This window comes from Lycorma delicatula, chromosome 6, assembly GCF_047948215.1.
Source record: "Lycorma delicatula isolate Av1 chromosome 6, ASM4794821v1, whole genome shotgun sequence".
Classification (NCBI taxonomy): Eukaryota; Metazoa; Arthropoda; class Insecta; order Hemiptera; family Fulgoridae; genus Lycorma; species Lycorma delicatula.
Window position 1 is genome coordinate 143768370 of NC_134460.1, and position 576716 is coordinate 144345085.

General features: G+C 30.6%; 9 protein-coding genes across 20 annotated transcripts in view; 4 read left to right on the top strand and 5 right to left on the bottom strand.

The window, feature by feature from the left end:
- Window positions 1-15089: 15089 nt before the first annotated feature.
- Dph1 (diphthamide biosynthesis 1) lies at window positions 15090-34736 on the top strand. Of its 2 annotated transcripts, XM_075368722.1 has the most exons (4): window positions 15090-16054; window positions 19614-19703; window positions 23973-24138; window positions 33818-34736. In XM_075368722.1, exons 1-4 carry the CDS (start codon window positions 15300-15302, stop codon window positions 34133-34135), a joined length of 1329 nt encoding a protein of 442 aa, XP_075224837.1. In that variant the 5' UTR covers window positions 15090-15299; the 3' UTR covers window positions 34136-34736. The 2 variants fall into 2 exon arrangements, with proteins under 2 accessions (XP_075224837.1, XP_075224838.1); XM_075368723.1 differs by lacking the exon at window positions 19614-19703.
- Window positions 34737-66023: 31287 nt separating this feature from the next.
- Window positions 66024-115340, bottom strand: CycB (Cyclin B). Its single transcript, XM_075368724.1, has 8 exons — window positions 115209-115340; window positions 105554-105753; window positions 89228-89624; window positions 85661-85819; window positions 84199-84438; window positions 73641-73759; window positions 69962-70103; window positions 66024-67719 (listed from the first exon to the last, which is right to left on the bottom strand). The coding sequence occupies exons 1-8, from the start codon at window positions 115236-115238 to the stop codon at window positions 67579-67581; spliced, it is 1428 nt and encodes a 475-aa protein (XP_075224839.1). The 5' UTR covers window positions 115239-115340; the 3' UTR covers window positions 66024-67578.
- A 15600-nt stretch (window positions 115341-130940) lies between these two features.
- On the bottom strand, window positions 130941-199061 carry LOC142326320 (lymphocyte-specific helicase-like). Its single transcript, XM_075368725.1, has 14 exons — window positions 198698-199061; window positions 195103-195248; window positions 192908-193041; window positions 190807-191038; window positions 185753-185989; window positions 181376-181558; window positions 176168-176617; window positions 173534-173692; window positions 168397-168545; window positions 158833-159061; window positions 155486-155722; window positions 152442-152601; window positions 142474-142584; window positions 130941-131365 (listed from the first exon to the last, which is right to left on the bottom strand). The coding sequence occupies exons 1-14, from the start codon at window positions 198798-198800 to the stop codon at window positions 131136-131138; spliced, it is 2760 nt and encodes a 919-aa protein (XP_075224840.1). The 5' UTR covers window positions 198801-199061; the 3' UTR covers window positions 130941-131135.
- Window positions 199062-199424: 363 nt separating this feature from the next.
- Window positions 199425-204368, top strand: dbe (KRR1 small subunit processome component homolog dbe). The gene is made up of 2 exons (XM_075368726.1): window positions 199425-200135; window positions 203832-204368. The coding sequence occupies exons 1-2, from the start codon at window positions 199584-199586 to the stop codon at window positions 204297-204299; spliced, it is 1020 nt and encodes a 339-aa protein (XP_075224841.1). The 5' UTR covers window positions 199425-199583; the 3' UTR covers window positions 204300-204368.
- A 13294-nt stretch (window positions 204369-217662) lies between these two features.
- Window positions 217663-255835, top strand: Polr1A (RNA polymerase I subunit RpI1). Its single transcript, XM_075368727.1, has 9 exons — window positions 217663-221207; window positions 229453-229572; window positions 235944-236225; window positions 237745-237942; window positions 245336-245483; window positions 246531-246640; window positions 249757-249948; window positions 251584-251911; window positions 254889-255835. The coding sequence occupies exons 1-9, from the start codon at window positions 217792-217794 to the stop codon at window positions 255174-255176; spliced, it is 5082 nt and encodes a 1693-aa protein (XP_075224842.1). The 5' UTR covers window positions 217663-217791; the 3' UTR covers window positions 255177-255835.
- A 199-nt stretch (window positions 255836-256034) lies between these two features.
- Window positions 256035-275825, top strand: LOC142326323 (very-long-chain 3-oxoacyl-CoA reductase-like). Its single transcript, XM_075368728.1, has 3 exons — window positions 256035-256284; window positions 267500-267828; window positions 275496-275825. The coding sequence occupies exons 1-3, from the start codon at window positions 256131-256133 to the stop codon at window positions 275619-275621; spliced, it is 609 nt and encodes a 202-aa protein (XP_075224843.1). The 5' UTR covers window positions 256035-256130; the 3' UTR covers window positions 275622-275825.
- A 1257-nt stretch (window positions 275826-277082) lies between these two features.
- LOC142326325 (carbohydrate sulfotransferase 11-like) lies at window positions 277083-309118 on the bottom strand. Of its 3 annotated transcripts, XM_075368736.1 has the most exons (7): window positions 308692-309118; window positions 305708-305786; window positions 302633-302808; window positions 297419-297567; window positions 288298-288469; window positions 280155-280426; window positions 277083-277430 (listed from the first exon to the last, which is right to left on the bottom strand). In XM_075368736.1, exons 3-7 carry the CDS (start codon window positions 302795-302797, stop codon window positions 277085-277087), a joined length of 1104 nt encoding a protein of 367 aa, XP_075224851.1. In that variant the 5' UTR covers window positions 302798-302808; window positions 305708-305786; window positions 308692-309118; the 3' UTR covers window positions 277083-277084. The 3 variants fall into 3 exon arrangements, with proteins under 3 accessions (XP_075224851.1, XP_075224852.1, XP_075224853.1); XM_075368737.1 differs by lacking the exon at window positions 305708-305786; XM_075368738.1 differs by lacking the exon at window positions 305708-305786 and having other exon boundaries at window positions 308636-309118.
- LOC142326324 (uncharacterized) lies at window positions 305727-391733 on the bottom strand. Of its 7 annotated transcripts, XR_012756759.1 has the most exons (8): window positions 391426-391733; window positions 375393-375613; window positions 365193-365411; window positions 358963-360689; window positions 351384-351596; window positions 340451-340558; window positions 315824-315981; window positions 305727-305768 (listed from the first exon to the last, which is right to left on the bottom strand). XR_012756759.1 is itself a non-coding variant. In XM_075368732.1 (7 exons), exons 2-7 carry the CDS (start codon window positions 375486-375488, stop codon window positions 315921-315923), a joined length of 2424 nt encoding a protein of 807 aa, XP_075224847.1. In that variant the 5' UTR covers window positions 375489-375613; window positions 391426-391733; the 3' UTR covers window positions 314089-315920. The 7 variants fall into 7 exon arrangements, 6 of the variants coding, with proteins under 6 accessions (XP_075224847.1, XP_075224850.1, XP_075224846.1 ...); XM_075368732.1 differs by lacking the exon at window positions 305727-305768 and having other exon boundaries at window positions 314089-315981; XM_075368735.1 differs by lacking the exons at window positions 305727-305768; window positions 315824-315981; window positions 375393-375613 and adding exons at window positions 331153-332899; window positions 374763-374923.
- A 26411-nt stretch (window positions 391734-418144) lies between these two features.
- The window catches only part of Msr-110, a 399260-nt gene continuing 240688 nt past the window's right edge, over window positions 418145-576716 (bottom strand). For 2 of the 3 annotated variants that reach the window (XM_075368739.1, XM_075368740.1), the window contains 5 exons: window positions 475259-475453; window positions 436832-437011; window positions 435495-435685; window positions 431446-431987; window positions 418145-418872 (listed from right to left, as the gene is read on the bottom strand). In XM_075368739.1, coding sequence (XP_075224854.1) covers window positions 418781-418872; window positions 431446-431987; window positions 435495-435685; window positions 436832-437011; window positions 475259-475453 — 1200 coding nt within the window. In that variant the 3' untranslated portion in view covers window positions 418145-418780. Of the gene's footprint in view, window positions 418873-431445; window positions 431988-435494; window positions 435686-436831; window positions 437012-475258; window positions 475454-552069; window positions 552230-576716 lie in introns of those variants that run through there. The other variant, XM_075368741.1, reaches the window with a different exon arrangement.

Below are 576716 nucleotides of genomic sequence, written 5' to 3' on the forward strand. Positions count from 1 at the left end.
AACGTGTTTCATTAGCTAATTAAACAATCACTTCGATTCAATTTGTTTGTTTAAACAAGTAATTTTTTAAAACATCCAAATCATGGATGAATTTAATTAATTGGTATTTTCATCTAGCCCAACGCCAGTTTCTCAAAAACATGTGTTTACTTCATAAGGATAACAAGTTTTTTTTTTGCGACATTACAATCAAAGGTCAACGAATGTCACGGGCGTGACATTGTCGGTCTTTGCAAGACGTTGTCACGCTCAAATCTCGTGCGAAACGTAGTTCCACACAAACCAATTTTTTTTTCGCCCTCAAAAAAAAAATTACAGGAGAGGTATGAATGAGGCAGGCAAGGTGGTTTGGGCACTTAAAGAAAATTACACGTGTAAGAGTTGTAAAATATTAAAGAAGTAAGTAGTAGAGGAAAATCAGGAAAGAAATGGCTGGATTATAAAAAAGGAAATCAGTAAAAGAGAACATAATTGGAGAGGTATAAGTAAATAAAGGTCTGTGATATGCATTTATGACAATTCCATTAAGTATTATTGATATTATTTCCTAATAACATCACAAATTAAATTAATCAGAATCTACTTTTTGCCATAAGATCATTTTCCACTTTTTTTTAAAAAAATGTTTCAGTTGAACCATTTTTTTTTTAAAGAACTAATTACTTAATTATAAAAGTTTAGTAATTTATAATAAAAAATAATTACAATACAACAAAAATAGTTCTTATGTATCTGTCATTTCATTAACAGATTTTTATCAAATTCATTGAAACTATGCTTTATTGTTTTACCCTGTACTACAATTTTCTTCAGTTTGTACCCTTTGACCTTAGGCATAATCAATTGTCAGTACTCTAATATTGACTTATAATTATTATCGTTTTATGATTAGTGTAATTTTATAACTAACATTATCTAAAGATTGGCTGTACATTGATATATAAACAATTTATTTAATATTTTGTTTTTAATTTAAACGGATTGTATTTGAAGTTATAAAACAATGCATAATCCTAAATTCATAATTATTTATAAATTTTAATAATGCAAATAACAAAAGATTTGAAGACATTTTTATAGTACATTTCTTAATTTGTCTGATATGCATGTTTTGTATTTAATACCATTATGTATTTATTGATATATACTGATGAATTTAAACAAAATATTGTAATTAAATATGCATTTCTATTCATCACAGAGAACAACCTGATCACACCAGAATATTAACTTCTGTGCATTTTGCTGTACGTGAACTATATATCCAATCATTCATAAATATCACCATTGTGATTCATATATGGGAAATAAAGTTTTATCTGCTATAGAATTTAACCTTTTTAATCTTAAATTTTATATATTTGATTTTTTAAATTATATTAAAATAAACCTCCTAGTACAGAATATTCAATAATCTGTACACTTTATTTATTTTTATTAGAATTTAAAATATAATTTAACAGTACAGAGGAGTAATATGAATTTTAAAAAGATTAATTTTAGTAAAGTTATATATACAGAGTGATTCTGAACTGTGGCAATCTTTTGAGAAATGATGCTATAGCTAAAAAAAAGAAAAAAGTCCAAGTAAACATAGGTCCAAAAACACTTCTTTAGCGAGTTACGGATAGTGAAAGATTTCGCCCAGATTTCTGATCCGTCAGTAATATGCGGCCACATTGAATTTTACAGAGCATAAATTATGATAAATTTGGTGATCCTATATGTTTTATGACCTGAAAAATTGAAAAAAATATAGGTCCCAGAATCATATTTCTTGTAGTTGTTGAGAAAATTATTATAAAACAAAAAAAATTGAAGTCGAATAACAATTGTTTAGGTTTGACGTACCATAACTTTGTTAAATGGGCAATTAAGTGTTCAATATTTTTTACTTGATTTATAAAAAATTTAATTCTAAGTTAATTGATGTGAATAAACCTAGTGAAAAACAATTAGTAGTTCAAGAAATCTTAATTTTATTGAATGAAAAACGACACAAGAAAGTTGTGTGGATAATTATTACATTTTGTTAAGTGGAATTAAATTTTGTTTCTGTTTTATTACTTATAACTTTTAAAATTTACATAATACTTTTCATTTTATAATGAGTAGCAAACCAATGAGCAAATGTGTATCATTTGTCTACCTTAAATACAGTTTTCTGATTAATATTTATTAAAATTGAAAAGTTTATATTTATTAAAATTATGAAAGAAATTTTCTTAATTTTTATTTTTTCAATTTCATAAATTGGCAATAGCTGTCAGATTAACAGTTGATTATAATAAACTACCCAGTAATAGTATTTGATTATCTGTTGTACAGTAATTGGATAATTTTGAAAATATTTTTGTGTTGGTCTATGAGCTTATGACGTATCATGAGCTTAACAGATCATTTATTTGGTTATAAATTTGGGAAACACTTCAGATTTGTTTAAATTTGCAGAGTTGACCAATATGTTATTAATTTATGGAAAAGTAAATTGTAACAGTACAGCTGTGGTTCGAGAATACTGAGAGAAATATCCTAATAAAAGAATCCCAGGCTGTAAGATGTTTGAAGAAGTTGAAAGATGTCTCAGAAGAGAAACATGTACGCCAGTGATGTACAGAAACTGGTTGACAATGATTTGTAAGAAATGTGAGTTTAGAAGAAGTACTTGATGCAGTTCACATGTCTCTGACAACCAGCAATAGATGATTGTCTCATTACTTTAACATTTCTCAGACATCTGTATGGCAAACTTTGCGAAAGCAACAATTGTACCTATTTCACATCACACCAGTGCAAGATGTACTGCTGCAATAATTGAAAAGAATTCTGCCAGTGATTAATTAGAAAAAAATCACTGGATCGCAATTTCCTTAAACGAATTGTAGTTGCAAATGAATCTTGCTTCGCCAGAAATAGAGTTGTAAATTTTTGTAATATCCATATTTGGACAGTGGAAAATTCAAATGAAGCTGCCACAGCACATTTCCAGCACACATTTTCATTTAATGCGTGGTGTGGAATTCTTGCCATTTAATTGTGCCATTTCTGTTACATCCACAGCTCAATGGAGAAGAGTACCTGAATTTTACAAACAAATCTGCATGAACTTTAGTAAGATGTTCCTCATCAACATAATGCAGTGATGTGGTTTATGCATGATGGGTTTCAGTTCACTTCACTTGTTCAGTATCAGATTACTTAAATAAATAATAAATATGGTAACCAGTGGATTGGTCGAGCAGGACCTACAAAATGGCCTGCACGACCTCTGGATCTTACGCCATTAGACTATTACCTTTGGGGATCAATGAAGAGTTTGGTATATTCTGTACACAGTATTCAAGAAGAACTAAGGGATTGTATCATTGAAGCTGCAGCAACACTCACAGATAGTCTTGACATCTCAAGCAAAGTTAGAAAAGCTTGGATTCGTCATGTTAAATATTGCATTCAAGAGAATGGGTGGTCACATTAAACAACTACTTTGATTGTAAGATTACCTTAATCATATTTGTGTCATTTTTTATTCAGTAAAATTAAATTTCTTGTATTAATTGTTTTTTATTGGGTTTATTCACATCGATTAACTCAAAATTAAATTTTTTATAAATCAAATAAAAAATATTTAGCATCTAATTACCTGTATAACAAAGTTATTGTACATCAAATCTAAGCAAATGTGTTTTTTGATATCAATTCTTTGGGTATTACAATAATTTTCTCAACAACTACAAGAGATACAGTTCTGGGACCTATTTTTTTTTCAATTTTTCAGGTCACAAAACGTATAGTATCACCAAATTTCCATCATAATTTATGCCCCATGAAATTCAACGTGGCCCCATATTACTACTGGTGGAATAGAAATATCTGGGCAGCATCGTTTGCTATCCTTAACTCTCAAACGAAGTATTTTTGGACCTATGTTTATTTGAATTTTTTTTCTTGTTTTTAGCTATAGAATCATTTCCCAAGCGATTACTGTGCAGTTCAGAATTACCTGTATAAGTATGTCAGTTTTTAATATTCACAATACACATCAGTTTTTACTGAATCCTAGCCATATTCTTCATTCCAGACAATGAATTAGCCAATTTAGCTTTAAAAAAATCATGTTTACTAACAATAATCACATATTGTATGAGTTATTAGAAATATATGTGACAGTAGTTGAGTATATATATTGGGAAGTCTAAGAAGTATTGAGTCTTTTGCACACAAGATAATGTTAGCGTATTCCGGCAAAAATAAAAAAAGGCCGGCATGTAAGTAGTCATGACATTGCCAACGACTAAACATCCATCAACAAACAGCATTAATTCGTTTTGAGAAAGCTGGATATAAAAAGAAGCTTGATGTTTGAGTACCACATGATCTGGCTTAGAAAAATATATTCTGTCTCAAAGGAATATCCATTTTGATTGCAATCAACTGGACCAAAAGTGTCCAAAAAAGCCCAAAATCCAAAAAAATTTGGATTTTGGACTTTTTCTTAACTGCAGTAATAAGCCCTCATTGAGATCCTTTCAACAATATATCATAATTGATACTTATTTTCAGTGGTTCCAAAGTTACAGCCAAATAAAATTTTAATTAATGAAATATTTGGATTTTACTAGGGCAAGGCATATAAGTTCTAATACATAACTTCATATGTATACATATATATATATATATTTTTTTAATTTAAATATATTGATTTATTAATAATTATTAGCCTCTGATTGTTAAAAGATTTTTGCAATAAATAATAATTCAATAATAGCAATAAAAATAAAATATGAAAGAAAATCATAAAATTTTATATATTTTTCATTTTAATTAAACATTTTTTTCAGAGGTTAATAATTAATAAATCAATATATTTAAATTAAAAAAATATATATGTATATGAAGTTGGATTCGAACCATTGTGTGTATGATTACAGATCCAACACATTCTCACTTACACCACATAACTACTTGAGCAACGTGAAATAAAATTAATATATAAACTATAGTGAGATGCTGATGTGGACACCACAAAAAAAATGTGATGCAATGTGGTGTTCACCACAATGCAATTGTGTAACTACAAAAACTATTAAAGAATTGGATGATCGTATCTCGCTTTCAAATGAAATAAGTTTAAATGAAGTGCAGCAAAAAATATGTATGTAATAGGTGAACAAAGAAGTTATATGGTGTCTACATCAGATTTTTTTATATAATGTACATTTATTTTTGCTTATTTATTAAAGGGATTTGTTCACAATTTAATTTTGTTTACAAACAACATTTAGATTTGCTGCTGCCATTCTGGATTTAAAGGAGGAACTTGCCCCCTTCTACCACCTTGTAAAAGGACATCAGTAGACTGTTGTAAACTGTCCATTTGCACTTGTTTTTGTAAAAATGTGTTACAACTGATGCTTAACTTGTTGCTAACCTACGAGAGAATGCTTATTGAACATAATTTAATTAACCATCACCCTTCCACCTTCTAACCACCCCAATGTTAATCTCAGTCGTTCAACTCAGCGAAAGAGTTGCTCTATTTCATTGCCATTACCAATACACTTTTTCTAATTAGTTTGCATAAAACAACTTTACATTTCAATTATAAACCAACATAAAAAAAATTAATATTTTTGTTTGTTTATTTTTACTTTTAGCAGAAAAATAAATGTGTTTGTGTGTAGTACATCCTAAAACTGTTACTATTATTATCTAAAAATTAATGTTTTTTTTTTGTATCACTTACAAATAACATAATTTATTTTTAAACTGTTTTAAACCTCTCTGTATTAATTGTTATACAAAATTTCATTAACCCTTTCTAGAATTATCAGACCATTAATTAATTGTTCTGAAGCAAAATATTGTTGAAATACCTACCAATAATAATAATAATAATAATAATAATAATAATGTGCACAAAAATTTATATTTTGCTAACCATTAACTATCTTCCATATGAGGGTAGATTAATTATCATGTTACCTTTGTGTATGAATGTTAATTTATTAATGAGTTATGTTTATTGTCAATTTATGTGCATCACCTTCCAAGAGCTTATTTTTGTATTAGATTAAATAATATTAGACCAATATCTAGTCTAGTTTTTACTGTGTTTTTCTTATATTTTTAAGTAATTCTGTTTTGTTATTTTTATTGATAGATTTAATTTAGTACAAAAAAAATAGTTATGAGTAATGTTATTTGAAGTATTTTTTTTTTTTTTGTATTTGTTTTTAATGAGTGAAATACAATAGAAACCTTAGTAATTTAAAATTTCTTTTATTCAAAATATTATTTTATCCTTGTAACTTTCCTTTACTTGATTATTAAATAGAAATTTATTTTTTTTAAGTTTATGAATGAATTGTACAAGGTGTGTTCATTAAATAACAAGACAGATATAATAACTCACTTTTTTATATACAATTCTACTACTAGAATTGTATTGCCTTCAGTTCAGCTCCCATTCACACAGTTTTGTTTTCAATTGGTTCACGGCAGATCATTTTATGTCAGCAGTTGTAACACGTCTGCCATTTTCATGTTTACTATATCAACTGACTCAAAACTTGTTCCTTTAACCCTAGATTTCACTTTAGGAAAAGAAAGAATTCACATGGTGTCAAACCTGGTAAGTATGGAGGATGATCCAGTGTAATAATGTGTTTGTCGGTCAATAACTGCTTCACAGAAAGTGCTGTACAAGCAGGCACATTGTTCTGATGAAATCATTTATCACAATTCTGGTCATTTTTTTTACTTTATCCCAGTTTTATCAAACTTCCTTATATAATGCTGGTTCACTATTCTTCCTTCTGGAACAAAGTTCTGCTTTTGACATGAAAAAAAATTATGAGCATTGCTTTGAATTTGGACTTGTTTTGACAAGATTTTTTTTGTGATCTCTGCTCCTCCTAGGTTTGGATGAAATACCTTTTTTATTGCAACTGAATTGTGAAATGCACATCAGTTTTGATTTAAATTTCACAATCTAGTCTTAATTCACCTTCCTGTGAAAAAACTTGGGATGTTTCGTAGAATGCTGAAGCTAATGTTTGTGATATTTTTAAATGTTCTATTATAATAGGTATATAAGATAAAAAAATACAACTGTATTTCATTTAGCCCTCATAGAGGTAGTTTTAAGGAAAAATGTGAAATTTTAATGGAGGTACTTTGCTATTCAAAAATTTATTTTCTCCTTTTGATGCTAGTGAGGAAGGCTTACCATACATAAGTGATTAGCTTGGACAGTCCTGCTTTTTAGTGCTGTCCGGGATTTAAGATTTTATGACGAGGATTTTTTCTAATTTTATACCTACATGTTCGACATCATGTTTTTAAACACTCTTACAGCTATGCATCTCTCAGCCAATCTTGGAGCAAGCACTGACATCGATTCTGATAGAGGCGTGGCTGCCGATCTCACCACAACCTTTTACATAGTCATTTGGTAACAACTGGGGCAATGTGTTTATGTTGTTTTCATGTGTGAAATAACTCGTCTGCACGTTTTTGATAATTTCATCTATTCGTTTTTTGTCTCATCATTTAGCAGCGGGCAAAAAATGTGTGTTTAATGTTGACCTGCAACAGGAATACAAATTTTTGAAATTGTGTAATGACAGTAACAATAAACATATTTATTGCACACTATGTACTGGAGAATTTTCTGTTGCACATAGAGGTAAGGGTATATTGAAGACTATGCAAGAACAGCTAAACATAGGAGTGCTATTAATGCTACTGTTTAAGCAAATATAAGAGATATTTCTAAAGCCAAAGATAGGAATAACAATAACAGTGATCAGGAGTGTGCTGCTAAAGAAGATTCATTTTCATACCGCACTGCTAGACACGAACTCAGTTTCAAAACATCAGACTGCACATCTAAACTGGTTAAAAGTTATGAGCCAAAATTTTAATTTGCTAGAACCAAAACCGAAGCAATTGTTAACATTATTTTGCCATTTATATTTGATAATGTGTTGCGTTCTTTGGAAAACATTAATTAACAGTAACAATGGACAGCTCAAACAGAAGTGAAGTAAAACTTGTTCCGATTATTGTAGGATATTTCAGTCTCTTGGAGGGAATTCAAGTTAATTTCTTAAGTTCTGATGAAATGTCAGGTGAAACTGCTAAAATTTTGACTCTGTATCTTTTGCAGTGTGTGTAAAAATACAAATTTGAAGAAAAGTTGGTTCTTTATACTGTTGATAACTAACAGTAATTTTGTTGGTGTGAAATGAAAGGAGAATTAAAATGTGTTCAGAAAAGTTCAAAATGATTTAGATATACCTATTTTAGGAATTTGTTGTTCTGCCCACATTGTACACAATTCAGTACAAACAGCATATGATTCTCTATCCATAGAAGTTAGGTGTTATAATTATTTTCACATATATACAGTAAGAGTAATGAAACTTAAAGAATTCTGTGAATTTGTGAAAAAAAATTACAAAAAGTTATTATTGCATAGCAGCACAAAGTTCCTTAATTTATTACCTGCAATAGAAAGATTTTTTTTCATTTTTGATGGCCTAAAATTATACTTCTTATCTTGTGACAAATGCATAAAATTATTTGATTTTTTTTGAAAATCTAGAAAGTGAACTGTTTTTGAAATCTTTATATGGTACTCTACAGTTATTTAACAATGTAGTTCTGAAATTGGAAACTAATATTATCGCAGCAGCAGAAGCATTAGAGACATATTCTGAATTAATTTGTCGACTTCAGGAAAGAAAAACCCACAAATTTATACCATCTTCTGTCAAAGAATTTCTAAGTACTCTAAAAGAAAATAATGATGTTCAAGAACAGAAATTCTTCTCAAGCTTAGACAATTTTTATAATTCTACTATCCAATACTTAAGAGTTGTGGAGAACCAGTTTTGATAAAGTCAGTAGGTTTCAGTGGATAAATTTACAAACTGAAATTGCCTTGTCTGATTTAGAAGAGGGTGCACAAAAGTTAATGAAATTACAAAGGATTCCATAAATATTGATGACCTATCTGATGAACGTACATTGTTGAACCAGGTAATTCAAAATCAAAGTGTAGGTTGTGCAGTTCAAGTTCTGAAAAAGTACCAGATACTATTGAAGAGAAATGGAAAGCAATTTTTTAGGTCTTTCAAAAGACTGATATTTCATGTAGCCATATTTATAAAATGGTTGAGTTTGCGATATCTTTGTCTGGGGCATCTGCTCCAGTTAAGAGAGTTTTCAGTTATGGAAAACATTTGGTCTGCAGAAAGAGGTAGACTTTCAGTGTCTACTGCTAAATGTTAAAATTAATTCAGAATTTTCTCGTTGGGAATTTTATGATGTAATTAAAACAAACAAACCATTTCTGAAAAAAGTCATGTTTAGTGAAAAATACAACTGAATAAATAAAGTTTAATGTTTCAATAACTATTAAGACTTTATTTATTTAATTACATTAAGTAATTTCAAAATATGTCCTGGGTTTGATCCAAAAAAATATGGTAAGTGTATTAGATACTTTGCCCGTTGTTGACAAATGCTTTACCAAATCTTTTAGGACAGCAGCCTCAGACTTTTTTGCCTGCAGAAGTGGTAAGACCTGTCTCTCATGACCCATTGAAGAACAGAATATTTCCTCAACCAACCGAGTAATTTATTTCCTTCCTCGGCAGTCATCTTAGTTGCACCTCCTGCCACCGGAATTTTCTTTCGCCGTTGCTGTCGAACCACTAACTCCCTCATCTGACACTTGATGGTAGTAGTCTAATCGATTGTTGCCAAACCTCTGCGACCTCGTGTGAACGCGTATATGATGTGCCGCGAGAGCATGGCGGAAGCTGCTTCTTGGACGCCATTCGTGTCCAAAACACGAAATATACGTCTGCTGAATTTAGTAATTATATTTTTATTTATTCGTAAGCATTTTTTATTGTGTCTTTTGGTTTTAAAATATTAAAATTATTATTGGCGAGATGATTGATGGTGTTTCTTTTGGTAATAGATGTTTAAATATCTCATTTTGTGAATTTTATTCACCCTAATTTTTTTAAGGTCACATTTGGTGTTGACAGAAGAGAAAGTGGCGAAGTCCATTATATTATAGAGTACAATAAAGAATTAAGTAGGATTTTCATAGAGAAAGGTCGAGTGTTTGTAAATTTCACATCTTGTAGGGTTAAGGATTACGCTGAGGCGAGTCGTTATCGTTGTTTTGGGCTGCGACACGTGGTGAAATCTTGTAAAGAAAAATAACTATGTTCGTTTTGCGGAAAGGGTAACCATCATGCAAAAGACTGCTTGATGAAGAGTGAAGGAGGATCGCCTGCATGCCCAAATTGTTTTCATGTTGGGAAATCGGCCGGGCACGACTGTCGATCAGATGAATGTCCTGCGTACAAGCGTGCGTGGACATTCTATGTGGCCGGATCGATATGATATTGCTTTTATTTATATTTTTGTGTTTAAGCCGTGTTTGTATTTATTGTTTTGTATTCTAACATGTCTTTTCTTTTTGATTCCGTTTACATTTTGTCAGCCTTAGTATTTGATGCTTATATGTTTTTTTGGGATAATTTAATATTCTGGTGGTTATATATGGATTATGTTTTTGCTTTTGAGTTATTTTAGTGTTCTCTTTATGGTTTATGTTCTTGTTTTGGTGTATAATGTTTTGTCGTTTCTTTTTCGTTTAATGTTTTTTTGGGTCTATCTTGTGTTCCTGTTTTGATTTTATTCTTTTCTGTTTACGCCTAGACGTAAACAGAATACACATAATACATGCGTATTGAATATACATAATACATACGTTTACATGTTTATTTCTGTTTTTGTTTTGGCAGTAGTTTAGATTAATTGTTGTATAATAGTTGAGTTTTTATTTTTTATTTACAAGGTTTTTTTTGTTTTATATGTTATTTTATATTTTGGGTTATTTTAAGTTTGTTTTGTCTGGATTAGTTTAGTGTTTTACATGTTTTTGTGTTTCCTTGTTTATCTTATTGTTTTTCGTCTGGTATTGCTAACTCACCTTTTACAGTTTTCGGGTAGGTTAGGGTGGAACAGCTCAGTTAGTATAATTTTGTTTGAGGCCATTGTAAATACTTTCTTTAAGGTTAGCGTTAGTACACCGATGGGAATGGCATTCGCATCGGTGGCATCTTGAATGAGGCAATCGAGACTGGAAGATGTCTGTTGCTGAAGTATTGAAGATGACCTTCGGTAAAGCCCCTAACGGCTAGGTACGGAGGGGGTGGAGTATGGCGACCTAACTGCCATGGAGAGTGTCTACCCTTCGGGGTCAGGATATGCTAAATGGAATTTTTGGATGAATTACATCGAATCAATCTCTCGTACACCATCTGTTGTATGGATAAAGGTTCGAACCATTTGTGGATCGGTACAATCACTGCAGCCGATTGGACTGCAAAGTGGCAAAAACTTTGTTACCGCGCCACTTTATATAGCCCACATTTGGAAGGTCGTTTAGGACAGTTTCACATCATCGTACTGCCCTATATTTGTGAGATATAAGTTGCAGATAGAAAATATCCCGTTGGTAGTTGGTGACTCGCAAAATGATTTAAACATACCCTTTTATTATAATGTTATAAGGTATGCCCTGAATAGTTCTCGAGATGTTTCTTCTGGAAATGATAATATCAGGCTTTTTTGTATATCACAACATCTTTTTTGTATCTATAATAAAATTTTCTTTGACCAGGTGTTTCCAGATTCTTGGTCAGAGGTACTGGTTATTCCCATATTGAATTCTGATAAAGATAAATCATGCCCCACAAGTTATCGTCCTATTTCCTTGATCAGTATCCTGTGCAAGGTGATTGAACGAATGGTAAACCGTCGTCTAGTGTGATGGAGAGAAACACCGTAATTGTCCCAGAGCAGTGTGATTTCCGCCAGGGTAGATCGTCTATTGATCACGTAGTTGCACTGGAAGCTGGTATTCAAAAACGCTTGTTTACGTCGTCAACTCCTGGTTGCTGTATTTTTAAATTAACAAAAGGCGTACGATACGGCATGGAGGAGAGGAATTCTAAATACACTTCATGAATGAGATGTACAAGGTAATCTCCTCGCATTTATCAGAGGTGTTTTGTAGTCGGTCCTTCCGAATTCGAGTTGGAACGACGGTATCTGAAAGTTTCACAATGGAATATGGAGTACCTCAGGGAAGTATCTTAAGTGTTTCTTTGTTTGCCGTAGCCATAAATAATATTATAAACTTCATGCAAAACCGGTTATGTGTTCTTTATTTGTAGATGACTTTTCTATTTACGTAGCATGTAAAAAGTTAAGATACAAGTGAGAGGCTACTTCAAAACACAATAACCCGTTTAGAATCCTGGTGTAAATCTACTGAATTCAAATTTTCCCCGGACAAAACATTTTCTTTTTCCGGTTGTGGGAACATGTTGACCTTCAACTATATTAGCTTGGTGAACCAATTGAGGCATACACGCGGGTTAGATTTCTAGGAATGTGGTTAGATCAACGACTAACATGGGTAACACATTTGAAGGAGGTAAATTGTCTAAAAATGTTAGACATGCTGAGGGTTTCATCTAACCCGTTGGGGACCTGATCATACTTGCAAGTTGCGCTTCTACCGAGCTCTAGTCCGTTTCCGATTAGACTGCGGCTGTGTGGCTTATTCGTGAGCGCGGACGACGTCGCTAAAGATGCTCAATGAAGTCATTCATCTTGACACAGGTGCTTTTCGCTCAAGCCCCGGGGTAATTCTACTGGTGGACAGTGGTGAGCCATCTCTTTGTAATATACGGAAGCAAATGATATGCTCCTATGTGGCTCGCATTAATGCGCAACCAACTCGTCCAACATTTGATGTGGTATTCTTGAACCGCATGTTAATGAATACCAGGAAGAGTCGATATCTACACTCCTCTAGGCATCAGAGCTCAGTTCCTTTTCTTGACTCTAAATATGCAATTACCTCTAGTCCTTACTGTTGCTTAATATTATTACCCTCCTTGGCAGCCTTTTCTCTTTAATTACTGCTTTGATCTTTGTCAGTGTAATAAAAAGAACACAAATCCGGTTATCTTACAAAACCAAATTTTATAATATTATAAATTGCGTAAATATTAATGTTGCAATTTATACGGACGGCTCTAGAAACGTTAATTCTGTTGGTTATGGCTTTGTTGTTGACAGCAGAACATATATGTTTGAACTTCCCATCACCAGTATTTTCGTTGCAGAATTCTATGTCATTAAGTAGTCCTTATTTATAATTAGCCCAAAATATTGGCATGTTCTTGTTTGCTCAGATTCCATGAGTACCCTACAGGCAATTAATGACGTGTACTCTAGACATACTGTTGTCTAGAGAACTCTACACAGTGTTGTCTAGGTCCGATTGGCTTAGAGATAACTGAACAGAGAAGGTTAAGCCAGCACGGACCTTTCGGATTGCTGCCGAAAAGAAAAGTATTAATTTGGATATTTTGGAGGCGTTGATTGGGGTTGGCAAGAGATTGGGGATGTTGGTGGATGGGTCTAGAGAACACATGGCTCGATGGATTTCAATTTAACGCAGCTTCTGTCGGACCACGGGGGCTTTAGAGCCTATTTGTTTAGATTTGGGCCCGATTATACGGATGGTTGCCCAGTTTGTGGAACTAAAGAGACATCTTATCATGTCTTTTTCCGGTGTCCCCGTTTTGAACTTGAGCGTGGCCAAGTCTTGGATACGTTGGGCAGGGGGGATATGTTCTTACCTGAAGACTTCGAGCAGATTATGTTAGCGAAAGACGAGAACTGGAACGCAGTGCGAGATTTGCCAAAGTAATTGTAGACAAACTGCGTGTCGCTGAAGAAAGCCGAAGGGGAACTACGAGCCGAAAAGATGCTGTGCGGCGGAGAGGGCTGCGGTCGTGTGTCTAGGGGGCCTTCGACCTTGTGGGGGTCGACTGGATGCAATGAAGCCGTGGTCACTCCGAAGGCACGGGTCGTAGGTATGTTCCTCTCTTCTGAAGCTTAGAGACTATGGACGTCCTGATAAGTTCTGTGTAAGTATGTGGTCAGTACCCGAAAGAGTGCATGATGCTGGCTGTGTGTGTGCGTGTACGTATACTACAATTTGTTTGACTGTTGTGTGCGTATGTTGTTTGCCTCTGAGGGCCGACTGTGTATGTGGGTGTAATTGTGCTTAGCTATGTCTTAGTGTTGTTCCTTGACTGCGGTGTCCGATTGTGTGAGCAGGCGTTCCCCCCTTCCTGAAGTAGTGCTGCATAAGCGGTCCCGAAGGGGTGGAGGTTTAGTCTGTAGTGCGCAGGAATACATACGGACCTAATAATATCTTGCGGAACTTGTTAGCGAGTCCGATTTTTCCTAGACACCCGTAAATGGGGTTCCTCCATCTTTAAAAAAAAAAGAAAAAAGAAGACATCCTGTTGCCTGTGAGATTCATTGTTTTATTTCCTAAATGACTAGTCGTAATACAATAGAGAGCTTCTGCTGGATCCCCAGCCATATAGGAATTGAAGTTAATGGGCACGCAGATAGTGCAGCAAAGGAGGCTTGTTCCGCCTCCTTTCAGTGATCGTATCACTTTTAATAATCTTTTTTTCCAGAAGAGGGTGGTTCATGATGAGTGGCAAAGTGAATGGGAATGCTACCAAAGAAGGTTATTACCTGCCGTTTGCGAATAGGCTCACTCATGGATATCTGATGGCTCAAATATGCACCAGTTTGTGCTCGCTGAGATTGCCGACTGACTGCACCACATCTTGTATCTTATTGCGGATTGTATCTATTATGCGGCATTACATCGCGAGTTTAAGCTGGGGGCTAACATTTGAACTATTCAAGAGGATGATGAAATGTTTTTATATCTATGTATTACAGAACTTGGGTATTAAGCGACTTGAATTAATAGTTAGTTTTAATAGAGAAGTATATTGGTGTAACTGCTTAAGAATAAGCGATAGTTACAATAACAAAATTTATCCTGTCGATAACATGATCATTAGCAAAGATATGGCTTTTACATTTCGAAACTCTTTGTGTTTCTGTAATATCGATAAATTTGATGTACTATCGATATCGTTAGTCGAACATGTGTTGAGTGAGCTTATGTGACTATTGAGACTTCGTTAATGACGGCACGTGTTTAAAACGTTGTTTTATTTCTTCACTTACCGACCGTTGTAAGTTAGTTTCTAATATTGCTTCATTATTTATCTATTAGTAGAAGTAAGAAATGATTAAGAGCTGTGATTATTAACGTTATTTTTTATTTGTTACGTAGTGTAACCTCAAATTTAGCAATGTCAGCTGGGAATTCTAGTGAAAATAGTGATTGTGTTGTCGTTATTAAAGCTAAACCTGTAAGAAAAGTTTTTAAACCGGTTATAAAATCTATAAATAAAATTCCTGATAGTATCCAAAATAATACAGAATTAAAAAAAGCTATCGATGTTCTACCAAAAAATTATAATTTTGAAATTGAAAAAACTATATGGCGAATTCAGCAGTTATCTTCGAAAATTGTTGCTTTACAAATGCCTGAAGGTTTATTAATGTTTGCTACAACAATATGTGATACAATAGAAAGATTTACCAATGCCACAACAATTATTATGGGTGATGTTACATATGGAGCATGTTGTGTGGATGATTTTACTGCTCGTGCATTAGGAGCTGATCTTTTGGTACATTATGGTCACAGCTGCTTAATACCTGTTGATCAGACGGTTGGTATTAAAGTACTTTATATATTTGTTGATATTAAAATTGATATTCATCATTTTATTGAAACTATTAAGTTTAACTTCCCAACAAAACCTAGACTGGGTTTTGTTAGTACAATACAGTTTGTTACTACACTTCATGCAGCTGCAAACGAGTTACGATTAGAGGGTTACCATATAACGATACCACAAGCAAAACCATTGTCTCCTGGTGAAATATTGGGATGTACTGCCCCTGTGATAAATGATATTGATAGTTTAGTTTATTTAGGTGATGGAAGATTTCATTTAGAAGCAGCTATGATAGCAAATCCTCAGTTAAAAGCTTTTCGGTAAGTGGCAATTTTTTTTTCTGTTGAATAGATCTAAAGTTTGGTGAAATATACTAGTGTTCAACTTAAAAGATGTCCCATCACTTAGTTGAGTTTATAAATAATAGTTTATTGGTAATCATTTGTATAATTATTTACAGAAGATGTTGAAAACTATTTCCATCCACTTCAATGCACTTGTTAACATGTTTCACAGTGTTCCTGGCTACTCTTGTTGTTCTACTCCTCATGGAAAATTAATCCCATAGAAAGAAGTCCAGACTAATCAGATCAGGAGATATTGGTGGCCACAATCCTTTAGAAATGTTCCACTGAAAAAATCCTGTAGCATCTTCAAAATAGAAAGAGCTGTATGGCAAGTGGTGCTGTCCTATTGCAACCAGCAATCATGCTGATTCTCTTGCAATAAGACTATGAAATGTTGGATAACTTCATGGAAGATGCCAGCATCCACAGTTTTTTTCCAAAAATTAGGGTCCTATTATTTGTTAGCTTGAAACTGCACACCATTCATCTATTTTTTGTGGGTTATGGGGAGATCCAAAGAAAATGTGCAGCTTTTTAGTATCCCAGGTCCAATAGTTCTGACTATTAACATAACCACCAAGATGAAGCCACAATTTGTCTGTGAAAAACACCTGATCTAAAATGCCATTGTTACCTCCAATGAAGGTCTTGGAACCATTAACAGTAGTGAATACTTTTAACATAATCAGCATTAGCCACGGAAAACTGGCATTAAATACGGATAACATTTCAGCATTCTCCTTACTGCACAGAGGACTGAACCTAGTGAAATGTTTTTTTCTAGGCTTAGTCTCCGCAAAGATTTATGAGGAGATCTTGAAACTGCCACTTTAGTTTTGTATGACCTGCATTGTTAAAACGATTTGTGTCAGCACGTTTCTGTTCCAACATTGAACCCGTTTCACAAAACTTTTTAACTAACTTCTGAATAACACTTTTCACTGGTGCTTCCTTTTCAAATTTCTCCCTCAACTTTTGTTGACACAAACAGTCCTCCCCACTATAGTTCCAGTTGTACCAACATCTTCCACATTATTTTACTCACCTCACACCAATATATGCATTTACTGTAAAATACTGAGAGATGGGGCCTCTTTTAGTTGAATATCCTGTAGTTGGCATGCTTGTTGGTTGCTGACTTACCAAGTTAATGTTTTTATACAATTTTATTTTGTAATGAAATATTCATCTTTCCTTCTGGTCATGGATTTAACTAAGATTAATCTGAAGATTTATTCTGTTGTACATTTAGTTGGTTTGTGTGCTTTTAAGGGCCAATAACTGGGTCATTCCATGTCAAGTGGACCAAGGGTCCCCAGTTGACAATCTCCAAACTTCATCAAATTTTGCATGGACATTTGCAGTGGTTGTAAGAGCCATTTACCAAATTGTAGCTCTATATCTGACATTGCTGATTTTCTGTGATCTCTTGAAAAAAGGGTAATTACTGGTAGTTTGTGCATACATCCAACAAATTCTAACTTTGACATATAATTTGGAAGCCAATAATAAAGCTATAGGTTTGAGTTTTAATACTTTCAGTTAACATTTTATGCTGAATTCAAATATTTTTCACAAGTTTCTTTTACCACCTGGTTTTGAGATATAGCAACTGAAATTCAGCCAAAAATTTGTGACATTTTGTAAGTCAAAGTTTGAGCATATATGAGGTATGAGGGCGAACCAGAAAGTAACTTACATTTGTGCCTAGTGTGGAAATGGGTGAACTACCTTCTTGGCGTCAAAATGTTTCTACATTCAGCACTCGGTACGCATCAAGCTATCGTAGCGTGTGGACTGTGATTTTTCTACTTTGATTGTTGTGAATTATTGAAATGTGTGCTCCAATGAGAAAAATCCTGCAAGTTGTGAGGTGCGTTCAATGATTAGGATTTTACTGGTAAAAAATGTCAAACAAATTAATATTCATCGGCATCTTTGTGAGGTGTACAGAGATTGAATAATGAGTGAAGGTGGCGTGAGGCAGTGGTGCATTCAGTTTAAGAAATAGCCACACCAATGTTCATAATGAGGACCGCAGTGGTCAACCTAGCCTTGTGACTGATAAACTGACGATAAAATTCATGAAAATTGCCACATTACAATTACGGAACTTTCACTTCATTTCTCCCAAATTTCACAAAGTTTACTGCATGAAATTGTATTGGGGAAAGCTTGTTTATTTCAAGTTTTGTGCAAGGTGGGTGCCAAAAATCTAAGGCTGCAGATTTCTACCGAGAAGGAATTGAAAAGCTTGAGTATATTTATGATAACTACCTCAGTTTAAACGGTGACTGTGTAGAAAAATAGTTTAAGATTGTTCCTTTCAAATGCATATAATAAAATTTCTTTATTTTATTTGGTTGGTTTTTTATTTCAAAACTTAATTTACTTTCTGGACAGCCCTTTTATAATTCCTTATCTTGTACTTTAATCGAAATGAAACTTTGTAACCTCAAAAAGACCATAATTGTGTGTAACAACCTGAAGTTTTAAAGCAACTGGAGGCTTATGTTAGGAGATATTCATCATCAAATTTTGTCAAAAGTTTTGTATCCTGATTTTGACCTACCTTTTAAAGCTTATATCTCAGGTATATCTTCCTAGATTGTGTTAGTTTTATAATAGTTAGAAAGAGGAACTTTTAAATTACAAAATCCATGCAGTTTGTTTTTTGATTTGTAGTTTATAAATGGCAGAAAAAACAGTTAAAAGACATTGCATCTTTCACACAGGGAACAAGTTTTCTGTAATGTTTATGGATTAAATGAATACTCTCTAGTAGAAAGTAATTTTTTATTTAGTAATATCTGTTTTGCTGCCTATTAATACAAAGTTATTAAGTATATTAGTTGTATCATGTCTCCTATTGAATGCAGAGAAGGCAGTTTCAAATAATTATTTCTGTTATGGCAAGCACAATTTTTTTAAATATTTATTACACGTGCACAAAAATACTAAAATCATAAACAAAATGAAATATAATCATAGTAGTAATAACAGAGTTTAATAAAGTATTACAATATTATAGAACACAGTAGCTTCAAAATAAAATAAAAATATCTAAAGTAGTCAGAAATGTTTTAGCACAATACTTTTAATTCCACTTCAGCTTAAATTGTTTCTCAATCATAGACTGACTGTATGTATTCTGGAGATATATATATATATATATTATCATTCTGATGATGTCATTGATTGTGCTTCAAGAAATGTGCTGTTCTGGAATCCAGCAAATGTCCTTCCTAGGGGGCCAATGATAAGAACAAACTGCACCATGAGGGTGCATAAAACTAATGAGGGCATCATGTTTTTCAAAAGATGTATCGCATGTATTTTCAATCCATCAAATATTGTCATACATGCAAGCCACATATTGGCCTGGTTGCAAGCTGGTAAATGATATGCCTTGAGTGGGTTTATTAGTTTGGTAAGCATCAGCTTCAAATACTGAAGTATCATTTGAGACACTGCTGACTTTGATTTTTAGCTTTCAAAACTGACCTAAACTGGTGGTTCTTTCTTGTTACAGCAATTGTGTGACCACTTCTAAACCGGATTTCCTGTTCAGATTGAATTCGCTCAACTTCTTCTCCTGGAATAAAAAAGAATCTGATTCCTGGTATAATTTTTTTACAAAATTCAAATAAGTCTCTTTGTGTCAATATCTGGTTTTCTATTTGTTACTGAAGACAAACTAGGAATTCAAACTTCATCAGCAAAACAACTTTATAATAGGAACACATGTCAGCATCTTCTTCAATGAAGCTAATTACAGATTGTCGCTGTAAAAGTTCTTTGTTCATTGCTGAAAGTTCTTTCACCTGCAACAAAAAAGCTTTTCTATAATCAAACATTAAAGACTTGTGGTATTCAGAGCCATCAGGCTTACCAAAATGGCAGGGACCAAGAACTTCACTCATTTTAATACAATTCAAAACATAGTTGGCGATAACAATAAATGTCACAACTGATTATAGAAGTTATTCACTAACAACTTTGCTAATTCACAGAACATTGATGCTTATATAGCCTATCTTCAAAATAAAGAACATTCTAGAAGATATGGAATCTTTCCAGAAATTTCTATAATTTTTTTTGAGAATGGAGTTTTCCAGAACTTTCTGTAATGTTCTGAAGAATGGAGTTTTCCAGAACATTATAGAAAATTTTAGAAAATGGATTTTTTCAGCCTAGACATTTTCTGGAACACTGCAATTTTTTTTCTCAAGAAATTGCAAATTTTAGAACATTCTGTAAAAAATCTAATTATATTCCGAAGCATTTAATGTTTTTCCACCTTCAGCTGTTTTATTTAACTAGAAATTTCCACAGATTAAAAATCTGTTACATGCATAAGATTAATTGTGTTTGAAAAGCTTTCTTACCTACTATAATATACGGGTCAAAAAACAAATGCATGGATTATGTTGTTTAAAAGCTCCCCTTTCCACCTATTATAAAGTTTAAAAAATCTGAGAAGGTATACTTGAGATATTAGCCTTTGAAGAAGAGCCAAAAAAAATGATAAAGAATTTTTTACTAGATTTGGTGATAGATGTCTTCTGACAAGATTCCAATTGCTCTGAAACTGCAGGATCCTACATATAATTATTCCCTTTTTTAAATTACAAAGTCTCATTCCAATTAAAGAATTAGATAAGGAAATATATAAGATCAAAATTTTGTGACAAATTTTTGGCTGAATTTCAGCTGCTTATATCTCAAAACGAGGTTCCAAAAGAAACTTGTGACTAACATATTCAGAATTCAGATATAGCATAAAAAATTAACAACAGTACCAAAATGTGATTCTATATATTTATTATTGCTATCAAAATTGTTAGTCAAAGATAACAATTTTTACATGTGTCCACAAAATAAGAGGTCTGTAAATAAGTAATGAGACCAATTTTTTTTTGCAACCAAAGTGGCAATATTGTAAACTTACTAGTAAACACCTGGTTATATGAACAGCTGATTTATATTAGGTATTAATATAATTAGTCTATTGTTGCCACATGAGATGTAAACAAAGTTTTTGTGAAACGAGTTTTTTTTGTGCATTACAAACATGAGTGATACTAATTATGAGCAACGTTGTGCAATCAAGTTTTGTGTTAAACTCTGTGAGAATGCTATTGAAACTTTTTCAAAATTGAAAAGGGCATATGGGGATGACACTCTGTCATGAGCACAAGCTTTTAGGAGTTTTAAAGCATTTTCAGATGACCGGGAATCAATTGTGGATGATCCATGCTCTGGAAGATTGTTGTCAAAAAGTGACGATATTGTTCAGTGAATCAGAAACTTGATACGGTACAACTGACAATTCGCTGTCAAAATGATTACAGAACAATTGTATTTGAACATACCGTAGTCAAATACGGTGTGTTGAAATTTTGACAAACAAATTGGACATAAAAAAAAGTTTCTGCAAAATTTAAAAAAAAACTTGGTCTCTGTTGAACAGAAAAACAACAGGGTGGAAGTGTGCCGCGATCTTCTAGAGTGAATTGAAACTGATCTTGATTTTCTAAAAAATGTTATTACAGGTATCGAATCTTGGATATTTGAGTACCTTATTCACCTGACTTGAGTCCCTGCGACTTTTTCCTGTTTCATACTTTAAAAAAACGTCCCAAAGGACACTATTTTGGAACAGTAGAAAACATAAAAAAATGTAACTGACCATCTGAAGGATATTCTGGTTTCTGAGTCCATGTATAATTGGATTGTATAAAAATGTTTTTCTAAACCAGTCTCATTACTTTATTTACAGACCTCGTATGTAAGTACCCCTTTTTCAAGAGCCCACAAAAATCAGCCATAGCAGATAAAGAGATGCAATTTGGTAAAATGGCATTTCAGATCATGGGAAGCCTCTATCAAAAATTTGATGATATTTGGAGATGGTCAACTGAGGATGACTTTAAAAACTGGACCACTTGACATGGAATGACCCAACTGGTTGCTTCTGCATAACTCTTGATCCGGTTGTGTATTTCTTTGGGGAATACTGAAATTCCCCTAGTGCTGTCATAGACGAATTCATTTCTTATGAGGCATCTGGAGAATAACTTACTGATTTTTATTAAGAAATTAGAACTTAGTTCTCAATTATGTACTAAGAAAAAATGAACTAACTTAATGTGTTGATTTGCTTCAAAAGCATAGATGTAAGAAAATCTAAATGTCTACTCAAACAGTTTGTTGCGAAGCTTGATTGATCCTACATTTGTAGAGATGTGATCAAGTTAACGTGTTGAGTTTCTGTTTCACTTTATAAATCTAAATTACTATGTGAGAGTTGGTTTAGGTTATGTGCTAATTGTTTTTTTTCTTGCTATCCTATTTAAAATAATGGTTAGTGAAAAGCTAGGCAGCTTAGATGGAAAGAAAACTTATGTGGAAATCAGTATAAGAAAAAAACTGTGAAATTTTAAGAAATAAATATTTAATAACTTGTAATAATAAATATTCAAAATGCCTTCATTTGCAGCTGTGCAGGCATCAACATGTTTCTTCCAGTTAGCAGCCACTTTCTATTTAATGGTTGCAGTGCTGATATGGGATATTCTGACTTAAATGTTCTGAATCGATCAATTTGCAAGGATTATCTTTGAACGTTTTTTCTTTTAAATAACTCCAAAGAAAAAAACTGTGGTAGGTGGTAAATCTAAGTACCTAGGTGGCTGTAGACCACAGGAAATGACTTTCCTCAAAGAACTTGCACTGCAGTATCACTGTGTTATTTGCTGTGTAGGCTGTTGCACCATCTTGTTGCAACTAGCAGTTGTGTTCATCTTCTAGTACCACCATGAAGTCATTTATAAGCTACTGGTAGCATTCAGTTGTTATTGTTTCCATGAAAACAATTGGATCCAGTATTCTGTTCTGAGAAAATACACACAGATTCCATTTTTTCTTGATGTAATGTAGTCTTGTGGGAACCATGACATTCTGTGTACTCCAATATCAGTCATTGTGGTTGTTTACACAGCCACTTAAATGAAACCATGCCTTATTACTAAAGAAAATGTTATCCAAGATCTGAATATTGCCGTGAATTAAAAACTTAAACCATTTGTGATAATTTAATTGAGTCTTTCTCTGGTTGGGTTCTCACACTTCTTGTATGATATAAATTTGGTACAGATGAATTTTTTATTTCTTTGTGGCTTTGCAGATACTCCCATATGATGTTTCAATCTTCTGAGAGAGCCTTCATTAAATTTTTAGGTGATCATTCAAAAGGATGCATGGATACATTCTGAAGATTTGTCAGTCAGAACTGTTGCCCGGATAGTTTTTGTTCATCTACAGTACCAGTACTCTAAAATGTGAATTATGGGCGAAAGTGTTGCCTTATCATTAATTATACTTACTAACTATTAGTAAGAAATTAACTATTGCTGCAACTGCTGTACGATTTGTTCTAATATCATTGACAAAATAAGAAGTAGATCTGAGTTTGATAGTTCTGTTCATCAGGATCATTGACGCTTAAACGACATACATATCTGCATACAGGAAGAGGAGTATGAAAGAAATTTCAATTGAAGAGAGTTTTCTAGAGAATACTAATTAGATTGTATTAAGGTCTATTGCTAGAAGTTTTGCAAAATTCACCAGTCATACTAAAATGTGCATTTCTGGGTTATTTTATTTTTTTGCTTTTTTATTTTAGACCATTAGTTAATGTATAAATAAATATCTGTTTTCTTGTGCATATTTTAGTACTTAGAGCAAGACAAGAAATAATTTTTTCTTTATATTTTCTATTAATAATCACAAAGGATGATATTTCATAACACTTTTCACTGTAATAATGTTTTAGATTTTTTAAATTCTATTAATTTGTTTAAGGATGTTTTTAATTATATTACAGTTATGATCCTTATGAGAAGAAATTCACTGAAGAATCTTACGATCATGAAAAAATGAAAATGATTCGTTACGATTCTGTACAGAAAGCAGCTAAAGCTGGAAAATTTGGAATCATATTGGGAACACTTGGACGACAAGGAAATCCTAGGATTTTAAATTATATTCAGGTAAGCTAATATTGATCAAATCAGGTTAATTAAAAAATCCTCCATAGCGGACTTATTTTGAGTTTAAGGTAAAAAGGTTATAAAAAAATTCATCTATTTCTCAGATAGATTTCACTCTTATGTTAAGTTTCCGTTATATTTAGCGGATTCTATTTGTTTTATATCTTGATAAGGTTTTCATGAGTAACTTAATTTGTTATGGTTTAAGGGAGATAACTTATCTGTTCCCTTTCTTAAATTAAATAAAATTAACCATACATTTATTTAATACATTTATATAATGATACATTTATTTAATGATTCTGTTTATGGATGTCCATTACTTTACTCTGACTAAATTGTTTTTTAAGATTTCTGCATTTAAAGAATTTCAACTAGCCTGTGACATGAGCGATATCATCTGTTAATATACTTTTTACTGTACTGTTTTTAACATTTATGAGTGGATTTTTCTGGTTATAAACCTTTAAAAAAATCTTATCACGGCATTGTGTCCTTCACCACATGTTTCAGAGCTGACATTTTGAAATAAACAAAAGAGGTTATAATAATGGAAATTCTTTTTGAACAGCTGTATTTTCTATCAGGGTGCCAACTTCAATCTCAGACAGTTTGTTTATTTTACTGAAGTTTTTTCACTGTTTCCATTTGTCTCTTTAATTATTGAATAACCCTTGTAGTATGCATAATGTATCATTTTCTTATAACTCTTGGCAATTTTTTAGTTTTTCTGCTATACCAAGAAAATAATCATTAAAGGCACTTGCCATTTCTACATCTGATTCACAAACTCTACTACTTTTTAATACTGTCCTATTGTTATTACAAACTTTTTATTTTTCATCTACGAAGAATCAATTTTCTATTGCCTGCTACTGAATTTTTTCTTGCAGTAAAAAATAAACTTTGAAAATATATTCCTTTATAATACTTTATGTAAGAGTTTATCAAATTTTTATACTATGATAATTTGATTTAAGGGTTTTCTTTTTATCAATAATTCACTGCGCCTTTTCATTTCATTTATTAAAAAAGTCATTTATCCAGGATTTTAGCTTCACATTCACTCTTACCTCGCATATCCAATTAAACATATCAGTCTGCTTATTCAGTTGGTTACTAAAGTACGTAAAGTTTCACAATATTTATAAAGTTTATCCCAATTAAAATCATATAAAAATTCTTTTAGTTTAAGTTAATTAATTTAACAGAATTAATATATTATTATTTTTACTATTATTACTACTATTAAAATTAACAAAGAAATTAATGTAAAAAATACACAGTGAGAATGGTTGGTTAGTTATACAAAGAATCTTAACCTCAATTCTCCTCCATGTTCAGTAGAATTTCACGTTTGTATTATTATTAAATCTAATGCAAGTCATTGATATAAGCCTGATGACCTCATTTTTGTATTAATTGTGTATTTATTACTTCGCATTGTGAATTTACATTTGTCTATAAAATTCTTATCATCTAATAAATCAATATTTATGTCACCAGTTAAAATTACTGTCACTGTTTTTTGTATATCAAAACATTATTGAAGTATTAAAAAAAACATTCTAATATATTAATTCTTTTATAAAATTATTTTCAGAAAATTCATAATGTGAACTGATAACTGCTATCAAAAGATATCTTTTATGCAGATATTTAAGATATAATTATTAATTAGCAATCCACTAGTAGATAACATATCAAGTAAAGATGCTGTAAAAGTTAAATCATATTGTACAACAACTGAGATCCCATCTGACGTTAAAGAATGACTCCAACTAACATAAATATTATAATTATTAATATTAAAGTTGCTTAGTTCATAATATAAGACAAATATTTCAGATATATCAATAATTCTTAACAAACATTTCCTGCACAATGATTGTAATTCACTAATAAAATAAATCAAAACTTTTTTATTGCATTTTTAATGTTTTGATACACTAAAAATTTACCTAGACTCTTGCTGTTTCAATACTAATTTAAAAAAAAAATTTCATCTTGTCACTATAAAAATGATTAACACTCTTAAGACTTTTTTAAAAATTAAGCCTCAACAAATCATTTTTTGAAAAAAAAAGATTTTCTTTTCTTACCTACAAATATTTGTAACTTTTCTCAATTTTCATTGGCTACAAATATTTGCCCTACGTTCAAGACATTTAAAAATTTAGTTTGGTCTATCCATTCCCAAATTCATGTCTGGTAGAGAAATCCCTAAATCCCTCTTCACTCTTTTTTTCTTCAACAGTTCTTTTATGATTCTCCTTTTGTGAATTGTACTAATATAATAGGTGCAGTTTTATAGTATTATATTTTTTATTGAGATGGATGGGATACTTATCCCAAGGCAGTTCCAATGGACACTATTACATCCTCTGGATCTTAAGTAGGAGATCAGGAAACACCATGAATTTAGAAGCAGTTGGTCTTAGAATATTGTTCAGCCTCAATTAATCTGTCTTCCATTTTTGCATTTTTGTTCTTCAGAACTTTTATTTTAGTTCTAATCCTTTATCTTCATTTTTTTCACCATAAATTCCATTGTTTCACAGCAGTGGTTAATCAAAGTGGTGAAACTTATTCCTATCTTTTTATTTTTAAATGTTATGTCATTAAGAATTTTAACAAATCCTGAAGAATTACTTCGTTGTCATCATTGTAACATTTTTTTATAGTGCTATAATGTTTATTCTTTTGTCTGACAAATTGTATAACTTCAGCTTCTATTATTGTTTTTTAAATTTTATCATTTGTCTTGATCTTCTGAAGATGTGTATAATGAAATCTGGCACTGCTATTAGAATAAATTGTAAAGAACTAGTTTTTCATAATTTTATCATGAAAAATTAGTTTTTTATTAATTATTTACTAAACCAGCAAAAAATGTTTGTTAAAATTAACTTATAATCCTATTCTACTAAAGGGCATTTTTATGTGGGTCTGTGTGTGTCTCCTATCCCCCTTAGCTGAGAACATTCTTACATGATCAAACATACTGCCTGTCAAAAAACATGATTTTTTTTAAAAAAATGTTTATAAACAATAAGTAGGAAGAAGCAACACCAACAAATAAGAGCAAAAAGAAAGAACATGCTTACATGATTGAACATATACCCGTAAAAAAAAAACATAAGATTTTTTTCTTAAATGTATTTTTTTTTTGTCTTCAATCATTTGACTGGTTTGATGCGGCTCTCCAAGATTCCCTATCTAGTCCTAGTCGTTTCATTTCAGTATACCCCCTACATCCTACATCCCTAACAATTTGTTTTACATATTCCAAACGTGGCCTGCTTACACAATTTTTTCCTTCTACCTGTCCTTCCAATATTAAGGCGACTATTCCAGGATGCCTTAGTATGTGGCCTATAAGTCTGTCTCTTTTATAACTATATTTTTCCAAATGCTTCTTTCTTCATCTATTTGCCGCAATACCTCTTCATTTGTCACTTTATCCACCCATCTGATTTTTAACATTCTCCTATAGCACCGCATTTCAAAAGCTTCTAATCTTTTCTTCTCAGATACTCCATTGTCCAAGTTTCACTTCCATATAAAGCGGCACTCCCAAACATACACTTTCAAAAATCTTTTCCTGACATTTAAATTAATTTTTGATGTAAACAAATTATATTTCTTACTGAAGGCTTGTTTAGCTTGTGCTATTCGGCATTTTATATCGCTCCTGCTTCGTCCATCTCTTCGTATACACACTCTACCTCATCATCATCATGGGCGCTTGTAGGCATATAGACATTAACAATCGTTGTCGGTTTAGGTTTTGATTTTATCCTTATTACAATGATTCTATTGCTATGCGTTTTGAAATATTCTACTCTCTTCCCTATCTTCTTGTTCATTATGAAACCTACTCCTGCCTGCCCATTATTTGAAGCTGAGTTTATTATTCTAAAATCACCTGACCAAAAGTCGCCTTCCTCTTCCCACCGAACCTCACTAATTCCTACTACATCCACATTTATCCTATCCATTTCTCTTTTTAAATTTTCCAGCCTACCAACCTTTTTTAAACTTCTAACATTCCACGCTCTGACTCGTAGAATGTTATTTTTTAATTTTCTGGTGACCCCCCTCCTTAGTAGTCCCCACCCGGAGATCCGAACGGGAGACTAGTTTACCTCCGGAATATTTTACCAAGTCGTCCTGATTCACGCCCCTAACAACTACTGAAAGAGCTGCTGCCCTCTTTCAGGAATCATTCCTTAGTCTGGCTCTCAACAGATACCTCTCCGATATGGTTGCACCTTCGGTCCAGCTACTCTGTATCACTGAGTACTCAAGCCCCCTCACCAACGGCAAGGTCTCATGATTCATAGAGGAAGCTTAAATGTTTATAAACAATAAATAAGACTGTAATAATAATTATAAAATAAATTTTACTACCGTAATTAATTAATTCATTCAATATTGTAGCAGATCTTAGAACAACTATTTTTGATAAAAATAAATTGATACTGATAATACTATCGATTAACCATTTAGAATCGTATATACAATTTTTTTTTTGCTGTAGTTAAAATTAAACATACATATGGGCAAAACATGTGGGTCAAATGAAGTGGTAAACAATAATAAAAATTAGAAGAATTTTGAATTCTACATTTCGTCCTTAGCAATTAAATAAATTTCCAAATAGGGACTTACTTAGAGGCTAAGTATGATTAGCTTGCACTTTTATATGAGTTAATCAGACTTCAGTATTGAAAAGACTTCAGTTTCCTGTGTAATTAGCCTTTTGTATGCCGATTAATAAGTCTCAAGGGCTTTTTTTTAATTGGTTGGTATTGATTTGAGAAGAGAAGTTTTTGGGTATGGACAGTTAGTTGTATGTTGCGTTATCAAGAGTAAAAGCGTGGAGTGGAGTGAAAGTGAAATTGTCTCGAGAGCATAGAGATAAACGAGTGAAAAATATTGTTTTTAAAGAAATCTTGGATGGTCTAGATTGATAAGTGGAACAATGATTTTTGTTTATTAAAGAGAAGAGTTTAAAAGTGCAAGCGGATATTTTTTTTTGAAATTATTTTGGTTTTAGAAATCATGATAATGGTAAACCACCCTAAAAGTTAATTCCTAATGAGGAAATGTGCTTAACTGAATGATAACGAACCCTTTTATCACTTTTCCTTGATCAATTTTCATCATTCAAAAAAAAAAAAAACATTTTTACACAAGAGGTAATCAATTTTGGACACCTAATAAATTATGCCATTCCAAAATGCTGCCCACCAGGGTAACCTGGTGGACCCGGAGGGCCTAGCTGGAGAGGACATGCCTCTGCAGCTAGTCTACTACTATGAATTATGTAGTAACAACAAAATAATAAGATAAGCTAGATCTACTCTGAGCACCATCATTGATATGAACTTGTTGTAAAAACCATCAAACTAAGATATGAACTTTGAAAATAAGTGATAACTATGATATAAGCTTTGGAAGTTACAATAAATAACTAAGTTTATGTTAGTCTCTACAATTTTGACAGAAAAAAAGAAACTTCTTGTGTCTATTTTAACTTATTTCTGCTCTGTCAGTGTTTATTTGAACTGGATTCATGACTCTTCTTGCTGGACCATCATCGTGATGTCTCGTTGGACTGGTTTGCAGAACTCTTCCAAACCCACACAACTCACAGCCTTTCCTCGCAGAACTGCCCTTGTGGGACTGACGTCGTAAGCCTCACAGACTGGTTCTAATAGAACTCTTTTTTGCTGGTCTTACTATTTATACTGCTAGCCTCTTTACCTATGTCTGGTAAGACTTAGGTCTGGTCAAAGTGTGAGAACAGTTGATCGATGCTTTTGTTCCCATGAATTCCAAACCTGGTCTCTTCTTACTGTACAACAGGTGTTCATTGTGTATCAGCAGGCAGTATAACAAAAGACAATTTTATAACGGACCTATTCTTTACAAAAAGAATTCTCCTTTTTGTCCCTTTCTGGATTTTCTAACAATAAAAATTATTATTACTTGTTTTTAATTCAATTAATGAAAGAAGTAAAAACAGGCTCAGAACTAACTGTCAGACTGCGTAATTTTTGTGGTCCAATTTAACAATTTCAGACATACCTCAGTTGTTTTTCAGTTGATTTGAACAAATGAGCTGTCTTGTTGACAATAGACTTAATATTTTATGTAATAAAACATAATTCAATAACTAATGTTATTGGAGACTTTTAATAATGATCGAAAAATGTAAATGGCCACCATTTCGGAATTTTAAGAGGTAAAATTTTCAAACTTATTTATTTTCTAGATGTTGGGTTCATGTATGCATAATTGTCATACATATATAAGTATGTACATGTTTTGGCGTGTTTGAACCTTAATAACTTTTTACTGGATAAATCTATTTTGATGAAATTTTTTATAGATTCAAGTATAATGGGGCAATTTGTTGGTAAAACTTTGGGATTGATACCTCTCCAGGAGGTAGAGTAAATAGTTTTTTGGAGTCAATTTTCTCAAACTTTTGTAAACATAACCCCATTTTATATTAAGCTCAGTACATGCATACATGTTTATCTTTCAATTAAAAAAAATCCCTTCCTTTCCCCAAAAATTGAAAGCTAATTTTTTATTGCATATTTTTAATCAAAATTTTTTAATCATAGGCATAGTATTAGTGCAAGTGACAAAAAAATACTTTGGGTGCAATATTGATGGTGTAGATCCAATCAAAGTTAAAAATATTGATTTTTAGTATTTTTTAAAACTTATTGATTTATTTAAACTTTTAGAAATCTCATCATAATCCACCCTGCCACCATAAAAAAAAAGAAATCTTAGGAAACTTTTAATTGGTTGTACATCTTTCAGTGGAGTTTTTTTTTTTTTAGTTTCTACCATTAAACATAGTAAACGTAGAAAAATCAAAAAAAAAAATGTTGGAAGGTGATTTTGGAGGTGGGGATCAGAAAACATATCATTTTATTGAATTTTTTTAACCATTTTTGGTTTATTTAAAAATAATAATAATAATAATTTTACAATAAAACTTCATCATTACCCCCTCAAAAAAAAAAGAACGACATAAATCTTAGGTACCTTTTTTCATATGTAATTATTCTTCTACTGTATAATAATAAATAATCAATGCCAGGAAAGTATCACAACTTTGTTGTCAGCTTTTTATTTAGTGTGATCTCTTGAATGAGTCCCTTAATTTTGGCTAACACACCTCCCTAGACATCCTGATTAAAATTGCATATAGGTTATGGTTATGCATACAGGTTAACAACACTTTATCACTTAACATTTTGGTAAAATTCTTTCAATTTTGAGTTACTGAGTGTGATTGTGTATTTTGTAAACTTTTAAATTCCTTAAATTAGAAAGCTGAAATTTTGTTGACAACTTTAAAAATATACAAGACATTTTTAATATATAGGATTGCATATGCTGTTAACTTATCTGTGTTTATATTTACGAGTGCACAATCTTTTGTAAAAAGAATGGTCACATATTCACTAAAAAAAAAAAAAAAAAAAAAACAATATACCATTATCAAACTAAACAACAGAACTATTTTTTTTTAAATGCAACCCATTACTGCTCGTGAGTTAAGGCTTTGTTACCACTTTTAATCAATTACCTTACAAATTTTCTTAGAAATTTATTTAAAATACAATTAAACAATTTTCTGTTACAGAAACAATATTGTTGTCAATGAATTTTTAAAAAATAGTGCTAATTTAAAGAAAACTTTAATTTTCACAATCTTGTTCAGCATGTATAAAAATAAATATTCCCAAATAATTTTCATTAAAGCCTTCAGAATTTTTTTTGTTAGTATATTTATGTATTTAACTTAGCATTATTTCTTGTATTTATATTTTTAATCATGTGTTTACAATTAATATGGAATTTAATCACATTTATTTTTTATTTAATAATTAATTGTGTATTTTATGTTACTGCTCCAATCCAGCAAGGCAAATGCTGGATCAGTTCTTTTTTACACGACTGCCCAAAAAGGAGTGTAATATTTTTAGGATGTATGTATGTTTGTTCCACCACAGGAGCTCAACAGCTGAACCGATTTAGATGTATGACCCCGCGTTGGAATCCTTACATTATGGCGAGTGTCATAGACTACATAAATATGTATGTTTAATTGTAACTAAAAGGCGTAATTTATTGTTTATAAACATTTAAGAAAAAATAAGTCATATGATTTTTTGACGAGCAGTATTTCAATCCTGCAAGCATGTTCTTCATTGCTAAATATTAACTAATAATCCTCTTCGTTTATAATAAAATTATTAAATAATAATAAGTAAATAAAAATACAAATATAAAATATAATTAAAAATAATCTACACTTAGTAATTAAATAAAATAGTCTGTAAATTAATTGACAATGGAGTGCTTCTAGCAGGAGAGAGTCATGGAGGGAGCTGCATGCAGCCACCTGGTGCACCACCATTGGTCCACTCTGTGCCACAATTTTATTGCTAAATATTAACTAATAAACTCTTTCTTTTATTAATAAAATTAATAATTTACACGACTGCCCAAAAAGGAGTGTAATGAAGGGTTTATGTATGTATGTTTGTTCCGCTATAGCAGCTCAATGGCCGAACCGATTTAGATGAATGACCCAGCATTGGAATCCTTTTGCTTGTGGGAGTGTCATAGGCTATATAGATATGTATATATATGTATGTATATTTATAAAAATATATGTAGTAGTGAAGATTTGCCGGTTGAAGCTTAAACTTTAATGAAATGAATTAATGAACTATGAGCCTCTGTCATTGTGTTAGCTGGGTTTGAATTGAATGATTTAAATCAATCAGATGAATAAAATTACAAAAATAATATAAATTTACGTTATATAAAATAAAATAGTATTAAATAAGTTTAAAAAATTCCTGTTTAATAATAATGGGCTTCCATGGGGACTGCGTGTGAGGCTAGAGTGGTGAGGTGATACAAGTTTCTCATACAAGGCTGGACCAGTTATCACCATTAACTGGTAACAAACGGGGTACCCCTGGAGTGCTGTTTTAGGAGATGCAGTGGAATGCTCTTATAATGTCTCAGGAAACATTGTCTGATTTTCAAAATTCCAACAGGGTATTTGCAAGTTAATACAAAATTACGATGGAACCAAACCAGAACAAAAGAGCAGTGTTTTTTTTTCTGCAGGTGGTTTTTAACTTTTAATATTTATCTTTTGTTTATCTATGGAATAGTGTATTATTACGTACTGATCAAAATAAAAGGTTTATTTATTTGTTTTAAAGATTATCTACTTCAAAAATATATTACAAATTGGTACTTTTTCCTTCTGTTAACACTTTTAAAATGCTTAATTAATTCTGTTTAATGTAAGCATTAATAAATCTCACAATAAACAGTTTTGGATCAAGCTATGATCAACATTTTTTTTGATTTGCACTGATTATTTTAGATGGTTCTAGTCAGGCTTTGACTTTTATTATATCATGTTATAGTTCTTAAATACATTTGAATTTCCAATACTTTGTAAGGTTGTACTGACCAGAGAAAGTTTCATGATTGTAGATATTGGATTTGAATAACTTAGCAGTATTATGTGATGAAATGTTCTATTGATAAATCAGTATGTTCTATTAAAAATATTTATTTATGTCTATTAATTTTATTTATTTTTTTTTTTTTTTAGGAACGTTTAAGTAATTTAAAAAAGCAGTGTATAGTAGTTCTATTATCAGAAGTTTTCCCTAGTAAACTGAGTTTATTCGCTAATATTGAAGCATGGATTCAAATTGCTTGCCCAAGGTTATCTATTGATTGGGGTTCTGCATTTACACAGCCATTGTTAACACCGTATGAAAGCGCATTAGCTCTTGGACAAATTGAACATCATGCTGATGTTTATCCGATGGACTTCTATGCTAATTCAAGTCTTGGTCCATGGACTCCTAATCATAAACCTACAACTTGTTGTGGAAAAGGGTGTAAAAAAAATATAGAGAAATGATTTATGTGTAGCTTAATTAATGTAGTATATTTATTTATATAATTATTTATAAACAACTGCATAATATATTTTTTTTTTAAATTGATGACTTATTTATTTTTTTAATTAATTAAAGAGATTAGTACATTATTGGTTAAGTTACAGCAGGAAAAACTGATGTGCTGGATTGTATAAATTCTAGTTAACATTATTTGAATTGTGTTACCATATTTTTAATTTTATTGTATGTGATTTTTCATTATTGATATTTAGTTACATTACATTTTTATGAAAGTTATCTTTTGTTATGAAATTATTTACATTCAGAATGAATAAAATTAGTATCAATATTTCAAGTAAATAAAAATTTTATGGATACAGCACATTCTATTTTTAAATGCAATAGAAAAATTTTTTAAACTATTTTTATTACAGTTTCACATTTTGTCAGGTTTCTAAAAATTATTCAATAGAATTCATATTTTCTATAAAGTATGCAATTTAAATTTTTATAATATAGTGAACTCACTCCAAAAAGGCCACTATATAAAATGGTTATATAGGGACGACTAGTATTTATAAAAAAAAAAATAATTAAATTATTAGTATTGACATTAAACAATTGTTTTCTATAAGATGACTCCCTAACCTGACCATATTGAGAGGATCATTAAAGTGTTCAGTGAGGTAACCTACTTAAATTAAATAAAATAAAAGAGTATTTATTTTTTAGTTCAATGCTGTTTCTTCAACAGATTCTCTTTAAACAGTCTTCTTCTCAGTATCTTCAAACATGTTTCTACATGTTGTTAGTCATTACAGCCCCTTTGCTTACATTCTCAATGGCCTTAATTGCAAATTTTATTCATGTTACTCTTTAAATAATATAACATTAATGTGATATTTTTGACTATCATTCGCAACAGAAGGAAGAATAACTTCGGTATATTGCAAACCATGATTTTTGCGAACTTTCAGAATAAAATGTGCTTTCTCCAATGTTTGATCACTAAAATCTTTCCAAGCACCACTTTTTTTACTACAAAATACGCACACTGACATTTTTGAATTTTTGCTTTCGTAAACACGTGTTCGCTTGGAAACTTCCAAATGCCAACTGCCAGACGGTCGGGCGTCGGTACAGGTAAGCGGCCGCGTCAGCTGCCTATTTCAAACACAATAGAGACCCAGGTAAGTCCGCCAGGTATACGAAGGGTCCAATTCACGCAGGCGCGTAGAAAATCTATATGCTAGACCAAGCGCACAGCTAGCGCCACATTTGAAAGTTATATTCAATATAATAATCAATGCTTATGAAATTTTTATAATTATTCAAATTAATTAAAAGATGCAAGAGCAACGGTAATTTTAGATCGAGTTTAACGACTCAAAATTTTTCAACAGTTATTTCAATGAAAATTTACGTAGGCTCATAATGCTATCGGTCAAATTATTATAAACAATTATTCAATGAATGTGAAAAACTAATATGCCAGTCTGCCAAAAATCCAATACAATAAAAGCAATCTGTCAGCTAGATAAAGGTGAAGCGCCGCTACTCATGTATGCTGAAACGCTGCTGCTGCATCACACCTTTATCGGCTTGGCAGACGGGTTTTGTTGTACAAAAATCTTGGCAGACTGTTATCATACGCTTTCAAATATATTCAAATACAAAATATCAAAATTACAAGTGGTGCGGAATAAGTTTATATTTTGCTTAATTTTTTCGTATTCAAAGGGGTGGCAGACTGCTTATGTTGTACACAATGATTGGCAGACTGTCAAAATATCTTCGTATATGATCTAGACAAAATGTATACAAAGTTTCATCAAGGGCGAAATAAGTCAAATTTTACAAAATTTTGCGAGTTTTGCAAAATTCCTGTCGCTTGTTGTTGTACAGGCGCGCCGGCAGACTGGCACTAATAATGTATGTGTATAAAAAGCATTCAATAGGCAAAAGATGAAGCGGTGCGAAATGAGTCACTTTTGACTGTCACGGCCTCCCAGACTATAACCTTTTTCATGAATTTTTCTAAGCTAAAAGCAATCTGTAATAATAATCTAATGAGTCGTTATTTTTTGCTCATCAGACATAACATAAACATTGTGTTGTAAAGTCTGTAATATTTTATCATTGCCTAATCTTAAAATTTTAATATGTCCTGTTTGTGTAGACGATTTATGAAATTTTTCTAGAACTTTTCAAAATCAAACAAGTTTTTCTTCTTATTTTCAATTTAACCACATTATATCCTTTAAACAAAAATTCTTTTTTACAAATTTCTTTTTGGTTTCTATTCACCATTCAGATTAACATCATCAATAATGACATGTTTGTTTTCTTTTAAATAAAAACTGATTTTCTCAAATAAAAGTTTAAAAGACATCGTCAGGAATCTTTTAATTAAAAAACAGTACTTTTTCTAAATTTTTGTTATGACTATTTTCGGTCCATTACCAAAAAGTACTTCAAATTTTGAATTTTACTTTCTTTTCAAATAATGGGTAAAATTCTCAGTTTCCATTAAAATTTTATTTCATAACATCAAAAATTCACACAGTCAAATGTATAAAATTATGGACTTAACATTTCTACTTTTTTTTTACCCTATTATACTGTATTATCAGATCAGTAATGTATATTGGTTCATTTCATATTAATTAACATAAGTAATGTACTTACAATCAATTAATATTTCATTTTTGCATGTTTTAGATATTGCAAAATAATTATTTATAATAGTTATCACTGTTTGTATGATCATTTTCTTGAATTGAAGAAGACTGAAATAGTTTTAAACATGATAGGTTTTTTGAGATAGTTCACTCTAATATGGTTTATTAATAAATTAATAATATTATCAACAGCATATTATAAATTTTCAATAAAAGTATATGAACTTTAGAGTAACTTTATTGTAAAATCTTTTGATTTTTTAGTTTAAATTGAAGCATAGTTTGTGATTATATAATAATTCATTAATTGTAATATTTATATTATAATAAAAAAAAAATCCATCTGATGAAGTCTTTTTTAGGCTGAAATATTTTTAGGCCGAAGCTTGAAAATATTGAATTTGTGAATTCAGTATCAGATTTGAAATTTATACAAATATAATAAATCTCAACCATCTTGTTAATAATGCGATCTTAAATAAATTATGACCATTAAATAAACTATGAGCTTGGCAGTTTATTTAACCCATTAACTGCAATGTATTATATGTTATTGTTAACTGGAACCATTAAGTTTTTTTCTGATTTTTGTGAAATGAACTATTAAAAAAAAATTTACCAACAATAATTAACCTTGTTAAAGTTGGTAAAAAAAATTTTTTTAAATCTGAGACCGAAACTTAAAAATTCAAAATATTTTCTCATCACTAAATGTATGTTATTCTAGCTGATTAAAAAAATGTACAAATAACAACAAAAGATGTAGTTATGTATATATGTTAATCATCATCATCATGTGGTATTATTTTATGTGTTGGCAGATCCCTGGCACCACTGTTGGTATCCATCTGTTTGTCCTATGCCTTTTTCTTCATCTCATCGTAACTTTCACTACTTTTTATGTCATTTATTAACTTCAGCCTCTTCTTTTCAGAGTAACTGCAGCTTCCCCCATAGGTGATTTTATCCTTGATGACATTTCCTTTGCTGGTTTATTTTTTATCTTTTAACTTGAGTAATTGCCTTTGTCAGCATTTCACTCACTTTTACTCTCCCTGTGCCTTCTATATTCCATTTCTTCACCTTCATTTCACCTTGAATTCTTTTTAATCTTATTTTCATTTCCCATCATTAACAGAATGTGATCACTTCTTACAGTTGCTCTTGGAAGTCCATTTGCCTTCTTAACAAAATTCCTGTATCCATTCCATTTTCGACTAAAAATTGATCTGTCTGAAAGTGAGATCCATCTGTTGATCTTGTCCAAGTATATCTTTTTTCATTTATGATTTTTAAAAACTGGAAAGAACAAATCCTTCTGTTGGCAAAATTCAACCAGCCTGTCTCCTCTTTCACTTTTTGTTTCCAATCAGTGCCCACTGTCTTTTCATCTTCGCCTTCTTCCACCTCTGCGTTCCAGTCTTCCGTAGTATTTTACACATGTAGGTGTCGTAATAAAACTATTTGATTTAACGCAAGATGGAAGTGATTCCTGAAACTGGCATAGCCATTTCCAAGTTAACAAGCATCCCATACCAAGTTTACTAATAGAACTGAAGTGTAAAGTAAATTTTATTACTGAGTTTTCTTTACATAGTCTACATACTTTTCTGCGTTAGCATGGTAACCCTACTGAAATATAGCTGTTCTTCAGCTACACTCCACTGTTTAGTGACATTACTCTTACAGAATACAGCTCTGACTAGTGCATCTTGTATCTTAGGTGATTTACAAGCATCTCAACAATTGTGTAGACTGGCACAGATAATTTAAAAATTATGTATTACATAATTTTCCACTTTACAGGGAATTTATTTTTTTAACAAATAATAAAATGCTTTTAAAATACTGATTGCAGTGAACAATTTTATAATGTGAACTTAAAAGATAAATTGAAATAAATGTAAAAAACAAAAAAAGTTTCATTATCTTTTTTATTATATGGGCATCAGTTTAATTGTTACATATTTTGTGACAGCATAATTCATGATGCTATATGTAATCTGTAATATAATTTGCCTTTATCTCTGTGCATTAAATAAAATAATCATGTTGTGATTTGTTACTTACTTCCTTCCTTGATTCTGTTTATATAATATGAGAAGAATGAACTGACAGCAAAGGGTGACTGCCTCTGCATTCCTCAGATTTGTTTAGTTGCAATTTTTCTGTTTGGGGCTATTGGAAAGATAGAGTTAATGAATCAAATCCCTGCACTTTTGATGAACTGAGGTGATTGTTGTCAATGCCATTGATTTCTTATTGCATAAGGCACTCATTTTGAATATGTTTTGTAGAAATATGGTAAATATGTAAAGCTTTGCTATTTTAAACAGAATTTAATTTAATTTATGTTTTTATTTCATGTATGAAATGTTGCATGATGCATACTAATCACAGTTTAGTCTGTAGGTTTGGATTTAAGTTGTTCACCCAGTGCTATAAATTTGTTATATTCATTACGTTTTAAGTTATCAGTAAAACATTAACCTACAGATAAAAGCTTCAGAATGTTTACATTACAAAAATTTAATTGTTTATAACATAGCATTTTTCATACACTACAAATTTCCATCGGGCTAATGACCATAGCAGTTGATGCCTGTTAAACTCAATCATAGCTGTGAAAGGGATAATAGTATCAAAAGAGAAAATAACATTTTACTTATGATTTTTTCCCATTCTTAAAATTATATGATGTGAATGATGATCAAAGGATTAAGTTGGAATAATGTAATAGAAATTTCACATCATAATGTAGCTGTTGTAATTGACTCGCCTCAATTTTTTGAAGCTTTATTTATTAAAATGATTATTCTGAGAAATGTATTTTCATGCAGTTCTTTATTTTCAATTTGCATAATTTAATTTGTTAGGATACAGAAAACAATAAATTATTTATGAAATCAAATTATTTTTATTAATGTTGTAAAATCAGTATTTAAAACCATATTTATTAATTTATCTTTTAATATGCGGTATTTTTTATTTTGCAGTTTATAAAGTAGTTATTTTGAAATACTTTAGTAAAGATGCATTCATCTACATATTTTTTCAACATTCTCCTGCATCACAAAGTCTTTGAAAGCAATTATTTTTTACTTTTTGGACCACATTATCCTATTGTTTATGTTTTATTCCCGCTTGGTTTCAGACTCTTTAACTTTTTTTATAATTTACAAAGTTATAAAATCGATGTTAGAGTCCAGAAAATTTACTTTCTGTACAAAAACACTCTTGGTTTGTGTTGGTTGTGGAAGTTTGTATCTTTTTGACTGGCTGTTCTTTGTAGTTTTACTACAAAATAACAAAATTCTCTAGAGAAATTTGATATATTGAATCCTGCTACAAAGGACTCTAGGAAAATTCTGCAATATGATGGAACAGATCATCACTGGTGGTTTCAAATTAGTGCATGTTTACAGGTTCCAACCTGCACTGTAACCACTTTCTGTGTGATTTGCTTTTTAGCTGTGTCAAAAAATGAACACTGAATAATTTTGCATCTGGGCTACGTGTTGATGAGCCTTGATGAGTGTTTAGAGTAAATGACTCCTGTACTTAGAGAGAATTGTCCTCATCATACAACATTATTTAGATGGTACCGAGAGTTTGAAAGAGCAAAATTTTGGCCTTGAGAACGCTTCAAGGTCAAGTTGACTGTCTTCGTCTATGTGTTGCAGTACAAAAAATGTTTGAGACAGAGGGAGTGTAAGGTCTCCATGGGTATTAATTGCATCACAGGTTATTACATAATCTGTGAGATACCTTCGTTTTAAAGCTTTGTACCCTTTGGATGCACCTAAATTGACAGATTGCACTTCATTTCATGTTGCATGAAATACTGAAAATTGGAAATCTATGTGGACAGTACTGTGGCAGGTGGTAAAACTTGGCTGTGCTATTATAATGCCCCAACGAAGGCTCAGAACAAAGTATGGGTGTTTGAAGGTGATGAGACTACTGTGGCTGTTCGAAAACCCATCGACTAAGATAACAATATAATCTGATAAAATCAATATAAGCCGATAAAAATTGTACCAATGAACGAAATTTCTCCTCTACCATATCCCAGATTACCATTTAAAGCCCTCGCCGGTTACTACGGTAACAATATAATCTGAGTAGAAAAGCCGATAAAAATTAGACAAAATAAACAAGACTTGTCCTCGTCGTAACTCAGAATACAGTAACGCCGTCGCCAATTACTCCGCTAACAATATAATCTGAATAGAAAAGGCGATAAAAAAATAAACCAATGAACAAGACATATCCTCGTCCCTAACTCAGAATACAGTAACGCCCTCGCCAGTTACTCCTGTAACAATATAATCTGAATAGAAAACCCGATAACAATTAGACCATTGGACAAAATTTCTCTTCCGTATCACAGATTACTGTTATCATTTAACGCCCTCGCCGGTTATTACGGTAACAATGTAATCTGAGTAGGAAAGCTGAGAAAAATAAGTCCAATGAACTAGACTTGTCCTCGTCCGTATTTCAGATTAAAGTAATGCCCTCGGCAGTTACTACGGTAACAATATAATTTGAGTAGAAAACCCGATGAACAAGACTTGTCCTTGTCCGTAACTCAGATTACAGTTCTGAGTTATTGTTCAGAGTTATTATCAAGTCATTGACTGCACCTGCTTCCGGTTATTTGACTAATAAACATAAAATAAAAAGATTCACCGCTATGGGAAACGCAAATAACCATATAGCGCGGGCGAAGCTTTGACGGGGAGCTAGTATTTATATATAAATAAAATATATAAGGGAACTACAATTTACGTGAATGGCATTTTTGGACTCCTCATACCTGAAAACGTAAAGAAATTTCCTCCTCCATTTAAGTTTTCATTTTTACAATTAGCACAATATTCTAATTACATCCTGCATCCCGGTAATTAATATTTTCGTTTTTCGCCATTATACTTTCTAAATGTTTTTTAATGTATTCATAAATCCTGGAATCGAGCCCCGGTTAGCTTAGATATTCGCTGTTAGGATGAGATGGATGTGTGGAGAATTCTGTGATGAGGCTGCAGTGTGACAGGATGTCGGCGCTTTGACCTCGTTCCCGAAAGCGGTGCAGAGCAGAGAGAAATAGAGTATATTTTCAATAGACGCTTTTTAAGTCTATGAATCTGTTTCTTGACTATTAATAAGAAAAGAGGAATTTAATTAGATTGAATTGTAAAAAAAATTGTCGTTGTTGCGATCAACACTTGTTTCGTTGGTGTGAGAATATTATTTTCGGTGTTTAAATATTCAATAAAGTAATTTGAGTACATTGTCTAAATGAAGAGATATATACGAAGAGTTTTTGTGTAAAACCTTCGGTGTAAGAGGAAGGTGTGGGGATCGCGCTTCCGTGAATCGGTTAATTTAATATCTGAGGGTTGTAAGTTATGGTAGGTAGTCGTTGTTGGAAGAGGCCATACGAAGGCGATAGTAGGTTGTGTAAATACACTGATCGAAATGTCTGCCGAGGCATTTGCATCGGTTACATTCTGATAAAGGTCAAACTGATGACAACGACCACTGGTAAGACCCATCAGGGATAGGAACGGTGAGGGTGGTGTGACGAGGCTCGTCAAAGGATTTTACACTACAGGGGTCAGGATGTTTCCCGCTCATTACTTTTTTTATTTTTCGCCACTTTACTTTATATATTTTTTTTATACTTTTTATTTTTTTTTTTATGTATCTACTCATAAAACAATGCGACAAAAATTTTCTGGATTTATATTAAATCATAATTACAACTTTTTAAACGGACATGATCGTTTGATTTTATTAATTAATACAACTTGTACATAAGTTTTTAGCGCATAAAAAGAATATTCGGTTTTATAATTTCATAATTTATTACATAATAAAACGATCTGAAATGAATTCTATTTCATTTTTTATGTTCCATTAAAAAAAAAACAATAATAAAAAATTTTACTGTGGTAACCGACAGAGTTGTAACACAAATTTACTTAATGTATAAATGCATCGTATATGTAAGCGTTCTATACAGTAATAGGAGATATATATTTCACTTTCTTGTGGACACAATAACTGCCGTAATTTCGCGCCAATCACTTTTAAGGAACAAATTGTTCCTTAAAAATAACTCGTCCCAAAATCTCGATCGAGTTTGTTAACGACTAAAATGGGACCATGGGGATGGAAATGAGAATTTTTTCTAAAAAAAAAAAATCGATATAATTTTTTTATTAAGTAAAATATCAAATTCGTTTAAAATTTCTACTATTCTTTGGATAAGGGCCTAAAAGTTAGGTAAGTAAAATTTTTTGATATGCCCAACCATTGGTTCAGGGGGTGGAAAAAATTGGATTTTGAAGACCAAAAAAATTACACCTCTCTTAATAAGTACAGTATCGAATCGGTTTAAAGTAGTCGTTAGTCCTCTAAACATTACCTAAAACTTTTGTCTGAAACAATTTTTGATATGATCAACTCTTACGGCAAGGGATGACCAAAATCTTGCTGGAATTGTAAGAAGATGGGGCTTGTCGTACGCTAAACATGTGAAACTTTTTTCACATGCAACCATTGTCGTATTGAGTAAGTTTGACATTTTTCTTAACTTTAAGGTGAAATTTTTTTTTTATTCCCTACTTAGCACCGGTGAAATCTAAGTCCGCCTTCCGGCTTGCCGAAGGGATTTTTTTAAATAGAAAGATTATTATTACAAATGGAAAATTAATTAATCAATAAATTCTTTAATAATGGTGAAAAAATGTTTCAAAACTAATAACACTTCATTAAAGATAAATAATTTGAAAGCGTTAAAAATTAAAAAAAATTACATTTTTATTTTATGCTTATTTGAAAACCTTTCATTTAAAAATCATTCAGTATTACCAATTTTATTTACGATAAAATTTTCAAAACATGATTACTTACCGACCAGTATGACTAACATATTTACTATTCCCAACCTCTTTCAAGAGACTGAATCTTCTCAGTACCTCCACAATCATTAAAACTACATTTATTATTATTTTTTAAATTTATTTATGAGAATTGATTTCCATAACCCCTTTTTTTTATCCATTACGTATGCTTTTATACCAGATTTTATTATATTATATTAAACTGTTCCAAACATAAAGGGAAAAGGTTTTTTTGCAATTTTTTATATATATTTCATTTATAGGTTATATAATTAAAAACTACAAAAGGATGTTTCATTATATATGGCACTTGAACACAAGATCACACAATTTAAAAGCAGATCTTGCTACAGTCTTATACGTACTTTTAGTTTATTACTGGTTCATACCGTTACCGAAACATATAGAACTTAGCGATTAAAAAAAAAATGCCCAAATTTTTAAACTAGGTGCATTTTTTGTTGTATCATTTCACCTAGTAGTTGAAATTACGTTGTACTTAAAATTGTTTGTACGTCTACGGAATCCATAAATTAACTACTGTAAGAACCGATTTGATTTCTAATCAAATTTGATACTGATTCTAAATCTAAGTTTAATTTATAGTGCTACTATTTTAATACGTAAGCTTAATTTAATTGACATTTTCCGTATCGTTCATAAAAATGCCAGTTTGATAAGCAATTTTGTATAAAATATTTTAACACCGCATTTTATGTTTTATATGTAGTTTGACGTGTTAAATTTACATTTAATAAATGTAAACATAAAACATCATTTTTTAATTGCTCCAGTTTAAAAAAAAAAAAATACTGTTTTGGTTTATTTGTGATTATGGTGCACAACGTTTTTTTTCTGATACAAATGGTTTAAAATTAGAACGTTTCTAAAGTTTAAATTAAATCCATTTAGCTAATAATAAAAATATAAAAAAAAAGTATTTGTTCCTGGCCCTAAACCCTACTCGAGTACTTAGCTCATTGAAAGGCGAGATGCGAGGTTAAGCTTATAAAAAATTGGTTTATAGGACTTGTTAAGTTTTTTTTTTTTTTTTTTTTTTTGAAAGAGAAGGATATTAGATATTATTGTAGCATAGGGCAGATCTTAATTCAAAAAGAAATGAAAATTTTAACAAAAGAAAGCCTACTAATAACATAAAATGTTATATTGTTAGTACTGTTATCTTTTTTCCTGTTCATTACACATTAAATGACCTTAATAAAAATGAAAAAAAAAAACAAAATTCCTTACTCAAAATTAATAAAACATTTTTTTCTCATGTTACGTGAGATAATCTTCTCTCAAACATTACTGAACAATTCCTCAAAAAAAAAATTAATATATTTGAATTAAAACTGAATATTGTATTTAAATAATCATAAACCATTAGTTTCTAATTACTTAACAAATCACATCCATTAATTTCAATAAGGAAATTAGGTAGCTTTAAAGCGTGTTGTCACAGACATGATACGGAAGCTCAGTACATTTATGTATATATAGGTCTTAAACATACGCTGCAGAACAATGAGCACACTGGAACATAGGTACATGAGGTAAGGGCGCTTAAGGCAAAGCGCCTTAAGAACAGAACGTGAGGTCCTTGACGAGGTCAAATTCATTACAATTTTAGCATTATAACAACAGAATGAATTGGAAATAATATTCTATTTTTTTTTTTTTTTTTTACTATTGGAAAATCAGGTTTGAAATAAGAACAGTATACTCATCGCAAATACAGTTAAATGTAATAAACTTTGGTACAATTATTATTATTACAATAAAGATTCTTCTACTTCTTTAACCTACTACTTAAAAGGATAAGAAAAATTGATTACTATAAAAGGAAACTAGAAATAAAACTTCAGACATCAAAATAATTTAAACAACGCGAGCTTTCAAATTAAACACATTAAGACAACTTTATTGAAACATACTATTAACACTTAACGGAAAAACAATTTTAAAATAAAATTGCTGTTGCCTACATGAGTAAAATTGAATTTAAAATTTTGTTTATGAAAAAATCAATAAAACTATTCTCAATCGGTTAGAGTAATTTAAGAATATATTGGGTTGAAGAAGTTTATCTTAAATACAAATAAAAGAAACAAGAAATCCCTGTAGAGTCTCATTTGTAATAGTAAAAATAAAATTGTAGGCGATAATGTTATTTTCAGATAAATAATTAGGCATAAATAAATTTCTCTTTAATTATAAATATCTGCAAGTCGTTCAAGAGATCCCTGTAGTCTATTCCTCCTCTCCGTAACATTAACAGAACGTGGGCAAGAATTTTTCAGAAGGCGACCTTATTTGCTCAACACTTTTCCAACGTATAATGTCAGGACAGATCCGGAGATGATCAGAGAAATCTCCAATTATTTGGCTTCTCCTTTCCAAATGTCCTTGCCGATTACGCGATTTTCAGTACACGAGGTCTCTTCTGTCATTAACGATGAAATACATCTAGCGAAGGCGCCGGGGTATGATTTGATCGCCGGTCGAGATCTCCAGGCACCACCTCGGCATTATTGGTTATTTTCCTGGTCTGTGGAAAATTTCACAGTTAATTTATGTAACAAAACCGGGTAAAGATCCCACAAATGTAACATCTTATAGGCCTATCAGCCTGCTTCCTGTGCTCTCGAGGGTTTTTGAAAAGACTGAAGCGGTTCGTGAACGATCACATTCTGGCTCATCAATTTGGATTTAGGGAGCAACATGCTTCTGTGGAGCAGGTAAACAGGATTGTTAACGTTATACATCATGCTCTAGACGAGAAACAGTACTGTTCAGCGGTTTTCCTCGATAATAATCAGACGTTTGACAAGGTTTGGCATGTACGGTTGTTCTACAAACGGAAAAAGGTTTTACCGCATGTTTTCTATGTGGTAGTAAATTTTTACCTAGAAACAGGTACTTTCAAATTAAACATGGAGGGGTTTTGACGGATTTGTTCCTTATACAATCAGGGGTACCTCAAGGAAACGTTCTCGGACTAATCTTATGTGTTCTGTTTACGGCTGACTTGCCAATATACCACAGTTGTAACGTTTGCTGACGATACTGCAATTCTTGCTGTCCACGAAAATCAGACTACTGCGTCTCGTTTTATTCAAGATTATATCACTCTCCTCGAATCCTGGCTTACATGTTGGAAAATAAAAATAACGAAACAAAATCAAAGCATGTCACATTCACCCTTTGTAAGGAACACTTTCCTCATGTTTCTATCTTCAATATTCAGATTCCGAAATCTCAAAACTGTAAATATTTGGGGTTTCATCTTGGACGACTTACTTGGGCAAAACATATCACATCTAACCGATAACAATTGGATCTCAAGTTTAAACACGTGTATTGGCTGATAGGAGATAGATCTCGGCTTTCCGTAGGAAGTAAGTTATTGATTTATAAATCCGTTTAGAAGCCTGTTTGGACTTACGGGCTTGAATTGTGGGGTACAGCGTGCAACTCCAGTATTTACATACTTTAACGCTACCAAACAAAAACAATGCGGAAATACCTAAAACAATGCTCAACATACCTTGGTACATAAATAATGATATTAAGTTGTGAACCGTTCGGCAGGAAATCTCTCTGATCAGCCTACGGTATCAAAATCGTTTGAATTGGCACCCGAATTATTTGGCGGTCAATTTATTCGATAACACAATCGTGATTTTTCAAGATTGAGAAACAATATTCTTGATTTGCCTTATCGTTTCAATTAGGTGACTTAATATTTCAATTAGGTGGACATACAATATTTTTTTGTTTTTCCACTGTCTGTGCAGATATAAAGGCTATCTTATCTGGTTTGTCGACTCGGGAACACGCAACATATACTTGCCCATTTGAGAAGCAATCCGCATCTAAATCTAAACCACACAATTCTAAAGATTGACATTGAGCTTTATTGATTGTGATTGCAAATGCCAATCGAATTGGGAATTGCAATCTTTTAAATTAAAATGGTGTATCGGTCGGGATTATGGGTATTCGAGGAATGAGGACATCTTCACATTTGAAAGGCCCCGTTAAAATCGTTGCTTCCACTACGTTATTCATCAATTTCTTAACTTCAAATCGCGTGCCGTTGCAGAGTTTTGGCTGATTAATATTCCGCAACAGGATAATTGCCATTTTTTGATCGAACCGTTGCTAGAATCAATCTAATGTCCAATCCCAGTTCCTCTTGGCGCATCCAAGAAGAAGGTCCCCCCAACTCCGTCATTTATCATTTGCATTATGCGATCATAAATGCCTTTCTGTTCACGCGTTAATTTGGGAATGTTTTATTGGACATATGACTGAAGATCACCAATGTTGTAACTCTGCTCACGGCGTAAATCCACATCAAATGAAGCAATCGCAGCTCGGGTGGGTGCTGGCATTCCCGATTGACTAAGAACTATTTGCAATAGCTAAGCACTTGTCTTCAATATTTATCAATGCTTCGTTCTAAATGCCTTCTGTAAATTCCATGGTCATATTGGTATTTTCTAGGCGTACTCTATGCAAAATATCCTTAGCCATATGCGATCGATATCTTTCCCATAACTCTGTGGGAGATGAAGGGAAGCAAGCGGTCAATATAATTGCGAGTAATGCGTGAATTTGGTTTGGATGTGCAGTGTTGCACGCGTCATTAATACATATATCTCACTGATGGTCGTTTTCTAATAAATTCAGAGCTTGGTGAAAGGCGCAGCTCATCACGACACGATCACACAAAAGTACCTCGATTAAAGTGAATATTTAATTCAGATTGTATAACAATCTGAATCAGATGCAAGTGGATACGTTTTTTTTTTAATAAACAATGTAATTGGGAACAACAGGTATTGTTTCACATGTGACTGCGGTTGTCGTTAGCTAGTATGGCGAGTGTTCCCCTCGCTTCCGGCAGATGGCGCGGTCACTGGTACACAGCTGACCGTTAAAAAAAACTGTTTTCTTGCGGTCGCGGGTATGTGACTGATGCGAAAAATAGATAAAAACAATCTTTGATGCGGGTTATATATCGTGCTAAAATTTGAGCTCAATCGGTGCAGAAGATTGAGTTTTTGAAGCGTACACAAACGAACTTAACATTTTTATATATAAAGATTTGTTGGCTGCGAAAAAATGCCCTTAAGTCGTGCGAAAAATACATTTTAAATGCTTACAAAAGCAGAGTAATGCTTACAAATTACAGAATAATCAAACGGCGTTGATTTCAGATGTTAATAACTGCTAACGTTAGTGTACAATGTGATTCTCGAGTATGAATCTACTAATGAATTACGGTCTCCAAAGAAAACAAAACCCCGCAGGTCAGTTGAGAAAAAGGTGAGATTTTGATAAAAACGCGATTCGTAAAAAAATTACACGAATTTGAATTATTTGGAAATAGTTTAGCGGTGTATTATGTCCTTTGGAAGAGAATTCGGTTATTGTCTTCGACAACGCTTCTTATCATTTTATCATTAAACGAAAAGAATTCCAGCCGTGTTATAGAAAAACAATGATATCAAAATGCGGCTTAGTTCAAAAGGAATAATTTTTGAAAAAAAATTTTTTTTTTAGTTTAAGTTAATGTTCAATCATTGCAAAGGGTTTCGCGTATTAAAAGTAATTATAGTCCGTATAAATTTGGTTTGACACACAACGCCATATTCGTAAGTCGTGTTTTTATTCGACTCGGCGCGAGTGGTAACGTCTCGTACTTTAATCCGGTGGTTCCGAGTTGGAATTTTTATTTTCTAATTTCTCTAACCTCCGAATGGTTTCGGAGGTTAGAAAAAAACAAAAAAAAAAACGAATAAATTTCAGTGTTACTACTATTTGTGAATTTTGTTTTTTGCTTTTACATAGCAAAGAACCCTAAATGACCAAACAACGATTGTTTGGTCATATATATGTAAAAAAATAACCTAACAAAGGATTTTTTGGTCATTATGTAGGGATATTATTTTCTGTGTATTTGGTTATTTCGACTTTTTTTGTTTGCATAGTCTTAAGTCTATCTGGGCTATAAGAAAGTTGGGTGTCATCCTTCTTGGTGGCTTTTCTTTTTGTTTTGTGTTTTTTTTTTTTTTTTTTTTAATAAAATACAGATGTTTTAGCTGTTATAATTCAAAGAAATTTGTTACTTAATCAGTAGTGATTTTATTTACATCGGCAACGGCCATACGGGCTCTTTGTGATTGGTCGTTGTGTTTGACTGCGGCCATCTTGCATTTATCTGATTGGTTTTCCTTTGTTTACATTTCCATCTGATTTATTAGCCTCTTATTTATTAAAAATAGATGAAAACATCTATTTTTTATATAACCCGCATCAAAGATGCGCGTTATAATATATCGAGCTAAAATTTGAGCTCAATCGGTGCAGAACATTTTGAGTTTTTGAAGCCGTACACAAAACAACTTAACATTTTTATATATATAGATTTTTTTAATACAAAAAAAAATATTGTAACTTTTTTACACATTTTAAACCATATTCCATTTTACGCAAAGTAGAAATAAATTATCAAATTACATACGTAGTTTTAAAAGCCTAACAACTAATCTATGTGTACAGTTTTTTCCAGTTTGGACTTTTTTTTAACCGATAGTATTCCGTTTATCGGTCATTTTCCATGTAATAGAAAATCTAATCAGAAATGGTTGTTTGAAAAATTAAAAAATTAACTTGTTTTATTTCCCGGGTACGGCGGTCAAGTTATACAATATATTGTACATTTTTGTCTTTACAAAGACTTTTTTCTTTGCGATTCAATCATTAAAAATCTTATTTTTATTCTCATAATAAACATTTAAATATACAAAAAGGTTTTCTGAATTTTTTCTTATTTTGGGGCCTCGTATCAATGGAACTTATTTGTTGATTATAATGATAACCAGAATAAAATTTAAGATCAAAATTTCCAAATTTCAAAAAAACTTATGATTTTAGTTTCTAATTTTGATTTAGGGGGCTCCTTTATTCTGTGGGGACAATACCTTTAAAAAAATTATAAAAAAGTGATCCTTAACAAAAAAAATAAATTAATTTAAAAAAAATAGTTTTTAAAACTATTTAAAAAATTAAGTACAATTTTTTTAATAATAAAAAATGCTTCTTTTATTTTGTGCCCAGGGTATAATATAAGAGCCAAATATACTTAAATTTTAATTGCCCTTAAAGTGACAAAGAAAAAAATTAACAAGTTTACTTAAGTTCTCTAAATCTAGCCCCTCTCCAATAAAAGCTAAAAGAAGAATGTAAAGATTTTCAAAAAACCTTTATGTTTACCGTCGGGGTTTATAATTCTGGAAAATTGCAAACATTTTCATCTTCTGCAAAAAATAAAGGCTGATTTTTTGAAGACTTTTTTTAAAATTATTTATATGTGTAATGTACGTAACAAATTTACCAAAGGTTTTTTAAAAGGCCTCTGAAGAAAATAAAAATTGGTTTGTATGCGATATCCCCCATCTCCAGAAAGAATTTTGAGAAAACGTTAATATGGATAATGTTCCATACGTAGAAAATTTGAGCAAAATCGGTTCGCTAAATTAACTATTATTATAGAAAATTATATTTAAAAAATTCTTTTAAAGTAGCTGTTATGTTAACTGATATGAAAAGTAACTCTACATGAGTTAAACAAAATTTTTACTTTAATTTTATAAATAAAAGCGACTAACTTTGAAAATAGTGTTCGTTCATTGTAATTCCAGAAGATCTTGTCAAGAGAGTTCTAAAAGATTGCAGTAAACACCTGTAACTCTGTAGATGAAAGAGCTATAAGTCTATAAAAACTCCAAAAGGATTTCTTGAAAGTACAGTTCTTGAATAACAAACTTATTTTTAAAGTGATCACTTAAAAAAAATGTAACAAAATAACGGTTTTGTTAAATTTATTATTTTAAGTATAACAATGTATGTTCTCTCATCTACTCGCTTATAAACATTTAAAATCAAAAATATATTTTAACTTTTAAATGACAAGAAAGTTCTGAATATATTATCTCAGAGATATAATCTATCATATATTATGAATGCTTTATATAAAATTTATCATAAATAACTCTGTAACAAATTACAACAAAAATAATAACTGAACCATTCATAATTACTATTTAAAAAAAATTCCTATCGTAAAAATGGCAAAAACTAACTGATGAACGAGAGTGCAGATATTATGACCTTGATTTAATTACATGGAAGACATGTAATTATACCCGAGATTTCACAAATATTGAATAATATTTTTAATTTTGATTTTCCAAAAATGGTGAGCACCTATGGCACTTTACTTTGTAAATCACTAGTATGTTAATTACATAAACGAAAAGTTGATATTCATAAAACTTTATTTTTTTTAAATATTGTAAAATTAATATTTGTACCGTATTTATTTCACTGACAAATCATTTGTTAATTATTTTATACAAATAGGTTCAGCGATTCTAAATTTAAAAGGACATTAAAAAGTAAAAAAATATACAACCCAAAAATAATTACTTCATTCTAAGGTAGTCGGATAAAGCCAAAAACGTAGACTAGAGAAAAAACAATCATCAAATTGTTACAGTCGAGTACATAGATATTTATCGATATAAAAGAATAAATCAATAACCATATGGTGTGTAATTGAACTTTACAGATTGAACATGTTTACATTGTCACGTATAAAAATAAATCTTTTATTTTAATGGAGGAAAATGATGTCCTTTGTCAGTTGTTTCTTTATATATTTATGTCAGTTTGTGGGATGAGATGAAGAGTTTGATTTATTATTAATAAAACTGATGCAGTTATCTTTGATTTACAGGGCATAAACAAACTTACATAAATAAAAGATTGTTAAAAAACTATCCTCCTTTCACAGGTAACAAAAAAAATTTACATCAGTTTATAGATGTCAGCAGGATGTCACAACCTATTTTTCTATAAGGTATGCAGAACTCTTAATTACAGTCTATTAAATTTTAATATTTTTAAAATATTAAAATAGCGAAGCAACCCCAAAACACACTAAAATCTTAATAAGGGATTATAATGCCCAACTGGGCAAGGAAAAAAAATATCGAAATATTATTGGGAAATGGCCAGCACACAACAAAACCACTGAACTATGCAAAATACACGGAATGGTATCCAAATCCACATGTTTCAAAAGGAGGCCTAATAAGCTTAAAACCTGGGCAAGCCCCAATCAGAGAATCGGGGAGTTTCAAATAGATCATGTTTGCATGGACAAAAATTTCCATAGGGAAATCCAGAACGTTAAGGTACTTAGAGGGATAGATTCTGGTTCAGACCATAAAATAGTCAAAATTAAAATAAATTTAAAACCGCTCAAAAGACAGAAAATAAAAGCAGATTTGACCCGAGAAAATTAATAGCCGACGAAGGTTACATACAAGATACGCACATTAGAGCTTAAACAAACCAACGAGAAATTACAACAAATAGCGGAAAAAATAGCCCCACCAAACCTCAAATTAAAACATCGGTGGTGGACCGAAGAATGTAACCGTGCAGTCATTGCTAGACACGAAGCTTGGGTGACATCAAGACATCAAGGAATGAGGTCTGAAAAATTCTCGCGAGAACTAATAGAGCAAAGAAAACTTACACAGAAAATTCTTCGGCAGGCCAAACGACAATTCCACAATAACATCATTAGCTAGAGCGAAGAAAATTTCCATGGAACTAATTCCAGCGAATACTACGGAACCTTCAAAAGACGATTGCAACGTTACCATGCACCAACGTTAATGCTTAAGAACAAAGAAGGAAAGGTAGCACACAGCAGTAGGGAAAATGCCCGAATCCTTGCCAAAGAAGTGGCCTGAACACGGTTTAACTGTCAATGGTGGAGTTACCCGGAGGGCCTAAAAGTGTTTTAATGTTTTTTTTATTTAGACCGGCTTTCACGGAACTCAAACCCTGAAATAAGACACAAATCCTCACTTCAAGTTATCTTTTATTTTTTTTCGTCTTAATTCAGTTATATTGGTGTTGTTTGTGATTGGATTTTGGGCTCCCGATGGTGTGGGTGGCCGAGCTGCCGGGGTATGGTAGCCCGTGCGACCGGGGGCGTGGCTTCGTTTCACCGGTGGCGGTCCTGGTTGTGATTTGTAAATGCTGCGTGTGATTTAATGATGGGAACGGGATTTTTCCCCGGTTCTTGCGCGGGCCGGATTGAGGTTACGTACCCCTTGTTAGTTTTTATTAATTGGCCGACTTATTTGGGTGAAGGTCTGAATTTGTATGTTGCGTAAAACATAATGTTGATTGGTTTGAGTGTAGTGCTGGTTTAACTTTCAACTCGTTCGTTTTCTGAGCCGTTCACAGTCACGAACATTGCTGTCAAATCTGTACTAGGCGCGCGGTTTCGGTCAGTTAGTTTGAGGCAATCAGGTTAGGTTGTATGTGAAGATGTCCGTTTAGGTCCTACGTGTAAGCGAAATTTGTTTTGTATTTTACTGATGCAAATGTCTGCCGAGGCATTTACATCGATGGCATTCCGACCGAGGCCTAGCTGATGACTGTGAGATGTAATCAGTTAAGAGGGTCTGAAGGCGACCTCCGGTAAAGCCCCTCAAGGCTCAGAACGGAGGGGATGGAGTGGTTAAATTCCACGTATGTTGGTTTGCTTTTCTTAAATCTTCCTTCTAATATTAACATGAGTGCTAAAAATTGGTTCCTTGTCCCTACTCTGTTCCTGAAACCAAATTGATTTTCTCCTAACACTTTTTCCGCTCTCCTCTCAATTCTTCTATACACTATTCTAGTTAATATTTTTGATGCATGACTTGTTATGCTATCTTCTTCACATTTATCTGCTGCTGCTTTCTTTTGTATCATGACTATAACACTCTTTCTGAAGTCTGACGGAAGTTCCCTTTTTTTGTAAATATTTAATTCCAGTCTGTATAATATATCTGTCGATCCTTACCAGCACTGCGCAGTAATTCTGCTGGTATGTGTTACAAGGTCAAGGTCAATAGCTGCAAAAGATATGGTGATTAATGTCACCATGATTACAGTGCAAAGGAAGGAACAATGTTTTGTGGCTTATTAATTTTGAGTCTGTTAAACTTTTTAGGTGTCAATACTGACCAAAATCTGTTTAATAAGGAACCAGCACACAAAAATAACATTTACCGATAGGACAAATAACTTACAGAAATTGGCAGCCTACTGAGGCACCTCATTCAGGAAAACCATCAGTATCTGAAGCTAACCTATGCCAACAAAATAATTCCATTGTACCAAAAAGTTTGAAAATTTTCTTTAGGGTTAGATATTCCGAAAACAACTGTTCACAACATTTAATAAAAAGCATGGCTACTGATTTTAAGGTTCAGATGTTACACAAAATTTAATCACAGCACAAAATTAAACGATTTGAATTCACTACAGACATTCTGAATGTTTAGATCATGATGGGAGTTTATAAGCAAGTTTATTTTCAGTGATGAAATTATGTTTCTTAAGTATGAGTACACCAGCATAATGTTCAAATATGAGGTACTGAACCTACACGTCTTTACGGAGCATCAATGTTATAGCCCAAAAAGTTAATGCGTCACACTGTAAGACGAGACAGAGTTACTGGTCTCTTCTTTTTTTCTGAACTAAGTACAATGGAAAACAACTTTCTGATATGTTGAAGAATGATCAGTGTCCCAAATACCAGAGAATTCCATTCTCCAGTAAGATAGAGCTCCTTCACATTTTGCCACAATCATGTTCATTTACCTAAGTGAAACGTTTCTGCAGCAATTTGTCATGGATATAATATTTTAAACCTTGTGGATTTTTATTTGTGGGGTTATGTAAAGCCAAGTATTCTGTGTTCATGGAGCGCGTGGTAGCATCTCAGCTTTTCATCTGGAGGTCCCAGGTTCAAATCCCAGTCAGACATGTCATTTTCCACACACGCTACAAATCATTCATCTCATCCTCTGAAGCATTACCTAACGGTGGACCCGGAGGTTAAAAAAAAAGTATTCTGTGTTCAAATAAAAAATCTGGAAAAAGAACAATCACTAAAGCAATTTTGTTGCTTACATCAGATGTTCTTTTACATGTAAAACAAGAGGATGAATATAGTCTTGATGTCTGGGTAATAACTGAATGAGCACAAATCAAAATTTATTCAACACGACCTTTCATCCAGAGGTCCTGGGTGTGAATTCCGGTCAGGTATAGCATTTTTTCATACGCTACAAAATTTCATTTCCATGTCTCACACACAAGCTTCAAGCTTATGTTGTGATAAAAAAATTTTAAATACGATTCTGGGATAGTTTCTCTTCATTTCCACATATTCTCTATGTCTCTGTCCTACAACTATTTGAAACCCCACCAGATAAGACTGTATAAACCATCTGTATAAACCTTCTTTGCCAAGCATGCATTGTTTTCATTATCATAATAGTGGCAAGATTTCATTTAGTTATGCTTATGAGACATTATGTCAAACAAAATCTTTTATTTACGTTTCCATTTCATAACTTTTTCAAATTCATCTAATTTTCAAAAGCCTCATTTTTATTTTCCTTCCTGGTTTCACTATTGCTCATATTTTGCTATCAAAAACACTTAATACCACACAAATTTATTTTTTAAATTTCTAATTATTGCAATTATTTGATATTTTTCTTTTTCTTTTTCCTGTTTAGCCTCCGGTAACTACCGTTTAGATACTACTTCACTGGATGAATGAGGATGATATGTATGAGTGTAAATGAAGTGTAGTCTTGTACAATCTCAGTTCGACCATTTCTGAGATGTGTGGTTAATTGAAACCCAACCACCAAAGAACACTGGTATCCACGATCTAGTATTCAAGTCCGTGTAAAAATAACTGACTTTACTAGGACTTGAACGCTGGAACTCTCGACTTCCAAATCAGCTGATTCAAGAAGACGCGTTCACCACTAGACCAACCCGGTGGCTTAATTATTTGATATTAGTAAGGCCTTTCCTAACAAATTAAAATCAATTAAATTCATGTGCACTCAATCTACGTTGATTGAACATGAATGCTTGGTATCAACAGGTCATTTATACTTCACTTATAACAAAGAATTAAAAAGAAAAAGTATTCTTTCAACCTTAGCCATCTCCAACTAAATCTCAGGAAATTGTAGGTATGTGAATTAAATCAACAACAAATCATCTGTGTGTGATAATCAGTTTTTTTCCAGTGCTGTATTTATTATCTAATAATGGTTAGATAATATTTACACAATATGGTTAGATAATAATGGTTACACAATATTTAGATTTTCAAATAATATCAATAACAATAAAGAATAAATGTGCACATTAACTGTACATTTAAGATACATCAAGTCATATAGTACATTTATAATAAAAATCAGAATAGCAAAAAGGTTCTCAGAAGCATTACATAATAAAAAAAAGTTACAACTAGTGAATAATCAGAAGTCATACATAATTTTTTTAGACCATATGTTTACACGCTTATACAATTATGCACGCTTTTTACATATACCCCCACACATATACATACTGATTTTTCTGAAATGAATAATAAAAACAAGAACAGTAAACAGCCATTATGTAGATAACCTAAATACAAAACTAAACAAAAATGCTTAACACATTTTGAGAGTAATACATAAATGCCAGTTCAAAAACAATTCTTTTCTTGTAAAATATTTAGAATTGAACATTAATTACTGAACATGATGCATCAGTAGATGCTGATACAAATGCATGATTTTTAATACAAGTCAGCTGCTGAAATAATAACTGAATGAATTGAACAATGTTATCGCATAAAGTTTTATCAACAATTAGGTGACATCCAAAATTAAACAATTTATATGACTCAGCAGGCATTCAGTAACAGTCTATGGATGATTTCATAAATAACAGAAAAGTACGACCAATTTAAAAATTAGATGAACTTCAGTTGACAAAAATATTTTTTTACTACTAAACAATTCTCTATCATGAATACAAACCACAAGATGAAACTCTTAACAGTATTATCGAGAGGTCTCCATTGTCTTTAGTGCAAGAGAAGCACATTGGAGTCATACAACAGGAAAATACATCATGACATCACTGTTGCCCCCATCTGAGCAAGATTTCCTACCTAACCATGGAATTCTACAAGTTTGAGAGTTGTTTCAGAACTCTCCAAACATGATGACTTCTTGTGTTCAGGGTGGTTCCCAAAGCTGAAGATGGTGTTATAAGGAACCCAATTAGAGAGACAAGAACAAAAAACGTGACAGCACAGCTGTTGGCCAATCAATAGACTTCCAGAGATATCTCAAATAAATATTTATAAACCTGGAGTACAAGGGGACTACTTTGAAGGAGATTAAAATTGGAAAACAACAGATACACTCAACAATCTTAAGGAAATATTTATGAATTTAAAGTTAAAGGAATTGCATAATACTACATGACACCTCTTGCTTATTTTTTTTTAATCGAGCAAATAGACCATACAGAATTCAACTAAAAAAAAAAACAAATCAACTGTAAGAACCTTTGGACTACTAATTCAACTTTGAATTTTTATTTTTTTTAACTAAATAACTATTATTTTAAATAATTTACTTCGTGAAACTTACTTCGGTGAGAACAATCAGAATCTAAATTATGAACATAAATAAATTACTTAATATTAATAATTTTTTTAAAGTATTTTATGTTTACCCTGCCCTAAGGATTGGGAGCCTAGCTATGAGCAACAGGCACATCTCCCACGTTGCAGATGGGGTGACCATCAGTGTAATGAGCAGTTGTGAGTAAGGGGTGTTCCAAATAAGCAGTCATGGATAGGCAGTGCCAGGACATGTGATGTGGTGGGGTACTGCCAAAGAGAAGGGGCACCTAAAAACAGTGCATCTAAAAAAAATCACCAAGCCAAAACAATCTTGTGACATGGTGAGTATTGACCTTCGGTAAATAAGCCAACATCTCCCTCAAGTGCATTGATAAGGATATTAAATTAGGGACAGTACATAAAAGGACTTGGCAATAGGTTTAAAATGGCTTTTGAGTGTGGCAACCTTATAGTACATCGAGCCTCAAAAGAAAGTTGGTAAGGTACATAGGAAAAGGTTAGGGCATTCCCACAGGAATGTGAAAATGTGTGTAACAGCAAGAATGTGAAAAGTGAACTAGTGGGTACAAAGTAAAGAGGGAAAAGTGATGTATGGATAGGAACAGCAAATATATCTCTTACTGGCACACAGAACTGGTACATTGTCTGAAAGAAAAAAGAATGAGGATTTTGGGTTTAAGTAAAACTAAATGGAATGGAAAAGTAGAAAATATCTTACAGAAGGATATGCTTTGTATTGGAGTGTGGGCAAAAGGAAAAATTGGATTGGTGTGGGTAAGGAAATACAAGATCTGTAAATAAAGCAATGAGACTAGTATTTTGGAAGCCAAGTAGTAACACTGTAAAGTTACTAGTAAACATATGGTTATATGAACAACTGATTAATATTAGGTATTAATATTTTTAGTCTATTGTTTTCACGTGATATAAAAAACTTTTCATGAAACAAGTTTTTGTTGTGCATTACAAAAATGAGTGATACTAATTATGAGCAACATTGTACAATCAAGTTTTGTGTTAAACGTTGTGAGAATGCTACTGATACTTTTACAAAATTGAAAAGGGCGAATGTAGATCATGCTATGTCACGAGTCCAAGTTTTTAGGTGGTTTAAAGTATTTTCAGATGGCCAGGAATAAGTTACATCCCAAAAAGGCAAAAATGAGCAATCAAAACCAATGCTAATTTGTTTCTTTGATAGTAATGGCATTGTCAATAAGGAGGTTTTGCCTACAGGACAGTCTGTAAATCAATATGTTTACAGAGAAATTCTTGAAAGACTGCGGAAAAGAGTTGCTCACATGAGACCAGCCATCAAAGACAACTGGATGCTGCAGTATGACAATGCACTTTGTTACACTGCACTCTCAATTAATGAATTTCAGGAATTAAAACATTCCTGTAGTTCCTTAACCACCTTATTCACCTGACTTGAGTCCCTGCGACTTTTTCCTGCACCTGATTTTAAAAAACACATTAAAAAAAGTAACCGACCATCTGAAGGGTACTCCAGTTTCTGAATTCCAACACTGCTATAAAGAGTGGGAAAACCATTTGAAATGTTGCGTGGCTTTCCAAATGAACTATTTTGAAGGTGAGAGAGTCCATGTATAATTGGATTGTAAACAAAATGTTTTTCTGAACCAGTCTTATTACTTTATTTACAGACCTTGAAAAGAAGTGCATGGAGAGGGTAGAGGCAATAGATAGTAGAATATCATAACATTAAGACTAAAGATAGGTAAGACCTGGGATATACAACTGTATGATAAGGAGACAATAATAACAGGAGACATGAATGCATGGATAAGGAAAAAAGGAATGGAATAGAGGAGGTACCACATGCACAAAAAGGGGACAAGATGTTGTGCAGTAATTAATTACAGAAGTACTGCACTACTTCCAAACATGGAAAGCTGTTTGAAAGGGTACTGGAAAACTACATCACAAGGAAGACTGATGATGTGAGGATGGAAGAGGAGCAGATAGGATTCAGATATGGTAATAAGTGAATGAGAAGTGGGATTATAATTTAAAAAATTAGTAACTGCATTTCTGGATATAATAAAGGCATATGATAGCATGGATAGGAAAGTTGTATGAAAGGTGCTAGAAGAGAGAAATGTGGATAAACTGCAGACATCAAGATGTTTAAAGCAAAATGTCAGATCAAGGCTGTGGAAATCAGATTGATATGAGACAGAGAATGGGTTGAGACAAGGAAGTGTGATGTTTCCATTTTTGTTTTTATAACTATGGATTGAATTTTCAATAAAGTTAAAAAGGAAATAGCAGAAGGAATGAGCAACTTGTTTGCAGATAGCCTGATTATATGGGAGGAGTTTGAAAGGGATGTAGATTGAATGAATGCATGGAGTCAAGAATTGAATTTTATCAGAGTGTAAGAAGTCTGGTCTAGAATAAGGAGATACCTACAGAATCTAAAAGTTACATATATCAAGCCTACTTTATGCCAATTCTTACTTACACGTCAGAAACCTGGACAGTTGGTAGAAAGATGGAGGGTCAAGTACAGGCAGCAGAAATGAAATTCAAGAGAAGCAAAAAATCTCTTTTCGACAAGAAGGGATAGGTTAAGGAGTTATGATTACAGAGAAACTGAAATTGGAAGCCTTGTCAAGTAATAGATTTAACGTTTGGGCACATTGAAAGGAAAGATGAGGAAAGACTGCTATACAGGATGCTACATACAGAGGAAACAGTAGAATGCCAAGGGGTAGACCAAGAATGAAATGGATGAATACAGTGATTGAGAAAGTGTGCAAGAGAGAGGGATGTGGAGAGATTAATGGAAGAGAAATGGTTCATGGATCGAGGCGGGTGGAGAAATTTGCATAAGGCCCAACTCAAGGAAACTTGGAACTGAAATGATGATTTTATGTTAACTTCAAAAGATTTATTATTTATTTATGGTGTTAAAATCATCAGTTTACGCATACAAAACAAATTATTCTCTGTCTCCTGTCACACTGTTCAGTAGATATCTGGAAATTTATTTTAATGCGAATATATACTTGCAAGCTCTACATGCAAATATAATTATCACAAAATATTGCATAAAGATATTTACTTTTTTTTCCTTATAAACACTATATTTTTCTAAACGCATAATTATAACAAGAAAACTACTTCATCTGTCTCCAGTTCAAAAGAAGTTTTCTATTTTTATTTAAAACTAATTCTTAAAAACTAATACCAATTATCCAAGTTTACCCCAAGTCTTGTTCTCTTAATAGAAAAAGTAAAACAGTTGCATAGTTTATACTTTGATATTTCCTCATAGTTAATAAGTTACACACAAGAGAAAAAAGAGAATTATAAAATAATTGAGCAATAGAAAACAATTACAAAAAGAATTTGGAAATAGTTCAATGTGGCAAAAATTTAAAAAGCAAAAAAATCATTAAAGTAACTAAAAACAAAAAGGTAAATGGATAATAAAAAGTTTACCGCTGTTTACGGCTGTTCTTAAAAAATACGGTTGCTTTAACCCCCCCCCCCCTCCAAGCAGCAGGTGTACCAAAATATTTATTTTAAAAAAAATTAAATCATTTATAAACCTTCACGTATTAATATTAGATTTATAAAATAATATTATCTATACAAAAAAGATTGGGAGTATTAACAATTTTTTTTATATGAAATTATCTCAAAATTCTGTATTTTCTATTGCTCTACAACATATATTTTCTATAAAATTTACTCATCTTTTCATTTCTAGTCCATTACTGATGTCAAGAATAAAATTCATAAGCTAAGAAAAATACAAAGAAAGTAGCATCAGTTTAAATATATATTTTCAGTTTTACATCTTATTTCACATTTATATTCTTTATCCTTTTTTTTTTTTTTTTTTATAACTGTTTTAATCAAATAATTTTTATGGTTTTTATCAGAAAAATTATCACTCCCAATTTTTTGGGAATGATTTTCATTAATAACTTTAATATTTTTTTTTTTTTTTGATTGCAGAACCTTTAGTTTTTGTCATTAAATAAAAACAAAATTATATAAACAAATATTAGTTTAATCCAGTGTTTATAGCATATAAGTATTTTAAAAAGACCATTTCAAACAGTCTTTGAATAGTTGACATGAAAATCATAATTCTATACTGGAATGTTCAACTGCACCTACTAGAAAATATATTATAAATAAATTTTATATAGTATCTTAATAAAACAAGTTTAGAATAATTCGTAGGCTTGGATCAGAACTATGCAAGTCCAAAATTTTCAATTTTGAGATATTCTGTGTATATATTCTTTGGGTGCATACCTTTTGAGTGCAGAACTATTATAAGTCCAATATTCAACAAAAGCTATTTTTCTACATAAGTATTCTATTAAAAAATATACTAATTTCCTTCATGCAGAAGTAGCCTAATGTATCATAGGATAGTTTTCCACCATGAAAGTCATTTTATTTATGAATATTGTCAGTGCAGAAGTAACCTAATGTACACATATTTTCTCACCACATGGCATCAATGAAACAGTACTAATTCAGTAAAGGTATCTCCATTCATTTTATTGTGTTAGTAAAAAACTTGTTTTCATTTCATTGTTTTAGAAGAGTTCAACAATTCAAAATGAGTAGAGGAAGAATAATGGTAAAAATAGCTGAAAAAACAATGCAAGTATTCACATTTATTTCAAATAATTTATGTTTTTCACATTATTAGCTTAACTTACAGGTGAATGTTTTTTTAAATGTAGTTTTGTATTATCTATGACTATTTATGCATTTTTATTTCATAAAATGCTTATTAATTTTGTTGAATAGTTAATTCATTCATGAATCTGTATTCTTTACTTTAACTACTACACAGACCAAATCTTTCTGCTTTGTAACTACAGCTACTTTAACTGAATTGAGTTTTTTAGTGGTTCAAACTTCATGAACATATGCTATGGGGCCCTTTAATTAGTTGAAATTTAAAAACCATTTCTTGTTACTTAGCGTAATATATATTTATGTTTTATGACAACAGTTTTGAACACGTATGACTTCAAATCAACATTCTGTTTAGCTTTATTCTTCTTTTTGTTATATTGAATTGTTCATTGTATTCTGACACCTATATTGTCATTTTCTAATTAATGGTGTTATACTTTTTTCTGCTTTGTACTTTCAGCTAATTAGCTGGACTCTATAACCTTACATGTTATTTTTATACATTAATATTAGTTAATAACCTTTAATAGTAATTTAGTTTTAGAGTACTGTGATTTCAGATCAGTTTAACAATATTTTCAGATACAGAGAAAACAGATAAAGAAGGTAATGCAAATTTGGAGACAACATCTGATATTTCTGATGACATTCTCTCAATAAAGAGAATAAAAGTCAACCATTTGGAAATATTACTTTACCGCAAGTAAGTATCAATCTCCTGTAATTCATTTGAGTAGGCTTACTTTAACTATTTTAGAGTACTAATAGAGATTTTTTATTCTGATATTTACAGAAGGTCCATATGGCTTGATGTAGTGGGTTAGTTGCAACTGCTGTTTGTGTATGTCATGACTGTGTTTATTACCTTTATTGCAATAATTGGCCTATGACTAAATTTTATATTTCTAAATCATCTAAAGCTTACACTGCTTATATATATTTACATACTTGTAAATATGTGTTTTTTTTTTGCGTTTAGGAGCATCTTTTGGTCATTGGCCTTACCTTACATCGAAAAAAATTATTTCTCGTGAAAAAACACATTTAAAATCTTTATTAGAAAATTTATTTTAACTTTCTAAGAAGTTACTAACTTGGTTGCTTTTATTACAGGTTATACCACAGAAAATTTTGGGGATGATGTACAAAGTGTTATGTTTTGATATGGATGATGAAAGGCTTATTGAAAAATGTTTGGCTTCAAATGACATAGCAACAGAATGCCTAGTTGTAGATGTCAATAGTCACCATAACATTACTTTCTCACTTATTTCAATGATTATCACAGTTCCAATGATAATTAAAAATTTTCTGCTGATGAAGTGAGTCCCTTTCTTTTCAGCACTTTTGGTTCTAATTTGGATAAATTTTAAAGTTTTAAAATACAATATTTACAATACAGAATCCATTTGACAAGTTTTATACCTTTTAGTTAAGTATGTAAATTATCTACCACAAGAAAGTGACAACTGATCATTGTCCACCACATTATCTATTACTTTTATGATATAACAGCCAACCAGTGGGGTAATATTGTTGAGTTGCGTCTTGCTCATTTTGCATCTTGTCTGGCCTGTTCAGAGTCCCACCTCTTTCAGCATTCTGATTGGCCACTCCCAACTACTATCCAATCATTGAGAGCTTTATCTGCAACCATCAGCTGTTTACTCAACAGTAATGACATTTTTCTCTTTTCTAAAATATCAATATTCATTTTCTTTACATAAAAGAAAATTCATGGGCTACCTTTATTTCTCCAGCACCGCTGTAATTGTACAGTTGAATGTGAGCTTTAGTAGAAGTAAAACATTGATATAATATTTTTACATAACTGAACATGTCATTAAATAGGTGTGTTTGTGTGATAGCTCACATTGTTGATATTGTAAAGAATAAACACTGAAAATAATTTTCAAAACTGACAATCGAGAAAAATTGCAGTGTAACAGATTACCTGATACAATAAAGTAAAGCATAAAAATCCACAAAAACTTGTTCCCAAGAATGGAAAGTCACTACTCTAGAAAAGACTCCACTAAGGAATATTTAGATCCAGATCTAAATGTGGTAAAATGTATACAACCTACACAAGGAATATAGCAAAGTTAATCAACAAGAACCTGCAAACTATCAATGTATAGACATATTTTTAACACTTGTTTTTGTTTAGATTTCCTAGTAGTAAAAAATGATTTGTGCGATTTATGTGAAAAATATAAAAATGAGTCACAAAAAAATGAAATTAAGAAAACCACTGATCATTGATGATCATCTGGAAAACAAAAAATTAGCAAGAGAAGCAAAAGACTGCCAAAGAAAGGACTCATGTGGAAGAATCATACGTTGCAGGAGTTTATAACCTCCAACAAGTTCTGCAAACACCTCATGTTGAAGTATCGCAGTTGTATTATAAAAGAAAACTTTCTAGTTACAATTCACTATTTATAATTTAAATAAAAAACAAGTCCACTGCTTCATGTGGGATGAAACAAAGGTACAAAGAGATTCTAATAAAACTGCTTGTTGCATATTTAAGTTTATTGAAGCAAAAGTTAAGGAAGGCAAAACAGAAATTTTTTTTTTCAGACAACTGCAGGGGGCAAAATTTGAACAGAAACACTGCAATTATGTACCTGTACTTGGCTGTTAATCAAGGCATCAAAATAACACACTGTTTTCTTGAAAACGAGCATACACAAAATGAGGGAGGGACAGTGTACATAGTAGCATTGAGTGTATGTCGAAAAATATATCCATTTTTGTCCCAGATCAATGGTACACAATAGAAAAACAGTGTGTAGAAAATCTCCATATCATATAACTGAAATGGAACAGTTCTATGACTTTCAGACACTGAGAACTGAGACATTCAACAACATGGATAAGAATTAGATTGGAGATACAGTAAAGTGGCAGAAAATAAGACTACTTATGGTTAAATTACAAAACGCAAAGACTGTATTTTTTTAAATATAAATATAATGAAAGCAATTTCAAGGAAATTAATATTGAGTCTGGAACCAAGTAAAAAACAAATAAAGAAACAAAAGAACAAAGAAAAAAGTTGAAGGGTTAGTTAGCTCATCAAAAATGCATTCTCCAAACCAGTTTACAATTTAGTACCAAAACATTAAAGGATCTGGAGGCTCTTTGTAAAAACATAATACCAACAGCTTACCATCACTACTATCAAATTTAAAGCGTTGTAATAATGTGAAAAATGTCTAAAAACCAAGAAGTAAAGCTTCTTACAATAACATTTAACAATTTCCTTGTGTAAGTTAATTATTATTTTCCAACATTTTTTATTGAATATCATTATAATCCTCTAGTTTTTTTTTGTAATGTAAATGTTTCTACATAGTATATGGTTAGAATGACTGGTAAGAAATGACAAAAGACTCTTCTTTTCATTTATGGCAATGTATTTTTGTAATTCTTTATAATATTATATCTTGTGTTCAATATTTTTAAAAAGCTTTTCAATTGTAATTTGTAATTGAACAAATTAATATAGTAAAAACTTACGCACACATGTATTGGTATTTTTAAAAATAAAAATTGTTTTTCATAATTTGTGTTTTTTTTACTTTCACCTAATTTGATTAATACTTCAATAATGTTTTTTAAAGAAATCTCTTATAATTAATTTTTAATTAATAGAAGACTGCAGTAATATAAATACACCAAGTATTGTAATAGCATAAAGAAAGTAATACACAAAGAATAATAAGAAGCAAAAGAAAGAGTAATAATTCAATTTTAAACTTTTGAAAAGATTTTGTGCAGAAGTTCTCTTTGTTTAATTTTAAACCAAAACTAAGTTTTCTTGGGTTAGTTCTGCAACATACCTTAAAGTACAGAAGTAGCCTAAGTCCTCTAAAAAGTTAACAAATAAGTTTTTGAAAATAATTGAGAAATCACATGAAAAAGTCTGCTATACAATACAATTAATTCTAAACTTTCAAAAATGATTTTAGTACATAAAAAATCAATTTGACATTTGATTTAGCCTTTCTATTTTTAGAAAAAAAACCAGTTACAAAAGGATTATTTTAATTATTTATTAACAATCACAATCTTTAAAATAATATACATAGAAGAATATATATTCATTGTTTTAAAATTAAGTTTATATTATATGCTATAATGAAATTATCACTCAATAAAACTAAGTTAAATCTAAAATTAATTAATAATATAATAATTATAGACATAGTAAAATAAATGTTACAAAAAGGTTGGAAAACACAATGAAAAAATTTGTCAGTTCTCTTTTTTGAAAAAGTGAGTCTATAAAAATATAACATTTAACTCATTTTTTAAAAATATAATGTAAAAAAAAATTAAAACAATCTTTTTTAAAAGATACAATAAAAGTTAAATAGTAAAGAGTAAAAAATTAATAAATATACAACTATGAGAATAATAGTAATATAATGGAAATAGTTACCTCTTCAGTACAAAATTTAGACTGGATAAACATGATCAGGGAAGGCAATTTTTTTATATTTAAATTGTATCTTAACATTATTGATGTAAATAATTGTAATTAGTTAGAATCATTTGTTGGTTGAAGTGATGTTATTCTTTTTTACGTTAGTATTATGAAGTTTAACTAATTTTTCCAAAATTTCTGATCGTTGATATACTGCAATGCTTACCTTATGATGTTTGCTAGATGAGAATTTCCTTCGGACTGCCTAAAAATAAAAAATTAACAGTTCATAAATTTTCACTTTTTTTTGTTTTTAGATATTAGAATAACTAAATGTTCTTGGTATAATGCAATTGCTGTGTGAATGAAACACAGAATCTCTAATAGAATTTATTTAATCAAATAGAATGGATTTTTGATACTTAAAAAAATGAGATTGATTCACCAGTATGGAAAACAAAAATAAATTACTAAATTAAAAAAAAAGGGGGGTATGATGAATGAACTGACTCTTGCAAGAAGTAAGTAAGCTAGATTGGTTGATGAACACCCCTTAATGAACAAATATGAAATGGTGAGATGTATCATAAATATACTACTTTTTCAAGAACTTTTAATAGAGTATAAAAAGAGATTCGATTAAAAATTATTTAAAAGAAGGATGTCAGGCTGAAGAACCTTTTAAAGAATGACTGTCATCAAGTAACGCAATATTTACATGAATATCTATAGAAGCAAATTTAATTTCATTTATGCTCTTAATAAAATAAATGAACAATCAATAATAATAACTACTGCACTATTCCAGTGTGTCTGGAAGAGACGCCAGTTGAAGGTAGAAGAAAGGATCAGAGAAAAATTATTACTAATCATAACCAAAATATTGATTATTATTTGGTCTTCTGCCCATTTTAAGTAAAAATTAAGGTTTATTTTTTCTAAAAATATTTTTACATTTGTCCACAGACCCAAAATACAAATAGAATACTAAAAAGAAAAATTAATAATTTTGTGACACACAATCAGCTATTTGTAGTAATGTTGTTCACAGGACCAATACCATCTTGCTGCTAATGTTGTATGCAAGAGATCATATTTTTTCAACTGTTTCTTTACATAGTGTAATTGTAGGTAACAGTACATAGGCAAGGAGCCACTACTGAATGAGTGCGAAGTAAGTTACAACACAAGCCTTGCGAATGCCATAAAATTCACAGAGTGCATTAATGGCCATTATAGAGTTTTATACCATGTTTTACCTATGGCTAAGAAAATATATTATAGGATTACTGACTTAAATCAATGATAGAATCCATTGTTTACAAATATTTTCTTAGATTTTTCAAAAAATATATAAAACAATTTCTGTGGCAATATGTTATTAGTCAACTTCTACCTTTTCTTTAATATCAATCGGTGTTACCTCAGAATCCAACATAAACAATTAATAAACTGTGTAATATAGAAACTTTTACCTATTAGGTGTACTTTCAAATTAACCTCTGCTTGCCAGCTGATACGTTAAACAATACACGCTTCTGACTGTTCAATGGTTGAAAAGAGTAGGCTTTTGATCATTTGAACACGTGTATAATAACGAAATTTTGTTTCATAATGACCCTCATTATGATACTGGTTCCTGCCATGTAATTTGTACGTTATAATACAACCATAGTAAACAAAGTTTTATCCTATCATTATTTCCATAAAGAAAGGAATCGTTAAAGACAGAATGTTTCAGCAAGTAAAATAGTTAATTTTTAATGACTGGGTAGTTAGTAGGCAGACATGCAACAGATTTTTAGTGAAATAAAAATACACATAAAATGAGGAAATCTGTTTCACTCATTAAGTGATTCTGCAGAATCTTAGCAAGTAGGATAATAGTCACAATGAAACAAGCAAGGTCAATAAAGATGTAACCCACAGTTTTACCAAAAGGAGGTAAACACAGTTTTGTAGAAAAATGAACATATGTGATGCAATCTATGAAACCATGCCATAAGTTGGCATGCGTTATTTTGCAGTAGGGAAAAAATTAACAAGCAATGTCAAAAAAGTCAATGTTTAGGTTTTAACAACATCTGTTGAATGAATTCAATAACTAAACTAAATTCAAATGTTGCAAACAGCTTTTAAAATACCGAAAATGGATCTTGAAATACACACCATTAAAACTCCATTGCATCACAATAGAAAGTATAAATGGTTTACTTATTAATTTTTTTTTTTTAACTTTTAATAAGCTCTTTGATGATTATATAAAATTTTGATAAGCATTTAGGGTAGGGTTTGGGAAGTAAACAAATTTACCCCCTACATTGGGTGCTTTTATTATCCTCAATGCTTTGTTTTTCAGAAGAGGAAGGATTTCAAAAATGGGATAATCTATAAAAGCCCTAAAAATACTAGCACTACAAAAAAAAGCAACAGAGAAATAAATCATAACTAGTAAAACTTCAAGACAAAAAAAAATTGCTGATAAAGTAAAAAAAAAAATATTTTACCTGTAATTTTGAGTTTTCTGCATCAATAATTGTTCGAGTTAATACTGGTATATACGGTTTAATGTCAACATAAGTATACGTAGAATAAAATACTAAGCAATCTGACCACATTTTTGGCCCTGGATCCTCTTCACCAACCACACTGCCAATTCAACAAAGAGAAAATACATCAATAAAAATGAAAAAGGCACTGCAATCTTTATTCTACTTAGTGTTAAGGAAGAGGATTAATGAAATGTTTCATTAACGAGGCACTGAATCATGAACAATGAGAAAGGCAGACAGAAAACAAATTTAGGCTTTTGAGATGTGGGTGTGGATAAATGTTAGATGGAAAGAACATTTAATAACTGAAGTATTAAATAGACTCTGAGAGAACAGGAAAATGCTAAATGTGATTGAATACAGGAAATGGTGTTGGCTAGGACATTCCATGAGAAGGTGTTTATTAGTGGATGCGATAGAAGGCTTGGTGAATGGAAGGAAAGGAGAGGAATCAAATGATGGATGGGATTATGGAAAAGGGAAAATATGCGGAAATAAAGAGGTTAGCAAAGGATAGAACACAAGCTGGAGAACAGCAGCCGTGATGGGACCTGTACTAATGGCAGAACACTATGAATGTACGAATGAATGAATTCCCTTCATAACTATGCAGCTGTAGCAGCAATGAAGCTATTGCTGTAAAGTAAAAACATTTCACTTCATCAAAAATGTTTTGAAAAATACTAGTTGCACTTTGAGAACACAACTTTATTTGTTTGAATGGCCTTGTGAAGACCAATGAATTTTAACAATGCCTAAGTGAAGTATATGTTCTAGTTAGCAAAATGAAATCTGCACGACTGGCTGGTAATCATTAAAGATACAGTAATATGAAGAAATTACTACTACTTTTCACTTCACCCTTTGCAGCTTCCAGCCCAATTTCTAATGCAGTTTTAAAACATGGAAAGTCAAAAAAACCAATCTTCATGACACATTTACCATGAAAATTATCTTCTGGTTTATTGCACACCCATCCATGAATGTCCCAATGAATCTAATTTTAATTTCTCTAACCTTTTTCTAATTAATGCTAATTTCCCTGATTTTTTAACTATTTTACCTGATTATAATTCCCTAACTTCCTACATCGGGATGCTAGCACCACCTGCTTGCATTAGAAATTGGGCTGGAAGCTGCAAAGGGTGAAGTGAAAAGTAGTAGTAATTTCTTCATATTACTGTATTTTTAATGATTACCAGCCAGTCGTGCAGATTTCATTTCGCTAACTATAACATATACTTCACTTAGGCATTGTTAAAATTCATTGATAAACAAGTCTATACAAGGCCATTCAAACAAATAAAGATGTGTTCTCAAAGTGAAACTAGTATTTTTCAAAACATTTTTGATGAAGTGAAATGTTTTTACTTTACAGCAATAGCTTCATTCAGAGTAGTATCAGCAGAGCTTCATTTCACAGTAGTATCACAGCCTATAGTTGTTCCACAGACTTGTGTAGCTTTATTAATCAATATCTCCCTTAAGATATTCCAAGCTATCTCAAGTGGATCCTCTGCTGCTTCAACCTCATTTTCCCTGTGTTCAAGCTGTTCTGCCAACACCTTCACCTTTCATATTCTATTCTTTTCTTCTTTTCTGATTCACCTACCCTAATCTTTTTATGTTTTTTCTTCTGTGGTTTTATTGTTCTAAATCTAATGTTCATTATCAACAGTTTATAATGTGCACTAAGCTCTGCACTTCTGAACATCAGTAACCTTACATCAAACACTTATTGAATGTGCAAATTTATTGTACCTCGCATATTTCTTGCTAGTACTTCAAATTTGTCTTTGTATAGTTTTATGTGAGTAGAAGGTATTACCAATTAGAAAGTTGTTATCTCTTCTAAATTCTAATATTCTACACCTGTTCTCATTAATTGTCTATTTTATATCAAGCCTTCCTATGCAATTACGTCCTCCCATTTTATTGTCTATCCTATCATTTCCTTCTCTCATTACACACAACAATATGCTCTCCCCATAATCTCTAGCTTCATCAAATGTTTTTTGCAAATGCATATAAAAAGTAACCTTTTCAGAAACAACAGCAGCGTCTTCTGTTGGAACAACATGTATTTGTACAAACGACACTATCTCTTCCAATTCTAAATTTGCTCTAAGCATTCTAGAACTAATGACCTTCCCACTAAACCAGCTTCTTGTATAATTTTTTTTTAAATTATGCCAACCCTTTTTTGCCTTACCTCCTTTCTCAACCCCTGAGTAAATCAAAACATGACCTTTTTCCAAAATCAGTATTCTTACAGCTTACTTCTTTATCTCGCTAATCTCTAATATCCTTTCTCAACCCCTGAGTAAATCAAAACATGACCTTTTTCCAAAATCAGTATTCTTACAGCTTTCTTCTTTATCTCGCTAATCTCTAATATACAAATTCTGAATCTCTCTTTATCTCATCCACAATACTTCCCAATGAAAAAGGAATTATTCTATGTTCATTCCAGTACAATTTCATTATCCTGTCTGGCTACTTCCCTTTGTTTTCTCGGAATAATTTAAATTCATATTAAGTGGATTATTACCAGTGTGAACTATACAGATTAGGGACTGCCCTCTTAAGGCATCCTGGCCAGCCTGATTGTGGGTTATCCCTTCCTCACTTCACAACTTTTATGGTCTACATTGCTATTTTGCCCGAGATATCTTTGTTGTATTAAGATTATCAGGTTAAGAAGATGCAGGTCTGGAACTAGGTCCCAGAGCCCCATAAACATTTATCTGCTCACAGATCCAGATTCCCACCTCAGTTACCCAACCTTCCAATGGATTCTCAAATTACAAGGGCACACCATTAGATTAAGTGTTAAGATTGAAGTGAGAGAGGCTAAGAAAATGCTCTTGTATGCATTTTTATTTTATATGATGCGGATTTTATTTTATATATTGCTCTTAATCACTTCCATCTGCCAAGACAAAGCCCACCCCTTAGGTGTATTCCCAGGGTCCCAATTTTTTCAACATGTAATTTTCATGGCTTACAAGATCCAATATCAGGTATTTACATTTTCACTGGTGTGTTACAGGGCACCAACATGTTGTAAATTTTTGTCTCTTCTACCTATCAGTCATTAATAGAATTTGAGAATTTTATATTCAAATGGTGCAGTACCAGTCAATTCTGATAACATTAACAGAATTTAACCTTTAAAATTTCTCAGTATGACAAGACAAAAAAAAAATTAACGGAATAGGAATCTTCATGATAAACAAATGCTGTTATAAGATATATGTAACTGGTACCACAGCTAACATATTAAAAACTTTTTTAAATGTTATGTCAGAATTAAAAACTTTTTTAATATGTTTTTTAACTTACTTTTTATTCTTAATGCCATGATTCCTACAGGTTTTATTGAAATTCTACAAATCCTCTTTTCTATATTTAGATTCAAGTTTAATCCAATATAAAATTAAATTTTTCCATTAAGTAGTTTGGACAAAATAAAATGTCATTTATGAAGAATATTACAGCAACTTAGTATATATACTTACAGTATATTATTAATCTTTAAGAATTAGATGAATTTTTACTCTGCAATTTATTGATGAAAAAAGTAATGAATTTATATACAGAAAACTTAAAAATAAAACAAATAAAAACTTACCAAAATGCAATGAAAAGGGCAACAGCAGCTAGCAGTGACGGTCGAATATGACGTAAATTATATGTCACTAATGCTAGTTCCAAAAAATATTTAGCACATGCATGATGTTCTGGATCAGCCTGAAAATAACAAATCTTAATTAAATCACTTTCACAGTATCTTTATTTTTACCATTAATGGGATATCAAAATGTTTAAAATAAAATTCCTACAGTACAATAAAAACAAAAAATACTACAGATTTGACAATCTAGAGTGTCAAAAAATAGGCACAATAAAAAAATGTGCCAAAACTGCAACGTTAACATATCTATTTTAATTTTGTGGACTCCAAAGGCAAAGGATGGCCTCCTTTATAGCAACCACTTCTTACCAGACATATTTTTCCAGTAGTACTATGCAATTACAATTGACCATTTATTCACGAAAACAAATTATGACAAATAAACATTTATTTACATTTAATATAGAATATTTATTTAGAAGCTTAATCAGCTAATTCTACATCATTAATTGCTACACAGCTAAAATTCTAACAAAATATTAATAAAAATTTCAAGAGATTAAGCACTGAAAATGTGTCATGACAAACATCTAAAAGAATTGTATCAGCAGTCTGACTAGTTTCCCAACAAAAAAAAAAATATGCTACTTTCAACAAGATTTCCATTTCACCACATTTCCAAACTGATGAAAGGAATTTTTTTTAGAGGAAAAGAAAATGGAGAAGTTGAAAAAGTACTGTATAATATCTAATAAACAAAGAGATAAGGGCCTTTTTTTTTACTAAGTCTACAAACAAAAGTGATCGAAAATAGTAGTAATACTTGCATTGATTGCAAATAACTCATGGCGGAAACTTTTGTAGCTGGTGAAAGTTGGAAAAGTTTCAAGGTTGGTAAATCAATCAGGGTAAAGAACAAAATTTAAACATAACAGAGGATATTGTTATTACACTCCATGCGTAATGGCGGAAAGCTGAGTAGAAGATGTTGAAATTTAAACCATAATGTCTATGTCCACCAACTCATATCTACTTTTTTAAGCTACATACATACAGTACATGCTCATACGCAAAAATACAGAAAAAATAAAATCAATAATTTTCCTTTAAAACTCTACTGAAAATGACCAGAACACAGTGCAGTTTTCTAACAACCTCAACAATATCTTGAAAACTTCTTAATGAAAATCATTAGGGTATGTCTGCCAGTGTAGATACAGCTTTTTTTGTTTATGTGTTAAGTCCATTTTTGAAAGGGCGGATACCAAAATGGAAGATAATATATGAAAAAAAAATGTGTAAAAAATAAATATAATGTATAATACAGATTAAAATATAAAAAACAACATTACACCTTTTATTTTTTTACTTTCTGGTTAATCAAACGGTAGTCAATTAAAAAAAAAAAATTTACTTTTTTAATATTTAAACAATTAAATTTACATTAATATTGCTTTACTTTTTTTTACAATTTAAACAACCAATCAATTTTTATAATCTCATTGAAACAAAAGTGGTTTTCCAATAAATTTTTTTTATTTCCAAAATATAATTGCTATTCCTCCTCTATGAATCATGAGACCTTGCCGTTGGTGAGGGGGCTTGACTACTCAGTGATACAGAGTAGCTGGACCAAAGGTGCAACCATATCGGAGAGGTATCTGTTGAGAGCCAGACTAAGGAATGATTCCTGAAAGAGGGCAGCAACTCTTTCAGTAGTTGTTAGGGGCGTGAATCAGGACGACTTAAACGGCCATATCAACATCACTCAGTCCTCTGAGTACTGCGCAGCTGAAAGCAATGGAAAACTACAGCTGCTTTTTTTCCAAGAAAATGTGGCTCTCTGCATTTTCATATAGCAATGATGGAGGCGCCTTCTTTGGTAAAATATTCCGGAGGTAAACTAGTTCCCCGTTCGGATCTCCGGGTGGGGACTACTAAGGAGGGGGTCACCAGAAAATTAAAAAATAACATTCTACAAGTCGGAGCATGGAATGTTAGAAGTTTAAAAAAGGTTGGTAGGCTGGAAATTTAAAAAAAGAAATTGATAGGATAAATGTGGATGTAGTAGTTATTAGTGAGGTTCAGTGGGAAGAGGAAGGCGACTTTTGGTCAGGTGATTTTAGAATAAACTCAGCTTCAAATAATGGGCAGGCAGGAGTAGGTTCCATAATAAACAAGAAGATAGGGAAGAGAGTAGAATATTTCAAAACGCATAGCAATAGAATTATTGTAATAAGGATAAAATCAAAACCTAAACGGACAATGATTGTTAACGTCTGTATGCCTACAAGCGTCCATGATGATGATGATGATGATGATGTAGTGTGTATACGAAGAGATGATGAAGCAATTAAGCACGTAAAAGGAGATGAAAATTTAATAATAGTTGGAGATTGGAATGCAAGCATTGGAAAGGGCAAGGAAGGAAATATAGTAGGTGAATACGGGCTGGGCAAAAGGAATGAAAGAGGGGACAGACTTATAGAGTTTTGCACAAAGTATAATTTAGTAATTGCCAACACCCAATTTAAAATTCATAATAGAAGAATATACACTTGGAAAAAGCCAGGCGATACTGCAAAGTATCAGATAGATTATATCATGGTTAAGCAAAGATTTAGGAATCAACTCGTTGACTGCAAAACTTACCCTGGAGCAGACATTGATAGCAACCATAATTTGGTGATAATGAAATTGGGATTTAAAAACCTGAAGAAATGATGTCAGATGAATCGGTGGAATTTAGAGAAGCTTGAGGAAGAGGAGGTAAAGAGGATTTTTGAGGAGGATATCGCAAGAGGTCTGAGTAAAAAAGATAAAGTAGAAAATGTAGAAGAAGAATGGGAGAATGTTAAAAAGGAAATTATTAAATCAGCAGAAGCGAACTTAGGCGGAACAAAGAGAACTGGTAGAAAACCTTGGGTTTCAGACGATATATTGCAGCTGATGGATGAACGTAGAAAATATAAGAATGCTAGTGATGAAGAAAGTAAAAGGAACTACCGACAATTAAGAAATGCTATAAACAGGAAGTGCAAACTATCGAAAGAAGAGTGGATTAAAGAAAAGTGTTCAGAAGTGAAAAGAGTAATGAACATTGGTAAAATAGATGGAGCATACAGGAAAGTTAAGGAAAATTTTGGGGTACATAAATTAAAATCTAATAATGTGTTATGGTACACCAATATGTAATACGAAAGGTAAAGTCGATAGACGGGTGGAATATATTGAAGAGTTATACGGAGGAAATGAATTAGAAAATGATGTTATATAGGAAGAAGAGGAAGTTGAGGAGGATGAAATGGGAGAAACAATACTGAGATCATTAAAAGAGAGAGTATCATTTAAGAGAGCATTAAAAGATTTAAATGGCAGAAAGGGTACTGGAATAGACGGAATACCTGTAGAATTACTGCGCAGTGCAGGTGAGGAAGCGATTGATAGATTATACAAACTGGTGAGTAATATTTCTGAAAAAGGGGAAGTTCCGTCAAGACTTCAAAAAAAGTGTTATAATCATGATACCAAAGAAAGCAGGGGCGGATAAATGTGAAGAATACAGAAAAATTAGTTTAACTAGTCATGCATCAAAAATCTTAACTAGAATTCTATACAGAAGAATTGAGAGGAGAGTGGAAGAAGTGTTAGGAGAAACCAATTTGGTTTCAGGAAAAGTATAGGGACAAGGGAAGCAATTTTAGGCCTCAGATTAATAGTAGAATGGTAGAATAGTAGGATGTTCCCTATCCCCGTTACTGTTTAATCTTTACATGGAACTAGCAGTTAATGATGTTAAAGAACAATTTAGATTCGGAGTAACAGTACAAGGTGAAAAGATAAAGATGCTACAATTTGCTGATGATATAGTTATTCTAGCCGAGAGTAAAAAGGATTTAGAAGAAACAATGAATGGCATAGATGAAGTCCTACGCAAAAACTATCGCATGAAAATAAACAAATACAAAACAAAAGTAATGAAATGTATTAGAAATAACAAAGATGGACCAATGAATGTGAAAATAGGAGGAGAAAAGATAATGGAGGTAGAAGAATTTTGTTATTTGGGAAGTAGAATTACTAATGTCAAAAAAATGAAAAACTTTCTAGGCCTTATTTTGTACAAGGGCTTAGTCTCAATGCTCAGCCTGAGTGATTATTGGTCAAAAAACATTTTATACAGAAATTTGGTGGCGACCCAAGTAATGAGCAGGATAGATTTTTCAGTTGCTATTATGGTGAAAATTACAATGAAATTTATTGCTATTAAAATGAAAACATTGATCAAGAAGGCTGTTTGTATAAGATTTTGCCACTCCCATCTAAACGTTTGAAAACAAAGATATCTCCTAGTAAGGATCTGGTTGTAGACGAGCATGATTCCCTTAAGAGATCATCTAACCTTCAACAATACCTCCCACAGAAAACCTATAAATATGGTATAAAGATCATGGCTACCCCATAATAAAAACATTCATCCAGGTTAGTCCATAAAGCCAGGAGAAATGAACTGTCTGGAATGCCCTAATGGGGTAGTGTACACAAAATGGTTCGATAGGAGGCAGGTAAAACTGACTTCTACTAAACATCCTGTTGATTTTGTCAACACTAGGAAAAAACGAGACAGAGAGACAAGGCCCTATACTAAAACCTTTAGTGGTGAATGAGTATAATTAAGTCAAATTGGGAATCAATTTATCTGACCAAAATGTCCTCTTGCAGTTCTGCAAGTCAGGAAATCAATGTGCTGGTACAGAAGGCAGCTGAGGAACTGCTCCTTGTACAGCAGTAGTGAATTCTTGGCTGGTATATAAGGAATCTGAAGGCGCTACTGCTCATGGTAGCAGAAAACATCTTTATTCTACAACTACATTCAGGGAAAAAATAGTGTATTCATTCCTATTCACTCCACAAGTTAGAAGGCCGCCAGAAACTTGAAAAGTACAACTTTCTGTGAAAAATGCCCTAAGAAGCCATATATTTGCAGACTGTTTTAATAACAATCACAAGTAAACAACAGTAAATTTTTCTTTGTGTCACTACCTTTCATTTGATATGTTAACATTTTTTTGAAAATCAAATTAAAATCTTTGAAGTTAACTAATAAACAGTTCTTTGAATACACAGTTGTATTATTATTTCCTAATAAATTAGAAACAATTTTATAATATAAAAAATGACCATTGTTTATTTAAAAAATGTTATATTTATTAATTATATTTTTGTTACATGGTATGCCACATAACAAAAACATAAGCAATTAATTAGTAAATATAATAATTTCATAAATCACTTTATTATAATCCTAGTATAAGTGTTATGCTACATATAATATTAAAACAAAACAATAAATTAGTAAAATATTTGTGACGACCCGATTGAACCAACTAAACATAGGCTTCTTGGAATGTGTTATTTGCCTATCTTTATACTTTATACTACATTCTCTAATTCTTTATGCTACACTCTTTTGCTTAGTCTGGAGTCTCATTTGACAAAGTAGTTCATTCATTTGCCAGTACAGTTCAGCAGGAACCACCTAGCAGCAAAAGAGTGAAACATTACAAATGACAGTCCAGTCGGGTTGGAGACAAAATTAAGAATTTTATTACAAGATATACTCTCTTCAAACCAATATTCAGATTCATTACATTCTGAAATAAATTTTTCCTTCAACTCATTGCAGTTTTCTTCTGCACTCAAAAGAAAATTAGCTACTTCATCTGCAGCAGATCGTCCTGTTGCAATATTACACAGTAAGTCATTGCCCATCTCAATACAATCAAAAGGTTTCATGTTAACAGATTAAACATCGCTGACGAGCACATAGTGAATTTGTAAAATGAGTAACACCAGGTTAAGTGTTACGAAGTGTTAAGAAGCAACAGCATTTACGGTTTGTTCTAAAGTAACATCGACAGGAATTTTCAAAAAGTTTTTCTGTTCTTTTTACAACGAAAAACCCTTTTTTAAAATCTTCAGCTAACAATGGATATGTTTCATTTACTAATAATAAGTTATGATACTTCTGCTGGGTAAAATTAACAAAAATAAAAGGACACACAGCTCATATTTGCCAAAAGAAATTGGACTTTAATTAGAAAAAAAAACAACTTAATCTTTTCTATAAAATCATAACCTTAAAAAATTAAATGAAATTATGAAATAAACATTAACTTAATTCTATACAGAAATTATACAAGGAAAATCAGCATATCAGTTATAATAATACATGACAAATATATAAAAATACATATTTCAAATAATCAATTTGAAAATCTACAATTGAACATTAGCCTGAAAAACAAAAGAACATAAATCACCTTTTTTACAATCATATATTTAAAACAATTAAATGAAATCACGAGATAAACTTAACTTAAGTCTATACAGAATTTATGCAAATAATATCGACTGAAACAACATATCAATTATAATAATAAGTGACAAATACATAAATATACATGTTTCAAGCAATCATCTTGAAAATATTGCATTAAAATACGTGGCTAAAAACAGTTTAAATAACTAAATACATTATTATTCAAACTACAGAAGTCCACAATTACGACTTCACTTCAGGAGTTATAATTTTTAGATTAATAAGAAGAGTAATGAGAATTCAGTTCATGAATAAATAAGAATTAATCTCTGCACTTAAAGTCAAATTAAATGATAGAGTCAGTATTTAAAAACATTTCAAGTAAAAAGTAAATTTACCATCAGCAACTGACTTTTAAACAAAGACATTTAATGAATAACCATAATTAATAACATATGAAAAATGTCACACATGAACAAAAGGAGTCAATAACAATATAATCAAAAATGTAATAAATAATCATATAACTAGAGGTCATTTAAAAGAAAACTTTCTTGAAAATATTTAAGTTTCCTAGTTACTCTAATGTTAATAACTTCCTTTTTCCTAATTTGTGAAAAATAATATAATACTTAATAGAGCAAAACAATATTTAACAATGACCAAAAATAATAACAGCAATAATCTAACACATTAGAATCATGTAAAATAAAGGATAAATAAACTGTCTCAATAAAACTGTTATTTTCCAAACGAAAACCAGAGATTGTGTAGTTACAAGAATCAATGAAGTAAAATAGAAAAACATTTCTGGAAGTCACTAGAATGCATATAAGATATTAACCAACACAACGTTCATGTCCATGAATGTTTGTGTCACACATATATTTTATAAATTCTGAAATGGTATTTAATTACAAGTCGATTTGATAATAACGATAGTTGGCATTAATAGCACATAAAATATGTTACACATGAAAAATAATAACATAACCTTTATCTAGGCCACCTTGCATGAATATACTTGAATGAAGAAATGGTTGTATAAGTCAATCTTGGATTTCAAATTCATAATGTACAATTAGCAGTGTATTTCACTAATTTTACTAATAACATAACTGTTTAATATAATAAATAACGAATAATTTGAACTTGCCTTAATCACACATGAATATTTGTAAAAAATGAATTCGTGAAATTAAAGTACACAAAATACATACAGTTTATTCTTGGCGTAGTCTACAATGGCGAATCAAAAATAACAGAGGTAACAATATGTGATTAGAAGTGGAATAATACGAAGCAACTCAAATTCGTAGTAATGAGTTTGGAGAGAATTCGACGGCGATAAAATGGCTGGTTTGTAGCAACTGAACCACTTACAATACTAGAGGATATCTACTGAACTTGAAAAGTAACTTATCAGAGAAACGAGGAAAAACGAAACATAGAAATCTGCAAAATTCACAAAATACTGACGAGTAGAGCAAGAGAGAATGACCACAATGTTTATGAGAGTATGAAGACGACAAAAGTATTTAACACATTATACGAGAGAGAGGAATCGCAGGCAACTGCACATGGTGAAAGTCTGATCTACTCTGCTGAAACAATGGCGTGATGAGAAGAGGGGAAAAAAGGCTAGGCAGTGGACAGGAGAGAGGGTGTATAAAAAACAAGAGGTGTGTGGATGTATTAATATGGGAATGAAAGAAAAAGGTGTGTGTGAAGGCAGCAATAAATAATGCGAGATATGAATATACTGACACTATAGATGACAGTAACAGACAGTCTGGTGGTCGCCAGGAGTGTCGAAAACAAAAACAAAAACTAATCAAAAGTTAATCAAATAGTATTGTCAATTCAAAAAAATTTTACTTTTTTAATACAATTTCAACATATTAATTTTTAAAATCTCATTGAAAGAAAAGTGGTTTTCAAACAAAATTTTCTTATTTACAAAATATAATTGCTATTAGATGAAAACATCTCAAATACAATTTTACAGTTGTAAAATATTATTTTTAAATTTCAATAAAATTTTATTTTTACATTAAAAATAGGCGTAATGTTGCTTACATTGTAATCTGTATTATATGATACTCATATATTTATTTATTTTTCACACATCTGTTTTCAACTATCATCTTCCATTTTGGTGTCTGCTTTTCAGAAAGTGGACTTAAACAAAAAAGGTGTATCACCACTAGTAGACATATCCTAATGATTTTCATTAAGAAATTTCCAAGATATCACTAAGGTCATTAGAAAACTGCACAGTGTTCCATTCACATTCAATCAAAATTTTTAAAGGGAAACTACCGATTTTTTTCTGCCTGCTTGCATATGAGCTTATACACTTACATTCTTTGCACATATGAGTTGGCGGATAGACCTTTTGGTTTAAATTTTCCGAACATTGAGGCTTTCCATCAGTTACTTATCTTCCGCTCAGCTTTCTGCCATTACTCATGGAGTGTAATAACAATATCCTCTATACATATTTAGATTTTCAACTTTACCCCGAGTGATTTACCAACCTTGAAACTTTTCCAACTTTCACCAGCTACAAAAGTTTCCACCATGAGTTATTTACAATCAATGCAAGTATTACTACTATTTTTGATCATTTTTATCTGTAGACTTAGTAAAAAAAAACTGCCTTCTCTTTGACTGTAACTTTAGCTCAAAATTCAAAATCAACGAATTTATTGGATATAAGTACTTAAAGAAAAATAAATAAATATACAGAATGCGACACAAATCTCAAAATATAATTACTAATACTTTGTAATAAAAAAAAGTGATTCATTGCATGTGTTAGTTTTTGACCCATCATTGTCAGCAGAGCATTGTTGCTGTTTATGGTAATTTTTAACAATTTTTAACTTCAAAAAACAATCCAAAACCAGGATGAATAGTCATCCATTAAAATATAAAATACATGTACATTTTATTGAGATGGAATCTAATCTAAGTACATATTAACCCTTTGAGGACCAGACCTTTTTAAAAAATCACATGCTTATATTATTGTTACTAAAAAAATCTGTGCAGTACCTTAGGTGTCCACTTGTAAGCTTATGCTAAAAAATTTATATAATTTTTTATTAAAAATATTTTTTAGTTTTTTAAAATGGTTTTTTAAAAATCAACTAGAAATGTTATGGTCATATTTTATTCGAAAATTTTTCTAAAGATTAAAGAACTCAAAAAAAGTTTCAAGTGATTTAACTCTAAACCAAGAAACAATTTTAATATGGGAATCATGATTTTTAGAATTGTTGTCCTGTTTTGGTTAAACTAAAAATTTCATCATCTTTTAGCAAGAAATTGATAAATTTTAGTCAAATTTGTAAAATGTTTAAATTAAAAGTTTTTTAAAACTGTCAGTACCCAAAGCACTATCAGGATGAACATTCCTAAGTTCCTGAACAATTTCAGTTTGTGTTCATAATACATTGTATATTTTGCATATTATGGCAACTCACTAATAAATATTGCCAGAAAAAAGAAAACAAAAACACTATGATGAAATAAGTATATTATGATACAAACATCAGAAACAAAACAATTATAAACGCACAATGTTCTCGGGCTTATCGACATACTATGCAACATACCAATAAATAAAGTATTGTAAAATAAATAAAATAAAGCATTCCTTTTCAATCCGAAACTAACTATGACTTTACAGCAAACTCAGAACAATAATATACGAACGACATTTACATTACGCAATGAACACAGTTAAATGGTCTCTAAAAATAAAAAAAAATAGTCGTTAAGTTCAAAATAATAATTATTTTTGTTTACTATCTGAATATTAATTGCAACGTCACGTGTAACTTTAACAATAACAAACATAACCTTTATCTTAAGCAGACTGCCATGACTTCCAAACATGTATCAGTACAAATGTCATTTTGACACTGACAAGATTTCCCAAATCGTCTTTCTCATAGTATGAGTGATGAAAAATCACCAGTTTGTCTTTTGAGCATAAAACTGAAACTGATGAAAAATCGACAAGTGGTCTTCAAAGGGTTAAGCTGATTACCCGATGTTCTGTAACCAGAAAACATTTTCACAGCAACATTAAGTTCCATCTGTGACACGTATCAAATATAGAAATCGGAAATGCTGTTGTCCTATATCAGCAAGTAATATTAACTACCATTTTTCTTTTTTTTTTACTGTAATAATTAGTTATTATGTACAAATATACATTACCTCTGAAGCTTTACTATATCTGCGAAGAAAATGAATTGAAAGTGGTTGTCCATAACAAAAATTAAGGGTCTTGTGCATTAATTGTTCCATATCCATTATTTCTTTTTTTGTATATGCACGATCAGTAATATAAACAAAGTTTTCAACCTCAGGAGCAAACAGTTCCTCATACTTAGAAGCAATCCACATCGCTGTCACACCAACCAATTGTAATTTTTTCCTACTAATGGTGCGGTATTTCTAAAAAATTAAATAATGTTCATATTAATTTAACGTATAAAAAAATGCTGCCTATTAAAATTGAATATTTGTTTTATATTACACAAACTTTAATAAGAAAGAAAAGATGAAATTATAGCATAAAAACCAGCATGTCAATCACATCAATTGGCCAGCCTCCAAAAGTGTACACTTAAACAGGTATAAACATAATTATGTGATGTTACTTTAGTTTTATTAAAACAAACAGTAGCACTTAGGGGTTTTTTTGCATAAATTAATCCTTCATTTTTTGGTTTGTCTATATTTATTAACCTTCTGATACAATGTAATAAATTTCCAAAAATTAGGTTAAAAAAAAATTCATTTGAACTACAAGAATGTTATGTACATATGTGTATATAAATATAAGTAATTAATATTACTTATATTATATATATATATATATATATATATATATATATATATATATTAATTTACATGCAGCAGAAAATTTCTTATCAAAAGCTAATAGAGTAGTACACTAGGATATCAGAAACCATGATTGACTACTTACCACTTGTTTAAACCCTTTCAAGAATAGAAAAAACTCAGAATTAGATTGTCAAAAAAGCAAGCTAATTTTAGTTACATCTAATCTGGCAAAAACTGTTCACTCCATTATAATGAATTATCAACTTTCTACCATAAAAATACAGCTCCATCTAATACATATCCTCTGGCTTTTTTTTCCGAGGTACATTTTGACATGCTTGCTGAAATTATTTATTTATTTTTTTTACCAGTATCTTAACATAAATCAGATAAAAGTGTACAGAGTCATTCACAGTGATTTTCTACTATTTAAATCTCATACAATATTTTTAATGAATCTCTCTCTATTTATTCTCTATATTCGTTCTAACATTTTCCATAATAACTGTCATGACAAAATTTGTTTGTTTTTTTTTAAATTACTACGAGCAGCTTTATAATGGAAAAATTCAAGAACACAAAATTCTAACTAAGTGCAAAACACTTTATTTTAACTTGCATCAAATAACTTAAATGTAAGGACATATAATAGCTAGACAACTATGATTTTATTCAGAATATTACGGAAATGCATTTCAAACAAATACAGACTTGCAATCACACACAAAATTAATATTACAAATGGTTACCCTTCCTCCTATGCATACATCCTTAAAATTCTTAAAACTGAGTAACTCAAATATTACTGTGATATACAACAAATAATTACCTGAAGGAATCTATCAAAGATGCCAGTAGCAAGATGTAATGTTTCAAGAAGAAGATTGTACTGCAGTTGTACATCCACTAACCAGTCAACAACCAATTCTCTCATTTTTGAAGTGACTTCTTGACCTGTTAAAAAGCCTTCCTCAACGCTAAACTTAACCTGAATAAAAGATTTGCATTATTTTCATATGATAGGGAACAAAAGAAAAAAATTAATTTAGAAAAAAGCTCAATCTATATGGATCATACTAAGATATCAATAAAACAACATATATTTGGGTACATAAAAATAAATGTGGTGGTATAAGTGGAAGAATCATTTTATTGATGTTTAATATAAAATGATTTTCTGTTCAAAAGAAAAGTTCTATGGATGCTGATAACAGAGCGTATTACACACTATGTCATAAAAGGAAAAACGCTGACAATCAAAACAGCTTAAGAAAAAATATATAGTATTGTTTTACAGAAACAATGACAGAGCTGTTAATATCCAATGAAATCAAATATGCCCCAACAAAATATGAGGGCGGTCCAGAAAGTAACTTATGTTTGTGACTAGCGTGGAGATGGGTAGAGATAGAGTTGCCATCTGGGAGTCAAAATTTTTTTACACTCAGTACTCATCAAGCTGCCATAGTGTGTGGACTGTGATTTTTTTACTTTGTTCGTTGTGAATTATTGAATTGTGTACTTCAATAGAAAATCCCACGAGTTGTGAGGTGCTTTCAGTGATTAGGTTTTTACTGGCAAAAAACCTCAAATCCATTGGCAACTTTGTGAAGTATACATATGGAATAATGAATGAAGGTAGAGTGAGGCAGTGGTGCATTGAGTTTAAAAAAGCTGCACCAATGTTCATGATGAGAACCACAGTGGTCAGCTGAGCCTTGTGACTGATGATGAAAATCAACAATAAAATTCATGAAAATTGCCGCTTTACAATTATGGAACTCTCGCTTCATTTCACCCAAATTTCATGAAGTTTACTGCATTAAATTGTATCATGGAAGCTTAGTTATCACAAGTTTTGTGCAAAATGGGTGCCAAAAATCTTGACAAAAGACCACAAAAATCAGCATCTTGCTCAATTGCTGAATTTCCTCAAAGCCTGTGACAAGGATGGTAATGCACTACTCGATCGTGTCATTAACAGGAGATGAGACATAGGTAATGCATGTCAATTGTGAGACAAAAAGACAGTCCATAGAATGTAGGCACGCAAGTTCTCTCAGAAAACCAGTAAAATGTTTGCAAATGTTGTCAGCGATTTTCCAGCGATGAAGACCTGGTTAGCAACACAGCATTTTGACAGTGACACAGAACTGTATGCCGGTGTAAACCAGTGGTTGAAATCGAAGGCGGCAGATTTCTACAGAGAAGGAACTGAAAAGCTTGTGCATCATTATTATAAGTGCCTCAATTTAAATGGCAACTACATAGAAAAATAGTTTAAGATTGTCCCTTTCAAATGTATATAAAATTTTTCTTTTATATGGTTGGTTTTTGTTTCAAAACGTAAGTTACTTTCTGGACAGTCCTTGTATATGAAATGGGACAAAGTTGTTAGTTTACCCCCATATACATACAGTGGTGAGAAGTTCCTTTACACTAGTTATGAAATTATTAGGATAAGTGCACCTTATCTTCTACAGATCTAAAATATTGTGTGGGTTCCATATAACTTTCAAGTCCTTCCGCATATGGTCTTGCATTGTCGATCTCGAACTGCTTAACTCAGCAGAATGCTTGTACATTGATTTCACCAGTGGTCATTTAATCGATGCCTCTCAGTTGGAGTGCTTGGCCTCCCATTGCATGGGATATCAACAATACTTCCCATGTAAGTAACATTTGCCATGATGGTGACAATTTCCCAGTACAAACAAGTTATTTATAATAGTCTCCAATGTTTTACCAGTGTGTGGATGTTCACAAACGCTCTTCTAGTGAATGCACTCATGTCACCATCATTTCACACTCAACTACAGCTCATGAACTGAGGTCATCCCACCACGAATGAACACACCAAATGATCCCCACATACTTATCCTCCCCACCTTTTCCAGCAGCAATGAGCAACATCAGCAGTGAAAATTGGCAGTAGTAGCCAGATTAAGCTGAATTTATTAGAGTATAAAGGGAATTCCCATCCACCCTGAAGTATAATCTGGTAAGAAACGATACAGGCACAAGTGAAGAATGACATGACACTCAGCAACACATTTAAATTAGTTTATACTAGTAGTATTTCTGTATTTTACTTTGTAATTTTCTACTTGGCAACAAAAGCAGATTAAACAAATATAGCAATAGTTTGAATGTATTACAACAAATTAATGACAAGAAGGATGTTGCCAGATTATCACTATGCTTACTATCCATATTCATTTTAATCTAAGAGATATAATTGGTAATAATGTTTCAGTGATTAAGAAGTGTCCTCCATTAGTAATAAAGGAATATATTTTCCCCCTCAGTCATTAAACAAAAATTTGTAAAATTCAATTAACTTTTTTTAAATGTAATATTCACAAATTTAAATTAATAATGAAGATACAGAGCATTTACCCGTATTTCTATGTTGTATAGATCAGAATTTAAAATGGTTTTTATAAACTGAATAACAACTCATAAATAAATGACTAAAGGCTTAGATTTAAAATTTAAGAATAAAGTTTTAGCTATCTAGTTTAAAAATTTGAGCAGGATTGGTGTAGTTTTTTTAATGGTAAGTGATTGAACTCAAGCCTTGCACAGAAGGCTCAAAAATGTTCTTTTCTGTTCTCACAACAAATACATACCTAAAAAAATTAGTAAAAAATGAAAGGTCGGCATCACCAAACACAGAACAGAGCTTTATATTTTTTCATGTAACCTTTTTTTAAATTAGATGGAAAATTTGTTTTTTACAAGGCTTCAAAATTGAGTGAATATAAATTTTGCACCAACAGTTGATGTAACTTATTATAGCTATGGGACAGAAGTAGTCCGTTAATTAAAAATTAAATATTAATAGTCTGTATAGCTCTGTGTTCTGCAACAAGTCTTGTAATAGAGTGTTTTAAATATAAAATGACTAATGATTGAAAAATAAATTATTTTATAATAGATGTAAATAAATCTGGTGTTGATATACACCTCAACTTCCCTCATTTAAGCATATATTTCACCAGCATACTTTTCAAGAACAGAATTATTAGCAGATTCTTTTTAATTAAAATCAATATAAACAAACAACTAACAATTAAAACAGTTTCATTTATTTCAATTTAAGTATCTATTTAAAAAAAATAATAACCAGGTAAATTTTATATTTTTTCAGCATTGAAAAATCACAACTTCAAAAGTTAATTTATAATGAACTCAAGAATTCATTGAAGTTCTGTGAATTACTAAGAGTAAAATATATTTCATTTTGGACTCTTAGATTTATTTATTATAGTTTGCATAATTCTGTGTACTGCAACAAGTCTTGTAACAACATAGAGGGTTTTAAATATAAAATGACTAATGGCTGAAAAAAAATTTTATTTTATACTGGATGTAAATAAATGTTGATATACACCTCAATTTCCCTCATATAAGCATATATTTCACCAGCATACTCTCCAAGAAGAAGAGGATTATTAGCAGATTCTTTATCAATATCTCTGATATCAGAATTTTCAGGTAATACAGGAACTTTGACACGTACAGATGCAAATGTTGACGGCTTAGATATTAATGAGCTGCTTGAACTTGCAGCTGTTTTTAATAAAGTTGGCCTTGGCTGTGGTTTAACTGAAAACCAAGAGGATGATACAATAGAAGAAGATGCTGCTGCACCAGCCGCTGATGGCAAAGGTTTTGCAACAGCTCTCAGTGGTTTAGCTAATGTAGAAGTTTTGCATATTAGCGACTGACTAGACTGATTTTGCCCAACCCTGGTAGAAGTTGTGGTCTTAATGTCAACCGGCTTCCATCTGCAAATAAATAAATATAAATATAACTATCAAATGCTATATTCAATCTTATCAAGAGTTTATTACCACTTAATTACCCTACTGTACAAAAATTCTAAAAAATGTTATTCCCATTTTTATTTATTTTTTTTTTTTTCACGCCACTAATTTAGAGTAGATTTTATCACCATCAGCACTACCTCCTCTCCTCTTAACTCCTTATCTATATTGCACCAAATGGCTTTATGATAATCATTTTAAACCAATATAATAAAGATTCAATTGGTTCAAAGCTGATGAAATATGCAAATTTAAAAACTACAAATTTTATGCAACAACTATATTAATTTGAAAAATTAATGATCAGAGATTTGATGAAGAAGGAAACCTCATAACATAAATTAACATGAACAAGGATGAGATTCTATAGGCTTGTGAAAAGAATTATGGAAAGGATACTTTCCATCATGAGTTGAAAGAAAGTGAAAAATACTTAACAATTAATGATGATTTTTTAAGCAAAACAAAAGCTGAGTGTGCTAAATAATTTGGCAGGTGACTTTCCCATGTTACTGTCACAATCAAAAAAAACAATCATAGAAAAAAATTTGATTATCATAAGAAACATCAATTATATTTTCTGTGTAGAATGTATAAAACAACATTTGCATGTTGTTTTCAGTTTTACTTTTATGGCATGAAGGTAGAATAAAAGGTTTTTCAGGTGATTTTCATAAAAATGACAAATTGCAATTAAAAGTTGATATTCAATTTGTTGTTCAACTAATCACTTTGCCAAATTTGATTAAACAATTTTTAACATGACCTTTTTTTTTGTTGCAAAAAGCCTTATTATGGGAAGAGATAGGTATTTAAAATAAAGTTGGTAACATTGGCTTATCAATGAAACACTAATCAGACTACAATAATTTGAAATTTAAATAGTGATAGTATGAAGGAAGTAGATTTAAAACAATTTTAGCATTGCAAGGGTGCATGCGGTATCAGCAGTTCCCTCATTCAAGTACACAATTTCAACTGAAACACACACAGTGCTGCAAGTAGTGAAACAAACTTACTTTCTTTTTTATTGCATAACCTTTAATAATCCATGAAAATACTTTATTTAGTACATCAAAATTCTAAAAATATAAAATTTAGAGATACAGTTTACTTATTAGTCTGTAAACAAGTTAATAAATAACAAGCTGCGGCTACAGAATGCTCTGCAACAAGACTGTATTTAAAGCTGAGAACCAGCTTTATATAAGCACCTTTTTTTTTCTTTTTTCCAAAATAGTTGATGGCACATTGCCAACATTTTATTTTGATTTCAAACTGTTGAGGTTGTGGATATTACAGCAACGGACTTAAATATCAAATTTATTTGTTATCTGTCAATGCCTGGAATAAGCTTTTGCAATAAATGTAATTGGAGTTTTAAAATTAGTTAATTGACTTTATACCTACGCCAATGATAAATGTACTCTATAAATAAACTATATGAGTGATAATTGCTATTTGGCAGATGCTTAGTTGAAAATATTAGAACTCAGATTTTTATTGTCTTGTATATTTTTAAAAATAACACTGGGGAACAAAAAAGAATTTTTTTTGTTCAAGAAGAAAAATATGTAATTCTGACATTTTTTCTCCTGAATTCAAATACAATATTGGTTTTCCCCATCACACAAGGTTTCCAAGAGTGGATTCTTAACTACACAATATGCAAACATTTGACTCACCTATAAAGTAAGAAATGACAATTTTCTGCTATATTTCACCTGTGGAGCATCCCTCTTTATGGTCAACAATAATCAGCCAGCATATTAGGATTCCATTTGCCTTGATATCTCTTTCCCATAGCTTAAATATCTTGATGAAATTGTCCCCCATGCTCGTCGCTCACAGGGCTAAGATTTTCTGGGAAGAAGTCTAGGTGTGAGTGCAGGAAGTGTACTTTAAGGACATATTACAACCCAAAGTTTTATAAGACATTATAAGATCGTTGACAATATTATTGTAATTTTCCGCCTTTCGATTTCCCAAAAAACTCTGAGTAACATTTTTGAATGCTTGCCAAGCTGCTTTCTCCAGTGGATTCAATAGTTCTTCTAACTTTTCATCCTCCCTCTATGAATCATGAGACCTTGCCGTTGATGAGGGGGCTTGAGTGCTCAATGATATAGATTAGCTGGACCCAAGATGCAACCATATTGGAGAGGTATCTGTTGAAAGCCAGACTAAGGAATGATTCCTGAAAGAGGGCAGCAGCTCTTTCAGTAGTTGTTAAGGGCATAGGTCAAGACGACTTAACATATCAACATCACTCAATCCTCTGAGTACTGTGCAGCTGAAAGTAATGGAGAACAGCAGCTGCTTTTTTCCAAGAAAATGTAACTCTCTGCATTTTCATATAAAAATGATGGAGACTCCTTCCTTGATAAAATATTCCGGAGGTAAACTAATCCCCCTGATCCAGATGGGGACTACTCAGGAAAAAAATCCACCAGAAAATTAAAAGATAACATTCTACAAGTCAGAGCGTGGAATGTTAGAAGTCTAAAAAAGTTTGGTAGATTAGAAAATTTAAAAAGGGAAATGGATAGATTAAATGTAGATGTAGTAGGAATTAGCGAGGTTAGGTGGAAAAAGAGGAACCCACCAGGTTGGTCTAGTGGTTAATGCATCTTCCCAAATCAGCTGATTTGGAAGTCGAGTATTACAGCGTTCAAGTCCTAGTAAAGCCAGTTATCTTTACATGGATTTGAATACTAGATCGTGGATACCGGTGTTCTTTGGTGGTTGGGTTTCAATTAACCACACATCTCAGGAATGGTCAAACTGAGAATGTACAAGACTACACTTCATTTACACTCATTCATATCATCCTCATTCATCCTCTGAAGAATTATCTAAACTGTAGTTACCGGAGGCTAAACAGGAAAAAGAGAGGTGGAAAGAAGAAAACGACTTTTGGATTTCAGATGATATATTGTAGCTGATGGATGAATGTAGAAAATATAAGAATGCTAGTGATGGAGATAAAAGGAACTATTGACAATTAAGAAATAATAAACAGGAAGTGCAAATTAGTGAAAGAAAAGTGGATTAAAGAAAAGTGTTCAGATGTGAAAAGAGAAATTAACATTGGTAAAACAGACAGATCACAGGAAAGTTAAGGAAAATTTTGGGGTACATAAATTAAAATCTAATGTGTTAAATAAAGATGGTACACCGATATATAATACAAAAGGCAAAGTCGATAGGCAAGTGGAATATACTGAAGAGTTATACGGAGAAAATGAATTAGAAAATGGTGTTGTAGAGGGAGAAGAGGAAGTCAAAGAGGATGACAGGGGAAAAACAATACTGAGATCTGAATTTAAGAGAGCATTAAAAGATTTGAATGGCAGAAAGGCTCCTTCCGAATAGACGGAATACCTGTAGAATTACTGCGCAATGCAGGTGAGGAAGCGATTGATACATTATACAAACTGGTGTGTAATATTTATGAAAAAGGGGAAGTTCTGTCAGACTTTCAAAATGAGTGTTATAGTCATGATACATAAGAAAGCAGGAGCAGATAAATGTGAAAAATACAGAACAATTAGCTTAACTAGTCGTGCATCAAAAATCGTAACTAGAATTCTGTACAGAAGAATTAAGAAGAGTGTGGAAGAAGTGTTAGCAGAAGACCAATTTGGTTTCAGAAAAGTATAGGGACAAGGGAAGCAATTTTAGGCCTCAGATTAATAGTAAAAGGGAAATTAAATAAAAACAAACCAACATACTTGGCATTTATAAACCTAGAAAAGGCATTCAATAACGTAGACTGGAACAAAATATTCAACATTTAAAAAAAATTAGGGTTCAAATACAGAGATAAAAGAACGATTGCTAACATTTACAGCAACCAAATAGCAACAGTAATAATTGAAGAACATAAGAAAGAAGCCGTAATAAGAAAGGGAGTCTGACAAGGATGTTCCCTATCCCTGATACTTTTTAATTTTAACTAGTAATTAATGATGTTAAAGAACAATTTAGATCCGGAGTAACAGTACAAGTTGAAAAGATAAAGATGCTACGATTTGCTGATGATATAGTAATTCTAGCCGAGAGTAAAAAGGATTTATAAGGAATAATGAATGGCATGGATGAAGTCCTGCGTAAGAATTACCACATGAAAATAAACAAGAACAAAACAAAAGTAATGAAATGTAGTAGAAATAACAAAGACGGAGCACTGAATGTAAAAATAGGAAGAGAAGAGATTATGGAGGTAGAAGAATTTTGTTATTTGGGAAGTAGAATTACTAAAGATGGATGAAGCAGGAGCGATATAAAATGCTGAACAGCACAGGTGAAACGAGCCTTCAGTCAGAAATATAATTTGTTTACATCAAAAATTAATTTAAAGTCAGGAAAACATTTCTGAAAATATATGTTTGGAGTGCAGCTTTATATGGAAGTGAAAACTGGACGATCGGAGTACCTGAGAAGAAAAGATTAGAAGCTTTTGAAATATGGTCCTATAGGAGAATGTTAAATCAGATGGGTGGATAAAGTTACAAATGAAGAGGTGTTGCAGCAAAACGATAAAGATTATTATTATTATTTGGAAAAATATAGTTAAAAGAAGAGCCACATATTAAGGCACCCAGGAACTGTCGTTTAATATTGGAGGGACAGGTAGAAAGAACTGCACAAGTTAATGTAAAACAAGTTGTTAGGGATGTAGGATTGTAGGGGGGTATACCGAAATTAAATGACTAGCACTAGATAGGAAATCTTTGAGAGCTGCATCAAACCAGTCAATGACTGACAAAAAAAAAAATAAACTTTTCATCATGCATTAGCGATTGTACTTGCGGACCCACAAATATTCCTTCTTTAATTTTTGCATCATTAATCTTGTGAAACTTCTGTTTTCAGTACATGAAACCAGGAGTATTGTCCATGGCCTTGACAAAATTCTTCATTACTACTAGTCTGCTATGTAACGGAGGCAATACACATTTTTACAATTACACAATGGGTCATGTTTCACATTTTTCTGTTCAGGATGAGTGATTCACATTTAGGCCATTCTTTTCAAATGAAAGGTTTTTTCTGTCCCTAATATTACATTCACATAAAAAAACAACAGTACTACAGTACACACAAAAAACAGTGTAACCAAGCTGCAGACCAAGAATAAGTGCAATTACCTTCCAATCACCACAAATATTCCATTCATACACTGCATATTGAAGATTTTCCAAAAAAAATTTAACGTTTCCATACATTTCTTTCATACTAGTAATGTGAGCAACAGGTACTGATAGGAATTAATTGCCATTATGCAGAAGCACAGCTTTTAAACTAACTTTAGAGGAATCAATGAACAAGCACCATTCTGTTGGATTATGTTCATTACAGTCTCCATAAGAAAAATGATCAAATGTATAGTAACAATTGCAACATCTCACGCATTTATTATAATATTTTCCATAGTTAATACCAATTATGATTGGAGGATTTGGAAATTGATTAGTGCCAATAATAACTGGAGCACCAAACATAGCATTCCCACGAATAAATAAAATAAGATTCTGACTTCTACCACCATCAATCATCTTGTTAATTTCAAGATCAATTGTAGAATCAGGAATGAACAGTTTACCCGAGAAATGTAATTACAAAACACTAAACCATTTTCTTCAGAAAAATAGTCTTTATATTCAGAACGATTACATTACAATAAATACATATCTTTGTATTCTTTTGAAGATTCCATCCTTTTAGCCAGAAAGCAAGTATTTGAGACTGTTTTTTGTTAAGTAAATGAGGTTCAGGTGTACTGCTTTGTTCAATAGTTGTGTCACCAGAATTTGTTTCTTTTTCTTCCTTACTTCCATCAGACTGAGCTCTCTTCATCTAATGTCACATGTTCTGGAAGCTTTGGTATGGGCAATTCTTCGCAGTGTGCGACTGGTCTCATTGCAGATTGGAAGTTAGGGTACACCACTATAGTACGTTTTAATTTTGATGTAATCCCTCCTTTAATGTTTGTTAAGCATAAATAACAGTCAGAAAAGTGATCTTTGGGTTCCCTCCAAATCATAGGAATAGCAAATGGCAAGTGGCATGTGCCACTTTTCCATGGAGTGAGAACCCTAAAACACTATAAACAATAGATATGGGACACAGGCCCTTCGTTTTGTCCCAGACTTTATACCCAAAATAAAGTTCATAACACTTTTTTACTAATGGCATAAGGTTTTGCCTTGGGACTTGAGCGTCACTTCACCACATACATAACAAAAATTGTTAGGATGATGTAACAAACTATAGGCATTTTGTAACTAACGACTAATTAAAAGAAAAAAAGTTGTAAATACGTAATTCACAATAATTCAGACACGCAAAGCACTCACAATGACGTGTTTACTTGTTCACTACTATCTCACAACCGGCAACTGATTTTGGGATATTCGTTTTTTATCTAGTGACTGTAAACTTAATAAGTAGCTCCTTAATACCTATATAGATACAAGAGATAAATATATAAAAAAAAAATATGACTTAAAATCTAAAAAGCCATTTCTCTTTCATATCAGGTAATTAAAGAGTGTGTGAATGACCATTTTGTATATAGTATAATTTTTTAAACATATATATATATATATATATATATATATATATATATATATATATATACTAGCGGACCCGACAGATGTTGTCCTGACATGGCATTGTTGTGTAATAAATGCACAACACATAAATATAAGTAACTTATTTAAGTTAAAATTAGCAGGAATGTGGTCGAAATTTCATTAATATGACTATTATCAGTTTGTGATTGTTGTATTATTGTAACGGGTTTATTGATTAATTATGTAGTATGGTTAATATTTATTTTCACTAAATATTGAGATATCTGAAAAAAAATCGAAACATCGTAAAATTAATAATTAGTGCAATTAATAAATTCTGGTACTTACGTATTAACGCCACTGCAGCTACAGCTTTATTTAAAAACAAAGTAGTCAATCGGATTTCGGTGGAAAATGGGCCGATATAGAGTTTAACATAGAAAACAGTCTCTTTATTAATTTTAATAATGGTTATTTATATTTATTTATTTTATAAATATAATTTAACCAAACTTAATCTACGCTCGCTAACCTTGACTAATTAATAGGAGTGTTTAAATAATAAATAATTGCAATAATTACTGAATTTATTAAATAAATACTCAAAAAAATTACGGTATTAATTAGTCAAGGTCAGCGAGCGTAGGTTAAGTTTGGTTAAATTAAATTTATAAAATAAATAAATATAAATAACCATTTATTAAAATTAACAAAGAGACTGTTCATTTTCCACCGAAATCCGATTGACTACTTTGTTTTTCAAATAAAGCTGTAGCTGCGGTGACGTTAATACACAAGTGCCTAAATTTTCATCCACGTTACTTCTAATTTTCACTTTAAGATCATTTTAAAAAAGTACCTCCTGCGTTTTTTTTTCAATTTAATAATTTTGAAGTTTCATAACCATGTGATAGCTTAATTAATCAAATAAAAAAACAAAGCACTGTAAAAAAAGCAACGTTGTTAAAATTATAGAAGAAATTGTTATTTTTCTCATTCTTTATTTTAACATCTATTTTACCAAATTTTAGATAATTGTAAAAAAATTCTAAAAACAATTTAGAAAATTTTTTATAAAATTAATCAGCTACAAAAATTATAACTTCAATTTTTTAAATATACTTTAAACTATAATTATTATACGTAAATTATATTTTAATTTTATAAATGTTATAATTTATTTTACAAACTGACATTTTTATTTTCAAAGGGCCGTTCAATACTTCATAAGTTGCATAGAATCAAATGAGAACTGACAATTTAAATTTGTAGGTTAAGTTGATTGTTATTGAATGCAAGTGTATACATCATTAAAATTCATGAAAAATCATGTAAAATACTCGCGTCAATACTGCATCTTACAAATTTGCAATGTATATTTTTTAATTACACTTTAAAATGTTATTTAAATAAATAATATTATCAATAAGCGCATAATTCTAGCAGACTCGGCAATGCTTTGCTGTTGCTAGATTTGAGTATATATACAAATTAAATGAACACAATTGAAAGTTTCATAAAACCTTAAAAACAATGAACAATAGGAACTCACAAAATTTAACCTTTCACTTTATAAAAGTCAGAAGGTAAATAAATCGAAATGGCAAAACAACAGCATTACCTATCAGATTTAATTCACACCACTCTCTAATCACAGTATTTGGTAGAAAATAATTTTTTAACAAAAAGGGTTGTGGCTGCAAAATCATTATAATTAATACTCAACATTAAGAAGCTTACAAAACATTACAGATATGCAAGTTACTGATATGCGAAAAGGCAACAAAATAAAAAAATTTCCTAGAATCCGGTTCTGACTGATATGCCAAAAATTAAAAAAATTCTAAAACGCGATCGCAGCGCTGCCTACCAGATTTTTATTGTGAACCTTAGCCAACACATGATCAACAACAACACATAAATAAATTAATTAATTAAATCTATAATAATTTAATTAATGTATATATATATATATATATAGATATATACATTTTTTTTAAATGAAATTTATTAACATTAAATAGAAACTCTTTGGGTGACAGTTAAAAGCTTTTAAACTATTTTTATTTTATAATCTTTTATTTATATTTGACTATTCTGAGGCATCTTAACCCTTAGTCCTCAACTGTCATGTGAGCCCTGCACTGCCACTGTCCAGTTTTACTTGAATGTCAAAGACACCTGCACACATATTTAAATTATAACTTGACTGCGGAGATAGCTCCGACTTTTACTGAAAGTCTTTTAATTCACAAATCTCATTGCATGTTAATACAGCGACAAAATTATTATATCATAGTAAGCTATCTGTGTATCCACTTCTTAACCTAAACATGTGTTCTGTTGTTCAAGTTATAACCTTAGTTTAGAACTATTAAATCTCTTGACTTCACACAAGAGAAACCATACTGTTGAAAAGTACTTCCAAAAAATCTTAAAAAAATAAAATTGAAAAAAGGGGAATTAAAAGCATGTGTAAATGAAGACATCAATAATATGATGGTAGTGTGGAAAGATAATAATAACATTACCACTTTTGAAAGGAAAATGAAAGGTGGTATTATAAAATCAGTAGTTATAAGTAAGTATAATGAATTTATGAGAGAACATGAGCTTGCCGATCAGTACAATGCTGCTTGTAGTTTTTATAAGCATTCTACAAAATGGAAGAAAAAAAATTGTTATTTAGGTTATTAGATATTGCAGTTTTAAACAGTCAAGTTTTATATAATAAACACAAAAAGAGATTAGAAAACACCCTATCAAACAAAAATGGTTTCGCCAAACAATTGTCAAGGAACTAGATGAAGATGTCCAGAATACTCAGGGTCAGAAAAGAGGGCGGCCATCATCAATAGATAAAGAAGAAAGACTAAATGGGAGGCCCTCGCTTAATATGTTTGAACATATCTTCAGTAAGTTTGAAAAGTAATTCTAAAGACTGTACTGTTTGTAGTAACAGAAAAGTTAAAGGAGGAAGAAAGAATAATTTTTTTCTGTAACAAGTGCACCCTTCATCCCAGGAAGTGTTTTACTATGATACCCTAAAAAAAATAAGGTTAAACTACTTAAAATACCAATTATATGCAAAAGTAAAAAAATTGTAAAAATTTGTATAAATAACATTGATGTATAGAAGATGATGTAATATCCCCACATATAATTTTTAACATTATGTTAAAAATTATTAACATATAATATGGGGATAGGTAGACGAGGTATGAAAAATTTGAGAACTAAGGGTTAATCATGCATAGATGTAACAAATACTAACAGCATATTAATAAATAGACATCATTGTGGATGGATTTGTTTGCTACCTCTATGTTGAATTTATGAATTTCTGAAGGCTAGATTTTAGTGTTTTAAGATAAACAGAAAATTAATACATTTTTTTTTATTTGTACTACTACCTAATGGTCTTGTTTCAATTTAACCATTTAATGAATATCAAAAACTCTTTAAACATAAAATCAGTAAATTACAAAGGACTGAATTTGGGAATGATGTTTGCTTTAAGAAAACACATTCTGAACACTATAATTTAAACTGTCAATCTTAAATGGGATAGAAATATATTGAATGTATTGAATATATAGAAAATAAATTACACCCTGTATACATATGAGGTTTGTCCCAAACGTAAGCGTACTGATTTTCCTACAGACAAACAAGTACTGTAGAACATCATTGATGTATAACAGCGCATAATACCTTGGATTGCATATGCATACTTGTTTTAACTAGATTGGTTGAGTCAGTCGTGCACTACTGCTGTTAGTGTATGGTCATGTCTTCTAACCTCATTATGTTTGCAATGGAGGAAAATATTGTACATTACCCTATCAAAGTTTGAGTGAAACTCAACAAGTCTGCCTCAGAAAAATTTGATTCTTTAACCAAGGCTTAAGGAGATGCCACTCTATCAAGAACTATGGTTTTTAAGTGTGGCACAAAACTTTCAAAGAGGGCTGAGAAAATGTTGAAGACAGCCCTCATTCTAGAAGACCAACCTCATCAACAAAACGATGAAAATGTGGAAAAGTGGTGTGAGCTGTGATGGCAAAAGACTGCCAATTGAGTGTCAGGATGATTGCAGAAAAAATGGGATTGAATAAAAATGCATTTATACAATTTTAACAGACCGTTTGCACATGCGAAAAATTTGTTCATAACTATCAAAATCTTGTATGTGGAGCAAAAAGTGAACCAGGTGGTAATTTGTCAGAATTTACAGGAAAGACTTGAAATGAGCCAAACTTTTTGGATGAAGTAATAACACAAGCAATGAATCATGGGTATTTGAATACGATCTAGAAGACTAAATGGCAAAGTCCGGAATAGCATACAAAAAGTTCTCATCTGAAGAAAGCACACACGAGCAGATCCAAGGTGAAAACCATGATTTTTTTACTTTTTTGATAGCTGTGGCAGTGTGCACAAAGAATTTGTACCTCCAGGACAGAGGTAATAGCACCTTTTACAAAGATGTCTAGGAAAGACTTTAAAATGGGTCCAGCAAGTCCAAATGGGCATTGCACATGATTGGGTGCTGTACCACGATAACATGCCAGCTCACCCTTTGCTTTCAATTTGAGAATCTCTGGCGAAGAAAAATATTCCCCTACTTCCACAGCCTCCCTACAACCCAGATCTAGCACGGCGCAAATTCTATCTCTTAAAATTGAAGTTGAATTATCATTTTGGGATAATGGAAAACATAAAAAAATTGTAACCAATGAGCTACACACACTTAAGGACTTCCAGTACTGCTATCAACAGTGAAAGAAACATTGGAACCGCTGTATAACTTCCCAAGGGTCATACTTTGAAAGAAATAACCTGTAACTTCAGGTTAAGTCCAACAGATAAGTAAATAAAAAATCAGTACATTCACTTTTGGGACAAACCTCATATTTAATTACTTATTACCATTTTTAGCACTTTATTTTCATTCAACTACCTATTAATACTGCAAGACTTTATAATTTAGATTACAAATTCCATTGAAACTTTAAGTTTTCTGTATTTCACATGTTAAAATGATAAATATAGAGGATAAAATAAGAGGACCATTGGGAAAGTTCACGGCCTTATAAAGAAACTACAAGTTTTTCAGAGATTTGTTTTTTTTTATTTTTCAATGCAGTCACCTTGCAATTTGATACATTTACACCTACAACTTTCTAAAACCCAGTACAATGCGATTTATTCAACTCTGCAAAATAAATGGTTGTCTCAGCTTTGATATCATCTGAAATGACTCTTTCATACAAGCAATTTCTTCAGGTTTGGGAAGAAGCAATTGCTTGGAGCCAAATCGAGCAAAAAAAATGTTGTACTGCCATATTGCAGTGCCTATTAGAACTGCAATATGTTACATGTGGAAGAAATTTGAAAAGTAGGTTGCAGAGGTTTTGCAGCAACAACCCAAAACTGGTGTGCAGGTACACTAATTATCATGATGAAAGAGCACTTTTCTTTTTGACCAGATGTGAACACTTAGCCTGAATAAACCCTTCAATCAGTCCAGTAGAGAGCATACTACTCACTGGTGCACAAATATCCCAATAAACCCATAGCCATCATTCTTCCTGCAGATAGTAGTCTCTATTTGGTACATTTTCACATAGTCCCGCTGACTATTTGACTGCTGTTTGGTCTCTGGCATGTAATGATGAATCCATGTTTACTGTTCTAAAACATTGAAGAAACTCCAGCTGAGTCATATTTAAATGAGGAAGTGTTCAACCAGATGTGTTTTGGGCAAATGTTTAACAAATGCAGCACCTGATAAGCATAAAGGTTTTTCATTCCCAAACATTGTGTAAAATGTAGTGGACACAATCTATTGAGATGTATGCAACGTCAGGAAGCTAGCATACCTTCAGTCAAGATGATTTAATAGGGCATTGTGGCTTTTTGTGATGACTTCATTGGTGGTAGGGTTTCTGGGTTTCAAGCTCAAGCATTCGTAAATTTGAATAGATTAAATTCAACAGCCCACTCATTACCATCAAAAACAAAGAGCACCTCAAATTTCCCAGCATGCCATCTTAAGAATCATATATTTGACAAATATCACAGTTGTCATTAAGTCATCCTTATACTTCTTTGTGTCAGGCTGAACCTCAAATTTGTGGCTAGGTTAAATATCAAAACAATCATAAATGTTTGGTTATAAAACAAAACATGTTCTGTCTTTACATGGGTTAAAAAAAAAAAGGAAAAACTTTGAATCTTTTAAAATTTTCAATGTACTAGTCTAACAATTTAGTAAACAGTACAACATTTAATATTTTAACTTGAACATCAAAAGACAAAAACATTAAGATTGCCAGTAACCAAATGGCTCAATAAAAATATTAATAAATCAACCTGGCAGCTAACATTTTAATACATCATCATACAACAGTTACGCAGAAAGTAAATTTTATTACACCATGTCTTACAAATCTTCCATTTAAGTACTTTCTTTCAATATTCAAACCACAGATTTCATTACATTGAAGTTTGTTTACTTATTTACTCACTTTAGATTTATTTATATTAATTGCCAACTATGAAATCATGTTTTCAATTCATTTAAAATTCTATGAATATGTTTGTATAACAAAGTTCACCGCAAAATTTATAGTGCATGATGGAAATGCAATGAGTGACAGCAGGACTGTATTCAACTCAAAACAGGTGGGACAGCTTTCTGATCCTTTCATGGGGGAAGGGTAGTTCATAGAGTTCATAGTGTGGGGGGGGGGTGCTATACAATAAGAAAAGAAAGAATAAAATATGTATTTTTAAAAAAAAAAAGAAGAAAACTAATTTTGTAAAAACAGTTTGCAAGAATTACATGCAAATCATCTAACTACAACTTCAAATAATTGCTCCTTGTTAGCGAAAACCCATTATCAGCGAATGCTAACATAGCTAATCTACTTAACCAGTTTCCAACAAAAGTGCTTCTTAGGCGGTTAATGTAGGCAATTTGTCTGCAGAAAATCTGACTTCTAAAGATGATATGATGGAATCCAAGTAAGGAATTATTATAGACTTTCTCCATAATTCAGATGGATTTCTCGTTGGATGACTGCTTATATGCTTCTGTCGACCAGCAATGCGAGTGGCAATTACATTAAAATTCAAATGCATATTTTTTTTTAATCCAAAATGTAGCCTAATTACTAATATTGCTTTTGCCAGTTACTCAGTTTTCGTATCTGCAAAATCAGCTCTTTTCTAAATTATCTAGAATTTTTCAATAAAGAAAGGAAAATATTACCTTATGACAAATTTATGATTATGATATGGAAATATCCATTTTGCAGTCCCCGAGTCTAAAAAAGTGGTTTTTAAAAAATGACTGTATATTTTATCAAATTTCTATTGATGATTCTATTGATTGATATACCACATAAAACACAACTTTGATAAAAATGTAGTTAGAACCTTCCTTGCCAAACCAATCCAGAGATGCCATGTCTACATCCACATCAATGTTTGGTCAAATTAAATTTATTTTTTTGCAGTGAATTTAAAACAAAAAGAAAATGCAAACAGCAGCTATGAGGATGAAGACAAGGAAGTACAATCACTCTGGATCAAACACTGTAACTGTAGGGCCTTCTACATTTTAAATCAATGTGCAATACAGTGAAAATGAAATTGAAGACGATGGTTCTAACTAGCATTAATTGCTAAGTATTCCTCTATAGTGAAAATTTCATTCCAAAAATAAAATAATTGATCTATGTGGCGCTACAGTCAAGAAACACAGTCACATATTCCTGATTATTAGAAAGAATTAAAAAAAGGTTGTTTTTACAGCATTTGGCTGACAAAACTGCAGGTGTTTCTGGAAAAGAACAGCTGTATATTGGATTAAATTTCTTATGAAAAGGCCAATGAAACTGAAAAATTTTTAAGCTTTGTAGAGCTTTAGGGATTTAATGCAGTGAATATTACTAAAGTCACTGAAGATTTTGTGACAGACTTAAACCTAAACCCTAATGTGTGTGAAGTTTGTGGGGTTAGGCTTTGATGGATGTTCCACATGTCTGGGAAAGATGGAGGTGTGCAGGCAATCTTGAGCAAAAGTACAAAAAAGCCTTCTACTTACATCACATGATTCTTTTCACAAGTTTACCTTGTCATGAATGACTTAAACCATTCAAAACTGTGTTGTTGAAACTGTCAAGAAGATAATCACATTTTTTCGCAAGTCCGTTTTACAAAAAAGGTTATTGCTAGCATTGCTAGATTGTGTGAGACTAGATCAGAGAAATACAAGACCATCTGCGTTTTTAAGGATCACTTCATTGTTATTGTTAATGAATTACAGACCTTGACTGAACAAACATTTATTCTGAATTTTTTAAATGTTAAATTTTATTAAACAATTTTTAAGAAATAAAATGTAAAAAGTTAAAATTAATATGTAAATGTAAACAAATGAATTTATTAAAATAAAAAATATCACTGAGGTAATGTAATTAATTACATTACCTCAATCCTCTAACAGCAGTACTATCTATATTATTTCAGTTACTTAACTTATATAAAAGGGAAAGTAGATTAATAGCATTTCAAACATTAGAATACACCAACCGATAATTTAAGTACCATGTAAAAACATATATAAAATTAGTTAAACTACTTGGCACTGAGAATTGATTGAGCTTTGTCTCTGTAAAAACAGAAGAATTTTCCTTAGCCTCTCTCACTGAAACTCCAGTTTATAGTTAACCTTCAGGAGGTAAGTCCTATTTCCACCCAATCCAGTGGAAGGTTGGGCTACCAACCGAAGTGGAAAACAAAGTAGATGAATCGATTCAATTTTTTGTGGAGGGCTGGAATATGAATCAGTCCTCATAGGGATTAATGGTCCTTCAGTGGCCCTTCTCTAACAAATTTTGCTGTATCACTTGGCATTTTATGTAGAAGGAAGTTAATACTAAATCACTATGGTATAACCTTGATATGAAAAACATAAGTTATCTTATATAAACTTAAAACAATTTTCAGAATACAGAACAAAACATTTCTTATTAGGACTATATAGCAAAGCAAAGGAGAAAGAATTTGAAAAAGGTAAGGGCAAAGGCCCAGGATAGAATTTGAGAAATGGCTAAAGGAATCCAACGTCTAACAGCATGTATGGGTAGAAAAAGAACAGTAAGTTACAATTTTACAAACGTAACAATAAGTTAATAATTTTTACTAATAAAATTTGTTATTTCATAGAATACTATGGGCATTCAATGAAATAATTGAACTCTACACCTTCAAAAACTTAAAAATAAAAACACTTACACTGGTTTTTTAAGAACCGTCAAAGGTTTTTTAATTACTTCTTCCTTTTTTGCTGCATCTTTAGTTAAATTTGCAGCCTGCCTTGTGTGAACATTGCCAATTTCTCCTAAAGCAGCACGTCTCTGCAACTGTGAGGTAGCAAAAGTTTTGGCCTTCCCAATATCATTTACATTTTCTTGATTATTTGTTGCTCTCCTGGTCTGGTAAAATAAAAAACTTTTTAACATGTAATAATTGGCAACACTTATCACTTACATATATATTCTTAGATCCATAACAATAATGGTTGTAAGCAACCTGAAATGAAATTAAGTTGTTCATAAAAATGGAATGGCCATTCCCAAAAATAGCTAACATCCCATGCTAGGCTAATTGAGAGGATGTGAGAAATGAAGAGATTTTCAATTTCCTTCTTTAAAGAACTAAATATATTATTGTGTATCAGCATGTAAAGCCAACTGAAATGCAATGTAAAACAATATATTCATGTACTCCCTTTCAGTTGTGAAATAATACATTATTTTCACTGTCTGTACTAAGTTGAACATTATTATTTCACACTACTTATATCAAGGGACCTTGATATAAGTCCCTTATATTAGGGTTATGGTATTTGGCATATCAAGGGACCTTGATATGTCAAAATACTTAGGCAAATTAGAGGTAGTACACAGAAGAAGCTGTTTAAGAATAATATTCACATATCGCACAGTCTCAAAGGAAGCGACCGAAGCCCTGATGGGGCTTATGCCTATAGATGTGATAATAATGCTAAAGAAAAGATTATGAGAACAGGGACATCTGCTCCCTGTGGATGAAAGGCAATTAACAGCTATGATCACAGAGTTGATGGAAATCTGGCAAAAGCATTGGGATAGAGGAACAAAGGCATACTGCTTAATCAAGACATCAGGAGCTGGTGTAGGAGAACCCATGGCTCATTGAGACACAGTTTAACGCAGTTCCTGATGAGCCATGGAGGCTACAGATTTTTTGGATCTATGTCCTGAATGCACAGAGGAGGTACCCTCCAATGTGTACTTTTGCTGCCCACACTTTGGGAGAGAACGCGAAGAAATGCTGGCCACCCTTGGTATAGAGGCCATGTTTCATCCAGAAAAAACTCAGTGTATTGATGAGAGGACCCAATCAATGGAATACAGTGGAGTTGTATGTAAAGAAGGTGAACAAGAAGTTATACGAATGGAAGGAGACCTGACTGGGAATGAGGTGCTGGGCAGGACAGACTCACGGCTGAGAACCTAAAGGGTCTCCTGAGCGTCTGGAGGTTGCCTTGGTGCGATGAGGCCACGGCATTACCCCAAAGCCTAATGGTTGCTTGTTGTGTCTTCAGAGCAACGATAGTGGCTGTAAATGGTAAATGTTATTTTGTGTTTTTTTGCGTGAGGAGTGTGGGTGTGATTTTTGTTTGACTGCTGCGGGTGTTTCCTTTGCATTTGATAGAGTTTTGCCTGTATGATGCGTATGTGATGTTTTAGGTTGTAGCTTGTTTCTTCAGGTGTTATGTTGATTGTATGGGTTTCACATATGTTAGTGGTGTCAGATTGTGTGTTATACCCCCTCATGAAGTAATGCCACATCAGCAGTTTCCAGGAGTGGTTAGCCAGGGGTAGAGGTTTGGTCGGTAGTGCGCAGACACACACATACGCCTGTAAATGGGGTCCTCCACCTCTTAAAAAAAGTATTAGCATTATGGCACAATCTTCTGTTAAATGTTCAGAGTAAAATTTTTTTCCCATTTTGGTTAAATATTAAGATATCAAAAGAACAGCAGGAGAAAAAAGTGAAAGTACTTGGAAATATATTTAAAATTGTTGGCAACTGAAACTTTAATTTATTAAACTAGTTTATATATATATATATATATATAAACTAAATGTGTGTGTGTAAATTTCTTATATAAAGTTTGATTATAATTTTATTTATTTTCTCCTTTCAGTGACGCCATCTAATAACTAATTAACTGCAATGAAACTGACTAACTACACGTCAGCTGCAAACATCTTCTTCAAAAGTACCACATGAGTAATTTACTTTAATAATTTATAAATGTTAAGATATGGTTGAATTCCATGAAAGTGCTCCATACATAAATTGTAACGGTGGCTGTGCAAAAATATATGAAATAGACATTCTCCTCCACAAATAATAGGAAATACTCCAACATATGCTCAGAAGAATCAAAGGAGTATAGAAAAATCTCGATTGGCACTAAATCCCCAAATAAATGAATTACTAAACAAAAAGGAAAATTAACAGTATTGATTAGTATAGGCATAAGGTAATATAATGATGTATTTTGGACAATATTAAAGAAATATATATAATTTAGATAAAAAAAAAAATAACTATAAACAATCATGTAATAATTGCGGTACTTACGTATTAACGCCACTGCAGCTACAGCTTTATTTAAAATTGAGTATTTATTTTATTGAGTCTCTTTATTAATTTTAAGAAATGGTTATTTATATTTATTTATTTTATAAATATAATTTAACCAAACTTAACCTACGCTTGCTTCGCTCGCTAACCTTGACTAATTAACACCGTAATTTTTTGAGTATTTACTTAATAAATTCAGTAATTTATTACAATATTCCTCCTCTATGAATCATGAGACCTTGCCGTTGGTGAGGGGGCTTGAGTGCTCAGGGATACAGAATAGCTGGACCAAAGGTGCAACCATATCGGAGAGGTATCTGTTGAGAGCCAGACTAAGGAATGATTCCTGAAAGAGGGCAGCAGCTCTTTCAGTAGTTGTTAGGGGCGTGAGTCAGGACGACTTAAACGGCCGTATCAACATCACTCAGTCCTCTGAGTACTGCGCAGCTGAAAGCAATGGAAAACTACAGCTGTTTTTTTTTCCAAGAAAATGTGGCTCTGCATTTTCAAAAGCAATAATGGAGGCGCCTTCCTTGGTAAAATATTCCGGAGGTAAAATAGTCCCCCGTTCGGATCTCCGGGTGGGGACTACTAAGGAAGGGGTCACCAGAAAAGTTAAAAATAACATTCTACGAGTCGGAGCGTGGAATGTTAGAAGCTTAAAAAAGGTTGGTAGGCTAGAGAATTTAAAAAGGGAAATGGATAGGGTAAACGTGGATATAGTAGGAATTAGTGAGGTTCGGTGGGAAGAGGAAGGCGACTTTTGGTCGGGTCACTTTAGAGTAATTAACTCAGCGTCAAATAATGGGCAGGCAGGAGTAGGTTTCGTGATGAACAAGAAAATAGGGAGGAGAGTGGAGTATTTCAAGACGCATAGCGATAGAGTCATTGTAATAAGGATAAATTCAAAACCTAAACCGACAACGATTGTTAACGTCTATATGCCTACAAGCGCCCATGATGATGATGAGGTAGAATGTGTATACGAAGAGATTGATGAAGCAATTAAACACGTAAAAGGAGATGAAAATTTAATAATAGTTGGAGATTGGAATGCAAGCATTGGAAAAGGCAAGGAAGGAAATATAGTGGGTGAATACGGGCTGGGCAAAAGGAATGAAAGAGGGGACCGACTTATAGAGTTTTGCACGAAGTATAATTTAGTAATTGCCAACACCCAATTTAAAAATCATAATAGAAGAATATACACTTGGAAAAAGCCAGGCGATACTGCAAGGTATCAGATAGATTATATCATGGTTAAGCAAAGATTTAGAAATCAACTCGTGGACTGCAAAACTTACCCTGGAGCAGACATTGATAGCGACCATAATTTGGTGATAATGAAATGTAGATTGGGGTTTAAAAACCTGAAGAAAAGGTGTCAGATGAATCGGTGGAATTTAGAGAAGCTTGAGGAAGAGGAGGTAAAGAAGATTTTTGAGGAGGACATCGCAAGAGGTCTGAGTAAAAAAGATAAGATAGAAAATGTAGAAGAAGAATGGGAGAATGTTAAAAAGGAAATTCTTAAATCAGCAGAAGCAAACTTAGGCGGAATAAAGAGAACTGGTAGAAAACCTTGGGTTTCAGACGATATATTGCAGCTGATGGATGAACGTAGAAAATATAAGAATGCTAGTGATGAAGAAAGTAAAAGGAACTATCGGCAATTAAGAAATGCTATAAACAGGAAGTGCAAACTGGCGAAAGAAGAGTGGATTAAAGAAAAGTGTTCAGAAGTGGAAAGAGAAATGAACATTGGTAAAATAGACGGAGCATACAGGAAAGTTAAGGAAAATTTTGGGGTACATAAATTAAAATCTAATAATGTGTTAAACAAAGATGGTACACCTATATATAATACGAAAGGTAAAGTCGATAGATGGGTGGAATATATTGAAGAGTTATACGGAGGAAATGAATTAGAAAATGGTTTTATAGAGGAAGAAGAGGAAGTTGAGGAGGATGAAATGGGAGAAACAATACTGAGATCTGAATTTAAGAGAGCATTAAAAGATTTAAATGGCAGAAAGGCTCCTGGAATAGACGGAATACCTGTAGAATTACTGTGCAGTGCAGGGGAGGAGGCGATTGATAGATTATACAAACTGGTGTGTAATATTTATGAAAAAGGGGAATTTCCGTCAGACTTCAAAAAAAGTGTTATAGTAATGATACCAAAGAAATCAGGGGCAGATAAATGTGAAGAATACAGAACAATTAGTTTAACTAGTCATGCATCAAAAATCTTAACTAGAATTCTATACAGAAGAATTGAGAGGAGAGTGGAGGAAGTGTTAGGAGAAGACCAATTTGGTTTCAGGAAAAGTATAGGGACAAGGGAAGCAATTTTAGGCCTCAGATTAATAGTAGAAGGAAGATTAAAGAAAAACAAACCAACATACTTGGCGTTTATAGACCTAGAAAAGGCATTCGATAACGTAGACTGGAATAAAATGTTCAGCATTTTAAAAAAATTAGGGTTCAAATACAGAGATAGAAGAACAATTGCTAACATGTACAGGAACCAAACAGCAACAGTAGCAATTGAAGAACATAAGAAAGAAGCCATAATAAGAAAGGGAGTCCGACAAGGATGTTCTCTATCTCAGTTACTTTTTAATCTTTACATGGAACTAGCAGTTAATGATGTTAAAGAACAATTTAGATTCGGAGTAACAGTACAAGGTGAAAAGATAAAGATGCTACGATTTGCTGATGATATAGTAATTCTAGCCGAGAATAAAAAGGATTTAGAAGAAACAATGAACGGCATAGATGAAGTCCTACGCAAGAACTATCGCATGAAAATAAACAAGAACAAAACAAAAGTAATGAAATATAGTAGAAATAACAAAGATGGACCACTGAATGTGAAAATAGGAGGAGAAAAGATTATGGAGGTAGAAGAATTTTGTTATTTGGGAAGTAGAATTACTAAAGATGGACGAAGCAGGAGCGATATAAAATGCCGAATAGCACAAGCTAAACGAGCCTTCAGTAAGAAATATAAGTTGTTTACATCAAAAATTAATTTAAATGTCAGGAAAAGATTTTTGATAGTGTATGTTTGGAGTGTCGCTTTATATGGAAGTGAAACTTGGACAATCGGAGTATCTGAGAAGAAAAGGTTAGAAGCTTTTGAAATGTGGTGCTATAGGAGAATGTTAAAAATCAGATGGGTGGATAAAGTGACAAATGAGGAGGTATTGCGGCAAATAGATGAAGAAAGAAGCATTTGGAAAAATATAGTTAAAAGAAGAGACAGACTTATAGGCCACATACTAAGGCATCTTGGAATAGTCGCTTTAATTTTGGAAGGACAGGTAGAAGGGAAAAATTGTGTAGGCAGGCCACGTTTGGAATATGTAAAACAAATTGTTAGGGATGTAGGATGTAGAGGGTATACTGAAATGAAACGACTAGCACTAGATAGGGAATCTTGGAGAGCTGCATCAAACCAGTCAAATGACTGAAGACAAAAAAAAATTACAATATTGCAATTACTTAAATAATAATAATTACTGAATTTATTAAATAAATACTAAAAAAAATTACGGTGTTAATTTGTCAAGGTTAGCGAGCGAAGGTTAAGTTTGGTTAAATTATATTTATAAAATAAATATATTAAAATTAATAAAGAAATTATTTCGAATCTATGTTAAACTCTATGGCCCATTTTCCACCAAAATCCGATTGAATACTTTGTTTTTAAATAAAGCTGTAGCTGCGGTGGCGTTAATACGTAAGTACCATAATTGCATACTCTAGTTCAAGTATAAATACAGCTTTTATTTAGATTGGTTTATAGTAAATATATCATTATATATTTCTCATCTGGAATGGGTAAGCATGGTACTAAAAAAAAAGAATTGTCCAGTATTTGCCGGGATGTATAAACCCTATTAAAAAAAAAGAATTGTCCAGTATTTGCCTGGATGTATAAACCCTATTAAAAATCTTGATCAAGCAGAATCACCAAATGGACAATTAATTATAAAATAAAAAAATAAGATATGATTAAAGCCCAAATTTTAAAATATAAACTCATTCTATAGGATTTTATACTATAAAATATAATTAAATTTTTTTAAATAAAATAATGTTAAGGTAAATACACAAAATACAAAAACATGTTATTTGAATAGACACACAAAATAACATGTTCTGAACTGTTAATTATTTTACTGTTGTTTTTTATATTTGGTATCTTCATGTATTTACCTTATTTTATTTATTTAGAAGATTTATATATATATATATATATGTACTGAGTGCATGCGCGCGCGCGCGCGCGTGTGTAAAGTTGAAACATGATGTAGAAAATGGTCTATACAAATAGACCAATGCTCCAATAGCCTGTTTCTGTACCTTGAAAACTCATTCAACCTTTTGAATTTCTGAAGGGGCCCTAAGAAATAATACATTCTTCAGATGGAAATATACATAAGCAGAATTAACATCTAATAAGCTCAAAGTAAAAGAGTTAAATTTGATCTGCATAAAATAAATAAGGATAAGAGGGCACAGATATCCCAAACACAAATTCTTGTAAATTAATCTATTTATGAATTGTTATGCACTGTCAATTTTTTTTTACTTCTTGAGCTTAGTAGATCACTTATGACCTATGAGGTGTGTGAGAAAAGTAATTAGACTGGTAACACTGCGAGCGATCTGGCAATGCTGTCTACCGGTCTGGGCTAGACCGGTTTGTACATCCCTTCCACATGCTCAGCGCGAGTTTCAACTCCATTCAGCCAACACATTATTTTTGACAGTGCCATCAGTGAAGTTGTGTTTTTGTTGTGCGTTACGAAAATGGAGCATTAGAATTTAGAGCAATGTTGTACAATCAAGTTTCGTGTTAAACTTGGGGAATCCGCAAGTGTGACCTTTGAAAAGTTGAAACAGGCCTATGGGGAACATTGCTTATTAAAAGCACAAGTTTTCCACTGGCACAAATTATTTTTGGAAGGCCAAGAACACATTGAAGATCAACCTCGCTCAGGGAGACCTTCAACTTCAAAAACTGACTAAAATGTTGAGCGTGTGAAGGTTCTTGTGAGATCAGACCGTTGTTTAACAATAAGGATGATGAGTGAGCAGTTAAATTTAAACACTTTCACCATATGTCAAATTTTGACAGACAATTTGGCAAGCGAAATTGGTGCCAAAAAACTTCACAATGGAACAGAAGGGCAATCGAAGAAACGTGTGCGTTGAACTTCTTTAGAGGAATGACAATGACAAGAATTCTTCAATCGTGTGATCACAGGTGATGAATCCTGGATATTTGAATAGGATCCTGATACAAAGCGGCAAAGCAAAGAGTGGTACACTCATGTTGAATGAGCAAATCAAAGATCAAAACCATACTGATTTGCTTTTTTGATGGAAGGGATATTGTGCATAAAGAATTTATTCCTCCAGGACAAACTGTCAACCAAGTGTTTTACAAAGGTGTCCTTGAAAGACTCAGGAAAAGAGCGATTCGCGTGAGACCAGACACTGCAGACAAGTGGATGCTTCATCATGACAATGCCCCGTATCACATGGCCATTTCCATCAGGGAATTTTTGACCTCAAAATGCATTCCTACAGTTCCTCAACCTCCCTATTCATCTAGTTTGAGTCCTTGTGACTTTTTACTTTTCCCGAAATTAAAACATATCTTAAAAGGATGTCATTTTGGAACTCTGGAGAACATTCAAAAAAGAGTGACTCAGCTGCTAATAGCCCTACCAGTTGAAGCCTTCCAGGGCTGCTACCAAGAGTGGGAACGACTCCACCGGTGTATAGTGCCCAAGGGAACTACTTTGAGGGGATATGTTGTTTGAAAATAATAAAAACTTTGGTAAGCAAAAAGCCAGTCTCATTACTTTTCTCACACACCTCGTATACTATAACAATCAAATCAAGAAAAGTAACTAATCACTGACTTATATAAAATATTATGATTCTCTGGTTGGTTGTAACAAAAATTAGTTGTAAACACAATTAATAGATAATTTTTTTAAACAATGAAAAATATAATTATCTCATCTTATATTTAGACAGTAGTGAGAATTCATGTTGCAATATATATATATATATATATATATATATATATATATACAAATAATCTTTTGGGGCAGTTCAATAAAGCTTGTTAGCAACTTCCAATTATTATCTTCTGCAGTGAAAAACATTTTTGATATCAATCATTATTTATATTTAATAGTAATAAATAATAATAAAGATTATGACAATAGCAAAATGGAGGAACAGTTTTATTTTTTTTTTAAAACTGCAAGTATTTCTTGTACCCCATCCCTTTACGCTTAAAATTTTAACAACATATTACCAAATTTTAATTATAATTACTTATAGGCTATTCAATCTTAAAATAATAAAAAATATATTACCATTACCACACATATAGCTTATTCCATAATTAGCCAAGGTTTGTTTTATAAGGTGCAGGGAAATGCATACATTAAACATTTTTAACATGTGTTCAAACATTTTCAATACATGTTATTCAATGAAAAGTACGGAAACTTGTACTTTTTCTGCAATCTCTCCCTTTTTGTACAAACTCTACAATCAATATGGCCTGTCAAACCTAGCATGCAACAAATATGGATGTATGTAATCACTTTAAAGCAAGGATCATATCTACTGATAGTCCCAACTAAAGATCATGAAGACTTCCAGGTTATCAAGCAACCGATTCTCACACAATTAGACAGAAATATGTAACAAACTGAGCAAAAAAATATAATTTTATAACTATTATAAACAATATTCAACTAGAACCACAACATTAAACCTGCAACAGGGCTCAATATAAGAATAGAAATATATAATTAATGTATTTATATTAATTACTATATTAATATATTTTGCACATCAGACAAAATTTCATAAATTTTTACTACCGTAGTACTACGTAATACGGAAAGATCATGACATAACAAGAGTACTAAGGTATCCTAAGATTTATTGTTTTAAAGATAATTAAGAAATGAATACAAAAAATTCAAAGTATACAAATTTTGTTTAAAATAGATTACAATAAAATAAGTACTGTTAGGACTAATAAAATAAAATCTTCAAAAAGATAGAATTTAAGATGCACAAAAAAACCTCGACAAAAATTTTGGTTTACACACGAAAAATCAAGTCGAATTTTGAAAAGAATTCTACATTAGCAAATTTCAATCAAATAATAAAAACCAAAAGAATACTTAATTTATCAGCTTACGGTTATAGTATTTCTCATCCGAAGAGACATGATAAAACAACATAAAATACACAATATTTCTAAGTTAAAAATTAATTAAAACTGTACTGAACCGAGTCGACCGTTAAAAGTTTCTATTGTAGCGTAATGCTTGCCAACACTTGCATATCATTCTATCGTACAAGGTACCGGTGTTAAATTTTTATTTTCAAACTTAATATATCCAAGTATATTTTTAATTTAAATATATAATAATCAAAAAAAGCTATTTTTTCTAGCTTCAGAGTGTACACATATAAAACATACAGTTTTGTAAAAACTGAGTTTGAAAAAGCCTGCACTTTAATTCTTAAAGTATTAAAAATATGTTAATGACTAAAAATTTATATTTTCTATGTTAATTACAGTATACAGATTTTTGTCAATTGAGCCTGGTATCAATGCTGTTAACAGCGCCGATTTGACGTGTTTTACTATTGTTCTAGTTTAAGAAATCATCTTTTTTTCTTGTTAAATTTTTAGTCTCAATGGTAGTTTTTTTTTTTTTTTTTTTTTGTTCAATCATGTTTGACATTGTGGTTTTTAAGAAAATATGTAAAATCCGTGTTATAAATTACATCTGCATGCGTTTTCTATGAAATTTATAAACCTCATTATGTAAATGTACATAGAAACAATCCAGCTATAAATTTGAAAAAACATACACAAGTAAATAAACACTTCCCACTCGCGAAATACATAATCAGAATTATAAACATAAATTATCATCACAATATTACCAAGTTTGATTAAATAGCGGTGGCATAATACGGCAAAAATGTAAAAAACAATTTTTATTTTTACCACTTAAAATTCAGAAATTTTTTTTAGATATTCATCTTACGGATATTTGCAATCCTAAATCAAGTGAATATATTGTTTAGTGTAGTCGTAAATTGTGAAAATTTGCAATCATTGTTCAAAATGTATTTACGTACTTTTCTTCATCCCTTTCAAGGTCGAATTTCAAAATATCTGTAAAGTTAGTTTTTAGATACTAACATGAAGATTACACACACCAAAAATCAGGTTGATATCTTCATTTATTACCAAGAGATTAAAAAGGATGGGTTTGAAAAAATGCATAAACCCATTAAACTCAGAATTTCAAAAAATCTTTTCTTTGTGTTCACTTACACTACAAAGAATGTGTATATATACAAATTTTCATAAATAAGTATTTTTTGCTAGGCATTGATTATGAATCGGTCACATTATGTTTTATATATATATATTTATGTAGTTATATAAGTTTTATAAATATATATATAAAAAAAACACTTAACTGTCGGAGAACTATTTTAAGACTGCTACCATTAACTTGCAACTGACGGAGTAGCTGTATAATTAGTAATAAAATAAATTTTTTGAAGCACAATTAACCCAAATTTTAAAGTAGTTATTAAACATTTTAATAATGTTATCACATTAATCAATAAATTTAATAAAACCATAACTTCAATCATGAATATATTGAGGCTGCTTTCTAAAAATATTTTTATTTAAAAAAAAGTAATCAAATTAAAATTTTTCAGATTCACGAAGTCAATAAAAACTTAAAAAATTTTACTTTTAGCAGTGTTTTTTTTCTTCTAGATTGGCTGATACTACAAAACAATATGAAATAGCACTTGATGATAATGTTACCATGAAACAGTTTTTTAACAGATTTCAGCCAATGTTAAATAATGCATGATCAAATTAATATTGCATCTGTTCTTAATGGCATAGCTCTGTAATTAACACCAATCTACAGTGCCAGTAAATTCACATCACATATGGTAAAAATTTTAACCAACAGCTTGCAATTTAAAAAGTTGAAGTAATCTAGCTGATTTCTCTAGATCAAAGTGTTTAATAATAATTCTACCTTCCCTGTGAATATAATTTTGTCAGATTAACATACTTGTCCTTGTCTACGTTATTAACAATCACAAAATAAATACTAAAAAAACAATGAAATAGATAATAAAATAACAGAAGAAATAGTAGAGTAAATTAAATAATTGAAAATTTCATGAATGCAAAATTAAATATTATTTACATTAAATACATGTATAAAATCGCTTTGGTTGAGGTAGCTTATTCCATTAGATGTGTAGTTTGTAATCAGAAATTATAATTAGATCTTATATAACAAATTTATAAATATGGAATATTTATATAGACAGATTTTTATAATAGGTATGAAATGAAAATCCTATGTTCATATATAAATATGCATAAACAATAACTATGCAAAAAAATGAACATTTAGTTATGAAATGCAATAAACTTGCTTTGTTTTAGCATCAGTTTCATTGCTTACTAATCCCTCTATATTTTTAACAAATATTACAATTTCATTTTTTAAATGATATTTTACCTTTATTTTTTGTCAATCTAACAGGTGTTAGTAAATTTTAAAAGTTAATTTTTAAAAACTGGGCCAGCATATTTAAACGTTTGCTGTTCAGACCATCCACATCCATTGAAATCTATTTTTCATTAACATACATATCTTCCAACTCCTCCATGCAAATTTCTTCATCCTCCTTGACCTCTCGCTTGTCTTTTTCAGAGTACTACAAAAAATAATCTTGTTCAGTTGATATTTTAATGGGTTAATGTAAGTCTATCTTTTTCTAAACTGTTCAAATATTTTAATTCTTCCAACATAATGTTTTGTATACCATGATTATCTTCTTCCCAGGGTACTTCTGTTTTTGTGATATTACATTTAATTTTAAAAATATTTATTTCTATCATTATTAGTCTGTAGATAAGCAATCTTCTTTGCCTCAATCTGTTTCTGGATATCATCACCCCAGATTCCTAGTCTCTATTTCTTCTTCCTGTTGTATTAATTATATTTTACAGAATTAAGACCTGTCAATCAATCCTTGTAAAACCAGTTTTCCTCTATTAAATGAACAGAGAGACATTGTCATGTATTATCTTAATACCCTTGAACAATAAATGCAATGATGTATTAAATTAACAGACAATATAAAACCTAATACTTTTTTTTGTACTTAAGCTGAAATTATTGTGCAAAGTATCTGAAAAGGTTCTGACAATAACCTATATGTTAAATCTTTAACAACTTCAAAAAAAGGAGAAGGTTCTCAATTTTTAATGTGTTATGCAATATTTCCTACATGACTGAACCAATTTTGATAATTTTTTTAATCGATACAGTATAATTTTGCAGTGGTCCAGTATAAATTTTAACCAAATCTGATTATAGCCATAGGAAAATGTTTTTCATGTTTTTTACCAAAAAACTGAATGGCTCAACAATCTTAACCACTGACCGCTTGCACCAGTACAGTGCTGTTCTCTGTATGACTAGGCTTATTAATAACTCTCTGTATTATCATTGTTTTGTCTGTGCAAATATTCATGGCATTTCTTTCTCTATTTTCTTCCTTTTTTTTGTTGGCTACTTTCCTCCAAACTCCAATTAAATATTAAACCTATATGTAATATTTATATAAAATGATGAAAAAGTATATTATCCCTAATTGCAAAATAATAATATAAATCTTAACTATAATCATACAACAAGATTCCAACTGAATCACCCTGTATGAAGTGAGTTAAATATTATAAGTTTGCAATAAATATTCTGTATATATATTATAAACACTTTTTTTAACTGGGTTCTTGCAAACCTTGTGCAAATGTCCACTCGCAATAATAAAACCTATAAATTGGATAAATTACGCAACGCTCATCAATTTCTGCCACAGCTTTATCATCATGTGGTTTATTTAATAACATATTTGGGTCTAAATCAGGCAAGACGATGCCTCTAAAATTTTAACTTGACTTAGGACGGCATGAATTTGCCTCTTGGCAAAATTCTTCTTGCTGAGGAAAGAAAAAACCTATCATCCATATCATTAATTCTCAAAGTGAGAATGAATGATATGCCTCCTTCTACCACCCACTGAAGGAGGCCTTCAGGGGGGGTAGAAGGCCCACAGAAAATTGGGGGCATTCAGGTGGTCTAGGAAGGCTAATTAAAAAAAGGCAAAAATTACATTTTCCTGCTATTTAAAACTAAAATATAAGTTTCTACTCAGAAATAGGATATGCCACATTTGAAAACAATAATTGCAATTGCTGTTTTTAAAAGCGTATCTTAAAAACAAAAACTAAGCAAGGGTATTTGTTGCATTTGATAGGGCATTTATGTAAAAGTCCTGAATCAGTCCTTAAGTTTGGCCAACACCTCCCAGATGTGTATAGCTGTTGACAAGGGGAAAACATTATAAAAATAAGGGGATAAACAATGATGTCCCTTGTCCAATAGGATTGAAAATCAGGCAAAAACTGGGATAATACATAATGCCAAATTTCAACTTTTTTAGTGAACAGATTTATGAGACTTGGGGCAATAATTGTCTAGAAATTATTTTGAATATTCCCCTAATTCCAGTTGACTTAATTTTGTAATTTTAACTAACTTAAATACTTTATTTTCATCATACTAAAGTTAAGTTTTCTACTACCAGTAAACAAAATCAAAAATTAAAAATGGTGAAAATTACCCCTGCATCTTTTTTAATTTTGTGCAAAATTTAATACATATGTACAATTTTCATACATCTTAAAAGTTCTATGATTTTTTTAGTCTCAGGGGATCTTGAAACACTGATTATTGCAAAAAATCTAACATCAAGGTTTTGGACTGATCTATATACTTTCTATTTATAGCAGCAATAGAGCTAGGAAAATAAAAATTAAACTTTTATATCTCATTGCTTATGTTGTGATGTATCAAAATCTCAGAAAAATTAATTCCCATGATAATTTTAAAAATGCAAATATTTCAATACTTCTAGGACAGCAAGCAAAGATATTTTCAACCTATCCTTGTTACACCTGCAATCTCTCAATATGAGATTATCAGTTGTATGTTTTGTTAGCATTATTTTAATTACAAATACTGATTTTTTTCTTCATTTTTAAACACTCCTCTTACAAGCTGTATACACACATCCAGTAGTGTGAAAGCATAAAAAATATATTAAGCGCTATCCAAAAATTTGTATTGTACACATAAGCAAGCGCTAGTGCAACCAAATGTTACTAGTAGCAGCATCACCCTTGTAAGTCAGTATAGCAGCTTAGATGTAAGCATGTACTTTTGTTACTGGCTGAGAGTTTTGCATTTTCACATTTACTTGTGATTTTGCAAAATGACCAGTCTGAGAGAATAGCATATCTGCATCAAGTTCTGTTTTAAGCTTGGTAAAACAGTTGCAGATTGTATAAATTGTAAGTGAAAAAAAAAATACTGAAATGGAGGCCAAAAACAGATGACTAGTTTAAATGTTTTAAAAATGGCTTAACATCTATTAATGGAATACAACTGGTGAATCATAGGCAGACTATAGATGAATCTGTAATATTATGGGATTATCATAAGGCTATCACTGGATTTTATCACAATTATACATGAGAAGGACTGTTCCAAAGTTCATGCTCCAACTGCTGACTGATGAACAGAAACAGCATTACTTCATGCAGCAAACTGAAAGGATGCTTTGAACAAACAGATTTCCTTTCTAAGATTGACACAGGTTGGGATTATGGATTTGACCCAGAAACTAAGCAACAATCATCTAAAGGGAAGAGCATATCTTCATTTTGACAAAACAGAACTCAAAGTCAAGAGCAATATCAAACCCTTATTGCTCAGTTTCTTAGGTAATAATGGAATTATTCACAGAGTCCATACCACCTAGTCAAGCAATTAATTGCCTGAACTAAGATAAAAACATGAAAACAAAATGTCCAGAGAGGTGACATAGAAATGATTGACTGGCATAGAATACTTCATGACGTTAATGTATGGCCACATTTCACTTTCATGTACAGCATTTTTTGGCAACTGTTCATTATCTGCTGTACCCACCCAATTTGTTTCTTTGCAATCTCTTTCTCTTTCCCAAGTTAAAAGAACAAAGTTTAAACAAATACAAGAGATTCCACTGGAATCACAAGCATGATTCACACACTCACCACAGACTATCAGGAAGATTACTTTGAAGGTGAATATGATCTCTGAATGATGTGATTGTACTTAGTACTAGATTTCAGGAACTTTTGGGTAGAATCTGGCATTTCATCTGGGTAATGTAAAAAGACAAAAATCTTTGAGGACTTACTGTAAGTGGTGCATAATTTCTGCTACAATACAATATTCCGTCGTTTGATTATTGTAGTATACTATAGCCCAAAAATGTTACAACAGAAATTTTAAGGAATCAACATTTTTTACCTTTTATGGTGTTATTGTACAGACATTATTAAACAAGTGCACAGCACATGGCTGCACTGACAGGGTGGTTCCCTGTTTAAACATTGTATCAACATAAACAATAACATTCCTGTATCTGTATTTAAAAAATTACTTAAAAAGAAGCTAGCATATTAATAAACTATCTTAAAAATGACTAAAATTTACAGCTATATTTCAATTTTATAACTTCCAACATGTTGTTTAAAAAATTAATTTCATAAAATGCTACCGTGAATATTTAAATTAATCTGTAATTTAAAATACATTAAGAAAATCTTAAATCTACCTTTAACTTCCAGAAGTAATGATTAAATTTTACAATTATAACAGATGAACTAATAAAAATATTGAATATATACAAATTTAAACTTTGGATTAAATACACAAAAAAAATGTTATAAACAAAACTTGAACAAAAATGCAATTCGTATTGCAACTTGATTCTGTGATCAGTTTTTAAATTACAGGATTTAACAATGGAAAAAATTTCAATGTACCAAAAAAGTAACTCTGGGTTTTAATATGCTTTTGGTGTACATATAATCTTGACTTGGAGAATCTAGTTTTTATATTTGTTATGTATGATTATTCAAGTACTATTTCACTTTAAGGATCACCATTTAATTAATCTACATATGATCAATTAAAATTGTGTCAAAACAGAGATCATTTTATATTGTTTTTAAGTTTTATATTTCAATTTTTTTAATCTAAATATATATCAGTCAACAGGTTGTTTAAGCCTGCTGGTGTATCCCCTACTTTCTCAAGTCTTCAAACATTAACTAAATCAATCTGCATTCACATTTTCTTGCCTTAATTACATGGTGCAAATTATAAAACTTCTGCACTTAAATTTTCTAAGGAGCAATTAAATATACATAATAAAACACATTATTAAAAATATTTTTAATAGCATCAAATTAAAAAATGAAACGATTAACAATAGTGAAAAATTTTATAATACAAAATAATTAAGTATTAAAAAAGACATTGACATTAACATTTATAACAATTTTAACAGGTAACAATGTATATTCTTAAGTTACAAACTTAACTATTACAAAAAATTAATAGGAATTTGGTTGTAAAAAATGAATAGTACATATTAACAACTGAAATCACAAACAAATTATTACGATTTTTTCTATAATAAAAAACCAAAACTATACTTTACACTGCTTAAAGTGGAAGGTATAACTAATTTTATATGAAAGTTACTGCATGTATAAACATTACTATAATTGGGAAGCATTAAAAATCAAACGATGAATCAATAAACATTGAAACTTAATAAAAAATTACTTTGTTTTTTCCATGACATACTGAATTTCTTTCAAAACTAATCAACTTAATTTGACAGCAATTGCAAACATGACAAAAATTTTAGTGCCGGCATTGGATCATGAACAGAATGTATGCTATGTTAACTAAAATGTATGTCATTAATGGGCTTTACAGATTAAAACCTTCCAATACATTTATGTACTTTTTTCTTTGTATCTCATAGTTTGAAATTTGTTAGCTTTTTCTTTTGGGTTTGATGTAAAGTATTACTGTTTAATTACATATTACATACCTTGTACTGTTTTAGATTGTAATTCAATACAGTAGGACCCTGATAATTTGTTTCACTCAATAATTCATTACCCTACTGGCAAATTTGTGATTTTTTATTTTAGAGGTACAATACTGATACACAAAAGTAAATTAAATTTTCAATTACTAATAAAAAAGTACTCTTTATCTGTTTAGACCTACAGCATAAAAACTCATCTAATTGCAACCATGTTTTTATATGAGCCTGCTGTACATTATGTATAAATTACAGTAATCCAGTGAGAAAAGAACTTATCACTTTACACATCTTTCATTCAAACATTTTAATTTGGGTACTATTATCTAATCAGTGTTTAGATATTTCTTACACAGTATAGTATTTTATTAAAATACTGTGTAATGTCATTTCCTTTCCGTTTCTGAAATTCATTACAGTAGTGAACTTTGCATTGTACGAGTCAGTTGTTCGCACTAATATCGTACCTATTATTGTATACTGTAATTACAGAGTAAAAATGTTTAGCAATGTGAAGTTATAAAAGTTTACAATTAACAAAAAAGTTTGAGATTCTTCAATGCCTGTGTAAGGGTGAAAGTGCTGTTAAACAATCACAGGAGTTCAGAATTCCTCATATGTCAGTAAAGAATATTAAAAAAAAATTCTGATTAAATAGAAGAATTTATGAGTAAAATGGAAGTTACTGACGGTGATGTAACAATCAGAAAGAGAATGAAAACAGCAGAAAATAATGCTGAACCTGACAAGGTAGTGTACATTTGGTTCCCACAGTGTCGTTTGTCAAGGCCTAACTGTAAAGGCTCCTTTATTATTGAGGCAGCTTTTCAAACGAATAAAAGATTAAATGGCGATCCAGATTTTAAAAAGCCACCTAGGGTTGGCTAAATAGATTTAAAGCAAGGCACAGAATTCATCAGCTTGCAATTGAGGGCGGGCGAAAAATTAAGCGCTGACAGTCAGGTTGTGGTTGTATTTGACTATTGTGATAAAAATAGGATTGTCCTTCAAGGTGCTTCCTAAGAAAACCTTAGCATCTTCCGAGAGCACAGCAGCTGGATACAAAGTAAGGTAAGAATGCATTTCTATTCTATGTTCTAACACAAGTGGTTGTCAAAAACTTCCTCTAGCTGTTATTGGCAAGTCAAAAAACCTGAGAGTTTTTATACACATAAATTGCGACTTATTACTGGTGAAATATTTTTCGCAATGGAGTCCTTGGATGACGCAAGAAATTTTTAGCCAGTGGTTTTAAGACGTGTTTTGTGCCTGAAGTCCAGTGACATCTTGGAGAAAATAATTTACCAGAAAGGCGTTACTTGTAATGAATAATGCTCTTTGCCATCTGCTCAATAAACTGGAAGCACTAAATAGATGGTAACATTATCGACGTATTTCTTCCAGTAAAACACAAGCTGTTTATTTCAGCCTATGGAACCAAGGGGTCATAATAAGTATGAAACGATGTTATAAAAAATTAATGCAAAATTTAATTTTCTACAAAAATAAATTACAGATATAAGGCTTTTGGAAACAGTACACCATAAAGGATGCAATGTATATTAATGCAACACTTGGCAAGACATCACAGAAAAGATGTTGAAGTTGGGCTGGAATAAACTGTGGCCTGACCAGCTACCAGAACTAGAAATTGAAAATGAAGAAAAACTTTGTGATGGCATTCCTGGTTTAAATGATGTTACAAATGAGGAGATAGAAGAATGGGTAAAATAAAATTAATTTTAAATTCTATTAATATAAACCATCTAAACAGAATATTGAGATAAGACATATCTTACCATAATAGTACTTTCAGGTTTTTACCTGCATCCTCAGTTGTGATTAAATTCATTTTATTAAGTGCACGTTAAATAAATAAAAAATTAACAAAATACCATGTTACTAAAATAATCTATGCATGTGGTGTAGTTTTTTTATAGTATGTACTGTAGTATTGTAATGAAAACTATATAGTAACTTATTATGACTGCTGTTATTTGTTACTGTTTTTATAAGAATGTCTCCCTCATACACTGTCTAATGAACAAAAATCATATTGAAATTCTGTTTGTATTTATACATACAATATTTTTCTAATATATTTAATTTCTTGCCATCTTTATTATTAATCTCTAATATTTCTAAATTTGTATCAATATCAGAAATAGAAAGTTTACAATTTATTAGATGGTCTGCCGTATTATTACTTTTATAAATCTATAATGTTAAGAAATAATAGGTGGTTTATATTAACAGAATATATATAAAATATATCATAACTAATTTTGGTTCCTATAAACAAAATATTAATTTTCTACAATTAATGAAATATATTTATTTAATTTACATGAACACAAACATTAGAAAAACCTAATTGGATTCAATAAAGTTACTTTCATCTACAAGATAAAATAATATATTAATACAAAAATTTAAACATCTGAAGAAAATGCCTTCAATCTGTTTTATCTTATATGTGAATAATTTTTCAGTATCAAATCAATATCATAGTAATTGTTAATGGAACTGAATTTTTACAGTGATAAAAAAAGGAGTTGATATGCAACTACAGGATAATTCTTTTGAGAGCCTCAAAAGAATATGGATATGAAAGAAGTTTTATTACAGCGAGTAAAAGAGAATAGTCTATAATCTACTTAAAGTTATAAGAATTAATGAATTCCCTCAAAGGCTCTAATTTTATAGTAAAACCACCAGCAGAACCCACAACCCTGGGGTCTAAACTGGTTCAACCTTCTTTTATTACAGACTGTAACATATACCATAATTACTAGCTTAAGCCCTGCAAGGTTTTTCATGATTTCCTACTTAAAAATCATATAATGACTGAATGATATTTGATTATTATTTTACAAACTAGTGTTCATATACGACTGACTAGATTTGAAATTGATTTATTGCTGATTTTACTGACTAGATTTATTGCTTAGTGCCACTTCAAAAAGTCGATAGTTTTGTAAACTGAAATCCAGAAAATTAGAGAAAGAACTACCTTTGTTTATTAAAGGATAAAGGGTAAAATGTTTTGCAGTTTTTAGAGATACTCATTATAAAGACGAAACAAAAAGCTTCTGTAGGTAATATTGAGATTTTACAGATAACAGAGGTTTGTTTCAAAAATTTATGTGTAGATCTAGTTTGATTATTAAAAGGCAAAGTTCAAAATTCAATTCTGAACTATCACAAATAGGTAATGCTGGTCAAACACCTGTATACTTTAAAATGCCAGGGAATTCAACTATAAGTTTGACTGGTGATAGAAGTATTCCTATTCAAACTGGTAATCATGAAAAACAAAGATGTAGTGTTATGTTTACCGTTTTAGCAGATGGAACAAAACTTTCACCTTTTGCTACACTCAATTGAAAAACTTTGCCCAAAGGGAATAACTGTTTGATGAAATGAAAATGGATGGATACTCATTTAATGGATGAATGGTTGAAATTGGTATAGTTTTGTAAACCCAAATGCTCGCAAAAATAAAATTTATGCCCATCCTTGATAGCTTTTGGGGCTGAAATGTGAAATATTCATTATTGAAAAATAATTTTGAATTAGTAATTATTCAAGGAGGATTAACTTCTCTCCTTCAACCTTTTGATGTATTAATTAATAACAAATCTTTTAGATAAGACACATTGAAAGAATTATTAATTTACACTCATTGGATGAATTAGAAGACCATCTCTCTCCTTGGTCTATGAATGGATTTCATTACATGGGAAAAGATAAGAAGTGATTAAAAAAGGTTTAAAAAGTGTTCATTCAAATAATATAGATGGGATGGAAGATGATATCCTCTGGTAAAACAAAGATTCTGATTCTGGATCTGAAAGTGAAGAAGCTGAAAAGTGTAACTATAAAAATGTAACTGAAAAGCGTGGCAATTGTAAATAATTTTTTTATCCATTTCATTAATAAATCTATAAAACTGAGTATTATGTTTTACTAATACCAAATCTTCCATTTATTTAAGTATCTAGGTGTAAATGAATAATTAAGTTTTTTTTTTTCATTAATCTTAAAAGTAGCTTGCAGGTTTTACGTGGTGGTAGGGCTTATGTGGATAAATATGGTACTCACAAAACACAAATACATTATAAAGAAATATTATTAACTAGACCACAAACTTATCTAATTCATATCATAACTAAATAACCTAAAAAGGATGTTTCTTTTAAGATCAGTATTGCTAGTTTCATGCAGCCCTTCCATTTATCACACAATTAAATCCTGATTGCATGAAATGAATATTGCAAGTAGACTGCAAACAAGAATTAATATTCTCAAATATGTATGTATTTTGCCTAAATTAATATATAAAAACAAACTTTTAATTAAAATGAATAATTTTTGTGATATCTTATTTTATTAAATTGAAATATCTAACCACTCTAAAACAGATTTCTAATGCCTTTATAACTTTTTCAACTAGTATCAACATCATATATATTTTTGCATTTTAGCCAAACTGCAGAGAACATTTTTATTAGAAGTTTCCTTTTTTTGATATATTACCGAATAACTGAATCTTGGGAGATTTATATATGATTTTACAAAAGGATAACATCTAAAAAATAGTGGAATTTTATTTTCAAAATAGAAGATCCATTATTTTGACACAGAGGTTACCTGCTGCCACTTCAATGTAAGAAATGGGCCCTCAAAGGCTACAATTTGGAAACTAATGCAGTACTTGGGAGGAAAAAGGTTCTGTGATGAATCTCACATACTGGCAGACATCAACATGAAGACACTAAAGTATACTTTGGCTGTTCGATTGTGGCGACTAAATTTAAAATAGACACCCAGCGTCAAGGCTACAGACAGTTTGCTTTAAGGCATTCATTAAGAGTTTAGTAATAGTAGAGCAAGTGCTTTCATTCTGTAACTGGGTTTGTGCTGTCAACATCAGTACACGTACAGTTAACAAAAGAAGTGAGATGCGAATTACTATGTAATTGCGTTTAATATTAGGTAATTTATAACAAACGTATTCGTTTATATCAAATTGTAAACATGCCCCCTAAAAAATCATGCAACTGGAAAAGTCAATAATTCAGACTATGACCTTCTCAGTAGCTGAGTTTTGTCTTTGGTGAAAACGCTTGCATAAGTTCCTTGTATTGGAGGGGGTAATTTTACGATTTATATAGCTATGTCCAGTATACTTTATGGCCGAAGTATATTAAGAGTTGTTGCAAACATCTTTTATAATTGTGATTTAAGATTTACAGATGTTTTTTATAAGTACTGTTGTTAGTGGAGGAACTAAAACTTAAATGTTTAAATTATGCAATTCATACCCAGGCACAATAATGAATGCATTTCATATCCATAGAAGACAATGAGTTTATTCATAAAGTTATGTCTTGATGAAGCTCATTTTCATTAAATAGCTTCACCAATAAGCAAAAACTACTAGGTGCAGATGTAAAGGTAAACCATGGATTCTCATTGAAATATCAACTGCATCGCCACAAGTGGGATAACATCATATGAGATTATTGGTTCCTACTTCTATGAGTGATGCCGTTTCGACAGTTACTTATACAAGATGTGATTGACAATATTTTGTGTCCTGTAATAGAAAAACATTCTTATATGTAGTTCAAACATGATGGGAATATACTATCCATACACTCAGGGCCGCTGTTGCAAGCTGATAATTTCAATAAATTTCTAATAAAAGCCATTGGGTTCACACACTCTTACAGCACCTTATTAGTTCTAATAGGAATATCTGAAAGAGGTACCTGAATAAACCATATAGTTGAGCAACTCAAGAATATCCATGCTGAAATTCAAACAGTAGAGCTCCCAACTGTAACTAATGTTATGGAAAATGTAATAAAAAAGCACAGATTTGGTTGGAAGCTAATGGAGCTCATTTAAAATGTCAATGCCTAGTAAAAAAATCTTAAAGCTTTCATGGTAAATAAACAATAATAAAATTGATTTATTAATTAGAGTTATTTACATTTCAATTCCTAATCTGAATGTTAACCACCAGTAACAGTGAATTGTAAACATAATTATTAGTGAATTTCTAATTAAAATTTTTTTTAGTCTAGTTTTTAATTTCAAGTTCATTTGAGGTGATGACCTTAATCCTTGCATAGATCAAACCCCTAGATTTCATTTGATAATCATAAACAGGTACTGCTAACAGATACACCAATTTCTTGTCTGTATGAGATTTTCGAGGAATAAAAGTAAAGTACTAAAAGGACTAAAAAGAAAAAGAGTGAAAGATGTAAGAAATTCTAATATAATAAATAATAGTATAACCACTTAAGTGAGAAATTATACTAATAATACTAAAATAATTAACCTTATAAAAAGTATAGATTCAAACATATAAATATGAAAATAAAAAAATATTTTAAAAGTATAATTTACACACAATAGGAACATGCCGAGCATAAATTATTAAGATTAATATACTATTATAAACTATTAAGTAAAAGTAACATTAGTAAAATTATTTTACAATCTTAGTGAGAAAATCAAAGTAAATTGGGCTATATTAATGATATTGTGACAAAATTTTATGTATGTAGAAATCTTTGAAAAAAATATAATTAAGACCTAACAATGTTTAAACATACAATTTCTGTAACAAGAAAACATTTCGCACTGTTGTCTTTTGCAAACTTAACCGGCCTTAATTTTATATACAATATGAGAAAAGTTCCCTTTTTTAAAGTATTCAAATTTTTGAAGTTTCAAACTTACTGCCAATTTATTGTTGGATCAAAGTGGCATGTATTTTTATCAATTAGTAGTTATTGTTGGGCGTACTAAAATAATAATTTATTGTAAAATGTTTATGATCTATTTATATTAGATGTTAAAATAAATGATTTTGCCAAATAAAAACTTTGATTCTGATAATGGAATTCATGAAATTTGGGGATTATATGACATAAAAAAGTTAAATAAGGAGAATGACATCATTCAAATTAAGGGCAATACTTTTGAAAAAAAAAGTAATGTCAGCTGACAATATTGGTAAAATGATTTATATGAAGACAATCATCACTTTATAGTCATAGAATACCTTCAGACTCATGATTATTATTTTATGTTATCTTTATAAAAAGTTTTTGTAAAATTTTAATTTTGTACAACAATTACTAAGTTCATTTATAAAGGGAGTTTTTTTTTTATTACACCATATAAAAATATGTTTAAAAAAATGCCATTATGGCATAAAATATACCGATATAATTATCCATTTAATAACTTCTTGTAAAATGAGGAGCGTAAAACTTGCAGATGCAAATTAAGAACACAATCGATTAAAAATGAATGTAAAATGCCAAAAAATAATCTAACTGCAGAATCATGTCAGTGGTAATGAAAAGTATGATGAAATTCAGTTCAGTGGTAACAGTAGCATTCAAGTTTCTCCAAATCAATTGGCAAAGAGAATTTTTTATTTCTCATATTTTATCATTAATATGAAAATATAATTTAATAGTTATTAAAAACATACACACCTTTTTCAAAATATTTGAAGAATTCTTTATTATGAGTATTAAAATCAAATCAAGTTAATGTGATTTTAGGTATTTAAAATAAAACAGAATCTTAAAACAGATGTGGGCTTTGATTAACAGGATTTAACTGTATTTTAGATTCAACTATGAGCTGTTGTAATAAAATAAACATTTTTAAATTACTTAAAATCATACACACTTAAAAGTAACAAATAATATTTGTGTAACATAAAAACTGTAACTCTTAATTATCAGTACTTCCCAGTAATGTACTGTATTATTATTATTAGTTAAAGTATAAGGCTTATTATTATAAATATAAATAGAATATTAATCCTAATAAAATTACAAATTTTTTACCACAGTTCTTCTCTTTGCAACAAACTTAAACCAAATTTCACTTATTATTAAAAACGAGATTCTAACATTTTCAATTTTTTGATCCATCATAGATATTTACATTTTATCACATTTGTATAAATCAAAACAGTATTATAAAGCACCTTTTCAATTTATTTTTCGACTTTTAAAACCTCATACAGTTTCTTTTTAGGGCTTTTGTTATCGGTACTTTCTTCAACGAAACCATCATCTTTACTGTTATCACCACCATCTTCATTCTTACATTCTCCATCCTTCATTTTTCCCTTGGTATCAGACTCAGAAGTAGCATCATTTTTATGTTTACCATCTATCAAGTCGCTTCTGTCTAACAGCTCTTCTAATTCTTCATCGCTGAAAACTGAAAGATAATAAAATAAAAAAATTATTATTTGTAAAGAAAAAAAGAAGTTTAATTTTAGGATTTTTGTTAAAAAAGAAAAATCTAATTTTACTAATAATATGATAAACAAGTAAATAAATATGTAAGAAAAAAAAATTATTTAAGTATGCTTAATACTGTTGAAACAATTAATACGATTATTTTTTAATTACATACCAAACATCATTACACACAACTTTCATTTTCACAATAACCATTGTATGAGAGAATGAAAGTTCTAGGCATGACACAGAAAACTCATGATTTTTCAAATTTTTTTAATTTTTCACCTTGCAATTGTAATGCAAGGTGAAAATTTCTCTAGCAAGCCAAATCCGGCGCATGTGGAAGCACTTCGAAGTGTAGGTCATGGAATTTTGCAGCAACAACCAGAGATGTGTGAACAGGCATGTTATCATGGTGAGACCACTTTCTTTCTTTTTGAATAGATGTGACTGCTTGCCTAAATAGTATCCTACTCTTCAACTGATCCAGTAATGAAGCACAATATCACTGGTGGTAGTCCTACCTTTTTCCAAGTTGTCTCTGAGCATCACACCAGTATCCCAAAAAGCAGAGCCAAGATTTTAGCACAGATGGAACAGGTTTCACTTTCTTTAGTGTACTTTCACCTGCTCCTTCCTGCTGTAAGTGCCAAATAGGCACGAGCTGAACCTATTGTCTTCTCATAAAATATTGAGTCCAAAGGTGATCCTCACATATATAGCAACGGCTTATAGAAAACTGTAAAACCAAAACTACCTATAGAGGAATCCCGATAAAAGACAACGCTTTCACTAGGATAGCTTTAAGGCTCTCTTTCATGTAATGGGTTGCAATTCAAATCAAACATTCCAGAAATTGGGGCGTTTCTATCCACAACATTAACAGCACATTACTTAATTTTAATCAGTATTAAAAATCTTACCAGATTACAATGCCACAAAAATATTTTTTCTTCCAAAAACCAAATTATATTAACTAAAATCATAATCAGAGTATACGATAAACACTACTTTCACAATCTCAAAATAAATGTAAAAATCGGTGTTCATCTTTATTACATTAAATCAAGCCTAGCTCATTCACATCAATTCATTATAAAGAAACAATTTCCTAATTTAGCATTTTTAACGGTAAAATTTTTCTTTTTTTTTTTAACTTAACTGCCCAACAAGAAACTATGAATGTAATTTCAACTGAAGTTACGTTAGGAAAATTGAATATCAACTAAACTTCCAACAATCTCAAGCAAGAAAAAGAAATCTGCTCCTAATTTTATAATTAGTTTCTTCTTGCCAAGAATATAATACTTAAAAACAATACTACATGCAATATGAATCTTTGTATAAATTTTTATTTACAATCATTGAACCAACTTACAAATTCTAGATAAGAGAATTTATTTACAGATAAAAATCAACAGTACAGTACATTTCATTGATTAAATAACATACTATCAGGAAAAAATACTAGCACATCCCAGATTAGACTTCCTCTCTCCCCACTAAGCTGTACAAGATAATCATATTTCCTATCCATGAATAAATGAGATGGGGGAGTTCTTTGACAATTTGGGGTTGGATGTTTGAACATCTAAAATATTAAAGTATCTTTTTTTTGTAAATTAAGGTAACATTATTGATGGCATTGAATGAGGACACTTAAGTAACCATTAGTCAGAAGTACAGTTCAAGTAAATCAGTTGTAAAATAAAAAAAAGGGAGAAAAACAAACCTAAAAACTTATTTTGATTAACTGTTCAAGACGATAATGGGTGTATACTGCACAAGATATTAAAGATCGTCAAGTGTCGTAACGAGCTGGAGCAATAGAGCAAAGATGAACGCTTAACAATCTTGACAGATACAAATGAAGAGTTTGTCTGGAAGGGTGAAGAAGATAAGGAAAGAACTGACAAGCAGCACAACAGTTTGCATAGGTGTTAACCCTAGCATAATGAATTAGTAAATTTCTAAAATATATGTTCATTCACAACTGATTGAAAAATTGAATCAAAAAACTCAATCAAATATCCTATGGCATTTTTCATAGTCCTTCAGTGATAGACACAAGCTCAACAGAACTGTTTCTCATCACTATAAAACCAAATCAATGTTATTCAATGCAATGGAAACATCCTTCTTCATTTTTGAGTAAATTCAAGGTGATGTTTACAGTATTTTTGAATTTTCAAGGAATGCGCTACAGAGTTATTTCTGGGGGGGGGGGGAGAAAGGTGACACTATGAATGCTCTATTTAATGAGAAGTTCTGTAAATACTTGGAAATGTGGTCCAAAGAAAAAGTTAATTAATAGGTCGATCCAAAATTTGAATCTGTAATAGTAAAAATCAATATTAATTAATTTTAATTCAATTAATTAAGGAAGAGGAAACTGGCACAAAACTGCCAGACTGAATGATTTTTGAAATACATTTTAACAATTTCAACCATAAACAGCTGTTGAATAAATTAGGTATCTTGTTCACAGTAAGAAATATAATTTTATCCAACTAATAAAAACAAAATTCAATATTACTAATATTTACATATTAACTAAAAACTGTAAATTGCTACTATTTAGGAATTTTCAAACTTATTTTACAAAAAGAGAAAAACTGATGAGGGGGGTGCATTTTTCCACATGATTTTTTTTTTGTTTATTCTGAAACGTTGAATTAGTCCTGGGATTATTCCATTTTAATTCAACAAATCTTCAAAAATTTTATTACATATTTTTTATTTTGATGATATTTGGTGTATGATAACTACCCACCTTGTAGTAACCAAAAAAGACTTAATTTATTTTCTAACTTACTAATAGGTAAAAACAGCCATTTTTATCACTTTCTACATGAGCTGTAGCATTCTTACTTTATTTTTATAACAGTTTCCACTTTACCAACAATGTTTAATAGTATGTTTGAGCGCTTTCGGATCAGTAATCAATCCTCAAGAACACTGATGTGTTATAATTATTTACTTCACATATTATTAATTACAAACAGGCTATTATTAATTTATTTTTATTAATAATATACACAAAAATAAATTCTTACTTTACATCATAGAGGTCAAAAAGAGATTTTTGGAAAGAGTTCCATCTTAATGGAACTCATCTTAATGTACTCAAAATTCATTTTATTACATAACCAATCTTATAATGTTTATTGAAGTTAAGTATACAAATTTTTGTTTTTTTCAAATATTGGGCTGAAAATATATAATGAACGGCTTAGAGTAACAGGCCTGTTTTTTACCTTTTAACTCTTAGGTACTAGTAGTACTTATAAAATAAAAATTGGCCTGTTACAGTGTCCATTACGAAAAATGGCCACAAAATCATAAGATTTTGAAAATGTCTCAGTTTTGGGGTCCAAAAACCACATGTGGGGTAGGTGGCAAAAATCTGACATTTTTACTGTAGAAATACTTATTATGTATTTTAAAACCATGTAAAACTTTTTTGTTACTCAAAGGGGTTGATAACTAATGAAGCCATCAAAACCGCTATAATAATGTAGGCCTGCTGTACAAAATATTTTTATAATGAGAGCTTATATCCTAGATAGTTTGTTACTTAAGTATGACTCATACACACAAACTCTTATTTAAACAAGAAAATGAATGGACATGAATATTTGTATAATCCTGAACGTAAACATTTTAGAAGACTCGGTTACTGTTTTGATTTCCATGTGATATGTTGTATTTTTGCTAGTGTTAATACTGTGGTTAGGTAATGTACAGTTGTTTATAAAATAATTTTATTAGCAGTGAACTTCTCTTTTAAGCAACATCATTTATTTTTAATTTTATTAATTACATGAATTTTTATTTTACCTATAGAGAAACTGGGATAAGACAAAGTGAGATGCAACTGATAGTTTTATCATTTATACTAACTGTATTGAGATTTTAAGAACCCTCGCATTTTATAAAAACGGATTATGGAGTGTTCAATTGGCATTTACACTGAAAAAGTATTTCACAAATTGATTTAACAGATCTTCAGTATTGCATGATATTTTAGAATTTACTGAACAGCAAATAGCACTGATATCTTTAAGAAGTAGATATCAAAAAATATCTGGTACTTTTCATAAAACCGAATATTTAGATAAATATTTTCATATTAATGGGAAAAGTTGCTCTGACCCATTTAGGTGTCACACTAAACCTGTTAAGAAATCTCTTAGAGAAATATCTTTTGACACTTTCAACAAGCAATTCAAATTTAAAATTAATTTCAGGCAGAGCACTGAACAAAATGCTTAACCAAAATACAAAAACAACAAGATGATATAGAAAGTTAACTGGAATGTAAAGATATATTTGAACCTCAATGTGTTGTAGTAGTCTGTGAATAAAGCTTGATCATCACTTGACATTTCCCCTGTTAAAATTTAAAAATTATTGAACGCAAAGGAACCAATTTAAAAAAATAAAGTTACAAAAATAGCCAAGTCAGTTACCAGTAAATTAAATGATTCCTTTGATTTAAATATTTCTACAAAAGAAACCAGTTTAGTACCACAAAATTATGCTGATTTGGGTAGGGAATACAAAGAATTAATCATTAAAATAAAGGATGAAATGAAAACAATTACATTAACCCAGGAAAAAATGTTAGTCAGTATTTAGCTCGTTAAGCCGAACAATTAGTTAAAACACGTGGAATTTTTCCACAAATTGGCTAAAAGAAAACCAATTCATGAAAATGTTATAAAATGTTATTAAATGTGTCCAAGGTTTTTACCAGAATGATGCCAGGCAAGAAGGATTGTGTTCTGTAAGACAAGCTGACTGGAAGAAAATTAATATTCAAAAAAGGTTTACCTTATATAACTTATATAACTTCCATTTCAAGAGTACTTAAACTTATTGAAAATTTAAATAATCTAAAAAGGCATCATTTTATTGCAAGGAAACAAGCTAATTTCCTCAACATTAAAAAGGAAAACTTGTTGGAGGGCGAATGTATTGTAAATTGAGACTTCCCTTACACAAAGTCCAGTCAGTTATCACTAGTCAAAAACTTATGCCACAGTACATCCATTTCTCATATATTTTTAAAAAGGAAAATTACAAAACCAAAGCTACTGGAGTGATTAGTGAGTACTTTAAGCACAATACTACATTGTTCTTCTGCTTCCAAAAGCAAGTAAAAACACAGTACCAGAAGTTACACAATTTTTTATTTTTCTGATGGCTCCTCAGTCCAGTATAAAAACAAAAAAAAATTATAAATTTGTCCTACCATCAAGAATTTGAAATCACAGCTGAATGGCATTTTTTTGCCTCATACCATGGAAAAGAACCAGGTAATGTTATTGGTAGAAGTGTGTAAAAAGGACTGTGACTAAAGCAAGCCTTCAAAGGACAGTCAACAATCAAACTGTTACTCCTTCTGAAATGTACAATTACTGCAAAGACAATACTAAAAATATAAAATTTATTTTCTGCTCTAATAAAGATTACCTGATAACAAGAACTGAGGTATTCTTCAGTTTCTTGAACATCAGGTAATCACAACAATCCCAGAAACAAGAATCTTTCACAGTTATGTTCCAAGTCAGAAATGTATTCTGAAAGTCCAGGCGACCTCTGAATCAGAAACATTTACTTTAGTATCAGTACACAAGGACATTATGTTTCTGATAGCTTTATAGGTAAACCAAAGCCAAAATGTAAAAATTATGTCTGCTGTATATACGATGGAAAGTGGTGGTTAGGTGAAGTCATTGAAGTCAAAATACATGAAAATGAAGAGGAATATCGAATATACTTTTTCCATCCGCTGGGTCCTAGTACTTCATTCAATAAATCATTGAGTGATAATCAAACATGGGTTCAAGTGGAAAATATTTTTAACATTCTCATGCGTTCAGAGCTTTATCTATCAATAAAAAAGTTCTACTCAATAAAAAAAATAGCAGGAACACTAAATTATGTTAAGTGTAATGAAAAAGCGCAAGATTTATTCATAACTTTCATTAGCAGCAGTAAAATAAGGTAAAAGTGAATTCAACAACTTGTTTATGTATTTGAATTATCATTTTGTAATTGACTATTTATTAATTATCAATTTATTCATTCTAATGAGTTTATTTGTATTTTTTTAATCTGAAAAAATACATTATATTTGGATACGTTGTTCACAGTTAGATGGAATAGTATTTTTAGTGGTTTTGTTGGCTTCATTACTCGATAACCCCCCATTGAGTAACAAAATAAATTCTATATGGTTTTGAAGTACGTAGAATGTATTTACTGCTGTAATAATTTCAGATTTTTGCCACCTGTCCCACATGTGATTTTTGGGTCCCAAAAATGAGACATTTTCAAAATCTTACTAGTTTGTGGTCATTTTTTGTAATGGACACTGTAACAGGCCAATTTTTTTTTATAAGTACTACTAGTGCCTAAGAGTTAAAAGGTAAAAACAGGCTTGTTACTCTAAGCCCTTCATTATTTATTTTGGGCCAAAATTTTGAAAAAACACAATTTGTAAACATAACATCAAAATCATACATAGTGATGCACTGATCATTCATTGAACTAAAATTCTCCTGTAAATTTGGCCGTCTTCTGGGACACCTATGTAACTAGCAGCAAGAGCTTGAACAGAATACATAAAATACAGATGTCTCATGAAGGTGGGAATTTTTGAGAAACATATTTTTGATAAAATAATATTAATATAACTACAATTATGTAATTTAGTAGTGTAATACATTGCAAATTACGATATATTGGTATGATCAATCGATCATTTTTAATTAGAACTTAAGAATAATAGCATAGAATAAACAAACAAATGTAAAGACCGTTCAAATTTTACTAAATATAATTATGATACAAATATTCGTGGAAGTATTGGGGATTACTCCAATAATTATTATAACACTTTTAATCTAAAAAATTTCATATATACCTTGCAGGTGAACTCAATTTCTGTACTGACATTCTTGCAATCTCAGATTTACAAGTTACACGATTTAATATTGTTTTGTAAAATGAATGTTGATCTCCTCATATGTATTTACTTTTTGTTCTTTTGATGCAGTTCACATTGCTTTTAAGGTACGTCCACCAGAAATTGCATAATCAGGTCAGGGGATCTTGAAGGCCAAAAAATATACCCCTTTTCTCAAAATTCTACAGTTGTCACTTTGCATACAGCTGCTATGGATACATGTGCAGCGTGTATCCGTAGCAGCACTGGCGAGCAGTTTTTTTTAGACATTTCTACAATGATCATAATTTTTCAGAATATCAACAGTAGTGTAAATTAATAGGATTTTTCCGAGGAAGAAGTAACAAAAATTTTACTTTTTACAGTCTCAGATGAAAATTGGCACTGACATCTAGAGGATTTATTTAATTCAATTCCTCTTTGCTTAGCTTTTCAAGCATCCATTAAGAATTGTTGTTGCATTAGGTGATCATAAAATTTAAGTTCCTGGATGATCTGCAACTTTTACAGAAGATGATGATTATTGAATGTTCTGATGGAACATGATGTGACATTCTAAGTTAAAATTACAGCATATGGACTGCCTCCACATTATCAGCATTTTTGTAGGACACTTTGACAACAAGCACATTAGCATTAATCCAATTTTAGCACTACCCCGATTTAATTTGATAATTAAATGGCAATGTTGTGACCACTTAGTCATGTAGTTAACTCATGTGCTTATTATCCCCCACGCTTTCCAATGTTCTTTCAAAATGTACAATTTCCCTGAGATTCCTGTATTAAATTAGGTGGCTTAAAACTTAAAAATGTAAACATTCTATTTTTTAATTACTACAGTAAATGATGCGATATCTAGCAAAATTGGTGTTGGTTTTTGTCAGTTATCAGAATCACCAGATAATAGAAATTTTCATAACTTGCTACTGAAATATATACAGTATTAACACTTATGATATATTATTTGGGTTGCCTGAAATTAACGTAAAATCAACTATACTGTAACACTCGTACATATCTGGCGATTAAAACACATTTAAAGATTAAATTGTTGTCATTTAATTGCAATTGAATTTTAGCTACAGAATAAAGTATACTGTAGAATAAATAGAATTAAATAAAATAATATTGTAAAATTACAATATTACCCGACCAAAAAAATAAATGGCAAAACCATCCATGGTTGTAAAATTCACACAATACTGACAAAATTGAAAACTGTGGTTCAGTATTTTAATTAAAACAATGTACAGTAATATATAAATGCAATTGATATGCTAAATCAAAATATTAATTACTGGATACACAAAAAATGTAAACTAAAAAAAAATTATGGTAAACAAAATTTATATGTACAGTTACAATCTGCTTTTACACTACCTTATTACACAAAAAGTTATGAATATATCAGTTTACCTATTCAGTGACAATTGCTTTGGCAGAAAAACTGAATGAAACAGGTGCAGCTGCAAAATTTGTTGTTCATAGTATAACGGCTGGCTTTCAGCAAAATTTAACAGACTAGTATATGCATCTGCACACTGGCCCAACTAATCTTTTCTCTTGCATCTTCATCATCAGATGAACCACTGACATTATTTTTTGGCTATGTAGAACAGTGCTAATTAAATATCATCCATTATCTCCTGTGACGACTTAGTTTCTGCATCTTGAATTACTGATAACATATGAAGCAGGAGGTTCTTACTGGTTGATACAATTTCTTGCATGACATTTCTTCACTTTATAGACAAGTTTTCCCAAGCAAGCTGTAAGTTACTTGTTTACTGCATTCCAGGCAGCAGCTATACTAAATATCGCGTATTTTAAGCTTTAGGTTCTTAAGAATTCTTTAATTGATCCATCACGGCCAAAAAGTTTTTGAAGAGTGCCTTTTATAATGTTATTTCATATTGCACTTTGGTTCATTGACTGCCATCATCACATTTGAAGAAAGATAAAATGTGAAAATATTTTCAATTGGAATTCAACTTTGCTTGAGTGAGTGGTGCAATAGTCAAGAATCAAGACATTTTCTGTCTTTTCAAATTTTTTTAAATGGTTTTTTTTTACAGAAGGAACAAAGTTACGTAGATACAATTTTCAAAAATTTTCTTATTCATAAATGCATTTGCCTGTGCTTTATACAAATGAGGATGACCTTTTATTGCCCAAGGATGTATGGACTTTTTAATGACCAATAACTTTAAGTGATGAGTGTCAGTAGCGTTTGAACAGCAAAACGTTATGCACTCTTTGCTGTTTTTAAAGATGTAAGTTGTTTTTTCAATGTCTCCCACCAGAGCTTCCATGTCATAAGTCTTAAACTTAACTAATTATTACAAAATTTACATTCCTCTGTAATTTTCAAATTTCTGTAAAAGTCTTTGGAAAAAATTTTGAGTTACCCAATGGGCCCGCTTTTTCCAATTCTCACTGAGATCTAATGTTGTCCTGATAATGTTGAGCCAACAAATAAATAGTCTCTGGATGCAAAAGTTCATATTTTACATATTCGTAATCTGGACACACACCTAAATCCACCAGGCCAAATCGCTGGAATCTGTCTCAGAAGTAGACAGATAACCAGAAATAAATTTTGTCACATACTTGTTAGGGTGGACTTACGGGTGCCCTGCAAACCAACAACATTTGGGAAGAGATCATTCGTATAACATATCAAATGGTACAACTTAGAAATTTTAAAGTTTTAAGGCAAAGCTAGCAAATTAAACTGGTGTAAAGTTCAAAACCTAGTGAGATGAGTTACTTTTTTACGCTTTAAATGTTAATTTATTTAACCCTATAAGTGCCTATACAGTTTCTCTAAAATGCTGAGCCTTTTTTTTGGACTTTTTGCAGTCTTACATTTAAAATTCTGCAGAAAATTTACCATTATGTTCAACTATATCATTTTGATCAGAAAATTTTCAAGAATTTTATCTTTACTATTCAATGATTCTAACTACAGTGTGGACGCATACCATATTTCATTCGCGCTGGTGTGGCAGTACTAGCAGCCATTTTAAATCTATTCATTTACTTAATTCTACCATTCACTTCTGATGTTACAACATAGCAGACAACTGCAGCAGCTGTATGTCAGTGCTACACTAGTGTTCCTTGTGGTGAGAGGGAATACTAATGAGGCACTATACCCACTTAGCTACTAGTTTATTTAGAGCATTTTATAAGAAGAGTGCGATTTTGCAAAAATCTTATTTTTTTATTGTTAACAAATATGCCTAAGAAATGTAAGAATTAGGTGAATTCTCAAGATACTGAGGGTATCTTGCTCTACAGCCTCACCCCCTTGACCTTAAATATATATAAGTAATCTGATGAAGTTTGGTCAAAATCAGTCAACTAGTTCTGAAGAAATAAGCTGATTTAGGGTGCAACACCGAACATATGAACATTTGGAAAATTTACTTCTGGTTTTTAGGGTTTCTTGGGTGTCAAAATGTAAAGATCCAGTGAAAACCACACGTGCTCAAATAAGACAGATTACCATACTTTCCCTTCTAGAACTATAGCTCTGCTATAGTGCTACCTAGGTGAGAAAGTAAAGAATTACATGCAGAACGAAAATGCTAACATAACTAAAAATTAATCCATAGTAGAGTATAGCAATACCACCATAAGGCTGATAGCTATGGAGAGTAAAATTAATTGGAAAATTTTTTTTGAGACCGCACGTCTCAAAATATATCATGTAATAAAATATCACATGTAATAAACTGCAGGCCTAATAAGCTTCCTTGTCGATGCTACAGTTACGGCTTATCAGTTTCCGTTCTTATTCACAAATATAGTTACTAAAGATACTATGCTGAACTTACTGAATTATACGTACGTCTACGGAAATTAATGTAAAATATTTTTTCATTTTTACTGTATAGAAAAAAGATGCCGTGCTCGAAAAAAATGTGCTAGTTATTAGAGCATTCCAATCACCAGAATGAAACTGATTTAGTATGCATTAAAATTCAATTTGTTTATCAATACACAATTACGACATTTCTGAAATAGTGAAATTAAGAGTTTAATAGCTTGGTCTTATAATCAAGTGTACAATAAACAATACAGAAAATATAACTTACTAAATCCATTGGAATGCATTTGTTTCTGTGCATCAGTAGTTTGTAAAAGTTCCTTAAGTTCTTGTAAATCAAACAGATCATTTTTTCTTCGTGAACCTAAATTAAATGCACCTAAAATAAGAAAATAATTAATTTAGTCTGAATAAAGGTTTGCTTCCACAGAAGTTCTTTAAATAAATAAATATTTCCAAACACACAAACAACTAAACTACTCAACTAATCAATTTTTTTTTCAGAATATAATCCATGATTTTATTATTTTTAAACAAAAAAATCTCAAAATGCACTGAAGTGTTGTATTGTAGTTTCCTACTTTCAAAATTCCTTCATTTCAGAAATTAAAAGAAAAAATTTTTTATTTAAACAGTTTACCTGTGACTATCATTTATGTTACAGTTTGCACACCTATGTTTTTGTGATTGTAAGGGGTTTACAGAAAACATCGTAACTAAAGAACTACTGGTCGTGGAAGGGTGAAACAAAAAGCGGTTTAATCATACTTTCTCAAGGTAAAAGATTGGTTATTTACTTATCTCACTTCTTTCTATGAGAAAATTACCAATAAAGTTGAACATGAAAATTGATGGAAATTTCACTTTTGGTAATTTTTTTCAAGACATTTAACATACACAGTTGGAATTTTTTTTATATGTAGGTATATGTTAGTAGTTTTACCATATATTAATGGTGTCATAATTACCCCTACAATTTTGAAAACTAATTTTTTTTAAATAATTCAAATTTTGGCTTCAAAAATCTAATTTGCACAACTTGCAGTGATTTTATAGATGTTTATGGCAAATGAAAAAGTTTCTTGTGTATTGTACTAATAAAAAAGTTATAACCACTCAAAAATCATGAAAACCTGTTAAAAGTGATACAATTTTGACTCATTAAATAAGTGCTTCAAGGGAATTTTCTTATCTTCTTTGCACTTTATATTTTTTATATTTAGCTCCTATGTTGAAATTGACATTTTCAATATTTTTAAATTATTAATGATAGGTCGTAATTTCACCAACTTAACCAACACCAGTAACCTAATACAATTTTGATTCAAAAATACTTGTAAAATTTACCAAAACAGATTTCAATAAGTAGCCTACATCTTTTTTCAAGAATTCATTTTTACTTTTATATTGGTTTATTTTTGTAAACATTACTGAAGTAAAAATAAATTGAAACAAAATTTTAATTATTCTTCAATGAAATAGCCTGTTTTTGAGCAATGAAAGTTTATTATTTAGTGTGGTTAACCAACAACTGTGATCTCTTCTGATAATTCTCTTGAAATTGTGTGAGAACAACCCGTCACTGTAGTTAATTCAAGTGGTGTCAACTTTCTCAGGACTTTGCAGATCGGTACCCACACTTTGTCTTGAGACTTTTGAAATGATGAATCTAGTCCGGAAAAAATGAACCTGCACATGGCAATTTTCAAAGCTGATATCTACCATTTCTATCCACCACTGATTGTCATACACACAAACAATAGAGTTTTTTCTTAAGTGAAAGTAGTACAATACTTGACACAGGATGATCTATTCCTTGGAGTCTGAAGTAAAGTAACATCTTGCAATACCTTCTGAGACAGGAACCATTATGGTAGCTAATTAGCTACCGTATTAGAAGCTACCATAATGGTAGCTTCTAGTAACAACAACTCTTTCACAGTAGTCAAAACTGTTTTAGTTTCTAAAATCTTAGCTATCTCATCTGATTTAATAAAAAAATACTTGTTTTTGATTCATGTTTTTCAGCTTGTGATTACAAAATGAATACATTTCATAAACATTTAGTATAACTGAATTATATTTTGCTGTTCTTCCCACACCATCACAGGCGAGATTTTCCCATGGGATGATCCAAATAAGTGTGATTTGGTTTCAAGGTCAAAGTCTTTTTGTGACTGTAAAAATTAGAAAAATTATTTTTATACTAAATAGATCAATTTTTTAATGTTCTGATCCAGTTCCTTGATATGGTTTGTTAAAAGTTTTTGAAAGCAATAAAATGTTCCTGTGTCATGCTTCTAATGCTCACTTAAAATACAGACTTTATGTTGTAATAAACAGAACACAAAAGGGTGAACTGTGACTTGGCTGTTGACCAAATGAAAGCTTTGTATAAAGTCTGCCTACACCAAACATTTTTCTTCTTTAAAAACTGAGCTTGATACTCTGACATGAATGGTGTTTTCAGCTTTTCAAATTTTTCCACTAATGATTTGAGAAACTCATCTTTGGTCTGAAGAACATCCCAACCCCGTACGGGAAAGACAGCCACCTTGTGATATTACTGGTCACCACACCACCTCCTCCGTTCCAAGCCCTGGGGGGCTTTACCGGAGGTCGTCTTTAGACCCTATAACTGATTACATCTCACAGTCATCAGCCAGGCCTCGGTCGGGATGCCACTGATGCAAATGGCAGACATTTGCATCAGAAAAATACATATCATAATTTTGCCTTCATGTAGGCTTCAAACGGACATCTTCAAAACTGCAGAAGCACAAACACCGCGCCTAGTAAAGATTTGATAACACCGCTCGTGACTGTGAATGCCTCAGAACGAAGTTTAAAATTAAATTAGTGCTACTCTCATACCAATCAAAATTATGTCTTACGCAATATAGTGGTCTGGAGAACAGTAATCATCTCTGCCCTATCAGCTGTTACCCACTGTTTGTACATTATCATGTAAATTGTTATTATTATTATTATCTGGCAACACATTATACTATTCAGAAAATTTGAGCATGTCAAACATTGCCTGTTTACCTGGACATTTGGTGCACACATTCATCATACAGGTGTAGTTATCCTTGTCACAAACAAAGATGTCTATTAAGCCCTTATAATCGGCATTAAGTTTGGGACCAACAATCATGAATTTGATGTTCTAGTCGTGGAGGCAAACACAAATTGTATGAGTTCCGGATGCACCAGCCAAGATATACCCGTTTTGGACGGAGTTCGCAGAACTTTTATCTTCAAATTTTTTCCTCGAGGTTTTCACTTTTAAAGGAGTTTTCACAATTAACTTAAGTTTATAAGAACAAGGCGCTTTTGCTTATGCACTTTGACACAATCAACACGTGCTAACACAATCCTTTTCACTATGACACAGCCTGCTATTATTCTCATCTTCATAAAATAACACAACTTTTTTAACTGTGTCATTACTAATTCCTGTTTTATGTCTTTTACCTAACTATAGTAGAATGCCTTGCTCATTAACTAATTCTCTAGTAAGTCTAACCAAACGCTGAGACACATTGAACTCTTGATATTATTTTAGATCTGGTCCCAGTAATAAAGATCGGGGAAGAAAACTGATAATTTTAACCTTATCTCATTTAGAAGCAAGAACTAATTTTCTTTTAATTTTAAAACAACATTATCATATTCATGTGAATAAGATTGAGCTGGATTTTCATTTTCAGAAACTTTTGAGTCAAAACACAATCTGAGATTCTTTTTTAATTTTTCAGATATCTTATTTATTTTAAATTTTAATGCTGATGGCCTTTGATCTGTGCTTAATTTTTTTTATTTTCATGGAGGTGATATCTCCCTCTATGAATCATGAGACCTTGCCGATGGTGAAGGGCGTAGTTCAGGAGAACAGCCATATCAACATCACTCAATCTTCTGAATACTGCACAGCTGAAAGCAATGGAAAACTACAGCCGTTTTTTCCCAAGAAAATGTATCGTTCGGTATTTCTATGTAATAAAGATGGAGGCACCTCATTGGTAAAATATTCCAGAGGTAAACTAGTCTCGCATTTGGATCTCTGGATGGAGACTGTTAAGGAAGGGGCCACCAAAAAGTTAAAAAATAGCATTCTACGAGTCGGAATGTAGAATGTTAGAAGCCTAAAAAAGGTTTGGTGGTTATAAAATTTAAAGAGGGAAATGGGTAGGTTAAATGTAGATGTAGGGATTAGCAAGGTTCAGTAGGAAGAGGAAAAAAAAATTTTGGCCAAGTAACTTTTAGAATAATTAACAGTTCAAATAAAAAGCAGGCAGGAGTAGGTTTCGTAATGAAAGAGACGATAGGGAAGAGAGTAGAATATTTCAAAATGCATAGCGACAGAATCAGTGTAATAAGGATAAAATCAAAACCTAAGCAGATAACAATTGATAACAAGTGCCCATGAGCAATTGATATGCTTACAAGTGCCCATGATGATAATGGGGTAGTGTGTTTACAAAGAAATTGACGAAGAAAATTTAATAATAGTTGGAGATTGGAATGCAAGCATTGCAAAAGTCAAGGAAGGAAATATTGTGGGTGAATATGGGCTGGGCAAAAGCAATGAAAGAGGGGACTGACTTATAGAAATTTGCACAAGGTATAATTTAATAATTGACAACATGCAGTTTAAAAATCATTATAGAAGAAGCATGGAAAAGCTTCCATATGCTTATGGAAGAAACATGGAAAAAGCCAGGTGATACTGCAAGGTATCATCAGATAGATTACAAAATTGTTAAGTAAAGATTTAGAAATCAACTCGACTGCAAAGCTTACCCTGCAGCAGACATTGCAGGTGACCATAATTTATTGATAATGAAATGTCGTTTGGGGTTTAAAAACCTGAAGAAAAAATGTCAGATGAATCTATGGAATTTAGAGAAGCTTGAGGAATAGGAGGTAAAAATTTAGGAACATTGAGGAGGACATTGCAAAAAGTTTGAATAAAAAAGATAAGCTAGAAAATGTAGAATAATGGGTGAGTGTTAAAAAGAAAATTCTTAAATCAGCAGAAGTGAACTTAGGTAGAATAAAGAGAACTGGTAAAAAGCCTTGGATATCAAAGGATATATTGCAGCTGATGGATGGACGTAGAAAATATAAGAATGCTATTGATGAAGAAAGTAAAAGGAACTATCAAAAATTAAGAAATATTATAAACAGGAAGTGCAAACTAGCGAAAGAAAAGTGTTCAGAAGTGGAAAGAGCGTACAGGAAAGTTAAGGAAACTTTTGTGGTACATAAATTAAAATCTAATAAGGTGTTAAACAAAGATGGTACACCGATTTATAATATGAAAGGAAAGGTCAATAGGTGAGTGGAATATACTGAAGAGTTATATGGAAAATGAATTAGAAAATGGTGTTATAGAGGAAGTCAAAGAGGATGAAAGGAGAGAAACAATACTGAGATCTGAATTTAAGAGCATTAAAAGATTTGAAAGGCAGAAACGCTTCTGGAAAAGACTGAATACATGCAAAACTACTGCACAATGCAGTTGAGGAAGCGATATATTATACAAACTGGTGTGTAATATTTTTGAAAAAGGTGAAGTTCCATTGAACTTCAAAAAGAGTGTTATTGTCATGATACCAAAGAAAGCAGGATCAGATAAATGTGAAGAATACGGAACAATTAACTTAACTACTACTCATGCATCAGAAATCTTAACTAGAATTCTGTACAAGGAGAGTGGAAGAAGTGTTAGAAGACCAGTTTGGTTTCTGGAAAAGTATGGGGACAAAGAAAGCAATTTTAGCGCTCAGATTAATAGTAGAAGAAAGATTAAAGAAAAATAAAACATGCATGGCATTTATAGACTTAAAAAAGGCATTTGCTAACGTAGACTGGAATAAAATGTTAAGCATTTTAAAATAATTAGGGTTCAAGTACAGAGGTAGAAGAACAATAGCTAACATTTACAGGAACCAAACAGCAACAGTAATAATCGAAGAACATAAGAAAGAATCCATAATAAAAAAGGGAGCCTGACAAGAATATTCCCTATCCTCATTACTTTTTAACCTTTACATAGAACTAGCAGTTAATGATGTTAAAGAACAATTTAGATCCGGAGTAACAGTAAAAGGTGAAATATTAAGAAGTTACGATTTGCTGATGATATAATAATTCTAGCGGAGAGTAAAAGATAAGAAACAATGAATGGTATGGATGAAATCCTTTGCAAGAACTACCACATGAAAATAAACAAGAACAAAATGAAAGTAATGAAATATAGTAGAAATAATGAAGATGGACCACAATGTAAAAACAGGAAGAGAAAAGTTTATGGAGGTAGAAGAATTTTGTTATCTAGGAAGTAGAATTACTAAAGATGGATGAAGCAGAAGAGATTATAAAATGCTGAATAGCACAGGCGAAAGAAGCCTTCAGTCAGAAATATAATTTTTTTGTATCAAAAATTAATTTAAACGTCAGGAAAACATTTTCGAAAGTATATGTTTGGATTGTAGCTTTATATGCAAGAGAAACTTGGACAATTGGAATACCTGAGAAAAAAAGATCAAAGCCTTTGAAATGTAGTGCTATAGGAGAATGTTAAAAATCTGATGGGTGGATAGTAACAAATGAAGAGGTGTTGCGGCAAATTGTTGAAGAAAGAAGCTTTTGGATAAATATAATTAAAAGAAGAGATAGACTTATAGGCCACATATTAAGGCATCCTGGAATAGTTGCTTAATGTTGGAGAGACAGATTGAAGGGAAAAATTGTGCAGACAGGCAACATTTGGAATATGTAAAACAAATTGTTAGGGATATAGGATGTAGGGGATACACTGAAATGAAACAACTGGCATTAGATAGGGAATCTTGGAGAGCTGCATCAAACCAGTCAAATGACTGAAAGGAGGTGATACACCTAAAATGCTACAAGCAGCATCCAATTGTTCAATATTGGGATGTGGGGCAATGTATTGCTCTTGGTCTTTGCATTCATATAGTTCTTTGTTCCGCTGAGAAAAAATACTTTTTAAACAGTTAACAAAAGAGACTTTCCAGGAACTAAATTTAAATTTTGCAAAACATTGGAGCTTGCTCCAATGTTATTTTCTTAAGTTTTTCTTTACTATTTTTTTTTTTTTTTATGAGTTCTTAAAAGGGTCACAACAGAAGCACGTCCATACAAGTAACTATTTTGACAAACTTTTTTTCATGATATTTGCAAAGACTAATACACCTGAAACAATTAATATGTGAAAAAATAAGTTTGTTTTCATCAATAAATTCACAAATTTTAATGAGTTCTTTCGGCACTGTACCATACACTGATTTATGACTCTTCATTCACATAAATTACAACATTGTTCTTCCATTGTTTTATGTGAAATTACTTGAAAATAATGTAAAAATTTAACTGATTTTAAAATTTGAAAATATAATATTAAGTAAAACTTATTTATTTAATAAACAATTCCAAACACAGGATGAAATTTGAGATACTCTGTGAACAGGTCACAGACTAATGTTAGACTTTGCAGTCTGCAAAGCTAAATGATGTAACAAGCATAAATGATCATGTTGTAACATGAATTTTCCTGATGACTGGAAATGAATTCAAGCACCTGTTATAACATGAACACTGCAGTTGAATGGTTCAAATAAGTCTATTCAAACTATAGTAATAAGAATAAAAATATTAAAGTGCCACAAAGACAAGAAACCTCCCTGGAGCACTTATTTAGCGAGTCAAAATGGTATCACTTTTGACAAGTTTTTCACGATTTTTAGAGGTTACCTTTTTATTCCATATCTACAAAAACACTGTAGGTTGTGCAAATTTGAGATTTTTATCAGCCCATAAAATTTATTTGAAACCAAAATTTGAATTTTTAAAAATAGTTTTCAAAAATTCATAAAATGTTAGGGTTATCACCATTAATATTATTTATGGCATAACTTCTAATATATACCTACATATAAAAAAATAATTTAAACAGTATATGCCATCCCTGCCTCTTGAAAAAATGACAAAAAGTGAAATTTTTGTCAACTTTGTTGATAATGTTCAACTTTATTGGTAATTTTCTCATAGAAAGAAGTGAGATAAGGAAATAAACCACTGGAGAAATCTTTTTACCTTGAGAAAATATGAATAAATTGCTTTTTGTTTCATCCTTCCAGAACCAATTGTTCTTTAGTTATTATTTTTTCCGTAAACCCTTACAATCACAAAAATAGGTGCATACACTGTTAAAAAAAATGGCCGCCACAGGTAAACTGCTTAACTAAAAATTTAAAGAATAGTTTTAAGGTCCTAAGACATGTATGAAACAAGTGGGTTTATGAAAAAGTGGTTTATTTATGAAACAAGTAAAATATAAATGAAAATAATAGCTTAAGATTATAATTGAATATTTGATATATTTAATATATGATTTTTACTTCACATTACAAGCATAATATAGTATTAAAATTTAAATATCTTACTATATATAAATATATATGTTACCCACACACTGAATGTTAAGTATGGGAGAACCCTTTATCAATAGTTAAAACACAAGAAAAATTAATTTACTAAATGATTCTTCCACGCAACATCTACTTCTTCAGTATGAGAAAACCACACCCCAAGCATACATGGAGGTTAACTCAAAAATTTTAAATTGTAAGAGTAAATTAGTGACATTATTTTAAAGGGGATTGAAAAAAAAAAATTATTTAAAAACCTTCAGTCCAAGACAACCATAACCAAAATGGTGGTTAATGTTCATCATAGCTAGTTAGTTTAAAAAGTGATCTACAGTATCTTTTTAAGTAACTGCTCAATCGTGATACGCTAAGAAAAAATACAATTGAACAAATGTTCCCACATTAAAATAATTTATTTTTATGAATGAAACCACTACTTGGGAGATAACTGCTTCCAATACTAGCTGTGAAGAATATTATTAATCACCATCATTTTAGTCAGTGTTGTTATAGGCTGAAGTTTTTTTACACCAAACATTTTTTTTCAATGCCTTTTAAAATGTTTCACAGCCCTACATTTTCCATTTAAAATGTTTGATGAAAAAATAAATCATTTTGAAGTAGGAACATCTGGTAAATTAAATTTTTAAGTCATTTTAAATTTATTTAAGGATTCTTTTTTTATTTTAAAATTTAAGAACCTTAATACTGTTGCAGACTAACATTTCATTTGCACATTATATTGAATATATATAAACCGTTAATAGAGTGTAATTTGAATAAAGCATGAGAACAAGTAATAGTAAATTTAATAAATTATACCAGTCTACAAAAAATTCCTATATGGTATCTACTTGCTTTAAATGAATTTCAGACTGTGCTCAATCTTCAGAAAATCACATCACTGGAGGTCATTTCAAGATAAATGAAAATCAAGTACACATATACAACACATGAAGTCATAACACAATTGACAACACACAGATGTGACATATGTACACTATCGTGAGTGACTGAAGAACTCATGCAGTGCAGCCACTGCTATTGCCTGCTGACATCCTCTGATTTTATCGCCATATCGTTAAATTGGAATGGAAGTTTAAATGATCATTCAAACAAACAAACTATTTTTTTGTACTTTTTAAATTTCATATTCTTTGAGCACATCCATTCATCTATCTTTCTTACATAATGCAGTGGTACATAATTGGTTTTGAAATTGAGTACATATGACTGATCTATTATAATGTGGAGCATGTAATTAAGATTTATTGAAAACAATATTGCGGTTAGCCAGAAGTTCTCTGAACCATTTTATAAAATGTTTTCTTGTCTGGCCTACATAAAAACATTCGCAATCATTACATTTAATCCTGTAAATGGCTGATTTTAATTGTATAGTTGAGGTTTTAGCATTTTCTTAAAATTGTTAGTGGTATGGAATGATTCTTAAATGCATCAGTTAGAATCCTGGGTAGAATGTTGCGATATTATGTTAAATAAATCTGTACTCTTAATGAATTAATATGCTTTACAATTCATTCAGTTTCTGTCCTGAAATAATACACAACAATTCGCAGTCTGCTTATTATCTAAGATCAAATGTTAACATATTCGATCATGTTCTGGACTTTTCCAAAAAGTATAAAACTTTCCCTATTGCCTTCAAACAAATTAAAATTAATAAACCCAGTATTTCACGTATTAAACATTATACTGTATCTACCCTTTAATAAATAATTACTGAAAAATATTGAAAATGGTACATAATTACCTTGCTTCATAACAATTTTTTCCAGCTTGCGTTTACTAGATGCTCTGGTAATTATCTTCTCGTCAACTGTTCCTGCTACATTAAAACGATATACAACAACTGGTTTAGTTTGTCCAATCCGATGGGCTCTATCTTGTGCCTGCAAATCTGCCTGTGGATTCTAAAATATTTGAAATGAAAAATGATAAATATATTACAGGAAAAATGTTTATTTAACACAGTTAACAAATGACAAAAATATTCATATATTATGCTCCTTTCAAACAGTTTCTAAATTTTTCGGGTATGATAACAAAGACAAAAATCGTCATAAATAACATTATATTGAAAAAGTTTCACATTTTAATTATCTTAGATGTGATGCTGTTCATAAAATCTTAAAGAACAAAACCAGGATAAAATTCTACTACGCACTTGTCATACTTAACTCCCTACTAAAAATTGTTTTTAACTTTTTAACACTAAACCAATTTTCATGAAACAAAAAGGATTTTGTTCCTTACAATGGTAGAATTTATTACATATCTCATTTATGTTATTGGAGGTAGGCAGACCATGGCGCAATGTCTAACATTCCTTGAGAGGGCTCAGCTGGCATCCTGGTATGAAGTATAGTGGTCTATGGTACAAGTACAGAGATGGTGACGAAGTTAAAAGGACCTCGTGCCTCGGTAGATGCAAAATCCATAAGGAATTGCCACTTGAAGCTAATGGACACAGGTTTTTTGATCAGATGTTAAGAAACGTGGTTGTCTCTCAACATCCAGGATGGAGGAAAATGTGCAAGTTGTTTAGGAAATGACACAATCTGCAGAAGAGTTGAATTTTCATAGAAATCACATTACTGCCAGGAATTATAGCCAGAAGACTGCGATCATGGGTTGGAATATGGAGAGATGATGCTTGCTTGGTATGAAGACTGTCCGATATTTTTGGTAATATTCTGTGGTCAGATGAAGTCGTATTTCATGTCAGGGGGTTTGTTAACCGGCACAATTATTGTTAATGGGCAACAGAGGATCTGACGGAGGTTGTTGAAAAAAGCAAACATCACCAAAGGTAAGTGTGGTGCGGCAAATGTCCATGAAAGTTGTGGGTCCATATCTCATTCAGGACACAATGAATGCAGAACGGTACCTTGATATGCTTGAAGATTATGTTCATGGTATTGTATCCATATGGGACAATTACAAGAACCTAATCTTTACGCAAGATGGGGCCCTGCCTCACTTCGCAAGTCCTATCCATGCTTGGCTCAACACCCATTTTCCAGGATGCTGGTTGGGAAGTTGTGGCCCCCTAAACGGCCACCAAGGAGTCCTGACAACGCCCTGCAACTTCTTCCTCTGGGGGTTGGCGAAAGAGGAAGTTTATCAAACAAAACCAAAAACTATTGATGGATTGAAGGAACAAATTCGCCAAGTTCTTGGAAACATACCACTGGATTATCTGCAGAAGTCTGACAAACACCCCCCTTTGTTTACGGAAACTGGTGGTGCTTATGTGGAATATTAGCAATGCATAACAATTCTACCATCAAGTATTAAAGTTATAAATATTTCAATAGGGAATTAATTCCCACCCACTCTGTATTAGCCTCCGGTATCACCATAAGGTACTTCTTCGGAGGATAAATGAGGATGATATGTATGAATGTACACATAAAATGTAGTCTTGTACAGTCCCAGGTAGACCATTCCTGAGATGTGTGGTTAATTGAAACCCAACCACCAAAGAACACTAGTGTCCACAATCTAGTATTCAAATCTGTATAAAAGAATTGCCTTAACTAGAATCACTTTGCATTACCTATACTGTTATAACTATCACAATACACACATATAAAATTATCCCCATTTTTGTAGTAGAATTGAAGCTATTTTATATACTGGGTGTAAAAAGAACATGCAGGGTATTAATTTGTTATACCTCTTGGATAAGAGGGAAAAGAAGGGTTTTGGTTGCATGCATCCATGACTGCAGATTGATTCCCAATCATTCCTCTTGACAGCACCACCAGCAAACAGGGGGACTCCTGAATAGAAACTGTTGTTTTGCAGTTTTCCAAATATGATCTGTACTTAACAGTTCAACATGCATTCCTAAAAAGTTTAATTGTAATCCTTTAAGTGACAGTAACATTCATCAATGCCAAAATTGGTAAGAAACAACCAGATGTCTATAAAGGGAAAAATACAGTGTGTAAGAAGAAATATTGAACTTGTCAATGAGTATCCTGTTTAGTCCTACAAAATTTATTAGGAATGTATAAGGAATTTATTAGGAAGTTATAGCAATGCCAGTAATGACAGTGTGAAATGTTTCAAGAAGGAAACATATGTGACCATGCCGTTTACAACAGTTACAAACATTGAAGCCTACAGATTACAGTGACAAGCTTTGAAGTTATGAGTACAAATTTCTCAACTGAAATGTTGCAGCATAAAGATGACAGCTTTTTTAATCCTATTGCATTCAGTGATGAGTCAACATTTCATCTTAGTGGAAAGGTTAACTTGCCTAATGCCTGCATGTGGGGGTCAGAAAATCCCTATGAACTCTTACAATGTGAAAGAGATTCCCCAAAATTAAATGTTTTCTATCCTCACTGCAAGTTTACAGCCCTTCTTTTTCACTGAAGCAAGCGTTTGCTTATTTGGAAGTGCTGTACATAGCTCTTTTCTTAACTGCAAGATGGAATTTTATTTGATAACTCTGTATAGAATCGGTGCAATGATGTTGTCCCCGACCAGTGTATTGGTTGGCATGAACCTATGTGATAGAGCTGTTAAAGCATGGAAAAAAACTCTCCATAAAATAAGTTTTATTCAGCATGGTGAATAGTACATTTAACAGAAAATGTTCCTCCTACCATTCTATCAGTCATTGATGTTTGAAATATAGGATCAATTTAAGTATTTGAATACTCAAGGTCAGGTAAAAATCTGAATTTGAGAAGGGAACCTGTTTTTTCCCATCATTAGTTATATATTTAAAAAAAAGTTATTATTTAAAGATACAAAGTGAAAAAAAGAATAACTTGCCCAATCACTATTATATAATATGACTGTATCAGCACCAGTTAAATTAATGCCCAGACCACCAGCTCTAGTTGTTAAAAGAAATACAAATACTTTGGGATTTGTATTGAAAGCATAAATATAATTTTTCCTGTCAAGTAAGCTGGTACTGCCATCTAATCGTACATACGAATACTTTGCCATAATAACATATTCCTCTAATAAGTCCAACATCATAGCAGATGTACAAAATATAAGCACCTGAAAAGAAATCAAAAATTGTAAAACTTTCCTCAGAATATTTTTCATGATACATAATATTATAATTATTTTTTAAAGAAATGTTTAATATTTTTTAATAACTACTTACATCAAATGGTTATGTAAAATAAATTTCCTTTTAAGCAGTTTTCCTTGTCAGCTACACACTTCTGTCAAAATCTATGAAGTAGTTAAAAATATTCTTAGAACTCATTTTGATAAATGTTAATATTCACATTACCATCATTCTTATTTCTTATCCCCTTCAGCATATTTCTCAATCCCAGAAAAAAAATAAAAATCAGCTGTCACAAGAGTATTGTGAATGTTCCAAGTTGTTAAGAATTATTTGTCAAGCATGGAACGATAATGTGCTGATACATTGTCATGCAAAACAATCGAACTCTACTTTGTATTTTTCAAGATGCTTCCTTCTTACTGCATCCCATTAAGTGACAATTTCCTTGTTCAATGTCTAACCGCCAAAAATGAATTCATAATGAATAATATCATGCAAATTAAGATACTTTGAACATAATTTTTCCTTTGTTCCTATTCACCTGACTGGTGTTTTATTTGTGGATCACATAAAATAAAACACCATCTATCATCTTGCTCAAAGAATTTTGATTTGATCGGCCAGTGTTGAGTTCTCCTGCTGGTTCATGCGAGTTTCTGATTCGCAGATAACATTTTTGGAACAAGTGTTTATAAACACAACATATGTTCAGATCATTAACCTTCAACTGATATCCTAATTATTGACACTATTTCCTTAACAGCTTTTCTTTTATCACTTTCACAATATTTTCAACACACTTAATATTTTCATTTGTCAAGGTAGATGGGTGCTCACTTCAACAACAAGACCATATAACAGAAACGCTTAAGCCAATTGTACACTGCTGTTTTCATTGTAATCTGATTTCATAAAATGAACATTAAATAGTTTAAATTACAAACCACGTAAAAAAGAATATCTATTTGTCACTGTTTATACAGTGACCTATCTTACTACTGTTCAGTAATAAGAGAGGATGTTTTTTGGGGCAGTCTTAAGGTTATTTGGGGGACAAAGACTAATTTGGGCAGCAATTTTTTTAAGATGGATGTTATTGGAATGGTCTGAATTGGGAAAAATTGTAGGTTATTTGCAATCAGTTGTCGCCTACTGGAAATGTCTGGTAGTAAATTTTAATTACTAGAATATTTCAGTTGTGTGAATGTGAAAGAGAATGAACAATCTTACATGTGATAAGGAAATATGATAAAGAGGTATGATAGCTACTGTATATTGCATTAAATCTTACATATACATATAAGGTACAATACACATTACACAGTTCCATAAATTTACGTATGCACATGTATGTGATCATAAGTGTGCCAAATGTTGATTACATAAGAATCTTAATATGTTATACAGTCAAAAAAGTATGGTCACTTAAAACTAATTTAATTCAGCTATTATAACTAATAAAGAAAAACGTTTACTGGTCAGATTGCCCTTGGACATTGTTTTTTCTGAAAATGTACACTGTACTGGTAAACACTAAATATTTGTTCTTCCTAATTATTTATTTAAACTATTCGATTATTGATATCTACAAAAGATAATAATCACTGAAAGTTTTTCCATACTTTCTTACTGAACACTGTATTTAATAAAAATTGAAATTAATACTATACTAGAGGATAATAGTTTATTACTTTATTATTTGGACCAGCTACTTTATTTCTGCTCAGTATGTTTTTTTTTTCAATAATATTATCTACAAATGCAGCGTTGAGCAGAGGAAACACATGTTTTTTAAACTACCAGTACTCAGCAGCAAGTGGGATATTGACCTTTTGCGTCTGACAGACTGCTCAGATTATGCAATTTCAGTTGCTATAAAGCGTTGCAATACAGAACATTGTGTGTTTGCTGTCAAGCAGTTTTATAGAAACAATGATTCTGTGGTCACAGTTCAATGTCTTTTCTGTTGATACCTCAACTCATCGGAGTGTGGTTTCACCATACTCCGAAGAAAAAACCACCTGGTCTTCAATGTTCAGTACGAACTCTGGGAAACGTAGAAATCGGTGAGAAGGGCAGTTCCTTCTAGTCTGAAACGATCCGCTTGGAAACAGGCTGTAGTGTTGGGTATGTCATGTCATACGCTTCATCACATCTTACACTGTGATCTCAAATTTCACTCGTACAAAATAATGATCATCCAGCTGGAAGGAATTTTGTGGCGTAATGAACAATATTCTTACAGAAGATGCAAACACCCTAATATTGATGACTGACAAAGCCAATTTCCATCTGAATGGCTATGTTAATGTACAGCACATTCATTACTGGGCATCATAGAACCCACATAAACTACAACAAAAACCTCTCAAGAAGTTAGTGACATTAGAGTGCTACATTGACAAGTTAAATAACTTCCTGCATCCAGAACTGGAAAGGCATTTCAGAAAAATGTGGTTCCAACAGAATGGTGCCACAGCTCACACAGTGGGAACATCGACTGATGTCATTAGACAAATGTTTCCTGGGCATGGTACTTGATGATTCAGTGATGTTTCTTGGTCCCTGTTCTCTCCTGATCTATAGATTTGTGACTTCTTTTAGTGGGGCTACCAGAAATCAAGAATGTACATAAATAAGCCACACACAATTGAAGCTGTGGCAAATGAAATGTTGGGGAAAGCTATGCAGAGCTTTGAGAAGAGGCTCTGAATTTGCATCTGACAAGAAGGACATCATTTTACTGACATTACTTTCCGAACCTAATTAAGGTATGTTGATTTCAAAAATGCAGTAACAAAATTATTAATGTAAAACTTTTTTTTCTATAATTAAAACAACCAAAGTTATTCAGTACTGAAAAACATGCTTTTCCTCTGCTCCACTCTAGATATTTCATTTCATTTCACTTATAATTTTGTAGATATTATAACTATTCCTTTGTTATAATAAAAAAGATTATAAGTCAAAGATATTTTGGGATTGAAATCAGAATACTGCTCTATATAATTTACGTAATATGGTAAAAATATATCATCATATAACAATGATAAGTAATTAAATAAAATTGAAATAATCATTAATACAATACCTTATGCCCTTTTTGTTTCAATTTTGCCAACATAGCATCAAGTACAAGCAATTTTCCAGATACATTTTTTAAATCCTTAGTAACATGAAGTACTTTAGTGCCATTTTTATAACGAACTGGCATTCTAACTAAATAAGGATGATTAACGATATGTTTCAAAACCATAGTAGGTCTTTGCATGTGGAGTCGATTAACAAAACCAGGATTACCAGCAACAGTGGCACCTAACCTAAAATTATAAGAATATACACATTTATTAAACGTAAATAAGAAAAGACTGATGAATGAACAAACAAATTTTGAAAATGATATCTTATTCAAACAAATATACAATAATTTTGACTCTTAGGTTGGCTAAACTATTTCATTTGAATAAATATAACAACTGTGACCTTCTTACTGACATAACATATAATTATTTTTGACTTTATTTCAACTCCTTGAAGATCAACTGTTATATTTATTTTAAAATTTATTTCATTAAAATTATTTGATACATCAAGTAAACAGTTATAAAGTATAATATCATTGTTCCTGAAGATGGAGAAGTAATCTCCAAAAGCACTTGGAATATAATTTCTATTAATGAATGTTGATAAGTGGAAATCATAATTATATATACATAATTAATTTAAGTGATCAGGAATATTATAGTCGACATAATGAAAACTATTTTGAAGAAAGATGGCTAAATGATAAGATCGACAAACTTTTTTCACCGTTCAATTGCTTTCCTTCTAAAAGATGTGTTTGCCAAACACCATTATTGTTAAAATTTTGTCAGCCAGTTACGCTTTATTTATTCTCTAAATTACAGCTACCAAATATTTTTTTTTGTGATAAGAGAAGAATTTCATATTGAATGAAAAATTCCAAGCCTGGTTGGGATTAGAACCCATAAAAATTTAGGTTGAAAAGCAGCGATGCAACAATCTGTGAATGAAACAAAGATAAAAATGATTAAGTATTAGTATTAATGAAAACAATGTTCCATATTACATTTTTCATAAAATGAAATTGGCAAAACCAGTTTTTAATTATGAAAGTGAGATGCAGATTCAAAAGTTGTATAAATTATATAGGTCCGTGGTTCTCAACCTGGGGGACTCACCCCCTGGGGGGGGGGGGGGGGGGGCATAGAAGAATTTCAAGGGAGGTGTGAGTGTATTTAAAAAAATAATAAAAAAGTAAAACTATAATTTACTCAGTTTTGTGGTTGCATGTATATTTTCAAAATTATTGTAGTTTTTTGTATTTGTTATTGTTATTACAATAATCGTGTGTATGAGTACAACAGCATGATAATTGTCATATGTCTGGCAACACTGTAAGAGCATGAGAACGGTTATTCGCTGAGCTGCTTTCCCTTTGTTATCTCTACTCTGGCAGCATGCAATACCAGTGTCATCAGTTGTGTGATTCATCTCTGCATGTGAGTGTAACTGTGAGCTGCAATTTTTGTTGTGATTCTTGATGTCTGTGTTCTTTGTTTTAAACACATTAAAAAGTGAGAGTGACAATTTGTGTGTTGTAGTAGGACTGAAAATGGCTAAATCACTAGAAAAGAAAGACTATATTAAATACAGATTTACCTTCATTGAGAAAAATGAGGTAGTCATTTACCTCAGTGTGTTATTTGCCATGTTGTTTTAAGTAATGATGCAATGCAGCCCTGACGTTTTGGAATGGCATTTGACTACAGTCATTCTGCTCTGAAAGACAAGTCCACTGAATTTTTTATTGCCAAGAAAAATGGTATAAAGCGCATGAAACTTGATTCCATTGGAAGTTTTCTGATGGAAAATAATAAAGCTGTTGAAGCTTCTTTCAAAATTGCCCTGTTGATAGCAAAAGACAAGAAACCTCATACAATTGGTGAGTCACTAACAAAACCTTGTTTACTTACTGCTTGTAGTACTATAATCAGTGAAGACAGCTGTAATAAACTTGCAAAAATTTCTCTGTCAAACAACACAGTAAAACGCAGAATTGACGAAATTGCACTGGATTTAAAAAATCAAGTAGTGGAAATACTAAAGTGCTCCCCCATTCTTTTCTTTACAGTGTGATAAAACTACCAACATTTCAAAACACACAGTGCAGATTTTTTCTTTACTGCAGATTTATTGAAGGAAAACAATTCTTTGAGGAAATATTGTTTTCAAAATTTCTTGAAACGGCAACTAAAGCTGTTGATATATTTTCTACTCTTCATACTTTTTTAGCAGCTAAAATGACCTTGGGAGAAAGTTATTGGGATGTGTACTGATGCTAATAACAGGATGCCAATCAGGATTTATAGAATTGGCTAAGAAAAAGAACCCTAAAATAATTGGTTCTCACCGTATCTTATTAACAGATAAGCTTTAGCTTGTCAGACTGTACCTGAATCACTCAATGTTGCTTTAAAATACTAACTAATAACTAAAAATAACTAACAATTAAAATACTAACAAAGTCAAATCCAGCGCTTTGAACACAAGACTCTGAGGCGTTGTGTCAAGAATTAAACAGTGTCCAAGAAACTCTATCTTTTTCACAAGATTTGTTGGTTGTCCAAAGGTAATATGCTTGCTAATTATTTAACTTAAAATTGGAAGTTGAAATCTTTTTGTCTTGACTTCAAGACAAGAAGATCTGTACAGCAAATTTACAGATATACATTTATCTTTTACATGGCATATCTATCAGACTTTTTTGAAATTCTAAACTTAAACCTGAAGCGGTCAGAAAACCTTCTGAATACTTATGATGCAGTTAAGGGTTTCACAGAAAAGATGGCTCTTTGGCCACACCACCTTCAAAGTTTTCCTCCAAACTTTTCATCCTTTCCAAGATTGAATGACCTCCTCAATGAGACAAAAATTTTTCCATTACATCTAATAAATGAATTGAAGGACCTTATATCAGGGCATTTGGTAGCACTGAAAAATTAAATTGGAGACTATTTTCCAGATGTGTTAGTTCAGAGAACTGGGAGTTTAAGCAAGGAATCGCTTTAAAATCGACGTGGATATACTTCCTGATGACATTCAAGAACAGGCAATCCCTAAAATGTGATTCTCAAGCAAATACGGAGTTCACAAACACAGATGTTAAAGATTTTTGGTTATGCTATTTTTCTGTTTATCTACAAGATGCTTTGGAAGCGCAAAGTTGTTTTTATCCACATATCTCTGATTTTCTACATTAGCATACATAAAGTCAAAATATCGAACAAGGCTGGATGTCGAATATGACCTGAGGTGTGCTTTATCACAGTTACAATCAAATATTCAAAAACTTGTCAAGGACAAACAGTGCCATCCCTCTCATTAATGTTGTGATAGTGACATATTACATGCCTAACTACTTCACGTAGATCGTATATTACCTTAAATAAATTTTTATTTAATTCTACGATTCTTTGATTTTAAAAATTAATCTGAATTAATTTTTTAATTAATTATCTGAAGTTTTATTTAATAACCAGCTTCAGTTTCATATTCCGACTGACCACATATAGTAGTAGTGGTGGGGAGGCATGACCTCACATCAGTGTTCAAATGGGGCACAGAGTCTGAAAAGTTAAGAACCACCGGAATAGGTTGTAATTTTTGTTGAAACATAAAATATATGAGAAAATTCTTTTCTTATAGCATTGGAGCTTTAGCTCAAGATTTTAAAAGAATTTTTAAAAAGATAAGTTATAAATTTTGTTTTCTATTTTGCACCAGTAAATTTCATAAACAAAAACCAATAAAATAACAAAATGGATGAAAATATGTTTGTCTGTGAGGAGAGTATAAAATAAATTTGCAGGCACAATTTCCCAGAAATTTTATACAATCTATATAATTCCTTTTGATTATTAAGCTTTAGTTATTCAATAAAGATAAAAATAACTTAACCCATCTTAATACATTTCTTTCTCGAATAATTTTAGTAAGATTAGACAATAACCTTAGTACACTGAATTTTAATTTGCGTAGTACACAGAGACATAACTCAAATCTTTCACAAATAAAAAAAATATTCTTCTAGCCCAGCTCTGGATGACAAACTTCCAAAAGCCCATGAAATGTGAGAACTCTTAATAACATTGTTCATATGCGAAAACCAGTCTATCAGCATCCTAGATGCTCAGTTAAAAACAACCTCAATTCCTTGGGTTTTTCAGAACCTAGAGTTCAGTATAATTACAAAATTTAAAACTGCACCCACAAGAGAACCAAGTGACTAAAATAAAAATAACCACCTAAATTTGTTGTTTTTGAACAGAAAACCATGATTTCAAATAGTTCTAAAAACTTTTCATGGCTATTGAAGTTTGCTTTCATGTTAATGGGAACATGATTAAACAAAGCAACCTATTCTGAGGTAAACAAACCAAAGCAAACCACTCTCTAATCCAAGGTTACAATATGATGTGCGAATACAGCATTTAAACTTACACATCAAGAAAAGTAGTAGTGTGAGACATCTAAGAAAAGTAGTAATAGTAGTAGCAGTAGTACTAGTGCGAGACATTGGGGAATTTACAATATAAATTTGAAGAAATGGAGAACTACTAACAGCTATGGTTTCAAGATGTAGCTACACGCTACAAACTGTTTTTTTATGCAGCCTGTTTCCAGGTCACCTCTCATTTTGGTAATATTTTGTAACCAGCTCACTTCTCATTCTTTCAGCCAATAACTTCTTTCCATGGGTATATCTCAAAAGTTTCTCCAACAGATCTCACACCATAAATGAACTGAAACTGAAAATGTATCACAAAATTACTATATCACACCTGATATACTTCACTGTTATTAACAATTTGACATGGAAGTAGGGCATTTACACCACATAATTTTCAAATCATGTTTAAAATCTCTCAAAGTTATAGTACAATAATTAGCTGACATGTAAAATTAAGTATGCTTAAAAGAATTTCTTCCAGCTGCAGCCTTTGTTTTAAGTCATATAATTTTAGTTACTTCTACTCAAATGATGCAGTCTCATTTATAGTCATTCAATACATTGTCCTATTTTCTATTAGTTTTTTGTCTTCAATCATTTGACTGGTTTGATGTAGCTCTCCAAAATTCCTTATCTAGTGCTAGTCATTTCATTTTGATATACTCCCTACATCCTACAATTTGTTTTACATACTCCAAACATTCCCTGCCTGCACAATTTTTCCCATCTACCTGCCCCTCCAATATAAAAGCAACTACTCCAGTATGCCTTAATATGTGGCCGCCTATAAGTCTTGTCTCTAAATTTTAACTTTATTTTCATCAATTTGCTGCAATACCTCTTCATTTGTCACTTTATCTACCCATCTGATTTTTAACATTCACCTATAGCACTACATTTCAAAAGCTACTACTGATCTTTTCTTCTCAGGTACTCTGGTCATCCATGTTTTACGTCCATAAAAAGCTACACTCCAAACATATACTTACAAAACTGTTTTCCTGACGTCTAGATTAATTGTTAATGTAAGCAAATTATATTTCTAAGTGGAAGCTCGTTTCGCCTGTGCTATTTGGCATTTTATATCGCTCCTGCTTTATCCATCTTTAGTAATTCTGATTCCTAAATAACAAAATTCATCTACCTACATAATTTTTTCTCTTCCTATTTTTATATTCAGTGGTCCATCTACATTATTTCTACTACATATCATTACTTTTGTTTTGTTCTTGTTTATTTTCATGCAGTAGTTCTTGCATAGGACATCATCCATGCCACTTACTGTTTCAAATCTTTTTTACTCTCAGCTAGAATTAGAATTTTTAGAATCAGCAAATCTTAGCATCTTTATCTGTTCACCTTGCACAATTACTTCAGATCTAAATCGTTTTTTTAACATCATTAATAGCTAAAAAGTAATTCTGTTTTTTATTATGGCTTCTTTCTTACGTTCTTCAATAATTACTGTTGTAGTTTGGTTATTGTAAATGTTAGCAATTGTTCTTTCTACCTCTGTACTTTTAAAATGTTCAGCATTTTAAAATGCTGAACATTTTATTCCACTCTACGTTATCAAATGCCTTTTTTAGGTCTATAAATGCCATGCATGTTGTTTTATTTTTCTTTAATCTTTCTTCTACTATTAATCTGAGCGCTAAAATTGCTTCCCTTGTCCCTATGCTTTTCCTGAAACCAAACTGGTCTTCTAACACTCTTCCACTCTCCTTGTACAGAATTCTAGTTAGGATTTCTGATGCATGAGTAGTAGTTAAGCTAATTGTTCTGTATTCTTCACATTTATCTGCTTCTGCTTTCTTTGATATCATGACAATAACACTCTTTTTGAAGTTCAATGGAACGTCACCTTTTTCGTAAATCTATCGCTTAGATCCTCACTTATCGATAGATAAGTGAGGATTCAGATCTCAGTATTGTTTCTCCCCTTTCATCCTCTTCGACTTCCTCTTCTTCCTCTATAACACCATTTTCTAATTAATTTCCTCCGTATAACTCTTCAGTATATTCCACCCACCTATTGACCTTTCCTTTCGTATTATAAATCAGTGTACCATCTTTATTTAACACATTATCCGATTTTATAATTTATGTACCAGAAAAGTTTTCTTAACTTTCCTGTACGCTCTTTCCACTTCTGAACACTTTTCTTTCGCTAGTTTGCACTTCCTGTTTATAATATTTCTTAATTTTTGATAGTTCCTTTTACTTTCTTCATCAATAGCATTCTTATATTTTCTACGTCCATCCATCAGCTGCAATATATCCTCTGAAACTCAAGGTTTTCTACCAGTTGTCTTTATTCTACCTAAGTTCGCTTCTGCCGATTTAAGAATTTCCCTTTTAACACTCTTAGGAAGAGGAAGTAAAATCTTCTTTACCCCCCCCTTCCTCAAGGTTCTCAGATTCATCTGACACAAAGAATGAAAGCAGTTGCTGTTTTCTGGAAAAATTGGCTTACTTTACAAATTTCTTGATCATGTAATTATTATTGTTATGTATAAGAAAAACACTAGTAAAGCTACTAAAAATAGTAATATATCATGTACTGTATTTTTTCATCATAATGTGCAGCAATTTGTATTGTAGTGGATTTTTTATCACAATTCCAATATTCCTGACAAACCAAAAAATCACTTTCTGAATTTTAGACCATGCGGTTTGGATTATACAGGTTTGAAAACTAAGTACTGAAAACAGCATTATTGAACAATTGCAATCACTGGGTGAAAGAACTTTTTGAAAAAGAAAAAAATAGCATATAATATAATAGGGATTATGAAAATATTGTAACAATATCAGTATAACAGACCTGAATGAATCCTTGCCAATTAAAAAGAAAGTAATAGAAAATAACAATGAAAGAAATTTAGAAGGGATCCTTTTTCTTAGGCTAACAGGTCTTTTTAAAAATTGTTCCTTGTAATATACTGCCCATAGCGCACCTCCCACAAATGTTCAATGAAAAGGATTACCGAACTAGGGTAACTATTTATGAGAAAATGTAAGGGCACAGATAATAATTCTCAAGCATCCACAGTTAAGGAATATGGCTGGATCTGCAGGTCAGGGTACATAAAACTGTTCAGACAAGGGATAAGTTAGTATTAAGCAAATATTTTTAATTAATAATGTTTGACATGGTTGAAGTGACATCACAAGCATTCCAGTGAGGACAGTGGGTGAATGCAGAAGTTGTTTGGTGAATTACTGACTGACAATTAGTGAAAGGGATAAAGTATTAAATTCATTCATAACCTGTTAGGGTAGTTCTATTTTAAACAAGGAAGGTATTTGCAGAAAATGCACTTTAGACTTATCTGGTAGTTAATACAACAAGGTTGTTGAAAGTGTAAATATTAACAGTCTTTAGTCAACTGAACTGAATTGTGATTCTTATGATTTAACGCTGTAAATAGATCCTGTCCTTACTTGAAATTCTATTTTATATGTAATTCATTGATTATTATTGCCATTGTTATTACTGCTATTACTATTATTGTTGTTAGTTATTTATAATTATTGATTTTTCTTATTTATTTATGTTCTTAAAGTAATAAATTGTAATTATATTAAAATTTTTAATTGTTAGTCTCTTGAAGTCCTAAATAAAGAAACTATTATTACATAGCACAGTGATGGTTCTATAATGTTACCATGTCTCAGAGAAATGCATCTTGAAACAGAAGAAAATTAAGAGAAAGTGGCTGTGGTTGAAGCCATGCAAGTTAATAAATTATATAACTTACTGGTTAACTATCAGCATCATACTTAAGTTAAAAATAAGTTCAAAAAAATGTTATTCTTTAAAATCATTCTAGTTAAAGTTTGACTAAATTAGCATTTATAAGGGTAGGGATACACGCATACTAACAGATTTGTGGGAATGTGTCAAAATTAGGGACTAATACAAAACATTAAAATGAGCAAGAAGGTTCATGTGGACTGGCCCTATCTCATTCACTTTCCCATTGTCTGCAATTTTTTTAATAAAAATGTTCACGTTAGGAAAAGACTGAAATATTTTAATGAAATTTGGTGTAAATGTACAAGACATCTACAATATAAAATATTAAAAAATTTAAAAGTTACAGAACAAAGGAAACTTAGATTTTTTATTCATTAATAGTCCTATTAACATGATTCAACAAATGTTTCATCAATCATGTTTTTATTAGGTACAATTGTTAGCCTTTTATTGTAAACATAAAATACACTGCATAATTGTAAAAATTATAAGGCCTGACAATTTTCTGTTAGTTTTTACAAAATAATAATAGAAATTAACTACTTTGAATTAAATTTAGAGAAAAAGGCAAAAACGAGTACAACATTTTCTATTTTTGCACCCATCAAAAGTTTCATCCATATCTTAGCTGTTTATCAAGAGATTTATACAAATTAATTTCATTTCATTCACAATGAAATGCTTAACATTTATATAATTAAATATACAATGTTGGCTAAATGAATAAAATTTGGATAACCACCATCTTGGAATTTAAACGTTTCAAAGCTTACTTTATTTTGTAGATGTTGGGTAAACATAAAAACAAATTTTATTAAAATCTCAATTTTTTTTTTAAGATATAAATTTTGACGAAAAACAAGTGAACAGGGAAATGCCATTGGTAGGGCATTTGTCCACATGACTGTTTCTTTAGATGTCCTAACTCAGTCCTTTTAGTATGCAAACACCTCTGGAGACCCTGTGTATATTTTATTTGTTTTAATACTTTACTTTTATTTTAAAATAAATCTGCCAAAAAGGATTCCTAAACTGATTTATTTTTTCCCTTTGTAATTAAAATGTAAGATTCTACTAATAAGCTAATGTACAGAAGGGAAAATATTAAATATTTTAAGAGTTTCCACAACAATTAAAAGCTACATAGAACTGAAGACTGATTGTCTAAAGATACAACTCAAACAGTAAAGAATAGATTTATAACAATTACAAATTCATTCTAATTTGAGGATCTTATATTTCCCTAATCATACAAAAATCAAATTAATGTTTTTTAACAAACAACCTGTTACACAATATTTAGCAAGTAATCATTATACAATGAAATTATAAATAACCATAATAGAATAATGTTTTACTTCTCTGTAAGCTCTCTGCAAGCTGGCATTTTATCCAGAGGGAAGTATTCATTAGTTTTAGATTGAAATGAAGTATTCATTAACTTATCATCATCCTGTGAACCTTTTCTATATATACTGCGTGATGATCTTTTTTTATCAAAAGGTTCCTGCAATAACAGTTTAAAGTTATAAATAAATGCACACATTTATACAGAGAAAATAAATAGAGAAAAATTGTTGTAATTCCTATGAAAATAGTCACGTTAACATTTTAGAGATCAGAAATTTTCAATAAATAACTATTTTTATGTTTAAATCAACTGCTGTATGAAGTTCCTGCTATAACTTGCACTTCACCTCTTTAAAAACAAAAGCAGCTTACTCAAGAAATAATTTAAAATATGAGGAACATCATCGACTGTTTGAAGAACAGGTGCACAATCATCGCATACAACCAGTCAATTTCTTGGCTCTTTTCATGATGAATGTAACAAACTGTTAAGCTGAAAGAACAAATCCCAATATTTTCCCGCCATTCCATGACTCCTCTATGATCTATCCAGTAATTTGGAAATTGTTCATTTAAAATCTGCCATGCCCGTAGATAATAGAGATGATGCATCATCTTGCTAAAACCATATGCAATTATTTAATTCTTGTTCAAAATTTTCCCGGATATTTGGTAAAATCCTACTGGCTAACAAGATGCAGTAAGTATCTCCTGTAAGATTGTAATCTTAAAAAAAAGCCCTTCTGTGACTAACAATTCCTGCCCAAATGTTCATTTACTGAGGATCTTGTGTATGAGTTTCCAACATCCATCTGGTATTATTATTGCTCCAATAACAGCAGTTTTGCTATTATAATAACTGTTTTTGCTTTATGTCTAATTTTTGCATTATAATACCACAACACTCAACTCAGCGATTAAAATAATCTTCCAAAGTTCTTGCACCAGGTGTAGCTTATTAAGGTGAAATTTATTTGTTTTAAGAATTTTTTTAAATGAAAAAATAACTGATGTCATGTTGGACAACAGCTTTCCGAATAGATGAATGAGGGGGCCTTCAACAAAGGTCTGCAATATATACATCTAATGACTGCATTACTTGACAGTTCTTGGTTTACCAGTGGTGAGGACAATTATTTACTGTACAGATTTCTTCAAATCGCTGTACTGTCTTGATCACAGTTGATTAACATATTGGTTTTCTGTTTGGAAATCAGTTATTAGATAAATCACATACCTCTTGTAAAGGGTGAACTCAAACCCATACATCAACAGAGTTATTCTTTTGGTTTCACTTAAAAAAGGCATTGTTATTTGAAGATAAACCAACATCATGTATCGTATGTCCACCTTCCTACTTAAAAAAAGTAAGATGAATAATTTTTTGATTCATACAGTGGATCCAAGATGATAAAAATTAAAAACCTACCATAATACAGATTCTTTTTTTAACTATGTAAAAACTTTTTCTTTTTCTTTCAGCCTCCAATATCTCTCAGATATGCAGTGTAAAGCTGCAGCCATCTTATAATCCAGTATATATATATATATAGAGAGAGAGAGAGAGAGAGAGAGAGAGCCAGAGGTAAATCAAAGTTAGGTGAATATCAGGCAGGCTTCGGAAAAGAAAAATCATGCGCCGAACAGATACGGAACTTGAGAACACTCTTCAAGGCTAGACAGATGGAAAAACAAGAACACTCAGTAGAATAGACACTAATGAGCATTATGTCAAGATAAAATTCATGGGGGAATTTTTAACATAATTTGAGATACAAACAAGAGTTAGATGCTCTCACCATTGTTATTCAACGTGGTATTGGACAAAATTATCAAACTGTGGGAAAAACATGTCAATAGGATACATCTGAGAAGAACACAAGTTACCAAAACAATCATCAGATACCTGTCATTTGCAGATGACCTGGTAATATTCTGCAACAAGACAGGAAGCACATGAAGTACTGGAACTTTTACATGAAATCGTTGCCAAAACGGGGTTACAAATATCATATGAGAAAACACAAGCATGGAAAGGCAAAACTACTCAAAAACCATATTCACAAAATACAGAAAGAGTAGAAAAATCCAGGTACCTAGGGAACTATATACAAATATCTAAGTAAAGACTGCTGGGAAATTTCTCTCCTTAAAATTGGCGAACCTTTGTCGTTCATGATCACACTAGTAATGTACACATTGCATTGTTGTCTGTAAATTGTCACATTGTAGTATACCTTTGATTATGTGTGAGTTATTACGTTATAAAATAAATAGGAAAATTGATGCTGCTGCCAATTCTGAAATACATGGAGTCATAATGTTTTTTAAACCATCAAAACGTTAAGCCAGCTGAAATTCATAGGCAGTTGGTTGCTGTGTACAGCGATAATGTAATGAATGAAAATGTTTGAGAATGGTGTAAAAGGTTTAGAGATAACAGAATTAATATGCATGATGAAATCAGAAAAGATCGTTGTTCAACAATTTTCGACCTGGCACTTCTTTTTCATGATGTTTTAGAGCTGTTATCGGTTGCACTGTTCATGACCATTTAGGCTTCAGAAAGGTTTGCGCACATCTTAATGGAATGTCTCAAAATTTTTTTGGAATTTTTGATGCACTAAACAGAAAAAGGTAATGAGTTCCTTAATTAAATTGTTACTGGCGATGAAACATGGATTTTTTTGACACCAGAGAGAATACGGCAGCAAGTGAATGGCATAATCCTCTCAACTGGACCAAGAAAGGTCAAGCCACAGCCATTTGGACGCCAACTGATGGCTACACTCTTTTGGGATTGGTTTGGAATACTGCTGATTGATTTCATGCCACAAGGAAAACGACTATGAATACAGAAGCATATTGCGTAAGTTAAAGCATGCCATTCAATATCAGTGATGTGGGCGGCTGACTGACATCATCCTGCTGCATGAAAATGTACATCTACATGTTATGGTTCTGTCATGTGATTTACCGAGAACATCTGGATAGGAAATTTACAGTCCCCACCAAATAGTCTGGACTTAGCTCCTTCTCATTACCATTTGTCTGGGAAAATTGAATGGTAAGCAATTCACAGGTGATGAACTTAAAAATACTGTTAATCAGAGGCTAAATGGACTGGCGGCAGAAGAATACAATGAAGGTATATTGAAGCTGGTGTATCCTATGATAAATGTCTTAATTCATGTGGTGATTATACAGAGAAGTAGTATAAGGTATGTAGTTTAAGAGAAATAGAAAATATTTATAAAGTTTTCAGAATAAAATTTTGTACAATGAAACAGTCTTCATGTTAGAGAAATAACCTCTCCTACAAATGGGAGGAACAAACAAGGCAACATGGAAAGTACAGAAAAACTTCAGAAAGCATACAGACTCACATAGTCGCACTATAACAAGTGAGTATATATAGTCAGGCAAAATTCAGACACTACAAAAAAGTTGTGCTACTGGAAGCACTGTACACATCAGAAACTACCACAATTGAAGCATCAGGCATCACAGAAAGAGAAAATACTTAAAAACTTTCTTGGAGCCATACAGAGAGATGGATGAGACCAACCAAAAAAATATATGAACGAACCAACACACTCACAGACATGATCAGAAAACACAAATTACATTCTACAGGCAATACAGCAAATGAACAACAGACTCATGAAAAGAATCTTTGATGTAGTGAACAGCTCAATCATGAAAACAAACAGGCATCATGAAATACAAGAGGACCAAAGACAAGCAGAGATCAACAGGGAAATGATAGGAGAAAGAAGAAAGTTAGAAACAAAATTATGAAACATGAAATTTGAAGTGAAAGAGAAAACAGAAACAGTCAAAGTGGACAGAAAAAAGGAAACAGTAACAGTCAAAGAACGAAGAGATTTTGGAAAAAGAAGTAGACAACTTGGGATTGCAAAATCATGAAACATTCAAGTTCAAACACTGTACTTAAAGGCAAAAAAGAATATATATATATATATATATATAGAGAGAGAGAGAGAGAGAGAGAGAGAGAATATGTAAATTAATATTTTTAATATTTCAGCTTATTGAAAAATGTATCTTTTATTGTAAACCGTCCTTTTCAGAATAAATCCCTCTCCTCCGTATCTATTTTCAGTTGAATCTTAATTCGCTTAACACAACTGCTGCGAAAATTGGATTCAATTTGAATATGTCATCAATACTGCTGATGCAAGCCAGGAAATAAGTGGTGAGGCAGGTAAAGAAAGATGCTCTTTTTTCTCAGTCTCTATTATCACCATGGTACTCCCTATCATAATTGTAATCTAGTAACTCCATAAATGTTATTCTATCAAAGTTGTGAATAAGGGTTTTAACATGTTGAACATGTTTACATGGCAGTATTTGTATAATCAAGCAACCAGCGTTAACCCCAGTAACAAAGAAACGCTATGCTAACAAAGAAATGAATATAAAAACTTAAGCCTACTATTGAATAATTAAGATAAATTAGATGGTACAGTGATAAAATATGCTTTCCATAATGATGAGATTATTTCCAACATTAAAAATAACAATTAAAAAGTTCAGGAAGTTAATAGCAACCCCAGAACTACTGATCAGTAAAAATAATATGGTCCATATTCAACAAATTTGTGCCAATATATTTTTTATTCTAACTAAAAAGTTACAAAATAATGATAAAATAGTCTAAATTTATGATTTTTACATTCCATATATGAAATTTTCCTAGTTAATGTTATTTTTTATTCCAATGGAAAATTGATAAGAGAATGGTAATGGCTCAGATATATGAAATACCATGTGATGTGATATGAAATTCCTGGGAAGCTTCAAGAATAAATAATAAATAGGGCAAAAATAAAAGCAACATGAGATTTAGCAAAGGAAGAAGATTGTGAGATGCTTTGGACATCTGAACAGAATAGGGAAAGGAAAGGTAACTTCAAGTGTTTTAAACTTAAAAATGCTCAAAACATAATCAGCTGATCAAGAAATTTTTTCCATTTTTGATGGAGAAATGTGAAGGGATGTAAGATGAAGGTTGTTGTTCCATGCTTTTGATAATGAGGAGGGAAGTATAATGAAAGTAATTGTGCAGCAAATACAAATTAAAATTAAAAAAAAAAGAACATTATCACTTAATATACTTACTGGAACATTAACAAGGCTGGCTATTGATTTATCAACTATCACTTTATACATTTCCATTTGTACAGATGTCATCGGACAGAATACCATTACTTCTTTCTTGGGTGGGAAATCTAAAATTACATCTGTCTTTATTCTCCTCAGAAGAAATGGAAATAGAATCTAAAATAAAATAAAAAAAAATCATTTCCATATGTACATAAGAAAAAAAATAAAAACAAAATTCTATCCATTTTGCCTATAATTATACTTATAAATTATCACACAACAGAACTGACCAAACAGCTCCAAATAATGAATTTAAAATTAAATATTTTATCAACTGGATATTTTCATCTGTTTAGTATAGTTAATAAACAGAAGTACCATTATTTAGCAATAAAATGTTAGTAAGCTTTATTAATGACTGGTCTGATGTTAACTGTTTGATGTGTTTTATCATTGAGAAAAATTAGTTTCTTTCCAACCACAAAACTGGTTGATTAATAGTAGTAAATCAAAACCATGATTGAAATTAAAACTATTGATAATATTTTGATTCGGCCATTATATCAAACATTATTTACATAATGTATAGTTTTAATGACAGAGAAGGAACTGGGCATTACACTTTGCCAAGGACTCTTCTGTGGTACTACTAAGACTTTGTATAACAAGCCCATATCACAAAAACTGTCACTTCTTCACTGGACAAATCACCCAAACATAAATGAAACAATACTGCACTAGTATTTACACCTTGTATTTATAATACCTAAAACAGGTGTATAAAATATAGAATCAATCAATCAATCATACAGAAAAAATATTAACAAAATGAAGGGTTAAACGTAAATAAATATAATTTTTTTAAAGCTGAAATACAAAGGATACTAAAACTGTGAAAGAAATTAAGTAGTCTAATGACTATCAAAAAATTTGTATTTTGGCTATTAATCATCCATAAATAACATCAATTCTGTGAACCAGCTTGAATCTCTTATGTTAGTGCATAATGTGCACACTGACGGAGGACTTGTGAAACTGATACATCAGTTATCTAGAAGGTATACTGGAATATTCACTAAATAAAACAATATAATAGGTGTCCCAACTGAAAACTGCAAAGAACAATTTCTTCATGGTGACTCCTAAGCTAAGGTTATTTTGTAAGTTGCCTAGAGCCCAGCAGAAACATGTAATTGTAACAATTTAATTATACTACTCTTACAGATTTTTAATTATCATCAAACGTCTGATATGAACATGAATTCAATAGGAATTAACTAATTTACAAAGTGGTCAGCTCAAATAAAAAAGGTTATTATATTACTCAATAAAAATATGTTTTTCTCCATAATGATACTTCTCAGACAAACTTCACAAAAAAAATTTATTTAATAATTAAAATATTTCACAATGAGGAAATTACAAGGCAGTATTGGAATGTTCCCACACTGTATTCTGAGCAACTATACATCTGCGCCATTACTGTACAGAACACTAAGAGGTCATTAATCCCAATTACTCTATTAGTTAAACAAGTGACATTACATTTTACACATGCTCAATCTAGACACTCAATTTTATAACCTTGTGTTATCGCTCTTCTGCGATAAACAATACATTTGAACTGACCTACTTAAAAATTTTGTGTTTAATTTTATAAACCAGAAATTGGGACTTTTGGAATGCTTTTTGGGGCTTTTAAAAAATACATTACGTCAAATTTTTTACATACATTTTTGGGGCTTTTGAGTAGTATGCTCACTTCAATGCCAGTAGAATGTCACTTGAAAATGATATCATTCCAAAAAGTTTTAACTGAAAATTTAAACATCTGCAAAATTTGCAACTTCATTCAATAAAAAAGCAGCATGTTGATGAGTTTCATAAGCTTCGATGACAAGGCTACAAAAAGAGACTACTTTAACTCTGCAGTCTTAACTGAAATGAAAATTGGGTTTACAGCTACAATCTGAAGACAAAATAAGTCATTCCAATTACCAAGACAGAAGGAGCATCAGCTCAAAATCACAATCAAGGCCATTATTTGCTAATAGTTGTTCCTTTAGTGTTACACAGTATACTGCCTTTATTGTGGTATTTTGACAGTTGAGAGAATATGTGGGTCAAAAAAACACCCCAATAGTGAAAAACAGAATTGTGTTTCCACCTGACAATGCGCCTGCACAACTTTCCTCAAAACATTTTTTTTTAATGAAGAACATGATAACCTGCTCTCGCTATCTAGATCTAGCTACTCTCAAGATTGCAGAAGACAAAAAAAACTTTACAGGCAGCGCTGGATGGCCTCTAGAAAAGGGATTTTGCCAATACTTTTTAAGAGGGGAACAGGTGATGAAATCAATGTGATTGCACATGTTCCAAGGAGACTATTTTGAATGGGGTAATGGGGGAAGAAAGCAAATTAATTTTTTAGACTTAGTCCAGGAACTTTGCAATATCATTTCTTAATAGCAGACAATGACAAAACAGTGCGCCTCATTTTGCATAGTATCTTAACAATAAATAATTGTAACCCTCAAACTCTTAAACTACATTAAAAACCTTTGCTTTGCTATGAAACATACATTTAGTAAACAGTATTATTAGTATTCATTGTAAAATAAACACTAAAAGATTTAAGCAACAAACCTGATGCAAAGTAGATATAACTTTTTGTTCTCGTTCTTGCTGGATAATTTTTTCAGCACCTTCAGCTTTTTCCATTTCTTGAACATCAAACCAAGCTTCAAATGTAGATAAATCATCAAATAATTCTGGTAAAAGGAAATTAAGTAAACTCCATAATTCAGTTAAATTATTTTGCAATGGTGTACCAGTTAATAGAAGTCGATTGTTTGACTTGATCGATCTAAGTACTCTAGATAGATAACTATTGGCATTTTTTATTCTATGACCTTCATCAACTATGACATAATCCCAGGCTATGCTTGTCAATATTGGAGTTTCTCTCAGTGGCACTTCATAAGATGTCACAACAACCGGTCTTGTAACAAATTCACCCACTTTATGAAATTTACATAAGGCTCTATGAAGTGTTTTACGTTGTTGTTGTGTTCCATGGAAAAGAACTACTGGGACCTGTAAAAAAATTATATATATACACATCTCTTTGAAATCAATAAACTGCAAAGTAAATTTTAAATTTTGAAAGCTTAAGTAGTACTAATTTAATGATATTTAATTACAAATAAAAATAATAAATTTTCCAACAAATAATTTTTTGAAAGATCTAAATACAGGAGAATTTGTATTTAAGATCACTATCATGTCTTAATTCTAATATGAACATTAAGTTACTAGTTAAGTGTATAATACAATATAAATATTGTTTATAGCCACAACTAATTATGAAAATATCACCAAGAAAAAGCACTTGCGGAATATCTACCATATTTTTTTATATCATTCAAGAGAAAGATACAATATGATCTGTAACAATTTAAATACTAACAACAGAGGTATTGACAAAATGATATTTACTGAAAATTTAATTTAATACAAAATGGATAATATTTATGCTCTGTAGAATAATAAGCAACAATAAAACATAATAGGTAAAGAACTACTAACATATAAAAAAATAAACCAGACAATATTACAAAAAAGATTCTTTCCACTCTACTGAAATAACCAGTTCTTTAATTATTTTTTTTTAAACAAAATTAAATTACTACATCCTTTATATTTTTTGATAAATAATTAAGTTTTACATGCAACATATAAACAATATCTATGAAAACGTTACTCTTTGGTTAAATAGCATTTATTTACTTTTTTTATAATAAAATAACAGAGATTCTCCTTCACCATTCCTGATGAAAAATATAAATATCTCGATGGCAACAGTTTAAATAATTCTCTTAAAAAGTGGAAAAGAAGAAACTGTCAGGTATTCACAAAATTATTCTTATATGAATTTTATTAAATTAACTCCTACCTGACATTCAACACTGTGTCAAGTCTGGATTCAACCAACTTTAAGTATAACATTTTCTAACGTTATGATCTTTTTAAAGATTAGTTATATAACTTTTCACAAGATAAATTAGCATCAATAGTCAAACTCAAAAATATAACACATAACTGTTCAATTATTTCACATTTACAACGCCAACTCCAGTCATGAAAGACTATGGTATTTCACCACCAAATTTTTCTGCACATTACCCCATAACAGAAATTTGATGCAATTACTTTTTAATGTTCAATGAGATACCATTCTTCTTACACCAGCACCTTAATAGACCAAAGCAGCTTCTCATATAAAATTTACTTGAGTTCATGTGTTATGTTGACCTTTCATTGAATATTTTTTTAGAAAAAAATCAAAACTAAATAAAAATAAAAACATATTTTAACCATGAAGCTTCATATTTTTAGTTTAGTCCTTAAATAAAAAACAAATATTTAGCCCAAAGACATAACAATCTGTATTAACAAATTGATGCTCATTTATACCACCAATAAGAAACTTTTTCTTGTTCCATTTCAAGTTCTTAAAATTAATTTATTCTGATAACCCTTTGTAATGGAAGAAATCAGTAAAAAAAAAAATCTGCAACAGAATGACTGAATTTTTCACAAGTAAAGTCTGATATGAAAACAGATTATTAAAATTATATATACTTTAGCAATTCTTTAAATTTCTTTTTGAGGTCACTGTCAAATTAAAGAAACAACTAACCATCATCAACTTACAAAACCCTTAAATCTTCAATTTAGCAGACTTCAAAAAGTCAAAATTTAAAAAACTGAAAATGATTTTTTCATTCTTTACTGCAATATTTTCCTTCAATGCATGAATATATAAGCAGATTTGTGACAGTTACTGCATGTCTTTTTGGTTGGTCAAACACATAAATTATACATTCAAGCATTTTCAATTCATTTTATTCCTTACTAATTTATGTTATAATAATCTGTTATTTTTTTTCATTTGAGCATATTTAAAAAAATTTTTTTTAAAATTCATCATGGGTATTTTTTCAGAGGATTACTATTATTACTAAGGTCGTTAATTTTATTAGAGCCAGCCATTTCAGAATTTTTGTTTATTAAAAATACACTAATAAAATTTCAGTTTTAATTAGTAAGACTTTAGTTTTTATTATTAGTTTGTCACAATTATAATACAATATTATAATACACATATTATATAAAGTAGCTTTTCCAAAGAACATGATGTCCGTCATATACTTGCTAACACAATGGCTGAAAGTCCATTACCATCCCACACAGAAGAACTAAAACACTAAGATTTTTTTTATAGATAGGACTACTATTATAATACACATAGTATATAAAGTAGCTTTTCCAAAGAACATGATGTCCGTCATATACTTGCTAACACAATGGCTGAAAGTCCATTACCATCCCACACAGAAGAACTACAACACTAAGATTTTTTTTATAGATAGGACTACAAAGATGCATATGTATAAAAAATTATTCACAATTAACACAAAAGGGTAAATGGATAAAAATAAGAGAAGAAAAACAGTGGAATAATACAGAATATTACTAGGTATGAGCTACACTGTTTAGAATCCAGGAATATGCATTTCTTCCTGGTTAAAAGTTTCTAAAAAACAAGGCATCTTAATTGATAAAAATAAGAAAAGGAATACAGATTAGTACTAGGTGTGAGCTACTCTCTGGAATCCAGGAATATGCATTATTACCGGTTCAAAAAATTTTCAAGTAATTCAAATATAAAATTTCTACTTTTGGGATACATTAGTGCAAATTTTTAAACCAACAGTCTTGAGTATTTTAAATATCAGAATGTCATCAGGCCATATATCGTTAGGCATTATGCAATAATTATCACTCAGCAATAATTTATTTAGTTTTTTTTTATGATCACATAGGATCACTTTAGTCAGTCCATTATTCAAGTCCCTTCAATGGGGCTGTTTGGGTCTTGCAGTTCTCCCAGTTCTTTTTCATATGTTCTGATCTTTGTACCTTTTACTGTTGAAAATGTTCATAAGTTTTTTCTTGTGAGTGTTTTTCTTCTTGATTTTCTTGTTTAATTTTATCTTATCTGTGGTGTCTTCTGGTGTAAGGCCAATTTCCTTCAGATCCTTTCTTATTTTTCTGATCCACTTGCATCCTGTCTTGGTGTTTTTCGAGTTAAGATTGTATTGTAAATTGTTTCAGAAGTCTTGAATCTTGCATCCTCAAAATATGTCCAAAGAATCCTAGTCTCCTCTTACGTGTGGTATCAGTGATGGGTTCTAACACTTTGTATGCGACTGTCTGGCACAATCCATCACTTCCCAACTTTCTGGTACTCTTTATTGATGCAGGTTCTTCCAATTCTTCTTTTGATTTTCTAGAGTCTGTCTGTCTTTGATTATTCATTCAGGTGGAAGAGTTTTTCTGCTGCAAATGTAGTTTCTGGTTTTATAAGTATTTTGTAGTGTCTTATTTTTGCATTTATTGATAGGCATTTTTTATTGTACATGTACCAGGTTAATTTTTTAGCTTTGGCTAGCTTATTTCTTCTTATTTGAATTGAGGTTTTTTGTTACTATTTCTCTGAGGTATGTGATTACTATTTTGATTTTATTACCACTTATGTTTACTTCTTTTAATCGTGTTGGTTTTTGGGGCATAATTTTTGTCTTTCTCAATGATATTTTGATGCCAATTTTATTTGCAATATTTTGGAGTTCTAATATCTGTGATTTGGCTTCGTTGATGTTGTTTGCTAGCAGGGCCAAGTCGTTTGCGAAACAGAGACAGTTTGTTCTGATTTTTTGGCCTATTTTTACTTTTAGAGGACATTTTTTGAGCAATTTCCTCATTACCATTTCTAGAGCGCAGTTGAATAGTAGCAGTGAAATCCCACCACCTTGGCGCACTTCTGTTTTGATATAAAATGGTTCCAAGAACTCGCCTCTGAATTTTACCTTTGATTTAGTGTTTTTGAGGGCCAGTTTTATCATATTTATTAATTTATATGTAGTCCGAGGTGTTTTAGAATTTTTAGTACGAATTCTCTGTGGTTGCAGTCATAAGCTTTCTTGAAATCTACAAATGTTATCACCACGCCTCCACTACTTATCCTGTTATAATCCATTATTAGCTTCAGACTCATGATCTTCACATCTCCTCCAGGGTCTGAAACCTCCCTGGTAGTCTTAGAGTTCTTTATAAAGTTGTGAACTGATCCTGTTGATGATAATTCTTGAAAGAATTTTGTATGTTGTGTGTAGGAAATTTTTTTGTTAATTGTGAGGGTCTGTTTTGTTCCCTTTTTTGTGTAGTGGATGAATGACGGCTGTCGTCCAGTGTTCTGGCAGTTCTTTGATCCAGATGTTGACAAGCTGTTGATGAAGGGCAATTTTTGTTGATCTTCCTGCACGTTTCCAGATCTATATAAAAGTCTGATACTTTAGCAACAGTTATGACAAACAAAATGTTTTTTGAAATCATCTACTTGACCAAATTTTTAATTAAAAAAAAAATTAAAGATTACATGTGAACCACAGTAATGAACACGTAAATCTTTAAATTACATGAAATTAAGATATTACTGTATTTTTAATGCAGTATTACTATACTCCAACTTACAAATAATTTAACAAACTAATAAGATATTGGGTCGCAGAGTCCTCTGATACAGAAAAAGGTACCTTCTCTCTAAAATTATTACTATCAAACTGAGAGCAAAGGTTAACCAACTTTTTGAACAATGTCACATTGTTAACTCACAAATATTTATATTAATTTAATTCCAAATCATTGTAAAAATCAGAAAACTAAATATTATAACTCCTTACAGTATCAACTAAAAATGAAGTAACTCATAAATAGTTAATTACTTGCCTGAGGAGCAAATTTTTCAAATTCCAATATCCAATTGCTGAGTGTAGATAAAGGCGCAACAATTAGATACGGACCTTTTATGCCTTTTTCTATTAAGAAACAAATAAGACCAATGACCTGAATTGTTTTTCCTAATCCCATTTCATCAGCCAATATCCCATTTAATCCATTTTCAAAAATCAGCTATAACAAAGAAACAGTCATAAAATATGAAACAGGAAAAAACATTAGTCAAAGTATGATTACAATACAGAATAGCCTCATCTGCAATATTATGCTCTATTCTTATGGAGGCATAAACCAAGAAAATTTGAATCATACTGTCCATTTCTTTTGCTCAATTCTATCAGGTTATAGTGTAAACTATCATCATACAGAAATTTAGTGAACAGATATTTCATAAGTGGGAGTTAAATAACTTAGGTGTAAATCCATTCATTCAATTTCAATCCACTGAACATATTCATATGTTAAATTCCTAAAAATCAAACAAGAAAGAAAGACAATCAAATTTTAGAGCTTTGCTTCTATTACAAGAGATCTTAAAAATTATTTTTTGGATAGAAACCACAATACTTTTGGATTTTAAACCTGTACTTTAAATCTCTTTTAAAAAAAATTATGTATATTATTAGCATCATAGCTCTAGAGCTATGCAATAAAGAAAGATTGGTACCAATCAGTTAAAAATGGTGTATGGCATTTCGACATTTCATGTCCTAAGGACCCCAAAAAAAGCAAAAACGGGGGTAATGTTTGACTGTAATAACTTTTGACTGAGACCCACCGGGTTGGTCTAGTGGTTAACGGCGTCTTCCCAAATCAGCTGATTTGGAAGTCGAGAGTTACAGCGTTCAAGTCCTAGTAAAGCCAGTTATTTTTACACAGATTTGAATACTAGATCGTGGATACCGGTGTTCTTTGGTGGTTGGGTTTCAATTAACCACATATTACGGAATGGTCGAACTGAGAATATACAAGACTACACTTCATTTACACTCATACATATCATTCTCATTCATCCTCTGAAGAATTCTCTAAACAGTAGTTACCGGAGGCTAAACAGGAAAAAGAAAAAAAAAACGTTTGACTGAATAATCTAATTTTGATTAAATTTGACACATATAAGGGGCAATTTGTTGGTCAATATCTCCACGGGGCTGGGTATAGTTTATTTGGGATCAACTTCCTGAAATTTTGCAACTTAACCCCCCCACTTTATATTAAGCTCAATACATGTTTGTCTTACCATTAAAAAAAAAAATGTTGCCCAATTTCTTCCTCTTAAATACTGTGTATTTTTTAATACTTTTTTTTTTACTTCCTAATCGTAAGATAAGTAAATAGTAAATAGTAGTAAAAGTGGTCAAAAAAAAAAAAACTTTGGGGGCAATATTTAGGGGGAGCAGGGAGCAATGATAGTTTAAAAATATTGATTTTTAAAATTTATTCATGTATCACATATAAGAATAATAACCTGAGCCATGAATGTATAACAACTTTGTTATTATATTTGTTACTAACATGTTAGTATTTTAAAATATTCTGTTTTAATACTCGTATTATTCTTCTCTGAAGCTTATATAGTTCTTGATTCATTGATGTATTTCATTTTTGTAGGATTTATTGGTAAAATCAACTAAAAAGAGGATAATCTTGTCACGATTTTGTTTGACGCACCATCTGCTAAATGTCTTATCAGGCACCATCAGCAGTTTCCTTAATGCCTCATACCTCACACATATTCCAGTTCAATAAACAGATGTAATTATCTCTGACCTTAGTTTAGTATTTTCCTAAGTTTACTTAATAATGATAATTAACTTTCTTTGATTTTGCATCAATTTTCTTTAATGACTATCACACAATATAATTTGAGGTTGATTTTACTGTCAAAAAAAAAAAATTTGTAAAAACATTTTTTCTTTTCAGGGTAAAATATATACAACACTAGTATGTCATTTTCCATTCTCTTTTCGTTGGTATAAAAAAAAGGGGTTTAAGGAGATTTTTGGAAAAGTAAAATTTAGGCAGCTATAAATAATGACATCAATAAAACTGTTATATTTTAGTATGTCATTCACCTAACCCTTATTTTATCACTCTGCCGAGTAACAGATCAATCAAATGAATTTAAAAATACCCATGGCATTGTTTGCAAAAGCACATTCTAGGATCTGATGAGAATTTGATTAATCGCAAAAAAAAACAAAATAAAATGGACATAGATTTGAAATTATCTTATGAAAGCACATGTAGAATGGCAGTTCTCTCATTCTAAGTACAAACCTCAACTGAACTATACTATAACCATTGAGATAAATTTGTAAAAGTTAATAACGCATTGTAATCAAGAGAAAACAGGAGGGTTCCCACCAAATTTTAAGATTCATTTTTCCCGGACTTACTGAGTTTTCTGATCAATTTAGTAAAAATTTTTTGACTCCAATAATGTTAAGCTATTCCCATTTATTCCCCAAAATATATAGGTATTTTATTTTTTTGCAGCCTTCAACATCCCCATAGTTGCCAAACTCATATTTTTTTCTTTATTATTTATAATTATATTCATTTTTAAACTATTTTTTAACAATTTTTTACATTTGGGCTATTTCTTGTGATAAATTTTCAGTAAATTACATAGTAAAACAAAAAAACTAACAATATTTAATAAGATTTTTTCATAAAACTTGTTTTTACCATGAACAATCATGGTAACACAGATAAGAAATAAAAACTAACTAGAGCAATTTTTAAAAATAATTGGCTTGCACCTAAGATATCTAAAATTTTTCACAAAAACTAGCCTACATTATTCTGCAAAGTAAAAAAGAAACAATATTTAAAACTTGGTTTGCATAAAAATGCAAGAAGCACAGATTTCAATTAACAAAGAATGTATGTATAACAACTTTTAGGAAAACTAAAATCACTGACTATAAAAGTAATACAGATAAGAAAACAAACAGAACAGAAAACATATTTTGTACAGAAAACAAACATTATTAACATTTACTTGAAAAATATTTTGTAATTACCATTCTAGCATATTTGCAGAATGCCATCAAAGTACGGTGCAAGGCCATGATTAATGATAAAAGAGTAAAGTAGCTCAGCTGAAAGTTTGATGCTATACATAATTATAAAAGCTGTACTGATATCTTCACATGAATGTAAGGATAACTTATTACAACATTGTGAATCGAATTTGATGTCCAAACAGCAGAAAGAACATTGAGTGGACAATTGCTGGCAACTCCTTGAACAAGCCAATGTTGATGAAAGTTCAATCAACAAAAAATTGCACATTACAGAAATCACTACTAACACTTAAACATGTAGCACTCTGATAATAACACGAAAACTAATTAGATATCAACAATCCAAGAACATGTGGTGGTTACAAAGGAGGTTATACGGAACACAATGCTACCAACCACTTTTCACTGAATATCTCCACTGGTGTATAATTAAAAATGTTCAGTCTTTTTTGAACAAACCTGTAGAGTTGCAATGTGTTGGGCAATGGGGTCGCCAATTCCTGATGCTGGTAAAGTTTATCAAATACATTTTGGCATTATTTAAAAAATACTTTATTAATAACAATCTTAATTCATAACAAAAATTTAATTCTCTGAAATTTTTTGCAATTTTTCCGAAGAGAATATTACCTGATATTTACTGACTTTTCCTGTCTGTGGGAATCATGATTAACTAAAATTCCAAAAGTCTTTTAATTCATAAAATAATTTTAAATCTACATCCATCTCCATCAATTTCTTCCAATTTCAAATCATTATAATCAAATTTATGTTACGCTAATGATTCCAACAGTATCAAATTTATCACAAAACACATCTTTTGCAAAAAAACATCACAAGTGTTGATCAATTGTAAGCTAAGCAACATATTAGAATGGCACATTTTTATTGTTTGGAAAAACTTTCCTTTTTCCTATTTTCATGCTAATAAAAAGAAAGTAGAAGATTGCATACAAATTGTGATATGTACATTTTACATAGAAGATATTTGATGATACTAATGGTATAATTATACTTGTTTACAATTTTTTTTTTTGACAATTCTAGCATAGCAGTCCCCCACTAAGTTATATCGACACTTGGTTATATGTTGATGGAAACCAATTTTCTATTAAAATATTGTAAATATCTTTATTTTAAGTTGTAAATATCTTTACAACTTTCACATATTTGTTTACTTAGAAAGTAAACATTCCATGTTTTATTCTAAATACAGCGTCACACTTTTTTGCATGTAATGTTATAGACACATGCAAAAAAATCTTAATAGGATGTTTCAATAAAAAAAATATTTAAAACAATCTCTATACTCATACAAAGCACAAACTCAACTTACTTTCAGCCATTCAATTCCCTGAAGTTGATAATCTCGCAATACACCGCCTTCTAATAGATCTGGTTGATTAACAGGCACCTTAAATCCTAGACCAGTTATTTTTGTTTTATCTTCTTCATTATCAGGACCATTCTCATTATTACAAACATTTTTATCACCTATATCATTTAAATCAACATTTTTAATATCTTTATCCCTGTTTGATTCCATACGAGCCTTTTTCACATTTTCAAATTCCTTAAAAAAAAAAAAAAACACATTTTTTGAACAGTTACAATATATATGTAAAAACAGTATCTCTGAAATAAAAAATAAGCAGAAAATCAGTTTGTAATCTAATAACAGTGACAGATTTCATGGTATGTTTTATGGTCAACACACAACACACATTGGCCATCCCAAATACATTATATTATGAAAATTAATATCCTAATGAAAGACAAAACACAAAAAAAACCTTTCAGAATCATATAAAATCTTACACTAATGAAATAACATTATGCTATTACCAAATACAACATCATAATATTACTCTTCATCTACCAACTCCACAAATAGTTCCAGAAAATATACTACATTTTGAACCCACACAGGCATTAATTTTTAAATGTAAATAATAAAATCTATCTTTAGAATTATCTGGAAAATTATTTATTATAAATTTCATGTCTTGTATATGGTTTTTTATTTTCATATACAATAAGCTTAGAAAAAACTGGGGATTTTACTCAATAAAAAAAAACACAGCAAAGTGCAAGAATGCTAACACCTCCTAACCATGTGAAAGTTTTCTAATATCAGGAACTGAAACTTCTTAGGAAATAGAGCATTCTGGAAATCGAAGGGGCTGACACAAGAAGTTTCATGACATTGGCCTTTTTTATTCAAGTCTCATTTAATAATGTTCCTACAGATAACTAAATACAAGAACATTGGGGGCAGTTTCATTACAAACTGTTGTTATAAGACACTAACGACCAAAACAATTTGAATTTATTTAACTTAAATTATATACAAAAACTTTTTAAAATACCAAACAGATTAAAGAAAAAAGTACCCGTTTATCAGAATTTTTCTTTAAGTAAGTCACTTTTTTGTCTTCAGTCATTTGACTGGTTTGATGCAGCTCTCCAAGATTCCCTATCTAGTGCCAGTCGTTTCATTTCAGTGTATCCCTTCCACTTCTTTTTCCTGTTTAGCCTCTGGTAATTACCGCTCAGATATTAATTCAGAGGATGAATTAGTATATGTATGAGTGTAAATGAAGTGTAGTTTTGTACAGTCTCAGTTCGACCATTCCTGAGATGTGTGGTTAATTGAAACCCAACCACCAGAGCACTGGGGTATCCATGATCTAGTATTCAAATCATGTAAAAATAAGACTTTTCTAGGACTTGAACGCTGGAACTCTCGACTTCCAAATCAGCTGATTTGGGAAGACACGTTAACCACTAGATCAACCCAGTGGGTTTCGGTGTACCCCCTACATTCCTAACAATTTGTTTTACATATTCCAAATGTTGCCTGCCTGCACTATTTTTCCCATCTACCTGTCCCTCCAATATTAAAGCTATTCTAGGATGCCTTAATATGTGGCCTATAAGTCTGTATCTTCTTTGAACTATATTTTTCCAAATGCTTCTTTCCTCATAAATTTGTCGCCATACCTCTTTATTTGTCACTTTATCCACCCATCTGATTTTTAACATTCTCCTATATAACCACATTTCAAAAGCTTTCAGATCGTCCAAGTTTCACTACCATATAAAGCTACAGTCCAAACATATACTTTCAAAAGTGTTTTCCTGATGTTTAAATTAATTTTTGATGTAAACAAATTATATTTCTGATTAAGAACATATAATTTCTCATTTCGCCTGTACTGTACGGCATTTTATATCGCTCCTGCTTTGTCCATCTTTAGTAATTCTACTTCCCAAATAACAAAATTCTTCTACCTCTGTAATCTTTTTTCTTCCTATTTTTATATTCAGTGATCCATCAATTACTTTTACTAAATTTCATTACTTTCATTTTGCTCTTGTTTATTTTCATACAGTAGTGTAGGTCATCTATGAGAAACATGGAATTTTTAACACAAAAACTTGCCCTTTGAAAGAGACATTTTCAATTTTATTTTGTAACCCTGAAAACAAAATTTTCAACCTTCTTAAACAAGAGGGTTTTAAGTATTGTGAGATTTCATTAAAAAATTAATTATTTCAAAAGATCATAAACTTAAAATAGCTAAGATTTATTGATATATTTAGTATATATGGGGAAATAAGCATGAATTACATTTTACATGAACTTTTTTGGAAGAATCCAGACTTTTCCTACTATACTGATCAGACAGATTTGAATTTATTTCAAATATTAATGAGAGGAAGACTCCAGGAACTTCACAAACGTTTGTTGTTCAGGATGTCAGACTTAATTACAAAAATATTCCATGGCCGCCACTCATTTGAAATCAGAATTGAGTTCTAAACGTTTTTGAGATGTTGGCTAAAGCTGGATATATATATATATTAATTTGGCGAAATCAATTCTGTTTTTGTTATTGTATCTGCCCACATTCACCTACAGCGAAGGCAAAAGCCGCATTATTAAATCACCGATGCAAATGTCTACCGAGGCATTTACATCGGTGACATCCCAATGTATCCAAGCTTATTACTACGATGTAAAAGAGGGTGATAGACAACTCCTGTTAAAGCCCATCAGGGCAAGGAATGGGGGGTGGGAGGTTGGCAACCAGAATGTCACTAGGCGGTTGTCTTACCCTACAGGGTTGGGATGTCCACATTCACCTCTGTGCTAATTATGTCCAAGACAAAAGTATAACACAATTTTCCACGAACAGAATGGAATTCAACAATGCCTCTTACCTTATGCTTATTGTTTTTTTCATTTAACAGCACTTTTGAGGGTTTCCCTCATCAGTTAATAAAAAAAAATATTTAAAAAAAGTACAGTATACTGTGTGTGGCTGGCCATATGAAAATTTTATTTTTGACTAGAAAATTTTATTTTTGACTACAAATTTTTATTTTATGTTGACAATTTTATGTTTTTGAGATTGATGTGTAATTTAAAAAAAAATTATTTTTATAAACTGACGAGGGAAACTCTTGAAAGCGCTATTAAATGAAAGAAAAAAAACAATAAGCATAAGGTAGAAGGCATTGTTGAATTGTGTACTGTTGGTGGAAAATTGTGTTAAACTTTTGTCTTTGAGATAAAAAAACAACATAATGTTTAACATACACACATTTTTACGTTTTTTTTTTTCTGTAGATGAGATTCTATGAATGCATGTAAATGCACTTTTGTAGGGTTATCCACATTTTCTCATAAAATATGGGAACCCTTAAATAACTTCAACAGTTAAACATAGAAAAATTAAATTTAGCAAGAATGCTTCTACACTGAAATGATCTATTTTTTAGTATCATACTGCCACACCCTACCCTCATAAACTCAAAACTTTTTAACAAACAGGGCCTCTACCCTGTTGCGTGGCATTATTTTATGAGGCATTGAAAAATAAAAATTTGACTTAAAAAACTTCAGGTTAAAATACTAATAACCAAAATGGTTATCATTTAATATTTTTTACAACTAGTTTCAAAATTTTCTAGTCTTCCTTAAATAACTTCTCAACAATGAAAGACTAAAAACAAAAAACTTAGCAAATGCTCCACCTCAAAAAGTCTATTTTTCAGCACGAGACCATCACAACTCTAAGCCTCCATCAGGAAAACTTAAAAGTAAGTTATTCAAGGATTTCCATATTTTATTAACACTGCGATATACCTGTATATCATTGTAAGTATTCTTTTTATTAATTTAAGATTACTTTTTTTGTTTCAAAATTTGTCTATTTACAATATGTTCTAAGAAGGAACTACAAGTAAATAAAATTGACAAAAAAACACTTGATGAGAGGTCTCCAACAAAGCCTCTCAATAAAATAAATACTCATACACACAACACAAAAATTCATTTAATATATAAACAGATGTGGCATTTATATATTATATAATGTACTTGAACTGATTCAGTCCATATAAAGTTTAAAAATCCATAAAAGGCTAATGAAAAACAAAGCAAAACTCAATAACATTACAAAACAAAAAAAAGACAAATAAAAAAGTAACATAATTAGCTAATGAAAGGAGAAGGAAAGAAATCAGGCTCTCCATCAAGATACGGAGAAGTTGCTTATCATTTCAGAGATGTGCCCCAACATCTCAAGTCCCTCAGGTCCAGGACATGAAAACATTTCAGTTGCCACACACATCCTCACAATTTCACAGTTGTCTGGAGATTCAGTGCTACAAAGTTCAAAATCAGAAACTATCTGATTTCCTCATGAACATAATGCAATCCCAAACAGTCATGAATTTCTTTATTCAATGTAAACCATGGCACCTCTGAAATGGTTCTTGCCAATTTACTCTGCAAACTTCAAACCTCAACGTTGCTCTTGTTTGTTGTAATGGATACAACAAACAAGAGCAATGTTGAGGTGTACAGCAACATAGCTGTACATCATACAAACAATTGGATTCTCTGAATGACTTAGCAACAAATAAAGCTCCTTGTACCTGACGTCCAGCTATTTTCATTTCACTCTCACATGGTTCTTCAATGTCAAGCGACAATCAATATAGAGCTTATGATAGTCATAATTCAAACTTCTCTTTCTTATTTTAATTCGTTGGATACGAAGCCCCTAGTTCTTAACGTTGCCTTTGAATAGCTACAAAATGAAAATGTGTAAAATGAAGGCATAATAAATTAATTGAGATCAATATCACAACAGGAAAGTAACAAGTTCTTTTGAGGACTGTATTTTTAAATACTTAAATTTTTGTTATACAACTAAAAATTATCAGAATAAAATTCGATACACTTAATGACATCATATTTTGGGAACTTTCCTCATACAAAACAATCAATTGTTACCCAACATTATCCAAATAAGTCTGCATCTATTGATAAACAAGATAAAAAGATATGAATACAAGAAAAATATTAAATCACACCTCTTTGGAAGTAATGTCTTTTATATTATATGTATCATTATAATAGACGGAAGTAACTTTCCTTTTCCTTGAAGATGTATGTGAAGTAGGTGCTTTTGGTGTAACATTAACACTTTTTGTACAGTTATCCACGCCTTCATTACTATCTGTTGTTAAATTAGAATTTTTTTCTGTTAATGTCTTCGAATTTTCCTTTGAATCAAGTTGCTGCTTTGGTTTCCTCGTTTTTTTCCTGCAAAATACATTTTAAGATTAGGAATAAATAAATTAATTACTGGTATAAGAGGCGTGATAAAAAATTTTTTGAATTCTGCGCACTGTCTTTTCAACAGAGTTTGTCTTTTTCCCATGCAATGCATTGTCTATAATTTATATCAATATTTTCAGACATAATAGACATGCACAAGGGCTGTTTTTTTTCAACCTCCAATGGGCTGTAAAAAAAATTGATATTAACAAAATGATTTTATTGCTAAAAGTTTAGTAGTAATGAACTTATTTTTCTATATAATTGCAAACCCGATTCAGGCATTTGTCACTTCATGACACCAGCTTTTCGATGCCAAAGAAGTTTGCCAGTGAGGTAAGGTACATCTTGACAGCCTCCTGTAGTTCCTCGTTGGTGGGGGTAGTGTTGTCCATTCGACCATGCTTTCAATTCTAGAAACAGGTGAAAATCACTAGATGGTAGATCTGGACTATACAGTGGATGGTCAAAAACTTCACACTTGAATTGTTTAAGGTCTTGTGTCACAATGGCATAGTGCAGTCGTGCTTCAAAACCATGCTTCATTTGTACTGGATCGCTCTGTGGACACAACAAAGACTTACAATGAACTTTCTTTGTTTGTCCCCTGCTCCATAAAGTCCACCAAAAAGACACCTTTATGATCCCAAACAACTGTAGACCTTGTTTTCCTGTTAGTGACTGTATGAACTTTTTTGACTTGTTTGGAAAAGTATGCATCCATCCACTGCTTAGACTGTTCTTTGGTTTTTGGATTGTCATACTGGATCAAAGTCTCATCACCACTAACAATAGACTATAAAAACTCTTTCTCTTCATTATCGTGTGAGAAACATTAAGGCTGACACCATTTGCTGCAGTTTGTGTCACTCAACATTATTGGGGCCCAATGCGCACACAGTTTCCGGTACCCTAGGTCTTTCTATAGTAAGAATTGTGTAGAGAGAAGGCCTTGAAATTTTTGGGATTTCACTTTTTCCTACACCATTCCCGTACATTACCATCATTTATAAAGTTTTCACCATATTTTAGGCTCATTCTGCGATTGATTTCAGCAGCGCTACATCCTTCTGTTTGCAGAAAATATATCACACTTCGTAATTCACACTTTACGGGAGTATCAATCATAATAGCCATGTTCAATTGCCCGTAGCTTGGATCAGAGTGATGCAATGAAGCCAACAATGGCAGAGGTTTTAGTTGTGATGGGGGGGGGGGCAGCGCAATCGCAAGATGCACAGATCTGGTTCCCGCCTATCTCTTGTTTATTTAGATGCACAATCGAAGGTTGAAAAACAACCAGCCCTCATAGTTCAAATTTGGCAGCCCATTAATTAGGATATTATTAATTAATTATATTATATTATTAATTAGGATTTTATTTGAAAATTATGAACTATAAGATTTGTATTAAAAATAAAATGCCTAAATGTTTTTAAAATAAAGTGCAGTGAAGTAGTTTTTGACGAGGATGTTGCATGCTATAATTTAATGCTCCACATCAATAAGTGAAATTAAGGGTATACCAAAAAATGCTTTTCTTATATGTTTTGAGGATTAGAAGAAACATTGGCATAAATGTGTACAATCTCTGGACTAATTTAAAGGGGACATCACTAAAGAATAAATAAATTCTTTCTGATAGGAATTAAAACTGTCAATTTCTTATCACACCTTGTATATAAAATAAATAAGATAATAAGATATGAAAGCAAGTAAAATAGTCATTAACAAATTATGAGGAAAAAAGTTATAACAAATTTTGACATTATTTAGTTTTAATCCTGGAGTTTCTTCATACATACAACTTAGTATTTAAAAAAAAAATCAAATATAATAATAATCTCCACTTACACTGATTTTCCTTTTTCATCATTAGAACCTTGTTCCAGCTTTTTAAAAAGATAACTTGAATAAAACTGACTTTTGCTGAGGAGATGCATTAACCGTTTATATCGTTGTTCCTTCTCCTCTTTCTTCATATGTTCCTAAATGGAAAAAGATAAAAAACTACTTATAAAAGGATAAAAATTAAACTTTTTTTTTCATGAATGATATAAGAAAATGCAACTTAAATTATTCAATGATTTCTAGAGTAAGCTCCTAAAAAACAGGTTGGTGAACCGCTAGAAAGAAAGTTTACAGATTAAAATAATCAACAGAAAAAAATATATTTTTTTAAAATATTATTGAAAATGATTAATTAATAAAAACTGATATGTGAGCCTTAAAAGCATCACTACTTTTGTTATTTTATGATTTTTGTTCAAGTATACTGTGCATTAAATTAGTATTTTGGAATAAAAATGATATATTATATTGAAAACTAAGCCATGATGCAATATGATTAAAATTAAACAGCTGTTGAAAAACTGTGATACTTTATGTATTTTTCTTTAGAAAAAAATGTGTGGAAACAAGCATATTTTTTTTCTGAATCCACATCAGGTTACAATTACAAACTCATCATATGTAAAGAGAGTGAAACTGAATAATACAGAATCAAAATTATGGACATGTAAGAAATTTTGGTACTTACGTATTAACGTCACTACAGCTACAGCTTTATTTAAAATTGAGTATTTATTTTATTGAGTCTCTTTATTAATTTTAAGAAATGGTTATTTATATTTATTTATTTCATAAATATAATTTAACCAAACTTAACCTACGCTCACTAACCTTGACTAATTAACACCGTAATTTTTTGAGTATTTATTTAATAAATTCAGTAATTATTGCAGTTATTTATTATGTAAATAATGTGTTAATTAGTCAAGGTTAGCGAGCGAAGCAAGCGTAGGTTAAGTTTGGTTAAATTATATATTTATAAAATAAATAAAAATAAAATATGTTAAACTCTATATCGACCCATTTTCCACCGAAATCCGATTGACTGCTTTGTTTTTAAATAAAACTGTAGCTGTGGGGGCGTTAATACGCAAGTACTGAAATTTTATACTTTGATGAATAACCTGCTTCACAAATAGACAATATAGACAATTTTTATTGTAGTCCAGAACTAGCTACTGGCCTAAAAGGTAAGGACACAGATATGGTAGGAACAGTCAGGCAAAACAGAAAGGTGTCCCTAAATGTTTTTCTGTACAAAAATGAAAAATCTAGCAGTAAGAATAATCAGGAAAAATTATGATTTTAAAATGGAAATGATAAAAGAGGAGTGCTGTTTGCTGACTGTACATAAAGTTTCTCTAGTTGAAGTAAAGAGGAAGTGATAAAATGTTATTGTTCCTTCCTGATAAATGTCTAAATTTATGCAGGAGGAATCTACAAAATGATCAGATGCTTGGTACTAAGTGGAAGAAAATTTGACAGAAGTGGAAGAAAAAATTCAAACACTTTAGGAAATATGTGTACATAAAATGCACATATTTTCCACCATAAGTGTGGAGAAATGTACACATCAGAAAATGTTTAGTCAAACCAACTGTGGACTAACACACACTTCATCAAGAAACCGAAGAAAGGAAGGCAATCTCTTGCACACCCATTGAGATTGAAGGAACAAAGACTTTCCTGAAAATGTACTCAAAACAGGAAAGAAATCAAATGCTTCAAAATGAACTGATGTATGTTTGTCAACAAAAAGAGCATAAGAAGATATAATGTACAGTGTGCCATAAATGGTGCACAGCCCCTTGCTTCAAAATATTTCTACACAAAAGAAATATTAAAACCATTTAGGATAATTTAAGAAGATATTTTGCATGCAAAATAATTTTTTTTGATTGAAGATAAAGAACAGCAAAATATCATTAACATCTATTTGAAGAAATGAAAATCAGTACGGGGTCATTAAATAATATTTATTTAAATTCAGAAATTTTTTTTAGTAGTACAGATGAAATACAGGTGGAAATTACATCAAATTTTCTGTAATAACTCTGTTGTTTGTCAACAGTTTTCAATAATAAGGTAACAATTTACAAAACTTAACATATTTGCTAGCTAATAAAGCATATTTTGAAAAAAAAAATTCTGTACTGAAACATAAATTTGTATATTTTATCCACAATACAAATATTTACCTCCATTTCCTTTTTCAGTTTTTCTTCTTCTCTTGCAGCTTCTGCAGCAAGCATCTTTTCCTCCTCAATCATTTTGTCAGTAATAATAACATCACCACTTTCCATGGAGCACTCTGTAGAACTTGTACTTGCATCATCATCATCATCTATTAAAAAAACAAACAACAAAATGAGTGTTATATTCATGTTCAATGCTCTCATATAATCAACCATTACAGAGTAAAGTTTCATCTACTCTGAAGACTAATTGATTAATCTTCCAGATATTCACTGAAAATAGGCATCTATTAGTCTGGTTTCTAAATAAAATTATGAACTAAAATCCTTGTAACTTGACCATTTCGCAGAACAAGGTATCAACAAGAAGCATAATCAAAGTTTTAATGGATGCAACTTGAGGATTAAAGTCAAATTTGTTCACACTTTAATATATCACAGTAAATATGCTTAAGATCTGGAAAACAAAAGATCTAAATGTCAGAAAGCAGGTGACCTGTAAAAGGTAAATTCCTTGTTGCATTATCAGTACTCTAGTCAATTTATCAGTTTTGTGGGTTACCAAGACCTATTCAAATTCTAATCTATTCTGAGGACCAGATGTCACTATAAAGGAAATATAGTCACTATAGAGAGACTACACCAATGTCCCATGGTATTAGTTATGTAAACGACGGACGAACAGCACAGTTGATCATTTTTAATGACTGACAAGTTTGACTCTTTTAACTATTTAAGGGTAGTTTATGGTTTATTCCTTTCTCCACAAACTCTAACCTTAACTTCACCTCTAAGCTCTCTCCAAAGAACAGATTAGCCATAATTCGCAAAACTGATTGCTAAACCTTGCACAGGTTACACATTGTCCAAACCTGCTTTAATCAGATCTTGTGCCTTTCTGATCCTAAGCACATCTACTAAATATATTAAAGTATGAAAAAAATTAAGGTAATCAAGTAACTGTTCAGAATGACCAATAAATTTTCATTGTCATTTAAGTTAAACAATACTAATGCAATTACTTCTATGAAGTTTGCATTTGTTAATGGCTAATAACTCTTTCACTAGATGTCACTTAAAATGTATTAAAAAATTAAATCAATAAATTTAAACTATGCGGGCAGTCCAAAAAGTAATCAAAATAGCTCTAATTAGAAAAAACTTTATTCTGACTCTACATCTACTCTTTTTAAAATAGTATGTATCCCTTAAATGCAACACACTTCTAAGTGCCTCATCCACTTTTCAAACATGAAATCTACCCCATCTTTCAAAAGGACTTTTCATTTCATCTCCAGGGCTTTCATGAGCTATAGATTCAATTCAAATTTTCACCCTTTAAAACCCTTCTTTACTTCTGGAACAACCCGAAGGTGCACGGAGCTAGATCTGAGCTGTATGGTGGGTGAAGAACAGTTTCTATCTTTTTCCATTCAAAGATCCACAGGCTATTTGAGTGACAATGGAAATATCTTGATATAACAAAAGTTTACTAATTTTATTTAGGTTTTTTTTTTGTCTGAAACAAGTTAGCATTTATCTTTACATTGACTGATTAGGAGCTTTATTAAACCACTTCAGTTATTTTACATAATATGTTTATATGTTACAAACCTTAAACATTAAATCTTAACATATCTATGTATCTTAGTGATACATATCACTAGAGATAAACTCTATCACTAATAATTAATCACAACAAAAATTAATTCATTTCCCAGTTTGCACATTACGTGATTATTCAACGCTCATTTTCACATAATTTCTATATGCTCTTCTAAGTTTTACTATAGTAACTTCATACTTTACTTCTCTTGGCATACTATTAAATAATCACAATGTAACATAAGGATCTTTGTGTTACTACTTTTTCGTTCTTTCAATCCTCAGCCTGTTTTATTCCTTAAGAATAACCTGCTACAATTTTTGACAAATGCGATATCTTTCAATAGTACATATGAACCTCTCAATCTCTTTCTCTAAAAATTAACATTAAGCTCAATAACTATATCCTTTGCTCAACATTAATCCAGTATAATGTCAACATTAAATTAACATCTCTATATCGATTAACTTTCAAAATTACTCTCATTCCTCTATTTTGTAAATTTTGTATTCTGTCAATTTGGCCCACATTACTTACAATTAATACTGTGGGACAAAAATTTACATAAGGTGCCACCATGCAGATTGAAAAAATTAAATTTATTTATAATTCTACCAAACACAATTTTTTTTTCCTTTTTTTTATTTCATGTACCAGAGAGCTTTTAGTATCCTGTAAATACCCGATGTTGGTAAATGAATCCACTTTCATAATCCACCATAATCATGACTTTACTGACATTGCATGCAGTTTTCAAATTATTCAGAGGTGGTGAAGGAGTTGACTCCCATCAGGAGCTTTGTTAATTCATCCCAGGATCATAATGGAACACCCAAGACTTGTCAAGACACTAAACAAGAAGCAAGTTCCTTATTTCTTGTAGCAAGCCAACAATTCGTTGCAGACAAATATGCAGTACACTCCATATAATTAGACGTTTAGTACCATGGAACCCAAGATACACAAAACATTTCATACTTATCCATTCACTCAGAATATTGTGAGCATCGCTGTTTGAGATGCGTAGCAGTACTCCTGACTGCTACACAATGATATTGACCTCAAATGATGCTCAGTTAACCTGCTCTCACCATATTTTCCATGCTTTATTGTCTAGCCAAAACTGTGGGTGCTAAGAAAATGTTGCACGTGACACATACTCTTCATTAAAAACATTTTATGTTTCAGAAGCTTGTTTTTTTGTTTAAATGGACACAAAACAGGATTGCATAACATTGCTATATATTTTTTCCATAGGTGTGTTCGGTAATCACCCAACACACTTTACAAGAAAAATCACTGGCTACATAGCTTGAAATAGACAACAAACTTTGATACTTGCAGTCTACTTAAAATCTTCTGGAAATTATCTGTCAGCTGTGGCTTCTGATAAAACAAACTCTCACCTGATATCCAATGTAAATGTACATAACTAGATCTGAGTTACACTAGATAAAGCCTATTTTTATATTATATCAGATGAAGAATTTCTTAACTTTACTTCCTGGATTGAACAGTTAATGGGAAAATCACTTAAAAGATTTTATATAAAACTACACCATACTCATTGCTACCATAATGTAAATATGCAAAACTATTTCCAAGCAGATGGTCAATGCAAAACATTATGCTGTCAATAAAATACTGTTGCATACAGGATACACAGCAATTTATGACAATCACATTATTTTGCCACTTGTAGGTAGTTTTCCAAGCATATTATCAAATAAAGTATAGTAATACATGATTTTAAGATTAGTTATGGAACAATTTGTTTATAAATTAGTACAGTCAACAACAGAGTATGTAATCATACTACCTTGAACTTTCGGCAATAAGTGTTTAATTACACGTTAAAAAATGGAAGCTTATTAAAAGAAAATTATTAAAACAGAGTAATTAAAAAATATACATCTAAAAACATTCAACTGAAAGGTGTAAAACATCTCTTTTTAATTAAAAATGTATAATCATATGCACAACAATACTTACTTCCAGCTGTAAGATAAGTTAAAACTGAAGACTCATTCGAAGTAGAACATGGTAATAACATACGATCATTGGATTCTTCCATCCTAGAATCTACTGAAAACATTCCCGAGGAAAATATAGTAAAAAAAAAGGGAACAAATTAACACTTGTTCATTCTTGTAACCATGTACCAATAAATTCAATCTGAAAGCTAAAACTAGGCTATAAACTATTTATTAAAAAATAAACATATAAAACGTTTGAAAATCAATCTTTGGAGCAATTAATTACAAATTACATCAATTTAGAACAGACTACAGAAATCACCATATTACAAACCGTACTACACACTACTATTAACAATGGAAAGCGCGGCAACCGACAAATCGACAAACAGAGGGAACCACTGCCTTCAAAATCATGTTCGTAAACAATATTTTAGCCTCTTACAACAAAGTAAACTGTTTATATCAGTGGATTTATGTGCATGATAATAATAATGTTGTTAATTGATATTACTTAATTGTATTAAGTTATTTTAAAAATGGTACGAATTATTTGTTAAGATCAATTCGTAAATCCTTTTTGTGAACAGAATGCCAAATTATTTTTATAGATAATATTGAAAATAAAAAATTTATATATATATATATTTTTTTTATAAAAAATAATTGTCTTAAACATCGTCAATAAAATGTGAAAGCGAGTAACCAAGTTGCACATACTTTAATCTTTTGAACTACGGAAATATACTCATGATGTTTTGTAACATCACATAATTTTGGATTTTTCAGTTTAATCTTTGTAAATGTAGGTTATGTTTTCCGTAAATGAAGTGTGTATGCAATCTGTGCTGTGATATAGGTATGAACTTAAACTAAAGTTGCGTTATATTTACGAATTAAACATGGAGCAAAACGAAAAAGGCACGTCAGTGTTTAAAAGTACTGAACCTGTAGACGATGCTTGGTCTATGAAAATACCGAAATTTGGTCCTGAAGACAATAAACACTCGCTGTTGGAAGAAAGTTCTTTTGCAACTTTGTTTCCTAAATACAGGGAACAATACCTCCGGGAAGTTTGGCCACTCGTGAAGAAATGCCTGGCTGAACATCATATTAAAGCAGATTTGGATGTACTGGAAGGAAGTATGGTAGTAAGAACTACAAGAAATACTTGGGATCCATACATCATTATAAAAGCTAGAGATATGATTAAACTGATGTCTAGAAGCGTACCATTTGAACAAGCGAGAAAGGTTTTACAAGACGATATTGGTGCGGATATTATAAAAATAGGTTCTATTGTTAGAAGTAAAGAACGTTTTGTTAAAAGACGTCAGAGGTTGATTGGAGCTGGTGGTTGCACGCTGAAGTCAATTGAGTTATTAACAAATTGTTATATTCAAGTTCAGGGACAAACAGTTGCAGCTCTTGGTCCTTATAAAGGTCTTGCTCAGGTTTGTACATTTGTAACTTATTTGTTTCAATTATCTTGTATTTATATTGTAGAAAAAATAACATTTTATCAATTATATAATTTGTGATATAAAAAATACAATGTTGATTGTCATGGTTCAGGTTTTCAACCCAGAAATCTTTGGCTAGAAGGCAGATATACTGTCATGAAGACTAGTTGGAGCTGTTGAAATAATATTACTTAAATGTCATTCCATGTTAAATCACCCAGATCATGTAACCCACCACCTCAGATTTTAATAAAACTTTATATTTGCTGTTATTTATCAACTTCCTAAGAATATTAACAAAAAAATTTGACCTCGACACTTTTTTCAGTGAAATTTTCAGATTTGAAACTTCTGTTACTCAAGATTGTTCAGGGAAAATGCTATTACATTACAAAATAATTTTTTCTTTAGTATTTCTGTAATTTTTCTTTTTTTTAAATTTTATTCATATACAGTAATGTAAATTTCAAATGCTGAAATGTCCAAAAAGATAAAATAAATGATGTTATTCGCACCTTTCCTACCTCTTAGGGTTACACTTAGTTTAACCATTAAAGTTTTTTTCATAAATCAGTTTTGTAAGTTAGTGAATCAGTTTTTTTTATTTTTTTTAATGTATATTATTTTAACTAAAAACAGTATAGTAATATTTATTTCTTGTTTTACTGTACTATATATTGAGTTGGCATATATAATTTCTTTTAAAACAGCTTTTATCACATTTTATGACATTCACACACATACATCTCTATTACTTAATTAACTGTTTCAGTGAACAAACTGTTCATCAGCTAGTGGTAATTGCCTTTACCACTAATTTTATATTATAAAAAAATTATTTTTGTAATTGTTAAAATTAAGATTTTTTCTTTTAATCCCAGTTGGTAGTGGAGTTCTCCCTCACCATTTAAACTGGCCTCCGTAGCACAAGTGGTAACATCTCAGCTTTTCATCTGGATGTCCTGGGTTCGAATTCCAGTTGGTCATGGCATTTTTCATACAATACAAAATATGTGGCAATACCATAAAGCTAAAATAAAAACAATGCTTTTGACTGCAGGTTTATTGTATGCTAGTTGTATAGCATTTAATAATTATTGTATAAGCTCAAAATACCTAACCTAAGGGACAAAAATATCTTTGTTGTCAAATTCTGTGTGGTATTTTTAGCCCATGCAATTACTGGGAAAGTCGTTGGGACCCATATTTGTAGTGTAAGGTGCTTGGCAAACTGTACAGGAGTATTGTCATGATGAAGTTTTTAGTTGTACAATTTTCTCATCTGAATCTTTTTGATATTACTATTTGTTATTTACTTTCCCATCTAGTTTTTTTTTTTTTAGATAGATTTCATAAGAAAGCTACCTACTGTAATGGGTACCATGAATTGACTTCTGGAAAATTTTGACATATCTTCATGTTTCACATCCCCCAGACCCCAAAACCACTGTCAGTTCAAAAGTTTATATATACATATATTTCACTTTCTTGCAGACACAATAACTGCTGTATTTTGCGCCAATCACTTTCAAATTGATACATAAAATATAACATCCCAAAATCTTGGTCAAGTTCATTAATGGGCAAAATCGGACCATGGGGAGCTTTTTCAAAAAACAAAATATAGCTATAACTTTCTTATTAAGTAAAACTAAAATATTGAATTCATTTAAAGTTCTAACTATTCTTTGGATAAGGGCCCAAAACTTATCTAAGTAAAGTTTTTTGATATCACCAAACATTGACCCAGGGGGTGGAACAAGTGGGGTTTCGAAGAAAAAAAATAAATATCATACTTCCCTTAATAGGGACAGTATCGAATCAGTTTAAAGTGGTCATTAGTTCTCTAAACATTACCTAAAACTTTTGTCTGAAACCATTTTTGATATTACCAACATTTACGGCAAGGGATGACCAAAATGTTGCTGGAATTGTAAGATTGTGCTTTTTATATGCTAAGCATGTTGAACTATTTTCAGATGCAACCATTGTCATATTAAGTTTGAAGTTTTTCTTAACTTTAAGAAGGAAATTTTTTTATCCCTCACTTAGCACTGGTGGTTATCTACCTTCCAGCATGCCGAAAGGGATATTTCTAAATTCTGATCTTATATCAACATTTCAGTATCTCTGAAGTTCAGCCATTTTTGAAACAATTACAGCACTTTAATCATGTAACTTCCAAGAATATTGCAGGATACTTTCTGAATTATGCATGTCACTTTTAACTTTGTATACAAAGATTATGAAAAAACTTGACACAGCAGTATTATTAACATGTTATCACAACATGCAAGAAACAATATGATGAAAGCATTTAACATAATTATTCACAAAGATTGGTGGGCTGTGATTTGTTTTGCTGACAAGGTTAGAAAAAAATGCATGTACAGCAAGCAAGGATTCACTAAAGCAAAAAAAAATGTGATAAATTTTGAATATTTTCATATAATGTACTTCCTTCTGTACTCATGGATCCCGAGCAAGCTGGTAGACAATCCCCTTCCTCTTTTGTTCTTTTTCATTGGATGAGTTCAGTAGAAATTTGGTCTGCCGCTGCCCAATTCTGTCTATGGCATCATGTCATAGTTGACAAAGCCAGTCACTTCTTTCTTGAATGAAGTAGCAGCTGAGGACCTTATTAGATAAAACTAGGCCTCCTATTTCTCATTTAATTTAAACTTACAGTATGAAAAAGCTTAGTGAAAGACATCAACCTATTGAGAACAGCCTTTTTTCAGATTTTCGAAAAAATTTTAAGTAGCTTTTTTTGCTATTTAAGAATCATGTTCAAATTAGGGATGTGACAAATTGTATTTTGTAATAGAAACATGAAACCAGTACACAGCTAAATCATGCACTGTATTCTGTATCAGGTCACATGCTAAGCAATATTATGCTCAGTGTACAGAATCAGTGCAGTGAACAACTACACACTGCATTGTGATTGGATGGTTCAGTTTGCCTGTAGTTCTAATCGTTTAAAATGAAACTAGACCAATTCTTTTTCAGTTCAATTGAAGTTAAATCTGAATCATATACAATTGCCTTTACTTTTCTGCCACCACTTCGAAATCATACTGTACTCTTTTTCTCCTTTTAATTGGCGTATGGAGAACTAGCATTATAAAAAGCTGTGGTTGTAGTTGTAATCAAAAAGGTGTTACGCCTTGGGGAGTGCATGTGTAAACTATTGTTTGACACAATGGGTGTGTCAATACAGTTATGCAAGCTAGAAGGTCATAGAGATTCATGAACTTCAAAACATTGTAAGTCAGAATGCATTGATAGAAACAGTAGTAGAAACACAACCTTAACTTCTTTGTTTCTTTCAGGACAGACAGAAACATAGACTATGTATATAAGAATTAGAGGGTATTCTGGCACCAGATACTAAAAGTTTGTGATTCTTTGAATCAGAAACATTTAGTTTTTATTTCAATTTGCTATTTCTATTAAAATTAATATGCAAATGTCAAGTGCCCCAGTAACATTTCAACAAAATCCTGCCCATTTCACTTTAAGCTACTATATTCTCATAACTACTTTAGTGAATTCTCGATTGTACATGAAATTAAAATCCACCGAACTTATCCCAGTATTTCTCAGTGTAACTAACAGTTAATGTATTTAATATTGTAGACTTGGATTTTTTATTTTAAATTAGAAATTTTTTTTTTTTTTTAGGTAAGGGAAATAGTAGAAGATACGATGAAAAATGTCCATCCAATCTATAACATTAAAGCTCTTATGATTAAAAGAGAGTTAGCAAAAGATCCTAAATTACGCAATGAAAGTTGGGAAAGATTCTTACCAAAATTTGTGTCAAAGAATTTAAGTAAAAGAAAACAACCAATGAAAAAGAAACAGAAGAAGAAATATACACCATTCCCACCTCCACAAACTGAAAGTAAAGTTGATAAATTACTTTCTTCAGGTGAATATTTCTTAAAAGATAATGAACGAAAAAATAAAAAACATGAAGAGAAATTTTTAAAGCAACAAGAGGCCAGTAAATCTAGAGAAGAAAGAAGAAATAAAGCATTTGAAGCTCCTCAAGAAGATAAAATTAATAAATCTAAACCATCACAAAATGATATAGATATTGAACACTTAAAGAAAAAATTAAAAAAAAAGAAACTGAATATAATTTGAACTTATTTTTTATTTATTGTTTTTTTTTTTTTTTTTATTATAAATTATTCTTTAAATAAATATGTTAGTAGGAAATATTGCATTTTTGAATTCATTTCTCATTTATAATTTATTTAGGATATTACTTTAATCTTTACAGTGCTTATTCAAATTGTAGAATTACTTTAATTAACAAACCTTCAAAAGAATTTTATAACAAATTTTACATTCAAATTATAATTTTTTATTGTTCCTAATGTGTATGTTGTAATTTGTTCAACAAGTGAACAATAAGCAACTGCCCAATAACCATTGCCCAATGAGATGAGCTGAGATATGTATGACATGTAAATGAGGTGATATTTTTGAGATGAGTGGTTAATTAAACCCTCAGTCACCAAAGTATGCTGGTTCAATGACCGGTATTCAATTCAGTATAAAAGTAACTAACTTTTACTAGGATTTAAACCATCCTCTGAAATTAGTGGTGTAGCCTCTGCAACCACCTTACATGATTGCAGAGGCTAAACAGAAAAAGAGGATCTAAACCTCAGAACCTTCGACTTTGAAAATCACCTGCTGAACAACTGATTTGTGATGAGTTAACCACTAGACCCAGCTTGGTGGGCTCAAATTATAATTAACTAAGATATTCTAAAAAAAGAATGGAAGTATATCTTCTTTACAAACAAAACCTGAGTTTATCATTGAACTCTTGGTTTTCTAAGATAACGATTTCATCTTCTATAATTGGTGGCTTATTAAACTGAAATTTTATTAATTTACATTAATTTAATATTCATTGTTAATTTTTAAGTATTTATTGTTATGATTATTTTTGGTCTCTTATGTTCAAGTGTTTTTCTTCATTTTTATATATGATCAAATAGTGGAAAGTTGTTGATTGATGTAAAATAGTGGTTTCTTGGAGTACTCAATCCTGAATCACATCTCAGAAAAAATTCACTGATACATTGAGGGTAAAAGATTCTCATTAGTTGTATGTAGTTTCTTACACATAGCTATAGTAGTAGAGCACCATCATACTGACAAAATTTTACGAAGTTTTTTCTATGTTTCAAAATCCTAAAATCACATAATTCTGATGCTTGTCCAAGTAGTTTATTTTCTGTTACTGATGCTAAAAATAATCTTAAAAAAAATGTTGGTTCCTGTAAGTAAAAAGATGATATAAAAACAGCCATATCAAATTGTTACGCCAAAATAAGATTCTCTGATTTTTGTGGTACCAGTACATGCAGTTATATTTATTAAATCACCTACTTTACTTAGAACTTGCTTCATCAACTAAATTATTTTACAGAATAAGTCTTGAGCCATGGCCAGGGTCTAAGCACCAATTAACAAAATTGAGGTCTGTAATCTAAATTATTTTCAAGCAGAATATGTACAATTAATTTATTCCATTACTCTGGCCTTGAAAAACTTCAGAAATCAATCTTCTACTTAATTTTTCAGAGCTCAAGCCATGGGTTGAGACCTAAAATAAATAAATAGTCATTTGTTTACCCATGTGTAAACAAATGACTATTTAATTTTCTTCTTTTCATAAATCCATTACAGAACCATATTTTTCAAAAATACCACTTAACATTTTTAAAAACTGGATGCAACAACCATACACTTTTTATACGTTTCACTTTAAAAACTATTCCTTAAACAAAATACAGAATAAATATTACAAATTTTGAGAAAAAGTTAATACGGTCATAAAATGGTTAAAAGGAAACTTACACTCGGTAACAGAAAAAAGTAAATGCCTATGTAGATATTGTTGGAGGATAAACTATAGGACTTTTTATATTGAAAGAAGAACAGTGAATTCATATCATCATCTGTTGCTAATGAAATAGCTGCTATTCGATTCATCAATTGATGTTCAGTATACAATCAATCAAGTACATATATCATTCCAACAGAGCACCACCGCACTTGGGTTTATAAATCTAATATTTAAATGAGCCCTCCATTGACAGTTAAACCGTGTTCAGTCCACTTCTCGAGTAGGATTCTATTAAACATAAGGAGATGCGATTTAATGTAAACAATAATTTTGAGTTAGCAAACAACTAATCAACACCTACTTAGCGGAATTAAAAAAAAATGTACAGGAACGAGAAGTTCTCACAATATACTTTTATAAAACTAGTGCAGATTTTACACGTAAACATGCAAATTATAAAATTTACAGCGCAGCTAAACCATTCTATCCACTCACAGACGATTGCCACACCACACCGAAACATAGTGCACCAATACGCCCGCAGTAGGCCGACTAATTGATAAATTTCAAATTGTACATGTGTACTCTTTCTATATGTGACCATTGCAGTGACTCATCACTTATACTCTACCCATAACTACTAAGCGATACTAGCCGCGTCGTAGACCTAATTACGGCGAGTCCAGTAGCCCACCAACTAGGATATAGCTCTACGAGCATGTTAGTATGCGGGAATTATAGCCACATAAGTCAGAGAAGTGAACCATTAATAGACCAAATAACGAAACGTGAATTTGTCTTATAAATACATCCACTCAAATCTGCGTAAATCACATCGAGTTTCCACTGACCGCGGGAACATGTTAACACGTTCGACCGTACGCAAGTGTCACAAAATGCAATTTACTTAAGCTAAAAGGATCAATTTTATAAAACCATACAGTAAGATATGAAATGTTGCCTACGTAGGACGCAGCAGAATATGGCATTGGAAAAATTGAAAGAAAATATAAATAAATTAAAATAATAATAATACATATAAATCAGCAAAAGCGAACTTAGGCGGAACAAAGGGAAAGGGTGGTAAACCTTGGATGTCGGAGTATATATTGTAGCTGATGGATGAACGTAATAAATATACGAATGCTAGTGATGAAGAAAGTAAAAGGAACTATCGACAATTAGGAAATGCAAACTAGCGAAAGATGATCGAATTAAATAAAAGTGGAAAGGGAAAGACCATCGGTAAATTAAACGGAGCATAAGGGAAAGTTAAGGAAAATCTTTTGGAACATAAATAAGAATCCAGTAATGTGTAAAACAAAGATGTTATGTACACCGATTTATAATAAGAAAGGTGGGTAGAATATATTGAAGAATTAAACGAAAAAAATGGTGTTATGGAGTAAGAGACAATACTAAGATCTGAATTTAAGAGGGCATTAAAAGATTTGAATGGCTGAGGCTGATGGTATAGTCGTAATAAAAGCAGAATTACTGCGCAGTGCTGGTGAGGATCGACAGATATATTATACAGACTGGAATTTAATATTTACGAAAAAAGGGAACTTCAGAAAGAGTGTTAAAGTCATGATACAAAAGAAAGCAGCAGCAGATAAATGTGAAGAATATAGAACAATTAGCATAACAAGTCGTGCATCAAAAATGTTAACTAGAATTGTGTACAGAAGAATTGAGAGGAGAGCGGAAAAAGTGTTAGGAGAAAACCAATTTGGTTTCAGCAACAGAATAGGAACAAGGGAACCAATTTTTAGCATTCATGTTGATATTAGAAGGAAGATTTAAGAAAAGCAAACCAACGTACATGGCATTTGTAGGCCTAGTAAAGGCAGTCGATAATGTAAACTTGAATAAAATGTTCAGCATTTAAAAAAAGTTAGGGTTCAAGTACAGAGATAGAAGAACAATTGCTAACATTTGCCAGTCACCAAACAGCAACAGCAATAATTGAGGAACATAAGAAAGAAGCCGTAGTAAAGAAGAGAGTCCGACAAGAATGCACTTTATCCCAGTGACTTTAATATTTACATAGAAGTGGCAGTTAATGACGTTAAAGAACAATTTCGATCCGGAGTGTCAGTGGAAGGTGAAAAGATAAAGACGCTACGATTTGCTGATTATATAGTAATTCTAGCTGAGAATAAAAAATATTTAGAAGAGCAAATGGATGGCATATATGAATTCCTACGCAAGAACTACCGCATGCAAATAAACAAAGAAAACACGATAATGATGAAATGTAGTAGAAATAATATAGATGGACCACTGCGTATAAAAATAGGAAGTGAACGATTGCGGAGGTAGAAGTGCGTTGTTATTTTAGAAGTAGAATTACTAAAGATGGACGAAGCAGAAGCTACGTAAAATGCCGTATAACGCATGCCAAACGAGGCTTCAGTCAGAAATATAATTTGTTTACTTCAAAAATTAGTTAAACGTCAGAAAAACATCTTTGAAAGTATATGTTTTGAGCTTAGCTTTATATGGAAGTGAAACTTGGACCGTTAGATGAGGTGCTTAAGGTATTTTGGAAGACCAGGGGGATCTCAACCAGCGGATACCATTGTGAACTAATTTTTTTCTACAGATATGATATATTTGCAAGAGACTTGTTCAAATTAGTAATATTTCAGTTCTATCTTGAGGGATGGTTATGGATATCAAAATCATTAATCTTATTGAAGTATATATCATTAGAGTGGTGTAAAACGGATGATGTAATTACTATGTAGTCTTATGGTATTTGGGGAAAAAATTAATCTTTTTAAAGTGTTTTTAATATCAGCTCAGATTAAAAAGCAACAAATCTTGTCTTACATATATAGGAATAGGTATATAGATAACTCACTTATATGCTTGAGCTGTTAAGTTCACCACCAGCACTTTGTAAAATAATGTTAAGAAAATTGTATGTTTTTGCTTTTTATTAGCTTCAACTTGGTTAAGTTATCTTCTTTCTGTCCATTAAATGCATATTTTGATTCTCTTTGACATATATATTATGTATCTCTTTAGCCAGTTTATGCTGTAATAATTTTAATTTTATTTATATAAAATGTGATGTCATTTATATTTTCTGGGTTTGATGTTGATAAATAATATTTTAGGAGTTTGCAATAATGAAGGTTCTTTAATTTCATATAAAGTTTTTCTTTTATAAATAAGCTTATATGCATTAATGATAGAATTGAAAACAATTTTTTTGGAAAGAAAATTAAAAGAACTCGTTTGCATTCATTAACCTAATACCAATTCCACAGGTTTGGTTGTTTATCAGTTTAATTCTCAATTATATCTATCGATTTTTAGTTTTGCTTGTTCGTCAGTATTCGTCTGTGCAGCTCTGCACTGAACGTTTCCCGCATTTAGCTTTCAGTATTTCAAAAGAGATTACTATTTAAGTTTTCTCATTTAGCAATTTTTTCGCTTAATCGCTTTGTCCAATATCTTGGTTTTTTAAAAATAAATTATTGGTACTGAATTTATTATTTCGATAAATGTAAGTTAAAGGAGGTAATATTATTAGTTTTGAATTTTCTAGTAATTCCAGTGGTTAACGTTAACATGTGTTCGGTAGTGGTGGGATAAACGATTATTTTTCAGGAATCGATTCTTTCGATTCGATTCTCAGAAAGGATTCGTCGGAAAAAAGAATCGTTCGTCCAATTCAATGATTCTTTTCCTTCCCACCATTACCAGAGCTGTAAACTCTAATGCGCATGCTCTCTTTCTCTTCTTCAGCCAAGTTTAGCGGTTCATCTCTTCGACTCAACTGATGCATACATACTAAGAATCTTCGATTCTTTTATTTTCAACTCTTATTCTCGATTCTTCTCTTTACAGCTCTTAATCGACTCCTTAAGTAAACATCTGATTCTTTTTCAATACGATGTTTAATAAACTTAGAAATATATCACTTCTAATGCGCATGCTCTCTTTCTATACTTCACCCATGTTTAGCGGTTCATCTCTCTTCATACTCCTGTTCGACTCAATTGATGTATACCTACTAAATGTCTTCGATTCTTCTCTTTTCAACTTTATTCGACTCTTAAGTAAACATCTGATTCTTTTTCAGTTGAAACAATTTTTAGTACCTATCACTTCTAACACGCATGCTCTATTCCCTTCATCTACCCAACGATTCTCCTTATTTCATCTCTTATTCGATTCCTTTACGAAAACAAGCTTGTATCAACAAACGTCATCGCTAAACAAAGAAGGGAAAATTTAAACTGTTACGCACACATTCTATATGACATCATTATTCTTTTTTCTTTTAATTTCATTCGGGCGGGAAGCTATGTTGTACAATATTAATTACTGTCGTTCTTTTGCGCATACTGTCATGCTCAAGATATATTTTACAATTATTCTTAGTAGACCTTCTAATGCATTATAATTTAAATCCTACTACGTCTATTGCAACTGAACCAAATGAATCGTAGCAATTAGCCCTTAAATTAACAAACCTTGTTGAATCGCCTAATCCTTCTTCTGTGCATCCAATAACATCTTTCTCCTCATGTTTAATAAATTATTAGAAACAAAAGAACCACTAATTTCGATTATCGCTTTGGTAAATCCTATTCTTAATAATATTACATTTGATGAATGGACAGTTACAGCTTAAATATGCAAGTTATTGTAAATGTTTGAAGAGATAACTATTGAAATAAGTTCTCAAAAAATGGTCAAGAAGTATGTAACAAGATGTTAGACAACTGCAACATAGATATAAGGATGTTGAAAATAATAATATTTTGCTTGAAAGCATGCTATTAGATACTCGCTTTAAAGATGAGGCATCTTACCAAAACGCTTACATAAAACTTTCACAGAAAGTTCGAAGTATTCAGATCGAACAAGGCGATAGGTTTGAAACCGAACATGAAATTATTGAGCCCTCCATTTCAACTGCATGGGAAGATTTTGATAAAAAAGTAACGCCAATTTTGACTAATTCAAACCCAACAGTAGCAGGAATTTTAGAGTTAGATAAATATATAAATGAACCGCTCATCTCAAGAACACAAAATCCTCTCTCTTGGTGGAAAGAAAGGTGGTTAATTTATCCAAGATTATTCAAAATAATGCAAACTTGACTTTGCATTCCTGCAACCTCTGTTCCCTGTGAACGATTTTTTTTTAAAAGCGGGCAGTTAATAACAGAATGACGAAATAGACTTGCAGCAAAGAATTTCGAAAAAATTGTATTTCTACATGTAAATAAGTAAAATACTATAAAGTTTATTTGAAAGGTATTAACTAATTATTTATTTTGATTAATCTTAATTATTTTTTTTGTGATAATAGAACCAAACATTTTTACAAACAAAATGTTTGTGTGTGGCTGTGTAAGTAATGTAAGTAACTGTGCGCGTATTAGTAAAAACATCAAAGTAAATATAAAAATAATAACATCGATGTGATAAAAAAAAACAAAGACGGAATCAATGGCTCGCTCATAAATAAGGTACGGTACAAGCTATATTATTTTAAATTATCCATTTTTCATTTATAGCTTTAGAGAAATTAGGTTAAGATAAATTTTCTAATTATAAATACTTTTACCCACCGGGTTCGTCTAGTGGTGAACGCGTTTACGCAAATCAGCTGATTTCGAAGTCGAGAGTTCTAAGGTTCAAGTCCTAGTAAAGGCAGATTACTTTTATACGGATTTGAACACTAGATCGTGGATACCGGTGATCTTTCGTGGTTGGGTTTCAATTAACCACACAACTCAGGAATGGTCAAACTGAGACTGGTCATATACAGTCTACACTTCATTTACATTCATACATATCACCTTTATTCACCTTCTGAAGTAATTCTTAACGGTGCTTCCGAAGGTTAACAAGAAAAAAAATATATAAATACTTTTAATGAATTGAAAAAAATATATATTTGTCTCTCATTTCGCTGTAGTCGACAAACTAAAAATGTTTTATGGGGCTTACAGATAAAATTTAATTGTTTAAGATTAACTCAGTTAATGAAAATATTTTATAATCAGAAGTAATAAATTTGCCAAATGTTCAATAAACGTTAGTGATGGTGGTGTAATAAGTTATGCGTCATGTGTGGATATAAGGAAACGCAAGCTGAGTTTGGATACTCGAGCCGTTCGGACGTGTGTTTGTAGCTCCGCGTTATACTGTGAATTTGGTTGGTTTTTTACGGATTTTTGATCGGAAAAGTACATAGGATTATAGTGGAAAGGTTAACGGACAAGTGCTTAAAATTTTGTGAGAGTTGGTCAACGGATTACATTTTTATTACGTTTTTTTTGGTTACGAAGCCATTTGGCTTATACAAGAATATAAGTACTGGAGAAGTGTTTTTTGGACAGTTAATTTTTGGTGCCAGGTTCTGGAACTTAATAACTTTTCAAGAGGAAGGGTTCAAGAAACGTACGTAAAGTTTTATGAGATTTGGTGAACTGGAAAATTATTTATAAATATTTAAAATAATTTATAGGTTAAACATTGGTTATAGCTGTAAGATATACAGCTGAATATTTTCTAGGTCGATTGGCAGGACAATACAGGCCTGTCAATAGAAGTAAACAACAACTTAGAAAATATTTCGTTGTTTGCTGTAAGACAAGTGAAACATTTTTTCTAAGTCAAACTGCTCAGTTATTAGGGAAACTTCAAACCTTAATAACTTTTGAACGGGTGGGTTTAGAACAAAATCCTTTCGGATCTAGGCGAATCACGAGTTTGTGCATCTTTTGGCGCCCCAAAAAATTTTCCCAAATTGGGAAATTTTTCAGTCAAACCGCCTAGTAATTGCGGAAACTTTGATCTCAATTAACTTTTCACTGGGTGGGCCTAGAGGAAAATCCTCCCGGTTCTGGACGAATTCATAAGATTGTACATCTTCTGGTGCCCCCAAAAAATTTTACCCAATTTTGGGCCCCCAAATTTGAAAATTTTGAACCCTCCCTTGTGGGGTCCTAAAGTAATAGGAATTGGGCGGAGAGCCCAAAACCACCAAAATAGTTAATATCCATCAACCCCATGGAGGAGGGGATGGAGGTAAGTGCCTCAGGGTCTTCAAGGTCACAGGAAAAGAAAACTTGTAGGATTACGGAGACAAAGAGCGTTAAACGGGCCAGGGCGGGCTCATCCGAGGAGGAGGATGCCCCGCTAACTCTTAAGAATAGTGCATGTAGATTGGGACACGCCCTACTACAATTACACCAAGGCCTAGGTAAATCCAGCCCGGCTTTTATGAAAGCGCATGAGCGGGAGTTATCTGAGATTTACAAGGCGCTTCAACTGGTAGAGGAGGAAGCGGCTGGTGTTGACACAAATACGCAGGGGACACAAACAGATAGACCCCACAGGGAGGACGATATTCTAGAACAAGACCTTACTGATGACCAACTATTAGAGAGACTGCCAAGCAGATGGTCAACCTGGGCGATGAATAGGCTTACCCAGGTGACCAACTTAACGCCTGGGGAGGACAGCTGCCACTATGTTAACTTGACCAAGACGAGACCCGGCAGTCTGTTTCATGGCACCAAACGAGAGGCCATGATTATCCAGGACTCCACCGTGTTGGAGGATAACTGTGTTACCTCGAGGAGTACAAGGTACACGGTGGTGTACAGCACCGAAGAAGGAGAAAAGGCAGCCACAGCGCAAGTGATTAAGGCCATGAGGAGGGTCGTCAGTAAACCCGAGGAAGTGGTATTCGTCATACCGCCTGGACCGGAGGGTATATTTATAAGGAAAATAGTTATTTACCTGTCACGGGAGAAAAAAAATCGCCTCCAAAAATGATCCTTCCTAATTTGGGGGATCAAACACGAGCCAGATCGCGATCGGCTTCTGTGCGTAGGGCCGCCCCACCGGTGACGTAGAGTAAGACAGTGGTGGTGAGAGCACCTGGGAAGTCGTATGCTGACCTCTTAAAAACAGTCAAGGACAGAGTCTCCAGGGAGGAAGCAGGAGAAGTCCTCTCAATTAGAAAGGGCCGCAACCAGGAAATGGAGGTCCGAATCCAAGGAACAAAAAGGCCGTCGAATTTACTAATATGTTAAGAGACCGAGCGGCAGATCTACAGGTGGATCTTCGTACGAGACGCGACAGAAGAACCGTGGTGCATATTAAAGATCTGGAGTATGACACCACGGAAAACGAAATAAAGGAGGCGCTAGACAGGGTCCTTGGCAAAGAGGAAAGCTATAGAATAACATCTCTAAGAGGTGCATATGGAGAAACAAAAAATGCTACGGTCATCACTACTCACAGAGGGGCGACCAAGCTGGTTGCCTCCAGGCTTCTGGTGGGGTGGGTCCACTGTCGGACGTATATCAGAACACAAAATGAGCGCTGCCATCGATGCTGGGCTACTGGGCACGGTAGCAGAAATTGCAAGGCTCCTGACCGTGGTAGCTTATGCTACAACTGTGGCGGTGCGGGGCACCTTATTCGAGAATGTCGAGAGGCCACTAGGTGCCTAGACTGTAAGAGCTTGACGCACAGGACCGGCAGCTCCGATTGTTGTAAGACATGTTAAGGATCCTGTTATCGAATCACAACCGCAGTCTCCTTGCCAATTATCTGGTGGAGGAGATTGCCAACCGTAGGTGTTTTGATTTTATTGTGGCTACCGAGCCAAATGTCCTCGCGGCCGCTCACTCGCAGTGGGTGTCTGATATGGCGGGGGACGTCGCGATGAAGCGAGAAACAGGCATTAGGGACTTTAGTCTGTATCACAGAGCACAGGGTGTGGTAGCCGTGGAACTGGAAGATCATATTATGTACGGTGTCTACATTAGCCCTAATGTGTCCGTTGAAGAGTACCAACACCGGATGACACAGTTGCAACGCTTGGTTATGCAGTCCCCCAAGAGAGCTATTATTTTGGGAGACTTCAACTGTAGGACAGTGGCGGCGGGCGCTGGGACCACGAATAACAGAGGAAGTGTCCTGGAGGACTTCCTTGCAGCTACCGGTACCACATGCCTGAACGACGGAACTCCGACTTATCGAGCGAGGGGCCATGAATCCATCCTCGATCTGGTGATCGTGGATGGGAGAATGGTCACTGATAGAACCGAATTCCGAGTTTTGGAAGAGGAGACCGGGACTGATCACCTTGCGGTCTCCTTGATAATACACGTCTGTTCGGCGACCCCTGCTGTACGGAACACGGCAAGAAGACTCACTAACAGACAGGTGAACATAATTGTGGAGAGAGCGGCACGCAAAATCTCCGACGGCAGAAGGTTGGATCCGGAGGTCCTCCAAGAAATAATCTCAAACGAAATTTCCAGCATACCGGAAACGGAGCATAGATACCACCCTGTGTACTGGTGGAACCAGGAGATCGCCGAACAAAGAATCATACTTCAGCGAAATAAACGAACGGCCCAAAGATTAAGAGCTAGACAGGGATCTGAGGCTCAGATTGAACAAACTATGGAGGCCTGTAGGACGGCTCGGAAAACGTTGAACTACCTGATTAAGAACGCCAAGAGATCTAAGTGGAGGGAACTGTGTGGTGAGCTCGATGCTGACCCGTGGGGGTGAGCCTTCCAAATAGTAATGAAGCGATTGGGGAGGCGTGCCTGCGCTGAATGAGGACGAAGTGGCGCGCCAGATGTCCGTACTTTTCCCACAGGAGGAGGAGATAAGACGGGAGGCAGTCTTGTGCGAACGTGGCAGGTTCGCACAGGATGAGGTGATTGCCGCAATTAACAAGTTAAATAACAAGAAGAGTCCGGGCCCAGATGGAGTTCCGGCAGCGGTCATTAAAGGCCTGGCTAGAATAGTACCGTGGGAGATGACGGACATTTTGAGTTATGGGCTGCAACACCGCACTTTCCCTCAATGCTGGAAGGAGGCCAGAACGGGTTTTCTTCCCAAACCAAAGACAAACCCAGGCGTTTGCGAGTACCGTCCTATCAGCCTCATAAATAATATGGGTAAGGCTGTTGAGAGACTTCTTGCTACCAGGTCCTCTTGGATCCTGGACCTAAACGGAAGCCTACATTTGGAGCAATATGGATTCCGTAAGGGCCGTTCGACACTGGATGCGATAAACAGGGTGGTTAGCTGGTAGCCTCCAAACGGAAACTGATTGCGTCTGCGGCGTTATACGCGGCGCCGGTTTGGGCTGATGAAATCAGGATACAAAGAAACAAGAATAAACTGCGAAGAATGCACAGAACGACATTGTTGGGAGTGGTGGCAGGGTATCGTACTCTGTCATATGAAGCTATGTGTGTGCTTGCGTCGGTCCCGCCGATAGAACTTCAGATCAAGAGCAGGAAAGCGAGAGCGGAAGGGTGTAGTAGAGCTGAGACCGAGGCGATGACCCGACAGTGGTGGAAGGAAGTATGGGCAGAGAATAACGCTGCGGCCTGGACCAGAAGGTTAATAAGTGATTTGGACGCATGGCTGGATCGCTAACATGGCGAGGTGAACTTTTACATAACACAGATGATGTCGGGTATGGATGTTTTGGTTACTATTTAAAAAGATTCGGCAAGAGAGACACACCCAACTGCGACTACTACCAGGAGGTGGACGACGCAGAGCATACGATGTTTGAATGCCGAAGATGGGCACAATACAGACAGTTCATAGCAGTCAATAACCTGAACGCGAATAACATAGTAGGGATAGATGGTCAGCCCCGTCTCTGAGAGCCTGTATGCCCTGGCGTGTAGGTTTCGGTGAGGGGACGGGGACTCCGGGGAGATTTCGCGGGGATAAAATTAAAAGACCTAGACCCGGCCAGCGTGGCTGTTTTTGGAGGTGCGCGCGCTCCTTGTGCTGGTCGCACCGGTTTGAGGCAAATGACATAAAGACCGAGACCCGGTTTCTGTTGGCGTGGGTGGGGAACGGCATAGCCGGGCTTTGCCCTCGTCGGCGGGAATTAGAGGCAGGCAAGAAAAGATCTAGTACCGGGGCGGTTGACCTGCCGTGCCGGGTGTAAAACCGGTGGGCGGGAAGACCGTCTTAGAGTCAAAAGAACGTCTCTGGGCCGAGTATACTTAATTGGATGTCCGGCCCAGGGATGTAGGGGAAAAAACTCAAGCTAGAATTTTGTGTGGTAGGAGGATCCCCCTACAAGCTTTTTTTTTCTCTTTAGCCTCCGGTATAACTACCGTTTAGATAATTCTTCAGAGGATGAATGAGGATGATATGTATGAGTGTAAATGAAGTGTAGTCTTGTACATTCTCAGTTTGACCATTCCTGAGATGTGTGGTTAATTGAAACCCAACCACCAAAGAACACCGGTATCCACAATCTAGTATTCAAATCCATGTAAAAATATAACTGGCTTTACTAGGACTTGAACGCTGCAACTCTCGACTTCCAAATAAGCTGATTTGGGAAGACGCGTTAACCACTAGACCAACCCGGTGGGTTCCCTCACTACAAGATATGCACAAGAAAGCTTACTATGAATCGAATCGTAATTGTGAAAGATTTGGTTTCCTGTCGCCTATCCAATTCATTGTTAAGAATCGTAAAGAGAATCTGTTTCTCTTGCAAACCGATTCTCGATTCTTTCATTCAGTATAAATAATCTAATCGAATCGAAGGAACGACTCGTTCACGATTCTTCCCATTACAAGTGTACGGTAATCCTAACCTCATAAGTGTCACGTGAAAGTTGTGGACGTTATAATCGCTTTAGTCGATTCGGTAGTTTTCTGTGTTGTAGTTGAATTGTTAAAGTAATGTTTATGAGTTAATGTTATTATTTACTTTACTATGGCTGGTGTTAAAGACAAATGTAAACAGAGAGCGATTACTGTTTTTCCTAAGACACTAACATTCGGTTTATTTACGGGGGAAGAGATTCAACAGTTAAGCGTTGTGAAAATTTCAAATCCTAATTCTTTTGATGCCATTGGCCATCCAGTCTCAGGTGGTTTGTATGATCTTTCTTTAGGTCCAGTAGATAGATTTTCTACTTGTTCAACTTGTTTTAATAATGTTGTTAATTGTCCAGGGCATCTTGGACAGATCGATCTACCGTTACCTGTAATAAATCCACTTTTTCATGATGTTGTTGCAAAAATAATTAAAATATCTTGTCTTAAATGCCACACTATATTTTTACCATTTGAGAATAAGTATATTTTAATTAATCAATTAAGATTGCTAGATCTTGGAAATATTAAAGAAGCTCTGGAATTTGAGGCTTATTTTAATAAACAGGAAGACAAACCTGCTCGGTTTACACAGGAAGTGTATAATAGTTTGATTGCTAAATCGAATGAAAATTATACTGAAAAAATTAACGGAAAATTAGGAGAGATACTAAGTGAAGTAGTAGCCACCGGAAATATACAAAATATACGTGATGAGTTTATTAGTGAAACTTTAAGGTTAGGGGCAAAGTGTACAGTGTGTCCAAACTGTAATGGAAGAATACAAAAGATTAAAGTTTTACAAAAAAAAATTATTATTAACGTTAAACTTGAGGTAGCAGAAAAATTTAAAGACAACAAAGTAGATGGTAAATCATTGCAACTGAGCGGTGGACAAAGATTTATTATGCCATCTGAAACATTAGAACATCTTAGAAAAATATGGTTAAATGAAAAGTCATTTTTGAATGAAGTTATACCTGTTTTAAAAACAACATTAGCTGATTATGCTACAGATTTATTTTTTTTTACAGTTGTCGTTGTAACACCATCCAATGTAAGACCAGCTAATTTTGTTGATGGTATACTTACTGAACATGTCCAAAATAAAGTGTATAAAGCCATATTAGATGATTGCTTTGTTATTAAAAGTGTAATACATTTAATGAAAGATAAAGATAATGCAGCTACGTTATCAGAAGAACGTAAAGTTGTTGTTAAACAGTTACCTGGTCAGACATTACCTGAAAAATTGCAATTTTCATGGCAAAGTTTACAGTCACATTGTGATTTATTATTAGTTGAAGATAAAAGCTCAAGGTTTAGTATTGACTCTATAGTAGGATTGAAACAGATTTTAGAAAAAAAAGAAGGTATTATTAGAATGCATATGATGGGTAAAAGAGTTAATTTTGCAGCACGTACTGTTATTACACCTGATCCCAATTTAAATATTGATGAAATCGGTATACCTGAAGAATTTGCCAAAAAATTAACTTATCCTGTACCTGTAACGCCTTGGAATGTTAAATTACTTCGTAAAATGGTTATTAATGGTCCTGATGTTCATCCTGGTGCATCTGTTGTTGAAATGGAAGATGGTAATAGAATTAGAATATTAGCTAATAATTCTACTCAAAGAGAATCAATTGCTAATCAGTTACTTACTCCAGGTGGTGTTAGGAGAGAAAAAGACAAAACACAAGGAATTAAGGTATTGCATAGACATTTAATAAATGGTGATGTATTACTGATGAATAGGCAACCGACTTTACATAAGCCTAGTATAATGGCCCATCGTGCTAGAATTTTAAAAGGTGAAAGAACAATTAGATTACATTATTCAAATTGTAAATCTTATAATGCTGATTTTGATGGAGATGAAATGAATGCACACTTTCCACAAAATGAATTGGCCCGTAGTGAAGCATATAATATTGTTAGTGTATGTAATCAGTACTTAGTACCGAAGGATGGTACTCCATTAGGAGGTCTAATTCAAGATCATATGGTTTCTGGTGTTCGACTGTCTGTTCGCGGGAAATTTTTTTCCCGTCAAGATTATATGCAACTCGTTTTTCAAGCGTTACCATATGTTCATGGTGATATTAAAACATTACCGCCTTGTATTTTAAAACCTGTTCAATTATGGTCAGGAAAGCAAATAATTTCAACTGTGATTTTAAATATTATTCCCAAAGGTAAAGCACCAGTTAATTTAGAGTCTACTGCAAAAATTAATGCAAAAGCTTGGGTAAAAGGTGAAACTAGAACATGGAAAGCTGGTGGTACCCCATTCAAAAATCCAAACACTATGACTGAAGCTGAAGTTATTATTAGAAATGGTGAATTACTTTGTGGTGTTTTAGATAAAACACATTATGGAGCTACACCATACAGTTTAGTACATTGTCTTTATGAATTATATGGTGGGGAATGTGCTAGTAAGCTGTTAAGTTCCTTTGGTAAATTATTTGCTGCATTTTTACAAATTGAAGGGTTTACATTAGGAGTTAAAGATATATTAGTGACTAAAGAAGCTGATTCTGAAAGATTAGAACATATAGCAGCAGTCAGAAAAATTGGTTATCAAGCAGCTACCAGTGCTTTAGATTTGCCAAAAGATACTGATGAATCCGAATTAAAAATTCGATTGGAAGATGCACATAAAAAAAATCCAAAGTTTAGACAAATTGTAGATAGGCATTACAAAAATTTACTTGATTCTTATACAAATAAAATAAATAGTGCTTGTATTCCAAATGGTTTAATCGAACGGTTTCCACATAATAATCTACAATTAATGGTACAGTCTGGTGCAAAAGGTTCCACTGTGAATACTATGCAAATATCATGCCTTCTTGGCCAAATTGAACTAGAAGGAAAACGTCCACCTTTAATGGTTTCAGGACGATCGTTGCCTAGTTTTCCACCATATGAAACATCTGCTAGAGCTGGAGGATTTGTTGATGGTAGATTTATGACCGGAATTAAACCACAAGAGTTTTTTTTCCATTGCATGGCTGGACGTGAAGGATTAGTTGATACTGCTGTAAAAACTAGTCGCAGTGGTTATTTACAACGTTGTTTAATTAAACACTTAGAAGGTCTCACTGTTAATTATGACATGACTGTACGTGATAGTGATGGTTCAGTAATACAGTTCCAGTATGGTGAAGATGGTATGGATGTTTCAAAAGCACAGTTCTTTAAAAAAGATCAAGTACAGTTTTTAGTTGAAAATTCTAAAGCTATTGTAAATAATGATGTATTGAATAAACTTAAAAATGACAATGATAAAAGTGATGTTATTAAAAAGCATCATAAAAAATTTAAGTCCTGGAATAAGCATCATACAGATTTAGATAATATGCTGTTAAACAAACAAGCTCCATTTTTTTTATTTTGTTCAGAAATGGAAGAAAAAGTTTCAAAGTTTTCTCCATTTAAACTACGCAGAGGAACTGGAAGGTCTGCAAAAGCAGCAAAGTTATGTAAAATGTGGAATGAATTAAGTAGTGAACAAAAATCCGTGTAAGTATATACTTGTATTTTTACATATTGCTTAATCTATCTTTATATCAATGTGAGTATTTTCTTTGTATTGAATAAATTAAATTTTTTGTAGAAATCAAATGATCGTTAACAGCATATAATTGCTGTTACTGTTATTATTTTTTTATGGAATAAATTTGATCTTTGGAACCATTCAGCAATTCATATTGTTTAAGGTGGAGGAGTTCATCAGTAAAGTGATGAACTCCCTTGCTTTTCTTATTAATGAAGTCTTGAATCACCCTGTTTGCAAATCACACTACTGTACCCAACCTGAAGATAGTTATTTGAAATAATTGAAGATTCCATCTTTTAAGATAACATTAGCAGTTACAAATTTTTTTATCATCTAACATTAAATGTGGATAAAACCATTGCATTATGCTTCTCAGGTAGACGTAACAATGGTGATAACATAGATAATATTCCCATTACTATAACATTAGTATTTGTGTTGCACATAGTGTGAAATTTCCAAGTATTTTGTTAGATGACAAATTCTCTGGGGGTACTTAAATTGATTTTGTTTGCAAAAAAATGTGATTAATAAGTGTGTTGCGAATTAATGTGTCTTATTTTCTTATTTTATAAAAAAATTAAAATTTATAAGATAAAAAGGACCTTTTTCAGTAAGGGTATCACTTTTTTTTAAAAATAAACTGTAATTTTTTTGTTTTTTAATAATCAAAGTAACCTCTAAAAATAACAATAAAAACATGCATTTTTACATTTATATAACAATAATTAAATAAACCAATATAAATATAATTTAACCAATCCTAGCTTCATTCGCTAATCTTGATGAATTTATTATTTAAATAATCAAAACATTACTGATAATTAGTCAAGGTTAGCGAGCAAGGTTAGCTAAATTTAGTTAGATTTTGTTGTGAAACAAAAAAAATGTTATTGGGTTATTTTAATAAAATAATGTTTTGGGGGTTACTTTGGTTATTAAAAAACGAAATAAAAAAAACAGGTTATTTTTTGAAAAAAAGAAAATAAGTAGTACCTGCTTACCAAAAAAGGTTCAATAAAAAGATTACTTATTCTTGATGAATTTTATTTATATTACTAAGTTTGGTATCATGTGAAAATTTTTTACTTGTCACCTAGCTATTCCAACTTAAAACAGTGGATTTCTCCCATTTTTCAGTATTGAGAATAAGAAACTTAGTGATTATTTTTATGATTTTGGTATTTATTAGCTGTTATGTACCAAAATCATTGAATGATTACTTTTATAATTTTTGTATTTTGACATCTTTTAAAAGTAAAATTGTGTAGAATTGTAAAAAGCAAACAATATTGGTAGAATTATTATTATTTCTAATATTAATGTTTTAGGTGAATTGAAAAGTCAGGCTTATTGCAATGCTCTCAGCTAATTGGAAAATTACCAGCTAATTGCAAATTATAAATATAATCTAACCAAACTTAATCTATGCTTACTAATCAACATTAGTGAGCGAAGCGAGTATAGGTTAAGTTTGGTTAATCATATTTATAATTATACACAATAATGGAAATATAATTATATTTCATTTTCCAATTAGCCAGGTGCATTGCAATAAGCCTGTTTCTTCAGTTCGTCTACAACATGAATATTGCAATCTCTTAAACTAGTGAACAAGTAACATATGTATGACACATTAATGAGGTTTAGTGTTGTACAGACTCGAGCCGACCATTCCTAAGATGAGTGGTTAATCGAACCCCAACCACAATGTATACGGGTATTCTCTTTTAAACAAATTTTCAAAAATGTTATTGCCCCACTATTTTTGATTTTGATGGTATTTGGTATATGATAACTACCCACCTTGTAGTGGCCAAAAAATATTTTTTTGTATTTTAAAAAATGTTTTTCTTGGGTAATAGACTAATTTCTAACTCTCCAACAGGGAAAAACAGCCATTTTCATCACTTTTTTTTGAGCTGTAGCATTCTTATTTTATATTATACAGAGGTCAAAAAGAGCTTTTCAGAAAGAGTAAAGATGGAACTTCATCATAGTGAACTCAAAATTAATTTTGTTACATAACCAAATCTTGTAATTTTTACTGAAGTTATGTTTACAAATTGTTGTCTTTTCAAATTTTGGGCCCAAAATAAATAATGAAGGGCTTAGGGTAACAGGCTTATTTTTACCTTTTAACTCTGAGATACTAGTAGTAGTACTTATAAAAAAACTGGATGGTTACCAAGTGTCTATTAAAAAAAATGGCCAGTAAGATTTTGAAAATGTCTTATTTTAGGGCCCAAAAACCACATGTGGGCATGTGCCAAAAATCTGAAATGTTTACAGCAGTAAGTACTTTCTCTGTGCTTTAAAACCACATAAAATTTATTTTGTTAATCAAAAAAGGTTAACGAGTAATGAAGCCAACAAAACTGCTAAAAGCACACTGTTCTTCTAACTGTGAACAGTGTATTTAAATATACTGATGTTATATATTTTTTCAGATTATAAAAATTATTGTTAAACTCATTAGAATGAATAAATTGATAATTAATAAATGGTCAATTACAAAATGATAAAGAATTCAAATATATTATCACGTTGTTCAATTCACTTTTACCTTATTTTACTCCTGTTAATGGAAGTTATGAATAAATCTTGCATGTTTTGATAACAAATTTAACTAACATAAGTTAGTACCCCTGCCATTTTTTTATTGAGTAGAATTGATATAGCATTGAGTAGATCTTCTTCCAGTAGTTCGTAGTAAAAGCTCTGAAGGCTTTAAAATATTTGAATCTTTAAAATATTTTCCAGTTGAACCCATATTTGATTATCCCTCAATGATTTCTTGAATTAAGTATCAGGACCCTCTCTTTTTCCTGTTTATTCTCCGGTAACTACCGTTAAGATAATTCTTCAGAGGATGAATGAGGATGATATGTAATGAGTGTAAATGAAGTGTAGTTTTGTACATTCTCAGTTCGACCATTCCTGAGATGTGTGGTTAATTGATACCCAACCACCAAAGAACACCGGTATTCATGATCTAGTAATCAAATCCGTGTAAAAATATCTGGCTTTACTAGGACTTGAACGCTGGAACTCTCAACTTCCAAATCAGCTGATTTGGGAAGACGCGTTCACCACTAGACCAACCCGGTGGGTTAAGTATCAGGACCCTGCGGATGGAAAAAGTCTATTTGATATTCGTTTTCATGTATTTTGACTTAAATGACTTCGCCTAACCACCACTTGCCTTCGTATATGCAGTAGACATAATTTTTACATTTTTGCTTTGGTAAACCCATAAAGAAATCAGAAACACTATTGTCCTTGTGTACCGATACTAATGTAAATGTTTCTGATTCAGAGGTCACCCGGACTTTCAGAATATATTTCTGACTTATTGGAACATAACTGTAAAAGGTTCTTGTTTCTAGGACTGTTGTGATTACCTGATAACAAGAACTGAGGTATTCTCCAGTCTCTTGAACATCTTTATTAGAGCAGAAAATAAATGTTATATTTTTAATATTGTCTTTGCAATAATTGTACATTTCAGAAGGTGTAACAATCTGATTGTTGACTGTCCTTTAAAGGCTTGCTTTAGTCACAGTCCTTTTTATAGTTCCACCAATACCATTCCATGGTCCTTTTCCATGGTATGAGGCAAAAAAATTCCATTCAGTTGCGATTTCAAAATCTTCTTTATGGTAGCACAAATTTATGAATTTTTTTTGTTTTTATTCTGGGCTGAGGAGTCACCAGAAAAATAAAAAAATTGTTTAACTTGTGGTAACTGTGGTTTTTACTTGATTCATAACTTGCTTTTGGAAGCAGAAGAACAATGTAGTAGTGGGCTTCAAGTACTCACTAATCACTCGGTAGCTTTGGCTTTGTAATTTTCCTTCAAAATATATGAGGAATGGATGTACTGTGGCATAAGTTTATGACCAGTTATATGACAGGACTTCATTCTGTATCACATTAGGAAAATTTTGACAGAAGTCTCCCATTACAATACCTTCACCCTCCAACAAGTTTTCCTTTTTAACATTGAGGAGATTAGCTTGTTTCTTTGCAACAAAATTATGCCTTTTTAGATAACTGTTTCAAAACCAACAGTTTCGATTGACGAGCTTAATACTAAACTCATTTTGAATTTTTTGAATCCTCTAGCTGCTTGGTAATAAAATATTAATTTTTTCCTGGATTGATGAAATTGTTTTCATTTTATCCTTTATTTAATGATTAATTCTTCATATTCATTACCTAAATCAGCATAATTTTGTGGTTCTAAACTGGTTTCTTTTGTAGAAATATTTAAATCAAAGGAATCGTTTAATTTACTGCTGGTAACTGCTTGGCATTTTTGTAACTTTATTTTTTAAGATTGGCTCCTTTGTACTGCTCGATAATTTTTGAACCTTAATGGGGGAAATCCCAAGTGCTGAACAAGATTTACTCATCGACTCGAATATAATGTGTTGAGGCTCAAATATATCTTGACATTTCAGTTTGCTTTCTGTATCATCACGTGGTTTTTGTATTTTTTAAGCATTTTGAACACAGTGCTCTGCCTGGAATTAATTTTAAAATTGAATTGCTTGTTGAAAGTGTCAAAGATATTTCTTAACCGGTTTAGTGTGACAACTAAATGAGTCAGAGCAACTTTTCCCGTTAACATGAAAATATTTATCTAAGTATTTGGTTTTATGAAAAATACAGGTATTTTTTGATATCCACTTCTTAAAGATATCAATGTTATTTGCTGTAAACTCTAAAATATCGTGCAATACTGAAGATCTGTTGTTAGTCAATTTGTAACATACTTTTTTAATGTTAGTTCCAGTTGAACACTTCATAATCCGTTTTTATAAAACGCAAGGATTCTTACCATAACAATACATGTAGTATAAGTTATAAAACTACCAATTGCACCTCACTTTGTCTTATCCCAGTTTCTCTACAGCTAAAATAAAAATTTCTCTACTTAATAAAATTAAAAATAAATGATATCGCTTAAAAGAGAAGTTCACTACCAATAAGATTACTTTATAAAAAAGTGTACATTACCTAACCACAGTATTAACATTAGCAACAATACAACATATCACATTGAAATCAAAACAGTAACTGAGTCTTCTACAATATTGACGTTCTGGATTTTACAAACATTCATGTCCATGCATGTCTATTCACTTTCTTGTTTAAACATGAGTTTGTGTTATGAGTCATATTTTAAGTAACAGACTATTTAGAATATAAGCTACCTCATTAGACATATCAAAATATTTTGTATAATAGGCCTACATTATTATCTAAAAAAATACATGCTGTGAATTTTTTGGATACATTGTTCATGGTTAGAAAGAACACTGTTTTTAGCAGTTTTGATGGCATCATTTCTCGTCAACCCCTTTGAGTAATAAAATAAATTTTATACATTTTAAAGTACATACTGCTGAAAAATTTTCAGATTTTTTCCACCTGTGCCACATGTGGTTTTTGGGCTCCAAAAATGAGACATTTTCAAAATCTTACTACTTGGTGGCCATTTTTTTTTTTTAATGGACACTTTGTAACCATTCAACTGTTTTTAACTCTTAGGTACTTGTAGTACTTATAAAAGGTAAAAACAGGTCTCTTACTGTAAGCCCTTCATTATTTATTTTGGACCTAAAATTTGAAAAGACAACAATTTGTAAACATAACTTCAGTAAAAATTACAAGATTTGGTAATGTAACAAAATTAATTTTGAGTTCACTATGATGAAGTTCCATCTTTACTCTTTCTGAAAAGCTCTTTTTGACCTCTGTATAATATAAAATAAGAATGCTACAGCTCAAAAAAAAGTGATGAAAATGGCTGTTTTTCCCTGTTGGAGAGTTAGAAATTAGTCTATTACCCAAGAAAACTGTTTTAAAAATATAAAAAAAATATTTTTTGGCCACTACAAGGTGGGTAGTTATCATATACCAAATATCATCAAAATCAAAAATAGTACGCAATAAAATTTTTGGAAATTTGTTGAATTAAAATGGAATACCCCATGGGTATTCACTGTGTAGTATTCAAATCCGTATAAAAATAGTTAACTTTACTAGAATTTGAACCTCAGAACCTTTGACTTATTTCGGTAGAATAGAAAAAAAATCACATATAAAACATTTCTGTTTACAAAAATAAAAAAATAAAAAACAGTGGAATGTAAGAGAGCTACATGCTTCTTTCTTTCTTTTCCTGTTTAGCCTCCGGTAACTACCGTTTAGATAATTCTTCAGAGGATGAATGAGGATGATATGTATGAGTGTAAATGAAGTGTAGTCTTGTACATTCTCAGTTCGACCATTCCTGAGATGTGTGGTTAATTGAAACCCAACCACCAAAGAACACCGGTATCCACGATCTAGTATTCAAATCCATGTAAAAATATCTGGCTTTACTAAGACTTGAATGTTGCAACACTCGACTTCCAAATATGCTGATTTGGGAAGACGCGTTAACCACTAGACCAACCCGGTGGGTCAAGAGAGCTACATGTTACATGCTACATTAAGTACAGTCTTCTTTCATCTAAGGGTTGATGTATCAGCATTCTTTCTCTTAGAGATTTTTTTTTATTATTGAATGATTAAATTTTTGTAACTTATATTTGCTTGATTTATTAACAGTACTGGCTGAAATTCATAAACTTACAGATTTCATGTGTAATAATACAAAAGCATGTTTGTTTATTTATGATTTTCCAACATTGGTTCCCTTAGTAAAAAATCTGATTATGCTTAAAAACCAATATATAGTGTGAGTGAGTATTTTATCTTATTATGTTTGGTTTTTAAGCTTATCTAGGAAAAATATTTTTTTTTAATAGTATAAGCTAAATTAACATAATAAAATGCACCAAAAAATAATAATTTTTCTACTTAAAATTTTGTTGAACTTACTGTCTAATTTAAAAGTAAAAATTAACAATGAGTAAAATAAGTAATGAAGTAATAAAATAAGGAATAAGTAAAAATTAAAGAAAACATGAAAGTAAAAATTCAAAGATTAATAAAAAATTATTTTTTTGTTGTCAGTACAGTTTTTTTTTTTAATGAAAATATTATTTTATAATTTATAATTGTTTACTTTTACTTTTGTTTAAAATTTGAATAGTCAACATAGTATGTTCTTTGTCTGAAAAAAAACCACTTGCAGAAAATGCAATGGTGGGGTACTTTCATCTTGATAAAATAAAGAAAAGGAAATAAGAGAAATACTGTAAAAATGCTACAAATGAGTGTGAGCTGTGAGGCTCTAAAATACAGGATTATGTATTTTATTTTTACTCTTGAGTTTAAAAACTAATATTCTTGATTATTCACATGAATAATCCAACATGACGTCACAATATATGACAAAAATACAGTGCTTGATTCGGATTTGAACTTGGAATCTCAGGACAAAAGACTGAGACACTACAACTTTGCTACATATATCAGTGTTTATGTAGAATTTTTTTTGTTAATAAAAATTTTATGCAATTTAAATGGAAAAAGAGACCACTTGTGCAGAGCAACTTTCTCCAAAAGTGAAAGTGGAAAAATCATTAAATTCAATCCGTTTGGGGAAGAATAATATTTTAGTATAAAAAAAATTGTGTAAATTTTTAGTGTTAATCATGAATGCATCTTGGTTATTTATGGTAATGGTTGTAGACAGTCTGATATAAATCACAAGTTTTACTCATAAAATGATTCCATTATCAAGAAAAACAAGCAACCCATCCCAGTTTTATTAAGAATGTGAGGAGAGAAGTGTTTTTTTTTTATTGTCTTCATTTAGCTGAATATGTATGGTTGGATATCAACATGCTGAACCTTGAAAATTATATTCGGCCATAAAAGTTAGATCATTTTGTTTACAAAGTTACTGGCTGTATAGTGAAAGTAATTACTCTCAAAGATAGCATCTTGTTTGTATTCAAGGATCTTGGCATAATTGAAGACATTAAAAAATTCCATTGCATTGTGTGTATAATTGTGTATTCTCTTATTAAATAACTTAAATGCTTATAAAAAATGCATCTATTTCAATTTGATTCTTTGAATATTGTATCTCTTGCATGCATTAAAAGTGATATGATATATCCTAAGCTGTTTTAATATATTGTTACATGTATTATTAATGATTATTATCATATTTAAGAATTATTTTTTGTATTTTAATTAATATCACTTTTATTTACATAAATAATTCTTTTTTTCTTTTAGGTATTATAAAAAGTGTAAACAGCGTCCTGATCCAATATCATGTCAGCTTCAACCAGATAGAGATTTTGGTGTTATATGTGAGAAATTAGATTCATTAATTAATGATTATTTTTCAGACAGGTATTGAGTTGCATATCATGTAATATAAATAAATCTATCTTGTCATTAAATAGTGTAAGTCTTATCTAATTTGTAGTTTTTCCAGTTATAGATTAATTTTATGTTAATCTTTTACTGGTGAAATTAGTTTCTGTTCGTTTCTGAAAACAATTTAGTATATTGTTTATATTGCCCAAGATAAAAAACCTAAAAACCTTTTAAGAATAATTGAGTGTTCTTTATTCTGTAATAATTCTGTATATGTAAGTGTTAAGTTAAAACATTGTAGGGAACCCACTGTATGGTCACAAATAAACAATACAGCTCTCCTTAAGATTAACAAGCATTACATGCCAGGTTTATTAGGGAAAGTAAAGTGATTTCCTGTTGTCTTCTTCATTTAGCCAGATATATGGGTTCATATCAGCATGCTCAGCTCACCAAAATGTACATGATATTCACTTCTACTTGACATCTTCATTTTGTTCACCACAGCAATAAGAAAAACTGCAACATAACCATCTGTGTAGATAAAGTAACAAATTAATTTGTTCCTTTCTGCACATGTAACTATTATAACTAAGTTGTTTCAACTCAGCAAGGATAAATAATGCCATAATACTTTTTAAAATAGATATAAATATTTATAACGTGTGTTTTCAATAAAGCATCTGTATATTTGAGATTGGATAATACAGTATATATTACTTTGCACTAAATGTTATTTCAGTAGGGTGTATATCATTTTTAAATTATCTTGACTTTCATTTGTTCAGACCACCTCCATTTCTGTCTAGTGTGGATAAACGAGGTTATAATGCATTATATTAAAAAACCATACTTTAATATAACATTACCTTAATGTAGCGATGCCATTTTTATGTAATTTTATTTATTTTTTGCTTTTAATGTTACTTAATTTAGTACTTTCTTGTTTGGTTTAACTTTAACATTTATGTTTATTGTATTTTAAAAATAAAATTGTTTTATTAATTGAATAACAGCTCAAGGTACACATCTGGTAATTAATATAATGGGCAACTAATCAGTTGACGTCGGACACTCGATTGAGAAAAATCAGACACTATAAAAATTCTCAGTGTATGTCAGTCTAACTATATCTAAAAAATAACCAGCTACTGCAAAGCTTGTCTCATTATATGATCAAGGGGGTAATCACGTAGTGACCACCAGACCCACGCTGTCATTTTGATGTCACCTCACCAGTTGAAGGTTATTGGGAGGTGATCAAAGTCAAGCCATGTAGTAGTAGATTTTAAAAATAGTGAGAGCAGAATTTGTTTTTACAGTAAAAACATAGTTTAAAAAAGTAACAAAAAAAAAATAAATGCCATAATCATCAAATACAGAATAAAATCATGTAAATTTTGACATGACTTATTTTGAAATTAGATGGATAATTTTATAAGGCTTTAAAGTCAAGTGAATGTAATTCCGGTGCTGCAGTAGTTATGATTTGCATAAACAATTAGTGGTGTTACTTACTCAGGCACTGCTTAACTAATTAAGTTATGTTATTTATATTTCTACCATATTTATTTGTATAAAAATTATTTAATGTTAATTATAACAAGTTCTTATATGTATTAAAAAATAGCATAAGTTGGTAAATTGAAAAATTTGCTTAAGCATGTGCACAATATCTGTGTTCAAAAAAACATAACACAGTTTACTAAATTGATACTTTGCGTATATAATTGTGAATATAAAAAATGATTCTGTCAAGGCAAGTAATTTTTTATGATATAAAGGGAAGGAAAGTTTTGCAATTTGACGGAATGGATAATTACAGGCAGTTACAAGTTAGCACAAATTTAGACAGGTTCCAGCTTGCATTGTAGCTGGCCTAGTACTCTATCAGTATCATTTGCTTTAAAGCTGTGTGAGTGAAAAGATGTAATGATGTCAAAAATTGAATACTGAGCAATGTTTTGCTACAATTTTGCATGTGGATTAAGTGTTTATCAGTATTTAAAGGAAATGGTTCCCATGCTTGGGGAGGGTTGTTCTCATAGTACAAGAATATTTAGTGGTACAGAAACTTTGATAGAGGAAATTTTGGTCTTGAGGACACTCCAAGTGACTCTTCGATAGTTGAATGTCTTCATCTATAACTGAGGGAAAGGGAACATTGCTGCAGTATGAAATATACGTGAGACAGACAGATATGTGACCTACCACCAAATAGATGTGTCCTTGGGCATTAATGCACCAGCAGTTTGAAATATTCTGTGAGTTGCCATCAAGTTAAAACACTTTGTCATCATTTAGCTTTGCAGTTACAGACTGGTCTGTCTGACATTAGTCAGTGACCTATTCACATCTTTACTGAGTGTCTCAAATTTCATCCTGTTTTACTTAATATTATATTTGCAAATTTTAAAATCGGTTAAATTTTTACATTATTTTCAAGTAATTTCACGTAAAACAATGGAAGAACAATGTTCCATAGGAATTTATGCGAGTGAAAGAGTGTTATAAAATAGCGTATGGTACAGTGCCAAAAGAACTCATTAAAATTTGTGAATTTAGTGATGAAAACCAACAACTTATTATTTTTTTTATGTGTTAATTCAGATGTCACTAGTGTTTGTAAGTATAAAAAAAAGACTTTGTCAAAATTCAGTCACCAATATGGACAGTTATGTTGTGATGCTTTGAGAACTCATAAAAAAACAGTTAAGATAAATAACATTAGAGCAAGCTCTTAAAGAACACATTTTTCCAAATTTAAATTTAGTTCCTAGAAAGTCACTTTGTGTTAACTGTTTAGTAAAGTAAAGATGCTACTTTACTTCAGAATCCAAGGACTATGAAGACCATTCTTTGTCAAGTATTGTATCACTTTCACTTAAGGAAAAAGACTCTATTGCTGATCGTGTGTATGACGATCAGTGGTAGATCATAGCCTTGAAAATGGCGATGTGGAAGTTCATTTTTTCCACCAATCTGGACCACCACATACATCTTTTCAAAGTTTCAACAAGACAAAGTGTGGGTATCGATCTGCAAAGTCTCAGTCATTCTCACACAATTTCAAGAGAATTATCAGAAGAGATATCACAGCTGTTGGTTAACCACACTGAATAATAAACTTTCATTGCTACAAAAACAGGCTATTTCAATGAAGAATAATTAAAATTTTGATATAATTTATTTTTTCTTCAATTATGTTTACAAAAATAAACCAGTATAAAAATAAAAATGAATTCTTGAAAAAAATATAGGCTACTCATTGAAATCTCAGTTTGGTAAATTTTACAAGCATTTTTGAATCAAAATTGTATTATGTTACTGGTATTGGTTAAGTTATCACTAAATTACAACCTATCATTAATAATTTAAAAAAAAACTATTTTAAGAATATTGATAATGTCAGCTTCAATAACATAGGGGCTAAATATAAAAAATGTAAAGTGCAAAGAAGACAAAACACCCTTGGAACACTTAAGTCAAAATGGTATCGCTTTTAACAGACTTTTCATGATTTTTGAGAAGTTATAACTTTTATTAGTGCAATACACAAGAAATTTTTTCATTTGCCATAAACATCCCTAGCCCCCCCCCATCAGAGTTATTTGAAGCCAAAATTTGAATTTAAAAAAATATAAATTTTCAAAAATTCATAAAAATTTAGGGGTAAGTATATCACCATTAATATTATTTATGGTAAAATTACTAACATATACCTACATATAACAAAAATAATTTTCAAACTGTGTTTGTCATCTCTGCCTCTTGAAAAAAATTTCCAAAAGTGAAATTTCATAGTTTTTCATGTTCAACTATATTGGTAATTTTCTCATAGGAAGAAGAGAGATAGGCAAATAAAACACTGGCCCATTCTTTTACCTTGAGTAAATATGATTAAACTGCTTTTTGTTTCATCCTTCCAGGACCAATAGTTTTTCACTTATGATTTTTTGCATAAATCCTTACAATCACGAAAATAGGTGTGTTCATTGTAACAAAAATGGCAGCCACATGTAAATTTCTTATAAAAAAAAAGGTTTTAAGGTCCTGAGAAATGTAGAAATGAATGTAGAAAACAAGTGGGTAAGTTTCAATTTCTTTGAATTTGTCAACCAACCATCGTATGTTTTTTGAGACTCTTCAAATGGATGATAATGTTATAGTACAATGCTCCAGAGTTTGCTCCGAGTATTTGGCCAGCACTGGAATAAAACTGTTAGAGCATCCTTCCTACATGTGACTTTGCACTCTCTCCAGGAGAACAATCTGAAAAGCAGGTAAAAATACCTGCTTGAGTGATGACCTCTTAAGGGTTTGGGACAGTGTGTGTGTTCAGATCTCTGATGAAACATGGCAGGGTTTCTTTGAAGACTTGTTTCAAAGGATGGAGAAGTATATAATGTATAGTGGAAATTATTTTGAAAAATTTTTTAAAATAAAGTCATGTTAAAGTTTCCTAGTAATATTTATGAATATTATTATCATTTAAATAAACAAAATAATTTTGAGACATGGGTAAATTTTATATAAAAGATAATTTTAAAGTGGTACTTGAAATTTCAGATACTATGATTTGTTAGTTGTTTTAAAATTTATTGTTCTAGGTGTACTTTTGTAGAAACACATTTTTTTTATATTTCTATGAATACATCAATCAATATATTATAAGGGTGGGTTCTGAGTGTCACACAGAGATGTTAGTAGGCTTAATTTCTTAATGGCATTGCATGATTCCATTCTTCATTAGTTTAATATAAATTTTCAAGTTGCTGCATCACTTTGTATAGTAGTTGCATTCCATCAAAGTGGAGAACTAGATTGTTGTTTGGAAAATTGAAGATTAAATACTTTTTTCTGAAAGGCTTAACTGTAAGGAAATTGAAGAAGAGCTTGATATGACATTTGGAGACTTCTCCATCAGTTACAACAGTTAAACACTGGGTCATAGAGTTTAAACTGGGTTGAACATGCACTAGCAGTCAACTATGCAGTGGATGCCCTTCTAAAGTGAATAAACCAGAAGTGACAGTAAAAGTGCATAAAATCATTTTGGCAGATCAAATACAGTGAAAAATTAACAGATTATGCAGGTATGTCAACAGAATGCCTGTGCAATATTTTGCATGAAAATTTGGGCATGAACAAACTTTATGCTAGATGGGTGCCATGTTTGCTCATGCCCGACTGTAAACAGTGCTGAAAAAACATTTCAAGTGATTGTCTTGAGCTCTTTCAGAAAAATTTTTATGTCGATTGTGATGATTGATGAGACTTGGGTTCATCCCTACACTCACAAGATAAAACATCAGACAAATCAGTGGGTTGAAAAAGGTCAACAAAAAAAAAGCAAAAATGACGTTATCCTTTAACAAAGTTATGGCAACTGCTTTTTGGAATGCGTGTAGAATAATTTTCACTGACTATCGTAAAGTGGGTGAAATAATAAATTGCGAATATTGTGTGACACTAATGCAGTATCTCAGCAATGAAATTAAAGAAAAACGACCGCAAAAGAGTGCTTTTCCATCAAGATAATACTCCAGCTTACAATTCAGTCGTTGCAATGGCAAAAATCAACAAATTACAGTTTGAATTGCTTCAACACCCACCATATTCATCTGATCTTTCTTTCTTTTTCCTGTTTAGCCTCCGGTAACTACCGTTCAGATAATACATCAGAGGATGAATGAGGATGATATGTATGAGTGTAAATAAAGTGTAGTCTTGTACATTCTCAGTTCGACCATTTCTGAGATGTGTGGTTAATTGAAACCCAACCACCAAAGAACACTGATATCCACGATCTAGTATTCAAGTCCGCGTAAAAATAACTGGCTTTACTAGGACTTGAACGCTGGAACTCTCGACTTCCAAATCAGCTGATTTGGGAAGACGCGTTCACCACTAGACCAACCCGGTGGGTTATATTCATCTGATTTGGCTCCCAGTGATTATCACTTGTTTCCTAATCTAAAAGTTGGCTTGGAGGGAAGAAATTTTCGACCAGCATAAATTTATTGCTTTCATAGATGGTTATTTTAAGGAGTTGGATAAGTCAACGTACTGAATGGGCATAAGCACTCTTGTGGAACAGTGGGCTATGTGTATAGACCTTAATGGTGACTATATTGAAAAATAAATCAAAAAGGTTCCCAGGAAAATGTTGTTTTCTTATTTGGGCCTGGAAATTTTCACCCTACCTTGTATAATCACAGGAAGCAGTTTCCAAGAAGCAGCCATTATATTTAATATTACGATTAAATTTTTCATGCATTTCATAGCAATCATTTTTTAATGCTATGAAAAATCTAACTCTTTGTAACCAGTAAGATTCTTTTTTATTGGGGGACTAAAAAAACTGATTATTATAAATATTTTTATGAATCTTTCTGTTTCAGGAATGGGTTTATTTCTTCATCTGTAAAAAAAGAAGTTAGAGATATGATTTGTCTTAAATCGATGACATCAATGTGCTCTCCTGGAGAACCAGTTGGTATATTAGCGGCTCAGAGTGTTGGTGAACCATCTACCCAGATGACACTGAACACTTTTCATTTTGCTGGACGTGGTGAAATGAATGTTACACTCGGCATACCTAGATTAAGAGAAGTTTTAATGATGGCCGCTAAAAACATTAAAACACCTTCCATTGAAGTACCATTTCGTAAAAATATGCATGGGTTTGTAAACTTTTTTTGATTGACATTGATAAAGAAGGATAAATAGATTAAACTTTAAAGTAATGGTTGGTCTGTGCTTATCCAGTAGGTATTTGAGCTGCTAGTTTGACGAAAAAATCCACAGACAGAAAGGGTTACTGTCCTGTTGTCTTCTAGAAGATACCAGCATGGCACTGCAAACAGTATGTTGGCCACAACTAATCCAACTGTCATGATGTTCATCCAACAGAAAATAAATAAAGAATAAGGAAAAGAGCAGACAGTCAAAGAGGAACTGTCTACAGTTCAATCATACTCAATCCATACTATAAAATTCTGATCCTGGGTCAAACTGATAAATCCATGTTTCATCACAAATTATGGGATCTAAAAAGCATTAACTTCTGTTAAAAACTGTCATCTAAGTTCCATACAAATGTGATTTCAGGTGTCTTTGTGATTTTGAGTTGACCCATCTCTAATTTGTTTTGTGGTAATTCAGCTTATCATGGATAATGGAAAAGACAGTTTCAATAGTTGCAATACACATTTCTGTAATTTTTAAAATTTTTATGTGTTTGTCTTTGTGTTTAAGGCAATTAATGCAATATTAAAAAGAGTCTAACAGACTACAGTAGACAAAGCTGTAAAAGAGTCAAAATTTCTATTGTTCTTCCACTTCAATGAAAATCAGTGACACTTGCTTGTTTCATTTAAACTATTCAATCCACTTATAAAAATTTGCCCAGTTAATACACTTTTTTCCATTCTTTTTAATGCTTTAACATTTGTGAGTGAATTTCAGCTGGTTTTAATCCTAGTGAAAATAAAATCTTCTCACACCATACTATTCTTCCACCGTACACATTTCCAGTGTAGCCCAGTTTTGAAATAAACAAAAGAGGTTGTAATAATAGAAATCCATTTTAAACAGCTGATATTTTCAATGCAGAGGTGCCAACGGTAGACAATTTTAGTATATTTTATTAAATAATTTTTCTGCTGTTGCTATTTGTCTTTAATTACTAAACAAACCTTATATTTATTCAACTATTTTATTTATTTAGTTGGAAGAGATCATTTTATTATAATTATAATTACTTTAGTAAAGAAAATGTAATACAATCTTTGTATAATAATTTATTTACTTTTATAACAACAATTTTTGATGGATGATAATGAATTTGTAGTGTGTAAAAAATGGGATGTCTTGCCATAACTCAAACCTGGAACTTATCACTCCACCCCATGGTAAGTGGTAGCAATATAACAGTTATTATTCCAGTCTCTGTAATTGCATTAATAAATAATGAAAGGAATAATAACTTTCCAAATAAACAGAAGCAAATTTACAGGTGTATCAGGTTAATCTTCTTTTTTTTTCATTTCCTTGGTACTTCGTTACTGGTTATATTGTATTATTAAGAGTTATATAATAATAATAATAATATGCTTAATACTACATTTTATTTCTTTATTATACAATACAAATGATTTACAACAATTTTGTGTATTGATAATTATTATTCTTGTTTGATAGGTTAAATAAAAAGGCTGATAGACTGCGTAAGAAGATGACTAGAATAACTTTAGAAGAAGTCTTGGAATATGTTACTGTTACTGAACGTCAGGATTTAGGAGATAAGAAACGTCGACAGTTATATGATATTTATTTTCGATTATTACCAAAAGAAGCTTATGGTAACAATACAAATCTTAAACCTCATCATATAATCAAGTAAGTAATCAAATAAATGATAATTTTTAATTTTAATTCTTAAAACTGATTAAATGAAATGGATTCCATTTAAAACAATTTTCAAGTGGATTAGCAATATTACCTTTATTTTGAAATAATTAAAAATTAATAGTTGGTAGTAATTAACTAACTCCTGATTGAAAAAAAGTAGTATTATATATTAGTTAAGTACTTTTTGAGATTTCTTCTCAGCAGCTAAATATAATTATTTATAAAATTAAACTTTTTTATTTAGTGCTTGTTTTTTCTTCAGTATTAAGTAATTTCACAGAGATTTTTGCTGCATCAGAATTTTGTACATGTGCGCACATACACACATTGGGCATATTGTACACATATTGGGCACTGGTCTTGAATCATCGGAATTTGTCTGATTACTGGCGTTACCCTAATTTCAGTGGAATAATCAACAGAAAATGTTATGTACTTTCATATGCATTTATTAATTTGAATTACTGATGTAATTTGATTAAGAAAATAATAATACAACTAACTACTTACTTAACAGAAAAATACTGGTCAGTAGTCTTTTTTTTCCTTTAATAGTTTAAAATTATTTTCTCACAAAAGTTTTAATGTTAAAATATTGGCAGCTGCCACTTCATTCTCTTCAGCCCATTTGATACATATATTAAATGCACTCAAAGCAATTTTGTGAACTACGATACTAATCGATGGTGAAGCTTTCATGTTTTCTCGCTGTCATCATTGTCTTCATTCTGATGCAGCACATTTTCAATTGTGGTCAACTATTTATGTCAACTTCATTTATATCTTCTTATGTCAGTCCTGAGTTGTCCTGACTGCACAGTTGGGCTAGCGACTCCCTAATGTCTTTATTTCAGCATCAATACTGAAATCATTACTTTCAGATGTCATCGGTGTTTATTCATTTTCCAGTGGTTTTTTGCGTTTCTTGTAAAAATGTAAGAGGATGAGTTAGCCGCAATTTTTCCAAGAGCACACTATTGTTTTGACAGGAATTTTTTCCCATGCTGGTGCGAGATCAAACACAATGTCTTTAAAATTTATTTTTTTTAAACATTTTAAAATAGGCATATTTTTCGATTTACTCATTACACTATAGAATAAACTCTTTTTGTAATTTGTTTTAACAATATGGATTACATTTGATCCATTGACTGAATGATAGCCGTAACATTTGGTGAAAGAAATAAGACATGGATAAACCCATCTTTTCTTTGTAAGTCTTCTTCATCTGGATACTCCTTACAGTTGTCTAAAAGTAACAGTGCTTTTTCTGGTAACTGTCTATGTGTAATGAATTATTTACTGATGACACGAACTGCTCATTAAAGCATTAAAAAGGTGATTTTTATACTTTACAGGAAGTCTTACGTGTTTGGGCTTTCCTATAATAAGCAATTCAAGTTTATGGATACCATCGCATTTGAACAAGGCATGAATGTAGTTCTGTTTTTTGATGTTCTTCCATTAATGGGAACATGACAGATTTTGATGTTTGCTGATCACTTTTACAAATCACATCTTTTACAAATTATTCTATTTTTACCTGATTTTTTGCATGTCATAAATTGTTACATGTCCAATTCCGTACAATGAAGCTATGTCACTAATTTTTTTGCCTTTGTCAGTTCTTTAAGAATTTTTGCTTTTTGAAATAAACTTAGCATGTTGTGCTTATGTTTTTGTGGTTTTGACATCTGCAGAACTAAAAACAACAAAGTGGAGACTGTTGTAGTGTAAGAAGTTTAATGCTGTCTGGGTCATTCTGTGTTAAATCAACAAGGCCCATAACCTGACCAACTGGGATTTTCATGAAATTTAGTATGAATTAACTGTTTTGTTTTTAGAGCCTTCAGATTTGCTGGAAAATGACAAATTTTGAATTATGGTAATAGTGTAACGTCGATATAATTTTATTTATTAAGGTAGAGTGATAAACTTGGACTTATTTTAAAGCTTACTGATGCCTTTTCAAATGATATACAACAAGCCTATGTTTATATAAATCTTTATTTCAAGATCACCTTTGACTTTTGACATTAAATTTCTGAAAAAACAGGTCTTCAATTTTTTAATAAAAAATATATGTTATTTGCTATTATACTATGAAGCAGTTGAGAAAATTTGAAACTGGGACTGCTTTGGGATCAGGAGGTAAAAAATGAAATGTTTATCAACGTTTTAGCAAAATTTCCTTTTTTAGTTTTATAACAAGACTGCAATGAATATTAATTAAATGAATTGAGGTTGAAAATCATTACACTTTATGCTTAAAAGTGAAATTAAGTTAATAATTTTAAGTAAAACAATAAATCTCATACATTTAAATGATCTAAAAAACTGTAAAACATAATTATGTATAAAGTATAATTCTCACCTCTCAAAATACGACACATCTCCTAATACAAGAAGCTACAATATTATAAATAATAATTATATGACTAATAATAATCAAAGTATAATAATGATGTCTTTAAATAATTACAGTTATGGCATTTATGATTTGGTCATTTTGACCATCTTAAAATCTTACACAATATACAAAAAGTAAGGCAAATCAATAAAGATTTCAAATTAAAGTTTTATACATTCTTAAATTAACTATTTTATTCCAGTAGCTGTTATTTTAAATAAATATTTTAATTTGTTTGTATTAATTTTAACAATAGTCTGATAAAATACATCAACAGAACTTGTATATTGATTAATGCTAATGTACTGATTAATTTTTCAAAGTAATTTTTCTTAATAAAAATAATTTTTTATAATGATTTGATAAATGTAACCTGATATTTTCATTGGCTTTCAATTATTGCTACTTACAAATTATACCAATAACAATTAGTATTAAGTTAAATTTTAAAAGATTGTTTATGTGCTAAATACCTGATTATTTAGCTGTCAGTTTTTCATTTGCCTGAGTAGTTTCCTTTTCAGATAATGTATATGTATGTCCAGTAGCAGTTTTTGGATTAACTTTTGTTAGTACTTCCTGTCGAGTTAATATTAGAGAATCACTGTGTGCTGGAAAAACGTAAGGAGATGGACTTAAGGGGTGAAGAAAACTTACTTCTACTTCTGTCAATTTGTTTGTTCATAAAACACAAGCCAACCACCAAACACCCCTATATATGCACATGACAAAACTTTTTATATCAGAAACTTCAGGAAAACTAACTTCTGTTTCATATAAATTTTTGTTGTTCATATTCTTCATTTTTGGAAATAGTTTTTTTTTTTTTAATGTACCCTTTCCTGACTGGTAACAAAAGCATGTAGCTTTTGAGTACCTGGGATGGCCGCTGCTTTTGATAAACAAGGTGCTGAATACTTATCTTCTTTCTAATATTCTTCATTTGAAACAAATATGAAATTCATATTTCTAATATTTGACTGAACTCAATCGTAAAGCTAAGCAACTGTTGTTATTTGATCTTGATGTGGGTTTTGTAAACTTGTTTTTCATGCTAATCTTTTAAGAGTACCACCAACACCTGTGAGCTTCTGATAAAACATCAGATTTAAATAAAACAGAAACAAAATTTTATAATTTTTAAAGAATAAATTTTTAATAAACAAAAAGTGAACTTACTATTGTTGGGATTTGCGAAACAATGTACTAGGACTATGTTGCTTATGCTTCTCTTGAGTTTTACAAAAAAAGTTACAATAACTCAACAAATCAAAAAAATATTACTAACAGTGATGAATCATACACATTACTAATAAAAATAAAGAAAAAATGACAATAAACATATTTGACTCAGAAGTCCTGTAACTAGTTTACTTAAGTTTGTAGAACCGCTATTACTTAAATACTTATATACATCAAAATTTAACAAAATATCTTATTAATAAGTATGATAGTAAGGAATTGGTGAATCCAAAATTAATTTTAATTACAAATTTAAACATAATTTGTCATTTTAACATGTTATAATTAAAAATCAACAGATGAATGTCTTTATGGAGTGGCTTTGATATCAAATTCTCATACCTGTATTCTGTACAAATCACAGTCTATGATTTTCCTTATCAGTTTTTTTTTTTTTTAAATACAACACTCATCGAACCACGATGAAGTCCCGCATATAACTGACGCTTTGCGATGGTGTCATAGGTCTAACCCCCACCACTGTTTCTCCAAATTGTCCGAGTCTGTTTGAGTATGTGTACTCACACAAATGTAACACTCTTTGTATAGAAAATGTTTGCTCATTTTTCACGCATGTCATATTTCTTAAAATTCTGTTTTAAGAAGGAATTTAATAACTAATGAATCATGCTGCTATTAATTTAATTTTTACATTTTTAAAAAAAGATATCGTCCGTCAACCTATTAACATATCCATATAACAAATAATTTACAATAAAATAAAATAAAATAAATTCACCAATTTAAATGAGCCAATTCAATTTAATTTAAATTTAGAGGTCAGAATTTATAACGGTTACACACCTTCACATGCATTCTTGCCATGTGACGTGGCAAAGAGTACCATTCCACCTTTGCACCGAAGTCATCCTTATAGTACGTTTAGTTCACAAAAATTCACAAAATTTTTATGATTTTTATATTATTATAATTCTATAATTATAATATTATTATAATTATTATTATTAATGTGCTGCTGAGCCATCTGAGAAGTAAATTAGTTTATTCACAATATTATATTTTTCTTTTAAAAAGAATTAGTTTTCCTGAAAAAGGTGAACTGATATTGTGTCATGTTTAAGGACATCAGACCTATAACAACTAATTATCATTTAAAGTGTTTACAAATTCTTGGCTTTTAAAATAAATAGCAGAAGAATGAGTAGCCTGTTGATTGTTCCAGTGAAACCCTTGGACTTCATTTCGTAGCACAAATTTTCAGCAAAGTCACATAAAGATGTTGGGTTCAATTAGAGTTTTTAAACTTTTTAAGAAGTATGATTGCTGAGAAGCAACGAATGAATGGTGAACGAGAATTGATAATTTTTTAATAAACGTCTCAATAAAATCTTCTGGTTCTTCTGTACTGTTTCTAAACTTGAACGATTAGTTGATACGCAAAGTTATTTTGCTCACAGAATTTTCAACAAATGTTGAATCCAAAATGTTTTTACAATTGTCAGAATCTGGACAATTCTTACACTCACAAAGATAACAAATTTCTTGAGGTGGATTACAAATAATTTGTCCCGCACAGTGTTTATAATAAGTAAAATGATTGCTGCACTCTTTTGTTAAATAATTTTATTTACATCCTTTAAATATTAATTTTACATTTCAATGGATAATGTGCGTGCGGGTTTTCTCTTGAAATATATGGATTTCAAAAGTAGGTTGTTGTTTCTGCAGAGATCTACAAGTTTCTGTTTTTGTTTATTTTCTTTTGGGCGGGCCATTTTCTGATGATGTCGCAGTATCTTCTTTCTCTGCCTAGTTGAGCATTGAAGAAGTCTCTGTTTAATTCTTTAACATGATTTTTGGGGATGTTATTTATAGTCAGTTTGAGTAGATCCTAGAACGTTTCTGTTTCTTAAGGTCTTTTAGAAAGTTATTTTTATTAGTAGAGGGTGTACAGGTGTTTATTACAGTGTAGATTTTATTAGATGCTTTTAGGGTAAGTGTTGGTTGATTTTTGGGAATTGTGACTTGAATTCTTGTATGAAGTTTATTATTTTGAGGCTGACTTTCTTTCTTTCTTTTCCTGTTTAGCCTCCGGTAACTACCGTTTAGATAATTCTTCAGAGGATGAATGAGGATGATATGTATTAGTGTAAATGAAGTGTAGTGTCTTGTACATTCTCAGTTCGACCATTCCTGAGATGTGTGATTAATTGAAACCCAACCACCAAAGAACACCAGTATCCACGATCTAGTATTCAAATCCGTGTAAAAATAACTGGCTTTACTAGGACTTGAACGCTAGAACTCTCGACTTCCAAATCAGCTGATTTGGGAAGACGAGTTAACCACTAGACCATTCTGGTGGATTTTGAGGCTGACTAAAAAGCCTCTTCCAAACTGTGGGATATTTTTCATGACTCTTCCCAGGTATACCTTAGTATCTTTCTTGTTTATTTATAATAATAATGTTTTTATATTTTTGATATGTAAAAATTTAACATATTTTGAATAAGGGATTGACTATAATTATTTCTTAATTAGTTTTTTCTTTTTGTTAATTTATTATATTATTGGTTGATACAACATGAACGTATTAGTTTTAATTTTTCTCTCTTTCAAAATCATCATCACTTGAAAATTCAATGGAAATTTTACAATTATTAATAGTTATGCATTTTTTTAATCATTCTACAAAATGTTTATGAAACTTCAATGCAATTAACATTGTTGAAAATTCTATATTAGCCGTTGAAAAAATTATTCACTGGATGGATTGTAATCATCTAACTTTAAATACAAATGGATTAAACCATTGCATTGTATTTCTAATGTAGATGTAACTTTGCAAATTGTGTGGGTAGATTTGCTACTATTGTAATTCATCATAACAATAGTATTTCAATTGCCTATTGTGCAAAATTTCTGGATTTTTTTTATTGATATGTTTGCAACAAAATTAAACAATTCTGGCTTTTTTAAGCATTATAATAAAATTCTAACATTGTTTTTATTAAATATTTTTTATACTTTTGTATATTCCCTTCTGAAGTATAATAATATAATTTTTTGAGAGGCCCCTCAAAAAGTCAAAAACAGTTTTCAAGATACAAAAAAGGGTTGACTTTATCTTGTACTCGTAAGTATGAATCAGGAAGACTGATATTTAGAAAATGAAAAAAAAGTTGATAAAAGCCATTTATTCTTAAACGACAATATTCACTTTTACTAAACCAGACAACAGATTTGTTTTTGTAATTCAATACAATATTAATGGCTTACAAGAAAGGCCCTTATTAAAAATGGCTTGTTGCAGTTTTTAATAAATTACAAAACCATAAAAAAATTTTGTGACAAATTTATTTAGAATGCAATTAAAAGATTTTCTTTTACCGAAACAGTATTACTTAATGAATTTTTTAAATAATAGTAATTAATATATGTATTTTTTAATTCTATAGTTTCTGCACGTATACATTTCAAGGTGTGTGTGTAAATATGTGCCCAAGTAATTTTCATTAACGCCTTCTGAATAGTGAATTATTTTATAGTTATTTTTATGTTTAGTGTTTTCACACTTACCGTAATATTATTTTATTTGTTTTCTAATTTAAATAATTAATGTGGATTCACCTCTGCTTTTCATGTTATACTTAATTTTGTATATTTTTTATGCTGCTCATCATGTGGTCAGAGCATATGAGAAACATGTGCTTACGTTTCAGCAACATTTATTTTTTTATATGTCTTTTTTATTGTTAATCTTTACAGGCTTATTGAAAAAAATCTTCCTAAATTGTTGAGTAAACCTACATATTCAGGAAAAGATGCTTTCATTATAGCAGAAACTAAGAAGACGAAGCGGTCAAAACGTAATGAAGAAAGTGATGATAGAGAGGATGATATTGATTTTGTTGAGGTTTGTTTTAATTTTACTCCATTTAAAACGATTTAATTTATTTAGTATAGTTTTATAAAAAATAAAAACTGGATTTATTAGTAAATGACATTATTATACATATCTTCACTAAGTTACTTATTTATGTTAAATTTATTTCAGTGACTAAAGAACAGAAATAAAGAATCTTTGAGATTGATAAATTATGTAAAAAATAACCAAACTTAATCTCTCTGCTAAGGTACTCTGTATTTAATTCTTGGAAAGTATCTGGCATTTTCTGCTTATTATTAAATCCTGATAAATTATGTAAAAAATAACCAAACTTCTATCTATCTGCTAAGGTACTCTGTATTTAATTCTTGAAAAGTATCTATCTGGCATTTTCTGCTTATTATTAAATCCATTTTATCTTGCTCGTAAAAATACATTCTGAGGTTCCAATAATTAAAAGGTTTACCCTGTACCACTGTAATTAAAGTTGAAAATTATTACTATCCTGATTATTTCTCATTTAGATTAAAGAAAAAGATAAATAAAAATGTTTCAAGGCAATAGGTCTAGCAGTAAAAAAATTAAAAAAAGTTGTTTAATGTAAAAATCCACATATTAGAATAGTTAATATTTTTACTTTTTAGGGATGATTGTGTTTATTTTAATATTACCAATTTTTTTAATAATTTATCTGTACTTTAAATTTTGACTTTTTGATTTTAATATCAAAATTGGTAGATGTTTTTAATGTAATATACTTAAAACAGTCAAAATAAGAAAGAAATTAAAAAGATGAGTTTTTTTTGGCTTACTATTATTTTTAAAGTTCTTTTTTTTGAATTGTTGTCAAGTGAGAGGATATTGTCAATAAGGGTTTGTTGATTAATTGCCCATTAATTCAAATTTATAAACTATGCTGGTGCCTACTATTCCCAGTTTTATCTAAAATAACCAAAAACACAGTTTGGATTTTAAAGAAATAATTTGTATATAAATGATTAAGGTTCATGCCATAAAGCCAGTTTTTTATTTGTTGTTAATTTTATAATTGTTTCTTTCTTAAAATACTTTCAGGATGAAGCTAAAGAAGATACTAAAGGTAGGCATAAAAATGCTGAAAGTGAAAGTTCTGAAGAAGAAGAAGAAGCTCTTGACGATGATGATGCAACTACTACTAAATTAAGGTTTTTGCGTATAATATTTAAAAAATAATTTTTCATATATTTTTAAGAATGATGTTAATTGAATTACCAATTTATAGTTTTATTTCCAATAAATTATTTATTATATAATTAATATTATTATTGATATCAGGTGTTGAAATATATATATATAGAGTAAATTTTCTCTGTAACAGAGCTCTTCACAATGAAAATTTCTCTGTAATGAAAGAACCTACTGAACCCTTTATAATTTTATATCCATCAATGTATCTTAGATTATGCAAAAGAAAAAGTTGAAATTTCCCTTTAATGACCAAGAATATTTTTCACAACTACTTTTGAATAAATAGGTGTTGTGATTTTAGGATTAATGACCAAAGTATTTGAACACATTAAATAGAAAATTAATTCACTAGATCGCATCTGCAGGTTTACTCCTGTTTATGAATTTTTTAAATAGTATTCTTTAGCTACTACGTTACAAAGATAGGCTAACAATTGAACAGCACAGTATAATTCCCTTTGCTACATGTAGGCCTTATATATTGGCCTATATCAGGGAGTATAGTAACCCATGAGGAAATAAGAATCATGCTCTACTGCAGTTCTCATTGAAAAGTTTTAGGAATTTTATGACTTGCCGAACAACTACACAGTTTGTGATTAAATTTAATATACCTGAATTTATTTTTCATCATTGTCTTGTGACAAGGAAACTCAGTACTGAGTGGTATTGACACCTTAGTGGAACGGTAGTGGACAGTACCAGTGTACAGTCTAAATTTCACCGTTAAAGTTATAGTTATTATTGAATCCATGACTCGGACACAGTAATTATTATATTTTTGTATAGTGCAATACTACATTATAGTATGTATATATTACACTCTGCTGTTGTTTTAAAATCTGTTTCTTTTATTTTTGAGATTACGTCAAAGAAACTTAAAATTCTTTCTATTGAAGAAAAAATTTAATTACTTGTTTCTGTGTAGTATAAACATTATGGAGCAACAGTGTAAAATTACTGATGATGTACCACAAGGGAAGCAATAATTGTAAAAGAATTTGAATACTGGTTTATATAAATAAAAGAATTTTTTTGTTCTTTAGTAGTAAATGTGGTTAAATAAAATGAATGTGGTTCTCTAACAAATTATGGTTTAAAAAAATCACTAAACATTTTTATTACCTTTACTGATTTATTACACTTCTCATAAATCATATTATTTTTTTTTAACAAACTGAAGTAACTTGTAATTTTTGATTGCTTGTATTTTAGTTGTTAATAATAATCCTCTTCAATCACATTTTCTATATTCACTGTTTGCTGTTGTAAACAGGACTCAATACAAGTTAAAATGCATTAAAATATATCTTTTAGTGACCAAAGTGTATTTAGAAGTTGGTGGCAGAGTTTCTGGGTCAGCTTTTGTCTTTTCTGCTATCTTCCTTTTTATGACCAATGATACTTTTAATGATATTATGATCTATAAATTCAGCTGCTGCTGCTGCTGCTGCTACTTCATCACCAACCTTTGGATATTTGTTAATTCAGTTAAATATATTTGAAAGTGCTGCAGCACATTAAATTTTTTTGATTCATTTGCTGAGCAGCAGATCGTCACGTTGTAATGTTCTTCAGGAATTGTTTTTTGCATAGTAATATTTTATTGTTTCAAATGTAGCCAGGTCCCAAGTCTTTTTAATCAGTACATATGGCATGATACAGATTGAATGTTACTTTATAATGTTTCTTTCTTCAATGAGGTAATGCAGCATTTTGCTGTTTAGTCATTAAAGCAGAAAGTCTTTAAAAGTCTTAAAAGTCTTTAAGACATTTGACAACACTTATGTTCATTGGTCTCAATACAGTTATGGTATTGGTAAGGCAATTTTGATTTTTGTGAGTCCTTGGTTGTTTGGATATGCTGCACAGTAATCCACTAGTAAAAGAATTTTTAAATTCCTTTTTTAATCTATTATCCCATTCTTGTACTTCACAATTGATGAGTTAATGATTTTAAAACATCTACGTTTTTCGTATTTCCATATCCAAAATAACTGCATAACAGTCAGCTCCTGTCTTATCAGTGCAGACTAGAATAGTTAATCAATTTTCCACTTATATACTTTTCACCTTTAAACTTTAGTGTCATATCTGGCAACACTTTAAAAGAAGTTCCATTTCATCAGCAAAAATGTCTTCTTTGTAACCTAGATATTCTAAGACACTTATCTTCAAGATAAATCCTAATCACCCTCTTGGAAGACTATTGTAGGGCGTTTGTGGTATCTCTATGTATTTTTAGGAGGTGGTGATTTGTTAATATTAATAATTTATTTGCATGTGTACATTGTTACCCAAGGTTGGCTTTTCACCGGATCTCTCCTAGTTTGCTAGGTTTACAGTTATGACCAATTACTTCCCTCCTCATTGAAATGTATTGTTCAATAATTATTAATGTTTTGCCTGGAGAATAGTGTTTACAATGCTTTGTCTGTACTATATAATGAGTAAATAATTTATAGGGTCTGAGGATAACATATATCTTTGAAATTGAAGTATATTAAGTGTTATCCTTACTCAAGGATAAATAGTGTAAGTATTTATTCTTAACTTTTTGTTATTTATTACTTTTAATAAAAAAACTAATGACCGCATCATATTTTCCGATATTCACAAGTTAAGTAGAGTTAGGATTATGAATTAATAAAACTGTTAATATAAAATAGTTTTCCTCTCAATAGGCTGTATGCTTAGCTAAGTTGTGTCTAGTCTGAGGTTGAGCTTGATAGTACCTCTACAGAGGTAATATTCAGAGTCCCTTAAAAAAATTTAAAGTTGAAATTGAATTTCAATTTGGGTCTTACAACGTCGCAAACATAGCTATGATTACTTGCAATTATGTTTTTCATTTTGTATTTATATGAAGATGAAACTTATTTTGCTTTATTTGCTATTCAAAAGTTTGGTTTATTTTTTTAAAAGTTGAATGGAATATTGAAAAATAATTGATTATTGGTAATTATTGATAAAAGTCTTTACTACATTTATCATTAAGAATCATAGTCAGTTTTATGTTTTCATGATTTATGTATAATATTAGATTTTAAAAAAATTCTTTATTGTGATGAAGGGCACGTAGGATGGAAGAGCAAGAATATCAAGAAAAAGAAGATGACGATAATGATGGTGATGAGGATAAAAAGAATGAATTTATAGAAGATTTTGATGTAGAAAATGATGATAATTCAGAAGTTGATGAAGAAGAACAGAAAGAGAGAACGATGAATGTTATTGAATCAAGTGAACACATTGAAAATTACAGGTAAATCTGTATACACCAAAATAATTTAGTAAATTAATTAATTAATAAGTAAAGTTACTATTTTGTTACCTTAATGAGGGACACTGTTAGTGTCAATGATAATTGTTAACAGTTATTAATTTTTATTGTACCATAATTTTGAATTAAACAAAAGGTGTTTTAAAGTTTTCTTAATCATGGAACCCTGACCACTATGTCTTCTTCATCGAGTTTATTGGTGTTTCTTTGGGCTTCAGGGAGTAGGAGTGTGTGAACCTCCTTTTTACTGCACCCCAGAAGCGAAACAATATTGAAAAACGTTTTTTGAATAACTCAGTATTGGAACTTTCCTCCCATGTTGATGTAGAGGTTTACAGATGTCTACACCCTTCTGATATCCATAACAAATCTGCTGATGGTCCCTCTCGTGTCATCCCTAGAATCGCTGAAACTCTTTAGTTTGATTTAAATTATTTGCTGAAAATGACTTTTAATTGTTTAGACATTATTTCTACAAGCATTTTGATATATATTTAGGAATGGATAGACAAGTATAGTGTAGTATTTATTTTTTCCTAATTTGCTTATTGCAATCTGTTCACTAATGAATAGTAAGCAATTGCTTGAATTCTAAATTCTATTTGGAAGTAATGAAATGCCTGGTGCATTGCATTTGTTGAATCTGGCCCAAATTCTGGGATCTGGGCAGTTGAACTCTCTTGCATGACAATGCCGCTGGCACACATGGCAACAGTTTTAACACATTATTATGCCACAAATCAAATCACCGTCTTATTCCACCCAACTTGGCTCCAGCAGACTATTTTCTGTTCCCAAAACTCAAGTTGAAGATGAAAGGCTGCTTTTTCGACATTTTGGGCACCCAAAGGGCTTGCACCGAGCAGTTGAAGGCAATCCCACAAAGTGATTTCTCCAAGCGTTTGACGGGCTCTACCAGTGTTGCAATGTGTGTATAACTGGAGAAGGGTTCTATGTAGAGGTCTGATATGAGTAAATTTATTTATCTTTAAATCTGTAGTTTTATTTAATTTAGTTCGGTAACTTTTCAGACATACTGTGTACAGTATAAATGTATGTTTGATTTAGTGTTGTTTATCTTTGTAATGTGTTTATGAGTTTTAGAGTGTGGCCAATTAAAATGTGCTAGGCAATCTTGAAATACTGCTGAGTGTCTGCATGTGCCCTTTTACAGTGAATAATTTTTCAATGTTAGCATGAATATTAACTGAGTTTTGGCTTAACTGAAATTTGTCCATCATAATATACTGTGTTTAATCAACCATTATGTTTTCACACTTTTTGTTCTTTGTTATTTCACAGTATCAAATAATGATATCAGTTTTAAGGCAGTCTGTATTATAAGCCATTTTTTTTCACAAGGTTGGTCTTTTTACCAAATCCAGTTTATCATACTATTAATACAATTTCCTTGAGTTTTAAAACATTTTGTGAATTGCAACTGTAGTGTCCATCAAAATATTCCATTAACTTATATTTATAACATACATTGATAAATGGTGTCAGCAGTGTATTTTAATTTTTATTTTTTTAATTTTTATTTTGTTTATAAATTATATGTTCTTTATACTTATTATGTAATAATTATTGATTTAATGATTGTTTATTTGTACTTAGGTATGATGCTGAAAAACATATGTGGTGCGAAGTAACTTTAAGTTATCCACATTACACTGGACGAATTGATTTTTGTTCTCTTTTAAAAGAGAGAGCATCAAGTTGTGTGTTGTCAGAAGTATCTGGAATACGGAGAGCATTTACTTATACAACTGATGATAAATTAATGTTTAAAACTGATGGACTTAATTTCTCTGAAATGTTTAAATATGACGATTTACTTAATTTAAATAAACTTTACTCGAATGACATTCATGGAATTGCTGAAACTTATGGTATTGAAGCAGCTGCTAAAGTTATTGTTAAGGAAGTACAGGATGTTTTCAAGGTGGGTGTAAATTTTTATATTATTGATATATATTTCTTATATTCTCATTATTCTAACTTCACGAATGTTTTGTTATTTAATTATCAATCTGTTGTGTATCAGTTTGGAAAAACGATCAATTTGGAATATATGAAGGTTTGTTTGGTAAGTCCATAAAATGTTAAAAGAGATGGTGCTTGTAATGTATTGTGAGGCCATTCTTAGTTTCTTGCATCTCTGTTAGGAGCATACACCAACTTTCAGTCTGATGCATTCCTAATTCTATTGTTGATAGGCAAATCAATCAGGTATTGGTTTGTGAAAAATGGGCAAAGAGAATTTCATGTGTGACCAAACATAACTTTTTGAAAGACAAAACTGATTAGAAAGCTAAATGCTGAGCCTGTAAATTTAAATGATATTATAATGTGTGGTGAATCGGGCTCCATTGATTAGAACAGTTCATAAGTGGTTTGATTATTTTCAGAGAAGTTATATGAGCACAAAAACAACAAATGTTTTAGATGTCCTGTTCAGAATATATCTGCAAATAATACAGTGTTTGAGGATAGAAGATGGGAAGTTCACGAGCCTTGCTTCGACAATAAACATTTTGTGCAAAAACTGTCTGCAAGATGGGTGCTGTATTTGCTCGCAATTATTCAAAAGCGTGAACAAATAAACATTTTTAAGCACGTTTCAGGGCCCTTTCAACATTTCTAGAAGAAGTTTTGCATCATTTCTTAACAGTTCATGGAACTTGAATACATCACTACCAACCTGAAACCAAGGAACAGTCAAAAGTGTGGGTTGCAGTTAGGGAACTCACCCCAAAGGAGGCAAACATAGTTCCATTAGCAGGAAAGATGATTATCATTGACTTTTGGCATTAGCAGAATCTTCACTGACTTTCTGTAGCAGAGTAAAACAATAACCAGACATTAATATGCATCTTTATTTGATTGAGGAAGTAAAGATAAAACCAACATATTAGATGAAAAAGAAGGTTTTTTTCCACCAAGCTCATTTACCTTTGTACACTGGCTCATCTTTCTGCAATTGTGACAGCAGAATTGTTCTTATTATGATATGAAATTTTTTTTGTGTCCCTTGTACTTGCCAGACTTAGCACCTTTGGACTAATGCCTTTTCCAAATTGTGTCTTCTTATTTTTGCACGGACTTATCAATCACTCCTTGTAGATTATATTTGTTGTATGGTAGGTAATGGAAATTCTAATTTATACTTCAATTGTATTTATCAACAATATCTCAAAAATTCTGAAGGTTAATTATTTTGTATGAAATAATGTTTGCATCAGTGATAGTAATTTGTTTTATTTGGTATATTTCTTCTAATTCAATACTTAATTCTAATTATACATGTTAATTGGAAATTTATAATGCTTGGTTAGGTCATTGAAAAACATAACCCATTAGAAAGCTTTTGGTCCATTTTTTTGGTAGTCACTTTATTTACTTTATAAATAAATATCAAAATGAGTAACATACTGAAGAATGTGTATAATATCTTTGTTTTTGCCAGTGAGTTGTGTAATAATCCCAAGTCACATCTTATATTAAAAATATCACATCAAGTAATATCATAGTTTTAGTATCAGTACGAGATAGTAAATGCATTACAAATTATAGTTTTTTTGCAGTTACAATGATTATATATACCGCTGCACAAATATACACATGTATAACATCTTTGTATATATATAAAACTGTATAAATATATGTGGATCTAAAGATGGTGGTGCTACATTGTTATATGTATTACATTCAGTGATAGTTTGTGCCATCTTTACTGACTCCAAAATACTTTACAACTATTGTTTTATCTTGTCATTTAAAATTTTTGTACTGGCTTAAAGTAATATTTCAGGAATAAATCATCCATGTTGAGGCAAATCTTCTACAATATGAAAATATTTTCTACAATATGAGATGTCCTACTTCCTCCTTTCAAATTATTTCCCTCGTAGATCAGTCCAAAAATCATTAATACTCTCTTTCTGCATCTGTTGTATTAGAGACAATGTTTTTATTTAAAATATTAACATTTATTTATATAATTACATCAAATAATTTTATTAATACCCAAACAAAACATATTGATCTGTTTTTTCCATTATACTTTTCAGTTTTGCATTAAACTGGCAGATTTTTTTACACAATTTGTTTAAATGAAGTATGCCAAGTAATCTGCATTCAAATTCTTTTTTTAAATTTTGTATTTTGACTTATTTTAGAATCCGCTGGGTTAGTCTAGTGCAGCGATTCTTAACCTTTTTAGCTCCACGACCCCCAAAAAGTAAAGAAAATAAATAATGAATACCTGATAATAATGAATTCCTGATCACCCAACCCAATCAAACCTAGTTAAAACTATTTAGCTGCATTATTAGCAACTGGTGTGAACATGCATGTATGAAGTGTACAGACATGTGCAATTTATAGGTTCCAACTTGATGTGTATGTGCTCCTTGTAATTTGGTCTGCTTGCATAATATTCACGGTGAGAGCATCACGGTTCAAACATGCGTATGATGTTTGAACATGTCATGCTGTCAACAGTATAAAAGAGGTGTAAGGGATTGCAGAACGTCAATTTAGTTTTGAATGCAAAGCGTGCATCTGGTGTCTTTATTTACGTTTGTAAAATCACTAGGAAAGTGTTTACAGGTATAAAAGCAGTCTCTCACATTTTTTTATTTATTAACTGCATGTTAGTATGGGAAAAGTCTTTAGAATTGTAATTGTTATTGTTTTAAGTGTATTTAATCTTTAAACACTCTTAGCGCCATGTGTATCAATCTGATACATTTTTAGCTATGTCAGAACGGCCAAGTGTATAATTTTGATGCACATGTAATGGTCTTAATAAATAAATAAAAAATGTCTGGCCTGGGGTGAAGTTTTACTGATTTAGGCGTGGCGCTAAGAGTGTTAAAATTAAGAGTAATCATGTATTTGTCATTTGTCTGTTACAGGTTTATGGTATTACTGTTGATCCACGACATTTATTATTAATAGCTGATTATATGACTTTTGATGGTACAATCAAACCCTTAAATCGTAAAGGCATTGAAGGTAGTTTATCACCATTACAACAAATGTCTTTTGAGTCGTCAACACGTTTTCTAAAACTGGCTGTAATGCGTGGTAAAACGGATAGTCTAAATTCACCTTCAAGTCGTTTAATTTTAGGACAACCTTGTAAATCTGGAACTGGTATTGTTGACGTTAGATTGTCAAGCAGTATATTTTTGTCAAAGTAATACTTAAGTGTGTTTATTTCATTTATTTTATTGAACAATTTTTGTATGTCTATATTAAGAAGATTTTTGTACATTATTTTTATTATTGTTATGAATATTGTTACCATACATCATTTTTATTAAAGAATGTTAATTGTTACTGAAATTCTCATCAAGATTCGATAAGGACATAGTGATATGATCAAAACATCTTAGCTGAAATGTAGATCTCTGGAATACTCTTGATTCAGAATTATGTGTCTAAGTTAAGGTAAACATGTATAATTGAGCAGAATGACTAACTCTTCTTTAAGGATCAAGTGTTGTGCAATAACAGATCAATAAGATTAGAAATGACTACAATTTTTGTAGGCCTTTAAAAAATCTACTAATACAAACGTATAGTCAAGATGATGACTATATGACAAGAATGATTTTTTTTGGTGAAAGAGACCACCCCACTCTCCCCATCAACATGAACTATATTCTTAAGAAGAAAAATCATTTTTTAAATATTAACCAGTTTCAAATCGATTTTGAGAATGATTTTGTTTTTAAAATGTTGCTATTGTTTTATGAAATAATATTTTCATATTCATTCGTGTAATAATTATATCCTTAATTTGTTGTCATTAGAATTAAAAAAAAAAAATTATAAAATAATAAATGTATAATAAATTTATGGTATTAAATTTATTTAAAAATATTTACTTAATTGTAATTTAAATGTACATTTAAAATTAAATATTAAGTTATCATTTAATATATACAGTGTACTATGATATGTTTATTATATTGAATAATTAATCTTGTTTGTAATTTACATATAATGTAAAGAATACATATTAATGACCCCAAGGATTATGCAGATTAAAGTAACGTGACACTAACACTAACGTTTACTATGACATTTTGTGATCTAGCCTATGACTGCTATCTAGAAGTTTTTATTATTCTTGAAATTTAAAAAAAAAAATGATATTGCTTAATTTAAAAACACTCTGTCATGTTTTATTTTATGTGTATTCATTGTATAATGTGTTAATATTTTTAAAATATGTTATTAATAGATTAATTTTACCATTATTTTGGAAACAAATTAATTATAAAAATATGGGACAGTGGGCAGGTATGTATTCACAGATTTTTTAAAATAAAATGTTAATGAGTCAATCTTAAAGAAGTCAATTTATGTTTGCTATTTTATTTGAAAGTACAATTAAGTTGATCTATTAAACTGCTCTTAGATCTACTATTGATTTAGTAGATCTATCTCATTGATTATTTATATGTTTACAGCCTATGTTTGTTCATAGTCTGATTATTTACAGTCTACAGTATCAATTATTTGGCAAAGCTGAGTAACAAACTGGTGTTATGGTGAATCAAATGTTTAAATTGGAATCTGATGTTTGTCAATAAAATTTTTAAACACTAAAAAAGTTCATTATTTTTAATTTAATTAATGATTATTAATAAAATTATTGCTAAAAGAAAGATGGTAAAGGGTTCCCAAAATTGAATGTTTTTTGTGCCATATCCCAAAGACATGGCTTTTTCCTCAGTTGCAGTATGAACCACAGAACTTTATTTGGCAACAAGATTGTGCACCTCCTCAATGGTATATCGCTCTAAGTGATTGGTAGAATTAAATTCTTCCTGACAGCTGGATTGGTCACCGGGGAGGTGACAGGGTTTGTTTGCCGTGGTCTCCATGTTCACCCGATCTGATCCTGTGTGATTTTTTCTTTGGGGGTTTATAAAGGATCAAGTGTATGTACCGTCATTACCCAGCTGACCTACCCAATTTGAGACAGGATTGCAGCAGTTGTCACATCAGTTACTCCAGCTTTGGTGATTAAAGTACAGGATGAATTTTCCAGTGGCTAAATGTGTGCTGTGTCACCAATGGTGCTCACATTGAACACTTTTAGGAAAAACTGTTTGAGTTGCTTTTTCATTTCATGTATAATTTATCAATATAAGAAAAACTTAATATATATTATATAACTTTAAAACCCCGATATTCATTTTGAAATACTCTGTATTAGTATTAGACATTGATTTTTAAACTGAAAATAAAAGTTTAAGTAATTGATTTTTTAAAAACTGGCTCCCATTCAGCCCCCTTGTTTTTTGGGGTTGAAGAAATTATTTACGTTAGTTTATCTGAAGAAATTACAATAAGTAGTTTGATTTGGTCCATGTTATTTAACAAGGCTATAATAAAAGTATTATTTTGGCTATATATATATCAAATTCCAATTTTATTGATTTAACAGTTTTCAAGGTATGAGGCCACAATTTTTAGAAATATTGTTGAACATCCTTCAATCCTAAATCTGACCAATTTAAAACTTTGGAATTATAAATAATACATACTTTCATCAGGCTCTAAAGCTAAATTTTTTTAAGATTATTATACCAAAAGTCAGTAACCTCTTTTTTTATTCTCCTTAAATTCTGTATATAGAAATGTATTTATATATATATATATATATATATATATATATATATATAGAAATTTTATGAGCCATTTTTGAAGAATTTATATTGAGCCAGGTTGGAGATATTAATCACAATATAGGCCAATACACACATGCATCTGGAAGTTTCTATGGTTTTTAAGTTTTTTTTGGATTCGGGGCTTATGAAACATCATCATTCGCAAAAAAAAACCTGACATCAAAATTATCCCATTATAGCTATTAGTCCCTTTATAGCAGGAAAATAAAAGTATGTGATTGATCAATATTCCTTTGAAATTTCAATATTTTCTATTTTATTGGAAAAGTCCAATTTAAGTTCTATATAAATTTATTGGTAAAAAAATAAATCAAGTGTTAATTCCAGTTTTTACTTTTTTATTATAGTGATAACAGGATGTACTGATGGCATCGGCAAAGCTTTTGCATTTCAGGTATGAACAATTACAAAAAAAAAAACGAAAAATTTTGAAAATGTAGATATGTTAAGATATTAAATAAATGGTATATTAATGTAGCAGATTCCTTGATATATATTTATACTAAGTGTAGTGGTTCAAGATACCATGAAAATCAAAGTTTATTGTGCAATTATTACACAATTATGTAATTTGGGACTGTTTAGCTAAATCATAATTTTTTTTCATTAACGTTAATTTCCCATGTCATAAAATTAAATATATGGTCCTACTTTACAGAAGTTCTACATCCATATTCAAAGTAATTGTCTCCTTCTCCATTGATAGTGCTGATTTTTGTGTTTTTTAATGGCATCCAGAAAAACTTCTGGATGTTAGCGGTTTTCAGGATGTTCATTACCTCTTACAAGGTTTTTATTAGTTTATTTAATAATACTATTAGGAACACAGGTGCTCAAAATGGAATCCTCTAAACTCTAGGCAGTAGCATTTTCTATCTTGTGCTTTCCTTATATTTGCGAGCATATCAGGATAAGGAATTGATACGCATCACTCATTCTGATCATTAGGTTTTCCGTACGTGCTACAGGGGTTTTGTAAAGATTAGAACTTAAATAGCTCCACAAGAAACAATTCAGTGGTGTAAGTCCTTGAGCTTGTACTGGCTGATCCACTGATTCTTTTTGACCTATCCATTTTTCTAGAAATTCAGCATTTAAGGATTCTCTTACTTCTCTATTGAAGTAGTATAATGAACCATCTTACTGAAATCATTTAACCATTGAAAGTGACTAATAGTTCAACCAAATTACTTGTAGAGAAAAAAAAATTGTTACCTGGACTTTTATAGGTGGAAACAGTAAAGGGGCTTCTAATAAATGTAAAAAAAAATAAATGCGTGTGTAAAGATGGTGGAGGGATGATTTGGGGGGGGGGGGGTTGAAAAAATATGAAATACAAAAGTTGTAAATCATGCAAAAATCTACAAATTTTATAGAGGTCACATTATTACCCCAAAATTTCTGAGAAAAATGTGAAAATCTTTTTTCCCCGTTTTTTATTTTTCATTTCCACAAAAATAATTTAATTTTGACAAAACTTTGTGAAAGTATACCTTTCTGTGTCTTAAATAACCACAAATGTTTTTGGCGTCAACTTTAGCCAGAAATCGTAATACCATTTCTCACCCTCTTTTCAACCCTCCACTGCCGCTGCTCACGCATTTAGTTTTTTTACATTTATTAAAGCTCCTTTACCATTTCCACTTATAAAAGTCCAGGTAAAAATTTTAGGCTTTTTGACATTCAAAATGTGCAAATGTTTAACATCGTAATGTTTTATAAAATTTATGGATTTTGAACAATCATATTGTTCAATTTTGTTTGAAAGTTGTGTTGGTGATATGAATTGAGAAGGGTCAAGATCAGTTAGATCATAAGTTTTGTAAATAAACCATTTAAATACATCAGCTATTGTTTTTAATTTCATATACCAGTACAAATACCTTCCAATTATTTTTAAATCAAACCTTTTCATTAAATCTTAGATCTTTTGTAATCTCATTCTGATGCTACCATATTTTTAATGGGGCATTTATTGACTGTGATAAACAACCCTCATGAAAGTTTGTGGTCAATATGTTTTTTGTGGTGGCCTTACCAATACCATTTACAATAGTATATGTATACTGTGTCAGTGATACAATAATAATTATTATTGATGCATAAATACCACAGATTCTAAACTTATCTTTAACCACCAATTTTCTATATTTGTAAGTACCAAAAATCTCATAACAATGCACAAATTTTGTAGTCTATATGGTCTGTTCTTCAAACCTTCAATATCATCCCTTTTACTGGGTACTCGATACCCAACATGTTCAAGGTTTGTAAATAATTTTTGTACCTTCTGGATTCAAATACATGATCACGATTACAAGCATGCGATACTTCACGGTATTCACTGTGGAATAAGGTTGGGTATGACTTTTGTTTGGTGTGGTGATCTTCAGGACACTTTATAATCTTACCCACATCTATATACACCGCCTTGTGCCCATGTTACCGTGTGTTGCTGATGCGTTTGCTTCAATCTTTTGATAGAAGCAAATCTAGAAATATTTTGAGATCAGTAAATATTTTGATGTATTCTCCTTCAAATGGATTAAGAACTTTAGCTACTAAATGGGCGGTCTTGTGTTTAATGCATTGTCTAGTAAAAGTTGAATTCCAATCAATCGGCAATACGATAATTATTGAAGGAGCAGGGACGCAAAGATTCCGGGGGGATTTTGGGATTGGAATGATAGAGGTGAAGAAATAGTGGAAAAGGTTGTCCCCCTTATAAAGCGTGCAAGGACTTAGTATAATTCTCGCTTGCCTCAATGAAAATTGTTGAAAAATTTTCAAAGTCATTGTTTACTGCTATTAGTAGTGACGTCACTGATTTGTAATTCCCTGTCTATTCAACTTAGAATATTTCTTCTCTAACCCCAATAACTTATACACTGGTTATATGTGAAAAACTAATGCACACAGAAAAATCAAAATTATGGTACAATCCATAATCCAAAAATCATGAAACTTCAAACACTTCTTCCGTAACCTTATCTCAATAAACCACACTACTTTTCCAGTTTAAAAACCACAAAAAATCAACCAAAAAGCCACTAGAATGCAGACAAATACAACCTCTCAGTATGAGCTTCCTTACTCGACTAGTTGATGCACTTAACACTCAAAAAACAAATTATTATGCAAGTTCTGCAATTACGTATGTAATTATTATTAACATTATTATTTAAAGTACGTAACTATTTTTAAAAACATTATTTCGCTCAACTGAATGAAGTATTGTAAAGATGATTGATAGAATCACGATGAATAATAGTAATTGGAATAACGTAAATATGTGTAATAGTAGTACAGCAAAATTAGAACGTGAAATGAATGCATGAAAATTTGACCGTTATTTACATAAAACAGTTAATTTTATCATGGATGCAAATGCATTATTATTCAATAACTTTATACTAAACATGTTAACGAGTCTGAAGCAACATAATGGAAATTATCATAAAACACTTAAATTTGCAGACTTTATCAGTGACGCAAATGCATTATCACTAGATAACTTTAAAATAAACAGGTTAATTAGTAAACAAGGTTATTGCAATATCATTACGCACGTGTAATCTGCACACGCCCCTAAAGCTTTTCGATTTCGCGTTATGTACTTCCTGCACATGAAACCTTTTTATTTTTTTGTAACGTCATCATTTTTAACCTTTGAACTTGTCCCAGAATCGGCATGACCTTTTGACCTACACCAAGAATTGGCAAAAATGTACGAAATGAAACGTAAGATTGCTAAAGAACTGCATAGACCTGTTAGATGCAGGTTTAGAATTTAATTTTAGAATAGAATGCAATAAATAATTTCTAGCTGATATCAGTTAAATGTAGAGTGTTATAGTACAAGGGCTGTTCAGAAAGTTCTTGGCCTGACAAAGAAACAAGAAAATTTTTCAAAAATTAAAAAAAAACATTTTTCAATGTAGTTAACTTGCAAATTCTATACATTTAGACCGATAACTTTTCAGCATTTTAATAACCTCAGTATAATGTGATTGTCTAACTTTGGAAAATAAATGGTTATCTCAGCTTTGATCTCATCATTTGAAGTGAATCTTCATTTAGTAAGCCATTACTTCAGGTTTGGGATCGGAAAGTGGGAGCCATATACAGTGCACATGAAAGAACTTTGAAGTGCAGGTCATGCAATTTTGCAGTAAAAAGCAAGACATGTGTACAGGCTTATTATAGTAGTATAAAAGCACTTTCTTTTTGGCTAAATATGGATTTTTAGCCTGAATAGCACCTTCAGTCGATCCAGTGGTGAAGCGTAATACATCAAGGGTAATACATAGGATCATCAAGGGATCCTGCCTTTTTCCAGATAGTCTATATACACTATATCATGAGTATCCCAAAAACTATAGTCATGAGTTTTCCTGCTATGGAACCATTTTCACCCGCTCCCAATCACTGTTTGGTCTCTGGTGTGTGTTGGTAAATTCATGTCATAAAATGTCAAAGAAACTGAGCAGTATTGCATTTAAATAAGTCTAAAAACCCTAGAGAATTTTTTAGTCAAACAAGTTCAACTGCATACATTTCGTAGAAAATGTCAGAACTTGTTTGTTTTACTTGATCATCACAAATAAGTAACACGAGAATATAAAAGATCAAAAATGACAAAACATTGTAATCATTTTATCATATCTCTCTTGTGTCAGTGTCATACATACTAATTAATTGTTGGTAAAAAATGAAATCCCTTCTTTTATCCTAATATCTTTCCATTGATCTTAAGCCTTCGTTCAAGTATAACAAACTTATCTATCTGAGGTGCTCAGTGAATTTTACATTTGGTACTTAGGTAATAACATGATTAAATATAGGCTTTTTTAGGAAAATTATAGAATTTTTACCGTGCTCATTTAATGTAACAGCAAACCAGAAGTAAAGTGGCTTTAAAAAAGAAAAAACATCACAAAACATGTTATGTTTTGTAACTGGATTTAATAACAAACATAATTGTTAAAAAAATGTAAATAAAAACAATGCTTTCTAAATTGTTAAAATACAAGGTGTACCTATTAAATAACAATACTGATACAGTAACACCTTTATTTATATTTACATCTCTAATGCTTGTCCTCTTCAATGTAGTCTTCATTTACACTTACACGCTGATGTAATCTTGATTTCCACCGGTCAAAGATTTGGAGAACAACAATTTCTGTCAGCTGTTTTGACACATCTATCATTTTCTTCTTTACTACATTAACTGACCAAAAACATGCTCCTTTAAGGACAGATTTCAGTTAAGGGAAAAGTAAAAGGCCACATGGTTTCAAATCTGGGAAATAGTTATGTGTTTTTCAGCCAAAATGTGCTTCACAGAAAGTGCTATGTGAGCAGGCACATGGTCTTTATGAAGAATGAATCTATTTTTGGTCATTTTTTCTTACTTGCTTTTGTTCTCATTTTTGGTGATATAGTGTTTTCTGGTGTATTGACTGTCATGGTCATGACCTTCCTGCATTCTCTGGAAGGCCTAGGTTTCATTACAAATGATGATTTTTTGAAAAAGATCAGTGTTGGCATCAAAGTTACTGCTGTATGTCAGTGCAAATTTCCTTTTGCAATGGTGTGAGAACTCAAGGGATGGTTTTGGCTCAAACCTTTTTAATGTTGAGATAAACAAAATTTTCCACACAAAATCCTTGCTGACAAATCAATTAAGCTTCAACTGTTATTCAGACACTGACTCAACGGCTGTATCAAATAATCTGGCGTAATTTTTTCTACAATCTTTTTGTAAGCATTTGAAAACATTCTGTTGGTGGTTTCTTAAATTTTGCTAAAATTTGAAATTGACATTTTGCTCAACTTTTAAACTTAGCATTATATGGGGCACACCACAGAAAACAAAACTTCAGTAAACAAAAACTCAACTGACTGGCCAAGAGTGTTGATGTTTGTCATGCAGCTTCAGACATTCCAAGGTCAGTAACACAGTGCTCACAATCAGTTCTTACTGCTTTCTCTAAGAGATAGAAACAATTTCATGTAACAGACACACCTCTTAACTCTTTCAGGCATGAATCGGCCACAACATTTACAGACCTTACCAGTACAGAAATATTTTTTGTAAATTTTACCCAAATTTATTACTATTCATACTAAGTAACCATAAATATACAAGGAAGAAAATAAATATATAATTATTTATCAGGTAGGGGGAGGTTCACATTTTAGACCACCATGCCATAAAAATAATTATTAAATCTTCATAAAACTAATTTGTACATCAACAAATTATTTTCAGTACACACAATAAAATAATTCATTCAAAATGTTCAGTAACAAACTGTTTAATATCGCAGATAATTTGTAAAACAAAAAACAAGCATAGTCAAAACTTGAAAACTATTATGAACACAGTCAGTGTTATTAACACAGTACCAAATAATACAATTAATATTTAATACACTAGCCTATCATTAATATAATTACAATGCAACAAACATAATCAAAATTTACAATGAAACATAATAAATAAAAAAAATAAATCTGGAGAAATATTAAGTTTAGAGTGTTTAATTTCAATTGAAGGTAAAGCAGCAAATCGCTTTGTTGACAAACAAAGCGAATAAGCGATTAAGAACAAGTTAAGTTGCGATTAGCAACAAGTTAAGTGAACTGTCATTCACTTAACTTGTTACTGACAAGACCATCAATGACATCTCGACGAAAGTCTTTTAGGGTTTTTTACAGTTGTTGCAGATTTTTGTATAATACATAAGAATTGATAATACTGGCATCTAAGAAGTGAAATAATATAACGATGCCACCACTTCTGGCTTTTTCTATCTATTTCATAGACTGACTTCAGTTGATCAAATTTTGTCAATCGAATTCATGTTTAAATTAAAATCTTTAATGATTTTTGGACATGATACTGCTGAAACAACACCATTTGATAAGACAAACACATCTTTTGTCTTTCTACAAGACAGCTAATAAATAATTTCGTTTCCACCAAACTCACCCTGATGGAAAGATTTTTCATTTACAAATTTTGGTAAATTTCTCCCGTTCTTATTAACAGTTCCAAAAGGTAATATTTCATCATCCCTTCTTAATTTTTTCGTTAAATCTATACTATTGAAATAATTGTCAAAACAGACAGTGTGAAAATTATTGCATAACTGAGATGTCATTCTTAAAATCACTTGTTCCCCTAATTTTTTTACTACTAAATTTCCAACTTTTCCCGTGTAAGTGTCAAAATCATGTATATACCCTATTTGTCAGCCAGGACCCACACCTTATACCCTGTTTTTATGGGCTTGTTGGGTAAGTATCATTTAATACTGGACCTTTAAACTCAATCATGCACTCATCAACAGAAACAATGGCTGATGGCAAGAAACATTTTTTATATTTTCAGGCTGTCTAACTAAGATTTTACCTTGTAGTTTATTGTAATCTGGGGAAGTACAAATAGATACTATTGTCATTTATGTGCAGATTACTTAATAACCATCTAAATCTAATGACAGTTATCTATTTGGATATGTATGGATCATTAAGGTCTGGGGAACTACTCCAATAATCTCTGTAGCTGGGTGATTTCTTGATTCCCAAGAAAGGTTCTTATTTCAGTAAAAATTGGTGGGAGTGTATCTTTTACCGGACTGCTGGGGATAAAGGTTCATTTGATACACTAAATTAATAATACTATCATCAAATATTAATGAAAATAGTTTATATGGGCTTATGCACTCTAGATTTTTAACTACTGCTGTTGGTTCACTGTCAAACAACGGAGGGAGCTGATAATCATTATGTTTATTCCATTTCATATGTAATCTGTCAGGTAACAGTTCATTTTTATATTTTCTTCTGACAATTCTTCAGAATTACTATTGCTGTTACCGTCACTAATACACATTTTGTTTATAATGACAGTAAAATCCAGGTCATCTACAATGTTTTCTTTGTTTTCATCAACTGATTCAATGTCCAATGGAATTTCATCCATTAATACATCTTCAACGAATGAAGTAAGCTGAGTTAACAGAATTCATTCCATTTCAGATGAATTCTGAAATAAAAATGGTACACTGTCAGAATTGAGGTTATGCATCAAAGATACACATTGCTGCATGGTGGTCTAAAATGTGGACTGTGTTAAAATTGCCATAAAGTAAATAAATATTGGTGTTAAAATACAACAGATTAATTACTTATCATCAAAACTTAGTAATAATGGGGATTATTACAAATCCAGACGAATAAAACACTTTTAAATCATGTAAATAAATGTAAGACACACATCGCACAGCAACAATGGTAGATATTTATTTGCTTTATTAACATCTGTTAAATGTTGATACGACTAATTCTGCCAACAATAATGTAAAATGGAACTACTAGAATATAATACTGTAGAGATGGTCAATTTCTAAACTATCGTGCTGCAAATAAGTATAATTTTCTTATGTGGTCTAAATTCTGAACCGTCATGAACTAACAATGGTGGTTCAAATTGCAATCCACCATGCCCAAAAGAGTTAAATTGCCAACTTTACATTTCATGTATTTTGTTACATCAGTAAAAAATTGTTTAAGGCAGTTAACTGCATATCTTTTCCAATTTTAGCTACATTGAAGACAATTATCTCAGGACCTATTAATATTACAGGCTTCAAATTTTTTCTGGATACTGATATTCTAAGTAGATTAGATGCATGTAGAATTATAGAATGCATCTAAGTTATACAACTATAACTATAAACTACTTTCCTAATGAAATATAAATTAATAATAATAATAATTTTTTTTCAGTTTTTTAGGATTTATTTTTTATAACTGATAATTCACATATTTTCATAATTCTAGATGTATTGAAAGATATATACATATAGAATAATGACAAAAAAATTCAATTTATCTTTAGTGGTTCCTAAGATAATGGGTCATAAATATAGAAAAATATGATTTTTGGAAAACTGACTTTAAAAATGACAGAGATTTTTAAGTCATGTTTTAAAATTGCCCAGCTTCATAATCTGGGTCTGATTTTATTAGCTTCCTGATCTTCTAGCTTTGGCTTTTTATTTCTGCTTCTCTGTCTTACCTTTTTTCTGCATTTCTTGAACTGTGCCTTCTGCCTGGGTTACCCGTTCCGTATCAATATTTTAAAAAGTTTCTATGGTACTAAGAACAGGATTGGTTCCAAGATGCTGCAGAACTTCACATTTGCTAATGTTTGCCATTATTTAATGTTGACACTATATCATGTACACCAAACTCAAGTGTTTCCTTTCCACAAAAATATTTTTTGGCAACTGGTTCCAAATTATGTGGCTGAAAGACTCAAGAGTTCTGTGTCTGTCCATGAAGACATTTTTCAACAAACCTTCAACAGATAAACTTTGAAGGGTATGGACATATGTATTATGTAGTACTTTTGAAACAGTTTTTATCACATTTCTATAACACACACACACACACACAATATTTAATTAATTGTATTCTGACACACAAAAAACACAAATGCACTAAACCATAACTCACAATTAACTGGGTTGATATTTATTATGCATTTTTAGACTGGTCCAAGGTTTTTGCCAAAGAGCTTACAATCAGTTCTTGCTACTTTATATTAGATCAAAACAGTCTTGTTATTTTATAAATATATCTTGTAGGTTTCTAGATCTTTTTGTAGATTTTATTCAGCTTTACTAGCAATGTTTCACTAGCATGTGATGAAGTCAAACTTCAGAAATTTAGAAACTTAATTTTTATTTATTTAATTGTAAATGTCATATAATTTTTAAATCATCATGTTTTTATTTCAGAAGAAAAATATAATATAAAAACTAAAATAGTTGTAGCCGATTTTAAAGATACAGAAAAAGTAATACCAGAAATAAGAAATGAATTAAGCAATATGGATGTTGGTGTGCTTATAAACAATGTTGGTATGGCATTAGAGTTGGCTAAATTTATTGACAATAACAAAAGAAAAGTTAATGACATAATTAACGTAAATGTTAAATCTGTGGTATGCATGTGTTCAGCTGTAATGGATATAATGTTAAATAAACAAAAAGGTGTCATTATTAATGTATCATCGCTTTTGTCTGTATTACCATGTCCAAATGTGACTGTTTATGGTGCAACTAAGGTAAGCTGAATATAACAATTGTTTCCTTTACTGACAGATAAATATTGGTGTGCCTAGGTTGATTCATCATTTTCCATTCCCCGTATAAGAAAGTTAGGTTTTTGAAAACATTACTAGCCTGCTTCTTGAATTGTACTATATAATAATAATAGTGTACATTATTAATATAACAGACAATCTGAAAATAACAGAATGAAAAATAATAATAAATTAAGAAGTTTCCACATTAATATGACTGTACAGATTTAACTAAAAAATAAGAAAATACATTCCTGTGATAATTATATAGTATCTCTCTCTCTCTCTCTCTCTGTGTGTGTGTGTGTGTGTCAGTACACTGCTTTTCGGTATGAGACCACAACAACTCAAGCATCCATGAGGAGTAACTCGAAAATTTTTTATTGAAAGTATAAGGTTGTGATATCATTTTAAAGGCAACTGAAAAAAAAAAAAATGGCTGCTAAACAAAACAGAAGCTATTAATGTTTTTCACAAGTAGTTTCAAAGTGTCTAGTGTCTCTTATATAATGCAAATCATTAAATTTGGAAGTTCTTCAATCTTTAAACAATATATTTTTAGAATCAGATCACTATTTGGATTGTACTATTTGTCACTTTTGAAGTTAGCTGTAAAAAATATTAAATGGTAGATATTTTGGTTAAAATTGTTGTAGTTCAAAGTTTTCTGCATAAAAAATTTGTTTTGTAATGCTCTTTAATATGGTATATCATACTTTTACCTTTTAATTTAAAATTTTTGAATTTGCCTTACATGGGGCTGCCTGAGGGGTTGGGGTGAGATCTTCTACCAAAAAACAGATTATTTTGAGGTAGGGGCATTTTCTAAATTTCAGTCTGTTTTATTCAATTTCTTTCTTTTTTTTGTAAATAAGGTTTCCAAAGGAAAAACCTTGAAAAATAAGTTTGCCAAAAAACCATTGCAAGATTTAATAACATATTGAGAGAGCTATAATGTCATAAGGAATAACAAAATGGTCTTGGAAACAAATACTAGACTAAAAGACAGAATAAAACATCAAAGAGAGAAGAATCTAATGCACAGCTGTTGAGATTATGGAAATGATGTGTTGTGATTGGAATAGGTCCTGTCATGAGAGGAAGAGAAACAATGTGTGGAATGTGTAGCAGTAAAGGCTTGGTGAAGAAAACTTCCTCTCTACCATCTTGAGGACTGAAGGAACCATTTTGAAATGGAAAATTTTATGAACAATCATTACACACACATTTTTCTGCTTAACAGCAAAAATATTTCACAGAAAAATTTTGTAAATATCATAAAATATGTTTGGTCTTAACTGCATCAAGTTGAAGTAGGACCTAGCTATGTGTGGTCAAAAAATATCAACTGTTTCCTTGGATGCTTTCCTTTTAAGAGCATGCTGATTAGTTCTACATACAGACCTGTATCAATAGATCTTAATTTCAATATCTCTATCAAACTCTTAAGTAATCACACAGAGCATCTAGTTGAAAAGTGTGACTTTTTCCAGTACTTTCAATATCTATAAATACTTTAACTCCTCTGCCCCAAAAATATTCCACAAAAATGAAATATTTGTTTATTAATAATTTACTTAATCATGTTTTACTTTGAATCTTCTTAATAAAATCGGCAGCTTATCATCACTGTTAATTATTTATTATGCTTCTATTATTTCCCTTTGAAGTAGATCATCTTGACTTTCTGAGGAAGTTGCAACTTCCTCAGAAAGTCAAAATGAGTTTTTAAGATATAAAAATCCATCTCTTTACATTTTTTAGCTTTCATAATATGAATCATGTAGACTGATACTTAGAAAATTAAGATTGTTTTTTTCATGTGATTATAATTATTATTGGGCAATCTTTGCTAAAAAGAATAACTTTATTCTTAAAAAAATAAAAATATCCACCTCTATTCATGTAACTCAACATAATACTTAAGCTTATGAGAACCATTTTATGCTTTCATTTTCTTTAGTAAATGACCAAATCAGTTAAAAAAATCTTCCCAATTATATTTAAAGTAAAATTAAAAAGTTTTCCTTTACAGAAATAATATTACTCCGTTAATTCATTTGTAAATATGAATTAATAAACTGAATTTTTTGCAACTTGTTCAACATTTGCATAAATACTTGGCTCAAATAATTCTCATCAACACCTTTTGAATTGTGAAAATTTTTTTTATATTTAATGTATTTACCTTAACATTTCATATGTTTATATTCAGAAAAATTAATATGAACTTTAATCACATCTACAATTAAAAAAATTTTCTTTTTTCATTTGTGCAGTGTAGCACATTTACCAATCCAATGATCAGAATAAAAGATTTAATTATTTATTTATATCTGTTTATTTACATTGCACTGCTTATTAATTCGGTCAGTTTTTGCATCGATCTTGAGCATGGAGAATCATCTGATCATCTGCGTAAAGAATAGTATGATACATAATGTTCCTGATCCATTCATACCTCAATATAGATAACTCAATAATAGATTCAACAAGTTACACCTCTGTTCATGGTTTGATTTGCTGCAATGTGGAGATTTGTTTTCTGCTTAAATTACAATAGTAGAGCAAAATTTCAGAGTTCTTTTCATTTACTAATTATTTACTTAAACTGTAACATTAATTTTAACTTTTTATATTTAGAGAACAGCTAGAAGCAGATTTTACACCCTTTGAGTTCAGTATACTTTTTTCCAGATTTTTGTAATCCACAGTAAATGATATTTCTTTTCAGGCCTTTGTATTAAAATTCAGTGAAGATTTACATAAGGAATATGGAAAACACGGAATAGTTGTGCACTGTTTAACAACTGGTCCGGTGAAAACTAAGATGTTCAATTTGAGCATTTCAGAATGGATTACTCCTGTTCCAGATATATATGCAGAAAATGCATTGAAAAATGTAGGAATGCTTAACGTTACTACTGGTTATTCATCTCATGATCTTATTGTAAGTAATAATCGACCAATCAGCGCTCGTGAAAAAAACCTTAGTTACAAACATAAAGTGGTGGGGGGTAATTATGTCTGGACCTGAGGTTTCTATACTACTTGTGTGTTGATCTTTGATTTCACACATTTAATTCAGTAGCGGCGAAGAGGTGCAAAGAGTGACAGAAGAATCAGAAGGTCTCCAGCTGCCCGTGGCTCGCTGCGGGTAGTCGTCACGCTTGTGCCCAATATCTCTAAATAGAAGGAATACAGCGAGCATTTTGTTTGTATACTGTTAGGTCAGGGCATCTCCGACCATGACAGATGTCAGTGAGATAGGTAGGAAGCCTAGCTGGAGGAAGGGTCTGGAGCTTTTTCCTTCGACCACCTCGAGCACTGGTTCTGACAATGATAGTTCAGAAGAAGATATAGAGGTGACCACCAGGGAGAGTATGAACCCATTTATTGAAAAGTTTTTCCAAGCCGGGAGCAGGCCTAGCAGTTCTGCTCCGTTGGGCAGTAATGTTTTGGCGGAACTGAGTGGGGCTTGTCTTTCTATTTAAATGTACTAGAGCAGCTACCACCAAGAGATTATTACCTCGGCTCGAATTCTTCCGAGCGGCTTTCACAGCTCTCGTCGGTGGTTTTGAAAATCTTGCCTCAAGGCCTAAAGAAATAACTGTAGCTCAGAAACCGGCCTCGGCCCCAATGCAACCGCGTAGGTATGCTGAGGTGGTCAGGGGCAGACATGAAACCAGCCAGTCCTCTAAGAAACCTGAGGTTTGAGGTTGCGTTTGTTCATAGGGCGGAGGGCACGACTGTGTCCAGCTGTCAGTTTAAGAAAGACCTCCTGGTTGCCCTTCGGGGTAAGAACGGAAAGGTCTTAAAATGAGGAACATTAAAGAGACCGGCAAGAGTTTAGTTGTGGTAATGGATGATAGAGACTATTCAGGCAATTAGAGATTCCATGGCAGTTAAGCAATTGAATGTGAAAATATACCCGAAGAGAACGCGTAGACCCCGTATTATAGTCTGATATTGACCGTAACCTGACCGACGAAGATGTCTTGTCTCTCATTAGAGAGAGCAGAACACGGATTTGGATGAAGCTGCCTTCCGGCAGGACTGCAGGTTGGTTTTTAAAACGGGTAGGCGTGATACCCAGAAATATCATGGTCTTTGAGGTAAGTTCTGGTCTCTTTCAAACATTTATGTCTGTAGGTACACTATTTATCAATTTAGGGTCCTGCCGAGTAAGAGTACGTGGATGTTCAAAGATGTTTCAATTGCTGCAGGTATAGTCACAGGGCTAAATTTTGTAAGTTTGCCTTGGTGTGTCCACCACACCAATGGGTGTGCCCATTGTGGCGAGGAGGGCCATAAGCGTGATGATTGTTTGCATAGGTCCGAGGCTCCGGCCTGTGCTAACTGTAAGAGTTTGCATGAAGATTATGAGCACCCAGTGTTTAGTAAGGGCCGTTGTGCTGTGTACTTTTAATTCATTAGATGGTTAGGTTCGGTCAACTAAATGCCCAGGGTGCTTATGTAGTCCAGGTTGAGTCAAGCGAGATTGTAGAGAACGGAGCCTCGATGTTGTCCTTCTGCAGCACCCATATGTAATTAGGGGTGATCTAGGCTTTCACAGCTGTATAAGAGCTGAAGCAAGGGACCCTGAAGCAAGTTTGGTTTTTAAAACGGGTTGGCGTGATACCCAGAAATATCATGGTCTTTGAGGTAAGTTCTGGTCTCTTTCAAACATTTATGTCTGTAGGTACACTATTTATCAATTTAGGGTCCTGCCGAGTAAGAGTACGTGGATGTTCAAAGATGTTTCAATTGCTGCAGGTATAGTCACAGGGCTAAATTTTGTAAGTTTGCCTTGGTGTGTCCACCACACCAATGGGTGTGCCCATTGTGGCGAGGAGGGCCATAAGCGTGATGATTGTTTGCATAGGTCCGAGGCTCCGGCCTGTGCTAACTGTAAGAGTTTGCATGAAGATTATGAGCACCCAGTGTTTAGTAAGGGCCGTTGTGCTGTGTACTTTTAATTCATTAGATGGTTAGGTTCGGTCAACTAAATGCCCAGGGTGCTTATGTAGTCCAGGTTGAGTCAAGCGAGATTGTAGAGAACGGAGCCTCGATGTTGTCCTTCTGCAGCACCCATATGTAATTAGGGGTGATCTAGGCTTTCACAGCTGGAAAACATTTTGTGTTGAGCATACCTGCATGTCTGCTATTCTATGCAGGAAGTAGCTTGGTAGTGTCTTTATACAGCAGGTTTCTGACCCGCATCATGTTGTAGTCAGACTTGCCATTCGCAGAAAGAACCTTACAGTTGTTAGTTCATATTTCCAATACAGGGATCACACTGAGGAACACTTAGCGAGATGGGATAGGATCCTTCATATTGCGGGTAATAGTCCAATCCTTATTGGTGCCGATGTTAATTCGAAGTCGCTTTTCTGGCAGAGTGGGATCACTGATCATGGCGGTGGCCTAATTTACAATTTCATCGCGCAGCACAATTTTGAGGTATTTAATGTTGCAGACCAGTAGGCTACTTAAGTTGGTAAGGTTAACAAATGAAGGGCCTTTTTAGGCACAAATATTGAGATCACCATTGGTATTTTAGGGACATCCCTAGCAGGGTCATTGGTCGAAGATTGTTCTAGCGATCATTGGTTGATACTATTTGAAATAGCAGATCAGCTACGTGTTGGCCATGAGGGACACTTTCCTGTTTACCGAGAGCGCTCCTGCATAGGATGGCGGACTGGCCGGAAATTCTCCTCTTTGTTGGAGTCCAAACTAGAGACCTTGACGGCCTGTCATTAGATGTCCTGGCAGAAAATTTCACTTCTGTGGTGGTGGCGATGGCTGAAGCTGCCATTTCTAGAGGCACTGGCCGGAAACGTATATCTGATTGGTAGTCTCGGAATCTGACAACAATGAAGCAGTCTGTGAGCTGACTCAGAAGGGCTGCTCAACGAGAGGGTGATCCCGATCAATGTGCGGCCCTAACTGCAGATTACCGCAGAGTGATGGCTAGGTTTTCAAAGAGTAATTCCTGGTGCTCCTTCCTTCAGGAGCAAAGGAATAGAGACCCTAGGGGCATTGTGTATAGGGCCCTTGGACATAAGCACAGGAAAGATGTCCCCTTGTCAGGCTTGTCAACCCACGAGGGTGTGGTAATTGATAAGGACCGTGTCTTTAACATTTTGCTGAATGATTTGCTCCCGGATGATACTATGGTGGGTGAGGTTTCATACCACCGGCGTGTCAGGTGGGAAGTGGTGATTTTCGAGACCAACTTACAATCTTCTGAGATCACTGAGGCGGAAGTGCGCAGGTGATCTGCAGTATGGCAAGGCACAAGGCACCCTAATATATGATTGTATCACATTGGAGCTCCTCGTCCGAGCGCTTCCTTGCAGTTGTCCTTGGTCCTCTAGAATATATAATAGGTTGCTCTTTGTCGCCCACTTTCCGGCGTGGAGACTCGGTATTGGTTATTCAAAAGTGGCGACAAAGATCCTACTGTTAATTCTTCTTAGCGTCCACTAACGCTCTTGCCCATAATTGGCAAGGTTTTCAACATATTAATGTTAGATTGGCCAATGTTGTTTCCGACTGGTCAAGAGCACTGAGGATGCCATACTAAAGGTGATGGATATAGCTTCCTCTAGTCCATGTAAATATGTATTAGGGATCTTTCTGGACATTCGGGGTATTTAACAACTTATGGTGGCCCTCTGCCCTGTTTCAGATGCAGAAGCATAAGTGTACACAAAATGAACTAGTAGTGCTCTCAAAGTTATTTCAGCCATCGGACCGTTTCCCTGCGTGACAGCAGCTTGGTGATTCGTAAGACATTAACTAAAGAATGACCTCAAAGCGGTGTTCTGAGTTCCCTTCTTTGGATCATAGAATTCGATTCGATGTTGCGTTTAAGGTTGCCATGTGGTTGTCGTGTCATCGCTTACACTGACGACCCACTGCTACTGATTGAAGGGGATTCGCATAACGAAGTAGAGTTCCGAGCTGCTCGTGCTTGTTAGACACTCTGATTGTGGAGTCTCCAACATAAGATGATTTTCAGCCCAGAGAAAACCACAATGATGTTGCTTAATAAATAAAAAATTACAGTCTAAAACAAGTTTATAGATTTCAAAATGGTATCAAGCCACTTTATAATGTGATAATCTTGATAATCAATACTTTTATCAAAATACATTTTAATAGTTAACATGTTAAGTCGATATCAAAAAACAGCATGATATTTATATTTTTGAAAATTGGTCAACAAAACAAAATTATTACACAATATAATTTTCAGATGCATTTCATCTTCACCATTAATAAAAAATTACCAAACTGGAATAATTAAAATTAATAAATACATGAAATTTTATGTGCTCATCAAATAAAAATAAAAATTTTATTTAGCTTAAAAACTGTTTAGGCTTTAATCGAAAGCTGAGAAAGTTATGCAAAATTATTAGTAATTTTTTATTTATTTTACAGTTACTGTAATGTCAGTGTAAAATTTACGTTGTTCGAATATAAGTATAATATTTCAGATTATATAAAGTTAATCACAGTGGGTTGTATTATTGTATTTAGTTTCATTTATAAAATAACATGTGTAGAATAACTCTTTGGTGAATTATATGTGTTTATTATTAGCTATATTTTTTCAAAGTTTTTAATTATTTCAGGAATTCATCAGCAAGTCACTGATAGAAATTTTTCCCATGTTTTATACGAAATTAATGGAGACTTTAGAATCTCTTATACCAAAGAAGTCAAACTGTAAACAAAAGTTACAAAAAATAGTATTATGAATATTAATAAAATTAATAATAATATGGATTAAACAGAAAGTAAAAATTATTCTCTAATTTAAAAAAAAATAAAATTATCGACTGCATAAAAAATTTAATATAAAGATGTCTAGATTTCATAATGGAAAATAAATTATTTTGATATACCAACACTTCCTAATATTTTTTTAAAAATTAATAGTTGACAAATTATTTAAGGATTGTGGCAACCTTTAACAACAAACAAAGTATGGAACACTTTGTTTAACTTTTTTTTATTACTAAAAATTGTAGACAATTTTATTGTTAAAATTGTAGACATTTTTCACTTATTGTGAAAAATGTCTAAAAAAAATGAAACTTCTTATAAATAAATAGAAAATGTAAATGAAAAAAATGCAATCTTTTCTTTTACTCTACATTTCAAGTGAATGTGAATGTAGAGTTTCCTTACTTTATTCCTCACTTACTTTCTTGATTCATAATTGCTGTGTAAATTTATTATTTTTTTAATAAACACAATAAAATTATAAAAAATATATTTTTTTTAAATTATTTTAAAGAGAAGTGTTGAACTTGTAGTACTATATCATTTCAATAAAACATATCAATAGTTAAAAATTTAATAGTGTTTTTTGTTATCAGCCTCAGATTGTTTTTATTTTTAGGCCACAGTTAGATTTTGCTTCAGAGAATGAGATGAAATGGCAATTTTGTAGCATGTGAGCCATGCCTGACCGGTATTTGAACCCAGGATCTCTGAATGAAAGGCTGAGAACACTACTTACTTGCGATCTTCAGAGTCCTACAACTTTTCCAGCTGACAAGAGTTTGTTAGCCTTGATTGGTGTCCCCTTCTCATTTGAAGAAGAACAAGTATGGAGTCTTCTACTCCATACTTCTTCTTCTTCTTCCTCAAGGTGAATCAGTACCACTGACAGATGGTCTTTCTATACATTTATCTGTGCCTACATTTATCTGAGATGGAATCTGAGGCACAGATCCCATCTCATCAACATTTTGCTGTATCCAAGAGTGTCTTGACAACATTGTATGTAAACTCCTCCACTTAGCTTACCTCTTGATGCAATTTCAGCCAGAGTAATGCAGTGGTCACCTTCCACAAGATCACCAACAGCCTGAATGTTGTCATCATTAATGCTAGTCTGTGGACGATGTTTGTGACTTTTGTTCTCCAATGCAGCATGGCCATGAGTTTTGACAGGGTAGCATCTCTGAACTGTGCCTGAAGTCGAGTAAAAATTTCAGAGGATTTAAAACCTTCATTGGCAAAGAAAGATTATAATATGGTGTTCCAAACCTTTTATTTGGAAACTATTTATTGTTGGAAAATATCTGGAACTATTTAAATGGATCAACTCAAATTTGTTGAATAAAACTTCAAAATTCTATTTTTTTTCATAAAAATGAGTTTTTATTTAACAAGTAAAATAAATAAATAAATAGAATGTTAGAGAAGAAATTCAACTTATATTACTTTGTGCATACTTATAATATTCTGTAGCATCATAATCAAATAATTCGAAATCGAGTTTATATTTTTGATATAATTCAGCCACATTATTCTGTGTTAATTGTGAAAAATATATTTTTGATATATTTTTAACATTATCATTAATTGTTTTATGTTTCCAAATTGGTTTAATTAAATTCTGTAAATTAGTTGCTCTTATTATATATATTTGATCTCTAAAAAATGTTTCAACTTTTGCTAAAATATTATATTTTAATAAACACGGTGTACAGAATAAATAATATGGTATCCAGTGGTCATCAGAATAGTTAAGTAAATCAGTGTCTATTAGATATCTGAAAACAGAAAAAAAAAAAGATAAACAATAAAAGAAGACTAAATTATTTCTCAAAATGACTTAGCAATTCTCAAAAATTACAAGTATTCCATATCAGGCTCATTTGGAAAAATTTGTAATAAAATGGTTTCCTGTCACTTTCTTCACTGAACCAAATATGTTTGATTCAAAGCAAAGAAAAGCACACAGAAAGTGTCAGAGTGACACTTTCTGTGTGCTTTTCTTTTTTTTTATTCTGTGTTCCTACATTGAACACTCTGTTCAGTGTAGGAACTGCCTTTACAATGAATATCATTAATCTTAGAGAAAGTAAGCCTGATCAGTGTAACCTTATACCTTGAGGTTTCACAGCCATTGTAGTCATAAGAAAGACTGAGACTGGTAGCATGCAACAACTAACTAATGTAAAAAACATTGAATTATATGCACTGGATCTTCTTAGTATCAGAGGACATTCTCTACCTTCACGATAAAGGTTGAAAACTATTTCCATCCTGATAACACTCATTTATATTAATACAGTGTGAGCAACATAAAACTGAACCCATAACGTAACTGCTGGAGAATCGGTAGGTTATGTTAGAATGAAATTTTATGAATGATACGGATAAAGTAAATAAGAAAAATATAAAACATAATTTAAATGTTCCATTTACTTACCTTATTGTTACAAAAGATATTCAAAATGACCATCCTGAACACGATTCAGTGAAATGTTTGATGTGTGACATGTTGCTTTGTCTTGTTGGAAGAAGCTGTATTTTCTTTTTCATTAGCAGTTTAATAATGAATATAATTCTTCGAAAACTGTGAGGTAAACTTGTGTATTGACAGTCTGGTTAAAAAATATTGTCCCACTATACAATTACTGGAAAGAGCACACCAAAAGAAAATTTTCTCATTGTGAAGTGGACACTCAAATATCTTGTGAGGATTCCACATCATCATCATCATTCAAAACCTGGAGTTCTGCAAATTAATAATATGGCCAGATAAATGAAACCATGCCTCGTCTGACATGAAATAGGACATTGGGTCTACCTGTCCACCAACAATGTTTTTGGGAAGCCAATTGCAATAATCAAGTAGTTTTGGTTTGTCTGTCTCCTTCAGTTGTTGCACAGTTGTAATGCAGTATGGTTTCAATTTTAATTCATGAAGAATTTTACATGATGTATATTTAACACCAGATTGTTAGGATAACTTGCGTAGTGATTTTTTTGGACTGGCAGTAACTCTCCTTTCAATATCAGCAATGGCCTGTGAAGTCCTCATGGAAAGTTGCCTATTTCATTTTGCATTTGAAACCAAACCTGTTGTATGCCATTTTTTAACTAAATCTTGTATGCTACTTTTCACTGGGATGCAGGCAATCTGAAATTTTTCTACAGATACTTGACATGATTCTTCAAATGATCCAGAATGAATAAAGGCGTCAGCTATAGCTATCCTCTCCTGGAATGGATAAGGCATTTTACACAAACACAACTGCACTGCAACAAAATGGCAACAATAATCAGTAGTACATACACATCCACTAGTCGTGTGTGAGTCTTTCATAAATAGTGTTTGCTAACAGTTTCATTATGGGTTCAGTTTTATGTTGCTAACTCTGTACAATAAAAATGTTTCAAGAAGATATATCAAATAGAACTCCTCTTTTTTAAGGTGAATTTTTTTTATTTTTAACATGCTGATAAAGTTTTAAATGCTTGTTTTAAAGTCTATGTATCAAGATGGGCAAAAATTAACAAAATACTGAAAGTTTGTTACCTAGATTTTAGTATGTTTAAATGGAATAGTTATTTAATCACTAAAGAAATAGTTTAAATTAAGTAAATCATATTTATTTATTCATGCAATAATAACAACAGGATAATTCTCAATAATAGTTACTATGATAGAAGATTCTGAATTTTATTGCCTTCAAAAATGCTGTGTTCGAGTTGTGGGACTTAAACTTGGAACCTCCAATTGAAGGCAGAGGAGCTATTACAATCATGAACAGTGGCAAATTCAAATATTAAAAAAAGCTTTGTAGAAATAAATTTTTCATGGATAGCAGTTTTATGAACTATTTTAAACAATTACTATATTTTTTATTGCTATTAAATTAAATTGTTATTATTTTATTATTTCTGATGGTTATTTCTGTTTTTGATTACATTATTTTTTCATAAGTAAATTAAAAGTGTGAGAAAAAGTTTTATAAAATCCAGCTCTTTGAGATATATTTCCCTACCCAGCTTGTCAGAACCTTAACAGAAATAACACTAATAGAAACTACATCACCAAATTTTATGATTATAGATAATTGTTTCAAATGTTACGTGACTGCGCACAAACAAATTTTTGTTATCAAGATTTTAGTATGTTTAAACTAGAAATTTCAAATTCTGAGACATACTAAAATCTGGGCAGATGTACTATTTTTTAGTTGATATCAAATATTTTCTGTCTGTTAGCTGGGAAATTAAAAAAATCATAAAAGCACTTTATAGCATAAACTGGGCTATTGCCAGTCATTTTTAACAATATGACTTAATACTATTACATTTATACATTTAGAAAATGTATAAAAAATACTAAGAAGCCACAATATGATCTGTGAAGTATGTTATTATTTCCTAATCATAACAAATAATACATCATATGTTACAGGTAATATTATTCTAAGTGATTTAGTGATTAAACAGACTGTTTAATTAGATATTTTAATTACCTGACAAATTCTTGGAAAGTAGGCTCAATTCCAGAAGGTTGAGGTAATGTTTTATCCCAAAAGTAAGTTCCCAGTTTCAAAATAGTATGTGTTTTTGTATTATTACCACCTTCACGGTATTTTGAAACAATTTTTGATCCATACTTTCTATAAAAATGAACTGATCCATGTTCTGCTCGTACATTTATATTTTCGAGTTTATCTCTATAAGCAGAAAGTATTCTTTCAAATGGATGCCTTACAACTAATAATTTTAATGTACTTTGGAGTGCCTAAAAAAAAAATTATTACTATGAAAATAAGATAAAGAGTTTATGAATAAAATACTGTCAATGAATATGTTACTCTAAAGAGTACAAGTCCATAAATTAAGTTATGTTATTTCAGACTGTTGTACTATAAAATTTTAATGAAATCCTTGTCAAAAGCATGGAAATTTCCTGGAAAGCAGATATATATATACTTTGGGATTTGAGTTCACACATACATGAAGAAGAAAAGAATGCCAGTTACATGAAAGGTACAGAGAAAATCATTTTTGTTTACCTGGAGAAAGGTGACATTCATCATCGTGGTATTTAAAGAGCAGTAAGATAATGACCAAATATAGAAAAAAATTCAATAATTCATGAACTCCCACAAGACTTTTTGTTAGTCAAACTTTCTTCACCTCATAAACAAGCAGTTGAAATTTCACTTTTTGATATGAATACACATGTAAAATGAAGCCCAAGCTCAAGATGTAGAACATAGAGTTCCATAGGGAACTGTGCTCAGTTCCTTGCATTATTATTTATTAATGATTAATCTCAAAATTTGAACCATTCATATTGTACTCTTTTTACAGAAAACAAAATTGTGTGTGTATCAGTTAATAATTATGTAACATTTTAAAAATTCAATATTAGCAGTTCACAAAATTATTCTCAGGATGGATAGTATGGATAAATCCTTTGCATCGTGTTTGTTATTAAATAATTAAATAAGAACATGCATTTTTGAATTATAAAACAATATTTATTAAAGAGAACATAATGAATAATTGAAACATAATAAATTAATTTAACATAATAATAATAATTGTTCCGTTCCATGTTGAGCTGGCTGGTGCTGCACTCTAGCATCTACTAGCGCTAACCGGTGAAATAATATAATATGACTATTCTTTGTTAGGATCACACCCAGTGTGGTTGCATTATTCATTTTGTCCGGACGGACAATTAGCGTTAGTTATATTCTAAGTTAGAATCCCGTACAGTACGGTCCTGTTTTTCATTTCAGTCCGAATGGACGCTTAGGCTTAGTGTTAATTGAAAATGTTCAAGTATATATATATATATATTAGTTGTAATTCTTGATAATGTTCAAGTATATTTAGGTGTAAAAAGAAATTAAACACAACAATTCATCAAGAACATCAAGGCGTTGTTTTATTTTATCATCATAATCATCATCTAACAACAAAAAATACAGTTCACACTAGCTCTAAAATCTACCAATAATAATAATAATAATAATATTGTAAGAACACATCATCACTTCAATTCTCAATTTGATAGTCGGCTTAGATCGATATCTTGAACATTGGGATACAACAGTCTCCTACGCTTATTGAAAAAAATGTTGAATTTATATACATTGAAAAATATTGAATTTATATACATGTTTACTGATTTAAATTGTTAAAGTATAAAAAGGATACGTGTAGTTTTGCAGTCTTATTGGCAATCGACGTTCTCTTTCTGATCATTTCAAAATAGGTTGTTGCTGTACTCCTAATTGCTCTTGAGATTCCTGCACGGCCTTGAGAGGCACCAGGCAGAGCTCTGAGGTTCCTGCACAGCCTCAGGAGGTGCCAGGTGGAGCCTCTCTGGCGATCTCTTCTTGGCTCATCATATGTGCATCATAGTGATGGAGCAAATGTCACCGTTTTCTTTGATTTTGAGTCGATAGAGATGAATAGTAATTGAACAATGTATCTCTTCAGGGAATATCCGCTGCCATTGAGCTTAATCATAGTGAAGTTTTCCAAGCTTCTGGACTACAGTTCTGAGCCTCCACATTGGTTTTCCAGTGGAGGGATACTACCTTGCTTGTACTCGATCTCCCATGTTTAGTTGACGTGCTCTGGGAGTGATGTTAGAAGGCAATGGTATATGTAGTGGCGGTTTCAGAAGGTCTAATTTAATATGCAATCTTTTTTTTAGCTATTATTCTGATGGAGATTTGCCAGATGAGAGAGGTGTAGATCTATCTATAACGCATTAAGATTTCTTGAATTTTTCTTTGAATGGGTAATTTAGATGAAGTCATTGCCTGTAATTTTTGCTCGAGAGTCTATAGATTGTGTTCGATGAGCCTGTTGTTGCCCTTTAAAGATTATGCCATTTTGAAGGTAATACTCAGAACCATAATTTTTACCATTCAAAAGGTCTGATTTCAGTTTTAATAAGTGTTTATCACAAAAAGTTTCTTCAGCGAGAGTTTTGTAATTTAATGTTTCATTGGAATTGTAATAGATTACTTCATTAGAAATTAGAGATACTTCTTCTTCTACATACTGTTCAATTTGAGAAATATTTTCTTGAATAGGAGATTGGGACAGAAAATCAGCAAGGACACTTTCTTCTGCCTGTTTATATCGGATTTGATAGTCAAAGTTTGTGAGCAAAATTTTGTAGCGTAGAAGACTTGTGGATGTCATAGCTGGAAGTTTTGAGTTTTTATGTAGAATGTCAGTCAGTCAGTGGACAGTTATTGGTATTCAGTATGAACTTTTTGCCATACATTTAATAATAGAAGATTTTTATGGCAAACACAATTGCTAGTGCCTCCCTGTCAAGCTGGCTATAATTCATCTCAATTTTGGTTAATAAACAAAAAGTGAAGCAATAGGCCTTTCTAATCCATGTGAAAGTATTCCTGACATCCCTGTCAGAGAAGCGTCGCAGTTCACTGTCAGTGGAGAGTCTGGGGTTAGTACACGTTTGCTTGTGATTTCATTTTTCAGTTGTATAAATACAGTTTCACATTTTGAGGACCAGTAGAAATGTGGTATAAACTTTGCACCGTTACCTAATAGGTAACCATTCCTAAGATTCTCTTGACATCTTGACTTACTGGTCTAGGTACATTTATAATTACTGTGACCTTAGCCAGGTTTTTGAAAATTTTTCCTTGTTCAATTACATAGCCTAGGTATTAGACTTCAGTTTTGAAAAAGTCACTTTTATTTGTTGAGGTGTAAATTGAACTTTTTGTAATTTATAGAGGAAAGCGTCAGGTTTTTGTAGCATTCTTCTTGTGTTTTTGGATGACTATTATGTTGTCAAATTATGTTGTAACCCCGCTGAGTCCTCTCAAGACTTTGCCCATGATGAGATGAAAATCATTTGGTTCAGTTTTAATTCCAAATTTGAGGTGATTGAAGGCATAACTTCCTTTATGAGTAATAATCGTTTGAATTTTGCACTAACCTCATCAACTGGTACGTGAAGATATGCTTTAATTATGCCTACGGAGCAATAATATAAAGAATCATTGAATGTTGTAAGAAGGTCGTCGATTTTTGGATAGGGTAGTGTGCATCTTGTAGTTGGGGGTTCACCCCTGCTTTGTAATCAACACACAGATGTACGGTACCATCGTGCTTGGGGATCATGACTAGTAGAGAGATGCCCAGTCACTTTCTTGGACTTTTGAGATAATACCTTGGTTTTCGAGTGTTTTGAGTTCTTCTTCTACCTTTATTTTGAGAGCATGAGGAACTTCCCAAGCTTTAAAAGCTACTGGTTTCATGTTTTCCCTTAGTCTGAGAGAAGTTGTAATGTTTTTGCATCTGCCAATTTGTTTTTTGAACAGAATGGCCTGTTAATTAGTATAATAGCTAGTTCTTATACTGTAAACTGACCTTGGAAGAAGGAATCTTTCTCTGCATCTACTGTCTTTACACCTTTCTTTTCAGACATTGGTCTTTTAAGCACTTTTTATCAATGTGACTTGCAGTTTACAGTACCCACCATTTTATCTATATGGGTCAATCCTACATTGGGAAGAAGTATGGTTATTCCTGGCACATCTTAAGCAGAGTCCTTCGATTCCTAAATATTTTAAATTAAGTTGAGATCATGGTGTGAATCTTGGTGGAGGATTTCAGAGTTCCTTATAACAATATCTTGAATTTGTCGAGTCTCTATGTTTTGAGGTAAAATTGCTTGTACTCCTATTTCATGATCCAGAAACTCTGTATACATCGTTGAGAAATTTTCTATTGGGATATCAAATTGTTGATTAGCCAGCAATGACGGTGCTTTTAAGGTTTGAGCTTTTGAAACTGCATCTTGAAAAGTTTTTGAATTATCTAGCAACAATTGATGATGTATGTTTTGGTTGGAAAGCCTTCTGATAAATTGTGAATGCAGATAAATTGTGAATGCAGAAAAAGATCTGCTACAAACTTTTTACATTCACATTGGAATTCACATGTTGAAATAAATTTACGTAATTGTGTTAAAAATGGTTGATTAGACCTTTGTTTTTGTGAGAATTTATGTCTCTCAACTAAAATGTTCTTTTTATAAAATAAATAACTGATTGTTATAAAATAAGTTAACTGATCATTCAAAGTTTGTACTATTTCATTATAAGTTACATTACTATTTCGTTAGTAGTTCTTTGGGCGCCACTGATAGCTTTAATAGTTCAAAGTATTCAGAGCCTATACTGTTTAAAAGGACTGTTTTCGATATGTCTTATCTGCTGCTAATCCTTTCATAAGAAAAAAGTTCAAATTGAATCTTTCTTTGTATTGTTGAAAATTTTCTTTAACTTTGTCAAATTGTTCAAAATTATTTACATTATGCTGAATAGTTGGTCAAGGATTTTGATTAATTTTTAATTATTGTAACATCATTTGAAATTGTTGTTGTTGCATTTGCAAAAACTAGGTAAATTGTTCGGCATTCATTTTGAGGTTATGAAGGTTCGTTGATATTGATACAATTATCTTTTGAAAAATTTATACACTTAAAAGACTTAAAAACAGAACTATAATTATGAATGAATATTATTAATCGAACAGTTTGAATTTGAGTGTTATAAGTAAATTTGTTGAAAAGTTTGAACATGCAAACAAACTTGTTATGTCTCTAACTAAATAAGCACACATGTTTTTAAATTATAAAACAGTATTTGTTAATGAGAACATAAAGAATAATTGAAACATGATGAATTAATTGAACATAATAATAATATTGTAAGAACTGTCCACATCATCACTCCATTTCTCGATTTGATAGTCAGCTTAGATTGATATCTTGTAGATTGGGATCCAACAGTGTTTCTCTGGTAGATGTAACATTTGATAATTGCATGTATAGAATTTCCATTAATGATAACAGTGACATTTCTATTGCCCATATAGTGAAACTTTTGGGTGCACTACTGCATGTCAAATTCTCCTGGGATGATAAGCTTGTTAAAATATTATTAAAGCTTATTAAAATAATTATTAAGCTTGTGTATATTTCCATATGAAGTACATCACCTCTAGGGGCTCCTTAAAATTCAGAACAAGTTTTCAAGTTACAAAATTGAGCTGTCAGATCAATTTTCAGCGCCTATAAGTATGAATCATGTAGACTGATATACTTAGAAAATTAAAAATTTTAACTTTTCCTTATGTAATTCATTAATGTGTGATTAAATTTATAGTCACTTACTCTTGAAAAATAACAATATCTACTTCTATCTATTGAAATATTTATAACTCAATATAATACATTGGAGTATTCTTTATTATGTATCTTGCTATTTTTATTAAATTATTCTACAATCTAATACAATTAATACAAATTTTTAAACAATACTAATTAAAAAATAAGCAATTTTCTTCATCATTATTCAGTGTACAAAGTCTGTAAATACAGTAAATAAGACTAGTTTATTTTTGGCAGCCAAAGTGGCAACACTGTAAAGTTACTAGTACACATATGGTTATATGAAACTGATTTATATTAGGTATTAATATTTTTAGTCTATTATTGCCACGTGAGATATAAACAAACTTTCTGTGAAAGAAGTTTTTGTTGTGCATTACAAAAATGAGTGATACTAATTATGAGCAACATTGTGCAATCAAGTTTTGTGTTAAACTTGGTGAGAATCCTACTGAAATTTTTTCAAAATTGATAAGGCTGTATGGAGATTACATTCAGTCACGAGCCCAAGTTTTTAGGTGGTTTAAAATATTTTCAGATGGCCGAGAATCAGTTGCAGATGATCCACGCTCTGGAAGACTGTTAATGTCAAAAATAACGACAAAGTGAATCAAGACTTGATATAGTATGACCGGCGATTAACTGTCAGAATGATTGCAGAACAATTGAATATGAACCATGCCATGGTCCATGAAAGTTTGACAAATGAATTTGGTGTGAAAAATGTTTGTGCAAAATTGGTCCCAAAAACCTCACTGTTGAACAAAAAAACAGCAGTGTGGAAGTGTGCTACGATCTTCTAGGGCAAATTGAAAGCAACCCTGATTTTCTAAAAAATGTTATTACTGGTGATGAATCTTGGATATTTGAGTACAACCCAGAAACAAAATGCCAGAGCAGAGTGGCACACTTCAAAGTGTGCCATTCACCAGCGGACGCTGGTGTAGCTTCGTAGGGATTTTCTTGTGCCCAGTATCTGAAATTTTGCTTGTTAACAAATCCACTGAGGTGGATGTCTGACATCCACAGTTCATGAACAAACTCTTCGTTATCATTTATCTTCTGAAGCATTACATTACAGAATTGTGCTCGCACAACTGCATAGTTCGGTTTCAGTTCCTGGATGATCTGCAACTTGTATGGATGGTATTGCAAGTCCTTCACTAACATTCTTCGAACACTTGAACTATACAATTGTAAAGATGCTGAGAGATGACGGATTGACCGATGTGGACTTTGTGTGACAGCATCTTGTACAGCTTGAAGATTCTGTGGTGTACGGACGGTTTGCTCACGGCCTGGGGGTTTCTTTTTCATTGCTGAACCAGTTTCCTCAAAATCAGATATCCATGTTTTAATTGCATGTGCTGATGAAACATGGTCGTACCGTCTCAGATTAAAATGATGGCGAAATTCTCTACGCGCTCCCTCCACACTGCCATTGTTTTTGTAAAACGCTTTGATAGCAAATACATGTTGCACACCACTCCAAGGATCCATGATAACTAAATGGCAGATTAGGTTAGAGAGGCTGGCGCCACTTATCAAGTGGTACCAATCACCCACGGCTACCAACACAACTTTCAAAATTTCCTGTTTCTTTGAATCACCTGTATATCAGTGGTAACCATGTTTGAGAAAGTAAGTCTTTTTATTTGTTTATTTTATCGAATTTAAATATTAATTATTTATGTTTATGACAAAGATTATTTATATTCATATTAAGTGTGAGTCAATTGTAACACCAAGGTAACTTACATTTGGGACTTTCTGAAATTTCAGGCATTGACACAATGTTAATGATATGAGTTGTTAATGTATTACAATTTGATAAGTGCACATTACATGGGATCACATTAAAATTAAATTATCATATATACTATATGATCTATTTAATGTATCTATTTACAAAAATAATGTACCTAGTTAAAAGATAGTTTATTTTCCAGTTTGGAAAACAATAATACAGCCTCAATGATCGTCTCAAAATTGATTCTCAAAATTTGTGGCTACCGTATTGAAAACTGACGATAAAGTACCAAACAATCAGAAAGAACACATTCAAGTTTTACAAAACATTGACTGTTCATATTTATATATAAATTAAAATGAAGACTGGATTCTAAGAAAAATAAATAGTCCTAATGAAGGAGTTATGTACATAATAGCTCTAAAGAGATCTTCTAGAAAGTTATCATGTACAGTATCTAGAAAGCATGTTATTTTTATTTTTAGAGTTTAACCATATTTTGTCATGCTGATTAAAAAAAAATTATTAATTTTAAATAAACAATTATTTTTCCTGATCTGTTTCAGTAGTATGTTCTATATCTTTTGATAATAAATAAGAGAAATATGATTATACACAGTAACTGAAAGTAATTTTTAAGTTAAATAGATGTAAAAAGAAAAAAATTATTACTAACCTCTTCAGCTTGACGATAATCCAATTCTGGATATATTTTCCTGGCAATTGTACTTAATTGTTGTTTTGTAGTTTTTAATTCATCTTCAGAATATCCTCCCAATAAACATAAGTTATATAACAAACTAGAAGAAGCTGCTTTATAAATAGGGCACCAAGATAATTTATGTACTCTGTAAACAAAAATAAGATTGCTCATATTATAAGTGAATTTTTATTTCACTAACTAAAACTTGCATTAATTTAATAATACATTTTCAACCTGTTTAAAATTGAAGTTTAAAAGACAAATAACACAACAGTAAATTTTGTAAATTGAGAATGTACAAGATATCTCAAAATATATCGTGTATGAAATACTGTAATACAGATTGGCACTAAGACAAATTTGACTCGTGCTTCATCTGAGAACATGTGAGGTGTAGTGAGTAACAAGTGCATCATGGAAAGCATCCATGTTTGCAGTTTCTTATGTCAGTGTTCTGTAATGAACTTTGTGAACTGGGTGGTGGAGCATCATACCTTTGGTATGTGTACATTTATTGAATGTAAAAGCATAGTGCAAATATAGAGACCATTTTAATTACATTCTCAGAACGCTTGGCATGGTTCTGTCCCATTAAGAAATACCATATTAAAATAAGTTAAACAGTTTGATGCTATTGAGAATATTATCAATCATCATTTGGCCAGCACTAGTGGAGTCTGGCACTGACTGATGTTACGCGAGTCTTAACACTCTGCCTAATAACAGTCTCTTGCTTTGAATATCTCTTGAGGAAGTCTTTTCTGTAAATTGCATCTCGATCTTCAACTGTGTCGATACAAAATTCAGCTTATACAGAAATTATAACTGAATGACATCGCATACCTATAATTTTGTAAAACAATGCTGGACATTTTAAAAAAATATTTTGTTTTTAAAAATGCTTATCATGTCTGATGAAGTTGATTTTCATGTATTGGGATAAATCATCAAAATTAACTGTTACAATAGACAATCTGGAAAGGTTTTAGCAAAAACATTACATGGCAATAAGGCAACAGTTAGGCAAGGTAATATTTTGAATGTCTGCTTTCAGCATCATTAGGCCCAAATTCTTTTTAGAATAAAATTGAAACTTTGACTAAAAACAAAAACTTTCAATTGACGAAGCCCCAAAGAGATGATAGATGATAGTATAATTTATATGGAAATATATTTCAGTAAAATAAATATTTAATAATGATGACAAGGTTTATTTTAAGGTGCTTCAGAGCAAAACAGTATAGTTTGATTTTATTACAAACCAATTTGAACATCCCACAAGAACTTGTCATCTAACAAAAAACCTAAAAATATAACTTTGAGAGCAACAGAAGATTTTCTAAATTTACTGTTGTGTTATTTATTGTAAACTTAAATTTTAAAGAGGTTAAAAATGTATGAAATTAATACAAGTTTTAGTCAGTGAAATTCAAATAACTTAATAGTTGAACTTTAACTAAAACAACAGCCTGAAAGATTCTTACCTAGTGTTGTTTGTTTTCTGATCTCATAAAAATATAGTGCATTCTATTTTCAGCAGAATGACAACGCCACACACATCTCAGGATTTGATGAAGTAGTGCATATACTTTTTCCAGGCCATATAGTTTCAAAGTCTGAAGACATCAATTGGCCAGTAAGGTTTCCAATCCTGAATTACTGGATTATTTGCTTAATCAATTATGAGATATACTCATAAAGAATCTGAAAGGTCACACAAAACAATGGCGGACTCAACCCATCGTACCATCGCACAAGTAACCTCAGACCCCTCATTTCCAAACCTAATGGCACTGGATTTTTTCTTTGAGAATATTTATAATCAAAAGTTTGTACTAGTAAACTATGATACATCCACCAGATAAAAAGGCCCTGTGCATTCTAGTTGAGGTAAGAAAAATGTACATTAATTTACTGGAGCACATGGATGGTTTTTTCCATAGAATGAATGGATGTGCTTCTTCACTGGAGTGGCCATTTATCTGACATCATTTAAAGTGAAACCTGTACTAAGTTGCAAATGATAAAAATTTATTTTATAAAAATAACAAAAATCGTTATCTTTTGTTTTTTCATGTAACCAATTGTTTCATTCTACTTATTTTTAATTTATAAAATTATAGGTAAATTTCATTATTATATACTTTTGTTAATATTCTTAACAAAGTTCAGTATGGTTTTAGGAAAATATTTCCTGCTGACACAGCCATTTCCCTGTTTCCAAAAATATTTTAAATTTGTAGATAACAAAATATCCCATTTTCAATTTCTTTGTGATTTCAGTACATTTGATATACAGTTCATTTTTTTGAAATGGAAAAACTTAGTAGCTATGGTATCAGAAGTGTTGCTTACTATAGGTTAAAGTGATACTTTACTAACTGTAATGAAGTAGTTGAAATTTTATTTTTTGATAAAAATACACATCTAAAGTTTAGATCCTCACTTAAAGATACAGAACATCTGACGTGAGTGGGCCGAGTGTCTCAAGAGGTGTTCTCAGTCCTACTTTTTTTTTGATTATTAGTGTCATCCCTAAAAGTCTTGAGCCATTCATTATAAATCTTTTCTCACAGAAAAGAAACAACTGTATCAACTAAAGATACAGATACTACTATGTATACATATTCTGCATAGATACATCTGTATCTATAATAAATGTACAAATGTATGTATAATAAATGTAAATCTGTACTTATAAGGAAATAAAAGTTGTATGATAGCAGCTCAAAGAAATATTTACTGGATGGATTTTGTAACCATCTACGAGGGTTATTTTTTTTTCCAAGGTCCAATCGGTTGCGAAATAAAAACCCATGCAAAAATCAGGTGAACCTTTGCACGTATGTGTTGCTCAGCATCTCTAGTATGGTTTTCAAACACGCCGCATCACTTCATTTAGTTCTGAACACGCAGCTAGCACGTAAACATGTCTACAACAATAGCATCTCCTGCCAAGTGTGAAGTGCGTGCAATAATTCGATTACTTCAGGCTTAGGAGTGTAATGCAGCTGAAATTTATAGACGAATAAGTAATGTGTACAGTGAAACCTCAATGAGTGACAGCAACGTGCGACAATGATGCAGGAACTTTAAAGCAGGACATGCAGATGTTCATGATAGCGGTCAGGGAAGGAAGCGAGTGTCAACCGATGATGTCGTTGAGCAAGTGGATGAGGCAATTCGAAAAAATCGTCAGTTTGCAATTTCTGTATTGAGTGATTTGTTACTTGAAATTTCAAGGTCAGCTCTCTACACCATTGTGATTGACAGACTTCAGTACTGCAAACTGTGTGTGAGATGGGTTCCCAAGATGCTGTCTGACCATCACAAAGCAATGAGAATGGGTGCCTCCCTAACATTTCTCCAGCGCTACCACAATGAAGGAGAAAATTTTTTAACAAAATTGTCACAGGGGACAAGACATGGGTCCATTTTGAAACTGAAGAAACAAAAGAACAATCCAAACAGTGGATGCATTCTCATTCTCCCAGTAAACCAAAGAAGTTCAAGCAAACCTTCTCCAACAGAAAGTGGATATGGCTAATGTGTTCTGGGACCAGAATGGAGTTCTCTTGGTGGAATTCATGGAACGTGGCATGACCATCACAGCAGCCTCATACTGCGTGACTCTTCAATGTCTACAAAGGGCAATTCAGAATAAGCGGAGAGGAATGATGTCATCAGGCATTGTCTTTCTCCATGACAATGCTCGGCCGCACTGCTGCAGCATTTTCGTTAGGAAGTGTTTGATCACCCACCACAGCCCAGACTTGGCTCCATCCGATTTTCACCTCTTTACTCACATGAAACGCTGGCTAGGAGGACAACAATTTGGCACAGACATCGAGCTACAGACCAGCGTAGAAACATGGCTGAAAACACAGGCGGCTCCGTTCTATGATGAGGGTATTGGAAAGTTGGTACCATGCTACGACAAAAATCTAAATCAGAGTGGCGACTATGTAGAGAAATAGCATAACTATGTAAGTACTTGTTACAAATAAAAAATTTTTTATTTTTACTGTGGTTTTAATTTCGTGACTGATCGGACCTTGAAAAAAAAATAACCCTAGTAAATTTAAATATGGATAAACTGTTGGCACTATGCTTCTCAGGCAGACGTAACATTTCTAATTGTGTAGATAGAATTCACATTAGTGATAATGATAGTATTTCTGTAGGTCATGAATCTAAATATCTGAATATTTTATTAATGACAAAGTTTTTTGGGACTACAAAATTAATTTCGTTTTTAATACAATCAAACTGCACTGTTTTGCTTTGCAATGCCTTAATAAATCGCTAATTCAATGTCATTATTACTATGACATTAATTACATATTTATTATCATTATTAAATATTAATTATTTATGTCATCATTATTAAATATTTATGTTATCATTATTAAATATTTATTAGGACCAATATTTAAAAAATTGAATATGTACTTATCTTTTAGTGTTTATATTTCTGAATGTGCAATCTCTGTTACTAATAATAGTCACTTACTCTTAAAAAACAACATTATCCACTGCTACCAAACCAGATAAAAGAATTGTTTTTGTATAATCTAACACAATACTTGGCTTACAAGAAAGGGCTATAACACACTTCTGCTGACATTTTTTATAAATTGCCAAACTATTTGAATAATCGTAATACAATTATTCTGTTTAGTGTAAGAGAGACTCTGGGGGCTAGTTGATATGATTTTTATTTTATTGTCTTATAATTTTTTTAAAGAACATTTTTGTTAAGTTTTAGAATTTTCTAATACTATGAACTATTTTTTTTTAAAAACTCAGTTCACTTCACTAATGAATAACCTTAATTCTTAAAAAAAAATTTCCATAAGCAAGTCAAGTGTAATCAACTTTCCCCACCTTTCCCTCAGGGCTAGCTGATACTAGAATGGAACAAGTTGTACTCACTTACACAGGATTTTATTTTGGCCTGTCACTGAAAATAGGCTAACTGCAAGAAAAAAAAAATTGGTACCCATTATATTTGATATCATATAAGGAATCATAATAACAATAAAATAACTAAACTCAAAAGACTATATTTAGCCAAAACGAAGTTAAAACTAATAACAATTAAAGGAAATAAATCATATAAAAAAACTATTAATTAACAAATATAATAAAAAAAATTATTTTCCAACCCTGAAGCCTATTCAATGCATCAGATGAACAATGGATGCATATATATAATTTAGTGTTCTTTCCACATTAAATATGTGCTTACTTTTTGCAGAAGATGCATTGGGTCAAGTTTTACCTTGATTTTGATTCAGAGTACAGCTTTAAACACACTACACAAAAATCACCTTGGTGTTTATCAAACTCTGAATCCGGCTCCTTTTGTATGCACCGTTTTTGATATTGCCTTCTTTTAACTTTTAGAAGATTTTGTGTTTTATTCTCAATATACATGGATTTTTTACAAATTTTTTTTGCCCTGTTTACTTTTTTAATCTCCTGATTTCTTTTCTCTGACATTATTTTCTAACTAATCCTTCACAGGAGTACTACCGATTTTATAGACTGTTTTCCTTCACGGTCCCCAGTTTTTGGATATGGATGACTAATTACTTGAAAGGACTAACTATAAGTTGAGAGGCATTCTTACTTCTGAATTGTGTTGGTTCTAATTCGCCTACTGTAATTTCTTATGGTCTTCATCTGTACAGGTAGATGGAACCTGCTCAATCTACCGTATTGGTCTATTGGTGAACTCGTCATCGCAAATCAGCTGATTTTAAAGTTGAGAGTGCTAAGGTTCAAATCCTAGTAAAGACCAGTTACTTTTATACAGATTTTAATTCAAGACCATGGATACCGGGGTTTTTTGGTAGTTGGGTTTTAATTAACCACACAACTCAGGAAGAGTCGACCTGAGACTGTGCAAGACTACACTTCATTTACATTCATACACATTATCCTCATTCATCTTCTGAAGTAATGCCTTATGGTGGTTCCAAAGGCTAACAGAAAAAGAAAGAAGATGGAACCTGCTCAGTTGCAGTCAGTGGTCTGTTTGTTAACTTGAAAGGAAGTCAGCATTAGTAAAGATGACTATTAATTAGCACGATTCTAATGGCCTCAGATCCAGAAATTATATTTTTTGGCTCAAAGCATTAGGAAGAGCATTTTTAACAATTCTTTTCATAAATTGAACCATCTTTCCTGGACTGATAGCCATCCAGTTGTCCACCACTGCAAATTAAACCTTTTGAAAGGCCCGATTACCAAATAGTCAAAAGGTTGTAGGGGCAAGACGTATGTAGTGGAAATGACAACATTATGCTCCAATTGTCACTCCAGAAGTTCAATACTTCACTATATAGGTGGGAATCATGGTTGTCCAAAATCAGTAGGCAAGGATGCTCCTTTGACATTCTTATTTGACTATGAAAGTATTTAATAAATATAAACAATGAGGAGGCTGTGATCCATCCTAAGGGGTAAGAAGTTCTGAAGCATTGAGGTGGTCCACTTTGGATAAAGTGTCTTAAAAAAGACTCTTGTGAAGATGAACATGGATGGACCATGTTTAGTATAGCTCTTACATCAATGAACCATGATGACAGTCTGTCCTCTCTCTGCTGAAGTAGCTTTTGCTACTAGGTGGGTTCTCTTTTCAGCTATTATTTTATTGGTTCTTGAATGATTTGAATACCTGTTTCATCCACATTCATTGTCTTACTTTCGAACCTATATCTACAACACTTTTCAAGTTATCAGAAAATATATTGACATTGTTCTTACTGAAACTTATTGCACAGCCAAATCTTATGCCTAAAGTTAATCTAACTGCACTTGTTTAATGGTTCCTTTGGTCTAGATATTTCTGAATTTCTTCAATAACTCTACTGAGCTGTTGTACCAAAATTCTTGCTACACAAATATCTGATAATATTTTCAATCCATGCAGCATTTTACAATCACACACACATACATATATAGTATTAATTCTTGAATACAGCTTACCACCACTTGGTCAACTTCTTAAAAGTCAATTAAGCTCAATTGCACAAGACTGTATTAATAATTTTTATTTATTTTATAAAATTTAAAATAGTAAAACCCATTAAAATAGTTTACTAATTGGTAAAATAATAATTATCAAATGTAAAATAATATTTAAAGTAAATTTTATAAAGCTGACAATTACAAATCTAAATTTTATAATAACATGCTTATAACAATTATAATGTTTTATTCTTATGCAAAGTAATATTTATCACAGTAATAAGGTTAATAATAATATATCAAAAATCATTATGAATGTAAATTTTACAAATAGTACTTACAAAGAATTAGGTCAGATATTAAGCCCACCCAAGTTAATTATTTAATGATGGGAGATGGAGCTCCATAAATCCAACAAAAATGAATTAAGTAGTATGTAATATTATATAAGAACTCTCTAATTAAACATTGTACTAACAAAGGCAGACAGTCAGCTTGGGATGGTCTTTTGCAGGATGGTAGGCGGGAGTCTCTACTTTAAATCAAAAATGCCTACACCTTCCGACTTGGTCCCACCTCCAAGTAAAACCATTTAAAGATTTCTGAGTGGTTCAAGTAGCTTATTTATATATCTAGTCACAGCAGCAGCAACCGAGTAGGATGTGTTCACATAATGTGAGGTCTTGTGTTCAAGTATCCTTATTGTATTTTTTTAACTATTCTTTTCTTACATATACATTAATACAGAGGATTTTTTATTATTTAATGATTTTTTTTTTTTTATTAAATAAATAAGTAAATTAATTTTAATTTTTAGTTTATGTGCTACAAGCTAAACATATTTTCTGTTTGTAACAAGCAAACTGAAAATTAAAATAAATCTATTTATTTTAATTTTTTCAAGTTTTATAAAATAAATCTGTTTATTTGCTTGCTACTCCTTCATTCCCCATGTAATTCCTACTTCCACATCTTCATAAAGATTTTTAAGTTAATTGTTATATTAAAATAAAATAATAATCAGCACACATGAAATTCATATAGTTTCTTTTCCACAGATTCTTTTAAATGTTATTATAAATGCTATATTATAGAATTCATCTGTGTTAATGCATATTAAAAAAATAATAGAATTAAATAAAGTCAGCATAGAAATTTTGACCTGAGACATCTACCAATTAAGACTAATGCTTGCCTCTTGGCTGTTGGCACTGCTGTGATTGTAGGTACAAATCAGCTACTTGAACCATTCAAAGACCATTGGGAATTGGGGTAAAAGTTGGAAGCTACAATTTTGAATTTAATGTAGGAACACTCCTCCTACCACCCTGCAAAAAGGCATCAATAAATTCAATTGTAAACTCATTGTCCACTTTTGAGTTGATTAATCACACTTGTGTGGCCTAAGAAATAGCTTTTACTTTCTCCATCCTTTTACCTTATACTTGATTTCTTCTTCCTGTGTAGGAACTGTAGGACCTAAACTGTTTACTTGCTATACTGGTTCCTTCCATCTGACATCTGAAGTGATACAAGTGTACTGGCAGTTAAAGTAATTACTTCAGCAACAGGACTTTGTACATAGTGGATCTGTATGTTGGCATATCTAAGGACAAGTTTCCCATCCAGGGATTCTACAAGAGTCCAGTTAATGGTAGTTTGGCTAAGATCCCACAGTGTGTGTAAACCTGAACATTTTACTCTTCTTATAATTTAAATGTAATGTAATCAGTTTATAAGTTAAACAAAGTGAAAGTATCCCCTTTAAAACCTCTATTTTAGTAGGCTGATGTGCAAAAACATTTTATTTATTTATTTTTTTGAGAAAAAGAAATTGAAAAACCTATTCATTTCTCACTTTCTACAGGTTTGTTTATGTATGACATTTTAAGGTGCAATTTATATTTCAAGTCATAATCACAGTTGTGATTATAATAGATGTAAAAACTTACTAAATTAAACTAAAACAAAAAACTTGTTAATAACAAAAAATAAAAAAATGTAAATTAGCACTAGTAAATAACTTATTATATATAATAATATATAAATAATAATATAAAAATATAATAAATTATTATATCTTTTTAATTAAATTCACAAGCAATAACGTACTCACAGATCAATATAAAAGACACTGTACTGAGGAGTTGGAGGATGTTTAAATGGTGATGCCCTTGCTTCATTTTTGAATAAACCCAAGTTATAATCCTGACAGACTTTTTGAACTCGTTGAATGCGTTTTGAATTAGAACTTTCAGCATCTCTCTATAAAATAGTATTAATATTTAAAATAGATTTTTATCATATTTTTTAAAATAAGATTCCAAATTCTTAAATAATTCCTAAAAAAAAATTTATAAATACTGCATTATCAAATACACACTCTCTGTCTTGTCACATATTCTAGTCAGTGGACATGAATAACTCATTCAAATTTGTAGCAAATAAATGTTATATAAATTTATTAAAAAAATCAAAAAGCACTGTAGCGACAGAAAATATACATAACTAATTAATATATGTCAACCAGCAGTCATACAAAATTTATAACAACTTCAGGAAAGAATGTCTTGTGTTACTTTCAAGACCATTTATAAAATGCATAAGATCATATAATAAGTTAATGAAGCACAAACTGTAAATGAACACAAAGACCCAGAAAAATTCAGATTAAGCTCGTAACTACTGCCCTAAAGTAACATATAAAAGTTATAAACTTGTATTAAACCAGCAAATTAATATTAAACAACAAATTTTAATTTATTACATAAATAAATGCACATTTTATTGTATTTAAATGTATTTTACTGATCTAAAAAGAGTTTGTACTATAAAAGAAAAAAAAAAAAATCACGGCCCACTTTCTAAATAACTGAAAAATATGCTTCCATTCGTCTGCACCTTTCAGTGCATTGATTGTTTTTATTAAAGTTAGTGTATTACTTTTTACAAATAAGTAAAAAATTACTTCAGTAATTTTTGAAAAGCTGAAAATTAACTAGATAACTTTTCTGGCAAAGGCAGGAAGACTAATTTCCTCACCTGCTCAACCAATTGTAACCAAAATTAAACTGCATCAGTGACTTGTATTCAGAAGTCATCATACAAAATTTTATAAAAATTAGTTAATCCAGTCTAAAGATAGAAGCAAAACGTGATAAACTAAAAATATTTAAAAAATTATGTTTCTTATGATGAAATTAGCTGAAAATTTAATCTAAGTGACATACTAATGTAATGGAATCATCTAATTACTAAAAGAATATGACTTCAGAAATGTGAGTCCAGAAATTATAAATGATTTTTGCCTCCACCTCTTTATTGAGGTCTGAATAAGACCAAACTTAATCAGAAATTAGCTATCTAAGGGAAATTAAATTAAGTGAAAAAGATTCTTCTATCCTTTAAATAAAAATTTGAAATATGGAACCCTGGTTTTCTGTATTCTTCCTGCTTCCTTGAGCAATTGTGACCAAAATAAAACAGAATCAATGTGTCCAATCTACAGAAGTAATCATGCAAATTTCAATCAAATTGGTCCATTCAATCTGGAGATATAAGGCAAATACAGGCCAACATAGATAAATTCATACATAACACACATACATGCAAGTCCAGAATCAACAAAGAAGAAAAAAATTTTTTTGCTTTCATTCACCTCTTTATGAAGGTTATTTGACATAGTACGCACTATATACTGGAGCTTACTGGAAGCTATTTATGCTGGAGGTGTGCACACACATGCGCACGCATGCACACACCCACACAATGGGATTTTTCAATCCTAAACTGTTTTTTTGTTAGAGGGGATCGTAAAACATCAAAATTTGCAAAACTCTTTACATGCAAAATTTGACCTGATAAGTAATAACATAACTAGCCAGAAAAGTAATTACAGAACTTTCTAATTACATATTAACCAACAGATATTTCAGTCAGTTTTCTTTTCCTATGTGATAAGATTAGACATTTTCGTTATATATTGTTTAATATAACACTGTTGATGAAGCAGTTGCTTTGAAATGTATTTTAACTATCTTTTTTGAAAGAAATTGCAATATCTACACTTGTCAATACAACAATGTGTTTGTCAATACTACCTGGGCAAAAGTTTTTAGTTCTTGATTTTTGTGGTGTTCACTGTTCATTGTGAGCTATTTGATAAACTCTTAGTATTAAGCAAAAAATTATCTAGTAATATATTGCATGTAAACTGTATCTAGCATAAATAAAATACTCACTGCAATACTAAATTACTGAATTAAAAAAAACAATAAAAACAGTGTTCTAAATTTGATCTTATACCAAAATTTCAAACAAAAATATAATGCCAAACTATAAAATATAACAATAATTAAATGGTTAATGTCATATAACATTTTTTTAACATATTAATGCTGGGAGGAAAACAGCGGTGCTATAAAAATTCACAAGGAGCTGTCCAACATGGCATTTCCTGTGCCATTGTTACATTTGTACTGAGATTTGGCAGATCTCAGATCTTTCAACAGATTTTATATATCAATCAGATACCAGATCAAGATTGGTTTTTTTACATATAAACTGTAGATTGAAAATAGTTGATAAATCCATTTCTATTCCCTAGTAGTAACTACAGATTTAAAACTGGTACATAGTATATAATTTATGCTAAGGAACAAAGTAGGCTTTTTAAATTCACTCTCCAATTAAATAGATAACATTATTATTTTAAAGACATAACTTTTGTTACTTAGTAATTTAAAACTTTTAAGATAACACTAACTTTTAAGAAATATAAATTAAAAAAAAATATTTTCATGCAATACAACACATATAGGAGAAGTTTACACAGGGTGGATTAATGGCAAAGTACTTGAAAAAACAAACATACTTGTAAAATTAAACAATACCTTCTGTACCTCAAAACTAAAATCTATGAACATGATGTACCACTACTACAGGTACGATTAACTATCATTAACTATTCAGCAGCTTCTACAAACAAACTAGCAAAGCCATGCGTGTCAAATTATTACACCACATATAACATTTGAAAACAGCAAAACACAAAGGAGAAAAAGATGTAATTGGCAAAATTGTGAATGTATGTATAATTATTATTAAATATACATATAATTATTGGTAAAACAAATACATCATTTAAAGAAATATTTACAGAACATTACACAGTATACAAAAATAGAAATAGAGGGATATCTAATGTAGCTGACCACCTGTTAGAATTCTAACATAGTCCTACAGATTGTAGAAAAAACTTAAGAAATTTTGGAGATTTGGATGATAAATGATTATCTAGAGTGTCTAGAAACACTATATTTATATATAAACAAAAATATAAAATGATGAACTACCAGATCAAAATTGAAGATGATGATTTAATTAAAAACATAATATAACTACAATCTAATATTCATTCATTCTAAGATACTAAGAACACTGAGCATCACACATACATCAAAATTATTAATTTTCAAATCATCTCATGGAAACTGGGTACATATACATTAATATTAACACAACATTCAAATTTTTCTATATACATGTATAAGTCAAGAAGGCACATTCAAATAATAAAAAAATTACAACACATTAAATGTGAGTCCAGTCCAGCTTCTCACTCACTTCCTGACCAGATATAGGAGGACAGCTGCCAGCATGCTCAGACTGACTTAAATAGAGAGATTGAGAACAGAGAATGCAGACATCTATATGAAATTCAACGAGAACCTACTGATCTGGCACTATACTGGAATGTGCTGAAGGCAACTTGGCACAATTGCGGCTATAGCTCGCATTGGCTATACCATCTCCTCCGATTCCATTTAAAGGATTCCTTGGGATCTGGGGTCTATGACAAAGACTATTGCTAAGCAAATTCTGCTCAGGTGATGTGTGAGATGGAACAATGCATAAGATCTCAGAGAATGTATTACAGAGGAAAGAATCTTAACAGAATCTTAATTCTGAAAAAAAATAATCAATTGTGTGCACTTGCTGCTGCAGCATACCATGGACATTGAGCCATCAGTGTTACTTGATATTGGATACTCACTCCAAGAAGTACAGTGAATTCCAGTTAATAGGACCGCCAGTTAATCAGGGCAGCTGTTTAATTGGAACAGTTTTGTAAAAACAGAAACATATTAGTATAATTCATGTAAAATTATATTGTTTTAATGGCCCAAAATGTCACTTATAAGGTCCTCAAATTTGTAAGTTTTTTATTTTACTATTATAATAACACAACTCTATTAGTGATGTAGGTCATTTAGCCATTCTTTAAAAATTATAGAGAAGTAAGTAATTAAAAATTATAGGGAAGTAAGTAACTTCTCCTTCTTCTTCTTCTTTGATCCCTAGCTTGTGTTTGGATTGGATCAACTCCTAAGTCTGTACACTGCTGTAGGTACCAATGGTTGTCTTATTTCATTAATAAGATGCTTCCATGCATGGTGATCCATGGCTGTTGTCCAATTGGACGATGGCATGTGAGCCATCTGTTGTTAGTACATGTGTCTTCTCCACATTTATTTTCAGGCCATAAGATTGGGCAATGCAGGAGACAAAGACAAATCAAAAGTGAAAGGCATATCTACGCAAGATGCAAAAAGATTCTTTGACGGACTTCAGCAGTATTTTATGCAAGAAGGTAGTGAAGGAAGCCTGCTAGCAGAATTGTGAGTCTGTGCCAAATTTATAGAAAGTCAGGTAATGAAAAGGAAGACAACAGAGCAAAACATAAGAATTTTTTCAAGAAGTTTAACCAATTAAGAGATATAATTTATGATTTTAATGTCTTATTCAAAATTTTAATAATACAGTATTAAAAATAAAATTTTGAATAATAAGACATTAAAATCGTAAATAATAATCGGTATGTACAGCACCATATTTGTGCATATCTTCTCGTTTTTCATTAATATTGCTTAATAGTGGCAGCTGTTTGGTCCCAAAGTGTTCCAATTATCTGGAATCCACTGTATATTATTGTATGTGATAAAAACAGCATGCCAACAAACAAGCAAACATAACTACTTTAAAATGACAAACAGCCGTCTAAAATACTACAGAATCATATATTTGAAAAGAACTTATTAAGCATACTTCTAGTTATTTAAAAGGAAATCATGACTTTATATACTTACTTTTTTAATGGCTTAACTCAAAACCATTAATGAAGCTGTGTAGTAACTAGAGAAATTCTTCTGGGAGCACATATTTAGAAAGCAAGTTTTTAAAACTAGGAGAAAAATAAGGCAAATGCATTTTATAACTTCTTGAAATATAATTATAAATTCTTTGACAAAGTGTTAAATAAGGTACTTACAATTAAAATTTTAATATCTTCCTCACTTAATAAAATGCTGCTTTGTTTCTTGTGTTGTCTTCCAGTATGAAGAAAATTTGCTATTGCTATTGTTGTTAAAAAAACAATTAATAATAATCCCGATAATAATTTCCAACATAATGGATAATTTACATATATTTGCATTTAATCTGAAACTTAAAAAATTAGTTATTAGCATATACACATAAACAATATATCTTCTTTTATTTTTCAACAGCATGTTTTCTTTGTACCTATAAATGAATGTGTATCTGTCAAATTCAATGCATTAACTGCAGTATAATTTGTAACAGTTTAATTTGTAATCCTGACTTGTTTTATTTATCAATGTGTGTTTTGTTAATGTTTTTTTAATATAATCTTGTTCATTTTATAAGTAGTTTTGAAATTACCACAGTGTTATTTTTCCTTGAAAATATTGGAGAGCATAGCTTTGTTCAATGTATAATTGCGTTTGTTTTTAATTTAATTCTGCATTTTATCAAACTGTTTTTTTTTTTTGGAGGGCAAAAAACGCTTTCGTATCATCGCTTGGTATAAAAATTTGTTTATAAAAAAAATAAAATAAACTAAAACTAGTGTAAAAAAAAAACTTACAACTAATATCACAGCAAAAAACTAACAATAAATAACATTCAACAAAGTCCAAGAAGGGTGTAAAGGGCCCCTTCTCGGATAACAGACTAAAAAACTATAACATATAAACTAAAATATTAGAGTGAAATAAAAATTAAAACTAATATCACAGTGGGAAACTTAATTTAAATAAAACATCAATAAGTCTGAGTAGGGTGTAGAAGGTCTTTTCTCAGATACTGAATAAAAAAAAAATAAAAATCAAAACAATTAAATGAAAAGAAAAACAAACACATTAAAATAATTGTTCAACACGAGAACAAAAAATATATTACAATTTTAAATTTTGTGTAAAATATTAACACTCTGTAAAAATAGCAACACCCGGTCTAAACCTTACTTATTATTGCCCAGAATTTAATGAATGTTTCTCTGGGATTTAAAGTTACAACAACGCTGCATAAAGTATGCAGTCCACAAATATGTGACACACAGTCAAGCGGTAGTTGCATCATATGCATAGTGGTGTGTGTACTGACATGAGGTACTCATGTATAATTCTGCTGTGTCCTAACTGCAATTGACAGAGGACCACTCTGTTGCATCATGGCAACACCGAATCTTTAATGTGTTGGAGTTTATTATGAATGGTAGCCATCCAGTCACCTTGCCACTTTGCTCAAAGAGACTGTTTTATACAATTAATAAAATAAGAAGCAGCAACACAAGTGATGAAAGGAGGTTGATTACATGTGTCTTTAGCAGCGAAATCTGCACATTCATTACCTGTGATTCCCATGTGGCTAGGAATCCAACAGTTTGCTCAAAGAGACTGTTTTATACAATTAATAAAATAAGAAGCAGCAACACAAGTGATGAAAGGAGGTTGATTACATGTGTCTTTAGCAGCGAAATCTGCACATTCATTACCTGTGATTCCCATGTGGCTAGGAATCCAACAGAAACTCACTTGTGTGTTGTGACTGTTCAACTCAGCGACTGTGTTATAGGTTTCAGTGAACAAAGGATGATGTTTAGAGTAAAAATCTTCTAAAGTTTGCAGTGCACTACATGAGTCATTACTAAGGATATTTTGGTACTTAGGGTTAATGATATTCATAGTCCTATTTATAGCAAATAGTTCAGCAGTAAACATGCTTTTAATACCAGGAAGACCAAACATATAAGTTCTATCATTGAAAATAAATGCGCAACCAACAGTATCGTTCTGTTTCGATCCATCTGTGTATAGTACAGCATCTGGGTTTATCTTGGAGAAAATACAGTGAAACATTTACTGGAAGACAGTAGGTGGTGTTGATCCTTTATTGTATATTGTAAGATCAAACAAGTTTATAAGGTTGATTCCCCATGGAGGATATGAGCACAGATGTATTGGAAAAATTGAAGGTGTGTCAACATTTATAACATGCAGTAGATGTAGGGCACAAACACCTACAGGTGCATTACAATGTGGATGGTCCTCATACCTTTGTAAATTAGGATTCCCAAGGACTGAGTCAAAAGCCAGGTAATTTGGCTGTCCTTTGAGACAGGCAAAATAAGATGCTAAAAGCTGGTCCCATCTATTCCAAAGTGATGGCTCACCACAGTCAACAAGTAAGCTTGCGACAGGGCTTGATCTAAATACACCTGTCACAAGCCAAAGGAAAGCATGATGTACAGCATTTATCGAACTGTTATCATAATTGTATTAGTCATAAATTTGAGTTATATCATTGCATTGAGCGCTTCATTATAGTTGTCAATCAACAGCAGCCAACTAATTTAACAATTTAAACAATCAATCAGTTTAATAATCAACTGACTGTTACATGTGATGTAGGTAGATGATGAATCAGCTCTGGTGTATTTTATTTCCTAAACATTTTAAAAATGAGCTCATTGTCTACTTTGAATGCATTAAGCTTTTAAGAAATCAATTGTTATCAGTTGGGAATGACATTGTTTTTTTATATGACTGTCAAAAAAAAAAGTAAGATATTTAGGGTGTATATATATTTAGGGTGTAAATATATATACACATGTATATATTTAGGGTGTAGGGTGTATATATCAGTTTGTTTGTTCCATCGTAGCAGATGAACAGCTGAATTGATTTAGATGTATGACCCTGCATGGGGGGGGGGGGGGTCAAAGAATATATATGTTTAAATTTTAAATATTTGAAAAAATTATACTATATACAAAATTGTCACCCGCACACTCTTTTATTTAATTATCCTATATTAGTAATTATCTTATACTAAAGAGCAATATTTGTCAGCAATGATTTTTATTTTGGCAGTTGTGCTTTATTTATCTTTTGTTTTGACTACCATTGCATCAAATAATGCAATAAAAATAGAAAATTTTCTCCGCATTGTGCTAATTTCATAATAAATTATTACCCAAGCCTTGTAAATGTATCAGCCAAGAAACCTGGCTAGGAGTTTGATCTATGGCTTAAAACCTTACCTGAGATAACATTGAATATGTCTTGAAAATTTGAAAGCAATCCGTTGGTTCTTGTACAATGCTGTTGCAAACAAACAAACTTTTGCATTTATGCATTAGAAAAAAGAAATAAGAAGAGAATGAATAAAGAAAAGCAATAGAAGGTAAAAGCTGGAAGTAAAAAAAATAGGGTACTCATTTGGAATGAAAATGTACATGTTGGTTTGTTGCTTTAAAAAAGAAGGAAAAATGAATTATGAATATTAAAAACAAAAAATGGCTACAAAAGTAATATGAAAAGCACGCACAATAAAAGAAAGACAAATAAACTTCTTAAATACTAATAATTTCAAACTAATTCTAATAGCCTAAAAAGCAAAATTGATTTAAAACACATAAACAATGAAGGCCAGTTTTAAGAAAATTTTTATGAGAATCAGAAATTAAAAATTACAGACTACAACTCTATAAACTAATATAAAATGACAGCCCTTTTTGATGTAATTGCATAGTTTAGCACTTTTTCCCCAAGACCAAATCAGATACACAGATATTTAAAGATCAACATTTTGAATTTGGGAAACTAATTACATCTCCCCAATAATATTTTAAAATAAAATTTTTGCGTGATCACATTTATTCATTTATATGTACTTAGTATATAAAAAAATTGCAAAGAAAAAGTAAAAAAGATTTTTTTCATTTTTTTTCAGATTTTGAAATTTACCAAATTAAAAACAACTAATTTGATTAACATTAATTTGCCACCAACTTTAAAAACTGCAATTTGGAGATTTCAAAAAATTATTTTGTAATTTTTATGCAACTTTTTCTAGTTAATTAAAAATATGATTGACCCTATAAATAATTCTAACTATATTGAAATAGATCAAACACAAAAAAGTAAACAAGAAGAAACCATATTCTTGTAAATAAAAGAAAATGAGTGCAAAGAAATAAATGTTTTACACTGATCAGTACAAAATAATACACTTTTATATGAGTACATCACATCAAGAATGAATGGTAGATTTGCTACTCAACGGGTAAAAAAGGAACTACTCAAGCATTTGTGTTAAAATTACAAAATTTAATTTAGCAAATTTTTTTTCACAAAAAAATAAGCAAGAAACCATTTTATTTATATATTTAAATAAATCATTTTAAACATACAAATAAAACTTTCAAAGCATCTGTGAAAACAAAATAATTTTTTATTTAATAAATTTTCCACTCAAGTTATATGGAAAAAAAGTATAATTAGGCAATCAGATGAACATGGCAAAATAAGTGACAATGATCTGATAATACCAACTCAGTGCAATATTTACTGCCATATAAATCCTAAAATAGAAATAAATAGAAAGATGGATAAAAATCTGATAAAATAAATGGATAAAAACTCCAAAACATATAACATTAAAACAGTTTTGTATAAAACAAAACAGTTTTCAGTTAAGTTGTTTTTTTTTTCAATAAATTTTTAAGATGTTTGGTATGTATTTATTTTATATAAATAAGTAAATGTAAATGTATATGTGTATTATAATATATTTATCAACTTATACTTAAAATATACAAAATCCTTTTCCTAATGAACTCTCATTAGCATAATATTTTTCACATGCTACACAAATTCTCATCTCTCATCACTAACTGTAAACTGTAATTGCAGATATTTAGGTAAATAAAATTACAATAACTGTCGTATTTAATAAATGGTCTAGTAAACTCGTAGATCACAGAAACTAAACATTGCTTACATGCATTTTCAACTTAACAGCATGTATTACAGTAGTTATGCTACTGACCATCTATTAACACCTAATGATCAAACCAGTCAATACTACTTAAGAATGTATTGAAAAATAAACAAATAATCACTTAAACTTATTACATGATAAATATTTATTCATTTTTACTTCCTTGTACAAAATAAAGGAAATATTGTGATCGTGAAAATTTTCAGATTTCAATGGAAATATATCCATTTTGACCATCTAGTTTCAATGTGACATCTGTATTCATGTATGTATTGTATAACTCAAAAATGATTCGCCTTATGATGTTGAAATTTTGGATTAAGGACTGTTCTAACATCTAGTTGTGCACCTCTCCTGTTGATTGCAATCGACTTGACCAAAAGTGTCCAAAAAAGCCCAAAATCAAAAAAAAATTTGAATTTTGAACTTTTTCTTAACTGTAGTAATAATCCTTCATTGAGAGCTTTTCAACATATATCATAAGTGGTACTTATTTTTACTGGTTCCACAGTTGTAGCCAAATAAAATTTTAATTAATGAAATATTTGGATCTTACAAGAGGAAGGCAAGTCCATTTTTTGTATTTTAAATATATTGATTTATTAATATAAGTTCACAACCAATACAGATAAGAAGCAAGTAAGATTATGAAATATTGTGACCTGACCTCTAAATATTCATCTCCCATTAATTTACAATAAACTAACAAGGTTTTCGGGGTTAATCATAAAACTTTTGTCAAAGTCCATTTACATAACAAATATAAAATTCACATTAAATGGTGTAAAGTTATCACATGGCACTTAATGGTTCTATAAAAAATAAACTATGTACAAATAAGGACAAAGATTAAGCTAATAAATAAGCTGGCTAATGAAAATAAATACCGTTTATAAACTTAGAAACGCATTTTCTGAAAGACGTAGGAAGGCAATAACTTATGTTACATTAATTTTAACTTAATAAGAAAGTTACAAATGTATTTAGTTTTCCAATAATTCATTTATAATACTTATTCTTGTATTTTAATGAACATCACACATTAAATGAAAAACATTACTGTAGTTTAATACACTGAGATAAATAAAACATTAATTTTTAACTCCATTAAACTCATTAGCAGGAAAATATGAAAAAAAAATTAAGTTTAATTTTAATCATCTTATCTTAAAAATAATTAACTTACTTAACGGAAAATTACAGAAAATGTTTCATGATTTAAACAGTATCTTAATTAATTACCAGTCATTACACGTAGATTCACTGCATATACTGAACGAAGCTGGAGGATACAAGAAGTTTAAAAGAAGTCCCAACTAAGCGCCTCACAACTCAGTCGCCTCTGCATTTGTGTTAAGTATGATGACCTCAAAGGTCAAAGCCCTCCGTTACATTTACTAATGTTTTGATATAGTTAGGTGTGTTACGAGCAATCGCTATGGCGTAACAAACTGGTCCGTTGAATGTAGCGGTTCACATGGCGTATTGTTTTCTCTGTAAAGATCGGAAGCCTAGCCCACTAGAGAATATAATGTTCGGTCGATCAATCGTATCGTTATTTTATTACGTTTGAATAAACATGGGTAAAAACAGCAAAGTTTTTAATATATTAAGATTCAATTTCCTGGTACAACAGAAACTTAAACTGATAAATGATACACAAACACAATAGTTTCCTTTTCATAATACTGCATGATTGATAAAAAATATTATTTTTATTAAAAAGTATACATTTAAATACAGTTAACACACTATCAATGTTGGAGTAGTCTCCTTGTTACAAAAAATTAGGTGCTGTCAAATTCAGAGGGAAAGTAAAAAATCCCACACCTAAAATGTTTTGTTCTTTAAACTATCATAGCAGTAGAATTCATTTAAATGGGTAATTTTAAGCTTAATGTAAATATCAGGGAAGTTTTAAAATATTTCAATATCAGGAAAGTATAACAATGACAACTTTACACAATACCTCTGGTAACTAAACTGAAGAGAACGCTAGGTAATTTGTTCCAAAAAAAACTGTCCTGGAATACAGTAAGCTGTGTAATTTTGGAAGTGATCTACTAATAATTTGTTCCAAAAAAAACTGTCCTAGAATACAGTAAGCTGTGTAATTTTGGAAGTGATCTACTAATAATTTGTTAAACTGTTATAATTTTATAAAAATTATTTTGAACAATTTTAATGATTTACAGATTGTAAAAATTAATTTATCTTTTAACATTAATTCACCTTTTTCGACGGCTATTATAAAATCTTTGTTTTGAAAAGTATCTTTGAATGATTTTATACCGCAACTGGGCCTCTACACCATGGTCACAAAAAGTCACTAAATAATTTTCACACAAGATATGAATATATATATATTTTTTTTTTTATATAACTGGGACCTTTCCTTAGGCAAAAAATACACGTTCCGAGATCTATTTTTCAGGTAAACAAAACTGTTTCCGTGATTAAACTTTGGGAAAATAACAACATTCAAAATCATTAGCGATTAAAACTACGTTGAAATTCTATCCGCTTTTAGAAGCTCAGTAATGTGTGAAAACTAATGAAATATGGCCAAATTATCTAATCTTAAAATATCGGTAACCGATAAATACTAACCAACCGTAACATTCTAGCGTATCACAGACTCTAGGTTCAAAGAGTCCAATTCAGATTCATTCAGTCTAATCATACATCAGATCCAACAAATCGTAACAGAAAACTCCACACACAAATTCTTCGACCAATTGTGGTTCTAAACGGTATTAACATCATATCTCAGCCTATCACAAATAATGTATTTTTTATGAGTTTTTTAGCCTCCGGGAATTACCGTTCAGGTATTACTTCAGAGGATAATATGTATGAGTGTAAATGAAGTGTAGTCTTGTACAGTCTCAGTTTGATCATTCCTGAGATGTGTAGTTAATTGAAACCCAACCACCAAAGAACACCGATAACCACGATCTAATATTCAAATCCCTATAAAAGTAACTGTCTTTACTAGGACTTGAATGCTGTAACTCTCGACTTCCAAATCAGCTGATTTGGGAAAACGCGTTCACCACTTGACCAACCCGGTGGGTTACATGCACAGATATCTAGATCAGCTTCTCAACCTTTCACTATTTGCGACCCAATTTTCAATCATAATTTTTATCACGCCCCCCTCACACAAAAGCAATGTGTACAATAATAATATATTTTGACGCTAAAGCTATACTACGACTTTAATTACAAACCCTACAAATTACCAAGAATAAATAAATTTATTAATATTGGGAAAACAGATAATATATTTTATTATTGACAAAACCAGAATCGACGCCTGCCTGTCTTACGTCCACCATATCGGACATTCTTGAGGCTTCGCGAGAAGTTCTGATTTGTCTCGAATGTCTGCGCAAACGTGTATAAATGCTATACCTCGTTCAATTCCAGCTAGCTCAATCGAGTCGATCTTTCTACCGCTATCAAATCTATCGATGTATATTTACGTGTTAATTGTAATTTACGGTGTTAAATATTCACCCCAGTAAATTTATACAGTATCATGGATAAATTTACAGTTTAGCGTAAGCCAGCATTACACAATAGTGAAGGATGCTTCACTATCTTTTTGATGATCAAGGGTACAGACGAGCGTGGTTCCAGAAATAAAATCAAGAATACTTCAATTTTGAGCTTACCAGTACTGAAGTAAATGAAGAAGAAAGGCCCCTGTGTGTCATTTGCTCAAACATTTTGGCAGCTGACAGCATGACGCCTAATAAACTTCAATGAAATATTTATTAACGCTTTATAATGAGTTCGTTAACAAACTTGCCTCACTAAGTTTCAAATAAAATAGCCAGATTTAAAAAGCGTCACGCAATTGTTGCTTATTTTGCAAAACATTTGCGGTTCATACCTCTATCAAATGATACTGTTGCCTGTCGAATTAGAGATATAGCTGAAGATTTACAGGATCAACTTTTTGGGAAGTCGCGTGACAAATTGTTTTCAATGCAATAACTGTAAAGATGCTCATTTTCACTGCCTACGTTCGATTTTGTGAAGGTATGTCAGCAGTAGAACTACTTTTCTGCAAATCAATAGAACTCAAAGAAACAACAACACTCGCATTATTTGCCATCTTAAATTATTTTATAAACGAGACAAACATAGAGGAAATATTGCGACGGAATATGCATCGATGGTGCTGTGCTCATTCAATTGATTTTCAGCTCAGTAAAAACCATAATGATGTTGCGTAAGGGCCGATTGGCTGCTTCCCGACGAATCCGGGTTCGTATGGCTGGTCTCCCCATTCGGTACGTTACGGCTCAAAAGTACCTGGGTGTTATCCTTGATTAGAATTTTCGGTTCAAGAAACATATACGGTATGTAGCAAAAAAGGCCGCTGATGGTTTTTATGGAACCCGTAGTCATTCATCCCGAATTGTGGTGGGGGGGGGGGGGGAGTTTGAATTACCGTACCATGATTATCCTTTACAAAGATGTCAGTGAGGCTATTATGCTATATGCTGCACCTGTCTGGGCCCGCTTAGCTTTTAGGTATTACGCGTACATTTTGCTGCGGGCCCAGCGACTCCTCTTGTTGGCTTTCTTTTTCCTGTTTAGCCTCCGGTAACTACCGTTTAGATAATTCTTCAGAAGATGATATGTATGAGTGTAGTCTTGTACATTCTCAGTTCGACCATTCCTGAGATGTGTGGTTAATTGAAACCTAATCACCAAAGAACACCGGTATTCACGATCTAGTATTCAAATCCGTGTAAAAATAACTGGCTTTACTAGGACTTGAACGCTGTAACTGTCGACTTCCAAATCAGCTGATTTGGGAAGACGCGTTAACCACTAAACCAATCCGGTGGGTTTCCTCTTGTTGGCTGTTATAGGACAGTCTGTGTTACAGCCGGAGTTAAACCAATACATATCTTGGTTAATGAGCGTAAGGAACACTACATTTCCAAGGTAAATAACCTATTGAAGTGAGAATGAAAGCAGGAGATTGAGGATCGGGGCCTTGCGTCTTGGCAGGTCGGGTGGACAAATACCTCACAGGTCGCTACAAGCATGGTGTATTTCCTATAGTGTCTGATGTAGCTGCGATTAGATGAGTTTCCCCCCAATCGGTATATCACACAGTCTCTCTCCGGGCATGGTGTATTTCCTATAGTGTCTGATGTAACTGCGATTAGATGGGTTTCCCCCCAATCAGTATATCACACAGTCTCTCTCCGGGCATGGTGCCTTTTGGGCGTTTGGCTAGGTTTCGTTTGGTGTTCGAGTCAATGCCCGGATTGTGGGACTGATGATACAGTGAACCACATCCTCTATATCTGTCCCCGATATGAGGTCGAATGTTCACGAGCTGTTAGGGAACTTGAGAGAATACAATCTTTTCTGGATCTCCGTATTAACTGGATGATCCGTTTAGAGTGGTCTATAGTGGCTGGTTTTCTTCACGCCCTTGCGGTATGTAGGTCGCAGAGGAAGTTTAGTCGAGGTATTTGATCGTGGCAGGAGACCGGGTGACTAGGATTCCGGCCTAGGCATTGGATTGGTTTGAGGTAGGCGCATTGGCATCGTGCCACGGTTATATTGGTATAGCTTATGATTCGATTTTTGGCTCCCACTGGCGAGGTATGGTAGCTCATGCAACCGGTGGCGGTACTGATTGTAACTTGGTAATGCCGCGTGAGACTATGATGAAACGGGGTTTGTCCCCGGCTCCTGCACGGACCGGAATGAGGTTGCGTTCACCTTGTTAGGAGACTTAATTTGGTCGACTGATTTGGATGTAGGTCTGAATTTCTATCTTGCGTAAAACACAATTTTGATTGGTATGAGTGTAGCACTGATTTAACTTTCAACTCGTTCGTTTTCTGAGGCATTCACGGTGCTGTCAAATTTAGACTAGGCGCGGGGCCCCCGGTTAGTTTAGTTTGAGGGAATCATGTTAGGTTGGATGTGACGATGTCTGTTTGAGGCCTAGCTGAAGACAAAATTTGATTTGTATTTTACTGATGCAAATATCTGCCAAGGCATTTACATCAGTGGCATCCCGACCAAGGCCTGGATGATGACTGCGAGATGGAATGAGTTAGAGGGTCTAAAGACGATCTCCGGTAAAGCCACTCAGGGCTCGGAACGTAGGGGGTGGTGTGGCGACTAGTAATATCACAAGGTCTTCTCCCTAGGGGGTTGGGATGCTCATTTAGTGTCTGGAAGATTCCGAAGTATACAAGAACTTGTGAAACAGAAATCTACACAGTGTATCTGGACACATTGCATGATCCACAGAGAAGCTCATTTCCAAAGAAATGAATCCTGGTCTGAATATTGTGCTAATGATGAAGGGACTGTCATCCAGGGTTAGCCATTTTTCAGAAATCTGCCAATTCAAGACTATTAACTCTAGAGAATAAGTAATTGTTGTAAAACTTGGGTCTACAGTTACACTGTACGTTTACATGTATGTTAAAAACAAAAAAATTAAAACATGGTGGCTTAAGTTAAGTTAACTAAAGCCAGTAATAAGAATTCAATGTGTAGCTAAGTTAATAAACGTACAAATACTACAAGACATTTATTAGTTAAAATAAGTGTACAAAGTAAAAATGTTTACACTACTAGTGTTTTGGATGTTTAATTTACACTAAAAAAGTTGAAGATGTCTAATTTAACATTTACTGATTAATGTTTGGTTAAGTTCATATGGAAAAGTATGGCATCCTCTATTGATTGTTACAGGCTGTACATTAATGATAATGTCTGCCACATTCACATCCATCTCATCATACACAATCAGGAACATATAATTATTTCCCTGTGATTTGGAGTATTTCTAAAAAAGCTTTACCTTCACTTTATCTTTCTTGGGTTCAGTGTCAAGTACAATAACATAAAATTGTTTTGCTACCTCTTTTTTTTTGTTTTTTCATTGAAGATAATTCTGACAATGACATATCCATCTGGTTTGAGATCTATTTGAATGCTTTCCTTGGTTTATTAGGATTTTTTTTGTAATAGATTTTATCTGAAAATCTACATGTTAAATAACTTAATATAAGATCTGAATTTGAATCTTGCACCAAAAAGTTGCTGTCATCATCTTCACTTGAATCTAAATAATTTTTTGTAGCCCTTTTCGAAGTGGGCTTTTTCAAGCTGCTACATTCAGGAACTTTGGAAGTGCTTGCTTGAGGTTCGATGTTAAATTAAAGGCTTTTGGTTCCAAAACTTCAAGTCCTTCAATACATTTTCCAGCCTAACAGTTTTTTTCTTCTGTTTTTCATGGGTTCTGTTTCCTTCTTTCTACTCTCCTTCACATAGGTTTGAAATGATTGCAACCAGTTATTGCTACAATCAAGATCTTCAGGGTCTTGGTTTTTACAATCATCAGGAAGCCTTTTCAATACTTTCTGCCGATCCAAAGGCACAATCCCTGCTGCTCTGAAGCCACTCTTCAAGTTGTTTGTGATGCTTTCTTCTCCTAAGTTATCAATGCACTTTTAAAAGAGTCGAGGGAACCTGTCTTCAGGCACAATGGCACGATTTTTCTCTTTCCAGTCGTGTCTCACGCCACTTTATCTTTAAGGGTCTGAAAAAAGCCACATCTAAAGGTTGAATGTACTGAGTAATGTTCGGCGGGAGCAGCACAAACATACTGTTGTTACACTTACATGTGTCAATAATATGTAGCAAAATGTGGTTTGAAAGGTTGTCTCTTAACATCTTACACTTATTAAAGTATGGCAATACTATCTTCTCAAACCATCCTCAAAAATTTCAAGGGTGAACCACCCACTCTGGCCTATTATAGACAGCACCCTTAGGGTCACTTTCAGTCCGTGAATTGTAAAGATTTCATGCCTTTTATGTAATGTAAGGAGGGAGTTCGGTTCCTCTGGCACTTCCTAAAAGCAAACAGACATGCTTGACTGAAAAATTGATTATGTGTTCAGGATGACATGTGCCTCTTCTTAGTGTAACTTTTTTTTGGCTAGGATTATCAGTAATATTGGTCTCATCATAATTAACTATACAGGTGGGTCTACATTCTTAACTGTCAATGTGAGCTCATCAAAGTAACTGTTTATAGTTTCTTCATTGATAGCTGCTCTACACCTTTTAAAATTCTGATAAAATCTATTAGAACGAATCCCACTGATTTCTCTTTATAAATGATTCAACAAAATCTACACTAGGCACATTTTCTTTGAATCTTTGTTCAGTTTGTCCACTCTATCAAGATACCCCTTGATGATTAACCTAATATCCAAGACTGTTAGTGGAAATCCCCAATCTTCAGCCAAACTCATGCATTCTGCTAATCTTTTTGTTTTTCAATATCCAAAACAAAAGGCCTTCCTACCTTATTAATTTTTCCTTTTACTGCTGCAGTAAGGCACACCTTGAAATCCCAAACTTTTCAGCAGCCTTCTCTAATGATAAGCCTGTTCTCACCTCTTTCATATATCTTTATATGTTCGAGCTAGAATACACCTTTCATACTTATGAGGCATTTTCCAGCTAAAAATGAGAAAAAAATTTGTTAGTTATATGTTTTAAATTTCATATAATATGATGTTGTTAATATGGGCTAACAAAAACCATTCATGTTTGATGGCCTTTGTTACCTCATACAGGAAACAGCTGTGAATTTAACAATATAGAGAACAAAAAACTGAAGTATAACCTATGAAGTAAAACAACTAACAGCATTGTTTGAGATTATATTTTAGAATGTTTATATTGAATTCAAATTAACATAAATATATGATGAAATTATCCCTATAATAAATACAGGTTTATAAACTTACCTTTAAAACGCACACAGTATTAAAATATGTAGTCCAAAACGTTACCAAAATATAGGTCTGAAGTCATGAAAAGTAACATTCAAACTCAAACAGTGTTGCCAAAATAGAGTTCAAAATTTACCAGCAAAATGGTTTTAGTTACCCCAGCAGATGGTAACTGTAGTTAAATTATATAAAAATGAGACCCCTAAAATCAAGAATCTTTTCTGCATTTTGTAAAGACATGGGTGAAGTACATTCAATGTTACTATTTTATTGCGAGGTAAGATGGTTATCACATGGGAAATTTCTGCAACAAGTTTATTAATTTGCAAAAGATGAAAATGCCATTTTTCTAGAAGAGGATAACTGACCGGAAGCCAGGAAGTTTTGAGATGGTTTTTTGGTGATGGAATTGAGCTACTTGGTCAACATGTTCGAGAAATTAAAAATACTTTGAATCTTTAACTCCAAGGAACAAATATACATATGTTGGATACGATTAATAAAGTTTTTTTTGTAGAAAACTGGAATTATGGGGTAGAAATTTAAAGCAATATAACCTAGAAATGTTTGCAAATGTGGATGAATATGTTAAAACATTCAAGGGTGAAGAACATGTGAAAGTTGTTTTTGTAACCATAGAAAATCATTTAGCCATGCTGGCAGAAAATTTTAAAAGCATTTTATTGCTGATGACAACTTGGTAGCAAATTACAATTGAGTTAGGGATGCATTTCAAAATACTCCATTAGGACTCTCAACTGTTGAAGAAGAAATATCTTCATAGAGTTCATGGTAAGTGGCAAAATCAAAAGACTAATTAGTAATAAATCACTCTTTGAAATTTGGGCAGGGGTGGATGATGAGTTTTCTGCACTGAAAACAAGAGCATTTCATATATTACCATTTTCAATATTCTACCTTTGCGAAACTGGATTTTCTGCGATACTGCTTTGAAAACAAAGTATAGATCTCAGTGAAATATAGAAAAATAAACAGCTCTGCAAGACAGGCCCAAGGGAGTCAAGTTAATTATTAAATACATTGTGCAGTACTATACAAACCTCTTTGTAAGTCACACTGATTTTTTTTTTTGTTTTCCTTTCAGTAAATTAATAAATATTTTCTTTTCAACATGCTTTTTCTTCCCATTTAGTGTCCCTTTACACTTTACCCTTTAAATCTAGTAATACTTTAAATAATTAAGAATGTAACTGTACTATTAGTGCTGAATATAGTGTATGCATTTATCATTAAAAACCTTGTACAATTTTATTTGCACGGACCTCGGAAACCTTCAGCGAATGGATTTTTAAATTAGTGTCTCTTACCGAAACAAATGTCATCATTACCGTAAATCAAGGATACAATACCATCATCACTTGTACAAAGTAGATACAATACTCATCTTTGTTAGTATCTATTAAAATTCTGCAGATATAAATTCTTTGTATTGGTAATAATGTACCCTTATTCAATGAATATCCTAAAAATGGGCTACTATGTCTAGAAAATTCTGTTTTTAGAGAAATACCCCATAAACTACAGGGCAACAAATTTTTTTTTTATGTTACTTCACCTCGAATTTAACTGTGAAAATCCAAGAATGTGTTTAATTTATAATCAGTTCATTGATGCTTTCTTTTACAATAAGATATGTTACAAATAGCTGTGTCATAGACAATCAGTATGATTAACTCTATAAGAAAGGTAAGTGTGAAAAAAAATCATTCAAAAAGCTATTTACATGTACCTCTACTGAGCAAAACATTTCTTTTTTATAATGGAATTTGATGTGGCCAACCCAAAACTACAATGGTCAAGAGGAGATGAAAACATTTAGATATCTACATTTAATGCAAAGAAACCTTTTACAATTCTCTAACTACTTTTTCCTATGTACACCAGTGTCATAATCTTACGGCTGTAGGTGATCTGATATAAAATGAAAGTTGCACTAACAGAATGACATTGCGATTCTCAAATAATACTTTTATTCAATGCCACACTTACTGAAGGTAAACCCATGATTTATTTACCTACCTAATATACTGTTGCAGAGCCGTAACCTATTAAGGTGAGTCACTTCTGTAAGTGATATCTTCATTCTATTCTCTACAACGACTGGTTGTGTTACCGACATAAGATCTGCTCTGACATCAAATGAAACGCATTAAATTAATGATCTTTTTTTCTATTAATAGAGTACGTGCAATCCCTCTCTATTCAAGAGACTTATTTTAAATAACTTTTTAAAAATTTTATTTTTTTAAGTCCCTTTGTTAATTGCAATCTGTGAATTTTTATATTCTGAGCAGTATTTACATGCTACCTAAAGTCTATCAGAATACAACATTTCACACTGATAATATTTTCACACAGAATGAACTTAGATAATATACTTCTTAGCGCAGTGCATTTATACAATCAATATAAAATGTTACTCAGCCCTTCTCATTTTATCCAAAAGTGAGTACAGTGAAATAAGTTTACTAAGTAAACATGTGAAAACATTTACCACGCAAACAAATATGCTAGATTTCATTCTGAAGCAGACTTTTTTAAGTTTGATGAGCATTTTCATAAAAACCAAATACATATGTTCATAAAGACTTTGTAATGCAGATAATATTATGTTTGGCAAGTTGATGTTCATTTTGCTGTCTAATTAGTAAACGACTGTCTCAGTTCTTGCAAATTTTCTTTTGCATGCTTACTACTCAGAAGGTGTGTGAACAAAGGTCATATGCACTTGTACATCAGATGTACTTACACATTTTATTACAGATTTAGCAAGTCAATCACTCTGCTGTCAGTCAATATTCACTCTGATGAGCAACTGTCTTTTGTTTCGAAGCCTTGTCTTTCCAGTGCTTGCACTCAACTAAGAATGTATGCCCAAATGTACTTGACAGAAGACAATATTCTCATCTTAAAATACTGTGTCAGTGTGGTCCTGGCATATGAAACTCTCTCACTTGAACAATTGTTCCATAATGAAAATTAATGAATTTTGATCTCAGCATATGCTTAACAAAGAGTTAAGCATATGCTTAACTCTTAAGAATTTACGGCCATACAAATAAACACAAAGAAAATTAAAACATTTATAAAATTTAAAAAAAATTATAGCAATCCTCATTTTCACTTGACAGGTATGATCAAACTGTAGTGGAATCATAACAAGTGATTTATTGACAATTTTCCAGAATGCAGTGTGTATGCAGAATGAACAGATGTTACCTCTTTAAGCAGTTGCTTTGTTAGTTTTTATCTGATAGAAAAACAAGTCTAATTAAGGAATCATATCTATCTCTGAAAGAAGTAAGGAGAACCAATTGTGAGCAGATTTTGGAGTGTCTGAACCTCTACAACACGCATCAACATGTCAACCATTCAGTTAGTTATGATCTATTGTTTACTGCAGTTATGTTTTCTGCTGTGCGCTGGAATAATGGTTAAATTAAAAAGTTGAGCAATGTATCAATTTGAAATTTTTATACAATTTAATAAAATGCCAACAGTAATGTTTACAAATGCTTACCGATAGGAAAATTGCATCTCTCATGCACATGTATTTGAGTAGCACAAAACATTCAGTGAAGGATCAAATTACCCAGATTACTAGAGAAGACTGAAACTGTGAACTTTGACAAAGACACTGTGAAATTTGTTTGCATCAAGATGGTCCTGAGGGTTCTCAGATTACAGCAAAAATTTGACACCACAAGGAAATTTGTGCTGTAGTAAATGACTGTGTTGCACAAATCAACAACTTAAGGCTATGCTTTTTTAGAAAAATCATCACTTGTGATGAACCTCAATCTCCCAATGTGATTCTGAGATGAACAGTCAATGGCACTGGAAAACGGCTATCCAAGAATGTAAAAACATCCAAATTCGAAGCCATGCTCATTGCTTTTTGAAGTCAAGGGTAAAATTTTAGAAAAGCAGATTATGGAAAAACAACAGTGAACCACACCATCATAATAAGGAAGGTGAAAGAAATACAGATAAAAAAACAGTTATGTGCAAAACTGAATTATTATTTACAAGAACAATGCATCTGCTCCAAGAACACTTTCTTTGAAACAGTTTTTGGTAAATTAACAAATCAGTATGCTGTTAACGTCCTCCACATTCATAGGCTTGGCACCATGCGACTTTTTTCTCTTTTCTGTGAAATATTTGCTTAAAGAATTAAGTTGATGAGTCTATAGTAAAGAAAACATCAAATGTACAAAACAGTTGATAGAAACCAATATGCTGGAAAACAAGATTGAATAAGCATTCAAGCATGAATGGAGACTATTATAAGCAGGCAAACACTGCAGTTGTAATACATAATGTAACAATACCGGTACAGTGGGCCTGAATAACAGATTCCAGCCAATTATTATGAAAGTAATAATTGGAAGAATCCAGAATGGAAAAAAGGAAAACCCTTTTTGTAAAGAATAGGTCCATTTTACAATTGTCCTTTGTTATACTACCTGGCTAACACAAAATTAATACCTGTTGTATGGTGAGAAGAGACCAGGTTTGGAATTCATGGGAACAGCCTTGGTCAACTGTTCTCGCGCTTCAACTTGGGTTTGGTCCAACAGGTAAAGAGGCTAGCATTATAAGTAGTCATCGGTCCTGCAAGGAGAGGTTGCAAGTTGTGTGGGTTCAGTGAACCAGTCTGGAAAGTCACAGGTGTGAGTCTGAGAGACATAGGTCAAGTGAGGAGAGTATCCAGTTTGATACGATTAAGGTGACGCCTTAAAGTAATTCCAGTAACCAAGAAATAATGCAATAGACTTCCATTCATAAACTGTTAAAACTATTGACATTACTATCACTATTTGATGTGTAATATTTTTTATTGTTATTCACTGTCGATTTGTTATGTATTTTTCTCTGTTTTTAAGTCATGCTTACTGTTTCGATTATGTTATATTTTATGTCATGTAATTATCGTTTACTACTATTATCCTGATTATTATTGTATTATAATTACTATATTAATATTTGTGTTCATTTACTGTTTTATTATTGTCACTTATTATTTTATTTATAATTATTGTTATTATTATTAATTTGCCTGGTTGTAATTTGAACATTTTAAACCAATAAACTGTAATTATGTAAACATTTTAAATTGTTAACAACCTCTCAATATCCTGATTGAGCCACAGAACCATGTGACAATACAGATAAAAAAGTTATATTTATCTAACACATCTCATAATATTATGTTATATTATCCACAATCTTTACTCAAGAAATAATTAATCGAACCAAGACATTTATGATTATTAATTTAAAGTAAAAAAATAATGAAGATACAAGAGTTTTATTTATTTTTATTTTTTTATCTTTTACTTACAAGTAGTCATACTTTCACTTAGGGTAGGGCACCATGGAAAACTTTTAATTGAAAGAGGGTGCCGCCACTCAGAAACGTTTGGGAACCACTGGTATAGAGCATAAGAGGGTTGTATGGCCAATAAAAAATACAAAGGAAGCTACAGTAAGAACTATAAATCTATATTTTTATACGTTTAAAATTAACACATTTATCAAAACTTTATAAACTAATGCTTATAAAAATATGAAATACATTTACAGTTAGTTATGTACAAATACACATATAAATTTATCCTGTGAATAACATATTCTGACTAACCTATCATATTAATCTACTGAAAACTTATTTTTTTTTAAGTAAAAAAAAAAAATTAACATTAAAAAAACACAAAATGAAATTGTTTGACATTTATGTAATGATTTTTGTAAAATAATGGGGGATGGGCAAGTCATAATGTTACAACAAAGCATAACAGAGACATGAAGTATACATCAAAATGAAGAGAAATGGACAGTTTCTCTTCATTTTGATGAAGACTAAACAAGCTCTAGAAATAACACGTGTTTTTTAAAATAAGATCAATAGCTGCATGAAACTCTATTGTCACTATGTTTACAATGCGAGACAAAGGTTCCATATGTTTTGTAGTTTGCTAAGTTTGAATCTGTTCCACTATATAGGTGTGAATACAGTCATATGTTCAATAAAAAGCAGTCATGTACAGGACAACCATCATTGTTTGATGTGACTGTTGAAACTGTGTGAAAGTTATTTGCGTAAAGTAAAATTCTGAAAAAAAATCAGAGAGATCTGCAGTTAGGTATTCCAAATGTAACTAAATGTTCCTAATGTTTTATAAAAATAACTACTCTTTACCAGTTGTAAAATTTATTCATAGGACAAAATTGAACGATCAGAATGTTTCTAACAAATTCAGATCATAATAGGATAGATTAGATCATAATAGGCAGTTTTTCAGCAAGGATACTCTAAACCTCTACATATCATTAAAGTACATCAATACAAAAGTTAATGTGTGCTGTACAATCAGATACAGCTTGGACTTCCATTGTCTAAAGATCTTTTACACAAGACAAGTGTTTCTGTTCAAGTAAGAAATCTGGACCGTTTAAAATAAAAGATCATTAAAGCTGTTTCACACCAGATGTTCTCTGTCATATAAGCCAATAGGTTGAATATCACCTTGATATCTGATAACTATAAAAGAAGGCATATCAAAATCTACTGAACAGGTAGGATTCTTGGAGAGTATCTTTTCATTTTCACATATACTTCATCTCTGTTGTGCTTTGTTCCAATACTGTAACTATTTGAAACCCTTCAATTTTTAAACCCCCCAGATTTTCTATCAACTTAGAAATTAGATATTACATACTTCATAAAATATTTAAAAAAAACTTCAAATCAAAATACATTTCTGATATCCATAATAAATCTAGATGTCAATATTTTTGGATTTTATAAATTTAATGAACTGTCATCAATTACATGATACACTGTACAATTTAATAACAAACTAAAGAAAAAAAAATCGAATGGAAGATACAAAAAATGTTATTTCTGCCAAGTTTGTGAAAATAAGATTTTTAATAAAGTATACATACTATAAAACGTTTTCTTAAATATTCTCCCAAATTGTACTCAAATGACCCACTTAAAACAGTATTAACAACAAAAATAAATATAGTTAACCTTGACTATACTGTGTATTTATTTCGATCATTCTTTCTTTGCTATCTACACAGGTTTTTTTTTTAATCTAAACCTAACAAAATAATCTATAAAATTTACATATTTAACCTTTTAATAACTAAAACAACAATAAGATAAAAAAAAAATTATAAAAATATAACACAATCTAAGCTTTTACACAACAATAAATCTTTTAAATATAAACAACATAATGGTTCAATATTTTGTAAATCAGTAAACAAACCCTATAAATAAACAATATATAAAAAAACAGGGTACATCCCACACTTAAAACAAAAACAAATAAAACAGTTGAGCTACAACTTATTGAAATGCTAACCAGTAAAGAACTTTCCATTTCTAACTAATTCTACCAAATTTCTTTATGAAATAAAATACATATATATGTACAAATAATAATACAAAAATAATATAAATACAATTTTTCTACTAACTTCTTTAGCTGTGGTTATATTAGTCTTAATTTTTCAATTTGAGGCCAAATAGTATACATGTAAGCAGTGCAGGAGGATGTGGGCACTGATCTTGCTCCCGAAAGATCAAAGCAGAGAGATAGGGTTATTTTTATTAGACTTATTAAATCTGTTTCTTGATTTTTAAGTCAATCAAGAGGACTTTGAATAAATTGAATTGTAGGACGAAATTGTCGTGATCAACACTATTTTGTTGGTATGATGATAGAATCTTTGGTGTTAGATCTGAGTGCACAGTCTAATTAAAGTTAGATATAGGAAGAGTTTTTTGTGATATCTTCAGTGTATTAGAGAAAGGGAGTGAGGATTGTGCTTCCATGAATCTGTTAATTTGATACTCAAGCGTTTTAAGTTATAGTAGGTGGCACGGTTGTAAGAGACCATATGAAGGCAATGTGTGCATATGAAGATTGTGTAAATATACTGATGGAAATGTCTGCCAAGGCATTTGCATCAGTGGCATCCTGACAAGAGGCCAAACTAATGTCTGTGTTGTGTAATCAAGTTAAGACGGTCTAAAAGAAAACCTCCAATAAAGCCCATCAGAGCTGGGAACAGAAGGGGTGGTGTTCCCCGACAGGGATCATAGTAAAAGATCTAAATGTTATCTACAGGTAGTGTTTTAGTTTTCTGTAATAACTGTATTTGAAATACACCCTAACTGCAAAAAATCAAATAAAACAAAAATTATAAATATACTTTATAAAATATCAATTGAAAATTCAAGACATTATATTAGTTTCAGGAAAAAAAAACTGAATAATGATTATCATTTTTTTAAAACTATTAATTTTAATGTCTACTTCTAACACAATTTTTACAATGATGAACCTTTTTGCGAACGTGAATAAAGTAATCTTGTAATTATATAAAAACAGGAAGGAAAACTTTTTAACAATTTTAATTTCCAATATTACTAGTGTACTTTGGTTAATTAAGAAAAATATTTGGAAGCAGTTGAATTGAATCTGGATAAAATAACAAGTATACATACTACACTATGACTATACCTGTTGTGGGGTAAACTTTTTCTTTTTAGAGTTTCTTAAATGCGAATGCCAGGACTTTTATTAAGAATTCTATTTTGATTTAATGGTTTCTTTTTCAACTTCCCCAACAGTGATCCATTACGTGCACCAGGAATGCAAATTAAATTGCTACCCCTGGAACATTGGATTTTAAAATTGCTCCTTATATGGAAAAGTATGTTGCAGCTGGAATAATAATACAAACATCACAATGCTAATTTAAAAGATATTCACATTATTTAACGATTCAAGCTTTATGAAGTTTCTGAGGTATCGATTCAGATTTGTTTTTCAATTTTGTTTTTATGTACAATAATATATCAAAATCATTAAGTCACTGGGAAACAATCTTTCTAGTTTATGGCATATTTATGCTACTAAATATTTATGCTTAATGATAATTAAGCAGTTTTGATGCAAGTGAATGTGGTCATTTCTTAGCTGAATTTGTCATTATGTACTTAACCAATTTTCTGTTTCCATTACAACAGAAAGAGCACGCACGCTGAGAAATCATAATCAATAATGACAAAATATTTAAAGCAGTCTTCACATGAATTATTTAGAGCACAAATTTATATTATAATCTGGAACTACATGTTTTTCATATATAAATGATTACCATACAATTTTGCTCACAAAAAACTTTCTTTTTTTTTAAAGAAAATAGAGCTACTACCCACCTCCTCCCTCTGACCACCTCTACATAGTAATATTCTTTAAGAACGTGTAAATACTTTATTCACAACTAATAATAAATATTACAGTAAATTAATAACTACGTACCTTCTATCTAATGTAATTTCATATGCTAAATGCAGAAATCTTATTTTTTTATTGCATTATCAGTTCAATTTTACATAAAAAAAAATATTTTACCATAATATTCTCCATGATCTTAACAGCTTTTTTTCACAGATAACATACTAAACAAATATAATAAAAAAAAATTAGACTTGTTTTAACAGAAAAGATATAGGAAACTAGTTAATTTTCTATGAACTTTTTGCACAAATTTTACATACTGAATTAACATTATCTTATCTGATATAATATGTTTAAAAGTCATGTAAAGAAATAGTTATAATGGATATGACAAATTGAATCATGAAAATAAAGTTAAGCCTACTATGGAAAGTGAGTTAACTGGCTTTCTTTTGTCTTCTTCACAAAGTCAAATATAATACTGTTCAACACGGCAGGCTAATTCAGCCTTACATGATATTTATCTCGCTCAAAGAAAGTAACACAGATACCTCACACAGTCAGATAACACAGTTTCTTATACCTCAGTTACTTGATCACATTACAATACAAAATGTTTGCTAAAGATACTTAACCTTTTCAGATCATGTAGCCTTGGAACTGGTTATGTGCAGTGTTAGTTTTAAAATGCTGTTACAAAATCATTTTATATGGCATCTAAGTCAGTTATTTTTTTTTATATTCACAAAGGAATCAGTTTTATTACAGAATTTAAACGACATTTATACGATGTAAAATGTTTTATTTAGACTAGAAAGAATATGACCATTTTTTTCTCAGAAATGTGCTTGTGTGTGTGTGTGACTTGTGTATTATAATTGCTATGAGGGTTACGGATTTATTTATTATTTACAAAAATAGCTTATCTTACTAGCAACATATCGATGTATTGAAACACATAATAAATTATGATATACACAAAAAAAAGGAATTTGTGGTCATAAATATGTCACTTTTACTTGAGGTCTATAAATATCTTTTCTGACAAATGATATCGGTAAACATGTAACACATATAGATTCGTAATGAATAACTATACAGTAAAAATGGTTTTTTGTCAATCTGAATAGCCTTTTGAGTGGTGGGGATTTTTTTCAAACGTAGCTTTCTGAATCTACTTTCACTTATACTAACATATGTTACTAATCTGTGATTTATGACACTGGTTTTTCTTCATATTTTGCCCAATTTTCAACCGATTTGCCTAAAAGTATTATTTTTAAATCAGTTAACTATGTTTCATAAACACAAAGCAAAAAAAAAAATTACTAATAAAAAATGCGGTAGAAATGCGCAAAAAATTCTGCAATTAAATTATTGTAATTTTTGTACCGTTTCAATTTTTTTTTTTGTTACAGGCATAAAAAATATCTATAATCGTAACAGTTTTTTTGTCAGAATCTGTTAAATCTCTTCAATATACTGTTAATTTTTTGAAATTGTTTTCACAAGAGGGTAGGTAGCATAAGACTATGAAGGGAAGCAATCAGATACAAACATATTTTCGCAGAGCGCTAATCAACCGCGGATAATTGTGATGGGAAAAGGTTGAAGCAACAAATCTAAAATGAAAATCAAATAGATAAAAGGAAAGTTTTGTAAATGAATTTTTCTAAAAATTGTGTTTTTTTTTAATTACTGGTTTAATTAGAATGGGAAAGAGAATTTGATTGTTGTATAAAACAAACAGGTATAAAAGCATAAAATGGCATAAACAGGTATACACACATGGATATGGTGTAAAGTGTTATTTATCAAAATATATACAATAAACAACAGATCTGAACTTCATGTGTTTCATGCCAAGGTTATATTAGGTATCCTCATACCAGGATACTACTGAAAGTATACCATAAAAAATCTTTAGATCTTTAATATAAACTAGGCTTCTGTGAAAAGAAAATACAACTGGAAAAACATTTCATTTTACATTCATTCCACAATTGTTTTTAAAAATAAAATTTCTGGGCATCAGCTATCATTCACAAAATGATTTTCTTAATGAAGTTTCATTACATAGAAAAAAGTATTTATATTTTATTATAGTTTTAGTTTTTTATAGCCCTAAAATGTTAGTAATAATTTTTTTCCCATGATAAAAATACATTTACATTATTTTGAATGTTCTTTAAATTTTCTAATATAATAAATTTTTTAGTATACTATTTCATTTATATTTATAAATATAAGTACTGTAAGATTTAGCCAATTGTATCGTTTTTCAAACAGTAAACTTGTTGCTACTATAAATTGTTTTGAGCTCTAGTTTTATTCGAGAATACACCAATGTTAGATAAAATCTGAGTAACCACGTGATTTTCAGCCATACGAGTGATCCTGGGTTAAAGCAGAACAAAATTTTATTGCATTAACTAAATATTGCACAGAAAACCAATCACAATATATTGTTATTATTGAAAAATAGTAAATGAAATTTATATGTAATAAATTCTCCATAAACTAACTTTATTAGATTTGAATCTTGGTTTGGTAGATTATGTATTGGAAGACAAGAAAGCAGGTTAACAAAATAAGAAATGATATTCATATTAGCCGTATGTTATTACAAATAAGTTTGGATTAGGCCTGATTAAGCTAACTTATATAAATTTGATTAGCCAACATTTTCTGATAATTTTAAATTTACATATCCTATCTCCAGATATTTTAATTTTCTTTATATTTTTGTTTACAATATTTTTAATTTTATACAAAAAAAAATATATACTCTGTTTTTCTGTAAATAAAAATTATTAGTCAATAAAGCTTATAGTATTTTTATATCCGTACTTATTTGTGAAAATAAACTTGTTTCATCTAGCAAGAATCGAAGCAAACAAATGAAAATCAATCCCATAGAAAGCAACTGGCAAGAGTTACTTATACAGCAACAGGTGAATTTTAAATAAGATTAAGTTTAATTAATCAAAACATTACCAACACCTGCTATCATACACACACACACGGGATACCAAAGGCAAGACTGCTGGGAAATTTCTCTCCTTAAGTTTGGCAAACCTGTGTCATTCATGGCTGTGCTAGCAATGTACACACTGCATGTTGTTGTATCTTTGATTACATGTGAGTTATTGTTATAAAATGAATAGGAAAATAGTCTATGTTGCCATCGACTGTGAAATATGTGGTCATTGTTAAGTTGGCTAAAATTCATAGGCATTTAGTTGCTGTGTATGGTGACAATGTAATGAATGAAAGAAACGTCTGAAAATGGTGTGAAAGGTTTAAACAGAATTAATGTGTATGATGAACATTTTTTTAAATTCTATCAATATTTTATACTTCAGTTAGGATTATTATAATTGATTTTAGTGTTATTTTTTGCCGTTCTTAGCATTATCAATCTAACATTAGTAATTACATTTTGGAATACCTCCATTCTCAAATTACTTTCAGCACTCCTCACTCCTCAGTGCACTTAGTGGAATGCTAAAAGTAATTTTGAGAATAATGGAGGTATCCAAAACATGCCAACTACAAACATCAGAAAGACAATGCTAAGAAGGGCAGAAACTAACACCCAAATCAAGTAGAGATAATTACTTTTAAATAAAATAAACTGTTTTTCTTAAAAAGCAAAAATTTATCCCTATCTTATGTAAAATCACAATGACGTCACAGAAAAAAATAAAAAAGAGAAAGATGTAAATGAAACATTCTTTTCAGTATTTTTAACAAGATTGATTGTTTGATATTGAAATAAATAAAAATTAATTATCTTTTTTCAAAAACATAAAAGGTAGCTGCTATTTAAGAAGTAAATAAGTAACTTGAAAGACATAAAATGCTTCATTGTAATTATGTCAATTTTTAGTAACATTATATATTTTTACCAAAAACTTCTGTAAATGAAATTCATAAATGGCAAAACAAATTTTATAAATGGGCAGCATATAACAAAACGAGAAACAAAATAATGGGGGTTTGAAACTGGACCTTTCTAATAAAAAACAATAATAGATTAAATCATAACAATAGTTGCACAGAACAAGAAAAAACATGTGGTTAGTGTATCACATTTCTGTAAACACAACTAAAAAAAAAAATACTCTGATATTCCATTTGTCTATCATGAATAATGAAAGAGTAATTTAAAAATATTACCTATATAAAGGTGAATTTTCATGGTATCGTAAGTTAGGGTATACGTTTCCTTCAACAGATTTCTTTTTTATGAAACTTTTATAGCATAAATAGATTTATGCTATATAGTACTGAAGTTTTATAAACATAATAAAATCCTATTATTATGTCTTACTTATAGCAACAATCTGACTTTACAAAGTGACTATCTTTTTGTAGATCTTAAATGAAATTATGCCTTACCTAGTTATCACAATTAACAATAATACTTATACATTTTTATTTCTATTGGTTATAATCTTTTTTTTTAAATTTAATGGGCATGAATTAAAACACCTGTTAAATTTATTTTTGAATTTATACATTATAAATTTATTCTGAAATACTACATTAACATAAAAAGGAAAAAATTAACCAGAAAAATACTACTATTTTAAGAAAAATTTTCAGAGACAGTAAATATAAACATAGTAGTTATTTGAAATAAATGAAACTATTATAGATAAAATAATTCTTTAATGCCTGTGTAGTAAAATAAACTAGAAAAAACTAAAATCAAAATCTTGAGTATTTAAGGAAATAACAGTTTGCAAACTGAATAAAAATTACAAATATAAATAGATACATTAATTATAAAGATCCACACTATGAAACTAAACTCATAAGTATGAAATTATAATTAGAAAAACATTTCAATTAACTGAACAAAAACCTCATGGCAAAAACCCGAATCAATTGCTATTATGAAGATAAATATAAATATAGCACAGCTCACATGAAATGATTGGATACATTAAGGTAATATCTAGAGAGAAAATTACAGATTAATCGATCTGTAATGCAAACATGGCTTTTAATATTTAATTGATTATCGATCAAGAATGTTAAGGGATAAGAAAGTTAAAACAACAGAAAAAATAGATTATTAAAATATTTTAAACAGAATATTGATAAATTTTGCTAACATTAACATGTATTTTATATAAACAAAGATATAAAACAACACTTTTTAGAAGCTAACTCTGAGCAAATAAGTAATTAAAAATAAACTTTACAAAAAGCATAGTATACTCTTTAATAATTACTCCCTTAAAAAAAACTAGCACAAACATAAAAACCAAGGAAGTATCAGTGGTTAGATAAATTTTCAAGATGTGTGACATTTTAAGACAAAAATGTTTGAAAAAAGGAACATTATAAAAAATGAATAAATAAATTATGTTTATTTTAAATAAAAAAAATAATTTCTCCTGTAATGTTTATCAGTATAGAAGTTTCAATAAACCAATTTAACTCTGTTAACTAAGTGAGAATCTAGCAACAATAATTAATAAAATAAATTAATAAATATTTCACAATCTTTTAGTTACTAGGTCTAATCAGTAATACTAATAAAAAAAGTAATACTTAAAAAAAAGAAAGGTTTTTATATGAAAATATTTAAGTTATCTAAAATAATCTTTATTAACAAATGCTAATAGGCACACAATTTATATAATATATTTACAGATGTACAATTATAAATCAACAACAACGTAGATATACAGGTATCTATTTAGAAAACCAGTCGTTGTAATCTATTAAACATAGGCTTAATAAACAGGAAATAACTCCAAGATTTTTTTCTATATACTCTCAAAGTCAGCAGAATACACTTGTGCAGGCAAGCTGACTCACAATGCAATTGTAATCAAGTGAGATGTGGAGTCCATAACAGAAGGTTCAGTGTGTGCTTTGAAACTTCACTAACCAAAGCAAATGCTGAACCTTTTGTTGTGGGGTTCACATCTCGACTGGCTATAATTGCAATGTCAATTGGTTTGCCTGCACATGCATATTCCATTGACCTTAAGAGTATAATATAGAAAATCTTGAGATATTTCCTGTCGATTGAGGCTACGTTTTAAGAAATTATTACAAAAGGGTTTATAAGCCACTATTTTTAGATAGCTTTAGTCTTGACACCTTGTATATCGCCGAAGTATAAACATTATAAATAAACACATAAATGTGCACAATTTTTATACAATTAAAAAAATATATATATACAATGAAAAGAAATACTGGCATTAATTATCTAAACAAGCCATATCAATAAAGAAACTAGCAGATACTTCATTTATAAATCAAGATACATGAAATTTATGTATTTAGGCAAATATGTATTTATGCCAAATTTATCATACATAAAAAATTACACACCCGAAAACAAAACTTAATGATAAATAATTTTTAAAGATGATTAAACTGTTATATCAAATACATTTATTTAATAACTAAGAACAAAAACTAACTTGTTTATCCAAACATTATCACAAAGACTCAAAATTAAAATTTACCTAGGTGACCTCTTAAGAAAATTAACTAAAAATGCTTAATAACCAAGCATTCAGTTAGATATTTTACACGTTTTTACCTTTTACGATGAATGTATTGTGGACATATTTATATTGAGGGCACATAATAGATAAAATTATACTTTTTTTTTTAGGTAAATGACGTATCATATAATTTTATTATAACTTGTGTAATTCATCGCTCACTATTTATTTTAAATACAATTTTATTTACTATTATTATTATTTTATTAATAATAAAGTTATATTTCAAGTGCTCACAGGAATTGCATTACAAGTACATGTAAGAATTAATCATTAACAATAATATAATTTTTTACCAATTGTATTTATTATTAGAACATTACTTTTTTTAAAAATATTTTTATTACTTTTTTTTTGGTATATAGCACAACTTAAATACTAAGTAATAATCAGATTATAATAACACTATAAATATTCGGATCAAATTTGGATTAACAAGTTACTTGTTAATAAAAAAAAAACAAAAAACAATGCATCATAAATAATATAATTTTAATTTTTCATATAATTTACTTCCTATTTACTTAATAACACATATTTATATACAACTTATTTTAAAACTCTCTTTTAATGAAGTATATTATAAATTAATTAATAAATCACTATTATTCAACAAATAAAATAATTAAAACAAATGTAAATAAATAAAAGGGGGCGGGCGGCTACTTATTTTATAATTTTCTATGAAGTTTTAGTTGCTGAAGGTGTTTGTGATGGGTATCTAAGAAATTTATCAAGATTTGGTCCATAACGTCCTAATGGATCCTCAGGAAACATAAGTAAATCTTCGACCCAAGTAAACATTAATAACCTAAACACAGCACATAAAGAATGACAGTCACATTATTAAGAAGTTATACAATCACAAAAAATTCTGAAATTTTTGATTTGTCTATGAATGTAGGTGATGAATAATAAGATGTTAGCTGCAGCATTTTCTTTTTAATGCGATTAAGATTTAAGAGTTACAAGTTCCCATCGTACAGTATTTGTAAATGCTGTTACAGAATACTTTCTCTTGTAAGCTTTCCTCTATTCTAATGTTAACTGTCAATCACTGATAGAACATTGGTGTGGTACCAGTCACCCGCCCAGATCCGGTACAAATTTAATCTTACTAAAATTTAAACTTTAGAACTACAGAGTATGACAAAAATTAATGGGATCAGATGAAAAATACACCCACCACACAGAAGAGAAGAGTGGAGAACAGGATGCCTCACCATAAATGCTCTTACAAGACATGTAACCAGTACTGCAGACAATGGGTTAAACAAGATGATTCTCTTATGTTAAGAAACCAAACTAGATGTCGATCACATTTATCAACCAAGAGTAGTTGTGATCTAAATATCATCATTCAATGTAGAATTTATCAGGTTAATAAAAATATAATAATTTAATGAAATTCAATGTTATATTAAAATAAATATTACATTGAAAGAGTTTCTTCCTTATTTTTCTCAATATAATTTTATTGGTAAATATATTTATTTAACATGTATGTTGCTGCACAGTAGGTTTTCCGAGAAGAAATTAAAAATTTTGAAAAAAAAGGTGACCCTGTTTTTCAAAATATACAAATGCAGTATAAAAGTTGTAATAATATCAAGAACAATCATTTTCATTTACAAGTAATGATATTGGTACTGGGTGAAAATAATGTAATCTACTATATGCTGTGTAGTAAAAAGTAAATTTCTTTTACTTTCAAAGCTAATATAAGCTATCAACAATATAATATGGATATAAATAAGACGTAAAAAGATTCGTTATCAAAATATAATTTTTCTTCTACATCACTTTTAGAGGAAAAGACTGAAATTTAAAATGTCTAAAATACATAACATATAATAATTAATTTCTCAAACACGTTGATATGTTAAATAAATTAACAATTAATATAATCCACCTTACCAGCACATATTGTGTTCTCTATATCTTTCGGCTTACTTGGAAGCCATCATCAGTAGTTAAAATTAATGCATTTAAAGCCAAAAGTTAAAAAAACCACAGTTAAAATTTAAAAACAGTCATGATTGTCCAGTCCCATTAGTATACTGAAGGAATACACCCCTATACTCTTGTGGATTAAAATGAAATTAAATGAAACCATGAGGAGATAATTATTAGATTAAATTATTACTTCTTTATATTTAGTATGTTTTTAAATAATATATCCTTTAAGAAATGTTCATTAATCAAATTTTTATTATTATAGTATATGACATTTTTTCAACTTATATGAAATATCTTAAGATTTTCATGAAATTATTATGATTCTATGTATGACCAACCGTACTCTATTATATGTTTGGCAAAGTTAGAGTTTTCTGGTTTATTATTTTTAATGCTACTTATATGTTCTTTAGCACATGTTGAAAATTTGCAATTGGTCATACCCACGTACATCAAGTCACAATCATCACAAACAACATGTGTACTTCCTGTTTATCAAATTTGGAATCTTTATCATATGATTTTTTATTAAAATTATTATTAATATATTTAATTAATTTGTTATTAGTAGCATATACAGGTGGTTAAGCCACTTTTTTTAAATATATTTTTTCAATTTTTTGACATAAAAAATTAATATTTTTTACTTTTTATCAGGTTATAATTTTGTATTGTTATTTTAATTTTATTATAAAATTTGTTTACAGTACCGACATAACAGTTAGCAACAATGTTTTTAATTCTATTTCTTTATTTAAGGAAGTTTTATTATGTTTGAGGTATTTTATATTTCTATTACTTAAAAACAGCAATCTTTTGGGACCATGGATGAAATGAATATAATAATTATTGTGTTATTTTATTATTATGTATTTTTACATCCAAAAAGTTCAAACAATTATATTTTCTACTTCCATGGTAATTGTATGTATTTATCAATTTTATTAAATTCATTTATTATATTTGAATCATTCTGAACAATTTCATTATATATAATTATAGTATCTACATAACATTTATACAATAGTATATTATGTTGAGTCAGAATTTTATTGATACATGAGTCTTCTAAAAATTGCAAATATATTTCTGCCAAAATTATCAACAATGGTTCACCCATAGTAAAGCCAATTGGTTGTTTATAATATTGATTGTTGAAAGTAAAGTAACTGCATTTACAATTATATTAATTCGTTTGTATAATGTTTATTTATTTCATTTATTTTTGTTCAAATGTTTTTTAATGACAGTTAAAGTTTTTATTAAAGTCTATATTGTTATACATATATTACAGATATCTAAAGATATACATTTTGTGTTATAGTTTGTGTTAATATTATGTAAAATAATTATGATATTACAATCAGCTTTTATTATATGTGCTTTATTATTAACTAATTTATTTTTAATATTTTTTTATGTTTCTTTAGAATTTATATTATTTATATCGCCCTTTATGAATTTATTCTTTATTTTGTAATTATTATTATTTGTTAAATTAGATATACAGTTTCTAGTATTACCTCTTATTTCTTTGTCGTGAATCTTATAAATGTTACCTTCAGCATCAATTATTGTTTGTTTCATTATGTATTTTATTTTATATTGTTTAATGTTATATTTATATGCATAGATTATCACATTAAGTTCCTCTTTACTAAAATTGATCTGTGTCACAGTGACAACACTATCTCCAAATTTTATGATAATTTAAAATACATGTTTTATATATAATTGATTTTAATATGTATATCTTTTAATTTATTTATTTTAATTTTCATTATATTATATTTCTGTTTCATTATGATTGTAATCTTATGATCTATAATCTTGTATTAAGATTGTATTAATCCTTGTATTAATCCTAATTCATGTATTAAATCAGAATATGTTAAATATAATTGAAAATTAATTTTTTGTTTATTAATATATAATTTTTTTATTTTGTTATTAATCCATATTACTTTGACTTTGATTTAGTTATAATGGCTGATTTAATATTATTTTTAATAGGAATATTAATAGTGTTTTGGGTGTAATGTTATTTTTTATTCATATTTTATTGAATTTAATATCAGCTATGATTTTGTTTATCTTTAACCTTAAATTATAATATTTATATACCAATTTTTCATGGTTATGTATAAGAATTAATTTCTCAAACATGTTACTACTGTTATGTTAAAATATATGCGCCATATACGAAGACTTTACCAAAAATACATAAAAATAACACACCTATCATTAACAAATTTTACAAATTCACAAACATATTTTTTAAGCAAATATTTAGCTAATATATTAAAGGTCCAATTAAATTAAATAACACAATTTAAAAAATGGTTGTAATATAGTTATTTTAATATTAACAAACTATAACACAAAATGCATATCTTAAGATATCTGTAATATGTATTATAATATAGAGTTTAATAAAAAACTTTAACTGTCATTAAAAAACATTTTAACAATAATGAAATAAATAAACATTATACAAACGAATTAATTAATATGATTAAAATATGTTGTAAATTTTGCAGTTGTAAATATGCAGTTATTTTACTTTCAACAATCAATATTATAAACAACCATTTGGCTTGGCTGTGGGTCAACCATTGTCGGCAATTTTGGCAGAGATATATTTGCAAGTTTTAGAAGATTCTTAACAATAATGAAATAAATAAACATTATACAAACGAATTAATTAATATGATTAAAATATGTTGTAAATTTTGCAGTTGTAAATATGCAGTTATTTTACTTTCAACAATTAATATTATAAACAACCATTTGGCTTGGCTGTGGGTCAACCATTGTCGGCAATTTTGGCAGATATATATTTGCAAGTTTTAGAAGATTCTTAACAATAATGAAATAAATAAACATTATACAAACGAATTAATTAATATGATTAAAATATGTTGTAAATTTTGCAGTTGTAAATATGCAGTTATTTTACTTTCAACAATCAATATTATAAACAACCATTTGGCTTGGCTGTGGGTGAACCATTGTTGGCAATTTTGGCAGAGATATATTTGCAAGTTTTAGAAGATTCTTGTTATCAATAAAATTCTGACAACATAATATACTATTGTATAAACATTATATATATGACACTATAATTATATATAATGAAAATGTTCAAAATGATTCAAATTTAAATGAATTTAATAAAATTGATAAATACCTAAAATTTACAGTGAATAATAATTGTTTGAACTTTGGATGTAAAAATACATAATAAAATAAAATTAGAAATATATCGTAAAGACACATTAATACAATAATAATTACATTCATTTCATCCATGGTCCCAAAAGATTTGCAGTTTTTAATTCTCTGTTATATAGAGACATAAAATACCTCAAACATGATAAAACTTCCTTAAATAGAACAAATTATATAATAAAATTACAATAAATAACAATAGAAAATTATAACCTGATAAACAGTATAAAATAGATAAAAAATTAATATACACCATTTAGTCAAAAAATTGAAAATATATAAAAAAAAGTGGCTTAATCACCTGTATATGCTACTAATAACAAATTAATTAAATATATTAATAATTTATTAAAAAATCATATGATGATTCCAAATTTGATAAACAGGGAGTACACACATTTGTGATGATTGCGACTTTATATACGTGGGTATGACAAAGTGCAAATTTTCCACATGCGTTAAAGAGCATACAAATAGCATTAAAAATAAACTAGAAAACACTAACTTTATCAAACATATAATAGAATACGGTCATACATACAATCATAATAACTTCATGAAAATCTCAGATTTCTTATAAATATTATAATTATAATTTGGAAAAATATCATATACTGTAATAATTAAATTAATGAAAAAAGCTTTTTAACATTTAAAAACATACTAAATATAAACATAAAGAAGTAATAATTTAAACTAATAATTATCTCTTTGATAACATGTTTTCGTTAGATTTCATTTTAATTCGCTAGAGTATACGTATATTCCTTCAGTATACTAGTAGGATTGGACAATCATGACTGTTTTTAAATTTTAACTGTGATTTTTTAAACTTTTGGCATTAAATGCATTAATTTTAACTAGTGATGATGGCTTCCAAGTAAGCCGAAAGATCTAGAGAACACATCAACGTGTGCTAGTAAGGTGGGTTATATCAATTGTTAATTTATTTAAACATAATACTTATTGAAATAATAGAAGAGTTTTTAGAAATAATATTCCCCAATAAGAAAATATAAAGCTATTTAATTTTTAATTGATTAATAACTTGATAAAAAGATATCAACTAAAATTAAAAAAACTAGTTCACAAAAGATCTAAAAAATTAATAGCACTACAATATAATAGATGTTATGCTAATTATAAAAACAAGTCGTTTTAACTTGCTGTGCTTATGAGAGTCTATACAGAAAAGAGAAACAAAAACACCCTAGAATATTTGCTAAGAGAATATATCACATAAAAGATTAACTATGTTCGAACTGTGGTAACACATGCATTCCAGAGAATTTTTTCTCTCACTGACTTCATTACTGCAGTATATTTAATTTAGAAGTAACACTGAGAGGGTTATGAAACATTGAGTTAAATTGAAATACCAAATAAGCTAAGAAAGTTTTTAAGCAACGAGCATGAGCTAAAGCTGTTTGTTATGTTACAACAATCCTATTCTATGCAACAATAAGGATAAAGAAATGGGAATAGTCTCTACGAGAGTGAAAAATCATTTCGTAAAAGCCAGTATGTATATTTAAACCTCCACAAACTTAACTTCAATTCAGTAACTGAACATCTTATGAACCAAAAATTTCTGTGGAACACTGTGAATTACAAGAACATATTAAACAATTTGGAAACTACAACGAATACCCAAACGCTGATGACATGCTCAACATATAAGATGTACTGAATGACATCTGTGACTTTGTTGCTCTCACAGACATTACTATTTTCAAAATGAATGACAATTAAATGAGATAAGAAAATTAAGCAATATTTCTTACAGAAGGATTATCAGAAGCCGTTATTTTAATATCAGAAGTGCAGTTGCATATTGAAAAAAACAAACAATGTAGCATGGCTTAGTTCGAACTAAAATAGATAGCTATTTTAAATAATCTACATTTAAGTAGATTTACGTATTTGAATCTTTTATTTTTATAATATGCTTTTATATTATTAGTTTCATTTAGGAATAGTCTCTGTTCAAATAGTCCAGTATCAGGAAAACTTTACAGAAGACAATCAGAAGAAAACTTCCTTTATAAACGTAAAAACCTAATTGCACTAGCCCATTTTGTAAAAAGGCACAGCTTGAGCATAAAAAAACAAAAGTTAAATTGTAAAAGAAAAACTTTTGTAAAATAAAAGCTTATGTAAAAGAAAAAAAAAAAAAAATGGTACCAAGGCATCAGTAACCCCTGGTAAGATGTAATTCTATTATGGTTGGATAGCTTCTTTTTCTAACATCCCATCCTTTTCAATTGATAGGTACTGTATGAAATGTGCCTACCATTTCTTCATTCAGGCTCAGGGGAGATGTAGTAAATCTTACTCTGCTTCAAGTACAGTGTGGCGGTTGTACACAAGTCTAATCAGCTGAGGTTAGACACAGTTTTATAAGTGTGTTGTGTCTTATTTTTGTGTTTATGGAAAGAAAATCTTTTTTACTGTAGGTAGAGCAGGTCAATTTTTATGCTTTAGCTAGTTTCTTTGTTATTGTCTGGATTGAGGTTTTTCATTTAGGTTATTTCTCTGAGGTATTAAATTGGGTATTATTTTGACTTTATTATTGTAATAAAGTTGATTTTTGGGGCATAATTTCTGTCTTTTTGAATGATATTTTGAGACCAATTTTATTTGCAATATTTTTAAGCTCTAATATCTATCTATGGTTTTAACTTTGTTGTTTGCTAGCAGTGCCAAGTTGTCAGTGAATCAAAGGCAGTTTTTTTTTTTTTTTGGGTCTTTTTTGAGCCATTCCCTCATTACCATTTCCAGAATGCAGTTACTATTCTACAAGTTATATTTTCAATGCTTATTTGGAAATTAAAATGAACTTATACTGGAAGCATAAGTTCATGAGATGTTTATGAAATAAGAATTTAAAAAATTCATTTTTCACAACAATCTTTTTATATAAAATGTTTTATGATAATAGAAGGTTTATGTTAGAACTTGCATATAAAATCTGTTTTATTGGTGATTCTGCTAATAGATTAGCAGATTCTTAATTTTGGTTAAGAATCCAAAGTTAACAGTTAAAAACTTTATAGTTTGAATTAAAACAAAAATATGGAGAATTTTTTCAAACAAACTTTTATCATAAAACTAATATAGTAACAATGTTGTAACTATAAAATTATTATTAAAAAGAATTTAAGTTACCAACCTTTTCTGAATAGTATCATCCCACAGTGGATTTATTCCTAAGAAATCCCTAAAATTATCTTTGGAGACAATAATACCCTCTAGAGCAGCTGCACATTGTATTATGTACCTATTGAAAAAAAGAAAAGAAAATGAGCTCCTAATAATATAAAAATATGAGGTTTGTTCAGAAAATAACACAACAGAGCAAAGATATTTAGTGACATGTGGTTGCAGCATTGTTCCGCATAACCTCTTCTGTAACTACAGGTTCTTGGATTGTAGATATCTTGTTAAGTTTTCACATTATTGTTATTTGAGTGTAACGTGAGTGATTTTTGTAAAGTGCAATTTTCAGGAACAAGAATACAATGTAAAATTTTGCGTGAAACTGGGGAAAACTTTCAAAGAAATTTTTCAACTTTTGAAACAACCTTACAGAGATGATGCTCCGGGTCGTATGCAATTTTATAAATTGTTTTTAAGACTTAAAAGTAGTCATCAGTCGATTGAAGATGATTCTTGACCGAAAGGCTTTCGACTTCAACTGATGACACCCAAAAATCACAAACTAACTGTCAGAGAAATTGCAGAAGAGGTTAGGCATCTCGATTGGGTCATGCCATATCATTTTGACTGCAAAATTGGACATACAAGTTACAGCAAAGATTGTTCCTCGTTTAATGATTATAAGCAGAAAGAATAATGAGTGTGCTTGTTGGCAACTTCTTGAACAAGGCAATGATGATGAAACATTCATGCAAAGGATCATAACAGGAGACGAAAGCCTGGGTTTACGGCTACGCCATTGAGACAAAAATTCAATCATCACAATAAATTGGCAAAGGATTACCACGTTCCGAGAAACATGTCAGTCTCAATCCAATGTCAAAGTGATGTGCTCTGATTTTTTTTTCAATTTTAATGGAATTGTGCATTTTTAATTATTGTCTACAGGTGAAACAGTGAACCAGTGTACTATCAAGGCATTTTACAACAGTTACATGAAAAAATCTGCAAAGAGTTGTGCACGATAACTCATGGTTTTTCACAAAGACAATGCACTTGCACACTCAGCTTTGTGCCAAAAATCAGATGATTGTCTTCCTTCAGCCTCCTACTTACCAGACCTGGCTCCTTGTGAGTTTTTCTTGTGAAAGGCCATTTCAAATGGAGCTATCCAGGATTACTTCGCAAAGTGGAAACACTTCTGAGAAAAGTATGTGAATAAAGGGAGGGGAGTACTTTGAAGGAGACAAGGACCAATAATCTGTCAAATTAATAATAAAAATTAAAAAATAAAGTTTATTTTCTGATCAGACCTTGTATTCACTCTCAATAATAATAAATAAATAAAATTCAAAACATTTATCTAAACATTAACACAGATAAGGACTATTAAGAACAATTAAATATAAATAATAAACACAAACTTATTGTTAACTTTCTTTTTTTATTGTTTGTTTTATGTAATTAATTCACAATTCAAAAACGTTTTATAAATGTTACATTCATAAACATGACATAGGGATGGACTAGAACTGCCCTACCTATGTGAAAACAAGACACCTCAAACTTCACAAACCTTTTATTTAAGAACCCAATTACTTTGTAATTTGATAGAAATATTCCAATGTTAACAACATATTTAATAGAAAATAGTGTCAACTGCAATAATATGAGGGCAGTTTTTTCTGTTGATGTGTCCTTTTTATATTAAAATGATTCTATTACTAAAAGCTGAGTAGTACCTAATTTTTCTACATAATCACAAAAACGATTGAGAGATTTGTTGAATCATGACACCAGCTTTTCGATGCACTCTTCAAAGAACTTTGCCACCAGTGAGGTAAGGTACGTCGTCTGACAGCCTCCTGAAGTTCTTTGCTGGTGGCTAAGTGTTATCCGCCCAACCATGCCTTCAAATCTCAAAAGAGAGTTTAAAATCAGTAGGTGTGGACTATACAGGTACGGTCAAAAACTTCAGACTTGAATTGTTTGAGGTCTTGCATAACATTGGCACAGTGCACCATGCATTCATAATAAAGGCAACATAAAGATTCACAATAAACTTCCTTATTGTTCTCTGCTTCATAAAGTTCACAAACAAGACATCTTTATGGTCCCAAAAAACTGTAGCCATTGTTTTCCTTGCTTGTTTGGAGAATGAGTGTGCATAGACTGTTTTTTGATTTCTGGATTGTCATACTGGTTCCAAGTCTCATCACCAGTAACGATAGACTTTAAAAACTCTTTCCCCTGATTATCGTGAGAAATATTAATTATGTGTGAGAAATATTAAGGCTGACACCATTCTCTGCATTTTTTATCGTCACAACATTTTAGGGACCCAACCTGCACACAGTTTCTGGTATCCTAGGTCTTCAGTCACAACTGTATACAGCGACGAACAATCACACTTGGATCATAGCGGCCATGTTCAATTGTTCGTGCTTGGCTCATACTGATGCATTGAAGCCAGCAATGGCAGAAGTGTGGTGGGAGGGCAGTGCAATATCACGACGTGCAGACCTGGATCCCACCTATCTCTTGTTTACTTAGATGCATGATCGGAGGTTGAAACAAAAAGCAGCCCTTGTACAATTTAAAGAATTTGGTTTTAAGGTTATCAAAACTTTGAGTAATTTTAATATTAAAAAAAACCAACCAATTTGAAAGTAAGTAAGAATTCATTCATTTGAGCCAATTATGAGTCTCCTGGAAATGTACTTCTGGGAAGCTTAATGATATACAGAGGATCTGAGATGAAACGCCCTAGATTGAAATACTTATACTCAACATAATAAACAACCAAGACAATTTTATTAGGAGGTACATGGTAGCTTAGCTGTGGAAATTTAAATTATGCAATGTAATAGGAAGATCATTTTTGAAAATTGAAAAATGACAAAAAATGCTGAAAAAGCACAAACTGTATGCAGGTATGCAGAATTGGGGTCCATTACTGCAGTTCAATGACGTTTCCGTGCAGAGTATTACAGAGACGCTCTCAATGTCAAAAGAATCAAGGCATGGAAAGCAGCACTTCTAGAGATAGGATCTGTTGCTACGAGGCATGGTGATGGCCTATCATGAACATCAAAGGAGAATGTTCAGCGCATTTCAGTGTCACATGAACTTGGTCTCCCAAAATAAACTGTCCATGATGTGTTACACAAGCACCTAAAGCTTTATGCATACAAATTGCAATTGTTACACAAGGTGAAACCTGATGATAAACGTTTACTGAAGATATTCTTCAGTGCATAGAGTTGTTTTCTGAAGAGTTAACATTTCACCTCAGTGGTAAGGTCAACAGACAAAATGTGCAAATTTGGGGTAGTGAACATCCTTGAGAGGCCATAGAGTGTAAACAAGACAGTTCCAAAGTCAATGTTTGGTAAGGTTTAATGAAGGATGAAGTTATTGGACCTTTTTTCTTTACAGAAGCAACTATCACTGGTCACACATATCTTGCTTTATATGTTAGTTAATTTTGTGTTCCTCAGATAAGACATTAATACCCAAATCTGCTCTTTCAGCAGGATGGAGCACCTCCACACTGGCATTTGGAAGTCTGAACACATTGAAGAATTCCCACAAAGATAGATTGGGAGAGGTGGTCCAATTCTCTGACCACCTGGTCGCCTGACATTATTCCCCTGGGGATATGTTAACGACAAGATGTACTCTATCAAAGTGGCAACTCTGGAACAGCATCATGGGAGGATTAGAGCTGTTATTAAGACAGTTACGCCACAGGTGCTACAGGCTACCTGGAGAAAAATCGATTAAGACATCCTCAGTGCCATTCATGGGGCACATGTAGAAATGGTGTGATTGCACAAACAAAACTTCATAACTATGTGTATCCACTGTTGTTTCAATCTTCTTAATGCATGCAGTATTACAGACAGTTCAAATTAGGGCATTTCATCTCAACACTCATCATTATGCCTGAAATCTACAAATATGAGATGTGTTTAAATATAATCTGTTTTAAATTTGCCACCTATATGTGTGATATAACAGATGGTGCTTGCATTGCTCAGTTATTTCAATCTTTAGTCAGCTGTTAACAAAAATCGTTAAGTAATTTTGCTTGTTTATATTTGTCTATTTATAGAGTGCTGCAATTTGTAATTTTTGATAGGAAAAAACTTCTGCAGCTTAAATTCTCGTGCAAATTTATGCAATTTATGGGTTGAATATTGTGAATTATGGTAAAGTAAGCCATTAATTTTGCAAAGGGCAAATATTAACACTCATGATAAAAATTACAGAGGCTGTTCATTGGTGATAACAGATAATTTGATTGAAAAAGTTGATGAAAAAATCTGAGATCTCTTTTTTTCCTAGGCGCACAATGAAGTGTCATTATTAGCACCCAGACACAATACCTACATATTAAACAAATATTAAAAAAGTAACAATTAGATATTAATTAAAAACTAAACAACAGTAATAAAAAACTCAGCATATATAGAAAAGCCTTAAATGTATGTTTCACTTAAAAAAGTGAAATAATACCACAATAAATGCAGCATTAAACGTGTACCTAATAAGAACAAAATAACCATCTGGCATATGCAAAATGGTATTAATAGACTAAGGCTATATGAATAATCAAATATTTGATTCAAAATGCATGGCCTTTACAAATCATAAGACATTCCAATAACATCATTACATTATTCCCCAACATATTTTGCATGTTAGCCCCTAGTTTAAACTTCCAATAAAATGTTGCGTAACAGACACAGTCCACCACAAGGATGTGGTGCACTGTTAGTTGGCAGTTGCAGCAAACACATAGGTGTATCCACTTTATCTACTCTATTCACTTGCCACATCATGAACCATCCTCTTCAGAAAACAGACAAGATTGTTTGAAACAAAGCGATTAGTGAAAGGAGGCTGCAAACAGGCTAGTTTTGTGCACGATCAGCATGCTCATTGCCTGAAATTCCAGTGTGACAAGGGATCCAGCAGAAAGTCATGATTGTGTTACACTGTCATTTCAGAGATAATCACGATTGTCTTTAATGTTTCACTATCTTTAATTTATGTAGTTTTGACTGAAAAATTGGGCTATAAAAAATTGTGTGCCAAAGATGTTAACAGACCCATACAAGGAAAAACATCTTGTTGCAGGGCATGAAATTTTACGGCATTATGAAAATGAAGGAATTGTTTAATCACATTGTTATCAGAGATGAAACCTGGATTTCTTATTAGAATTTAAAGAGAAAGCAGCAGTGAATGCAATGGCAGCATTTATCTTCTCCTAGATCGAAGAAGTTCAAAAAAGAATGTTCAGTAAAAGAAGTGCTTATGATTGTTTTTTGGGTCAAAAAAGGGTGTTGCCAGTAAGTAAATTTAGTTATGATGGACATATTGTGAATGCCATATGTATTGCAAATTGTTAAAAAATCTTAGAACAGCTATAAAAAAAAAAATGTTGCTATTCTGTAGGACTTTGAGTTTGCGCATTTGCATGACAATGCCCAGCCACGTATAGCAAATCAGTTAGTGAGGCAAATGCAAAAATCTCATTGCAAAAACAATCTATCATCCATCTTATAGTTCTGATTTAGTTTCCAGTGATTATTTTCTTTTTCTTTACTTTTTTAGAACAACAAAGGTAGGCGCCTAAATTCAATGATTCTACAATGTATAAAATAATTATATAACAACACATGCTAGTATAAGCTAATAACAGAAAATAAAAATAAAAAAATTAACAAACCACAAAATATAAGGTAAAACAGGAAAAGATAAAGCACAATGTAAAATACTAAAAAAAATATATGCTAATTATTAAATTGAATATAGATATCTAGTTTTAAGAAATATCAAGAATGATAACATCCTCAGACTGTTTACTAGAGTATCTCAGATATTAACTTCTAATTTAAATTTTCAATTAATGTCACATAACACATGCAGTCCTCAACGATGTGGTATATTGTTAGTTGGCAGACGCAGCAAACAAAAACAGGTGCATCAATCTCATTCATTAGGTGTTCATGTGCAAGATTAGCATGACTTGTTTATAAATGGCAAATAATAACATCCTCTTGATGGCTATTCTGTATTGAAGAGCTCCATGGCAGCACAGTATCCTTGATGTATCAGAGTTTCTTATCTACGTAACAGTCCAGTCATCTTGTCACCTGCCCCCAAAGTGTGTGTTTTTTAATGGAATTAATAAAATCAATAGTAGTAACACAAGTGATGAAAGATGGTTGGCTACATGTGTCTTAGGCATTGGAATTCACATGTTCATTACCCAGGATTCCCACATGGCTAGGGATTCAGCAGAACTCACTTGTTTGTTGCAACCATTCAATTTGGCTATTGTATTATGAATTTCAGTAATGAAAGGATGTCTAGAATACAAATCTTCTAAAGCCTGAAGTGCACTGCATGAATCCCTACAAATTAGGATGTGATAGTATCTTGGGTTAATGATATTCAAAGCCTTACTGATGGCATAGTTTAGCACTGTAAACACTTTTAATACCAGGTAGGGGTTCTGTCATTTACAACAATATTTTTCACCTTAAACAATGGCTTACATCACAAAGATTTGATAATGATGAAGCATTGAAAAGTGGCATCTGCTTGTCACTGGCAACTAAATTTCTTGATAGAGAATGAAGAAGCTAGCGAAACTATGAAAAATGTGTAGAAATTTGAAGGCAGCTATAAAAATAGAATAGTATATAAAAAAAATAGTAAATAAATGTATGTAGTTTTTACGTACATACATTTACATATGTAAATGTATGTACGTTTTCAGTTTTACTTTTATTACTTCAAAACAGACCTAATAACATATCTTGTAATTTCTTATTTACACTATGTAGGTGAGAAGTTCCTTTACAATGTAATAAATCCAGCTAATAGAATTCTACTACTGCCAATTCTCACCACTGATATTGCTCACTACTGTTGGAAAAGTTGGGGAGGATAAAAGCTGCGGTGGTGATCATTGTGTTTATTTATGGTGAGATGACCTTAGTCACCTACAGTGGAACGATGGTAGATACAAGTGTGTTCACTGTCAAGAGAATTTGCTAGCTTGTGTGTGGGTCCACAAAACATTGGGAGAACATTATGAATGACTTCTTTGTGAATTTTGGGAAATTGTTACAATCATGATAAACATTACTGACATGGGAGAAGGCTTTTGTAACAGGAAGTCTTCTTCAAGTGCCACGAAAATGGGAGGTCCAGGCACAAGCTGAGACCTGTGCTGCTGTGGAGGCATTGATTCAATCAATGTGCAAACGTTCTGCAGAGTTAGGCATTTCCAAGATCGACAATGCAAGACCATATGTGGAAGGACTTGAAAGTTAAATGTTTCACCCAGCCACAGTTAATAAGTTGACAGACAATGACCTTGATTGTGTTTATGCATGTCAGTTATTGCTTAAATGCTTTTTGACAGCAAACAATAAAAAAAAATCATTCTCTCAGACTGTGTTATTTATCGAAGCTCTTCTAACAGAAATGTTGTTTTCTGGGCAAAAGACAATCCTCACTTCTTTGAGGAATTGAACACCATCCGCTTCATGTTATTATTTTGCTGGGATGACTGCTGAACATCTCCATGGTCCTTATTTTTTCAATGCTGCAGTTAATCAATACAGTTATCTACAATGACTGACGAGTGATGATTCCAGAATTAATGGCAAAAGGGATTGCTGACATCATCATGTTTCAGCAAGGCAGTGAGTGATCCAGCACATTTTGCTTTGAATTTCTGCAGACACCTCAATGAAATTTTTCTGAATTGCTGTTGGAGTTACCAGCTCCATTGTCTTGGCTAGCAAGAAGCCCTGCCTTCACTACATCTGACAATGAACTTCGGGGTTTTGTAAAAGAAGATATCTGAAAATTCAGAAATGTCAACAATGAGCAGCTCCAAAATGCTGTTAGCATTTGAAATAATCACCCCCATGGTATGCTGTTGTAGATGAACAACCAGACATGGAGATGTATACTGCTGCTATGCTTCAATCATGGTGGAACCCACACAAACATTTTAATAGAAGGCAAGTTGCACCCTGTAGAATTACACTTTCAGCTGGTAATTTATAAACCAAAGAAAAAGGTTTGCAATTGATGTACATTACTATTAATTAAGTCTGTATTAATATATTGAATATTTATTTATGATTTAGTATTTTTGGGCATTCCTCATAGAATAAGTGTAATATGAATTCTTCATGGGATTCCAGTAACGTAACGTTCTGTTTCAATAACATAAATATACATTAGTTAGTCTGTGTTATACTTAATAACACAAACAAAAAACCAGAGAAGTCTGATATGTAGCTTTCTATTACAATCTTATTTACTAATTAGTATATGAATGTGAAAATCTAAGTATAAGAAACTGAGAAAGTTAAGATTCCATCAGAAAAAGAGCCAAACCCTTTGGCCACCTTATGAAAATAAATGATACATCAAAAAACAAATCTCCAATTTACAAACAAAAAGAATGGAAATTAACAGACCTGGGTGATTAAAGACAAAAAAGAAAATATCTGAAGATAGAACATTCAGAAAACTGGTGTAAAGATTTCAAAGAGAAGGATAAAAAGAAACAAACATCTGGTGAAAGGAAAGAAGGCAAAAACAAAACGAAAGGATGAATTAGTGGAAAGACCAGGAAAGAAAATGCCCAGAACACAGAAAAATAAATGCAACCTGTTGTTTCGCATGGCCCATATTAAAAAGTTTTTATTTATTTATATGTTTTATAGTTTAATTTTTCTGAAATTATGATGTACAAACTTGGATGTTTTTTTGTCTTCGGCCATTTGACTCGTTTTATCCAGCTTTCCATATCTAGTGCCACCAGTCATTTCATCATGGTACACCCCCTACATCCACAACAATTTGTTTTACATACTCCAAATGTTGCCTGCCTGCAGAAGTTTTCCCATCTACCTGTCCCTTCAATACCGAAACGCCTATTCCAGGATGCCTTAAGATGTGGCCTACAAGTCTGTCTCTTCTTTTAGAATATTTTTCAAATGCTTCTTTCTTCCATCAATTTGCCACAACATCTCTTCATTTGTAACTTTATCCACCCATCTGATTTTTAACAGTCTCCTATACAGTGTACCACATTTCAAAGGCTTGTAACAAATTCTCTTCTTTACAAACTTGTATAAAAATTCATATTTTCCACAATATTCTTTTTTAACAGTTTTTTGCACTTCATAGTTGCATTGTTTCTAAAATATCACTATTAAAGCTGTAGTTAAGCCCCCAATAGTCAAAACTAAATTTGGCAAGTAACATTTAAATATTGTAGTGAAGATTTAATTTAATTTTCTTATTGTTCAATTTCTAAATTCAAGAGACAAACATAGGTATGAGGGGATGGTGAGGGGGGAGAGTGAGATTTATATTTTTCTTAAGATAAAAGGTTCCATGCTGTTTCTGTAACAAGTTATTGGTATCTTTAATTGTTGTATTAAGATACATTTGGTAATAATTTATTAGGAAGTGAATATGGTAAAGAGTGTGAAAATCAATCTCTTGCAAACAGCTTGGTGGAAAGAGGATATCTTAGCCTACTTGTCTTCAATTAAAAATTTTTTTAAACATATTTAATTAGATAGATAATCAATAGTATTTCTAAATATTCATCTAATTAAATATGTTTAAAAAAATTTTTGGACTACAAATTACAAGTAAACCTATTTTCAACAGTAAAGTAATTCTTTGAAAGTACTAATAATACATCACAATAACACAAACTACTGGAAAGAAAAATAGAGCTATCCAATTATTAATGTTGAATAATACATGCGTAGATTAAAAAGTTAGGTAGAGCCTGATATTTCTCACAAAAAAACGGTAACAAGGGATAATGTCATCATTGTCAACATTATCTGGTGTCTGCCTTGCAGGAGGTCTCTTAGGCCTCCAGTGTCTCATCAGTTTCTATCCCAAGCCTACTCCTTTATTTTCCAATCTTCACCTCATTTTCCTTTTTCCTTCTATTGATCTTTCCAATGTAGTTGTCAAAACTTTACTTTCCAAACAGTTTCCGCTTCTTTTGTGCACTTCCTGCATATACACTCCTTCTTTAATCCTATTTATTATTTCCTCATTTTATCAGTCCATCTTACTTTCTTCATATCCACATCTCTAAAGCCTAAATCCAGTCCCTCTCCCTCAATGTTCATGCTTAACTTCCATACAGTTTTTACAGTTAGTGTACAACTGATCTACATTACTATTTCTTAAGTCTGTTTTAATATACTGAATTATTTATTTGCAGTTTACTATTTTTGGACAATCCTCATAGAATAAGTGTAATATGAATTCTTCATAGGATTCCAGTAACCTAAAACATACTGCTATGTACACATCTAGTTTAACCTCTTCCTTAACTCTGGAGGACTTTTATACTATATAGTAATTCCTTCTTACTGAAGGCTTCCCTTGCTATTGCTATCCTTCTTTTTATTTCCATTAAAAAGAGTACTTCCATTTACTGGAAGTACTCTTCCAGTCTTCTGTCATCATAGTCCCCAATTTCTATAATTTTTGACTAACTTCCTTCACTTGACCTTATCACTAAATTCTCTGTCATTTACTTCCATTGTTAGTTTTTACTATATTTATAGGAATTACGTGCATTCTTAATGAAATTTTAAATTCTTAACACTTAAATAGTTAAAAGGGCAATCATCAGGTTAAAGGTTTATTACTGAATTTAAGTGATACTACAACCTACCACCACAACTCATCAGTATCTACTGAAAATGTGATTGTATTGAATAATAGAGGACTTGTGAATGATTTGTGATAATTATAATAATGGCTATATTGATCGTATAAAATTACAAATCCACTGAAATAGAAAAAAGTACAACAATAAATTTAATTATAATGGAATTTAATATATTATATATGAGACTTACCTGTCATCATGTGACACGACTAATTTTCCATTAACTTTACGACTCGGGGTAAATACTAATGTACCATCTTTTTCCCATTCATCAAGAACTGCATCATCTATATGAAACTTACGATAATTTGGCATCATTGCAATAACTTTATGCCCTCGTGTTTTGAAATAATTAATACATATTTCAATTCCTTTAAATGAGAAATCTATATTCCTTCCATGACTGAACATATATTGAAGAAAAAACAGCAAAAATTATTACATACATACTAAAAAAAAACATTAAAAAAAGAAATTTTTTTAAAAATTGGTGTGATTAAATTCCAAATTAATTATTTAAAATATAAACATGTAAAATAATGTTATAGTAAATAGATGAGAATAGATACATAAAATACTACAAAATAATTCACAATTTAGAAGGGGATTTGAGCACATATTTATGTACATGTTGAATAAGATACAACATTTTTTTTGTATAAAATGGTGGTAGGAAGATTTTTATGGCATGAAAGTATAATAAGACCTCTTTAAGTATACTTAAAGTTCATTCTTGAGTATAAATTAAGGGTATAATTCTTAAGTTACACTCTTTGCATAACTAAGTTATACAAAAAGTCTTTGTGCAACTCTTAAGTTGAGTTATATAAAAATAAATTTGTTGTCTGGTTTGGTAGAGGTGATTGCAAAATTAATGTCTTATGAAATAGATATATCATATGATACAGTCAGCTGCCCTTCTTTAAAAGTACAGTGAAAAGAAATGAAATTAAGCAGAGTATCAACAGATCACTAGTCTATGAATGTAATTATTTTTCCCAAATTAAACCTTTTTAATCCTGAATAACCCTTTATACCATTAATAAAATTCCCCATTAGTTTGAATAATATTCTATTTATCCGAATATAACTTGTATTCTTAATATTCTAATGCCTAACTACAATATATAAAAAAGTAAAAATTTTCAAGATATTATGAGTATACAAACAAGGAAATGAATTTATAAGTGAGTTAATTCTATTACTTTGTACATTATTGTTGTTAATTTTAAATTTGCAAATGCTTTCCAATTTAAAGTAGCTCTTCAGCATTACATGATATGTGATCATTTTTTTTTATGTACTTACACTCCTTACAATAATAATTACAGGTTAGTTTTGAACCTTTATAAATCATGAAAAGACACATTGAAAAAAAATATATATTCTTGTGCACATTTCCCTTTTTGTAAATAGATGTTCAACATTATGTGAAGCTATGTTCCTCCAAAGAGCACTTACACAGGGTGAGGCAGTCAAACCACACTTTTTATAGGTATTAAAAAAAAACCAAAAACATATTTAGTTATATATTGCAAGAAATCTTAAGAACAGAAATGGAAATTCGTACATATGCAGAAAAAATATTAATTTTTTTAATATTACTCAAGTAAGGAGGTGACCCATCATTTTGTACACATTGTCAGAGTCTCATACTGAAATTCTGTGAACCAACACATCACAGTACTCCCAGTGTTATTTCATGAACTTCTTCAATCCACACTTTTAAGTCCAGTATTGTTGCTGGACGAGTCTCAGAAATCTCAAACTCAAAATATCCCCATTAAAAGTAATCACAAGAGCTCAGTTCTGGTGATCATGGAGACCACTGGAATATCCCCATTCCTACTGATGAGGTGGTTCAGGAAAAAGTCTTTCAGAAGGTCCATTGACACCTTGGCTGTATGACTAGTTGCTCATCTTGTTGGAAATAAGTGTTCTCATTCACAGGAAATCATCAAAATTTTGGATTGAAGAATGTTTCCAGCATTTGAACATAGCGAGCTGATATTGTAACTGCATGTCTATCATCCTTGAAAAAATACACGCCAATTATTCCATTCAAAGAGATCGCACACCAAACTGCCACTTTGGCCGAATGGAAAGGCTGTTTGTGAATTAGCAGCAGTCAAATAGCGAAAATTGTATTTATTTACATAATCACTTAAGTGGAAATGAGCATCAGTCATCCATACATTATATATGAGCTGTGGATTGTGTTCAAGTAGGTAATATGTGCTCACAAAAGCTAATGCGGATAGGATCTCTAGGGATCAAAGCTTGCACAATTTGAATTTTATACAGGTGTTAGTGTAAGTCATCATGCAAGATTCTTCTTAAGAGTTGAAAGTCAGAGGGCAACGCTGTGGCACCTGGCACAGCGTTGTAGAAAATGAATATGTAGGCAGAATTTGTGTTGTGCACATATGGAATTTCACAATTTTCTAAATACGTTGTTAACAGCGAAACCCCTCTCCCATTCATAAGTCCAACGCTACATGGTTACTAACTTCCAAATGTGTATAACATCTAGGTCACTGCCTACTTCCCCTATCACTAATGCTCCCACTGTACAAGCTTTGTTCAAACATGGGGTTGACTGCCCCACTCTGTACTATCTCAAATGTCCTTGCCAACTGATCGGTTTTAAAATAAAAACAAACATGACTCGAACAGCAAAAAACTGCTAATTACACATGCAGCATATATCTTCACTGAGCCACAAGATTATGTTAGGCATATGAAGAAACCTTAATTAGTTACACTCTTATTTTAGTCAAAATATTACCTCAGAATTCTTTCAGACAACATTGATTTTCATGAAAATTTGTAATTAAGTTTATCTAACCCTTTGCTTCAAAAGTTATATGTTCTTGATGTGTGCTTTTGTTTTTTGGGGGTGAAAACTACCACTTGTTAAAAAAATTTTTTTATAACATTTAAACGTTTCATAGACTGAAATCATGTTTAAATATATAGAATAAATGTTCTTTTATGCTGTGGAATATGATGTTTTACTACGTTTCAACTCTTAAAATGAAATTTAAAAAAAATTTCTTTTCAACAGCTTAAAATGATTTAATGGTGCATTTATACTGAATTATAAACTTTTTACAGTTGTTAATGTAATTTATTATTTATTGCAACATCCCAAGCCTTACAAACCAGCCTCATGATTAAAATTTACATGCTCCAAAAATTTCCCCCCAAAATGTAATTGGTTTTGCAATGATAAACTTGCTTAATTTTTAAGCTATTCAGTTGCTCAAAAAACCATTTTTCAGGAAATTTCAAGAGCTACAAGACATGTGAAGTTCAGATCCCTTTACCTTTGTTTTTGAAATTTTTGAGTTTAACGGGCTTGGGGAAGGTGGTCGTCGCACTCAGATGCAAACTTCTTACAGTGGGTGATATCTCAATCAATTTTTTTTCTACAGAAATAAACTAAAAATGAAATTTTCAGTAAAAAAAATTAATTTTTATATTGTAGTATTTTCTTTAGTTTTTGAATTATTGTGAAAATAAATTAAATTTAAGAAATTTCAAAAAATTGTTTAATTCGAATCAACCTTTTTTTTTTAAATCTAGGCATTCCAATCTGGTCAGGTCAAACTTATTGTTACTACTTAAAAAGTAAATTGTAAAAGGATTACATTCAATTCCAATTCTTGTGGAAAAGTAATTTGTTACATCACTGCTGATTTTTTCCCAAAAAATTGAGACAACCATTTTATTTTTATCATAACTCCATTAGTTTTCAAGCTAATGACTTACCAAAGCTAATTTTGAAGGCCTTTTCAAGTATATCTTGAAAAAAAAATTATGTACCTCTTGAAAAATATTATGTTTTCCTCAAAAAATTTTCTGTTATTTAACAATGAAAGGTTTGACTTCAGTTTTTGGTGAATAAAAGTTACCTTCAATGAGGCATAACTCTATTTGTATTGCATCTTCAGAAATAAAAACCAATATCTTCATTTTTTATAAGCTTCATTTTTGCTAATAAATTTTTTGATAAAACATACGGTTTTTGAGCAATTCATGAAAAATTGTTCAATGGATGAATGAAAAATCAACATTTTCATTCACGAATAACTCAAAAAGTATTGACTACAAAAAATTTTTAAACAACATTTTTTGCTTAGAATTTATTCCTCCATTGATTTCTGCATTTATTTTGAATGTAATAGTTTCCACCCCTGAGAAGGGTTGGCATCCAACCCCACGGTAAAAGCACACATCAGCACTATATAACTTTTGTTCCTTCAGCTATTCCCTAATTACTGTCCAAATTTCATGTCAATCGGTTTTCTCTGAAAGAATTCTGAGTGAAAAACTATCAAACACTGGACACTATTTCTTACTTTTCTTTTTAGAAAGAGGAAAAAATTATCAAAACCACTAAAACAAATTTTACTGAATATGTTAAAATATTTAGTAACTTTTTACATATTATTGTATTTGTCAAGTTCAAAAATTAGTTGAGTTTTAACTTTAAGTATCTATTGTACATCAATCTAATTTTATAATTCAGATATAATTAAACCTACAATTATGAAATTTGGATGTGTGTCTATATATTATGAGGCTGATTTTACTCAAATATTCATAAGGCTTTTCCACTCCTAAGCCCTTTAAAACTACCTATTAACTACAACATTAAAAAAATTATTTTTCTCTAAAGAGGAAATTATCAGATTGAAGGTATAATTTACTACTGCCCATTTCCTCATAAAATTTATACTTTTATAGAATTAAAATTTATTGTTTCTAGTTTAAATTTATTTTTCTGCAAATTAGGCATCATCAGAAAGAAGATTTTATTGGATTGACAAAGCAACCAATTATATATTTATTGAAAATAAGTAAATACAAGAGTATACTGCATTTAGTTTTCCTATTAACTGTATTAACTTCTTAGGTTGTTTACATATGTAATTGCCCCATGTTAGAAAAAGGTAAATGTAATAAAATCTTCAGAATAATGGTAACTGAAGAGCTGAAATGGAATGAATCTTCATGTAAACTATTTATTTAAAAAATTGAAATTCATATCTTATAAATTTTAAAAATGAGAAAAATTCTTAATATTATGGTGTTATAGTTTATTGTGCTTTTAAACAACTTGTTCTGCAGTATGAATTATGGGGTGGAGCATTTGACTAATTTAGTTGATTTCTTTAAACTGCAAAAATTAATTACAAAAATAATACTGGCATAAACCAAGAATGTATCCGAGTCATTTATTATTTAAGAATTTCAATGTCATGACCATGAGACAGACAACTGTATCTTTTGAGTATAATAAAATATTTCTATAATTATAGTAATGAATTTGAATTACCACATGATTATATTTATAATTAATGGAAGAACAATTATAATAAATTTCAGTATTTAATTTAAGAACTAATCGAAGAAAGTTAATCTATATGTGAGGGTGGGTTGAAAAATTTCTAGCCTGGCAAAGAAAACAAGTTTTTTTGGAATTTTTTGCATTAATTTTTCAACATAATCCCCAATACACTTTTCATAACTGTGCGCTGTAATGTAGTTACACCAACTTTATAATGTGATTCATTGGGCTTCTCAAAATATCCATTTACAGCATCAATGATTTCCTTACTGCTTTCAAATCAATGTTCACAAAGCCATTTTTTAAGGTTAGGAAATAGGTGATGGTCACTGGGTCCTAAATCTGGCGAACAAGGCGGTTGGGAAAGCAAATAGAACTTCATTTTACTGATTAGTCATTGCGACCACTTTTTTTCTCACTGGATGTGGTTGTTTTCTTTTATTTTTTGACTCAAACATTGCAATAAGTTTGCACCATTGATTGTTTTATCCTTTTCAACCTGATCAAAGATAATATTCCTTTTGTGTCCCAGAAAACAGTTGCCATAACCTTAATGGCTGACTTCTTTGGGGGTTGGTTCACCTGGTCCTGTCTATTGTTTTGACTGTTGTTTACTTTCAGGAGTGTAGTGGCAGACCCAAGTCTAACCTGCAGTTATGAGTCTATGCAAAAATTCACTGCAGTTTTGTACAAAATGTCAAATTCTCAGTTGTAACAGTTTTCTGTTGCAACTTTTGCTCAAGCATTAGCAAATACAGCACCCATCTCGTACAAGGCCTCTCCATGTCCAAATAATTATGTAAAATATTATTACCTATACGTTCATCTGACATTTTAAGTCTCAGCTATCTCAAACACTTTTGATCTGTGGTCCCCCAGCACAATTATACGGATTTTGTCTATAATTTTGGGAGTTGTGACCTCCCAAAGGACATCTGGAATGTGGTTCTTCATGAGTGCTTTTGTAACCGTTTTTGAATTCAGAAATCCACATCCTTTTATCAATGAATATCATGCAGAAAAATGTTTCAGTGTTGAGTCCATTTCTTTGATCTCAAATGACATTAAATCTTTCAAATTTAAGGATTTTATAATTCCATGTTTTTCTAATTTCTCTACTTTCATGAAAATAGCAAAAACATCTTTTCAATAGACTGTCAAATCTAGACTAACAGAGCTCTTAACCTGAAATTCAGTATAACTTCACAAGCTATACCTTTGGTAGCTATCTATACTGAAATTTGTTATAGTTAGTGAAGCTATACCAAATTTTAAATGTGAACTGCATTGTTTTATTTTCATATATTTATAAATTGAATACGGACTTAAAGTGTTACAAGCTGGTGAAGAATAATACTATAGAATGCCAGTAAGAAATTAACCTGCTGATGTCATCTGTGTCAGGTTGGAAACTTTTCATCCCACCCTTGTAAATCTAATCTTTATAAATTCCATCCCATTTAACTTTAATAATTATAATAAAAATAATTTTGAACCCATTTACCTTAGACTGGATTAAGGGAATTTTTTTGACTATTTCATATAAACTGTTATAATTTCTTATTTACTTTTTGTATTCTATAATTTTTTTATCTGTAGTAACTAATATCACAGTAATCTGAAGCTGACAGAATTTTAAACTATCTATGATTAAAAAAAAATGACTGCAACCAATGAACAAACAAGGTTTTCTTTTGATTGTTGTTACTTAATTACTCTTTTTTGTAAAATTTAGTCATGTAATCATTTTTTGACTCATAATTATGTAATGATTCTCTGTTTTAATCATGTATTATGGCAAAAAAATAAATAAATAAATGTAAGAGGAGAAAAGTTAAAATAAGTTTGTGGAAAAAAGAAGATAAAATTTTAAATTGTGCAAAACAGTTAATGAAGTTCAACAATATTGTTGCTTATGTTTCTATACATAAAAAAAATTATGATACAAGTTTACAACAATAATTCAATATGTATCAAACGTTTGAAATCACATAATTACATTGTTTGTTAATTGATATTAATATGAAATTTTTCCACAATTGCTTAATTACAGAGCATTTTTTTTATGCACTGACTGCACAAATTTATAATTTTTAGTAGAAATTTAATTTTAAAATCATCTAAAATAAAGAATAACGCTAATTTAAAAATTTGATGGCAAAAAAAGGTTTTTTAAATATTAAAAATTTAGGATAGAATGCAAAAGTGTATGCAAGACTGTTAACATAATCTAAAAATTACTCAGATCCAAAAAAAAACAGTAGAGAAACAAATGGGTTACAAAAAAAAAATTACTATTATACATGTATAGATGCTATAACATGCTATGCAGGAAGACAACAGATTCATTCTAGTAAATAAAATGCTATAAAAGAAATCCTACATAAAAACAACAATAGTTACACCCACTTACCTAAATGCAACATTACTGGCATCAATAATTATAGGACGAAGGCCAGTTTTTCTACCAGTACAATGACCATCAGGAACCCAAACATTTGTACCAATGTCTTCTAGTAAATTATCTTTACGTTTAGATGCCAATGTAGTAGTTGTAATATTTCTGAACGGAGTGACCCCAGTTATAGTAACCCTAGCATTTGAAGTAGTAGCAGTACTTTTATAACTAATTTCAGGAAAATTAATTCTAATCCTACTTTGTGGTATAAAATGCGCAGGACGTGTATAAACAAAATTTGGTGCAATGTTTGTACTTAATGAAACTGTTTTTGCAGGATTAGATGAAGAGAGTTTAGTTATACACATATTTTGATATGTCTCACAGCTACTATTTCTATTTGCGATATTTACAATATTAGAAGTAGATTTACTAGTAATTTGTTTTGAGAACTGTAAATTTGAAGAACATTCTGCTTTATTACTCTTTCTTATTATGCTTTCTAATGGTGAATTAATAGCAATATCATTGGATATTAAACTATCTTTATTCATCTTTTTCAATTTTTTACTTTTCCACATTTTTTTACTTTTACTGTTATATTTAAACTTTGCTTTTTCTACTTTCTTCATTTTATTTTTAATTTTTTTTTGCTTGCTTTTTTTTCCATTATCAGTAAAAGTATTGTTGTCTGGATCATCATCATTTTCTGAAATAAGAATAATTTCATCAGGTTCACTATCAAAATCCATTTCTATAACAGATGCATCATCTTTAAGTGATTCATTATTTAAATCACAATTTAATTTTTGGGTGACATCACCATTATTTTCCTTGTTACAAACAGTTCCAGAATTCTTATTTTTTTCAACAGGAACAGATATATTTTTTTCTTCATTACACGTACTATTAACAATATTATTACAATTAAACAAAAAACTAGTTCCAATATCTGATTTCGAATGAACTTTTCTTTTTGCCGATGATAATTTTAATGCAAATATATTATTTTTATTATTATCAACTTTTTCTTCATTTGGTAATAAAATAACATCATCTTCAACACATTTATCAATCCCTGACAATTCTCCTGTTACTGAAAGAACTTCCTCAGAATCTTTATTTTTTTTATTGTTATCGTCGTCATCATTATCCGAACAAATAACTACATCGTCCTGGTCATCACAATTACCAACATTATTATTACATTCTGCAATCAGAATAGTATTAGATGGTAATTTATTATTTTTAGTTGAACCCTTACTATCTATATTACTATTACACTCATCTAAATTAATTACTGTCCTTTCATCAATTTTAGAATTTAATGAAAGAGAAGATGGCTTATTACTATTATTAACAGTCAGTGTATTTACAGATGTTCTACTTTCAACTGTAACCGTATCATCTAAATCAACAATTTCAATACCACCACTTTTACTATTACCAGGGGCCACTGTCAATAGATTCGCTGATGTCAGTTTTCTTATTACTTTAGGTGAAGTTTCAGGTGTAATTGTATCATCGAGAGATATCAATTCGTTCTCTGTTAATTTTGCATTTTCTAATTTTCTTTTTTTTCTTCTTATCCTAGTACTATCGATTTTATTACTTCTTAACGAAGACAAAGTATTACTACAATTAATCAATAAATTTTCTTGCTGCTGCTGCTGCTGCTTACATGTTTTATTATTGAAAATGTTATCTTTTACCAGAAGATTGAAATAGTTCTGTAATATAACCTAAACATAAAAAAAATTAAAAAATAAGAAATTAAACTTATATAATTATTAATATAAAGTAGTGATGAATAGATTTAGCTTATATCAAAAATCAGTAAGTAAAATAGAATACAAAAAACATTAAATAATGGACAATCGATGTCCTCATAAAAACACCTAGTGTTAATTATTTCTACAGAAATATTTTTAATATTTTGCAGCTTATTTTGAGCATCCACTTTGCAGCACTAATTTCAATTAATGTTTGAGAAACCATGATCAGAATTAACTGAATGGTTGAGGGTGAATTAAATGAAAGCTTCTTCTTAGTGGTTTATATTAGCACATCCATAGCTTATATAATTCCTAACTAGGAATTCAACAAAATCCAAAATGTTACTATCTTAGACAAATGCATCTACATTTGAATTATCAAACAAGTTTTCATATCAGTAACATTAGACCTAACATATTTAAAATGAATAACTGAACTGTAATATATGATGACAGCCATCTATTTTTTGATATAAATATCAAAAGTAAGGTACCACAAGCTTACTGATAAATGTACGGCTAGAAAGGGTTCACGAACTCTCTAACCTATGACAAACAAATACTAAACTAAACTATTTTTTTTTTTATCAGTTTTACAAAATAACCAAATTTACTTTGCAAAGACTACTATTTCTACTGAATTCCAGTTATAGATTTCAATTTCTTGACAAAGATAAAATGCAGACAAAGTAGAAGTATATTTTGATGCCATAAGATAAACATACATAAACTTACAAATATTAAGTTCAACATTAATGCATTCATATACAGCATATTGAATTTTTTCTTTTTTAAAAATGATTTTTTATAATAAGACTTATAATTGAGAATCCAATCTTCTAATTTTTTGATAACAATACTTTATTACGAAATAAACAGTCTGAACACAACCTATATTGTGAATTAACTCAATTTTTACCTTTTAAAACTCTCCTGACTAGAATGTTTGCCATTAAACATCATGACCAACTAAGCAAGCATCATTTTTACATCAGTTAAAGTTCATTATAATTTCTACTGAAATTACCTGCCTCTCTTTGTTACAATGCATTCTTATTATCTATTTGTTTATAACTGTATTAAATAATTTAAAAAAATAATCATTACTATAGCATCACCTACATGATTTCAAAATAAAAATATACTCATATCTAAGCTTTGGTTTATGAAAAATTATTAAAAATCATATTAAAAAAAAGTAAAATAAAAAGTAATGAAGTGTGGATATTTAAGTTATAAATATTATACTTTTGTTCAAATCCAGAATTCTAGGTGCTTGAAAATGCATACAGACAATCAAATGAACTCATAATAAAACTTACAACATGAATCAGCACTTAACTGGCTATCACATCCAAAGAAGGGATTTATCCATGGTAAAGGTTAAGAGGATGATCAATCCATGGAGGAACTGCCAACATCTTGTATGAAAAGATATTTTGCAACTGTCCAAGACTAGTGGTGCAATAAAGCACTTATTTATCCTCCTACTGAAGTTTGTTTAAAGTAATAATTTATTTCAGTATGCTACTTATCATCAAACAGAATAGAAACTGATAAAAATCTGATGGTTATAGTTCATCACTTGGCTTTCTCCATTCTTTTATATTTTAAGTATGAATGCATTGAAAAGTGTGAAAATGGAGAAGCCTAATTGTGAATACAAGGCAGTATCTATAATTGGTACCACCTTAGTAAAGAAGATACCTGATTTTTACAGGTATGGAAAATTATACTTGAATGTGTAAAAAAAAATTAAACACAAATGAGTGACAGCATCTAAAAATTTTTGTAAATTTCATCCTTCTTTGCCCTCTGGAAAGGATCCACATTCAAACAACTAATACTCAATCCCGGGGGGTGTCCCTCTGACTTAACAGGCCTCCCCACCTACTGACTAAGTTCGACATGACAGGTCAGCCTACTTTACTTTTACGAGTACATTTACAGAATATAAAAATGTTTTGAAAATCTTGTTAAAATTAGTTTTTTTTACACAGCATAAAATGATGCAAAACAAAAACACATGATAAATACCTAGTGTAAGAAGTTGGTATGAGAAGTTAAGAGAAGTCACAGGACCATTATGGGTGAAAAAAACTGATTTTAGGGTTTTTGTCCTTTTGAATTTTATTTGTCTTTAGGGTTAATGTGATACCAAATTTACACAATTCAACATTGATTTTTTTTATGAAGTCATTTTGTACAGATTACTAATTTGTAGAATATAAAATTCATAAATTTTTTGTGTCATGTAAAACTATGTACAGTGTTGTTTTTCAATTTGGCCATACTTTTTCCATGTAGTTATATTATTGTTTTACTGACCTCAATTTCTTTTGAGAAACCATTTCTGTGCTTTTAATTCTAGTTTCCTTTATGAAGAGAGTTTGTGAAGTGATAATTTTTAAATTGTGTATTTTGTGAAGTGTTAAAGTGCTGTCTTTTCTTTTTTGAACTTATATTCTTTTAAAAAAAGCTCAAAATTTGTTTAAAACCAAATTAAAAAAAGAAAGCCAATCTTCACAGGTGTTCCTAGACAAGTAAAATATTTTAAACTTGGTGAGAGAATTTCAGATTAAGGCCAATATAGTATAAAAGCAGTACATCTCCTGATATTAATATAAAAAAAGAGAGCTCATCAAAAAAGACGGGCTCATCATCTAGTAATAAAATTAATGAAAACAAAAATAACATTAATGACTGTAATGACATCCTAAATCTCTAAAAACTGGAATGTTTACATTCAGAAATGGGACTTTGCAAAAAATGAAAAGGTTCTCCGTGTTTTTCCAAGTAACAGGTTAAGTATTACTATCAATATTAAATGTAAGGATTGTACCTTTGAAGTCTTAAGAAATAACAGTGAAATTTTACTCAACAATAAGGAAGAAATAAATAAATATACATACATTTTATGTATTTCTGTACATTGAAAAGGGCGAAGAAGCCACAAGAACATTTTGTGGTGTTATAAATATGCCCAAGCCTACAAAAGTATAATTGAAATATAACACGTATACAGTATTACAACAGTATAATTTGTAATGCAGTAAAAAATGTATACTAAAAATGTATAATTTGCAGGCTGTATACAAGAAATGATGGTTGTAGAGATTAACTGCAGTCTTTGATGGATCACGTTGCCATGATGCAACGAGAATCTTCTCTGAATGGTGTTGTAACTACCACAGCAGAGAATAATGGTTGTAAACACAAACAAAATAATGGTCTTTAAAATAAAATAGAAATTAGGTCAATATCTGTTTAGTTCCTGAGAAAAATGTACCTAAAATTAGGGAAATTATCATAGAAGATAGGGTCCCACAACTTCCCTTAGAGCAAATAACACGGATCAGCGAGTTGATTGAATGGAGAAGATATTGTCAAATTTATTATCAAGTACAAAATTGACAGGTGCCTATATATCACAGGCTGTTAGAAGAAATAGAAAATTTTTACCACAACAGTTCAAAAGAAAATTTACTGTTTGCCAAAAACAATATTTTCATTCTGGGCTGCGGCCTGCTTGTGCTTACAGAGAAAAAATCTCAAACAGCCCCTGTTCTAATTTTATCCAGTAAATGCTTAGCAAGAGATGTAGATCTAACTGTTCAACAAGGCGTGAAGTTGTTTCAAAACCAGAAATTATACAATATAATAAATAAATGGGTGAATTGATACATCCGATATGATGATACATAATTGGATGAAAGAAACTCTGTGTTACTGGAAGAAGGTTACATTTAATGTTATGGGTAGAAGAGCATCTCAATTTGTACATTTTGTATAAAGAACATAATGCTGGTACAAAGATTAAATCACGTCTTCCTTTCATGATAAATGTCATTCAAACATTGGGAAATGAATGGTTGCGAATGAAAAGTGTTCTGCAAGATCCTCATGGTTCCCCTGGATTGAGAAAGCTGCCAGAAGGAAAGGAATCAAGCTGTTGTGTTTGTACCACAGAAGGGAGGAAAAGAACATTAAGAACTGTCTCTGCAACTGCTGCAACAAAGGATTACACAGTGAATGCTTTCTGAAGCCTATGTGTTTAATTGTCAAGAATTAGTAAAATTCACATGTAAATATTGTATATAATTCAGTATTTTTTTTTATTCGTAAAATAGAAACTACTTTTTAAGAAAAAGTATTTTACTTTCTTGGTATTCTGCTGGACCAATATAGTGTACTGGAAGTATGTTTACCATTAAGACATTTGATTAAGTGAGAAATTTTTCATTATTTTGGCATGCTTACATTTTTTGTTGTTGTCAATTTTAGTAAAGGTTTACATTTTTTTAAAAAATGGGTTGAGATTTATGAATGATACCAGCTGAAAACACCTGAGGTTTTAAGGATTAAACTTCATAAACTGAGGTTTATATGCAGAAAAACACAACTTGTGATTAAACATATGATATTGTCAATAAATATAATTATTTAGTTAATACAAATAACATACTTTACCTCAGCTTGATGAAAATTAGCGCGATTATTAGGTGGTGGCAAAGGTAACAATAATATTTCACATGTTCGATCTTCTTTACGGGTTGGTCCAATTACTGCTCTTACATGACACAATTGTTGAAGTGATGCTGATGCAGTGCCAAGTAATAAAGTGCTACTATCAACCGGAACGAATAACCCCGTATGAGTAACCGCCATTTTCTGTGCACAAACAACTGACTAAAAACAAAATTAATAATGCTATTAAAAAATTTTAATTGCCAGATACTAACTAAATGGCACTCACAATATCTTAATTTATAATGCAGAGCACAAAACCTGGCTGTTAATTAGTGGTTATAGCATTAAAAACGCATACAAAAATTTGTTGCTAAAATTGTATCTTAATAAGTAATATTGATGAAATTTCACCTTTAATTTTAGACTAGACATCACACACATAGTTTTTAATGTAAAATTCTGATAATAATCGCATTATCATTTCAAATGTAATATTGTACTTTTGACATGTGGTGTAATTACATGTGATAGTATTTTATCAATTAACTAATCATGCTGGATAAATATTTTAGAATGAATTTTTTTTTATGTTGACAATGCGATCAGATGCATCAAAGATATTAAATATTCATTGCTAATGCACACTCTTATATTGTTATAACTGATTAAAATGTTCAACATTTTAATCAGTTAAAATGTTGACCATTTTAACTGTTTCTATTGGGCAATTTAATTTAAAGATTGAGATAATTGGACATATCAAAACTAATGTAAAATTACTTAAAGGAATCTATTTCACTTTATTTTCACATGATTACCAATAATACTTTTATTTTTTATTCTACTATTTCGGGAAGTGGAAACTTGAATGAGGTTTTTGTGATATGTTAGTTTGTGTATCTGTTTCACTGTAACTACAGAAAACTGAATTGATTTTTTTTCAAACAACCAGAACAATTAAATGTTAGCCATGAAATATATCAAGTTAATATTACTTGGTTACTTATGAATATATAAAAAAATAAAACCATCTATACCAAATAATCAAAATGTAATTTAAAATCATATCACTTATGATAAAAAAGTATATCTAAAATCAGTGTAAATTATTTAGAGAAAACAATTAAAAAATAAAACATTTTATTAAAAAGTAATATCTAATAAAACATTTTTATTAGATATATTCAAATTTTCCAATACTAATTTTAATTAGAATTAATAATTGGAAAAATGTCACAATTTTAATATTTTTAATAAATTTTTTTAATGCGGTTTTTAAAATTAACTTTTTTATATGTACAATTGTTTCACATTGATGTTTTTGCATATCATATTTATCTATTGGAATATCAGAGCTAGAATGAATAAAGTAATAGTAAAGAAAAACCTAACAACGATGTGTTTATTGAAACTATAAAAAAAAATGTCAACAGAAATGCTGTAGTATGAGTGAGGAGTGGGTGCTGTGTAAGGAGAAAGTAATTTACCTATAAAGGCTGAAACAATTTTCTTCAGATGGGAAGAAATTTAGTAATATCAGTGGATGCAAAGAAGAGAACTGATAAAAAACTAATAAAATTTAAAAACTAAAAGAATATATATCTCAAAAACTTTTCATTAACATTCTCCCATTATTTTTTAATTTTTCATACATACATTATCATTTATTAGACAATTTGACAGTATTGTAAGCCGTTATGAATTACTATGCATTCAGATCAGTGGATATGATAATTAAATATTCATTCTTTTAAGCAATCAAATACATGTAAATTTCTTTGTCTTTTAAATTAAAAACGATTGTTCTAACTAGAAAAAAACAAGAGATAAATGTTAAAAAACATGACTACCAAAAAAAAAGCTCTTTAATAAAGGAGTATAATTTTTTTTCTAATTTTTTGTTATTATATATATATATATATATAATATATATATATCCTATGACACTCCCAGTAATATGAGGATTCCAATGTGCAGGATCATACATCTAAAGCAGTTCAGCCATTGAGCTACTACAATAAATTCAAACAAACATACACCCTAAATACCTTGCACCTTTTTGGGCAGTCGTGTAAAAACATTAAAAAGACAACTTCACACATATGAGACATGAGGTTTTCAAATCGTTCAGATGAGAGTTATTCAAAAACTAATCACTCAGGGGATGCATTACGAAGTTCTCCCAGAACTTTCATAACCTATTCTACTCGTGAAAATAATGTAAAAAGTTCATATAAATTTGCAAGTTACAGATAGCAAAAGATTTTGCTAGTAACTACCCTGGTGAAATGAAGTCATACTGAAATTTTTGGGATGTTAATCGAGGGGCAGAATTGGTGATTTCTTATGGTTTTTGACCTGAAAAATCAAATAAAATAGAAGTCCAAGAACCATATCTGCAGTAGTTTTTGAGAAATTTGGGTTGAAAAACGAGAAATTTGGGTTGAAAAACAATAAATTGGGGTAAAACCCGTTTTTTATGTTTGAAGTATAATAACTTTAAGGGAAATAAATACATAAAACTTTAAGAGTACATTAACTGCATTTGTCAGAAAATGTACTTATTTAATGTAGACAAAAACCAAATTTTTTTTGGTGATGTAAGAAAGTTGTAAAAACAAAATTAACTGCTAAAAATTGCTAAAATTAAAAAAAAAACTGGAAATTACACAATTGTAAAATAAAAATTACTAGATAATTTTTTTTTATCAATGACAGAAATACAATAAACTACTTAAAAAAATTATTTTAAAGTTTGTAATAAAATACTTTTATCCACAACGTACAATACTGTATTAGTATTTAAATCATTCTGTAAGTTATATTAAGTATAATGGGTACTATGAACTGTGCTATTTTGTTAGGAAAGGTTTTCTGTGAATTTTGGTTCGAAAGTGATCAGTTTGCCATTGAAGTAATGCTGTACTTATTTTCAACAAAAGAATATGCTGATATGATATTCATCTTTGTATGTAAGCATAGTAATGCTACAGTAGAATTTGAAATAAATTTTGTGTGTTTTATGATTCCAGATCACAAAACACTTAGTGTGACTTTTCACAATCTTTTCAGTACCTACTATTGGTACCATCTAAGAACTGTCTGTCCAACATGACGCTGTTATTGATAAAATTATTGTTGATGCAGTTCAGCACAGTCCAGGTGTCAGTACAAGACATCTTTAAGCGGATCGAAGTTTGACATTCGATGATCCTATCAAACGGCTAGTTACACATTTACATCTAGGAGACAAGTCTGCTTTGCTAGCAGTTCTGCTACTGGTGGAATACAAATCGCAAACTCTACAAGTATATTTTGTTTACCGATGTGGCAATTGCCTCATTGGTAAACAATATGTATGTTGTCAACAACATACTCAATCAGCATACATGGGCAGAGGTACATCTTGATGAAACGTGAGAAGGCAATTTTCAACACTGATTTAGCATCAATGTATGATGTGGCCTTCTTCAAAATCAGGTGTTTGGACCATTCATATTACCTGGCTGCTGAAGTCTACTTGCACTTCCTTGTGGCTGCAGTTGACTGCAGCCACTTGAAGATGTTCTTCTAGCACTGATATGCAAAGTATACTTCTAGCACAAGATGCACCTCCCCACTTCTCTTGTGCCGTTTCCACCCACTCACTTACTTAAATCATCATTTCTCTGAGAAATGTTATCAGTTGACCTTTAGATTTTTATCTGGGGTTAGATGAAATATATTGTGTACAAAATAAAAATGAATTCTCATGAGGAATTAATTGTTTGGATGCAACTGAGCAACTGAAGGACAGCTCTGAAGAACTAGAAAGAGCAACAAAAGCAGCACAGAAGTGTTCAAAGAAATGTATTGAAAATTGTAGACTCATTTTTTATCAAATAATATAAAATTATATGTATAATGCACTTTGATTTGATAAACTGTTTCTAAATAAAATTCAAATTTTTCTAAATTTCCGTTTTATTCAACTTACCTTAGACCACTTTTTTTCAGAATTAAATTCTCTATGATGTTTGTTTAACGTTTTATGTATTTATTACCCATTTAATAAAGTTATTGTTTCTCAAACATAAAAACAGGGGTTTTAACCCAATTTACTGGTTTCCACCTCAGATTAATAAAAAAACTACAGTAGATACAGTTCTGGGACCTATTTTATTTCTCTCAGGTCAAGAGCCATAAGAATTACTAATTCTGTCCCATAATTAATATCCCAAAAATTTCAATATTACCTATTTAAACGAGAGTAGCTGAAATCCAAATGAAATCTTTCACTAACCGCAACTCGCAAATGAGGCGTTTTAGGACATATATTTAAACTTTTCCCATTATTTTCACTAGTAGAATAGATTACAAAAGTCCCATGAGAACTTTGTGATGCACCCTCTGTGTGTGTGTGTGTGTGTACATATATATACACACACACATCTAAATTGTTTCAGCTGCTGAGGTGGAATAAACATAGACACATCCTAAATACATTACACACTCCTTTTTGGGCAGCCATGTAAAAGTTATGGTAAAAATATTACAACAGCAACAGCTGAAATATATTTGTATAATATCACCTTAAATATAATTGCAATAAAGTAACAATATTTTTATAATTATACAAAGAAATATGAGCAAAAAAATTAATTTGCTGTCTGACACAAATTGTTTTAAAAGCAAAGGATATGAAATAATCTGCATGCTGTAAATAACAACTGGCTATATAACAGCAATAGATTTAGAAGTTTATTCAGAAACCAATGAAACTTTTCAGAACATCCATTTAGAAAATACCAAACTGAAAAATTATTTAATATAAGTTTAAAGCAGTTAGGCCCACGCGCAAGATTATTCTAAAACCAGATAAGCAATGTAAACAGATGATGAATGTTTATACTAGCATTTGTAATATTCGTATTTATATTTTATATTTGTATTTTCTATAAAAATCCATACAGTTGATCCCTACAATGTCCTATGTTTTAACTATGAATATCTATTATTAGATATTCCGATGAATGATTACCAATCCATATCATAAAAAAAAGAACAAATTTCAATTACAAGAACTACATTTGAAATGTAGTAATGTAAAAGATTTAATGATGTAAATAATAAATATTACTACATCTTTTAGATGTAGTAATATTTAGATTACATTTAAAATGTAATCTAAATATTAAAGCTTCTTTTTGCAATAACAAATTCAATTAGTTATACATAAAAAAAAATATTTTTTTTGGGATACAACATTTGGTAATGATCTTTGACACTGAATCAAGCAACAAATTGTTTAACTGGAGGATAATCTAGTTCGAGGAATCACAGTTTGTGTAGACCTACTTCAAAACAAACTAGCATAGACATTTCAACTCTCTAAATACAAAAACAGATTTATACGTGACCTTTTATACAATATTTAGTTACTCCTGAAAATGGTACAGTTGATATAGAAAAAGCACACCAGGCTAGACTAACTGAGGAATATATACTATTAATATACCATATAAACTAATATAGACTGAATTACTTTTTTCTTTTTCCTGTTTAGCCTCCGGGAATTACCGTTCAGGTATTACTTCAGAAGATGAATGAGGATGATATATATGACTGTAAATAAAGTATAGTCTTGTACAGTCTCAATTCGACCACCACTAGACCAACCTGGTGGGTTAATATATACAGAGTTTTATGAAGGTAAAAAGGCACTGACCTTTCCCACATTAATATATTTAGTCAAAACAAAACATTTACTACTAAATTAAACAATTACAGTAAATAAAAGTATTGCATTTGCATTTTACTACATTAAAAAGTTTATAAGCCATCTGGAAAAAAAAAGTAACCTTTTTTTTTCTACACATTAAACATATACTGGGTGAGAAACTTAAAACAGTACCAAGCCAGCTTAAACTGCAGTTATGAGTGTTACCTTTAATACTGCTGCTAACTACTAGCACCACTGTTAGTTGTGTATATTACTTACTCTCTATTGTTGTAATTATAAATTATTCATGCTTCAGAGCTGTTTAGCTTTGTTCTTTGCAGTGGTGCTTTTCTAAAATGCCTTATTTGATCAGCGAAAGGGTAGCTTATTAATGGAAACTTATGTGCATTCTGGATCCTTTTCATGAAACTTATCAAATATTCGCAGAAAAATTTCTAAATGCCATCCCAGCAAAAAGAAGCATACATGATTTGGTTAAAAAGTGAAAGATCCCATATAATGGGATCGGTTTCAAATACAAAATGAAACAGGTGACCTGAGGACTCCCAGACCATATTCAAAGAAGAATTTCTATCAGTCCAAAAAAATCTATACATAAGTAATTAAAACAAAGTGGTGTAAAATATCCATCTCACTAGAAGATTCTTCACAAATTAAAAATCAGAAACAAAATGTAAACTGTGACTGGCTTCTCAAAAACAGTTTCAATGAACAGATAGACCACATGCTGCATTGCATTTCACATCAGAAGAGGCGTGATTTCATTTATCTAGGTAAATTAATTTGCACACCAAATATTAAATGAATGAAATACTCAACACATGTTTGAGTGTCCACTGCACAATGAGAAAATCAGTATATGGGTACGATGTGCTGTTTCTGGTAATTGTATAGTTGGTCTATCAATATAGTAATATATCTCCAAAGAATTCTAAAAATAATTAACACATTGTGAAGAAGAGGATGGCTTCTGCAAACAAGATAGAACATGTCACAAATCCAACAATACACTAGCGTGTGTTCATCAGGCTTTTACAGAAGAATGAACTGTGAGGGATCTGAATTTCCTAGATTTGTCTAGTTGTGATTTTTTCCTTCGAGGCTGTTTGAAAGAAAGAATTTATGAATCAAATCCTCACATTATTGATGAAATGAAGCCAAACGAGAAATTGACGGCATCTGACAGCAACACTTTGCATAGATGACAGATACTTAATATGATCACTCTAGCACAAAAGAGCATTGCTGAGCATGGCACTCATTTCAAACGTTTTATTTATTTTTATTTTAACGTTTTATTTTTCATTTCTTTCATAAAATGTTACTCATTGCAACTCTGTTTAGCCTATAGCATTTTGGTATTAAGTTGCTCACCAAGTACTATTCAAAACTAAAAAAAACTGAAGACTTGAAAATTATTAAATTATCTTAGTACACATGATATTTCCTGGGTTTAATTCAGATTAAAATCTGATCATTGACACTCCCATTAGTTAAATACTTTCTCAAATGGCAATATTTTATTTGGAAAAAAAGGATTAATACAAAATTTACCCACTAACTTGAAGAAGGTATTTAACTACCTCCAAAGTGAAAATGGCTAAAAAAAAAAAAAAAAAAAAAAAAAAAAAAAAAAAAAAAAAAAAAAAGGTTTTTACAAATTTATTTTAAGAATTTGATTTTAAGAAAATGTTTTTCAAAAATTTGTAAATTGTGTTTTTTTATATATTTTATAAGGGACAAAACAAGCACCAGTAACATTTTCTTGTCCAATCACAATAGAAATATAGAATTAAATCTCTACATTCACTATTCTAACGAAAAAAAATTGCTATGTAAAGTTATTATACACAATTTTATGTTTATAGATAAAACCATTCTGGATATATAATGAAGAGCAACAGAAATGTATATAACAGAATTTTAAAATTATGACTTTCTTTTCTTTTTTTTTTTTTAATATAAAGAGAACTTCAAAATGTTACAAAAAAAATTTATTTAAATTCAGGGGGCCTTTTTTATCTTACAATACTGTCCCCTCCTTTTTTAGATTTTATAACAATTTTGGGAATTTAAAAAATATTTTTGATTTAACTATTACAAACTATACACAATGCTTTCAACAAGGATATTAATGTTTATGTATAATAAATATTCTATAATAATACAATTTTTGTGCATAGCACAAAGTATTGATACATAGAACGTGCAAACATCAAACACAGACAAACCACCAGTCATATCTCTGAGTATATGAGGATAATATTTTCCTCAATGGATGCAGTTATTTGTTATAACTATATACTATTTCTCTGCAGCCAATGGATCTTTTCACTTATGCATTTTGAATGTTTTACTTTTTTTATAACGGCTAAAAAAATATACTCGTTCCATCATAAAAATAATATAAATATTAAATTCAAAATAAATAAATTTAGTTATTCACGCAACAAATAAACATTAAGTTTTAATATATTATAAAAATATAACAACCACACTAAAGCTGACTGCCGTATCATAGAATTAAGGCATAATAAAAAAGATCCATGGCAACAGATTCTTAACTCCAATAATGTTACTTCAACATTAAAAAGCTTTGGCAACATTGTGGAGGCATCTTATACATAAGATGTCAAATATAATAAGAAAAAATATGGATATGGTCAATGCCATTATCCATTCCATGCATAGAACATACAGCTAGATAATGATAATGTGCATTACCAGACAATATGTATGTTCTATAACTAATGTACCTTCTACACATACAGACTGACAGTTGTAAGAATCAGCCTGTGTTCTGGGTCAGAAGGCTTAACTGCATCTCAGAAAATATACATTAAAGGACATTCAAACCAACTTTCATACAAATTACATAATGAAATTATAAACCTTATTTTCACCAGAATAATTAATTATCAACAAAAATAAGAATATTCTGCTCACACTATTTACTCTTGTATAAAATGTACTATGTTCACGATGACTAGAGATAAACAAAACGCTTAAAAATTTTACTTCAATTATAATAATGACTGGCATGGAGAAAAAAATGCGTTTAATATACATATATATGTATTTTTTTGTGTAAATTTTTAATACAGCATGTACCTAAAGTAGATGTTGACTTTCCCATCCTCCTTTTCACAATATTTGCAAATATTACTTCATGTGGGTGTTGAATATAATTCTTAGCGCTGTTAATGCAGCAACACTGATTTTTATCATGTATGATTTCAATTAATCTCAAATAACTGCAATCATTTGAACACTTACATTTCATTTTTAAATAAACCATCACAAAAAGAATTCAACTGGGGATGAACAGAGGCTGTAAGGAGCCTGTTGAAAATTGTGTACTAAAAAATTTTACCAAATGGATCTGCTATTGCCTTTCTCTTGTAATATGAGAGACAGCAACATTCTGTTGCAACCAACTGAACTATTCCTTGTTCCTTCAACTCCAAAAATTCAATATATTGCAGGATAATAAAGAGAAAATGTATGGGAGTGAAGATTTGTCAAAAAAAACACTTAACAGGAATACACCTAGTAGTACTTATACTATTTAAATTAGAAAGTGTCCCCCTAAAGAGAAGGACACCTGGTACAGGGAGCTCCAATAAAATTTATTATTTTCTGTTTAATCAAGCATAATGATACCTATTGACTTTTAAGTACATTAATGAGAAGAAAATACAGCTTTGAACAGAACTATTACACATGAAATAATAAAAATACTACATGCAATACAAAAATTCTTGGATGACATAGAAGAAAGATTTCTTCTATGATTTTATTATTTCTTCATAGATTATAAAGATTAAATCTAATCTTTATATACTTACTTATTTGCTTTTTTTTTTAATCCTTTGTCTGGCTAGGAGTTTATTTTCTACACTTCTGATTACTGAATAATAAATTATCCCCATTGACTTAAATTCAACATTACAGTGCACTACATTCCATATAAAAATTTTTCTTTAACCTACAGTACTTTCTGTGACATCTAAATGTTACATCAAAAGAAGTTGCAGCATTAATTTCCAACATTATTATGAACAAAAATAATTGAAAATAATCCTTAATAGGTCTGAAAAAAAATTATTATTTAGCTTTAAAGTTAAATATAAATAAATAATAGTCATCTACAGCTTGTGCTTACTGATGCTACCAGTAAATTGTTTGTACTTTCTGAATATTTAACTTCAAAAATGATGACTCATGTAGAATGTGTGCAGAAGTTTCAAAAGTTAACTGACAATCTTGAATTGTATTAAGACATCAACTGTGAAACTGGATTTGGTTAATTAAGTATTAAAGCATAATAATTGAAAAGTTGTATTAGAAATTAGTATAGCTTATATCCACTTAAGAAGATTGGTTCAAGAAATTACTAAATGTACCTACTACAACACAGTACTTATTACTAATTTACAAATCATAAAATATATTACTACTACCAATAACCAACTTACTTCCACATCGACACAACTTTGATGCTGAAAATTTAATAGTATTTTTGAAATACCCGCAAAATAAACTTTATTGTTGTATAAAGATTTGTTGTACATTATAGGCTTGATTTTTTTGTTATTTTCAATAGTATTCTGCCTTGTTTTGAAATAAATAAAAAAATTTTGAAAACTGTTAATAGAATTTTTTACTTGAAATGATTTACTCGACTTAATTGTTGGTCCTAGAAAAAATATAAAAAATGCATGTCGTATGTATTAAAAAATTTAATTTTTAGTTTAATGTAAAATTATAAAAGAGTACGCAAAAATATTTTTTAAATTAAAAAAATAATTCAATATTCAGTCTTATTAAAAATTAATAAAAAGGTTAATTAAATTAAGTAAGAGAATTTTTAAGTTTTAATTGTGTTATAGGCAAACAAAGAATAACCACCACGTTGGCTGCTGCAAGTACAGTACCGTTTTAAGGAAAGACCCAATGTGTCCTTTAATTTCATAAAATCAAATAAATGATAAAGTAATTTCATATGAGAATATGAACAATTATTACTGTACCATGAGAGTATAACAGTTTGCTTGGAGTTAAATTTAAGGAGACCTTATCCTTCGGCCCACTTAAATGAACAGGTCAACCATCTTTTAATTAGACTGTTAGGCTGTTCAAGAAAATGCACACACAGCATGCAATGCCGAGAGGAACTCACCCCTGCCACTTCATATGGCACACAATTTTCAGTTTTACACAACCAATTTTAGTCAGAATTACACAAAATGCAGAATCTAAGCCTTGAAATAAAGATGAACTCCCTTCCTAAAATGCAGCTACTTTCCACAATTCTGATAGAATTAATACAAACAAAATAAATAATGAAAATGGAGCTCAAAAAAAACCACCTTGCTGACAATGAATAGAATTCAAAAATAATTTAAAGCAGCAGTTTCCAATATTATACAACTTGCTCTTTCTCTCTTTTTAAGCGAGGGGAAAATTTATCGATCATAGAACCAGAATGACTACTAAAAAACACTAATTGTTACTTTCTAATTTCAACATACAACAGTAAACTCATTTAATTAGACAATGTTCTGAAGGTTTCAATGGTTTTCTGTTTATAACAATAAATAGAAAATAATTCTGTTACAGATTATAACCTCGACTCTTTTATATAAATTCTTTTATCGGATTAATAAATAACCTTTCAGCCATTAAATTTAGAAACACAGTTTTATAGCAAAGTAACAATGGAACCGAAATCAGTAAGCAATATATGCAAAGGCTAAATACAGGCCTACCATACCTATAAAGTGAAATGTGAATAAAATATTAAATAAAGTGGGTCAAGTGAGTATGAGATATAATATATATATATATATATATTGATCATAGAGTGTTGCTTAATTTGTTTTTGAATTTTCATGAGTAAAGAATTACTAGAAAACTGGGAGAATTTTACAACCTTTTCAAATGTTTTATGCCAGATTTATCTGGGCTTAAGCAAGAAGGAACTGTCAGTAATTAACAGTACGTAACTAAAGAATGATTAGCAACATAATACATTGTCTATGAACAGTTACAATCTATTTAATACCTGATGTTATTCAATATTCCATTAGTTTTCATAAAAGATAAAATTAAAGAATAAAAAATAAATTATAATGCTGAGAATTAGAGTAGGTATGAAATTGTTCAACATTTCTTGCGATTTATTAAAACATCTGTAATGTAAGTAATGTTATGGGTTATTTATAGCATTTGAAAAAAAAAAACTATTATTCAAAACATTATGAAAAAACTGGCAAAAAGTGTGTAATGTTAAATATTAACATTAATATTCTATGCAATTACCGATACACCTAATTTCATTAAATTAAATTACTGCAACATATGTATTTTAGACACCTCTGAAACATTTTCCAATTCGAAAGTGATTTTAATTTAAACAAATTTTCAATCTCCATGCTGAATAATACTTTTCAGTGTGTTTCGATAAAACTAATCACCCATCCATTAGATAATTGTCAACTATTATACATCCACTTTTGATTGTTTCTAACTTAAATATCTATTATAAATTGGTAAAAATGATAAAATTTATATCAGAATGATAAGATTCAGCTATTTCATTGTCAGTATACATCTGTTATCTGCAAGTCCATTTTAATTAGTTCTCTACCTGGTATACACCTGCAATTTCCATTTAATGTGTAAAATCATGGCTTTTTGTAGTTACAATGCTGCTCTTTTGCTTGCGATGACTGCAAGTAATAGTGATTTCACAGGATGAATAAAAACTAATCAATTTCTAGTTCACATTCAGATATATTGTCCATGTGGAACTCCACAAAATGAGGAAAACGAATGGTAAACAGCATATGTTAAACAAAAATGTTAGTCATCATTTCACGAGTTCATTTAAAAAAATACAATTAAAAATCATAATTTAATATATAAAAAATTAGGATCCTGTTGTAACAACTCAACAGGATTTATTGTGCAGTTATAAATATGAAAGAAGGCATTTATCGAGTGGAGTCTTACCTACGTGAAATCTAGAGCCATCATGTAAAATAGTGTGAAATTGGAAAGTCCTGGCAAGATAATTCATGATGAGGCAAAAAGCAACAGAAGAAAGTGTAATCAGGGACAAATAATTCAGAGTAAATGGGTGTTTGGAGGAATTGAGCATGGAAAACATAAGAGATATTATTTAACATTTTCAAGAAACATATTCATATCGGTAACACAATAATCAGTGTTTATATATAGTGTTCATATAATAATCTAAATATGAAAGATTTCATTTATCTGACATATATACCATACTTATCCACTTAAGCCTCACAGGCTGTTTTTAAGATTAATGAAAAAGAAAATCTTTAGAATATTACATCTGCAGCTAGGTACTTAAAAAAATTGAAGATTTGGAATTAGTATATAATAAACAACACTCAATTTCAGATTTTTTTATTGAAGTTATTATAAATGGTTAAATAACTATTTACAATTGCTATGCTTTCCAGTTAATCATCTTCTTCAATTTTGTACCCATTTTCAGAGTTTTTGTCCTCATCTTCCATCCCATCAGAATTATATTGTTTGAAACTGAACTCTTAATTTAAAGTTTCTAATCACTAGCTCTGAAGATATAATTTCCCTTGCAGTCTATATTCATTCAGATGAAGGGGGAGATAGTCTTTTAATTCGTTCAGAAAGTGTAAATGAATGATTATTTGCCATCCAGAAGAATAAAATTCATCCAAATGTCTTTAAAAGGTTGAAGCTTGAAAAGGGAGAAGAGTCAATCCTCCTGAATAATTAATAATTTTTCATTTTTTTCAATAATGAATTTTTAATTTTTTCAGTTAATGTCCCTGAAAGCTATCAAGGAAAAGCATAGATTTTTCCTTTTGCAAGCTTTTGAGTCTACTAAACCAAATCAATTTCAAACATTCATCAATTTTCAATAGATTAAACAATTATCCGCTTGGGAAATTTTCTTGGCCTAAGTCTTTTGCTTGAAAAAAGCAAAATGAGGAAGTTTTGTTCAAGCTGCTAAAATGGCAAGCATAACTGTATACCTTTGTTTCTCATAACACCAGTTTGAATAGGAACAATTCTTTCACCAAACTTAATACTGAATTCTATGGCATTTCAAAGTATACAAGGCGTTTTGATCAGAGTTACTCATTTGTGATAGTTTGAAATTTAATTTTTTGCACAAGCCAATAATAATCGCTGAAATTCTATTAAGGTTTTCATCTGGCAATCTCTGACAAATGCTGGTCTGTCTTCTTATAGTCAACCAGATCTACACACATTTTTGAAACCAACCTCTGCTAACTATAAAATTCTAATAGCGAAGCTATTAGTTTTTCCTTTATAAGGCACATCACTGTGGAAACACTTTTCCCATATTTCTTTAATATACAAAGATATTTCTTGATCTAATTCAGGGAATTTTCCACAGTTTGGCCTTTCTGAAGAAGCACTGAGCAATAAATCCTTTTTCTTTTATCAATCTCAAATACAAGACTCATTGACGTCATATTTTTTAAAGGCTGCATTACAGATAATTTCAACCTGTAATGCAACTTTTAATTTTTTGGCAAGAATAAATTCAAAAGTTTTTTTTTTTGTTTGAAAATATAACTTTTAACCAAAAGGTATTTAAAAAAAAAGAAAGGAGTGACATCCTTACAAGTTTGAAATTAACTGTATACTGAAAGGTTAATGAAAAGCATAAAAGAAGTTCACTTGAAATGAATAAAACTAAAAACTGGATTATATTATATTTTCAGAAATTAATTTTTCACTCTACGTATTTTGTTACAGAATGAAGAACTAACAATAGACATAACAATATTAACCCTTGTACTATTCCTGTAGTAGCAGAGGCAGAGGAATAATAATCAAATATAATAGATTGTTCATGCAGTAATAATCATTCATCATTATGATTCGAATAAGACCTTGTACCCTGAAATTTTAAACTGGAAATCATGAAAAATGCTTTAGGACTTTTGCGAATAAATACAGTAACTTTGTTGATCTGGAGATTGGTCTTATATAAACTATTTAGAGGTTATGATATGAAGTCTGGTTTTAAGTGCTTCGATTTGTGAAGTGGAAAAACATTGTTTTAAAGGGCGTTCACTGAAATTTCTCAACTAAACAGAATTTACTACCAGTCACTTAAGTCTAATCAGACTAACAGCAAGTTCAACTTTGTTATTATTATAACTTTCAAAATTATTTAAAGAAAAAAGTAGTTTCATAATATATTTTGATTTGAAAAGAATCATACATGGATTTTAAAATAATAAGACAACTACTACCTACAGAAATATACATTCCTACTATATCAATTAGTAACAACTGCAACAAAATATAACATAGTTGAATAAATGGAAAACCAGTTATTCACATTGTTTCAGAAACAAATTAAAACCTGACAATGAATCATATTCTGATGACAAAAAAAACTGCTTTCCATGCTCAATAAATAACTACCTACCACTACTGATTTTACAAAGTTTACATTTTGTTTCTTTAGATTCGCTCTTAGATTCCTCAGACTGTAATATACAGTCTAACCATCTTTATAACCAGTGAAAAGTACTTTAGAACTGGATTCTCTAAAAGATTCACTAACCTTAATTCTAACAGGGACCTAAGTGAATACAGATCTAAACAAACCTGATATCTATTATGAAAACAAAAAATTACATAGAATAAACTGAAATTAATGATCTATTTAGTAAACAATGCAATGTGGATAGATTAGACAAACTAATAATAGATAACAAATATTTTGTAATATGGTATAAAAACAAATTTAGCATCAGTAATACATGGTGATTACAAAAGATTCACTAGATTTTAAAAATCTATATTTAAAAAAGTAGTACACATAAAAATATGTATGATACAAGAAAATAAACAGAAATTGTCCAAGTTTCTGGTTACGTTTAAAGTGGTCGCCAACAGTAGCAGCACATGCTCAGCTTCTAAAATGGAATCTATGCAGTATGAAAAATGTTTATCTGTTGTTACTGTGCAGTGTTTATTCCAGTGACTGTTCTGGTGTTTAGTGACGAGGCAACATCTTACTTGGGGGTGGAAAGATGAATTGCCATAACATCAGAATATGGGGTACTGAACGTGAATGTAATTCCTCAAAACTTAAATGTTTTTTGCGCAATTTCTAAAACAAAGGTGTATGGACTGTTTTTCTTCTTGGAGAATACTGTGATAGGTATTTCAACTGATAATTGAATCCAATAATTTGGTATTGCAACAAGATGGGCAGCCTTACCACACTGGCATGCTGAAGTACAAGACTTCCTGAACAAAGAACTCCTGCACTGTTGGATTGGGTGATGTACCCACCGGGTTGGTCTAGTGGTGAACACGTCTTCCCAAATCAGCTGATTTGGAAGTCGAGAGTTCCAGCGTTCAAGTCCTAGTAAAGCCAGTTATTTTTACACGGATTTGAATGCTAGATCGTGGATACCGGTGTTCTTTGGTGGTTGGGTTTCAATTAACCACACATCTCAGGAATGGTCGAACTGAGACCGTACAAGACTACACTTTATTTACACTCATACATATCATCCTCTGAAGTATTATCTGAACGGTAGTTACCGGAGGCTAAACAGGAAAAGAAAAAGGACTGGGTGATGTGCAGATGACTTAGCACTCTTAAAATGGCCTACTAGATCTCCTGATCTCATGGTTTGTGATCTTTTCCTTAGGGAAAAGACTGCTTACTTGCCACCACACCCAAAATACTGTGTTTGGTTGAGCTACAGGAACACTTACAGATGCATTTATGACCATCAATAGGGATATGTTAATGCATGCGTGGGCTGAACTAGACTACTGCATAGATATGTCATGTGACGAATGGAGGCCGTATTGAGCATTTTTGAAGGTATGACTGAAGCTTTCATTTTCATGTATCATTCATAATTTTGGGTGTACTACCTTTTGTACAGACAATTTTTAAAATCTGATGAATCATTTGTAATCACCCTGTATTTTATGTAAGCCTATGCTATTTCACTTCACTAATTAACTAAACAAATTTTTCACAGTATCAAAATTGAAATGTTGAACTGCGCTCATGTTTCTTTGTAATATCCTAGATAAATCAGACAACCAACAGCATTTGTAAAACTAAACAACAAATTCCCCCACACTTTTATAAAACAACGCATACTCACATGATTAGAGGATTTTTCTTAATAACTGTCTTTCCATGATTTACACTGTTAAATAATTAACAATAATTATGGGCTAGGTAGGGATTAATACAGCAATAGATGTGTGGTATGATAGTTTCCAGTGGCAGCTTCACTCGTGCTATATGGTTACTTGAGTTTCCCATAGCAGCAAGTCTTTTTATTTTATTTTTTTTTTTAGTCAGGCACTAGAGGCAGGTACACCAGTCTCACACACGCAATAATGGTGACAGTGGCTGTGTTGGTTGAACCACAGCGCTGTATACATTCACACTTTAAAAAACTGGAATTCAAAAATCCCAAAAATGGTTTTTAAATTTTTATCTGAAGAGTATTTGCAGGCCCAAATCTACTGAACATCTTGTTTAGTATAGTAGAGATTGAGAAAATTTACAATTGTTCAAAATTTTTTTTACCTTCCTTCAAGATCGAATTACAAAAATCTAGAAATTGGTTTTTAGATATTCACATGCAAAAAACTCAAGCTGATATATTAATTTGTTATTGAGAAATTACAAAAATAGTAAATTTCAGTGTTACTCGATTTTACCACTTTCAAATCGGAATTTCAAAAATCCTTTCTTAGTGTACAGTTACATTGTATGAAGAACATGTATACAAATTTTCATCAATTTATCTTTAGTAGTTTTTGCTTGGCATTGGATTATGAATCACAATTTCAATAAGATCTCTATTGAAAATACCTCTAGTGAAAAATATCTTGGGAGCGGCTTGCTGTAAGAAAGGGGCATGAGAATCTAGTGACTCGCCACTTAGCTATCTGAATGAGAACTGCAACACAGTAATGGATTATTTGTATGTGTTAATAAATAATTTTTCAATTTTAGATAACATTTCTGATTAACTGTGATCTGTTAGATGAAGAGTAAACCTGATGTATGCAAAAATTAGCCTTCAACCACCTAATAAATATCCCATTTGAATTTTGAAAATCAGAAAATTGTTTGTAGAGACATTATAAGAGCACCCCCATTGCACAGCAGCCCAAGGGCACCCATTTGTTACCAGCTGATGGTGATGATTGGTTTAGTCTTACATGAAGTGCTGATACTAGCCTCACACGCAGTCCTCATGGGAAGCCCATTATTATTAAACAGATTTTTTAAATTTCATATTATTTTACTCAATGTAAATTTAATTCTACTACTTTTGTAATATGAATATTATTCATTTGATTGATTCAAATCATTCAGTTCAAACCCAGCTCACAGTTAACAGCTCATTAAAGTTTATACTTCAACCAACAAATCTACACTACTACATATATATATATATATATATATATATATATATAGGTCATGAAATCTACCTCAAAACCTTCTCAGTTATGCTGAGAAACATGGGCAACATTAATAATATTATTAATTTAATTGTTTTAATGCAAATATCTCTGTAAAAAGGCAAGCGGTTGTCTTTCTGACAACTTCATGGTCCCATGCTCATAGAACTTCTTGTCCTTATCACAAAAAAAAACTGAGCAGAGTGTAATTTTTGATCACCATTATTAGTGAAAGTTCTATTTTCAAAGAATTTTGCAAATTTCAAAATAATAATCGGATGGTGTAAGATAAGGATGATGTTCGTGGGGGGGGGGGGGGAGGAAGGCATCACTTCCCAACTGAGCTCCAATAATTTTCCACATGTTTACCAAAGATGTGCGAGGCCTTACATAATCTTGATAGAATATGATCCCTTTGTAATTTGCCATTTCTGGTCATTCTTCTTCGATTGCTTCCTCCAGTTTCATCGGTTGTTGACAATAAACTTCTGAATTGATTATTTGGTTCCTTGGATGATGCTCAAAAAATTTACACAACACCTTTATAATCCCTCCGAATAGACATGATCTTTTTTTTTTTGATGCAATTCAGCTTTCAATGTGGCTTGTGTCAGTTTACTTTTGGCTTTGTGCCACGATTGTTTGGCCTTGGGCCATGATTGTTTTTTATTGATGTTATTGTAGATGATCCATTCATCATCAATGCTGATTTGTTTAAAAAAAGAGTAGACTTCATTGTTTTGAGATGCATAAGCCAAGTGAATCTCTTTCAATGCATGCAGAACCTGAATATTGAGCTTTGTAATGAGGCCAAGACATTCGATGTGATTTTTAGTCACTGTACAATACATTTAACCTCTTTAGATTTGTCTTTACTGATTTCAGTAAGTAAATCAGAATGTCACATCATCTTAAGAGTGAACAATCTCTTCAACAGAATTTTTTAAACAGATTCTGACTAGTGTTCTGTTACGGGATCAACACGATAAACTTCAAGACTTTTCCTGTGAGACTCAGCAGCTTTCTTGCCTTACAGAAATAAAAAAGTAAAATGTATCGAAAATGTTAATTTTTGCATGTCATGTAAAACTGATCATAAACTAACAAGTGCAAACAAAATTAAGTGACTTTTTTGCATCTGAAGTATGCTAAAGGTAATAGCTATCAAATGCCAAAACAAAAAAATCATAACATCGACGTAAGTCCTTCAAAACAAAATATATCTATTAGTGAAAAACAAAATTACTTTCTTGTAAACCCCAATAAAAACGTCCGTAATGTGTTAATGGAATATAGCATACTGAAACAATGAAAATCATTCTAAGATAAATATCAGACGATACGATAAACAATTACTATTCTTTGAAATAAAAGTTATTTTTTTAATTCTCAAGTCAGTTTTCATCTGTAAGTTCATGTTGTAATAACTTACAAGTTTTAAATTGTAGGCTTAATTAGTTTAGTATTATAGAATTATACACAATGATTAAAAAATAAATAAATAAATAAATAAAATAAAATTAAACTACTCTTTTTCAATTACTCATTTTGTTTTCTAATAAGAAAAACTTCTGAGCTGTTGTCAATTACAGTCATTTAGTATAATTATAATTAAGTTAAAATAATAATTGATTTAATTATAGCAAGCCATTAAAATAATACCAAGCATTATAACTTTTCAATTTAACCGTAATACAAAAGAAATAAATCTGTATTTACTTATCTATATATATAAAAATCAATGTTTGTCTGTCTGTTCCAACTTAACTCAAGATCTATCGGACAGATTTGTCTAAAATTTTGCACACCTACACTTTGAAGCCCTGCGGTGAACATAGGCTAATTTTTTTGGACCTCCAACATAACGAAATTTTACAACAAAATTTAAAACACTTTATTTCTTACTTAAAGCTTATTTAATTTTCAAGAAAAATTTAATTTTTAGCTAACATTTTTTTTCAACAATGAATTGATTAATTTCAACAAAAACAGGGCTGAAGTTTTAACGTACAGTTATTCCTAAGTTTCAATTGATTTAGCACACATGCATATGTTAATTTTTACGATTCATTCATTTACAATTTTTTACAGCTGTTTAAAAACATAATAAATAGCTGCTTTTGTTTATCGTGTGTGTTAATAATTTAAAGTGTGTAAAGTATTTAACTGCAATCTTTTAAATTCTGTGATCTTTATTCAAAACATCAAACCATGCCTAAAAGACATTCTTCAATTGGGAGAAATACAAAAAAAAGCACGTATGATGAAAACTGTTCATGCGGCAGAGACTGAAGACGAAAGACAGTAAAGATTGGAAAGCGACTGAATACACACAGCCCAATCCCATTTGACTGAAACAACTGAGCAACAGGAAATGCGATTAGGTGTCCGAACTTGCGCAGCTAAAGTGCACAATACTTCATTACACGGAATCAACAATCTAATCAAACATAATCTATACTCTCTAACTTCATCTGAATAACGTTAAAAATAAAGATTATATACAATAAGTTACATATATAGGTGATTTTATTTTTATATACACAAAAAATTGGATTTCAGTAGGGGTTCCGAATAGCTGATGTTCTTTTTTTGTACACTCTGTAAATCCAAATTACTGTTTCAGATCTTTTTTCGCAAATCAATTTTAACAATTTTTATTTTTAGTAATGTAATACCTTGTAGAGTTAGCTACACCAGCTATCACACATGCCACCTTACTGCCTATCATACAAAAGTATATTCTTCCAGGTACAATAATTGTTAGCGATTGCTGGAAGACATAATTGTTTGCAACACGAGGGATACCAAAATTTGGTGATGAAACAAATTTAATTTCATACATCCAGATACGGGAACTCATACACAGAAAATTGAGTATGTGTGGCGAGAAGTGCATTCAAACGTTCCTCGGTAGAAAATTGTAAGCACCACTTGCATGGGTATCTTGCAGAGTTCTTTTTCAAAAGAAAATACAGGGACTACAAGACCCACATACGTCATGTATGGTCCAGTCTTGCTTCACTGTATCCTGACTATCTGATGGAGTTGCCCAAAACAGCTGATAACACTACTGCCATTACAGATTCTGAGGAAGAATAATGAGGCAATTTCATTCTTCCAACTTTTGAAACTTGTATTTTTATTAATTATATAACATATTTTTCAACATACTTCAATTTGAAAAAGATTAAGGTTGAGGATGTTCAGGCTCACAATTACAAAAAAGATATTTTAATACAATAAGGTATCTAAAAAAAGATCTCACAAAACATAAAATACAGTAAAAAGGTATTTTATATATAACTATAGAATTGTAAAAGAAATTGTGTACCAATTGAATTACTTGACTGCGAAATAAAATGACAATTTATATTATGAAATATATTGTCTTTCACACATATATAGTTGAATATGAAGATTTGTTTGAGGTATATCTAGAAAGTTCCATTTCAAAATACTTGCAGTGCTACAATCACGATTCCACCCATCCATGTAGTCATCTGTTAAGTTAGGAAGTAACTGATGACATTCTTATTTAGTTGTCAAGTCTATACGTTTCTTGTGTGTGGTTTATAATGTTTAAGAAAACTGAACCTACCAAATATGAAATTCAATGTGGTCAATCAGTTTGGTGAGTGTAAGGAACATTAGGCTGATTATACAGAAAATGAAATAAACAAATGGAGATTGTGCAATTTTTTAAAGAAGGATGCAACAAATTGCATAATAAAACAAGTGGGTGACAGTTTTTTATTACAGACGATTTAGTGTAAGCAACTGATAAAAACATTGAAGATAACAGATAATCCATAATCACTTTTCTTCTTTCAATTTCCAGAAATTTCAATCGCTATTACACCAAATTTTCTGAGAAATTAAATTACTGGAAATTGTGTATGTGCTGGGTGCCTAAAATGCTTACAGAGAATCGCATAATTGAATGGTTAGGCAGCATGCTGGAATTTTTTAGTATATACAGAGAATAAGGTAATGACTCGAGTTGTAGTCTCTGGGGACAAGACATAAGTGCCACACATAACATCTGAAATGAAATGACAATCAACAGAATACCATTTTGTCCTCCAGACGAACAAAATGTAAGAAATTGTTTTCCACTTAAAGATCATGTGCAGTGTTTTGATACAGAAAAATAACAGTTTCAGTTGTCAACGTCTTGCCTCGAGGCTGCACAATCAATAGAGCAAGGTCTATTACAAAACACTTAAAAAACAGATTTAGAATGACGAAAGTGGCTGGCTTACATTGGTCATTGTGGCAATTCACAAGAACACTCTTCTACATGCTGCTGCACAACACAATCTCTCCTCATGACCTTTGACTGAGAACAGTTTTCTATCATCCCCCTAACGTGAATATTTATTTTTTGGCATTTGGTAAATAACTCTCATAACTTTACACTGACTAGCAATTTTGATAATTTATCTATCTTTGACAATTTGAAGTAAGGTATTAGCCGACTAGTTAGAGACCTCAATAGAGTTTATTTTATTCTCTACACTTTCCGCTGAAAGTCCACTACTAAGGAAATATTCTGCCTGAATTTCAGCAAATCCATTTCAACAACCCATTTAAGGTCTGCCAATTTTTGCAATGACGTACAAACAATTTTGTACAAATAAAAATGAACCATTCTAGTCAACAATGAGAATCTTGCAAATTTTCAACTGGCGATAACAAAAATCAACAAAGGTCTGTGACACAAATGGAAATAGCAAACTTTTCAACAGTTCCCATCAAACATCCTGGTTTTTTGCTTGCATGATTTGACACTGCACGTCAAAAATTGTAATTCACCTAAGTAAAATTTAATTTCACAAACTGCTTTTGCAAACCGATTCCTGGGAAGAATCCTGCACTCTTGCAAGTAAGTGACAGCTCGTTCTTAAGTTCATAGATCAGATCTCACAGCCTCATTGCATAAACAAACTGGAACAAAGTATACTGACAGGGTAACGTGTCCATTCAATAACAGTACATAACACAGTATTATTAACTGTTTCATAACAGAACTGAAACATGATCAAAACAATTTAATGTTAATTTCAATTTGTATCGGAATTTATATCGTAGTTAATAATTTGAGCATTAGCTCCTCATAAACATTAACAAATGTAAATACTTTTCTTGGGAGGCGAGGGGGGGTGGGGTTGATGTAAGACATGATCTCGCAGATAACAAGTCTAGTACCTCGACTCCCTCATGGAATGTACAATAAAATTGAACTCCCTAAACATACTATTAATTCCTGGTGTCAACATGCAAAAGCTCATTTTTAGAGTATTAACAGAACAGGAAGATAGGACAATTCATGAACATCAAGGGGGTATTATAATAATAAACATGATAGCTTAAGTTAATTATTTCCTATTTTGAACCCATCCTGTAGACGGCTCTTCATCCAGAAGAAAGGGGAGAGATGACAGTCAAAATAACAGACAGTACCAAACTAATTTTGTAAAATACTGAGATAAATGTAACTTAATTTGCACAATCTACAATCCCAGTAAGAAACAGAGCAAATTAATTTTATAAAGAATGCCAGGTTTTTAAAAACAAGTAAAATTATCTTATTTTGTACAATATAAACCAGACCATCATTCTAATCTACATATTGGATAATCTAGGTTCCCTAAACCCAATTTTTTTTTATTACATTAACAAAAAAGCCATTAACTTTTTCAGAAAATGAAATGGCTCAGTGAATCAGACATGTCATTATGATATTGGACAACTCTAAAATATACATGGGTAATTCTGAGCAATTATTTGATAAACTAAATTGTTTTTCATACTTTAATATATCATGGTAGATATCAGGAAAATAGAAGATCTACATGTTGAAAGGCAGGTTTGGACACTGATTACCTGTACAAGGTCAAAGTCCATGCCGTTCTATCAGTAATCAGTATTACGAGTTATGGAGACCTTTTCAGATGCTGATCCGTTCTGTGGAGAGGTTACGGTTAGAATTAATTTAAAATTAAGGTTAGAGTTTTATGAAAAGAATAAACCATAAACTAACCTTATTAGTCCAAATTGGACTGGTGAATCAAATCATTTTAGATAACTGACAATGCTCTATGTAAGGTGATAAACTGTCATACACATGAGTAATAGCATAGACCATGTGGTGTAGTTTTTTGTAGTGATTATACTTCCATTTAAAGATAAATTTGGCCAAGTGTCCTATGAGACTGTGTTAAATATTATTGCAGTTTGGTAATTTTATCTCTCTAATTTCTCCCCACAAAATTCTAACTTCTCTTCAAAAAAACAGAATAACATCTGAAGTCTCAATAAGTCAAAATTTATAGCTGATTGGCTGCAGTACTGATAATGTAGCAGTATGACTCACCCTGCATGGATCATCTTCTATTTACACCCGCTTTATAACATTTATATCTTTTTTTCCTGATCCTAATCATATCTACTATGATATATTAACATATGAACAAAATTAAAGTTAGTTTGTGTACATTACATGTTTAAGAGAAGCAATAATGAACACAAATTATATTGCTATACTTATAGATACAATACTTATTGTATTAATAATATACAATACTTATAGATTTATTATTTACCATATTTCATAATATAATACTATTAATAGAAGAATTGCTATTCTATTACCATAATCACTATTTATAGAATTTTCTATCATAATTCAAGTGAAAGTAAGAGGCTAACTATGAAAACCAAATCACAATACACCTATCATAGTGTTGGTGCAACCATAGCTGGTACTTTTTTTTAATGGCAGAGCTTTAAATATTCAATACAACTGCAGTATAAAAATGAACAAAGATTTTTAACATCACAGTACACTTTAAGAATGTTGTCTTAAAAACGTGATGCTTCCTGGAGAAAAATAAATTTTTTAAATTTATAAAGTTAAAAATTTAGTCTTTTCATAGTTTTGTAATAGGTTTTACTACTTCATTCATTTGCTATTTGAATGTGTACTAGTTTTCAATATGATAATGCTGTACATGTACAATATATATGTATATGCTCATTGTGCGATATTATTATGCTATGCAAGCTACAATTAAAAGAAAGTATTTTCAGTCACTAAAACAATCAATTAGGTCTTATTAAAAAAAATATGTATCTGAAAGCGAAAATGCACAATTTTTAATTTCTTTTTAATGTCTACTGAATGTTCAATATTAGTGATAATGAAAATTTGTTCTATACTAATACGTTTCGAATAAACTTCTGGATATTGCTTTTAACGGGTACACATAATGGTGTAGTGCAACATGCTATATTTTATTTTTCCATTATACTTTTTATTTTTTTGATGAAAGGCAATTTTAGATTATCCACATTACTCTTCCCTGTTATTACCACGGATAATCGGTTGTTGGCTGTAAAACTTGCAATGTCATTATAAAAAAAAAGTTAGTAAAGTAAAATCATTATTGCTATTATATCACATGATCCTCAGAAATCTAGTGAAATTGGAGGACTTTCCATGGACAATAAAATTATACACCCGGGCATATACATATACATCTTTATTTTAATAATCTATATAATAAACAAAAAAATAGCTATATAAAATAAATTAACTATGCACACTTTCATTCAAACAATACAAAACTTGCAATCATTAAAAAAAAATAACTGCGTCTTAAAACAATAATTAATTCTAATTTGACAGAAATATCCAGAATCCAAGACACAAAACTAAAATAATCCCGTTATAAAACCCAAGATACATGTACATGCCAACAGCATAAACAATTAATTACAGCAAAAACAGATTAAAATAATGCCCAACAAATACAACAAAATGAAATCAAAACAATACATTGTAGAGTACATTTCATGAACACGCAACGTGTGCCAAATAGGTGTATGTACATCAAGTATATATTTGATTCCAGAATACAACAGTGGTGGTCCATACCTGATGTCCATCAAAGGAAAAACTAATAAAGAACAATTAAAACTTACCAAAATGTAATCTAAATTCAATATTTGTAAACTGTTATTTTTTCTATTTCAACGACGAAAACAACTGAATGGGCAAGTCCTACATTGGCTACTAACGGATTATGCTATAGAGCTGAGTGATTTGCTACTGCAAACCTTGAAAGACTGTATCGAAAATGATATCAGCTAGCTATATATCTCTTGTAGGCAGAATTATCCTTTTCTTCTAAGCCTCATGAATAAAAATATTTAAAAATAATATAAGAACAATACAGAAGCCATATTGATTCCAGAAACATATGAAACAAACGAATACAATCAAAAGATTTCACATTTCACTGCCAACTTAATAATTTTCTTCTTCTTCTTCTTATTATTACTAAAAAAAACTACATTTATAAACAAATAAGACAATAAATTAAAAAAAAAAAAATTAGAATCAATCTTCGCTAATACAAATATATCGCACGAATTTATTGAGAGCATATCATTTTTCTTTATTACGAAAGAAGAAGAAGAAGAAAATAATAAACTAAGCACTTCATTATATCCCCACATATTTATACTACTATAACCTCTTTAAATAATCCAGGAATTGTAAATTTCCTTCTTCTTTGCAAATTTTGACACAAATGGCGGACGTTTTAAAGTAGTTAAGAAACCTACTTATCAAATTATTTCAATTTGATTAATTTTCTATGAATAAATTTTTGTTTATTATTATTTCTGTTTATGCTTGTTCATGTAATATAGTATTCTTTTTAATTTTTTTTATCAAGTTGAATGTGTTAATAAATTTCATATTGTACAAATGAACAAATGTTATGTAAGAAAATTTTCTTATGATAAATATCTTATAAACAAATTTGAGGATAAACATTTCAGCAATTGAGATTATTAGTAAATTTAATTTTTTTAATTATAAACAAGTACTCCAGCTTACAAAATATCGATTTGTAACAATTATTGTTAATGTAATTACCCTATCTGATTTTAGTGGGAATAAATAAACTGATGGTTTAACAAATTGAAAAATAGTTTTAAATATCTCTCCATTTCTCATCAACAATATTCGGTGATATTTTTCTGTTGAATGAATACTATTTATTTCTTTGTTTTCCTAAAATTAGGAAAGCTAAATAAATTATGAAAAAGTTATAATTACAAATATTATTTAACACTTAATGTTTATACACAGTGAGTCACAAAAATGTAGCCCTGTCAGAATATGAATATTTGCAAGAAAATTAGCATCATAAGTTCATACGCAGGATATTTACATGGAAAATTGGAACAGAAGGGGGTGTACATTCCTGCGTAAGAATTCTCATCCTCTGAGTCACAGGATCATCCCTTCCACCCCACCCTTCAATGCACAGACTGTCAGTTGTTTGCTTAAATTGAGAAGGTGAGATTGTAATGTGCATGCATTAGTGATGTATTTGATATCAGAGCGAGTAAATACTGTAGAGTTGTATATATGAACTGGATATATGAAGGAAATACAGGAGTTGTTCTATAAAGCGTTTCCGAATTGTACCAATTCAGATAAATTCAACAGTTGGTGAAGAAATGGTGCCAAACGGGATCTTGTAAATGCACAAAAATACAGGGTGCCATCTGTCCATACTCCTTAACTTGGTGCATGCGTCATTTCCAAAGTGATGCTTCATAGTCCTGGGAAGTCTATCAGAAAATTATCACAATGATTTGGGGTAAATAGAACAACTTTCAGATGTGTCCTAAAGAGTTTGAAGTTGAAACTTTACTGCATCATGGATGTACGACAATTGAAAGAACTGGTCAAGAGAAAATGTGTGATTTTTTGTTGTTGGTTGTATGATGCAGATAGTAGATTGGACCTGTTTATCATGTCAGATGAGATATGGTTTCATTTATCAGGAAATCTGCACCTATACATGAGGCACCATTAGCACACAGTAAATTTGGGGTGCTGTGATTGTCACAATTGTTATTGGTTCAATATCTTTTTAATACCACAGATGTCTACCTGACCAGTTTGGATGATTTTGCTCAAACTGCTGACAGAAGAATGACATGAGCACTGCTTTTTCCAGCAGTATGGGGTGACCTGTCACACATCTGAGTGATCACTTGCTTTTGTTCATGAATTGTTTACTGCTGATTAAACAGCGAATAGAGGCTAATAGCCACCAGATTTGTACATGTGACTTTTATTTATGGGGAATGTTGAAAGGACAAATGTATCCAAAAATTCACAAACAATTGATGAACTGATGGAGAATATCAGGATGTGCATTAGCAAAATTACCCCAACGGAATTGATGCAGGTACACCTGCAGTTGTTAAACTGTGCACCCTCATGTGTTTAGCTGTTTGTGGAGACCATTTTAAATTATTACACTGAAGAGTAGCACAGGTATATTAGTTCTTAATACTGGTTTTACATAGGTTATTGTAGACATTAGTGGGCTACTTTATCTAGGCCCACTAAAAACAGGATTTAAAATTTAATTTCATTGAATTTTTTTATGTGAATCAGTCAGTGAACCCAGTAATGATTGTTACTTTCACCATTTTTTATAACGTTGATGTTCTGTCACATATGTTTTCCTGCATAAATATGGATTGAACTTTATAAATGTTCTTTTATTACCAATAAAGGTTTGCATTCATAAAGATGATAGGGCATTGAAGAATGCCTTGTTTTCATCTATTTCTAGTACTTAATGTTTTATTATAAAAATATCTTATAAATATTTTGTATGTTTACCATTTCTTATTGTTGGATAAGTGACCAGATAAAATTTAATCAATTGTTTTCATCTATAATATTTGAAAAATAATATTTTAATCATTGATATTATGTGTTACTGTATTTTAACAGAAAGACAATCACTCTTTTATTTCAACATCTATTCAAATAGTTTTCAGATCAAAGTAGATGTAAAACATAGAAAAAGCGAAAATAAGAACTTAATTTGGAAAAAAATGAAGGCTACAATCTAAAATAGTTATTATTATATTATGAGTAATAAAAAAAATTATTAATAAAGATAATAATAAAAAAAATGTGACAAAAGTTTGCATAACTTTCCTGGCTTTGCCCTTTGACATATTTTTATTTCAAATATGCCATAGGTTTTATTAAATTTAATTACTTAATAATGCAATATTCAGAGTACGATTACAAAAAGGATTAAAATGTTCCGTGAAAATCTTGGATCCAGTGTTGACTTCCTTGATCAAATGACGTTTTTACATTAAAAAGTATATAGAATTAAAAATATAATTGAAAAAAATTCTTAGAATTTGTAGGTATGCCACTCCAAAATATGTGACAAAAAATTAAAAGAAACCTTGGTATAGTAGGAATCTCAATACAAAAAATTAACATAAACATGAGAATTAGTTGTTAACTTATGTTCAGTCCTAACATGCTAAGACTCAGCTCATTTCATGTTGTTAAATTTTATTATTAATGAGGAATTTAAAATTTTAAAGGTCCTTCAGACAGCTGCGCATAGCTCTGGGTGGCTACACTCGGCTCCCTCCATGCTAAAAGCAAAGCTTTACTTTACGCTGGCTCTAACTAAAATAGTCAGTCTTCTGCCAGGCGTCAATGACTCAACATGTGTTAATACAATATTGGTATATATAATGTTATTACAAGTTCAAATATTATAATAAAATTAATTTACAATATAAAATAAATATAAAGACTATTATTTATTCGATTGAACCAGCAAATCATTTTTTTTTTCTCCAGGACCAGCATTAGGTATTGCTTAAGAGGATGGGATGAATGACAATTTTTGTAATGTGTGAAAATGCCATGCCTGAACAGGATTTGAACCTGGGACCTCCAGATGAAAGGCCGAGATGCAATCACTTGTGCCACGGAGGCCAACAAATAATAAATATTTAGAATAATTAAACCTAACTAAGGTATTGAATCAAGGCGGCACTTATTCAACACTGACTAAAGTCCATTTATATACATGAAAATCTATGAATAATGAAATAATAGTGATGCAAATATATAAAGATAATAAATAAAGTTATAAAATTTATTAAAGTATTAATTAATCAATAGAATCATTATTAAATTATTAATAATATACGAATTACACAGATACACAAAAAAAATTAATGTTTCTCTAAGTGTGGTACTATTTCTTGAATTGATTTTTTGCATTAATTACAGATAATATTAATTACAGATTTATATTAAATAATAAAATTTTATATTAAATACAATCTTTCTATCACCCTTAGTTTTAAATAAATTACACTTCAAAAAAAAAAGAAGGGAAATATAGTTAAAAAATGTAAAATTTATAATTTTGCATGGCCATACCTGTGGTAGAATGATTTTGCTGATGCTTTTATTTTTTAAATAGTTTCAGGCACATCCTGAATTAATATCCAACAATAATCAGCTAGCATGTTAGTATTCCATTTCCCTTTATAGCGGCTTTCCATTACTGAAATGTCTTGGTGGAAATGTTCACAGTGTTCGTCATTTGCATCTCCGAGGTTGTCTGGGAAAAATCCAGATGTGAGTGAAGGAAATGTATTTTCAAAGACATATTACATCCCATAGCTCTGTATGAAGTCAGAAGTTGATTAACAATGTCATGGTAATTGTTAAATTTTTGTTTGCCGAGAAAACTTTTACAAACGTCTTTAAATGAAGCCCAAGCTGCATTTTTTACATTATTTAACAATAAGTTAAATACATCATCTTTGACTAACTCTCTTATTTGAGGACCAACAAATATCTCTTCTTTAATTTTTCCTTCACTTATGTTTGGAAATTTCTGTCTGATGTACAAAAATTCTTAACTATGCTTCTTCATTGCTTTTACAAAATTTTTAATTATTCCTAGCTTGCTATAGAGAGAGGGTAAAAATATTTTTTTTGGGTTCAACTAAAGGGCTCATGGATAATATTTTTCCCATTTGGAGTTAAGTTGTCTCGTTTCTTCTACTCTTTGGTAACATAATGTTTATCCCTAGCTCGACTGTCCTATTCGCAAAGAAAACACATGTACTTAGTATAGCCTAACTGCAAACCTAACAAAATAGCTATAACTTTCAAATCACCATATGTTGCTTTCAAATTAATACCATAAGCGATTGGTATTGAAGGATATTTGTTACCGTTGTGTAGTAGACCACTTTTAAACTATACTTGGATGAATCTATGAAAAAGCGCCAGTCCTCAGGTTTATGAAATTGTACTAAGTGCAACATAAGCTCATCAATATTTATGCAATAAACCAAATTGAAGTAAATTTCAACCTTGCAGTCTTGATCCTAACAGATAGATCCTCTTGATTTTCTGATAAATTTAAATCCCTAACCAAGTCATCTAATTCACCTTGTGATATAAGATGTGGCTTATTGGAAGATAATTCAAAATCATTGTTGTCTTCTTCAGAACTGCCTGATTCTTCATTGCTGCTTTCAAAACATACATTTACAGGAGGCCCAGGAATTGGAATAATTTCACTGTGAGGTACAGGCCAGATTGCAGATTGCAACGAAGGATATTTTGCAGTATGTTTAGAAATTCCAGACACACTTGTTAAACAAAAGTACCAATTGGTCCTTTGGTTCACGCCAAATGGCAAAGCTTTCCGTGTGCCTTTCAGCCATCCTCAAATATACAGAACAATCAGTGCATACTATATGAGAAGCCCACATCTTATCCTGAACATAAATTTTACACTGAAAGTACAAATGATATGCTTTTTTAATTAAAGGTGTAATGTTTTTTCTATTTGATTTTACGGTAAACTCACCACATACATAACAAAAGGCATACACATCATTTACACAATTTTGTGACATTATGACACTACACTGTTAACAAACTTAGGCAGCAATAAGACAGAACAAGATTAACTCATTCCTAAAGCCAGTGCTTAATACAAACAACACAGCTGTGTTTTCGGCTACATGTTTTGACCTGCACAAGTACGATTAATCTTGTCCATGAAGGCTCACTCTTCAGTATTAGATATGATGCCATAATATGTAACAATGATATTTAATTCTTTGTCTAGTATTGTTTATTTATAGCTTACAAATTATGTTAACAGACTTAATAAAAGATAAGCTAAATACAATATAGGAGCTTGAAATGCTAACTATATGTTGAAAAATGAATATATATGTTGACAAATCCTTTAATTAAAATTTAAACATTTTTTCAAAAATGGTGGGTGATAGAAAGATTCTAAGTTCATATTTGTTTTCAGCATCAAAAACAGATTAAAATCATGTATCACATGTTATGTTTATCAGTGTTATTATTAAATAATTAAAATTATTTTTAATTTTGAAATTGAAAGCAAAAAGTTTGGCATATCTTTTTAAACTAATATTTTCTATAAAATAAATAAAATATGGAAATTGTATGATTGTAAATATTAAAATATCTATCTGATCATCTTCAATTTTCACTACATGAGAGGTAAAGAACTACTATTGTTATAAAGTAATGGTTGATGAACAAAATTTTTAAATGTCTCATTGTGAATAAAGTAACACACCTTGCTTTTTTAAACTAAATTTCAAACAGCCAATTTGAAATGAGAAATAATGCTCAAAATTACAAAATAATTTTGTGCTTTTTTTATCAACTTCACATTGTAAAAATATGAATCAATGTTTCCAGACTGAAGTTTATAGTATTAAAGTTTATACCTACTTTTTTCTAAAGTGTGTTTTAATAATATAGTATTAATGCATTAGATGAGAATTTTTAAACAACTGCACAGTAAAAATTGCAGTTGTAATTGAAATTATCTGCAATACATCTGTATTGCTGTTTAATTAAACTGCATTAAGTTTATTTAATCAGTATTATTTAAAAATTCATTGAAAAAACAACTATTGTTTATGTAAAACAAAAATCATTTCTTTAATCTGGAAAAGTTCTGAGTGCCACCCAAAATAGCTGAATATAGAGTTAATTGCTGTTGGGCTTTCTTCCTTCAGGTCAATTATAGATATTCAACAGATCTATTAATTGCTTGAGGGAACAGATTGTAGATATTCAATTGTGTCAACAACAACAAAAAATAAATCTTTTGAAAAATAATTTTTTGATAGCAGTCACAACAGAAGCATAATACGCTATTGTCTACTAGGCTGAGGTACTGTGCTGTATTCTGTAATAGTTATTTTGATTTGTTTTGTACAAGTTATGTTGTTATTTTTTTTAGAAAATTATTTTATTTTTCAGAATTAGCAGATTTGTAAAATATGAATTATCGAAATGTTAAAATTTAGTTTACTAAATATCAACCTATAATATTTTGGACACCAAACACTAATCTGATAACCAATCTTTTATTCTGAAGATTCATTCTGATATTAATAATGGTGCTCCAAGATATAATATTTTATATCATATATGAATATATGTAATTCTAATAAATATTTAATAATAATGGCAAGCTTAGTATATGATTGAAATGATGCAATTTGAATAATTTGAGTTTGTTGCAAATGAAATCAATATGAATATCCCATAAGAATTTATCATCTAACAAAACGATAGCTCAAAAATATTTTTTTATTAATGACAATTTTAACTAGTCTTTTATTATGATTGCTTAATGCTAATATGTTTTTATCTTTTTCATTACAAATTTAACTGACTCTTGATGTCAAATGACCAAACAACACGATCACAATAACTTGATGCTTTTGGCTCTTATTTGATAATTTTCATTCGTCAGAGTTTTAATGCTATTAAAACAAAATTTTTATGAAGCTAATTTAAATGTAAAAGTTCTTGAATAATACAAAATACTACCACTGTTAGCAATTTCAATATCATTAAAGTTTTTTGTTATCTTATTGCTTCCTTAACAGCAGTCACCCTAGAGATTAAATACATGGAACCCTAGAATAAAATTACATGGAAGGTTTTGTAATATACACATGTGTATATGTTAAAAAAACATTAAAGAATTTTGATTCCCTTGCTCTAAGCTTATTTGATGATAAGAACAAAGATGAAGCCTGAAAAAATTACTTATCAATATAAAAAATGTTACTTTAGATATAACCTATTTTTAATGATTCTTGATCCAATTAATAGGGTTTTATTTGCTAAAAAATTAGTAGAGTTTAGGGAAGTACATGGGATGGGTTGTAGATTAGTGTAAGTATAACTTGTTTATATGTGGCTGGACAAAATTTTCGCTAACTGAACAAAATGACGGTTGTTCAAAATCGGTTATCAAATTTGTAGGCCAAGTTAAACTTCCTATACGAAAAAGTTCTGAATAAACGTTGTGGGCATTTACAGTACCTATAATTTAAGTTTTCAACGTTAATTTTCGTAAACTAGTTAATGCAAAAATGCCGAAAACCCGTTAAAAAATGGCCATTTTTACAAAGCCATTGCAAAAATAAGTTTTTCACTATTTTTATTGTTTTAAAAGTTAGCTCTTGGAATTCCGAATTCAATGACTGGTATCTACTCGAAAAAATAATAACTATCGCCCTCTCACTTTATACATATTATTTCAGATATAGTCGGCTTTTATGTACTTACCACACTCTTCGTTTTTGAAGATGAAAAAATTGATAAATTTAAATAATATTCATTGTAATAATCATGAAACATTTTTTAAATTAAATTTTTTTGTTCTAAAAATGGTCTCATCCGTCCAAAGTTCGCGGATAGAGCGATTTTTTCGCTCTCCGCCCATTTGAAGTAACGAATTCAGCTTTAATCGCGCGCAGCTGCCACAAACCGCTTCCCCCTCCACGCTCTATTTTTCGAAGATGTTTAAACAAGTTTTACATTAATTTTTGGTCTAAAACTTTCGACCATTTGAAAGTACAGCTTTTGAAGACTAGATTACACTTGAAATGAACACGAGAAAGTTCTTAAAGGCAAAATAATTAAGGTACCTGAAGAGTCTTTTTATAGACTAATTGCAATAGCTCAGCAACGAATAAACCAATTTTCTTATGTAACCACTCATTGAATTCAGAATTCCAAGAGCTAACTTTTAAAACAATAAAACTTGTAAATAAAAACAATTTAAAAATAAAAACCTTATTTTTGCAAATATTGGCTTTGCAAAACCTGTCATTTTTAATGGTTTTTTTGGCTTTTAGCAGTAATTAATTAACGAAATTCAACGTTGAAGGGCTTAAATGTGGGTACTGTAAATACCCATAAAGAATTTCCTAGGCGAAAAAGTTCGCCTAGGAAATTCAACTTGGGCTACAAAATTGAAAAACCGATTGTCACCTTTGAACGGCCGCCATTTTGTCCAGTCGCATATAAACAAGTTATACTTACCCTAATCTACAACCCATCTCATGTACTTCCCTAAACCCTACTAATTGTCTTCAAAAATCGACCTTTTTTCTAGGCCATTGACTGGACTATGTGTATATAAGCTAGGAAGGTGAATATTTGATTTCAGTTACTTAATTTTTTTATAAGATTATTAAATAAAATTGCATGTGCTTTTACGCAAAAATAATGTTCATTTGTTATAATAAAAATAAAATTGATCAGTTACCAATTCACAGAAAACTAATAATAATATTTTGTCGCCGAACGGCTTCGACGGCAGGAGGCATTTTACAATTTTATAGTAGCCCTGAAAACAACTGCTTGGAATTTGGAGTGGTGGCCCTGGAAAGGCCATTTGTGTAATTTGCGAGCTAGTCTTGAGAAGGGCTGTTGGATCCGGAAGCTGGTCTCCAGCGAAGTCGTTTTTCCCCCGTAGGTGGTAGTCTGAGAGTTGCTGCTCGACTATTGAAATCGGAACAAGCTTTCCCTCAGCGGCAATTGGAGCCCCACTACAGTGTCCGCTATAATGGTGGCCCCCAGAACTCTGCAGTGTCGGTCGTCTTCCACCACTGACGCGGCCGAGGTGGTTCTCCGCGAGCGGTGCTCGTCCTGCTCCGTCTTCACCACTAGCCCTTCTGGCGCTAGCGGGCCGGGCGAGACAGGCGTTTTGCTCCGGCGGGAATGAAGGTATCCGCAGCGAGATCCCACGTTGGGCCGGCCAAGGGTTTATTCCTCCTTCTTCTTTTTCTGCTCCTGATGGAGGTCGGCGACGTAATAAGCTCTCGCTGTGCTGGTTTTGGCTTTTTATATACTCTCACACTACTTGCGCTTGCAAGTGGCGAGAAAATCACGCGGACAGCTGGCTTGGTGGGATGAACACGTGCAGGCGCGTAGGTAGACTGCAAGTTCCCCGAGATCTACCGGCTAGCGTCGCGCTCGCCGATAGTAAGCACAGTATGTGACAATTCATTATATCTGCTGAACCTATCTATCAATACATAAAGTTATTATTTAACCACACTTTTTTTTTCTTTGAGTCGGAACTACGTAAAGCCACCTGCATATGGGAACAGTAGTACTAGCCAGTAATGGCCGATATTAATTATCCCTCCACTGTTCCCGTGTGTAGGGGGTACTTCTGTTTCAACATCCAGTTGGCTACTGGCAGCCACCAAAGTCAAGCAGGTTTGAGTTTACTGGACGCCAGAGGGCCAGTAACAGGGTCACATAACCTAGTGGTCGTCATTACTGCACGTGTCTTAAAAGGTATTGGCCGCCAGTAGAGCGCTAGACTCTGTTGAGGGAGGACCTACTTTTGTGATTTACTTTACTTTTTCGTACTTTGTGATTTACTAATTACTTTCATATTTATTTTACGTATTTACTTTTTTGCGAAATGTGTTCAAAATCTGAATAAGCGGAGACAAAACCAACTGCTAATGTGAAATGGAGTGCGGACAATATCGGTACATTTTTAGAAACTTACATATGGAATGTTCATCATTCTGATTATGCCAACAAGGCGAAGAGAGAGAGTTCAATGATAAAGTTAAAGGGTAAATTAATAGGAGTACAGGTCGCAGTTACCGATTTGAGTTTTTGGAGAGCCCATATAAAGTCTATAAAGGTCATGTACAGAGGTGAGCTCCTGAAAGTGAGTCAATCAAAAACAAGTGGAGTGGGCACTCACGATGTCTACGTACTGAAACTTCCATGGTTCATTGCAGCCAACAGTTTCTTGAGAGATGTAGTCATCACAAGGAAGACAACACTGAATTTGGTAAGTTTGGATTTTAATCCTTGAGTATATTAGGTCAAAACTGTGTGCCAAACAGGTATTCAATTACCTGTCTAAAGGTAAAGTCATATAATTTCTTTTAGTTGCCAAAACAGAAACAGAATCAACAAACATATTTGTAAACATAAGGAGGAAAATGATAATAATAATTACTTCAAAAGAAAACACTCATCTGAATATCTGATTTAACAAGATCCTAGACTATCTCAAAATACTACAAACCCGTTGTTTTAAAACACTTTGCAATATTGTTAGTGTTATCAACTATTAACACTTTAAACTAATTTTGTGATTCACTGAACAATAACACTAGTAAGATTTTAAGAACATTTTATTTTTACAGAGTTTGTCAATAACAAAGTAGTGCCTAAGTACATTTGCTGTGCCACTGATTACATGCCAATAGCCTTCATCTGCCAAGACAATCATCCTTCTCGGCCAGTTTCTTCCTTGCTTCTGAAGCTCTTTTCGAATATGTGTTTGTCGAGTGAGCCCCTCTCAAAATGAATTTATAGCTGCAGATTCTGATTACAGAAATTTACACTGAAATGCTGACAATGTCATTTTTTTGTGTACTTTACAAATCATTATAATAATGATTATAATTTAAATTATGATTTAAACATTACATTTAATAATAAATTGTACTAAAAAACAATTGATATTTTTTTTTTAATCACCTCTTTTATGGTTAGCATAGTTGTTGGGAGTGTCAACCCTTACAAAAGATATGCATTTATTTACTTTGAACTCACCAGTATTACTAAGAATTTTCTACTATTTTTACAAATTTTATTAAATGATACGACAGACAGGCCCAGTCTTGATTTTTCTAGTACCCTTTACTATAAATTAACAAGTTAGCACGCAATAACTTGTGAATCTTACTTTCATATATTCTTGTAATGCTGTAAGTACTTCTGGCATAAAACTAGAAATGGTGTTGACTGGTATTTGAAACATGATTGCTACAGTTTGGTAACTGTCAACAGTAGCTAAAAATCGTAAGGCAACCTCTAGTTTTGGACAGGCAGGAACTGCGTTTCTCATAAGCGTATGTGTTTTTGATATTTTATGTTCAATTAAATTAAACAGTTTGTTTAATTGCCCCACACTCTTTCTTATAATTCTCTTGTTTTCTAGAGGATCCTCTTTGGAAAGTTCCTGAAGTACTGCAAACAAAGTTTCCATTTGATATCTATAACACATCCAGTCTTTAACCCAGCACGCCTTATTTTTGGTTAATATTTCTTGAAGCTCTTCAATTAAACAATGTTCAATATCACTTACAGCCTCATCATCATCAACAGCTTCCTCGTAATCTTCATCAACATCCTCCATATTCTCACACATCCTCTGACAATGTTGCACTCACCATGTCCACACAAACTGGCTATTGGTTGCCACTAGAACATTTAAATGGAAGCCGTTACTGTCCTCATGTGCAGGGGACTTAAGGTAATACTTCAGAAGATGAATGAGAATGATATGTATGAGTGTAAATGAAGTGTAGTCTTGTAGTTTCAGCCTCAATTATAATTTAAAATCTTTTCTTTTTTTTTTATGTATTCTTCACAAGAAGTAAGTTACAGTTACAATAAATAAAAAATATAATTCTATAAAAACAGATTACCAAAGATCATTTCTAAATCAAAGAATACAAAAAGTGTTATCCAAGTGTAGTCAATCTAATGGTAGTACTGCTATTAGTGCTACCTAAATATCTTTATTTTATATTAGATACAAAGTTTCTTATCACTTCATCAGAAAGAAATCAGTAATATGAGTTAGATGTGATTATTGTGAATCAGCCTTAGTTAACAAAGACACAGTCAGGAATTTACCTCTTTAAATATTAGGAGTTAATTTTGAAAATAACTGTGGATATATTTAATTTTTTAGTTACCCCAATGGAACTGTTGTACTAGTATATCAACTTTATGTAGTTGGCAAATTTCCTCAATGAAATGGGTTAATAAAAACCAGCTTAAAATTTTAAGTCAAGTTTATGTATTAGTACAATTGTACCTTCACAGCTTAACTGGAGAAACCCACCGGCTTGGTCTAGTGGTGAATGCATCTTCCCAAATCAGTTGATTTGGAAGTCGAGAGTTTGGAAGTCATACTAAAGGCATACTTTTGTATGGATTTGAATACTAGGTCATGGGTACCAGTGTTCTTTGGTGGTTAGGTTTCAGTTAATCACACATCTCAGAAATGGTTGAACTGAGACTGTACAAGACTGCACTTCATTTACACTCATACATATCATCCTCATTCATCCTCTGAAGTAATAATACCTGATTGGTAATTCCCGAAGGCTAAACAGGAAAAAGAAAGAAAAAAGTTTTTTATCTCATTTTTATGAGTTGCAAATGCATTAACTTGTTTCTTTTTTAAACTGTTATAAATGATTTGATAATTAAATAGAACTTACAGTGTGTTAAAGTCATGGAAATTGAATAGTGGATATAGAACTTCTTGCATTGCAACAATTAAAAATATATTAATACTTCATCTACATTGTAGATAGTAATAGAAAGCTTTCTTTTAAGAACTCCTGATGAACTACTGTACAAACATTTGTGTTTGTTACTTACTTCTATCTTTAATTTGTTGGATGCTTTTGTGGTTGTGAGTAATTTAATATGAGTCACCATAACAACCTCATTCCAGGCTTAGTAACAGAATATCATTCTCTCCTTAATTATTGGTTTAAAATAAAACTCTACCTTTAACATCTATAATACTATTGTATTCAAAATTTTTAAAAATTGTGTAATAATCCAGTAATTGTTTGTTTTCACTCTTTGATAACAATGTCTTTACAGTTTGAAAATAGAGTACCAATTTTTTCTAGAAAAAATTGAACACAATTACAAATAAGTTTCTTTAACTATTTAAAGGAATTAATTGTTCCTATGAACAATTCCTATTTAAAACTGGAATTTATGATAGTTTCAGAAAGTGGATGTATGTAACTGTCATGAATGTTACATCATACTTGCAGTAATGTAGATGAGCAATCTTGGACTAGCTTACTGGACTATGTATTATTTCATATCCATTAAAGGATATAAAATAATACTAGTAAAAATAAATTTAAAAAAAGAAAAGAAAAATTATGCAAATAACATAATACATTTCATAAAGTACTTTACGGTATGAAATTAAGATAAATACCAATGAAACCATAATTATCAAGATAGTTCTTATAAATTGTTAAAATTCAACAATACTGGCAGTTTCACTGTGTGCTGTTGGCATAATTTTTTAGCAATCAATATCACTTATTAATTACAAGGAAAAAAAAAGAAAAGCCATCAAAATTTTGATCACAAACAATATAACTTTCACATTAAGATAAGTCTTTCAGCTCACTTGCATAGAAGGATGAATGCATGCAATTTTTTCCAATGTGTTTGTGAATAATTGGGGAGATTTTAGTACTTATGGGAAAGTTTTCTTGCTACATCCTGATTATCAGTAACCGAGTTCAACTTTAGTTATCCAACTTCATTCTACTTTCTTGACTTACAGGAGCCAAAGTTAACAGTTCTTTATCATCTAATACATTGTTTAACACTTAAATGTGCAGTTCTATTTATGTATTCAAATTGTTCATTTTAAAAAAAAAATATGTCCATGTTTTAAATACAAAAAATACTTATCTTTTTAAAAAATGAGTCTTTTTACATGTGTATAAATTTGTTATTATTAATACATGAAATGAGAAATATAAAATGACTCATATTTACTGTATACTAGCAGACCCGGCAATGCTTCGCTACTGCTAGCTTTGAGTATATATATATATATATTAAATGAACACAATTGAAAATTCGATAAAACATTAAAAAAATGAACATTATGGAACATCACAAAATTTAACCTTTCACTTTATCTCTTTTTCCCCTTTGTCCCTATTTCCCTTTTTCCTTCTTCACTTTTCCCCTATTTCCCTTTTTCCCTTATCCACTTTCTCCCTATTTCCCTTTTTTGATTTTTCCTTTCACACACACACACACACACACACACACAATTCATGGTGGCGGGGTAGTAGTGCCTTTCTCTTCAATCCGAAGAGTTTTGATTGGAAGGATTCATCAAGCCACACGCCCAGATACTTTGCGGATCTTGACGTGTGCACCTGTATGCCTCCACCACACTGTCCCTCAACTGTCTGCAACCCGTCATGGCCACCATCACGGTTTTCTGTGGGGCTAGGGCCAGCCCCTTTTCTCCAGCCAGTCACCAATCATGCTCACTGCGCTATTTGCTCTCCCTTCCACTTCCTCTTCCGTGCTGCTAGCCACTAGGAGCGCCAAATCGTCCGCGTATGCCACTGCCTGTGTGTCCTCCGGGAACTCCAGCCATAGCAACCCATCACACATCAGGTTCCATAGTTGTGGACCGAGCACCGCCCCTGCGGTACTCCTCCAAACATCTCGAACTCTTCCCTTTCTTCTTCGGTGTCCACTTGGATCTTCCTCTTGTGGAGGTTGTCATTCAGCATCGCTATTATATACTCGATGAGTCCTCTACAGTAGTTACACACTTAGATAAGATTTTATTACACTCTGTGCGATATTACATTCGAAGACTATCTTTATTCCATACGTTGTTTATACACACAATAAATAAACTGGTCACTGTAGCTACCAAATTTGGATTCGCTCGAGTATTCCATTTATTGTTTACGTTAAATTGTAAATTAATGTAATTATAATATATAATGTTAAATTACATTAACTTTAAAATACGTATAATATGAAAGATTAATACAATGTTGACTCTTGTGTTTATAAAAATAATCCGTTTTAAAATAAAGGTGCCGAATCCCAGTCGGCTTTTGTACTTTTAACATGATAAAATATTAATTTCATAATAAAAAAAATTAAAAATAATTTAACGTTGATATGCTGTCGACTCAAATTTGTTAATAGATGCATTTTGACGCGTCAATTGAGTATTTGTTTTAGTAACCCGGAAAACATAACAATTTTTTTGACCCGCTGTCTGTCTGGCAACGTCTGTTGCGAAGTCTGGCAACGTCTGTAGCAACGGTTGCTATGAATTTCCCTTCCTCACTTCATCCTCATACAACTGTTCAAGGTTAGACAGTTAGAACTTTAATACATCCCTTTAGCAATGTTATGTATATTAGTGTATTTTATAAAATTATAACGAACCAAAATATAAAATTAAACCCGCAACACTGTAAACATTTTCATCATCGATGTATTTATTTTTTTATATTCGTTGTGGCCATTATTTCGATTGAAATTATTGAAAAAATGCTTGTAAATCAAGAATTGAATTCAAGACCTGTTACTTTTTTTTAGTGTATGAGACCTAGCTAACCATTGACGATGGTGGTGTCTAACATGAGACTCGAACCTGACACCTTCAGTATATCAGTAGGTTTTTAAAATCTTTTATTATGAATTTATATATTGATGTCGATGTAAAAAATATTTATTTGTATAAGAAACCAATAGATTGTGATTATAATGTTTATAGTCGTTGACCATGTGATTTTAGTAACTGAGAATTGATCCCTTTAAGTTACAGTAATTTTTTTTTTTTTTTTTATGAACGACTTGCGGGTAAGGATTACCAACACAAATTTGTGTCCAAAACGAGAATCAATTCAAATCTTCAATATGTTAATCGGTTTTTAATAATAATTCAAGCCAAGAATCGAATCTAAAATCTTCAAGTTACGATTTTTTTTGGTAGGGAGGGGGAGCGATACTCAGATAGGAATACCTTGTGATCTGAGGTGTGTCCAAGTTAAAAATCGATCCCGAGACCTTCAGTACATCAGTCATTTGCTCTACTGTCTCTCTAATAACTGTGTTACGGTAACAATCTATTATAAAAATGAACATGAGACACAATAAAATTTAGTTGTATGCCACTTGAAATCTAAATATAACTTTTTAGCGGGCATCTGTTGTGCGAGTGATAGCGTTTCGACCTTTCATTCGGAGGTCCCTGGTTCGAATCCCGGTCAGATACGGCATTTTCACACGCCACAGGATTCAAAATTGCTATCATTCCATCCTCTGAAGCAATACCTAAACGTTGGTCCCGGAGGCAAAATAAAATTGAATGTTTTGTACTATAATCAGTTAATTATACCCTACTAAACGGCATTTGTATGTGTGTCTGTGTGTGCGTTCCCCTTAGCTTGGCACCGAAATCTACCGATCACTAGCGGAAAATCCCATTTCGTTAGTACATGTCTCGTGGTGGTCAGGTGTATACTTGTGTGTGTGTATATATATATATATGTATATACCGTGTACATATCGATATATAAGCGAAATATTTATCGAAATTTTGGGGAAATTTAGTACATTTTAACCTGATCCGAATTTTCGGATAAAAATTGCAAATATCTCGAAAACGGTCGGTCCTAACGCTCCGAGGGGGATCAATGACAATCCCATCCGCTCCCAGTTGTACCAGTTGGATGATAATGTTTTCAAGTGTCCTCGGGACGCTGTTCGGAAATTGGAGAGGGGGTACTTTGGAGTGCCACCGTAACATCTCGGCAACCGCTCGTCCGATTTTCACTCAAATTGCGTTTGTATCAGCAGGTCGAGCACTAAGTATTTAACGCATCGGATACACTCTTGATCGACCGGATGTTGGTTATCCGGAAATTAAATCGTTTAGCCTTACGTTTTGATTCCACTCACCCACCGTAAATATGTTCAAACCTGTGTGCCAGCGCAGCTGTAAGGTATAAACTTATGAAGACTAAAAAATTGAAAATTAAAAATATATAAAAAAAGTTTTTAAAAACCACTCTTATATTAAATGCACTAAAACGCTGAAAAAAATTAAAACACCACTCTTAAATTAAACGCATTAAAATGTAAAAAATAATTTTAGGACGGCATCTCAGAATGGATTTAACAACAAGCTTTGATGGGGATATGTAAGATTATGTGAAAATCATAACTTCAAATTAAAAATTTGAGGTTTTTGCCAATTTTTTATGAATTAATATTTGTTAAAAAATTTAATTTTATCTTATGTATAATTACTAATTACATATTTTAATGAAATTAAAGATGTCAGATTGAGGCTTAGCTAAACCAAACTTTATACTGCTACTAAATTTGAATAATTCCCCTTTTTTCCATTTATTGTTGGTCTGTAATTACTGTTAATCAGTCTTAATACACAGTCACTCAAAAATACAATGATGAAGGGTAAAAGTAAAGGATATAGTTGGTTGTGTCCTGATTCAATTATAATGCAGTACATATCTTAAGATTTCTGGAGGCTGAAAGTAATGTAATATGCAGTCCCATTATGGTAATATAGTGTAGAAATTTGTAATACAGAAAAAACACCCAATAAGGACTCAAAACCAGTATCTTTTGGATGAAAGACTGAATTGCTTTCATTCTACTACAGAGGTAGAAATTTAGTTGCAGTTTTATTGATGTTTTTTCTTTTTGCTTCACTTGATTTTTTTAAAAATTGGATAGACAAATTTTTCCTTTTCATATTTTCAGAAATCCAACTCCTGATGTATTTCCAATATAGTGGCTTCCAATGACAGACAATGATGAAAATACTTGCATAGTGATTCAAAATTGACAATGGAAAAGGGTTTACCCTTGCCTGAAAGAATTAATCTTTGGAATGAAATGTTTCCAGTGCTTTGATTAAAAGAACAACTTTTATTTAAAATTAATGTTACATACTATCTTTTGCTTTATATTGTTCAATATTTCAAATACATCTCATTTCATTACACGAGTATTTGTTTACTATATATTAATTCATTTTTTTTTTTTTATTTCTAACATTCATAAAAGTTATATTACATAAATATTGTGTATTATCTGTGACTGTGATGAAATATAATACATATCTTAAGTTTTATTTTTATTTATGTTTTATGTGTATCTACCTACACAGCAGGCATCTTATCTTTAAAAATATTTCTGAAACTCCTTTGCAGCTTCTCAAATAGAACATGGTAGGGAGTATAACAGAATAGAAAGACAAGAGTATTCTAACAGGAATTATCTTTTACAGTTATGTTCAATGGTATGAACTGTATGGTATGGTAAGAACTGTATGACAAAATGTGATAACACTTAAAGTTACAAAATATAATCACTTAAAATTATTAAAAATTATGAATAGATAAGTGATATAATTTATAGACCTTTTTTTTCTGTAATTGATATAATTATTTTACAGTTGATATAAAGGAAATTTATATATTTTTTTCCAAGTTTGGTTCTTTCTGTTTTTAATTTTATTTGTTCAAATGGTATTAAAAATAAATTAAATTTGATAAAAGTAACAGAATGAACACATCAACAGAAGGTAAAATTTAAATTACATACTTAGAGGGTTTCTTAAACTCTAAGTCAAGGGACAAGTACCATAAGGGGGTGACATAGGTTTTTTTCACAAAAGTAATTTATGCACACTTTCCTCAAAATGTATTTAGGATAGCTTTTTTATATTTAAGCAAACTTTTTTTTCTATTCCATTTTTTTCTGTTTTTGCTACAAAAAATACTGAACAATTTTTTAAGTTGTGTAGTCAACAGCTAGAAAATGGTCTGCACATTTAAAACATTCTAATAAAGTTCTGACAGAAATCTTGTCATCCTACTCCAAGTAGTTTTGAGAAGCGTACATATAAGTATTAAAGATAGCCATATAAGTATTAAACAGCCAGCTCTTCCTAAGCAACCATCACTGAAAGACAAGACAGCATCATATACTTCTTCTTTGAGTGCATCGAGTCCAATGAAAACTGTTGTGACACTATTGAATACTCATTAGGATTTTGGGTTTGCTAAGTAAACAATTCTGCAAAAGCTTTCTATCTGAAAGGCTTTTAAAGACGGTTTGATAACTTGACCTACAGCTGGTGGTGGAGTGTTTATGACTGCACTGTTCATCTGTGATTTGGATTTATTGAATTTGTACTAGAAATTTTCCTGAGCATGACAGAAAAGATGCTGTGTCTTTGATCTGTGGATATTTTATGTAAAAATATTGTGCAAACATCTCTCCTCATTTTTTCTAAACTGTCTGGGTTTCATTAAATACCAAAACCACAATAATTCTGCATCCTATTAATTTCCTTCTCAATCAATCTAACAGCTCCACATAAGAACTTTCCATCAATATTTTTCCCTTTGTAATTTGTGCAACCATCTCAAATGTGACCCCAATTGCTTTTGTATGTGCCCAAAACACTCAAATTTTTAATGGGAACATCATCACCATACAGCTTTCTTCTACATACCTTAGTAAATGCTTTCCTACGTACTTTGTATACCTAATATTATTATTAACAGATCTGTCAAATATAGCCACAGCACCAGAAAAATGCCATATTGCTCCTAACTCCAGCACAATTCATCTTACAAGTACTACTTTCTTCAGGTTTTCCAGTTTTTCTTTATCATTTTTAAAATTTTCACACTCCTGGCAATATTTGCTAAGTATTTCAACATTGATAACCTTATCAGTATCAACAATGGCAGCTGAAACAATACCATTCAAACTCTTCTGGCCCTGCTTTTTACCATGTAATGTCACAGCTGTATCTGTGCAGTTATTTTCCTTTTCAGCCTCCTGCAATGATTCCTTCATTAACACTTCTGCACACACTTTTACTTTATTACAAATATGGCTATTCAATTTATTAAACTTGATGAAGGTTTTAGAAAATTCATCATTTCACAGAAAACCTTTTCAGCAACATGACATTTGCCGATGCAACGCATCCCATAAACAAAACATACATTCAATGCATATGCTTCAGTTTTTTGCAAATACATTTTTTTTTCTCGAGGAGCTCTCACTCTTTTTCTGTTTCGCTTCCAGAACCATCGTAAGATATTACTTCAGAGGATGAATAAGAATGATATATATAAGAATGTAAATGAAGTGTAATGCTAGTATCACTGTAGTTGTACTATATTGCTTGGCGTGTGACAAACTAGAAATGTCAGTTAAACTTGTGTCAGAACTACTACTTACTTCAGAATTAACAATTGCTTGAGTTTTTTTTACTTCTTCCTGGACTACTTGCACGTCTTGTAAATATATATTTGGATTGTCACGGTATTTTTTTTTGCAGTTAACCACAAAAACAAAACAGGAACCATCAAATCAAAACAAATTGATATTCACTGCTGTTGCTGCTGCTACTTACTTGAAGTTGCAATAACAAATATCACCAAATGTGAAACTTAGGTTTTTCTGAAAATTTATTTATTCTTACAATAACACCAGAAAATAATGGGACAATTTTCCTTTTTCATATAAAATATCCCTCTGAGCGGCAGTTTTAATTATTATGGAAGTATCGTTATTTATTCAGAGAAAGAATAAAAGAGGGAAAAAGAATTATGATGGGCTAACTACCATGAACTGGAATCCGACCTGACCGAATCCAACATGCAGCAATGAAGACAGCCCAAGTGGATAAAGTTTCCTAACATTATCTTACCAACCAACCATTCATGCTCCTTATCTAAATCTTACAATTATTTCACCACCAGCACATGTGACTCCTTCCGGAAAGGGGAGCACATTGCAACCTCCAAACACTTAGTTACTTTGCGTAACTCCTTGTCAAATTCGATAATACTCGTATAATGCACCTCACTGCTATCTCGTCAGCCAACCCGGATTACCACCTTGAAAATATTTTTTAATTCGTCTGAAAAATAAAAGTAATATAATACATGCTAATATTTCGAGCACTTAGGCGTCCACGAAACCTTTTTCACCCAGATCTCGTGGTACATCGTATATGATCATCAGTGACTGCAAAGGCTTAGTGACAACTGACTTACGGGGTACTGTTTTATACCTTCTTTACGCCGGATACTGCACTCAGTTTCACTATCATTCGTAATAATTCTCACTCCCTTGGGATTTTTCTTTACACTAACAATTCGAAGTCCCTGCTTCCTGGCCTCCAGCTTCTTAATCACCTCACGCTTGAAAGCTTAAGGAGTGACACCAATGGCTTGTCTATCAATAGAACCTTTGGCTTTGACAACACAGAAATCTGGGTCACCTCAGAAACCAGCTTTTTGGGCAATGCAGGCATGAATCATTTCTCACCCGGTCCCCTATCCCGAAGTTAAAGCCCTCAATATATTCTTGGAGTCAGTCGTTTCTCTTTACGGTTAACCCTTTAACCCGTTAATTATGTTGGTGATTAATACCCCCTAACTGTGTGGATTATTTTATTAATTGACAGCCGACAGGGCTCTTGAATTTTAACTGTATGTATTTCACTTTATATACATGATACCAGTAGAAAAATGTCAATATAATTACATAACAGCATAATATTACGGCAAAACATGTTAAAGGGTTTATAATAAATAACTATTGTGTTAACTAATAACTTGTTTTAGTTTAACTAAAACAAGAAAATAATTCACAGATTATGCCAACACCTGGTGTAAACGGAAACATAAGCATGCTCTACTACCACATTTTTCTTCAGAAAAAACTAAATTAAAATAAATATCTATAACACGAACTCAGAAATCAGTAGAAAATCACTAAAACGCTCGTATACGAAAATAAAATCAAGAAATTACAAACCAAATGCATATGAAAGTCGAACTATGGAACAGCTGATCAAGAGAAACATGGAACAAATAAGAAAAATTTTGTTCCTTTCAGATTTGACTATTATTCATTGTTTAATAGGAATTATAAAGAAAAAAACATTTTAAATCATACTACACTTAGTCTAAGACCTTTTACAAATTGCAGTTGCTAGAGTTTAGAATCTAATAACAGAATGCGTAATATTATGGTAAAACACGTTAAAGGGTTTAAACAAGTGCAAAAACCATAGCATACGCATGCGAGACTGGATGTAAGTATCACTCCTTTCTTTAACAAGGTCAGCCCCCGTCATATAATTCTTCCCAATCTAAACGATTGGAACGCAGCAAATAATTCCTTCTATAAATAAAACAAATAAATATAACTGCCACTAAATAAGTAATTACTCGCCTATTAAAAGAAAGATACATTAGCAAGGGACTTTTGTCCAGGTTCTGCAATTTTTACGTTTGATCTTACAACATATGATAAACAATCAACGCCACCTATTGTTTACCAGCAGGTGTTCCAGTTTCTCCTCACCAAGTCGAACCCAGACATGGTGGTATACACTGATGGGTCGAAGCATGACGGTAACGTTGGTTGTGCTTTTGTTTTCAATGAACAGACTTATATGTTTGGCCTACCTAGTGTTACGAGTGTGTTCACCGCAGAACTACTCGCTGTGGATAGGGCTAAGTATCGTTGGCCCTAAATATAGGAACATTCTTATTTGCAGTGACTCGTACAGTGCTCTCCAGGCGTTGGAAAACTTTTATTCTGGACATCCTGTCGTTGTTGGCATTTATGATAAAATCGCTGAGTTAGAAAAACGAAACAAGGGGGTACGTTTTTGCTGGATCCCTAGCCACGTTGGGATTCTTGGTAATGAGAGGGCAGATTCTGCTGCGAAAGATGCGTGTATTCAGCCTCCTTTCACCACCCGAGTTACTACCTTTGATTTTATTAATCATATAAAACAATCACTGCGAGCAAGGTGGCAAAATGGCTGGACGGCTGCCGTCGATAGTAAACTTCGACGGATTAAAGACTCAGTGTTGCCGTGAGGCTCCTCTTGCAGGAACTCTTGTCGTGAGGAAGTGGTCCTCTGCCAGTTACGGTTGGGGCTTATGAGGATCACACACGAATATCTAATGTCAGGAGGAGACCCACCCCTGTGCACACGATGCAACTGCCGCATGACTGTGCACCACATTCTCGTGGACTGCGTATGTTATGCGGCGTTGCGTCGTCAGTTTAATATAACCAGCAGCATTCGTGATGTCTTGGGCAATGATGGCAGGGTTTTGGAGCGAATGTTTCTCTTTTTGCACAGTACTGGGTTACTGCAAAGGATTTAATATACTTATAAATGTTTTTCTGTAAGGAGAGTTTTTTAATAATTTTAACCTTTATTTTCGATTTGATTTTTTAGTTCTATGTGTTTAATTTTACTATCCGGGGTGGGGATTTTTGCGCAACCCATCAGAGTTATACTTTCTTTATTCTATTATTTTATCTTTAATATTTTATCAACTTTGTCTGTGATATTAGTTTTGGGTTTTATTTTGCCTTCTTGGCTTGTTTTAGTAAATTTTTATTATGTGATTAATATTACGTTTACACCTTGTATAGCTCATTATTTTGGAGTTATATTACCCTTTTAATAATAACTATCGGACGATGATAACAACCCAAGCGTTTTTCTTCCAGAAAAAAAAAAAAAGGTTCTGCAATTAGTGGGGAGATACATAATTCTCCTGTTATCCTTGCGTTCCGGTCTTTGAATAACGGAAACATTATCTAATGTACCTTTTAAACATTATCTCTGATAATGTTCACTAAATACATAAGCATGAAAATGCTTGTGCAAGGTAATATTTTGGAGGGCAAAAATTATCACCAAATGTGAAGCTTGAGTGTTTTCTGAAAATTTGTACTTCATATAAGTGAAAAATGCAAAACCAATGAAAAAAAAAATATTACCAGCTTGGTGTACTACTTCCCCTTAAAACAGTGCTTCCTTTTATACTAAATTCTCAGGTGCTACTAATTAGTTCCCAAGAACTTTAAAAGAAAATATTCCGTTAATTTGATCTATTTAATAATTTTAAAGTCATACTCTTTATGAAAGTAAGAAACAATATTTATGCCTTCTGCAATTATTGTTGCTCAATAATTTGTACAAATAAAATGCTAATGAATGTATAAATTTTAAATATTGGCAAGTTCTGCTGTAAATCAAAAGAAATTGCTTGAACTGAAGCATCCTATTACTAACTTACATTACTCAAAAAATTTTTATTTAATTGAAACTGTATGCCAAATGTGAAATTCTTTTCTGTTTTGAAGATTTTTTCTGTGCCATTTCCTATTTTCACTTGAAAAGAATCACAAATCTTATGTGTCTGAGAAAGGAACTTGAAACTGTATTATTATACCCTTTTTTAAAAGTTTTCCTGTATTTTATCCTCATTGGAAGTTTCCTGTAGCAAACTTCAAGTACATATAAAAAATGTAATATTCTTGTATCACTTTATAAATGCACTCAGTTGTGTTGTTTAAGCCTACTGTAGTGAGAGTGATACTTAGGGAAGCTAAAAATATGATCATGAACATCTGTTAAAGGCTTTATTTGAAATATAGTTATGTCTGTTCTCATACTCTCCCTTCTATCAAAGGATGGTGTGATTGACATTGATTCTATATTCTTTGTTATATTATTTACTCTTCTCTGTAGATTTGTAGGTCATGAGTACTCATGAATGTTCTAAAAAATCTCCTGTAGTTTTCTTTAATTTTTCTACTTTCATAATAATCATAGATTCTCTACTTTATTACATTTCTACATCAACCAGTTTTTCTGTTACGTTCATTTTATTCTCCACCTTTATAATGTTTTATAGTATTCTTTACCTTTTATTAACCATGGTTTTCTACAAACTATTACATTTCTACCAAAAAGTTTCTTCTTTTTTTTTTTTCAGTTAAATTTACATTTGTATTTAGTCCTGTATACATGATTTGTTTGAATTTTCACTTTGCATTATTCTCTTTTAGTCTGATCATATTCCATTTCATAAGGTTACTTTTTCTTTATTTTCTTAAACTGCAGCCAACATTTTCTTATAACTACATTATGATCAGAATCAATATTTACACTTTACAATCCATAATTTAATTTCAAAATCCTGCCTAACTTCTGCTATCTCTCTTGATCTCAGAAGTGATTCTTCTTATATGATTTTTAAAAATGCTATTCACAAATACTAGTTTTTAGTATAAAATTCTGAAAAACCTACCATCTAGGTTTTCAGAATTTAGATTTTCAGATTATTCAGAATTTTTTTAGTTTTCAATAATCTGTACCAGTAAATATGTAGTCTTGAACAAACTCAGGACAACAGCTCCTGGAACATGTGATTAATTGAAACCCAACCACCAATGAACATCAGTATTCATGATCTAGTATTCAAATTTGAATAAAAGTAACTACCTTAATTATCATTTGAACCTGAGAACTTTGACTATGAAATCAACTGATTTACGACGAGTTTACTACTAGACCAACCCAGTGGGTTTTATTTAAGTTGTAAAGTTACATTTGTGATTGGTTTTCTTCTGCTATAATGTAGATAAAGCAACTGATGTACAGTCTGGCACCAGTTACAGCTGTTTTCTTTGAGAGCAATAGTATGCATTGCACAGGCCTATAGTAAGCATGTCATTTGTAGGACTGAATACCATCTGAATTTTGGTGGAAATTTTGCTCAAGTGTTCTTAGTATTTGGCTTATAAAAGCAGGCAGTGGGAAATTATTAACCTTAATTCCTTACTTTTGCTTGTATGTCTGATATAGAATAGTTGTTTTTTTAAGAGAAAGATTTTTTATTTTTGGGTGCAGCTCATATCAAATTGCATACAACAATAACAATTTTAGCACTAATGGAGAAAGGATAAAGTAAATAAAAATTAAACACAATGTAACTAGAATGTTAGAATTTTATTAAATTCCAATACATCTAGAATACATTTTTGTTACAACAAATTGTAATAATATCTACAAAAAAATTTGTCATATCAATAATTAGGTTGAGAAATTTACAAAAAATGTAGTTTGATTCATTTGTCTTAAAAAATTGGTATAAGAAGGATATTGCTATTTAAAATGTGTTAATAAAGCTATATATATATAAATATATATATATATATATATATGTTTATATCTAAGTAGCCTATTTGTTACACCTATTTATCTATTTTTATTTTAAGGAAAAACAAATATAATTCATGTTTCACACTATGTACAATAAACAATATACATTTATTTATTTCTAATTTTTAGGTATGGTTTTACTTAATATTTTAATACAAAGTTATCATAAAAGATATTCTAGTCCAATTTTATTCAATTTTTAAGTTTTTTTTGTTGTTTTAATTACTTTTTTCTTATTGATAAAATTATCTAAGTATCAATCAACATGAATATATTATAACATGAATATATTTATTAATTTTAGTTTTTTTTTAGTTTTATAACTAGGAGTTTCTTTAGTTACAAATGATGATTTTTTTTTCAAAAAATAAAAAAAATCAGTATTTGTATTTTCAAAAAATCACCTAGCAAGAACAATCACATGCACATCGTCGCATTCTTTTTTCACGTTTGTGGAAAACACTATCCACACTTCGTACAGAACGTGGGTGAACAACTGTAAAAAGAAAAAAAGAAGAAATATAAATTGATAATAAAAAAAAAGAATAAAAATAAGAGTATGTTATTTATTAATATTTAAGTTAAATTAAAACAATCATAATTAAGTTAATTTTAATAAATTATTTACATCTAAGTAAACACTTTTACCACTTTCCTGTACTAAAGATTCACTTACTTGGTGTTCAGCTTTATTAATAGCAATCTGATTTCTTTTAGAAATTATAAATAAATCTATTTTATTAAATATTATTATTTTTATACCTCTTACTGCTTTTATTTATTATTTTCATTAAGAACTTTTACAAAAGTTTCTGTTTCATCAGAACAGAAGATTATTTTCAAGAGAAAAAAAAAATTTTTTACACACTCTTTCTTTGTTTTTTACTGTTCTTCCTGTCATAAGGTTAAAGTTATACTATTACTTTGAGAGAAGTGATGTTCTGAGAGTAGTGACTGTTATCAGCCCATGAACTGAATAAAGATTTCATTTGAAAATCTGATTATATCTGCCTAATAAATTGTGATACACTAACCAGAGAATAAAAGTGAGGGTAGAAGGTGAAATGACAGGAAGAATAGTGATTGGAAAGGGAGTGAGGTAGGGATGCTGCATGTCACCAACACTATTTAGTATGTATCTGGAAGAAATAACTAAATACTGTATGGAAAAGAGGGATAAAGATCAGGGAAAGAAGAATAGAATTATAAGTTTTGCTGATGACATGACGATACTGGTGGAGAGCCCTAGTAAACTAAATGAAATGTTGATTACTTAAATGAAGCTTGCAAAGTCAAGGGTATAAGGATCAACAAAAGTAGACAAAATGTGTGATATTGGGTGGAAAAGAGGAGAGGATTGAGATTAAGATAAGAAATCAAATTTTAGAGCAGGTGAAGAAATTTTAGTACTTAGGGAGCTTTATAACTGATGTTATAATTTGATGTTTTAATTTCTAGTAGAAATTAAAACAAGAATATGAATAAGTAAGCAGGCATTTCAGAAGAAGGGAAGTGAAACTTAGCATTAAGGAAAAGATCAATGGAATATTTTATTTGGAGTGTGATGCTCTGTGGAGCTGAAATGTGGACGATAAGAAAGACAGAAAATGAATTGAGGCTTTTGAGATGTGGGTGTGGCGCAGAATGATAAATGTCAGATGGCAAGACCATGTAACAAATGAAGAAGTATTAAGGAGAATCAGAGAGAACAGGAAAATCCTAAATGTGACTGAATATAGGTAAAGGACTAGGTAGGACATTATATGAGAAGAAGGTGTTTATTAGTGGATGTGATAGAAGGCTTGGTGTATGGAAGAGAGAAGAGGAAGGAAGAGATTTCAAATGATGAATGGGATTATGGAAAAGAGAAAATATGCTGAAACAAAGAGGTTAGCATAGGATAGAACAAGTTGGAGAACAGCAGTCGTGATAGGAACTGCCCTAATGGCAGAACACTATGACTGAATAAATCGTACCTGCATTTGGTAGGTATAATGTACTAATATGGATGGTATTTCACCTCATTGAAGAAGGAAATGTTAAGCTACTTCTTTCTACTCCTCACTTTTCCTAATAAGCCTGACATGGTATGGTTTTTGTTTCTGCGAACAGATTGTGCCATTTTCAGGAACAATTGATGTTTTGAATCAGATCACCTATAATCATTATAGTTAAAGTTCTTAATGAACATATGTCATTTATCCACGCTGTTTAATTCTTATTTATAATCATTACTTAGAGTTTTATCAAATTTTAATCTTAGTATGGCCTTCTATGAACTAATAATAAATTTATTTTTCTTTCTCTTTTGTTATATATATGTAAATATCTATCAATCAAATGTCTGTAAAATTTTTTTAGTGTTTCCATATTTTAAGTTTGTAAGATTTTAGTGTATAGTGATTTCTATAGGTTGAGAGTAATGAAGATATCTAAGATATGTCAGTAGACTTATTTGCTTTCTTAACATACACTTTTGAACTCTATTATTAATTTGTTTGTTCTGGTGATTTCTCTTCATTAATAATAATTTTATATAAAAATATTATTTTGTGAAATAACAAAATATGTAGTTAGTTACTACAAAGAATTTTTTCTTTAAAGAATTTCTAAATTAAAAGCTGTTTTTAAAGAATTCTAATTAATCTTAACTTATGTATCTTTCATTTGAATACATACATAAAAAATAAAAGACATAATGATTTTCTGATGTAATCTAATTAGTAAAGCTACATTATAAAGCTAATTTAATTATTTGAAATGTAATATTTACATGTTAGTTCATCTTAAACCTACATCCTTGATTCAAATCACATTATTCTATAATTAGCCACATCTAATTTCTGTTCATTATTATTACTTTTACTGATTTATAAAAAAATGTATATATTTTGCAAAAGAAAATTCTTTCCTTTAATCATAAAATTCACTTGATGTAATGATGTAATTTATTCTTTCTTTCTGTAAATAATTTTTTTCTAGGTTAATACATAATTGTTCATAATTATATATATATATATATATATATATATAACACCAAGAAGTGGGTAACTGTGCTAATCCACGGATAAAAATTAAGCTGCCCTAGACAGGAAGGATCAATGAAATTGTGGGAGATTTCTATCAAGGAGTGTTGTAAAACACAAAATTAATAAATAAAAAAAGTTGAACTGGTTAAAAGTTCAAAAGAAATGATATTAAAACAGGTACTTGGAAATAAGAAACAAATGAGAAACAATATAAACGAAAATGTTAATTAAAAATATATGAGTTGGATTTTATTTGTTCACAATGAAAAAGGCTGTAAAAAATTCAATTTTTTAAAGTACTATTTAGAAACTCACCAACAGGGTATTATCATTTTTGTAAAAGAAAATCTATTAATTTAATTTCAAATGAATTCATCACTTTTAAATAAATGATAGTTATATAATTTATTTAAAATGAAATTGAAAGTATGTGAGAATGTTAAAAATTAAGTAATTTGAAATGAAGAGGTTTTAAGAAAGATTAGAGAGGTTTTAAGAGAGAACAGAAGCTATGGAAAATTCTTATTCAAAGAACCAAGTTTATTGGTTTTTTTAGTGGAAGTTCTGGGTTTGAGTCCCATTCAGGCAGAACATTTATCATACATTGGAAAATCATTAATCATAATATTTTATACTAGGTGTAGTGTCAGTCCTAGTTACAATTGTGTGAATGCATGAATAAATAAGTTTATGAAGGTATCTAGAGTTAATTAATTAATTAACTAATGGAAGGATGTACAAGGTAAAAATTAATATATTTTAATGACAAAAATTTAAAAAAATTATTAAATATATAATTAAAATCAACATGAAACAATTATGTTGAAATTTTAAAAGTTAACATATAACAGAAGGAAACAGAGAAGTGCATCAATGCAATCAATTAATGATGAAAAAATATAAAAATAATATAACTGAACGAATAGATTCACTTATTTTATAATTGATTAGATACTTCGAATCTATAAATGGTTGATGTTTCTTCTGTAGCAGATCTATTACAGTTAAAATATGTATTGTAATGATTTAAATGATTTACTTTATATTTTTAAATTTAATATCATTGAAAATGCAAATATTTAGACTGAATATTATTTTAAATCTTGATGACGTAGTTTGACAGTATTAGTAACATAGTAGAGAGATTAATGATTATATATCACACATATACTTGAAGACCGAAGAGTTTTCTAATTTCTGACACATAAGTATTTTATACTTGTGATATTATAAATAATGTAGTAGAATTTAACACTTAAATTCTATGATCAGCAGTATTTATGATGAACTATTATTGTTTACTTTTTATGTAGTAATAAACAATTCTTCATTACAAGGATACCATTTCAAAATAATCAAAAAAATTGTTATGAAGAAGCAAAGATCTGTATAAAGACCTCAAGAGAGATACATATGTATATGAAGATTAACTTTAATAAAATAATTAATTATATTCTACTGCTTATGCGCAATTTGTTAAATGTATTTATTAACTTCAATAATATTTATTTTTATTAATCTACAACAAATAAAACAAACAATTTTTCTTTTATTTGAGGTTATATTGTTTTATAAAAGGCTATATACAGAGTTATGTTTGAAAGATGTATGTGTGTGGTCTCTGACTGACCAATTAGTCTTTTAACTGCAATTCAATAAGCCCCAATTAATAAATTGGCACATGGTTATTGACCTTGGTATTACAGTATTAAATAATGCACTAGTAACAGCTGATTTAAAAAAAAAAACAGGATAATTAAAGTTACCTGTTTTAAACTATTAAAATTATCCTACTATTAAGTTTCCATTAGATATTTCTTAATTACTTTTACATGTAAAATGATTTTGGAACTGCTTGTCACAAATGTGAGTGCCTTTACCACTATGTAACGGCAAAGTAATTTGCTGCTGCATTAAATAGCATAATTTCTGAGATATACAAGGAATAATATTTATTTAAATCAGTTGGATTATCCAAGATATTTCTAGATAATCTAGAGGAAGAAAGTAATTATAATTCTTAGGGAAAAAGAGATAAAGAATAAGTAAACGGGATGGTTGATCAGTATGTGGAGCGACCATAAAATAAAACAAATCCAGCCAAGAGAATGCTTCAAAGTTCCTTCACACAGTTAGATCCAAATAATATTTACAAATTCCTCAGTAGATCAAGAAATCTTTTTCCTTAAAATGAGCTGTAGGTCTCTGATTAAAAATTTGCACTGAATGGCTGAAATATATATATAGATAAATTGCTTTTCCTCCACATACTGAGCAGCCATTCAAAGAAAGACTCAGATTTGTTGAAGAAAAAGCCTTTTCAGTATCCATAATCACAGGTATTGAACTTTACACTGTTTAGCTGGATTGCTTCTGGACATTTGCATTGTAATAAATTGAATGCCAAGAATTTTGATCTGTTTTTTCTTTTCAGCTTTATAATTACACTTTCAGATCTTGTCAATTCATGAACTCTTCTAACTAAAAAAATCACAGTTTTAGCACTGATAAATTCCAATACGATACTTGTGTGTATGTTGGGCTGTTTTTTTTCTTGACTGGGTGGTCTGATTTGGATAAAATTAATTACGGTTATTTCTGTATATGGAATACTCATGAATTCATGACATTTAATTTTGGTCACAATTAATCAAGGAGGCTGGGAGATTTATACAGGACCTTCTGGATCCAGCATCTGAAAATTTTACTCAAAGAGCAGTTAATTTTTTCATATAACCTAATCCTTCTTTAGGTAACTAAGTTGCCTTCTGATGGTATTTGTTCTTACTCAAGCCCTTACAAAAGGATGGAGCCAAGGAGGTAAAAAGATATTATTCATTATTTATAATATTATTATATTATAATAATTATTATTATTTATTATTATTATTATTATATTATTATTTATTTTATTTATATTATTCATTATTTCTGGACTCGAGTCATAATCTTATACTAATTAGATGATTCCATTATATTATGTCACTTTGGTTATGTATTTGAGCAATTTCAACCTGAATGGTGAAGAATAAACCATCTGTAGATTTAATTAACTGATTTTTAAGAAAGTTTTTATGATGACTTCTGAAAAAGGGGTCATTGATGCCATTTAATTTTTGACAAATGATTAATGGGGTGGGGAGGTCTGAATAGATCCGGTATCTCAAAAATCTACTCAAGAGTAGAATAATTTTTTTCTTAATTCTTAACTTGCGTACTTTAATGTTCCACTTAATTTTCCTCTAAGTAGTATCTGTCAAGGGTACAACCCTTAGCAGCCAGAGTAATAAAACTTTATATAGCAGAACAACTTAGTGTTTTGTCATATTTATTTCGGAATGATTTATTTAAAGACCCATTTAATTCCATATCAGATATAATGAATGTAAAACTACCGGCCAGTAAAAACAAAAATGTGATTAAAAAAAATTAACTTTAACCTTTAATTACTTGAGATTAAATATCATAATTGAATCATTATTTTTTTTTAAAAAACATGTTCAACATTTCAAATTCAAATTTTATCACAAAAATGACATGTTTTCATAATTTCAGTCGATGAGAAGTGATAGATTGTTGTAACTAGTTAGAATATATTGGTAACATATTTGATGTAAGGTAATTTATTTCAATTCCTGATAAGTAACTTTAAAAAAATAAAAATAGTCCCATTCTAATATGATCAATTCAATTATTTAAATTGATAAAATATAATGTTAATTGTTATTGTAAGGAAAAAGTACTTTAAAATAATATAATTTGTGAAAATGATAAATTTTAAGACTTACTTGTGTGTATGTGTATTTCCTTCTCTGTGTGTAATATTTTGTGTTTATGAATGTAATTATATGTATTTATGTATTATTTTTGTTCATTCTTATTGAATATTAAATCAGCAATACCATCACCGTATCTTTCTTCCACAATAATAAGTCCGTTACCATTAGCTTCATCAAATTTATTTTGATTTTTTGTTAGAAAAAATTGTGAGAATAAATTTTTTAGTAGATTTTCTTGTAGATCAAAATCAAAATCATCATCAAAATAAAAGCCACCTAATTCATGTTTTGCTACATAAAAGAATATTTGATTAGTTCAGTTTATTACGGATATTGAAGAAATAATTATTGAATATATAAAATATATATATATATATTACTTTAAATAAACAAAAATATTTATTCTCAATTAGTGCGCTAAGCCAGTGTATTTGGTATAAGTACTAACATGTTTATTAACTGTGACTAGTCTTAAAATTATTGAATATTATTAAAGTTCATTACATTTTTTTAAAGAAAAGTGTACAAAAATTCATTATTAAATAACACTAACGTATTTATTTCATTTCACATTTTCAAGCATGATGAGCTCAGTCAACTAAATGAACATTCTAAACATTAGCATAATGTGTTATCTGTATTTAAAAATAATTGCTTGGCTTTAATACATAACATGGTGTTACTGTACGACTGACCTACCATATTATTAAGAAGAATAATACACTATAACCTTTAAGAAGTAAGTAGGTATAGGTATGCCGTAATGGATCAGTGAACAAAGGTCTTAAAAGACAACCATAAAGCAGGAAAAACCCTAAATATTCTTAAAATCCCGAAACTTTTCAATAGCACCTCATATATCAAATAACCACAATTTTCGTTCAATATAATCAAAGTAATTTCTACAATCATAAGTCTAAACTTTTCTTAATTTGGCAAGAAAGTATTTATCTTATCTTCTAATATTAAATACTTGGATAATTTAAATTCTATTAACAGTTGAAAATCATATACTCTATACAAAATGATTCACGAAGTGTTACCGGCGGTGTCTGAGTTAATTCTATTAGCAAAAATAATGAAAAAAGTTGTGATAAACATAGACTCGGAAACGTCTCGTTAGCGAGTTACGGCTAGCGAAAGATTTCGCCCTGATTCCTGGACAGAGTTAAATAAAATCATACGGAAATTCTAGGAACCTAAATTAAGGGGTTAATCTTTTTGGTTTTTTATGGTTTTTGACCTGAAAAATTGAATAAAATAGGTTCCAGAACAATATCTCCAGTAATTTTCATTATATCGACGTAAAACAGAAAAATTTGTTGTCTGAAAATACGATTTTTCGATTATTGCAAAAATTTATTTAGAATAGCAAAATTAAACACAAATACAGTTCAAGAAATTTGATTTATTACTAACGCTTATCGTTTGAAAACTTTTAAACGTTATCAATTATAAAAAATGAAGTCAACATACAATTGATATGTTAAAAAAATAAAAATATATTCAAAAAGTTCGTTAGAACTTCGCCGGTAAGAGTCCACAGAACTGGACGACACGGCAAAGAACTATGTTTATAGTTATACATGACCTACCCTAAAAGTGAAATGAAAATGGGAAAAAAGATTAAATAAGTATGAAAAAATTATATTTCAGTTCATTTAAATTTGTAATAAAGAATACTTTCAAAAAATACCTCGAATTTGGTTAGACAACGTTTATTTCTTCCATTTGATGAACCGCAGGACTCAAATATGTCATTTTTCCTCAAAAAGATGGGTTTACGAATCGCGACACTAGGTAGCAGTACTTGATAGTACTAGGTAGCGTAGAAAAACTTGATAATTTACTTGAAATATTAAAATTTAAAACAAAATATACTACAGCTTGTTTAAATAATAAATGCACTTATGTAAATGAAAGAACTGAAGATGAAACAATTTGTTTAATTCCCATCACTTCATTAAGAAAAAAAAAAAATAAAAGTATTAATTTACAAGAGATTATAGCTGCTAATAAAACACAAAAAACACGAACTTTAAGAAAATGTTGCAAATGTGGCAACAAAGATTTGTTACGTAAAACAAAAATAAATTCGATTGATAAAATTTTTATTCTACAATTAGAACTATTTGAATTAATTGATGGAGGAAGAAAAAAAGTTCATTTAATAGCAATATAAAAAGTGTGTCCACGGATACGATAAAAACCGAGGGTTACACTTACAAAGTAGTAAGTGCAATATTACATCACGGATCTTCGATTCGTGGTCATATTAGTTTTATTAACACAGGGAAAATATGGTGTGAAGTGAATTATATGACTATCAACAGAAAACATTGACTGAGAAATTAGAAAAAAATCTATAGTCATTTGTTCTAGAAAGGCAATACATTTTAATAATAAATCCATAACACAATCAGTAATTCATAAAAAAATAAAAGTGTAAACTAACAAAATGCAGTGATATCCAAAAAGATTACAATGAAATAGTAAACCGTACGGTAAGAGTTTCGCAGATATGATTTCTTCCGCACAAAAAACAAAAATTTCTGTAATATAAATAAAACTGTTTTTAACAAAACGATATTGATATCAAAAAAAGGAAGACACTACATTTCTGTAAACAAAATCTGTTAACAAATTAAACATTTTGTTTAAAAAAAAATACATGTAATAATATGTAATAGACAATAGATATACAATAATAAATAATAAAAAATGTTTAAGCGCTCCATATAATAAGCAAAAAAATTGAAAAATTTGTTACACAACTCTTAGCGGCCCGACCTCATTTATATGTAATACATATCACTTTTACAGAAATAATACAGTTTTTATGATTATTCATTGTTTAATAAATGAAATCGAGGCCGGTAAGAGTTTTTTACCAGTTTTTTCTATTTTTTGCTTATTATTTGGAATGTTTAAACATTGTTTATTTCTATTATTGTATTACATATAATATTTAACATGTATTTTTTTTTAAACAAAATTCTAAATTAATAATAAATTTTGATTATAGAAATGTAGTGTCTTACCTTTTTTTATATCAGTATCATTTTGTTAAAAAAATTTTATTTATATTACAGAAATTTTTGTTTTTTGAGCGGAAGAAATGATATCTGCGAGACTGTTACTGTAAGGTTTACTATTTCATTGTAATTTTTTTTTGGATTGATACATTTACTAAAGTTTACAGTAGATTCTCAAAAAGCTATTCTGTTACTTCAATATATTTGGCTGCACGCTTTTGCGATCATGTACGACTGCTTAATTTGTGTGGCGGCATCTGCAATAGGGCAATCAATTCTTCACGAGCATGGACTTGTACAAAATACTTTTCATCCAATCCCACACGCAATAATCTAACGGTGTTAGATGAGGTGATCTTGGTGGCTAGAGGTTTGGCATGCCTCAGCCAATTCATCGCTCGGAAATTGTCCAATTAATTATGCCGATAAGGCACCTGAGGCATCTGGGGAGGGGCACCATTGTGCTGAAAGTACATGCGGTACCTTGATGCTAGTAGAACATCTTCTAATAGCAGTGGCAATTGTTCCTTAAGGAATTATAAGTGAATATCGGAGTTTAGATGTCCTGACAGAATTATTGGTTCAATTAGCTCATTGTAAAATACAAAATCACAGTCAGATATTACTTCAGAGGATGAATGAGAATGATATGTATGAGTGTAAATGATGAATTGTAGTTTTGTAGAGTCTCAGGTCGACCATTTCTGAGATGTGTGATTAATTGAAACCCAACCACCAAAGAATCCCGGTATCCACGATCTAGTATTCAAATCCATATAAAAGTAACTGCCTTTATTAGGACTTGAACGCTGGAACACTGGACTTCCAAATCAGCTGATTTGGGAAGACGCGTTCACCACTAGACCAACGCAGTGAGTTGGTAACTCAGAACCTTTTTTCTTTTTCCTGTTTAGCCTCCGCTAACTACCGTTTAGATAATACTTCAGAGGATGAATGAGGATAATATGTATGAGTGTGAATGAAGTGTAGTCTTGTACATTCTCAGTTCGACCATACCTGAGATGTGTGGTTAATTGAAACCCAACCACCAAAGAACACCGGTATCCACGATCTAGTATTCAAGTCCGTGTAAAAATAGCTGGCTTTACTAGGACTTGAACTCTGGAACTCTCGACTTCCAAATCAGCTGATTTGGGAAGACGCGTTCACCACTACACTAACTCGGTGGGTTAGTAACTCAGAACCTGCAATGTACGAAGTATACTTTACTCAAATATTTGTACTTTGTGGAATTGCGGAAATAAATAACTGAATTTTCCGTGTTACCAACGTAAGAAATCATAATTTCTCAAATTTTCAATAATGAGCTTATTCAATTTTTATTTAAAAAGAGGAGCTTTTGGAAGCAAGAATGACTGAATCTCTTGGAAAAAATAGCCTATTTTTTATTTTTTCAGAAAGAAGGATACGTTTTAAAAAATAAGTATGAATATTACTAATTTCAATTTTTATTAATTAATAAAAATTCACATCTTCACTGGGATAGATGGCAAAAAGTGTGTACTGTATTCTCAAAGAAAATATTTTGAATAGAAAATTTTAGTATTGCAATACTTTCAAAAGTTATTTTTATTTTTTCTGAAGGTAGAATGTATTTTAGAAAGAAAAATTTGATTACTGCAGTATTTTTATTTTTTAGGGTATTAATTTAGAGAAGAGGTGTTTCAGGATTTTAAAATCATTTAACCCTAGTGATGGTATGGTATGCTTCTTGGTCCTGAAGAGTGAATTTAAACATTTTGGTGGAAATATAATAAACAGTTTTTTTCACAATTAAAATCAATTTTTTATCTTTTATTATTAATCATTTTACCACGAAGGAATACTAAATGGGTCAATTTTAGGGTAAATTTAGGAGGTGGGTATGGTTACTAAATACACAATGACAATCAGGAGTAAACTTTTTTAAACAGTGTAGGAATTTTTCTTATTGGTTCGGTATTTTTTGAGATTATTATAGGCAAACAAACTAATAAACAAAGTATAAAGAATGCATGCATGATGGAATATTGCAATAAGACATATAAATATCCAGATTAAGATCCAAATAAAAGAATTCAAAATCCAGTATGACAATTTTTAAATAGCAATTGATTAAGAGGTATTTCTTCAATTATAAACAATCAGTTATTTACTAATTTACATTCTGGTTCCATTTGCGGTGTCAAGCTGGTAATTTATTGGAGCCACCAGAACAGTTGCTTTTATGTCAGCGTTCTGGAGAATAACAGTCCTCTACATCTATGATACTATTCAAGGACTCCGTTTCCACCAACAGGGTTATTGATAGAAATGTTGTTCCTCCAACATTTTTGCAAAAAAAAAGTCAGACTTCCTCCCCTCAAAAAACTCATCTATTTATTTAGTAAATACCACTAGCATAATTTTAAAAAAGCATTTAATTTTGAATTTTTAAAGTAAAATTCTCCTTTTTCGAAAAAAGTTGGATTCAAAATGTTAGAGAAAAATGTTGAAATAATGGAAGGAAATTTAAAAAATGAAACAAATGAACCCAAAAAAATTGTAATAAATTTGCTAACAAACTGCTTTTGTTGTTATTATGGGCAATAATATAATTGTTCCTTGTAAATCAGATGTAGAACTCATTGCTATGAAGTATGAAAGAGAAAAAACTGAAAACAATGAAAAAGAGGAGAATGAGGATAAAGAAAATTGTAAACTCTGTGTCTGACTTTAAAAACATTGAAAAGACCAACTGATCTACAGTCAGTAGTGGACAGAGAGGGATGATATTTTTCCTTAAGAAAAGATTACTTAAATATTTAAGCTTTCAGTTAAGTTTTTGAGTGAAAATGAATCTATACTTATTTAATTTGATTGATGGGTAGATTAATTCACATCTCCCTGAAAAAAGTCTTGATCTTCTATCGACAATTTTTCTTTTTTTCTTTCAGGCTCAAAAACATTAGAAAGGAGAAGTTTTTAATTTTTTAAGAAAATCTACATAAAATTCAGTGTTGCTAAACGCAGATTAAAAAGACATTGCTCTTTTTTATCAAGTTTGACCAATGAAGATCCTGGAGGGTATATATTTTTCATGGTGAGGCCTTTTGTAATCTCTCTATCAATAAAAGCCAATGCTTTTATTGAAAAAAAAACTTAATTTAGAAAATAAGCTAATCGATAAACCACAATTTCTCCTTTTTACTAAAATTTTTTATTTTAACTAATAGTTCATACTTACAGTGAGGACGAGGTTGTTCAGGTTCATCTGATGAAGCAGCAGCTGCAGCAGCTAAAGCAATTGGATGTGGTGCGTTCGGTGCTTGTTGTTGCATAACATGTACTGGTATTCTCTGGAAAGATGGTAATGGTGGGGGTCTAACCATGTCGGATGGTACAGGATGTTGATGATGCATTGCACGACCTTCCATTGGGATTATGTTTTCTTCACGAGCAATAATATGAACAGGTTCATTGCCAGATTCACCAAGACTTTCTTGGGCAATTCTGGTTAATACTGGGATAGGGATTTGACTTAAAGATATAGCTTGTGGTTGGTTAATTTGTTGATTTTGAGGTGGCATTTGCTGATGTGTTGCCATTATTGGTATTGGTCCATGGTGGCTCATCATTGGGATATTTTGTGGCATTTGCTGTTCATTTTGATGATGATGCATTGGTCCATGGTGCATTGGCATTTGTGGAATTCCTTCTGGAATTGGTGCATGATGAATTGGTACTGGAACCACAATTGGAGTTCCTGCTGCTTCCATTGGAATGTGTCTGTAATTTATGATTAAAAATATGTTATATATTAATAGGTTGCATATATATTTTAATTAGCCAAAAATATATGTAGAGAAGCAATTGATGATCATCATTTACAATATAGGGTAAGGATTGTGGATAAACTACCCTGATCTCTTGAAAAAGTTTATCTATGGTATTTGACAAAGAAGGCCACAGGATTAGATCAGCTTTTCTGCCCTGGCTCAATCTATTGTTTCATACCAGCAACTTTTTTTAACTATCACGGCAGCTGCTTTTGTATTAGGACTCTGTGGAGTTGCAGCTTTCTATGTCTATGGAACTGTTCAAGAACTTTGTTTCCATCTTGAGGGCTGCACAAACATCCAAACAAGTAGCTGTAGCTAAGGTTTTATGGTTTTAAACCAGGCCTTCTGTCATCATAAAATTTTATCTAATTATTTAATATGGTGTATAAGCAATATGATATTAATGATAGTAATTATTTTTTTAGCCACAGCTTTTCTTTATTTAAGTTTATTCACTGCTCTCTAGTGCATAACAATTTTTTGAAGTAAAAAAAAAAAATCACTGCCAAAAGTTAAAAACATCTATTAAAATGCGTTAAATATTATTTATAAAATATAAAGTATAGGAAGATTTTTTTAATTTATCTAATCTTTGGAATGACTGTCTATAATAACAAGTACAATATGATGTGAATTGTAGGTACCTTCTGTAATGAACCAACTCTCCACTTACTACAGAGAATCTGGCAATGTCATTCCTATTTCCCCAGCATCTACCTACTATTGTCTAATAAAGAAAAAAATTGTTTTTAATAAAATTTCTCATGGTAAGTTTATCTGCATATTTCACTTGACACAATGAACTAATACTGAATCTATTGAAATTCAAAAATAGAAAAGTATAAAAGATATATAACGGAAATTTAGCATGACTATTTAAAAGACTATAACAAGCAATCCTTTAAAATCTGAAGGAATTCTGCTACAGAATTAACTAGTTACAATCACTTAAAGGGTCCTCTGAAGGTTTGAGTAAAATTTGATTTTTTTAAAAATTCTCATAAAGAAATTTCTTTTAAGACAAAAGTTTTTTTAGAGGTAACTGCTAAAAGTTATATTTAACAGGCTAAGAGCATGTATCAAACAAAAATTTGAAGATCAATTTCAAAGCTATTGATCCTCAATCTTGACTGAACAAAATATTTATTACTCGTACAATAGTAATGGTTGTGACATCTTCTGATTAAGTCAGGACCTCCTACACCTATTTCTGATTAACCTCTGTCGGTAAGTGTAACACAAATGTAACAAAATACATAGTAACCTGATAATCCAGTGAGGGGAAACAGTGAAAGTACTCATCCAGTTTCTGGATGAGGCTATTTTTAATAAATTCCCCCTAGTGAGGTAATACAATACTACTATCAATATTAGCAACTTCCAAATTATTCATAATTGAACATTATTATAAACAAATATATTATTTATGTAGCGTACTGCTCTAAACCTTATGTTGAAATTAATCCTTTGTAATGACTATATCACAACTCAAACCTTCAAAAATGAACAGTTCAAATTTTTCCATCAAAAATATTTATGGAGAGTAGAATGGTGCAAATAAATCCTGTGCTCTTGGCTGATTAGTGATTAAAAATATTTTATTTTTGTATAATAAAGGCTCATTATATCAAACCTCTCATGATAAATATCCAATTCAAAAATTTTTTATGGTTATTTTTTATTTCTTTTTAAAAATACCACGATAAAATAAAAATTTAATTCAACCAATATAGCAATGTAGCAAAAAACAATTTGTAATAATGTTATTCAACTATATATATATATTTTTTTTGTGGTATAATCTAATAATTGTTATTACTGTACTTTATTTCATATTTTTTTCCATACCATTGTTACTTTTTATTATATTTCTACACTTCTTTTTTTTAATCAAGATAAAAGGTTGTTTAAAATAATGAATTTTTAATTAAATAATTTTTTCTTGTTTTACTTTCTTAACGGTTTGTCAAAAATACTTATTGTATAATAATTATTATCACAATTACATGTTTTTAAAAGTTTCATGTACTTTTTTTTATTAGAAATTTTCTTATCATTATGAATAGTGTTCAACAAGAAAAGCTTTCTTAGGTTTGTAAATAAGAAAGAATGATACGATAATAATGGTGTATTTCTTATTTTAAATGAATAATTTTAAAGTTTCTGATTAAAGATTCTAAAGACTTGTTCATAATTAAAAAGACACAGAAATAAAAATATTTTAATATGAAGGCATGACATATATTATTTTCTAATGGGTTTGATTTTAATTTTTGTTCCATCAATAATAAAAAGCTGGTAAAGGATTGCAAAACTTTTCATGTGCTATCCCTTACATTCAACAAAATTTAAAAATGAAGTAATCCAAGAAAATTAAGCTGTTAAGTAAGCTTGAATTAATTTTAAATATTATTATTATTATTCTGTTTTTATGAATGCAAAACAAGAAGTTTTTATTTTATTAAACAAAAGAAATGAAAATAACAATTTTTAATACAATTATTAAATATATAAAAACTACTGCAATGCACTATTTCCTGCATTTTTTATTAATGATTCAATTTTATTATTACTTACATACAGCAGGTATGATTTTAACTGGTTGAACAAAAAAATCATACCTATATATATATATATATATATGGGTAAGAATAATTAATAATAAAATTTAATCATTAATTATTAAATAATAATACTGTTACTGTTGTTTCCTCACTTTTACAAGGTAGTGGGTGAATCATGGATCCACACAAAAAATAACTGATACTAAGGTTTGAGCCACTAAAATGAGGCTTTTGTGGAGCATGCATGAATGTAATATAAGAAATAGAATAAGGGACAAGAACTTCAGTAGTGAATTGACTGTAACTTTTACATAAGAAAATAAAACAATATGGATAAAGATGCTGCCTGAGTTCACTTACACAGAATGCCTCATGAACGACTACCATTTTCTGCATTTGATAAACCACCATTGGAAAATGATATGTTGGAAGAGCACAAAAGAGATGAATAGGTCTTATGAAGACTAATCCTTGCCAATGAAAAAGAGGCATTATAAAGGAGATGGTGGTTTTTATGTGTAAATGATATCTGGCAATATTATTGATTGGATTTTACATTAATTAAATTTACGTTAATGTAAATTTTAGTTTACATTAACTAAAATTTAATGTATTTTTATTACAGTTTAATATAATTGTTAGAAAAACCATGAATTACTATTATAAACAAAGAGCAAAGTAAGTTTTAGAAGTAATTTTTGTTTTAGATTTTTTATCATATATCTCATTCGTATCTTATTAGCCTGATGAGTTAATTTGTTATCTCTCTGTTAAAAATTATACAACTCCAGTAATTATTATGTTTTCTTTAATTATTAAAAATAGAATTAAGTATTACTGTTTATAACTAGTACAAATTTTTAAATTTTAAATGAAATAATGATATTTACCTTTGGTCATGACCACTTTCACAGAAAATAGCCATTCGTTCACCAGTGATATGTTCATATCGAGGATCAGTCGTTACATTTAGACCGAATGGTAAGCGTACAGTCTTTGGTTGGTGATTCATTACTTCTTCAGCACGTTTTTTTTCAACAACGCAATTCATTCTGGATCTCTGATTTTTTTCCATTAATGACTATTTATAAAGAAAAATAAATTTTAATTAGTAATACTGTAATAAAATTATTTCTTTATTTTTGTTTAAATATCTTTGGGCAGTTTTTTTAAGTTATCAACTTTTGTTTGCTATCACTTGATAGTTAATGAAATTGATCCTATGAAGTCGACCTAAATTTATATAATTAATTTTAATTTGTATTATTTTATTATTATTACAATTATCAAGTTATTTGTTAATTAATTACCTGTTAAGGTTGTAGCAAAATTATAGATTATCTAATAATATAAATTTCTTCAGAAATTGGGATTGTGTTACTTTCTTATTGAGTGACTTTGAAAAGAACCAATCAAAAAGATCTTTTTTTTATAAATGATTCACTTTGTAAATTTACAGAAATATGAATCCAGATCTTTTCAATGATATACATTCTACAAGGATACAACAAAAACTTGCAAATGTAACACATTAGAGCCAATGACTCAACACTTCTCTTATACACTTCTCAATAAGAAATTCATAAAAGCAGTAAATTTGACAAAACCATATTAAAGAAAACCACAGCATACAAATAAAATGTATTATTCTACCAAACATTAAAGGGTTTCCTAGCTTCTCTTCTAAAGACAAACATTATTAAAAATAGTGACACTTGCAATACAAATGATAAAGGACCTGCACATTAGCTCTGAAAAGATATTTTGGGAGCACATTTTCATATACTTTTAAAGTGTTCATATCAGTTAATTTGTTTGTGCATATATTTGTTTTTTAAATTACTGTACATAATTTTTTTCATATTGCTCAATGTATTGAAAAATAATAATGTTAAAGTAATATTACACCTTTCTAAAAAGAATAATATGTTTTTTAAATTTTTACTGAATATTCACTTACATAAGTTCCTTTATTGTTATTTTATTATATTCATGTTTATTTGCTACCTTGATTGACAGAAAGTCTGCTATGTTTAATTTTAAGACTATGCAAATGTACATGTGAGAGAAAGAGAGAAAGAGAGAATGAGAGAGAGAGAGAGAGAGAGAGAGAGAGAGAGAGAGAGAGAGAGAGAGAGAGAGAGAGAGAGAGAGAGAGAGAGAGAGAGAGTGAGAGAGAAAGAGTAATTATTAAAATATTTATAATTAAAAATAATTGTTAACATACCCCAGCAATATCATCAAAGTCAAGTGTTAAAGGTAATTTTATTTGCATTATAGATGGAGTATCTGCAGTTGATGGTGGCGGTGGAGGTGGTAACATGGTTTCGTGTTTGTTGTCTGAGCTTTCATCTGATTGCAGGGGATCAACAAGATGTTGGTAAGACGATGGCTCTTCTTGTTCATTCTAGAAACAAAAAAAAAAAAAAAATTAATCTACAAGTAAATAAATATGAGGCAATTACTAATAGTATTATATAAGAATAGTACATAAATCTCATCGTGAAATAGATTTGTTTGTTACGCTTAAGATGAAAAAAACCTCTCTTATCAATCTACTGAAACTATTCTTACTGTACTAATTACTTAACTATTTTTTCTTAATTTCTGGAAACATTGATTTTTGTAGTTCAATATGTTCTTTTAATAAAGGAGGACTATCTCTTAAAGAGTTACAAACAAACATTTTGATTATAGAAAACTTACGACCAAATTCTAAAGAAACAAAAAAAAATTGATGTAGACACCACATGACTTCCTTGTACACCTATTAAATTACATATACATATTTTCAGAAGTACATAAAATTTTATTTCACTAATAACTTCTAATATTAAAGTTAAAAAAAAGGAAATGATGTCGCATTCAAATCGATGTACCTTCCCCTTGTAAGATCCAAATAGTTCATTAATTAAGAATTTATTTGGTTATTACTCTGGAACCAAAGAAAATAAGTACCACTTATGATGTATCACTGAAAAGCTCTCAATGAACACTTATTACCTGCAGTTAAGAAAAGGTCAAAAATCCAAAAAAATTTGCATTATTTTGGACAATTTTGGTCCAGTCGATTGCAATCAAAAGGCGAAGTAAAAAATGAAAAGGCAACAATAAAATTATATCTGATGTTATTTAACTTGATTAGTTAAACACGTTTATTACACACAGTTTTAACCATTATAATTATTAATACTTAGGAATTTTTTATTTTCATGATGCAACAGTCGGAGATTTTACAGGTATTACAGAAATATCTGATGGGTCACATTGTAGTAAATTAGCCAGAATTTCCTCTTATTTTACTTCCCATTGTTTGATTTTTGAAATCATTCATATCTTCTGAGTTCAGCCTTTTTGTCTTTTCTCTTTGGTTTTCAAATGATAGGATATTCTTTCTTATTTTTCCACATTAAGTTTCAATTTTCTACTTCCATCTTTAAAAAGTCTCAATTTTGGGGAAAAATGAAGTTATTTCTTAAAGTATAACCCTGTTATCAAGAAGGTGTTTTATCTTGTGGCAAAGCAATGTTTTTGGGTAGGTCAACATGAAATCACTTTGTCTATTTTGTTCCCATCCTTGGTAAAGATAATTTGTTCTTCTAAGGGATTGCATACAAGATGGATGCTGAACAACTATAGGGCAAGAAATACTCCTTTGGGGTGGGTTAATTTTGTTTTCAGTCTCTCTCCTGGTAGATCTCCCTTTTTGAATAATCACCATGTTTGTTGATTCATTTAACTGTCTCTTCAACATAGCTCCATGAGTACTAGATCTATGTTAAGGATGTGGAGACGTGAACTTCAGATTCATTACAGCAACTGAATTTGAGTAGCTTGATGGAGTTCTATTTCATACTTAGTGACTATAAAAACTCTACCTAGACTAAAGATGTTTATTGGATAAATCTTCACCTTCATCCCGCTAGTAACACGTTTTTAAAGTGCTTCCTTGTGTATCATTTTAAGTAAACACTTTCTCATGAATTTTGAAATCTATATGCAAAATTACACTTCCTTTTGGATTACTTCATATTCTTTTTATAAAAGTATAACACATTTATGACATTAGAAATTATAAATTTCTCTTTATATCTTTTAACAAACTTTATTAAGTAAACTGGTATCGATCATCCTTTTCTGTAGGGAAAGTTCCTCTGATGTTTTATTACATGTTTCCCAGATAAATTTAAAGTTGAAGATTTTTGTAATTGAAAAATTATATTGCCAGTAAAGATGATTTAAATTTTTTTTCATTTAAGCCACTACATTGCTTTTATAACATTTTTGTTGTCTAATTGTACAAGAGTATAAAAAGTATTAATACAGTATAAAGAGTTTTATACAAGAATTTAATACAAAGAGCCTGATATCATTCTTATATTTAAAGTATTCTCACACAAAACTTCATGCTTAGTTTATGTTATGCAGGTAAATATTTTTGTGTAGTTGTTTCTTACTGGTATGAAAATGCAAATGTTTCTTTATGTTGCTTGTGAACGTTTTTTTTTCAGAGAAAATTTTTTTGCCTATCTAATTTTTAAGTAATAATAAAACTAAAAAAAAATTGAATAAAGTAAAATAAAAAAAAAACAACTTTATAAAACTGTACTAAAAATCCAAATCTTTGCTTTTTTGAAGTTGGTATTTTTTTTTAAGCTAGGGGTGGTATGAATTTATCAGCTGTTTTTAATTTGGAAATGATTTTTAAAAATTTAAATTAAAAAAAAAAAATTATGAAAGTATTACTTTTTTGTTTTTACTGCAATTTGTTAGAGTAGTTTTATTTCTTAAAACAGTTTTTTATAATATTAATGCCAGAAAAATGATAAAGATAACTTTAATAGTTTACCTTGCTGTAGATGTTTTATTATTATTATTTGACCTATAATTCTATGCATTCTCTGACCTATAATCTCTATCTAACTTTAGTAATACAAGAATATCTGCATATATATATGTGTTATGCTAGTAAAAGTAAAAAAACCGGTTTGCAAATTCAGGTGTTCAATGGACTGAAACTATTCAGTCTGCAAGTACAATATTTATCCATGAAATATAATTCAAGCACTTTTATGTTTACAAAATTATTTATGAGTAATATGCCTTCCTCGCTGCTGTTTTTCTTCTTTTTTACCTATATTTACCTTAGGATAAATTTCTATCACTATTAAATGTAAAGATTTTATATTTAATTCAGAACAACTGTCCTTTCTCTTCTACTTAGTTTTATGTTTTAAGTATGCCAGTGTGATAAGGAGATACTACCATATTCCTTCTATTACCTAAAGCCCACAAAAAATAAACAGAATATTTAATTCACATTTTATTTTATTTTCTTGTCCATGATGGTCGGTCGGTCAGAACACATCTAAATAAATTGTATAATAAAAATTAAAAGTAAAAACTTTCATCAAAATGTTTTCAGTTGTCTTTACACCATCTTTAGTACTAATAACATCAGCTGACACCAATGTGCAAATATCAGCTCTTGTTACTGAAGATGATCTCAAAGATGACTGAAAACATTTTAGAGTAAGTGTTTCTAAAATGTTTTTTTAGTATTTAGTTGAATTCCATGAGCAAAACCATTCAAATAAATTTTTTCTTCTTATTGATATAAGATCATGTCAGGAGTAGAGCTACTATATGGAGCTAGATTTGCTACTATATGGATAAAAAAAGGAGCTGCCTCAGCATTTGCATGAATTGATCAAGGGAAATCTTGAAAAATCTTAGCCACGGAAGCATCACAAAATTTATAGTTTATTAAAAATAAATGTGATTAACACCCATATTAATTAATTTAATTATAAAAAATATGAACTAATGTTAAGGTAAATTCATGAAGATATTATATATAAAAAATAAAATTGTAAAATAACTCATTAAAAAAAATGTGTTAATGAAACATTTTGGGATGTAGAAAATTCAGAGATTTAAAAATGTTTTAATGAGTGTTATTTAAAAACTCATGGACAGAGTACTATGGTTTTGTAAACTATTAATGTTTTAACAGTAAAAGAAAAAATTGAACAAGTAAAAAGATAAGCAGATATCTTAGGACAGTACTAACTGAAGACTGGAGGATTAAAGAAGAGATTAATTAAGATGAAGGCAAAGTATTGCAGTGGCAAAGAAAGCCTATTTCAGAAAGAAAAACCTATTATGCAGCAACATGGATTTGTACCTGAGGAAGACATTGGTAAAATACTATGTTTGGAGTATACTTTTGTATGGTAGTAAAAATGGATACTGAGGAAAAATATAAAATTGAGGCTTTTGAGATGTGGGTCTGGAGGAGAATGGAGAAGATAAAATGGGTGAACAGAGTAAGAAGAACAAATGAAGATAGAACAATTTTGGTGACTATCAGAAGAGGAAACGAAACTAGATTGGGCATATAGTTAGGAGAAAAGGAATAATAAATACAGTTTTTGAAAGCTCTGTTGAAGGTGAAAAAAGAAGAGGAAAGAAGAGGCTGGAGTTAATAAATAACATAAAGGGTAGTGAAGATTAAGATGAGGTAAAAAGAAAAGCATGGGATAGAAACAGATGGAAACAACAATGGTGCCAGGGACCTGCCAACAGGCAGAATACCACATGATTATTATAATAAAATTTAATTTAATCTCTACCTAATAAAGGGAAAAAAGTTATGTTCTGTATTTATTTAATAAAAGGATTAATATTTATTAATTAAACATTTTACTGAAAGATTATTCAAATTTTATTGGCATTAAAAAAATTTATATGATTAAGATTTATTGTGTGTAAGTTAGAAATAATAAATTTCTCTTACTTTTTATAATATTATGTAGGATTGCATTTCATTTTATGGAAGTTTAATATTTGTATGTTTTACAAAAAAAATTTCTAAATAGTAATTAAATAAGGAAATACTGAATAATGGTTAAAATAAATATAAAACAAAGAAAATCTTCTTGTAATAATTTCTATTTAGTCATTTAATTTATTAGCTAATGCTTTAAATTATGTTGTCACTGCCATCATAATCATAATCACCAATATTTTTATGGAAATAATATGTGTTCTTCTTTAGCAAGTAGTCCTAACTGGTATTTACTAGTTACATTTCTACAGCTTTCTCTTTATTGCCATTTTCCATTTTTACAATAATCTTAACTACTTTTATGTTATCTATATCATTGTTTCTCTACTTGCGGGGCCTTACATGTACCCTCCTAGGGGGGACATGATAACACTAAATGGGGGGGTGTGAGCATATCGAAAAGAAAATATTATTAAACAAATTTATTAATTTACTGAAAGGGAAGCAAAAAAAAAAAAAAAAAAATTCTGACATAATAAATAATAAAATGCACATTTATACTGATATAAAACACTTGTAAATAGGATTTTATCAGTACTGCACAATGTATTTAATAATTAACTTATCAATACTAAATTAAAATAGAGTTTAATAATTATTAGCGACTCCCTTGGGCCTATCTTGCAGAACAAGATTTTCAGAGGAAGGTCTAATATTAGAAATAGACACTGAGTTCTTTTTTTATATCTAGCTGAGATCTATATTTTGTCTTTAAAGCAGCCACTGCAGAAAATCCGGTTTTGCAAAGGCAGGATGTTAAAAAATGGTAATAACATACAAAATGATCTTGTTTTCAGTGCAGAAAACTCATCATCCACCCCTGCCCAAAATTTTTGGAGTGATTTATTACTAAATTGTCTTTTGATTTTGCCACTTGCAGTGAAGTTATGAAGATTTCTTCTTCGGCAGTTGAGAGCCTTTCAGGTGTACTTTGAAATGGATCTCTAAGCCATTTGTAACTTGTACCAAGTTGTCGTCAGCAAGAAAATACTTGTTAAAATTCTTTGCCAGCATAGCTACATGATTTTCAATGGTTACAAAAACAACTTTCACTTGTTGTTCTTCAGTGTTGTAAGTTTTAACAAATTCATCCATATTTACAAGCATTTCTAGGTTTTTTGCTTTAAATCTGTGCTCCACAATTCCAAATTTATACAAAAAGCATTAACCTTATATCTAACATATGTAACATATGCTCATATCTAACATATGTGTATTTGATCCTTGGAGTTGAAGATTCAAGGTGTTTACTTTCTCGAATATGTCAACCAAGTAGCTCAATTTCATCACAAATAAACCATCTTGAAACTTCTTAGCAAAAATTTACGACGTGATAACCATCTTGCCTTGCAATAAAATAGCAATGCTGAATCTACTACACCCATGTTTTTACAAAACGTAGAAAAGATTCTTGATTTTTACGGGTCTCATTTTTATATAATTTACTATGATTATAGCCGTCGTTAATACAATATTCAGACCAGGACTCATTTCTTTGGAAGCTAGAGCTTCTCTATGGATCATCCAATGTGTCCAGAAACACTGTGGAAATTTTTGTTTCACAAGTGCTTGTATACTTTGGAATCTTCCAGATATTGAGTGAGAACTATTGGTGCATATTCCACCACAATTTTTCCACTGTATGTTTCCCTCGTTTATAAACTCATTTCAGATAGCAAATAATGCGAGTGCTGCTGCTTTGAGTTCTATTGGTTTGCAGAATAGTAGCCCTTCTTCTGCTGATGTACCAACATCAAATTGAATATGGGCAATGAAATGAGCATCTTTATTGCTATCTGTTGCCTCATCAAGCTGAATTGAAAACAATTTCTCACGCAACTTTCCGAAAAGCTAATGTTGTACATCTTCAGCTATATCACCAATTTGATGGACAACAGTATCATTTGATAAAAGTACGGACTGTAATTTTTTGGCAAAATTATCTCCAAACATAGTTTCTACAATCTCAATTGCAGCTGGCAAAATAAGCTATTCACCAATAATGTAAAGCTTTTTACATCTGGCTATTTTCTATGAAACCTTGTAAGAGGCAAGTAAGCTTTTTCATTAACAAAGTTTTTTTAAAAATGGTGTTTGCTTTTCATATGATTTTAATTTTAATTTGAAGAATTCTTGGCATCTGTTAACAAACTCATTATAAAGCGTTTCTAAATGTCATTTAGAAGTAAATTTATTAGGCTTCATGCTGTTAGCTGCCAACATTTTTGAGCAAATGACACATCCTTTCTTATTCATTTACTTCAGTACTGGTAAACCCAAAATTTAAGTATTCATGAGAATATTTTCTGGATTTTATTTTCAGAATCACGCTTGTCTGTGCCCTTGTTGATGCTTCACTATCGTCTAATGCTGGCTTATGCCCACTTAAAAATGTATCCATGATTATGTATAAATTAACTGGCGTGAATATTTAATACCGGGATTTGCAATTAACACGCAAATTACAACATACATATTCATGATAGATTCAATAACAATAGAAGGATCGACTCGACTGAGATTGGCTGGAATTCAACGAGGTGCAGCATTTATACATGATTGTGCAAACGTTCCAGAATGTTTGAGACTAATCCAGAATGTTTGAGAACTTCTCACAAAGCCACGAGAATGTTCAATATGGTGGATATAAGGCAGAGAACAATAGAGGGGCATCTTTTAATTTTCTATCATCTTTTATTTTTAAAAACATTTTAAATGATATAAGACAGGATTTTTTTATTATTATTATTCACACTTCTCTCCCTGCGGGTCGGGGTGGAAGTTGCTGAGACCAAGCCGGCCGTAAAGTACCTCGGTATAATGATTGACCGGAAACTCAGCTTTGCTGAGCAGCTTCGTTGAGCCGCCAACAAAGCTGCGAGAGCCGTAACTGCTCTCAGCCGGCTCATGGCGAATGTCGCCGAACCGAAGGCCAGCAGACGGCGACTGCTAATGTCCACGGTGCATTCAATCCTGTTATACGGGTCGGAAGTGTGGGCCCAAGCATTAAGAGCTGCAAGAAACCGGAAGCGGCTCGCGCGGGTGTAACGCACCGCAGCCCTGCGAGTCGCTTCCGCGGAACGGGCGTCTCCGAGCCAGCAGTACTGGTGTTCGCCGGCGTCACACCCATTGCTGTTTTGGCAAGGGAGCGCCAGGTGATCTACAGGAGGCAACAGGCAGGCGAAAACCAGGAGACCATTGCCAACGAGGAACGTACTCGCACGTTCCTCCCATTGCAAGAGACCTGGGACCACGAGACCAGAGGACGATGGACCGCAAGGCTTATCCCTCTGGTCAGTCCGTAGACAGAGCGGCGGCATGGAGAGGTGGAGTACTACATGACCCAAATTTTAATGGGTCACGGGTACTTCCGCGCTTACCTCCATGTCAAAGCGCCGTTTCCCGACTGCCACTACTGCCCCGGTGTACGGGACGACGCTGAGCACACCTTTTTCAAATGTGCTCGGTGTGCGATCTGGATAAAATCCAGATCGAGGGAGACTAGAGGCGGATCTCGGAGTACTGATCCTCCACAATGTGGTTGCGATGATGCTCCGTAATCTGAGCAGCTGGAAAAGTGTACCCAGATTCGTCGGCAACGTTCTCAGTACCAAAAAGATTGACCTGGATAGTCCTGAAAATTAGGTAACACCTAATCCAGGCTAGTATAGTTGGACTCGACCGGAAGTAATGTGTTAAACGGTTCTGGGTTGAGTTCTGGTAGAAAGGGGGATGGTTTTAGTCGGTAGTCTGCTGATAGTGATTGGATAATACCATCAGCGCGAGTCCGACACTCCGTGCGTAAATGCATATTTCCATCTCCCTCCGCAAAAAAAAAAAGATTATTATTATTATTATTATATTGAAAATAATTTATATAAAAGTTTAATATATTATTTAAACATATTTTAATTTTCTAAAACTGGTATGTTGCTGTCATAATTGCATAGCAAACAAACCAAACCATTTCTTTATTAAAAATTGTTTGATAACTAGTTATTATAATTTTCCTTAAATTGCTGCAAAAGAAAAGTGTTGCAGTAATTTGTATGTTGGTTTTGGGTATTTTTTTTTCTTTTTTTAAATGTCTATGAATTATTTTCATTCAATTTTCAATATTAGCTTTCAAAACATTATTCGAAACACGTATTATAACCATATAACTTTAAAAAGCGAGTAAAAAATGAGCGATATTTTGTGCTTTTCAAGTAGACATTACTAATCACAATATCATTAATGGCTATGTGAATAGAATTCCCTTTAATGATAACAATAGGATTTCATCCTATATTCCAAGTTACAGCTTAGATTTGAAATTTTTCACACTACAAATTTCCATTACATATTCCTTTGGATAAACATCCAGGCTTCTGATGAAGCAATCATAAAAATTTAATAAAACTAACCAAAATTTTACAAATAAAATCAATTAAAGTACTGAATAGTTACCACCACAAAATTCTTACATAGTGAATGTTGTGTTTGATTTTCAAAGGGATTACAATACGGTACGATTAAGAAAATATCAGTAACTTATATATTTAATTTATAATTAAATTTTAAATATTTGTAAAAATTAGTAAATATCTTAACATTTATATATATATATATATATATATATATATATGTGTGTGTGTGTGTGTGCATGTGCACGCACATGTGTTTTAATAGAGGAAGTTCCGCTGGTACTTTTAGAGTAAGTTTGTTCCAAATAACTTAAACAGAAAAATTTTTAGACTTGAAATTACACTGTCCATAAAGATGATTTGAAAAATTAATGTATCTATATTTTATAGTAAAAAGATTAGTTTTTTCATCATTATTTCTGTTTTCTTTCTTTCCTTTCATTCCCTTTCCACATCAGTTATAATAAAAATAATAATAGTTGCAGTAGAATGATCAAGTCAAGCCAGTTTTCCAGTTGGTTTCCCAAGTTAAGAAGTGTTTTCACTGTAGCAATGTGATGGGAGAAAATAAAGTAATAGCTCAGTTTATTTGATAGATGATTTCCATGTTTAAGCTGTTTTTTTATTTGGCCCCAGTAAAAAATAATAATTAGTAATTAAAAAAAAATTAATAGAATTTAAGTTTAAAAATATTACAGAATTTTTTAATCGATGAAAAATGTTTATTATTTTTTTGTTATTGTTATTCATTATTTTTAATTTTTTAAATTATTATTTATGTTTTATTCATCATTCCATATTATCATTTAACGGTAGAAATCGAAATGGAATCGGTAATGGGTTCATGAGATAAAAAAAAATTCCAACTCACAAAATGTACATGTATGTATTAATCATTCTCATATGAACTTAACAAATTGGAATAAATCCTTTGTGGAACATTCTAACATATTTTCTAATTTATTGATCACCTGTGAGATTTATATTTTTGGTTATAATCTTTATCTGCAAGTGATTCTGGGATATCAATAATGGATCTTTCATGAAATTAAGCAGTTTAAAGAAACATTAAAGAAAAATTGCTTCACATAAGAGAAACTGTCTTCAGAGTTTTAAATTAATGTAATAATGGAAAATGTTAATTCATTCTTATGTTTATATTTATGAATCTGCAATCTTTGCTGAAAAGAATAATTACTTATTCTTAACAAAATCTACTACTATCAAACTGGACAAGAGAATGTTGTTTGTATAACTTTATGTAATACTTCGGCTTATGAGAAAGGGTCATTGTGCTTTTGTTGACATTTTTAGAAATTACTGACCACTTAAAAAACCTCTTTCCACAAATTTATCTACATAATACTTTCAAACATTTTCTTTTACTAAAATAATATTACTTGATCAATAGATTTTTAAATAATATTATTCTGGATTTTTTATTACTTTATATATTTTCATATCTATTTATTTTAACGTAACTTTTTAATATAAATAATTAATATGGATTTTAATTAGATCTGTTTTTTTATTATAACTAATTGTGATTTTTGTGATGCTGATCTGATCTCATTTTACCACTTATCCCTTATCAATCCAGGCAGATGTTGGGGCAGTTCCTTTTTTTGTGCATGGAATAGCTTCTATTCATTCCTGTTGTGATCTGTATCATTATTAAATACCAATCAAGTATTTTATTTATCTATTTTTTTTAAGAATCCACTATTATCTATTTATTTGTATATATATCCACTTAAACAAGAATACTTCTTTGAACAATTTCAATAATTTTTTTAAAGGAAGCAACTCTGATCATTATCTCTTGTACCGTAGTTGTTTTCAAACCATTATTGAGAGCTTAGTTTTGAAATATAGCATTTTTTAGAGATAAAATAATAGTTACTTAGTAATTTTTTGATGGTTTATTACAATTATTAAAAACATTTAAAGAAATATATCTATGTATATATAAAACACTGAATGTAGTAAAATTAGAGTTTCTGTTTTTGAGTAAGCCAGTTTTACAGTTTTTGAGAGATAGTTTTAGCATCTATTGTCCACTATTGTCCTTATCTTAGTCTGGTTTCTATTTTATAGAAAATTAAATACAATAGGAAGAGACACAAGTTTAGTTATTTTGCTCAAGCTGAAAGTGCCTTATAAAATCAGCCAATTATTTAGTTTTACAATATATTTTATTTTAGTGAAACGTCTTCTCCGCATATCTTCAATGAAATTATTTTTAAAAGTCAAAATTGATTTTATTAATAAATTTGTTTGAAAATAAAGTAGGCGTATGTTTTGTTTAATTTATGATTAATTATACTAAAAGTTAATTTCAGATTTTTAGTTTTTGTTATAGAGCAGTTTCTCTTTTCAGTTTACATGCATAATTAAACAGTTGTATTTAAATTCTATTAAAATAAACCACCTAGTACAGAATAGTGAGATGAGACATATCATACCTTAATTTTTCCATGAAAGTACTTTTGCAAAATCCTGTCCTCAGTTATGATTGAAATAATTCTGTTATTCCAATAACATGTAATTGTCTTATCACAATATTCTGTATTACGTGATTTATTTTAATCAGTACAGAGGAATAATATGAATCTTAAAAAGTTTAATTTCAGAAAAATAATTCAACAGTTATGAAATTTTTTTTGAAATAGATTAATTTATTCCTTTTATTTAGTGACTTATATTGATTTCACTTTCGGAAAAATATCTAAGCTTTCAATAAACTGTTTTTTAATGATAATTTATGAAAATTAGAACAGACATTAGGACAGGTTGGGATTCTACTTTCCAATATTTTGGCTTTCTGTGACCAGAATTGTGTGGATTCTGTTTGTAGCACTCGGTTTAAAGCTATTATAAATTATATAAATATAGCCAAAATAACTTTGTGTTCATTCTTTTATTAGTTGATATTTATTAGAATTATTTAAATAGGAAACCCATTCTAAATAATCTGAAATATATTTTAACAAAAAGAGCTTAATCTGATTTGAAATATTATGTTTTATACTTTTTTTGTATAAGTAAATCAGAAAAATTTTTCATTTAAATCACAGGTAAATTATATCGGAGGAGTCCTAATACAATATTAAAAAAACCTTACAAAAAACTTTTGAAAATTTAATGAGCTTTGTTTTTGGTAAAGCACCTCCTCAGGAAGAGAATAGATGCTGAAAAAAAGTTTTACTAAGAAAGAAGAAAGAGTCATTTTGGGTCTGTATATACCTCTTGAGCTATTAGTGCATGTTGAGAGAATAAACAATCATTAACTTAGATAAAAAGTTGTAGTTTTTCTCATGAAACAAATATATCCTGAGCAAGTAAAGATAATATTTTTAAGTACTATAACAAATTTTAATTTATTAGAAAGGTAGTTTCATAAAATTAAGACAAAATTTATTGAACAGCTTAATAAATGGATACAGCGAAACTGAGGCAGTAGAGGAAAAGGTAGCATTGGGAAGCACGCGATCGCGCGCTCACACACATACAAACACAGAATAAGTGCCAGGTAGCACCAGGAGAAAGCCTTCTCCCACCATTCTCTCGCTTCAAGTACTACTTCCCAACTTGCTTTTGCTCTCTATGTAATCATTACTGTCCTGCTGCGTTGCATATCACAACTCCTTACTACTATTTCTTTATTTCTATTACCACCCTCAAATTGTATGTTTTTATCTTACATTCCCATCTTTTCTATTCTTCTTTACTTCTGTTCATTTCTTTTCCCCCACTCTCTATTTAAATGACCTGGTTTCTATCACAAACTCTCTCTATTTCTTTGTTTCAGTGAAAATTCAGATTGCAAGATCTTTTCATAGAACAATATCTAAGCTCATTTTTATTTAAATCTTTTACAAATTTACATAATTGAAAAAAAAACAAACTTCAATGGAAGAAAATCAGTAATTTTATATTTAATTATTATATAGGGCATTGGTTAAGACAGTGATTTAAAACCTGATTGTTGTATTATACCTGGAATGTTTTGGGGATTTGCATGTTGGAAATTGAAAGATGTGAAGTAAGAACTAAAAACGACCATTGATGAAAGCTGTATTTAATAAACTGGTTACCAAAGATCCCTGGTATCAAACAAATTGAACCAGTTTCATTGAACTCTTTATGGGTGGCCAATTATAATAGTATATGTCACTTAAAATTTAAAATAAAAAATTATTACTCGCTGAATTTTAATTATTTATATATCTATTCTTTTTTGAGAACTAAAATAGATTTTGTGTTTTCTATATCTAGCCTAATTATTGGTTTAAGTTTAATTAAAAATGATTCTAAAATGCTTGTCATGTAAATTGTTAAAAATAATACTAAGTACTTATAATCTTTTTTAGGTATGTTTGACATATAAATCAGATGTAGTCTTGTGCAGATTTAGGCTGACCATTCCTAAGACGTGTGGTTAATTAAACCCTAACCACCAAAGTACTCCGGTATCTACCTTCTAGTATTCAAATCCATATAAAAGCAATTAACTTTTACTAGGATTTGAACTTCAGAACCTTTGACTTCAAAAATCAGCTGTTAAACTGATTTGCGACGACAAGTTTTTACCCTGGTGGGCATATTTTATAACAATCATGTGATTTATAAATAGAATAGCTGTGTTAAACTGCAGTCTGACTTTTCTCTATTAACTTGATTTTTTTGGTTTGCTTTTAACTGAAGCAGAATTTCTCAAACTAATATTTGTTTTTTATTGCTTTTATTTACAACACTTTTCTCATAATCAAACTCTTTGGAATTTTTCCTTTAATTTTTAATATTTTTTTGGTTTATTTGTTAATTGACATTTTAATAAAGCTAATTTATTCTTAACCTAAAAAAAACATTTTGACTTGCAATTGTTTAAGTTTTACGTGAATTTTCTAAAAAAAAACTATTAGAGATAAAGTTCTGGGAACCATTTTTAAAAATAATTTTAAAGTCATATAATATAAAAATGCAATAATTTTTTACCATAATTAATGTCCAAAAACATTTAGATACAGTACTGTGTTATCTCAGAAGATAAGTTATTTTACATCAGACAAGAATATACAACCCATCGGGTTGGTACAGTGGTGAACGCGTCTTCCCGACACAGCTGATTTGGAAGTCGAGAGTTTCTGCGTTCAAGTCCTAGTAAAGTCACTTATTTTTACACGGATTTGAATACTAGATCGTGGATACCGGTGTTCTTTGGTGGTTGAGCTTCATTTAACCATACATCTCAGGAATGGTCGAACTGAGACTGAGTATAAGACTACACTTCATTTACACTCATACACATCATCCTCTGAAGTAATACCTAAACGGTAGTTCCTGGAGGCTAAACAAGAAAAAGAAAGACGAGAATATACGTAATTATAATAAATGTTTAATAACGATGACAGGGTTAGCGGTTTATTTTTAGGAGCTTTTAAGCAAAACAGTACGGTTTGATTTTGTTGCAAAACAAAAAAAATTAATTTGAAAATAAATCTAATTTGATCATTCGAAGAGAATTTGTCATCAAATAAAACACCCAAAAATTTCGCTTTATGAACAACAAAAATATTATACGAGTAGTTATCATTAACGGGAATTTTATCCGCGAGATTATTAATGTCCATATACCTGAAAAGCGCAGTGCAATGATTTTATACATATTTAAAGCTTATCTAATTGCAATCCATCCTATAAATTATTTTTTGAACTGTTAACGTAGAATTTTCAAGAAATTTTAAATAATTAAATATCTTTAGATTCTATTGTGCCATCTGCAAAGAGGATAACAATGATCGTTCAAGATTTTGAGGCAGATCATAAATAAGAAAAACAAGGGATCGAATAATAGGGTTCTCATAAAAAACGGTGGGGTTTTGAACATGGATTAAATGAAAACAAAAATACTTACAGTCGATGCTTATTTAACTAATTATCTTAAAAAGTTTTTTTTTTACATAAGTAATAAATTTCAATACGTGCACCATTATTAGTCGTTCGGCAAATGTCCAATCGATGATACTCAGTTTCTTCCCGTACCCGAATTAATATATCTTCTGTTATGATTACAATTGCTTCATTAATCCTTTCCATTAAGTGACGTAAGTCGCGTATTTTTCAATCTTTTGTGTAAAAATATGTGAATTGTTGTTTTCGGAATATCTAACTCGAAGCTTCGACGAGAGATGGATTTGTTACGACTTCTGATTGCCTAATTCGTTCAACAGTTTCGTCTGGTACTCATGGTTTGCCAGTCGACGTTTCCATGAGAACATATCCAGTTTCTTCGAACTGTTTGAACCAAGTCGTATATTATTTTCGTATGGTGTTTTTTTGCTTATTCACGTCGAAATGCACGTCGAACAAAAATTACGGACTTTAATACAGCCTGATACAAATCACTTTGCTTTTTCTTGAATAGTGAACATAGTAACGAACTAAAAACAGTTCAACAACAATACAAAAACCGGTGTGGTGGTTTGTGCTGCTGTTACACAAACGTTTGGGTTGGAGGCTAACAGGGCTACCTATCTTCTCAAAATTTCCCTACTGACTTGATCTCTCTTTTTTCTTGTTTAGCCTCCGGTAACTACCGTTTAGATAATTCTTCAGAGGATAAATGAGGATGATATGTATGAGTGTAAATGAAGTGTAGTCTTGTACATTCTCAGTTCGACCATTCCTGAGATGTGTGGTTAATTGAAACCAAACCACCAAAGAACACCGGTATCCACGATCTAGTATTCAAATCCGTGTAAAAATAACTGGCTTTACTAAAACGCTGTAACTCTCGACTTTCCAAATCAGCTGATTTGGGAAGACGCGTTAACCACTAGACCAACCCGATGGGTAAAAAAAAAGGAGTTAACTAAGATTCGAACTGTGTTACGATGAGACGCGGCCCCTTAGAGTGACCCCTTAGACCAATCGGCTACAGCATCTACATTTATTGCCTTGATCTGAATTGCAGAAATCCCACCATCCTTTTACGATTTGCCGACCGACTAATGGTGCATTTATTGAAATTTATTAGTTATGTAAAAAACTGTTTAAGATGACAAATTCGATAAATAAAAAAGTATTTTTGTTTTCATTTAATCCATGTTCAAAAACTCATCGTTATTTTATGAAGACCTCTACTTCTCTGTGGCACTCCGTGTTCTACATCTAGAATTTTCTCAATTAATAATTATTAATTGATAGAGTAACAGAATTGAATTTATAGACATCAATGTCAACTTTATTTGTATAGAATATAGACTGTTATTTACTTTTGTTAGCAGATTAACACTGGACTTGGTTATAAATATAGTTTACTTGATACATATTTTAGGCTATGTAATTTGAGGAACTTAAACGCAATAAAAATTATAATTATAACAAGTTTTTATATAATATAAATTATTTTATATAAGAATAAAGTATAGAAATAAAACCTTAATTAGGATAATACGTTACGAAACGCTGCTTTGACCTTGCAGTTGTGGATCCAACCGTAGCGGTTACCGGAAATATGAGAAGATGAGATCGAATGTTCGGCGAGTACTTGCATTTTATAGTAAATGTGTGTCTGTGTGTGTATTTGTTATACAACATCTTTATTTTTCATTATATAGGTTGTATGCATGCGCATTTGTAATTCATAGAAACAAAGAACTGACGTTTTTATTACTCAACTTAGCTGATAGGTGTGTAAAATGTTATATAAATTTAAATGGGGTGTCGACATTCATTAAAATAAATAAAAATAATTTTAAAGCAGTTTTCAGTATTTTATTAATAATAATAATGATTAAATAACATTATACAACGGTTACATTCATTAAAATAAATAAAAAATCATTTTAAAACACTTTTCATTATTTTATTAGTAATAATAATTATTAAATAAAATTATACAACGTTTAAAAACAAACATAATGAAATAAAATTATTTATTACTTCTTTTAATTTCTTTAATACTATATTATGTAACGATCAGGAAAGTACTACCAGTAACAAATAACCCCCTCCACCATCAATTATGATTTTTGAATTTCTTAACTGTTTTGAGTTCCTTTGAGATTAGGACCAGAACTCTATAAAATTCGTTATCTCAGGATTTCTCGGAACTGTTTTTCAAAGGAGTTGAACTGTATGATAATTTATCAAAAAATATTTTAGAAACACTAATAAAATAAAATAGCCTACACTGACTTTTTTTTAACTGCAGTAATAAGCCCTCATTGAGAGCTTTTCGACGATATGTCATAAGTGGTACTTATTGTCATTGGTTTCAAAGTTATAACCCGATAAAATGTTAATAAATGAAATATTAGGTTCTTTCAAGAGGAAGGCAATCGGCGAGATTCCAACTTCATTTCCTTTTTTTTAATTTAAATTTATTGTTTTATTAAAATTTATTACACTGCGATTGTAAAAAAAAGTTTATCATAAATAATAATTCAATAACAACAAAAACAAGCGACAAAAATTATAAAAAATATAAATATATAAAAATATGTAATTAATAGGCGTACAAGGAAGTCATGTGGTATTCACATCAGAATTTTTAAATTACACTATAATATCAAAAATGCCTGACCGGGATTCGAACCAGACCTCCGCACGAAATGCTAAGACAATATCTTCTACTCAACCGAATTGAGGTTTTAATTTGCTTCATACTTAAAATGAATTGATTTTTAATTAGTTTTTTAATCATTAGACATTTTTTAAGGTCAATTTTATTATTTTAAATTTTATAAACTATTTACCGTTCATTGCTAGGGATAAAGTTAAATTTTAAGCTCTTTATAACTACAGGAAAAGTCCTAACTAAATCGATGCGGTTTTATCGAATTTAATAAAAAATACCATATGCTCGTAAGAAGGAATAACTTTAATGGAGAAACATAGCGAATTCTTCACCAGCGGGAAGTCTGGGTAACAGTTGATTACGTAAAAAATAAATCCTAGCTATTCTTATTTGTAGTTGTCGAAGTGATATTCTAATTTTAAAAAAAAATTAGTAATCTCTCGGTTTGATGTTATTCGTATAAATCATATTTTTTTAATTTAAATTAAATATTAGTTATAATTATTATACCACAGACTTATTCAGTAATTCAGTTGAAATAAACTTTAAATATCTTTTGGTCTTACATTTATATAGTAATTGTTAAGTAGGTGTGTCATTCTATTACAAATGATCGAGTATTTTATTTTTATGTTACCTCCTAAGTAACTGTAATCGGTTGTTTTCATGTTACAGTTATTTAACAATAACCGGATTCCGGTATTTTATGTCTAACTACGTTTATATACCTTGTTTTTTTTTTTTTAGTACGTACTTTCTACGGTAACTTGTGTAATAAAGGTTTATACCTTTCTTTAACTGTGGTAAATTATTTTATGTGACTTTATTTTCCGTTTTATAATAGAAAATTGATAATCATAGTAGTATAATTTAAAACGGATTGAGAAATAAAATAATACTATAGAAATAACTTACACACAAACACACACATACACCCACGATATATATAAATGTATATATAAATACAATGTGGGTCAAAAGTATGGAGACCCCTCAACAACTTTAAAACCGTTCCAGATAGAATACTGTAACTTTCAGGATAAGATATTGGTCAACTACTTTATCTTTTGATGAGAAATAGAATTTCAATCCCTTCTTGGGGGTGGTCTAGGGGGGTGTAACTTTAATATTTTAATACCCTATGTGTGATAGATAATTTTGAAGATCTTCTTAAGTCAAGACAAGCATTTATTAAAATTCATTTTAATAAATGTTCGAAGCGTACTCCTGTTCTATGACAGTGTGCCAGTGGGTTGTAAAAGAATGATACTGCATTATTCAGTGATTCCCTAGCGATATTTTGTACTGATTATCGAATTATATTTTGTAAATCATCGATATCTTGGGGCTTATTATGATAAACAATACTTTTTAAATGGCCCGACAGAAAGTAATGCAACGGTTCAAAATCAGGTGATCTCGCTGGCCATTCCATTTGACCCCTTCGGCCAATCCTTCTTTCAGGAAAAATGAATTTAAAATTTCACGTACCTGAAGACCGAAATGAGGTGGGGCCCCGTCTTGTTGAAAACAAATATTTTGGAATTTGGAGCCAACAACGTTTTGTATGTTTGGAACGATAAGGTTGAGAAGCAAAGCCTTGTATGTCACTGCGTTTAACTTGTCCTGTTTCGTATTTCAGTATACAGTTATAATTTAACACCCTCGCATACTACGGTATCAACATAATCAGAATAGAAAAGCCATTAAAAATTAAACCGATGAACAAGTCATTTCCCTCTTCCATATCTCAGAATAAGGTATCATTTAACGCCTTCCTATGTTACTACGGTAACAATACGATCGCAATAGAAAAGCCAATAAAAATTATACTAATGAAAAAGACATTCCCTCTTCTGTATCACAGATTGAGTTATCATTTAAATCTCTCGCAGTTTACAACGCTAAAAATTTAATCAGAATAGAAAAGCCAATAAAAGTAAAACCGACGCCCAAGACATTCCCTCTTCCGAATCTCAGATTAAGTTACCATTTAACGCGCTCGCAGGTTACTACAGTAACTATATAATCTAAATACAAAAGCTGATAAAAATTTGGCCAATCAACAAGACTTGCCCTCTTCGTTAATTCAGATTACAATTTTCATTTTACGCCCTCGGAGGTTACTACGGTAACAATATAATCTGAATAGAAAAACCGATAAAAATTGGACCGATGAACAAGACTTTTCCTCTTCCGTATCTCAGATTATAAATATCATTTAAGCCCGCGCAGGATAATACGGTAACTAAGTAATCAGAATAGAAAAGCCGATAAAAATTAAACCAGTGAACAAGACATTCCCGTTTCCATATCTCAGATTAAAATATCATTTAACGACCTCGCTGTTTACAACGGTAACAAAATAATCTGAATAGAAAAGCCGATAAAAGTTAGACCGATGAACAAGACTTGTACTCTTCCGTATCTCAGATCACAGTTATAATTTTACGTCCTCGGAGGTTACTACGGTAACAATATAATCTCAATAGAAAATCGATAAAAATTAGACCGATGAACAAGACCTGTAGTCTTACGTATCTCAGATTACAGTTATCATTTAACCCCCTCGCAGGATACTGCTGTAACTACATAATCAGAATAGAAAAGCCAATAATAATTAAATCAATGAACAAGATGTTCCCTCTTTCATATCTCAGATTAAGATATCATTTAACGGCGTCGCTGGTTACTACGGTAACAATATAATCAGAATAAAAATCCAAATAAAAATTATACCGATGAACAAGACGTTCCCTCTTTCGTATCACAGATTACAGTTGTCATTTAACGTCCTCGCCTGTTACAACGGTAAAAAAAATAATCTGAATAGAAAAGACGATAAATATTAGACCGATGAACAAGATGTAGACCCAATCAATCGTTCACCTACAGTACCTGCCCGTACATTTACTTTGGCTAGATAGGTACTGTGTATGTGCCTCAAGATACCAGTGTGGATTAATATCAATCCAGAATCGACAATTATGGCGATTTACATTGCCGTTTAAAAAAAAATATGGCGTCATCACTAAAAACTGTGTTGTTTAATAAATTAGGATCTGCACAAATATTGCTCATCTTAATTTCGTAGAATTCAAGTCTTCGATCGTAGTCATCTTCATTTAAGTTCTTGTACCAGAAGAATTTTGAAGGATTTGAAATTTTCTCTTTTAATGTTCGAATCGCTGAAATTTTGCTAATGTCACATTCTCGTGGTTCACTGTTCGAGTCGAGGAATGAGGATTCTCAATAGATTCTTGTATATTCTCTAACGATTTGTTATTATTTGTTGCAGATTTAGGCATCCCTATTTTTCCCCTATTATTAATGTTCTCTGTTTCTTCAAATCGTTTGATGGTTCTCGATACTGTACCTTTTGAAAAGGCTTACGATTATTAAATGTTGCACTGAACGATTCACAAACTTGATTATACGACCCAGCTTTATCACAAAGACTCTCATCGTTAAAAGTGTGACCCTTTCCTGTTCACTAATTGACATGTTGATAGCAATGTTAGCACAGAAAAAATTATTTCAGTAAAAAACAAGTACAAAAAAGGTGAAAACAATTTAAATAACAAAAGTGGCTTATAAATGCGGTAAAGGTAGATAAAATAAATTAGCCAACCGATCACAATAAATTCTCATGAGGAAATAACAGAGTAGTATTGAAACATCCCAACCCCTTAGAGACCTGTGGCGTTCCGGTTGCCACCTCCCCCCCCCCGTTCGTAGCCTTGTTGGGTTTAAACGGGAGGTAGTATTGACACAGGGTAAATGCAATATTGCATAAAAATGAAGTAAGCTTCATTTTTGCAAAAATAAAAAATAATAAAAAAAATAACGGTAAGAGACCATCGTCGATCTTCGTGGAGCAAGTGGTAACGTCTCCGCCTTTAATCCAGAGGCCCAAGGGTTCAAAACCCGTTCAGGCATGGCATTTTTCATACGCTACAAATTTTCCATTCGGGCAAAAATGATCATAGCAGTCGATTCTCGCACGTAAATAAAAAAAATTTGATGCGGAAACTACATGACTTCCTTGTACGCCTATTAAATTACATACACAAATTTGTTTTAAAATTAAAGGTACATAACATTTTATTTCATTAATAACTTCTGATTTTTTTTAAAATTATTATTATTATTATTATTATTGAATTATTATTCATCGTAATTTTTTTTTACAATCAGAGGTTAATAATTATTAATAAATCAATATATCTAAATTTAAAAAAAAATTAAAAGAAAAAACGGAAATGAGTTCGGATTCGAACCGATGTGCCTTCCCCTTGTACGATCCATATATTTCATTAATTAAAATTCTATTTGGCTACAACTCTGGAATCAACGAGAATAAGTACCACTTATGATATATTGTTGAAAAGCTCTCAATGAGGGCTAATTACTGGAGTTAAATAAAGTCCAAAATCAAAATTCTTTTGGAATTTGGGCTTTTTTGGACACTTTTGGTCCAGTAAATTACAATAAAAAGAGGAGGTGCACAACTAGACCTGAACCTACAACAGTCCTGAATCTAAAATTTCAACATTCTACGGCTAATCGTTTTTGAGTTATGCGAGATAACCGTTTTTGAGTTATCGTACGTACGTACAAACATCATGCCGAAACTAGTCAAAATAGATTCAGGGATGGTCAAAATGGATGTTTCCGTTGAAATTTGAAAACCGAAATTTTACGCGATTACAATACTAAGTAAACGGAAGTAAAAAAAGATGATCAGCACTATTAGGTAACTATATTTTTATTTATTTACTCATTAAATTATAAACAAAAAAAGTGTAGAATAAAAATCAAATTGTGTGGATCTATACGGTTCAAATATCGTTTTGAAACCCACCAGGTTGGTCTAGTGGTGATCCCGTCTTAGCAAATCAGCTGATTTCGAAGTTGAGAGTTCCAAGTTCAAATCCTAGTAAAGGCAGTTACTTTTATACGGATTTGAATACTAGATCGTGGATACCGGTGTTCTTTGGTGGTTGGGATTCAATTAACTACACATCTCAGAAATGGTCGACCTGAGACTGTACAAGACACACACTCACGCATATCGTCCTCATTCATTCTGTAAAGTAACACCTGATGGTGATTTCCGGAGGCTAAACAGAAAAAAAATCATTTTGAGGTAAGAAGATTAGCAAAATTTTTTTAGTGTTTTACTATCGAGCAGTTGTTATTTTAAGATGTACTGTAGACTACTTTTGAAACTAGTTAAGAAAATTATTAAATAATTGCGATTTTTTTAGGGCTATACATAGCCTGAAGGTTTTTGTGCCAAATTATTTATTTTTTTATGCTTTTTAAAATGATGATCACAATCCTATTACTTACATTGAACATTTTTTTTGGAAATGGCGAATCTTTCATAACCTTGGGTGTCGGTAGTCTCGTACCAAAAATTATACAGTTCGATGAAGAAAAAATTATTAAATTTCATTTTTGTAATTTTAACAATTGAAAATTTATTTAAAGGTTCTTCACTTTGTTAACATCTTAAATACTCGTATAAGTTAGTTAGTTCTTTTTTTTTGTCTTCAGACATTTGACTAGTTTGATGCAAACAAACTATATATTTCTGATTGAAGGCTTGTTTCGCCTTTGCTATTCGGTATTTTATATCTCTACTTCTTTGTCCATCTTTCTATTTCCTATAAATACTATATCATCAGCAAATCGTAGCATCTTTAACTTTTCATCGTGTACTGTTACTCCGGATCTAAATTGTTCTTTAACATCATCAACTGCTAGTTCTACGTAAAGATTAAAAGGTAACGGGGATAGGGAACATCCTTGTCGGACTCCCTTTCTTATTACGGCTTCTTTCTTATATTCTTCAATTATTACTGTTGCTGTTTCGTTCCTGTAAATGTTAGCTATCGTTCTTCTATCTCTGTATCTGAACCCTAACTTTTTTAAAATGCTGAACATTTTATTCCAGTCCACGTTATCGAATGCCTTTTCTAGGTCTATAAACGCCAAGTATGTTGGTTTGTTTTTCTTTAATCTTCCTTCTACTATTAATCTGAGCCCTAAAATTGCTTCCCTTGTCCCTATACTTTTCTTGAAACCAAATTGGTCTTCTCCTAACACTTCTTCCACTCTCCTCTTAATTCTTTTGTAGAGAATTCTAGTTTAGATTTCTGATGCACGACTAGTTAAGCTAATTGTTTAGTATTCTTCACATTTATCTGCTCTTGCTTTCTTTGGTATCATGACTCTTTTTGAAGTATGACGGAACTTCCCCTTTTTGATATATGTTAGTAAAACTACATAAATTTATTAACATGCATATAAAAAAAAGTATGTTAAAATATAGAATTATTATCTAAAAATGTTTGTTTTAAAGAAATGTTTTTTACTAAAAAAAATAGAAATTAACTTTCTCATATTATAACAGTAAATAAAGTTAAACTATAGCTGTAACGTGTGCACTGGGCTACGTTAGACCATTATCATAGTTCATAATAATAACATATATAGATGGATAACTATAAACGCAAACGGTATACTTTCTCTTAATGTATTTTAATGTAATTTTATTTGCTTTGACTAGTAAATAGTGTTAATTAATACTGTAATAAATAACTTCTCATACTTTTACTTTTATCACTTATTTTATCACTACCATCTTCATCATTATTATTGTTATATTAATTTTAAATGGTTCGTTAATTTTAAATTTTATTATATTCTCTTTTATTTACGTTTTAAATTAACTGCTTTTTACATTATTTTATTATAACTTTCACAAAAGACAAAGTGAAAAAAAATTAATAAAATTTAATAAATTAATATACAACGTTTTCCCCAAGAAAAACGGGACAAGTTCTAAATGTAAAAATAAAGATAAAATAATTAATATAAACACGGTTCCCGAAACGCTTCGTTATCGAGTTACAACTTGGGAAAAATTTCTCCTTGATTTCTTCTCCAAGTATAAAATGAAGCCATTCACGGAACTTAAATTAAGTGGTAATTTTGATTTGTTTTTAACTTGAAAACTGATTAAATAGTTACTAGAGATAGTAAATTTTAAGAAGATTATCGTAAAACATAATTATTATTCATGTTTGACGTACAATAACTTCACTTCGTTAAATTGAAAGTAAACAAATAAAATTTTGCAAAAAAATTTGATAGAGAATTTAAATTTACTTAAGTAACATCACTGAGCATGAAGAAGAGTTTAAAAAATTTCATTTTTATAAAAAAAAGAAAAAAAAACAAACCGAAACGTTACAGAAAAAATACTGTATTATAATTTTAAACTGAAGCAAGAATTACTTCAATATTGGAAAATACTTAGAAAATATTGGAAATATGTATAAAAAAAGTAATGTGTAAAAATTAACAAAAGCTTATTTTTTTTAATCGATACGTTTGGTCTCTGTAGGACCACATTAAATAGTTTCACATGTTGGGGTCTTTTTTTCTTTTGTTCACAGTATTTTTCAACTTTACGTGAGTGTTCTCACCTTTGTTGGGTCGATTCTGTTCTTATCTTCTGGACCTTTATATATCTTGAATTTTTGTCTGGAGATGTGTCTGCCTGTTTCATTTCTGTGTTCATGTTTTTGCTTCTTTTAGATCTTCTTTGACTTGATTAAACATCTCGAAAGCTGTTTTTCTGTTGTTTCCGCGATCCAAAATATAATAAAAAATGATTTTATCTGTTAAATTATAAACAATTTTAGTTTTTATTGCTGGAATGGTGTTAATTTCAAAATATAAATGCACCAGAGATTATCCAGAAAGTAAGTTTCGAAGGGCTATTAAAAAATATCAAGAATGTAGTCACATGAAAAAAAAATAATGGTCGGCAGTTTAGTTCATCATTAAACAAAACACGTTACTGCATGCTTCATTAAACAATCCTTAACATGGAATAACGAATTGCATTTTCTTTATAAACTTTGGAAATCTGATGATGAATTTCAACAGGTTTAATAAATATACCTTGCATTCAAGAAACGGATCACAGATCGAATTTCACACTCGATGGGTGTCTTAATTTTCTTAAACATTACAAACACATACTTAGATGCGTAATTATTTGATAACTGAATAACAATGTTGTCAATCCCTTCTTAACACATCATGTGACTCAGCACGCATGCGTAGAATCGCGATCGTAGCACTGCAGCGGCAATACGAAGAAACAGAACTTATTTTCTTGGTACACCTCGTAGATAAACTAAAATTCTCCAAAACTTTAAAACTGGGGCATTGTTGTAAGAATAAAAAAATTGAGTTATCTAAATTGCGATTGGTTTTTCATTCTATGACGAAAAACAACATCAAGTTTCATACTATAAAAATCGAATTTCATACTAAATCTTAGACTGTAAATTAGGAAAAAAGGATTAATTATATATAGTTTTATTTCTTTATTTTTGTTATCTTTTATTTATTAATATTGAGTTCAGTGAATCTTATTTTTTGTTTGTTGCTAAATTTATTACACTTAAATAATAATAATAATAATAATAATAATAACATCGCTTTCTCTAATTCGATTATAATTATATTCGAGAATAATTATTATTCGATTAACTATTCTGGTAACAGAATGTGAAGTCACTTGACAATTAATTTTTTTTTTTTCATTTGTTCGATTCAGTAATTTATAGCCACATAGTTACAGGAAATAACTAACGCTTTCACACATTGTTGGTATGATGATGTAGGTGTAAAAATTATTTGGTAGAGGAAGTGTACCCGTATTCTATTGTTGTAGATTGTTATATTGTATTCTGTTAACGGGTCATGTATTTTATTTCTTATTTTCTCTGTTATTGTTAAATATTTATGGTTTTTAAAATTACGATTGTTAACTATTGGACTTTTAAATTTTAAATATTTTTTTAAAATCGATTGTTAATTTTTCAATATATATAATTTCTTTTGTTTTTTTTTTAATAGTAACCTAAAGCTATAAAACCGGTTTAACAGTTTTAGATTAAAAAAAAGGATAATTTATATACTATCAAAAGAACAATCTATCAGTAAGTCTTAATACCTTTATTTTTCCTTCACCTATAATTATTCCGTTCTTAAATTCCTGTATTGCTATTATCGTGCACGTTGAAAAGCGACGGAGAACAGATTACATCCTTGTTTCACTGTTTCTGTATCAGAATTTTCTAGGTTTCATCTTCTGTTTTTAAAACGTCTTGTTTGTTGAAAAGATTATAAATAGCTCCTCTCTCAATGTTACGAGTTTCCGTAAAATTTTAAACATTTTATTACATTCTACTTCTCAAATGGTTTCCACAGATGTACTAATACCAAATAGATGGTTTAATTACTTTAAAATCTGTATTATTAAATTATTCTGACGGCAGAATGATCTCTCTTATATCCGTTAATCTTTGAAACAAAAATACAAAACTTTAAGGGTAAAAGTCCTTTTTTAGGTACATTTCATAAGAAAGCTACCTATTGTAATGGGTACCACGATTCGACTTCCGGAGAATTTCGATATATCTTCGTGGTTTACATCCCCAGACCCCAAAACCACCGTCAGCTCAAAAGTTGATATATATATATATATACAGTACAGCCCCGCCATAACGCGGCTCGATATACTGAGGACATGGATATAACGCGGATTATAACCTGTCCACCAAAATATATCTGAAAAAATATCTCATTTTCCGCACTTATGTTATTTCTATGTGTTGTATTGTTTTTTTCTATTAAACCATTATTGCTTGATATTTTGCCTATTTTTTTTAATTGACCCCCTTAGCGATTTTAAATTTACTTTTCGAAATAACGCGGTTAGCCTATAATGTGGATTTCACGTAAGTCCCCAGATAACCGCGTTATAGCGGGGTTACACTATATGTATATTTCATTTTCTTGTGGACATGACAACTGCAGTAATTTTGCGCCAATCACTTTCAAATTGTTCCTTAAAAATAATTCGTCCCAAAATCTCGGTCGAGTTTGTTAACAGCCAAACTCGGACCATGGGGTGGAAATGGGGAGGCTTTTTCGAAAAAAAAAATATCGCAATAACTTTCTTAATAAGTAAAATATCGAATTCGTTTAAAGTTCCTACTGTTCTTTGGATAAGAGACTAAAACTTATGTAAGTAAAGTTTTTTTGATATCATCAAGCATTAGTTCAGCGGGTGGAAAAAATGGGGTTTTGAAGACAAAAAAAGTCATACCTCCCTTAATAGGAACAGTATCGAATCGGTTTAAAGTGGCCATTAATCCTCTAAACAATTCCTAAAACGTTTGTTTGAAACGATTTTTGATATGACCAACCCTTACGGCAAGGGATGACCAAAATATTGCTGGAATTGTAAGATGGGGTTTGCCGTATGCTAAATATGTAAAACTTTTTTTCATATGCGACCATTGTCGTATTGAAAGTTTGAAATGTTTCTTAACTTTAAAGTAGAAATCTTTTTTATCCCCTACTTTTTTTTAAAAACTTAGCACGGGTGAAATCTACCTCCGCTTTTCGGCGTGCCGAAAGGGATTTTTTTTTAACTTTTGTCAATGGACCAGAAGTTTTAATTTTAATATCATTCCAAATTAGGAAAGATTTAACAATTAAAAAAAATCATATTAAAATATTTTTAGTAACATGTAAAAAAAAAAAATGGTTTTAATAATACACGTGTTCTTTATAATATTATAATACGTAATAAGTAAAGTAATTAGATTTACAAAGGCATGAAGCTTAAGTAACATTCTCTTTGTTAATGTAATAAAATAGCTATGTATTGCGAAAGGAAAACCAGAACGTAAAAAGATTAATTGGTTTATAACAATAAATGTAATTAATATTAGTACAATATTATTTCACTGTAACTATTAATGATTTAAATTATTATTCTTATTATAATTATATATGAATACTCTCTATAAATGCTAAACTCAATTAAATGTTTCTATAGTGGTTTGCAATGAGCTGAATTGTAACATGACCGTCTGTAATTAAAAAAGTAGTAATTAAAAAATTTTTTACCTAGTTAACTTTTCATTTTTTTTTTTTTTTTAATATCCATCAGCATTTATTTTCATGCCATACAATTAAAATAATAATTACATAAATAATTTTTTAAGTTAAAAGATAAACTAGACTAGCCCCCCGGGCTGGTCTAATGATAAACTCGTCTTCGCAAAACCAGTTGTTTAACAGCTGATTTTTGAAATCGAATGATCTGAGGTTCAAATTGTAGTAAAAATTCGTTTTTTATACGGATTAGAATAATAAACTGTGAATATTTGTGTACTTTGGTGGTGGGGTTCAATTAACCACAAAACTCAGGAATGGTTGGCCTGAGACTGTACAAGAGATAATTCACTTACATATTATACGTATTATTCTCATCTCATTGGGCAATGGTTGGGGGGGGGGTTGTTTATTGTTCACTTTTCTTTTTCCTGTTTAGCCTCCGGGAATTACCATTCAGGTATTACTTTAGAGGATGATACGTATGAGTGTAAATGAAGTGTAGTCTTGCAAAGTCTCAGTTCGACCATTCCAGAGATGTGTGGTTAATTGAAACCCAACCACCAAAGAACACCGGTATCCACGATATAGTATTCAACTCCGTATAAAAGTAATTGCCTTTACTAGGACTTGAACGCTGGAACTCTCGACTTTCAAATCAGCTGATTTGGGAAGATGCGTTCACCACTAGACCGACCCGGTGTGTTGCTTATTGTTCACTAGTTGTTAAGATTGCAACGTTGCGTAAGATCGCAACGTTTCTTTTTAGGAATAATAAAAAAATGATTAAAAATATAAACGAGTTTTATTCATAGCAATCTTAAGCATCTGACAATCTGCAGATTATTTGCTGGTATTATATTAAAATTTATTGTTAGAATAATAATTTTTATATAACAGAAAATCTTTTAAATTTTTAAATAGATTAGCGGGAAGATTTTTTAAATTGTTCAATAATTTATAAAAAAGATGGCAACAGAAGCATAATAAATCCCTTTCCAATAATATTGAGTTACACGAAAACATTTCTGAAGAATAAGTGACAAATGATAATTAATTTTTTCAGCAAAGATATTCTTCCACATTCATAAACACACGAATAATCTAATGCTTGTAATTTATTAAATATCGGTCAACACGATTCGTACTTATAGGTGCCAAACAATGACATTTTTATTCTTTGAAAATGTTTTCTAACATTTTAAAAAAGTCTTAAAACATAAACGGGAATACAGGTAAGGATAATAAATATTTAATGATGATAAGTTTACAGATTTGTTGAAGTATTTAAAAAAAAAAAAATAGTACAGCTTTAATAGGGATTTAAGTTAAAAGTTCTAGTTTTCTAGATATCGATCTAAGTGAATCATATTTAAGTGGAGAAAACAATTATCAAACAACCCGTTTTTGTATCTTAAAAATTTTTTTTGATTTTTTGATAGAGCCCCAAAAAATTACATTATAGTTCTGACAGGATTATATTATATGATATTTCTGTATCAAAGGATAACAGTATCTATTTCGGATCGTTGCTATTCTTCTCCTCCTCCTGTGTTTTTTCCTGTTTAGCCTCCGTAACCACCGTAAAGTATTACTTCAGAGGATAAATGAGGATGATATGTCTGAATGTAAATGAAATGTAGTATTGTAGAGCCTCAGGTCGACCGTTCCTTAGATTTGTGGTTAATTGAAACCCAAACACCAAAGAACACCGGTATCAACGATATACTATTCAAATCCGTATAAAAATAACTAGGATTTGAATCTTAGAACTTTCGACTTCGAAATCAACTGATTTGCTATAACGAGTTTACCACTAGAACATCCCGGTGAGTTGGTCCCCTGCTGAAAAATTTTCCCCTCTCACTGGGAATTTCAGCTATGTACTTCTCCTATTCTGCTCTCGGCCGTCCTCTTCCTCGTACTCCTTCTGGTCTTGCCTCCATCACCATTTTCGGCCTTCTATTTTTGTCCGTTTTCACCACACGACCACACATCCCGAAGTTCTTTTTTCCACTTTCTATACCAAAGCTCTTGCTTCGATTCTTATGACAGTTTTCCGATTTTGTCACGTTTTTTTTTCAGCAATACTAGTCTCAAATATTTCTTTTCCGCTGCTGTCAGCCTACACTTTTGTTTTTCCAACAGTATCACACATTCTGTAGCATACATTAAAACCGGGGAAAATATCGTATTGGAAATTTTCATTTTTCCCATCTGACTTCCCTTTTACCCGTTAGTATATTACTCAGCTAGTAATGCGGTTGTTAGTCTTACTTCCTCGATTTTTAATGTTTTCATTAAAACATTGACATCAATGTTTTCATCGGAAGAAATCACTGTTTCCAAGTATTCCAAACTATTTACCTGTTCCAGCCTTTTATTCCAATCAAACCCTGTTTATCCTTCCGTTTCATCACACATATCACCTTACTCTCATCTGAGGGTTCATTTCCAGATACCTTTGTTTTAAAAGTACCAGTCCATTCGGTTACCGAATTTTGTAAGTAATCCTGATTCATTGCTAGCAGCGTCACATCCATTGCATACACGAGTGCTGACTTTCTTGTGGATTGCAATAATCAGGTTCATCTCCTAGACTTTTGAAATTCTCTCCTCAAGCCATGACTTATTGCATACTTTCCATACTCAATTTCCTACCTTCTTTCCAACCTACTTAATAAATTTTAGGTATATGCCATCATCTCAGGAGATTTTCCTAGTTTAATTTTCTTTATAGCATTTCTGGACCTCACTGAGCGTTATCTATCTCTCTTCCTCAGCTTCTAAGCGCATCTCGACTACTGGACTCATGCCTGTTCTTCAGTTCCTTTGAAAACATTCCAATAATACTCTTTCCAGGTCCAAAGTCTGCTCGTCGACCTGGTTTACCGTAAAAGTTAGTTACCCGATCTTCCACTGAGTTGTTCAGCTTAACAGAAGCATGGAGTGTAAGTCAAGTGTTGGGTTTGAAGTAAGAGAGGTTAAGAGAATGCTCTTGCATGCATTCTTATTTAATGCGATGCGAATGGCAGGTAACTTCACGCTTCATCACTTCCCTTTGCCAAAGCCAAAGCTCTCTTAGGGCTATTCCCAGGGCTGCAGGAATATACGTAATTATAATAAATATTTAATAATGATGACAAGGTTAACTTTTTATTAAGACGCTTAAGAGCAAAAAAGTATCGTTTGATTTTATTTCAAATGAAATCAATTTCATCATCCTAAGAGAATTTATCAAAAAAAAAAAACAAAAAAACAACCCGAAAATTTTGTTTTATGAGGAACAAAAGTGCTACTGTTTTCATTTATAGCGATTTTTAACAGCAATTCTATCCGTGTTATTATTAATATTACATCTATCTGAGAATCACAACGCAACGGTAGCCCGCCGGGTTGATCTAGCGGTATAACTCGTCATTCTAAGTCAGCTGATTTCAAGATCGAGTATTCTCAAGTTCGAATCCTAATAAAGGTAGTTGCTCTTATTCGGATTTGAATGCTAGATCGTGGTTACCAGTATTCTTTGATAACCAAAGATTGGATTAAATTATTAGATTGGCTCAAGGGTTTTTTTTTAACCTCCGGTACCACCGTTAAGTATTGCTTCAGAGAATGAGATGAATGGAAATTTTTGTAGCGTGTGAAAATGCCATGCCTGACCGGGATTCGAACCCGGGACATCCGGATTAAAGGCCGAGACGCTACCACTCGCGCCACGGAGGCCGGCTGGCCCAAGGATTGGGTAAAATTAACCACACTTTTTAGATATAGTCGGCCTGAGGCTGTACAAGACTACATCTCATTCACACGTCGACAAGAGACGCAGCTGCCTCATTCTTTCTGGATTCAGGGCTGAATGGGATATGTGAAGAATTCCGAAATACCCATAAGATAACAAACTAATAATAATGCAACGGTTTTATCCATATTTAAAGTTGTGTGGTTGTCATTCATCCACTTAATTATTTTTTGCGACTATTTATAATACTGGTAGCTATTAAGTCTTTCATTTATTGCTACGTAACAAAATTTAAGTAAACTAAAAAAAAAAATACAAAATTATCAAAAAACAAATAAAGAAAAACGTTCCTTTAGAAAAAAAAATTAATTATGAATAAAATAATTAAATTAAGGAAATAACATTTAATTTCATTTATTCAGACATTTAAAATTTATATTATTAAAAAAAAAATCTGACAACACAGTTATAGGACTTTCCCGGAACGCGACTTTACGCGGCTAAAACCGCGTTCCGGGAAAGTTCTACAACTGTGGGTTGTTTCTGATGCACGGTTTTTACACAAACATACTCACGTACAATTTAAGTTAAAATATATATTATTTTATTTAAATATAGTACTCTTCCGTTTATTTAATTCAATGATTGTAACTAAAGCGCGCGCGCATAACGTATTTAATTCGCACGGATGTGGCGGTACTAGCGGCGACGGTCGACGCTAACTAAATTAATGTAATTTCACTACTTATATAGAACAAATTTCGCTTGTACGGTCGGCAAACTGGTGTAGCCACGAGGCTTAACGCACCAGGTACCGAGTCAACCGGGCGATCGAGTTCGAGACCCGACCAAACCGAGTTACTTTTTTACATTTTAAATATTATTATTAAAGCGTTAAATATAAATGTTTGATTAAAATCAGTAATCGAACTGAAAATCCAGGAATTATTTATTTATTATAATGTTTATTTGCAATTATTATTGTTAGAGAAAAGATTACGAAAGTAGAAGAATTTTGTTATTTGGGAAGTAGAATTACTAAACGTGGACGAAGCAGGAGGGATTTAAAATGCCGAATAGCACAGGCGAAATGAGCTTTCAGTCAGAAATATAATTTGCTTACATCAATAATTAATTTATACGTCAGGAAAACATTTTTGAAAGTATATTTGAAGCGTAGCTTTATATGGAAGTGAAACTTGAAAGATCGGAGTACCTGAGAAGAAAAAATGAGAAACTTTTGAAATGAGGTGCTATAGGAGAACATTAAAATCAGATGGATGGATAAAGTGACAAATGAAGAGGTGTTGCGGCAAATCGATGAAGAAAGAAGCATTTGGAAAATTATAGTTATAAGAAGAGACAAACTTATAGGCCATTTATTAAGGCATCCTGGAATAGTCGCTTTAATATTGGAAGGACAGGTAAAAGGAGAAACTTGTGCAGGCAAGCAACGTTTTTGGAATATGTAAAAGAAATTGTTAGGGACGTAGGATGTGGGGGGTATACCGAAATAAAATGACTGGCACTAGATAGAGAATCTTAGAGAGCTGCATCAAACCAGTGAAATGAATGAAGACAAAAAGAAAATTATAAACTTGGTTGATATGTTTTTTTTTCATTTTTAATATTTCTGCAGAAGTTTTAGGTAAATTATTTTGAATCAAATTTTAATTAAAATATAAATCCATATTTTACAATTTTTTAACGTAGTGTTAGTATGATGTGAAATAAAAGAATTATTTCATGTAATTCTGTTCATTGTTTATTATTATTATTATTATTATTAACAATGTAATTCTGTAATGTGTTTTTTTATTAGTAGGACTGTAATATTCGTGGTTTGTTTTGCTTATTATTATTATTTATTTCATACAATTACCAAACATATTCTGTAATAAAAATTTGTTAAATGCTAGAAAAAAGTGAATGTTTAACATTTTTTTTAATGTTATGAAATAATGTGTTTCATATTTCAATTTATTTTGTATATTAAAAAAAAACTATTGTTAAACTGGCTTTCTATTCCAACAAAACCATATTTAGTTGACTATTAATCATGTTGAACTTATGAATTGACCTCACGACTATGCTAAGTACCTTATAACTTGGCGGATGAATTTTCCGTGCTACTTTGTCATAAAAAAAACGTTTAAATAAAATTTAATTATACCGTTAGAATAATCAATTTTCTTCCCGTAAATGCGTTAAACAACACTCCCGTATCGTTTTCAATTTCTATTTTTATTGGCGTTAAAATAGAAACAAATATGGTTCTTCAGAAGATTTTCGGAAATGTAATTTTTACATAATGTTTGATCTCATCGCTACATCCGCTGATATCAACGTTCTTGATGCTCTTCAATTTTGGGTATGCTCTTCAATTACAAGCCCTTCTGGACGAAGTCCTTGTCAAGACTCAGGAATGAAAGAGAGGAAGCCAAGAAGGCGAAGAGAAGGCGAAGAGAGGTACGGGATGAGGTTGAGTGGAGGCGTAAGGCAACAGTAACAAAGCAAGAGCTGATTAAATAAAAAAATGGATTTTCCAAGTTTCTGGGTACTCTAAACTATAGGGACAGGTCTAGCAAAGTCTCCAAATAAATATCTTCCTTGAATGGTAGTTGAGAATCATGTAAGCATCTAGTTAAGAAGAACTTGAGAGAGAACGTGCAAAAGCGCTTAAAAAATACTTTAAAAAGCCCATACAACTGCTGAAAGAATTCAACAGGCAGGAGAAATATATAATGCAACAAATTTTAGGGGCTTGTAACGACAAAAGACAAGACATCTTCAACGATGAGTTCAATGATTTGAAGGGAATCTACGGCAGTCTTCAGGATAATTACGGGTCGTGACTACCTTGCAGAAAATCTTTTCAGGATAAAAATCCTCTTATCTCCTGCGTGTGTTATCTGCAGAAGTAAAAGTTCTGTCATGAATTGAGGACCTTTAAGAGAACGTAACAGTACGATTACAAGCACCTAAGAAGCCCCATAGGGAAAAGACTCAAAAAGTTTAAATCGAAAGGGTAGGATTGTAATGTACAATTTTAAAGGGCATAAAAAACAAATAAAATATTTTGATGTATAAAAATTTTAGGCTAAGACAATACTAACCGAAATAGCGACTATTTAATGTTTTTTCTCGGATAATTTCAAAAGTGTTCTACACTACCTCATAAATAACTGTTTATTGTAAATATTAAAAAAGTAAAATTTAGTAAATGTACTACCTCACGATCTATTTTTCGGAATTGAGACCGTTACTTGGAGTATACAATAGCTACTTTTGAAACTAGCTGTGAAAAACATTAAGTGGACGTCATTTGGTTTAGGATTGTCTTAGCTCAATGTTTCCTACGTCGAAATTCTTGATTTTCAATTCTCTATAAGATCGTAGTTACAAGACTACCTATTCCATTTAATATTCTTCAATTTTCTTCATGGGTGGTAGGGGGTGTGGTGGTCTCATATGGAGAAATAGATCGTTTTGAGGTGGGAGCATTTACTATATTTAACTTTTTTATAATTTTACGATTGAAAAGTAATTTAATGGTTATTTAAGTCTATAGATGTAGAAATGTATATATTTGCCCATCTAACTAGTGTTTTAATCAATTTACAACCGCATTCAAGTAAATCTTATAGCGTGTTTTTTCTATTGTTAAATGTTTACTTAATATAAAAGAGTGTGGGTTAAAAATACAATAATATAAATTTAAAGTCTTGTTTATTTTATAGAGATTATGAAGATGGTTTTATATTTGTTTTTCATAATAAAATAAAAAAGTAAGCAAGGTAAAACTAACGTAAATAGATAATGTAAGTAGTTAAATGTAAGTAAAAGAAAAAAAAAATGTTTTAATATGTTCTGTAAATTAAAAGCGAGAAGGAATAGAATTGTGATATCCTTGGTAGATCTCCGATGTCTGATCGTGCAACAAGCAGGACTCGCCTTTCTATTTGTTGTTAACAAGGACATTATAACGCGCCCACTACAGATATATTTGCATTAAAACAAGGCAAACTATTAAGTTATTACTTGTATTTATTATTAAATGCGTTTAAATACCAATGAGAATGAGCACAACATGAGTACCGTAATATGTGTTAATAGTATTTAAAATTTAAAAATCCATTTAGCGGTCTTAAATTTAATCTTTTTTTAACTTAATATAAAATTTCACCTTTCATTTATCTTAAAAATTGTAGAGTTACATTTACAATTACGGAACTCCTCCATTCTGTTTTTTACATGATTAAAGGAATAAGGATATACATATACATATATATATATTACGGAAATTTACGGGATATTTAGATCAGTTTAGTTCAAAATGAACCATATAAAAGTTTTATTCCAAATCAAGAGTTCAATGAATGATTTACTTCTAAATAAAATGGTATATATATTTTGTAACAGTAGTCGCTCTATAAATTATTAGTTCTGTTTTCTTATTTTAAAACCTGATTAAAGGTAGTTTAATAATTAAAAAAATAATAATAGTACCATCAGTATAGATAATATTATTTACGTTAGAAATTATTATCCTGTTCAATAAAATATTTTTAGTCTATTTTAAAAACTCGTGTAACTTGTACTATATATATATATATATAATGTATATAAAATAGAAAGTTTACATTAGTCATAATTTTTAAGTGGCACTCTTTTTTTCTACCAATTCGCTTTTTTTTGGAGTGTATTTAAATAATTTTAAAAAGTATCAGTAAAAAAACTAAATTTACTCTCTTTTTCAGGTAATTGAATTGTGTCATTACTTGTATTTCAAAAGTGATAAACGTTTACATGATTATGTTTAAACCTTTAAATAAAAAAAAACTTAATTTATCTTTAAGATTGTGTGTGTGTGTGTGTGTGTGTGTGTGTGTGCGTGCGCGCATATGTGTGTGGTTATTAAGTGAGATTTCTATTATTTTTTTTAATTCTAGTAAGGTTTATTACAATTCAGCCAAAACCGGTTTCAAACCCTTGTTGAAAAAGGAGGAGGGTAATTGGCTGATTTTTGAGTCTTGAGTGGGCGCACTGACGTCTAATAGGTGCGTTCTTTAAAAATCATTAAATACTAAAAAATGCTCGAGTTAAGTTTTAATCTCTACGTAACCAGCACATCCTGAGGGTAAGTGTTCAGAGCCTTAAAACTTCGCTTCGCAAAAAAGATTGTTATAAATAAATAATCACATAGAATGTTTACAAAAGTTTTTCATCTTATTATTGATAAACCGCTCGATAACACTTTCTTACTGATCTTTTCTGTTTGCCATTTACTAAACTAAAAATCTAACCCCCTTTCAGTCTGATGTAAATTAGTTATAAAAAAAGTCCATTAGCTCTAGGACTTAATTTATTATTAACTAAAACTATGGACTAAGAAAAAATTTGGGTAGTTATGGATTTCGACTGTTATAGATTTGGTTTATACTGTTACAGGAAATCAACAATACCGGTATAAATTTTACCCGTTACTATTAGTTTATACTAATTAGGAATCGTTAACTAACAATTCGAATTTAGCTTTAGACAATGGTACTTTTTCGCAATTTTCCCCCAAAATTTTACAATATTTTTCCCGTAGATCATTACAATTTAGCTTATAATTTGGATATTAATAGAAATTTAGTTAAATTTAGTATATAATTTATAAATTTAACGTTAATTAGACAATGTTAACGAGCGTAGGTTATGTTTGATTAGATTATGTTGATTCCGTGTACTGAGAACACGACCGTATACGTATATCAACATAACCTAACCAAATATAGCCTACGTTTGCTTTGCTCGCTGACATCGTCTAATTAATGTTAAATATAGAAATTATATTCGACAATAAGTTTATAGTTAATTTATAATTATTCAGTACATATTATTTTACATCGATTAAATAACTTTTAAATAGAAAACTTTAAGGGACGGAATTTCCGAAAGAGTACCTAGACTTTTCTTACGAAAACTGCTTTTGTTATTTCATTATTGTAATTATTAAAAATGCTTTAAAGCATCAGACCAACATTTTTTTGTAAGGAAAATGTAGTTCTGTGTAATGTGAAACTTACTTGTGATTGTTGTTGGATTAATGGTTGTGCCTGGGGGTTATCTTGTTGTTGTTGGTCGTAATGAGCACAAGACATGGTGGCCGTTATGTAGGAGGTAGCCAGCATAGAGAAGCTAATTATTACGCTAACGGCAACTATTGTTAATGCTGCAATACGGGCTATTTGGACTGCTGTCCCTCTTTCTCTTCGGTACGCCTGAAAAACAAAACAAAATCAACCATTATTATTTGCATTATCTTTGTTAGTCGTGATATTTGTATTTTTGAGAAATTTTAATTAATATGTTAATTATGAAAAAAGCGGGTCTACGGCCCGCCGCGAAAATGTTATATGGTTTATGTTTCATTAGACATGATTTTGCTAAATGTTTTTGCCGATTGTAACTAAATAACGTTCATGAATTTAGCGTACTAACAACAATAACTTTTATAACGAAAAGCTTCAAAATACTGAACGTTTTTAGCTATTTTTTGAGTTGTGATTTTTTAACACAGTTCTAACCCATTGTTTCCCGTTTTTATTTCCAAAACGCAAATATAATTTTAAACAAATCGTCGTATCAAAAAGTATAAATCGTTCGAACGAATGAATCGAATCGTTCGAGAAGTATTAGTCGTTCATGCGCTGCGTGCAGCCGCCCGGCGCACTACCATTGGTCCGCTCTGCACCAATACCAGCTAAAATAAAACTGTGAGCACATACACATCAAACAACCAGACCCACCCAACATCCTTTTTTATGTAGAGGATACATTTTTAATTACGTATCATTGTTTCATCCTCTTAAAATACTTAATGTATATTACAACCCTTCTCTGAGTTTTAACCTGAACTAGTATAGCCGGGTGGCGAGTTAAGAGGTGATTAATTTTTTTAAAAAATGCCTCCATTAATTTTAATGTAAAATTAAATTTTACTTTGTTTCATCATATTCATTTTAAAAATAACTGCTTGCTTTAAAATGTATTAAGATAGTAAATCACGAAAATAAGAACGTCTCCAATTACAAATGTAGAAGCTTTTTTCTAAATTAAAAACAGAAAAAACAATAACAGTACATCAGCAAACGATATTTAAGATCTTTTCAGGGTATAGATAATAACGAAAAAAAAGGAAGGAATAAAAAATAAAAATATTACATATTGCTTCATATATTATAACTTTTCCGATGAATATAGCTAAAACAGCTATATTAAAGGAAAAAGTACGATGATCTTGTGAAAAATAGGGTAACAGGTTTTTTTAAAATATTTTCGTTTTAGGGTCCAAATAGTTCATCTAGACAAAAAAAAAATACGTTTATTTTCATTTTGACATAAAAACGTTGGGCTACGAAAATGTTAACCGAAATAGAGGTTATTTATTATTTTTCAAAGCTAGTTTCAAAGCGGTCTACATTTTACCTTAAGAAGTGGTCTTAAAACAAAAAATAGGTCGTTTCGTGGTAGAAGCAATGCTAAATTTTACTTTTTTTGTATTTAACGGTCGAAAAGTTATTTAAAGGTCGCCGTAGTTTGTAAAATTCCGGTTCATATACCATTTTTTTAAATTAATCCGTTTGTTTCTCTAACGATACTTGTTTTTAAAGCTATAAATAGCACTCGTAAAATTTTCATTAAGTCGAAAGGATATAGCATACCGCTAATATTTCCTCCCAAACCATTTATCGTACTCGTTGAATTTTTAGAAAGGTTACCAAAAATCATTCTTTTTAGTACACGATCACCAAATCACATTTCATAAATAAAACCGTAAGACAGATAAAAAAACGAAATAGACAATCAAATATGTATATAACAAATTTCGGTATTCAAACAGTATAAAAAATAGACGAGTCCCGAGGAAGGAGTCATTTTTTGACCGAAAAAAATGCCTTCCTTTATTATAAACAAGAAATATATTTTAGATGCTATAACTAATATGATTTTAGAAGACATGGCATGAACATAAGTTCTTTCTAAAAATCATACGCCACTCTCACAAATAATAAATATTATATACCCGAATTATTGTATAAAGCGAGAAATAAAATGGTTTCCCATGGTATTTTTCATCGAGCAAATATATCGTTGAACAGCAGTACGCCTACCCTAAAATGGAGGTGATTTTAACTCTAATAAAAATAATACAATATAAACACCATCGATCTATTTTTTACAGGATTTGGGTAAATATTTAACTCTCACAACTTATCATTGACTGCATCAATACTTTCATAGAAAATAACTCTGATTAATGAGTGCCTTTTGTACATAAATGATGTTTTTCTTACATCGTAGTCATAAGAAAAACTGGGATAGATAGTAGTAAAAAGAAATAATAATACAATCCTTTATTTTTCTTGTGGAATATACTTTTATAAATATTTTCTCCACTCAATAAAAAAATAACGGATTAAAATATAACCGCCTCGATTGCAAAGGGCCTAATTGAATACTATTAATTTTACATTCTGGTTCTATGAATTTTTTCTTTTAAATCTATTTTATGTAACTTAATTTTTCAATTTAAATTTTTTATGTTTTTTTTTGTTTTTTTTAATTTTATATCATATTACAAAAATCATGTATTTTGAATTAGTTATTGTATTAATCATCCTGTTACAATGATATGAACCCGCGGCTAGCGCTCAAGGTTTCTTTTGCTAGTTGGATAAATATATTGAATAAAATTGTATATGTAATTTTAAATTGGCAATAAATAAATAAATAACTGAGTCGAAAGTCCAGGGTTCGATTCCCGGTTAGACTCTGGATATTACAAGTCGATTCTAGAGTTAATCGTTATGACCTTGGTAAATGTTACGATTTAAAAATTGCAAAGAAATTAAATGTACAGTTTTTAAATTAAAATTAATAGAAGACTTAATAAATACTTTTTTCTTTTTAACTAAAAATAGTTATATGTTTACTGATTTATTTGAATTTGCATTTAACCTTTATAATTTATTTTGAAGGGCGTTTGTCATTCTATATAATGAAACATTAATATAAAGGAACATTCATTCATACGAAGGTAATGATTTTCCTTAATTGGGAATTCAATCATAATGGAAAACTTCCCGCACAAAATTCTTATAGTGTTGTTTTATATAACCTCTAGGCTAATCATTTAAACGCGAATCTTCTTCTCTCAATTACTGAGATAAGTATTTTTTTATTTTTCTATACAACACGATCTTTATGCTATTATTATTTTTACATTTTCAAGGATAAGTCAGATTTATTTGTAAGTCTTTTTTTTCTTGTGCGCATAATAAGTACTTCTTATTTCGTACATTAATATGAATATGTACATATAATAACGTAACGCTTTTGAATAATAAAAAAAAAAAAACCATAAACGTGAACAAAATAAATTAAAATTTTTATTCATTACATAAAGTAAAACAGAATAAATCTCTTATTCTAACTAATGTACCATGCTTCACACGGATGCTACGTAGTTTATAATGTACCGCCCTGACCTCACACCCTCCTCATTGATTAAATATATATTTTTATGAAAAATAAATATCTTTTTCTTCTTTCGATTAGATCTTTTTAGATCTCTTTGCAGTTTCTTTATACTTTTCATCTTCTTTCCGTTGTTTCCACTACTTTTTCATTCTTACCAAGAGTGCTTGTTTTTTCTCTTCTGTAAATTCTTCGGAGTTGTTCTTTAGTTATTCCTTTTCAACTAGTTTGAAATCTTCAATTGTTTTTTGAAACTATTTTATCTCTTATTATTTCTTTCAATCTTTATTTAGTTTTTCTAGATGCCACTCCATTTTTGTTTTTATATCCTTGTTAAAGTTAAATAATCGTTCCGTAAGTAAATCTATTGTCGTCACTCATTCTATATACATGGCATTCTTCTTTAAAGCATTTCCGTTTGTAAATTTTTTAATTCTTGGTAAATTTCTTTGTTACATTTTAGCCTATAACCTTCCTCTGTTCTTTTGAACCCAGAAATCTATCTTTTCTTAAGGAAGAAAATTGTTTTTCTTTTAAAAGATTTCTTTACATTAAACTTTCCTAAATATTCGCTTGCATATAAGGCTTCTGGGCAAATTACTGTTTTGAAGAGTAGTCATTTAATTTTATAGCTTAAGAATTTCTAATTGTAAACAGCTTTTCCATTTTACAAATCTTACTTTTAATTCCTTCTTTTTCGAGAACAGTTGGTGTTATTATTTTCCCAAAATACTTAATCGGCCTACTTATGTATTCCTTGTTCCTTTTCAAATATTATTTCTTCTTCACCCTTCTTTTCATTGGTTATAAATTCTGTTTCTTCATAAGACATATCATGTTATTTAATTAACATTTATTTTAATAAAAATTATGTTTTTTTTTTAATTTAATAAAAGTAAAAAAAAATTATTAAAAAAGTCCTAAGGTTATTTCCCCGCTCAAAGGAGGTGTGTGCTATACATTTTTTGTTAAAACTTTCTAAGCAAGAAATAAGTTTTAAACTAACCAGTGAATAGCCATACAAAAAATCTTTTGTAGATCAGAAGCAAATTTTATACGTTTGTAAAAAAAAAGAATGTAACAAAATTTCCCGAACAATATGTATAAGATAAAATTTATCCTAAAAAAATGAGAAATTTATTTCATATTTTCACTATAAATATTTTAAGCAAATTCTTCCATACCCCGCGCGAAATGAGCATGGTTGTTGATCCTTAAAAGGCCTTCTCAGTCTAAACCATGATAATTATCTAATTTGGAGGAGTTAGCCGCCTCCCTTGTTTATCAACGATAACGGTAAAATACGGTATCATACAGTAAGCATCATCATACAGTAAGCAGATATCATTTCTTCCGCTCAAAAAATAAAAATATTTGTAATATAAATAAAATTGTTTTTAATAAAACAATACTAATATCAAAAAAGGTAAGAAACTACATTTCTATTTTCAAAATCTGTTATTAATTTAGAATTTTCTTTAAAAAACAATACATGTTAAATATATGTAATAGACAGTAGATATATAAATAGATAATAAAAAATGTTTCAGCTTTCCATATAATAAGAAAAGAAAGAAAAATTTGTTACAAAACTCTTATCGGCCGGGTTTCATTTAGATGTAATACATATCACATTTGCAGAAATAATACAATTCTTATGATTATTCGTTGTTTAATAAATTAAATCGGGCCGGTAAGAGTTTTGTAACAAATTTTTCTTTTTTTTTGCTTATTACGTGGAAGGCTTAAACATTGTTTACTATCTGTTATTGTATATCTATTGTCTATTACATTTATTTAACAAGTATTTTTTTAAAAACAGAATTGTAAATTAATAACAAATTTTGATCGTAGAAATGTAGTCTCAACCGTTTTTGATATCAGTATAATTTTGTTAAATTTTTGAGCAGAAGAAATGATATCTGCAGACTCTTACCGTATGGTTTACAATTTAATTAGATTTTTTTTTGGATATATATATATATATATATATATATATATATATATATATATATATATATATATACCCTAATATATACACACATATAAGATATAATAAGAAAGAAAATAATAAAATTGAATTTAATAATAATGATAAAATATCATTGACAATTATTTCTAATAAAGTAAGTCTAAAAAATAAAATTAAAAAAAAAACAAAGTAGCCTATTCATAGCAACAATTGCTGAAATCGTTCTACTGTGAAAAATTTAATGTAGATGAAACTAATTCTAAGTTTCGTGTGAAAGTTCAGATAATTAATAAGAAAAATGATAATAAAAAGTGATAAAAATGTTTCTTATTTCAGGTACTTATTATGAATAAATTTACGAGAAACTAATTAACATCGTTTCATGTTTAGAAGAATATTTTTATACTTTTTGGTGAAGGTTATTTAATATAAAGGTATAGTGCCTGGGATATATTGTAGTTCATTCTGCAAGTGTAATTAATTTTTGTTAAAAAAGTAACTTCATTAAACGGCTTTATTTAAATTATCAGTTCTACAGAAGTAAAACAAAAAAATAATATGAGGAATACAAAGGCGATATAAGCCAATTTAAGTAACAAATGAAAAAAAAAATAGCTAATTCATTTTAAACGTATTATGGTAGTAGTTAACTAACGCGTTCTCTTCAATTCTGAAAGCGGTTCCTAAAAAAAAAAAAATTTTTGGGGAGGGGTTAGATTTTAAGTTTTAAACAAATACCAGAAAAATTCGGCGTTATTGTTAGTAATGTTTTTTTCTTTAATGGAAAATTGTAATTTTTTTTTATAATTCATTGGTTATGTTTAATTTTACGTCAATTTAAGAGTAATATTCCTTAAATAATGTAATAACTTCGTACAGTATAATATTATTTTATTTATGATAAAACAAGGATATATTATATTTAACAGTATTATTTTGTTTAATTGAGTTGGTGCCAAGCACATAATTTATCGGTTTAAAAATAACAAATAGGATATATATATATATAGTAAACGATAAATTATTACACGCGACCAATCTTGATGGGCTATATTGAATTTGTAATGTACGTTCGGTAATGTTGCTGTATTAACTTAGCATAAAATACTTGTGAATCATTCTTGAAATAACATTAATTTTTAAGTTTTGTTTAAATTTTTCCATGACAGTGTTAAATATTTTTATTAAATAAATAAAACAAAGATAGTTATATTTTAACAATTCGCAATTTTCTCGGTTAAAAATGTTTTAAAATCTCGGTTTCAGTAACTGTAACAAAAAAACTACGAATTTAGATGTGATAGCTTGTGTTTGAGAGTGATTTATTGCATATATATATATTTTTTAACTGGATAAAAGTGTAGGTGGTATTGGAAAAAATGCTGTAATTCGAACAGGGGATGGATGAAATAAAAACAAAATTCATTTGTATAAAAATATTGGTTTGAGAAGAAGAAATTTCGGTTTTGTAGTTAAAATAAAATTCAACTTTTTTTTTTATACAAAGAATGAATTTCAATCAATTATATATTTTCCATGTTGACCGATAATAACCTTTTGCCATTTTTCTGGTAACTTCATGATTTCGCGCTCATAGAACTTCTAGTTCTTATCAGCTAAAAACTGAACAAATGCAATTTCATTTTATCATCATCATCAGTGAATGCTTTACCATCGAAAGAGTTTTATAAACTTCGAAATAAATGGTAATTTGATGGTGAAAGATAGGGCTATATGGAAGAAGAGATATGTTCCCGATCGAACTCCAGTAATTTTCCATGAATTACCAAATATGTTTTAGGCCTTACATCGTCTTGGAACACGATTCCTTTGTGATTTGCCAATACTGGCTGTTTTTCTTTGATTGTTTCCTCCAGTTTCATTAGTTTTTCATAGTAAACATCTAAATCGATCGTTTTATTCCTTGGAAGCGGCTCAAAATACACAACACCTTTGTAATCCCACCAAACTGAAGCATGATCTTTTTTTGACGAGACTCGGACCATGATCGTTTTCGATCGATGTTATTGTAGACATCCATTTTTTATCACCGGTAATGATTCGTTTAAAAAAAATCGACTTCATTGCGTTTGAGATGCATATCGCAAATATCGATTCGTTGTGTCAAGTGAATTTTTTTCAATTCATTTGGAATTCGAATATCCAGGTGCTTAACGAGTCCAAGACATTCGATGTGATTTTCAATCGTCGGGTATGATACATTTAACCTCTCCCAAATCTCTCGCTCAGTTATATGACGATCCGATTCAATTATGGCTTAGATTTGGTCTTCATCGACTTCAGTAAGTCGATCTACTGGAACAATCTCCAGAACGGAATCATTTAAACCGATTATGTTCTGTTAGGCGATTAACACCATAAACTTCACTCATCTCTTTTTTCTTGCCAATAGGGAAATAAAAAAGTAAAATATGTCGAAAATTTTCGTTTTTTCAATTCACCATAAACTAACAGGTGCAAGCAAAATTAAGCGAAATTTGCTTCTACAGTGTATTAAAAATGATATCTATTAAATGTCAAAAGAAAAAATCTGATGTGTACAACACATGACTTACGTACGCCTATTAAATTATATTTATAATTTTTTTTTAATGAAAAGTACATAAAATGTTCAGATATTTTTTCTTTTTTTTATTATTGAATTCATCGTAAAAATTTTTTACGATAAGAGGTTAATAATTATTAATAAATCAATATATTTAAATTAAAAAAAAGTTAAAAAAAAGGAGATCAAGTCTAATTCGAACCAATATGCCTTCGTCTAAGATCCAAATATTTCATTAATTAAACTTTTATTTGGTTATAACTCCGGAACCAAGGAGCATTTAGTCGTGAAATCCACTTAATGAATATTATCCTGTAAAAAAATATGTAAATAGGATTTAAAATTACCTGCACCTTTTGTAATGCAATTCATGCTCGCTTGAAATATTTGCATTTTTTTATTAATAAAGAATTTGTAATGCGTTCCGGTTTTCAATTCATAACTTTCGTTTAAATAAGGGCATGAAAAAAAATAAATGTACTTGATGATTGATTATTTCCTTTACATCATAATACTTGTCTTATAAAAGTGTATTTGAAGGCATACGTCATCTCGTTTTAGGTATTTAAATAACCACGATTCTTTTAATAAAACTGGGACATCTATTCAAACAAATCATGTTCTCTTAAATAGCATTAATTATTTTAAATTGATGAATCATTTTTATTTTTTATTTTAACGATCAAAGAATATTAATTACGCGCTGAAGGATTTTAAAATAATTAATTAATTAATCGTAAATTAGATTTTAATCAATTAATTCAAACGCTAAGCTACTGTATTCTATATCTATAATTAAAAAACCCGATGAATTCCTATTATTTTATATAAATTAATCTGTTCTTTATAAAACCATTTCATTTACGGTCGTAATAATATTTTTAATTGTATCTTTATCCATTTTAGAATTAACAGGTTTCATTCTGTAGTTAAATCTATTTAGAATATATGGCATCATTAGAAAATAGTATTTCTGGGTGCTCTAAATAATAAATCTAACTGAATGAGATCAACTTTTTCTTTTTAATTAAAACAGTATCATTGTATTGCAAAATAAATCTTTTTTTCAAGCACAGCTTAACGTTACAGATTTTTCGAAGATAAGAAATAATATTATCAGATTTATACAACCTCTCAGGTGTTATACACCGGAAAGTTTTATTTAAAGTTAAGAGGCGATTCGAGAAGTCAGATCAACAAAAACATACGTGCAAAGAAATGCCATATCTAGTTTTATTTACCACTTCCTTCCATCCGCAATTTTATGTTTTTACAATAAAAAATTACATCTTAAGTTCCAATTTTAATGAAATTTTGTGATCGTGTATCTGACACCATTCTCTACAAAAAAGAAAATCTTACCTTAAAAACAATTATAAAATGGCGGCCATTTAAATTTTTGAATCATTAACATCACCTAAGTTTTAGTTACATGTACTAGATTCTACTGGATAAAATATTAAGCCTTTTATTGGGAAAAAACTTTCAACTCGTTCGTTTTCTGAAGCATTCACAGTCACGAACGGTGCTGTCAAATTTGGACTAGGCGCGGGATCCGGGCTTTCGCGATTTCGTTTAGTTTGTCTGAGGGAATCATATTAGGTTGGATGTGAGGATATCCGTTTGAGGCCTACGTGAACGCAAATTTTGATTTGTATTTTACTGATGCAAATGTCTGCCGAGGCATTTACATTGGTGGCATCCCTTTGAGGCCTGGCTGATGACTGTGAGATGTAATGAGTTAGAGGGTCTGAAGGCGACCTCCGGTAAAGCCCCTCAGGGCTCGGAACGGTGGGGGTGGTGTGGCGACCGGTAACGTCACAAGGGGCTTCCCCCAACGGGGTTGGAATGGGAACAAAGTTGTCTGTCGGACTCACTTTTACCTCCTCGGATGGGTGTAGGTGATTTCAGTTCTTTTACTCAACGATTGCGGATTCAGTCTTCTTTGAAACTAGCTGAGCTGTTTTGTTTCTACGTGTTCACTTTTGCTACAAGTACCGATGGGATATCGCTTGCGGAATTCGCATCAGCGGCATCCTGACCGAGGCGAGACTACAACATCTCTATCGCCGAGGTTTTTGAAAATAACCCGTTGCCTGTAAAAAGCTTTGAAGTACAGTTTTGAATAGATTTATTCATTTCGTTCTGCGGTTTTTCTGTAAATGGAATTTTTTTGCTTTTAACCTTTTTTCCTCATTCTTAATTTATTTTTCCCAGTGTGGTCTGAATTTTTTTTAAACCTCCGTAGATCCATACTAAGAAATATTTGAGTAAATATTAAACAAGATAAAAGAATTTAAAAAAAAAAATACAATATTAAAATTATTAAATTAATTTTTTAAATAAATTATCAAGCATTTTAAAACAGATTTTTAAGTGATTTATTAAAGATAATAACTAATATATAACATTGTAGTTTACTTTAAACCGAAACATGTTATGTAAAGAAAAAATGTTCTATTGTCTGATTTAGATCTGATATATTGTATAATTTTTTATTTCATTACATTACAGAAAGTTAATAAAGTTTTGGAAAATTTTAAATAACTTTTTAATTGTTAAACTTAGAAATATTCTTACCTCGAAACGACCTATTTTTAAGGTAAAAATAAGGCCACCATACCTGAAGGACCCAGAAATTTCCCACGGGGAAACTCGAAAATTTAAATCGCAGGGTTGAGACATAAATTTAGAGGGCATTAAAAACAAATATTTTGACGAAAACAATTTTGGATTATGACAACCGTAATCAAAATGACAGCTATTTTATATTTTTCACAGCTTGTTACAAAAGTGGTCAACAGTATCTCTTAAATAACTGCTTAACGCTGTAACACTAAAAAAATAATAACTTAAAAAGTGCTCCTGTGTCAAAATAATCTATTTTTCAGTATGAGACCGTTATTTTGAATATGCTTTAGGTCACTTTATAAACTACCTGTGAAAATCATTAAAGGCCGCCATTTTTGTTAGCGTTGTCATAACCTAGTCTTTTGTTAAAAAAAAATCAGAAATTCGGTTTTTTTAATTCCTTTATCTGCCACAATCCTACCCTTTCCATTTAAACGTTTAGAGTTGATCGTACCGGATGTCTTTAGTGGAGTGATCTTCGAACCGAAAAATAGATTGGTTTGAGACAGTAGCATTTATTAAAATTTATTTTTTTAATGTTTAACGGTTGAAAAATTATTTAAGGGCTCTCATATTTTATTAACTATCTATTTTTGTAAAAACATAGAAGTTTCAAAATTATAAATTTACTAAATTATAATCGGAACATATTCGGTGTTTATTGATTTTTACGTGTGCATTGTTATCTAAATATTGTTCACATTATAATATGTTACTATAATCTTTTGAATTTAGGAAAGGAACTGATAATCTAATTAATAAAATCTTTGTCTATTATACATCTTTAGTATTAATTATTATTTTTATAAAAGAAAAATAAGTTTTGGTTGTATTTTGTAGTTTAATATTAATTTTAGTTTTTTTTGATCGTGCATACTCGTATATTCATAATAATGTGTTTACTAAAAAATAAAAAGGGTCTGATTATAATACATAGCGGTAAAAGTAAGATAAAAATGTACCGTTAACTTTTTTTATTATTTAGCTTATTTTAATGATTTAACATGTAATAAATATTTATGAATTTTTGTTTCCGTTTAAGCATTTTTATTTCTGTTTTTTTTAAAGTGATTTTTCTTTCTTAAGGATAATGGTATCGAACTTATAACTGTATAAGTCATTTATCTTTTTACTGAGAAATACATAAAACGTTTTGATCTGTCTATAGTATATTTTTATGAAATGTAAATTTTATTAACTCTTTTTATTTTTCGTTAAATAATTTGTAATTATCAGTAAAGTTTATTATTTAATTTTTTAAATATACGTAAATCATAAATTCTAAAATAAATAGTATTTTTTCTATAGATGATATAGGTATTTCATGATATATCTATGATATAGATGTTCAACCGATAAATGCCTACTCTTTTCAATCACTGACCAATCAGAAGCGGGTATTGTTTAATGTATCACCTGTTTTAGTTTTTACTTTGATTTTAATCCGATTTAGTAGTTAGCAAGCAGAGGTTAATTTAAAAGTCCACCGATAAGTAACTATGTTTTTATATTACCTGTTTATCCTTTTGTTAATTACGAGAAAATATTGAGAAAATGTAAAAAAAAAAAACATTTTTTGTATAAGATTTTAATACAGCTCCCAAAATAATTTTTTTAAATTATCACGGAATTTCTTTCGGTAATCAAATATTATTTCAAATATGAAAATTTTCATTCAGCTAGTTATAAATTTAATTTTTTTATGTAGTTTTAAGTTATAAAAATAGTTGGAAAAAATTTCATCGTCTATTGCTAAACAAAATTCTTTAACGATGTAAAATCCAATCGATTTAGGAAAAAATCTTTTTCAAGTTTTACGTAATAATTTTTTTGCTGAATTTTAAATAAAAGCGTGTAATAATAATAAAACAGATTGCAGAAACATTTGTATATTTGTTTGAATTTTAATTACATTAAATAATTATTTATAAAAAAATTATAATTAGAATAAGCGTTAAATTTCGTTTTGTTGTTTTATTTATAAATAAATTACGGTATAAGTAAAAACTATACAGTATTTCACTCGACCGGCTACACTGTAATTTAAAACAACACATTAATGGCCTTGGATGTGTGTCAGTCAGCATTTTATTTCTTTTATTTTTATTTTCTAACCTTCACTAAGTGAACTGCAAAAACCATAATTATAAAAATATTATAAAGGTTTGGTACCTATTCTACCATCAAAACCCAGCAATCAGTACTTTTACAAGCCTATAATATATATCCTATTGTTGTGTAATTATTTAAAAATTATATTACTATTATTTTTATTACCTAATTCAAAACATAGACATAAAAAGATTTATATTCTTATTTTATAATAGATTTTACCGATTGTAAAAATAACGGTATTCTGTATTTGAATTGATAATGTTTTGATGTTTCTCAATTTTTCAATAGCTGTATTATGCAAAACAATTAAATATAAGGGTCATTCGGAAAGTTCTTGTCCTGAAAAGTAAACACAATTTTTCAAAAACCTTTTTTTTTTACTTTTCAATATAACCATCTTCCAATTCGATACATATAGTACGATATCGATACATATAGGCGTTATCACCCGCTTTGAGAACCATTCGTTCTCAAAGCGGTTGATAACGCCCCCTTGACTTCAGGGGGGGGGGGGGCAGTAGAAGGTTCAAAGAAAATTGGGGGCGTTCAGGCGGTCTAGAAAGAAAGGAAGGAAGATCAAAACCCTTTAATTAAGGTATTTATTTGTATCAATACGTTGCTGAAATCGGGAGATATACAGCATTAAAGGAAAAAGTGGCCGTTTCTCTTTAAAGTGGAATATTTCGGTTCAGAAAAATCGTAGAGACATAAAAAAAAGAAATTAAAGCAAAAATCGTAAGCTTTTAAACGATTTTAATGCAGTTTACTGAAAAAATTTCGTTTCGCCCATGCGCTCGATCAAACACAAAGAAAAAACATTCAAATTTAAAACATTTTTCTTCTCATTAATTTTTTTAATTTATTGATTTTTGAAATCTGAAGTTCATTGTCAAAAAGTAGAGTATTCAAGCTTTAATTTCTTTTTTTATTCGTCTCTCTAAGCCCGATGGATTGCGTTTAAATAAATTTAAACACCCTTGAGAAGTGTTCAGTCGAATTAATTTTTGATTGACTGTTAACAAACGCGACGGCGGTTAAAAAATATCGAGCAGAAAACTTTATCATAACAAAAACATCGTGTAGAATGTAGCGGGAATGATCTGTGAAGATGTTTGCAATGTCAGTAAGCTCGCGTAGCTTTAATCGGTGATCATTTAATTTGGCATTGTGAATTTTTGTCTATTTTGTCGTTGGTAACGGATTTTGGGCGTACTAAGCGTTCATTATGTTGAACGGATGTACGACTCGGTTTACCAGCCCACCAGCTCACTTATTTTAACATCGAAAACGAAGTGGAATGTTACTACTTTTTGTATGTTTGTAGGGCTAAACCTTTTAAAATAAAATACTTTAAAACAGCTAGATCTTAAATTTTATTATTTTTCAGAATTTATCAAAATTTGTTTGCCACAATCGAGGGATTAAACACACCCGTCTGAAATTTTCGCAGCGCGTCATCTAAAGGATCGTACAAATATTGTATATATTTGCTCCATTTGGGTCAAACTTGCTTCGTTTCTGTGACAGGCCAAGAATTTTCCAAACGTTTCTAGTACTGCAATTTTTAGATAATATTATGATTAATATAATATTATTTTAGTATATATTTATTGTACGTCATCATTCGCTTCGCTAGTCCCAATAAATAAAATTATTTTATCTCTAAGCCGATATCCAATTTGAAAAATTAATAATAGTCCATAGTTCCCCATAATTCTGTATCTTTAACAATAACAAAATATATCATGTTTTAAAATTTGATACAAGATAACAAATTACTAATGGAATAAAAAATAAACACAGATTTAAATAATACCAAGAATGAGCAATTATAAAACGACTATTACAATTAAATAACAGAATAATCAAGAAGGTTTATATAAATAAAAATCTATTACTATATAGGAAATTTGGTTGGAAATCGATTAATTTTAGATTCATAATACCATCGTAAATGTGCAAGGACATTATGAATTATTTATTTTATACATAACTTAAGGTAATCTTTTTAACATTTTTTAAATTGATTTTTATTGTGACAAAAATACAGTGAACGACGGATGTAGGTCAGATTCTATTTAAATTGAATAAGATATTACTGTAAACGATATACATTCTACCGTAAAGTATGTTTATGAGTTTTTAAATTTATCTGTATAAAGAGTACTTTTGTACAAACACGGTGAGAAAATACAATAAAAATGAAGCGATCGATGTACTCGTAATAAAGATGGTAGTAGGTTGCTCTATGTGGGTAAACTTTCTCAGTTCTTAATGCGCTATATGAGTCGACCGATAAGTAACGTTATGACCCGGTTTGTTTAATACTCGTTTATAATAGATCTAATTTCTTAGTTTCAGATTGGATGGTGAATTATAAAGATAAATTTTAAACTTTTCATATAATTTATCTGTAAGAATTAATTTCTCGAACATTGTACCGCTGATATGTTAAAAATAATGTTAAAAATTAATGAAATCTACCTTACCAGCACACTGAATGAACTCAAGATCTTTCGGGATAATTGAAAGCCATCTTCAGGAGATAACATTATTGCATTAAAGTTAAAAATTTAAAACATCAAAAGTAAAATGTAAAACAATCGTGACTGTCCGGTCCTACCAGTATAATGAAGGACTCTGGTGGATTAAAATGAAATCCTTCAGTATACTGGTAGAACCGGACAATCATGACTGTTTTACATTTTAATCTTTTAAGGCCTGGGCCTTTTATCGCCCCCCTGAAGGCCCCAGCGCCCACAAGAGGGCGTTATCGCCCGCTTTGAGAACGAATGATTTATATTAATATTCTTCACGTATTCGGGCAATTTCTTTCTAGGGGAATCAGCAGTAATAGCAGAGGGAGTAGAAAATATTTTTTTTCGTCAATTATCCTTTTACTTAATAATCTCAGACTGGATTAACCGATCTTTGTAAGAAGATTTCTGAATACCGTTTAATTTCTGAATTTGCCGTTTAATTTTTGTTACAATCGGTCAGAAGAAGCTGGGAAGATACGGCCACTGCGGCTTCCATATCACAAGATTTTACTGAAAGAGTAGATCCATTTTTTACATGCTTATTTACTTACATTCTTTAATGTTTCACTTATTTTTCCTCCAAAGTAATAATAGTCTGTCGAGTGTGAAGCCCTTTGAAGTAAGAGATGTATAATATTCCTGATGAAAAGGGATTTTTAATTACATCATTTTAATAAATACCGTAAAAGTTTTAAATAAAATATTCCATACCAAACTAAAATAAAAATTCCTTTTATCTCGTTTTAACACATTATTGTGTTTCAACCAAAATCGAATTTTATCCATTCATAAATTGGGGAAAGTTTCCAAAGTATCACAAGTCATCATAAGGTTACAACGATATATCCGTTCTTCACTGTCAAACGCTTTTATCTTGGTAATCCTTTAAGAACGCATTTTAGGACCAGATTTCTGAATATATATTTACATAATATATGGGAGGCCTAAATAAGACGTTTTTCCAAATTTGTTTTTGTATTTTTTTGTTATGATTACATATGGAGTACACTTTTTCTTTTTCTGTTTAGCCTCCCGAACCACCGTAAGGTATTACTTCAGAGAATGAATGAGGATGAAACGTATGAATGTAAATGAAGTGTAGTCTTGTACAGTCTCAGGTCTACCATTTCTGAAATGAGTAGTTAATTGAAACCCAACCACCAAAGAACACCTGTATCCTCGATCTAGATATTCAAAATCCATATGGGGTATATTAAAAGTGAAACTAAACATGTAATTTTTTATTCATTATAAATGTAATGAAAATCGATGCAAATGTGCTGCAAAAAATCCTATATTATTATTCTATTATTAACTTATATCATATGAAATTGAATAAAAAAATTGAGCACTTTCACCGATAAGCGTGTATAATTTAAGTAGATATTAAAATAATACTGCATTTTATTTTGATTGGTAGATTGAGCGATGGATCGATCGATCGACTAGAAAGTTGAACAAACAATATAAATTATAAATATATGTGTGATGAATTTTCAAACAGTGTAATATATATATATATATATATATATATATATATATGTTTATATGTTTATATGTTTATATGTTTATATGTTTATATACGAATAATAATAAATGATTCGTTTATTATTTCTGGCTTTATTTAATACATTTTCTAAGATTTAAGAAAATTGTAAGTAATCTGTTAACTATACCTAACAATTTTTTAAAATAAAAATAAAATGGTCTGTCTCTGCTTATATATAATTACATACAATTTCTAGTATACCAAGTGAATTTATTTTTATTATTTTACAAAAGTTTGTTACATTTATTTTGCTAAATATCAAATATTACATAAAAAGAGTTTCTGGATCTTATCTACCGAAATAGAAACATTTTGACGAATTAATGAAAATTATGTTAAAAATATCAGTTTGACAGATTTTAAAAATTTGTAATATAAATTTTGATCCAATTAATTGAACCAATCATTACTAAATAGTATATTTTGTTGAATGTAGAAAATAACTGGTTACTATTCCATAAATCTTTAACACAAACACGTAATTAGTAAATTACAAATATGAAAACAGTTCTCTCCAAACAAGAAGTAGAGAAAATTTAATTAAATATTTTAAAAAAAGAGAACATTTTTTTGTTAATTTTTTCCGAATTCTTACCTTCTATGTAAGTAAAATAAAAAAACCAAGTTATTTTTTATTTATTTTAAATATTTTAGTCTAATGCATTGTATTTACTTATCACTGATTGTGAAGATAAATAAGTTGTTAATGAACAAAATATGTCGTGAACACTATATTATTACAACTTAAATTTTTTTTTTGTATTTAAAAAAATATATATACATTAATACAATTTGATTACCATTTTATCATTAAGATAAATAATTTTTTATCGGTAATTAAAGAATGCATATGTTTTGACATTTAGTTGTAACATCGACACGACAACAAAGAGATTCTCCTCAGTATACTTCTGTCGTACATTGAACGTACAGTTTCTGGACCGGAAAAGTGACCCGCTTTCGTGTTTGTAAAGAAAGTTCATGACAGTACGGTACCGGTAAAAACCTGTGATGATAATATATTAAAGAATTTAATGTAGGTGTCATTACAGGCATATTATTAAAAATTTTATTATATAAAAGAATATTAATTAAAAATAAACATTTAGATATACCGTCCTACTTTTTAATTAATATAATTTAGAATTTAGTGTTTTGTGTTAATAATTAATATCATTAACAAAAAAATACCAATTTTTTTGTGATTTTATACTGTAATATTTCAGTAAAAAGGGCGCTTATCGATTTCATAACAAGTTAAAAGTTAGCAAACATGGTTCCCTTGACCCAATTCGATACAACAAAAAGATTATATTGAGGATATTTTAAAGAGACAAAACAAAAAACGGGGATCTTTACAAATTTAGATTAATATTTCAAAACGTTATTATTTTTGATTTGATAATTAATTAATTTGCCACATAAGCTCAAAGCTTAGGCGTGCGAATATAGGATTAGAAAATTTGTTAGCTTATGAATAATGTTATGCCTGATCGGGATTCGAACCTGGGACCTTCCACGTGAAAAGCTGAGACGTTAATATTCCGATATGTAATAATAATAATTGAAAAATATAAGATTGTAAAATAAAAATAATTAATTTTATGTATTTTAATGTAAAAAAAAAGTTCATTTCAAACGTCTCATGCGCGCACCTCATCTAATGGGCGTAATTCCAAGCACCTCATGCTTAGAATTACGCCTCTTTTGGAAAAAAACGCATGGGCATTTTAAACATTTTTAATCAAGCTGGTACTCGGCAAAGTGATAAACAACTAATTCTTAATATTGTTAGAATATGACATTTCTATCGCTGTCAATTTTTTTTGTATATAGGGTCTTTCATTTCAACGAAAAAGTAGAACTGCAATAAAACAAAAAGTATTTGTAATATTAACTGATTTTTATTTTATTTAGAAGTTGATAACATTACAGTATGTTCGAAAAATAATATCGTTTAACAATATTTGAATTATTTGTAGATTAGAATCATCCCAAATACAGCAAATTTGCTTGTTTACAAAGCCATCAAGCCAAAAATGTGCCTCAAGTGAAAAGATGATTTTTGATGAAAATTCTCATCCACTTCGAGCCACTTTAGAGTCCAGTCAGCAAACCGTCTAAGCAAAGAATAGTCCGTTGTTTTAATTAGATGATTCTTACGCGGGTGTAAGCCAAAATCTTTATGCAAAATTCGCCATATTGTTGTTGAAGAAAGACCCAATTCTTGTGAATGATGTAAAATCGATGAATTTCGATTTTCACGAACACTTCCCCTTTTAGCAGTAATATTTTCTTTAATCCTTACATTTCTTTTGTTAATTGGTGTTCAAAATAAAGTAGAGTAAAATTCTGTTCAAATTTTTTAACCAAATAATAATTGTGCTTTTGTTTGGCCGATTATGCTGACAATAAATAATACGAAGCGCACAATACTTAGCTGTAACCGATTCCATATTTCGATAATACATTTTTATGATTTGTAAACGTTGTTGAGGCGCTTAGAGGTTCCAAAATGATTTGTCATAAACTACTGAAAACAAATGATGCATGAAAAATTAAAAAATAAAATTAACGTCGCCAACACAATCTGGCAATTTTTTGTGTTCAGTCTGAAATACCCTCTTAGTTGTCTAAAATTTTATTTTTCCGAAAATCTTTTGAAAATCATATTTCTTTCTATTTCATACCAATAAAAAGAGGCATCCTACTCAGAAAATATTTATGATTCTAATGTAATTGTATTTTTTCTGTGATCTTTTTTGGTGGATAGTAACCCGTAAAATTATACTGCGTTTAGTATAGGATTAATTTAGTATATATATATATATATATATATATATATATATATATATATATATATTATTTAGTATATTAATTTAGTATAGGACTGGTTTCGTATCATCTGGAAACTATTCCTTTTACTTTCCCGTCTAGCGCTATAGTTTTAGAAGGGAAAGTATTGTAATCGGTTCAATTTGGGCATATGTAGTTTTCATTGGATCTTGACGTTTTGACACCTAAGGAACCCCCCCAAAAAAAACCAAAAACCGGATGAAAATTTTCCGGATGTTCGTGTATGTGTTCGGTGTCACACTCCTTATATCTTCATAACTATTGGACCGATTCTGACCAAACTTGGTCAGATTACTTCTATATATGGGGCATTGATGCCATTAAGATTTCAACTTAAAAGGTCAACGGGGTGAGGCTGTACAGCAAGGTCATCATCTGAGATTTCGCTTAATTAAAGTCTAATTTTTCGTAAGAATTAAAAAATTATATTTGCAAAAAAAATTTTTTACAAAATCGCACCCCCCCCACCCAAGAAAAATGCTCTAAATAAACTAGCAACTAAACGAGTATACTGCGTCAATAGTACCCCTTCTTATTAACGCTAGTGTAGTACTGACGTATACCTGCTGTAGTTGTCTGCCATGTTGTGACGTCACAGGTGAGCGGTAGAATTAAATCAATGAATAATATTAAAATGTAAAAACGTATTTTAAGTGGTCGCTAGTACCGCCACATCCGCGCGAATGAAATACGGTACGCGCACGAGCTTTAGTTAGAATCATTGAATTAAATAAACAAAAAAATAATATATTTAACTAAAATGATAAATATTTTTAATTAAGTTGCGCGTGTAAGCCGTGCATCAGAAAAAAGCCGCGTAACGGGAATGTCCTACAACTGTGTTGTCAGCTTTTTTTAATTAAGTCATTTTCTAGAAACTTCTACAGTAGCTTTAATTTTTTTTAAATGTTTTATTTTAATTAAATTGTTTTTGCATTTTAAAATTATTATTGAAAAATTACTGCTCTTGTTTGAAGTTGAAAACGCTTACATATTGCAAAATTTATTTTATATAAAATATCAACAACTAAATAAATAAATGAATATTTTTGTTTTATAAAATAAATAATACAAAAATATCCGTGCGATGTGGATTGACCGTTAATAACCTGATAACCGGTTATAATTAAATACGTTTCATCACAATAATGTTGCACAATTTCAACAAAACAAACAGGTAAGCAATGATTACCACTTTTGTTACTAGTCAATATTATTTTTTTTATATAGTAACTACGATCAGTTGTATATGTTATATGAAGAGAATAATATTCACATTCAGTACGAGTAGCGTTTAATATATTTCTGTATAACGTCATCACCATACATAGAATTGTTAATGTACAGTGATTGATAAGTCATGTAGAATACTACGTAATGGAACGAATTTTAAAACAACAAATTTCTTTTAGTTTTAAAAAAAAAAACAATAGTTTCTTCAATATCTAACATTATTTAATCTTGTTACATAATTTATTTTTCCCATAAATACCCTATTACATGATGATTTATGTTTTTTTTTGGTTTGAAAAGTGTTTAAATCATTTTATGTGTAAGAAAGACAGAACAGATAAAAATATACCGAATATTGTTTTACATAATAAGGTTTATACGCATATATAAGAACAAACCTACTACTCGCTTACTCATCACAATATCTCTTAAACATTTGTGATGCTAAAAAATTAAATTTTTGCTGAGCGGTTGAAAATAAGTACTGGGAAATCGCTGTTACTAACAATACTTCGTGCACAGTGGCGGCTCGTAGCTAACATTTGTAAGGATACTGCTCCAGAAAATTTTTTTCTGGGCCTTTTCAAAGCCACGGTTATAGTTTTCTGTAAAATAGAAGAATTGAAAAAAAATGAATTAAATAGAATAGCTGGAAGCAGGATAATAGTCTTTTTTTTCTTTTATTCTGTTTAGCCTCCGGGAATCACCGTCAAGTATTACTTAAGAGGATGAATGAAGATGATATGTATGAGTGTAAGTGAGGTGCAGTCTTGTACAGTCTCATTTCGACCATTTCTGAGATGTGTGGTTAATTGAAACCCAACCACCAAAGAACACCGATATCCACAATCTAATATTGAAATCCCGATAAAAGTAACTGCCTTTACTAGGACTTGAACGTTGGAACTCTCGACTTCGAAATTAGCTGATTTGCGAAGACGCGTTCACCACTAGACCTACCCGACGGGTAGGATAATAATCTAGTTCTACACTTTATTGCATTCAAGAATATGGTACAGAGTTTTTTAAGCATAACACACGCGGAGTAAAAAAAACTACCTTCCACCAGCACGCCAGGGTCGGCACTGCGGGACTGACAGTGCTCTTGCAGTTCCATAGTGCCTATACGCGAGCCGCCACTGTTCATGCAGTAAAAGTAATAATGAAAAAAATAATAAACCTAGGAGTCCTAGGAGTTGTCCTAGGAGTTGTCCTAGGAGTTGTTGGCCAAACGTTATTCTGGACATTAGAATAAACAAAACAGTTCATGTTGACAAATGCGCTATTTCTAAATCTGGGTTTTTGTGTCTGTTTTCACTTCCTTCACTACTTGAATTAATAATAATTTCTATTATTAGCGATAAAAATTTAAGCAGAAAATTATAAAACTGCATAATTTCTGCGATCATCTTTTAAAAATTTGTCTTATCTTAGCTGTATATCAGTCAATTTGAACAAATGAGTTGTCATTTTGTTCACATCAAAAGGCTTAAAAATGTTTCTAATTAAAATATTACTCTATAAAATTAATATTTAGGGAGCTAGTATACAATTTTAAAATGTACACAATTTTGAATTTTCATAGGTAAAATTTTTAAACGTATTTATCTTTTAGAAGACGTTTTCGGGTACATGTTCACCAAATTTCCTTAAAATTTAGCTTTTCATTCAAATTAAGAGATGCTCTGTATGTTTACAGTGTCAAAGGAAGAAATTTTTTAGAACATTTTTTACAAATAACAATTTAGAAAATACGTCGTATAAACTTAAATATGGAAACATTTCGATTTCGAGTTATAACTTGCCAAAAAAATTTCGCCTTCATTCTACTCAAAGGGTAAAATTAAACAGGCTTTAAATTCTTAAAAATTATTACGGGGTAAATTTCATATGGTTTTAACCAAAAAAAAAAAAATGAAAAAAATGATTCTAGAACTATATTTCTAGTGATTATCGCGAAAATGATTGTAAAACACACAAAAAAAAAAAATAATTTTGAAAGCACACAAAATTATTCAAATGTAATACACGAATTTTAATCGTTAATCATCTCCGACGTTATAAAATAAAATATTTTTCAGTTTATTTTGTTGAAAATTATTTCTAAATAACGAATTTTCGTTTTGTTAATGTTTTTAACATAATATTAAAAAATTTCAATAATCTTTTAAACTAGTATCTTATTTAAGTTTTCGTTTAATTATTTTTTTTATTGATTTTGTTTCTACACAGTATCTCATAAATTTCCATACATAGAAAAAATACTGCTGAAACAAGTTTTTACGTTAATGGTAAGGTTAATCAGCAAAACTTACGTTATTAATGTTACGGTAACCCTCACTGGATGAGTCCGGCAAGAATTTAAGGTGCGGGTAAAGTGATGGTGTGAGCCGATTTATGGGATGACAGAATTATTGGACCATTTATCGTTGATGGAAATTTTAATGCCGACAAGTAATGTTTATTTTTCAATGCGTATAAACATATGGGACACTCTGTAGATACGTATTTTCCAATATCTAAATGATTCATGTCTCGTTTTAAAATTATAACAACATATTTTTCTGTAATATTTTGGTCTGTTTTATTCTTAATCAATCTGTTTTCATTTTCAGTTTACGTTACTTCTCAGAATTAAACTCTTCACAAATTTTATTGCAAAAGTTTATTTATTTACTGATAATTTAACAAACCTAACTGGTCGTCAAATCCACCCCAAAAAAAAGTGTTTTACAGCACCAATTTTGTTTAATAATTTTATAAAAAATTATTAGATATATATTAGAATGCATAGTTCTAGGACCTGGTTAATTTTTCCGGTCAAAAACAATCAAATTTACCCCTTAATTTAGATGACAAAATTCTTAGTATAGTTTCATTCTACAATGAAGCAGAAATGAAGGCGACATTTTTTCTAAGCTCGAAAACTAACCATTCGGAACCACGTTTTAATGAAAACCTTTCTTTATTTTCACTAATAGAACATGTCTGATATTCTTTCCGTGACATTGTGTGGTACTATTGTGTTAACAGGGGAGGAGGGGCATTCGATTTAAGCTCTTATTAAGTACCGTTAATTATTATATTTAGTTTACTTTTGTTATTAATAAGTTGTATATAATTTGTACATTTAATGTTCATTATACGAGGTTGGCAAGCGAAGCGAGCTTAGGCTACGTTTGGTTAGATTATGTTGTTGATTCCATGTATAGAGTGGGCAGTGTACAGCTATACACATTACGTGCGAGAGAGATAGATCGATAGGACGGGTGGAACAGTTAGATAGTCATTCCTTTACGAAAACATCTCGTATAGCTCCGTATAATGACAAAGTATAAGTTAGTATAAGATATCAAGATAATTCAGGATAGTTAATAGCGCGGTAAGCCAGCCGTCAGCATATGTGCACAGCAATACGCCGCCCGTTACACTGACCAATCGGACGATTATCAACATATCCTACGCTCTCTAACCTCACATAATTAACGTTAAATATACAATTTACTAATAACAAAAGTGATATTTAAACTAAATACAATAATTCATATACAAAATAGCAACAGAAAATAGCGGTACTTAAAAACAGCGCAAATATAGTAGCCCTCCCGTTAACCCATTAGTACCCACTATATATGTAGTGAAAATAAAGTACGGGAACCCTTAAATAACTTTCTAACCCTTACATGGAGGTTACTGGTAATAAATAACAACCAAAATAAAATATATAAAGTAATGCATTTAGAAAACAATTTACCGAGGTCATCCCAGGGAAAGGATACATATACTCTTAGTATAGAAGAGCATGTCGAAATGTACTGATGTAGTGCGCTAATATAGGTCAATCAACTTAATATTAACATCTGTATAAATGCTTTGTGTTCGTTTATTTATTCCATGATATTACTCAGTAAATTAAAAAATAAGCGTAAGCTTATAATGTGTGTGTGGTATGTGCGCGCGCGCGAGCGTGAGAGTAACAGTGAGCGACTATTCGCTATACTATTCTCCATCTATGTTAACTTTTCCTGACTCAATGACTGTAGCTGTACTGCGTAGTAACATTGTATCTCATTATAAAATCGCATTATCTTAAAAGTGAATGCTAAATAGGGAATAACCTTCAAGTCGTTTAAACATAAAGTTACGACTGGTGAAAGGAAAAAATACTTAATTCTGTTTATAGAAAAAAATAGTTTTATTATTGTTACTATTTTATTTCTTTTCGGATAATACATGATAAATGCTGGAAGGCTCAATAAATATCCTTTTAATTATAATTAAATTATGTATAATATTTTAATGAATTATAAAAGACGATTTGTTTTTTATTATTGAAGAAGGATTTATCCTTCATGATCTCATAAATTATCAACGTTCGGGAAAAGGAAATAATATATATTTATAATATTGTAATTTTATTTAAAATAAATATTATAGAAATATTTGTATTATCAGATCTTAATCGTGAATATCGTACTTGTCATCTCATTTTCACGAACACCGTACATCATGCTGTACGAATATCTCAATTAAAATGAGTCATATTAAACTATAAAATAAATTAATTATCTGTCTATTGTGTGTTTGTGTGAGTTTGTCTGCGCGCTCTTAGTTATGTTACGCTCATAGGGGTTTCGGTAATTGTCCAATTTTTATAGTAACATCGAGATTAATCAAATTATATTGTAAAAACATTTCCTGTCATTTGAATTAGGGTTTAAAAATTATATTTTTTCCCTCACGCTAATTATAAAAATTGTTTGTATCAACACGATTTTACTTTTTGTTATTTATCTAAACTTATTTTCTTAACTAAATAAAAATTAAAACTAAACTGTTTTTTTTTTGTTGCAATATTTAATTTAGAATCTCTTCCACTTTACGGGAACCATAAGTAAATTTGAATACCTCTCCAAAAAAATAATGACATGCAGAGAAGGTTTTCCATTGAAATCAATTAAAGAACTGTTTAAGTGTACATATGTATGCATATACAACATACGTAACTATATAATAAACATAAATAAGTACATAGAAAGATGAGTTCAACGGACACTGATCAAGTTCAAAAAATAAAAAGCAAAGAAAACACCAAAAAATAGTCTTATCAATCATACAAAAAATAACTAATCAAACAAAGAAACAGTGAAACAAATAAAAAAAAAAACAAACAACAAAAGTAAGTTGCGAAAAGAAATGAAGAATTCTGATGATGCACAACATTCTAGGGTGATTTACCTGAAATCTCGGAGAACTTGCAGATGTAATATATGCAGTCACTTTAGGCGCCTAACGTCCTCGTTGCTACCTAGTTAATTTAATATAGGTAATCGCGAGCCAGTTCACGTGTTTGTTCAGTCTCACTGTATCTTGTACTGAACCGTCGTATTTCATGTCGACGAATAATCCGGGAACCCGGTTTTAATCACGTCAATGATTTTTTTATCGTTTTGAAAAAGGCAAACGTTTCTCAATAGTTTGTTCTGGAATCGCTGTACGACTTCGATGTTACTCTCGTTTGTTGTATCTCACAGTTGGATTCCGTAGGGCCAAACCGATTTCAGGACCGCCAAGTACTGCAATTGCTTGTTAGATAATGATAGTTGCAGCCCCCCTCACTATCAATCAGTACATCTACCTGAACTTAATGTTCAGCTGCGTCTTTTTCTCCCTGACGTGACTTCTCCACGTCAACAGCGATTCAAATACAATTCTTAGGTGTTGCACGTTGTTGGCATACGGGATGAAAACGCCATTAAGTTGAACTGGCGGGCAGCTACCCCTCCTAATTGCAAAGGTAACATGCGTAAACTTAGTCGGATTAACCTTCTTCTTCAATCTAGCTAGCCACTCGTTAATTAGATCCAATACAGTTTGTAGTTTAGCAAAAGCTACGATAGGGTAAGATCCACAGCCAGAATTGCCGTGTTGTCCGATAATGATGCAACTGTGATGTTCTCTGGAGTCGGGAGGTCTGCAATGAAGACCGAGTGTAGAACTGGCCTCATAACTGAGCTTTGAGGACCTTCCAGGTATTTATGTAGGATCAAGTAATACGATTGAGAAAGGCTCCTTTCCAATTTACAGAATAGGCCAGACCTTATCAAAGATCTGCTGGACATACAGATAAGAGCTGTATCTCTTTTTTCTGTTTAGCTTCCGGAACCACTGTAAGGTATTACTTCTGAGGATGATTGAGCTAGATATGTAAGAATGTAAGAGAGGTGTAGTCTTGTACAGTCTCACGTAGACCATTCTTGAGGTGTGTGGTTAATTGAAACCCAACTACCAAAGAACACCGGTATCCACGATCTAATATTCAATCGTGTTAAAGAACCTGCCTTTATTAGGATTTGAATCTTTGAACTCTCAACTTCGAAATCAGCTGATTTGCGATGAAAACATCGTCTTGGACATCCAATAAAACATATTTTTATTGGACAACCAATAAAAACAGCCGAGAATTACATCTTTTGTTTTAGGCACTTGCTAGTAACGTTGACAATCCGTGTGTTTGTTCGATTGTTGAGAAACATTTCTCATATAAAGTACAATAGATTAGTTTCAGTACATAAAATTTATTTCAAAATATAAATTGCAATATTCGTTTGCTCGAACAAAAAATGAAAATTTTTTATCGTTTTGAAAAAGGCATTTGAGAGAATAATTATTTCAACCATGATGACTTATTTAAAAAAAAAAAAAAAACTTTAAACATTTTAATGGATATAAAAATATAATTTTTAAGCAGAGAGTGCTTTGTCTGAATTTTTCTGTTAAAATTATTTTAATATTTTCATTTCGAATTGATATTTATAAAAGTACTATTTTTATTTTATAATCTGAAAGCTACATATCATTTCTTATAATATCCAATAAACAAATCTTATATTCTTTTCAATACATTACACAGACAACATAAATCCAGGAATGGATTAATATTCTACTACATACATTTAAAAGAAACTGCCCCGGCCAGTATTTACCTAGATGGTCCAGCGAAACCGTCATCAGACCGACATCACAAAAAACAATTATTTTAGAATAAAAAATAGAAGTGATTAAAACCCATACTGATTATTTAAAATATAAATATTCATGAAGATATTAAAAGTATAAAAAGTAATTCACAATTCTGGAGACGTTATTGAAAATTATTTGAGCACATATTTACGTACAAGCTGAGCAGATAAATCCTGTTTTTTCTTTTCTTTTTTTTTGCTTAATTAACAGATGATCACAGTTGGACATCAACGAATGAGGAAGAAAAGCTCAGCTTCACCCGACGGAAGAGTGAAGAGGCCTGCACTTTCTCCCGTGATGCCCTTTTCAGGGCCACGGGATAATTCAAGGTTTACGGATTGTAAATTATTTACAACCTGCTTACGGAAAAGCAGGCTATAGAAGAAACAAAAATGAAGATTGGCCCGCTACTACGGACCGAGATCGACTCGACCGAGCCCAGCCGTAACAAAGACAGCCTGAGAGAATATGTTACCGAATTTTATCTCACGAAACATCCACCATCCTTTCCTAATATTTACAATTATGACCCAGCCAACACATGCGACTCCCTCCGGAAAGGGGAGCGCATTGTCCTCTAAACATTAGAGCTTCCGAAAGGCGTATTCCTGGTAGGCCAGAAGGAACTAGCACCGAAAGGACTTCAGGGGACAGACTGAAGTGGATCACGCCGCGAGAACGAAGCTCATATGCGCTTAGTCTCTCACGACCATCCGCTGTCAACAAATACTCACCGAGCTAAAGGATCGGTACGCAAATAACAATTTCGTCCATAAATAAAACAAATTAATTATAACCGCCACTGAATAAATTATGACCCACCCGATAAATGAAAGACACACGAGCAAGGTACTTTTGTTCAGGTTCTGCGATTAGTAGGAAGATACAAACTCTCCCGCTATCCTGGCGTTCCGTTCCGTTAACATTTTATATTTAATAAACATCCGTCAACATGATTCATTCTTATAGGAATATAATGATGTGATAACCTATTTTTGTATATTGAAACTCGTTCTGTTTTTTCAGAAATCCTCAAAAGAAAACTTTTTTCAAGATCTGCTCTACCATCTTTTAGATATCCTCAATTCTTCAACAGATTTATTGTTCAAAATTAATTAAATCCTTTCCTCTCCGATACATAAAATGGGTAAAATTTTTATAATTTTAATGTAACAATTCCTGAAATATATTACCAAGTAAGAGTACAAACAGATTTCAGTATATTAAAGTTTGGGGTATTTAAAATCGTGAGAAACATAAAAATTCGAAAAGGTATTTTTTTTTTGTCGATAAAATCTATTCTGATTACATCCTATTGCTACTGGGAAACTAAAAAAATAATAATTTTTATTTAAATCATGAGAATAAATAAATAAGCTGTCCTTGATAAGCTGTGATGTTATTTCGAGTCCTTAAAATACATTTATTAACTTATCTTTTTTAAATTATTACAGTAGAACTGTAATTTCATAAAATTTAACATTTTTATTTTTTTTTTTATCATAAAACTTCATTGATTTTATTATCTTTATGATTATTACTTCTTTTTTTCTCAACGAATGTTTAATTTAGGTCAGGTGTTTCAAAATGTAATTTACATATCCGAATTTAGCTTTTTTTTTTTTTTTTTTTTTTAATTTACAGGATGTCATTATTCTAATGTATATCCTTTTTTGTTTTGTTTAAGCCGGATTTGTTTTGTAATTTTTTTAAATTAATGCGATTTTTTTGTTTAGTTTAATTTTATATTATTTATTACTTCAAACTGTTTAAGTAATTGTAAATTTATTTTCCCAGTTGTAAATTTATAATGTGTAGCTATGCAGTATGCTAATCGGGTCAAATGTAGTATGTCGGATATTTCTGCTGATCTTGACGTTTAATGATGCCATCTAATTCAATTTTAGCGTTAAAAAATTCAGGAAGGATGCACGTTTACGTGTATGATAGCATGAAAGTTTGGTTTCCGTATAGGCCTACGAAAAGGTCTTACGGCGTATTGCTGAATCTTTTATTTTTATTTGTTTAACAAATAATCGTAAACAAATGAAAAGTAATCGTACATAATTACGTAATTCTTATTTTATTATTGTACTAATATTAGTTACGAATGTTACAATTTTTAAAGAGTTTCTAAATGTACATTTAGTTTCGTAAGTTATGTATTAATCAAAAACTAAACAGAATATTAATAAAGTATGGGAACTTCTACATAACTTTTCAATCGTTAAAAATAGAAAAACAAATTAGCAAATAATTCTATCTCAAAACGTTATATTCTTTCGATACGAAAACAAAAATCCTAAGCACCTAGGGGCTCCTATGTGAGCAGGGGGTAAAGGGTACTTACCCTTTAACCCCTGCTCCCACTTAAAGTATGCGATGTCTCACATACTTATGTGAGACATTTTAGAGAACATAAAAAAAATTGAAGTAAAAATTGCCGGCTACGACAACCCTAAGAAAAATATGGGCGGTATTTAATTTTTTTCACAGTTAGTTTCAAAATTACAGTATCTCTTAAATAACTTTTCAACAATGAAACACTAAAAAAAATAAATAAAAAAATTAATTTAGCAAATTTTTTATTAAAAACGATTTATCTGATGTGTACTTTGGGACCACTTTTTAAACTATCAGGGAGACATTAAATGACCGCCACTTGTTTAAGGATTGTTGTACGCTAATGTTTTTACATAAAAATTGTTATTTTTCAATGTTATTAAAAAATAATATACCACAATTCTAATATTTTTTAAAAATGTTTTAGTTAACCCTATAGGAGCTCGGAGTGAGGCAGCTCATATCGAAAAATAGATCATTTTCGAATTAGGAACATTTAATAAATTTCATTTTCCTATGTTTAAGGGTTGAAAAAAGTTATTTAAGTTTACCTAAGTGTATTTAATTTCGGGTTTAAAAAGTTATTTAAGCTTACACATTTTATTAATATTGTAAAGCCTATATATTTATACTTCCTGCGGAAGTCTACCCGCCTAATTTATAAGAACCCTAACCTCTTTCTTTTTATTATTACAAATTAATTTTATAGCCTATGAAAAAATACCAAAAGCCTGACTGGAATTCGAATTCAGAACGTTTCGGATAAATGAGAGTGAGGCTACCAACTACTCTGCCACTTAAATAGGCGGTGTATATGTATTTATATATCCCTCGCAGCTTTACCAGCTCTGTACGGTTACTTGAGTTTCCCGTAGCAGCCAAAATCCTTTTATTTTATTATAGTTAGTTAAGTAACCGGAGGCAGGCGTAGCCAGTCACTCATACAGTAACGGTGGCAGTGGCCTGTGGTTGTTGAGTCAACGCATCGAGTTGGTCTAGTGGTGAACTCGTCAACGCAAAAAAGCTGTTTTCGAAGTCAAGAGTTCTTAAGTTCAAATCCTAGTAAAGGTAGTTACTTTTATAGGAATTTCAACACTAGACGTGGATACCGGTGTTCTTTGGCGGTTGGGTTTCAATTAATCACAAATCTCAGAAATGGTTTGACCTGAGACTGTACAAGACTACACTTCATTTACATTCATACATATCATCCTCTGAAGTAATACCTTACAGCGGTTCCAGAGGCTAAACAGAAAAAAAGGTGGTTGAGCCACATACTTTCGCACCCCTTAAAAAGAAACGGAATTTAAAAAAACCGAAACTAGTTTTTAAATATTTATCTGACGAGTATTTGCAAGCACAAATCTACTGAATATTTCGTTTATATACTCGGAATTGGGAAAATTTACAATCACTGATAAAACATATTTTTACCTTTCTTTATACCCTTTCCAGGTCCAATTTCAAAAATCTAGTAATTGGTTTATTAGCATGAAGATTACAGGTCACCAAAAATCAGGTTGATTTCTTCATTTGTTACTGAGAAATTAAAAAAATAACAAAGTTTAAAAAAAACTCAAATCAATTTTTATCTTTGAAACTCGGAATGAAACTCAAAAATCTAGAAATTCAATAATCAATCAGTTGAAACCCAGCTCACATAGTAATAGACATACACAATTCATTAAATTTTGGACCGGAAAATTTCCATACTACATTACATATATATATATATACTTTTTTCGAAATGAATTATATCCAAAAACTTTCTGAGTTATGCCAAGAAACATGGGAAAAACTTTAGTAGTGATAGATGGAGTAGCTTTTTTTGTTTATCCCGTAAAAAACACCCTCTTCTTCTTTGTATAGTAGTTTAAATATATAATTCAAAGGTGTGAAGTTAATTTTAAAGGCACGGTGTGAACTTTTTTATTTAAGTTATAGGTCTTTCTAATCCAGAATTATGTCAGTTATACTAATGTGTAATTTAAGCAGGAAAAAATGTAATTTTATTTTCTTGCAATTTGCAAGATTTTTATCGTATGCACAATAAAATGTTTTAATAGAATTTTTCTGAACGAAGGTGTTCTTTATGGTTATTTGAATAGTATTTTGTAATTTTTATTTAAAGGTTGCTTTTTACCGTAGAACTACTTTAGTTAGGGAATTTAAATATGATTAACTTTTAGTGTACATATTTTATAGAAAATCCGCTATATATTACAACCCAAAGCAAGAAACGTTTTTAATATTATTTTATTTCTTTTTTTTTGTTAAACTTATATGTTCGTATGAGTAATGATTCTCTCTAATAAAAAGTATTATTATTATAATTATTATTATGTATATAGATTTCTATTGTGTGCAAAACGTTTTCTCTTTATTCTTATATAATAATGTGCTACGTACATTCATCATGAAGGTAGTTGTTAAAATGAGGTTAACATAAAAGGATTCTACTTAGAGTGAGAGTTATAAAATATCCTTGGCATTTTATTAGTATTTAATGATTTTTTCAATTGTAGGTAAAATTTATGTTCATAAATGATAATTTAAATTATCATTAAAGATTTTAACATTTTTATACTGTAATTTATTTATATTGTTTTAAAAGAACAATTTTTATGAATAATTTAATTGTAAATGAAGAAATAATAGAAATAAATATTCATGTATTCTCTGTTATTTTACGAAATTTCAATTTACTTTCTAGTAAAATATATAGTATTATATATTATTGTTTTGTTTACGAAGTTTTATGTTCATTTTTTAATGTATTTCTCACCTTATCAATAGAGTAATTAAAATTGTTTAGTTGTAATTATTAGATTAAAAAGATATTACTTGATTTAAAATTTAAATATATATCTTTTATTCTTTCAATACACGGTAATAGGTTTATGTATGTATAACCCACCGGGTTGGTCTAATGATGAACGCGTCTTCGCAAATCAGCTGATTTGGGAGTCGAGAGTTCCAGCGTTCAAGTCTTAGTAAAAGCAGTTACTTTTATACGAATTTGAATACTAGATTATGGATACCGGTGTTCTTTGGTGGTTGGGTTTCAATTAATCATACATCTCAGAAATGGTCGACCTGACAATTTACAAGACAACACTTCACTTATACTCAACATATCATCCTCTGAAAGTAAGTTTAGCCTCCGGTAATTGCTAAAGGCTAAACAGAAAAAATAAAATGTTTATACGTGTGTATATATATATATATATATATATATATATATATATATATATATACGGAGTGTTCCGGGACGTATTCCCCGGAAAAAAACTTCAGATACTGATTCAGGACACCGAAATGAGCAAAAAAGTTCATATCGACATAATTAGGACATAAGTCCTATTATGGTTTGTTTTCCTTCTGGACGCCATTTTGTGATTTTCAACAAAAAATTATTTTTCAGAAACGGGTAAATCTACTTTAATTAAATTTGGCAAATCTAAGAGTTACAAAAAATCTTGAAAAGGTCACCTTCAAAAATTTAAAAATGGCAACCATCTTAATTTTTTAATCTTAACAAATGATATTTGTAGAAATCCATTGACAAACAATCGAGTTATTGCAAAAACACAATTAACCCGGTAGTAAACTTGCGCACCATAATGCAAGCTGATAATCTTGTGCATGTTTTTATTTGCTTCACTAAATGTAATAAATATTGTAATAATGAATAATATTAGTAAATTAATAAAAATTATCAGCTTGCATTACGGTGCGCAAGCGTACTGCCGGGTTAATTGTCTGCGCCCACTCGTCATCGCAAATCAGCTGATTTCGTAGTCAAGAGTTCTAAGCTTCAAATCCTAGTAAAGGCAGTTACTTTTATACGGATTTGAATACTAGATCGTGGATACCGGTGTGTTCTTTGGTGGTTGGGTTTCAATTAACCACACATCACAGGAATGGTCAACCTGAGAATATACAAGACTACACTTCATTTACTCATACATATCATCCTCTGAAGTAATACCTTACGGTGGTTCCGGAGGTTAAACAGAAAAGAGAGAGAGAGTGTGAGAGAGTGAGAAAGAGGGTTAATTATCTGCGGAACAGAATAATTAGGTGATGAAAAACAGTTTTTTTAGGTTCGAAAAACAAAAACTTTGTTAAATAACTAATAAATGCATAAATTTTATCACAAAAATTGAGAATTTAATTCTGAGAAAATCGATGAAATAGTATGTGAAAAAAACCAAAAAAAATCAACTATTTTATCACTCTTTAGAATCAGTTACCAAATTATTCCCCTTTCCTACTAAATCAGTCTAAATGTATTACTTTCCCGGCTATTGCGATATATACTTGCTACAGTTAAACGGGAAAACATATACAGTAGATCGGTATTTGGTCTTATAACTCTGGATTCCGTTCGATTTTCTTCAAATTTGGTAGATAGTTATTACCTTCGAGGGGAGGGAAGAGTGCATTAAATTTTTGCAAAATTTGAAGAAAGGGGGTGGTGTTTTGGCCGAAATAGAATTTCAAATTTTTATTCGGCCACTACAAAAACCTTTCTTAAAAAAGTTGACGTTTTTTATCGAGATCACAAATTATATTTTATTTAATATTCAATCCGTTCCTAAAATAATTATTTTATACATTTTTCTTTTTTTACCTCTACTTTCCTCCAAAAAAGAAGTTAATGGGAATTGTTGCATCGATATTTTCTACATTAATAACCTTTCCTTTAAACCACTATAAACATTTTTTGCACTTACAAATCTTTTGTCACTCCAGTGGTCGGTGGTAACAAAAAATATTTTTTAATTTAAAAAAAAAAATATTTATTTTAGATTTAAATCCATCTCGCAAGTTACCCTTTGCATTTAAAATGTAAATATCTTAATTTTTTAATAATCCTTACTGTTTAGTATTCCTTGAAAAAAAAATTTCCAAAAAATGTATGATCCCCTTCCTAAAAATTACTTCTTTTATTTAGAATTATGGTTGTGTACTTTTATTTTTAAACAATTTTAAAAAGTTATTTTTAAATTTATCACCATTTAGGGATTTCTTAAAAATTAACTTTACCCGAATGCTTTCTCTTTAGTATAGGAGCCCAAAAATGGAGAAGAAACTTTTTTCGCAATTTCAGATTTTTAATGTTTAAAACCTACTTTTGAAAAATTAAATTGACCGGCGTACGCCAGTCAAGTTTATTTGGGAAGTCTCAGTTTTTTTTTCATCTTTCATATATCATGAAAGAATGGTTGAACCGAATTTAAATATTGAATGAAATCATTGAAATATAAATGAAATTTAGATTATTTTATTAAATAAAACATTCTTCTGGAATTCGGCTCCTCTTTAGGTAAAAAATAATTATTTTTAAAAGAAAAAAATTAATAGAGGGAAAATTATAGCTTATTTTACAGGAAAGTTAATCAACATTTTTAATTTCTTTAAACTCCATGACAGAATGATAGCGTCTTAGCTTTTCATTCGGTGATCCGTTCGAGTCTCAATCGCGTTTAGATTTTTCGTACGCTACATTGCAACATTTTCTCACTACATCAATTTATGGGGCAACGAATAAAAAAAAAAAGACAGTACTCTTAATTTCCTACGGACAAAACCATTTTCTTAACTATTAGATCAGAATGGAATAAAAAATCATCCACAAGAAACAAATATTAAATCAAGAAATATTTAAAAATATGTTTCCAAAATTAAAGTGTTGACGAAGTTAAATTATCATCATATAGATAAGAATTGATCACTGGAAGAACGCTAGGTACTGTAACTGTGGATATCTTGCAGCGGCTCTGACATTTGGAAACATACTACTAAGTTCACGTTCTCGGAACAGACGGCAGGCGATGACGCATCATTCCAAAAAGGAAAGCAGCAATTCCGGTCGTAATCTTTGTTTATGGTTATATACAGAGTACAGTCACTCAAGAACAAATCTTATTTATTGAATTTTAATTAACCACTTTCAATAATGATTTACAGAGCATTTATTATAAACGATCTATAAAATTAAAGAGGCACTGTAGTGTAAATGTAATAATAATAATATGAAAAAAATTATTATGAAATAATAGGAATTTATATGATTATGATATATAAATAATTAATGAAACAGACGATTTATACAAGATTAAACAAAAAGAATTTCAGGAAATTTTCTGCAAGTGAAAATAAACAAAAATGTTCATATAGATATTGATGTGGAAACAATTCAATTTCGAGTTAAAGATTGAAAAAAATTTCGTCTTATTTCTGCTTCGAGGGTTAAAATGAAGCCGAATTAAAATTTTTTTGAACTTTAATTTGCTCGTTAATATGGTTTTTGATCTAAAAATTTGAACAGAACAGATCCCAAAATTATCTTTCTAGTAAAGTTTTTTTTTAGAAAAGTTTTGTTAAAAAATTAGTGTCATCATTTAGGTTTGATATATACATAACTCGGTTAGATTTCCAATAAATAAATGAACAGGAAGAGAATGATAATGATCAGAGAATAATAAAGTATCTTCCTGCCACGTTTTTGTTTTTATTAAATGTTATATTTCTTAAACTCTTCGTATTCAGTTGACTTTACTTACGTAGATTTTCTCAAAATTAAATCCTCTCAAATTTTTGTTGAAAAATTTTATTATTAATGCCGATTTAATGAAATTATAGTATAGTAAATTAACTAGACAAATCGTTTTTTTTTGCAATAACAATTTTTTGTGTTTTACGATAATAAAAAAAAATTGTAGATCCATTCTGTTTTTCTCAATTTTTCATTTAAGAATTCATCAAAATTACATTTTATTTTAAGTACTTATTTTAGTATGACATCATTTAGTTTTTTATCAGAAATCGGGACGAAATATGTTTTGCAAACTAACTCGAATTCATGGTCATGTGAACGTTTTTTATTTCCTCGTACGAAATAAAGGATGTATTTTGATCGCGAAAAATTTCGGTTCTCAGATTTCAACGGAAATATCCATTTCGACCATATTGACTAGTTTCGGCGTGATGTCTGTATGTACGTACTATATATCTCGCATAACTCCAAAACGATTAGTCGTAGAATGTTGAAATATTGGATTTAGAACTCATGTAACATCTAGTCGTACACCTTCCCTTTTGATTGCAATCGACTGGACAAAAAGTGTCCAAAAAAAGGCCAAAATTCAAACAAATTTGGATTTTGAACTTTTTCTTAAATGCAGTAATAAGCCCTCATTGAGAGCTTTTCAACGATATATCACCTGAGATGTGTGGTTAATTAAAACCCAACCGACAAAGAACATCGGTATCCACGATCTAGTATTCAAGTCCGTGTAAAAATAGCTGGCTTTACTAGGACTTGAACGCTGGAACTCTCGACTTCCAAATCATCTGATTTGGGAAGACGCGTTCACCACTAGACCAACCCGGTGGATCGACGAGAGCAGATTAGAACGAGCAAACGACACTGTCGGCCGGATGGTGCTGCGCTGCCGATGGGCATGGGACACCATGCAGCCGTGAGGTGTAGCGGCATCTCGACGATGGTTTATGAGGTGAATGTCACGCGGGACTCTGCGATGGAGCCGTGTGGGAGTAGGAGGTCTGTCCGCCTCTCCCTAGTGGACCAGACCGGAATCCGTAATTTTAATTTAATTTTAACCTAAATCTGGGTTTTGAACTAGTTGAGTTCACAAAAGGAAATAGGACTAAATTTCGTTGTTGCGATTAACATTTTTGGTGGTATGTTGTATTCATTGCCTCGAAATACGAGACATTCACGAATTTGCTAATCATAAGTAGAACCACTAGCGGGGTTCGCGCTTCCGCGAGCTCGGTTAGCTAGTTCAGATGGATACGGGTAGGACATTCAAGATGTCCGGACGAGGCCTACAGCCTCGTTATTAAATCACCAATGCAAATGTCTACCGAGGCATATACATCGGTGGCATCCCAACGAGGCCAGACTTATTACTACGAGATGTAAAAAGTCAGAGAGCGATAGATGACTCCCGTTAAAGCCCAACAGGGCTAGGAACGGAGGGGTGGTGGCGACCGGAACGTCACTAGGCGGGTGTCTTCCGCTACGGGGTTGGAATGTACTCGTAGTAGTAAAATGATATTTTTTCGCTAATAACGATCTAGCAAATACGTGTTTTAAAATATATTTTAACGAAACAAAATGAATTAAATAATTAAGGAAGAAATGTCATATTTTTGCCAGGAATTTGAAACCATTTGATAATAAAGCAGCTTATAAAGTAGCCGGCCGCTAACATGACTAGCTATAATAAAAGTATCATTTCTACTTCGGGAACTTTTTATAGATCTTTCTTTTCTCGGTAAACACACTACAGTACTTGATTCGAAATAAATACAAGGAAATTTCTATATCTCTGTTTTTCTCTCTACTGTTTCATGTACGTATGCACGTATACGAGTATATTACATGGGTGTGTACGTCATTACGATTGCAGATGGAAACAATTATATTTTATTATTTGTAATGCACTTAATTTAGATAAGTTTGTTAGATAGTAGCATACTAATTAAAAGCAAGAATAAAAATAATAACTTGGCTGGCCTTGTGAGTGTAAGAAGAAAAACGATATATGTATATATATATTTAAGCTTTTATAAAACCTGAAAGAGATATCTGAATACTGAAGAGATCTCGTATGAATACTTCGTCATTAGCTCGCCATATTTAAACAATATTATCAGTTTAATACAATCAGAAAAACAACAACCCAATTTCTGAATGTATGTATGTACCATATGGCTTCGCTTCATTCTTTCATACCCCCTACTTAGTAGTTTGACTTTTACTTAGATGTACTTTCCGCGCCCGCACCCAAATCCCACCCTCTTTTAACACACACACACACACACACACTCACTCTCTCTCTGTACCTCTTCCCTTACCACCTTTCCAACTGAATGTGCGTGTATGTATGTATGTGTATATTTTTATGTGTATATATATATACATAAGAATAATTTAAAAAAAAAAATATATATATATATATATATATAGCCGAGTTATGGCAGAAAATTGATGTAATTTTTTGTCTGTTTTCATGTCCTCCACTTTATGTTCAATTCAATTAAATATTAATTGTTTTTATTTATTGTTAATTCTAGTATTGAAAATTAGTATCAAATTAAGTAATAATTTTATCACAATAATAGATATCTAATAATTATGACAAAATTACATCAATTTTCTACAACTCGGCTATTTGTTAGCCATTTAAAAAAAAATAAAATGTCATTTTGTTGAAAATAAAAGGCTTTAATATTTTAGAAAATATCATAAATTTTGATAAAACTTATATTTATTGAGATGTATCGGATTGAAAAATAAACATGGCCGCCATTTTGTAATTTGTGAAGGTATTTAAGTCCTGATTTTTTGTTAATTTTAAAACTTTACTGCCAAGACGCTTACCAAATATTAATGTGATTTCTCTACTCGAACTTGAGATATAAATTTTTATATAAAGATAACAAAATGCGGGACAGTGGGAGAACGAAGGAGAAATTGCCATTTTTCCTAAGGATAATTTTTGTTTAGTTTTACAAGTAGAATCCGAAAAAGTATAGCCAGCCCACCGTTTTAGAAATACCCTGCACATATGTATGTATGAATACAAATATGATAATACTATTGCTTTAAGAAAGTTTAAATTAACCAGCTGTGAGCCGGTTGAACCACAAAATATATTTAGCTACGAAAATATCTGGTTTCATGGAATCCTAAAAGGTTTTTCCCCTAAAATTACAATTCTTATAAGTTAAGTTTCCTCTACTGATGTTTCAGTATGTTATTTTATTTTGTTTTTATGTTCTAATTTCTCATTTTAATTATAATTAACCATGGTTGATACTAATTATGAAAGAGTGAAAAATATACGAATAATTTCAAACTACCGTGACGAATTGATAGTAGCCTTTCATCCGGAATATATTCTAGAATTGAATTCGCGAGTTAGGTATGACATTTTTTTCATATGCTATAAAATTCATCTATCGTAAAGAAATTATAATTGGGTATAAGTCTATTGGGTATAAATAAAAATAATATTGGTTAAGAAGGTTAAAGAAACATCTATATCAAAAAAAAAATTAATTAATTAAATTAAATTTGATATTTCTTTTAGTATGTCAAATTAAAGTTACCAAAATTGTTGCTTGTTTGAAAAGGAATTATAGTAAAGAACATTAATAACTATCATTAGCGTATAAAATATATTTTTTTGTTTTAAAAATTTGGTTTTGATATCTTTTGGGAAAACATTTATAATTTCTGGAATTTTTATTAAAATGCACCCTCTCCTAATAAATAGAGAGGACTATTTCCTCTTAAAAGTGGAATGAAATTTTTTTTCCAATATAAAAATTGATGTTTTACATCTGTTTTTACAAATTTCCTTGAGATTTTATTTTCTGTTTTACAAATTAATGTTTTTACTTCCTTGTACGAAGTAAAGGGTGTATTGTGATCGCGAAAAAATTCAGATATCAACGGAAATATCCATTTTGACAATCCCTGAATCCATATTGATTAGTTTCAGCGTGACGTCTGTACGTACGTATGTATTTCGTGTAACTCAAAAACGATTAGTCGTAGAGTATTGCAATTTTGAATTTAGAACAGTTGCAACATCTAGTCGTGCACCTTCCCTTTTGATTGCAATCGACTGGACAAAAAGTGTCCAAAAAAAGGCCAAAATTCAAACAAATTTGGATTTTGAACTTTTTCTTAAATGCAGTAATAAGCCCTCATTGAGAGCTTTTCAACGATATATCATAAGTGGTACTTATTTTCATTGGTTTCAGAGTTATTGACAAATAGAATTTTAATTAATGAAAAAATTTGGATCTTACAATGGGAAGGCACATCGAATCGAATGCGATTTCATTTTTTTAACCTTTTTTTTTAATTTAAAAATATTGATTTATTAATAATTAGTAACCTCTGTTTGTAAAAAACGTTTTACAATAAATAATAATTCAATAATAACAACAAAAAAATAAATGAAAAAATATTAGAAGTTATTAAATAAAATTTTATGTACTTTTCATTTTTAAAAATGTGTATATGAAGTTCAATAGGTGTACAAGGAAGTCATGTGGTGTAAACATCAATTTGTTTTTTTGCATAACATGTTGAACAAGTAGATCTTGAAAAATATTTCTTCTTATCAGCAAGATAAATAAATTTAATTTAATTAAATGTTTTAAGTCAAAATAAAAACTAGATTTTATTTATTATTTCTTTTAATTAAATATCTAAAATAATTATAAACTTAAGTAAATTCATACTAAATATTTTATTAAATATTTTTGTTCATGCATAATTTTTACATGGTACATAAAGAAAACGATATATTTTAGTATGTTAAGTGGATAATTAGTTTTAATTTTGCATAAAACATAAAATATCATAAAAAAGTATATTATAACAAATAGTTCGACAAATTACCATGTTATGTATAAATGAATACCTTAAATCAGTAGTTTCCAACCGGTGTGTTACGACACACTGATGTGCACTAAGTCCCATGAGATGTATCGCGAAATTTTAGAATTTAAAAATAAATTTTATGGCATTCAGAAAGTCTCTTTACAACATAATTTATATTTACCGTGAAACCTTTGGCACGGTAAAATTTATTTTGAGAGAAACTGTACCGGTCAGTGAATACATGCAATAATGCTGAGTTCAATTTTTCTCCCTGCCGATAATTTCGAATGATGATATGAACATCTGCAACAATGCTTAGTTTACGCTTTTCACTTGGTAACAAACGGATTGTTCATTGTTACCGCGTTGAGGGATTTATCTCTTAGCGTAGGGATTCTTCAAGACAAAGGGTAAGGTTTGAAAATCAACTTAAACAAAATAAGAAAGATTGTTCGAAGAAAGATAAAGAACACCTAACTTCAGAGAAAAAAATTTCCTATCTTATCCGTTTCATAGTTAGAATTTCTCCTTTTGGTACATCTGGGGAAGATCAACATATAAAATGTCACTGACCTAACTATCAATGAAAAAATTGATTTGTTAAACATGTCATGCGATTTTACCATGAAAACAAAATTTCTAGATACTTCTGGTACAGTCCTTTTGGATTTATGCGCGATGTCAGTACCCCACAATCGCAAAAACGTTTTTCAGACGTTTTGAACATCATACTTGTACTAATCAGCACGTTTAACAATGTAAATAATGAAATTTAAAAGAGGAATAGACTGGTACTTCTTGAAGATGACTTACATGATGGCCTTTCAATCATAAGACCACGTGTTGACAAACTATGGAACACACCTAGTGCAGACTTCACATTAATTTTGCTGGTTAGTTAAAAAAAAAAATAATAATAATAATAATGTATATTTTTTAATCGGACTTCCGGTATAGATACGTCGGTAATCTAGGCACTTTGTCTTTTCTAACGCCGCCCGACATACTGGTTGTATTCAGAAGAATGGGCTCCTCGCTTGCGTGTTAATATCGGTCTACTTATACTGATGTCTGATGCTTAGAATTACATACATTAAACAGAAACAAATAAGTGTGTCGTGATATGGTGAACGTTCTGTGAAATGTACCGCCGGTCAAAAAAAGGTTGGGAACCACTGCCTTAAATCATTAAGTAAAGAATTCAAAATAATTAGTTTCATTTTCTTGAGTTACAAATTACTTTTAGAAAGCGTAAAAAAACATTTGCATAAATTATAAATTAACATTTGCAGATTACATTTTTTTATTTTCTTAATTTTGTTCTTGAACAACAGTAATAAAATTAATAAATGTTATTTTAAAACGAAACGCGAAAACATGTTTTTTTTTCTTTTTTAACTTTTATTTAACCAAAGTATGTTGTACAGCAATATAAAACAACATGTTTTTGTTTTGTGAAAGTTAAAGTCAATTGATTTTTAATTTTTTTTCAATATTATTTTCTGCATTTGTTTGTTTTTTAATGAATGATATTATAATAAATTATTTCTATAAAATTATACTTGCAAGTATGATGTATACGAGTATATATATATATATATATATATATATATATATATATATATATAATATTTGCAAGGTGATTAACGCATGTAAGTATAAAAATCGTACGTGATTTTATTAGTTTTTTTATTATAAACATACTAAATTATTTTTACTTTATCAGTGTAAATTGGTGACCTTAGTTTTTTTTGTTTTATATATATATTTTTTTTTTTCAAATTTATTTATTGTTATTGCATGTAAGAATAACTTACATGCATAATCTAATAATTATATATGTAAACAGATGTAACGAATTATAAATAATGTTTTTTAATGCCTTATTTATTTTCACGTTTGAGAACAAAAAAATCAATTGAATTAAATAAGAATATAACAGATTTAATAAAAATACGATGAACTGGAATTTGATATACTCTTATTATAAATTATATATTTATTTCTCTACCCCAACATGTAGTTGAGCTACTAAATTGCAATTACTCATGGAAAATAGATTTTTTAACTTTTATAAAATGTCAGGATTCGAATTTAGAACCTTCTGGATCAAAGGAAAGATACTACTATTTAGTCATGGAGGTCGACAATATGCTGGAGATAAGAGTATATTAGAAATTTTTATATTAGAGTTATATCGGGAATTTAAACTCTTTATATTTTGATGTTGTATATTTTTGTCTTTGTTGTATATTATATTCTTGTCTTGTTTTACAAAAAAAAAAACATATTAATAAAACACCAAATATAGTTTTCCAAAAATACCCCCAAAATATTTTATATAACCAGCTCGTTTGATAAGTCGAAACAAAGTGAAGAAATGAACTTAGTACACTGTTAGGAATATTTTTAAAGTCCTATATTTCAGCTAAGAGGAGTATACATCGAGCTTCAGTCACATACATCCATAATTTTGTTGTTGGCAGTCATTTGAGATGAAAAAATATAATTTGTAAAAAAAATGGACGAAGGAGAATTTTTTATGGTGATTAAACATTAATTTTTAAAAGGAAAATCATAAAGGAAACTAAAGCCAAGCCGAATTGTGGTGTGTCATCTCCATGGCATATAAGTGATTTGGTTATTTTCGGATCGGTCATATCGGCACAGACAAAGCCGAACGTTCCGTATAGTCTGTTGAGGTTACGATTGGAGAGAATATTGAAAAAAATATAATCAGGAGCTTTGAATACTGAAAGTGTATGAGATCGCTAAGATAATCGGAATCGTAAATGAACGGGTGCATCGTGTTTTACAATACGAAAACTATCCTCAAGATGGGTGCTGCGTTTGGTCACAATCAATAAAAAATCTGATGTAGACACCACTAACTTCCTCGTACGACTATTAAATTACATATACAAATTTTTTGCTGCACTTCATTGGAACTCATTTAATTTGAAAGTGAGATACGATCCTCCAATTCTTTAATAAATTGGACAGTTGCACAATTGCATTGTGGTGAACACAACATTGCATCACATTTTTTTTTATGGTGTCTGTATCAGCATTTTATATTAGTTTATATATTAATTTTGTTTCACGTCGCTCAAGTAGTTATGTGGTGTAAGTGAGAACGTGTCGGATCCGTAACCATTGGGCGCATTGATTCGAAACCGACTTCATATGCACATATTTAAAAAAAAATTGTTTTAACTTAAATATATTATTCTATTAATAATTACTTCTGTAAACATTTTTTAATTAAAATGAAAAGTACATAAAATACAGAAAATTCCAAGATTAAATATAATAATGTACAAGTAAAAGGAATATAAATTAAACTAGTAAAAAAAAAAAACAAAAAAAAGCAAATGGTGGCAAAGATTGCACAGTGATTTTTCTTTTAATTTAGTACTAGATAAATGAAACTTAATATTTTATGAATTAATAAAACTCATTGTAACGAAATATAAAATTATGTAGAATTTTATGAATGTAATTGTAGAGTGTATGCAGAATTTTATGTAAATCCCAAACTAAATAATATATTAAAATAATAATAATAATTAGAAAAAGAAAGTTTTCACAGGATAATTAAGTTACCTCATAAAAGTATAAAAATACGTTTATCTCATAATCACAATCCATAATTTCTAGTAAGATTATTAAAAGAAAGTAGGTCTTAGGATTTAAATCTTAAGATTTCAAAATAAAAAAGATTAATTTCATTTAAAAAATTATATATTTATTAATTATTAGACTTTAAAATGAAAAAGCTCCTCAATTAGACCAGTAAATATTATTTTAAATATATATATATATTCAAGCATTTTTCTTCATTAAATGGATCCAATTTTGTTATTACTTTTTATAAAAGAAGTTCCACTAGTGGTTCCGTAATATGTTTTTTCAGATATGATCAGTGGAAGATATTTATCCGAAAATTTTTTTGCCTACTTCTCTCTCTCACTCTCTCTCTATCTATCTAACTATCTATCCATATATATATATATATATATATATATATATAGGGAGAGAGAGAGAGAGAGAGAGAGAGAGAGAATTCGTGCATGCACATTTATAGTTTTGTTTGTTTGTCTGTATATGTGTGTGTGAAAGGCATATAATGAATATATACTACTAGTAATCGGTGATAAAATGAAACCTGAAATAATATTTGATAAATAACTTGATTAACTTATTAATGTGATTTTTTATTAAATATTTAATAATAATGATGAAATTAATATAATTGAATTTACAGCTTAAAAATAAATTTTTCTGTACTGTTAAAAGTTGTAAATTGTTACACGCTTACATTCAAATAAATACATTTTTTATACAATCAATATATTGAAAAACATTTATATAATAAATATTACGTTATATATATATCACGTCAGAAATGGAAAAATGGGCTACGTCACGGATAAAAAAAGGAACTCCACCCCTGAATTTGTGAAGAATTTGCCTGAATTTGCCAATTCATTTGAAGAAATTCAGCCTGAATTTGCCTGAATTTGTGAAGGGAAATCACAGTGAAAACCTTAATCAAAGCATAATTACAAATAATTATAAAATAAAAAAAAGTTTTATGTTATTAAACTCTATATTGATTATTTAAAATATAAACACATGAAACAATGTTTAGGTGAATACATGAAGATATTAAATATATATATAAAGAAAGAAAATACAAAATAATTCACCATCAGATGGCATTAATTACTTTCATTTGAGCATAAAGTTATGTACATGTTAAACGGAAGCAGCAAATTTAAAATTTAAAACTGGCGATCACCGTGGCGCGAGTGGTAACGTCTTTTATCCGGATGTCCTGGGTTTGAATCTCGATCAGGCATGACATTTTTCATACGCTACATTTCCATAGCCCACGCACAAGCTTCAATCTTATGCGGCAGCGATATCATCAAGCAAAAAAAAAAAAAAAAAAATAGTTTATTTCAAAATTCATCAAATGAATAATATTATTTCTGTAAAAGAAAATATTAATTATATTTTAATAAATTGGTAGGTAATTTATTTAAAATTGCCACGGAAGCATAATAAGGCTCTTGCCCGAAAACGGAAATATTGGATTGAGTTATACAAAAACAATTTCTTTTTGTCTTGTTTGATGGAGGTGAATATTGCTAACCTTTTTAAAAATAAGTGCCTATAAACTCTGTAATGGAGTTGCGTTGTGGGAGGGTGTAGGCTTTGACCTCGCTCACGAAAGCGGATCAGAGCAGAGAGAGATAGGGTATGTTTTCATTAGAAGTTTATGAAATTTGTAAATTTGTTTCTTGATTTTTCAATAAATCAAGAGAGTTTTCGTTAAATTGAATCGTAGGACAAAATTGTTGTTGCGATCAACACTTGTGTTGTTGGTACGAGAGTAGTATTTTTGGTGTTTAAAAGACTCAATAAAGTAATGATCTGAGTGCATACTGTAATTGAAGTTAGATATAGAAAGAGTTTTGTGTGCTGTTAAAGGAAGACATGGGGATCGTGCTTCTGCGAATCGGTTAATTTGATAATTGAGATCTGTAAGTTATGGTATGCGGTCGTGGTTGAAAAAATCATACGAAGGCAATAATAGGCTGTGTAAATAAACTGATGGAAATGTCTACCGAGACATTTGCCCCGGTGTCATCTTGACAGAAGTCAAACTCATCAGTTTGGCCTGTGTTGTGTTATCAAGTTTAGGGGGTCTAAACTTCGACTGCCGGTAACTTTTAGGACTAGGAACGGAGGGGGGACCGGGATCGTCACAAGGCGGTTATCTTTGACTACAGAGATCAGGTTATTAAGTTGAGAGATCAGCTTATTAAATAGTTACAACTATTTTCTTTCAAAATATTAGTTTAGTTCAATTTATATACTGTGAAAAATATTTTTAAATGAAGATTTTACAGAGCGCTGATTTGAGAACATCCATCGATATTGTATTTTTTCTTTATTACAAATTATTTGAAGGAATATGTGTAATAATAAAAATGTTAACAAGAATTTGAAAAAGGAGATATAAAATAATTCCTTCAAGGATTTTTTCATGAAATCAATATGTAGCTTAAAACATACTTCAGTTTGAGTACTTGTCTTCTTAGAAAATAATCATCTGTACTAGTAAAAAAGAAAAAAAACACGAAAAAATGTAATACAAACACTCAACGAATTATACAAGCGGAAAGCAAAACGTAAGATTTTAACTGTTTGCGGATTGAAATGGGGATCTAATTATTGAATTTTAATTTTTTTAAGTGGGTAATTGAGAGTTCTTTTATATTATTAATGTTTAAAATCGTGAATTCTTTGAATTAAATATATATTTATTTAAGTACAATAATTACTAAATTATTATTTTAAAAAATATTAAAAAACTGCAAATCCACCTTACCAGCAAATTAAATATGAAATTCGAGATCTTTCAGTCCTTACAACATCGTCAAGAGCGTAAAATAAGCAAGTTACCAGAAAATTAAATATTTCATACTGTATTTAATTTGCTGGTAAGGTGGATTTGCACGATTTTAATAATTTATTAAATATATCAGCGGTAACCATGTTTGAGAAATTCATTATTATTTAAAATTTAATATTAAATTTTAACGACTAAAAATAGATTTATTTTTTGATATTATGAAATGAACTCGTATCGCAAGAAATTCTAAATAAGGAATGAATAACGAGATCTGAATTTTTTTGTTTTGTGTAGGAGGACTACGTATCTAATAAAAAAATAAATCTACTTTAGAGAAAGTTTTGTGTTAACTAGAGAAAGGGAGAAAGAAATAACAAAGAGAGAATAAAGAAAGAGATAGAAATAGAAAAAGTGACTGACTGTTAATCGGTTTACCTGATTGACAGGAAAGTAAAAAGATTATTTGCTTTCTTCTCCCACACACCTTATTTATTATATTTCATCTTAATAATGGAATAATTAATATAAAACAGATTAATTATAAATTTAGAATTTTGCTACGTACGTTAATCAGTGAAATTAATTTCCGATCAGGAAATTATGCGTTATTATTATTTTATAATGTACGCGAAAATAAGATGTTTTTAATTAATTAAATTGTCAAAACATTTAAATGGTTTTAATAACTAAAAATTTAAGCAAGAAAAATTAAATACGCTCGTTTGAAAATAATTAAAATACATCATTTATTCAATTATTACATTAAAATATTATATAAAAAAAAAAGATAGAATAACATATCGAAAGAAACGGCTAAGAAAACGGACTTTTCGAATAATAGAATTTTTAAAAGTAATTTTCTTGAAACAAAATTATTTTTTACGTTTTAGAACGAATTGTACTGTTTTATTTGTTTTGTTATTTACTTTTGGAAGAAAAGCATGCTTTAAAAATTAAAAAAAAATTTTTTTATTCGTTTGTTTGTACTTATAAAACACTATTTTAACAAAAACACATTCAAACAAAAAAAAAAAAAATGTGACGGATTCAAGAAGAAAAGAATAAGAACAGAATGCATTCAGGAAGGCTAGAACACTCGCGCGAAATAATAAAGAGAAGTGACCTAAATTAATCATTAACTGGAATAAAAGAAAACTCTTAAAAAAAAACCTCTCATGTATCGTTTAAAATAAAAAACAAAAACTCCATGGGAACATGTTACTTGTTTAGATGCGGAATTTTAATCGGTAGATTATACAGAGTGATTCAAAAAGGACTTCATAACTTTAAAAGAATATAAAAATCTATTGAGATAATTTACAATTCGGTTGAGATCTCATTTCATAGAAAAAAACATCAAGTTTGTCATCTATCATTCACTTTGGTTTGATATGGATTTCATTTGTAATGCGACATCTGAAGTCTATTTCATTACAGACTGTAGCCAGCAACTCGGGCGTTACCTCTGAAGATGCAGCGTTAATTCAAAGTATTAGATCAATAAGGTGGTACATAAATCCGATCTTAAATGAAATCCCACAAGCAAAAATCTAGCGGGATCAAATCTGGTGAGCGAGATGGCCACGCAAATGGACCTTTACAACCAATCCACCGATTTGGGAATCGAGTATCAAGAAAATCTCGAACTTCTAGGCAGTAGTGAGTCGGTGCTTCGACTTGCTGATAGTAAAATCATCTAGATCGTCTTCGTGTAACTGAGGAATTAAATATATCCATTTTTAACAACACTGGAGACAGTGAGTCAATTTTGATGCGTTTTGCTATGAAATGAGAACTAACCAAATGTGTAAGTTATCTCAATCAATTTTTATAGTTGCTTTTAAAGTTGTGAAGTCCTTTTTGAATCACCTGGTATTGTAATTTAAAATTTTATTTTTAGTTATGATTATTCATAACGAGGTTATATTTCATTTTAAATGTTTCAATCAATTTTTACTTCCTTGTACGAAGTAAAGGAAGTACTGCGATCACGAAAAATTTCGATTTTCTGATTTCAACGGAAATATCCATTTTGACCATCCCTGAATCCATTTTGACTTGTTCGGCGTGACGTCTGTATGTACGACTAGCTGTATGTATATATAGCTGTATGTATAGCTGTATGTACGTATCGACTGTATGTACGTATGTATCTCGCATTAACTTAAAAACGATTAGCCGTAGAATGTTGAAGTTTTGGATTTAAGACTGTTGTAACTTCTAGTTGTGCCCACCCACTTTTTGATTGTAATCGACTGGATCAAAAAAAGACTGGAAAAAGCTCAAAATCAAACAAAAAAAATTGATTTTGGACTTTCATTGAGAGGTTTCCAACGATATATCATAAGTGGTACTTATTTTCATTAGTACCAGAGTTATAGCCAAATAAAATATTAATTAATGAAAATTTGGATCTTACAAGGGGAAGGCACATAGGTTCAAATCCTATTTCATTTCAGACTTTAAAATTTAAAAAATTAATTTGTTAATAATTATTAACCTCTGATTGTAAACAAATTTTTACATTAAATAATAATTAATAATAGCAATAAAAAAAAATGAAAAAAAATCAGAAGTTATAAGAGAAATAAAATTTTGTGTACTTTTAAAAACGGTATGTGCAAAATTTTGTGTGCTTTTCATTTAAAAAAATTAGTATATGTAATTTAATAGGCTTACAAGGAAGTTATGATTTCTTTTTCTAAATCTGTTCACAACAGATTTTCCTTTTAAGGAAAAGTTACATTTTATAGTAGTATTATTATTATTAGTTTTAAAATTTCAAGGCTTCCTCTTTTTCTCACATACCAATTTCGATATTTTTTTAATAAAGAAAATTGTTTCCATATTATGTTTCTTATGGATAACATTAACGGCAGAATTTTTTTTTACGAAAAGTTACATAATTTTATGTAAACGATTTGAAGGTAACTATTAAAAAAGTTTATCGTTATTAGTTAGTAATGGTTTGTTGTAGCGTAATAGTAATGTAAAGCCTGAGAAGTAATTATAAGTATTTTCACAAGAAACTTAAAGAAAATTAACTTTAAAACTTGTTTCTGAAATAATTTATTCCTGCATTGCAGACATCATTAGCTCATACTTTGTATTAATTACATAACATTTTTTTCAACATTTTTTAAATTTATTTTATCGGAACGCTAATTTCTCGCTATTTGCATTTCTTTTCTGTTGTGAAATGGTAAAATTAGATCTTGTGAAAGTTCATATATTTTAAATAAAATTAAAACTTAAAAAAAGATTTAAAAAAATCGCACTAAAAATTAAAAAAAGAATTCTTCATTAAATTTAACCTTTGTGAAATCTGAATTAAATTCAAACGGTCAAATTAATGATTATTAGGTTTTAATGTTAATTTTTCCCGGTTATAGCTCTATTGATGCTACAACAGCATAGCTATAAAGGAAATAAAAGAGATCGGCCAAAATTTTGGCTACTGAAGTCTTTGCAAATATCAACGTTTCAAGATTCCCTTAAGAAAATCACGTAAAAACACAAAAGTTAAAGAAATTTCTAGAAGATATATGTGGGTTCGTGTGTTGGCCTGTATTTTAATTAATTCTTCAGAGTGGCTCAAAATATCTTTGAATACGAGTCAAAATTATATATGTGTAGGTCACTGACGGCATTAAGTTTTAGATAGAATTAAAATTGGTGGAGGGGTAATTTTCACCATTATTAATTTTTGAATTTTTGTATCGTAATCCGATTTCTTTTTCTAAAACATTGTCCCTATCGTGTAAATTACAAAATAAAAGACTACTTATCCTGAAACGGAATAACCTCTATTAGATTTGAATAAAAACTGGATGTATGTAAAATTCATTCGTAAAAGAAAAGGAGAGACGCAGCTATTACAGTTCATTGAACAGAAATAAAAATCTCTTTTACAAATTTAAAGAAACAAGTTAGGGATTGTACTAGTGATTTCTTATAATGCCGTTTCCGATTGGCTAAATGAGGACGTGTTTTTATGTGAAGGGAAACTATTCAAGCTATGTTTTACGACCTGTGTGTGTGTGTGTGTGTCCGTTTGAGTGTGTGTGCGCGCGCGCGTGTGTGTGTGTGTGTGTGATAATATTTCAATTTCAATTGCAGTGACACTTGTTTCGATTGTAATATAACATTTCTAGAGAACGATGGTCCAATTTTAACAAAATAAATAAATATAAAGCTATTCGTTCAATCACATGAGTGACGTTGGATTTGAGAAAACACTATAATGAAGCCTACTTTAACAATTAGAAAGAATAAATATTTCATACATGAAGTGATATCAAATAAAATGCTTGAAATTTGGATTAATAATATTTACGTATAAATTTTTATTCGGATTCATATTATATGCATGCGGAATAGTTATAACATTTTGTGATTTAATGAAAACAAAAAAAAGATCATGAAAAAAATCTGAAAATCATTTTATAGATTAATAGATTTGAAGATTATTTTTTATTTGGAAATAAAAAATTAAAAAGGTAGTACAGGATAGCATAAATTTCAAGGCTTTATCCTAGACAGTTTTATCTCAAATACGACATAAGCTTTTTAAATATTAATGATTTACTTATGAAATATTTAGAGTACAATTGCGAAAAACCCCACAAATCAATAAAAAAATTTAGAGCTGACTTAACTCCTTCATCAAATGATGATTTTACCCTAAAAATGATTAATATTAAAAGTACAACTGAGAAAAAAAATCAAAATTCTTACTAAAATTCGAATCCCAGTTAATCCCCTTGACCAAAAGAGGTTTCTATCATCAAAGTTTTATTTCATTTAGAGAATAACTACCACTGTTGGGTCCCAATTAACTCCCTTGTTCGACAGATGCATCATTTAAAATCTTAATAAAACTACAACTTGAAAAATAGATAAATAAATTTATTTATTTATAAATAGATAAAGTTTTTAATTCTTAATGTAAAAAATTACCGGACAGATTCAACATAAATTCTATGAAAAAGGTTCATACAATACCTAATTATACATGAGACATTGATACCGTTAAAATTTTTTAAATTAAAATAACCCCAATTTTAAAATTGGGGGTAGATTTTGCCTTTTTTAATTTTTGACTTTTTGTATAGCGGTCAAAGAAAATTATTGCAAAAGTGTAAGATGTAATGCTTTAAAATAAGCTTTAAATAAATCGGATTTAGAGGGATGAGGAGATATTTTAATATTATTTCTAAAACGTTTTGCCTGACATCTCGAAACCCCATTGAAAAGTAAAGTTGTATGACTGAAAAGTAATTTACATACCCCTTTAACGTTTTTTTGTAATTGAGATGACTGGATGCAGTTTGCGGCATTCTTGCTTACACCGTGAGGCTACTTTAATGATCGTATATTTCACTACTCTTTTTGATTTTTTTCTTTAGGGGGGTAGGGGGAACATTTTCACAATGTGAGAGAACTTTAGAGCAACGTCTGGATTATTACATGGAGAAACAGGTTGGACAGTTTGAACATTTAATATGAGGTGAGAAGCAATAACATTTTTTAACTGAAATAATTTTTTTAGGCGGTATTTTTAATTCATGAAATTATAGGACTTTTTTTTAAATAAAAGATTTAAAAGAATTAGTTATACATGAAAGAATAATTAAATTGCAAACTGTTATTTACTTAAATAAAATTCTTCAAAACTGTGAGTTTAATTAAAAGAAGTATTTGAAAAGTTTTAATAATTATTTTTTTTTTTTAATTAACGTAGTGATATTTGTGTCGTTTTGGTTTAAATAGTCAGAATTTAGTTTTTTTTTATACCGTTTTGTTTGTTTCGCAAATACTTTTTAACACCTATACGTCTCATTTAGAAGTTTTGGACCGTCCCTGCTCCCGCACCGTGAAGGCGAATACTCTAAATTGGGGCTCACTGAGTTAGCCTCTCTTATCGGAGAAGATTTCCAAAGAAAGGAATGGGATATCTTACATAAAAAATAAACAGTTCCTGAAACAAACACATTATTGGCCGCCATTTTGGTTTATGAGAATTTAGCTTTACTATATCATTTTTATTGTCTCATTAACCTCTTTAAAATAAAATATCAAATGACCATCGGTCCCATTCGACATTTTTGATTTGCCCCCATACATCGCCGACAAAGATCAACAAGAGTGAAATATACGTTCATTGAAGTAGCCCCTCGGTACAAGCAAGAATGCCGCAAATCGCATCCAGTTATCTCAATTATAAAAACGGGGAAAGGAGAGGTAAGTTATTTTTCAGCCACCCAGGTATATATTTTAATAAACTATAATTTATTTCAGTCTTGTTCAATAAGATTATATCAAATTAAGGCGACTTATTGAATGAAATAATTATTTCAATAAATATACCTTAAGCCAAAACAACATGGGTTGTATGGAATTCGTATTTAAAATTTATTTTTTAATTTAATTTTCAAGGTTGAAATTCCAACATGATCGCAGTAAACGACAATCGAACCATTAAAAAAAAGGGATTCTCTTGAAACCCAACTTAAACAATTATTAATTTTTTTTTAAAATTTTTTATGATTTCTGATACACTTATTTGTTTTGTTTTTTTTTTTTTTTGAAATTGTGGTTACAATTAAAAATGTTATATAAGCTAGCCATCGAGTAAGGTGGTCAAATGGGACCCAAATGTTTAACTAAAAATTTTGAGTTGTTTTTTAGTAATAATATTCTGAATACGGTATAATTTTGATGATAAAAATGCCATTTAATGTAGGAGGGGATCAACAGGGTTTCCAAAGTTTTAACAAAAATTTTGATTTTTTTTCTCAATTATACTTTTACGGGTAATATTACCGAATTTTTAAAACAAAAACGTACGATATCTGATCAAGAGGATCAAATTGCACCATTTTTTTAAATTGAAAATATTGCATAATTAATTCATTATTATTTAACAACCATATGGAGAATTTGAAATAAAAATCTGTAAGGGCAAAGCCGGGGGTGAAGTTATTTGTATGCCATTTTGTAATGGGGCTGGATTTTTGTATGCCATACTCGTATACTTGTTTATTCCTTTAACAATACTATTATTATTTTTCAAACCTGTTTTATATATATATGTGTGTGTGTGCGCGCGCGCGCGCTCGTGAATAAATATAAGTATTTAATTATTAAATAATGAAATTTAATTATATTTTTTTTTATATTATCAAAAGCAAATCTATTTCAAAGTTAATTTAAACTCTTTTTACTTCCTTGTACGAAGTAAAAAAAGTATTGTGATCGCGAAAAATTTTGATTTTCAGATTTCAACAGAAATATTAATTTTGACCATCTCTGAATTCATTTTGATTAATTACTTCGTGACGTCTTTACGTACGTATGTGCGTATGTACCTCGCATAACTCAAAAAATATTAGCCGTAGGATGTTGAAATTTTGGATTTAGGACTGTTGTAACATCTAGTTGTGCACCTCCCCCCCTTTTGATTGCAAACGACTAAATCAAAAGTGTCCAAAAAGCCCAAAATCAAAACAAATTTTAATTTTGGACTTTTTCTTAACTGCAGTAATAAGCTCTCATTGAGAGCTTTTCACCGATATATCATAACTGGTACTTATTTTCATTGGTTCCAGAGTTATAGCCAAATAAAAGTTTAATTAATGAAATATCTGCTCTTACAAGGGGAAGGCACATCGATTCGAATCCGACTTCATCTCCTTTTTTTAAACTTTTTAAAAATTTAAATATATTTGTTTATTAATAACCTGTTTATTATTAACCTCTGATTGTAAAAAAAATACAATAAATAGTAATTCAATAACAACAAAAAAAGAAAAAGAAAGAGTAATATAATAAAAAAATTATGTAATTTAAAAGTAGTACAAGGAAGTCATGTAGTGTCCACATCAGATTTTTTGATTATTTGAAATCAATTTATTAACAGAGAAAATGTAATAGTAGATTTATTATGTTTAATTAAAATAATAATAATATTAATAAATAAATTACTGATGTGTATTGAAAGTAGAACAATAAAAATTATGATTTAAAAAAAAGAAGTTTTATAACCGACAAGTTTTACTTAAACCAGGAATTATTATTAACGAAAAGGAAGAACTAACGTTGTTTATTATTACATGTCGGTCATAGATGAGTGAAAGAAACTCATGAGGGTTGCAAGTCATGTAGAGATAGTGTTCTGAAATGTACAAGTAACAGTAGTTGCGAAACATGTTCCTTCATTGAAATTGCAGGAAGGCATAATCTTTTCTCTTTTTTTTCCTCAACTCTAGTACTTCATCATCAATCTTTAAGCCCCTCCACCTTTCATTCTTCAAAACAAATGCTAGTTACGACATTATTTTACTTTTGTTATAATCGTATCGGATGAACTTTTAACCGGTCTAGTTGCAAAATCTTCCTTCGTTATTTCCATTAACCTACTGGCTGTTCTAGTAGTAACTTATGTATTTGTAAGAGTACAATGACTATTTATTTAAAGTTGAAATGTCAATCACCTTTAAGGTAGATTCCTAATTTCTAAATTATTAAATGCAAACTTGTACAATTAAACGAGTAATACAATTGTTCTTTATTTATATGTATCTTCCTATTTAAATAATTTGTCTTATATTTATTAATATCGTGTTTTTATTATTATCGCTCTCTCGGCTAAAATACAGACTAAGTGAAGCGGGAAAATTTAAAACTCCTGTATTTAAATAAGTTTTTATTTTTACATTACTGCCTATAAAGGTGTGTAATGTATTTAGAGTGTATGTATGTGTGTTAGTTCCATCGTAGCAGCTAAACTGCTGAACCGATTTAGATGTATGACCCCGCGTAGGAATCCTTACGTTACATCATATATATATATATATGGTTTAAATAAATTTAAAAAAAGTGTACTATATACAAAATTATCACCCGCACGCTCTTTAATTACCCTTTATTAGTAATTATTCTATATTAAAGAGCAATGTTTTTTTGGCAGTAGAGTTTTTTAATTTTTAACAGATTTAAAAGTTGCAACGTAAATATTTATACAGTTTTCTGTTAAGTAAGCGATGCAATTTTATTTTATATTTTTGTCTTAATAAAATATTTTCTATAGCCAGTGCAATGACTAAACGGAAGACGAGTTGAAGAGGAATTAAGAGAAGGTGTGTATGATTTCGGTGTGTGGGAGAGTCGCGCCCGAACAGAAAAGCAGCAGTCGGAAACCGGCAGCGTTGGAGATATCATCCCGTTTCGAATGGATTTATTATGACTTCATCCCCACAATGACGAATCGAATCTGTAAGTGTGATTACTAATGTAATGCGTGAATCTGTAGGGAAAATGGCCAGTGTAATGCGTGCAAATTCTTTGACTTAAAATTTTTGTTCCCTAACGTTTGCGGTCGCTCGACATACTCTTGAGCAAACCCCCTCAAAAAAAAAAAAAAATGCGGACAAATCAGGAGATCTAACCGGCCTTAAATCAGAAATAAACACACGAGCGGTATGAGATGTAACACCGTCTCACTGGAACCACGTAATTTATGGAAATCGAAATTCTTGCTTCAAAAATGTTGTGACCGTGCTTGTGTGATGCGCGCAGTAGTAAAGATTGTAGCGTTTCCTCGATCGTCTTGAAAAAAGAATGATCTAATAATGCCGGATGACACAAGTGCACACCACATTATAACCTTCGGACTAGTATAATTGCAAAAAAGAAGTGTTCAAAACCCAATAAAAACAAAGATACATTTCCTCTAAATTATAGCAGTGTTTATGAAGAAATATTCCGGAGTCTCTAGTTCCCCAATCGGATCTCTGAAGAGGGAAACTTTTTGAATGTCAGTAAACAAAATTGTAAATATACAGAAGTTCATTAAAAATTTCAACTTGGAATGACTTCCTTTTTTTAATTTCGGGAAATTACATGTACTGTTAATGAGGTAGATAGTATAATATTAACATATTAGTTTTTAATGATGTATGTAACCTGGAAGTGGAGAAATTTCAATTAGGAATGGTTATACGAGGGATATCTCTAAAGTAAAGACCGCTGGGAAATTTCTCTCCTTAAGGTTGGCGAACCTGTGTCGTTCATGGTCACGCTAGTAATGTACACACTACACTTTTGTCTGTAAGTTGTCGCATTGTAGCATCTTTGAATACGCGTGAGTTATTGCGTTATAAAATGAATAGGAAAATCGATGTTGCCGCCAGCTGTGAAATACGTGGAGTCATACGTTTTTTAAACCGTCAAAACGTTAAGCCGACTGAAATTCATAGGCAGTTGGTTGCTGTGTACGGTGATAATGTAATAAATGAAAGAAACCTCCGAAAATGGTGTGAAAGGTTTAGAAATAACAGAATTAATGTGCATGATGAAGAACGTTTGAGGAGGCCCTTGATTATCACCAAGGACTTGTTTAAACACGTCGATGAAGAAATCAGAAAAGATCGTCGGTCAACTATTTCCGACCTATTTCCTATTTCCTCTTCCTGGTGTTTCAAGAGCCGTAATCGGTCGCATTTTTCATGACCATTTAGGCTTCAGTAAGGTTTGTGCACGTTGGGTGCCGTAGGTCTTAACGGAACGTCATAAAAAAATCCGAATGGGATCTGCTTTGGAATTTTTTATGCGCTACACAGAGATAAGGTGATGAGTTCCTTAATTCGGTTGTTACCTGCGATGAAACATGGATTTCGTATAATACGTCAGAGAAAAAACGGCGGTCAAGTGAATGGCGGCATCCTCAATCACAAACCAGATCAAAAAAATGTCAACCCACAGCCATTTCGACGCAAACTGATGGCCACAGTCTTTTGGGATCGGTTTGGCATACTGCTGATCGATTTCATGCCACGTTCAACGAATATAAATGAAAAAGTTTATTGCGAAACTCTACGTAAGTTACGGCGCGCCATTCAAAATCGGCGACGTGGACGGCTGACCGACGGCGTCGTCCTTCTGCACGATAATGCATTTCCACATGTTGCGGGTCCGACACGTGATTTACTGAGAACATTTGGATGGTAGATTTACGATCACCCACCATATAGTTCGGACTTAGATCCTTTTGATTACCATTTGCGTGAGAAATTAAAAGAATTTTTGAGTGGTAACCAATTTGCGGGTGACGATCAGCATAAAACTGCTGTTGATCAGTGGCTAAATGGACTGGCGGCAGATGAATACGACGAGGGTATATTGAGCTGGTGTATCGCTACGATAAATGTCTTAATTCATGTGGCGGTTATATAGAGAAGTAGTATAAGGTAATTTAGGAGAAATAAAAAATATTTATAAAGTTTTCAGAATACATTTTTTTATAATGAAACGGTCTTTACTTTCGAGATAACCTCTCGCATATATGTATTAACCGACAATAAAAGATCCATAGGTAAAAGACGAACATCATACAAAATGATAAATTCGTACAAAATGATGAAATCAATTCGTATAGCCATGTTGAGTGCCAATCTGTGTGGGAATTGAGAATAAGAAAAGAAGAAAAATAAGTGGATCGACCATTGAAAAGATGATAAGGTCAGTTTAAAATATGAGTAACTCTCATTGCAATACATTTTGAGGTATAAATCATCTATATAGTGTAACAAGACCGATATAACGGACCTGAGTAACGGATTCCTACCAGTTAAGAAGAAAGTAGTAGAATGTATAATAATGGGAGTAATTCAGAAAGGGACTAACAAAAACCCTTTTAGTAAAGGTAACAGGTCCGTTTAACAATCGTCTTTTGTACTACTGTCCACTGACACCTCTTAACAGATGTTTGTTCCATAAGAAGAGTTACCGGACCAGGATAGGAATTTCATGGAAACTTGTGAGGGTAGACGATCTTTCTCACGCTTCGAGTTGGGTCCGGTCCGGCAGGTATAGAAGATAGGAGTTTAAATACTACGGGGAAGACAAGTTAAAAATTAGTTCTGACAAATCAGTCTACGAGATGAGAGTCTGCGATATCAGTCTGCGAGATATCAATCAGCGAGTGTATTCTTCGAGGAGGTCAGTGAAGAAGGGAATTTCTAGTGAACTAAGTTCGGCGCGATTACGGTGACGTAACAAGTAATTCCAGTTCATGAAAACAAGAAATGGTTCGGTGAATAACTAATAGAATATAAGTGAAAGAAACGTGCTAAATTTCGTATAAAGAATGTACTAAATTTCATTTATAAATTGTTCCGGTAGTTTTATTTGTGAACAGCAAAGGTATTTGGAGTAAAAGAACTTTATACTTGTCTTATTTATTGTAATATTGTTGTTAATACAAGACAAGTGGTTAAAAGTGTTAACACTAGCGGTCATACTAATGTCTTACGGAATTAAATTCTAGTTTTCATTACTTATCTACCTGTGAATAAATCCCGATGATTACTTTAAATTCTGCTTTATATGTAATAACTGTTTATTATTATTATGAAATTTATTACTATGATTGTTATTTTTGTTGTTGTTGTGATTGCAATTTTTGTTATTGTAATTATTATTGTATTATTTATTATTGTCATTATTATTATTGATTTGTCTTCTTTTAATTATGTTTTTTTAATTAATAAATAGTAATTATATAAAAATTTCCAATTGTCAATCTTTCATTATCCTGATCAAGCCGCGAACACACGAAAATATCCATATAGCACATTATATTTCAACAATAATACAACTAGGCTTTCACTGTAGAGAAAGGAGCTGGCTACTACTCAATAGTACCTAATCAAGCTATTTTTAATTTTCATATTATATCTGATTATATCACCGGTAAGGGTTTAACCGGCCTTCGAACATATTACATATTACTGGTATAGAGGCTATCAGACCCAAATATCAGCAACAGTTTTGTATAAGTGAAAGTTTGCAGTTTTTAATTTTTACTGATATTTAATACGATTAAAACTAGTTAAACATGTTGTAACACACGTATTAATATTTAATTTAAATATATACATACAATTTTATTATACCGCAAGCGAAGATGCTGGTGTATTATTTAATGCGGGCACACGGGGCTTTAATCAAATAAATAATAAATATAATTATTAACGTTTCATAATTTTGAATTCGTAAATGTAATTTTACAAATATTATTTCATGAAATGAAATCCTGTATAATTTGTTATGCAATTTTGAATTACGTCATACTCAGACATAAATCGTGTTGTTCGTACATTTTTATCATAAATTACATTAATTCTGTGTTGTTCGTGCAAGTTTTGCGTTTTTAAGTTTTTAAATATTAAAATACTATTTGAAAAATTATACATGAATTCATTTTTTATTTAGTATATAATTTTAGCGTCGGTTTTTTCGATAAATCTAATTTTTATTTAAGAAAAAAAGGTTGGTGTTTTCTTATGTAATTTGAGCTGGGAAGTAGAATAAAACACATCCAAGAACTGTAACTCAAATAGGTTTTAAGATATTTGACATAAAACAAAAAATTCCGTGTCGAAAAACAAGTTTTTTTAGGTTTGCAGTACAATAGGTTTGTTAAATGACTAATAAATGCAGAAGATTTCGTAATAAAACATGTAGAGAATTTAATTCTGAGAAAATTAATGTAATTACAGCCAATAAAAAGTTAATAAAAAGTTTTTTAAAAATCTGTTTTTTATTGAAGTAAAACAGACGAAAAATATACAGAAAATCGTATTCTTTCTGCACCTAATAAACATTCTTTTTTTTTTTTAAAAAAAACGCTAATTACTAAAATAATTTTAATAGAAATACAAAATATATAAAACAATATTTTAGCTGCGTATATTCAATAATTTACACAGATTAAACGAAATAATTACGTAAAAAAAAAAACTAAATGAAATGTTACTTCAGAAATATTTAACAAAAAATTTATAGTATAGGTTGACAATGTTAACAGGTGGTCAACAATAAAAATTGTGTACTTCGTCTGAATCTGTAAAGTGACATACTAATGAAGAGTTACCAATTAAAATACGAAATGCTATTTAATTTATACGAAATAATCCTGAGATGATACGAAAGCCATCGGAAATATTTTACGTCGGGCAGAACATTGCGAAAGATGGAGTTTCGAACAATTACTGTAATTGAGGTTTGTTATTCTGTTACCATAATTATATCATTTCATTTATTTTTTTTACTATATTATTAAAAATGTTTATATTAGGTACAGAAAGAAAAATACGATTTTCTGTATATTTTTTGTCTGTTTTGTTTCAAAATAAAAAAACAATTTTTAATAGTTTTTATTTACTTTTTATTAGCTGTAATTACATTAATCTTCTGAGAATTAAATTTTCTACAAGTTTTATTACTAAATATTCCGCATTTATTAGTCATCTAACAAAGTTATTGTACTACAAACAAAAAAAAAAAAATTGTTTTTCGACACAAAATTTTGTGTTTTACGTCGGATATCTTAAAAACAACTGGAGTTACCAGACCTGTTTTATCCTACTTTCCAGCTTAAATTACATAAGAAACCACCAATTTTACTCCTTAATTTGAGCCCCAAAAATTACAGTAGGGCTTCCTTTTATTAGAAAAGCTGAAAATCGGGCGAAATCTTTCGCTAGCCGTAACTCGAAAACAAAGCGTTTCCAGACAAATATTCATATGAATGTTTTCCATTATTTTTACCGATACAATATGTCCTGAATGTTCTCCGTTTCTTCCCGAGACAATTTATATAATAATATTTAATATATATAATGTAAATGTAGGAATATCTTTTTAAACGGAAGGAAAAATTAGTTCTCTTAGTGTATTTATGATTTTATTCTTTAATAACTATAATTATAGAAAACAAAATATTAAAGATGATATAATAAAATTATCTTGTTCATTTGTCTAACTATAGTTGTGTTTTTTATTCTGTTGATGAAATAGTAATTACTCAGAAAAAAATTTACGTTACAAAAGAAGAAAAAAAAAATGGTATTTTTATGTGGCGTACGCTGTATAAATATAGTCAAGAAAAACATGAAGTAGAGTGCCGTTACTGGAGACGGGTCAGGGACCACAGTACGGCGACTGTCTCTTGTTCTGTGTAACAAACAACTCGTGTTACAACTGACTGGTAAGCGATGAACGAACGCTTTCTTTTAGTTAGATGAACGCTTTACTACGGTCAAAGATGTAATAGTAATAATAATAATAATAGTAAATAAATAGTATAAAGTGTATTTGTCATCTGCTTTCTATGTGTTACAACTCCGTAGAAAAAGGAAAATCTTTGTCATTCGATTTTACTTGCACAGTTAAATGCCTATAATATATTATTATGCAGCCGATTTCTGTTTATGTAAAACCATATATATTGTAGCATTCATAAATCATAAAAATGATTCTCAATTTTCGAGCTAAAAAAGGAGACAATTTGTTGAATTCCTTTTTATTCACGTGTCATTAATACGTTTTTTAAAAGAGTGCTTTAAAAGATTTATAAATATTAAATTAATCTTATTATACCTCAGAACCCTAAATATATATTTCTTATTGTTTATTGTATTATTAACATTTACTGTCAAATTAAAATTTTATAAAAAGAAGCGGGCGTGTATGAATCATTCTATACATGTCAGTCTAGCAACTTACTGACTGGCTTGAGTACCGCCTAGTAAATTATATATCTTTATTATAACATTTATTAACGTCTGATATGTTTATTTGTTGTTAGAATAAACAGAATATTTTTCTTTTGTTCTTTTTTTTAATATCCAGGAAGTTATTTCTATAACCAAACAATCAGATTTTCCCTCTATTTTACTTTAAAGATAAAGAAAGCAAAATTAAAAGTAATTTGTATAAATTAAATTAAAATCAAATTTTTTCTATGATATTCGGCAAAAAAATTCTTGAATAAAATTTTCATTAAATCCAGTATTTTTTTTTTAAGTCTATTATCTCAACCCACCATTACATTTTTCAAGAATATAATTAAATCTTCCTAAGGAAAAAACCTCAACCCACCGGGTTGGTCTAGTGGTGAACGCGTCTTCCCAAATTTGCAATAAATTTGGTATCATCGTTGAAATCATTAGTGTAGCAAAAATTCGATTATACAAATTTGAAATCGAAATAAAATAACGGAGTTGCATGATGGAGATAGATTTGAAACAATTTTTTGAATTAAAACAGCGCATGTGGAATGGCAGTTTTCTCACATATATTTTAAAGATAATATGGGGCTTAACATAGTTATTTGAATTACTTTTTAAAAGAAATACATTTCATTAAATTTTAATTAGACTATTGTTATTTTTGTTTACTTATTTTTTGTGTATATAATAAATGAGTCTCACACTTAAAATGAGAGTATTTCCTTCGATATACGTGCAAGTAAATTCCATTGTATTCCATTGTTTTAATTTAATGCGAGTCAATTTTATCGACCGTAAAAAACACTTTACGGTAAGTAATCAGTATTTAATTATTTTTCCGCTTTTTAAATAGCAAAATGCCCCATACACCTTCTGCCCTAGTGACTTGTATTGTTCGTACAGGTCTAATTGTTTAGTTTAATGCGTTTTAATATGTTATTTATTTAAATTTCACATAATCTACTAATTTTTTTTTGGTGGAAGTTTACACCTTTTTTTTTGTATTTTGTTATTTATAACCTAATTAGAAGTTTATTTTCGTAGTTTTATCATGGAATAAAACTACCGCTATTATTAAGAAAAAAATAACCCCCTTCGAATCATTGTTTTCAGGTACTTTTAGTTATAAAAAATACTAAAATCTTCGTTAAAAAATTACTTGCCATTATTTATCCCTGTGTGTTTGACCTGTTGTTATATCAAAATAATGGTTTAGATGTAAAAAATAATATTATCATAATATTTTGCACGGTATCTTATTTATTAGAAAAATTCATATCGTTAATTTTAATAAAAGAAAATAGTTTTATGAAATGTGGAAATATTTAGTAAAGTTACATCACGAAAGAGGTTGGAAAAAAGTATAAAAACGCCTATTTTTGTGTTTTTAGTTTATCAAAAAATAACATTATCAAAATTAAAACAAACTGAAATAATATCGTTGAATAAATGTAAAAAAAGGAAATAAAAGTTTCTCTATCCTTAAAAATAAGGTATTATTTTTTTAAAAAATTGTTTACTATTTTAAGCAATTGATCTAACATTAAACTTTTTAACGGTTAGTAAATATTATTTTACAATGTGGAAGAGAAAAGAAAATAATTAAATACGAACTATAAGAAGCTTTATTGGTTGTTAGGCAGGAATTTACACTTGTCGCAGTCCAACAAACTTATAATATACAAAGTTATCCACAACCTAATTTGGAGTATGGCATAGAGCTAGTAGTAGCATAGTACGACCAACAAGAGTAACATTGAGATTATACGTTTCCAGAATAAGTTAGCGAGATCCATTGTAGAGGCGCGGAACGAAGAAATTCACGACTGCCTAGAATTACCTCGCGAAGAGAAAAAACGGATCGGTTCAAATTACAGAAAACGGTAAGATAATCATGTGAACGTTTTAGCTGTTAACTCCTAGATAACAGCGAGAATGTCCGGCGACTTAAACGCCTACGCGTGCAGTTCTCGGAGAAACTGAGCGACTCTTGTTGGTTCAATATCACATATGTGATAAGCATATTTTTATGCCTTGATGATGAATCTAGCCCCTTTCCATTTATCTTCATAAGTTTGTTATACTACTATTTGTTCGTCTTTGTCCATCGCCTATTGATGATATACGTTTTATTTTTGGTTTTTTAATTAGACGTTTGTGAATTCTTATACCTATATGGTCTTATTCAGTGTGTGTTTATATATATATATATATAATATTATATATATATATATATATATATATATATGAACTTTATATATGTATGTATTTACTTTATTTATATCTTTACGTATAGGTACGTTTTATTGAGGGTGTTCGTTGGAAACCGCTCATCATGTACTTTTGATAATACGATTTATTTGTGATTCCTTACTCGAAACCGATTGTAAATAAACCAATTTTGAAGCCAAAAAAAATTTAAAAAGATTCGAAAACTATAAATGTTTTTTTAAATATCGTTATAAGAAAATCTTGTTACCTTTAAAAAAAAAAAAAAACAATTTAAAAAAACTGTGAATTAAATATTATTATTTTCCGTCACATTTGATTACGAAGAAACTGTACATTTAAAAAAAAATTAAATAAGTTATTATCGGGGTGGGAAAATTGTTATTTGTTTATTATAACATTTAGAGTAACACACCCCATACCCTTAAAAACAAAATTTTAATAGATATTTGTAATTTTTTATTGTTTAAATCAATCAAAACAATTTGCAGTATTTTTTTAACTTATATTATTATTCTTTTTATAAATTTTAACTTATAGGGTACGGGTAAATTAATTTTTTTTTTTATGTAATAAATTAAAATTTGAAGTGTTATTTTTTTGTGATCATGTTTTACTACAACAGTAAGTAAAGCGGAATCGTCGCTCGTCGATCGCCCCCTGGGGACGTCTTTCGATCATTCGGATAGTAGAGTGCGTCGGTGGTCATGCAGGGGCTGTACATATGTAGCTTAGATCCGGCCCCTGTATGATAGGAGGGGAGGTTTTTTAGCGGGTGAGAGCCCCGCATTGCCATCAGTGCGGGCCTGACGGCGGCTGGCAGAGCTTTTTCCTTCCCTTACCGAAAAAAAAAAACATTAAGTAAAATTTTATCGAAAAATATTCTACAAAAATAAACTTATCAAATTTCTCACTAGAAGAACCGTTCCGTTTTAAGCTTAATTATGATTTATTTATTTACACAGTAACAACAGGCTTACACACTCTTAGTTATTAGATGATAAATTAATTTTTTAACGTGTGAAAATTGATATGCCTGACCGGAATTCGAACCCGAGACCTCCGGATGAATGGCCGAGATGGTATCACTGCCACAGAGATCGGCATTAATTATTGATAATGTTTGTAAAATAAATATTATGTTAATTATTTATATACAGAATAATATTTTTGTCTTCATCATACTAAAAGTTTCATCTTATTTGACATATTAAAGGGAACGTTGTTCGTTTACGATTTTTATACTCCTCAATGTGTTTGATGCATTCGTATTTATAGTTCAAATAAGATTAATTACAAAAAATTATGTAAACAAAAAACATGTTAGCTTTTATAATTCTTTAAATAGTTGAATAAAATTTAATTTGCAATTTCTTATTTTTTAACATTTCTTCGGATACATTATTATTGTTTATCTTTATACATTTTATCATACATTTTCAATTCATGGAACTTGAAATTTGGTTAATGTCGAAGTTTGATAAAATTTGATTTCTACTGTAAGATTTGATACTTCTTATAAATGATTATTTAATTATTATATATGATTTTAAAACAGCTTACCAAATTCCAATTTGATTTCCTCGAGCGCTTTCGGCTATTCTGCCATTTTCAAGAGGATAATTATGACTTATATAAAACTATAATCTTACATAATTAAATTATATATATATATATATATATATAAAACAACTGATTGTCATTTTGTTGAAATTTGTCAAAAGTTAAAGTTTAAGTCTAAGTGACTACGTCCGTATTGTAATAATTTTTCAATTGTTATGAACTCTGTAAATTGTGGAATCAGTTTAGCCAACTTAATTATTAATGTTTATTATCTGCTTATACAAAATAGCATCATCGAACTTAACCTGTTCATTCATTAATTTGTCATTATTATTTTATATATATATATATATATATGGAATTTTTCGAGATTAAAAATCTTCGAAAAACTAAATTAGTTTATTTAATTGTTGAGCGGAATATATTGATTTAATAATTCATAGAACGTTTTAAGAATTCTACTAGTGGCATTGTAAGTACAATCTATACTCTTTATATTCTACCAGAATTTAGTTTGAAACAGTAAAATTTTTTTTATTTGAAGTTGATATCAATCTTGTTGATAACTTCTCATGACAAATAGACTCTTACAGACTTTTCTATCACAATTAGTTTTTAACACTTTACCTTTTAACAGTATGTAGTAATTATAATTTACTTTTTACTAAACGATGTTTACTGATATTTTCTGAACAACGTATAAAATAAATTTTTACATAAGATTTGATCAATTATATTTTGAATTTAAAAATTGTATAATGACATTTGTTTTAAAATCGTTGTATTACTTGATTACTAAGATGTACTAAAGCGATTAATATGAAATGTATATTTTGTTTTTGTTAATAAATTAGCGCTGGTTATAATTATTTATATATACTGACAAATAAATACACTTTAAACTTCAAATAAATTTTATGTTTACTAGAATATTTCGGTAGTTTTTAAGACATGTAATGTTAAGGACTGAAACAAAAGCTAATCTTATACGTGCAGTAAAAGCGACCGTATATTCTTTATACGTACAACTATCTCTCTCTCTAGCGCAACGTAAATTAAACCAGTGTAATTGGTTCGTTTGGATAAGTGGTACGTTTTGTACGATATACAATTTATACAATAAAACACGTTAGTTTGTATTCTTTTCATTTGTATGACTCCTCTGACCTCTATTATAGAGGAGTAATATTTTAGTATTTTCTCCGGAAGAGTCTGAATTCGAGTCCTGGTCGGGTTTAGTATTTCGTCTCGAGTAATAAAATTAATTTCTTATCATAAAAAAAGAACAGAGCATAAATTACATGTATAGAATTATTTTAAATACAAATGAAATATACACTTTTGATAGCATATATAAATTAAACTGGTATATGTGAATACAGTAAATGATGTGGTTTTTCAGGGAATTTATGCAAACATAAATTCCCAAAACATTTATGCAAACATAAATTCCCAAAAAATTTATGTTTGCATAAATTCCCAAAAAATTTATGTTTGCATAAATTCCCCAAAAATTTATGTTTGCATATCTGCTCTGCTGGTAATGTCACTGATTGATGTGTATATTATCAGTCTGGAAAGATGGCCGCTACTACAGTAGAGAAAACCTTTTGTGTGCTTAGCCAAAACAAATTCGGTTACTGTCGTGCAGCGACATTTCAGAACAAAATACGGTATATAACTACCAACAAGAAAATCAATTTACAAATGGAATAAACAGTTTCAAAACACAGGGTGTCTGTGTAGAAAGAAACGTGTCAGAAGAACAAATCGATCGTGTTGGTGATGTGTATCGATGTAGTCCAGGCAAATCAACTAGATAGCGAGTTTAGAATTACAAGTTCCTCAACCGATTGTGTATAAAATTCTACAGAAACGTTTAAAAATGACGCCTTATAAATTACAGTTACTACAGAGTAAATATTTTTGTGTGGAGTGCAGGAACGTGTTGAAAATGACGATGGTTTTTTTTCATCGTTTAATTTTCGGTGATGAATGTATGTTTCACATTAGCGGAAAAGTTAATAGACATAATGTAAGAATACGGGGTACAAAAAAGCCCATAAGAAAGTTTACAACATACATGCGATTCTCCTAAAGTGAACGTGTTTTGCCGTGTATCTTGTGAAGGGTGTATGGGCCGTTCTTTTTTCACGAAGTTACAGTAACCGGAGTAATTTATCTGGACATGTTAAGTGAATGGCTAACGCCTCAACTCGAGGAAGATGGTGACAACTTCCTTTTTATACAAGATGGAGCCCCGCCTTGTTGGTGCTTTAATCAGATAACTTTGCATTAAAGTATTAATAAACATCCATTATGCTCTAATTAAAAATTAGACAGGTTTAGACGACTGTTTGGAGATAATTCGCTTTACTTTAACTATTATATATATAGAATTTATTTATTCTTTTTTTAATAATTAAAATCAAATAAATTTTATTTTTTTAGGAAACGACTGATATTTATCGGCGGGAAAATCTGGAAATGGATATTGATAGAGAGGTTATCAAATGGCACCTTGGAATTCTTATTACGGACGATGAGCGATCTTATAGGAAAATACATCGAAAAATAGAACTAGACAAAATTGCAATTATAAGACTTAATGCACTCTTATGATCCATTAAAGTAAGGCCCGGTAATAAGTCGTTATTGTACAAGGCATTAATGAAACCGATAGCCATGAATCGATTTGATTATTGACAGATTAGTCAGAGCGGTAAGAGGAGGTCGGAAGCTCTAAAAATGGGTGATTTAAAACGCTCTGCTGGGGTTTCAAGGTTACAGGATGTTAGGAATGAAATTTTAAAGAAATGATTGAGAATTGAGGGCTCAGTTGAGTGTAGAGCGGAAAACCACCAATTCATGTAGTATGGCCATGATATAAGGTTGGATGGAGGAGGTAAAGTGGCATTAGAAGAAATGTGCCGAAGAAGAAAGAGGTCGTTACAAGAAGACTCTGAGGATATAATAGGGAATTACAAGATGACAAATGAAACAATAGGCGACTTTGGAGTTAGGAATGCGGAGAAAGAATCCTAAGACCCCTGTTAAAAGTAGAAATAAAAACGAAATATTTTTTTTATCCTAACATACTTAATTAATTGAAGACTTCAGTTCAATCAAATTTAGTTATTTGTAATATAATTCTTTTAAAAATCAGTAACTTAAACATAAAAATAAGAGCTTTCAGACAAATTATCCAGTGGTACTTAAGCAAAGATTATGTTTTTTTTAAATACACGAAGCCTACGACAAGGATATTGATAACAAAATTAATTTATTACAGGTCATATTTTTTAATTACAAACTTAATTAATTGAAATAAAAAAAAATAATAAATTAGTCATCAACAAAGTTGTTAATTTTGTAGCAAATACAAAAATAAATAAAAAAATTTAACTAACGATAATTTAATTTCAATTACCTTAAATGTGTAACTGAATAAATTATTTTCATATTTTTTTCAATTTATTATTTTTTTTTACCTCATCGAAACTTATTTTTATTTAGAAAAACTTATTTGCTATAGGCCGATTACATTTTTAAACTGATACATTCTAAATTTGTAAAGAGTGTAACTTAATGAATGAAAGTAAATAAATGATTTTATGTTGATTTTTAAAAGGAATTAAATTTGAAAAAATTAAAATTAAACCTATACTTGTTTCAATGACGAGGGAAAGTTGTTTAACTTGATACATGATTTCCTATAAATGTCTTAATACAAAATAAAATTATTGTTATACACAACAGCGAAAAAAAAACTGTATTACTTTAATAATGTGGGTCACAAAGAGAAAATCTGTTTTTATTAAAAAATAAATAAATTTAATTTTTTTATTTTTATAAAGTAAATACGAGTAAAACTGTATTTATTACAATTTAGTAATTTAATTGTAGATAGTTGGTGGATAGTATTCCGATTTTGTGTATATTTATAATTTAAAAAATTTATAATGAAGTAGTTTTGACGTAAGTAAACTTAACTGGTAAAAATCGCTTTAAAACACTTCAAATGATAATAATTTTAACAATTTGAAAAAAAAATTAACATTAAAAATTTAATCAGCACTTTTGTAATACAGATATGTAAATAAAAGTTTTTTCTAATCTGTAAATAATAATAATAAATTACATAGAAAACGTCAGTAATGGTTGATATGCTACTCAACGGGTAAAAAAAAGAACTGTCCAACAACTTTTCTTTCTTTTTTTTTTTTTAAGAAAGATAGATATTTTTTGTAAGCAAAGATTGCGCATCCATAAACATTCGAAATATCGGTCATATTTATGGGCACTAAACAATCATCTGACAGCCGATTTTTGTGTCTTGAAAACTTGTTCTAACTTTTTGAGAGAGCCTTAAGAGATGTTATTTTATTTCATAAGTATGATTGATTATTTTTCTAATAAAAAAACATAGTGCGTTGATTTGTTTGCTGTATTTGTTCACATTTTTATTTTAAATGAAGCGCTACCATCTAGCGATAATAATTGAAGTAAAAACTGTATATTAAGTTATATTACATGTTAATGTAAACAGTAAGCTGTTTGCATTAACATTTATTATACTTATTATTTTCTTACATTTTGTTAAAAAAAAACTCTTGTAGACACAAGTTTTAGAAATTTTATAAAAATAAGTTTAGAAGCACCATAATTATTGATAAGAACGATGTATGTATGCATATTATATGTAAATTTATTAATCCTTTTACTACAGTTTATTTTTGTCACTATGGCAACAGAAATATAATTACGCAAAAATAATTAATCTTTTTTCTTTAATGAATATCTGTATAATACTTAATATTCTCACAAACATGAGGATACAAACGCGTTGAGGGTCCAGGGGGCTCCGTCCCCTAGCTAGAGGTTGAACGTGCGAAGCGAGCCCTGACCGGCTAGTGAATATTATAATTATATGATTCGATATTTAGAATATTAAAAATTTTAACGTATCTTTGTCTTAATATATTTACGAATGGGCAATCTTTGCTGTAAAGAACGGTCAATTATTCTAATAAAAAATATTAACATCAACCACTATCAAACCAGAAAACAGAATGCTTTTGTATAATTTACATAACACTTCGGCTTACGAGAAGCGGTCTTATTATGATTTCGTTCCCGTTTTTAATCGATTATCCACAGATTTATTTTCTTTTACAGAAACAATATTATTTTGCCAATGATTTTTGGATAATATTATTAATTTTAAAAAAACCTGAATTTTCTACAACAAATTTAACATGAATATAATACGTATATGCTCAAATAATTTTCATGAACACCTTCTGAAGTGTTTATTATTTTGTTCATATTTAGTATCTTTATTTATTTACCTTAATGTTATTTAATGTGTTTATATTTTAAAATTATTATTGACGATCTCTTAGGCTGATTAGTTGCGTCTGAATCTTTCATCCGGAGGTCCCGGGTTCGAATCTCGGTCAGGCATGGTATTTTTCATACGCTATAAATTTCCATTCATAGGATAAAATGAACAAAATAATCAATATTGTTATCTCCAAAAAAATTATTATGAACTTTATTCGCATCTATTTCATATATATATATATATATATATATATATATATATAATGTATTATTTATTATGTACCGATAATAGTAAAAAAAAATATTTTTAATAGATCAAACTTTTAGAAGATGAAAATTACCCTGAGATCAGATGGTTGTTGAATTAAGTAGTAAAATAATCTGAAAGGTTTTGAAACCATATCCGTTACTGTTAGAAAGGCAATGTACAACGAATTTAACGTCCTGTTTCTAGATGAATAGAAATAAATTAATTTGTTACTTTGCACTTACGGTCTTTCCTTTCTTATGATATTAGTGTAAATAAATCATTTTAGATACAAATTATAACGATTAGAATTTCTTTCTTTGAGAGTTATGATGTTCCTTACGGTGAATAAAGTGAACGTGTGCACTCTTGTTAGGCTGAATATCATTAGCATTTCATACGGCTTAGCGTACTTATACGTCCAAGTATAATTAGATAAGTAAAGAAAGCAACTCCAGTCCTCATTTTCCCAATTTGAGCATGGCATTGGATGCTTGTTATTATTAAAATGGCTGTATTATTTTTGGGAGTGTTCTTTTGACTGATGTAAAGTCGCCTAACCGGTACGCTCATGGCGTTGAACATACGTATATAAAAATATTACAAAAGAAAACATTTCAAACTCTTAAAAATTTCAATGTTCTGACATTAATAAAAGCGGGTATTAATAAAAGAATAAATAGCATTAATGTGTATATAGTATAAGAACCCGTGAACGAACATGTAGTGTTAAATTTTCTGATCGTTCAAGTATCAGAGCTTTCGCTCTGTTCTTTAATCGTCTAAGAAGAGGTGATGTCTTCTCTTTTTGCCCCCTTCTCCCACAACACCAGTTTATCGGTGAGGTGTGAGTACAGCCAGTACAAAGCGAAGAAAGCTGGTGTACTTTCACCCGATCAGTTTAGAATTCCTATTGCTTTTCTTAATGAATTAAACTAAACATATTTTATTGCTTTTCTATATTCTACTTTATTTTAAAATATTTTTCTCTTTATAAATTATCAACATTTAATGAATAATACTACTATAAAACAGCTGTATGTTAATGAATATTTTTTTTATTTTTTAATTTTTAAAATAAATCGAATTATGTAATACGATATCGTAAAACAATTCCTACTAATTTAGAAAGAGCGTAAACAATTAGTTTCACCCAATTTAGATTGTTACATAAAACATAAAATATAGTAATAAACAGTTGTATCTTATTTCCTAATTATAATGTTACGTTTAATATTATCCGAGTTCCATGAAATCAGGGATTTTATCAATTAAAAATAGTATAAAATTTAACATTTATTTACTTAAATATAATCATATTTTGAAATAGTTTTCATTTTTATAATGTTTTCAATTAAATTAAAATTATAAATACTCTAAATTATTATATTTTTTATAAAGGAAAAATTATTTTTATTAATAAATTTCGTAGATATAAATGTTTGTAAAAAATGCCGGCCTCCGTGGTGCGAGTGGTAGCGTCTCGGCCTTTCATCCGGAGATCCTGGGTTTCGAATCCCGGTCAGACATGGCATTTTTTATATACTAAATTTCTATAACCCACGCACAAGCCTCAAGCTTATGTGGCGATATCAAGCAAAAAAAAAAAAAAATTTTACTTTTATTAAAAATAAAACTGAAAATATCTATTGTAAATTTATTTAATTAATACTTTTAATAATTCTTTTGTACTTTCAAAAAAATATATACATAAATTAGTTCTGGGTAATTTAGTATTAAAACAAAATTAAAAATTTTTTTTTTTTTTAATTTTATGAAATTATTCTTATGGTATTATTTTATACATTAACATATATTCTTTTCGTTATCCTCTGTGTATTTTTGTTTGTTTTTTTTTTACATTTTGATAGCATTTACATTTTTAAAAATACAGATTTAAAATTTCTTTTTTAAATTAATGACTTTGCATGTTTGGTTTTAGTGTCAAGGATGTTAAGGTATACGCCTATATGTATATAAGCAAGTCAAACAGTAAGTACCACGTAGTTATAGTTTTAAATATATATAGAAAGAGAGAGAGGGAGTGTGAAAAAGAGCGAGTGGGAGGGTGGGAGAAACAGTTGGTTTATTCTTACTTGAGCGAAATAAAAAGTTAATATTTTTATTTACTTTTTGTTAATTAATAAAAAAAAAACACCCGTTGTAAATAATTTTGTAATATTTTTTCCAATAAATATATGATAAACAATTTAAAAATATATACTGGAATTAATGCAATCTTAAAAATTATTTAAATAGAATTTAAAAAAAGATTCTCTTAGGTTTTCTATAATACAATTGACACTTTGATGTATTTTTAAGCAACATATATAAATTTATAAATTGATATAAAATACATCTAAATAAATCTTCGTCCTTAAACATATCATAAATCGGATTGATATTAAGCTAGACTTTTTTTTGTTAAACATTTTTTAAGTGGATTATCAAATGGCTGCTGATTTAGTATTGATGTCTAGAATGTATTTATTTAAGACATTGCAAGAGAAACTTCTTTATAACTTCACTGTTGTCATAAAGTTTACTTACTTACGGTTTCTAATCTACGAAACCGATTGTTTTTATTATTTTTATTATTTGTTATTAATAACTCATCATCGCAGAATTTTGAATTTACCCTAAAATAAATCTATTTTTTGCATTATTCCATCTAGAAAAGTACTTTTACAGAAATCTATAAATCTAATTTTTACTAATATTTTTTTTTCTACAAAAAATTATTACTATTTATTACTTCTGAAAAGATCATTTAACAGCAATGTATATTTTTGGGAAGAATCATAAATAAAAATATGTTAAGAACAAGTAAAAATTAAACACACACGTGCGCGCGCGCAGACACACACACTAACACAGATTTTGCGAAAAATATTTCAGTAAATACGGAAAATAATAAATAAATACCCTTAATGATAATACCATTATATACATTTAAATTTACAAAAAAAAAAGATTAAAAAATTCGTGAATTTTCGTAAACGTGAAACCGTTTTCAAAAATTCTAACACTGATCGGTAATGACTGCTTTTCTAAATTTCCTCGTAAATTTATTTAATATATGTTACAGGAGTAATTAGTAAAATAAAGGATTATATTTTTCTATATTAATTTTAATAATACATTAGAAAAAAAAAGGATGGGAAACTTATAAAAGATATATATATATTTATATCTTTTTTATATATATATATAACAATAATAATTTTGGGAAATACGTAATCAATATTGTTGGGATTTATATTTATTTTAATCTAACATAAATAAAATATATAAATTTTAATTTTTGTTTTGGTTTTCTAATTTTTTACTAATAACGAGAAATCAGATTAAAATTAATTCATAAATATACTAGTATATAAAAAAAATGGTAAAACGGTAACGGAAATATGATTTTAATTTAAATTTTGAGAAGATTTTTTTTGGACAAAGGGTTCTCTTTTGAGTTTTACCTCGATAAATATTAATGTACGATTTAAATAATATTAATATGAGGTTTATTATATTAAACCCTTATAGCTGGACTGATTAAATATTAATCGTAGTTGAAATGATGGACTTAGGAGTTTCGATATGATCTAACCGATAAATTATATTATTTTCATAATAAAAGAAGGTAGATAGATATAATGAATTTATTTTTAATATATATACTACGATTTTAGGTCTTACAAAAATTCTTACCGGGGGTGGTTCTGGCACATAAACTTCAGACGGCGGATACTCCGGTTTGCCCATGGTTGAGATCGAGTCTTGAGCGGCTTCCTGTTGTTTCTCCATGGTGGACACGGTTAGAATGAATGCGAGGACTCCGCCACGGTCCTGAATCTAACTGCGGATCCCCTCTCTTCGATCATAACATTACCCCACCTTTGCCATCACGAACATTATAATGATGATTATAAAATTATTATTATTTTTATTATAATTGTATAAAGAATTTAACTATTTTGTATTCTTTAACGCTAACGTTGTGTATTTTACAGACAATATCTTTTTCCTATTTTTTATTTTATATAAAAATGATTTTTATTACCGTTAAGGAAACGCATTTAAACACTCGTTATATAATTAAACAAAAATTCTACACTATTCCGTTTTGGTTACGGGTTAGGCTTTTCTTTTGGTCACGCCGTTTGACTATTTTAAAACAATTTCCACACGCGTTTCATTTCTATTATGCCAATCATTTATAATCAAAATATTTACTAGATCTTAGATTACAAATTATCTGTTTTTAACGTCACTCAACACACATTACTTTCCCTCCAGGAAAGAAATGTGTTCTAGTTTTGGTATATAAAAAAAGTAAAGGCCAAAAAACTAAAAAAGGCAAGGTAGATTAAAATAAAAATACTCAATAAAGGAAATACAAAATAGTATTTTTTGTTTTTTTGTTTGTGCTTTTGTAACCTTAGAATGGCAGAATTATTTCTATAAAATATAGAATGATTCGACTTAGCAGCAAAACGGCAGTAATGAAAACAATATTTTAGGAAAAATTACAACTTTCTAAAAACCGTAAAACAAAAATTGGTAAATTTGTTAAATCTAATTTAAAAAAAATTCCTTTCGGAGCCTCGGAAGGCGGAGGTAGATTTCACCGGTGTTAAGTAGGGCATAAAAAATATTTCCACCTTAAAGTTAAGAAAAACTTAAAATTTACTCGATACGACAACGGTTGCATGTGAAAAAAATATTCACATGCTTAGCATACGTCAAGCCCCATCATACAATTCCAGCAATATTTTTATCATCCCTTGCCGTAAGAGTTGGTCATATCAAACATTTAAAAACAAAAGTTTTAGGTAATGTTTAGAGGATTAACAACCTCTTTAAACGAATTCGATACTGTGCCTATTAAGGGAGGTATGATTTTTTTTATTTTCAAAAATCCATTTTTCCACCCCCTGGGCCATTAGTTGGTGATATCAAAATCCTACATAAGTTTTAGGCCCTTATCCAAAGAATAGTAGGAATTTTAGACGAATTAGATATTTTACTTAATAAGAAAGTTATAGCGATATTTTGTTTTTTCGAAAAAGCCCTCCCCCCTATTTCCACCCCATGTTTCGATTTTGGCCATTAACAAACCCGATCGAGATTTTGGGACGAGTTATTTTTAGGAAACAATTTGAAAGTAATTGGCGCAAAATTACGGCAGTTAACGTGTTCACAAGAATATGTAGAAAACTTTTGCACTGACGGTGGTTTTGGGGTCTGGGGGATGTGAAACGCGAAGCTACATCGGAATTTCCCGGAGCCCTTTAAAATAGGTAGCTTTCTTATGAAATCTACCTAAAAAGGGAAATTAAATTAAAAATGTACAAATTGTTAACAAAATAAGACAACTCTCAAATAACCTTTCAACAGTTACATAGAAAAATTAAATTTAGCAAACTCTTCTATCTCAAACGATTTTATCGATATTAAGACTGTTATTTTCTCTCCCCATCTAGACATAAGACACGCCAAGCCCTCATGAAAGAAAAAGTTGCAATAAAAAATTTTAAATGGAAAGAGTAGCGTTTTGGTGACTATTTTAAATGGCATTGCAAATCAAACGTTTCTATATTAAAAAAAACATCGGGCTAAGGCAACTTTAACCAAAGTGGCGGTTGTTTTTAATATTTCTCATAGCTAGTTCCAAAAGCGGGACACAATACATTTCAGCTAATGTCTCATTTCATAAAAACAGATCGGTTTGAGAAAGGAACTTAGCTAAATTTAATTTCTCTTTGTTTAACGACCTGAAAAGTAATTTAACGGTTCACATACTAAATGAAATTATTATTTTTTTAAAATAAGAACGATGTAATTAATCTAAATAATTACGATTAATATAAATTGAAAATTCAATACATAGGGTTATATGAAAATAAAAATATATCTAAATTCTTCACATTTTTAATATTTTTAAGTCCGTCCCAAATAAATAATTTTATAAGTCGTCCCGACTTAAAATATAATTTTTAAGCCCGTCCGTTTAATAAATATTTTTAAGTCCACGAAGGTCGGCTGAGTAGGTAGTGTCTCGACATTTCGTGCGGGAGGTCCTGGGTTCGAATCCTGGTCAGGGATGGTAATGGCATGACATCTTTTCATACGCTACCAATTTGGAGTAATGAGTAATGGCCGTAGTTGTTGATACTTGCTCTTTCATAATAAAACCGAACTAATTTAACAAAAATAAAATACTATGCCAGATTTTTTTAAATTATTTAAATTTTTGAAAAAAAAAACTTTTTTGAAAAACAAAACTACCACTCCAAAGATGTTTTTACAAAAATCTTTTCTTAAAATGATCGCCATTCGATTATGAGTAGTAGAGACTACGGAAAAGGTAGATATAAAAAAATAAAAATAAAAAATAACAGTAAAGTGAAATAAACAGCACTCACTAAACACTGTAAAATAAGGATTTTGGGTAGCATTGTAGAATATAATTAAATTTTAGTATATTTGTTTTATAAATAAATCTTTTTTCTTAACGGTATATTATATAAATCACATGAGAGTGGAAAGTTGTGCTACTCCATGGACGTAAAAAAAAATTGTCCCATAACATGCCTGGATAGATCAAGGGAAACCGTGGTAAAATATTAATCACAGCGCAATTAATTATAAAACAAAAAATAGATAAGATCGAAGTCGATATTAGTTATTTAAAAAATAGATGTATGAAGCTTAGTAAATATAAAAAATTCTTGTGCAGTTATGAGCAAGAAAACCGACTTTTCGTTTCCGACGTTCTCATTATTTCGCTCAGAAACACACTGATTTTCAGAGTACAACGCATTATTTAAGTTCGAGCAGACCCTACACACAAGCATAAAGTTTAAACTCATTACCACTGTGATTCACTGCATAAGCGCGTATGAAAAATACAACTAACCTCAAATTGAGGTTATGTTGTCTGTTGTCGACCTTAAGTTGAGTGCAACTGAAGAACGAATAAACCAATCTCATTAAATTTTCATATGCACAACTTCTGATGTACTACTGTACCATATCTAAATTACAATGAGAGTGATATAGTAGTTTTGGAAAGTTTTGAGGCACAAATTTTATACGTAGACCTATATATATAATGTAAGACATATATATATTTTACTTTTAAAGCCGAAAGTTTGTCTATTTTAACCATCTGAACGAGTGCTTTCAAATTTGCAGGATGCATTCGTATTATTCCAGGGAAAGGTTTTAAGCCATACACCAAAGCCCTATCTCCTCTGGGGGAAGATTGTGAATTAAAGATATAGTAAAAAGACTGGTATAGCGGACCTGAGTAACGGATTCCTGCCAATTAAGAAGAAAGTTTTTTCTTCTTTTTTTGTTGTCTTCAGTCATTTGACTGGTTTGATGCAGCTCTCCAAGATTCCCTATCTAGAGCTAGTCGTTTCATCTTTGTATACCATCTACATCCTACATCCCTAACAATTTGTTTTACATATACCAAACGTGGCCTGCCTAAACAATTTTTTCCTTCTACCTGTCCCTCCAATATTAAAGCGACTATTCCAGGATGCCTTAATATGTGGCCTATAAGTTTGTCTCTTTTTTTAGCTATATTTTTCCAAATGCTTCTTTTCTTCATCTATTTGCCGCAACACCTCTTCATTTGTCACTTTAACCACCCATCTGATTTTTAACATTCTCCTATAGTACCGCATTTCAAAAGCTTCTAATCTTTTCTTCTCAGATACTCCGATCGTCCAAGTTTCACTTCCATATAAAGCTACGCTCCAAACATATACTTTCAAAAATCTTTTCCTGATGTTTAAATTAATTTTTGATATAAACAAATTATATTTCTGACTGAAGGCTCGTTTCGCCCGTGCTATTCGGCATTTTATATCGCTCCTGCTTCGTCCATCTTTAGTAATTCTACTTCCCAAATAACAAAATTCTTCTACCTCCGTAATCTTTTCTCCTTCTATTTTCGCATTCAGTGGTCCATCTATGTTATTTCTACTACATTTCATTAGTTTCGTTTTTTTCTTGTTTATTTTCATGCGGTAGTTCATGCGTAGGACTTCATCCATGCCTTTCATTGTTCCTTCTAAATCCTCTCTACTCTCAGCTAGAATTACTATATCATCAGCAAATCGTATCTTCATCTTTTTACCTTGTACTGTTACTCCGAATCTAAATTGTTCTTTAACATCATTAACTGCTAATTTCATGTAAAGATTAAAAAGTAACGGGAAGAGTGAACATCCTTGTCGGACTCCCGTTTTTATTACGGCTTCTTTCTTATGTTCTTCAATTATTACTTTTGCTGTTTGGTTCCTGTAAATGTTAGCAATTGTTCTTCTATCTCTGTATTTAAACCCTAATTTTTTTTAAATGCTGAACATTTTATTCCAGTCTACGTTATCGAATGCCTTCTCTAGGTTTATAAACGCCAAGTATGTTGGTTTGTTATTCTTTAATCTTCCTTCTACTATTAATATGAGCCCTAAAATTGCTTCCCTTGTCCCTATACTTTTCCTGAAACCAAATTGGTCTTCTCCTAACACTTATTCCACTCTCCTCTCAATTGTTCTGTATAGAATTCTTGTAAAACAAATTGTTAGGGATGTAGGATGTACAGGAAGTCGTTTCATTTCAGTATACGCTAATGAAATGAAACGACTAGCACTAGATAGGGATTCTTGGAGAGCTGCATCAAACCAGTCAAATGACTGAAGACAAAAAAAAAAGAAAAGAATTCTAGTTAAGATTTTTTATGCACGACTAGTTAAACTAATTGTTCTGTATTCTTCACATTTATCTGCTCCTGCTTTCTTTGGTATCATGAATATAACACTTTTTTTGAAATCTGACGGAACTTCCTTTTTCATAAATATTACACACCAGTTTGTTTAATCTATCAATTGCTTCCTCACCTTCACTGCACAGTAATTCTACAGGTATTCCGTCTATTCCAGGGGCCTTTCTGCCATTCAAAACTTTTAATGCTCTCTTAAATTCAGACCTCAGTATTGTTTCTCCCATTTCATCCTCACCATTTTCTAATTCATTTCCTCCGTATAACTCTTCAATATATTCTACCCGCCTACCGACTTTACCTTTCGTATTATAAATCGGTGTACCATCTTTGTTTAACACATTATTGGATTTTAATTTATGTACCCCAAAATTTTTCTTAATTTTCTAATCTCAAAAATCTCCTTTACCTCCTCTTTCTTAAGCTTCTCTAAATTCCGCCGATTCATCTGACATCTTTTCTTCTGATTTTTAAACCCCAATCTACATTTCATTATCACTAAATTATGGTCGCTATCAATGTCTGCTCCAGGGTAAGTTTTGCTGTCAACGAGTTGATTTCTAAATCATTGCTTAACCATGATATAATCTATCTGATACCTTGCAGTATCGCCTGGATTTTTCCAAGTGTATATTCTTCTATTATGATTTTTAAATTGGGTGTTGGCAATTACTAAATTATACTTCGTGAAAAACTCTATAAGAAGAAAGTAGCAGAAAATATAATAATGGGAGGAATCCAGAAAGGGGCTAAAAGAAACCCTTTTAGTAAAGTTAACAGGTCCGTTTAACAATCGTCTTTTGTAATACTGCCCACTGACACCCAATGAACAAATGTTAGTACCATGAGAAGAGTTACCGGACCAAGGCAAGGAATGTATGGGAATGAAAAGGCTCGTTCGATCGTTCTCACGCTTCGAGTTGGGTTCGGACCGGCAGGTAAAGAAGATAGGAGTATAAATACTCCTGGGAAGACCAATTAAAAATCAGTGCCGCGAGCAGAGTCTCCGATGTCAGTCTGCGAGATGTGAGTCTGCGAGACCATTCTGCGAGGAGGACAGTGAAGGAGGGAATTTCCAGTTTGAATTAATTTCGATACAACTGAGGTGACGCCACGAGTAATTCCAAGTCGGTGAGTTATTGTAAGGCTATAAGTGAAAGAGATAATGCACTAAATTTCATTCATAAATTGTTCGGGTAGTTTTATTTATGAAAGCAAAGTTATTTGTACCGAAAGAACTTTATGCTTGTTTATCTATTGTACTATTGTTATTAATACAAGAGTAGTGGTTAAAAGCGTTAGGACAAGCAATCATACTATATCTTTTGTCAATGGGACTGAATTCTGGTATTCATTATTTATTAACTACTTGTAAATAAATCCTGACGATTACTTAAAATTCTTTTTTGTAAGTAATCTTTGTTTATTGACATTGATGATTATTTATTGGTTATTGACATGTAATATTATTATTGTTTACTGTTGCAATTATTATCATAATTAAATTATTATTGTGAGATTTTTTATTGTTTATTGTTATTATTATTACTATTATTCTGATTATTATTGTAATTACTATGATTAATATTTGTTTATTAATACTTTAAATTATTTTTTCTATTATTGTCTCTTACTATTATTATTGATTTGTTTTGTTTTACTTATGATTTTAAACCAATAAATTGTAATTTTATAACCATTTTCAATTGCCATTCTCTCAATATCCTGATCGAGCTGCGAACACGCGACAACATTATTAATGAAAAAATAATTAATCCTTTTACTTGATTATTATATTTCTATAACCATGGCAACAGAAATAAGTATGAATTTTCGTCGTCAATGGTGTTTGTACTCTAGTAATTTCACTATTCTGTCTTTTGTAATTTAGTTTCTTTTTCAGGTTTCTATGAAATCTTGAATATTTTAATTGTTATTTATCAGTATTATTCTCACAACCGTGAGGGTAACGAACGCTGCGGGAGTTCAGCGGGTGGAGCCCTCTGATTAGACGGGAATGACCACCAAAACGAGCTCTGAGCCCCTGGGGCAGACTCCAGGGTCGACTCCAGGTTCGCCTGGGCTATACTGGGCCCCGGGACTTCATGTCAACTAAGATGATCAGGTAAGTGAACCGAACCCTCACCGGCTATGTATATATATATACACACGTGTATACTCATGTATATACACGAGTATAAGGAAACCATTCTTTAAGAGAATGGTATTTTCGTATTCCTTATCTCAAAACGTAAAGAAAATTCCTCCAATCCCACGGTGGGATCGAAAGTAATACTGTACTTTTCTTGGAAAAGTCGGTAAAACATAATTCGCATTTCAGAAGACGTGAAACAATAAAAATTCTTTGAACACCTATTTATGAAAAGAATTTATGTAGAAAATTCAGGATTTAAAAAAAAAATATTATTTAAAAAATCATCGACAAAGTAATATCGCTTCAGTAAGAGAGACTCTCAGTTGTAATTTTAAACTGTGGAAAGATTGTTTAAATGGTTCGTTAATTTATTAAAGTCAGCAACTAATATATTAAGGTCTTTTCTCGTAAGCTGAGGTATTATGATGAGTTAATAAAAAACTATTTTGTTGTCTGATTTGGCAGAGACAGATATTGTTATTTTTTCAAAAATTATTTACTATTTTATTTAACAAATATTGTATATTTTAAAATATAAGCGCAAGGATAAGTTAACATATTTAATTTACTAAGTATTGTATGTACGTTAGCCATATTATTATCAGTAAACTATTAATCATCATGGATCTTCGAATGAGTAGTGTATAGGATGAACGCCTCCGATCCGTAGAAAGGTTCGAAGAACATTTCTGAATTTTGAATTAGTACAGGCAATTTGTCATCAAAATAGGCTATATTTGAAAATCCTTACCTACATATTGATCTTTTGTCCATGCGTTAGGGGTGATGAGGGAAGCTAACTCCAAATTTTTAACATTCCCCTCCCATAGATTTTTGAAAAACTGGAAATACTCAAAAAGTTTTTGAATGCGTTTTTCTGTAAATCTATGCATTTTAGAGAAAAGTTTTTCAAATAAAACATGTAGAGGACATTCTCCTCTACAATTAATGTCCTTTAAGTTATGCCGTATAATTTGAAATTGAAATACTAGGTGGCGCTGAAGTTGTAAAAAACGTTGTAAACGAGTAGACCGATTTCAAACACGTGCCCAATTCACAACTTTTTCACACTTTCACAAGCTATAGCTCCAAAACGGTAAGTCGTACAAGAAACTTGTTTAAATAAACGTTGTCTGTGCTTTTGAGATTAACAACTTTTCCAAATGCAATACAAACGAAAAACAATTTTTTCCGGTGAAAACCCCGAAAAAACACGTTCAAAGACATTAATTGTAGAGGAGAATGTCCTCTACATTTTTTGATTGAAAAATGTTTCTCTAAAATGCATAGATTCAGAGAAAAACGCATTTCAAAAACTTTTTGAGTTTTTAAAAAATTTATGGGAGGGGGGATGTTAAAAATCTGGAGTTAAGCTTCCCTCATCACCCCTAACATATGGAAAAAACATCAATCAGTAGGTAAGGATTTTCAAATAAAAATACAAATTGACTGTACTATTCTTTTCATTCTGTGGTTCTTGTATGGATCGATTTTACTTTTTTCTCTAACAACTTTTTTTCGCTTATTTTGTAATTGCTTGTTCCCGGAACGTTCTGAGTTTTTTCAGATGTCGATAAAATTTAAGTAAATAAAAAATGAAAGCATTTCAACAATTATGATTAATACAATAGGAATTATAATAATAATTATCATAAAATTAAGCTAAAGATTGAAGTAAATAAAAAGAAACCAACGAAAAACTATTAACCTTCATAATTAAAATTAGTTTAAAAGTAGGCCTCAGCATATGTTATGCACCATTATTAATTAATTTTAATTAATAATTAAAATAATTTAAAAATATTTGAATAAATCTTTTAAATTAGGACTTCAGTAGCCGATCTCCGCGGCTGAGTATGTAACCTCTCGGAATTTCTTGAGGAGGTCCCGGGTTCGAATCCCGATTAGGCATGGCATCTTTTCATACGCTATTAATTTTCACCGGGCTAATCACCATAGCTGCTGTGCCCAGTCTCTCATAAGAAAAAAAAAAATTAGAAGTTTTTAAAGATTAAAGAAATATTATTTATTTAATTTAAATATTATAATATGTAAACAGATAATAATTCTGTTCTCTTGTCTGAATATGGTTTGATAGGTTTAGTAATCTTTATTTGTATTACATACAGAATGTTAAATTATGGAAACCCACAAATAAATTATCACAGCTGCGTATAAAAAAAAGGATATAACAAATGTTCCTCCTCGAAATGACCATTTTTTGTATGAGACTTCTACTTGAGGTACTTTAGTCCATTTTTGAAAGAAATTAAATGGCACCTTACCTTTTCCATTCAATATTATTTTGGTTGTTTCCACACAATGTCTTAGGGGTGTGGCGGTCTCATACCGTTTAAAAAATCGTTTTGAGCTAGGAACCTCGACGAAATTAAATGAAATTTAGCACTGATAAATTTCATTTTACTATGAACTTTATTTTACGATACTTTATTAAACCGATTCGTTATTAATATAACAGTATATATATATACATATACTGATCGAACTGAAAAACATCTCTAAATCTGTGAAAGTTATATAGTAAAAAGAGTAAGTAGGAAAATATGGACTAATACAATTAACAACCGTTAAATTTTAAGCTGAATTCTAGTTTTGATTTTTATTTAGTGTTTCACTGTTGACCAGTAATTTAAGAAGTAATGTAAAGCTCTTTTGAAATTAGCTATGAAAAACATTTCAACCACAGATCGCCATTTTGGCTAAGGATATCGTAACCCGAATTTTCTTACTTCAAAATTCTTGTTTTTCAACACTGTTTGTCACAACTGTACACTTTCTATTTATAAGTTTTGAGTTATCCCTCTTTGGAGGTCTTCTGTATGCTTAGCGTGAAGTGGTCTCCACAGTAAAATATGTCGTTTCTTCGAGGTAGAAACATTTACTAATTTTTTTTAAAAATTTATAGTCGCATCAACAAGTAACGCTATTTGTAATTTATAAATGTAATGTAACTGTACCGTTAATGTGTTGTCTTGAACAAACTCACGCCGATCATTCTTAAGACGTGTGGTTAATTGAAACCCAACCGTTAAAGTATACTGGTATCCACGATCTAGTACTTAAATCTGGTGAATAAAAGTCTTTATTACAGTAATAACCTTTATTAGGATTTGAAACTGAGAACTATGGACTTCGGAAGCAGCTGATTAACGACGAAAAATACACCAATTTTTTTTTATATTTCACTGTTAAGCAATTATTTATTTTCGATTAAATTAATTATATATAATTAAAGAAACATCTAGCATATGTTTCTCTTAAAAGTTAAGGCATAAACGGATATTAATAATTAAAATAACCGGATATAATTTCCTGTACAGATCTTTCTTCCCGTAGCCTAAAATATTTTGCAAAATATGAAATTTGTTTCCATCTTTTACTAAGTCTGTATTTTCTGTGCACTAATTAATATAAATATAAAATAAAGAAAAATTTTAATAGTTTTTGAAAGTTAATTATTTTTTGGTAATCGATTAATAATTTTTATTTATTCTTAGAATACTGATATAATATGCCAAAGCTCACAAAAGACCTAATTTTATGTATGAGACCGCTATATTCCATAGCTTCCATACGGGAACACCTCATAAATGTTAAGTACGAAGGGTTAGGATATAATAGATCATTTTAAAGGGCATTGAAAATCAACACTTTTTATATAAAATACATCGGATTACGACAACCCTAACAGAAATGGAAGCCGTTTAATATTTTTCAGTTAGTTTTTAAAATAGCTACAGTTCATTCCAAGTATCGGTGTCGCCACATTAGACACATATGCTCCAGATGACTGGCAGAAAACGGATTCCTCGGTTCTTGGTAAGGCTGGAGGGCATTAATGTGACCCCTCGGTTAGAGCCAAGAACCTGGTAGTACGGCTAGACGAGGGGGTTCACCACACACGTTACTGAAATGTGTAATAAGGCGGAAAAATTGTCTTCTGCGGTGGCTAGGCTAATGGGGAATGTTGGGGGCCCTCGAGCCTCCAAAAGAAAGATAACAGCATCCACGGTCGTTTCAGCCATTTTATATGCGGAACCGGTTTGGCATAAACTCCTAAGAGTACAGCGCTATAGAGCTCGGTTGCATAGTGTCTACCGGAGACTGGCGCTGCGGGTGGCACAGGCATACCGATCGACTTCTCTTGCGGCGGCGGTGTTAGTAATTACTGGCATGCCACCTATGGATTTGATGGCGGAGTAGCGGCTTGTTAGGCATCGGGGTAAAGATCCTAAGGAAGCCGGGAATGAGTTAGTAGGACGATGACAAGAGAGATGGTGTGGTGATAGCACTGGTAGATGGACGCATCGGCTAATCCCGTGCATAAAGACCTGGTTAAACAGAGGGGAGGTCGACTATCGGACGGCCCAGTGGATGACAGGCCATGGGGCGTTAAATGTCTACCTTCACACCAGGGGGAAGCGTGAGACGCCGGTGAGTAAATATTGCGAAGAGGAAGATGACATGGTGCATATACTTTTAAGGTACCCCAGATTGATGTCAGAGAACTCGTTCGAGAGGGAAATTTCTCCGGAAGAGATAATGAATATCATGGTAGGCTCGGATGAGGGGTGGAACCGTTGCGGGAGCTGCTTTAGGAGAGTTCGAGCCAAGAAACTTGAAGAAGAACGGAACTGACAATAAGGAGTAAGCCCGAGGGTGACGGTGGAAGGCCAGCCCCGGGAGTGATCAGTCGGGGATCCAACAAGATTTTCGCTGCTGGGTGCCCTCGGGGGTCACTGAAAGCTATCACTCGAGGATGACACTGGGAGATCCCGAAAACACACGTGGTGATGATGGCATACCTAACGGTGATTCCATCACTACGTCGTGTGTGGGGGAGGGTTTTTAGTGGGTCCCTGTTTCGGCAGGAAACCTTACATACCCAACAGTACGGGCTGCTGGACGTCTGGTTGCAGATTTTCCCCTCCTTCAACGCAAAAAAAGTATATTCCAAGTAGTGTCTCATACCGAAAAATAGATTGTTTTGAAGTAAAGCATTTTTATTTTTTTAGTTTTAACGGTGGACAAATTATTTATGGATTGTCATACTTTGCTAACATTCGTATACTATTTACCGTTTAATAATGCTGTAATAGAGAATACTTTATTAACACAACATTATTTGTTTAACGCTTGTCAAATTATTTCTTAGATGTTCTTTCACTTAGATTATTTAAACTTTTGTATTAACATGTATTTCTATGCATTTTTTTTAAACGAAAAAACAATTAAAAAAACTAAACTAAAATTAAACTTAAAAGAATTGAAAAACTTAACATAATAAATTACCATCTTAATCCTAAATCTCAAAAACACTATGAACTACCAAAAATCAAGAGCAAACCCATACATCATCGCTTTCATCAACTTCCAAAAAGCGTACGACTCAATAGACCGAAATTCCCTCTTCTCCATGCTAAAAGAATTACAACCAGAGAATAAAACCACAAACCTAATTAAAAAAACCCTCATTTGCCCTTACTCCAAAGTTAAATTCACGGGAGAACTATCCGATCCTTTAGAGATTAAAACCGGCGTACAACAAGGAGACAGACTCTCCCCACTACTATTCAACTGCGCCGTGGAAAAAAGTCAGAGAATGGAACCAAAAGATCCATAGTGGAAACCAACTAGGAACAAAACATAAAGGTATCAAAATCAATTGTTTAACCTTCGCAGACGGCATGGCTCTACTAGCTGAGACATTAAATGAAGCCGAAGAAAAGACTCTAGAACTTGAAAAACAAGCGGTGAAAATGGGTCTCTCAAAATCTCCTTCGAAAAGACCAAAATAATGACAAGCATAAAAAAACTCGCCAAGGCACCTTAAAATTGGAGAATAAAAAATAGAAGTAGTAGTCGGACTAGCCTTTCAACTCACCTACAACAAAAAATCTCTACCCTGGAATGCAAAAAACATTACAACACGATAATCAAACCGGAAGCCCTGTATGCAGCCGAAACATTATCCGTCACCAACTACGGTCCAATCGAAAGACTAGAGATCAAAGAAAGGAAAATTCAAAAAAAAAAGAAAGGCTCCGAATTCTAAAAAAAACAAACTAATCCACATCAAAAACGAAATCCTACACAAAAGAACAGAAAACTTGTTAGGCACAATGGGAAAAAGAAGAATCGACTTCTACAGGTATATCCTCTGAATTAGCGCAGACAGATACTTGATTATTTTCACAACAAAAGAATCAAACCAGAGTGGTTTAACCAAACTGAAAAAGGTCTAATGGCGCTCCAAATTACAGAAAGCATGCTCCTGGGCAAAGCCGTCAAAACAATCATTAAGGACAAGAACACGAGGTTCCAAGCCAAAACCAAACGTAAGACCCAATTCTCTGAAGAAGAAAGGAAAATAAATCGAAAGAATGAAGCAATACTGAGCTAAAAGAAAACAAAAAAGTTATTGACCCAACGTACCCGCAAGTCGGGCAAAACGAAAAAAAATTACCATTACTGTTTTATTATTTTGTAGAAAAGCTTTTAATTTATAAACAGCCTTTATTGAATTAATTCATTTGCTGTCACTTGATCTGCCGTATATTTGGTGTTATAACATAGATTATCCCATTTCGCGCCATTGTAATTCGTATTTAACAATTAAATAATTATAAACATACAATTAAATTCAATTACTAATTGTAATGAAAAATAGTGGTAACTTATTAAATAATAAAATCCATTAAACTATTTCTATAAAAGTTGTTTTAACTAGTTAAGCTCTAAAGATATTGACTTTACTTTTTATTACTATATTTATTATTATTATTATTATTTAGCTATTAAAAAACGATTTAAATTACATTTATCAACTCTAACTGAGCTTCTGCAATATAAAGGTTGCAGGATGCAGCCGTGTGAACAACATTTAAGATACAATAATAAAAATTAATAACATAACATATAAAAATGTACATTAAAAAAAATTAAACCGTTTTTAGAAAATGATTTAGCCAATAATTTAGAAAATTATATGGACCAGCCCAGGGCTGGTCTAGTGATTAACTCGTCATCACTAATCAGCTTTTAACAGCTGATTTTCGAATTCGAAGGTTCTGAGATTCAAATCATAATAAAAGTTAGTTGCTTTTAGATGGATTTGAATACTAGATTGTATATACTGGTGAATTTTGGCGGTTGGAGTTCAGTTAACCACACATCTCAGGGATGGTCTAAGACATCTCAGGGATGTCGGCCTAAGTCTTGTACAGACTTAGGCCGACATGTCATACACATCCTCATTTCATTGGTCAGTGAGGAGGTCACTAATTAAACAGATTGCAACCTATACATTAGGAACATAATAATTTTTAGAAAAATGTATTATACAACTTCGTATAAATATAGAACTTATTTTATAATACTACAGGTTAAAAAAAAAAAACTGCGTAATGAACCAAAGAAATTATAGACTGAACTGAGGAAAAAATATAATAGTAAAAATATAGTGTTTCACGAAAAACAAATTTCAAAATATTTTCTACAAGTGAAAAAAAGTTCATATTAACACGGGTCTAGAAACGCATAGTTATCGAGTTTTAGCTTGCGAAAAATACAGATTTGATTTCTGCAAGGATTAAATGAAGTCAAAAAAAAAAAATTTAACTTAATTTAAGTAGTAGAGTTAATACCTTCATATCATTTTGTCCTGGAAATTTGAACAAAACGTCACATCAGATGTTCTCTGACGTGTACGGAAAAGATTTTAAATACGGTCTGGATGTCTGCTTGACAACTATAATACCACATATCGAAATCTAATGAAAAGGTAAGTTTCTTGTACGTTTCTTTTCTATTCATTTTGGTATTCACTTCAAGTATTTGTCATGGTTTGTACTAAATTTATGACTGTTTGAAAATCGATCATTATTTTATGGTTGTATAAATGAATATAAATCAAAATAATTATAAAGAAAATTAAACTAAATTCAAGAAAATGCTCATTGATATAAAAACCAACATAACTTGACAAAAAAAAAAAAAAAATGAAAACATTCACATCATTTCATATCAATAAACGAATAATGAGGTTTGTCATAAAATACATGATTAAAACTGATGTTTGTCGGAAAAAGGTGAGCAGCCTCAGCTCTTTTTTTATTTACTTTCTAATTTTTTTTTCAGTATTTTTTTTAAGAGTAAAATAATGTTAGATAATTAATCATAGGCTATTTTTTTATTACTCCTAGCAAACAATAGATGAAATGCTAATTAACATTCTTCATCAATTTGAAAACTAAATAGTTTAATTAGTACTTAAATATTATCGATATTTATATTTTGTGAATTTAAACGTGTGATCTTAGGTTAAGATTTAAATTATAATTATAATCTATCATTTAATTATTATTTACAGTTATAAATATTATAATAATTTTATCCTAGATTTTGTTAACATCTTTAAGTAAATAAAACAATTTTATAATCTCTTTTAAATTTCCACGGTCTTTAAATGGAACTTTAAATATTAAAGTTCATTCAAAATTAAAAAAAAAAAAATTCATTAACATGTTAACAATCTTAATATTTTTCTTAAATTCTACTTCCTTTTAATGTATTTTATGTTGAAATAGTTTTATTTAAAAATAATCTCAACAAATAAATCGTAAAGAACTGTTTGACCTTGAAACTTAATGTTAAGCTTCAATTGTTTTTAGTTCAAGTATTTCTCAACTTAGAAGATGTTTCACCTTGAGGGGAAGAAGTACCCGTTTAAAAATTTAATTATTTCCTACATAATTTGCTGTTGGAAATATAAGATTTAATTGTTTATTTACAATTTTTTTTTTAAGTTAAATGCATCATAAATAAGTAACAATTTGTCTCAAATATATAAATAAAATTAAAAACATCATTCTTTACGAATCTACGCGTATCCATTCGGCTATAAGGTGACGACATATTTAGCAACAAAAATAAAATAAAAGTTTATTACAGGTCACGTGATAAACATATTTTATAGTAAAAGGGTTATGTAGTAGTAAACTGTGTACGCCTTTATTAATAGTTTATGTCAAAGTTTGTTACCCGAATAATAAATAGTCTTGAAAAATATATTATCTTTTAATATAATATAATACACATATTTTTTCTTCTGGGTGCTATCAGTACAATCTTAATTGGCGATTCAAGAAATTTTCGATCTTCTTCCGATAGTAAAGAATTTTAGAAGAATTTCGCATATCTACACTTTTTTTGTTTGAAGATTGCATACTCTTTACCTCAAAACAATCTATTTTTTGGTAAGAGAATATCATACAACAAGCCCCCCAGTATCAATATGAGAGGCGATTCGAAACTTTTAAATAAACAATCTGATGCGGATCCACCACATGACTTGTACGCCTATTAAATTACATATACACATTTTTTGCTACACTTCATTTAAAGTTACTTAATTTTAAAGTGAGATAAGATCCTCTAATTCTTTAATAAAGCGAACAGTTACATAATTGATTTGTGGTGGACACCACATTGCATCACATTTTTTGTGTGGTGTCCGTATCAGCATTTTATATTAGTATATTTATTAATTTTGATTCACGTCGCTCAAGTGAAACATGTGGTGTAAGTGAGAACGTGTCGGATCGGAAACAATGCACACATCGGTTTGAATCCGACTTATTAATAATTAACCTCTGGAAAAACTTTGAATTAAAATGAAAAGTACATAAAATGTTAGTTCACTAATAGCTTCTGATTGTTTTCATATGTTTTTTTTTTCAAACGGAGGTTAATTATTAATAAATCAATGTATTTAAATTTAAAAAAAAGTTAAAAAAGAAACAAGGGAAATGAAGTCGGATTCGAACCGATGTGCCCTCCCCTTGTAAGATCCAAGTATTTCCAATTAATTAAAATTTTATTTGACTATAACTCTGGAACTAATAAAATAAGTACCGCTTATGATATATCGTTGAAAAGCTCTCAATGAGGACTTATTACTGCAGTTAAGAAAAAGTCCAAAATCAAAAAAATATTGATTTTAAACTTTTTTGGATATTTTTTGTCCAGTCGATTGCAGTCAAGAGAGGAGGTACAAAACCTCATGTTACAACAGTTCTAAATCCAAAATTTCAACATACTACGGCTAATCGTTTTTGAGTTATTCGAGATACGTACGTACGTACAGACGTCACGCGGAAATTAGTCAAAATGGATTCAGGGATGGTCAATGGATATTTTCGTTGAAATCTGAAAACCGAAATTTTTCGCGACCACAATACTTCCTTTACTTTGTACAAGGAAGTAAAAATAGAGATGTGACAAAAATTTTTAAGTTAAATGAAAAACAACAATTTTGAAGAAAAAAATCAGTCTTTGACAAGTATAACCAAAACGACAGTCATTCAGTGCTTTTCAGAGCTAGTTTGAAAAGCGGTCTACAATATATCTCAAATAACTGCTCGATTGTGAGACTAAAAACATAAAATTTAGCAAATCTTCTTACCTGAAAATGATTTATTCTTCGGTATGAGACCACTACTTAGGGTGTAATATGGAAACTACATTTGAAACTAGCAGTGAAAAATATTAAATGGCCGTCAATTTGGTTAGGGTTGTCGTTTTTTTCAAGTTTTAAACTGATCCTACTCTTTCAGTTTGGAATTTTTGAGTTGTTCCTCCAGAATATGTGGTGATTTAATAACGAAAAGATTTCGAGATGAGAGTATTCGCTAAATTTAATTTTTATATATTTTAACGGTTGGAAAGTTGTTTATGTGTTCTTATACTGATTAATTTTTTTCTCGAATATACGGGAAAAAAGCTAATTTTTCATTTTAAATTATCTTTCGAAGTCTTTCTTGTGGCTGTGACACACGTAAAGAATTTGAAGTACAACAAATATTAATCAAAGATACTTTTTATTAATGAAATGATGTCTCTATACAATCTGTAATTATTTTAACCCACCGAGTTTAATTGATTTGGAAGTCGAGAGTTCCAGCGTTCAAATCCTAGTAAAGTCAGTTATCTTTACATGAATTTGAATACTGGGTCGTGGATACCGGTGTTCTTTGGTGGTTGGGTTTCAATTAACCATACATCTTAGGAATGGTCGAACTGAGACTGTACAAGAATACACTTCATTTACACTCCTACATATCATCCTCATTCATCGTCTGAAGTATTATCTGAACGGTAATTACCGGAGGCTAAACAGGAAAAAGAAAAAAGAAAATGTGTATTTTAAAGAGAGTGAAAACAAAACTGAATATAATCTACATTTCGGAGGGCTTCATATGCTGATATTTTAACAGTGCATTCGGTTTTTTATAATAGACAACGGGGAACAGTTGACGAAATAGCAGTAAAATAAAATATTCACTCAGATTTTAATGTTTATATTACAGAACTTGATTGTACTTGGGATGTCTTCTTTTAGGAATATAGTTTTTTCATGTTAAATAATGAATCATTATTTATTTTAAAACAGCATTTTTAAAATCATTATCTCGATTGTATGGTTTTATCAATAGCTTTATAAAAATGTCTACCTGTAAGTGTAAATTTATAGGAAGAAATGTACAATTATAAATACACTAGAAATTTTTTCAAAATACGAATGGTTAAAACTGGAAGGAAAATTTAAAATTCCTAGAACTTTAGCTTAGATTTTCAGTTTTTGGCTACGTCCACAAGGAACGATGTTTAATCTTTATGCCAATAAAAGTTCTTGAAAAGTAGTAAATTTTCAACATAAAAAGATCATTTTGAATGAAAATAAATATAATGACCGTTTTATAATTTAAATATAGTCTTGTTTAAATTTAAAAAGTTCATAGAACCGTTTTAAATCGTGATTCTTGTTATTTTCTACGTGATGTATCGTCACGTTCATATGAAAATGTGTCCTTAATAAACGTTCAATGTCATTCATTCGATAACTATTATAGTAAAAATAAATTGTTTAATAATTAATTTGCTTGTATTTTAATATCTATATTTACGTTTTATATCATGCTTACTTTTAATTCAATCGAGTAAGATTAATTTAAAGATCTACTTAAGCTTTTAGATCGTGTTAAATTTATAGATAAATTGATCTCGTGGAACGGTATAAAAATTGTGTTTTATTTTTTTTTTGTTTTTAATTTAATTAATACTAATTTTAAATAATTAAAAAATGCTATGTTAACATTTTATAGTTTTATTTCTCTATTATATCTGTATTTTTCTTATTAATTGTGATTAAATACACACACACACACACACACACACACACACACACACACACACACACACACACACACACACACACACACACACACACACACACACACACACACACACACACACACACACACACACACACACACACACACACACACACACACACACACACACACACACACACACACACACTAATAAACAGTGTGTTAATATGTGAAATAAAGTATAAAGACATGTCTACAATATTACAATAATTAATTAAAGGGAATAAATTTCTTTAATTTATTGGATAATAATAAACTTCTTTTTTTTTTGGCATATGAAAAAAATTCTAACCAAAATATCAAAGATGATAGGCAAATGGATGGGTGGATCATTCATTTTGTATCAAAAAAGCTATTGGTGTTACTTATAATAGGTATGCTGCCGTAAAAAATCCAATGAATTCTACTCTGTCAACTCTATAAATACCGCGATGAGATTAATTTAAAGAATAAAAAAATAAGATAAACCTCATTCTTGATCTTTTTTGAAAATTGGCTTAAAGAAATAGAAAAAAAATATTCAAACTACAAATTAAAAATAAAACAGAAATACATTTCTGAAATCTTATCAGAACAAAAACTGAGCAAACAACAAACGCAACAGAATAAAACGGACAAAGCAAGGAAGAGAACACAGTGAAAGAACGAGAATCTACTGGGAAAAGAAAAACAGTCCAAACTGAAGTACTGAAGTAATTTTGTTTATGAGTAGCCGAAGCGGCTAACCAGTAAAATATATTTTTCTCATGCTGCTAATAACCAAACTAATTAACAAAAAATGGTACAAGTCGCTTTGTACCGGCGGTTTACCAGCTAAGACGAGCCACAACAAGGAGCCCTGTTAAAATTAGTCCGGGAAGTTGAAATTATTACTGAGATTAATTATTGCCATTTATGAGTTACACGGACTGTCTGTTAATAGCAATTTTTTTACACCGTTATAAATGTTTTGCTAAGATCAGTATTTTTTCTTTATTTACTTACATTTTTTAATTAAAAACATATAACACAACTAATCAATTACAAATTTAGATAAGAAATGAATTTTTTAACGTATGGATAATGCCCTAACCGGAGTTCGAACCACGAACTTTTCATATAATAAACAAAAACGTTATCGTTCAAGGACATTTTTTGTCTGTGTTAATTAAATTTTTATACCTTATTACTAGTATGATCTCAATCGATTTTAATAAAAAATAGCAGACTAGATGCAATCCACATGGCGTCTTTGTTATTTGCGTCACGTATACGGCTCAGACGCTTTCTATTTTTAGGTACGGCTATCATTGTAAATAATACCCGCCTACAGGATTCATAGCCAATCAACGTACGCTCAAATGTTTTAAAACATTCCGGTTGTTTCGTATCTCAAATATTTCAAGATATTCGGATATTGTAATATACAGATCACACATGATTAATAACTTTAATATAGCTTGATGGTGGCAAGGTATAAAAATATATTATATATTTATTAAAGATTTCAGTAGTAGCACTAGCGGCCTTCCGCAGCTAGGCCCTCCGGGTGGATTCCCCTGGCGGCGGGCAGCGTCAGAGAATGGGATTATTAGGTGTCCAAAATTGGTTACCTCTTGTGTAAAAATATTTTTTTTGAATGATAAAAATTGGATATAACAAAGTTAAATTAGAAATTTAACTCTAGAAATTGATACTAACGAATCGGGATTCTCCGCCAGTGATCGGTACATTCCGGTGCTACGCTAAAAGGGACGAAAATACACACAGACACACATACAAATGCCCTTTAGTAGGATTGGATGTGTTTTTAAAAAAATAATCTACGAATAAGAGCGCATACCTGCGTACGCGTGATCGTGTGAATGCGGGTAACACAAAGAGAGAGTTAGAGAATTTGAGCCGGGTGTTAATAGCACCATTTTACATAACTTTTCAAAAATTAAATCTATCAAACACCTCGAAATGATTTATTTTTTTGATATGAGACCATCATAACCCCAAGCCACTATCAGGGTAGAATAACTTTTAAGTTGCTTCTAAAAATTTTTAAAACATTAAATCTTTAACCTTTTTGAGGTTTAAAAGGAAAGAATAGGATAGTGAAAGTCATATTAAAGGTATTGAAAAACAAAAATGTTAACTTAAAAAAAACGATCTGGATATGGTTACCTTAAAAAATTTTTTTTTCTAACTAATTTCAAAAGTGGCTTACAATTAAGTTACAGTAAAATGGCCTCAAAAAAATAATCATTTCGAGGTAGGAATATTTGATAAATTTAATTTTTTTATATTTAATGGTTGAAAAGTAATTTAAGAGTATCATAATTTGTGATAATGTGTGTGTGTATGTGTGGATTGAAGCAGCTATTTATCTCAAGAAAATGAGGTATTGGTGAGTCTTAAACGTTTAGAAATCGCTCATTTACGTACATTAAAATACATTATTAGATCACGTCAATATAAGATAAATTATAAATATAAAAACAAATTATAAGAAAAAAAAATATGATGCGGACACCACATAACATGTGGTGTTCATTTTAAAATGAAAAGTACATATTTTGATATTTTTTCATATTTTTTTTAATTGTTATTATTGAATTATTATTTATTGTAATTTATTTTTACAATTACAGGTTAATAATAAATCAATATATTTAAATTATAAAGGATATGAAGTCTGATTCGAACCAATGTGCCCTCCCCTTGTAAGATCCAAATATTTCATTATTAAAATTTTATTTGGCTATAACTCTGGAACTAATAAAATATGTACCACTTTATGATATATCGTTGAAAAGCTCTCAATGAGGACTTATTACTGCAGTTAAGAAAAAGTCCAAAATCCAAAAAATTAGGATTTTAAACTCTTTTGGATATTTTTTGTCCAGTCGATTGCAGTCAAGAGAGGAGGTACAAAACCTCATGTTACAACAGTTCTAAATCCAAAATTTCAACATACTACGGCTAATCGTTTTTGAGTTATTCGAGATACATACGTACGTACAGACGTCACGCGGAAATTAGTCAAAATGGATTCAGGGATGGTCAATGGATATTTTCGTTGAAATCTGAAAACCGAAATTTTTCGCGACCACAATACTTCCTTTACTTTGTACAAGGAAGTAAAAATAGAGATGTGACAAAAATTTTTAAGTGAAATGAAAAACAACAATTTTGAAGAAAAAAATCAGTCTTTGACAAGTATAACCAAAACGACAGTCATTCAGTGCTTTTCAGAGCTAGTTTGAAAAGCGGTCTACAATATATCTCAAATAACTGCTCGATTGTGAGACTAAAAACATAAAATTTAGCAAATCTTCTTATCTGAAAATGATTTATTCTTCGGTATGAGACCACTACTTAGGGTGTAATATGGAAACTACATTTGAAACTAGCAGTGAAAAATATTAAATGGCCGTCAATTTGGTTAGGGTTGTCGTAGCTGGTTGCTGGGTAGAACTTTTAATTTATTAAAAATGACAACGGAAGCATATTAGGGGCTTTTTCGTATGTTGAAATATTATACCGAGTTATACAAAAACAGTTCCGTTATCTGGTTTGATAAAGGTTGACAGTGTTATTTTTTTAAGAATAAGTGACCATCCTATTTACCAAAGATTGCACATTTATAAATATAAACACAAGGATGAGCTAATATATTTAGTTTTGTAAACATATGGTCTGCACAATTCATACTTGGATGGCAGATAACGGATCTGACAGCCCATCTTTATATCTTTAAAACTAACTGTAACTGTTTGAGAGAGCTATAAGAGATGAACATTTTAATTTATACAAGACTATACGTAGAGAGTATTTAATAATAAGTATTATTAAGTATTTAATAATGATGACATGCTTAGCGTTTTATTAAGAAAAAAAAAACAGAACGACTTGCTTCAGTTGTGAACGAAATTAATTTCATCACAAAAAAAAGTTAACAAAAATGTTAACTTTCATAATTTTTTCTTGAATATTCTTCAGTTAAGCAATAATATTCAGAATAATAAGTTAAAATATTCAGTATTTATTGAAACATCTCAAAAGAGATGACCGGTAACCTACTTTTAGTTATAAATCTAGAACGATACAATAAGAAGTACGTATTTGTAAGCTGATAATTTGTCGTAGTAAATTGATTTGTGATGTCTTTTATAAAAAGTCAATCCTTAAATTACTCGTTGAAATATAATTATATTTTGTACGTGATAGTACATGATAAATATTTTATTGTTAGTGGGGCAGTTCCGTTGGTTTTCTGTAAGTTTAATGTTCTTTTATGGTAATAATGCGATCGTCACATTCTTATTACGGGGGCCTGTTTCTTTTACAACGGTTAAGTTACTATTATGTTTTTAAAAATACTGCTTAAAAAATAACAACAAATTTTATCTATTAATTAGGCTTCATTTAAAATGATAAAATATTAGTATTTGTTAATACGAGTATTAGTTATATGGACATTTATGTTTTTGAGCAGATTGTTATATTAATTAATAAATAAATAAAGATGATGTGGGTATATATACCCATACATTCTTTGCATTTACAAATATGAGATATACAGACAGGAAATAAATAATTAATATTATTTAAAATTTAAAAATGAATTTCACTTCCTCACATTACAGGATAGGTTGTTACGTCCATCCGTAATGAGATGTATTAATAATCAATTAACATAAAAATCATATCGTAATTTAATATCCTGTCTCCAACAATGATTTGGCTAAACGATCATTTGTATTACAATTAGATACTTTCACATCGCCACACTATTCTGGGGGCAGGAAAAGTATTCTTTAAAGAAACCTGAGTTTATTCTGTGTGACTGTAATACAGTAGGTCGCCAATTAGCCAAATTAAAATTTTTCCGGATGTCCAACTATCCGAACTGCGTATATCTGCACTAAGCGATTTAAAAAAAATAATTCACTAATTAAAAAAAAAAAAATTAAAATAATATTTAAATAAAGGTTTGCTTTAACAGGAAATATATTTTTTATTGATTTACGTCTTTACTAGGTTTTTTAATTTATTATTTTATTTTAATACAAGCTCCCGGCGTGCCGTAGGAACGCCGGGAGTCGTTTGGTGGGTGGCGTCTCGGAATGGGATTATTAGGTCTCAAAAATTGAAATTGAAATTTGAAAAACTCTTTATC

Coding starts and splice junctions, on each gene's coding strand:
- CycB (XM_075368724.1), bottom strand. CDS start 115,238: ATGTCTCTTCGGATGAGAAATACTATAACC. Junction 105,754..115,208: donor GGATGAGAAATACTATAACC/GTAAGCTGATAA, acceptor TTATTTTACCAG/ACCAGGAGAGCAACAAATAA. Junction 85,820..89,227: donor CTTATATGAGGGAAATTGAG/GTGTATATCAAC, acceptor TCTTTTATTCAG/GTTAAGTTTAGCGTTGAGGA.
- LOC142326320 (XM_075368725.1), bottom strand. CDS start 198,800: ATGTTTTCAGTAGATTCTAGGATGGAAGAATCCAATGATCGTATGTTA. Junction 159,062..168,396: donor TGCAGAGAGCTTACAGAGAA/GTAAAACATTAT, acceptor TTATAATTTTAG/GTTAGGTGCCACTGTTGCTG. Junction 131,366..142,473: donor AATGCATTCCAATGGATTTA/GTAAGTTATATT, acceptor ATTATCTTTCAG/TTTTCAGCGATGAAGAATTA.
- Dph1 (XM_075368722.1), top strand. CDS start 15,300: ATGTCAGCTGGGAATTCTAGTGAAAATAGTGATTGTGTTGTCGTTATT. Junction 16,055..19,613: donor CCTCAGTTAAAAGCTTTTCG/GTAAGTGGCAAT, acceptor TTCTTGTTACAG/CAATTGTGTGACCACTTCTA. Junction 19,704..23,972: donor AAAAAAGAATCTGATTCCTG/GTATAATTTTTT, acceptor ATTATATTACAG/TTATGATCCTTATGAGAAGA.
- Polr1A (XM_075368727.1), top strand. CDS start 217,792: ATGGCTGGTGTTAAAGACAAATGTAAACAGAGAGCGATTACTGTTTTT. Junction 246,641..249,756: donor GCAACTACTACTAAATTAAG/GTTTTTGCGTAT, acceptor ATTGTGATGAAG/GGCACGTAGGATGGAAGAGC. Junction 249,949..251,583: donor GAACACATTGAAAATTACAG/GTAAATCTGTAT, acceptor ATTTGTACTTAG/GTATGATGCTGAAAAACATA.
- LOC142326324 (XM_075368730.1), bottom strand. CDS start 375,488: ATGTACAACAAATCTTTATACAACAATAAAGTTTATTTTGCGGGTATT. Junction 351,597..358,962: donor GCCAGTAATGTTGCATTTAG/GTAAGTGGGTGT, acceptor ATATATGTTCAG/TCATGGAAGGAATATAGATT. Junction 340,559..351,383: donor GTCGTGTCACATGATGACAG/GTAAGTCTCATA, acceptor TTTTTTCAATAG/GTACATAATACAATGTGCAG.
- LOC142326323 (XM_075368728.1), top strand. CDS start 256,131: ATGATATTGCTTAATTTAAAAACACTCTGTCATGTTTTATTTTATGTG. Junction 256,285..267,499: donor AAATATGGGACAGTGGGCAG/GTATGTATTCAC, acceptor TTTTTATTTCAG/AAGAAAAATATAATATAAAA. Junction 267,829..275,495: donor CTGTTTATGGTGCAACTAAG/GTAAGCTGAATA, acceptor TAATTATTTCAG/GAATTCATCAGCAAGTCACT.
- dbe (XM_075368726.1), top strand. CDS start 199,584: ATGGAGCAAAACGAAAAAGGCACGTCAGTGTTTAAAAGTACTGAACCT. Junction 200,136..203,831: donor CTTATAAAGGTCTTGCTCAG/GTTTGTACATTT, acceptor TTTTTTTTTTAG/GTAAGGGAAATAGTAGAAGA.
- LOC142326325 (XM_075368737.1), bottom strand. CDS start 302,797: ATGCAAATATATGTAAATTATCCATTATGTTGGAAATTATTATCGGGA. Junction 297,568..302,632: donor AAGATATTAAAATTTTAATT/GTAAGTACCTTA, acceptor ACTATTTTATAG/AGAGATGCTGAAAGTTCTAA. Junction 280,427..288,297: donor ATTATCGTCAAGCTGAAGAG/GTTAGTAATAAT, acceptor TTTTTTTTTTAG/GCACTCCAAAGTACATTAAA.